Source organism: Temnothorax nylanderi, unplaced genomic scaffold (assembly GCF_030848795.1).
Source record: "Temnothorax nylanderi isolate EJ_2023f unplaced genomic scaffold, tnyl_v1.0 TNYL_tig0001_pilon, whole genome shotgun sequence".
Taxonomy (NCBI): Eukaryota; Metazoa; Arthropoda; class Insecta; order Hymenoptera; family Formicidae; genus Temnothorax; species Temnothorax nylanderi.
In genome coordinates, this window is record NW_027249063.1 from 4,420,650 (window position 1) to 4,914,139 (window position 493,490).

Consider the following 493,490-nt stretch of genomic DNA (forward strand, 5'->3'; position numbering starts at 1 on the left):
GTCGAATGATCTCGAGCGACGAGTGATCAATACTCGTTTATTCGACGCATGTAAACGCATCGGCTCGTGTACTGCAATGGGCCAATGGGCGTTTTGTTAAACTCGAGGCCGAACTTTTGTCATAAACTATACGCTTTATACGCGGATAGAGAGAAAACGCGGCACGCATCTGTGCGGGACGATTAAGCGGTGCGGAGGTAGAAAGGGATGAGGAAGAATCGGAGGGACAGGGAGGAAGGGTGATACGGGAAGAGGCTGGAAAGGATGGAGAGCGAGGAAGGCGGAAAGAGGAAAGAGGAAATGCAGGGAGCGGAGCGGTACGCGGGGGTTGGTTTCAATTAGGAGGCAGTAACTCTCCCGGGCATTGTTCATTTCACTCTAGATTTGTATTCCCCGTTTGTTTGTTCCCGTCGCATTTGCGTTAACCTGAGCAAAAGCGAGCCACCATGCGTGTATACGCGATCAGCCCGAGCGGAAAAGACGAGGCGGGAAAGGAGGCGCGCGATGACGGTTTCGGCTCGGATTTTCAGAGCGGGCTCAGTCTGGAAAATCAGGACGTGGAAATAAATGCGAGTAAAGATAAAATATTGTTATCTTAACTAAATATTCTCTCGGTTTTGCATCGTAAATATCTCAACTTATTTATATCTCTGTACAATGCACATGATTGTCATTTCTTCTGGCAAAATTTTAACGAAAGTTTCTCTCTCGTTCGCGAATTCAGTCGTCATGATCGATAATGCAATCGGGGAATCGCTGAAACGCCGAAGAGCAGACACGCTGAATTTCGTTTATGTCGCCTGGAACTAACGATCCATTAAACGGCCCCTTCCTCCGTTCGTGACGATACGCGACATTATTCACTTCATTAATAACCGATAAGCTCTTCCGACCATTATGCGGTCCGTACGCGAGTGAGAATTGATAGAATTCACTCGCGGATTTAAGTAGCGTGCAAAGGGAATTCGCATATCGCACGAGCGCGACGTTGACCGCGTTAATGGAGGATGCCGATTGCGCAAAATTACCGCCAATTTTTCATAATGTCGTATTCGCCGATAGAATAATTCAGGCAGTCTTTATTAACGGGGCTGCGACAAAAATCGCTTCGGAATGCAGAAGTCGCATTTGCTGTATTACGAGGTATTGCAAAGAGTTCCTAATTTTACAAGTACTTTCACGCGAACGTTATGCAGGGGTAGTAGCTTACAACAGATATTACGAGGCGGTACGGGTACATGCGCCGGGGCCGGGTGGTAAACAATTCGAGGCATTTTAATGGGGCCCCCGGTGGGCCGTAAGCAGAACGTGAAACTAATGCGCGCGTAAAGACGCGACTCTCTTTCGAAACGAAGGTGAAGAAGCCTTATCCCTTAAGACCACCGTACGACCGTCGAAAGGGTATACGTGCCATAACGTGCCTTCGATCTTGGGTGAGCCTTACTCTCGACTCTTGATCTGCCCGGACTTGTCTCGTTTTATTTTTCTTCCTTTGTTTGTCGTAACGCCAAATCCAAAATAAATTTGTAGACAACGCAAGCTCGTATTTAACGAGTTCCAAGACGGCCTCCGATTTTCACGGCGACTCTCTCAATGCCTTGTTGTCTTCATTTTTGATCACCGTGTCGACAGTTATCTCTTGAAGTAGATTATTATGCGATTTATTTTGTCAAATGCGCAACGAATTAATAAATTGCTATAACAGCAACGAGATTAGTAAAAATCCAATCGGTATAAGGAAATATTGACGCGGTTTTTAAAAACGCTAGCATTTATTAACAACGCATAAAAAACGCCTGTGTTTTTTTAGGCGGTTTTATGCGATTTTTAAAGAGACATTGTCATGAAGATGCTAAAAATATTCGCAGTGTCGAAAAAGTGAAAGAGACATTTTCTGAAAGGCGACGATAATGATGATGACATATCTTAAAGTAAAATATTTACACTTCGGACTTTGGACCGCAATATCTCCGTTCGTAGAATACGTAGACAAAAAATAAAAACACTTATCATATAATTCAAATCCAAGTTATCGATTGAGCCTACTCAGAACTTGATCGATTCAGCCATTATTGAGGTTTGATAATCTAAAAATCTCTCAATTCGTCGGCTCGCGTATAAATATACGGTTTGTCTCTCGATGCGCGTGCACTTGGCGCGAGACATTCTCTACGTACCATGTCTCTTGATAATATTCTTATATAAATTCTTATATACATTTGTATTGCTTAGAAAATTATAAAAATTTATCGCTATTCACGGAAAAAATGCGATATTTCTTTATTCGCCACTGTAAGTAGGTAGAACGTTTTCTGCTCTAGGTCGCTTAACATTTTGCATTCGTAGGAATTGCGCCGTGGCGCGAATTTTTATTCACGTTTGCTCGAAATTTTAGATGGAAGAAGTCGAGTCGGCTCGAGCGAGCTTTAAGCGCACGATGCTCTTAAGGGTTCGTTCACAAGAACGATCGTTGTAGCTCCGAGTGCGGTAGCGTCTAAACGAAATACGATAAGCACTTAGCTGGGCCGTATCTATCAAGCATAACCCTTATGCCGCGGCTTTGAGGGTGTGGTGTACCCTGGGGAGAGAGCCCGGGCGCAGGACAACCTCCTGGAATTTATACTACGGACCTCGCCCTCATCCTACTGCGGCTTTATCACTTATTCATATAGCGTTGCGCGAGGAAAAGTTGCCCTAAGTGCCTATAAACGTTTAGTCACCGAATGTTTCTGCGTTTCCCGCATCCGCGCGATTCGATATCATTCGATTCCTGTCACCGTCGAACCGGTTGATGCAAAGTATTACGTGATGGTAAGCGATATTTCGAAATAATGACAGAAATTCTATCCTCGATGGTACAAAGACAGAATTATTAAAGTTATATCGCCGTAAGTTATTTATAGAAATAATAGAAAACGGCTGAATATCATATCTTCAGTTGTGAGGAGAACACAATTAATAACAGAAATGTTCATTTATTCTAATAGCATGTCGCACACAGGAGCTAATTTATTTATAAAATTATAATTAAAAAATTGATTGCAGTTTTTATTTACAATATATTTTGTATGTATTACTTTAAATTATTTGTTTAAAAAATCGCTGCATTTCCGGTTATTTTATAGAAAGATGCTTCCTTAGTAGGAAATTTGATCAGGAAACATATTGACAGCTTTGTATATAAATTATTGTATAGTATACATGAATGGGTGATGAAAAATGCGTTGGATATAATATATCCATTACTATATTATAGTAATCGATATATTCCGGCTCGATTATCGTGTAATGGAATGTAAATGCTAACACATCTCTGGCTCAGTCTCGCGGTTAAGTCGCGATATGTAATTAATTTTATTGTGACGGCAACTGGAATACGCAGGCACTGCCTGCTCTTAATAAGAAGGATCCTCCGTGTAATTGGAAACAATCGCGGATTAAAATATCGATGTTCTCACTAATGATCCGTTTTCGTTAGCGGTTGCGTGATACTCGCGTAATTAGTCGGGCCCGAATAAAGAAGAATCTAATAACGCTTATCGCCAGGTCGCTGCAGTACAGACGGCGATACAGACATCGCAGTTGAAATGATTTACGATTTCGAGACGACAAAATCCCGTTTGATTCTCCTTTGGGATATTTCGTGGAATTCTTGTTCTATCACGCACCATCTCGAATCTTTTCTGCCCAGAATTATTTTCGTGCTTTTTACGGACTGGCATTTCTAAATTACACAAATGTAATTGAAAATCCACATATCGATTACTATAATGGAAATAGTCGTGCACATAGAATTAAATAATTAGAATATAATAATTAAGAATATAATATTTACTTTTTCCTGAAAATGTGAAATTCAGCAAACAATTTTTGCACAATATTTTACAACAAAATATTTTTTACAATTAATGTTAAAGAACGTCTTAAAGAATGAAATAAGGGACACAGAATTAAATAAAGAACAATTTCTCTTTTTGTCTCATTACATCATACGATCAGTTTCAGTTTGTTTCATTTGCTGACATGATTCACGTAATGATTCGCAGCGAAACAAAGTGCAACATGTTTATACTTACGTTTTTCAATACATTGACGAAAACAGGAATTAAAAATACGGGAGATTCATTCGAGAATGTAAGATGAGGGGAGGGAGGGAAAACTGCCAAAGCGTGGTTACAGAAGAACGGGGTGGAATTAAGCATCTCGCCTGAAGAGACTTCAAGTCAATTCAGCATCGTTCCTTTCCCTCCTTTGGTACAGCAAGGATTAAAATCTGCCTTCTATAGCTCCTATCCACCCTCGCTCTTCCGATATTAAACGGATGTTACGATCGTCTCGTATGAGTTTCCTGTCTTTTATTACAAATCACTTGATTACGCAGACTTTCACACGAGCAATACACACATATACATAATTATATACATATCATCAAATTGATATTATCATTAAATTGACATACTAACACATGAGATATGAACAATTGTTCTATTTCATAAATTAAATAATTATTTACAAAAAAGAATTTCTTTCGCGTTCAGTTCTATATCACCTTTCTTTGAATTTATATATAGAGAGTTGATTCGAAATAGTAATAGGATTATACTAAAATTAGATAATATATTGTCATTACTATTGCAATTATGCAAACGGCAGTTTTGACAGCGATGCTTTTTCCATTACGCAGTATTGCACGTTCGGTTATCTACACACGCATGTAACAGTATCAAACTGTCAACGCGTTTGACAATTCAGGAAATTACCGTATCACAACAGGGGCTAATACTGCTGATTACATACAACTCGCGCTTCGATATCGCGGCGACAAGATATCACGCGCATGTTATACAAGACCCTTCAAGCACCTGGCTTTGATTATTCCCAGCTACGAGAGTAGATAGTCGAACCTCGGAAGATGCTCCCTTCTACGTAGGAACAATAAGGTTGGATAATTCGATTTTATATAGCGAAATGTGAAATTAAATGGCTTTATGCGATATTAATTATCAATATAAACGGCATTTGTTTCCGAACGGAGATAATCCTAGATGTAAAGATCATTTCTTTACTCACTCTTACTCTTGTATCTTGCCATAAGATTTTTGTGTATACACTTTTGTAAAAGTTGTGTAGATTCGGCAGCGACAGAAGCACAGAAATAACAAACGGGGGGGGGGGGAATTACAGGAATCATTGGGAAACCGAAAAGGGCAGCTCGCGCGAGCGTATATTCTCACTCTCGTCTCTGGTGGTCATTTTCCCCACGAGAGAGCGCGGGGAAACTGCAAATTATTTTCCAGTCGTTCGCCCGATAACCCCCCTGGATATATAACGGGTGATCCGCCGAAATTCCCAGTGGGCGAAACGAGCGTCCCATACAGTCGCATCGGCGGCGTCAGCCACGTAGACGGCCTCACGAAATATCCCGCCTTATGGTGATCCCATGGCACATCCGACGCCCTACGAGTACATCCCCATAATTCGCCCGTCGCACTTTAGCCTCGTGCGTTCACCGCGCGCGGATATGTTGCGCACGAGGTCTAATGGTATTGGATTCGCGATCTTTACGTGTTTCGGCGCGGTGACCGAGAATAAGAAAATTCTGCGTCGTGCAATAACAGCAAAGTTTAAACGAGACAACAAAATTTATTATATCCATTCACGATTCGCCTAGAGATGTCTAAGTTTGAGAAAGAAATGAATTACCCATATATGTTTTAAGATATTAATTTAAAAGATACATGGAGACTATTCTTCTAATTTGGTTTAATATTTATAACAATAACAATTTTTCTTTCTTATTCTCGCAATTTAGACATCTCTTCAAGATAAGGCTGAAAATCAACAATATTTTATTAGAAAAGATAATACTTTTACACTATTAGATACACAGTTATTCGTAAAAGATTACATGTATTTTAATATTTTTTCACGAAGATAATCCTTGTTTTCTTCAACGACGGTATCGCAACTTTAGCGGAGCATCGATTGCGTCTCTCCTCGAAAGCATCCCTCGTTACTCGATACACTCGAAATCTCATAATTAGTCTCCGATAGAACTCAAGTAACGGCGATTTTCCAGATCGGTGCACCGAGAAAACGCAGATCTGACCCACACTCTCGTCGCATCTCTGTCAGAAAATTCAGTAGACATTTCCCCGATCAGTAAGTCTTCGCCTACTCCCTGCACCCAACTCCGTCGTCACTTTTTTTTCATTATTTTTCAGCATTCTCGCCGGCAAATGTATCTGTGTCCTCGAGCGCACTGCGCCTTTCATCTCTCTGCAGGCGGAGCACTTATACACTCCGTACCCTCTCGGCTTCGTCCTTTTCCCGCCACCCCTGCTTCGGTCCCCCTTTTTTGTCCCCCGGCACCCCCTACAGCGTTCCTCCACGCCTTTACTTCGCGTCACACTCGACTTCCTCGTCTTTCGTCCCCTTCCCGCCTGCCTGTCTCATTTGCGGGGAACGGGAATGCTGCCGGGAACACAACGTCGCGAGCTAAAATACATCGTGATTTTAATACTTTTAACTCCTTTATAATCCGCTTTGCACCTACGCCGAGGGCCGGTAATGCCGGCGACATGCTCCACTTCAGTTCCCTATTTTTCTCTCTTTCTCTCGCCGTCAGACCGCGGTAAGATTGAGCTGCAAGCCGGTTGCAGTTGCAGCTCGCGACGGCTGCGACAGCCGGGGAACGGTTGCATCGATGGCACTCGCGTGCGGTAATTTCGCCATTCACTTCTGCCTATCAGCGACAGAATCGTATGCCGGGACACAATTTTCTCCTGGTCTTTTTACGTAACATTTAACAATTTAGGTCGCGAATGGATATTCAGCTGGAAAGTCATCTGTGCTACATTCCGGATAATTTTCCCAATGCTTTTCACCTTACATATAATTGCAATTGTCAGTGATATCCGAGATCGTTCTAATTTACCAGTTGCAGATATCTAATTTTCGTGTCCTGTATAAAAATCGTTTGACGATCGAGCGGGAATTATGTAAGATATTCGAACAAACGTAAAAGACGGCTTAAAAACACGTTGAAGGGAAGATAATTTTGTCATCCCTAAATGTCCATATCAGAAATCGCGATCGGAAATTGACCGAGCGACTCAGTGAATAGTGACTTTTCGCGTTCGCACAGAGTATAAGACAGTTTCTAAGTACAGGTAAGACCGAAGCAAATCCCGCGATCGGATCCCACCGACGGTCTTTAAAGGGATTTTAGCCGGCACATCGTTACACGCGGCAGGCTGCTAAGTAAAGATTGCAAGGCAAAGGGGTTGCCGCCTTAATCCCTCACGGATGTCTGTTTGTGGTATTACCGCGTTAAGGGATGAATCTCCAAGACACCAGCTATCCCACACCCTCCGCCATCTCGGGCGCCCCGCAGTTCGTATTACGCATCCGCGGACGGTTCCGAATTCACCGCGATCTTGACAGCTGTTCTTGATTTACTTAAATTATTCTCGCTTACCATTCCGCCATGACGAATTAATTCTGCGCGCAATAACAAAGCACGGGTGCGGATCCTGAGAATTTAATCGACATGTTTTGCGCATATAAGACACATACATCGTTGTTTATCATATCTAATCATAAGATAAATTTCCGGATATTTTAATAAAATCAGAGCTGGTGCGAAAAAAGTAGTTCTGAATAGTTAGGTATGCCGGCTTTTTCTACTGAAATCTTAGGAAGTACAAAAAGACTTATAAAGCTTTTGAAACATATGATTATACGAATCTTCTATTATTTTAATGAGAAGTTCTAAAAATTTAGCACTTATTTACTATTAAAACTTTTGAAGATTGATACATCCACGTAATTGATTTTATTAGCATTTATTAATTAAATTTTGTATTATCAAATCTGCAAGGATTTTTCATAATCGAAACAGGAGAAATACAAGAATCGAGCTAAACTGGTTTAATAGAGTTTAGTTTGACAGGCATTGATGAGACCACGCCCTTTGTCGTGACCTGCCGCGAGGAATCGAAGATCGTCGCGAAACTCGGAGCGAGTGGCGAAGGGTCGGCCTACGCTTGCGTTTTAAGGCAGGCAGTGCGGGGCGGCCGCGTTTCTATTTGCGACATATAACGGCAGCTCGATAGCTGCTGCTCTCCGCGCGAATTTGAATGGTCGGCTTTCTGGTAGCAAGCGCGCTATGTGCGGCAGTACCGCGGTGGCGGCTGTACGCGTGGCATACATTCCGAACGCGCGGAATCATGCCGGTTGACACGCCGTCTTCTGACGGGACGAGGACGTTCCCGGTTGCGCCGGAAACGCAACGTCCGGCGATAATGTCCGTCAACAGACGACGATGCGACCGTTCTGCCAAACAATGCGCCATTGTTGCCAACTTATTCCATTACAGATAACTCCCCCGTTCATTGTCTCCTCTCTCGCCCTCTCTCTCTCTCTTCCACTCTGTCTCTAGCTCTCTCTTTCTCTCCCCCCCCCTCTCTCTCTTTTTCTCTTTCTCCCTTTCGCTCGCTCGCTTTTCCACTCCGTTTCGCAATCCCGATGCTGTCTGCTCTCTCATTCTTGAACTCCGGTTATAAAATGTCATCTGTCTTTCTCTTTCCCTGTATTTTTCCTCGCACACTCTGCCTCTCATTTCTCCCATCTCTCTCCATATGCCCTCCTTCCTATTTCCTATCTTTCTTGGGTCTTTTCCCTCTGCCCTTTGCGTTACTCCCCCCCCCCCTCTTATGTTCTATTCTTCCTTCGCTGCTTACTCTTTCGTTGCCCACTCTTCGACGACCCCCTCGCGGAAGGCCCTTCTCCATGGCTAAAGAATGCACCTGGGATCGTTGGGATAAAAGAAATTGTGCCAATAAGTACGCCTCCGCCGATAATTGCACGATCAATCGTTTGTGGCTGGTTAAAAGGAGCCGCCTTAATGCACTCACGTGTACTCGGGATACGGTTAACGTTTTATGAATCCCCTTTCACGAAACTACAACAGTCTCATTGGATGACACCATTGGGAGAAGCTATGCACTCGCTTCGATGTCTTATTCTTCCCTATCGTCTTTGTCTTCTTTACGGTGCATCAGAATGTCGTGAGCACATGTAATTAAGTACGTAGATATCACTGGCAGGTATTTATTTTGAAATTATAATAAATACGTTTGATTCAACGACAAGAGATTGTGCACACCTGTGAAAGATAGGTACATTACGAATATTACGATTTTTAAGAGATACATAGCTTAGTACTTTTAGAATCCACAATCCGCTCTAACACAATAACTCATTGCGGAAAAATGTTGCAGGAAGATATAACAAAAATAATATATTTTTTCTAAAAGAAAAAGAAATGTCTTTATATAATAATAAATTTGTATCGATTACAAATCTACGGTATCCGATGATTTATTCAGTTTGCGAAAAAAACGATTTAGGATCAATTATACAAAACTATTATAAAAAAATATTAGAAATAAAAATATGAAACACTTGCGTCTCGCAAAAGTGTTTTGAAAGTGTTTTTCGGGCACCGAATAGTGAGAATAGGTATAAAAAAAATGTACAGAGACTCACACATCAGACATATGTGAACTTCGAACATCCTCGAAACGCACGTGAATGGAGACGTCTGCTTCGCGGGCAGACGCTGATGCGCCGCGAGTGTATTCAAATCGCGAGGAGGAAAAAATCTCGCGTGCCGGGCCATGCCGTTCCTCGACGCGACCGCGAGTGCCGTCTTTTCGTAATGCCGGGTCTGATATGCATCTACGTGCCTGCCAGGGGCAGAGCCGCCCCGGCTTATTAATATTAAACAGCGCCACTTTCGCCGAGACGACGAAAGCGACCGCGACGCTATTGTCGATCGGTTCGAGGGCCGGTCGCCACGCCGACGCGGGCCTTAACTTACCCCGCCGCTAACCGAGGACACTTTTAAATAGCGGAACAAGCAATCCGCCACTGGATGGGATTGTTCCCCGATCCCCGATGGATACTTCATCCCTTACGGCGCGCTCGCCCTCCGGCGACGATCGAGATTTTTAAGAGAGTCGCGCTCGCGTCAAAGAGTTGAATATAGACGAATGCGGAGAAAGAAATAGAGAGTTTATTATTGCTACTTATCGTATTGAAAATTATACTTGTTTCTAATGGGCTCTCGATTTTTTCTTTTTTTTTAACGTTATCGATTAATTTACGAGCAATATTATTTAGTTTTTACAAAGGGATAATACTGATATATAATAATAATAATAATAAATAAAAGGTAATGTTCAGAATTAAAAAAGCAGCTTCTTGATACTTCAGCTCGAGATTTTCAACTTCGCTAGCACAGCCCTTATCAGTTTCTGACAACGGCGTAGTCCGACGTTAAGAGTTTCATCTTCGCCTTTTTCCATCGTGACGCCCGTTTGCGATTGCACACGTAGCAGCGAATTTCATGCAAAACTGAGTCCCGCGGCGAAATCCAGCAAAAAGAGATGCTTTTCGGTAGTGCACGCGTGCTTAACGCCATGCGGAGAGCACGCTCTCGGTTTGCGTACGTGTACGTATCGTTAAGCGAGCTTATATTTGAAGTTATTCGCTCTCAGACTCACCATTTGCAATACAAAGCGGATTTCTGAACGCTGTAGAGATAAAAGAGTGAAATTGCATGTAATTTGGCATCCTTATAAGCAACTTGTGTTTTCAACTTCCATCAATACATGCAAACCTTTATATTTCAGTTTTAAATTCTACATTATTTCTGTATACATCGTCGTAAACTTTTCTTAATTCTAAACTAGAACTAAGAATTTGAAATAGAGTATATATTAGCTTTATATATTTACTAATTTTATTTGTTAATTTATGTTAATTTAAAAAATCTGATGAAATTTCTTTAAATACTGATCATAAAAATGATAGCCTAAAGAAAATAATCCGAACACTTAAATAAACATTCCATTTAAGTTTAATTATCTAAAATTAAATATGGTTTTTAAAATTTATATTTTCCTTTACAATATGCGTTTCTATCGAAATTTTACCCTTGTGACTACAAAAACCAATTAACAAAAATAATTTATGAATTTACTCTCTCTCTCTCTCTCTCTCTTCATACCATAGATTTTCGTACAAAACCCAACACTTGCAGTTTATAGCAATTAGATGCATTCTAATTAATTAGCTTGAGCCAAAGAAATTTGATGAGTATTTTGATGTTGTCCTTGGGGGTGCAGGGAACTAGGGGGGAGCTTAAAAACCAATATATCAGAATAATAACTTGTCCATTAAAACGCTTAAGTAGTAATAAGTACGCGAGCCTAAGTGACAGGCACTTGGAGATTCCTGCGGATTAAAGTGTCCAAACTCGCGGAATTTATTGAAGAAAATAAATAACGGCGTGCATTCGCGCGCGACTAGCTTTTCCCGCGCCGCTAAGTCCTTATAAGACTATAGACTTTCGCGAACGTGAAGCCTCTTCTCCGTCTCGAGAAAATTACGCCGCAAGTTTTCGAGCGCGACACAGACGCGCCACGCAAATTTCCAGAAAAAGGCCGATTAAACTCAAACCATTCTATATATTGGAGTTTCTAATCGTAAAGCCTTAAACGTGTGATTCACGTTGAAGTAATTTGGGACGATTAAGGCATCACGTGTTTTCGTTAATTCCTCACACATTAAAACATTTAAAAGCTTATTAATATCTTTCCATTTTGCTGCTTATGCACTTGATATTTCTTTTTCTATTTTTAATTACAAAGGGTGTATTCAACCGCGATACTCCTGCAGAGGAATTGTATAGAGAAAAGTAATAATGGAGTAGGATACTTTTTATGCTTGTATTAATAATTGAATTGCTAAGAAATACAACGAGATCTTCGCTTGTGCTAGAAGAACGGTTATGGCTTCCATCCATTCAGATCCTTAGCGGAAGATTCAATTTTCGATAGACGGGAAGACGAGTTTTAATCCCGGAAGAATTGTGTGTACGTGCTTTATTGATTGTTGGCTTATCGCGGATCTTAATTCAGGGGGAGGGGAAGGAACCACGTTAAATCTATCGTCACGCGAATGTAATTAACTGTAAAACTGAATATTCGAAGCTCCCCGCGAAAAATAAAAATATTTTACTGTATATACGTAAACTTTTACCTTGTGAAGCATTTTGAAAAAGTAATCATGAGTATTTATTTTAGGAATACACGAATCCGATGTTAATGTAAAAATTATGTTGTAGTATATATGCTTGAACATTCACGTTATTATTGCAACTAACATAATTAATATAACTCACACATCAATATTTTGATATGTTTCATTAAATTGTGCAATAGTGCACGTATTACGCAACATTGCACAAAATTATGCATCGCGATTGATGTAGCGAGCCTTGCATTTTCATCCAAAGTTACAAGTTTCGCGGTTTTATGAAACGGGGCGCAGGCGAATTCGCGCGGTATGTTCCTTAAGACGTATCTTAAAATTTTCTTTAAAATACAAGCAATTGTACCGCGCACTACATTCTACCGCGGAAAACGGTCGCCATCGTGGAAGAAATACCCCGCGGTAGATGTGCAGCAGCAGCAGCAGCAGCAGCAGCAGCAGCATCAGGGGTGGTGGTGGTAGTGGTGATGCCGGGGAACAAATCGAAAATGGATTTCCCCGATGCGGTGTGGCTGGTAGCTTCGAGCGGCGGCGAACGAAAGCATTTGCCGGTTTATTCGCGGCTGGCTGTTACCCGGCAGCCATCTTCCGACCGTCTCGCTCGGCATGAAAGTTGCAGTGCGCCTTCGGTGATACGCCCATATGTGCTAAACGCGCGCGTGTGTACGTGCGTGCGTGTGCGCGTGTTCGCCGTGTGTGGGTGTCTACGTGTGCACACGACACCGCGGTACCAACCTGTCTGCCGCCGCCAACCCACCGGCGAACTTCTTCTTCTATCGCCTCTCCGCCCCCGCTGTCTTTCAGGCCCCTTAATCTCCCCGTTCCTATACCTTCCTTCCTTCGACCTCGCCTACCCCCCTTTCCTTCTGCCCCAAACTCAAAAAGGATGAGAGGAGGGAAGAAGAGCCAGCATTTCTTCGACGAAATACGGATGCACGTGCCTCCGTATCCCGATCTTCTACGTGGAATACGGCGTATCCGTGGACGGAGACGGGGGCTGTTTGACCTTTGATCGCCGCGTCGACGACGTCGGCTCTGCGCGACTTCTGAAGATGAGTTACGCTTCTAGTTTTCTCTTGTCTCCGTCGTCGATTGCGAGCTGAATGAGCTCGACGCGGCGGGTACTCCCCGCAGGTCGATGAATTTTTGATTATGAAGGAGCGACCTTGCGGCACGATCGAATCGATGTGCCCTCTCCATCCCTAAGAGAATTACCTTGAGAATTTTGTTAGGGTTTTCATCTTTGCTGAACATTCCGAATAGTTTACCGCACGAATGAAGAGTATCGCGAGAAGGAGAAATGGCGGACTAGACTTATTTCGAGTTGTTGGATGGCTTTGCCAGCGGGGAAAAATTGCAACTCCGACTCGACCTCGCATCGAGCAACCTCAAGACCAAGAAAATTGGAACAGGAACTATCGATCCTACCGGGATCCCGCACTATCCCCGCGCGTTTTCGAAGATTCGTAAGACATTCCTGCGGCTCAAGGCTACTACCGGGAGAGGCCACGAGCTTACCCAGGACGAAGAGGAGAGGCGAAATCCTCTCCCCGCTGCCCTCTCAACAACGCGGTGGAGGCAGCGGTGACGGAATAAAAGAAAGATGATCGGGACTGTATAGCGGAGATACGAGCGAGGCGACCTCCCTCCTGGCCGGGTTCTCGCGTGCAACGTCGTCAGGATGTCGCAAAAAAAGAGTACAGAAAAGGAGCGCATGCATCGGCCACCGCCGTCGTCGTAGGCTAGATAAGTAAAATAATAAAATACAACGGCGGCGGTGGCGGTGGCAGCAACAGCGGGTTTGCGGTCGCGTCGATACGACGCGGCCAATGGGAGTTTGCTGGAGCTCGTGACGTCGTTGGACGAGCGCGTCGGAGGGTTGCTAGGAGGGTTGTAGGTGGAGCCAAGAAGAGCGACGCCCCGGGAGGACAGGTGGAAAATGCAGGTGAAAGCTGCGGGGCCGTCGATGCCGAATTCGCCCACGCGACCGTGCTGCACGGTGCACCCCGCGTTGGCCGGGGATTCATTCCCCGGCGCCGGCCAACCCTTCCCGCACGCGCGCGAAACCCCCTTCCGACCTTACCGCCACGGGTGCGGCTCCTTCACCCGGGAACCCCAGCGAAACCGGATGACATTATTTCTTATATATATAATCCCGCGATGCACCGTTCAATTTTCCGTATATTTCCTCAGAAAGGGCCGCGGAATTTCATTATTTCTTGCGCTTGTATACGAAATGCATCCACTTGTCGCGTCGTAAGATTCTAGGAATGAGTATCAAAGCGAAGATGAACAGCGAAATTCGCTTCGAAATTGCAACACTGATGGTGTTTCTGGAGTTAGACACGACTAGGTATTAAAAGATTATACCAAAGTCCAGAGGGTCAAGAATATGAACGTGGATACAAATAATGGGGGACGCGAAATCATCGAAGGAAAGCAAGAGTCGGTGAGTCGGCATCATAAACAAGCCGTCACGATTATTAACCGTTACTCCGCACTTTTCATTCCGTTCACGTAGCCGCAAGCAGTTGCCATTTACCTTTCGCCCTTGTTGCATTCGTTTTTTTTAATGTTCAGAAGCGCCACTTTATTCGTCGTTTTTAAGGGTCACGTGGGAGCGCGCCGTGAAGACTTAACGGCCGCGGAAATGGAATTTCACTGAAGAATTCATCGGCGAAGATGCGCTGTTTTATTGCGCAAGGCTTTGAACCTCGAAACGATGACTCTGCGGATAATTCATGACGCGCGGTGTTCCCTGAAAAATTCATCGTAGCGCGAACGTGTTCCGAACTTCTTTCTCTATCTCTTCTTCCAGATGCGCCTTTGTTGAGCAATCGCGAAAGTACGCGACTATATCTCGAAATTGCATCCCTACAGCAAAAATTCTGTCTCCATAGTTACCACACCCTGTGCTTGGAATTTCAAGCGCGGTGATATCAATCTAAGAAATCTTAAGAATACTTTGTAATAAGTAAATAAGTTTCAATTTGTCTTACGTACAATTTGAGAGACCACGGGCCGTGGAATTACCTCGAGTATACATCGCGCAAACGTTCCGATTATCCGCAGCGTCGCGGATCACCTCGCACAGGATACCCCAAAGAAGAATGACTTTCCCCGGTCACGTAGCACGTAGACAACACACTCCCGTCCGTCTAGACGGCCCCTCCGTCTTCGTTCCGCCGCCTTCGAATTTCTTAGCCGATCCCAGCCCGACCTTACGAACCGATTGGTTACCACCTTCTGGTTACGGCGCGACAGGGTAACGCGTCGCCTAAAGACATCTAAGCCGCAGGGGTTAACCCGGCACCTGGTGCACACTCCCACGAGACGCTGCTTGCTATTCGTCCTGCGCTGCCTCCCTCCTCCACTTTCACGTCTTATCTTACCTTCCTTTTACCTTCTGCCACTCTTCTGTCCCCGTACGATTGTATTTTCCGCTGGCAAAATTGACGGAAGATGAGTCGCCGTGTCCGTGATAACGCCGAGGAAGTAGCGTGCAGAAAAGAGTCAAAGCGACGCATTAACAAATTGTCATTAGTTGGATAGATAATGATTAGGATTAATGACTTATGTAGATGATAGTCGTAACGGTTCCGAAATTCTGATTTGCATAAAAAGCAAATAATGTGCCTATTACAATTGTATTAATATTCTCATTATTAATATTCTAACGGAATGTACATCCTATTCTGGTGTGGTACATCTGCACATACAAAGATACGAAACCAAATGAAAACGTATATATACAGATATATGTATAGGTTTATAACACTGTGACGTACACACGCGACAAAGCTATACTTTTTCGCGCACATGTGTATCTCATTCCCCGTGATTGTGCCGGAATCCAATAAGACAGCCGATGCAACCTGTCCCCGTCGTAAAACAAGGCAAACAAATTTCGAGCCGCACGGCGACACACCAAGTACACCGTGTCTCTGGAAAAAATGGCATATAAAGCCAAAGCAATAAGGTCTCCCATGAAGCAATAATTAAATAAACAAAAAGCCACGATAGCAGCATCGTCAATAAACTAATCCTTATGTAGTATGTTTAATTAAACCTAGAGCGCGCGCGCTAACTGATTCGCAATGGTAGCATTTAAAAATGATCGGTCTTTAATAATAAAAATTAATTATAATTTTTTTAATTCTTAAAGATGAACGTCCAGTTGTTAAAGATAAATATCCAACTTTTAAGCTAAACAATTTTAATAATTATTTCTCATCGAGAAATGATTACGTTATGCCGTTTAATCATGAGCTTCAATTATCTCACCCGACTTTACGAAAGCCATTTTCTTAGACGGATCCGCCGTGCGCGGTAAACTACATCTCGTTAATGACTAATGTTAACGCGTCGAGACGACCGCCTGTAGTCCCCAGCGTCCGCGTTTGCGGCGGAATCTGCGCGATTTGAAATTAATCACCAATTAATAATCGGTCAGCTTCTCGTATTAATCGCCGACGAAATCTCCAAAATTACTTAAGTTTAATCCACCCGTGGTCCTTCGACGAGCCGTTTACCTCGATACGATCTCGTCATCGCCGCGCTCCGTCTACTAACTTGGATTGCGTTTAATATTACAGAGTCAATCAGGGGAAGAACATGCTACGCTCATGCAACGTGTATTAATAATGTGTCTCTGTGATTTTAATCGATATTACAACGTGCGTTACCTAAAACATTCAATTTTTTATTAATGTAGCTTATATTAATATTATTAATAGTATTAATTATTTATAGTCGAGGTCATAGAAAAGATAAATTAATTTTACATTAGTAAAAATGCGTCCTTACCCAGAGTCGCTCGAGTTGCGACTCGCAAGGGCAGGGTGGGGCGAAAATAGTGGTGTGTGTGTGTGAGGAAGAAGAATCCACGAAGTTTCGTCGCTTTGGTAGAAGCGCGATTAAGCGAGGCCGTAAGGTAACGGCGCGCTCGTTAGGCAGGACTTGCCCTAAGTGATCTCGTATAACACGGGATTTTATGGAGAGTGCATCGGGTCTCTTTGCATGCATTTGGGGCGGGCTGAGTGCCCCTTACTGGCAAAATGACGATTATCGTCCATCTTGGCGCGATGTGCCTGTCGGTTTCGTGGTGTATCTACCGAGCCGATATACATTCCTCCCCGAGACCGCCCTGAATTTCTCCGCGATTTACATCATTCTATGACCAATTCACACGTGCCGAAGAGTTACGACACAAATACCGTAATACGATATTAGAAGTAATAATACATTTAGTTTCTTCATCGTTGCGCACGATAGATAATAATAATTTTTTGGACATAGAAATTCAGATAAATCAGGTTAAATCTTTTCATTTGTAGTATCTTGATTTTTTTGTAGGATTTCTTTTTTCTTGTAGACTTACCTTTTATTTAATCTTGCTGTACGATAATTATGCTGTGATGTCGTTTTACCGTGCCTATACGAGCAAGTTGTAATGTCGTAGCTATAGATCGCGACGAAACTAATAGATCGGGTCGGCCGGCCGTTAATCGCCGGATTAAGTGCGAGCGGTTCATTTAATTCGACGTTAGAGTTGGTGCGAGCGTGAGAGAGTTCTATGTATATAAGCCCTTGCTGAAGGGATGCCAGTGCGTGAAACTGTCGAATCGATCATTAAACGTCCAAGTTGTTAAATTAACCGCCATCTACTCAGCCACTAATAAAGTGGTCATTCCCTTTCTCCCATCGAAACCACATGGACAGTTACACGTCCATGCTTCTCGGTATATATACTCATGAAAAACATATATATATTGCTTACACAAATTTATGTCCATGTGATAACAGGTCAATTATGCTTGAACTCATGATAAAATCATGACTCATGACCATAAAATACGATTTCTAAAATAATTTCTAGATAAATTGTTAATATTATATCACGTCTATATTGTAATATTTATATTTAGGATTTTATTTTTATTACTTATATCGGCACGCATGTAATATGGTTATACCGTTATTATATGTTACAGTGGAACTGATACAATATGTTGCGCCAATATGTACATATGTATGTATCTTCTTATTTTTATCTCTAATGTTGCACAGAAAGAGAGAAAGAGAGAATGTATTACGTTAATGTTACCGCTTAAATTACTTCCCAAGGAATTTGCAATATTTATAATCGTCGTAAAAAGAACATTTTGGAGCGACGCGAGTGTAGAATTAATTCGGTAGGATCGTGAAAAGGACTCGCAAAAGAGAGACAAAGAGAGAGAAAGCGAGCGCGCGAGTCCCAAGGGGACTATTCGCGAGTCCTTCGGGGTATCAATTGGCGTGCTCGTCCAGGTCGACAGCTGCGATAGTGAGACGCATTGTACGGACTGCGGTGGTAGTGAGTTCTTAATATTGAATAAGACCGACCTCGCTCTGCACCGGCCGAACGGGAGCGAGATACTAGCGGTCGCAACGCAATTCTGGGGGGCGATTCGATTTTCGGGCCGAATTGTAAAACGTGGATGGGAGGAACGCAGGATGACTTTTCGCGGAGAAAATATATTCCGCATGTTATATTGTTGACGAATAAAATCAACAGACGAAAAGCTAAATAATTTATAAATTCAAACTACTTTAACGTAGTTGCTTCTCGTCTTTATTCCATAAAACACACCAATGAAAATTTTACAGTATTAATTATTATGCCAAAATAATTTTTTCCATTTTATTATCAATAATTTTTACTATCTCTTTCAATGACCAGAATGTTACTTTATAAAAACGATACTTTACGTAGATGAGATAAATCGTCTGAATTATTAATTAAAATGGAACACTTTTAGCGGGCCGACCGAAATGAAATATTAATACTACCGACACTTTATTCGCGGCATTTAGTCGGTGAATTACACACTGTAAGACTAATTCATAATATTCGAGGGATCGAGTAATTAGTTCCGCCTTTCTAATTAATGTCTGAGCCTTAGCCCTATAGAAAGGCCACCCCCGAGCGCGATAAATATGTCAATGTGTACGCGTTATAATCGTTTTGTATATGAATTCAGAAACATTATGTCGCTGTCGTAATCCGGTTCGAAGACACTTTATTAGGAGGATCTTATGAAATTTCGCGATATTATTATGCTCGCAATAATTCCGCAAGATCGACGCGGTTTCGTTTTCACTCTCCGAAATTCGTTGTGATATGAAATCAAGGAAAACCAGTTACGTCGAAAGAAAAGGAATCGAACAAAATCTTCAACAGAAGGAGTCGAAAAAGCCCGAAGATCGAACTACCGTAAGCGTTAGGGTCTCTTTCTCTCTCTCTTTCTTTCCCTCACCGGATTTTTTCCCCCGACAAATTAAATTTTCCGAATCACAAGACACACCGAAATCGTTCGTCCGGCAACATCTCGCCATAAATCATAATCAATCGCATTTCTACGAGTAGTCGGTTCTGACAGATTGTCCTCTGCGACTGTGCAATCTTTTTTCTTTTTCTCGTTCAACCTACGTATATCAAATTACGTATTACGTGTACCACATTTTTTCTACCAAAAAAATTTAAGTATTCCGAATATTCTTTTTTGAGAAATATTAAAAATCATATACGAATAATGAACATGCAGCATCAATTTTCTTTGAATATGTTTTTTTAATTCTATTCTATTCTTATGTAATGTTTTTATATTTAAATTATTCGAGGAGAAAACTCTCTTTTTCACAAATTGCTGTCACTTCACGCTCTCGTGATTATGAGCAAACGTGATGAATTCTGTGGGTCATTAACGTACGTTAATCTTCAAAAGTGCATCGACAGGGGAAGGAAGCTCATCTTTTAATGAAATTAAATTGATCTTGCTCCTCCCCCGCGTTTCTCTCTATCAGAAAATGTATGTCACTCCCTTCTAATCTGTTACCTCTCTTCATGATATAGAATATTTACTAGTTTTAAAAGCAAGAGCAATCAATTGCCCAATTCCTCCCTCACACAATATAAAGATATAAATAAGGATATTAGATTCACGGCTTTTATTATACAGGTACTTATGTGTCAATTGAAGAAACACAGACAATTGATACAATCTTAAAATAATGTTTGGAGTGAAAAATTCCTTCAGACTTTGAGAAGCGCGATGCTTCAAGAAAATCCCCGTATCCGTCGCTATCCGGCCGCTGTCCAGCGCCAGCATTGCGAAAAATGGCGGAGATTAACGCGATACGTCCGTACGATCTCTCACATAACTTCTTGTAAAACCGAGGTCGAATGAGAGCCAGCGGCCTCGCTGGTGAAAAAGGCGCGCAGCGCTCGGTACCATTTCACCTTCGACGTCTCTAGATAAACGATCGTCTAGGACGAATAAATGCGCGCGTTCGTGAATTCTTCGCTTGCACTTCATAGTTATTTCCATGCGCAACTTGCATTATTTAGACTCCCACATCTTCTGCCCGATAAATTTGCTATCTGCTCGCGGTTCTCCATCCCTTATGGCTATCTTACCAAAAAATTATACGCAATCTACATTTATACACCCCGATATTCGCCATTTACAGAGATGGCATTTTGAACTGCGTGCTCGCGAGAGAATTATACTCTTCCGTACATTGAACGCTTCGTTTTTTTTGCGCGCATTTTCGCAAACATAATCTCGACCGGTGAGTCGGACACTCCGGCGATACACCCGATGGAAATTTCGAGCATTGAAAATATCTGGTAGGCCGTAGCGAAGCGTATGCGCGTACTCGGGTACGGAAATGTCCAGCGAGATAGCTACTCATAACGAACAATGGCCGGTTCTAGTCTGACCGAAGTCAGGAGTCTCTCCCGGTATACGGAACGCTCGCTCCCTATTCTACGTGTATACCACGGCTCTTTCTACTCTCTTCAACTTCTATCTCGCGCCCATTGCCCGCACCATGATGCACGATATCGCTACTTCTGCCAAGTGAGCGACTTCCGTCTTCCTTTCGTCGTGCGCGACAATGGCTCCCAAATTTAAGAGTGTCTGCGAGAATGTCGGCGAACGACACGTTCAACTGCCTTCCAAAAGCTCTCGTCGTGGCTGTCGAGCGTCCCGACAATTCCTGAGACACGTGAATGCTCGCGATGTGCCCCCCCTGCGGTTCTTTCAGCATGTTATCACTCCGATTACATCACATATAAATATAATAAACGTTTCATAAATATACGATTAGACAAGCGACTGGATTCGACCGCTGTAATTCTAGGCGAACACGAATAACTGAAATTAATGAATAAAGCGGGATGTCTTCTACCTTCTCGATATAATTTTTAGGGGTATTTACGAGTGGTTAGCACAAAAATTTCCGAGGTTTAATGAAACTAGAAGCGTTTGTGTATGTATTTTAAGAGACCTGCGATTACGGAGAGGAAATCGGATTATCGTTCATCGCTCTTGTCTCGTCATAGCATGAAAAATTTATTAGCACTCGGCACCAAGTCGCTGAACATTTCCGGGCGTTCGTCGCCGATACAAAAATCCCGTCGAGTGTCAATTTACAAGAAATTTCCAGCAAATGCATCGCCTAACTAATTTATAATTTTTTTGTATCGGTTTGTATTGATATACGTCTTTCAATCTAAAGATTGCAGAATGCAATCCAGAGAATAGCTCCCTGTTTGCGCATTAACATCATAGTTTCACAGTAACGTCAGTCCATTAAATGCTATCGACTTCACGAATCGATGTTAGAGATACCGTTAATTAATAACATTTCGCCATCAGAATTATTATGTCTCTTTCTCAAAATTCGCTTAAATCGTTCGCCATCACTGACGGAGAGAAAGAAAGAGAAATAATATATGTATATTTGCATGATTTATACTTCTATTTGATTACCATGAATAGGACATTACTGAAAAGTAGTTTTGCCGAAAACTATATTTTTCCCATTCCAACGTGACGAGCTCGCGATTAAAGCCGAATCTGCTAAATCCGTCGTTTCGATCCGTCATCGATTATCAATTACGTATACGTGGCCATCGCGCTCGCTGTCGCGCTCACCCCGCTCGAAAGATGTAATTGGCCGGATCGTTAACCGAATCCTTGGTAATTAAGGAGGTCGATGCCTGTCCAGGATGGACGTCGGATGAGCACGAACAGGGCGTGGTTGCAGTAAACGTCATCGGCAGGGCACTAGACGTCATGGGCCACACGAGCATCGCATACGCATCACATTTGCATGATTCCGTGTATATACGCACATTGCACGCGCGCGCGCGCGCGCGCGCACGGACAACGGATGCTGCACGCTTGCAATGCGGATGCGGATGCGGTGCATTGCGGTGCAGCACGATGCGCCGTTTCCCTCTCCCGAGCAGTCGCGCGACCTCCAGCCGGGCCCCGTCGAGTGCCCGGCGCTGACTCTTGCAACCGAATTTTCGACGACCCTCAATGTTCCAATGCGATAACTGCTCGCTGTGTTCGCGCCTGCTTGTTCACGCGCGAGCGATTTTCCCTCGAAACAAGCGATAAAACGCGCGCAGCTGAAGCTCAGTAGCAATTGGGATGCCCTTGCACTAGTTCGCACGGGAGATACGCATCCTCGGAAATATTTTAGTACGTACATCGACAATATGTTAGATTTGTAAAATATAAGCTAGGAATAGCTTAGGAATAAATATTTGTTCATGTCGAAAATAATGCAAGCTTGACATATTTGCGATAAAAAAATCTTTTATTTGACGATACGTTATAACGTTGGTCATCTCCAGAATATTTGTCGAATGACGATTAATAACGGTAGATAACTCGGGTACTCAGAACCAGAACACAACGTCGCCGTCCGAACGACCATTAATAGAACCGTCGTAATAGTATGCCGGGCTAATCGGTATTAATTAAACGTGTGCCTGAATACTTCATGAGCAGCGTCCTGATGAATTCCTGCATCAGAGGCAATAGCGAGCGATGCTCGGACGCACGCGCGCATGCTAGATGGATTATCACGGCGGATTCGATGGAAATATTTCATTTCTCTCGAGAGGACCGATACCACCGTGGACGCTTCATCCAGTACCGTGATACGCGACGAGGAAGTGACGCGACGTGTGGAGGAAATGACGTTAATGAAATCGAAAATAATCTCGTTCGTTCTGAAATCTTTCACCGTCCTCTTGGAGAGCGTTAGAAAATTGTGACGAATGCACGAACTTGTTTGTTATTAAAATGGTGTAAATCGAACCTTAGCATTCTTTGGCTTAAAGAATGCTAAGTGTGAAATATATCAAAAAGACCTCATAAGTAAAATGATAGTTTTTAGCAAAATGTTTTATTTTTATCTAACTTTATTTTTTTACTACATTTAAAAGTAATAAAAATTAAGAGATTATTTCAAAATATACTAGTCTTGTATTAAATTCTAAATTAAAGTCTAAATTTTTGATACTTTTATCTCTTTGTGTAGTTTTAAATGTGCAATTTTTCTATACTTAATTATTTTATTCTGTTAAATGCATTGCTGATGAGAATTGAAGAAAAAAGTGATGAATACAGAGAGATGAAAGCATACAGATTTCACCCACAATTATTTCTATGAGACATGCTTCGCTCATCATTCCGTGTTCTTTCATCGGTCACAATAAGCGCGTATTATTATCCTTATCAGTGATTGAGACATAAGGTAAAATCCTCATTATTAGTACTCCGTATATCAACAATGGTCTTAAGCCGTTGTGGGGAGGGAATATAATCCACGCTGCTACAATCTTTAGTCTCTATTAATATATTCCTTCACCGCTTTGTCTACAAAATATAGGTCGAATCCTCTTCGACAGCCAAGACACAATTGAGCAATAATTAAATTTAAATAATCTCGTCTTTATACATATAATTAGAAAAAGAAAAGTCAGCTTTAAGTTGGTCTTACGGTATCAACTTGTTCAACGTATTATTTATTGTATTTTGTTCTGTATCTTTTCACTGAGCAAACTTCCAAATAATAATTTTGTTTATTATTAATTTCACACAGAAGCTTAACGATAATCCTGGTACTTTTATTATCACGAATACATCTAGAGATTGCTCTTGCGTGCCTACATCATCGGAATTCAAGCTCATCAAAATTATATCCTTTCCTATCCTCGGTAACCGCTATTTCACGATGCGGAGGGAAACGACGATTCTCCGGGAGTCGATGACACGAAATCGCCAAGTGCTCACCATTGTTTTCACAAGAGCAGAAGACAGAAGGCAGGATGAGCCACCACAGCCCCTCGCGGTATCGGTTCACGCTCACGCGGCGAAAGATAGAAAGAGAGGGTGAGAGAGGAGGGTGGCCGTGGGTGGCCGTCGCTGAATGAAGATAGAAAGAATCGCGCGGTCCGACTTTTTAATATCCAGGGATGATCTGTAGCCGCAGCTCGCTGCGTCAGCCGCTGTCATTGTTGTACGTCTGGATCTCTTCAGCGCAATGACAATCTCTCGGGTTTTATTCTCCGAAGCGAACGGGCGCACCCCTCTGCCACTCCGTTCCAGTTTCCGCCGTGAGTATTACCGTGCCCTTCCAATGTCCCCGCGAAGATCGCCTTGATCACCGACAACTTCTCCTCCCCCCCCCCCCCATCCTTCCGACAACGAAGTCCCCGACTTCTTCGTTTGCTCGTGAAAGCGAGTCCATGTCCGCGAGCAACGACTGCGTCGATGGTTATCGTCGCCCTCGAGTTTTCTCCGGTACAATTGCCGGGAAAGTGATTTTCTCCGGCGAACCGATTCTCCGATAATCGTTGCATTAAGATATCTGGTGCACGCGCGTGTTTGTAACGAAGGCTTAGGAGCAATTCGAAATCATACAGCGCCAGATACAAAATTACATTTGTATCAAAAGGCGTATCATCTAATCGCATACAGATTTAGCTTTTCTTAATACTTCGATCATAAGGAAAGATTAGAAATTCGATCTCTAAAGAATATTTATACGCACTTATATGATACTTTATAGTTATATATATAAGTTATATAAGTTATATACAGTATCGGGTTTCCTTTGTGAGCTATGTTTCATCTCTGACGTATTCCACTAACTCAATGTTAAGGATGACGCGCGTAATAGGGGTCTGCCTTTTAGACAGTAGGAATGGTCAGGTACGAAAACAAAAACTTCCATACGCGGGGCGCGTTTGTCTCGCGCAAGACGTCGCAAAAACGAATATGGATACCGCTCGGGAGGCGTCGGGAAGGACGGCCTTGGAGGAAGGACGTTTAGGAGAAACGGAAGAGAGACACGGCCGCGGAAAGGCGCGATCGCCTCTTTCGCATATGCCCTCTCGACTTGGAAATATCATAACGGAGATAGACGCGCATCCGAGTGATCCTTCATGCAACCTCCCCGTATGGACGGGCGGGACACGCGTACGTGTGCGTGTGCGTTTGTTTGTATGGCACCCGCCACCGCCGCCGCCTTCAACCCCACGGGAGCGGGTAATAGATTTATTGGACACCCGGTACGTGGGATATAGATATGGATGTTATAGGCGCTCGAGAGTTAGAGATACAACCCGCACTCCGGCGTGCCGCTGCCACAGCCACCCTTGGCAAATACGAATGGCACATCTAACTTTATGAAACGCCGCGCCACCCTCTCTGACCCTGTGGACAACGCGAGTTAAGCCCTCGCCTACTTGCAGCCTACGGCAAAACTATCGCCAGTCTTGCGAGATCTCGCAAAACCGGCGACGCGATCTAGTATTCTGTATTCGCGGATTTTTTTTTCACACGCATTGATGCATGAAACGTGTCGTAAAACATCTTTCAACATTTTCTCTTTTTTTCTCCGCTTGTACATTTGCCAATATATTTATAATCTATCGTAATTCTAAGAGAATAATATTATACTATAATATTTTATTATAAACAAGTTTTGTGACATGCGTGGAAAATAATACGATATAGAAAACATCGAAGGAAGCGCGCTCGAACATATAAATGCGACACATCGAGCAAGTGTTTCGCGGCTACAGCGTGGCGGTTTGTTTCGGAAATTAGAAACGTTATCGGACTTTCTCATCCAGCCCTATCGTTCTCCTCATAACCATCGCCGCGAGCGCAGACGAAGCTTTACGAGTATTGCATTTGTACCTCTTGCAGAGGCTCGTGTTCTATTAACGGTGTTAAACTGTCACACAATCGGCCGATGAACCTTCATTTGGCCAAACTGTTATTATCCTTTGGTTAAACGCTTTCAAGCGCCTAAAATTCCCGTTCGAAGGTTCGTTCACTCGAATGCGTTAGCCTCCTCTTTTGCAAGATAGAATACAAGTATGATATATCGTAAAAACAGTGATAATTTTTTAAGACTAAAGACCTCATGATTGCACAACAATTAAATATTCTATTTCAATTCACAATACATTCGTAACTTTATTTTACATCATGGAAAAAAATACTCACTCGCTTTCTATCTGTGAAGCTCGTAGCTTAAAAGTCAAACCTGCTCTGAAATATTTACGAATGTATTGATTTATGAAGACATCGATACGTAGACATATGATCAAAAATATACGATCGATTGAAGTATTTCCCTTAAATTTATGGAACTATGATTTCCCTTTGATGCGATTGCTCTCGTGGTAGACGAGGTATGAACGTTTTTCTTTATTTTCTGTCAATAAAATTAGAATTGAAAAGATAACTAATTTTATCAAAATATTATAGCATAATGTTGATAAAATTAGTTATTTATTCAATATATTTATTTATTAATAGATATGATCTATTTCTCAATAATAAAACTTAAACTAAATAGGAATAAAATGAAGAAATAAGAATTGTGCTCTTACCAAACCGCTTTAAAGAAAATTTTGCTAGCTAGTTAGAAATTTTTGCAAAATATATGCCTGTGCTTCGAGTGCGAGTTTGCTTCGCATCATGTCAGATCACTTTCAATTCAGTTTCGTCAAAAGATGAAGTCCGCGATGACACATTCGAACGTGCGTCACAGCACTTCCATTGCGTTCGCGAACTTTGCCTTCGCAGCGCTCTCTTATTTAGGTAGAATCATGTGCGTGTGTACCTCGTACGCCGCGCCGTCCGTGTGTTGGTCCGCGAAGAGGCTAAGGGGAAGGGTGTGTTGAAAGGGCTGGTTTTGATTAGCTCTGTGTAGACAATACCCACCCTCTGATACCACTGTGATTCTCTCGCTCCCTCTATCTTCCTCTCTCTTACAGTCTCTACCTCTTTCTCTCTATCGCAGCGCACTATTTCCCTCGCCCCGGCCTCCCCCGTCCCCCTCGTCGCCGACTGGCTTCGCCTTCTCCGCAGCGAACGCAGCAGCCACTTTGTACACCGACTGTTTTGTGTCTGACGAACAATGGACCTACACCACTGACAGTGCACCATCACCAACGTTACCGGCACCAATCGCCAGCACCATCATCATCGCTGCCGCGCGCATAGTGATGGCCTCGATCCAATTGGCGAGTTCTGTTCGCGAGTTATCTCGACCGATTCGCGATAAAGTAGAGATTCGACGTATACTGATAAATATTAGGAATTTCTAATTATCTGTCTTTCTAAATACCAAAGTGTGTTAAAATAATGCAACGTAACAGAAGATATAACAGATCAGAAAACCATTATTATTTTACGTGAAATTAAGTAATGAAAATTACGTCGTAAGCTTTATGCGATAAGATCGATATATTAAAATGGAATTATTACATTAGGGATCTACTTAGCGAATTAGAAATTATTTCTAGATTAGACACTTGCGTAGCATACAAAAGATACAAACGATACAAAAGAAGAGAGAAGATACGTTGATTAAATATCATCGCGTTAAATACCAAATCGTTCTCACAACTCGACACGTATCACGATAACTTTCTTCGCGTTGTGAGCAACGACGCTTGCAAACCAGTCTGGATGTTTCGGCAACTTCCCGAGGTCGTTTCCTTCCGGGAGTACGTTGCGCCAGGACGAAGATCTAATCGCGCTCGCAACGTTACACGACCGTATCGCGACATTATTGTGCGACGTTTTCGACGGCTGACGCTAAGTGTCGCGGGGATATTGTATTTCAGGAATACATTGTGCTCTCTCACTGTGAAACTTGCCGCTCTCCAAGTTCGGCTATCAATGCACGCCTCGCGAATGTATTTACACGGTAAATTCGCGCGGCTCGACATCCCTTCGTCGATTCGACGCTGACGTTGGTACGAATTTATTTATGTGGGAAGCAAAGTCTTAAGTAAGTTATTCAGTTAGTCGATTGTTCACGCTTCATTGATTTTGCAGGCCTTGCTTCGAGTCTTCAAGGATTATAGTATATTCGCTGATAGATTACCAAGTCAATTGTTACGTTAATCGATTCTTCATCTATCGCAACTCTTATATGCTATTTAGACAAACATAAATTTTTGATCGTATAGTGCAATAAATTGTGACATTAGATCGCATTGAATAACGCATTTTCTACAATGCAGCTGGTAGTTTATTATGCTAAACATTTTTGTCGACAAAAAAATTTAATTTGCAAATATCTGGCCCAGGAGTATGAAAAGTTTTCAGAGCAGAGAACGTTGTCTGCAGTTGGAATATATTTCCCTCATTCGTTCACGGGGGAAGTTCGATTGTTGCACATAATTGATTCTGCGTCGAAGCGTACTCTATTCGCGGAGTCTCCCTTTCCATGCGGAAATTAACACGAACTTGCGGAAAGTCGAGGTGCGAGTACCCGAAGATCTCGTTGTGCAATTAAATTATGAGTATATGCAGCGTTCTCTACACCTGGAAAATCGCGTTCTCATAAACTTACTTTGCATTAAAACAATTGCTCTCTTACTTACAATCGATGTAAAACTTTGGAAAATTGTACCTCGTATAATATCTATATATTTATTTGCAAACTGTTTCAAAATGACGAAGCTTCGATCTTTAACTTTTCTAACGAGGAAGCGAAGGGTATTGCTGGGCGGTTAAGATAACACGATTGCGCTCACGAACAATGCAGATACGACGGCTAGTAATTTAGATAGACCGAAGTGGTTCACGTAGATCGGCATAACTTTAAATTAGGATGTTACGTTAATGAGATTTCAAGCGTGGCCTCCTTTCCGCGCGACCATTCATCCGCTGCGGTATATGTCAGCGGCAGACGATCCACAAAATTATCAATATCGCTACGTTAAGTCTGCACGAATAAGTTTAAATGCACAAGCGTGTTGTAATCGCGCTGGTTGCGTAAAAATAGGTCAGGCCGGTTTACGAGCATAATGAAATCGGACATTCGCAATCATTGGATAAATTTGAAATAATCTGATAATACTAGATTATCATATATTATATTTTACGTTGAATAAATATTATCATCATCTTTTAACCATTCTACCATGTTTTAACTTTGTCGCGAGATAATAATTGCGCCGTCTCGTTTATCCGGCGACCTCGATTTTCCTTCCGCTTGTGACTTCACAAACATAACTAGTGCTTGTTAACGCGTACACATGTCCATGCCATAAAGTATCGATATTAGCTGACCGATTTTCACTGGCAGTGAGAGAGCGGGCGCTTGCTGCTTATCGCCGTCGTTCGCGTCGCGCATCTAAAATAGCCTCTCTCGTGACGTTCACCACGCGCAAATATTCGGGGTGGGCGACTAAGAGCTCGAGACTCGCGAGGTCCGCAGCCCTCGCAGCCGATCTCGATTGGAAATTACTCCCTTTCATCCCTATTTACGGGGTGAAAGAGTAAGTAGAATAGGCGCGGTCGCGTCGAGTATTGCCTGGCTCCACCGTGACGAATATATTCCCGAAGTACATGGCTCGACAACTAAAACTGGCACGTAGATGCGGAAGCAAGTGCCAATATTCGATAAATAATATTTATCTGTCAGGGAAAATCGTAAAAATAAATATTCTGCTTCTTAATTAAATGAATTTATGATACGAATAAAAGGGAAAAAATGTTGTCCAATAAAACCCTTGAAAATAGTTTTAAAAAAGAAACAGTCGTATTTGTGGTAGAATGCGCAATGTAACGCGATATTATTTGTTACCTGCCTTTTCGAAAATTTAGTTTAACAAAATAGTTTTCATCGGTCAGCGATATTTTTAGGCGAATATCGAATCGTCCGCCAAAAAAAGAAGATCTCGAAACGCTCGTACCCCCGTCCCGCCGCCGTTCCTTTCACCGCACGTTCTGCCGGAGCACAGGCATGCATCGGCCGGCGCGATCGATTTGGATTTAATTAAAAAATGTTTAACAAGCGCGTCGTCTCCCCCATCTCCTCGAGCCGCGTAAATATCCTCCGCGGCCGTGGCGGCCGCATTCCGCGGTTAATTTCCTTGACGTGCCGTCGGCCTGCTACACCGAAATAAAGATAAAACGCGCACCGCGTGCGAGCCCGCGTGTGTCGAATAATTACTCGCGATATTAAGAATCGCGTTGGTGACCGTGCGATGTAATGGAGGAAACGAACGTTAGTTTGAGCCATGAACGAACATGCATCGTGTGTATTTTGCTATGCAACGGGATGACGTATGATCCGATAAGTGCAACGACGTCCTGAGAAGCGTTTTGCGCGTGCCTATCTTTACTAAGCGGAACGAGCCTGAGTACGAAATTCCGTACGCGCGTTTTTTATTGCGTAAGTGGGAGGAAAAGAGCTACGGGACCGGGCTAAAGTATTCTGATAGATGGAAACCCATTTAGCTCGCCTTTTCACTTAAATCGAAGATGAGAGAGAAGGAACATAGACTTCTGCATAACAAACGCGGCAACAGTAAATTGTCATCTTCGAAAACGAGCATAGCATTATATCTCTGATTTCCAAAAGAAAAGGGATGCATAATTGTATGGTCGTAGCTGAACCGACACTGAGAAAAAAAATTGTTAATCCCAAAAAATGTTTAGTCCGATACGTACAACTAAACATTTTATTTAATTAACTAAACATTAGTTGTTTCAACAATTTATTTAGTTTCTTTAATCAAGAATTAATTAATTCAATTAATGTTTAGTTAACTAACTAAAATGTTTAGTTGAACGTATCGGACTAAATATTTTTTGAGATTAACAAATTTCTTTTCTCGGTGGATAAACTGACCTTGCAGACAGATCGATGGGTAAACAAACATTTTAATACACCGCGACAATGTTCTCCTCGTGGTAAACCGCTAATGCTTCCGCTCTGCGTCCACGAGTACTCGAGACGAATTAAATACGCGTTGTGGAGAAATGAGAGAGAGAAAGAGAGAGAGAGAGAGAGAGAGAGAGAGAGAGAGAGAGAGAGAGAGAGAGAGAGAGAGAGGGAGGGAGGGAGAAAGAGAGAGAACAGTGACGGGTCTGGGGTGGGCTATAGTATTGGATTTGTTCATACAGGCGTTCGTGCGCGCTGCGGCAGGAAATCTGACTTCGCGTGGAATTTTTTAATTAGCAAAGGACCTGAAAAAAAATCCAATGCCGCGATAGCCCGTTACGAACGAGCGAATGAAGTCGTCGCTGCGTTATAAAGGTGCGCGCACATCGGGATCCGCTGCGCTGACGCGACTGCCGATCTACCGATCGGTCGCGCCGGTCGTTTCGCCTTCGACGGTATTTGAGAAGCGAGCGGGGAAAGGCTCGTTAATTAGTGGTTACGCTTCCGCGGGCGGATGAAGAGGCAGTCGATGATGATGATCGCGAAATTTTATAGAATACGCCGCTGTCGTAATACTATGTGTTTCCTGCTAATCATGGGCTTTTTAATGAATATACTTTTGAAGCGAATTCTTTCTTAGTAAGCAGAACGAGAAGCTTAATTACAGAGCGAGATATTGAAATTAAAGAGACTTTACGAGCTAACACTCGAAAAAATAGTGAAATAATTTTGGCGTATAAATTTTGTTTCTAATTAATAATGTTTCAGGTTTTTACTTCATAAAAATTTTATTTCAGGATAATCAAGTATATTCAATATTGCAAATTTTCAATGATTGAACTACATTATATGCAGTTTGCCGTTACATTTCCACTAAGGAAAAATTCACGTTTTTCTTACATTATCCGGGGAACAATCCAAATAAAATGTATTTTGCGATTACTGGGGATGAAAATTTATTATCGACAGTAATACAGGGATGATTACGACGGGATCAGTTATCGACTGTAGGTTTGCTCACGAATTTTGTTATTATTTGCTGTTGTTTTGTTTGATCTTTCCGGCACAGCGATATTAGTAAATTTCGGTTTGCAATTGGATAATCGCAAAGTGACAGTGGCCGCAGAAAGGGGCCATATATTATTGAACCCTTCGTTAGTTGGTGCGTGCTCGAAGGCTGTGTTTCAAGTCAAGCATTCGCGTGATCACGGTACGTCTCGGCCGGGCTCGGCAATAATTGTATCTCGCACAGGACCGTGCAATACTAGCGGGAAATATAAGGATTATTCTCCTACGACCTGTTAGGGAGACGTTCACCGTCGTGGACGACGTCTGGATACACCGGTGAGCAAGAAAGAATTTTGCTTATTAATCCACAAAGTGTCTGATCCGTCAGTTACTACTACTTAACGTAGTTGGAACCAACAATAAGTCTGATCGAAATGATTACCGTCACTACTGCTGCCGGTTTCAGAAATTTCCGAGCGAGAACGTCATCATCATTAACTCTGCTTCTTTCTTCCTCGCTGTTTTAATTGCTATCCGTAAAGTACAAAACTTTACAATCGAGCGGTTTGCAATATCAAACTGTTGCTGCGCATAACAGCGTTCTAATCGTTTTACACTGCAAACTACGGAATAACTCTTGCATCACTCAACGTGAACTCAACCTGAATAATTTCTCTCGAACCACGAAACTTCCAATCTAGTTCACAGCATTGCCATCACGTATATCAATCAATTCGCTTCACGGCAATCTCCGTAATACATCATGTCGCGTAACACGAAGAGAACACGAGGGCATGCCAGATTGGGGTGCGCTTCGTTCTGTATCTGTATCTTTATCTTTCTCGACGGCACCCCGCGCGCTGTCCATGTTCCAGCAGGATGGTAGAGAGGCAGGGATGGCGCGACGCGTAATGGGGTTACGACAGCGTTAAAAACCTCCCTTATCCTAGTATAATGTCGTCCGAGATCGCGATAAAGCTTCCGCACTCCGGCTTAAACGACTGCGAGTTAACCGGAATTTGTTTCGTCGGTATCTATTTTTCTTCCGACCGTTGAAGAGCTTGTCGCGCGATAAGAATCTTCGCGTAAAAAGCGAAGGTCGCGGTGAAACGACGAGAGTCGGGGACGGCTGACATCGTTCATTGAATGTGCGCGCAAACACATTGCTGCTAATCGAAAGTATGCGCTGATAATACTGCGGCGATAGCACTCCGTTGCTGTTTCCTAGCTCGGAGTTGATTTGCATTGAGAAATAGGAATATAAAAACTAATGGAAAACATCGTAGTTCTATTATATTTTTATGTAAAATTGTTTTTTCACAATTTTGTTAACGTCCACCGTCGGCATAAATCATATTAACCTACAATCTATGAAGTCGCGAGATGAAACGAAAATATAACTGCTTGGCAAGTAGCCCACAACCGTTATTAATTCTTTTATAATTGCTTATTTTATTCGTACGTAATTAATTTTTAATAATAACACTTTAATAATAACACATATCGTACCTCTTTGTTTATATTTTTCAATTCCAAGCTACTTTATACCAGTGAAAGAATCTATACATTAATTAACATAGACTATACAAATATATAATTAGTTAATACGTAAATCGTGCTAATTAGCAGCCAATTATTTATTCCATTACAGTCCTAGGTCTGCATCTCGGATACATTTTTTAAACAGAGTAATTTAAATAATTTTCTACGTCTGTTTATTGAAATTTTTTTAAAATAAACGTATCTCACATAATTCTCTCCAACAAGGCTCAAATATTTAAAAACTATGTTCCCTACAAATTGTAATGGAGAGATTACTCTGCGGCCGGCAAGAATCCACAGCGAAATCTTCGCATCTCTCGCGCGCGTCGCGACGTCTGCACGCCGCTGGAATATAGCATTCTCGCGTCGCGGAATCATTCACGCCTCGCTCGAGGGGCGCGCATAAGCACCGTAAGTCCATACTTGGACGCATGCTTCCGTACGAATACGAAGTCCATAATGCGTGCGATACGAGAGAACTGCGCGGCGTGCTCTTTCCTCTCGTTCTCCTCTCTCGCACGCGAGCGTGCGCGCGCGGGGGGGAAGGGAAAAGTGGGAGCACGCTCGTATTCACCCCTTCTACACCCGTGGCAACACCATCGTGATGGTCCACGGGCGCGCAGCGATCAATGCCACTGTCGGGCCCCTCTATGCTCCGTCCCCACTGTAGTCGCTGTTCGGTCGTCATGACGACAACATCCCTACCGACCCCACCAGGACCAAAGCGATACCTCTGGTGGGGTACTTGGGTAGCCGCGAAAGGGGTGACGTCCCCGTCCCCCTTCGTACCATCCCTCTATCACCGCCGCAGGGAGGAATTCCTAGGGAGACGACCAGGGGATTTTGACCCTCCACCCCGTGCACGACTCTCCGTCTCTCTCTTTCTCTCTCTCTCTCTCTCTCTCTCTCTCTCTCTCTCTCTCTCTCTCTCTCTCTCTCTCTCTCTCTCTCTCTCTCTCTCTCTCTCTCTCTCTCTCTCTCTCTCTCTCTCTCTCTCTCTCTCTCTCTCTCTCTCTCTCTCTCTCTCTCTCTCTCTCTCTCTCTCTCTCTCTCTCTCTCTCTCTCCCCCTCCCTCTCCCTCCTCATCTTTCTCCTCCTCTCCTTCTCTCTCCCCGTCTCTCTGTCTCCGTCGGCGTGTCTCTGTGCTCGGCCACCCGCACGCATTACACGTACGCAACGGAGGTCAGGTAGGTCGCTCCAGGTGACTCGGCCCTGACACCGTATCGCTGACCACCGGCCGATTCGTTGATTAGATTATTGGCCACCGATCATCGCGACTGATATCGCTGCAGCTCGCACTGTGAAACTTTTAGGCCTTCGATTTTCTGATTTATTTTGATGATGATAATATTACGTTTATCGTCCCGTGATAGTAGAGATTATTCACAAGGAAAACTATGCTTGATACGATTATAAACTCGGCTATATTCCATCTTGCAACTCCGTTGTTTCTACTAAATTATGTAACGCAAGTTCTGAAGGGCTGAAATATGAGAAATTATACGAGAAAATTAATTCGCAGCGCTCTCTCTCTCTCTCTCTCTCTCTCTCTCTCTCTCTCTCTCTCTCTCTCTCTCTCTCTCTCTCTCTCTCTCTCTCTCTCTCTCACCTACTTTGTTTATATAAATTATGAAAAAATTATCTTTACAAATTTCATTTTTATAAGTACAGAATGATTGCAGATCGTCAGATGGCATTAATAATCATCCAACTGGTCGATCGTTGATCAAACTATCGATGTTTACTTTCAACGAATATTTAAATTCTTTTATTCCTTAATTTATGAAAGACAAAAGCATAATTTGTTGCAGACGCGAATATGTTTAAGCATTTATCAAGGATAAGGTGGGTGCTAGTAAATAATCGTATAGTAGACGGTTGTTGCACTACGCTTGATACAGTCATGTTTCCTCAGTCGCTAGTTGGATTATACGTATCTGGTGTGTCGGAGCATGGATTAGCCACGCGTTGATTAATTCTCGACTGTCCAAGCCCTTCAAATTGAATTCGAACAGTCTTGGTTCTTTAATCGTAACCCGCTGTACCATTTTGAACTCTATAAGAATATCTTTATCACGGATATTAATAAAAATATCTAAAATTATGGCAAACGAAAATAATTATATATTCATACTAAGACTCTCGCATGCGATTATATATTGTATAGAGGTCAAAATATATAGAAGAATATAAAGTTTGGATAAAAATATTAATATTGTAAGACTATATTTGTGGTTTTAATAAAATATAGAATTTACACAAACACAAAAATAAGATTAATGATCATCATCATGAGCGAGATAAAAGTGAGATTCACGTTCTCCAATCTTTTAATATTGCATTAAAAATGAATCATCACTTCCGATGGATGTGGGACAGAGCGAGATACACCGTAGGGCTACCAAGCAACGGAAGACGCGAGGGGGGACGAGTCCGATCCGCCTCTAAATCGAGTTACGCGGCCTGCTGGAGATAATGATATTTATGCGCGTCAAGTGTATGATGTGTGGTCTGCCACACATGAATTACGAGTTAGGCCATAAAAGAGAAGCAGGAGTAAAAAGCGCGCGGGAAGTTCGAAACGTCTGCCCAAGGATGTCCCATGAGATCCGGAGTCGTGTGATAGGCGCGCGGGCGCACGCGCACGGGCCTTTTCGTGAAAGGCGCTATTTCCAAAGTTTCGCACATTTTTAATGCCATCGCGACTGGATTTACGAGCGTGCGACATATCGAGATTTATACAACACACCGCGCACGACGACGGACTCTATGTGCGGATCCGTTTATTTCGTAATGGCTTCTCGCAAAAACCATTTGTCACGTTTAGCACTCGAAAGACGATTGCCGTAATCGACAAATACGTTATTGTAACAACTCTAAGCTACATTGATCAATCAACCGCTACGTTGATTACACTGCGATATAACGAATTGACTGCGATGCGTCATCGCGGAACAAATACAATAAAATGTTATTAACGTGATTAACAATGTTGTACATGAATTACGAGTCGGCGTTGCGCGGAAATAAATGCATCAGTGACATAATAGCCCACGCAAGCAAACTATGTAACTTCGGTAAAAAGACCAATCTGCAAACTATTTCAATTATCGCACGCTGGACACGCGCATTCGTTGTATTCGTGTACGCACTCTTGACGCTTTGCACGGTATCGGCAGCTATGCTCTAACACCCGTGTCCGGATACGCGAAGTATGCCAATTACCCGATTCACAGACTTGCACTGGACCTCGAGCGAGGTCATACAATTCATGGACTATCATAAAACTCAACGATAAATCAACAAATTTACATATATCAACATTAAGAAATTTCAAATGGCACCCTATTCAAATCGCAAAAGAAGATTAAAAGTCTACAAAATTTAAATAATTAATAATAATTAGCAATATTCTTAAAAGTGAAGAAATTGCGTTTTGGGGAATGGCAATATCCCCAGTCATCGACAATAACGGAAGCGTTTCCGTTCACTCGGCGACCGCATTGCGCTTTTGAGTGAGCCAGTCGCGCGAAAGCACGTAAATATTTATCGTGGATAATCCGAGTATACAGGCGTCTATTACAGCGGCCCTTCGTCGTCGCTGCCCCTCGGGCGGCGGGTTTGACCCCGAGGGACATTCCTAGCATGACACGTAAGGTCCCTCTCTCTCACTCTCCTGCCGTGCGCCGCTCCGCATCCGCTCCGGCTCGCCACCGTCCGAGAGAGCGTGGAAAAGCTCCGTTCGGTGAGCCGCGCGGGATTTTGAGCCACGAAGTTTTCGCATTGTCATTTGGGACACAACGCGAAAGGGGACGAAAGAGGGATAGGATCGAGGGGAAAAGAAAGAGAGGGAGAGAGAGACAAACGTGCAGAAGGACGACATTGAGGGGCTGGAAGGGTGGCCGAAAGCGGCAGAGGCGAGATGAGATAGAGAGGATGAGAGAGCAGATTGGAGAAAGGAAGGCAGACGGAAATGGAGAGAGAAAGAGCGTTAAACGGAGCGAACAAGGAATACGCAACGAGAGAGAGAGAGAGAGAGAGAGAGAGAGAGAGAGAGAGAGAGAGAGAGAGAGAGAAGATTAGAGATGATATGCGGATGTAGAGGGGGAGAAAATTAGGAAGCGGAAGGAGATGATAGTTTATTAATAATGCGGAATAATACATTTCTGAAGTTTATTATCTGCGTGCGTGAGCATGCGTTAAAATTAGGTCTATCATGAGTTTATTGCTGTCGCAAATATATTCTGACATATAGTATGTAAAATAGGTGACTCTCCCATGTAAAATAACGTAAAGATAATCAGGAACGAGCGATACTTGAGGTATATTATTTAACAATTAAAATAGTTGATATATATATAATAGTAGATAATATAATAGTTGATATATGAACATCGATAATAGCTTTATGATACCGATATTTCACAAGTCATTGATAAAAGTTGAAGTAACATAATGTAATGTGTATAATATTCTTTTAGTTAATTATCGAGATAGACTGAACTAGCGCACGAAATCTTGAAACAGCCACGGAGAACCTCGTTTAGTTGCAAACCTACTAAAATCATAATAGTGTCGCATTTACAATTCAAATTTATAGCGGGTATAATAAACATATATCTCAACAATTGTATACATTTCAATAATAGTCATTTCAAGAACGTTACTTACAAAAGGAAAAAAGAGGGATTTGTGTCAAAGTGGTCGTGAGAAAAATCTATAGATAAAAATAATAAGCGCGTGCTAAATTAGTGCGAATAAAAATAATGAGAATGAGAATGGCGATGTGGCACGAGAGCAGCGCGGCCAGCCTGCAGCTATGATAATGAAAGTCATCTTAACAAACGTCAGTTGCAAAAAAGGAGCAGCAATGCGAGAGAGGGAGAGAGGGGCAGAAGGAAGAAGAGCGAAAGGGAGACGGACGAAAAGCATTCGGCAGAGGGAGATAGACGGTAGAAGAGCGGGAGAGAGGGGGCGAGAATGCGCGGCCTCTCCCTTCCTCCCACCACAGAAACATGCACACGCACACATTCCCGACGTCGAGGGCGAGAAAGGACGCGAGGGGGATGCTGGGTCCTCGATGGACCACCAGGATCCACATCCCCACGGCGACGTCTCGCGCGCAGGGGTTGCCTGGACGGTGGGGGAACATCAGGGGAATGTTAGAGGGGTGGGGGTGCTATATCAGGCCGGCGCGAGGGGGGGAGAGCTCAGTTCATCCAAGAGGAGCGTGTCGGTCACGTAGTATCGGACACACGATCGTTACACCCGGTGTCGACGGAGCGCATCTCGCATCTCGCGGGATGCACACGCAGTTATCTTACACGTCGCCAACACGAACGGGGAAAGGAACGTTAGAAGAGACTCGGAGGTGTGTCGCCAAGCGAGGAGGACTACGCTGGGAACGAACGAGGAGACCGGGTAATCGTAAGTACCGTACATCCTTGCTGTGGTAACTCGAGAAAAGGAGAGAACGGAGATCTCTCCATCGGCGGACAACGGACATGGACGTGCTTCCGTTATCGTCGCGAATTGTTCCTCTCCGAGGAGAGGGAACGGCGAGGAAACGTGCGTATTATCGATCGACCGATCGATCGAACGAACGGAGTCGCGTCGTTGCGGACCGTGCAAATTAGTGTTCGCCGAGGGTCGCGCGTTGTGTCTGAGGGTTGTGACGTTGGCCGGCGTCCGGGTAGCGCGGTGCCGACGAATCACTCGTTTTCCGGTGTTCCTCAGTGGTGGCGCGTGGTGTCGGTTAGCATTTTTGTCGGACACAAAACTCTCTGTTTCTCCCTCTCTCTTTTTGTCTCCGCCTCGCTCTCGCCGGCATCTCTATCTCTTTCGCTCCCTCGCTTTGCTCCGCTGCATCGCACATCTTTCTCTCTTTTTCCTCTTGTCCTAGTTATCATTTAGTCGTAGCTCGGCATGATGCAATCTCTCATTATGAATATGGTATCATTCTTTCGTGGCTTAATATTCGCAAAAAGCTCGCATCGCGCGTATGTTAAAATCCTTCTTTTTGTGTTTTCTCTCTTTTTTTCTGCTCAGTCATTGTTTTCCATGTACTTTAGCTACTATTAATTTGACACATTTTATATATTGTATTCATATTATATTAGTTATATTTTCTCCGAAATACGACAGAATTTTCCTCTTGCCCCCCCCCCCCTCTCTCTCTCTCTCTCTCTTCTCTCTCTTTCTCTCTGCCGCTCTCGGCGCGGCGATTCGATTGGACGAACGGCTCTCTTCGCGAGGAGCCCGAGATTACTCGCAAAATTCGATTTCATTGGGAAACCGCCGCGCCGCGGGGGAGCCGCGTCGCCGGCAGCCGCCCCCCCCCCCTCCCCCCGCGTTTACGTCGGTACAGATTAATTAAGCGATCGATGCTTCTGGAACACGTGAAATTTGCATTAGCCTGCGAGCGAGAGGCGCGTTTGATCTGCCGCGCAGGAGGGGCGAGGGGACGGGATGTAGGATCGAGAGGATTGCCGGAGGCAGGGGAGAGACTCTTGCATATTTTAAACTTTTCCCCTATTCTTTTGAAATTCGCGAGTAAGTACTCGCATAATCGTGCTCCCGAGAAAAATGTCTGATCAATTAAATTTCAATGCGGCCAAAGAGAACGACGAACAATAAAAGCATCTATTCTTTACTTCTCATTTTTATTTTTTCATGAGGAATTAACTTCTCCGGAGTTGTACTAAAATCTTCTAGGCATCTCCAATGTGTGGATATAAATTTGGTTTACTTTTATGATATTGTTATTGAACGGCCTACAGTTTATTATTAATCAGAACGATATCAATAATGTTCATCTCTCAAGTAGAATTACCTCCCTATTAATAATGCGGCATGTGCCACAAACCGCGCTAGATTTAGTTGCGATCCTAAAACCGTAAAGGGGTCAAGGGATATTCGATTTACGGCTAAAATGGAGTATTCGAGTAGGAAGTTCCGCAATCATTATCTGATTATATGGCAGGTAAGATATATCGCATCGAATATCGAAAAATGTAATGTCGTAAAATTTAAGATAGTAGTTTTAAGAGAGAAAAAGTTTTACAATCAGCAATACCAAATAAATAAATAGATTTCTATTTATCTATAATAGATTTCTCTTTGTAAATTATTGTTTTATACGTCATATAAATTCAGACTTGTATTTCAAAGAGTCCTAATATATACAATACACATACATATAATACTTAGTATCGTTATCTGCTTATACATATTAATTTTTAATTAAATAATTGAATGCTCTTGATATATTCGATATTATAAAATGTATTTATATCAGTATATATGATATCGAATAAATGGCGGCAGTGGATCGCGCATTTCACGTTCTTTCAATGTTGATGTGAACTCACGAAACCGTTGCGTTGTGTGGCACGAGGATGAGATAGAATTAACAGCAGCGAGAGATTAACGATTATACTCTTAATCGAGTTAAATACCTGTACATGCAGCGGCCTTTGTAAGGGATCCTTTATGCGCATTGTACGTACATCCTCGGTGGATAAACTTGAGCGAATACAATCGCGCGGTAAAACGAGCGAAACGAAATCGATTCATTGCTTTGAAGATTACGCTTCGATAGGTTTCGCGTCAAAAATGCGCGCACACACACACACGTCGTCTCCCTATATATTTCATATAGATAGCAAATGGATAGCGCGCGGTGTCGTGTTTATTTTTCGCGCGAGTTCTAAGATACGCGAGGTAACTTGAGGTATAAAAGATAACTCTCAACATAGTCAGAGTACGGCGTTATATGTCGCGTGACATTGTACGGCGAGACGATATTTCATTATTGTCGACAGATATGACGAAAGTTTCGAAACAATAGCAAAGATACAGAGGAAAGATGCACAAAAACCATGAAAAAAATTATTCGTAGAGTATATCCTTTAAACGTTTTTACTGTTTTTAGCTATAATCTCCCTTTAATTTTATTTGACCCGTTTAACCGCAATTTTCAGTTATTTAACACCGAACGTTGAAAAATAATAAGCACGTCACACGAATGTAATCCCACGCGAAATTTAACGCGCGCGAGAGATACATATTTATTTTTCCTGTGTCCGTTGAAAAACCAGAATAATCCCATACGTACCCGTAACATTTTAGCGGTGGCGAGATACATTGCAACGCGATGCACCGGCCGAAGTCGCGTTAAGTACTCGCGCGGCACACGTTACACCCCCGGTAAATTAATTCAGACCGGTTTGGAGCTGAAAGTTTTCTGGGCTCGCGTCGCGTCGCCGTGAATGCGCCGCGCAGCAAATCGCATTTACATGATATTTTCCGGCGTAATTTACATGTTTGAGTCCGACCGCGGGATTCTACAACTCCGTAACGCCACTGTCCCCCTCCATCACCCTCCCCCCTCCCCTCTTATTTTTATTTACACGCTCTTTTGGCCGGCACGCTCGCAAATTCACAGATCGCGTTTTCGCGAGGGTGGTGGCTTAACAGCGGAGTATCCCATCGCGCAGAGTCACACTGAGTCCACTTTAATCCTGTTAACCTATCAACACACTCAAAGCCCCTTTTACGTCGCGCAAAGATATCTTCGCGTTCGCAATCCCATTAAATCCCTTCATCTGGCAGCTCACGGAATGCGCTGACTTTAATGGCGAGGAGATAATCTTCCTCCAACGACTAACATATTGTATCCTTCCGCTGATTTAAGCAAAACTTAGTAATCGAGTACAAGTTCGCGCAAGTCGGAAATACCAAGCGCGATCGTTTTCCGAGTGATACGATTCCATTACTACAGTTCAACTATAAGACACTATAAGAGATACTTCTCTGTATATAAGACGATGTTTTTAATATACTTTCCCGAGATATACTATTCGCAAAGACAAAGAGAATAATTATGGTAATTAGGAAAAAATAAAGATGTAATTCGAGAAAGGTCTGAGAATTTTAAAAACACATCGTTACGTTAAAAGTAGAATGGATAATTATTCTCTTTACTTTCGGGCATGTAATTATTATATCCCATCAAAAATAATGCACGAAACATCTCGGCTATCAGAATTTTCGACCAAATTCTTGGATACAATAGAGAGGAGGGACATTCGTGGCTGTGAAAGAATCGAAAAAAAAAATAGAACGCAGCTTCGTTTTTCTTCCTCTTGCTTCCCCCCTCCCCCTCTCTTTCTCTCCCTCACGCCGTTCTAAAGACAGACAAGAGCCACGTCGCATCCGTTTGCGAACGCGCTTGAATCACTGTCGCGCAACGCAAAAGGAAAAGTGGATGAAAGGTATCAGACGCGGCAAGTTTTCATTTCGCCGTGCCGTCACAATGCGATTGAATCGACGCGGCCAGGATACAGGCTGTCGCCGCATGGTGTGAATATTTAATAAACGTTGCCGTTAATGAGGCTCGGCCATATTAGTATTAATTAACGCCGGGACGTTCGGCGTTTCATCGTTCGCGCGCCCGAATAAAAACACTAAATTAAAATAGACAAAGAGCGTGGGTGGGCGATGTATCCGATCACTAACTATTTACCACCAATTTACGGGGTACAAATGCAAGGATTCGTTTACATTTTGTCGGATCGAATTACGCGTTTGTAAATTTAAATATTTTAATCAAGATATCAAATAACATTGCGTTGTTATATATATTTAACTAATCGTTGTGTTTAACAATCTTTACGCACATCTTTACGTAAAATGCATTTAAATTTATATTAGATATCACTTTTCTTTTTATGATAATCTACAATTAATCTATAAGCAATTATCGGTATAATATTATCGATGAAATAACGCACACATTTTGCACTTCTGTAAAAAACAGATCTGTAAACGGCAGATTGGTGAATAAATTGTACATACTTCCGAGGAATTCGTGCCATCAATCTCTTCTCTGTCAGGTGATTCTATCGTTTCTTCGAGAAGTTCAGATGAACTCCATCGCGACCTGTGCATTTGATCGGTGCGTCGGATTCTTTACCGAATTTTGTAAACTCGGCACTGAAATTCTTCACCGTCTGCGGTGATTTCGCGGAAACATGCGATGTACGTTCTGCAAGTTCAACCGTGTGACTTTTTATCTCTTAGGATATTTGTGGCGGTTTCTATTCATAGCATGGCTAATCGATGTAACTTGTAAACCAACCTTTATTTATTATATGGTCATCGATTAAAATAGACATCCGGGCTAACAATTATTGTTATTAAACATATTGTATATATTTGGGTATTCTGGTTCTTTCATTGGTTTTTATTTTTTATATTACACGGCACATAAAATTATAAATAAAATTCTAACACAGATTATAGAACATCTAAAGTAGGCTTTGATGACTTTAACTAGCACGCTTTCATATAAAATTGGCCGATTTTGCTCCGTTAAACTAATGAATATGAACGGTATATATGCCACGAAAATATTATTCAACGTGAAGAGGATAATTTATCAAATATGTATGTCAGATATTGTCATCATTATCATACATTGGTGTGCGTCTAGCCCATATTCAGCAGTTTTCCGACCAGAGTCGCACAATCGATTGCCCCGTTCCATCGCGACGGGTTAATGAGTAACGAATAGTGAACCGCCATCGCGCATTCGCGTTTTGCGCGAAAATTAGAACGCGTATTGTTCGAGAGGCTGCGGAAGCAGAATGCACCGGAAAGAAATTAGGCGCGTCGCAGGGAGATCATTACGATATCGTCGGCGCTCTCAGTGGACGAATAGAATAGAGGAAGAGAGAGTTCGATTAGTGTCGACACTATAAGCGTTCCTGCGTCGGTTTTAGACTGCGTGCACATTAAATCTGTTTCTCCTAGAAACTTTTTTTTATTTTCTACCTCTTTTTTCTTTCTCTCTTTATTTCTCTCTCTTTCTCTCTCTCCCAATCGTGAAAATAATTTTAAGTTTAATAATTTTAAGTAAAGGATACACAAAGGATACAGAGATATAGAAAAACAATTAACGAGGGCCAACATCTTGGCGAATAGTTATTTAAATTGAATTTTGAAATTTATACTCGAATCTGATATAAACGTTTATTCTATCTTAATTCCATAAATCACACGGATCATTGCTTATAGGCTTGCCGGTGTGCACGTGCCCTTATTGTTAGACCCGATCGTTTGCATTTCGCACTGTTGCGCAACGAAGACAGAGAGAAGCATAGAAAGCAATAGAGTGACGTATGTACAGGATGTTCCAGAAATTGTGTATTTTCTTTGGATAGATTCTCGAAATAAAAATGAGTATCATCTACTTCAATGTAGCAGAAAATCAAGAAAAATTACAAACGACAAAAAATGACCGTAATTTATAATGCGTGAAAATAAAAAAAATGTATATTACAGTTAATTTCAATTAATTTCCAGTTTTAACAAAGCTGAATACACGACATTATTGTCAAAACATCCAGCATCGAAAGAAAGATAGCACTAAAGTTTAAAAAAGGAAGTTGAATTTTGAGGAGAGATCCATAGATGAGGGTTGGTGTAGGATTTCTGAGACATCCTGTACACGATACCCGGTGCTCTCGCAGGCAGAGGAATAGAGAACGGAGCCCGAGGCCATCGCTAACGACGCCATTGTCAGCGGCCTGGCTATTGTGCGAGGCGTCCTGTACGAAGCGCCGACTCCTGGCCAGGATCGGGTGGATCCCTGGCTCGGTATATATTTCAGAGACGAATAAAACAAATCATTCGGCGGTGACGACACAACGAACGCAATCCGCGATCGATCCGTGCGAAAATTCGCAGGAAAAAGGCACCCGCGGTGATACCTCGCTTATGGCAAGAGCTAAACATCTGATTTACAATGAGTTCGCGAAAGCGTCTTATTATATTTTACAAAAACGAACGCGATGATGGTAGATAACATTTTGTAAATGCTGGACTGTGATCGATTTGTTGACAATGTGAAACTTCTCTCCTCAAGTTTTTATTCAAATGGAAGCATAATTTTTCTAAATCTGAATTTTTCGTTAATTATTCCTGTGTAAACCTTTAAATGTTATTCGGATTTTAGACTTACATATTTTTGAGGTAGAAGCATTACGCAGAGAGAGAGAGAGAGAGAACTCTAGAAAGAGAACTAGAAAAATTTTAAAGCAATGAAAAATCACAAAAAATTAATGTTATTTTGAATAATCGATGATATTTTGATAACTATTTAACAGTCACGTTTTGCGTTTTGATATTCTCCAATGCGAAACTGTCAGTTTTCATCGGTGGACAACATTCAAACCCGGTTTATCCGGGCCAAAAAGATGCCCGGAGCTTTGGCAAGCTTTTCTCGTCACCTCCAAAGGTATTAAATGGGACAACAAAACCGGGCTGTCCCGATATCTTTCCGCATTACCGCCCCTCGGACTTTTTCCCCCTCAAGTCGTCACATTGTGCCTCGCACGAAGAATTCCTAGCACCCCCGTTTTGTCCGTAAAACAGCCACTTTTCCATCTGGTACTCCCCAAGTACCCTCGAGCGGTCTCTTGTTCGATCTCGAAGTGCCGTTCTTACCTTTCCTTTCCACTCCTTTTTCCTCATTCTCTTTCTCCGTTCGTCTCGAGCTGTACACGCCCGTCTCTATTTCTCTCTTTCCCCTTTCGCTCACATCGCGCGGTATATCCCCATTATTTTTTCCTTATTCCATCGCCTAGGCATCACCGTTTCCCCCACGTGGCAAAGACGTTCCACGGGGAAAGAGGCGTTCGATTGAATATCGATTACGCTCGATTTGAAACGCGCGTAATGAGAGAGGCTGATCGCGTCAGTCCTGCGTGCGTTGCGACGTGAGCAAGGAAAAAACAGTTAATAGTACGAGGAAGCCGGGGCGGGGAGGGCAGGAGGTGACGGAAGGGATGTCGAACTAACCGCAAAGAGCTTTCCGATACGCTGAGGTACGATACGACGGGAGAGTGGTGAGCATATGGTCGAGTGGAGAAAGCAATTTGCTACTTGTAAATCGGTTACACGGAACAGTGTGCTTTCGACGGAGAACTTTTCCTCGACAGATTATGACAATTGCTGTTTATATTACATCTACTTAAGACATGAACGCCGGCCGTTCATTTTCTTTCTTATAAGAATCGATTCTCGTGTATAATGATAAATATCGCGATAATTTTGTGAATAAACGTGATAAAGCATAACACATCAATTATACTAGTTAGTTTTTTATTATTAATTTTATTTCTGACTGAAATTTTCTGTTTTTAATTTGTACAAATCATTACTTATATAGCGATTACGTAAAAACTAAATTAAAAGATGTGACAAGAAACGATATCTTTTCAATGTTCATGTAGCTTCAGTTGTACTTACTTAACATCTTTCTCTTTTGATATAGAATCTTCTTTTACAGCATTTAACAGATTACTAATGTCGAATAATAGATTAACATTATAAAATAATTGAAAGATAAAAAAGAGAAAGAGAGACGTCTCTCTCTTCCATTCAAAATGAAAAACCAGCGATTTATGCTCAATAAAGGTAGCGGCCGAAATGTCGTAATTCGACCGAGATATATCAAAGGGTTAATTGAACATAAAATCATCAGGGCGAGAACGGGCACAGCAGCGATTTTATTCGGCCGCGGAGAGGCGAGCGCTTCAAAGCGCTTTTTTTCCGGACCTCTTCTCGGGATTGAACCGAGACAAGGGAACAATTACCAGGGCCGTGTTACCCTAATCCGAAAATCCTGTTACTTCGCGATCCTCTTCTGCTCCTCGTGCCCTCGACTACTCTTCCTTACGAAGACAAACTTCATCCCTGGGCGATAGACGACACGGCGCGGTCCTTCCATTATACTTCACCAACGATGTGCTGGAATTGCACATCCGCGGGCTTCTACCGAAATTCTGCCACTTCCGTTTCTTCCCGAAAAGCTCTTCCCAAATACCTTCAGCCGTTCAGCTTCACTCGATCGTCGACGAATGTCGATACGAGTTGACGTAAATCGCGAGATTCGACATCGTTCAAAAAAACTCAATAACATCAAATGGAGTTACTTTGCGTACGGGAAGAAGCTTGTTAAATATTAAAGCTGGGCAAGAAGATAGTTAACGCGAAAATTAAATGACCGAATTTAATTAAAAGTTCAAGTAAGCAGATTATCGCGCCCGCGATATGTTTAAACGTTTAGTAACTATACTTTCCGCATTAGCTCGCGCTATATTTTTCTTACGGGAGTTTATCGCGCGTCGATTAAAAATCGCCGACTAAGCGTGCACCGCAAAAACATGCAAACAGGGAAATTTTGCATTTTTTAAATTTTAAATGAATGTTATTTATTAATTCAACAATATCCCGAGGCACGTTTGCGTTTTTATAAATGAATACCAATAGAATGAGCTATTGTAATAAAATATCTAAACATTGCACGCGTTGCAGGTATTTGATTAAAACAACCAACGCTCCCGTGCAAAAATACGCCATTACTCAATGAATCTATTCTTTTGAATCCCTCTTTTTCTTTTTCGTGCGTTCCGCCTTTTTCCGGCCTCTCGTCTTCGCCATCCCCCGCTGACAAACAATAGCCGAGCGAGGTGCCGACAATCGAAACCTCCTATTTTCTCTTATTCCACTCACCGGCATTAAATCCACGTTAATTTGGTCAAAATGGGCAAAACGATCAGTGGAAGGGTTAATCAACCATTGAAATTGAAAAAGTAAAAAAAATGAAAAAATAAAATTGCTGAACTTCTAATTCACACACCTATGTAAAAGAAAAAAAATAGTCTGCATATGAACTGATTCTTCAGACGTATCGATTATAAATTCTAATTATTATATAATATTAATTTTTCTGTTATAGGCAATATTATTTAATACTTATTTATTATTAAATGAAATTGTACAGACACGTTGTCTAGTGTTGGTAATTTAATATTTCCCGTAAAAGATATATTAATTTGCGCTTTTACAAAATTACTGTAATGTTCTTTGTTTTGGCAGCAGTGATATCATCTGTTAAATTGTTCAAATGTATTGCGTGTCTTCATCTGTCATTCCTTGAGAGAGTATCGCAGACAGATGATAAAACCTTAGTTTCCTTTGAGCAAGGTTCATGACAGTAGAATTTTTTGATTTACTATTTCAACGTGGGGTTACAAATAGAAACGTTACGACTGCGACATTTTGGACATTCGACTTTTCTTATTCTTTTTCTTTTTCTGATTTAAAAGGGGATGCGAGTACCCGAGCACATCACAATTGTAACATTTTAATTTTATAACATTTCTGAAGTTTGAAGAATTATTCTAATGCACATAAATAATTATTGTATTTCAATGCATTTAGTGAGCAATTAGGGAATGTTAGGAATTCAGGGGTTTCAAGGAATTAAATTTCTTTAAGAAGACAGGACAAGAAATTCTTCCATTTATTTATTCTTCATGCATGTTTCTTCGATAGAATATCCATTTTTGTAACTGAATTCTTAGGGATCGAGATATTTACTGTTAAAAATGAGAAAGTTCAGAGAAAAAAGATATCGATCAATTGCATCCTTCTTGAGGGAAGATTGACTTTGACATCGCCGGTGACCGATCACGCTCTATATATGCAACCTTTACATACATTACAATGAATCTCTCTATTCCGGCACGTATTCTCGACCATTTGAAAGTCTTTTCCGAGCCTTTTAAAAGGGTCGGGCTGGCGCGCAAAATCTTGACTATTTTATAAACGCGCGCACGTACGCATCGTCGATTACCGCGAGTAACGCCGCTCTCGTCCGAGATCTTTCCTTAACGGCCACCAGCCATTGTACCTGATCCCGCGAACGTGTTTGGAACACATCGGCGAAATCCCCGAGGTGCCCCACAGGCTGCTGCAAGCGCGATCGCGTTAGCCAATGCAACAGGATAACTACCATACTTCTACTTCTTCGAGTACTTCTTCTTTCTTCCTTTCTTTTTTCCATTGTACCGCGTCGACGACTTCTGGCACTCCGTGGCGTTCGTAAAACAACCACTTTTCCGGAGTCGACACTCTCTGGAGATTTCCAGGGATTCTTCGTATCCGCCACTGTCCGCCACCGGTTCCGACGTCGGCGTCGCGGCGTCGTGTCACGTTACCCCCGTTCGCCATTTTGAACGCTTTCTTCCTTTTACCGTCTTCCCTCTACCTTGAATGTTATCTATAAATATTCGTTTTTGTTTTGCATTTCGACAAATATATTAACTTTTTTAATAGGACAGAAGAAGATCAATTTTGATTAAGCTTCGAGTAAGATAAAAGTATGGTAATAAGATTCTATAAGCACATAGAAGAATATTTTTTATGGTAATGAAACAAGCACCTGTGTGATAATAATATATTTTTTATTTTATTTAATTCTTAAAATATTGTTATTACCTTTCTAATAATTGTCGGAGTTTTACACCAAATATATATGTAATGAACGTATTCGTAATGAAATTAATCGGCTCGAATGCGAAAAATAGACGGCTTATATTCCAGCGCCACTACTGATATTCATCGAGCGTTCAAAATATACAATGCATAGTGTATAACGTCGCGATAAAAATCATCGGGGTCTCTTTCCAGAGTGCGAACTCGAAAATGACACGATGTGACAGGGGTAAGAAAGAAGGTGCGCGCATCGCGCAGGGATAAGGCGAGGTCCTATATAAAAAGAGCACGACGATTATCGACTCTTGACTTCATTTTTTATACACGCGGTGAAAGAAAGAGAGAAGACGAAGAAAAAAGCCGGCGTGAAAAGTGCGCGATAGAAAGCAAAAAAGCGACAAGAAGGAAAAGGCAGGGGGCGGCTATGCGGGCCGGCGGGAGACGCGCGAAAGACGAGGCGGGAAAGGGGAGCCCCGCTTTTCCGTGGGAGCTGGAAAAATATTTGCATACACCCTCGACCATCCTCCCTCTATATCGGCCGCGCGATTCCTCGATATCGGCTCCGGCGTCTCCATATTCCGAAGTTTCGCCAGCCGAAGCGACTTTCGTACCCGAGCCTCTGCTTTTTCCTCCCTGCATTCAATCCCCTATCCCTGTCCCCCTCTTTCCCCTCCCTTCTCTTTTATCTCTGCTTGTGCGCCAGTTTTCTTATCCTTCTCTTCCTCCTTCTTTCTGTCTCTCTCTCTTTCTCTTCCCTTTCCTCCTCCCACGAGAACGATTCTCATCCTCTCGCTCTTTTCTTCTCGTTGGCGCAATGTGCATCAGAAAATATGAATCCTTCGTCGCATTGTCTACGACAGCGTTTCTCGAACTTTCCGCCATTGTGCGCGAATGACGAGAGGACAAAGGAAGAAATTAAGAGCCGTTCTCAATGAGTGCGAGAAGAAGCGTCGTCGCGGCGATGGCAATGGCCGTAATTTGCATTGATGCACCGAAACTGCGTTCGCGCGCATATAATTATCTCGTTCGTCATCTTTTCGCTTTCCATTCTCATAAAAATCATAATTTGAATGCGATATGGGTTTTACGTATTTTGTAAAGAAATTTTATTTAAAATATACAAAGAGGACAGAGTAAATTTGTAATAGTGTAAGACAATTAGACGCTTGAACATTCAAGTTTTTTTTATTGACTTGTACATTACTATCATAAATCTATTATTATCATCCATTAATAGATGTATATAATTTAATACGGCGTTGATAGAGACGTAGTCATGTTTAAGTGTGTGCGGACGAATGTAATATCGCAATCGCGCATTTCTGACTAGCTATCTCTCTTTGATTTAGCCAGCGCAAAAATGGTAATCTCGATGCCGCAAGAAATCGAATTATCACGTTATTATTCGGGAGGATGCAATCAGTGACTAGTTTGTTTGCCGATGCTTTGAAATAGCGTAGCTGTGAGCAGATGGTGACGGGAATCGATCGTTGCTACGCCATACCGCAGACCCGAAAAAGGCGAATGGTCAATGGTCAAACGAACGCCGTTACCCGGCAGACGCAATGATACATATATATTCTGCGTGGGGGAAAGTCCGTTGTTACGATTTTTAATTGGAAATTTTTTCGAAGAAAGGGTGTTTCTAATTGATTACTATAACAAAAAGCAAACAAATGAAAAAAAATGACGTTTTGAAAAAATTGCACTCCGAAAATATTAGTATGTACATTTATTTACTTCAAAATATTTTTATAATACAATAGTAATAAAAAAATTCATTATAACATTCTTACGATAAGTGTCTACGATAAAATATTTAGTGTTCACATACGCGTTTGTTTTATCTGCACGTTCGAACAAAAATATTAGCAGATGGAGACTACTTTATGTCTAACATTTCTCTTATTTTTCCGCGGCGACTTCGTCATCAAAAAATAAATAACGGAATTTCGGGAAACATTCGCGCGCGTCGAGTTGCATTATTTCGCCGGATGACGGTTTCGGGATCAACAATGTGGGAAAGAAGATAATAGCTCCGGTGTATCACTTGTATTATGCGAATGATGAACGATGATTCTCTCTCTCTCTCTCTCTCTCTCCTGCGCGCGCGCTGTCGCTCTCTGTCGCTCTGTATTTAGCGTCCCGTCATATCATATCACGTCGCTTTAGACTATGTCACGTGTTACGTGCTCCGTCATTCCTGATGATGTATGAAGAAGGGTCCTGGTTTCTTAAGGGCTTACCTTTCCGGACTAGCTCGAAACCCCTACAATATTAGGACCACCGTGCGAAAACGATAACTGTTCCGTCCATGATGTTCCTCACCGTATCACATACTGTCCTTATCCCTTTGGGCCAAAGTTATAATTATATCAGTATCTTGGAAGCCCAATACAATCTTGTCAGACGTATCCAGAGGTAAAGGATATTTCGAACTTTCTTTCTATAAGTTTTAAAATAATCTTTCTGTGTAGAAATCAAATCCGATTGAAGTAAAATTGCTTTTATTTTTTAGTATTTATTCGTCCAGATAAAAATTTAATCCGAAGAGGCTTACATTAGGATCATTAGATCTAGTCGTTAGATCAAGAAAGAGACGCGACAAAAGCTAATCAAATTTTTGTTAAGGAGTAAATTAGACTGTGTATATAGTTTACAGAATATGTACCTGTGAGATGTATAAAAACTGTTTATTTAGACCTTATCCGTATCGAGCTAAAAAAAACTGCTATATATCCTAATATGCTTAAATAGCAATATTCCTTTCTCCTCGTATCTCGCGTATCCGGCCAGAAGTCCAGTTTTATCTCCTCGGAGACAGGCGTGCGTCTCGTTTAGGAAAACGTCCGTCATGCGTCTTATAAACGTGGCAAACCGATACGATCGATCAGACACAGGCGGCACGTGACGTCTCTTTCGACGGTGGACCCAGGCGTTTCCACGATCGGCGAGGTTCGAAGGAGGGCACGCGCGGCTAATTAAAGCGCGGTACCGAGTTAATAAGCGGCAAGTCGATGCTGTAATTAGCGATCATTACCATCGAAATATCTCTTCCAAAGAGGATCACTGTGGTGCAGCGCCACCCGCCACGGTGAATTTTAATTAATTCGATCGGCCGCGGCGAATTCCTCGAGAGATTGGCGACCGAGCTTTTAACACTTTGCCTACGAGCTATCAATCCACCCTCCTTTTTATTAATTAATCGGAGCTTAATAAAATGCTCTGTAAATTTTTCAGCGAATTAATTATACAAATTGCATGGGTAACTTCGAGTAATGAAATAACGAGTTAATGTTGATTAATAATTTGTAAAAGAATCTTTATAAAACGAGGTCGTGCCAATCTAAATATTATGACCCAGATTTTTATAAAATATCATTACGTTGCACCTATAATTTTACCCCATTTAGCGTTATCGTCTAAAATTGCGAAGTTACAAAAAATAAAATTGAATTAATTAAGTTCAAAATAACGCAAATTTCAATTTTGCATAACGAGCTAACCCATTATAACCTTACGGCAAGCTACATTTCCAGCAGCTTTAAACGCACCTTGTTGCCTCTTTAGTGGGCTTAACGCTCGACGACGCGTGAGCACGTGTCCCCGAGAGAGAAGGAAAACAGAGGAGATCAGGAAATATAAGAGGGTAAACCACCGACGAGTTTTCGTGGCAACCGAGCAAAAAACTTAAGCGCCGCGCGATGATATCGAAACGATAGAAATTTTCGTTATCCGCGCGTGCGATCGTCGCGTCGAGGGTGGTAATTGGCTGGGAGAGAGAGAGCCGGGCTCGCGCGGACGATATGCTTTCTAATATTTGTACACTTTGATTGGAGTTTGCCCAGACGGGACTCAAATTAATTACACACTTTTTCCTGCGCGTCCCGCATTCGCGCAATAACACGATAACGCGCCGGATGAGTTTCTCGCATCGGCATACATCGCTGTCGCGTTTCGACCAAACGAGTACCCGGCTGTTTGGTAATGTGCGACAAAAAATGACTCAAGCCCGCTTTATATACGCACAGTTTATAATCCGCGGAAAAATTTTATGGTTAAATCTCAGAGACAATATTCTTAGCAAAAAAAAAGTCTTTCCAAGTACGGGCATGTTTTTATTCTCGCAAATATTTCTTACCTCGAAACCGCATCAAGCGTCACCTGCGTGATATCGATTTTTATAAGAATTTGACTCGTATAATAATTGCCGAATATAATCATTAACTATTTATCAAATGGTCTGGAACTATAATGTATAATTATCTAAAAATCTCTACATACTTTACTAGATAATCGTGCACTGTTAAATATTAAAAAATAAAATTTAAACCAATATCTTGAATTAAATAACATTTTGTTACTTTTAACTACCGTGTGTGTTGAAATTTATTATTTTAACACAAAACAATATTATTTTATTGATTTAGTTAACATTGTTTCAGTTAAATTAATGACATATTGAATAGAAGAAGTGGCGACTTATAGGAAAATGCTTAAAAATGACTCAAATTGAATATAATTTGATATTACGAATTTAACAGTGTGTGTAACAACTCATAATTGCGGAAAACTTTCATCGTAGACATCTCATAAAGTGTTTGCAGTGTACTATAATGTTATGCACATAAAATCGAGCTAAAGACGAGAAGCTTTCTCGTTGTTAAAATTACTTTAGCTATGCGCCTTTTATTTCGCACACCTCAATTCACGTTACGTCCGTTCTTTCTAGCTATGCTCGTTTTCTTTCCCGTTTTCTGTTCCTGATCCCTGAACATGCGCTTGTTTTATTTTAAGCGCAAAAACTAGAAAACGTTAAAAAGAAGGACTGGAAAGGGGACCTACTTTCTCCGCGGCTTGAAGAAAAGCTCGGCTTGAAGTTCGACCTCGTAGCTCGCACCACCACTATCATCACCATCACCAACGTAAAATCTCACGCGTACTTTTCTACACGACGCCGACGCGACGGGGGATACGCGACGAGGTGGCGCGAGACCTTGCCGTCCAAAATTTAGGACGGTTAGAAGGCAGGAGGATGAGGGAGAATGGCGGAGATCGTAACTTAAATCCAGAAGTGATCATTTTAATAGGGCCAAATTAATTTCTCGCGAGAATGCGGCGGCGACACTGCACCCGGAGGGTTGGCCCGGCAGAAGGGGTGGTGAAGTGAGGGTGGAGGAGACTACTGAAAGCTCGACTGGTGCGCAAGAGAGAGAGAGAGAGAGAGAGAGAGAGAGAGAGAGAGAGAGAGAGAGAGAGAGAGAGAGAGAGAGAGAGAGAGAAAGCGACGACGAAGAGGGATGGAGAGAAAGGGAGGATCGAGGGTAGCGCCGGGATCGTGGGGCATAGATTATGAGATGGGTGACATTCTCTGACATTTTAGTAATGTCGCCACCGTCTAACCCAACCCGACCGCCACCCGCGTCCCACCCCCTTGATGGTGGTATTTGGTACCCAAGGGGCATGCGGGCATAGTTTGCCGCGCGCGGCCATGGTACAATTCGCCCGGCAAGTTTCCACAGCTAATTACCATATAGTGTCTTGCGGCGCGCGCCTTGCTCTGCTCTCTCCAGTCGAAGTCCTTTAATAGATGTCCCGGCAGCTGCGCAGCTGCGAGAAGTGGTCAATTTTGAGGTGCGAATGCGATTGCGAATTACATCTGCGCCGTGCGTCGAGAGGAAATCTACGAGGGAAATCGACGCAACTGGAACAATCGGACGCGAGAGAATACATTTAAGCACAAGTCTGTGTGCTCCAGAAACGCATAGTTCTGAGCCAATTTTAAAATGAATAAATTTATATTAAATCTGACCTCGATGCTGCGCCACATCATTAATATTCTTACGTTTGCATAAATGTTATTTGGGACAGTATCTATTTTTTTTCCTCAAAACTCTTGTCTCGTCCCTCAATCCGATGTTTAAGGCCGAGAGGAAAACTAAAAAGGCTCGATGCTAAATTTACATCGCCTTCGCCCTTCTCGCACCGGTGCCGTTCCGCCTCGATACAATCGAGATACCGACCCCCGGTCGACCGGGTCATCTATTTCCTCCCTCAGCTCCTCCGGCCGAAGACGACGTCAGAGGATCTCTCACCCTCGTTCGCGCCGGCCGGATATTCACCTCCGTGTCGTCCTCGCTCATTTTTACGCCACTTCCCCGCGATCGTATTTACATACGCCGCATCATAATGGCGGCGTCCTGGTGAAACCAGGAAAATTTTCCGCGGGCGAGCATTAACGAGCAGGGAACGATCGTGAGGAAGCGCGGTGCGAAAAGAAGGAATGAATACGAAATTAATAGTATTCCGCACAAAGTGCGTGCATGTGTACAAACCGCCGTCACGCAACTCCATACATTTATACGCTGAAAAGCCCCCTCGCTTCTTCCCCCCCCCCCTCGTCTTTTCCACCTCGTCGTGTTTTCGCACCTTCCCCTGATGTTCCGCCTCTTTTCCCGAGCAACTTTCGTACATCCCGTCGCGCATCACTTCCAGAGAAGCGCGTGGAAACAATAACGCGCGTAATAGAATCAGTATAAAATAAAAGTAAATTTATAGAGAATTCGTTATTCGGAAAGCGCATTTATTTTATTTACTGAGGTTGAAATACCGGTGTATAGAGGACTGAGGTATTAATAGGAATTTGCAGGCTTTGCACAAATACACTTTTGCTATTATCCATGGCATGAATAATGTTTAATAATGCTCCACTGTATGTATGTATACGTGTGACCACGCAGGTGTTTGCATTTTAAGAAGATCACTGTGTCGAGATGCTGTTTGTGTATGTTATGTAGGTCGTATCGATATGATCGATCCGCAGAATATGGTCGGAAATATCTCGGGGATTGGAATCGTGTCGCGTTTGCTCGCATTAGTTGAAACTCGAAATCATTTCTGGCATATGGAGCATTTAAATAAGTCGCTTAAATGTCACGATATTGACTGGAATTTTTCGAACATCTGTTTTCGGATACAAGTCGGACACGAATTCTTAAAACATAAAGTGCTCCTCCAAGTAGGTTGCAGCGATCACTTGACACGAAAAATTTGACACGGAAAAAATTGCAGGTGTCGTACTTTTAGAAAATCGCCTTTATATGCTATTCATGAGATACTTATAACGTACGCGAGAAGAGTAAAGAATATACTCCTATAATATTTCAAATAAATAAAGCGTTCTATGTATATGGAAATGCCTCTCCTGTGAGATTTTTATTCATCGTACTTGTGATTTTCTTCTTGTTAAGCTTGCTATTTGAAAGCTAATCTAAAAAGAACATTGCAATTTTATTTCTAAAAGTTACTTTTATTTCTAAAAGTTACTTTTAACTGTACTCTACATATTTTATAATGTTCTCTTTTAAACTGCAAGATCTTTAAATATTTTTCTCTCAAAGTGCCATTATTATTCACTCGTTCCTTTTAACGCGAATTTAATCATTTATCGTTAGAAATGGTTCGAAACTTTGAAGTAATTATTTAAGAATATGTATCGTCGATTCTCGATTGGCAATTAAATTGCAGGTGGTCTTTAAGTCCGAGGGAAGAAATGGCGCGCAAGGCGGAGTTAATAAATATGGTCGCGCGCGATGTGATGGCGTATTTCACGTATTTTCATCACCAGCAGTCTCTTAGAGTGCCGTAATATAGGGACGAAAGGGATGAGAAGGTATAGGGAAAGAGGGCCCGAGAGATAGAGCCAAGAGACGAGTCTCGGAGGCTCGTAAGTAGTTTTATTAAGGGGTTCCTTTCGGAAAATCGTGGAGCACGGTTGAATATACATTGGTGGAGATATATGTGATATCGATTACCGTTTGGGGTCCCAATATTACATCGTCGGTCCATCCGTGTACTTTCTTCCACATACAACTATCACTGGCAGTTGTACCTCCATCTATATCTTTCATCTCGCGTACAAGGTGTCCGCAGAATACCTTCCGTAACCTGAAATTTCAACATTACGTTTGTCATCTTACTTTGTAATTAACTGTCATAATTGTATTAAAATTAGAATTAGCCTTGCTCTCGTAACACATACGCATTTGTCGTATCCTATGTTCTTTTTCATAAATATTTGATTTTGAAAAATGTTAATTCCTTAAAATCTTTTTCCATAATTAATATAAAAATTTACATTTAATAATTTACATTTTTCATCAAGTAAAAGTCAATTCTAAAATCCAATCTCGAGGAGAATCCATAAAAGAGTACAGTATAACGAAAGTTTTGGGACACGGTGTACTTCTGCCAGTTCCCCTCTTTTTGTCTCATCCATCTTGTTCCGTCTTTCTTTATCCCTCTTTCTCACTCTCGTCCCTCGTCCACATGACTCCCCATCGCGCTCACGGGCCAAACTCGTACATGGGGAAATAGTATATACATAGGAGCGGGATGGAACCCATCCCGCAAAATAACTTTGAAGCGCTATATCTACGCAATGGTGTATGCACGTAGAGCCCTAAAGACACGACGTAAGCTTTAACTCTTCAAATAATAAAGAGAAGCGGATCGAGCATCAAGTTGAACTTGAGAAATACTCAAATCCCAAACAAATGTGAAACTTAATACAGCAAATCAATGTCGAAGAAGAAGATCCAAAAGTCTATGATGGGAAAAACTAGAACTTGAGACGACATAAAATGTTTCTTTTTAACTTGCGATTGTTACAGTGACTTACGCAACGCGACGTTAATTCGGATAACAAATTTAATAAGGCATCCGATAATCGGATAGGAGTGTGTATCTATAAGCAAATAAATTGAGATGGTATACCGCGGCGATCCGAAAATTGAATTAAGTCGAGCGGCGACAGAGCACGATGGAGTCCTGTAAGACTAATTCAAGGATAATGCGATCACAAATAGGAATCTACGAGCTACGAGCGTAAAATAATTTCGGAGGAGAGCGTGACGTATGCACGTGTGCGCATGTGAAGAGCCGCGGTGAGATATGTACTTTGACCCCTTAAATAACCAAAGAATGCGCGGGATGTCGTTTCGGTGCTACGTGTCACGTGCGACGTAAAATTAAGCGAGAGTACTCGGCACTCGTGCGAAGGTACTCGTGACTATGTTATCTCAACTGTGCAATCCAATTGCGCAAATGTAAAATAGAACAGTCGACGGGAAAGGCGCCGGTGCGCGCCGGAGAATCATAGATCTAGGAAGTTCTCATATCAAATAATGCTAAATACTCGGAAAAAGTGTGGAAAAAAATTCTTTTTTATCTGACAAAACTAAAAACTCCTCGACTAAATACTCTCTCCTTCCTCCCTTTTCCCTCTCTTGTTTTTTTTTTATTTTTGAATAATTTTATATGTTAATTATTACTCTTAGGTAATTGATTCATGAATAATTGATAATGCATCACGTATACCGTCGTGCGCGAGTTTGCGAGGAGCTCTTGCAAAATTCCAAATTCCACTACGTTATAAATGTTGCAAACGCAAATATCCGAAACGGGTAGCGTATCCTCGGAAATAGCGTATGAACGTAGGGCGCGGTGTATTTTTTTGACCCCTTAAATTGCCAGGAAGGTACGGACGGTCGTTTGTTAGCCACCACGTGTTATCGCCGCCTTGAATAATACAGTTGGTGTGTTTTACGAAAGTTATGCGCTTACACCCTTTAACTAAATTACGCTTCGCGGGGGTTTGAACGTTTACCCGATAGATGCGCCAGAGGAGATAAACCAGCAGGGTATACGTCCATTTTCTGTGGTTTTTTTTTACCCGCTAATAAATATTTCACGCACATCGTTCTCTTGCACGAGTTAATAATTTCTATACGCAATACGAGCCGGTAGTAAATTGTTATGCAAACGAATATTCTTTTTATTGACAGGATTATGGAATTGAAAGGAAAAAGAACGTATTAAGGTATTAAAACCATTTATTTCAATTCTACGTATGTGTGACTTCGTTGCGAACAACCACGGAAACCAAAATTGCGTGGAGAAAAAGAGAATTGCTTCTGCAACGCGCGTTTTAAAACGTTGCAGCGAACTGACACGTGCCTTCGAGGTATCGTTGACGTTAAAGAATCACTTGGCTCTGGTGAAAGAGATAAAAGTGGTAGTCCACTGCTCGCTCGTGTAAAACGGAACACGTGCGAAATGGACCACGGAGAAAAATACGGAAACCCGTGCTACGCCAATGTCCGCGCAAGGCAGCAAGCTCCATCGGTCGGTCCATCGAGTCTCGATAGTCGTGAAATCTTTCCCACATCCGTCTTCTAAGCCCGCGCTCACCGCCTTCGTGCCTCCTACGATTTTCTCCATTAAAAGTGAGACGGTCGGCGCGGCGCGCTCGTGCAAATCCCGCACGTTTTTACCGCCGTACTCTTGCGCTTAAAATCAATGTTCAATGCACATACGGCTTCCTACGTCTCGCACGAGCAGCTAAAATGTGTGTACGGCCCCACGAGGAGCACGCTGCGCGCATGTGTGTGTATGTCGAGGGATTTCGAGTGCGAATATACGGGGTGTGCCGAGAAGTGAATGTAAAACAAAATATATAATTAAATCTTGTCAAAATAATCCAAATATACGATAGTAATTCAGAAATATATTTTTTCTTCCATAAAACGAGAGTCATCGTGCCGTTAGTGGATTGTGATTCTGCCATTAACTGTAAAATTAACGAGATATTCAGTTTTTACGTTTGTCTCTCGTTGATACTTTTAACGCTAACGAATTCGATAAAGTGTTCCGGTCGGTCGTGTATGTGTAGACGATACTGCAATGAGTGCCTGAATCGAATACAAATGCATATGATGGTACACGTAGAGAAATCGATAAATGTTACTCTACAACGCGTATTGTCATTCCTCCCGTAAACATAGGTACTTCGTTCGCAAACTGATAGACTATATAATAAATTGGATTTATTTATGATAATAAAATTGAATGCGTATCGTCGTAAATTGAAAATTCAATACATCACGCGCTATTTTCATTTATCAAAATGACAATATTCTCTAGTATCGTACAATGTTCAAAACGAGAGGAAGTCAATAATTTTTAAGAATATTCTAGAGTCTGATTCGTTAACATTTGACAAAGGAACAGTCGTGTTTGTTTTTTCCAAACCCTACCTCTCGCTTTAAACGACAAACGTTACCTCAAAACAAAGAGGAAAATTATAGGAATTTCGATCTGTTTATCTGACTCGCTTGACAAATGTAAACTGTATTGTTATTGGACCTATGATGTCCAAAACATCTTAGTCTACGTTCAATACATTGTCGAACTATCTAGAATTCTAGAAGATCGAACGGATAAATTGGAGGGGCTTCGGGCCCCGCGCGTCACTCGATCGTACAATTTCGCCTTATCAACGTCGCAGTGTCTTTCGACGAGATTGCTCACTTTGCTCATAAATTCGCTTTGCCTGTGCAATAAGTGAAAAGTGCAAAGAGATTTTATTTCCTAAACGTGCTTTAATCTCGTTGCTGTACTGTACATAATGTAAAAAGGTTCGTACTAAATATATGTGTTGGTCAACTCGTGCTGAAATGAAAAATTACGTAGTTCGTCTTTCTGACTCGATATTAACGCGCTCGCGAATATTTGTGCTTAGAAAACATTGCGTAGCGGTCGGTTTTTATCTCGTAACTGTGTTATTTGCAATTTTACATTAGATTCACTTTACGATTCCCTGTCAGAATAGCCGCGAGTTATTGTCGATTCGTCGCAAGACTGGATAAATTTCGTTAACGAACCTCCTCATAGTTGGTGGCTGAACTTCCGATAAGCGCGTTAGTGATACAAGGTACGCCATGGACACGACAGCACAAAGTTTAACGACATAATTACGGATGACGCAATATTAAGGACAATAGCGTATACAGTGGCTGCGAAATCGATATATTGCTCGGTGAATTTCCGAAAGATATATACATATTTATATAAGCATTCGTGTCAAAACTCTAAGCTCGTGTCGAAAGCTGACGATCTTAGAATCCTCGATTTTCTTGACAAAGAGAATATCAAAGATTATGTCATGTAACGTGCCGAGCATCGTGACAAAACGGATCCGTTACAGTACATATTATTATTTTACAAAAATGAAATCTCTAAAACTAAAACTTAGTGTCTTGACGAAATAATTGTGCACAAAATCTGGCATACGCAAAATTTTAATTTTTCATATTTTTACTTATAAGCTATTCCGTCTAATATTTTCGCTTTAATATTTGCGCTTTCAACGAATCAAACTAATCTAACTTATTTTTACCTATATATGTTTCAGCGCCGAGGTAGCAACAAAACAGGACACGACTTCGCAGTTTTCTCAAGAAGTGCACAATCGGGGTCGTGATTAACACTTTGGCGGCTTCGAGCTATTGTCCATCGGCCGTCGTTACGTAAGATTCTTTTAATTACCTCAGTTTTCAATGCATGCCATATCCGTTCCTACATAACCAAGGACAAACATCGCATATTCATACGTGCACGTGTAAAATGAAAAAAATGTTCTCTCCGAACAAAGTTAACAGAGAATTAAATTATAATTATAATAATTATATATTTTCTCGAAAAATTCATTCGCCGACGAACAGCGGCGACTGCACGGTGCTCTTTTGCTCGAGGAAAAATGCGGTCACTCTGTATACCCTTGTGCATAGACGTGTATGCGGGACCATTGTTACGAGCTTTAAGTTTGCGGCCTCTCTCTCTCGAGACGTTTCATCGTTCGCGACCCTTTGTTACCCGTGCTCTTAAAAGACATCCCGCGAAACGCCGTGGAGAGAGATAACCCTCGGCGATCGCGTATAAGAATTTTACTCTAACGAGCCGCGAGACTTTTGTATATCTCTCACGGAGGAGACTCGATTGTATCGCAGCTCCATTCGAGAGCCAGCTCTCTCTCCCTCTCGTCATTTAATGCGCTAAATGGCGGAAACGCGGCCTTTATATTTTAATCCGCCGATACGTTTCGCGCCGAATCACGACTGCGCCCACGTATCAATCACAATAGAGGCCACCCCGCCTCCCTATTTTATGCAATTCCCGAGACGACCCAAGGGCTCCTCGAGAAATTCCTCGTGAGGGTGCATTTCCGTGAAACTTTGCAATCGCCGCAGGGTGCAGGAACCTCCTACCCTCGCTCTATCTTGCTCTTTCACTCTGTTTGCCGAATAGGGGGACTCGGTCCCTTCCACTTCTCTCCCGTCTCTCTTTCTCCCGTTCCTTTTTTGGCGCACAGTTCGGTCCTTCAGACCTATCGCGTTTCTTTCTCCAGCCCTCACCGACGCCCGAGCTCCATCAACGCCTGTCGTTTAGCCCGCGGCGGAGCGTTGACGAAAGCAAAAGTGATTAGATGAAGATAGAGTGGAGAACGAGAGGGCGTTCGCAGGAAATTGCTAGGATGCCTGAATATTTGGTGTCTTTTTCCGCGTAGAGACGCGCACTCAATTATTCAACAATCTTTTTTATAACCGTTTTTCCAGATTTTGCAATTTCTGAAATTTTTATCCTGTTTTCCATTAATTTTCCAGTCAATAATCTCTGTCAAAACAATTATCTCTGCCGTGTGTCTTTATCGTTACGTTACAGCCCCTATTCGTCCCCTTTCAGTACGATTAAGTTTATATTTTGTATCCCATTTTTCTACCAAATCTGTTACTGAAATCAAATCAATCTCTCTTTAGAAAAAGTTGGAACTTCGTAAAAGTAACTAAGGAAAAGTGTCTGGTAAAATTCGATCGTGACGCAAGCAGTAGTTCTGCAGGGACACTTTGCATTGCACTTGTCGCCGTCACGCGGCGCGATATTATTTCTAGCCGTCGCTCACGATTTTCTGATTTTCGTAAAGTGTCAGATGTTGTTTGGCGTCCCGGCGTTGCATTATCGCGGAGATGCGAGAGCGCGCGACGTTAACTACGCATATAAGTAATTAAATACGACGAAGTGCCGCTGACAAATTTTTCCCCGCTCCCTCGTGCGATTCATTATCATTATTGTCGTCATTATTAATGTGTGGTTAATCTCAATACGAGACACTCGCTTACTCATAAAGATGTTTTATCTTAGCCAAATCGCAACTCTTCGAATTTGTCAAGGGTTTAAAGTATCATCGCGTCTCCGAGCGTTGTATACAACCTTCCAAGCATCCTGCGCTTTCTCTCAGTTACCGAAGACCAAGATATAAATTGGCGAACTTTCGGATTCGCGCACAATAGATTTCGAAGCCGCGGCGACAATAAGTCTCGTATCGCGGTACGTCTTTCCGGGATAATTCACGGCGCTTCTTGCAAAAGCGGAAACCGCGAAAAAATACAGCCGCAAAAAGGTTGCGTCCATCTCGTTTGTTAAAAATAGCCGCGGGGTTAACGGATTCCTCAGTCCTACTCGCGGACCTGACGGGGGGTATTGTCCGGCGCTAACGAGAGGAAGCTCGTGTCGAAAGAACGCACCGCATTCGGCGTTGTCCATAGATACTTTCAGTTTTTCAAGACTTCACTGGATTCTTAGGATACTTCTGTCTTATACATATATAGGAATATTTCAGTCTAAAGAAATAGCAAATCATGTTCTTAAATAATAACTAATGCTGTGCGTTCCTCGAATTTTTAAGAGTTTAATGAAAAGAAATGTCTCTGGTAATTTTGAGACTGAATTGTTAGTCTATAGTAGGAATTATATGTAAGAATCAAGAATTATACGAAAAAGAATATTATATAACACACATGGTACCGTGCCATAAATAAATGTCGCCTTGTTAAAAAAATTTAATTTTTCACGAGTGTTCACAAATTGAGCCGGAGCTGAAGTTGATCGCCAAAGAGCGCGGACTTTTTGAAGCGTTTAGTTTGCGATGGGAACGCGTCTGCCCGTACTCTCGCCGAGCGCCGACAATATTCATGGTAATCCAATTCAAATTAATTCTCGGTGGGAGCCGCTCTTCTCGTCCGCGCGCGTCTCTCTTCTACCAAATGGCATCTCATAACCCGCCCGGAGGAGGTTTGTAACCGGAAGTGACGTGAAATATCACGCTGCGACGTAATCGGAGCTCCCCCTTCTCTCTCTTTCGCGCGCGCACGCTCTCTCGCTTACTCGTACCTTGTTTGTCGCCCCAAACCGGCGGATCTCTTCGAGGTTTCTCTAATTGTTACCGCGAGCCTCCGCGATGTTAATCACGTGGCCGAACTGAGACAGTAATTCAGCATTACCCGTGAAGCGTAACGCCCATTCAGATCCGCGGGCAATACCGGCTGCCTGCCGGCTTATTGACTCGCGTTTATTAGGTCCGTGCCATCATCGTTCGCGCAAGTAATCGCGATGTAATTGGAAGAGTAATTCGCTGGAGTAAATTCCGCGATGACGTCTTTCGGCATAGATGAGGAACGCGAGTATCTTGGACATGCATACTCTAAAGACTATCAGTAAAGCGAAACAACAATAACTCTTAATATTTTACCTTCATGCGGGTTTATAAAAATAAAACAAGTCACGAAAACGCTCACTTGACGGAGGTCAGCTCAGGAAAGTAAAATTATTTGACACACACACACATTTTTTGACATTTATTAAATTTATGAAATTTCTTTTTTCGTGTCTATTTTATTTTAACCTTTTAAAGTTTAATATGCTAGGAATTTCATATAATTGGGTTTTATTCAATATATAATTTATCCAGAGTGATCAGCGATCTGTTTAACCCTTTGAGCTCAAAGATAGAAAGGCATGCGACTTATCACCCACGCACAGCAACGCGATAGTAGCAATCAACGCTGCCGCGTGTGCAACGAACGAAATATAAGGCGACCCCGGCAAACGGCAGCTTTCCTCATTAGAATGCCGAACATTCCGGCGAACGCGCGCGCGCGGGGGCTACTTCCGCAGCTTCCTAACTCGGCTCTTCCGCGTGCGTTCCCCTGCGAACGAACGAACGAACGAACCAGCGCGAACGAGCGCGCGCGTGTATGCGATCGAAATTCCGCGCGCGTCCCCGTTTGTAGCCGCGGCTGGCGCGGTTAACCGAATGAGTGATTAGCAGCGCGGCGGTTAAATCGCTAACCGAGTAGTTAACCAGTCGACTCGGTTAGCCGAGCAGTTAGCCGGACGCGCCGGAGCGGTTCATCGGCTCTGCATTGTAGATCCCCGCGTACATATTACACCGACATAACAGAGCCGACATAACGATAGGAATAATGAAATGTATAATATACGATTTCCAGGCTTTTGGATTAAATTGAAGCCGTTCTGTTAAAATAAATTGTACAGATTGTAAGTTGAGCGATCCTCGCAAAAGCGGAGAGACACGCGATTAAAGCGTCGATGTTAAGAAAAGATTTATGCAGCGTCGACGGCGTCTCGGTGTTAGACAACGATGACACGAAGTGACAAACGACGTCTTACCGCGTAAACAAATTCCGTCGGACAACCGTTGAACCGCATCTTATTCAGGACGATGATTGAGAACCGTAAGCACGTTGTTGGCCGCGTACAAAGGCGTTGTGTGTTTGTAGAATAGGATCGCGCTAATAGACGTTTTCTATAAGATCGAAACGACAAGAATGCCGTTGGCGAGCACGAAGGTGACGCGAGCGTAATGCGCTAATAGCACTACAAAAGGTGATCTTTATGAGTAAGGAAGAGACTCGCTCGCTCCATCGATCGTAGGAGGCGCTATAGTAATTTTAACGAGCCCAAAGAGAGGAATTTCGACGGGTCTAAGTATCAAGTGGAGAAGGAAATTACGTCATCCCTCTACTCAGAGAAACACTCTACTTTTAATACTTATTCTAATTTTATTTCTTTTGAAATTTACTATACCGACATTAGTTACATCTCTATCATGAAAATTAACTCGCGTGATATAAAAATATCTCATCCAGAACTGTGAAACATAAATTTAGACATAAAACACCCTAGACAGAAATGTGCCTGAATAACCGGTGTTTGCAAACACAAGGTGGAATGGAAAAGAAGGACGCAGAGGCGTCGCAACCGGTTAATTTGTTATTTCCTCCGCCTGACATTCCTGCTCATCTGGGTCGTTTCGCACACGGTCAAACTTCCACAACGTGAGGCACGGAACTCTTTCGAACTCACGGAACACAGATACTTTTTTTTTCTATGTAACAGGAAAGTAGATATGTACGACAAACGTTCATCATTACATTTGATCGTTATAATTAATCATTAAATCCAATATTTAATTCAATAAATTGCATTATTAAGAGACGTAAACAGTTTCTTGTTGGAAAGAGAAAAAAAGGCAAATCGAAAATGACATCCAGATGTGCCATTAAATATGCTTCTTACTTTTTAAACTTAAGCCCATCTGAGTCGGTCAATTCATTGTATATACGATCACGTACTTGGCAGTACGACAGCTAGACGCGCACATGTGACTGCGATCGCATACAAATACGGTTCATCCACAGGGCGGCGACTAACTATTAGAAATTTGATTAAAATAATAACAAACTTAAGATTAAAATAATTCGCTATCTAGACTTTAAAAATATATTTAACGTTAGTTTTATTTATATATAAGCGTCGATAATATAGGCTATATTTGGTTTTTCACAATTAATTATTTTACACCAATTTCAACAGTATTACATACGTTACATACATTCTACATTTACAACTTTTCATTACTATAATAATTTTTGTAACATTAATTTCTTCCTTACCTAAAAATAATTTATATAAAGAGGAAAAAAAATTATAAAATTTTACTGCTACTTGCGGGGTCCATGAGCCCACCTTTTGATCCGACCGGCCCTGGACCGGAAGCCAGCCGGCAACGAGCATACTCTACATTAGGTATGGGGACTACAGTCGGCTAGCCAGCGGGGGCTAATCCGGCGGAGAGGCATTTTCATCCCAGGGTTTCGGAACTTGCCGGCGCATACCGACGCCGCCCATACCCTCCGAAGAGAAAGAGAGACAGAGAGAGAGAGAGAGAGAGAGAGAGAGAGAGAGAGAGAGAGAGCGCCTTCCCTTTGGCCGAGAACTTTGTTGCGAACTAGAACTGCGTGCTGCTTGCTCGCCGAAACCAGGGGAGGGGAATTAATCGCTATTTCAACGATGCACCGGCCGTTGCATCGCAGCATTACTCGAATGCTCTTATTTCCGCGCGGTGGCTCGTATTTTGCTAGGAAGCACGTTGTTGTTCGCGCTGCGAGCGCTGCGGCCGCGATGCCCGAAATCCTGGAATCGTCCTAATAATTTCAGGTACGAATTAGTCGATGTATCATGGGTGTCAAAAGCAAAATCTCGCGTATATCGAGTTTCTGTTTTAAGAATAAATACGCGAACGGGATGAATCGCCGCATTAGCTATATATATATAGTCGTGTATAGAACTTCGAGAACATTAATTTCTCAGGCGGAACGACGAAAAAAGATTGCCGTCGTTGTTTGGCGCGAAGAAAGAAATGAGAAAAAGTATCGAGTGATAATATGTGTGCTTCCTTCGAAAACGTCTATTTCCCGTCAAATATACTTCTTACTCGATTTCATGCTAATCCTTATTGTAGTGTCAAAACGAATTTCACATAATTGGCATATAGAGCTATCTAAAACGAGCTAGACGATTTTAGACTTGGATTCATGCATAAATAATAGGATTTGCCAGGTCAGCTCTTTCCAGACTAAACTTTGTTTCGAACTGAAGGAAGGTCGGGTCCGAAATCGAGCCACCAAATGCTATTTCAACAATGCGCCGGTCGACTATACAGTCAGTGCATTATCCGAATGCTATTATTCTGCGGTACGATATCATCGATCGATCTAGTTTGCTCATGTTTATCGATCTTCGAACTATTAATTCTCCAAAAAAAATACTGTAATTGCCACAAAATTTTAAGCACAGAAAAACGTAAATATCTTCAACAAGAAAAAACATCAAAGAAAATCACACAGTACTGTGGCGCAAAGATTTTCAATTGGACGTGTATCGATCGCATCGTAAATACGGACTGATATCTGTCCCTTCGGTGTCCCAATAAATGAATAATAAAGGCACGCGTGGCCTTGTGTGGGAATTATAATCGTGTCCGCCACTGCATCGCGATTAGCTTATTGAATATTCCGTTTGCAGTCGGGCTCACCGAGATGAAACGCAGCGCTTGCATTTATACAGGGTACATAAAAAATCGTGCGCTCCCCCTAAACCCTATCGAAAAATGCGCGTGGATCCTTTTAACGTTAAATTCCCTTAAAGCCGTTTTTATTTCTATAACGTCTCAAATACGTTCGTCCATTCGCACGTGATATTGCGTAGATACACGGAGAGAATTTTTTGTTATATTTTACCCTTAAACTCACTACAAACTTAGGACAACTTGGCAACCAAGGAATTTTTAAAATATACAAAAGACATTTTACAAACAACGTGGTAAAAATTACCAAGCAGATTGGTAAATTTTGAAAAATTATTGAAATTGGCTAGATATATTTTAGTAAAATTAATCAAACATATTTCATATTTTAATGTAATAGATATTAATATTTTTTATTATGGTGGATATTAATCAGAATAGCTCGCATAAAATTCTTGGTGGTACATGTTGTCCCACAACTACCATGATTTCAGGGTAAATTTTAAGAGAAAATTCTCTCCGTGTACGAGATACGTATGAATCGGTGGATTTCCTGAAGCGTGGAAAACACGCGGTCGATGGCGCGACACGGAATTGCCACTATAAAGTTTTGACACGATGAACTCCTTATCGAGCTTATTCGGAATGACGGAAACGAGAGAGAACACGTACAAAAAGTGGGAAAGCATAGAGCTACGCATGGAACCATTTCAAGGCGCTAGTCTAGTCGAAAGCTGCCTACTTGAAAACAACGTCCTGCTTTATCTCTCTCCCGCTGCGGTACCATCCCTTATTCATCTCTCGTTCTCGCCTGAAGCTCCGGTACATGCGTATTCGTGTGCGCGCGCGGTGTGTGCACGGGACTCTAAAAAAGGTAGCCAGGCCATTCGATGGCAGCTGTTCCACATTTGAAGGATGGATATTCTTCAGGCTTTGTCGCAACGACAAAAGGCCTCCTCTCACAAAAGAACGACATGGTCCGAGCTTTGCGCCCTAGGTCTCTCTTACTCTCTCACCGTCTCCCTCTTTGCTCTCTGCCTTTGCATCTAAGAGAGGAAGAAAGAGAGAGAAAGAGACATAGATAGAGAGAGAGAAATGAATAAATATTCGTAGACCTAAGCTCCATATGTACCGCAGGGCACAATCCTGACCCTTTGCTTCCTCCGTTGTTTCGGAATATTTTTCTCTTTTTTCTATAGTATCTTTATATGATCTAAATCTAAACTATATATATAAACATTCACGTTGACCACCTACAATACTTGAAATTTTCCACGAAATTGAATATTATTTCTGTTCGAACAAAATTAATGTGTATATCGTGATCTTGTAATTATGTAAAAAATTCATTAGATTCTCTATTTCTTGAAACTGTCCTAACTAGCGAGAAAATTTACAACATGATTCTACCATTAATTCTAAGAATAGTATCGTGGTTCTAGGAAAAGAAACTAGGAGACTTTAAGATTCGGAATTTAGGACAGAGAAATTCTACGAACCAAGTTAGTCCCTCGAAAATAATATGAAATAAAAATTTTCCACCAATCAGTTACGGTTACTTTTCATACTCGAAACGCATATGTTATTCGTTTTGACAGACAACAAGGCAACGCGAACGACAGAGAGCATTCTACCATCAACAACCATGGAATCACATACAAACAAATGAATTAAAAAAACGAAAAAAAATGGCTACGATAAATTGCACGTGCACCAAAAATTCACTGCAAATGATAAAAGAAAAACTAAAAACATTTTTATAAAAAAACTTCTGTTTTCGAAAATTATTTTCTTAAATTCTCTCTCCCTTTTTTTCTCTCGTTTTATCACTAGAGGCCACTATTTTGTATATTGAATTATTAATTCTACAAATCATATACATATATATGAATTTTTTCTCGTTGTGAATTTCTGGTTCGTTTCCCTGAAGTGGATCGCACATGTCTCGAAAAATTAAAATAAAGATGCGGAGCAGATGTAACGCGGCATTTATTACGCGAATTCGACAGTGAAACAATTTTTCACCGCGGAATAGAGGCCAGAGCGATCTGTTTCGGTACGAGTTCGTCAAAGAGAGCGATGGGGCGACGAATCAGCTCCTCTCCGCTGACTAATGGGTTTGCTACGAGCTTTGCTCGCTCGACCCCGTTTGACCCCGCGCTGGACCCGCGAAGTTACGAGACGCGTACAAACATTTACGAATCGACGTGAAGCACCGGGAGTCCCGTGCAGAGCGAAACGAGACAGGAGGCGTCCCACGCACTCGACTGACTCACGCTAATAATTAAGTTCATCGACTGGAATTTCGAGAAAGAGATTCCTGCCGTCACAAAGGTCATCTTCAGCACGCGTCGTGATCAAAGCGACGTTTTATGAGATGAGCTTTGCTGTGGCCGCAAAGCCGAGGCGCACGATAGAATTTCGAAGACAATCTCGTGCAGATCTCTGCAGGATTGTCAGCGGCACCCGAAATAGGCAATTCAAATTAATGAGAGGATTGAATGCGAGATAATGATTGCCATTATAATATAATTCACTCTATATTCTTGATTATAAATTTTATTATAAAAACGTGTGAATAATTTCTCTTTGTGGTTGTCATAAATCTGTTTAAATGCGAATGAATATTCGCAAATATCTATTTTTATCGAATCAAGATACTTTTAGTTAATACAATACGCTTGAAAATGCAATTAAGGAAGCCAAAGCATTTTTCCCGTAAATTAAGAACCATTCGGGACTTTCGCATGTCAGAAATTGAAAGCTTTTTGTCGTGAAAGCGAGTTCTGATGCGTGCAAGAAATAATAACCACTGAAAATCGATTCATGTGCAGCTGCGATAGTTTCGAGCGTCCGAACAAAGCGGGGGGCTGGACCCAAATTTATTTTACTCCCATGATCGTACATCAAACAAGTAATTGCGGGTTGCACAACATGCAATATAGCAATGATATCACACCTAAGAAAAAATCCCATATTTAATTACACAATTATTTATATTTATTTCAATAATAGCTTGAAACGTTAATACAGATTTTAAAGCATTTTGTATATAGTGCACAACAGTTTAACATTCGCATTGCAATTCAATATATTTTTCTTATTTCGTTCACATAAATTCTATTTATAAGTTAAATAAAGCACAAATTTTCCGATTAAAAATTATAGTTCCGTAGAACAAACTGTAGACCTCGAAATTTTTGTTTTAAAAATTAAAACTCGTTTGTCAGAAAATTTATCTGAATTTAAAAACGGAAAGTCTGCGAAAAAAATTTTGCTTACTGCTTATATCAACGCTTTTTCTTCGTATGGCTACGTCCGATTGGCATACAATCGAATCTAGAAACTTTTTCTCGGCGAGGGAAGCGTTATTTACTGAACTATATAGCGCTCCGATATCTGCGCTTCATCCGTCTTTCAAGCTCGGGCGTCGCCGACGGCGTTCGGACGCCTTCGACGTACGAAAGCGTCGCGAAAAACGAACCGCTGCTCCATTCAGTCGCACTCAGTCCGCGCATCCGTTCGTTTCTCTCACATCGTGTAGCAGGGACCCGCGCTCTCCCGATATAAACTGATACAAGTGCGCGACAAGATAAGCCGCGACGAGCGCCTCGTAATCGTCCGAGTACACAACTGCCGTCTCTGAAATGGATCGCTCGGCTATCTTCCGAATTCCTGGGCGTGTTGCGGATGCAGCCGGTGAGTGTGATATTACGCGTTACTCACGAACAAAGAGTGAGACGGGAAATATGACGATAAAGCGCGACGCGTACTGCCGTACTTCGTGGATAGATAAGTTATACTTTCGGCAATTCGCATTTTATAAACGATTAACTCTGCGGCGGTACTGCGAAAAATAACTGGGGCTGCAGAACGGCGGGAGATACAACAATACAATTTGCTACGAGATTATGCGCCTGCGAGAGCTGACGCTATAGTTTTAAATAAGTTTGCCGTTACACAATAATTATCTCTCTTCCGAAAATTACCGCGCAATTAAATTAAGCGGAGTCGTGAACTCCGGCGGAGAACTTCGGCACGCTCGCAATTTAACCGAGAGAATACCGGATTGGCCGGACTTGGAGTGTTTCTAAAGAGAGCACGGTGACAGGGACGTTTTTTATCGAGCGACTTGCACGGCCCTGGCGCGCTCCGGTTCTCATGAAGTGTTCCCCACGTGGTGCTTAGCCTCTCCTGGCCTCTCCTCCTCTCTATCTCTCCGCTCGTCTGGTCGTCCATTCGTTCGCCCATGTGTTACGACGATTCAGGCCGCGATGACCTAACCAGACTGTCAATTAAAATGCCACCATATGCCACTTAAACCGCTCTAAATTTCAACCATTAAGTCCCTATATCTGCGGGTAGCCCCTTTCGCCATGGATCGAAACGGTGGGAGGAGAAGGAGGAAGATACAAATTGCATAATCGCGTAAAACGGAAGCGTATCTCCATCCTTTGTTCGGGTAATCGTGCGCTTCGAATATTTCTACTAATACAAATAAGACACGCGATTATTGCAATTGAATTTTACTAAAGGCTTTTTTATCGAGAATAAATCTTGTTTATTTTTGTTACGAAAGCGTCATTGTTCTGGACTGTCCTACAATTAGACAGCTACGACGGTAATTAAGCGGCCGCTAGATCGAGATTATTTACCCGGCGCTAAGCTAGCGTAAAGTGATATTAATTGGATGGCGCACCACATAATGTGCGATTATTATCTCGATCGAAGAACTCGTACGCACTTTAAGGCACTATACAAGCGAGATGTCACGCTCTAATTGCGGGATAAGCCTCTCCTAATTTATACGCTTTCGAAATTCCACGTTTCAAAATTCTCAAACCTCCGTTAAATCGCTACTTTAAATTCGAATAATCTGTATAAATTTGAATTGACCCAAAAAAGGCACGAAACGCCACCTTCAATTACGGTTGTCATTCAGTATCAGCGATTGATCGACACTTTTCGATGTCTCTTTTTACATAACGTTTCGTAACATTATTAATTTGTAATATATAAATTATATAATCTAGAGCACACATTCACCCCCAGCAAAAAACATTTTCACCGACGCTTAATCGTTCGTGCAAACTACACATTTATCTCCCTCGGAAATTGACAGTGGCATAAATTCATCTGCAATTATCACATATCACGTTTCGATCCGTCGTTCGCCGCACATTCTTAATTCCCACACACGTCCGTCTTCCGAAACACCCGGACTCGCCCTTTTGTCGTCGAGTGCTCCCTCGGAACTTTACGAGCGCCGTGCATGTCTGCTCGACGTCGAGAAAGATTATACGAGAAAAAAAAAAGATAAAACGGGGACAGAAAACAGAAAGAGACAGAGTGAATACCTTGTGTGGCGTACACCCCTGACTCATCCGGCTTACGTTCCTCTCTCGTGACGAATCGAACAACGATGAGGGAGCAAGCTCGGAACGGGGTGGCAATGGGGCGATCCGGGGGATGTTCCGGTCGAGATACAGCCGTTGTACTCGAATACTCGAATCCCGCACATTAATGAGTCATACGAATTTCTACTTGATTTCCATCTAATTATTTTTGACGGTCCGATCCTTTGTGTTGTCTGTTTAATTTAAATTTAATAGCTCGGCTCAGTATTTCACAATTTTGCTTATCGTAATTTCAATATCCACTAATGATCTAATTAAACTTTCATTTTTGTTATTAATTAGTAATTATATGTATAACGTAGTAACAAAGGCCCGAATTATCGTATAGCTGTTGCAGTTAAAAGCAGGTATTTAGAAAGATCATATATTTTCCCTGTTTTAAACTTTAATTTTTAAGCAATTTTATTATAATACTGCAGTAACATGTGCATTTTATATAAATAATATATAAATAATATCGCGAAAGTTTCCAACTTCCACGTTTGACAGAGCTGGAATTATTTTCGACGGAATATCTTTAATAGAAATGTAATCGAATTTAATGAATTCCGTCATACAGGGAAGTATCGTGAAACAGGTGACGTTACGCTCATTCAGTGCGCCAACTCTCGCGTTACGATCATCAGCTTTTTCGAGGGACGAATCGCGTCCGTAAATCGCGCGCGTCGTTGTACGCCCGGCTGCGGCCGTCGGAAAAGAAGTCACATTACTCTCGCGGACGTTATAGGGCCGTGCTCATTAGTAAATGAGCCCCGGGCAATCGAGCGCCGCTGGTCCCAGGTGTTATCTCTCCTGGCGAACGGACGAGCCGTGCGCGCACCTTCGCACCCTTAAACGCGAGGGGGCAAGCGAGCGAGTGAGAGGGCGGACGGGGGGCGGCTCATTCTCCGCGCGGCATAATGCCTTTTGTTAATTATTACAGCGGCCACACTTAGGGGCTTAAAATTCGCCATAAATAATCGCCGAGACAATACCGCCCGTTCTTCCCTTCTTCCTGTCTCCCCCCCCCCCTCTCCCCTTCCTTCCTTTCCTAATCGCGCATCGAAGGGTATGCCACCCTTTCTCGTTCCTCGCTCTTAAGCTACCGGCAAAGACAGTCTTCGTTTCTTCGCAACGCAAATCAGTCTGCCTTGTCGGGATTCCTCGTCTTCTCGTTTTGTCTTTCCTTGATAATTTGATCTCTACGCGCGTGTTGCTCGGCGAAGAAAGTAGAAATTACGATATGAAAAGAAATTAGAAATTTCAAGGCATAGCATTCTCACGATCTTTTAGCTTCTCTTAGAAATATGATGTGGAAATGTCGAATGTGTATAATGATCTCTTTATAATTGTGTCATGCAGTTGGTATTTATTCGCTCTCGCAGACGGCATTGAGTTCAATAACGACCTAGCGTGAAGAAAAAGCTTGAATAGAGCCGTCGACCGATAGCGAAAACTGTTCATAGCCTGTCTACTCGCCATTTTCCTCCGGACCAATTAGCAGCGACACGATGCACCCTGGCACAGCAAGAAACGGAATTCAGTTTCTCTTTCTCTCGCCTCGTCCGTGGTATATCTGCATATCGGGGTATCTGCATAACGCGCGCGACACAATATCGACTGCTCCCATTGGCATCGTTTACCTCGGATCGAATTTACGATACTTCAGCAGATCGCGGAGAATGGTGTGTTCTTGCGAGCGGAAAGTCGACGAGGGTGGCTAGTGGAGTAGATAGATATAGCGTTGTGCAGGGTTGGAGGTAACATTTCCGCCGTCGGCACCGACAAAATTCACGATACCGTACTTCCCGAGAGAAGCTTCGATACCGTTCTTAAGAATAAATAAAAATTTGACACGTACGAGATAGTTTCATCTTTGTCGAACAATATAACAGAAAACTTCGAGCAATGTACTTGAATTTAAAACTATCTGTCTAACAAGAGATTATTTGACATTAACAAAAAGGAAAACATGAATTTCACATTTTCATGTATTCTGCGATTTGATTATACGTATTTAATTTCAGATATAAATTAATAAGATTTTTTTATGATTGTAATACGTAATGACACACACACACAGGTGAAACCATTAGTTCTGAAATATAAACGCAATTTTGTTAATTAATTTATTAGCATAATTCTTGCTTACTTTTAAAGTAATTAATTCTCACAGCATAAGGTAATTGTGTTAATCAAAACGGACAATTACTCATTTGGAAACTTTTTGTTTTCGGTCCTGGCGCGAATTAAACGGTTATTTATTTACGACAGATGAAACAGATGTTTTTTTTATCTACACCTTCCTCGGCGAAGCCGCGATATGTAAATTTAGGCATCACGAAAATGCTACAATATGCTACCGCAAAACTATAAATACGCATGTTTGCGCTATTGTTGTTATCGAGCACCGTTTTATTGAACATTGTAGCACGTTGCATTGACAGTACCGGCATTAACGAGCCATTGCCCACTCCCTCTTCTCATTGATGGCTCTTTCGATAATTGATATGATAATTAACCATTTCTCTGTACCGCGATTGTGGTGGATGTGGTCGCGTTTAATTGTCGCTATATTGATGCGCCGTTTTAATGGCTTCTGAGAACGCGATGCATTAATGAGATTGAGAGTGTTGTACGACTAATTATCTTAATCCAATTTCTAATGACTTTCTCCGACAAGAGAGCGAACGAGATGTTTCTCCGACGAGCCGGGGGAAACTGGTGCACTTGAAAACTTTTGAAAATGTTTCTCTCCAAATGATTTAATAAGTTTTCGGGTTCGCGCGAGATCGCGATATCATCAGCAGAGTATATACTGTTTCTCAAAAGCAATAACGAGCAACATTAATGACGAAAACATTAAATTGGCGTACTTGCAGAGTGCATCGTCGATGCACTCGGCACGTCATGTACATTATTGGCTACACAACGAACGTTATTAATGCCACGTGTAACGCCACGTATCTGTCCAGTTCCACGCGTTGAGATTATCGTGTAAACGATAACCGACGAAGTACCTTTTGTACATCCGGTGTAGCGGCGAGTGCACCTATATGTGCGTGCGTGTGTGTATGTGTTCAACGTAGGAGAATGCATCGTTGCATCGACGAGAGGGAGGCGTTGGCGGGACGACAGGCTGCGGACGACAAGGGTCAGCTGATAGCGGACAATTATCTTTCAGTATAGTCTGAACGATCGAGACTGCGGCCACACGTTGTTGCAAAACATTCTGTCTACTTTGTAAGAGCGGTCTCATAGTACCTATACGTACGGAATCGTTGTCGGCTTTTATCGCGAAATCTAGTCGGCGAGATACAATTCGTTTGGCAGTATTAAGCAAATAGATTCTGACGCGAGAGTCGACGGGTGGCGTCAAATTCACGATTCGATAGACGCGAAATCGTGTTATTTACAGCATTTGTCAAAGTCGGCTGTTGTAAAGTTTTTACTTCTTTATTTCGGACACGCGCACTCGCGCTAGATTACGAAATATGTATTCGCCGTTACGAAATATAAAAAAACAGGAATATTTCGGGCGGGCATTAAAATTCCGAGTGCTCGAAATGTTTAATTATTCGACGAATAAATTGAGAATTGATTACAGCGTCAATCCAATTTGCATTACGCGATATTGAGATAATCGGTAAGTTCTAATTAATGCCTTTTTATAACTTCGCTTTGGAATAATTGAGAAACTCGTTTGAGCAGACTCAATTTAAATACTTCTCGATAAAAGTCGTTAACAGTTTTAATTTGGCGAGGAATTAATTTTATTAATAACAGAACGAACAAATATTATTCGTTATATGAGGAGGATTCTTTTAAATGCGCAAGGTACAGCGCCAAGATCATTTTATTTTGCGAAAAGCGCGATAGAAATAGAATGGGAACGTAGCCGAAGTGATAAGCTGCGCAAACATAATCTCAAGGCTCGAGGCATTAAGAAGGTTTTGAAATTTTTATCGGTCTAATGCAGCCGTCGTTTATTTATTTTTATAGGACAAGTAAAACGCCGGCTACTAATGCAACATACATTTTACAATATCAGTTTCAGCGTCGAATCATTTTTATCTGCTTCAGTTTATTATTTCAATTTAATCGACAAGATAATCACATATATAAATGTCATTTAAAATTTCTTCACGTTTCCGCAACACTTTTCGTTCATTCGTATCAACTGAAGAGCGCAATATGTTAAAAGGAAATTGAATCATGTCCAACTAACGTCACAGTTATTTAGTGGACAGAGAAAAATTTGCCATCTGAATTTCCCGATAATTTGACGTTGCTGTGCGAAGGTCGATATTTGCGAACGTAAATTGGCGAAACTTCCGTTATTCTTTGCCGCGGCGTTGCGTCACAGGCTTATTTTCGTCGGCCGTGACGATATATTGTTTTGAGTAGCGTACTCTATCAGTTATATTAGATTCCACGGCGTACACACGCGCACAGTTCCTCCGCCCGCAATTCCTATAGCGTAACGAAACTTGCAAGCTGTCAGTGATAAGTCGCGAACGATATGCAACGATAGCTTGCTTTTTCCACGAATGAAAACTGGTTATCTACAGTGAAAACAGAACTGTGAACAATGAACTGTGAACAGAACGGAAGTCGCGTTACACAAGCGTTATACGTCGTCTTCGGAGTGCCTAACGGTAAATAAAAAAATGAATTATATATATTTCATTATAATACATAAATAGAAATTATTTTGAAATATTTTTATACCTAGATTTACACACACTTACGGGAATGCTTCTTCCTAATTTATATAACGCGCGCATTATTTATTTTAATCAGCAGAAAGTTTTTAAAATTGGAGCAGATACATAATTGCATGCACCGTAAACGCGGACAGCCAGTACGACAAATATTTATATAAATATCTAGATGCAGCACATGCATGTACACTTGACGCCATTTCTCGGTGTATACACACATTTAATTAACACAATTAATTGACGCGATCTTTAGTAACTCACTTCTCCGCGATGTAAGAAACGTTGATATGTCGAAACGTAAGAATCCTCGCAGCGAGATTGAATTGTGAAAACTGCATTAAACGATGGAGAGCCGTGCAAGGATCCATTCCCCAGCGTAATACTTAAATGGAACTGAATCTTAAATTTAATCGAGTACAGCGTTTCCACTTGGAACGCTAAGTGGAACTGCAAGTTGCGCTTAATTTGTTAATAGAAGCACGACAGCCGAGCACGGACGGAAAAATGTTTAGAAATGTCATTCGAGGTAATTGATACGACGACACCCGTTTCGAATCGAATTTGCCGTCCTCAATGCGATTCCATGGAGAAATTAAAAGTTCAGTCAATATCATTCTCAGCAGGCGAGCGTACAAAGCTTGTTCTCCATTCGCCCTGTCGACTTTCTCGACGATCAATTTTTATGTACAATAAAATCGGACTGGCAAGTCCGTCTAGGTCCAACGAAGAAATTAGAACTTTTGTTAAAAGGAGGATAATAATCGGTGGAACAGCACAGAGTATTTAATGAAACAACTGAACGTGATCGAGATTGACGAGCTGTTAAATATTATTAAAATAAATTAAATCACTTCTCGAATCACTTTTGCAAATGCTGTAAGGACGTAATAAAGCCTGCATGACAATTTGGAAAAGGTATACGTTCGGATAAATAGATCTGCTAGTTCCTCTCTGATTTCCCTTCTCTTTTTCCTGGCGCTCGGTTCGTTTACCTCGTTGGTCAAATTACGCGACGGCAAACCCGCACGGTGGATCCGAAATGGGAAACCGTTTCCGGGCCCGCGCAAAAGAGGGAACGATGAAGAGAGAAGAGAAAGCGGGAACCAGCGAGAGAGTCGTTTTAAGATGGCAACCGCCTCAATTGCGCGAATTAACCTCTAACGAGAAATCTCGACCTCGTCGGAGCAAACTGGGAAAGAGGCGTTTTCTTAAGATAAGCGGATCGAGTTGACGGAAAGTTTTTCGCTTTGCGTACAATTTTCGCGCGGGGCTGACGAACGAAAACGCAGGAGAGATCGCAGTTTATTAACATTGTTTCACGATGTTTATTTTCCTAATGATAAAACACACAATGTGTATGGAACGCTAATAACTTTACGAAGATACCGTTTGAGTAACAGCTTCTTTTTAAATTTGCAATTTATTCAACATTTAAAACAATTAATATTTTCGTATAATTCAAGATATAGTTCTGATTTTAATCCTTTACAAATCCACGAGATAAAAATTTCTCACTCCTCGCAAATGAAATAATAATTGTTCCACCTATAAAGAATTTAAAAAATGTAAAATAATGAATCTTTCATTTCTCAGAATTTTAAAGAATTGAATTTTTCAAAAAATATGATTCTCGCATTAATTTTCTCTGCTCCAACGATTACGATTGTTATCAGTAGCGTAGCGCGGTGTTCCTTAAGATTAGCTCGCCGCTATTGGACCCTCCGCCTCCAGGATAACTGAGCGATAATGTACAAGCGCATGGAAATCTCGGCACGAAATTAGTTTGTACGCGGGAAATTTATCATAGCCATCCCCATCGCGCGTATCGCAGTATAATGTAAATATTATCGTAAGCTTGTGCGGTCGTTACACAGCTCGTTTGCAGTAAGAAACTACGAAGGCGCGAAGAACGCGGCGAGACAGCCGTCCATTCGCCCCGATCTTCATTCGAGCGGCGAAAATCCTCGTCGCTTTAAATATTCGTCAGCACGCTAATGGACAGGGTATTATCCTTTCTCGCGTTCACTCTCGCCATCCTTTCCTCGCGCGATTTTTTTTAGCATTTCTCGATTGGTCGCAGAATCGATACGCTGAGCGAATATATAATCGTTCGCATAATACTCTTACGCAACAATTTAAAGAAAAAGTATCTTTAGAAAACTCAATGGAAGATATCATTATTAATTGCTTCGTTATTATTCGTTACATAATCCGTGATATACTAATAATGAATTCGGATACATTTTTTCTCTTTATCGAAAAGAATTCATTGGGGACATTTCGCGCAAAAAGCTTGCAGCCGACAGTCACTCGCTTAGTAGATAAAATTGTATATGTACGTTCAAGGGGATATCCCGTAATTCTCTTTTCTTCATGGGCAATGTTAACGAGAGAGTTTCTGTCACGCGAAGGTTGCCGTCCATACCCGCTATACCACGAGGACAATTATCGCGAAACAAAAGCGCGCTCGTCCCTCTCTTGACGATGGCCTTTACCGCGACCATGAAAGATAATCGAGTTAATCGTCCTGCCCGACTCGTCTCGACACCTTCACCTGCCGCGACGTCTTCTCCGATATTGAAAAATCTAACAAACATCCGATAGTGACGAAGTCGAAACTTTCGCTGTTGATGAAAATCGAACATTGGAAAAAATTATGCATGCTTTCCCCGTATCTTTTGTAATAATTTTTTAAAAAATTTGTTTTTTCATGGATCATTACGACTCTGAAATTAAAGTAGTGGACAGCAACAGATATATCTATAATATTTTCAGCCAAAGTGAAACTCATTTTCTTGTAAAAGATTGTTTAATTTATCTTGTGTATTTTAACTACCAATCTCCTCTTCAAAAAGTACAGCGCAGTTAATGATATAACTGTTTACTGTGTATTTAATGCAATATTCCGTTTGTAGCGCGAGTAGCCACGAGAATTAAATATGAGTTTACATTTTTTAAAAGACTGGCAAACAATGCAGATGCAACTGTTTGCAAAACGACATTTCGCGAATTCTTCGCGCGTGAAGATAAGTAGCTCCAGTCCCGCTCGTGTTCACAGTGCACGAGCACTCGTGGAATAAATATATGGAGAGGTGAGAATACGGTCTGCAGTTTCATTGACGATATTTGGGTATCGGGGAGTTAGCGTTGCGCAACAGCGAGAGGATTAAGTAACGCGATTAGGGCAGGACGATTAAGCGTATCTCCCGCGGCGTGCCCGCGTGACTTAACTCGAATCGCGCGTCTTGAATTCGTGAGAAACGCATTTTCCGCGTTTTTTCGCGGAAAATTGATCCGTTCGGATAAAGAGGCGAGTTACATCGAGGAAGTTATACCGAAAGCCTATCGATTCCGTCATAGCGAAACCAGAGAGAAGGAGAACGAAAAAGGGAAAGAGAAAGAGAGGGAGAGAGAAAGAGAGAGAGAGAGAGGCATCGAATATTCGAAAAATGCTCGTCTGCGGATACGTTCGACGGGAGAGAGAAGGGCTGCTGGGCGATCTACAGGGTGAAGAGGAGTACGCGCGTGGGTGTATACGTGTACGTATGTGGATTGACGGTGGAGTGGGTCAACGGCCGGAAAGCACAAAACCGATGCTGGAAATAATGCACACCCCGTCGTCGCGCCGCGCCGCGCGCGGAAAAATCGCAACATGGCTGTCGCGTCACATGCACTTTTCGCTCTTCTTTTTTTGCACGCCGACGATTCCCCGGACGATTGATTGACGGATCATACCAGTCGGCGCACGTGTCCCATCGTTATCGTGTAATATTCCGCTCGCGGCTCGGCGTGGCCCGGCGCGACGCTTTAGTGCGTCACACGGAAATTCCGCGGGGAAAGTCCGACGGAGACGTTTCGTAAAAATTGACAGCCCGATCGACGTTGTTGATCGCTTAATCCCGTTTTCCACCTGCTTAAAATGCGCGTGTGGAAACAAACGTGTCTCTCGTAAGTGCGGAAGTCGATTGATTTTCGACGCGCGAACTCTATACGTCAAGAACTGCGATTCGTCGTTTACGTCAAATTATCGGAAAATGTGCAAGAAGCTATGCTTGCACCAAGCAAAAGTCGGGAAATAAACCATTAACATACTCGGGACATTCTAAAATTCAATACTAAAATGAAAAAAAATATGTTTCGTCTATTTTTTTATTTTGTTCGCTCATGATTTCTGTTGAATACGACGCGATTCTTGATGCAGCTTAAGTTATGCCAGCTTAAGTTATCATTGGGAAACGTGATACGCGTTTCCTGCTTGGCGCCTTCGGCGAAAGGCGTCACCGAACGGACAAAAACATTTATCCTCGCAGTAGATTTCACCGGCGAAGCGAAGCAGCAGCCAGTCCGCTGGCTTCCGACGCCTCATTGTGATTCCGCGAACGTTTGATACCGCATTATCTTCTCTTTGTATGCCTCGGCGACGTCTGCGTTTTCCCGTCTGCCTTTGACAGTCATCTTGATCATCTTTTTCTGGATTCTCTCGCGTCTTCTCTTTCTCCAGTACACGCGTCACCGGTAAGCGGCTGAGGCGTCTTTTCAACGAGACTTTTCCGCGATTTAGCAACGCGAAAAGGTGGAAACGGTCGGAAGAAAGTGCGAACGAGAAAAGGCAGAGGTTCGGCGGAGGGGGACGAGGGATCGATCTCGGCGATCCAATAAAAAGTAATGGTTCGAAAAGCCCGGTGCTCGGGCGGGAAGTCACCCTGACACCTTTTAAGCCCCGCGAACGAACGGGTTCGTCGTCGCTCGTTCTTCTCGCCTTTCCGGCGTGCGCGCGGACCCCTCTTAGCATAAACTCGATGCGACGGCACGTTCAGCCGCGCGCGACGCGAAAATTAAGCGGCGTTTGAACGAAATTTTCAAGGATGAAAAATTAACGGCGAGAAGGGCCGCGATAACCTTGCATAACTCGTTGGTCGAATGTCGGAAGTATCGCTTTCTTTAGAACAGGAAAGGTAGAAATTAACTATGGACTAAGGTAGAAAAATTCATATAATTTATATTGACATAAAAATCTGAAATATAAGATGCAATCTCTTGTTTTGCGATTTTTATTTCTTTTTTTTTTCTATAGTTTGGGAAGCGAAGTGAGATTTCTTTCAAGAAATTTACTTTAACACGTCTTAATTTCGAAATCAGGTTCTTTATAATTCCGAAATGTTATCTTTAATTCCTAAGCTAATTGTCCAAATTAAAATTCATGCGCGAATGTCCGATTCGAGACCAGCAGCAAAATGATCTCTCCTGAATATGAACGTCATACGGAGCGATCCCAGGAGGCGTCTCGCGTATCTGCGGATCTGATTTTTTCTACGCGTCGAATCCCAAAAAGGGTTTCTTCACCCCATGCTTGCCTGTCCCTCTCTATCCTCTTTGCGTCTCCTCGTCGAAGGCTAGAGCCGCGGAGGTCGCCCATTATCGCTGAAGAGATAATTAAAAAGCCAGGCGCATAGGAGAGATATTAAAGTATCGAAGAGAAAGAGGGTAAACCCTTATCAACGAGTCGTTATCGCCCGACCATGTTGAGGCCAACTCTTTGCCCCACTCGTTCTCTCTCGCATCTCTTCTGGTCTCCTGCCCCCTTCACTCGATCTCTTCTCTTTTCGCAGTCGGCAATGCACTTGGTGTTGCATCGATTCCCTCACAAGTAGCCGCTCTCATCGCACCTCGCGTTTTAATTCTGTTGATATTCTATTTTTTTTCTACTTTTCTCGCATCACGGAAATCTGTAGCCGTGTATTAGAGAAGAAAAACGGAGATTTACGTTAAGTAATACATGTTATTATCTTCGTCTCTCCTAATCGGTTGAATTGCCTTAAACTAGACCGGAAGTATATACGCTTCGCGTCTCATCGTCCAGCAGAAATCGTATGAAGAACGCCCGTCAAATATCATTTCCGTGTTATAATATGATTTGATATGATATTTATATTTCTAGATAGCAAACGTAAATTATGCAACGTACATGTCATCAGCATGATACTCAAGTAAATCATTATCAAGGTCCTTCTTGTATACTTAAAAGCGGTCGCTGGCTAAAAAGGCCGGGAAACGCTGATTAAGACGAAAGGGTGGACCGAGAGACGAGAGAGACAGTCGAGGGTGGCAAAAACTGGCGGGGAAAAGAGCCCGAGTGTGTGACGTCACGCGGCACCGCTCGACATCTTATTTCCTACGTGTCCCCCGCTATGATACGACGGGTAATCTACAAAGGGAAAACGCGCCCCTTCCCTTCTTTCAGAAAAGTGCAGGGCTGTCCAGGAACACACGGCGTTACCGACGTGTGTCACGTGACGCGACGATTGCTCCGTGATAAGGACGCGGAGTCGCGCCAGTTTGATTCGCTCGCAAGGGTTCGATTAACGTCGCGGACCGCCCGATAATTGCTTCGCCCACGTGTGCCGATATTTCGAGCGCATTTCTCGTTGACGTGCCATTCGTGGAAAATGCTCGATTGATTAATGATATTATTTCTGGAAGGAAGACACGAACGATCGGAACGGTTCCGAGCAGGAATTCACCGGACGCTCTTGCCGCGAGACGTCGTTAACGTGTTTTATTCCGTGGAGATTAATAAAGCGGCCGAAAGATAAAGGGGGATGAGGGTACTCGATAGTAATTTACCCGCATGCGTTTTCTACGCGATTATTTCCGACGAATCACTGCGCGGACCACATCGATGCGTGAAACCCGACGATGCGCGCGAACCCGAACAACGATTAGCGCGTTGTCACCGTTCGTGGGACGTGCCGGATGCATTAATATTCTTGAAGGAATAGTGACGTTTCTCCCCACGCGTAGGCAGCGTTCCACTTTATTCAGGTGATAGTGACGGATTAGTTTAGCAACGGCCCGCTATATTAATTCCCTCGCGCGTAATATCGTGACACGCAGGATCCAATTAGAGGTTGGCCCGGGTGATTTTTTTCTCTTCTTCTTCTTTTTTTGTCGTAATTACACATTTGCCATGCGAACGCATTTGTTTGTCAAACGAGTCGAATTCCGTAAACGCTTTTCGGTCGGTACGAGGAAGGAACGTTCGACGTGAAATAAATGGACTTTTCTGCGCGTGTATGTGTGTGTGTGTGTGTGTGTGTTTTTCGTTAAAACAAAAATGTGAATTGCGTACGAGCGGCATGCAATACGCTAAACGAAATTAACTCGAATATCATTTTTCTACCGTGGTCATAAAGCGCGCTCTGTCGCTAAATAAAACGGGCAAAATCGACGAAATGTAATTCACGTAAATTCGTGTAATTTTAATGGCCGAGCTATTGCGTCAGCTTTCCCGCCACCTTAATCATTTCATGAACGAATTGTTAAATATAATTATCTACTTTCCTTTTATTTTTATATATTTTTTTATTACGCTATGCGACTACAAGCGTACGCGTATTTTCTCTGCATATTGTAAATTCTCCATTTTATCCGATTGGCATTCTCCATTTTATCTAATTGATAACTTGCGAGTTATCAAGATTCATATATCGATAAATAATAAATTTGCACGTATAACAAACGCTATTAATTATCGACAGCGCACAAAGCAAATAATAAAATCTACAAACATTTCACGAGTCGTACGATTCGTGCGGTAATAAACCGCTCAAGGTCTCTTCAGCATCATTGCCGGTGCCCTATCGGTGTAATGACATGTTGGCTGCGCCTTTCACACCGGCACGACCGTTCATTTAGAAACCAATGGAAAGATTGGGCGCAATTGTCTCGTCCTGTATCGAGTCGCATACGGATGCTACTGACCCTACGTGGCATTAATTCTCGTCTTGTGTGTCGCAATCGATTCTTTACGAGGACCGTTTACAGCGGAAATACGAATGTCACTATTCATCGTATCATCTTGTACATTGAAAAATCTTAATTACCGTTACAAAAAAACAAAATATTTTTACAGAAATATACTGTCTCTTTTGATAGTGAGTTTTTACATATCGAATTCATATATTCGTAATTGACAGGTTTCTGCTTCAGTCAGTCTTTTTGAAAGTTTGAAATTATGTAACGGGAATTTTGATATCCGACGAAAATCGCTTAAAAATCGAGGACGACCCGAATTTAACTATTACCATTGAATTCTTGCGTTCAATTCGTTACAGCGAATGTCATATGCCCGCAAAAATGGGAATTATTCAACTGGTAAAATCGCCGTTCTCCATTACGGTCATTTAAACCAGTATATTTATCTGTCACTATAAATGGCGTGCTAGCGATTCCATTAGCGAAATTGTGATATCGGCTTTTCATGACCGGAAATATGTAGCACCAATTTTTAGTAGGGACAAATCGACTCGAAATTCGAACTAAAGAACGTTTAATCGGAAAAAGGACAACTGCCCCTGCATTATCGCAGTTGGTAGTAACATTTAGATATAATGAAACGATAGCAATATTTTGTGGAAATTAAAATTTTGCAACGGTGGTAAAATATCTCGACCGATTTAAAGGTCGAAAAATTACGAAATATTTCACACCGGCTTTAATTTGTAATCTTTAATTTGTAACGCGTTATTTTTCATAAATCTTCTTTTACGTATATTAATGTCGATGTCGCCGATCTAGCTAACTCCACTCTCGTCGTTCCCGCGGGGCATCATTTTTCCCAATGTAGATAGGCGTTTCCGGAAAATAAGATGACGCCGCGAAACTTGTTCCGCGGAAAATATCGCGCGAAAATATCGATACACAACGGCGAACAACAAAATCAACATTTTCACCTCCGAGCTATCGCTGGAGCGCCTATAACTCGTCATTTTTCGTCGTTCGCAACTCCTCGCGCGTCACAGAGCCGATATTCGCGAAGCGTCGCAAATTAAGCGGAGCATAGTCGCGAAAAATTACCATACAAATGGCCGCCGACTATCCAGCGAAACTCGTTTGGACACGCGATGCACCCAACGTCGCGCGAATATTGCTGTCGCGCGCATCGCGCAAAGTTTGATCCACTTCGGTCGCGCGATGCTCATATCGCGGAAGCATTACTTTCCTAGGAGGAAGGCTGCGGGGAGGTGGTTGCAAATATGTGGCGTTTACAAGTCGTCTTCGTTCGAACGTTCCGAGCGTTCCTCGAATACATATTGCCTGCTGGCGGTAGCAGCGCAATTAACATCACTCGGGGCTCAAACCCTCGGCCCGACCAGCGGCGAGGAGGGTGAAGACGACGAGGGAGGATCGGGAGAGAGAGTAATAGTTTTCCCAGTCAGCCGTTTCTAACTCCTTCCCTCCCTCCCCCCGTCCTCCGACCTTTCCCGCTGTTTCTCCCCGTGCCCCGTTTTTCGACGGTCGTCTTACTCCCAGCTCGTATATATATTTATCTCTATCCATCTTGGCGAGGTCGGTCCACATATTTTACTGAAAGCGGTCAAAATGAGCAATCTCTCATTCCCCGCTCTTAAAATTCAGGCAATAAGAAATGGGGAATCGGCTTCTAATTACTTTAGTCCTCGGAAAGTCCAGTACGGTAAGTCTGTAAGACGAAATATATTGATAGAAAAAAATTTAGTACCTAGAAAAACATGGATGCTGGGAACACGATTATATTGTTAACACTTGTACAAAAAATGTCCGAAAAAAAAAAAACATTTTTCCCTTGCATTTTTCGAGCCGTATCTTCTTGTGATTCAAACTCTCTCGCGTCGCTTTACCATAATATGCCTACTTTTACTCATACCGGCTCCTTTTGACACTCATAAACCTGCCTTAGTGTCGTCGCGTAGTTGTCTTGCCGACTCCTGCTGGTTTTCTTCCTCTTTTTTTCCCAGTCTTCCTTCTTGTCTACACCGAGTCGTATCTTCTCATTTATTTTCTCCTGAGTCCCATCTCCCTTTTCTCCCAGTATTCTCCATTCTCTCGCTTTGCATCCCTTAGATCGTAACTTCTCTTTCGTTCTGCACGGCTCTCTTTCTCTTTCTCTCTCTCTCTCTCGGTCCGCCCCATGTATCGTAGCTCTTCATTCACCCCTCGTCGCTTTTTCTCTCCTTCGCTTTTTCGTTTCAACCTTCTGTTCGCCGCGATCCGCTCTCTTTCCTCTCAATGGTCGCCATGGTAACCGCTTCCGTCTCTGTCTACGTTTCCATCTTCGTCCGTCGCGGCTACTCCATCTTCATGTCCATCCGTTCTAAAAACATTGACTTTACCATGGCGGTTGTCGCATGATCGGTGATCCAAGGACGACCGAGGATCGGTGAAAGTGCATCCATATGGTTACTAGGGTCCAAAAAATTTTTTTTCGAGAAAAGAATGCGGAAGGAAAAAACACACCAGGTAGAAATAGACATCGTTTACCAGTAACGACTCGCTGTAGCGTAGATTTGCATTTATATGACAGAAAACACGAGAAAGCAGCAACGAGCAAAAAAAATCGAGATTGTGAAAGCTGTCGAAAAAAATTCTCTTCCGCTTTCAATTACATTTAAAAAAGAATCTTTCAATTAATACGTTATATTCATACCAGATTATATATTAAAAGATTTTAAGTCGTAATATAAAATCACATTAATTGGATTTATTTTTACTCCTCCTCTATCATGCAAATGAGATGAATAAACGTGGGAGTTTCCATTTCGAGATGTTGTGTAGGTGTAACGCGAAGCTAAATAACAATTACCAGCTATTGCCTCGGGAAGAGAGAAAGACAATGCCGAGTAATTTTATATGAGTCTCCGTGGAGAATGAGAGTCGCTGCGACGACAACCGTAGGAAGATATTCTCGATAGAACTTTGATCCTTATCGTGCAACTTTGACGTAGACAATCGCGCTTTGAAATGCCTCGTTAGCCGTCCCGTATATCGATGTCGCGAGTTGAGGTACTCGCAGTGACGGTTTGCCGGGATCTTTCTCGCATAATACTCCGAGTCTCGGGGTAAACTACGTCGTGGAATAGCACAGCCCAGATATCTCAAAGCTAAATTTCCCAACGAGCTCGCAGCGAGAGGAGCTTACCGCATTTAACGGCCACTTATTTCGCGTCCGCATTCGTGTACTACACGGTGTCGCACGTATGACGTTATCATATTCATGGAAAATATGGAATTATAAACATCCGTGCGGAGACAAACCGCACTTGAAAACTTGAATCGACGCTCCTCAACCTCGACTCGCGCGATAATTCTGTAATGTCTAATGCGGTGAGTTTAAGCCGCGGTTTACATTCTCGCTAAGAAGAAGCTCGACCACGCGCGAGTTTATTAAGAATGAGGACGATCTCTCCCCTCGGATTCTGTGTTCAGCTATTCTCAAAGCGGTGTAAGGCGATTTTTCATCGAAACCTGACTTTTCTTCGTTCCTCATTATGATTCCGCCGCGCAAACCACCGTTCTCACTTTGTCACTGTCTAATAAAGCTTTTTGCTTTCTTGGCAGATTCACGACGGCGCCGTGGTCTTAAGTAAACTTGACCCGAACCGTCCGTTAATGGATTCGGGAACACTCCCGGGCCCATTCGAGTATGCAAAGCGATGAGAGCGTGGAGAAGAGGAGGGTAGGGGCGAGAAGGGAGTAAACAGAACCATTCTAGCGATAGCGAAACCATTGGTCGACTTTAAACGATCAGATACACTTTGGTTAATGAGATTATTTGACGCCATCGGAGTCACCGCGTTCCCTGTTCTCGCCAACAAACGCCAATTCTGGGAAAAGTTTCGGTCCACCGGAAATTTTCACGGCTGCACTCCCGACACGAGCGATAAAGGGACGTTCGCCTACCAAACTCGAAACTAGAATATTTTACACTTCTATTTTTGTAACGATCAACGTACATTCACACGTCGGCAGTGCTAAATATCAGCTTATTAAAATACTGGTCGAAAAACTGGTCGAAAAAAATCGTTGACAAAAAGTAAACGAACAATCCGATTATTATCGCACCCGACAAAGATTATACGTTTCTCGAGTCGTCGAATAAATACCTCGATTACGATAGCTGAACGGAAGCACATGAATCACGTATTAATTAGCAAATTAAAGGAAACTCTGCCGCCGTAAGGAAGTTGCTTGCCCCGGTGGTGTTGCCGGCTATTTATCAATTTTAATTAAGCCGTTGTTACGTAAGTGATTTCGCGTTTTCCTGCGTGCGTCGACGTGCATACTACTGCGAAGCCAAGTATTATTCTTAAGTACCGCGCCGGTGAAACGTTAACTGCGGCCCGCCGGTTAATTCTTTCCGCGGTGTGAGAGGCGAAGCACTTCTTTTGGCTCTACGCCGCTACTAGTATTACTGCCATTAGTAGCGTTGCTTACGCCGCGGTATCGTTAATTGCATTTTCAATGAGGATGCCGCTACTGCTACTGCACCGCGACGAACAGTATAAATAAAAATGATGTAACGGCTTGACACAGTTTTCAGTCAAAGGCACTCTACGCCAACCCAGATATTCCACAACAATCGATTCATATTGTCTCCTCGGTATTTCTAATTTAATATGATATTTTATTGACGAAAATATTTTAATGCTATACCTGTACGATAAACGCTCAACTATTTTCACAATTTTAAAATACAATTTCGTAACAATTTCAAACGTTTCGCTATTATAAAATATCGATATTACAAAACTTCGCGTTGTATATTCTGTCCAGTAATCCTGGTCTTTTCATATTTTATTCTTTTTTTCTTCCAGTGATGTTTTTTGTGTTCAGCTTACCTACAAAAAAACAGCAAAACAATACATAGATATAATGAATGAATTAACTTAGTTGAAAAACTTGAAACTTTAGATGCTTCTGTAGAGTAAAAAAATCAGTTCCGAGCAGTATTTATTTTAATGTTTTCTAAAATATTTTTTTATTTATAGGATGCGGAAGGCAGTTGGTCTTATGAGGTTGCTGCACAGCAGGAGACTGCTGTTTGAAAGGATGCAAAATTCGAAAAGATAATTAAAGAGAAGAATAAAATCTGGATTACTGGACAGAATATACAAGAGATAACTAAAGAGAAAAATGAAATTATACAAAAATTCGAAAAGATAACTAAAGAGAAAAATGAAATCATACAAAATTTGAAAAAAATAACTAAACTGGTTGAAATCAGACAAAATTTGGAAGAGATGATTAAGGAAAAGGATCGTATCTATCAAACTTTATTCGTGGGAGAGTTAGCCCAGGGTGTCGAAATATTTTTTCGAGTGAGGGCAGGCCTGAAGATTTTATATAAAAAGGATAAGAAAATTACTTCGCTGATTCAGTTAGACGAAATGGTAGAAGAAGAAGGGAGTAACTTTTTGACGGAGGAAGAGATTCAACAATGGAGAGACTTTCGGGAAAAACTTAAAAGCGGGAAAATCCAAATCGACAAATTTAACGATGCTTTAAAGTTAGCATTACAATGGCTACTCACAATGGAAAACTCACTCGCACACCCTAAATGTTTGCCAATAAAAATTATTTCGTAGCCTTATGGCAATTATAACCCCTTTTTAAGTTTTAATTTTCAACATTGTATGATAACCCTTTGTAAAATTACAATTTTTCATATGTTTAAATAAAAAAATCGAATTATTTTTTCGTAAAAATGTGGTATAGCGATTTCATGTAGACGATACCGATACCTACTTCGAGGTGAGCTTGAAATGCAATGCTGTTTTTAAAAGCATTTAAAATTGTGAAATTAGTAGAGAATTTAAAGGTTTTTATCTAATTTTTACTCATTTTACTTGCAAAAATTGTGCCCCCCACAAGAATTGCGCTCGAAAATTTTTATAATGGTTTGAGTGTTGTGGGAGATTTGAAATTCGCTTAAGAAAGTCTTGAAAATTGAGTAAAAACTCATTTTTTCTAGTCCTTTTCTGAGTTTTTTAAATGATTTTTGTGGATTTTTTGATCTCCCAATTTGGGTGCGCTCGGAACAACATTTTATACACTACTCAATCACAATCGGATAGATTTCAATCCACAACCACAGTTTATTGCCAGACGCAAGTATAAAAAGATATCGCGACGCATATGAACAGTATTCACAACTTTTTTTCTTCCAGTGATGTTTCCAGTTACGTATATTACGAAAAGGTTCAAAGGAACGTGGGATCAGTTACCAAGATGGAAATTGCATCCTGCTGGTATGTAAGTAATTTATCTTTGCAAACAAATTCATTAAAGAAACTACATGTCATCCCAACCAGTGCTACAGTTAGCGAAGATTCTTTTAAATCACGCGTTTCGAGCTTCATATTTATCCGGCCGTGATGCGGATCGTAACTTTAGGGTCAGTAGGGTTCCAATGTTCACACGATGCTTCACGTGTCCCGTGGCTAATTTACATACTCGGACCAGGCGCGCTCGATCCTGGATCGAGCTAATATCCGGCCGGTAAGTCGGCGCATTAATTGCATTAATTCCCGAAAGTAGCCGACGCGACCTGGCCACGTCGATCCGATCGGCGATGGCCGACGACTGCATATATCTATCGCGGTAACGCGCGCAGGGGGGATCACCGTCGACGAACAAAGATAGGGTCAAGCCGACGTGGGAGTGGAACGTCTGGTCGCAGTAGTGCATTTACATTTGTAATCGCATCGTCCCGGTCGTACCGCCTAATCCGCTCGCGCGGCTTGCGAGAGTCCGATCGACCTGAGTGCTGATCGAATGAAGCAGATGCGAACTATTTATTAACTGTAAAGAGCGTAGCAGGGAGACCAGTCGTCGAATTCAGGTTACTTAAAAATTTTTAAGACGTATTAAATTTCGCTCAATTTACAGACGTTGAAGACTAATTTAGATACTTTTAGATAACTTTATTTTTTATCTTATAATCGACAAGAAATATTTTTGATTTTATATTTATTTCATTTAACCTTTTTTTTCACTTTAATAAGATACTCCTGAAAAGATTTCAGGTTATTAAAATCTTGAATCTATATTCTACACACAAAAACTCTTCCCAGCATTGCATGCATACGCTATAATATCTGAGACTAAAGGATATAAGGAAATCGGCATTGCATCCTTGTGGCGCTTTTGCTCTTTATATCTTCTCCAAGTAAATAGGATGAGCCGTGCGGTTTAAGTAAAGAAAAAAAGCAGCGCAGGCAAAGTGAGCCAATTAAAATATTGCAGTTCATCGTCAAGTTTTATCACCGTGTAAGCGAAACGTATAAATGTTTAATTAACTAAAGACTCTCGATATTAAAATTAACAAGGAAAAGTGAGCTTTGAGAGCCAGACGCGGTTAGTTATACGTGAGTTAACATTATGTAGCATTTAATTAAGCTCTTCGAGCATAAGGTGAGTATTTAAAAATTGAATGTACGAAGATAGTGTAATTTTCAAGTAAAAAAATACCATAAAAATTCTGCTAATATTGATAGTCTGCAAAATATTCGGATTAGAAATGAAAATTCGGACTAACCGACAACCGAGACAATAATACAATTAGAAAACAGACCTGGTTTTAAATAATTAACAGCTGGTTTATCCGGCTGTCAACCGTTGAGTTAATTGATTGAGTTGATTAGTGCCAATTTTCATTTCTAATCCGAATATTTTACAGACTATGAATACTAGCAGAGTTTTTCTAGTATTTTCTCTTGAAAATTACACTTTATACACTCAATTTTCAAATACTTACTTTATGCTCATCGGAGAGCTTAAGATTATTTAATTTATCTATCACAGCATCGCTGAAAATGGCTCAAAGTAGAACCGAAACGTAAGATTTATAATTTATAATAAATTATTAATTAAATGTTACATAACATTAACTCACGCACAGCTAACCGCGTTTGATTTTTAATGCTCACTTTTCCTCGTTAAGTATAAATGTTTATTTAATGTAATTAAATTTTGCTACACGCGCGTATGAAGCAACGCCATCATTATCTCGCGTATAATATATATTCCGTTAGTTGAGTGCTACCAATTAACACCGTCAGCTATTATTCATATTTAATCTTGAGTTATCATTGTTCGAATTCTGTTTTTTTTCCTGCGTTTTCTTGTACGCAAACTATTTTTGCGACGATGGCCCGCTGGTGAAAAATTAATAGCTCTTACAAAAGGACCAGCCATGAGACGAATGATACAATCAGGATTTGTAGTTCGACAGTTTTATAATTCGTTTGTAACCGTCCGTGCGCACAAAGAGGCAAGGAATTCGTTTCGTTCGCACGACAAACGCGTTTCCCCCGTTTTGAAACTTTTAAAACAACACATGACTACACAAAGTTGAAGTATGTGCGGGAAATAGTCCGCAAACTTCTCTAAAGCGTTAAGCTGAAATACCGTCGGGCAAATAAATAAATAAATATCATAGCAAGATTACCGTCACTTTATTAAATATTCAAAAACGTATCTTCATTTGAAATAACAAAAAAGGTTATTACGAAAATATTTATATTATGAGAAATCAATGTTTTTTTTTTTCGAAGAGAAAAATTCCATAAAAATTTTATTGACGCGAATTATGTTATGTTTGGATCAAATATTTACAGAGTTCCCAATTTCCGATAGTATCATTTGAAAAATTTATAAACGTGGTTTTTATGTGTGCAAGCGTTTTGTATCAACTTTATTTGTTCATATCGACTATTTTACAAAGCTGGTTGAGTGGTTGACCATGAAAAGCTAACAATTACAATTTATAATTCTGCCTCCGCAGAATTCTTTTCATTCTCGACGGTTATTATTTTGTAATACCTAGCTAGGATTAAAAAGATAAATATTAAGAACGCGCAGGAAGACAAGCTCGTCGTTTCCCATGCATTTATAAAACACTTCCGGCCGGATTATAATTTCAAATAAGTCTTGCAAGACGGAGAAAGATTTAGAAGGAGCACCTCGTTTCATTTTAAAAGAAGAAATCGCTACTCCACATTAAGGATCTTTTCGTGCGTCCACAGGAAGAAAGAATACGGCCGCGACATAATATCGCATTCGAATACAATAGACAGCTTATTAGCATTTTGTACCTTCACCAGACCCCTGTCACCTTTGACCCTTTCGAGCAAACGGCTTCCACATATGCAGATACACGAAGCTTCAAAAAGTGTCGCCTCTCGTGTCTTCCACCGAAAACTTTTAGCTTCAGCACCTGGTTGGAAATCGTTCGTACTTCTTTTCTTCTCGGCCGGCGACAAATTGAATATCTTGAAAGAGCCTGAACTCTCAGCCAAAAGTTTCTGTACAGGTTGTTCCATTCTTTTTAACTATAAGTTTTTTAGTCAATATAGTTAAATATTTCCTCTGTAAAAATTTTGCGAACGCTGTTTGTGCCGCGTGCACGCGTAACAACTTTCCTCAATCTTTTTTAAATTATACATTTCTATGTAATCAAGCCTGAAAGGAAATTTCTCAAAGCAAAGTTTACTTAAAGTCAACTGAGGAAGTCAAATATCAGGCGTGGAGTTTGAAATACTTCCCGTTATATTTCTACGGAATATCTCTTAATAGTTATGCATCTTTGTGCTGAATCTCTGTGCAATTATCCTTCTCACTAAAGTCTGCATGATTTTAATCAGAACGCAAATTAACCGAATAACCGGGAGGTAACAAAAACAGCCCTAGGTGAGATTCACAGACCCATAGACGCGACTTGAACAAAAAAGTATCCGGCTTGAAGATAATTCGAAAAAAAAAGAAGAAAAACGCCCCGAAGAGCTAGCCTTCCTGGCCAGTTCTTTTTCATCCGCCAAGAGCAGCATGTAGAAAAAAAAGCTACAACCTCGAAACTGTGACGCAGACGTGTGTGTATGCACGAGTAAGAAAGGAAAATCCTTTCGCCTCTCCGTCTTTCCTCGTTCGAGAGAGAACGGAGAGAAGAGTGGAAGAAACGCCTTCTGGAAGCGTGTCCGCATCGCTACGCATCTAAGTGAACCCGAGGAGAGAAAGCCACGGCCCGCGACATCCTTGTCCCTTTTTTTTCCACGACGACGGAAGAGAACCGCTAGGGAAAAAAAACACCCTGAAACCGGTCCAGGTGGAGGAATGTATGTACGCGCGCTTTCGTAAATCGGCAAAAGGTGAACACCTGGTCGTCTACTCGTCGCCGGTTCCCCACGCGACGAGCAAACGTCCACTGCGCCGAGATTTAATGGAATTGAAGATTACCGCGGCAAGTTCTTGCTAGATTGTTGCGGGCGACGTCGTTAGCCGTTTTCGGCGCGTCAGCGGGGCAGCCACCCTTATGAGTTTTTTTTTCGGTCAACTCTGTTCTAATTTCAGCTCGCAAAACGATCATTATCCTTCTCCTCCCGTTGTACTTTAATACGATCCCGCCTGTTTTCCAGCTCTCGCTGAAGCAAAATATTGTTGCTTCAGCAAGCAAGAATTAATAAGAGCTCAATTAGGGTAAATCGCGACACTGAGATATTTTTCGACGACAAAGTCAGTTTAAAATCGTTAATAGATAAAACTATTTATCCGATAAGTTTGATTAAAAGCGACGATATAATATAATTCGGAAATATTAATATTATTAATACAGATTGAAATATCCTGCCCAATAAAATCTTCACGTCGGACATTAATTCTTCGTTAAAATTTTCGTTCATATATCGCGTAAATAAAAATTTAATGAAATTTCAACACGGATCGCTAGATTCAGCGTCGAATGCACTATCTGAGGCAGAGATCGAAATAACCGCGCAATATTCCATGCAAATCGCCGGGTTGTCCAACGACTTATCGGTAAGACTCACCGTTCCCAATTTGCACCCCGCGGAACCAATAGAACGACAAAGGACCATCAAGAGGACTCTAGGACTCTCTTCCGGATAAATTGATTCCTCCCACCTTCTATCCGTTCAATAGTGGCTCGTTTCCACCTTGTACCGGAGGTCGTTGTCGTCGTCGTCGTCGTCGTTGTTGTCGTCGCCGGTTGCCTTTTCTCCCGCTCTTGCGCCGAGACAAATTAACGCCCCGATTATTCTTCTTTTGCCTAGCTACGTCGACAACAACCTGCATCACGCCAAAACCACTCGCCCTTCCCGGAGCACCGAGGACCCCAGTAATTAGCATAATTCGCGATAAAGAAAAAAAAACGACACTCCCGCGGAGCGAACGTCGAGAGGCGGCGCGAATTGCGGGGAAATCGCGGAGAGGCAGAAGCGAAATATGAGAATGTAAGAGTGGAAGCTACCGCGGAGAGGATTCTCCAAGGCTCATCCGTGCATTTTGGAGAGTCGCGCATGTTCGAGGATACCTCAATATTTTTCGCCTTTTTTATCTTTGAAAGAAAAAGCGAGGGGAAAAAAGCGCTCTTCATTAATACTTATTAATAAGGACCACTTTTTTAGCTACGCGATAAACACGTAGGTGTATATATCTAATAAAAAAACGATAGAGAAAAATAATAACGATACACGGCAATAAAGATAATAAAAGCCACGGTCGGTATAAAATAATTGAAATAAAATGAAAAAGCGTAAAAAGGTACGATCCATATAAACGGAATTGGGTAATATTCCAGTTCAGTGTACGCATTCCGAGCCTTATCTAATGGCCACTTTTAGCCGCGCGATAAGTAACGCCTCGTTCATCTCGATAAGTATATACGTGAGCTAGATCGAGATAAAGCTGGGTCCCGTTGCGGTAAATAGCAGAGGCGCTCGATAATAATTTACTTAGTGAATTTTGTCGGTAAAACCCGGCGATGTATCGGCGTGCCAAATTTTCTGGCTAAAAAGTTTTGTCGATGAAAATTTTACAGAATTTTAAACGAAACAGCACGCGGTAAATCATTAGGTTAACGTTTCGCATGTCAATAGAATTCAAACTTCAATGATGAACAATATCGAAATTAATGGCACAGTGGTTAACTCAATGGTTAAGATAAAGACGCGATCTCGAAGACTCGAAATTGAACCGGATAAAAAAAGCATCGAAAGGAGAAATAAAAGAACGTTGAAAAAACGAATTCATAAATGGCGATGCTCCGATAACGAGACAATAATGTGCGGTGGCCCGTGCCAATAATTTCAATTTGCCGGGCGGGGAAGGCCTAACTATAAAGGGCTCTCGAGAAGGGTGTTACACCCTCACGATGATGCATTCGCACCTGTGCAGACCGTGCGGACGTGATACGAGCGTATCAATTTACCACTGTGGCATAAGCCAAATACTTGCGTGTGTACTTATAACCCGAAACGCATCTTTCTCTCAATTTTATTCAGGAAATATTATATACGTCTTTAACAATCTTTCAAAGAAAAAAGAAAGAGAAACATTAGCATAAAACATTACAAAATATTTTTCATAAAATTCTACTTTTATTACCATTTTTAATATTTTTCTTTAATTCTAATAATTACGTTAATTTTAATTAGTTATCGGAATTTTTAAAATAGCAGCTTATTACGGACTAAACTTCGTTATATGTGCTGGCGAGATAATTGAATCGATGATTAAAAGATGTAATTCTCCAGTTTTATAGCGTCCTAATTTCTACCATCGACTATCCACTTTAGTTTCACTTTCTTTCTTCCTCGTCGCCATGACTTGCAGCCTCGTCCTTCGGCCCAGGAGAGACTCATTAAGGAATTCCGTGTCGACCTGGGAAATCGCTATTATTCTCCACGGTTCTTATGGCAATCAGTGCGTGGCGACATCGCCGCAGGTATCGCGGGACCAAATCTGCGAGCTATTTACCACAAAATTCAATTTCCTATTGGGACCACCTTTGGTTGCGGTTAGTAAGATTTTATCTCCTTTCGCGACGGCGAATTTTTACCGACTTTCACTTACGATTAGTGCGAAAAACGATAACAGCTAATTTATCGACTACTTCACAATATCACCTACGTGTGAAATCATCCCGTTGACTCATCCGACGACTTGTGTTCAATATCTTGGATTCAAACGTGGCTAATCCTATTTAATTAACGTAATAGAAAAGTTGTTGGTGATCTAACTCTATTCTACCTTCATATTTCATTTTATATTTTAACAAATATTCTGCAGATCTTATTTATAAGATTAATAATCGATATATTCTACTACTTGTTTGTTTTATCATATACCTATTATAGTCGTACATTGAAATTCTTAATCGGAATAATATACATGTAATGAAACGTTCTATAATATTATTAGATGTTATTTGTGATGCAACAGTTACGTGAAAACAATATCATTCATATCTTTTCATTGATATGGAATCCAAATAACATCCTTGCATAACGGCGTATTTCCATGAATATCCATTAACGAAGGGAAGCGATGGTCAAACAAGAACATAGGCAAGGTCGCCTAACTGCAGCGCCAGGAATTCTTACAAAGAGCATACATAGTGCCTATATAAGATTTTCTCTTTAAAGCGTGAATGAAAGAAGATACTGCTTTCAGTTTTATTGTACAAGCTCTTAACGCAAAGGAAACCTATCTATTATTCGCATTCAAAGTCGTTGTCAAACTATGAATCAGGAAAACAGTTTTTTTCTTTCTGAAGTATATTTGTACAGATATTTAATGTAAAATTCATTAACTGCAGATTCGTGTAAATCGACGCCTACAATTTTGTATGCAAAATCGTACTTATGTCATGGGAAGAAAAGAGAGGAAGCCGCACACACGTGCGGATTAAACTAATACGCCGCATGTAGATCTGCCTCTTTAACCTTGACCCTCGTAATAATCGCAAACCCCCTATCAGAGGTGAATCATCTCCGTTGTCCGTGCTGCTTGCTATAAACGTGCTTCGTTCTTTGATTTGTGTTATAAGTACATGCTCGATCTCTTATTGCGTTTACTTCCTTCATGGCAGTAATCGGTACGGCACCTACCGCAATCCACCGGCATGTATCATCGTAAAATCAATTAAACAACGTAATTATTCAGCCGAGCGTTACAACCTTTTATTTAACATATTAAATAAAACTAACTTTGACGAGATATAAATATATATTTAAAAATGTCAACGTTTAAAATTATCTACGCGGATAAATATACAGACTGTGACATATAAAAATAAATATCTATAACGTGCTAACGTATCGTCATGAATTCTAAATTCCGCAAAAGTTTTAATTAGAAGACAAAAATGAGTTGGAAGACCTTCCGTTTCTCCCTCGCTGAAAATCAAGAGGATTACTTAATACGCACGTGGCATTAACCACCATGTCGGCATATGGGATTCCCACGTTAACCTTGACCCTCGTATATACTGTCGCCGATGGTGCCCACCACGCCCCAGCCGGTTGAACCATCCCCGTTACTTCCCCGTAAACGCTTTTATCTCGGCTTGCGCGCTGCGCGAGCAACGCGACTGCTATCGCTCATTCTCTTTTCTTTTTTCCTCTCCTCCGCGATTATATGGAACTCGCGGGCATCGTGCTGCTGCTGCTGGCTCGTATCGATCTCTTCGCCCGCTGAACCATCCGCCGCCGGTGCTCTCTTTCTTCATCCACCGAGATCACTCGTGCATCGAATATTCAATACGACATCGGATAATACGAGGTAATAAATTGAAGACTTGACGCGACAGAGTCTGCTAGTGCCATATTTTGACGTTATCCTTCCATCGAGGGACTTAGGATATTTTCCTTCAATTTTTTTTTGTCAATCGTCCGTAATGTCTATAATCATCTATAATGGTCTTCGTAAAAAGTTTAAAGAGGAAGGAGGAAAATACAAGGAATAATATTACATAATATTGCGATACACGTTCATATATATTACATTTCTTATTTATATCGTGATACATACAATTTTTTTGGACACTTAAAGTTTCGTTTGCTTAAAGTCGATGTGAAGTCAGAATTCCAACGTCTTCCACTTTAGGCGCATTCGCAGGCGTTTCGCTTACTCATAGAACAGAAACAGCTGCCGTGGACGAAGGTCACTAACGTGAAGTATAATTAGTTTCGCTCCTTACAGGCCGAAAGTAGATTCATAGGCTGTAGCCGTTCAAACCAAAGAATTCGCTTGAAAAATGCCTTTGTGTATACATATGGAACCCCCCCAGGCGGGGTATCCTTCATCGGTGGCCTGTCTTTCTTGGACAAGGAATTGAAGGAATCGAAGGTTGAACCAACAAAGTGCGACATACCTGACCTAACAAAACTTTGTTCCAGTACATTCTTGCCTCGAAACAGTTAAAGGAAAAGCGTGATTAACGCTTTGTTACCGCGCCGACGACGCGACGCACCCTTGTTTGTTCAAGACTAAATTCGTACAAAATTTAAGTATAATTGAGAAAGTAAAGTGGATGAAAAAAGCGCACTACATTGTTACAAAAGTGCGATGACATTCAGTGAAATCGCACAAAGGAATTTTTCAAGCGAATTCTTTGAAATTGTGTGTCGAAAAATTCTTCGTTTCGGAATAACCATTACAATAAAAAAATCATTAAAAAGCATCGTTTGAATATTCTCGATTTATCATTTAGCATTTGTAAATGCTGCTTTTTCGTTCTGTAAAAGAATGATTCTTCTGCCGTTTTAAGACAGTAAAGCAATGGTCGATGGAACTTTCTGATGCAGGATCGGCGATGTCGAGACCGGAGAAAATCCCGGACTTGCCTTAAAATCTTCGAGGAAACTCACCGCATCGTACCGAGGGCCGAGAAACGGCGGGACGGGAGAAAGGGAAGAGAAAAGCGGTTGCTACAGGCGTCAGGATGAAGGTACACGTATTCTTTTTAAGGCGGAACACTTTACTGCCGCTCGTTCCATCGGCGGTAATGGAGGAAGCTCGGCCACCCCCGAAGAATTAATTCGGGGCTAAAGCCGAGGCGAGCCCACCCACCCCCCACTCTCCCCCGCCGATATCGAGTCGCTCGCCCGGAAGTGTTAGTGTCTACTTACCACTCCTTCGGTTAGCTTTTTACTTTAGTTGACCGCATTAGCGCGCGGTCTCTCGTTTCGCAGAGACGTCGGAGAGCGATTTCTAATTTAGCCACCAATTTAAGAGTAGTCCGTATAGTCGGGCTCCCTTGAGAATCAGGTATTTCCACCTCGACGCGAAATCGCCGCTTCGAGACGAAATTCTATTCCGCGCGAGATATTAATTCCTTTTTTTTTTATTCGTCCTCTCTTATTCCTTTCATATTATGAACGGCATTATTTCACCTTATGAGAATACATCTATCAGAAATTATGTACACAAAATTTCTTTGTTATTAGCGGCGATGCGGCGATGAAGATGGCACATTAAAAGATGGAAGGCTTACTTTCTCTGTCAAGTGCTTATAACGTTAATAAGGTGTAACATTGTGATTGATACACAGAAAATACGATGTCTATACATATTTAAACGCATGCCGAGGACGCAGGTATGATTTAAGCGCGTCGATCAATGGAGACGACCACGCAGCGCTGACTCACGGCTCTTTCGTAAATTTAACAGGCAATAGATTTTAACGTTTTGCCGCCGCTTGTTATTTCACTCCCCGTGAATCCCGCGGCGAGGGATGCCTCGCCGTATGGTGCGGCGGTGCATACCTCACGTCAGTCTTCCCCTGTTCAAACCTGAAAATCCGAGAACCACCTTTCTTCGTATTTACTAGGGTACTGAAGATTCTTGGCGCGGTTGGCGCTCGCCCCCTTGTACCGTTCGCTTCGCCGAAGCCGGCAGCAGCCTCTCTATTCATCCCCCGGTGTTCGGCATCGGCACCGTCGTCAGCGCGAGCGAGACAACCGCAAACTCGCAAACCGACGACGACGACGGCGGAGACCCCCGGAGGAGCGAGAGCGGGGATGAGGGATAGAGAGCGACAAGGATCCGTTCTGTGCCACCGACGAAGACACGACGAAATCGAACCTCCCGCCACGCACATTGCGGAAACGACCGAGCGTCGACGAAGCGGCCAACACGGTCGCTCAGTTGCGCGCGAGACGTGCATCGTACATCATGTTGGGTGCTGCTGCGTGCTCCGGAGGATCTCGGAGATGCGACGCAGCCGGCCGTCGCCAATCGTGCGCGTGCGTTACATCAGCGCTCGCTCGCTCGCTCGCTCATTCGTTTCGTCCGTCCCTCGGCTTCTCGATGGTACAGGAGCCTGTGCGAGTATCGCGATATGCGTCTTCTCGTAACGTCTGTCGCGAGCGGAGAGTAGCCAGTGATCGCTTCAATGTGGCGCGTTGATATCTCACGAAGCGTGGCCGATCAGAGATTGCAGCGTCCAGTGAGTAATCTTTGCCTGACTGATTGTAATACGATCTGGGAGGATTTTTGAGTCATCGGAAAGAGTGTGTGTGCTGTGCGTGTAAAAATTCGTATCTTCGAAACTGGGAGCGTCCTATCAGTTCACCGTGCGAGCTGGTCCGAAAATCCAGAGATTATCTCGCGAGATCTTATCGATGCTCATCCGTTTATCGCGGCGTCTCCTATCTCTCACGACTGCCTGAATAAAGCTCGCGGGGAGAGACTCTCGAGATCGATATCGAAAAATGAGAGAGCTACAGCTACAATATTTGCGGGCAACCTTGAGCTTTCCGGTTGGCGAGAGGAGACCGAGCATAGAGCTGTGCACTTCGTTGCGCGACGCGTGCGGCATGTGATATGAGACCTCGCGATACGAGAATCCCCTCCCCCCCCGGCCCCGGCGCGAGTATCAATATTCAGTGGACCTTGCGGCGAGCTTGTGTTTCTTTTCGTATCTCTTTCTCCTTTTTTTCGAATCGAAAGGTTCCGATTATCGTATATATATAACGGCGATTCCGTTCAAGTCGCACGAGGTCGGGCCTATAATCAGGCCGAGGAATTCGACGAGTAAATTTCTCTGATCGATTATCGTCCTTCTCACGCAAAACATGTTCGCGCGCGTGAGAGATGCTCCGTGGGATTACAAAGCCTCGCGGATTTCTCGAAATTCATTTCCGTTTTCGAAGGAACGGCGTATACTCGAGAGACGAGAGCAGTCGATAAACGATCGCGCAAGAACGCCTCGATATTCCGGTATTCCAGTATATAGAAATTGGATTGCGAACGAACGCGCGTTCTTCGGTATAAAAGGATTCAGACTCCCCGGCCTGATAACTTTATCATTGCCGCGCGCGCGCGCGTGCGCGACACAGTGAGACGGGTTCGTGAAAAGACCCGAGAGTGCGTTAGTAGAGCCGTCAGTCGTTATTTGCGGTCCACGGACACGGACGCGGGCGTCCGAATGACGATGGCAACTGGCAACGTGCGCACCCGGGTCATCGCACGAGTCGCCGAGGATCCGCGAGTTCGCGCGTTTACCGCGATTTGAGCTCACTAATCTCACTATCGTCACGCGGAATCGTCGCGCGGCTACAATTTCCGCGAGCCCTCCCACCACTCTTTGTCTTCCCGTCCCTCCCTCTCTCCCTCTTTCAGTCCGCCGCCGCCGTCGCTCTCTGGACTCTGGACAACTGATGTGCGTGCAGTTTCCGCGTTTTGCATCGCGCAGCCCTGGCTGCACGGAAAAACGCGGGGTACCCGCCGCCGTACGTGTGCGCGCGTGTATTTTCGGCAGTGAACAGATCGATCGACTCCGCGAAGCGCCGGCCCTTGTTTCTCGCTGTCGTCGGTCGCGCGCGCCCATGTGACTACTGACTACGTGACTAGTGTGACTACCCCGCGACACCGATCCGACGTACGTCATTGCGCGCGTAACTGATCATTTTTCAGCCGGGACAATAGCCGTCGCATCGGATTCGCTCCATTCGAATCGGTCGCACTTTATACGTCTCGCTTCTCGCCTGTCCCTTCGATACTTGGACTTGTCGCGATATCGATTCAAACGTGGATAGCACAGTAGATCTAATTAATCTAATAGATGATGGAAGGACGAAAATAATCACGTCAATGAACATGCATGTGTCGGAGACACTTTTTTCTATTTCTGAGATTCATTTCGTTCTTCAACCTGATTTGTGTGAGAATTTGGATTTTTCGGATTTTTTACCTGATTAGAGTTAGAATTTTATCGTGACAGGCAAACCATGATAAAAACGCCAACAATGTGTGTCTGGGGTCGAATGTGAAAATAAAGGGAAACATAGACGTGTCTCAAGGCTCAACGGAGCGTATATTACCCCTCTCAGAAGCGTAGAATCGTGCATGCTCGATTCCCCCAGTTTATCTTCGTCATATTGCCCGGTGAATGTGTTTATTATCTGATACATCTCTCAAAGGCCGTAAATATAATGGCAAACCGACGCTTCGACGTCCTTTCGTCAAGTGTGTCTCGATTTTTCGACGTTCCGCAGATCTGCGAACGGTCTGCGAATTCTGATCTAAATATTTTATTGCAATACAGAACACGCTTTTGGTCAATTTCCATCCTCTTACGAGTTACGACGAAGATAAAAGATAGTATAATCGCGAAACTGATAATATCGATTTATATATTTTTGTCGCCGCGATCAACAGACTAAATTAAATAAATCGTCTCGCTCTCTTTATATCTTTCTCGCCCGATATCTCCTCCTGTTCGTTCTCTTAGAAACTATCGTGAATTTGTCATGTCGGTATTTTTGTAAGAAATCGGGAGGGTTGAATCACAGGGGAGTTTCGATGTGCCACAAGGCCGATGTATTAGTTATTACGCAACTTTTCTTCGGCCTTTAGCGTGAGGAGAATACCCTTCCAAGTTTGGCAGCATCTTTCTAAGCTGCCGCGTATATGAGAAAATTACGCGGGGAGGTCTGTTTTTTTATTGATAGTGCATCAAACATGGACGTGCGCGAGCAATGTAATGGGCAAGAGTAGGGGGGGGACGTGTTTCGAAGGGGGGAGGCCCGTCGAGAATTTCCAAATGCAGCAGCATACCGACGGGAAATCCGCCGTATTTATAACGGCCGCACGTGCTCCTCTCCTCTCATTCTCTCCTTCGACTAGCGGCGATGAATAACTGATGCCATATCCAATCAGTAAATGGAATCCGCGTTGCCGTGGCCGGGAGAGAGAGAGCTCCGTTCCGCTAACAAGAATTTAAGAAGCGAATTTCAGGGCAAATCTCGCTCCGAACGTTCCCGACCGTCTGTATACGGATAATCGCGAGATCGTATACGAGATATCAAGAGCGATCTTGATGCGCAGCGACGGATGATTGATCGTCCGTCTCGATTGAGGATTCGGTTAATCGATCCATTTCCGCAGTCGCGACATTGCATTAATCTTTAATCGAAACAAAGCGATAAAAGCGACGTTGTTTGTCGCACCTAAGCTAGTTAAGATTTCGTTTATTATTTGTATTGAAAATGTTTTCGTCTTTGTGCGAGGATATAATTACGAAACTTGTATATGTGGTTGACTGCATAGTTGAGACTCGTTAGTCGACGAATTAGATCTTTAATATTTAACGTGAACTCCGGCGCGTTCATTTAATATGAACAACGTCCATACGGGTTTACTAACGCGGGGACAAATATCTCCCTAGTTAACATTAATGTATAAAATGTAATATCAAGTAGAGATTTTCTGGTATTTTAATAATTGAAATCGCAATACTCGTGCAGTGAAACTTTTATCAATATCAATTTGTTTTCTTAAAATTAGTTCGAAGAAAAAGATTTATTTACCGGACTTATTTTGCAGCGTAAAATTATTGTGATTTGCGAATCGCTATTTCGATGGAATAACGCCTTATGTTCGTTTCTATCAATGCAGATTAATTTTAATCTCGGTTAACTTACTTTTTATCTTTTCCTAATTCCTAAAACTAAAAGAAAATAAAAAGCAAGTTAAACTAATTGTAAGATTAAAGTTAATCTGCATTGGTAAAAATGCACATTATATTGAATTCTAATTTTCAGGATTCAGAATTAATTTCTATTGATTGTTAACATCAGTAAATAACGTTGATCTCAAAGCACTAAAATTATCTAAAATCTGCACTACGATACTCTAGCGATTTATCAGTCGTTCGCGACGATCGAGAAAAGCTCTCGGGTCCAAGGTTTGGGAAATCTCACGTGTTGTATAACAGACGTGCGGTTCAGCGCGATCTCGAAGCAGCAGGGCCGTAGAATCGAGCACCTGCTCTCTCTCGGTGCTATTTCCGTACGTGCGTCGATTGAGCGGGCTGGCAAGACGAATCGACGCCAAGAATTCTACGAATGATCGAATGGCAAGCCACATCCTTGCGAGGAAGCTTTGAACTCGCGTGTTTATGGTCGCGATCGGTCGTTACCGATTTTACGTAAAATACCAGTATGAATGGCCGAGGACTGAGCCACATTCGGCATTCTCGAAAAGCAGATATGTCGACAGGATATTAATGGGTCAAATAAGAATTGCTGTGCTCATTTTTAATCGATTGATTCATCTTGAGAAAAAATATCTTCCCTCGTCCTGAAAATTCTTATTTATAAAAACAACGAGTGTTAATATCATTTTACAATAGTGCGTTAATATCATTTAACGATATCGAGAATTATTATTTGAAAAGTTTAGAATAATATTGCTGAGAATTAACGATATTATTACGCAGCAGAAATATTTGGAATGTAGAAGCTTTCAGACACTGAGAATGTTTTTGTTTTTTTCCCCTAATTTCTTATGTATTTTCACAATCGCGTGGATCGTCACGTAGCGAATTCAATCGTTAGAGGTGAAATTTAGACAGTATAATCGACCAGTTCTGAAATATGCTCTTTCCTGTATTTTCTTATTCTGTATTCTTTTCTTTTAATTGTATTTTCACTACAAGTGAAAATTTGCATATTTAAGCCGCCAAAAGCATCGATATTCCGTTCGTGTAATTGTTTTTTATTTAGCGACAATAGGTAGTCCAATATTATTCCTGAATCATTCGATTTAAAATAAGAGTATTATAAAACGACGAGGTAAAATGTTGCGAAAGAAGAATATAGGAGATGGACATTTTTAAATCATAGATTTAATTAAAACGTGTTTTATTTAAGCAGATTAACTCTGAAAAAAATTAGGGCATTGTTCGATGCGTGATATTCATATCTTCTGATCATGCTTCAAAATTCCATAGCCCAATATCTCAACGACTGCGTTATTACATCATAAATGATTTTGCAACATTTTATATTTCCTGAAAAGAATATCCTTTGTTTGTGACCCATAGGCATCATTAGTAAACGCGGTCGCTCTCTACGGCGGGCTTAGGCAGGATTGATTTCATCGCCGAGGACGAAGGTTAAGGAAGCATCGGCGAGACCCAGGAGAGAGAACAGGGACGCGTACTGTATCCGGCCGGTCGCTATCGACGTCTGTTATCGACACGAGAAAGCGGTTGACAGAGTTTACCGAGTAACCGACAGCCCAGACCCGCAGGATGCCTCACACGAGCCCGTTGTGCTCTCTCGAACGTGACTCACTACGATTCGTGAAGGAGCGGAAATCTTGTATTTGTTCGAGAGAGAGAGAGAGAGACGCTTGTCCTTTGTTGGCGTGCTTATCTCTGCCCGATTGCCCCGAACAATTCGTGGCTCTTCTGACGTAATGCGCGATTGTGAGATTGAAAGAACTCGGCGCGCGACACACGCGTGTTCCGACAATCGGGTCAAATATATTTTTCACGCCGTCAGATAGATATACATACACAAGACGACTCTGCAAGAAAAACGAACGGCTATTTATGGACGGTAAAATTGTGAGAGATATTCTTATATCTCTTGAAAACGCAAACACTTCGCGCAAACATTTTGAATTATAACATTAGCGTACGACGATTTCAATTCATGTATTTCCGGATGGAAGATAACGAGATTGTTATTCTACCGCGCGTGCATTTTAAAAATATACATGACGTAGGAACACCATGTTTTCGAAATAACCAGAGATATATCCCTCCCGAATGCAGTAACGTTAGTTCCATTTTTATGATTTTGTTGAGTATCTCTCGATAAATGAAAGAATAATCAATCGCTTGGATTTTTTCAGATATCTCGAGGAACATGCAATCCAGGGCGGAATTCCATCTTTTGATGACCATTTTCCCCGTGTTTGAAGCAATGCGTGCCCAAAGCCCCTTATCATTCTCCTGTCCGGTGTAGAGTTTGTTAGACGACTGGACGGAGAACTGATAAGGGCCCGAGGGTCACAGAATCATCGTGGGACTGGATACATCGCTTATTCTTCGTCCGCCAGATGCCGAAAGCACGTGGCAGGAACAATGCAAGCTGTTTATTCATCAATTTGATTTATATTGTATTATGATAATGTAATGATATTTAATAAGCGCTGTTATATCAATCGTTAAACCATATTCATATTTTATCAATGATTTAACAAATAGAAGTATTTTTATAAGCATAATTAAATTTATTTAATTAATGGAAGAATGAAGAAGAGATTAATTCATTTTATCATATAAATATCTGTTATATAAGAATTTATGTCCTCAATAAAATTATATTTTTATAGATATCTCCTAAATGAAACCTATATTGACGAGGATAAAGTTATAAAATAAATAAATCATACTCAATAAAAACCTATTTTATTGTAAACTCAATAAATAATACAAAAATTGGTACTCCCTGTATTACTTCACGTTCCTCTACATCAGGAGTACCTACGATCGTTTACATTAAGCAGTTATTCGTGGAATAATAGCTAAAATATGACACATGAAAATATTATCGAATTAATTTGTCATGGAAGATAAAAAAAACGGGAGACGCGTAAAAGTAGATTTTGTGAACATTTTCAAGAACGTCATATATCTTGCTCTATCCACGATGTCGTATATATCGCGTAGCGTCATAGAATCGATTCATTCGTCTATTCGCTGACCGTCTTAGCCAAAAGAACTTCGACATTTGCGTTACAAATGTGCGAACGTTAAAAGGCGATTAATTACGTTCCCGTGCTCTTAGATGCCGCATGTTCCACTTCATAATTCGGATTTATCTGAATAATCTGCCTAGTCGTAGCCTCGCACAATTTTCTCGGTTGATTTTGCACTATCAGTATCTGTTTTGTTCCCTCCGACTTCTCCGGCATAAACTGATTAACACCCACGATCTTCAACGCCGGTAGAGTCTTTATGATCGTCGCGTTCGGAATCGCGAGATTCGCGGTGCCGCAATCCATCTTCGGAAGTATCACCGGATTCTTCGTGATCGACAGGGTCGATTTCTTCGTCGACACGTTCGGAATCTCCGTCGTGTAGGAAACCGATCGTTTCACGGGGACGCCATTGTTCGATATCGGCACCGTAAGTACCTCGGGATTATCTACTGATATTATCTTGGGTCCAAGAATTATTCCTGCAAAATTCAAAGAGATTGCAATAAGATTTGTTTTAAACTAAATTAAGAATTATATTTTCTTTTTTTCTGGTTATTTTAAACCAATCTTATTTAATCAGATTACACGAGCAGATCTAGAGCAATAAAAGAGACGTTTTTAAAATACAATTAAACTCGCGAATGTGAATAACTATAGAATCCACGGCGCTGAATCGTGCGATAAATAGATATCTAAATTAATTACTCGCCTTTTTGCATCGCCTTCGTGACCGAACAATCCTTATGGGCCAGCAAAAGAGTTTTTAACCTCGCAATTTCCTTGCGTAAAGTTTTCACTTCCATTTGCAAGCCCGTGTTGGTCTCGTTCACGTTGGTTACCGTTCTTTGGAGTTCTTGGATCCATTCCTTTCTCTTGGCCCGTGCACGCATCGAACTGGCACGATTGCGCTCGAGAATGTCACTTTTCTTAAGCTGATCGATCGTCTTCTTGACATTCTCCTTCTTCGCGGCTGCATCCGTTTTCGCGCATTCTTCGGTCGCTCTTGGATTCTGTGCGATCGTGTTCTTGGTCAGGGATTGTTTCAGCTTCTGTAATGGAATTTCTAAGAGGTTCATCTTTGAAACGCGAATCATCGGTGTAATCGGTACGTTACCATTTTTGCTAACGATAATCTTGAGATCACAGTTTTCTTGGGCTCCAATTTCATCGCACACCGCAGAGCTGGTTCGGTTCTGATAACAACGGTTTGCTGTTCGGTATTGACATTCGATATGTTAGAAGGCTCCGACACCGGTGTTGCGCACAACTGCATTAATTTACCATCCGCGGTTTTCAGTAGCAATTGCACCTCCTCGCCGTTGATGGACCTTCATAGAAAGAAAAATTCTAAATCTATTAATGATGTGTAGCACGTATGACATTTCATCGTAATATCTTCAAATATTTCTAGATTAAAGAAAGGAGAGATATTAATTATCTCGAATGAATTCAAACAAAAACTTGATCATCATCTAAGAATAACTATCTAGAAAAAGAATTGATCATATACATTGTGTCATAGGAAACATTAAAGATTTAAATAATACGAGCAAAAGAAAATACATTGAATTAAAATAAGAGAAATTGAGGCTTATTACGATGAAATACATGGAACAATTTTGTAACAATGAAAGGGGCATTCTTACAGATGAGACATAGGTTGCGTCGGTGAAAGTTTAGGCGCTATAGGTATATTTGCATTCGCGGCAATAATGTCCGCCGGGAGAGTATCATCTTTCGCAGATGCGACAGTCGAATCTTTCATCAACTCCTGCGTCTCGTTTGTACTTAATTTAATACTGTTACACTCGTCAGTCTTTATAGCGCTTTCCTCCTCCGCATCTTTCTCGGCAAGAGACACGGTCGAGGAGCAGACCTCGACAGTGTCTTCGGAAAGAATTTGACTATTTGCGGGCAATACATCTGATATATAGGGAAAGATGTGAGGAGTATGCAGCGTGTCATCCGTAATTCCAGTCTGCAAAAAGTGAACTTATATCGTGTACTTTTGATACCTCTTATAAGAGAAATAATTTTTTAAATCATTTGAGGCAAACATACGTATGTGATTTTTTTTTTTTACCTCCGATACTACAAGCGTGCCAATATTTCCAGACTCAACGGCCCTTCGAAACGTCTCTTCGAAAGGATTGACTACGTTTTGCAGATCTTGAAATAAACCAACCTCCTCGCAATTTTTGAAGAACCTCGTTGGCGTTGGAGTTTGATCTGCTACATATCGATTAAATTTTTCAGCATATCTCTTTGGTATGACATGATTCAAGTTGTTAAGTTATCAACTTACCAACAAATCCAGCACTCTTGGAGTTATTGTTAAGATTTAGCATCATGTCGTGTTTCTTCTTATGCATTGTTAATTGATCTTCATTCGTAAAGCTCTGTAAATGAAAAACAATCCTGTTGTCTCTTACATCATTGTAGTTCTTTAAGATTTTATGGGACTCGAGACAAGTTATACTTTTTTCAATGAGAGAGACAATAATTGTCACTTACCATATTGCAGCCCGATGTGGAGCAAGTGAAGAGTTTCTCTGAGTCGGTCATTGCGAATGTATTCCGTTGAACACCGATTCCAGGTTTCTTTCAAAGAGACGATGGAATACAGAAGTATACACACTAATATCTGCGGAGTAAACGTGGTTAACTCCTGTTTACAGATATCCCTATTGTCACAGAGTACGGCCACATTCTCCCTAACGAATAAATTGAATTTCGCAACTTCGAAATAACAAACGGAATTATTTTTACAAGTACGGATTTAGTCAATCCGTAGCATTTAATGCTTTGCTCGGAGTCGGCTGTAGTCGACTGTAGCCATATTGGCATACTATATGATACCATATCATCACCACACGACTACTCCACATTGCGTGTATGGATAGAATGCGTGCTGACATCTTGTATAAGGTAAAAGAGAATCTAGAGAAGACTGTAGCCGGTATTACCCTGTCAAAGTAACATAAAAATGTTCGAACATTTCTCCATTTTTATTCTTGTATTTTTTTATACTTGTGTAATTCTTTTAAACATATTTAAGATTTAGACTTTATAAGCTCTCTCTAGTAAATTTTCCATACGATTAATTAATGTCAAACAAGTGGTAAAATAACAACTATATTTTTTAATTTTTAAAAATATATATTGGTCAACTCGCGAGATTCGAAAATACCTATACGTCTAAATATTTACGAAAAATTAGTATAAAATTTTTGTATTATCTTGAAAAAATCACGCCGAGATCATTCACATTAGTCGTTCTACTTCGAGCCGCAAGCGTGCGCGGAATGTAAATACGATGTCCATAAAAGACCGCAAGACGTAATTGCGCAAATGACACAGAAATAGCACAGTAATGACACAGAGTGGTGTAGAGTGTGCCTTGGCAATGACTTTAAATTTATGCGTGACTTTTCATTATTCATTATATCACTGGCCTATACAGCAAATTATGTAAATGCTCCGTTCGAAAGTAACGAGAAAAATGCGTACAAGTGCATCTCCTGTGCTGTTGATTGAATAACAATACTGAGATTTAGAATAAAAACATAATTTATTATATTAATATTATTATAATTATTATTAATAGCAAGATAAGAATTCATTAAATACATAATTTATTTAATTAAATAGATAATTATCTATTTAATGAAGCTCGAATCGATAAAATATATCAAACATTATTGAACATCTAATTTTTTTTTACAATATATTTATATTCTACCGAAGTAATATACACGAAATGTGAGAGTACGGAACGTAATCTCCAAAATTGTATGAATCCTAACAATAAGTCTCGAATAACACAGTTTTTATTAACGCGGAACCAATTAATCGTGTTATTCGAGTGTTACCTGTGTATATCTTATACGTATACAACTGCAGTACATAGTGTAGTAGTCCAGATATCCTAGAAAGAAATTTTCCTTGTCACTCGTTTGTCATCTTCGCAAGATTGTCACAAGATAGTTACGTTATAATTACTCGCCGCGTAAATGAGTAGTTTCAGAAAACTGCGTGCCGACCGAAAGTCCAAGAAGCAATTTTCACGCGGCAACGACATTTCGAAGTGAAATTTCGCGCGGAAGAAAACAGATTGTCCCGTGCGATTGTGGCTCTCCGTGAAAGTAAGTTTCGGGATTACTAAGCTTACGGACAGCGAATCGAACAAAACAACGGTGTAGTTTACATGTATTACCATAATTACGTCTCGCTAAGAACATGCAGATCCATGCCAAATGCGCGTAAGAATAGGTAATTACAATTACAATCATAGTTTACGGGACATACAGTGATTTTTGGGAAATACAAAAAAAAACGAAATATAAAAGAACGAATTTTTCAAATGTTCAGAAACGAAACAGTCGAACAGAAAAACTTAGAAAGTTAAAAAACATTTAACTGGTAATTAAATATTTGAAATTAAAAGGAAATTAATTATAGAGAAAAAGCGTATAAAAACTTGTTAAGCAAAAAGGAACAAGAACAGAACATCTGGTTAGAAAGTGATGAGTTCCGTCGAACGCTTTTTATCCGAACGGATGTAAAAGACTCTCATTACACCTCGTCGTAATTTCACTGGCTAGATAGAAAAGGAACGCTTTGGGCGCCTTTGGGCCCATCTGGAGAGAGTGAGAACAGGTCAAAGAGAGTGGTCTCGGATGCTGATGTTTCTGTTCCTCATCAGTAGTTAACCGCGTGTCGCGGCGGTGCTCTATTCATTGGTCCGTCTCGATATGTGAACGTGACCGTAAACCGCGATATGTGAGTTTCTATTGAATTTCTCGGACAAATAAAATCTCGAATTAATGTTACAACTACCTCGCGTTAACGTTCGCGAGGTAAATTTATCCCGAAAGTGCGCGTTTCCGCAAAGTGTGTAATCGTATGATACCGATATTATATTTAAAAAAAAAGGTAGGAATACAAGATAAGATAGAAAAAGTAAAGTACAATTATAAAGCTTTATTTTATCAGATAAAACTTCCTATATCTCTATTGACATTTAATTTTAATTTTAAGTTTCTTTAAATTAAGAATATATTATTTTTATTACCTTCTCTAATAATTATAGTAAATATACCAGTGATTATTGGTTTAAACGTGACATACGATAATCGATTGAATCGAGGAAAAAAGTACGAGTTCTTTCTCTTCTGCGAATGTCATATTGCAATCCGCGAACGAGATCTCAGACTCGCCTTCAACCTTGATCTTGATAGAAATCCAGGTGAGGCTGTCCGGATCGCTGCACGTGCTTTCGATTCTTTAGAATGTAACGATACCCTCATAAAAACTGTCACAACAATGCATTTACTGGCTCGTTTATAAAATCTTTCTTTAATTCTTTAATTAATTAAGGCCTTCAAGAATTTATAGAATCTCGCGCTCGAATAATTTAAATAATATATCTTCTGGAGATATTATTTAGATAAATAATACCCATGATTTAATTGCATTTAGAAAAAATAAATAATATGTATTATTTACCTAAATAATATATCCACAAGATCTAAAAAAATGTTTTAAACAGCAGCGGACCGATTGGGCGAGAGAATATCAATCAGGATAGATTCAAATTAGACGAAGTGTGCCAGGAGCGTGCACGTGATGCCACTTGTTTATTTTTTACTAGACAGAAGAAGCGCGAAGAAAGTCGAGCAATCAAAAACAATAGCGTGCCTCGTGTACGGGTTTTAACTCGTAACTTACGGCACGATGGTTGAAAGTGATATTTCACTCTTTCCTCCGTCTTCAATTCGCCTCGTACCGTCTAAACGGAACAGTTATTCGAAGTTCGTTCTAGAATAAAGCTTTTATTTCACGAAGTAGAGCTGCTGCACGAGCATAATTTAGTTCCGCGATACTTCCAAGGAAAAGTAGATTTTTCTACGGGTTTGATAATTTTTATTTTCACAAGTAATATTAAAAGAGATAGAAAGTTGAGAAGTTAAATGGAGACTAATTTTTAGTAAAATAAACATATTTATCATATCTGTCACTTGTTTATTGATTGCTACCGATTTTTCGTATCAAGTGATAGTACTTCGTCATTCATATTAAGAGGATTGAAAAACGTCTCTTCAAAATGATGCTCGTAAACGCGATCTAGTGCCTACGAGGACCCGGCACGTTCTCCACCCCGCACTCACCACGATGAGTCGCCGTCGTTGTCAAAGTTGAAAGTTACCACTAACTTTCACTAATAACCAAAAGGGGGGAAAGAGAGAGAGAGAGAGAGAAAGAGAGACAGAGACAGAAACAGAGAGAGAGAGAGAGAGAGAGAGAGAGAGAGAGACAGAGGAGGGGTAACGTCGCCGCGTGGACATGGTTCCGCATGTAGATCGGCTGTAGAACGTTACGAAGCACTAAAAGGCGTGCCACTTGTCTCGGTGGCCTGGTTTCGTGTCCCACTTTTGTACCGGACTGTACGTGAACGTCTTCGGACACGCTAACGTGAACTCGCTCACGGTATGCCGCTGAGGAACCGATCGAGGATGTGGACAAAGACCCGAGGGTTCCCCGAGATCGACGGAGAAACCGGAGCGTGTCCGCACGGCTCGCGATTAACCCTTTGACGCGATGCACAATAACATCAAAATGTGACCGCTAGCTTGTTCATACGGCCATGAGAATAATTTCAAAATTTGTTAAAAGCGAAAGCAAGACACGTATATCATTGATTTCGGAGCGTGAAATCCTAAATTCGACAAGTAATCGCGAAGTCAGAAAGATTCTGCATTAAAAGATGATATAGCATTAAGAATTACGAAATTCTGAAAGATCTTACTCCGTGTTGACTCTTTCACGTGAAACGGCCTGATTCTCAGCTTGAGATAACATTGTACATGACATTGTACAGAGATGAGGACAGGATGGCCGGATTTGACCCATAAACGTGGAATAGAAATATAAATTGTCTACTGAATTACAGAATGTATATAAAAAATTGTTTAATAAAATAAATAATAAAACGATGTAACAAAGCAATGTAATAATATGATGCGCTCGAAAAATCGTCGCAAAGATATTTTTACAAAATTTGTGCGAACGAATCCGCCCCCGAAATGCGATTATATTACAAGGCGAATCTTTCACAGTTCCAGCAATTAACACTTTTCAGCGAGGTTCGTATTATCGAGTCCTCTTCGGCCTCTTTGATTAAACGGAGCAGTGTAAAACAAATTTTACACTACATCCGATTGCAACGGGCGACTCGCGCCGCGTAAAAAAGCTTGTGAAATAAAAGGCGTGCTCTTTTTTTATCTTTTTTCATAAAGATCTTTTTTTGGGCCTTTGATAGATTTGGCGGGACGGCGAGCAGTCGGAAGACACGGATTTCAAAGTGAGATCCATGTGGAACGCGGCAAAATGATACGGCGCCGGGTCAGGAACGATTCATGACGACGTCGTGAGCATGTTTGGCGAACGACAGTGAATCGCACGATCACCGCTGACGGCCGAGGGGAGAAATGACTATTCTCAAAGCCGGAGCGCTCATCTCGCTACTTCTGATCGCCGATATCTGCTGTCTCGCTAATAAAAGAAGGAACAATCGATTTCTGAGGAATTTCGGTAAATTAATAGTTACATTTTTTTCATTATTGTAAATAATGCTAAAACCGAGAGAGATTTTAACGTACTTTTTTTTTAGATCAGCCAGAGAAAGAAGAAAATATCGAAAATGCGATCGACTCGCACGGGCAGATGAGATTCTTCGATGAACTTGGATGTAAGTAGCGTCATTATTATTACGTTTATGTTATAATATATATTAGGTAATGCTATATATTACTCTCGACACGCTTGCTCATGCATTACATCATAAAAAATAAACAGGTATTAACATAAATTTTAAAGATTGTTTCGAAAGAAAAAATTTGCTCGTATATCAGAATAATAAATTAATTTCTCTTAACTTTCTTGAGAAAATGGAGTTTCATGGCACGCTTCTACTTTCGTACTTAATTAATTAGTTGTTTTGCTCGATTTTAAGAGCGTTGTGACCTCTCTGCATATATCTATGCATCAGATACATGGGATTTAACCATTTAACGCCGATTCCGAGTGGCTTTCTATAGAAGGGTATTTATGGCAAGATACTCTCGGTGGGTTGCTTTTTGCTTCCGAGTCATTTAATTAATAACACAATTTAAATATAATTTAAATACAATTTGAGTATTTGATTGTCATGTCAGTCATGTGTCATCGTAACACCCCTGCGAAATTAAAACAGTGAAGGCGGTAAACAATCCTGATACTGATATCTATTACTGTCCTTTAAAATAATTTCAGTTGACAAATGAGCGGTATGCGATCAGGATGATTCAGCCGTATGAGTACACTTGCGCGCAACGGTGAGATCTCGTCGAAATGATAGGTTTAGATGGAAAGATTTAAGATGACAGACCGGTTGACGTTCACCGGATACTCATATTTATACAAGCAAAGCAACATGGTCTATATCTTTATCTATTCCAGGCAATCCGAGATTTCTTTTATTATTACTGCATGTAATAATTATAATCGCTTAGAAAACATAAATTCAGAACGTTATTTCTCTTTGATGTATAGGCTTTGAATAAAACTATTCAAACAAATTATGTCAAATATTTAAGTTAAATATTCACAGTTAAATACTATTGGAATTAAATATTTATTGTTGCTAGAATATATTTGAGGAATTGAAAAAAAATAAAAAGGAGAATTTTTCCTTTGAACGTTATTTTATTTGATATAACTATCATCTAAAAGAGAAGATACTGCGATTATAATAATTTTCTACCGTAAATGTAAGCAAAGCACGAAAGATACACAGTTGAGTTAACAAGAGATACGAAATCGGAATCGTACTTGAAAGGCCACTTATCGACGCTTACTTTCTACAAGAATATTTATAATAAAGCGCGCACAGCAGCTCCGTTTTCACTGCGACCTCAGCGCACCTCTGTGATTACAAGTATTTTGCCGATGATATCTTTCCTTTTATTGAAAATGATACCTAATACTGTCTCGCTGAATTACTGAATTACAAACGAGCAAGGCTTCTGAATTTTCATTGAATTTAATTCAATCTCTAATAAGAAATTTCGCAGAACGATCTAAGTGTTTTTCTACTTAATTTTTACTAATTTAAAAATAAAAATTTGCAAACATGAGTTTTAAAGTTTAAATATTAATCGTTATATTTATTTTTTGTTATGAATTTAATAGGATCTTTCGTAAATAGGTCTAGGTTTGCGTCGATCTAAGTTTTATCCGCTAAAGTAAAAATCTGTGAAGCGTGAAGCCATGCGATGAAATTAGGTCGCGAAATCTCAGTCTATCGAATCTATTCGATGTAAATGTCCATTTTAGCAAATAGCCGATTTCTCGAAATCATATATACGCTCTCTTATATCCTTTATTTATAATAAAACTCAATATACTACTGACGGAATTATCGCACAATTTTTTATTTTTAATAAACCTGAATGCTTATTTTGGTAGAACGGTAAATATTATTCAATCGTTCTTTCAATATAACATCGTCATTGTATAATGAAACTTCCAAAATCTCAACAAATCAACAAAATAACACCAGTAGGGAAAAAATCTCAATAAAAATTTATAATTTTTTTGAAATGTGATCTCCGCATTTGACAGCAATAAAAAATATATCTCAACAATAGTAGCAACAGAGTGACCAAAGATATAGCTTAAACGATTCAACAAAAGATTCGTCGGAGAAATAACCATCCACGTTTTCCGTCCTCACGAGGCGACTGGCCCGAATCTTGACGAAGTTTTCCAGCTATTCAGAGTACGACAATTTCGCGGCGACATAATAACTCGACGAAGAAAGAAATGGAAAATAAGGCACACAACACCGCGATGCGTTCTGGCGATGGTGAAGGTGGGGAACCAATGTGAGAGACCAACGGACGACACCGTCGCTGCCGTTGCGGGAAAGCTGACGCCGGTGAAAGCAGTGGACGCCTTCTTAGATCGAGACTCGTGGGACATCGGTTCAAGCCAGTCCACGTGCAGAAGGCGTGTATTGTCACGGCTTCTCACCGTCACTCCGGTCAGGTGTCATAAGGCGCCTTTAACCTCTGACACTGTCTCTCGATCGTACGATTACGCGTCGGCGATCGCCGAGAAGAGGCTGCGTCCGCTGTCACCTTCTGCAGGAAAGTTTGCATGATAAATCGAAACTGTCGCAAGAGAAACCAGTGATATCAAAATGGCCGTGCTTACATGGGATCCCAAAATCGTTCGAAATACTGTGCCGCTCGCGGGAGCCTTCGACGAAGTGAGAGATTTGTGAGACAGAAATTCGGCCATAAATTACATTCAAGATTAAGGATTTATGCACCGGGATCGACAATCAAATCTTATCAAGTGCATTGAAATTCGGAGATTTTTCCCGAAGTCGAAAGTTATATTATTTGTATGAAAAAAAAAGAAAAAAAAAACAAGAAGCTGGCGATTCAAAGAAATTAAACCGTGTGCCAATTAATTCCTCAAACGTTTTTGCAAGTGAAATTTCAACTAGTCGAATAAGAGAAACTTGACTTACAGCTTCCAACTAAGTCAAGTTTCTCTTCGAATAATTTCGGAGAAACTTGATTTAGTCGTCAGTGAGATCTTCACTGTTCTTCATCGATCGCCGTTAATGGAGAGGAAGATAAACCGTTCGTGAGTCATCCTCATCGCAGTGCGTCCCTTTTAACTATCGAGCGTGCAGTGAGATCGTGACGATGCGCAAGGTATCCTCGAAGTGACAAGGCGGAAGTCAAAGTCGATCATGAAGATCGTGCTCGGGATGCTCCTGATGACCGTGGCGAGCGCTTTCGATCACCATGACACCTATTCGTGGAAACGCAGGGAGGATTACAAGATCACGACTGCGAGCCGAGCGATCGTGCCGGTCAAAGTTAAAGAAACTCGTCTGCAGCGATCCGATACGCATCGATCGAGATCGTCGAACTCGCGCGAGGACAACGTTCTCCAAAACTCGCCGAGAAGATTCGCGGTGGCCGAGGATTCGGACGAGCATCACGAGCTCTGGAAACCGGAAGCCGCCAGGACGCGACCGGACCTGACGCGCGAGAATCGAGCCATCGAGAGCACCCTGAAGAACGTGATAGCCAGACCAGCCAAGGTCGAACAGTATCAGTACTTTTCGAACTTTCCATACGGCGGTGATGGATCCACCGACGCCATATTGGAGAACGCGGATCATCCAACGAAGAGCTCGGTGTTCTCCACAGATACTCAAGATCACTTCTTGAGTCATAATGCGGAAGAGATGGATTGGAGCGGGCAGGAGGTATTCGAAAAGGACCCGAAGGATGAAGAGGAAGAAGAAACAAGTCTCCAGGATTTACTGAACGAAATGAGACGAAAGAGGTTAAATGGAGTATTCGAGGAAACGGTAGACGGACATCGACAGGGCAGAGGGAGGAAGCTGACCAGCCAGCAGCAAGGTGCCTTGCTCGTGGAGACGCTCAGGAAGAAGCGAAACTACACCAACGATCATCGAGGACACAGCTCCAATCTCCAGAGCGGCCTTATGGATATGTTGGGCAGAAGTATGTAGGATTGAAAATGGGACGAAAATGAAAATTAAAGAAAGATTAAAAGTGCTTTCAATCAAATGAGATATATCGATTCTGAAAATAAACTTTATAGATTGCAGATTAATTTATTAAAAAATATAAAGCGCGTAAGCTGTAAATGAAATAAATTGTATGAAATAAATGAGTAAAAATAGGAAGATCGATGATTCAATATTTTATATCTGATATTTTTGAAAATTGTAAAATAAAATTTGATAGCAAATATCATTGACTTTCCAGCATTGACAAAGTACAACATCGGTTACAAGCAAATTATTAATGCAATTGTACATATTGAAAGTCGACACAATCGCTGGATGCTGTGTGAAATAGTGTACTTGGCGCAATTAAAGTTGCAATCGTGTGACAAGAGATAAACAAACTCATCGATATCGCAACAGACTTTCACTTTTGGATGTCTCTTTATGCTAGCAAGAAGATAAATTCTTGAGTAAATCATTTTCGAGCAAACATTTGTATTTATTAATCGTTTACTTATATAATATTAAAATAATCCATCGGCAAACGTGCGATCCAATGTACATAGATATCAATGGGTGCGTTCAGCCGATACTCCGCTAGCCTAGCAATCGTGAGCAGTCGCTCGTTTTCGCTCGTTTCCTCTCCTTTTAACCAATGGGGTCAAAGGAGAGGAAACGAGCGAAAACGAGCGACTGCTCACGATTGCTAGGCGAGCGGAGTATCGGCTGAACGCACCCAATGTTTATACGTGGAATCTGTTTCAGTGATACCGCAAACGTGCAAGTACAAAGGTGCCAAGTTCGAGTGCGGCCTCAGCATCAGCTGCGTTCTAGGCGGCGGTCGACCTGTCGATCTCTGTTCCGGAGGTTTAATATGGAGCTGCTGCGTGGACGACGAGGACATACCCGAACAACCACGACCGACCCCGGGTTTGCTGCAGAATGCCAGTGAGTTCTTTCGCATCGTTAAGACGTATCTCGGGCACATATACCGAAAAAGCATGTATACTGAAATAACTTTAATCAGAGAATAGGTAAACTTTAACTGAAATAGTCTGCGAACTTCTTAATCTACTATTTAGCGATAGAGGAAACAATGAGAAACGCCGTATGTTTTTTTTTTCTCACGGAAGAGTTTTTAATTTAACGGCGTGTCTCAATTAACTCGCGTGGTCCTTTTTATCTGCCGTCATGCCGCCGTAAATTTACGACATCCTGAAAGAGGGTCCGTGTCCTCGAATGTCGCTAAACCGAGTTTCTGAACCGAGACTTCGAGGTTGCGCCGCGCTTTTAGCGCGACTTGCTCGCGAACAACTTCCGTAAACGCTTTAGAATTTGTTTACGGTGAAATTGTCTAATTTTCATCTTCACTCGCAACGACAACGATAAAATAATACGTTCGATGTGTACTCTCTACGTGAAGTAGAGAGATTCGAGCCGCATTTGGCGAAGAGGCGCAAAGAGAATACAGATGATACTGTAATTAACGTAATTATCCTCAATGTGGGGGATGTAACGTTATTTTACCAGACTGACGTTAGGGATTAAGATGAGATTAGATCGCGAGAAGGTTGAGAACGCTTGGCTTTATCGCGAATCGCGAACTGAAAGGAGACGCCGGCTGGAAGTAACCTGATTTCTATCCGGCGACATCCGAAATTACACAACCAACAGCGTCCAGCTAGTGTCGCGCGCGCACAGACGATGCGACAGTGTACGGTCGGCACTTTCAAATACAGTTATTCACACCTAGTTTGCGCGACGGCATCGCGTTGCACGCCCGTAGAACTTTACGCGAGCGTGCTTTCCCAAGCCGCAAGTCGCTCACCGTAACCGCGCGACCATCAATACAATGGCACGATTAGAAACAGGCGAGGAAATAATGTCAGCGACAGAACAAGACAATTACAAATTATCGTACATATTTTCTTATCGTATTATTTCGTAACATAATTAAAAAGTAAGTAAAAGTTCCTTTTTATTTTGCGATACACGATTTTGCCTGATTTGAGTAAAAGTGTTTGTTGCAACGAACAATTATCGATACAGGTGAATGAAATTATTGATATTATTAGTATTATAATAATCTTCTTTGTTGATTTCTCGGATAGATTAATTCTAAACTGATAGAGTCTTTAATCCTCTAGCTGTGATTAAAATATCAGCTATATATATACGCGCACAATTACTATAATTGCCACCACGTTATCGGGCTTAAATTCGGCTGCGCGGAGCCGCGACGCGAGTGATTCCGAGTAGCTAATAGCAACACCGTGTTACGTTGCCCAGCGTTTTCCATAAATCTCGGGCACCAACAGCCATACGTGGACGACGACGTGCACATTTACAGCAGCGCGGTAAGGCCCGGCAGGCCCTCGCACAGCCACGAGGCCCATCGGCCCACGTACGTGGGTGGCGTCAGTAATCCGCTCAGTCTTTACGAGCCACCTTACGCGATCTGGAGCCACGACGGACCAAACGATCTCGCGGTCGGCCACGACCGGCCGACGTACGCTACTCGTCCGCCGCATCACACGGTTCAGGAATATCCGCAGGACGAGTACGACGGTGGCGGCTACCGGCCCGCCGCTTCCGGCGGGCCGATCGAGGACTCGTCCAACGCCATGGACTACTCCAGATACCGTGGTAATCGCATGAGAATGCACGCAGATTATTGCACCCGAATGTCGAGCACGATGTGTGTCGAGCGCACGAGTCGAGGACTCGCTGAAAAACCTCGGTGAGTTCAGATTCCGAGGACTACAGGCACGCGAGAATCCCGCCGTGTCTTCTGTAGCATGGGAAATTGAGCTCACCTAAAAAATTATACTCCTTACAATTAGAACTTGTGTATCGCTTCAACGTGTCTGGTCGAGCTTCTGCTTTTTATACTGCTATCAATTCTATTTGCAACAGAGTGAGATCTTGCGCACCTGATTATAATTATTGGTTTGGATATACTCGATGTTGACTATTACGATCGATCGAAACAGGTACTTGATTTTAATCTAATCACACTGGATTATAAGTGATATGTTTGTATGTGTTGATATTGCGCGACTTATGCCAATAAATGTCAACAGATAATTATTAGACTTCGTACCAGATTTAATTCATTGATATCGAGAAGAAAAGTACTGATTTTAAAGAACATAGAATTATATAGAATTACAGCTTTGACGAAAATCAGTACGAAATATACGAGACAAACTGTGACGAATTTTGTAAAATGGATAACATCGAGACAATACAAAATACTATACTACTACGTTTGTTACTAAATATACCAGTTAATAATAATAAAATCGATCTATAATGGATCCCAAATGACGGAGACAGTATCCAAACATGCACAATGTTTCGCGTGGAAACCGCACAAAAATGAATGCTTTCGTCGTCACATCGCACACATTTTCCTGTATGAAGTGTTGCCGGAAAATGATTAAAGTTGAAATTGGAGAAATTGAATTTGAAGAAAAAAAATGAGAGAATGCTGAAAAACTGACTGGAGACAGAGAACGAGGGATAACACGGGAAAAGCGAAACAAGGAAGATAATAGAAGACTGCATAATTTTATGAAGCAATATGGAACAAAGAAGAAAATAATTGTATTCTTAACAGTCCTCGAGTCCCTTTAAACATTGAAATACGAAGTAGAAACATGAAATAGAACATAATCTTTCAACAAAATAAAATTGTTAAACATGCATCTTTATATTACATATGTTCTTATTAAATTGCACGTTAATTCAAATTGTAAAATTAATAGGCTAATAGGTAAAATGATACTAATTACACGTGTTTAATTATGTAATGTTTAAGTATACGAATATTCCTATCTTCTTCTTTCTATCTTGAACAAAATCACGTGTTAAGAAAGTTTTGCAACGATTAATTATGGATAATGTATCTCTATAATCTGCGATAAAATAAATAGATTTCCTAAAGTCGCGCGAACTTTCTACACTGTGCCACGTCTATTTTCTGCTTTCTGTCTCTCGCTAAGGCGCGAACAATCTTAAGCAAACACCAAGGTATCAGTTTAATTGCGATAATTGTAGAAAGTATCAGTTAATAATTTTCAGCGTGAGCTTCTCCTCTCCTTCGCATATTCGCATATATTTTCTCCTCTATACGACACGCACAAATATCATCTCTTCGATCATGTATCCGTCCCCAAATATCACCTTCGCAACGTTACCATCGCGTATTATCACCAACATGGAATATCGGACATTTTCTCTTGAACTCGTATACTCGCAATAGCTAATATAGATCGTACTTTCAGGCTGTGGCGAGCTCTACACGAGGAGCAACAGGATCGTAGGTGGACACTCGTCCAGTTTCGGCAGTCATCCGTGGCAGGTGAGGGTCCTCCTCGCGCGATCTTCTCCTCTCCGTCCTTCTCCTCTCTTTGCTCGGCCGCCATAAATCCATCTCTCGCTCGGCTCTCGCGGAGCGAGGCACACTCTTCCTTTCCTCTGCATTATTCATCGGGAACGAGCCATCAATTTGCTCGATTCGCCTAGCGCGGAGAGCGAGGAGGAAAATAATCTATTAAATCTTCTTTAAACCCCGCGAGCCGTGACATCGCGGGCTCGGATACATATCTCATGTAACGCGCTTGTAAATAGGCTTCTAAACGTTCTCTTTGTTGCAGGCCGCCATTATCAAGTCGGGATTCTTACAGACCAAGAAACTGTCTTGCGGCGGCGCCTTGCTGAACAACCGATGGGTGGTCACCGCGGCACACTGTGTCGCGACGTTAGTATTGATTATTATTGTCACAACAGTTTAGTACACAATAATAAGAACATTGATATATCGCATTTTGTATGTCAGGACACCGAATAGCAATTTAAAAGTTCGACTCGGGGAATGGGACGTTCGAGACCAGACAGAACGGCTGCTCCATGAAGAATTTAATATCGAGAGAAAAGAGGTTCTCCTTTTAAATAATGATTTAAACTTTATTGATTTAACGATACATATCCAAAAACTTCGCGTCGCATTGCGACGTGTACAATATTAAAGAAGAATTTGCAAAATACACACTTATTGGACTTTATCCAGCAAAGCTGAAAGCTTAATTAGTAAATAATTACGTTGAAAATTATAACGACAACAGATACACCCGCAATACTCCCCTACCGACTTTCGAAATGATGTGGCTTTGGTGAAGCTGTCCCGGATGGTAGCTTTCAAGCAGCACATCGTCCCGGTTTGCCTGCCGGCGAGGAATTTGAAGCTCTCCGGCCGAACCGCAACCGTCGCTGGTTGGGGACGAACCAGGCATGGTCAAACTTCGGCGCCAACCGTTCTTCAAGAAGTCGATGTCGAGGTGAGTACACTCTTGGCTAACATATTTATCTTTGATGATAAAACGTCTCTATATCTATGCAATTCTTAAGACGGTTTTTTGCGATATTTTATATTTAATTTATTTATTCATATAATTAATTATTGGCAATATAAACGAAAAGAATTTATCTGCCGTAAGTAAATTTATATATTATTTAATTATTACTCTGCTTATAATATTCATATTATTTAATTAAACGATAAATAATTTTTTTAATATATCATTGTGTGTATGTGTATATGTTACATATTTCTGTTTAGGTAATACCGAACGACAAATGTCAGAAGTGGTTCAGAGCAGCCGGTAGGAGAGAAACCATTCACGATGTATTTCTCTGCGCAGGTTACAGACAAGGCGGACGAGATTCTTGTCAGGTATTCGCTCAATTCGGTAATTAGCTAAACACACGTAACATTAGAAGACTTTCGTTTACACGTTATCTTGTAACAGGGTGATTCGGGTGGACCGCTCACAATGTCCGTGGAAGGCAGACACGTTCTGATCGGTTTGGTCTCTTGGGGCATCGGTTGCGGTCGCGAACACCTACCCGGCGTATATACCAATATCCAGAAATTCGTGCCCTGGATCGATAAAGTCATGAGCTAAAACGGAGGAACCTCAGTTACTCCGAAGGATGAGTTGCTTTACCCGAGAAAAAGAAGAAGGAAGAGGATAAGAGCGCGAAGTTACCAAAGTCCTATCTCGTTTTTTTTTTTTTAAGACTTTTATAATCGTGCTCGATTATGAGGAATAGGCACTCTTTCGAAAGTGCCAAAAAGCATGACGCTTTTCAAAGTGTTGTCGTATGAAGATCGTTAAGTATATTCGAAACTGGCAATAAAAAGTTAATCAAAGATTACAATCGATGTATCCCAATGATTAATTAGCCAAGCTAGGATGAAGTTCTTGAGATGCTAGTTAGTAATAAATGGAGAGATGCTTAATATGAATTAATATTAAGATCATTTAAGCTGCTTGTAAGCTTCGTTATTGTTATTAGTATTGTATTATAAATAATTTATTGTCGTATATATATTAAAACGAAAAAATGATCCAAATTTAGAAATATTTATCTCTATATTAATACAACAGATATTATTGACATAACATTTTTTTATAATATCAATCCACCAATCCATGTTACATAGAAAGTTTTAAGAATTCAAGAGATAATAAATATTTTTAATATATTTAAAAAATTATTCCGATTTGTGATGTAATATAGAACTTATCAAATCTATCTTGAAATTCTGTTTGTAAAAAAAAATTATATTTAGCCGGAAGAAAAATATACGGAATTTAACAGGAAGAAAAATATACGAGAAATTTCAATTACAATAAATATACTTTCGTTTATATAAATTTCTTGGCGAGTTCAAACAAGCAAATTTTCTCTTTTTACATTTGTTAGCACACGCTGTTAGTTTATAATAAATTTTTTTTTTCAAAAATATCTGTAGAAATCTAGTTTTGCAACAAATATATTGTATATAAAATAGGTTTCTACAATTTCTTGTAGACACCTACGTGCATGCATGTACTCAACGTCGATATATTACCTCCTGTTATCGACCATCTACAAAAATGGATACCACCTATCCTGCATTCACCCATAAGTACCCTACGTAAGATAACTCGAACTTCAGGGTGCTCTTCCGATAATGTAAATGAGTATACTACGCTAGAATACTATAAAAAAATATAATTATAAAAAATTTCATAATTCCATTCATAATTTTATTTTTCAAGATTTATTTACAACTTTTAATTAATTTACCTTCACGAATTATCGTTACATCTGAACCACTGTATCTGAACTGTTGTATGTGTGTGTGGAATACGTTTCTTCCAATATTTATTATATTTCAGAAATCATACAAAAACACAAACTTTCAACCATTATATAAAACTAACAAAGATTGAGTCAAGGAGAAGTTGGCATTTCTTTCAAGATAAGGTTAATCGACGGAGGAAAAAGAAGGGGGTATATTTCAACCCTTTCACTTTATAGGGCCCAAACTATATATATCCGCTCCTGTCCTCGGCAAAAGCAGAAAGAGAACGGGATTGGTCACAGAGAATGCGCGAGAAGTGCACCTACCCCGATACAGGAAAAGGGGAGGAGAGCGGAAGGAGGGAGAGAGAGCGAGAGCAATGGTGGAGGGTAAGTTGCTAATTAGAGCCAGATTAAACGCTTGTCTGGGGAGCCATTTTCCTTGCCGTTCCTCGCCGTAGCCGAAGGAGGATGAGCGGCGTAGCGAGACAGCGGGGACGGAGAGGGGGGGGGCAGGAAAAATGGGGGGACTTGCGGGGGTGGCTGAGGCTGCGAGAAACGAGGAAGGGATGGCGGCGAAGGGACGGCGGAACGCCGACGCCGACGCCGGCGGGAGAGGCGGGCTTAATGAAAAGTGTTTGCCCCGTAAAAGTTAAGATTAATTGGCGCTCGGGGGGTGGTTACCGCGATAATCAGCCCGGGCCAGTGGTTTTCAAACCCTCTCCGGCCGTCCTGCCGATCGTATTCTCCTTCGGGCCGCGATCGAATATCTACGTGGCCACGAGCGAAGTTCCTCTCGAACTGTTCGCCGTGTTCACCGTATCGCGCGAATATGTTTGTACCTTTTAATACTGTCCCGTATCCCTCAAGAGGATGAAAAGTGCGGTAAAACTTTGCCGGTGTAAACATCTCTTTCTCTCTTGAATTCAAGCGCAATCTCGAGAGATGAGGTCCGGAAGAATCTAAGTAGTTGAAGAAAACCATTTCTAAACCAGATAGGTTTCCTCCAATTACGAAACTCATGTTTTCGCGAATCTGTAGTATTACAATGCGATAGGAATCGTAAGGGAAAGAGTAAGATTTTCCAATGATTAAAACCTTACTTTTACAAACTATACTTTAGTGTCGCGAATTCTCGACAATTATTACATTAAGACATTCAATCAAATAATCGTATTTTTAACATAAATTTGAGTTTAAGACGTGCCTATGTAAGTTTATTTAAGATATAATTTCTGTAAACATTATCTTGTACTTATACATAATATGTTGATATTATTGACAATTTGGATAAAAACCTCAAGAAATATTGCTTTAAGATCTTAGAAGCCTTCTCATTGTCGTGCTCTGCAAATTTGTATCAAAAGTCTCTCAAAAATGAACCGTAAGGTCTACAGTCTATTATCGACGTTAATCATACGGCGATATAATTAGAGAAATTTAATTACGCCTTTCCGAGCAGCGCTTTCGTTTCACGGTTGAGCACAGCTGGAATGGGAGGTTAATTTGGCGACACCTAGTTTCATTAACAACGCCATTAAAAGTAATGGCCGGTGAGGGGGCGAAGTCGGTCGCGAGGCCTCCTAGGGGGCTGGGAGATTCTAATTACGGAATAGGACTTCCCTGGTGGAGTACGTAAGGCGTGGGGTAGGGACCGGAGAGGAGGTCAAACGCCGGATGTGGGGAGGGTGGGCCAGCCGAGTCGGAAGACGCCATGATATTCGTTAAACGGCATAATTGCACCCTCCGGTACGGAACTCGCGTAATTGTCCTGAGCACGACGACGTCGTGAAAAACTTATCATCCGAACTGATTATTGAAATCGCGCGATTAATTTTCCGCATTTGAAATGATAGCTAGAAACGAGCGAGTGGAAGGCATCTTCTATGAAATCTTGTTACGTAAGTCCCGCGCGATGAAGCTGTACGATAAAGATTGCTAAAAATAATGTTAGGCAAATGTTTTATATTGGCATACCCGTATCGCGCACGGCGATGTAGTTAATGCGGTAACAAGGTGATAAAGGAGCGGATAAAAAGTCAAGGTGGAACGATAAAGCGCGAGAAAGATAAAAAAAATATTCTGTGTGAAGAAAGTTAATGATTTTCGTTAATTGAATAGTACTGAACAAATTGTGTATATATGTACGCGAGTTGTATATCCAAGCTGATAAAGGGGATAATGAAATATATCAAGATGCGATAATATACCTCGCACTTTAATGGAAAACTTATAAATCGATTATATGGTTTCATTTGCTATATTATTACCCGTTAATCTAAAGTGGAGCGACGCAGTTAATGACAATGATGGCTTGTTTATCGCAGTAATAAAATAGCCATTTCATTAACTTATTTATACCAATAAACATCGCCATGTGTAATCCATCTGATAAATATACCTACAATGATTCATCTGTGTTATTAGCCATATTAAATATACGTAATGTCGCTCTACTTAATCGTGCTAATTAGACGTAACGAAAGAGGCATATAGATGAATATACATATAATTTAATTACTTATAACATTTTATATATAATATTTAGAGAGATATATATATCGACGTATGACACTTTACGAGATCATGCGCACGTTATCAACAACAGATGTATCGATAATTACCATCCTATCGTTAAACAATATCAAATTGAAGTCTGATAAGGAATCAAATTTTCCGCAATAATAAATAAATAAATTTCGCAATAAATTTTAATAAAATTATAGTCACGGAGAGACAATTATTAATAAATCTCTCATTTCTTTATCATTTATATCAAAATTCGATAGACTCACAACGAATACGGAATAAAACAAGTTCAATAATACATCCCACAATTACAAAATTATATTGAAGAACTTCACGCTATGACTACTTTTATATTACATCGGCTAATAAAAACTAGAATATTTCATCTTTGCTACAGAACTGCAAAGAAGAAAACCTATTTAGTTTCATAAAGTCGCATGAAGTTTAGGATGCCCTAAGTTTTACTTTAACGACAATATACGCGAGCAAAGAATTGAAATTAGTCCGATAAACGAACACCATCAGGCGATCGATATGGCTCCATTAACGATATTTACATAAATATAGATTCGCGATAAGCGAATACGCGACACCAATTAGGATTTATCAGCGGCCGACGATAGCTAATCGAAACAGCGATCTTATCCTTCGGATAAGAAGTGCGACGTGCGAATTAAGCATTATCAAACTGTTAATTTTTTTTGGCAAAGAGAAACGCAATAGCACATAATGCTTTCTTTTCTCTCGCACCTGTACTTATATACACCCGCTAATTTAGCCTAAATTCTTGATTATCGAAAAAGTCGCGAAATCTAATAGTCCGCCAATCAGCATTACCAAATGAGAGAACAGTTCTCGACTTTGTACAATTGCGTGGCGTGGTGCACCGTTCAAAGTGTTTAAATTTGTCGACTTAATAGGAACATCATTGCCGTTTTACGCGAACATTTTTGCGAGGCAAATATTAATTCTTTTTAAATGTATCTTACGTGACATATTCCTAGTTTAATATTTTAAAAAATACCTAAACTTTCCAGCAGTATAATTTTTAATTGCTAAATTCAATGGCACGATCATGCGATCCCACGTATAATAAGACGTGATTTGTTTGCATTACGTATAGTAATATTATTTCGCGATTATTGGTAATATTTTTTTAAAGCTATAATCCCACAAATTCGTTTTCAAAGGTCATCTCTTTGAGTGAAAGACTTTTCACTCTCAAATAACGATATGGCAGAGAATTCTCGCTTATCGTGACGGAGCATAATCGATGGTTAAAAATCGTTTGATGTTTGCTCGGCAGCCAAGGGTGACAGAAAGTTACCTCTGTATGTGTGCCAGAGGTCCACAATATGATATACATATGTGTTTGCTACCTGCATGGACCCTGATATATCGACAGTGGCGTAGAATGCATGTATGTTCAAGGACTCATATAAGCAATTACTAACTATAAGACACACTCATTACAAGATAATCGCGAGCAACTTGCAATCTCAAGTACTATTATCAAAGTCTATATTTCTTTGTAATGAAAATAGATAATGGATAAAAATATTGTAAACAAGAAATGTATGCAAAGTTATTGTTGCCTAATAAATGTGTACCTCTTATGAGATTAAGAATGTATAGATATGAGAATTATAGATATGAGAAAAATATATAAAATAGATGGCTAAATAAGAAATTGAGAAAGAGCCAAGTATTAATGTAAAATAATTTGCAACAAGCCATACTTCCTAACATCCATTTATATCGATTTTTCTTTTAAGCTTTTCTTAATTTTTTATAACAAGTAAAATAAATTTGTGGTAAGATAATTAAGATGTAAATAGAATTAAACTTGCATTTAGTCATCCTCATGCAGAGAAAAATTCGATAAAATAAAAAATTCAGTGAATTCAGTGATTTTAACCCACATTGTTTTAAGAACTTGGGAAAATTTAAATTTTCTCCTATATTTCTTGAAGTCTTGGAAAAGTAGGTTAGACCGATGTCGTATTAAGCCTTCAAAATATGTTCTAAGGGAGCAGCACGTGTGTCCACGACACTGATACGATAACATTAAGGGAGTACGTAGAAACGTATCGAGAGGAGAGTGAAAACGAGTATCCCGTGAGTATGCTGGACGTGCTTCGGCCCTTAAGTAAACACTCTTTCGTCTCTTATTTGGCTACATCGAGCAAACGAGGAGAACGAACCATGCACCTTTCAAGCACCGTATTCGTGGTGGAACCACGAAGCGAGCGACACCGGGTGATCCATCATTTTTCGATTGTTAAACGCCTCAAGTGTCTACGACACGACGTGTACCTTTGTGCATCTACATCGAATTATTATCAATTTTTGCATCGCCGAAGAATTTTTCTCTGATGTTTTAAGTATATAATCACGTTCCAGGTAATAATTCGTGCTGGACGCTTATATAATCATAATAAAAATTAATATATGTATATTTGAAAAGAAAAGACCAAAATATAAGATAAAAACATGGGGCACTAGATATTAGATCTCTATCCGAGAAAATAAAGGGATATTTAACATGCGATAGAGTCTTTAAAATTTGTGTTTATATTTTATTACATTAGACTTATAAGATAAGATAAAATGTTTACCATAATAGCTCAGAAATTGAAAAATATTTCATATTAACTTCTATTTTATTATAATCAATGTATTTTAAATATTTTATCTTAAAATACATTGATTATTTTGCTCTAATTGTTAAATCACGATCGCATTACATAATTACGAAACAGTTTGAACTTGGAAGAAATATTTCTGAGCGTTAGATGCGTTGTCACCCCACTGATAACCAAATATTCGTTCAACTGATACGGGAAACAGTCGATAAGGGGAACGATTACGCGCAAACGGGGTGTGATACCTATTAGGTGACTATTAGGTACCCGATAACGCGACACGTATTATTGATATAATACTTCATTGCACGATGTTATCTGAACGGATGTCCACTAATACGCATATATCTGATTACACATTTTTCAGATAATCAGATGTGCGCTATAATTAATCCCAATGACTCGCGACCATCGCCACGATAAGAAATATTTTGATTATAAATGCATATCTGTGTAATCTTTAAAAATCTTATATTCGGATATTTATTCTTTACGAGATAAATATTTATTTTATAAATATGTATAAAATTAATCAATATAAAATTAGTCAACATCGAAAATCAAAGGATGAACGCGACAGAAGGAAAACCGCGATAATCCGATACTATAGTTCATAAAAGGAGGAAACTTGCGATATAAGAAAGCGGGTCACCTCGATCTTGGAAGAAGTTACTCAAATAATTCCAAAAGTTAAGCTTCTAGAAGACATTTCAATCGAGAAAGAAGTTTGATTGAATAAAAGAAATATATCAGTTTCCAATATGAGGTTCACGGATAATTTGTTCCCTCGTAATCCAGAACCTCAGTTTCTATCTCATTCCATTTTTCTTATAATATTGCGAAAGACGTTAAGACAAATTCGGTGACAGCAGACTAGAAAATAATTCTCACGAACTTTCGTGTCTCACGGTTTATGTTAATAAAAGAAAATTACGGAAGGAAATAAAATGTCTAACTCGGCCGATTTCACCATCTTGTTTAAACTGAACAGTCTCACGAATCAGCCACGATAGATGGCTATCGGACTTGAGTTAAATTAATGACGCGATAATATCGATTACAATACCGTCTTGATACCCGCCGCGCGCGGACACCAAGAATCCCTAAGAAGACACCGCGGAATCGTCCATCCGCTCGCACCCTCGCCACATTTTCACGCCTATTTGCCTCTCCTTCAGACCTCCACGATCACGTGGAGAAGCTTCGTGCGTCTCTCTCTGTACCTCTCTCGCGCCGATCCTTCACGCAAGCTCTGATTGGTCGAGGGGGAAGCATCGAGGGTGGCATCGCTATCCCCGTTGCACTCGGCGGAAGTACCTCGCTGTATCTCACCCCCGCCGAAGGATCTGTGGGTGTGTAGCTCGGACACGCCCGACCCGCGGTGGGCGTAGTCAAAAGCCAGTTGCAGCGATTCTATTCTAGTGGGAGAAGCTTTTTCGTCGGACACGCGGTCACTCGCGACGTCACTTTGCGACGCGACGCCGAGCCGCTTGCTCGTGGTCGTCGGCTTCGTGTGAAGATCGTGACTCGTATAATCGCGAAATCGATCGGTTGCGAGGAACGATTATCGATCCACCAAGTGCGGCTGACCGAGCTATGGATCAATTAACAATCGTTCCGATGACACGTCCACGTAATGACGTTCGAAACTGTGCGAAACGTCGCTGAGAGATTTACGCAGGTACACCACCATCGCTAGATCACCTATAATCGATCGGTTTAAGGAATTACAATCATCAATCGGATGAAAACTTCATTGTAACTAGAATTAATTTGCGTCAAGTGTTGATTTTGAGGGTCATCTTGGTATCAATCAGATCAAGACGTCATTGATCTTTTAGACATTGTTATATACAATTCGTTTGAGTCAGTGTCAGAGGCAGGGATCGTTATATTGCTCAAGTGACACCTAGATTCGGTTGGAATCCAATAGTGTTGACATTGCAAGGACATAATCTCACCAGAAAGTATGTGTTAAAAATCTACAGTGGTCGCAGGACATGGCAGCTATGCATTACAACGCGCAGATGGTCTCAGAAGACTTGCATCAGCATCCGCGACATCTCTACAGCCTTCAACAGAGACTTCAGGATCCCGGATCTTCGCCCAGATCGGAGGATGCCAGATCGCCGCTGGACAGCCGAGTGAGATCGCTCGAGGAAGTGCGTTTCGTGGGTGCCAGATCGCCGGACGTGGAAGATAGAGTAATCAGATATCACGAGGATGCCGGAAGTAAACGTTTCCCGAAAGACCACTCGGGGCCTGTTTTCTTCCAGGATTCGGAAAACTCTTCCAGGAAATGTTTTAGCGACGGAATAGCGACGAGTCGTTGCCGCGAGTCGGAAAGCTCTCCCGGGAGGACGTCTTCGCCGCAAAATTACATCCTCAGCTCGTCCAATCAGCACAATAGCTCCATTGGCAAAACGTCTTTCTGCATCGATGCGCTTCTGGGTCGCGCTACGAAGCAGAATGAAATAGAACAATCGTCGGCCGATCGACAGAAATCGTTCTCCAGAAATCACGGTGTCCAATCTGATGGCCTGAATCTCGGTGGCATTCAGGAACGGGAATCCCCCACCGCCATAAGATGCTCCGGAGATCAAAGAACCGCCTTGAGAAATTCTCTAAATCCTTTCGTTCAGCATCACGAATCCGATTCGCCGAGTCTGGAAGCACGAGAGAGACACTCCTCCAATCGCGGGACCGTTCTCGGCCTCCATTCCAGCGATTCCGGCGTGCCGGTCCAAAGGGGCCAGTTCAGGCCCGAAACGGGGACCAGCAACTATCGGAACGACCGGCTCGAGAACGTCGAGGACGACACGTCGGTCGACGTGGACCCGACGCGAACCGGAAGCGCCAGTCCCGGGAGTAACGCGAGTCGCAGTCCCGCTTCCAGCCCTCCGATATCTCCCGGCTCGGAGGATCCGTCCAGTAACGGGGTGCTGAGCCATCAGAGCCTCGCGTCCGGGCCCTACGGCGTGGGCGCGGCGGTGGTCAGGCAGAATCAGGGCCTCCTACTGCATCCCGCGGGGCCACTCATCCATCCCGGAGGATTGTACTATCATCCGGCCGGCGGCAGCGCCTTCCACTCGATACACAAGGAGGGTCAGCCGGTCGGCCATCCCCAATCTGGAGGGCCTCATCCTCAGCAGCATCACATCCATCCACTCCAGCTCGAGTGGTTCGCCCGGACCGGCATGTTATACCCGAGACTTCCCGCGGATCTGGCCGGTGAGTAGATGCAATTAATCTAATTAATTACAATGGCTGTTTCGGATAGTTTGATGTTTGCGCATAAACGAATCGTTGTAGCTTTTAATAATATGGGAAATACAGAAAAGAGAAATGTATTTCGCGAAAATGAAAAAAGTATTATGTTGAAGAAACCTTGAGATACCGTTTCATAAATTTTATTTGTAAAAAAAAGCATATCTAAATCCATGTCTAATAAAGATAATATTGAAGATGATATTGATAAAATTTTTGACGATATTGATTATAATAAAAATTAATTTACGTATTTTAGTTGTTTGAAATTTTTAAATAATTTAATAATTTTTATTAATAAATAATAAGAGATTTTAGAAGATGCATATGTGTAATAATGTACAGCTGCGTGAATTATAAGCCTAATGTGGCAAAAATAATATTCTGAATTACATCACTGTCTAATAACAAAAGCATAAATCATGTCCATCAAATTGAGATTATCGATCACTGCTGATGCTTGTAATTAATTGAATATATCATAATGATTGCCGCGCCGAAGAACGATACAAGCAATTAATCGCGCGATATCTGATGAAAATCACAATAATTATCATTGCTATAAAAAGCGACGCAAATTGAAATCCCCTATTTTATGATAAGATATCATTCATATGAGCTTTTAAGTGGAATAGTGTAAAAAGAAAGTGTAATTTAACGATATATATCAATAATGATAAATCATGTATTTTAAATAATGATCTAATTATTGCGCGCAACGTGGCAGAAAATTTTAAATTCTTTTATTTTATAAAAATATCAATAAAATAATTTTAAAGATTTTTAAGCATTTTATATAAAGAATTTCTGTAAGCTTTTTATATTTCAAAATTAAAACAAAAAATACAATTCCTCGTTTCTTTGTGCGATATGATGGCTTCAAGCGTTATATATTAATTATTTACAAGGTAAACGCGAAAACAGTGTGCAATTAATTTTTTAAAGTGGAAATCCCGAATTCTGATGATTTCCGGATTATGATAAAAGTCGCGCGGATTTTTATCATAATCCAGAATAAAATCGCAAATACTGCAAAATGCTATTGCAAAAGACGACTCGACCTTCACGTTAAAACCATTAATCTTGTTTCAATGCTTGATAAATTAATGATTCGATAATAATTTGCGAGTATAGCCGATAACGGTCGTTAAAGTCGATAACAATCCTCGTAAATCGCTCTTTCCTAAGCCGACAGTGATGCTAGCGGTGCCGATCCCAGAAAAAAAAACACGTTGATTGCGACTTTATCGCCGACTGCGGATCTGCAACAAATAGCGCGCGAGATAGCACGAGAATAGACGTAAGCGAATTCGATTTAAAATAATGTTTAAAATCAAATTTGAAATCATGAATTTTCTAATAAGAATTTACAGCAATTCTTAATTATCTATTTCCTTATTACATTAGATAACGTCTGCGATTAAACTTCGCGAACAGGTAAAGGAATCTTTATATATTTTTCCGTGTATTTCGATTAGGATTTATTTTAATGAGAATTTAATTTATCGCTTGACAATCAACGAAATGTCGAGCATGCATGATAAATGACTTGCAGTCAATTTTCATGACAGAAAAAGGAAGTAACTAACAATAAGCTTCCTCGTCGGGGAATCCTCGTCGGGGAATCCGCGGGAGACGCGTATTGCGCAAAATCGAAATTCCTCGCGTGGGTGAGTGGATCGTCAGGCGATATCGTCGATTGACGGTAACTCATGCGTGGGAGGTTGTGTTATGTTAGCTCTCGACAGCTATTACCAGCTATTAACTCGAAAGTGAGAGGCAACGTCGAAAGACAGATTGCCGCTGCGATGAGCAGATAGTACATGTTTACGTGTCTAATGTACCGCTCCACTAGACCATATTGGCCGACCACACAAATTTTACGATCTCGATAACGGCGATGTGACGCTCGCATGCTCGCGGTTCTCTTCAAACATAGATTTTTGAAATTATCTTCAAAAAACTTAACGTAAAATAACGTACAAATATTACGAAATATAAGATATCAATCGTTCAAAATTTTTTATTTTCTTTATTTTGGATAGAAGATTATGTCCAACAATTATGTTCCTTTTCTATCAGAAAGATAATTTTATTATAGGAAATAAATTTCCTTTAATCTTTCAGGGAGTCAGCTAATATTTTCAACTAAAATTTTTCGGAAATTTTTGTATTGATTCTCTTGAATAGCATTTCATCTAATAAATTTCGCCAGTTTTTAATTAAACTTTCGCAATTGTTCCTGAAAAATGAGGAAGTGCATTCGTTCAGTCGCCGTTTGCCTACAAAACCTTTATTCACGAGACCGACGAACTGCATCGCTGCCAACTAATTCGCAAACCTTTCCACGAATCACAGAAACCGTCTTAGAAATTCGAAGAAGGAAAAGAGAGAAGGTAGGAGAGAGGGATGACACCAAGTGGCGACGAAGAAATTTGGAAGGTAAAAGGCAAGGGCTTGAGGGAGGAAGGGGTGTGCAACAAGGAGTCTGGTTACCACGGTAAATTTCGCGCTCGGAAAAAAGAGCCGTGGCCGCGTTGTCAGGCCAATCAGTCGAGGGCTTTTATCGAACAAATTGGTCAGTGAACGTATGGCGATGGCGGCGGCGGCGGATACCCCGGGACGGAGGAAGGGAAGCAGAAATGAGAGGCGGAGTGGCGGCGGGGACCCGGGAACGCCGCGGACACAAGTGGCGAACGGTGACGGGTGCGCGGGGTATTTCCTGTCAGATGATCCTGATTGGTAGTTGCCGAGCAATCCAGCGTCGACCAAAAAAGGCGAAAAAAATCGAGCGGTAGCGTAAAACAAGCGCAAAAAAGGGAAAACGCAAAAAAAGAATGAGGGAGAGAGAGACAGAGAGAGAGAGCACAAATGCGTGTGCGCGCGCGTGGCACGAAATAAAACGCGCGTCGAATACATCGAATGTGCCCCTGCCGCTGCCACCCCCCCCCCCCCCGCGTGGCATGCTCGTTGGAGGCCATCGTCGGTACACGGCTCGACTTGTTAAAAATTGCCGGCGGCCGCGCGGACCACCCCCGCGCGACGTTTTGTAAATAACACGGAGGGAAGGAAGGGTGACGGGGGAGGGAATGAGAGCGCGGACGGTGAGGGGGATGATGCGAGCTTTTATTTGCGGAATATTTGTCGCGCGTTATGCCCGCGCGCGGCGACGCAACGACAACACCATGTTTCATCTATCCCGTGCCGCGCGTAACGGCGTATCGAAATTTAACTAGCGCGTTATAAGCGGGGTGTGTGCACGTGTCGGGGCCCGCGTATTGCACGATGTACCCCGGTGCCCGAACGGCACCGCCGCCGCCCACCGCACCCCCAAACCTCACGTCACCGTCCGCCGCTGCTAGGTAGTTATCCATATCGCGTTACGAATGGATGGCCTGCACCGCGACCGCTCTAATTAGCGCGATTCTGCGGCCATCGATTGCCGCCGCCGAATGGAATGGCCATTGAAACGGCAAAACATCGTCGTTATTATAACGCTTGTATTACTGGAATTATACTAGGCGCGAACATCTTAGAGACAAATTATTTAATTTCGGAATACGTTGTCTCTCGTAATGATATAAGTTGGTAAATAAAGGGTTGAACTAAAATAACCGAAAAGTCATTTTAAGAAACTTTGATCGGATGCTGAAAACTAGTTTAAAGTTTCGAACATCATCTCGACGAAGAAAACGATTTGATAGAAAGCATGAGAAATATTGAGAAAAAATTAAGATCTCAGAAACTCATTTTATATGCATTCTAGAATTTATAAGAGATAATTATATTAAAAAATAAATTCTTTCTTCGAATAGATGTGTTTAATGTTACATAAAAATTACTTGCAATCCATAAAAATTCAATATATTTAGCAAACATCCTCATAATTATTATTCCACGACTTGCAATAAGTTACCTAAGAATGCAAAAATATAAATATTCTACTCTTTCTTAAGAAGTAATGACATAAAACAGAATTAAGTCTAAGTTTCGTTCCCATATATGTATTTAATAAAATTGCATCAGGAAAGTCTGCGTTAATGAAATAAATTAATATTATGTAAACTACACGTCGTTCGCAAAGGCGTATTCACATTTTTCACTACGCACTGGCGTATCTATGTGACAGTTCGGATGTTTTTTTTTTCAGTTGGCACATGTGCATGCGTCAATCAGCAATGATCGACAGTAGTCGATAATTGGCTTTTGGATTAGCGTGCGAAACGTCATCGATTTTCCGATGGTGCGCGTCATATAGGCACGCCAGCGATGATTAATCGCTCGCGCGAGTTGAAGTAACAATTGTAATAATTACTGTCCCCCCGCCAGGAAGGAATAAATTATTCATCGCGAATTTATGGCCTTTTTACGCGAAACGCGCGCGCTGAGAAAATCCTTAAGCGTTTTAACGATATTAATTGCAGGTACCGATATCAACGGCAAATATATAAATAATCGTGGAGGGCGCAATAAATCTCGCGTACGATAAAACTGCTAACACGTAATTTTTATTTTCACCGTTGTTTTACATATTTTAATGCCAATGATTTAATGACGGCGTATGTTTAATTTGCCGATTATGGAAATGCAAAATTTCCACGCTGACTATTATTTCATTCTTCTATTATTTCATGCGTCTGAGCGCTTCTTATCTCGCAATACTGCTGGTTACATTATTTTAAAGGCATACGAATACTGAATTACTGAATTTAATACGAAGATTAAATACATGTAAACAAGCACGCCAAATAGTTTTTAATTAAATTCTATCATTTTTGTGTGAAAAAATACTACAGTGACAGTATTTGCCATATATGCACATTTTTTTCATTTATCGGGAAATCTTTCTCCTATGTAAATGTAAATCGAGTTACAAATTCCTCTCTAATGGCCGATGGTCTGTGAAGATATTTTTTCAAGTTAATGGGAGGGTTCTTAGTAGAAGGCACAAACGAAATTAAGGGTGGTTTTATTTACCGAAGGGCGTCGAAGAAAAAGCAGCATTGCCATTTCCTTTTAGCGCCACGGCAGGATATTGCAAAGTGAAATTAAATATCTTGAAAATGAATACTGTAATTTGGCCGTTTTTATGGCGTTTGCTAAGCGTGGCGTATGTTTCTATTTTTACATACAATCAGTTGTATTTGCAGAGAATTAAATAGCCACCAAAAGACAATGAAATAAATTCCAAGGAAATTCAACTTCTATGAACATCGTATTAATAACATAAAACAATATAGCAGTAGGTATAAAACAACGGTTAGTTTTCGCGTACTTATTCATCATAAAATAAAATTTCTCATTCTTTCCTTTATTGATATAAAAAAATATGTTCAAGTTCATTTTGCGATATTAATTTTTTCCTTCAAATAAAGTCTCGCGGGGGATGGAGGATAATATTTCATCTATAATGGACCACGTTTTTCTCGAAATAAATCCGGACCAGCGTTCTATTCAACCGTTCCGTTATCAGTCAATTGAATATTCGTGTCTCGCGGTATATTTTATTGAGTGAACCAAATTTTCACCAAATCGACATTGTTCGGTCGAGGAAAACAGAAGTTCCTTCCCTCGAGGAACCGCAATTAAGGAGGATTCGTTTCTTTACGGACAGTTCGATCGACAATTTGGCTTAAATCGACTTGACGAACCGTGAGGGTAGCGGCCGGCGTGACGATACGGCCGGAATCTCGTTTTTTTTTCCTCCTTTCTCTCTGTCTCTCTCTCTTTTTTTTTTCGAACCGATCCCGCCGTCCATACGAACGGGGAGAAACAATGGCGAGGAGATGGCGGCGGAAACTCTACCAACAAAAGGGGGATGATACTCGGGAGACAGAGAGCGCGCGCGCGAGGGGTTGGCGGATGATTTAATTAGTTAATTGTGCGTCATTCATCCGTCTATTCATCCCCTTCGCAGCCTCCCACGTCCCGGCATGCTCTGCCACCGCCGTCACCATACCGTTCCCATGGCAACTCCGCGGACTTATAGTCCGTTTAAACGGCCAATTTCGCGTTTCCGTCGGAGACCCGCGAACGGAAGCCGCTGGCCCAGCCGCTTTGTATATTTTGCCTTTTACAAAACTATGGCTGTACAATATCACACAATAATATACTGCAATAATTACGAAAATATTACACTAATAAGATAGTGCGCTGTATGTTATATTACGATGTAATAAAAATAATGTAATAAAAACGTAACGTACGATGTAATTAACCGTGTGATAACAAGGGAGTTTAAAAAAGAATGCTAAAGCGAACTAGTTGAATTGTGTGGATAACGGAAGAAGCTTCTATCAGCTCTTACTGGGTCGTACTGCCACCATTTATATTCTATACTCTAACATATGGCGATTGCGGGGGATTAATCTTATTTGTTCGGAATTTACAGCATTCCTATTAATTCGACCGCAGCGCTTATGGTGTTCCAGATAGCTAGGTTTACGTGGCTGATTGCACGCGGGTTATCGCCACGTTATCTACTTCCAGGGAGATTTAATCGAGTATTCATTTAAAATTACGCGATAAGAAAGTTCGATAAGAAATAAAGGGAAAGAAGGGCACAAAGCACGTACTATCCAAGATTAATGCATTGATTTATATATTGATGTATAGTATATGTATTATCTAATCATTCTCTAAAATTGATATTACAAATTTGCAGTGAAAGAAATCGCAAAAAAATAATTATATTCCATGAATTATAACACAGAAATTAAAAGTAGCTTGAAGAAAAAAAAGTACAATTTTTATTAATTATTTTGGAATTTTTCTACTGCTACTGTGTGTATTAATTACATTTTGATTACAAAAATATTCGTTGATTAATAAAGTCAATAAAAATTATTTTTCTGACAAACATACTTATCTTTTCAACGCATATAAAATTATTGCAGCATCTAGAAAGAAACTTTGTATAGCAAAAAAAATTGATATTTAACGGGAAAACAATATCCACGTTTATTCGTAAGAACGAGATCGCGGTAAATTAAATCGAGGGCTCATTCTCTCCTCTGTGCGTGTAGCGTCGGAAATCGAATTCATCGTAATGGTAGCGGTTTCAACAACCCTCGCTAACATACGACAGCGCTCCGAAAGCGACAAGTCGGCGTCGGGCGAATCAGCGTCGTTAGCGATTGACTTCTCGTTCGACCTCGGGGTCGCAACTACGAACTGATGTCGATGTTGTTTCCGGAACGGAGTTCGAAATTAAAGCTCGACGCGCGGCAGAGAGAGCATGGACGGCCGAGCGCGGATAGTCAGAAGCGGGAGAGAGTAAACCGATGCGCTCGCTTGCTCGCTCACCACCGCACGCACGCACGGAGTGTATATACGCGCGGGTATATACACCGGAAGCCGGTGGCGGCGGCGGCAGCGGCAGCGGCGGCGGCATCAGATCCGCCTATAAGCGTATAGGTGGTAATGGCGTTTCTGAATTAGCTGCTAGCTAGTTTGGCCGTCCGCAAGCAAACAGATCTTGGTTACCCGATGTGTAACATCCCGCGCGCTCGCTCAAACGCGCCATCCCGTGTCTATATACCGGTCTTGTCGGTAATACTATTCGCATAGCTACGTGTACGCGAATATGCGTGCGCCACGTTCGTGTACGTGTATATATGCACGTGCGTACGCGCATCGGATAGCTGCCGGATACGTGACGCGTACGGTCGAACTCCTTTCGGCCGCAAAACGCCTTTGACCCTTTGCCATCACCGAGAATAAAAACCGAATTTTACATCTCGACGTAGCATGATAAAATGTTTTTCGACGGTAAAAAAAAGTATCCATTAATGTAACATGTAACGTACTGCAGTAATGAGAGCTACAGTATTACAATCGGGAGTCAATTACGCTACAGACGAATCAGAGGTTCTGAAGAAAGCGATCGGTTTTGAATTAATCTGCAATCAAAATTAAGTGGCAATCGAGATCGAGATTCTAACAATAAAAATTACAAATTTATCTTGTAAAAATCACTGTTGCATAATTAGCTAAGTGTTAAAACTGTATTCACCGAACACTCGACGGCGCGCGGCGCGGCGCAACGCGACGTCTCAATTAGAACCAAACTTGCGTGTGTCTGGAGACGCGGAAGAAGATGGCGAATCGGGCGAGCATCCGGTGCACGAGGCAAGAATAAGAAGTAACATCGCGGATGTTTATGGCGTGATTTGTGGCGAGTTCGCGAGCCCGAGTTCGGGATTAAATTCAGCCATTTCGGGTAAGGAAAATAGCCTGGTAAAACTTGCCCAACTTTTCCTTCTCTCTTTCCTTTTTCTCACTCTTTCCTATCACCGTCTCCTCTCTTTCCTTCCTACTCTATCTCTCTATCTCTCTATCTCTCTCTCTCTTCCTTTCGCTTACGCGCTCGTCCGGCTCCATTCCCATCTACGATCATCCCCGGCACGTCGGGGGTGGCCGTCGGACGGCGAGGGGGTGGCGAGACGGCGGATAGCGACGTTACTCGCCTAGATTCGTTTAGCTCGGATCTGAGGGGCAGATAATTCGGGGGGCGGGACACGGCAAAGGGGCTCCGGGGACCGCGGGCGGGGCTTGCCGGCGACGCACACACACGCGCACGATACCCCCCACACACATATACACAGAGATAAACACACCATTACGCTCTTCCGTACGCACGCATACACATACACGCGCAAATACATACGGACATAGCTACAGCACGGACGCGGGAGCAAAAGCTGAGAGAACGCACCACCGACGAAGTTACCAAATCGACGTTACCAACCCCTTCGCTCGCCTTCCCACCACTTTCTCCCCCGCGCTATCCGCCCCCCGTCTTCCCCTGTTCCATCCCCCTCGAGACGACGAGCGCGCGCGGTGCTAGCCGGACCGAGCGACGGAGGGTACAGCGGCACAGTTAGAGGTATACACGCCGATTTAGGACGCTAATTCCAATTTGCAATTCGCTATTGGGTAATTGCTGCCCATTAGAGGGAGGCCATTTTCGGCTGCTACGTAGGCGTAGAGCCGCGTCCGCGGGAGCTATGTACTCGTGACAGCGGAGCGAGGACAGGATCGATGCACCTCCGAGTAAAAGACGAGCCGTGCACTATTTCCGATGAAAAATCTAACGAAAGGATCTTTAATTAAAATGAGATTTCTAATTCAATGACAAAAAGCACAAACAAGTCTATCTTGTTCCTATACATTTTTACCCCATTTTTTTAATTGCTATCATTATGATGAATCCCGAAATCGAATTTCATGCTACGCCGAGTGCTATGCGCACGCGAAAAAATTGATCTCAACTTTTCTCATGATTTTATTATCGCAAATTAGCACAAGGATCGGTTTTCTGTAATATATTATTTTTGTCATACGCAAACTGTTTTCTTTTGCTATAATTATTCCAGATGCAATCAGATTCTCTCTAATTATTTATACGTGCATCTCGTAAGCAATGTGGAAAAAATACGGAGAGACTAGGTTTATTTAAAAAATGAATTTTTTTATTTTTATTTTTAATAGTTAATAAATATTTTTGTAATTACTTTTAGCAACAGAAAATTTGGTAAAAAGTTTAATTTAATTATTAATTGCGATATAAGATATATTCAAAATAAGGAAGTATACCTATATTATAATTGTATATAGCAGAATAGTATTTCTATATAAAATGTATATAATATATAAAATAATTATTTTACTACGGGGAATATGTTGCGATACTTTTCCATCGTGACGCGAAGCATTCGGGTCATTCGGTAACGCGCCAACATTCCGGCGACCGACGCAAAAAGGACTAAAAACGAAGGTGAAGTTCCTGCGGGAGCTCGGATCGAGTAATCAGTTTTAATTAAGCGTACCTTTCGCCCGGGAGTTAACGAGGGTAGTTACTCGTTAGTCCGAGATACCGTGCGATTCGCCGACCCTAAAAAAAAGTCGCACGAGATCCGATCTCGGCTCAGTGGAACGAAGAGTTACATGCGGATAATTAATTTCGTAAGTATTTCATAATAATCGCTCAAAATATAACAATGATCTTGTTCCGGATTTTAAATCGTTATGCCTAAAAAATCAATACATTACAAAAAGACTGTAAAATAATAAACGTATTATAGAAAGTCATCGTGTATTTTATTTGCTGATTATAAATTATTATAATTAACTTAAAAATATAATTGATATGAAAACTGATTTCTTATTGACTTTATAAAATTATAGAAAAATACTGGCTCGTCTCCATTATATATCTATATCTTTTAACGACGAAAAGCAAAGTTCGCTACGATACCTACCGCATCACCATCCCTCATTGCGACGCAAGGATATTCATGCGACCGGTAAAATGTAATTTTTCGGGGGATAAACTTCCGGGGGACGAGACGGTACGACGAAAAGAGAAAGAGAGAAAGAGAGAGCAGGCGCTTTAAGTACAGATAATAGGTGGTGTTTACCGCCGCGATGATCGGCACCATTTAAGGGTGGCCCGGCATGAAGCGGCCGATGGGACCCCAAATAAATTAAATTATCATGATAAAAGCCCCCTCCCGTCCCTCTATTCGATATAAGAGCGCGAATGGTGATTGTCCACTCGATAAAGTCTCCCTTCTCATGTTTACCGACATCTGTCACCAGTTTGCGCATTTCCCGATCGACGTGCAATGTGCCAAATGATCAATTTAGCGGGACACGGCGCATTCTCCGCGTGTCAATGAAATTAGGGCAATTCAAGCGCAAATGTATCGTAAAGGATTGCAGAAATTAATTATGGCAATTATTTATAAAAATTAATGCTATTTAAAATGGGGCAATCGTCCAATTTTTATTTTGGAGGTAAATAATGAAAAAAAGATGTATTGCTCGTTGAACATTCTTCGGTAATTTATGATATATATTTTTCAACTTTTTTACAATTTTTATTGCTAAATTTTATTAAATGTGTTGGTTTCTATTTTATATCATATATTTATCGATATCATTTTACTCCTCGATTATCTTTATCGACTTCGTGATTGCACGGTACATCGCATTGCGTTTATTTATTAGGCTACGAGGGGATTGTTTGCAGTTAGTTAGCGCTATAGTTAACGCGACACCCCTGATGATAGAAGGGTATGTACCGTATGTCAGTAACCAACCCCCTCGATCGCGGCAGACGAATTTCTTTGGTGCGCTTATAACGCCGAGTAATGCGCCGGTGGCTCAATGAATAATTATCGCGAGCCGGCCAATTTGGCGACGAAGGGTTCGATAATTTATGACGGCTATTTATCCGACCGCTCCTCTCGCTTCTTAAACTTTTAAAGGAGAATGGATGCGACCCTTAAATGTCAGAACTCGATCACGTTGCGTTTTTGTCTTTAGCGGGTTAAAATGTTACGGTCTCGATAAAATTAACGGCCTTGTTATTTTCAGAATTTTATAATATAATTAATACGGTTCTAGCTCTTCCTCAAAAGTTTCTACAACATGTCTTCAAAAAGAGCCGAGATAATTAAACGTAGAATATAAATTTATATATAAAAGTGCAGATATATAAAAGCGATCGCGCGCTCTATATTTTCGTCGTACGATAATTAGTCATAACTTTTTTATTTTAATCACAATCAATTCACATCCACGTTCACGAATCCCAACAATGAAATTCGCGCCGATTACTGTTATTACTGATACATTATCATTATCGTCTGAAATTAATCGGGAAAATACTGTGAGGAATATAGATGCCCGAACCTTATCTCAGTCCTCTCGACCTTTTGATCACGTTGACCAAAAGTGATTGCAGATTAAAATTTTATGATTGATTGTAGAATTAATGTAATCACATGTCAATCGTAATAAAGTTGAGCAGCTACAAAATTGCTTTATCTCGAAGATTAACAAAGTTGCGATAGATAAACCAATGTGAAAAAATTCGGTAATTTATAATACCGTATGATATGCAAGCGTGTCAAGAGAATCTAATGGATACCGAGTACACGGTGTGTCCGGACGATGAAATTGAAAAAAAGGACATAAAAATAAATCATGACGGAACGGGCGAGGAGCGCAATGGCGCAAATAATAATTGTCACGAATCAGCGGGGAGGGAAATCATCGGTCAGGCCATATGTGCCCAGCAGGGAAGAGGGGGGCCGAACTCCACTTTGTCCAACGATAAATAACCCAATAAATGTGCTACAGTCTAAATACTAACAGCTATCAAATGTAGTCTCTCGTCCCTCGCGCGTGACGCGCTTGCTCCCGTGAACAATCGTCAAAAATGTCCCGCGTGTATTTTTTTTAAATTCGTAACAATCATTAAACAACAACACGTAGCGCTTTTATAATTATACTTGATAAATGCAAAATGAGAGGTCAAATTTGGGTAAATGTGGACAGTAAGAATTTAGTAAAATCACTTGAACCATATCTTATTCGAATTTAAACTAAACGAAATTTTAAATTGCCCATGCACACAAAGATATATTATTCTAATGTATTATATTATTAATCTAATATTACTTATATAATTTTATATTTAATTAGATGTTTCTCTGATACATATTACATATTATTACTCTTTTCCTGATGCTTGAATTGCGCGTGTTAAATTCGCGAAAATACATATTACGCCCCGCTGTGTGAAAGACCGATAATACGACATCGAAATATCAAAACTGCCGCTTATTTGTGTACCAGGCGTGAAATCGCGCGGCCCCATATCGAAATACGCGGGTCTCTCTTTGAGGAAGAGCGAGAACGTGCGTACCTGCTCGTACGCAGCTTATAGTGAATCACGCGTCGACCGGTAATCCGAATGCGCTCGACTAAATGCCGCCATGTGTACAAACACTGACAGCCGGTCACGCACTTGCTAGTTAAGTTACGAGGGTGCTTAAGCCAGTGACGCAAGGCCCACCTCCCTGCTAATCGTGGAAACCCGGTGGACATAGCGCTCGGCAACAACAAAAACACGTGGCATCGCGGTGACAAAAATAACGGCGTCTCTCACGTACCCGCTGAAGTTCGAAACCTTGGATCAGAAAATATTCTGCAAACTAAATTTTTACAAGAATTGCATTTTAATGATTTCGCCCCAAACGTGTCATTTCAAACAATTTTATTCAACGATTCTTTCAAATGTATAAAGCTGATTTATTTCTCAAATTTTGATATATCTCAAATTTTATTTATTAATTTATTTTGCATTAGAAAGGTAATCGCAGTAATTTAACTTAATTGCAATTTATATTATTTTTTAAAAAATTACTAATTGTAAGAATAGTAAATTTCACGCATTTAGTTATTAATACATAATAATCATATTTAGAAGTTCTGGATAAATAATTAATGTGAATATATATACAATCGTATCGCATTCATCACACATTGATCAATAGCAATTCTATCATGATTACGTCGATCATTTCGTCAGACTCCACGGCGTCCTACGCCTATGGTGTTATAAGTCGGCAATTCTCCCCTGACCAAGAGTCATTCACGGGGCTAATTGCAGGGGCGGCTTTCCACCCCTATCGTCTAACCCCAAATCATCCCCCGTAATCCATAGGGATTTACACTCACGATAATTGCATTAGCATTCGATGATTTTTATTGGATCGTCCGGATCGCAATAATGAATCATTTTTGTTCTCCGAATTTTGCCGGACTAAAATCGCATTTAATTTGCGACTTTTATCGGATACAAACAAATTTAATAAAGCAATATTTTTAATTAAAAGTTTTTGTTATTCAAAAATCAACACGACGTCAGAAATATATTTGTTCGCAGTTTTATATGATTTATTTCACGTATCTTAATTATTGAGTTTTTTAATTTAATGGCTCATGAGCAAATATTGTTGTTCGAGTTAACATAATAACACTATTATTACAGTACCATTATAAGTTACAAAAAATATTTCTTAAACAAAATATTTTCTTGTAATAGGTTGCGCGGCACAACATGCATTGCTGGGCAAAACTAGGAGGCCTAGGACCGCCTTTACGTCCCAGCAGCTCCTCGAATTGGAGAAGCAATTCCGACAGAACAAGTACCTCAGCAGACCGAAGAGGTTCGAGGTCGCGACGTCGCTGATGCTCACGGAAACGCAGGTAAATCGAGATAATGATGTTGAATTGCGCATTACCTTCCTCGATATCCCAAATTCAATAACGGCCCAATTCAATAAACGACCGTGAATCATCTCTCGTACGATAAGTATCGCGATTAGCAATTTTTATTACTCACGTCTGAGCAGAAAGAAGAAAATGCGAATCGTGAATCACCCGTAATACGAGATCCGCGATAAAACATGCAATAAAATGGCTTTTATCGACATCGTCCATACTATAGAAATCTCGAAGAGCACCAAATAGCGAAACCCGATGAGAATTCCGTTATAATTTTGTTGTCGTTTAGCATTGTAACAGTTTTCATCAAAACTGCTATGTAAAGTTAAAAAGACTGGGTGTTATTTTACATAAAATCTATTTCCTCACTCGGGAGAGGTATCTTTGCATAATTATATATCCGATTGATACGGAATCGCTCGCGGAAATCGTTAAGAAATCGAATCGATAATTTCCCAGGAGGAGGGACGAGGGAGACAAAGTTAGAATCGAGTTGGCGTTAAGTTAGCGTCGAGAGTCGGCCCCGTGAGGAGTTGAGCGACGTCAACCGGTAAATAGCGCGAAAATGGAAATTCGCGAGGTCACGGGGGAGCGCGATGAGCACTCGGGAGGGGGGAAAAAGAAGACCCTCGAAAAGAGAGAAAATCCCTTCGTATAATCCGGCCCGCCCTATACCTCCATCCGACGCCCGACGTGTGCACGCGAATCCTCTCTCGCATAGTTCAACAACTTAAACATAACTCCGAAGCTTACGAGCCCTGACGGATCGCTCGGCAAACAGACGTGAAAGTCTGAGTTATGGCGGGCTCAGTCGCTGATTTGTTTCGATATTTTACCGATTCCGCCTCGCTCCTCGCCTCCGCCTCGGCCTTCCTCGTCCTCCTCCTTTCCCGGGGCCTGTTACCCGTTTCACGTCTGAGTTCCGCGCTTGCAGAAACGCGATTACCGGCGATTTACCGTCCAAGCGCGAGCATCACGACGAAACGCGAGCGTCGCGACGCCCGACGAAGAACGCGTTTATTTGAAAAGGGCGAAAGCTGTACAGCTCCCCAATAAATCTCTCTACATTGCAATTTTTGTCATTATCAAGTCAAGTAATTTTTTAGGGACGTGGACACTTGTATGGAGACGTCACGTATTCGTAAAAGTTATCGCACGTAAATGTTATTGCCAAATCATTTAACATGAAAATTCACGAAATATAGCAGTTCGACCATTTCTTGTGATATAAGCATATTTTTCGACGAGTTATGCATTCCTTTATGTTTTCCGCACAATTGTTTCCCTTTGGATTCTTACCAAATTGATTCGACGTTATTGCGACAATGGCAACGATTTCCTGCTCGCCGAATTAATTAGTTTAAAGTCCGAAATTCACGGTTCAATTGTCGAAATCGCGATCGTAATCGTCGTAATAACACGCAAGATCTATATATACGCATCGATGATCATCAATTCATCAGTGAGAAAAATATCTTCGGCCAATTAGCGCAATCGCAATTAAGATCGTATCGTAGATCGAACGCTCTCGGAATCCCATGATTCACCGTCGTTCGGTTTCCCATGTACAAGATGTCGATTAATTTCGGCTCGCGAGATAATTTACAACGCGATTTATTTGTTCTCTTTCTCACTCGCTCGCTCGCTCTTTAAATCGTTCGTCGGTTTATCGGCGATATAACAAATATTTATTTTCGCGAGCGTCGCTTTTTCTCCCCCCCCCCCCTCCCCCCATCTCTCGATCCATTTTTTCGACTGACTCGCTCGCACCTACAATTCGTACCTTCTCGCCCGCCTTTCCTCTCCCCCCTTCCTTCAAATTCAATCCCCCCGCGCTTGTTTACCTCGCGCTCCGAATTATTTGTTAACGCGACGCGAATGATTTACGTAAGTCCCTGTCGTTTCGTCTATCGAATCATCCAGCTGATCGATAAGCAATGGCACACCCGCTGTTTTAATGCAAAACCCTATATTTCAAGAGAAATAAATATTTTCATCGCAAACACACTTTTAATCTTCAAATTGTATTATAATGTTAAACTATTTTCTTTTTTTATTCACGAACCTAAAGTTTTATCACAAACAAATATTTTGTTTGAATTCATATGTGAACATATGTGAAATGTATAACAATCATGAAAAAGATTGTCTTCACTGAGGTGTGCTTTACTGTGGCGCGATTAGGATTTTATATGTATATATAATCTTGTCACCACGCAAGATTCTTCGAGTAGCAAGAATTCGGCGAAACGTTCACAGATTCTTCCATTCGTATTCGTATGAGAAAGCCGCGCTCCTACACGGAGGGTAAAGATATAATACGGTTGGTGTGTCTGGAGGGGATTGGCCCGGGCGCATGATATGTTGTCCGAAAGATTTACATCGTTTTCTTACGATTGGGGAGGAAAAATCGAGTCCCTGTATCTGTCTACCTGATTTACTGCGTCTCGCGGGGTGGCTCACGTGACGTTGCCCGCGCTTATAGAGCACGCATTCGCCAAATTAAATCGGGCGCGGATCGAAGACAATCACCACCGACAACTCGTCAATTCTTATAATTAGCGCCTTTGCAGCTATTATCGACGCGAAATTGAAATCAAATTAGAAAAATCTTTCAATTCGCGAACGTATCCACGAATGAGTTTTAATTGTTTAATATCTGGAGCATAGGAAGTCTGAAATACTCAAAGGACTACTATTTGTTTTTTAATTTCGAAATTTATTATACAGAATGGCCGATACTTTGATTTCATATAAGATAAAAAGAAATGACTTGTGACGTAACAACTCGATGCTTGTTGAAAACTTGCATTGCGATTAATATTATAAGAATTATTTTTATATCTCCACGTGTAATTTATTAGTCACGATTAAAATAAACAAATTTGACAGCTCTTATTTTTCCTTATTGCTTCGCGTTTAAATAATGTTATATACATTTTATCATATCATACTTGTAATATAAATTCATTGCAACATTGCGACAAATTCTTTTTTCGCGAATAGTATTTCGTAATTATCTAAAATTAAATGCGAGATAAGTGCCGAAATATTTTATCAAATATCGCGCGCGATAGTTGTTAGTTCCCCGAAATCGCTTATCGCTACGCATATAATTCCTCTAATCTCTCCTCGCGTCGTGAAATTTTACCAAATTTACACGGTGTCGACTCGCCGCGAATAATTACACGGTATACTCTCATTGCAGGTGAAGATCTGGTTTCAAAATCGTCGAATGAAATGGAAACGCAGTAAGAAGGCGCAGCAGGAGGCTCGTGCGAGCGGAAAGGTCGAGGAAGCCGGAAGCGCGAGGAGTGCCGATAGGGACACTGGAAGTGACGTCAGCGTGAATGCACCTGGAACACCGGAGGAATCTAGAGGAACGCTCCAGGAAAGTCAGAGAACTGGAACGGACCTCCAGGAACCTTTGTATCGGCCTTATGTGGTCTAAAAGAGCAACGGAGGCATTTAACTCTTGGGGGACCAACATTTTTCGAAAATGCGCGAAGAAAAAACAATATTCGCGAACGTACACAGACGTTTCTGCCGCTCATTTTATTTTATACATAATTATTTTGGAACATGTATAGATATATTTTATTTAACTATATTTTATTTAAATATTATTAATTTAATTAGGAAGCAAACACAGAATATACGAAAAAGAAATATTTCTCTTAACATGTTAAAAGAAAATTAATTGTTGGTCCCCTAACGGTTAAAAAGATGTAAATTATCACTAAACTGATTGTTTCTTGGAAAATTGAGTTGTTCAGAGAAACGATTATTTCAGAGTCAAGTGCGAATCTAAAGATTCGATTAATAAAACTAAGTTCTGCTTGTTAATTTGACTGCGTGATTGTTCCTGTATAGATACTTTTTATAGTGAGAAGCAAAAGTATCCCGCTTTACTATCGATTGCGACATAATTTTGATAGTCGATCGTGACAGTAAAAGTTGTTATGACTTACTATCAGAGATTGAAACCGACATAATACTGATTTTTCGTCGGTAAGTGCATCAGCTTGCGCCCATCTATCCATTGTCACGAACGAACGTGGAAATTATTTTCGCGTGCATCGATCTCAATGAATTTCGGTCTCTGCTTATTGTTGAACACAGTTTTCTACCAAAAAACAGTCGATCTCTCGTGTGTGTATATATCTCACCTCTATAATTTACTATATCAAAAATTCTGATGTAAATAAGTGCGAACGAGACGATATTCACGAACACGATCATTAACGATACCTCGCTTGTTAATAACACGGTTATTAGATACACAAGTGTCACTGCTGATTCTAGGAGAAGCGTCTTGCTCAAAACCAGCGGGATATTGGTTTTATAATCGAATTATCGTTTTATTGCCTGCCGGAGAGAAGGCGGACAATAATCGCGTTTCGAGCATGCAACAACTGGAAGATCTACGCGCCGTGATCGTGCGATTTACCGACGCATATGTGACAGCGAAGATCTACCTTCGGGATCTATGAAGCCTCGAGACGGATGCCATTTAATCTAAATTCATCGTGTATATAGACATGACTAGATACTATTTATTCTGTGTTCGCTCGGCTTGTAAGATAGAAGAGACGCCAGGCAGACGCTGGAATCGCGACGTTGTTAATATAAACGGTGTAAAGAGAAAACAGGACGGGTAGGATCGTTCCTGTCCAGAGGTACAGGCGTTACTCGAGCATTGTCCCATACGAGTGCGCGTGCGAGCGAGAAGCATGTATTTACGATGTGAGTGTAAATATTATCCGCATAGATTCTAAGTTAGTGAATGCGATGCAAATACACGGTATGATAATATCGCGAGAAGTTCCTAAATAAATTATGAAATCGAGCAAAGTCGCTGCGTTCTTCTTTCTCCATGAATATCATTTTCTCCTAACAGGCGTTTATTTTTAACGCTATTGTAACTTTAAGTGGATATTTATTTATTTCGGCAGCTATATGTATGGCCAGTGCCACACATTCGATCTGGAAATATTAATTACTCATGCTAGAATTATGTAATTTTGATTAAAAATTATGCGTTTTTCGACAATTTTTAGAAGAACCAGTTTTTTGGCGATAGCAATTCCGTAGGATTAAATATTTTCTTATATCAGTTATATTTATTTTTAGACGAATAAATCTATCACAATTATCTAGAATAGATAAATATTTATATCTATTCTTTAAAGTGTCATACGTTATTTGATACATTATTTGATTTGACATGCATTTACTCAAAAATTATTTGAAGACAGTTTATTTCAATGTACAAAATTTATTTTTTCTTATTAAAAATCAACTAAACTGGTAAATCAACCGAAAAATCCGTCACGACCGCAATATCAGATTTTACTTTGCATTTCGAACAATAAATGCTCAGATCCGCTCGTATTCAGCCGCGTGTGCGAGGGAGCCGGGTCTCATGTTATTTGCATGATGGCCGCTGATTGGTATATGGCTTGTAAATGAGAAGCTTCATCCCCCGGCGGATAACCACCCCCGAACGGGCCTGACTGGTGGGTACTCGATGGAGAACCGAATGGCGTGTTTCGAAAGGCACCCGAAGGAGTAGCGCCGCGCTGCGCCATCAGTATTTATGACATGCTAATCCCCAGTTACGAATTCCGCGACATTCCGCGGGATCCGGCGGCGGAGAGCCGCTCATTCGGAAAACGTCATCACTCGGCGAAACGGCGCAAGAAGGAGGTAAAGTCGTATTTGACGAATGCGGATCGATGTCACTACTTGCTGCATTCCCCCGCGCTGCCATTCCCTTTTTCCGAGCTCGAAAGCCATCGCGTAAAAATCGAAGAGCATTAGATGTAGTGATAAATTGAGAGATTCAGTGAAAAAGAGATATGAAAAGAAAGAGAAAAAAAATATAAGTACAAATAATAATATATATATACATGTTGTTATTTTGTTATACTTTTGTATATAGTATATCTACTACAAGTATATCAAACAATAAAATTAATTTCTTGAAAAGAAGATGTATATGTATATAGATATAAATAAAGTTTCAATTTAGATATCTTAGGTGATTTTTACAGCATTTTTTATTCGCGAATTGAAGAAATCATTCGAGCTAAATTTGATCGTCAAACATTATCAAGATTGTACCATGAATGCTCTTCTGCGTTCGAGTTTTCTCGCTTATACGTATATTTTCCTCGTAATTTCGCTGTCGCGCAGATTCGTCAGTCGATTCCTCGTTCCTATTACTGATTCGATTGCCAAGTTCTTCCCCCACCCCCGTTTGTCATATACTATTTCAATTTTTCGTCTTTATCTTTCACTCGTGAGAAAATCCGCGGCGGGAGCAGCTCGAGCGAGTCTTGCCGGGCGTGATTATTTGCGAGGAAAAATCCGGGATTGCCCGGACGGGCGGGCAGGACGATCTCGAAAACGTTCTGGCATGGCGCCACATCTCCGTTTACGCCACGGCGCGGTGTGGCGGAAAAAGGAAATGGCCGTAAAGTTTTTTTCGAGAAATATGCCGCCGACCCGAGAAAGCACACGAAGGCGCGTTAACGTGACGCTGAGAGAATTACCATAACGGCCAATCTCGTTTCGCGTTCTCCGCGCGTTCCCTTCTTCCGGCACGCGGAGATTTATTCGCGCGAGCGGAGATTTAGTGAAAAACGCATTTACGCGTAGTCACGTGTGCAGCCAATATTTTGGGTGTACATAGATCGATCTCAATCGGGGATAACTCGTTGTGTCACGGTATTTTTGCTTTTTCGCTTTATCCTAAGTCGAGATTGCTATATATGCTCGATACCGCAGATTAATTATTAATCTTCAACACGCAAAATTGGTCTATTATTCTCTTATATAATCTTGCATACAGAAGTTATGATTAATCGAGAGATATCTCAAGTTAAAACTAGATAAATGCTCAAAATATCAATGATTGAGAATATTGTTAATTTTATCATTGCTAAACTTGTATGCAGTGAAAATGTATAACTTATGTATAATTTGAATGAGTTCGAGTAAGTTCGAAAAAATTTGATTGAATTCCAAAAGGATGAAAGAATTACGTAATATTTCTCTTACGCATCCTACGATTAAAAGATATCGTGTCCTTTTTTATTATTAAAATATTCGAAAGAAATTCTTTCATGCTTTCAGCTTCTGAGAAATGGATTTAATCTTTAAAAAAATCATATCGCCAGATCTCGCAGCGAGGCTCTCACCGGCGTTCATTTGGCGAACGTTAAACCTCAGTTAGCTGATTTCGCTCGTATCTCGTAACGGAAGCTCGTCCTCATCGAGAAGGAAGTCGAGAGTCGTCGCGGGAGAGGATTTCGAAGACAACGTGCAGGCGAAAGGGAGGCAATTCGGAAGGACGTGGCGACGACGGGGGTGGGGCACTCATGTTTATATGCATTGTATTGCTAAAACCCTTTTAACCGAATTACATTTAGCGATTCTAGTGCCGCTTCTGTGTCTACGTAACTTTCCCTCCCACCGCGCCCTCCTTCTCCGTCATTCTCGTGCTCCGCCTCGCTCTGTCGCCACCTCCGTCTCTCTTTCACACGCTCTGAGATACGGCGCGTGTCTACGTATGCGAAGAGCTACTCCATCCGCCTTCGGGAGATCCCATACGACGTGGTGGTGAGCTGATGGCAAAGTTGATGGTGTGGGGAGCGGTGGGCCGATGGATGAGCGGCGGAGGGGTCGAGGACAGAGGGGGGAAAGGGGGACGAGCGCGATGGGGCTGGATTCCAAGAGTCGGAGAACGGCATCCCTGAATCCCTGATTCTCTTGGTAAACAAGTGCTTGGGTGATTCACTGCTTGTTCACTCCTATCGGCCGTCGTTTGTTTCTAGACGCCATTGCGTTCTACGATTCTACCTCGTTTTCCGGTCTAATGGATTTTGGGGGCCGTCGAGGGTTGCTTCGAGAGTCCCTCACGTTCCCTCTCTCGCTCTCACTCTTTCCCTCTTTCTCTCTCTTTTTGTTTTTTTCTCGAATTAGAGATTTTCTAGCATCTTTCGAACGTAGTCCCTGTCTAAAAATACGTGAAAGTTTTGATGCTGTCGATGATCTGTGGTAATGTTGGTAATGAAACGTGTTTGGTAACAAAACAGGATTTACGAGGATTTATTACTTCAACATGATAGTTTGGAATTTCCATTAAAGGTAAACGCAGATTTCGCAATTTGCATATCACACAATTATCCTAATACAACATAAAATTTAATTTCTTTCTTTTATAACTGTATGTAGAAAAATTACTATAACACAGTCTGGAATATACCAATAATACGAATTTTTCAGAATCCAATATATTTTATATTAATATTCTATTTCTAAGCCTCTTTACACACTTATAGATCAATTTAATTTATACAGAAAAGTTTAAGAAATTTCGATCAATTTTCAAAATAGATTTTTTAAAATGTTTTCGACTATTTTTTTATTGTTATACAGAAGGAAAAAGGAATGTAATTTCACAATTGTATCCCGAGATATCTCAAGGGTCAAGCACCGCCATCAAGCACCGCCATCTTTAACTTCGAACACCCCACAAGGATCACGAGATATACGTCCCTGCCTTGGCTCGCGCGCATCTCGCGGCAGAGTCCGTCATTAGCGCTAACAAGGTTAGCCTGGGGCTGAAGGGGGTGGCGGGGGGCCCAGTGGGGGAGGCCGAAGGGGAATGCCCACCCTCCTCCAGCGACCTACCCTTTGCTCGCGCAACACATACACGCGTGTACACGTGCGCGAGCGCGTGTACGGGCGCACACACGTACACACGTACGAACTTGCGGCCGTAGCTTCCTTAGAACAAGGGGGGGGATAATAAGATCTGCGACAATCAACCCCAACGGCGACGACGCCGTCATGACGCTCTCTCGGACGAGCTTTCAGGCGACGTCCGTCACGTTACGTGCACATCTATCCCTCTTCTCTCATTCTCTCCATTCTCTTGCCCGCCGTCTCTTCGTCCCCTCTTTCCTTCGTCACACATGCCTACCTCTGCCTCCATCCTGATTTCTACATCTACCTACATCCGTCTCCATCCTTATCATTCGTTTCTATCCTCGGCTCTCTCTCTCTCGTTCTCTCCTCTTTGTCCTCATCCACGTTGTCCAACTCGCCCACATTATCCCTATCCTCTTCAAGCTTCTTGTTCTCACCACTACGGTGTACTTCGAGGTAGGAAGCTATCCAGTTTCCACGACCGCCTTCCCTGCACGATTCGTCAACAATTCGCGTCCCGACCGTTAAGACGCTGCAATAGCGTTCTTTGTGGATATTCAATAATGATAACAAAATCATAAAACTTCAATATTTTGAGAATTATATTTTGATACGAGATATATCTAGAAAACGATATATCTCGTATCTGATTTGTTTTATCTTCGAATAAAACAAGATTACTTATAATTATATTAATACAAGTCAAATAATAATGAGGAATGAGCCGCATAATATCGTACACGTGTAATGGCGTAGAAGAATTAAACATCTCCATAAAAACTAACACAAGAATACAATCCGAGGCTTCTGCTGCGGATTCTGATCTACTAGATATCTTTCATCATATTTTCCTGAGTGCCGTTTCTAATTTGTATTCCTAAGGGGCAACTTATCCATTACAAGATAGGTCGTCATAAAAGCCGAATCTATTATAGGATTAAAGTCATAGGTCACGTGGAATATTGTTATGATCGTCGTTAGCAAGGCAAATTTTTATGCGCCAGAAAAGAACCGAACAAATCGGCTATGTTGCCTCTAATGAACTTGCCGACGAAGCAAGAAATTACTTATCTTTAGACTTTTTTTCGTAATCGTTTTTCTCCTTGAGTTCTCATATTTTTATATCGTAATAATAATCGTATTATTTCAGACAAAAGGAGGAAAAATCGACTCTGAATTTGTGAAAGCATTACTTTAGTTTTCTTTCTGAAATTTCCAAGGCATTCTACCATACATACAGAATTTCTATAATTATCTGGACGAAGTCAAAATTATAGCTCGTTGTTTGAAATTTATATTTCACACTTTTACCTTTTTCTCTACGTGAGCTACGTATAAACATTCGACACTCACAGCACGAATGCTCGCGCGATATATCGCCGGGCGAAAGAGACTAAGCCGAGATGTCCGGCCGGCGGTTCGGTAAACATGACAAAGACTCATAGATCAGTCGCTGATCCGTGCTGCCGAGCTGTTCTTACCTCGCAGGACGGACCACAACGTTAAGTACGGTGACCGGCAAGCATGGATTGTGTTGGTCGAGTCGATTGTGTGTAAGTGCCTCGGAAGGAGAGGTGGAGAATAGAATTAGGCGAGGAGGTGCCGGAGAGGTTGAGCGCGGCAGGGGCGGCGGGGTGGAGGGAAGGGAAGGCAGTCCGAGAGTGGAGTGAGGAACTCGAGGGGTTGCGGGAGGCTGGAAGGAGCTAACCGCATCGTAATCAACGTAAAATGGCGTCGGGAACAGGGAACGGAGAACGGAGGAGCCTCCTGAGGTCGTGCCGCCATTGTTGATCACCCTCACCCTCGTATAATACGTGCTATACGGTTCACCCAGGGATGCACCCTCCGTGGGCACCGCGTCGAGGTTCTTATATAGCCCGGCGGAATTTTATATCGCGCCCGGACGGATGCGAAACGTTTTACGATCGTGTAAAAGCGCGATTTCGGAATATAACTTAAGACTTCGACGTTGCGAGTGCTTGTAACAATATATATTGACACACGATAAAACTGAAAAAGCTAAATTTTTATATAAAATAATACTACCATTTTTTTAAGCTATAAACAACTTCGCGTTTTACATTTGCAAAAAGTGAAAATGAAATTTAATATGCTATATTTTCTGCCCGATTATTTTGATACATATTTGAAATATTATTTTTCACGCAAAAACTTGAGAAGATATCACAACGCGGTAGCTTTTACGTTAAGTACTTCCGAGCCCTTTTATTCCTCGAGACGAGGAGTATCTGATTCATAATACTGTTCCGCCCGACGCGACGGTTCATTTTGTATTTTACGATAAATCCCCGGTACGCTGGCGAGAAAGCGCGCCTCGCCATCCGAAGTTGGATTCGACCCTGCGGGATGCTCGGCAAGTCGTAATAAATTACGCAGAAGTGGAGCCGTGAGCGGAGATTACTGGCCCGGTTTCTCCCACCATAGCATAGCCAGCATCCGCCGGCTCCTATTTCACCACCAACCACTCCCCTTTTCACCACCGCCTGCACGATGGCGATGGCAGTTTCTCTTAAGCCCCCGCCGCCTGCCTGCCTGCCTGCTGCTGCTGCTGCTGCAATTTTGACGGGTGCACGCCAAATGCGACGCTAATGAAATCGACTCGCGATTCGCGCTGCGGATTCAACGACACGGAAACCGCTCCGCAACGTTATACGGAGGTACATTTCAATCATGCTGTATGATCTCATTCGCAGCTCCAATGCTCCGGTATTAGGTATTCAGTGCTCTTTCGAGCGATAAGAGATATTCAAATGGTGAAGATACGAGTAACGATTCGTACGTGTTTGCACTTTGGTAAAAATTAAAATCAGAATGTTTAATACTTTTGATTTGTTCAACTTCCAGGCAATTAATTTGACACGACTGACTTGATGGCGGATATAAAAAAAATCGCGACTTAGGCATCTCTGGCATTTAACCAGTCATATATATGTATCCAAATTCGAACATCGATTTGCATATATATTCAATATATTTTGAATATAACCGAACGTTTTTCTTTCGTAAAAAAAAAATACGAGAATAGATTCGTTTGCTCTGGAACATACTCGAGAACGGCGCGGCGAATTAACAAGCCTCTCGTGATTTCGAATCCGTCCGCAACGAGCGTCGCCAACAAAGTCGGAGTAATTCGGATTGGCTGCGCGCGGCAGATCGCATAAAAATTCAGGGAAGTACTCTCTGAACGGTTCATTTCACCCGGGCTGATCGTGTTCGACTCAGCCTCGAGGGCAACATACATTATGGTGTGCTGACTGCCTACCATCGTCTCCGATAACGCAATTTAATCCCGAGAATGATATAAGGAACGCTTTTGTGTTTTCCGCGCCGTTCCCGGAATACGTATTCCTCCTTTCTCTTCGAAATTGCGCGAGCTGCACGAGTGAGATTTAAACGCGTTTTCTAATTCCCTGGGACTGCGGTACTTTGCTCACGATAGTCGTATCGAGAATGCTTACAAGATATATTCTCTCTAATAGAGGGAAGAATCCAGTTAAATGGGATTTTTTAATATGACTCTCAAAAGTATAATAAGTCTAGTTTCTTTCAGAGGGGAAAGAAAATTATAAACGAGCATTCTTGTGCTTTAAATTTAAAACTTAAATTTGAAATTATACTTTGTCATTCTCAATTCATCCCTCGGACAGTTTTTGCCTTTATCAAGATCTAAGTCTTGATACAATATTTATCGATAATTATAATTTTGTGCAACCTCAAACAAACAATTATTACAAAACAATAGCAAAAAGATTATCTAGAGGCGCGAATATTAGATACTTCTACCTTATCGATGGAACAAAAACGTTAGATATTGTTGCTCAAAATTTACTGCAATACTGTCCAGTGATTGCACAGAATATGTCCCAATATCTTACTCAATGACTTATCTTCAATAACAGTGTTATTGATAACAATAGCTAATAAAATCAACTGAAGATAAAAATCATTGACCGTGATACCATACCACGCGTTATCCTACTGACTGTTGGTACCATTGCGAACTATTCTAATCGATAATATAACTCCTGTAGAAACATACGATTTAACCATTTGTATAATGCAAAATGCTTTGCCTAAAAATTACGTATTGAAAAACAAATAATACACTTTTCTAGCGGAAAATATTTATTTTGTAAAAAAAAAAGACACTTTAGATCTTTCAAATATTACATGCATTAAGAACATCAAAATATTTCATGACAGAAAAAAGGAAGAAGTTCTGGATAAAACTAAAAATGTGTATTATCGTGTATATAATATTTATTGTTGTATTTTAATGTGTTGTAATTTAAAAAGAGGTATTATCCTGTTAGCTGGATATTATTGCAAATCCACGATTGCAAGTAAGTTCCTGAGTGTTTAAAACCTGTGCAGATGAGCTCAGAAGTAATCGCAATAAAACCGTTCAAATTTTAAGAAATTTTCGACGCTAGTGTTCAAAGGCTAAAAGCGCATCTCGTTAGTGATCCACGTTTCATTAAGAACGTGTTCGAATAACCCGCCACGTGCTATCGTAGGCAGTATGGCGAGCCGTACACCCGGCAACAGCGACTCATTCGACGGCGTGTTGTACCTCGTAAAATGACAGATCGATAAGTAACACGTCGCGGTCCACGAGTCGGAGTACGCCGGAAAAACGCATCACGTGTTGATAAGGTTAATCAACAGCGATAAGGCGTCGCGTTATTCAGTAGACCCGTTGCGAGCTCCCGCAGAACGAGGTACGTCGCTCTGTCCAAGTTTACCGGATCCCGAGGTGTTTTATTAAAATCCGCCGCCACGTAGTACGGTTGTTCCTTCTTCTCTGCGTGCTTTAGCGAACGGCTGAGCGTTTCGCTCAGAGCGAACAGCTGACAACAGCACAGCCGGCGCCCGCCCGTAAACAGCCGTGTGCTCGCGCGCTCGCGTCGCCCGTATCACGGCGCTATTACGAAGTACATATGTGTATCATGTACCGCGAAATTTTTGCTTTGCTTTTCATCACTGCACCAAACCTAACTAGAACTTTCCTTCTCGCTTGCGTCAAGCTTTAAACAATATATCTATATTTTACTTTAAGAGAGTGTACGCTAGTTCGACTATAAAAAAACCGACCTAATGTGTGTGCGATGTATCAAATAAAGATCGTACATATCCGGCCGATGTTTTGTTCGGAACGCCGCGACGTTCGGTTGTCATAATTTCTTAGCGAGCGGAGACTGCTGAAATTTTTATTTTTAATCTTGAAACTTAAAGAGAATATTGAAACTGATTACCCGCATCGCATAAGTAAATGAAAAAATTATTTCTATTTTATTTGTGTCTTCGATTTTTCAAAGCAGTAGAAAGAGAGAAAGAGAGCAGTAGAAATAGATAGAAAGAGAGAGAGAGAGAGAGAGAGAGAGAGAGAGAGAGAGAGAGAGAGAGATCAACTTTAAAATGATTATTTTTACCGGAGGAAGTCTTTCACAATACCTGCGGTCGCATCGCTCAACTTTCTCTTATGCATAAAAATTAGATAAACGATTGCGCAATGAGCAGCAGATGTTCTGTTGAATATCTGTATTATTATGTAACAAGAGTCACAAGGTAACAATAGCACCGATTGGTATCGATGTTTGAAAATTAAAAAAAAAGATATTCGATACGCTTGTGTACTAAAACATATCTAGCCGGTGCTCTTTTTGGTCAACATATTGAATTATTTGAACACTTGGTTTCTAGTTATTTATAACTCGTAAGTAAATTGTTGATGTTTTCGTATTTTTATTAACGGAAAGCCAAAATTAAAGATCATAGATAAGATACAAAGGAATCATAGATAAAATACAGAAAACATCGGAGATAATCTGTATATCATATATCTGTTATCATAAATTTAACTAATTTGGCAATTATGCAATAATTACCAATAATTTTGATAAATTTAATAAATTCTTGTTATTTTCATTTAATTTATCACGTTTACTGATAATTATGAATAATCTCCAGTATCCAATTGACAAATGTAATAAATGCAAGTTAGTCGTTTTTCTGGCAATTATATAAAATTACCAGTAAAGATGATTATTTTGATAAAATTGATCACACTAACCATCTGTATTGGTAATTATATAATTATCGATTATGAATTAATTAACATTTACGGCAATATCGATTCCTTACATGTCTTTAAAAACATATATTAAAACCGCGAACCAGTCGGCAGTTTAAATTATCATACTAAATTCTGATATACTAAATCAGAATAATGATAATTATAAGCTATAAACCTTGCTTGATCAATAAGAAACTTATATACGGAAGCACATATCATAGTATGTTGTAGTTATCGAGAACTAAGGTAACAAAGGTTCGGCCCCAGTGAAACGCATACTCCCTCGTCTTCGCCAACCGAAGGTTGGCAGCAGTCGGGAGAAAAAGAGAGAGAATAATATTTGAGCTCGACAGAGTTACTCTTTATTAATAAATTACTGGATGGCCGAGTTTTTTTGTATAACGTGCATAACGTAAACTATCCGAATCTAAAGTATCAATTTAATAATGATTGATATACACTTTGAAGTACCATGTAACACTCGACCATATTGATAACATTATCATTTGTATATCTTATCATTTGATAAAAGAAACGAGTATTAAAGCTTATAAGCTGGATAATATGCAAACTGCAAATAAGGTCTGTTTATTGTAACGTATGGAAGTTTTTATTGTGCTTGCAATATCTCAGGAAATAGCACGAAGGAAATATCTTCAACGAAAGAAACTCGTAAAGGTAAAACGTTATGTTAGGTCAGTATGTTGCAGCATTGACCATTCGATTTCCGGCACAAATGCAATTCTGCCGTTATGCATTAGTGGCTCCGTAAATCTTATTCAGCTTATATAATGCCGCATTAACTCGTCAATAATTTCACGATGTAAAGCAGATTTGTTATACGGTTCGTGTTGCGAGCCACTTCGCCGTGTGTACATATTAAACGTCATTTCCAACAAATGCCAGAATTAAAGGGCGAGCTTGTACTCTGCGATCTCAATAATAAACGTTTGAATAAAAGCACCGCAGTGAGCCGCGAGAATTAGAGGCTTCACACGGTAATGAAATTTAATCGCGAGGAATTTATTATATACTTTATTGTTTATTAATATATGTTTGCTTTTATCTTGTAAAAAGGTCACCGCAGTATGATAGCACGACCGAGGGCAGTTATCAATTATTTTCGTGGAAACATTCTCATCTCGCCTTCTAATAAAAATTGTCAACCGCACAATTTCCATATATTTAATATATTACTACATATTCAGCTATATTACATGTTACGTGTTACACATTTTAAATTAATTAGATATATATAGACAGAAATTAATATTATATTACTATATAATTATATATAATGCCTTTTGAAGGTATTTCTTGTTACATAATCGTATAGTTATATTGAGAATAAGAGATTTAAATAGAAATTACCTAGCAATATCGCTGCAAGCATATTCCTACTCAATGCATTTCCTGTATAGCTTAACTTGAAACAGTATCCTAATTACTAACAAAGTTACCGTCAATACCAAAACACGGTATTTAATCATGCAACCGCATCGTGTAACGGCGTAATTTCGTTAAACTAATTGTGCGATGGAAATAATAATGGAACTTTCAAAAAGGTGTAATGCGAATGCGAATTATTCCATTTGGGATAATTGGACGAAGCATCTCGCAGTATTAGTCTTAATTCTTATGTCTCTGCGTAGGTAGCTATTAGAAATGTCCCATATTGCTATCGTTGATAGAGAAGAGAATATCGGGGATTCCATCAAAGACTATGTGCCCATCTTGGCACCCTCTGCCGATATTTTACCGCGATTAAAGACCTTAGCCGCTCATTTTACCTCCAAATACAATGTGGAGCCATCCTTCTTCGTTCGAGTACCAGGAAGGTATAAATTTCTTTTTGATAATAAATTATCTTTTCTTATAAGCTCTACCAAATACTTAATATAAAATTAATTACACAATGTATTACGCATAATCTAATACGGATACTATAATTGTCATGCAATTAAATTTATATCTTCATTTTTGAAACGCAGCATTTAAATTTTATAACTAGCTTCTAAAGATTTTGTAAACTGCTTTATAGTAACGATAAATACATTTACGAATATTTCTGTTTTGTTACAGGGTGAATCTGATAGGCGAGCACATCGATTACTGCGGGTATGCCGTCCTTCCAATGGCCATTGAACAAAATATCCTTATCGCGGTTGCGACATCGAAAGATAATGAGATTCATCTCACCAACGTAGATCCTAAATACAAGGATTTCCGATGCAGTTTTGAGAACGTGGAGTGAGTACAATTTGATAAGAGTCTAACAAGTTTGTTCAGAGAACAATATTATAGTCAATAGTTTAGAGTACAAGTTTGAAGACTTGTTAATTAACTTTATAATAGTTCGTAAAAACTAAGCGACACATTTAAAGAAACTTTCCTGAGATTACTAAGATCTTGCGATACACAACGTGTCTAATATACAACGCAGTATACCGCACGTGACATGTAACATTTCCTCCGCAACGCGTTGTCGTGCTCGCAGTTGTGGTCTTATGCACTTATACATATAGGCACTTATAGTCCCCTTAACAATTTAAGCCTGCTAATCCCTTACCGCGACCATCTTGGATTATGACGCTGAAGCTATAGAATTATGTGCAATTTATCTTTACAGCGTACGTGCGTTCATATTAGTTGAGATAAAATCCCTTTCCATCTCGCGATTAAATTAATTTGAATGAAAAGCAAAATTGTTATTTCACGATGTGAAAACCGGATAAAAATATATAAAAGATGACCAACGGATCCGTGTTACGTAATATAAGATAAGAAGATGACATCGTGTCCTCGTATAACCTGGCTGTCGTTTGGATTAAATTACCTCCGCGCTTTTTTTACTCCCGGTATAAATCGATATTCCGATTTTTCATATTATATGTATACGCGTTAATTTTTACATAATAACCCGACAAGAGGGAAAAAAGGCTAAATATCCGAATAAAATATTTAATAAATACTGTAATAGTCTTTCTTAATGCTGAGGGTTAAATGTCTATAAACGTAGCACAATCGCGCATTTCAGATCTTGTATTAGTGATAGCGAGAGCGGGTCAGCGTGGTACAAATATTTTCTGTGTGGTGTGAAAGGAGCACTGGAGGTAATCCCAGCGAGATCTGTTCCAACGGGAATTCTGGCTGCGGTATGGGGAAACATTCCCCCTAATTCTGGCCTTTCCAGTTCTAGCGCGCTGGTCTCGGCCGCGCTCCTTTCGGTCATACATGCTAGTCAGGTGAGCGCTTTAATTATTCATCTTATGCGCAAGATGTTAAATATTATACTTTCTGCCCCATATTACGAAAATAATGTCATAAGCGTGTCAAAGCTAAAGTTTGCTTTAAAAAAATAATTAACAGTGTGCTGCGCGCAAATGTCAAAGCTAAAGTTTGCAAATTACTTTTTTACACATTAATTGGCTCTAGAGATGTTTCTCACTTTGATGCAAAGTTACCCCGACAATTCTTTCATATAAAATTCTCCAATTAAACTTTTCTCCAGCAGATCTACTACAAACGTAGAAACGATATCGTATTTGTCGATGTCAAGTATTAAGTGTTGAGAGGTATTGTGTTTAGCCGAGTGAATCAAATTACCGATCACTGCTTCGTATAACATTCTTCTGTTAATTCCTCCGCGCACTCGGATATAGATCCTATTTCCTTTGACGATGACGACGTTTTTCGTGTTTACTCGAATAGATATTAAAGGCGACATAGCCACTGTGAATCTTTGAGATAGTTTAATTTTTTGTATTGTTCTTCGTGCGTCATTATCTTATGTATATACCTCTCAGCTTTCTATATAAATCTTATGTCCAGATTTTGACAGTTTTCATTTTAAGTTTGTTCTCCGCAAACTCTTTGTTATTTTATTCAGATCATGAATATGCATTATTATCTTTTTTATAAATTATCAATATAAATTATAATCGTTATTATAAAAAATATTATTATTCAAGTTCTTTGTATTGCGGCGTCAATTGTCAAAGCGTGAATTAGCGACTCTTAGTGCTCGAGCAGAAAGACACATCGGCACTCAAGGTGGCGGAATGGATCAGGCCATCGCTTTTCTTGCGAAAGCAGGTAATCTTGACTTTTATTGATCGTACATTACGTATTGTAAATCACAAATTAGCCGTTACAAAATTTTATAAAACGTATTTTTAAAAATTAGATCTAAAAAGAAGATCTCATAAATTAATCTATTTAATTAAAGTAATTCGCCAGAACTGTTTGATCGCGAGAATCGTGTTAAAAAGCACTCATTAAGTGTTAAAATGTCTCATTTTTTCGCGATATTTTCTGTTTGTAAAGGTAAGGCCAAGTTGATAGAGTTTCCCTCGGATGAACCCCTACGCGCAACTGACGTAACATTGACAGAATCCGCAGTGTTCGTAATAGCGCATAGTCAAGCGTATCACAACAAAGCCTCGACCGCCGACTACAATCTCAGAGTTGCGGAATGTCGATTAGCCGCACAGGTATTTATATTTTTATGTATGTATATATTAATGCCGCATTTCCCAAGGAAAGGAATTTTCGTTGCCACTATTATTATATATTTCCAAATGTCAATTTAGAATATAACGTGATTATGGGAGCTTTCCAGCAAGCGACACAAGTCGACACGAGCATCGTTCTATCTTTCTTTTTTGGTAATGAGTAACAAAGATAAAACGATACTTGTGTCGACTTGTGTCGCTTGCTGGAAAGCTCCCTATATGACCCGATATAATTTACCTTCTCGATTCAAATGTCGCGAAGTTCTTTAAATATCCATAAAAAAATAAGCGCAAAAAATTATTCAAAGAAACAGACTCCTTACCCGATTATACATTTCGCGCTCGTTGCTCTTCGATAAACATTGATCGATGCGCATTTATTTAGAACATTTTCTAACTCTTAGCTTCCATAATTCTCGTTGCTCTTCGATAGACATTGATCGATGCGCATTTAATTAGAACATTTTCTAACTCTTAGCTTCCTTAATTCTATTTCCTTCGCTTTTCCTTTCTTTCTAAAAATATTCTTCATTTAAGGACATAATAATGTAAAAGGAGAAATAAAAGTTTCACGAAAATATGCAATTAATTATTCATCACTCTCACATTGCGATCTCCCTTTCCCCAATTGATAATGAGTAAAATCTCTCATTTGTGTTTAGATGATAGCCAAGAAAAGAAATATGAAAGAAATATTCAAGGGTCTTGTATATCGTTCCAATAAGGATCCCAATATGGATTCCAGTATGGATTCCAATATGGATCCCAATATGGATTCCAATATAGACTGGAGTGAATATTGGGAAAGTGTTCAAAGTTTAATGGCAATTCAGGAGATACTCCGCTTAGACTTGGACGAGATGGTTACTGTAGTAATGACAGAACTGCACGAAGAACCGTATACTCTTGATGAGGTACACAATATTGTTACGCAATAAATAAAGAGTTTTTTTTCTTCTGTACAGTTCTCAAGGGGGAGCATAGATCTTAGTAAAGATCATTAAAGAAGCGCGCCAAAAAATTTCATAAATTGCGCTACAAAGAATAATGAAGAGGATAAAAAATATTTTGCATGAATTATTCAATCGTGTTAAATGAATTGATGTCGAGCGAATGTCTTGTCGTTAACGATGAATCAAAGGACCATTATCGATGGTATATTTTTCTCGTAGATCTGTGAGAGCCTCGGTATGGATTACGAACAATTGAAGAAAAAAACGCCTCTCGTCAGTTCCTTTAATATCTCGCAAACGTTCAAGTTGCAACAGCGGGCTCTGCACGTTTATCAAGGTAAAAGCATCAATTTTCATGCGCTAGTAAATCACAAAACGCGATTTTAAATCCGATAAATCAAAAGAGCTTAAACTCTTCCTTATTTTTATATTCCAATATAGTCTTTATTCTTTCCGCGCGAACAAAGATCACGTTACATTTTCCCGCGAACTTCACGCTCATTAAGAAAAAAAAAACGTTCGAAGGTGTACTGTTAAAAAAGTTAGAAGTTCAACTTTGTTCGTCTTTAAATATTTTCCATCTTATCTGTCAATACTATACCATCAACGGCGTAAAAATAACGTGAAAAGTTACAGATCGAATCTCCGAAGTACCTCCTGATTTTGTGCACGACACTGCACCGATAATAATCAATCATATACATTGTTCTATATGAATGATCTTGCCGGACATATGTCAATTGCGACTTCTACACGATTTGAACACCGATATGAATCCTAAACTTAAATGCCGCAGAAACTTAATCGTACAAAAAAATAATCTGGTCATGAAACATTTAAAATTTATATTCATTTTTCTACCATTTACTTATAGCTGTCCCTTTTCCAACAACAAATTCTACGCACGTATTAATTAACGTCGAATCAATTAGCGTCACATTAAACACTCTGCAAATACCTGTTAAATGTTACATTAAATCATTTACCATGTTGAAAAGCGCGATGGCCAGTAAACTCGCCTCGATTAACGGCACCACTGCTTTTATACCACAGAGGCCGGTAGAGTACGCGCGTTCTGCCGTATAAACAAGGAAAACCCTTGTTATAGAGATTATATAGGAGACAAGACGCTTCAACAACTAGGCAACCTGATGTCGGAGAGCCACACCAGTCTCCATAAATTGTACGAGTGCAGCCATCCTAGTGTGGATGCGCTCGTCGAAAGGGCCATGCTTTGCGGTGCATTTGGCGCTCGACTCACAGGAGCAGGGCAAGTATATTATTACACCGAGCTAAAACGCTATAATAATATGTACGCGGCAAGAAAGTGTAAATTACATCTAGATTGAATTCTCTGCTGTGCCAGATGCTTTTTGTAACGAGGGAAATTTATCGGATATTATATATTTAATAATTTACTCAATATTATTTTATTTTGTATTAATTTCACAACACACACACACACATTATTGTTATGTCACTTTTATGCTCCATAATGAAAGTGAAATTTCCGTATTGCAGTTGGGGCGGCTGTATCGTGGCTCTCGTCGATAAAAACAGAGTTCAGCAATTCGTGGAAGATCTCCGAGAGTATCTTTGTCAAAACAGCACAAAGGACCGAGCGGAACTCGAAGATATGGTATTCCCGACGTCACCGAACCACGGCGCTGTTATTTACACAGTGCCAACACTATAATTCTGAATCGTGAAACACGCGCTATATAATAAATAAATATATAATAACTTTCCTTGGTCCGCGTCGTCACGCCGCCCCCTTATTGATATTCCATTATTTTCTCCTCACTTGACTTCGCGGTTTTCTTTCACCCCACATCACAAATTTTAATTGAAAAAATAAAAAGATGTCGCACTTGCGCGCCGCTTTTGGCGTTCCTTTGATATTTTTGGCGCTCGAGTCTACCGCACGAACGGACAGTAAATAGGTCTATTATTTTTAGATATTAAATACTCCTTGCTATTTAATCGTTAATAAGTATATGAATCCTGTTCATTACAATTGCAATAAATCAAATCTATTGAATGGAGTGCCTTGTAATGCACACTATGATATTCTCGAAACTATAATGTCAGGACTCATATATCTCTCCTTTCTATGATTCCTACATATAAATATATAATTATAATGTGTGTTTAACGAGTTGTAATTCGCTATTCTAAAAATGTACGAAGTATAATTCATCACATGATAAATCTTATAATTAAAATAATTGATATGTAACGTATTTTTGCATGAAACAATTATAAATAAATGATTGTATTCATGATGAAATATATCACTCTTAATCAACATATAATTTCAGTTTGATAAAGAGACAATGGGCGCGTTCAGCAGACCAAGCCGCTCAGTAGCAGTCGAACGTGATTGGCTCTTACTTTTAGAACCAATCAATCAACGCAGAGTGTTGATAAGACGAACTCAACAGTTGTGTCTGCTGAACGCGGCCAATAAATGCAAGATCAAAACACAGATCTCTTTTAGATCTTCCCCTTTGCTTAATCCTGATCAACGAATCATTTCAACGAAGTTATTTTAATTCGGCAAAATCAAAACTTCTGACAATTGTTATAGACTTTGTAATAATGTAGAAAATTTTAAATATTGTTTCACTTCTGTAATGCGCGTTAATCGTGAAAATCGTGTTTAAAGCATGATTAAAAATACATGTATATTAGCACGTGTATCCGGATGGCGTCACCAAGCGATCCTGCTTTTTAAAATAATTTTAAAACAAATCCCTCTTTTATTTACTTTTTCCTTTGTGAAGAATAAAACAATTGTGGCTTACAACAATACACGCATCCTGTAGATATTAAATAAAATTGACACGGCGATACTAATTAAAATAATTATAAAAATCTTGGATCGCCCTTGGCAGAAAAACGAGGAGAAACCTTGTGGTGCAAAAAAGTTTTCCTATAATCAGGAGAAAAAACATCCCGCCCATGTATCCCGAATAAGAAATCTCACTTCAACATTGCAGGAGTAGAACTCCTAATTAGGGGAGACCCTCCAATGGCCTTTACGTATTCTTCACATATATTATGTATAAAGATCATTCTTGTGACAATGAAAAATCTTCAAAAGATTTTAGCCGTCAGCGACTTATATATTACATATATATAAGAAAACATGTACACGCACGCACACACATAGGCGATGAGATATTACATGACAATTGCGCAGGCGTCACCGCCGCGCCGGTGGCTTTTTGCACAGCGAGATAACTTGGGAGGAGGGAATTTCGGAAGAGAGAAACGCGCACCGACAGTCGGCGAGCCGTTCTCGCGCGATTTCGTCGTCCTTCCTACCTCGATTTCGTATCCAAGTCTTCCGCGGCGCGATGATGCTCCCCGTTTACGATTTTCGATCGACCGCAACGTAAGAAACTACACCCGTTAGAATTTCGCTGAAAAAGAATTTTCGCGTCTCGAACCGCGACGAAGGATCGGACAGTCGCCGTTACCGAATTTCGCAAAGAATATCCATGTGCTCGCAGCAATGGCTATCATGCAGTCCTGTTGCTGTTGGCAGTCCGTACCCGTACGCAAAGGCAGCTACGCCTGTGCCATTTACACATTGGTGAGTATCGCGATTTACCTCGACTACTTGGACAGAATTGATATGGAAGCCGTGGATAAAAATAAATATTTTATGTTCGAAAAATAATGAAAAATATAAAAGATGTATAGTCAATCTTCCGTAAAAACTTTTTTTTAAAGGCGTTTTACGGTGACCAGTACTATGTATGCAGCTGAATTACCAAAAATCAAAAAGAAGACAGTTTTTATAAAGTAAGTTTTATAAATGTCTTTAATCTTTATCATAAGTTTTTAAAAAGTTAACTTTTAACAAAATGACATCAAAATTTTAAGTAACGCTTTTTGGCTCGTATTTCTAAAATACTCATCTCTAAAGTAAAAAGTAAGTAGAAGAAAAAAATATTATATATATATATATATATGATAAAGACTAGATCGAGGACTAGATATATTTTCTAAAAATCATCTCCTTTTCGATTTTAGGTAATTCTAAAAAAAAAACATTTTTTTAGAAAGAGTAAGAATTTTTGTAAATAAGAAAATATTCATTAAATAAAGTTTACAATTTTTTTCCACAAAAAATCTCAGAAATGCATATTTTCTTAACGCTTCCAGGTAGGTGTGTCCCTTTAAATAAGTCAATGAAATATTCAATCTTTTTTTCATAGCTAAATCTCATATTCGTTGTTTTTCCTCTTTTTCTCCTGGACGTCTAATTATTATCTAGTATCTACCTGTTTGCCAAGTGCGGAAAGTCCAGCATAGTACAGCTATAAGGAAGAGATTCTTTATTATACATTGCGAACGTCGCGTCGTTTTTATTATTTATCGTCGGCAAGCCTGGGGATCGTCGCGTGCCTAAACGTTAAAAAAAAAAAAAACTCGACGAAATCACGCCGACGGTGATCCTCGCGCGCGACACTTCCGTAATGTGTTACGCTCTCGCGCCGCGTTGATTCGCCGACGGAAAATTCAAGAAAAATCACGCGATTACGGCGAACATGGTGGACGCCGACTAAGTGACCAACCTCGTAATTCTTCGTAATCCTTCTCGGCGATCCCTCAATATGATCCCTGTCAGTCCCCGTCGATACTCGAGCCTCGCTCTCGCGACACGGGGCACACAAACTCCGACCGACTCCGACGGACTCCAACTCCGACTCCGACCAACTTCACGGCGCGGCGTCTACACGATCCGACGGGGGTCGTCTCGTTAGTCAACGAATCTCTGCCGACACTCACTAATTACACTTGATTACCGCGTTGATTAACGCACCCGAGACGATTACCCTTCGCTGAACTCGGCACTCTCGACGTTCGTACGTCAAATACGCGGGATTCACCGTCGACGCGCGAGCGCGATAAAATAGGAGTAATGAAGCGTAACAATGGCGATTCGCTCGGACCCGACGCCGACGGCTCGGTTACTCGAGCGATGAGCGTATCGAACGACGTGTCGGTCGCGTTCGTTCACGGACCCGCGCCGGGGCGATTAACCGTTACAAGATCCGGCCGCGAAACACGTCGCGGGAGGGTAAACCGGGTGAACAACGACGAGAAACGCGGGGAGCGATCGCGATCGATCGCGATCCGACGCGACTGCGGGCGCGGGCGGCCGAACGGACTGCCGCGCCGGGAGCGCGCCCCGCTCGCACCCTCCTGAAGTGCAGCGCGATTGGCGATTCGCTCGCGCGGACACCGGCTTCCAGGAATTTCGCGCGCCAAGAGCTTGTTTACGCGCTGCGTTCGACGAAAAAAAACTCATTCGAGGTTTTTTCGTCCCGTCCCGGAGAAATCCCGGCTCGAAAATCGTCCTCAAGCACGATTCCGTCGGACGTTAAATATTAAAAGATGAAATTGAAACCACTAGCTTGAGTCCAATAACATTTTGTTATTTTTATTAACGATATCAATATATATATATATATATATATACTCAATAGTAAGAGCAGTGGCGACCTGTAGAAATGGTAAAAATGATTCAAATTGAGTATAATTCGACACTACGAATTTAACAGTGAAACAATAATAATACAGAGATATTTCCTGTTAAAGTTTAGTTATATTTATTTAAGTAATGTCATTAATAAATCAATCTTGATTAACAATTTTATTGAAATAAATTTAATCTACATATTCGATAATACATATTCAATAGACAGCATTGGCGTGCAATGTAAAGTTTGTTACGTAAAACTTCCACGAATGTTTTCACGCCCCGAAGATTTTGCGCCTCTCGGTTGTTCTCTATCGCGTTAACACATCGTGTTTTATAAATATAAATTAATAACACCCCCAGTTCTCTCCCACACTCTAGATATACTTCGCGGTGTTAACGTTGACTACCGGCACCCTGTTTTCGGAGCAGATTGATTATTACCAAGATTACCTAAAGGGAGACGTTGTCCTACCGGTTCCGTCCAACTTTCTGGAAAAAATCTTATTACCGGGTAAGTAGATAGTAAATAGCAAGTATGATGGTATATTATATTATAGTGAGTTAACGATATCTAATTCTTTCGTTCCGTAAAGTTTCTCGTGTCTTGATTGAAACAACGTTTCTGATCCCCGCGCGGAATTGCCTACATTATTTAAGTAGTCGTCTTCGCTTAAACGCTATATTGTTTACATTGCTTCAGCGTCGATTTACTTCGGCGGAATGCAGATTATCTACTCCAGCTGCGGCATGCTGTGCAGCCTCCTTCTTTTGTACGGCTTATACAAGGTAGGGCATAATTTCGGCGCGATAATTACCGTATAATTATTCTGAGTATAATTTGCTCGATACTATGATGAATATCAACAAAATAAACTATAGTGAAAGGAACATAACATGTAAAGTATACGCATGAATATTAATAACGAGAGACACCGATAACGTGGTGAGAACATTTTGCGCATATTGTGGCGCTCCACATTGCGTTTTATATTACAGAATCCCCATTAGTACACCCCGCGCTTCGTTGATAGCATAGTATAAACGTTCATAAAAAAAAGTTTTTTACGCGTCTATGATGATATTAGATATGTTTCCACATAAAGTTTTGTATTAAGAAATTAATCAAAAAATTACTTCTCCGCATATACATAAACTCTTTTACGAGCTGCTTCTTCTAATATAAGTAACTATTTTCAGGATCACAAGATGTTGCTAATTCCATGGATCTTCGCTGTTATCGTGTGCATCAATATTCATACAACGTATTGCTCATATCTGTTCGCCGTCATGGTGAGTTCAAATTATATTTTCTTACACATCTAAATACATTCTCGCGTAATCATAATTGATCTCTTGTGATTATGTGATGTGAGGAACATAATAAAAATAACTTGTGTTCCTTACAAACTGTTCCACCCCTACAAACTGTCTTAAATATTTGATACTTATAATGATCCGATGATCGCCGGACCAAATAAGTGATACGAAACTAATATTCCACGATATATCATTTAGCAAGTTAATCTTTCGTGTAAAAAAAACCAAAAGTAAGAATTAATTTAAAGTTTGATAAAAAAGAGGCGTAATTTTGAAACCAAAAATACATGGAAATATAAACTCTCCTCGAGCGTATAATTTTTTAAAAATCAATATCTGGTTTATACATATATTTAAACTGCATCTATATTGAATTTATAATTACTCCAATACCATGTTTTACGAAGTTTGTAATTACAATAAATTGCTCTTTAAAAGTTTTTGTAATGCGTAAAATATGTTTCTTATATCTTTGTTTTCTTTGTGTTCCTCTGTCGTTTTGCAACGTTTGGAATTTATGAATAGCGGCCGCATGAAAGGCTCGTAACTATATTTCACCGCTGTTCCTTACAAGAGAAATAATAAAATTAAATTTAGTAGTACTTTAAAATAAATCACAATTAGAAAATGCATTTAGCTAAAGACAAGCGTATACTTATGCCCCTTTCTTTATGGAATTTTTTTATTGCGTTTATTTATATATATATAATTTCTGCAAAATTGGTTTGTTACAGCCTAACTATAATCCACTGAACCCTATGCTCTACTTGTTCGATTTCTTTATACTTTGTTTAAACGTGAGTACATTTGATTAATCCTGATTGGTTTGTCACAGCTGAAATCATCGAAAACTAATAAACTCGTTTAAAAATATTACTATTATATAATGTTGTGTATGATTTTCAATCTTTACAAATATTTGTATACGTTAATGTGGAAAGTGTAAATTTTCTGTAAGATAATAAGTAAAAAACAAAGAATTATTAATCCTTTGTAACTCCTGGTAACAATACTGTTACAAACCGGCAAAGTCTCCATCAACATTCTAAATCATGAATTTATCTGTTGTAAATCAATTTAAAATAGTTGTCATATTTTTTATTTTTGATAACATGAGTTACAAAGGGTTAAATCAACTTGAGCCAACTAAATATCGCTGTTGGCAAAATTCAAGCATTTATGCATTGCACAAAATCTCTTTCGCGCGCGACTGAGTACAAATAATCTTATTACAGATATACTCATTATTATGTGTCATCTCGCAGTACCAAGAATATTCAGCAGGTCGCGGTACCGCTGCGGACAACTACTACTGCGAAATCGAGGTCAGTATTTTGAAAATTATGCAGAGAAAAAGGGAAGAACAATGGAATAAAAGAAAAGTTAAATAAAACTATTTATTAATTCGTATTGCTTTATTTGCAAACATTTTGTATAACTAAGACGTAACTATTGGGTCCATATGCTGAGGTAATTCGCAAACGATAAATCTAATTGTAAGACGAGTCCCGAATTAATCGTGCAGACATTTGTAGGTCCCCATATTAACGGATAGCTCGATAGATATAAAGAAACCAAATTAAGAAATAACGCTAGCCGAAGTCTAGCTGAGAAAGACATGATTTAATACTTCCAAAAAGCTGAGGAAGCAATGAAGGAGACATCCATATAGCAACTGTTACGTCATAGTTATCTCATAATCAATATTCCAAGGGAATCGATTGTCTGACAAATTGCGTTATATTTTTAGTCTTTCTTTTATGTTTAAAAAACGTGTGGCATTGAATTCTTTCTTTATACAAATTATTATCGCCATAGAAACAAAAATTTCCCATACTCTTGGCAGTTTTCATAAAAATCTAACGTACTGACTATAATCTTGGAGTCTCTCTATCGTTGCTTTGCCAAATTGCTAAATAAAAAAATACATTGCTATATAAACAACACTTTTTTTCACCATGCAATACATATTTACGTCTCATGTAATAACTTTTGAAGGTTCCAGCAGTGAGATATCAACCGACGACTACGACTACCGCCACCACATCGTGTCCAAGTTCACGAAGAGTAATAACTAGTAACGAAGCAACATCTATTCAGAAGCCCACAACGAGTCACAATTTTCTGTTATCGGAGAAAAGTCCTACTGGAAATCAAGCATCGGGGAAACACGTCCAGTTTCCAGATACATCGCCGATTGTGAGTCAGATAGAGAGGCCAGGTGAGCGATACATTATACATTTCTCATCTCCATTTCCGAAAGAACTAAAAAGAACTAAAGTTAAAAATTTCGAAGCGCGAGAAGAGAAAAGAAACATGTGACATCTCTCTCGCATATCTCGCGACACGTGCCATCATAAATCAATAATCTGCCAAAACTTACGTATCAATATTCACTTGTGACAACTCTCCTTACTTGTCGCTGAAAATTGGAGCATTACGCGATTTCGCTTCGACTTTCGAAATTAAAAAAGTCACTGAGAGTGCGGTATATAAAATATTTCTATAGAAAATATCGCGCTTCCCCCCAAAGTGATAAGCGTAGTTTAAATATATGTCTCACTATCAGGAAAATAGAAGTAAACTATTTTATTTTCTTTGGATTTACGTGCTCTAAATAAAAATGTGTACTTTAAATAAAAATTAAATAAACTTTAAATAAAAACGTGTATCCAGCATTATGAAATTATGTCTCGAGAAATTCTTTTTTTACATTAAATAATCATCCTTTCAAAGAGAATTGGCTGCACAGAGTGAGACTATTTCCTATGAAACTCTTTGCTCATTAAACTTTGCAGTGTAAATAATTGAATGAACAGGCGAGCGCTTTGAGATATATCCATTGTACACGAATGTTTCAGAAATGTCAACAGAGATCCCAACAAGATGTTCGCCGAAAATCAAGCGTAACGCGAACACCTCTCTGCAACCCAGTGATGCCATAACGATCATGGTTATTAATCCATCGCTGAGTAACGACGAATATAATCATATTGCTCATGAAAAGTATGGACATACTCGAAACGCAGTCGAATACAATTGTTAATGGCCCAAATATATATATATATATATATATATATGTGATTACTGTATGATCTCCTGTACTGTCATTGTGTAAATGTATATCAATGTATTTTTTGTGTAAAAGAAAACCTACACATATTTACTTATCCTTGCCCTATTTTATAATAATATTCGCAAGAAAAGAGTTAGAAATTTCTCAGTGCTCGAGATGATAGGTAATCAAAGAAAAAATAATAAAATTGAGGAAATTTGTTAATAAATGCAGAAATGTTAAAAAAATAAAATTAAGAAGAAAGTAGACTGCAGAAGAAGAAATATAAGTAAAGGTAAAGAAGATACTATTGAAAAGACAAATGAAATAAACGCAGTTATAAATAAATGATAAAATTTATTAATTTAGTTTTTTTCGCATCGTAGTACCATAACTCTGCAACATTGAAGACATTAGAGACAATCGAATATATACAAAATTTGCTATAGTAATATGAAATAATTCCGCTATATAAATATCTTAAGACAAATCGAAAGTTCAAAGTAAAATAAATCATCGCAGTTAAAATTATAAATGGCGCTTTTCATATCAGCTAATGAATTAAAGTATAGTCTACACTAACGTATACTATAGATTTTCAGCGCTGACAATGAATTTAGAAACTCAGCCTATATATATTCACAGAGATTTAAAAAGTAATTAATTCAAAAGAAAAGCGGCAAATTTTTTTTCTATAAAATATTACACATCACTCTCTTCCGTATAAACAAATAACGACAGTAAGAAATATTCTACTAAAAATAAACTCAAAACTAAATGGCGTCAGTCATAGGTACATTTGATAAAATGCTATCGTGTCTAAGTAAACAATATGTATGCTTGTTGGTATTTTTTCTAACAATAATCCTATTAACTCAACACTCTTCAAGTTAGTGTACGTATCCATTAAACATTTCCTCAGGAACAATCCAGATATTATTTTTACCAGAGCTGATAAGGGCAGTGTCATAGTAGTCTTAGATAAAAACTTCCGCGTTAAACTCTCAAGGCTCCTTTGTACTTGTTACTTATTATTTTCATTATCGCGAGTCTTTTGTTATTTATCCAACTATTAGAGTTCGCAAATATTCTTCAAATATTCGTCGAAGGATGATTAACATATGGAGATACCCCATTCTCGACTCCTCCCTGTTTCGACAAACCGTGCAATTTCTCCTGTATCTGCTCCAGTGTCCTGCCTTTGGTCTCAGGTACGTAAAGAAGCGTGAATAAAGCACCGGCGAGACTGCATGCGGTGAATATCCAGAATGGCGAGTGCACACCGGCACCCTCGCTTATGACTGGGTACAATTTCGTCACGACAAAGGCTGTGACATGCGTCGTCGTTATGCCTATCATATTGCCGAGGGCCTTCACGTTCGTGGGGAACAATTCGCCGGCCATGGTGAACGGTAACGCCGCCAGACCCAGGGCGTACATGACCACGTACAGAATCACGCCGGTGGCGGGCAACCACACGATATTGCTGGTATCCACGTGATTATATCGAAGATTAAAGTACATCGCGACCATGGCGGTGGAGCAGGCCGAACCGACGGCGGAGATCGTCAGCAATGACTTCCTACCGCTGCAATCGGTGATCGTCATGCAGACGATCGAGCAGACTATCTGCACGGCGCCCAGTATCATAGTCAAGTACTTGCCTTCCAGATTACCGTTTGCCTGATCGAAAATCATTTGAGCATACTGCAACACGGCTTGCGAGCCGCTCAACTGTTGAGCCATGCCCAGACACACTAACGTTATTAAGGCTCTGTAAAAATCATTCGGAACAATTATCAATTGCATCCTTCTGTTATGAGAACAATAGTTTTAACTTTATTGAAATATGACTCATTAAAAAGAAAAACGGCAAGGAATCTTATTTGAAAGTTTCATATTGATTCGCGAATGGTCGCTGACACGACGACAGATTGAAATTTGACGTCGTACCTGCGATTTCCTGGCACAAATAGGAGCTCACGGAAACCAGCTTCATTAGCCAAATCAGTCTTTACGGATTGCTCGATACTGTCCGCTTCTTTGTAAACGTCCTTTTTGCCTCTCAATTGAACAAGAGAGTTTATAGCTCTCTGCTTGTTGTCGCAGCGCATCAAGTGGTACGGGGATTCCGGTAGCCAGACAAAAGTGATCACAAATAGGCACGGCACCGCCAAAGAGACGAGGGCGAGATTTCTCACCGAAAGAAACGGGCCTATTATGAACTCAATCGAAGTGCCGAGTTTCACAGCAACCGTCAGCATGGATCCTAAATTGCCGCGGATATCTGCCGGCGATATCTCGCCCAAATACATCGGCGTGACTGTATAAGCGATGCCCATTCCCAGTCCGGATGTAAACCTCGATATGTATAGCTCCTGCGAAGCAGAGAAGAGATAAGAAGATAAAGGGATTGAACGATCCAAATTGGTCCCTATCTCGGGCAACTTATTCAAAAGATGATACTGTGAATCTTTTTTTTTTTGCTTCTACAGTTAAAAATCGCATTTTTGTGATTCATTTAATTTAAAAATCAGTTTTAGTTTAAATTTTATGGACACTTTAATAAACTCATGTTGTCATCGTTATCTTAAAATGTGTAATAAATCGTGAGCATTTATTATTCTATTATAACATGTATTTGATAAAATCGATAACAATCTACGAAAAAACCGTATACAACAATCAGTCCTAAAAAATTTACGCTATTACTGACAATGTATTATCTATGAAGCGTACGTTATCAGTTTTATCTAAATCTTAATTTGATCTGATTAATTGAGGCGCTTAGAATTACGACAATTATATCTTATACATACGACATATGTACAGAAAGTGTTACCCATCACACAAATATTTTAATTTTCGACTTTCAATGCTCTTTTACACATCCGGCGTATCATTTTTGTAGAAAGTACTCGGATGTACCTAGATGAATGTAGCAATTATTACCCACGGTGATGTTGCGAAGACTATCATCAACCAGCCGATTATCGAGGGCACAGCCGTAAATAGCATGGTGTTCTTCCTGCCGATGACATTCACCATCAATGCAGAAATAACGCAACCCGCGGCGGCACCCAAAGTAAGTAAGGCTACCACCCAAGAGGCTTCTTCGAGGTTCAAACGTACGGAATAGTCAACATCACCACCATTTATCAGTAAAGGCAAGGATGGCGATCCCCAACCGATAAATTGGCCGACTGACAGCATACCGAGATTTCCTATTAAAATAATAAGTTTCGAAGAGGATTTAATATGTCAGTAATTTTATTAATTTTTATTAAATAAAAGAAAAAACAATTTTTATATAAATTTGATTCATAAAGATTTTTTATAGAACCTATTTACAAAGATTATTCTTTATTCAATAATTTCACTTGTGAAATTGTTTTAATTCTAATAATTTCGTTTATGCAGCTAAGAGACATATAATAATTTAAAATTAGCATTAATAAAATCTGCGCCTGTTCAATAAATAATTCAATAAATAATCAAGAGACACGGTAGTGTCTCGCGCCAGGTATACGCGAACCGAGACCGCACCGTGACTCTTTTACGCGATTATTACTTAGATGAAATGCATGGCAAGCTATGTGCGATGTAATAAATATTATACTACAAAAATACATTGTTATGGCTCCACACTCTTGATTTTCTGATTGATTTTTAATCTTTTGAGCCTTTATTACTTATAAATAAGTTTAGTTACAGAAAAGAGGTTATAATTTAAATTATAAAAAAAGTTAAGTTTAAGTTCTGCGTAATTATTGGATGAATATCAAGCAATTCTGTCGAAAAATGTCTTTTTGTTCTGTAATTATCCCAATGTGTACATACCTGCTATAGCGGCGAGATATACCTTCTTCATATTTTCACTACAATCACACGCCGCGAACAAATATTAAATGATGGAATTTGTAACGATGAGTTCTACTGTCCAGATGTATAAAATGATGTAGATAATATCATATCACCTTTATCTATTAAAGCATTTCAAGAGTTTGATATAAAATTGCCATTATCAAACGAAAAGGAACATTATCGTGTCCTAAAATTTTCCTAACGTCTCATTAAGTTCAGAAAAACGACTTTATGACATTAATGATAAAGTCTTTAAGGCATTAAAAAAAAAGACGTTTTTGAGATGTCTGAAGAATTGTTATGTGATCTTAATGATTAAATATCGTATTGCGCATAACGTATATGAATTCATACCTTAAATATCTTATTATATGTATATATTCCATTAAAAAATATTATTAAATGCATAATATTATTGTTTTATCTCCTTTTTTATCGCGTTATCACAGAATGTCTCGTATCTGTCTGTCTTGAATAAATAAACGGCAGCAGTGTGCAAAAACAACATAATTATCCCGTAACATTTTTAGTAGGAAATTTATTATAATTAATAAGCTTACATTAATCTTTCAGCGAACTATATTCCAATGGTATTAAATATCGCACAATTAATTCTAGTTGACATTGACAATAAATGCATGGATCTTTCTTTTCTCTTTCACAAATATAATTTAATTATTTTAATATTATATGTATAACATTAACCGTACCCGCTAGAATATTGCAGCCTTAACAGAAGCTGTACAGTATATGTATATTTTTAATTATAAATAAAACTAAACAGTCCGCGTATCCGTTTCCATAATAAGTTTCAAAAATTAATATTGTCAATTCGACAGTAAAAAGTTATCACAGATTGACGAAGAGTTTGGAATGTATATATGTTGCATGGTACCCTCAGAATTAAAACAAATTATTTATAAAACAAATATATTCTCTCAACTTTTGTAATTTTAAAAAGCGCGAAGAACTTTTATCTTGCTATAACTTATAAACGAGTGCTAATATTATAGTGTTATACGTTCAATTACTATTTTTAAAAATATGCTCTTCGTTAATTAGAAAGAAGTTTAAAAATAAGTACGAAACAATGAATATCGAATCATAATAAATGAAGGCTCAGTGTGGCACATTTAGACAAACATCGCATATATTATATTGTAAAAAGACGCATACGCTTATACATATTATATATACACATGTACCTATTAACTACGCTAATTTTATTTTATAAGTTATGTTTTTTTACGACAATGTGCATTCAATAAGCTTACAAGCAATCGCAACGTAACAATTACAACAATGTTAAATCAGGTAATATCTCTTGTACTTAATAAATACTGTTTTGTAATAACACAACGCATGTACAAAGAACCACAGCCGATGATCGTATTTCTCTTTTTTTTTTCTTAATATTTTCGTAACAACACTGGTAACTTCGCACAAACATTCCGTGGATGACACTTTCTTTAATAAATATGTAAAATTTACGATGTATTATAAAATCTGCGAGTTATCGATTTTCAAGTTTAACGATGTTATGATGATTATTTATTAACATCAACAATATTATATATATATATATATATATATACACACACATATAATTAAGTAACTAGCTATATATATAGAACTATAGTTACTTAATTATCGAGAGAAATTTATTTTTACACTTTATATACAGAAACATATACAGAATTTCACAAAATTCTACCGACATAAAGTGTCAGGAATATTATATCTATTGATAAAGAACACTAAAAGATTTTTATCGGTAGAATCTTGTAACATCTTGTATACGTAGAGTGAGGCACTTACTATTTGCTCACCCTTGATTTTTGACTCCTAGTGAAATAATAATTCAGAAATAATTCAACCGAGTTATTTTCAAGAAAACAAAAAATCAATGTTCTCAGAAACTTTCTCTTCAAGGTACATCAAATGCTGACTGAACAACTTTCGCCAGATGTAACAAATAAATAACTGCTTCATCGAAACGAATATAAATATACTTAAAATTTACTTTAAAAAAAATAAAAAAAACATAATATTGAATTTTTTGATCATATAAAAATTAATTATATAATTAAATAACAAAAACTAATATAATAACACTTTGCATGTAATAATATTATAGTTGCTTCGAAAATGTTTAATATATTTGCCGAGGTAAAATAAAAAGTGTTGTATTTAAGGAAACATAATTTAATAGTGCACAGACATACGCACGCACCCATAGGCATACACGCACGCATTCAGTTAACATAAAATTTTATAAAAACGAAATAATGATAAAAATAAAACTTGAGATGTTCCAATATATAATTCTTCTCAATAATACATAAATTTAAAAACAACCGAGAGACACTGTTTTAAAAGTATGCTGAACACATTATAATACAAATACATTATTAGCGACTAATAAATAAAAACACTAATTTGTTTTGTAGTCTTAATACGTTTCATCCCTCGTACATGTATGAACGTATTTGCTCATTTGTGTAATTATCATTCGTATGTGTATCCATTTATATGTTATGTACATATCCGTTTTGCACAGATTCGAGTTCTGGTTATCATTGCACTTCGCACTATTTTGCAGAGCTGCATAACTACTTTCCGGACAGCGTAACTATCGTCGAGTTACATTAGTGTGATGTACATGTACAGTGATATATGTATTCCACTTGGTAAACGTAAGATGTAAAATCTAATATCAATTCTTAATGAAATTTTCCACAGCGATACGATATGGTACAGAACCATAAAACGCGACTTTCTGCGATTATACAGGCTGATTGCGATTTCTTTTTTTATCTATGTATATATATATATAAAATACTTAGAACAAATACAGAGTTGTTTGCAATTGGCAAGATGTGTCGCCGTTCGTGTTGTAACAGATTCAATAAAGAAACCTATTCGCCGGGACGTCGATTGCACCGCGACAGCTACTGGGCGGCGGATTATCATCGTCGGAATTGTTATGCTGTCTCAAAGGCTTTGTCGGAAGTTGGCTACGTTGCGACGCTATCGCTCGACGTCGCAGCTCCTCAATATAATCTGTAGTGTCATTCGCTATCAATTCCTGAATACGTTTACTTAGAGTCGACAATTCGGGCTTGTCGTCCTCGTAGATCCCGTCATGGGCTCCCGACTTTTCGTAAAACAATATGTAGGGCGTGTCGGGAGGTTTCAAGCTCTTGAAGTCCTCGAACGTGGTTTGCGTTACGAAACTGTCGTTAAATTTGTACCAAGTCTGCTTGGAATCGCAAGCGTACGTGAAATAGTGCCCGTAATCCATACTGTATCCGGAATGAACGACAGCGGCATACAAGTGATACGTTTCCGCTACGGTGTACGGTATCGCCGACACCGGCAACTGTATGGTATCGTTATATACCACTTTGTGCCGAAGTTTTGTCCTTAATCGTGAATCGAAGTCGTATCGAAAGTGTTTCAACGTTAGGATCAAGTGCGCGGGCGCTTGCAAAATCGTAATAATTCTCTGCGCGTCGCATAATTTCGTGCACTTGTCGCATCGATACTTGTTCTCCCCCGTGAGCTTCTCCGGCGTGAGATAATAGTTGATGAGATCCTGAACGGAAACCTCTTGGTTCTCCTGTATCTCTTCGGGGAAGCACAACTGCAGGTCGCGAAATTTGTCCGTGTTGCGAGAACTGGTGTCACATTGTGCGCATTGGTGAGTGATCTGGGACTCTCCGCCCAGCACTCTGTGTACGAGAGACGTGTATGTACCCGTTTCTTCGCCACCTACGGATTGTATACCGCTGTCAGTCGAATCCGAATGAGAATCGCTAAGCCGTTGTCCTAGCTCTTCACCTGTTACAAAAAAAATAAACATTCAAAAAATGTTTAAGTCAAATACAGAATGTAGATGTAAATACAAACAGTAAAATCGGGAGACTTTGAGAAAGCATGTCTTACCATCTATTTAACCATATATACATATATATATAGAAAATCACCTCGTGTAAAGTCCGCCAATGATTGCGTTTTCCGTTGCAAGGCCAAGCCTTCTGTTAGATCTTCTTCAGTGGTCCAACGTTTAATAATACTTTTTGTTGGTTCCATCGACAACGTCTCGTCGTCTTCCTGCTTCTCAATCTTGCATTTCGCTGCACTATCGTTTCCTCCACAGTTTGAATGGGCGGATTTCTCTTGCTCGTGCAGAACGTCCAAAAGATGACTGCAAAGAGAATTTTTATTAATAGTTGGTTATATTAATATAGAATAAACATAAAATAAATTTTATTCAACTATACTGATTGATTTATGAACTTTCTTAATATCCAAATTTGCATTTATATGCAGAGATGACAAATTGAAATTTTTTTAAATTATAATTTGGAACAAAAGCTTATAGGGGACAAGAGTAATACACTAACCAGAGAAATTCTGAACTGTCCTGCTGCTGCCCAGGTAAGAAATATGTCGGTCGCGACGCTCGCAATACCTCAGTTGGTGCTAAACATATTCTCTTGGAATACAACAGTAATGCAAACAGATTTTGAAGTTTCTCCAGCAGGGGTGTTTTACCCGATTCGTTTAGAGGACGATAATTCAATACTTCTTGGCAGAACTGTCTAGTCATTAATAAGGCTTGTAAAACACTATTCATATAGCAAGTGTTTCCCAGATTGGACAGCCCAACTTTGCCAGACAACGGCCTCTCCGGCTCCACGATCGGTTCAAATTCCTTCGTCTCGTCTATCCACACTGGCTCCCTGCAGAGCTCCCTGACGACTTGCATTCGCGGTAGTACGGGAAAAGGATAGTTTTCTGTGTTTCCGCAAGGTATGCAGGTAGAAAATCTCTTGCTGTATACCTTCATGACGTCGACTAAATTCTGTATGCACTCTTTACTGGAGTCCGAATCTTCCTTCATCAGGTCCTTTATCAACGCCGGTATCCTCTTGGCTACATTCTGAACAAACGACAACGAGCTCTGTCTCTTCAAGATGTAAAATATAATGTTGGAAGCGTTTTGACGGATCACAGGTACCAGCAACACTCGGCACATCAACACTAGCATGTCTATCGAAGATTCCGTAAGCTCGAGAAGGGTGGAATACTTGTGCTGCTTCTCCAAGCCACGTATGAACTCCATGATCCAAACGCTGAGTCGATCCTCAAGCCATTTCGGGAGCCAATTGCACAGAACTTTCAGGGCCTGTATCAGCTGATGATCGGTGTGCGACTGGGAGAGAATCCAGTCCACCGCCTGCGGAATAACGGAAGCTTCGACCAGCTGCAATATGGCAGCGAGCCCCGGGCCGGGTTCCGGCTTTCTGTTTGTGTCTGATATGATATTGTACAATGTTTGGAGGCAGGTAAACATTAGAATGTCACGCTCGCCGTTCTTTGTGTTCGAACAGAGCGCCTTGAGAAAGTGCTGGATCTTAGCGGTGTTGTCGTAGAACTCGGATATTTTTTTCGGCTCCAAGGGCATCTGAAAGGAAGACAGGCTCGTGACTATCGCCTCGCAGAGTTTCGTGTGATTCGCCGACCTGGGCAGGTACGCCCGGTGCTCCGCGAGCGCGTTGAGGATCTCCGTGAGATGCGACATATCGTCGATCCTCGTGTTCCGCAGCAGGTGGGCGACGTCGTTCGAAATGGGATTGATGTTGAAACGCTTCTCGGCGATGCGGCCCGACATCCAGCCCATGATCTTGGGCACCTGCGACACGTTCGCTATCTCGCCCCTGAGGGCATCCCGCAGGGTGTCCTCGCAGTCGGTCAGCTGGCCGAATTCGCGTTCCTGCAGATTCTGCAGCATCAGCCAGCCGTCACTGACGGCCGCGTCGTTCCCCGACACTATCAATTTCAGGCATTGCCCGATGTCGCTCTTCATTACGTGCTCGGTATCCATTTCTCGTTTTGGTCGCGGGTCGCGTGCTCGGGCCTCGGGCTCTCGGAATTCCGTCGCGGAATTATCCTAGCGGGTCCTGGCTTAGAATTAAAGGCGGGACAATTAACCTTCAATCGACGATGAGTCTCGGGATTGGGAAAATCAAAATTATCCCATGGCGGTGAAAAAAGCGTAAAGAAGGAGAAAAAAAAGAGCGAGTACTACGGCATGAAATATTCGCTGCTCGAGATAATGAGCTTGATGGGCTGATGCCAATATTGCCAATGTGCATCGTCGTAATGTACGCGACGGCACGGAGACGGGAGATTTGTTCGTGTGTTGCTGAAAATTCCCAAAAATGCCTGCACTTAAAACGAGATAAATATAAATTGGACGTTGGAGAAAGAGAGAGCGAGGATACTAAAGTGCAAAAAAGTGCAGGCAACGCGACAGATCTATGACAACGGCTAGGGAATAAAGCGCGATTCGATCGATCTAATTCTCATCTCGGGAAATGATTGGCTATCGATCGTGTCGTTTCTCATTATGTTTTCGATATTCGCAATCATTTCTTCGAACAGTAGATTCTCGAATATTTACTTTGGAATATCATTTTTACTAATTTAGATTAAAGGTATATGGATATCACAGTCTCCGATTAACGTGATCCTCCGATTAAACTCACTCTGCAATTCTGCATCTCTTTTCTAACTGTCCCCCTAGATAAGAGACGAAGAGTGAGTTTAATCGGAGGATCACGTTAATCGGAGACTGTGATATCGGCTCAATAATCTTGATTTAATTTACTTTTTATCTTTTTCTAGTTTTAATATTTATTTCTATCAATGTAGATTAATTTTAATCTCAGTTTACTTTACATAGGGCCGATATCACACTACGATTAAACTCACTCTTCGTCTCTTTCTAGGGGGGACAGTTAGAAAGAGATGCAGATGAGTGAGTTTATTCGGAGGATCACGTTAATCGGAGACTGTGATATCGGCCCTTATCATCTTTCTCCAATTCTTAGAAAATGTAACATAATGTAACGTTACATAATTCTTACGAAATAATGTAACTTTAAATCGCAGCAATGCCTCAATTTATGGCAAAATTAAATTTTTTCGTCAATCCTCCAAAAGGGGACAGCTGAAAATTACAAAAGTGAAGAAATCCACTATCTACGATTTCTTTTATCGAAATCTAATAAATCTGTTCACTTTTGTAATTTTCACCTCGTTTCAAAAACTTGTCGAATATCCAATAAAGCCTTGTGTCCACGATGCTAGAACTGCGTCCGAGTTTTGGTTTAAGCCAATCAACTTGTAGCTCTTACAGAAAAGTAGCAGTTTCATTGGCTTAAACCGAAACTCGGACACAGTTCTAGCATCGTGGACACAAGGCTTAAAGCCTTGTGTACACGATACTAGAAATCGGTCCGAGTTTCGGTTTAAGCCTTGTGTACACGATACTAGAAATCGGTCCGAGTTTCGGTTTAAGCCAATCAACTTGCAGCTCTTACAGAAAAGCAGCAGTTTCATTGGCTTAAACCGAAACTCGGACCGATTTCTAGTATCGTGTACACAAGGCTTTAAGCCCGGTGTCCACGATGCTAGAACTGTGTCCGAGTTTCGGTTTAAGCCAATCAACTAGCAGCTCTTACAGAAAAGCAGCAGTTTCATTGGCTTAAACCGAAACTCGGACGCAGTTCTAGCATCGTGGACACAAGGCTTAAAGCCCGGTGTCCACGATGCTAGAAATCGGTCCGAGTTTCGGTTTAAGCCAATCAAATTGCAGCTCTGACAGAAAAGCAGCAGTTTCATTGGCTTAAACCGAAACTCGGACCGATTTCTAGTATCGTGTACACAAGGCTTAAGAGAAGCCGCGCTTCGTCGTCGGAGAACGTGAACATATCGCCAGCTCGAAATCCCTAGACGCCGGTCGTCGGCGCCAGAGTCGGCATGTTGGCAACGATGCGAGCCCGAGCTTCGGTGTCCGAACTCCGAGACTCCGAGCTCGTCCGGCGCGGAGCGCGAGGGAGCGACGGCCAAGAATAGCGTGTAGCACGCTGGTCTAAACCGTTTCCGTAAATGAGTGCCCAGCAGAGGTGGTGTTCGACTGGAAGGCGACAGGCGACTCCGTGCACGACCGCTCCCTCCGGGTAACCCCGTCAAAAGGCCTGAAGACTCCGGCGCGCGCGTTCCGACAATAAACACGCGGATGGGAATACGGCCCCGGGCGCGATCCGCTCTCTCATATATGGAGCAGAATCGCGGGAAACGCCTGTTTCACGTGCCGTGTCGCGCGCAGTGAAGCAAAGTGTACGACTGTGTGCGTGCGTGCGTGCATGCGTGCGTGTTCAACTTCACGTAGCGCAGTCGCCGCCGCCGCCGCCGCCGCCGTCATCGTCGTAATCGTCGAAACACTAACCGAGCGAAGTGGAAGACCCGAAGGGCGCGCGGGCAAGGGCAAGAGGAAGAAGACGGAACGAAACGCGGAACGAGCTAGAGAGAGCGGCGCGAGGGCCGAGCGCGAGCGAGCTGGAGCGAGCTGGAGCGAGCGAGTGAATGAGTGAGTGACCGTGTGCGCGTGTGCGCCGACGGCTTGCATGTGTGGCGCGCGGCCGCGCGCGGGTGCCAAGCGCGAGAAGAAGGAGAGGAGCCCGTGCGCGCGACAGGAGGAGCGATTATAGGAGCAGCCTGCCAGCTTCTCTGCCGTGCCCCCTTGAGAGAAGAGGAGCGCGCGAGCGGCGCTCGGGCCCGAGCGCGTCGTGACTTTTTTTTTCTCTTCTCTTCTTCTCTTCTCCTCTTCGCCGCCGCCGCCGCCGCCGCCGCCGCCGCCACCGCCACCGCCACCGCCGTCCTCGCCGTCCTCGCCGCCGCCGCCGTCGTCGGGGCAATGTCTCTCGAGACACGTTCCAGCTCGGCCCTGTTCAAGCGTGCCGAACAGCTCAAACGCTGGGAGCAGTCCGAGACGAATCGCGAGCCCACGCAGCCGCGGCAGGTCGCGCGCAAGATCAAGTTCTCCGCCGACATCGTGTTCCTGGCGGCGTGCGCGGCCAGCGACAAGGAGGAGGTCGTGCGCCTGCTGCAGAACGGGGCGAACATCAACACCGGGAATGTCGACGGCCTCACCGCGCTGCACCAGGTAGTTAAGGGCGTCGCTCGCTCTCTCTCTCTCTCTCTCTCTCTCTCTTTCTCTGGCATCCCTCTGACATTCCGCTGGCATCCTACTGATTTTGACAGCTTTCAAGCCCCCCCCCCTCTTCCCTTATTCCTATCCCGCTCCGAACGCGTTCTCCGTTTCCTTCCTCGTTTCCTTCGACGTCTCCTTCTAGTCCTTCTTTCCTTTTTCTCTTCCTCTCTCGAAAAACGTAATTCTGCAAGATGGCTCCTACGAGCTCCAGCTGTCTAATTCAGTCTAATTCGAGTATTTATTCGCGGGGGTGTTCGCATACCGACGAGGGGTTCGAGCGAGGGGGATACGCGACGCGCCCTCCCCCCCCCCCCAGACTCTCGCCGACTCGACTTGGCGCCGGGTGTTAAGGGGGGAACAGGTCTCTCTTGGAATCCCGTCAAGAGACCCGCCACGCTGATCGCGAATGCGGCGGCGGCGACGGCGGCGTCGGCGGCGTCTGCTCCCGACCGTTAATTACCCGCGTTACCGTGTATTAGTGAGGAGGCTGTTTTACGCGCGGTAATGTCCTCGCTTGTGTAACCGAAATGCTAACTTTGTTGCGAGACGTTTTGACGTACAGCGTTAGCCGAGCCGCCGGCGCCGTGACTCGACTGTATCCACGCGATCGGAGTAAACCCTGGAACTCTATCACGAGATCCAATATTTTGTTTTTCCTTCCACCAGATCCTTTCCTTCGGCACTTGACACGCGACTGACATTTTGTTAATTGATCTTCACTTCCACCAATGTAGATTAACTTTAATCTCGGTTTGACTCATTTCTTATCTTTTTCTAATTCCTAGAACTAGAAAAAGATAAAAAGTAAGTTAAACCGAGATTAAAGGTAATCTATTCGCCAGTAATTTTGTTTGGTCTGGTCAGGATTTGAATGTTATTCGTTTCTTTTAAAGAGGAAATATAGAAAAAATATATATAAAGGCGCACTCTAAAATCTCGTTCTATCTTGTTAGACCTTAAGATCCATATTGTGCATAAAAACGCAAGCAAAAATGTTCAGTGGAATCAAAAACAAAAGACGGAATTTTATATATAAAATGTATTCCGAGAGGCGTTAATCTTTCCTCAGAAATATCTATAGTTACTTTCTAGAAATTCATTCATTTAATTCGTTTAATTTAACGAGTTAAAAGTGATATTGCTCAGAAGACATTTACTCTTCTGCAAGTTTCACGTTGCCTGACAAGACAACTGCAGTTCTTAAATAAATCTTTAAAGGAGAGTTAATTGCTATTATTAATGAATAATGTTTTATTGTTAATTTTATCTCGTTCTTCTATTAAAATATTATATTCACGCTTAAAATATATTTATTTATTTTATGAAATATAATTTGTAGAAATTATTCTCCTTTATGAAGCATGGTTGAAAATTTTCATATTTTTATTGTACACTGTGTCCACATAGTCTTCGACTTATGTATGGAATGTTGGAATATGAAATAATTGCTGGTCCAACATATAGTGTTATTCTCTTAAAATTGGATGTATATATAATTGTGTACGTAATTGTATATTTGATTTATTGTATACTCAATGATTGGGGTTGCATGGTTGTTTTTTACATTTACTTAATAACTTAAAAAACTTGCTTTATCATCTCAATGTTTCTCTTATTTTGCTCCTCGGATAGACCGATTGCCATAGTATTTTCTAACTAAGCTCTATATATCTTAATTAAAAATTAGGAGATTAAAATTGAAACCTTGTCGGAAAGAGAATTAATTTTACATGCTGATGTTCAAAGAATTTGTATTTGTAGCTGTAACGTCATTCTGAGATACGCCTTAACGATTAGAGATTGTGTAGCAATTTTCTTGTTACACCGACAACGACTTTTTTTTCGCGAGTGGCAAGCTTTTACGAGCAATCTATTTCTGGGTGTTTCCGAAAGCGGACGCAACTGGGTAATCCGGGACACCTTGTATAATACACGTATATACCATAACGGTTATTACAGTACTAAGTAATTAATGAGGGTACATTAACGAGAAGAAGGCCGGTTAGCGTGTAAGAATTTTCTGATGCGAAGAAGAAAGGAACAATTATATTCCGGCCGAAAAGAAGTAATTATTTAAATATATAAGTAAATCGTAAATCTCACGGACCGTAAATAATTCAAAATGATAAAGCGTGATATTTTTTAAGGTGTAATCTTAAAATTACAACCACAAAAGATAATATTTAATGCAATATGCAATAATTTCGTTTTATATTTTCTGAATAATATATTCCTTAATGCATATTTGCCAATTAAATTAATCAACAACCGTGACGGTTTCGAAGTAGAGCTTAAGAAAACTGTGAAAATATCGTTCAATATATTCATGTAAACGTAAAGAGATATACTCGCGGCGGGTAACGCGGTAGCGGAGAGCCTTACATCCAAGTCTTATTAAATGGAATAACATTTTCCATAACGCGAGCCGATATTTATGGCTGTTATTTAAGTGAGAAGGAAGGAAGTTAAGGCATTTCATGGATTTGCGAAAATAGAATGTGAAAATACATCAGGCATCAAATGCTATTTATAGCTCTCTGTTAGAAGTCACAGGCTGCAGCATCTGTGTTCAGTTTAAATTCTCTGTGTCTAGCAATGTTGTAATATGTACCGAACTTTTTTCACTTCGGTAATATCGAAGTCGCGGGAATTTGTACGCGTGAAAAATAATTCACGCCTTTTAACGTACCGTGCACTGAGAAAAAAATGTTGTTAATTTGACTAAACTCGTTTAGTTGTAGTGATTTGTTTAATGTAAATATTAATATATTTAAATCAAATATACGTGAGTAATATCAAGAAATATTTTATTTTATTTTATATAATATTTTTTGAATTAACAAATGTTAGCTTGACAGCCCGTGACCGCTGCATTTAGTTGAATCAAATAATATTTCTTTGAATCAACGATTTTTTTTTCTCAGTGTGTAATCTGTAATCTGGTTACGAAAAGATTACCGAACGTTAAATATCTGCAAAGATTTTGTGATTAAACGACAACTGTGTTTTATCTTCTTTTTTTTCCTATATTCTATTTTACAATTCTGTTTGAAAATATATTGAAAATTAATCTCTCCAAAAAATCTTGTAAATTTTATGATACAAATTTACTATATATGTCTCGCAATAAAACATTCCATTGTTGTACAGAGATATTATTTCCGTATTGAGGTATAAAAGGTAATGATGCAAATCGAAAATCCAACAGCGCATTTGTAACATAACGTCGATTCGAGCCTTGGATTGCGACCAGACTTGACTAGACCGAGCAAAATCAGCGGTCTCGATGTTGAGACCTCGAAATACATCTTGCCAATCGCGCACGCTTTTCATCCCTCTCGTTCAACTCGTCTATTCGCGCACATTGATATAATCACCGTACGATATATTCGTGCTATACTCCACGCTTATATTATTACAACAGGCTTGCATTGACGATGACCTGGATATGGTGGAGTTTTTGGTGGAACAAGGAGCGGATATCAATCGTGGAGATAATGAAGGCTGGACGCCCTTACATGCCACAGCATCTTGCGGATTCATATCTATCGCTAAGTTAGTATAATTTTCTACAAAATTGTAGAAAAGATATTTTTCTCTATATATTTTATATTCGTAATTTATTTATAAATGCGCTGATTTTGTACCTATAAGTGTGCCAAGCATGTTTATTACAATGACTGGAAAATTGTGTATTTTACAGATACCTAATAGAACAAGGATGTAATTTGGCAGCGGTAAACAATGACGGTGAACTGGCGCTGGATATTGCAGAAAGCGACGAGATGGAAGACATGCTCCAACAGCATATAAATAAAGCAGGTTTGTATTTATATGTATACCTGCAGGATGTCTGAGGCCTCTATTGCGTAAAACTTTTAATTATAGACTTCCGAGGAAAATCAGAGCTGGAAATCTTAGTACTGAAATAGTCTCTGCTGCGATAATTTTACAATTTAACTGCGTAAGTGGCAATTAGCCACCGTCTTATCATTCATCTCTTTATCTAAGCTCTTTATAAAGCTGTTAGATGTTTATACGTGAAGCTGGATAAAGTATAAACGCTTGACATGTAAAACATTAAGCACCTAAAACTCAACATCCGGCTAGAGGTTTGCACGCTCAAACACAGTAAGTCGTACGTTGGCAAAGATGTTCTCTTTCATTGACCCCTTTTCGTGATGTTATTGATATAATTTTACGTACAATGTGCTGAAATACTCTCTTAAGCAACCATGCATTATTCACACTTTGCACACGTATAAATACTCGTATACAAATGTATTGAGATATTGTTATCAAAAGTGACTTTCTTAAAGTACAATATTAAATTCGCTGATAAAATCACAGTTAAACATATTTGCGAAATACTGGTTACTTGCTAAAAAATTAATAAATCATCGAATATGCGAAATAAATTAAATTTTTTCTAACGAATATATCTAATTTTGTTCGCAGGTATTGATTGTGATCAAGCTAGGAGTGATGAGGAAAGATCAATGCTGAATGACGCAAAAGCTTGGCGAGCAGGTGCACCAGGCAAAGATTCCATCCATCCGAGATCAGGAGCCACCGCACTCCATGTCGCCGCCGCCAAAGGCTACATCAAAGTCATGCAGTAAGATATTAATTAAAAATAAAATAATCTGATTTTGTATATCACTTAATGAGTCAGAGGAAGTTAAATCTGTATTGGACACATACGCGCGTTGCAACAAAACAGAGATTATTTTAAAAGTTGAACAATTTTTCTGATATATTAAGTGCAGATTTGGAGTTGATTCTTTCTATTGAATCCTTTTAATACTTCTGTGCAGAATATTACTACAAGCTCGATGCAATGTTGATGCACAGGACTTTGATGGATGGACGCCTTTGCACGGTGCGGCACATTGGGGCCAACTGGAAGCTTGCAAACTTCTTGTTGAGAATGGCTGTGATATGGATATGAAAAATTATGCTGTAAGAGAATAAACATTTATAATAATTGTATATCACAGACTGGGTTGAGATTGGTTCAAGTTAGCCCCAGGCTGACTTCAGATTAATTTAATTTGAATCCGGGCTGGATCTTTGGCTGACAGATATAATTACATGATACTTCTTGATTCTTTTCTCACCAGTATCTCGCTTTTAGGATCAAACTGCTTTCGATGTTGCTGATGCAGACATCCTCAAATCTCTTGAAAACTTAAGAGAGCAACAAGCACTTATCGTGAAAGAAAATCCACAAACAAATAATAAGAAGCAATCGTCTATACCAAAGAAACGGTGAGCAACATAACAATCTTAAATAATAATTATAAATAATTTATTTTTTCCTTTAATATCTCTTTCTAAATGTTACAGTGTCTCAACGAGTGCTGATAACGCAGTAGCGGCACAAGAATCTACCGAGATCTTTGAAGAGGAAACGCCAAATAAAGTTAAGAAGGTTGAATTAGAGATTCAATCCGATAAAGAAGATTCCAGCACTAGTACAAACAGCGACGTTGGTAAGATTCTTGTTTGTATCATTCCTTCCAGTATACGATCTAATCCGCACGTACACATTTTTTTCTTTTTTTTTTTTAAGAGATTAATACGAAATAACTATCTACTCTGCAACTTCCATGTTTATCTTTTATGAAGAAAGAGGAAAGAGAATAATTATGTTTTGCAAACTTTCTCACAAATCTCTATCCTATCGTCCAGTTTTGCAAATCTAATTTATGTACTGTTAACTGTAATCTGTATTTCTTATAACATTGCTGCATGGACAGAAGCAACACGTGAAACACACATGGAAGAGAGTGATGGTGAAGGTGAATCTGAGACTAGCTCAGAATCACACTCTTCCACTTTCTCCAATCAATCTGATAAGTCTAACCACGCGACATGTCTTACAGATGACGGTAAGTTTGATCTGTAAGACTGTTTTCCTTTCTTATTTCTGATGATATGAATTACTGCTTGCTATTGCATGTATTATATAAAAGTTTTATATAGAGTATTTTAAATGAAACTTACTGGATTGGTTATTGCTTTAAAGAGTTGGACTTGAAATACTCTTCTCTTTGTGAAACACTGACAGTTTTGTAGTAAAATTTTTGATCAATTATTTTACAGAAAAGAAAAATAGAGTAAACAAGGATGAAAGTGCACCCCATAGTCCAATATCTCCGGTCGAAACTAATAAAGTTCCTAATCAGGTAAAACATTCGTTTTAATCACGAATCGTTTTAACATATATTTTGTATTCTCGAATAATTTTACATTTATTCGCTTTCATCTTTTTTAAGGCTCCAATATTGCCTCCAAAACAACAGACTGATAATAACGAGGACGGTGTTGTACCATCTTGGAGACGTTCAGGTTCCTTTCGAAATAGAATGCAAAGTACTGAAACTACTAATTCTGCACCTACAAGTATGTTCATCGAATGTTGCGTTTACGTTTCACAAATTTTTAAGATGAGCTCTTAATAAATTTGTGTAATTATTTCACAGAACTCGAAGATAAGGATAACAATATTAAGATACCAACAACACCAAACAAAGTTAGTGGAGAATCCGATGTGGTATTAAGAAGGACGCATAGTTTCGAGACAGATGAAAAGTAAGTCTAGCTAAGTCCCTGCTTCATACGTCATATTCTTTTTTTTTATATATTCGCGGCTTTATATTTGTTGTAGTAATATCATGTTTTTGACGTAGAACTACGTCTTTGTCGACAGTAGGGGGGTGGGGGGTAAATCCAGGAGCACAGATGCAACGAAAACATGTCACACTTTGAACGGTTATATCTTCGAAACTAATAATCGTAGAGTAATAAATAAGGTGTCATTTGACAGCTTATAGAGTCTCATTTTCTCTCTAAAGTCTCTAAAGTCTCCAAAAGGAGTTACCGATTTCTATCTTAACAAATCTCCGCGATTTCTCTAATTTCCGTAAATTTTGTGATATCAATTAAGCTGAAATTTGTTTTTATGGATAGAGTGTCATTAAAGGAAGGTTGGTATTGAATTTAGTGATGATTGGTGAAGGAGTTACCGATTTCTGTTTTAACAAATCTTCGTGTTTGTTCTAATTTCCGTACATTTTGTGATATTGTTTTTTATTTGCTAATGATATCGGCAGATATTTAATGCTATTAACAGCGGTGCTACGTTCGGCGGCGCAACTAAGATATTGTATAATATGCATACTCCGCATATGTGTCCGCATTAATTATGAGTCTTAGCGTTTTGTATTTGTAACGTATGTCCCTATACTATTACAATAATTAGTGTAGAGATATGCATGGCACGGTAATGCATGTGATGCAGGTTTTATGAGCAGTATTTGGCATTACGTGCTCGCATCAAGGCGTTCTCGTGCCCTACCCTCCATCGCTGCAATGCAGCTACTCCTACCCACACCAATGCTACGACTCGCTCTGCATCTCTACGCGAAACACACAGGTATATGCCGCATGCTTCTAATCAATGATACAATGTTACAATGCTTTCATTTGTACAATACAAACTGCAATCATGTTAATATCAATTCGGTCATTCTGCCCGACATGTTCAACATGATTGTACTGTATAATATGTAGACTGCTGCGATAGCATCAGACCATTTGTATTATTTGAAAGTGTGTGAGAATGTAACAGATGTGGTTTTAATGTTTTTTTTCCTTTTTATACATTCTGTACTAATGAGCTTTTAATGTCGCTTGCTATTTGTTATCCTAGCTTGAAACTTTAGAAAGCTTTGAATTAAATCAAATAATAGTGCTGATTACATCAAGAGATAACTTTTAATCAATTCTAATTTAATTATTTACGAAAATTTACAAATGCATATCTAAAAGTAACTCTTTTCTTTAATATTAATTCTCTCACTCCTACATGACTGAGGTAACAAATAAATAGAAAAAGAATAGAGAAATTTATAATTATACATTTGCATCTTTTTAAAAAATAAATCTTAAAGTATATAATTAAAGCATTTAAAAGATTCTGTTGTGAGATACAAGAATTATTTCAGTTTATCCGTGAAAATGTTAATAAATACGAAAATGTTTTTATCTTTAGTGCTTTTGAATATGGCAACGTTATTAAAATATATACTTTCGATAATTTATTATATGTTCACATTGTATTTATTATATGTACACATTATTCCTTTTTTTAATTATTTATTTTATTCTTACTCTAGAAAAAAAGACGTGAAATTAAATTTGGAATTATCAAGACTGCCACAAGGAAGCAATACACTTTCACCAACATCCGCATCTAAAACATTGGCATCGAGTCTATTGTCATCCATTACAACAACTACCACTGCCACCACAACAACAAGTCCTATTCCAGTCAATCAAATTCGCAGGTAAATACATTTTTGTACTAAAGATCTACACTTATTATATTAAATATTATCTAAATGTTATGAGATGGCCTCTTTTAATCTATTTTACATGAGATTATAAGTGGATTGCAGTATCTTCACTGTCTTACAAAATGTAAAAAATATTGGCCGTAAAATTTTTAATCGTCTTTTTACAACTTTGGTTAAAATCGAATATTTCATGTATATGTGTTATTTCAATTTTACCTACACGAAGTAAAAATTCTAAACACTTTTTAGCTATTATGAGCTCTACATAAAGCTACGTATAAAACTTTCAATTCATATACTTTTACTCTTGTCACATAATTAATATTAAATAAATATTTGGGCTTTTCCAAGGCGAATTCTTCTAATAGGGATCTCAAACACTTATTTACAACATCAAAATACATTATTACATGTGCACACAATTGACATCTGTGTATTTACATTCTGTATTGTGCGTTATAATATTAATGTGGCTGGGTAGTGTCCAACCAGTGGAAGCTGCATCTACAGTTGTATCGAATACAAATAATGCAGTAGCAACTGCTCCTGGAACTCCCACTACACCAGGAGGGAGCAAGCTAAGTCCAGGAAATATCTTCAAGAATTTCTTCAAGTGGGTACTCACTGCTCGGAAGATCCTCCTGAAATATTATGACTTTTGCATATTGTCAAATATTTACGTATTAATTACGTTAATTTGCTGGCAGTAGCATGGAAGTTTGCTTTTTGCAGTGTGGTTATTCTTTTTATTTGCTCATTAATCGTCCTATATATATATTTGAATATCTTTATATACATATGGATAGCCCACCTTATCCACCACACATCTGAATTCATCAAATTTGCCCAAATATTACCTGATCATGGTTGGCAAATGAACACACTGCTACACACAAATGCACTTTATTCAATTTGTACTGCTAAATGTATAACTTTATGATATTTTCAATGTGGTTTGATTTATTGCAACAAACATTTATATTCTGTGAAAATTGTCGGCTAGAATAATTCTTTATTTTTTTTTTGTTTTTTTTTATTTTGCAATTGATTCTAAATTGGATACACTACTACAAGGAAGAAATTGAAATTATATAATATGTAACATCAAACGTGTACCTGAAACGGAGAAGAGATATTTTAATTATTTGTTTTTACAGGAATACGTATACTTTTATTTTATGTGAAATCTTTTGATATTGCTTACAAATTGTGTTGAACAATGCTTACTAAAAGTTTGTTTTTATTGCACAGATAAAACAATCTGACAATATTACATATCTTTTGTTGCAACTTGTAAGCTGATATCTCATGTGTTACCGTATGTATATGTACAGATCCTTCGTTCCGCCGGTACGCGATGAGGAAAGTGAAACCCAAAGGAAAGCCCACGCAAAGAGAGTAAGAGAAACTAGAAGGTCTACTCAAGGTGTGACGTTGGACGAGATTAAGAGCGCGGAACAATTAGTGAAGAAAAAGCAACAGAACAACGAATCGCCGACATTGCCACCGTCCACCCAGGTAAAGATCATATCAGTAATTATTATCGCTGCCTTATCGCTGTGATTAGAAAAGCGACTAACTACCTATCTATCAGCCGATATGTGCAAAAATTCTTTGTGGTGTATAATAATATCAAGGAAGACTTATCCAGTGTGAAAATATTGATAGTGAATATTAAAACGTAGTGCGACATTAACGATTGAACGTAATAAATTTCGTGAGGATCTAATTGAATAATAACTGATTTCATAATGAAGTACCTGTGTTGCTTAAAATCGAGAGAGAGAGTATATAATATTTTATTTTTTATTATATTTTTACAATAGTAACGCAATATAACACGACAAATGGAACTGAGATTTATTCATGTTTTTTTTTTTAATAATCCAGCCTACTACTACTACTACCGCCAGCAATACAGCTTCGATCACAGCTACAATAACAACCGCAACCTCTACTACCGTGACTCCTGCGAATAAAGTTTCTGAAGAATCTAATTTACCTGAGAGACGACCGTCTTGGAGATTAAGGGTAGACAATGGAAGCAAGGTGTGTGCGCTTACAAAATCATTATTTATCTGTGATTAATCCGCAAATGTTCACGATTGTTTGTGTGATTGGTGCTACGCCGCAATGCGTTAAAAAATGTAATCGGGAAATGTAATCAACAATGGAAAATGCACTACAAATATGTTATTGTAAAAATCAATTTGTAATAATATATTTATAATAATATATTTTGTTTTATATAGTTTCAGTTGGAGGATGCTAATAATAAACCTACTGATAACGCAACGGCCTATATGAGAAGACCGTCTGGTGGAACTGGTGTACCCAGACCATCATCAGCTCCAGTGGAAACTATTGCTACCAGTAGTACAGAAACCACAGTTACTTTACCTCTTAGGAGATCGTTAAAGCAACCTGATGACAAAGGTAAGAATTTACAGAATAATTAACAACATAAAGAATATAATTTATGTTTTAATAAGAATTATATAAAACATATATATATTAAATAAAAATACGATATTAATTCGTGTAGTATTAATTATTATTTTAGTAAAAAGACGGAATTTTTTGTGTGTATAGAACAAGATAAGGAAAATGACAGTAGAAACGCACAAGCTACACAAGCGGTTATTCAAAGGAGACGTCGGCCTAAGAGAAGATCGACAGGTGTAGTCCACGTGGATATGGATGTTAGTAATGATTTTATAATGGACTTACATTATCTTCAAAAATATTTAGTTAATATTATTACAAGAAAATGAGAAAAAAACTTGGGATAAGTTTCCAAAGTTTTAATTAGAAGAAAATTTAACAAAACTAATCATGATAAAAATTATTTGATAATAATTAAATATATACTTTAAAAAATTTCTAAAAGATTACGTTTTTTAATTTTTTTTATAGGAAATTGACCCAGAAAAACAAGATCTAACTGCTGGCGGTGATTGCGATGATTCCAAAATTAATCACAACGAAGTAAGTACAATCTATTTTTTGTAATATAAAATAATTGTTACACAGTGTTGTATAAACTTTCCAAGCATTAACTCCAGTCATTGCCTCGTTATCTTCAAAACCATAAAGCAGCGCTTCAAATTTAAGTTACTTGGTTTAAAGTAACACGAAGATTAGGTTACATATGCATGAATGATAAACTAATTTCTACAATAGACACCAGATCGGTGGTATAAATACCGAACTAAAATACATCAGTCTCTTGTTTTACCGACCTTCGATTTACAAAATCCTTCTGACAGACGGACGCCAAAGCGTCTATCCGAATTTCGACTTACGAGTCCCTTGCCACAGATTTACCAGACACGTGCCAAAAATCCAAAATTGGATAACGCGCAGTTGAATGACGCAGAGGGAAACACAACACTCGTAAATCGGGGAGAGCATAGGATATAGGGCATTACCTCATTTCGACCTCGGTACCGACAGCTTGTTGTTTCGCGCAGTTCCAATTGTTTACGCGTAAATCACTTTATGTGTAAAGAGACGCAAATAACATGAAAGAAAGCATTTTCTCGTAATATCTACGTAATTATTTTTTCGTTATTCTGGAAGCTCGTTTATAATGTTCCAGCCGAACTTTTTCATTCACTGGGTATAAACGGTTTTCATAAGCTATCGGAGCTTGACGTTATTTTTAGCTTCTTGAAAGAATAGCCTCTGTTCTCGATAAAAATAGTCCAGCATTCGTTATTCTCTGTCAGTTACGTTCGGAAAATGTGACATTTGATATGAAAATATACAGAAAAACAATTGTGATTGACGTCAATATATAATTTTGCTTAATCTTGATATAAAATAATTCTACTATTCTAAATATAAAATCATCGAATTGGACTTGACAAGGAGTTTAAATTATATATGGGAACTTAATCGGTGATTGAAGCAAAATAGATGATCGTGGCCGAGGCTTGACCGTGTCTAAAAGCATTCTGTCCGACGCGTTTGGAATACAATCTGACACTTTGACATTTAGAATCGTGTATACATACCGCTTATTTAGCATCCATCGAACGTCTCTAAAACGTTTCTTCTTTGCATATCGATGATAGACAGTTCGTTAATGCGTTCTATATAAATCTTGTATATGCGAGGGCTATTGTCTAATGTTACGAGATTCGTACTCATTTCCTTTTTCTCGCTTAAACTTACTTCCACCATAAAATTGGGTATGTCGTGGTACATATCAATGTATATCGTGCACAAACGTCTATATTTAAACTGTTATGTGCTAAAAAAAAAAACATTTAAACTGCGGTAAAAAGCTGCATTTATTCTCCGAAACATACAACCTTGATATTCGTGTGCGTGTCCGCGTGCATTCCAAAAATAGCACATAGTAGTAATGCTTTAAAGCGAACTGCCTGATGTCTTGGGTTCCCCTGCCCAGTCCCCGTCAGTCTATCATTCGCTATCCGCGGCACCGCGTACACGAGCGCGGCTCTAAAAATCGAGAAACGTTTCTGCGTTTAAAATATCCGCGGGCCGTAATAAAATTTCTCGCAAACCATTTGTGTGAGTAACGTGTGACGGATCTCTCGCGGGAGAAGCTGCCGAATGCGCTGTAGTGTCTCGTAATAACTTCGCACGTGACGCAAATCATGTCTTCGTACAGAAAGGGAGCGCAGACTAAGCCAACAACAGCTGCGGGCTTACGAGCTCAAGCGTCAACAAATGGGCAATCAATTTTTGGAAACAGGTCACGGATCGGCGGCTTGCTCTCGTTAAATCAGAATAATTTGACGTTCAACGCGGGATTGCTCGGCGTAAAAACGCCAAATCTGTATTCCGGGTCTAGTTTTTTGAATAAAGGGACTAAGAGCAGCGACTTGTACCGAACGAATCCATATGCGAAATCTGCGAACAGTCCGAATTATCAGAATCTCTACACGTCGTACGGTGGAACGACTACGGGATACGGTGGTGTGACTTTACCCTCTCACACAGCTCACACTTTACCTTCCTACACAGCTCACAATTTACCTTCTCACACAGCTCACAATTTACCTTCTCACACAGCTCACAATTTACCTTCTCACACAGTTCACAACTTACCTTCTCACACAGCTCACAACTTGTCTTCGCACAGTCCCCTGAATCTGAGTCCGTCTCCCAGTTACAATTATTTAAACGTAAACACCCGGCCGCGCGTGCAAAAAACCGAGAGTTTTAGCAGATCCAAAGTAAAACCGAGTCTCAGTGTCGGATCGAGAAGTTCCAGTCTGCAAAGCTTAACTAGTTCCGAGGGATACGCTGTAAGCAGCTTCCTTGACTATCATAATCCTAAATCCGTATTGTAAATATCTATAAAGCTTCCAGAGATTTTGAAATATTTTCAAATGACGTTTTATTAAGTGTATAATTTTTCCTAAAGGTTGACGAGAAATTACAATGATTTGCTTGAATAAAAGTTAACGGTATTTAATATTATGTCTGTTTTAGAGCGGAAACGATCGTTCTGGGAGAGCCACTAGATTAGGTTCGATATCTTCGCTATCGTCGGAAGCCTCGTCAACACCAATCAGATTAAAATCAAACAGTTCCGAAAACGGCGAATTAGACTATAAGAAACTATACGAGGAATCTCAGGTCGAGAACGAAAGGCTAAAGGAGAAACTGAAGCGCTCCGACGAGCAATTGAAAGAAGTCAGGCATTTATTGGAAAAAACGCAAATCAACCAAAACAAAGTAATTCTCTCTGAGGCAGAGAAAAGGGAGAGGCGAGCCATGGAAAGGAAACTTTCAGAGATGGAAGAGGAATTGAAGGTAAGGTCGCTGATTTGATACGCTTTCCTCATTATGAATCTTTTCGTTATGTATGTGAAAGCGAATGGAAGAAAATGCTTTCATACGTTGAATTGAGCAATGAGGAGACTGGAGACACGATCGTCTGTGATTTTTATATGTACGAATATACGTATCAGTATATTTACGATTTTAGATTTTGTTTAGTTAGTTACACACCGTCATCTCTTTTTTCTTGTGTTGCTGTGAACGCTAGCGGCAAGCAAAGACAGCAATGATTATTTTTGGTACGAAGACCCGATTCGCTTCGGTTATACGCTTTTCCTTACCTGGCAATTTTACGCAAATTGGCGCTTTACTCTCTTTCTTAATCTCCACTTTTTTTTTTAATTGTTACTCGTTTTCTTTATTTTTTTCACGGGAAGCAGTAATTTTCAGTAGCCCGTATTTTATATTTCCCCCGAGTTCCGCTTCTCTGAAAACTTTGTAGCGTAGCTTGGCGGGGGAATTGCACGCGGTTTTTAACTCGTCTGTTAACGGAACGCGAATTAGTTATTTGTTTTTTGGCTATTTTGGGAACTAGCAAAAACAGTGGCGGGGTTTTTAGGCTAATCGTTTAACTGTTTACAGCAATTACAAAAGCTCAAAGCTGAAAATGAGAGATTGAAAGCCGAAAATCGGGCACTTACCCGCGTCGTATCCAAACTCACCAATACTAAATAGGTAAAGGACACAATGACAGCATCTGCGTTAACGATAGACATCGTATCTCACGTACAGCATTAATCGAATGATTAATTATAATTTTGTGTTCTGATCGCCAATATTAAAACAGAAACGATACTACTCATCATACTTATCGTACAATTCAGCTTTGCAAAGTGCATTCCAACATATAACGCGATCGTTAATCAGTTCTTAATTAAAGGTATCACAATTTACTTTTATAAAATAGAAACTTCAGGCTTACCATAATACATATGTCTCATTCTCTGAATATCTGCAATCGATATTTATACAATCGTGTATTTTATTACTCTTGTGTGATACTAATTGCATTTTTATTTCTGCAATGTATGTATATCGAGGCAATTCTCTCACGTATATATTTACGTATATAACGTTAAATACGTGTACAATTTTTTTCAACATTGTTATAAAGTTCCAAACGTGATAATTATACAATAAATTATTCCGGCTGATTGTGTGATGCATGTTACAAATAAATTATTTAATAATACATTTACTAAAAAAGATCAAAAGTCTTTTAACAAGAGATAAGAAAGAACGCAGTCTGTCATTTATAAGATGCATATAGGAATGAATATAGACACCACCAGTTTTAACTTTAGGAAACTTTCCTCCATGTAAAACCATCATCCAACATGCAGAATAACATCAGTAAACTGAATGCCATCATCGCAAGCATCGATAATCATTTTTAGCACGTGTTTCACATGAAAGAGAAAGCCATGACTCTGCAGTTAGTTATTCTTTTTTTTTTCAGTTTATTCATCTTAATCATAACTGTGTGAAAGTTATACAATTCCCGAAACATGTTCGACTGTTAAAATCAACACATGTTACACTCCATTAACTTAGATCTTCACCTCTGTCTCTTTCTCTTTTTCTCTTTAAGAAAGCATGTTAAATGTTAAATTGTTGCACTTTTATTGCACTTCTATAGACTTCAATAAAACGATCCAATCCACGAAGTTGGCATTAATCCCTCTTTAACTTTTACGTATAATATTGCATACTTGTCATTATTGGTATGCATTAGAGAGCTTTCGTATCAACGATATTATTTTGTAGTGTTCTAAAAGTGCTCAACAACAAGGAATGTGACAAATGATTACAATCTTACAGTTATAGTTGCAACTGTAACATAATATTATTTCTTGCATTTTTATATATGAAATGCCCTCCCCTAAAACTTGAAGTCGAATTGTTATATTAATTAAGACTATGCGTCGCCTAAACTGTCAACTTAATTATTCACTGATTGAGTCTCGCTTAGATTGTGTACAAGTACGAGGATAAATTTTCTTCCAAACGATACGAACTTTATTGTAATATATTTGTATGTGTAAGAAATTTAATTCGAATGTCGGATTTATATTTAATAATAGTTTGTTCGAGCTATTTGTTTGGATTAAATGCAATATCGATTAGATGTAAAACGATTGCCATGAAAGAATACTTGTGTACAAATGCAACGATACTTGAAGGAAATAAAAGTTTACGATTCTGGTGTTACACGTAATACGAAGATCGTAAATTGATGAAACGCTTTTGTGCTACACGCGATCATTTCTCAGTTCTTTTACTCTGTGTCAATCTCAAGATTTATTAATTTCTGCTAGTATATACACTACCCGAATACTTTAATGACTTTTGGTTGCAGTAATATTTGTGAGTGCCTCTTTCCGTTTATCCTCCTGTTGTTTTGTGAGCACTGAAATTTTACTCCGTCTATAACGGCATTATTTCTCTGTACTCTCCTCTATATAACGTTTATGTTCTCTCAATTAGCGCATAAGAATTAGCGTGACATTTTTTTTTTTTTCTAGGTGATGGACCAACTAAAATGCGAAAATCAGAGGCTAAAAGATGAAAATGGTGCCTTGATCAGAGTAATCAGCAAATTGTCCAAATAAATCTTGTAGTCTCAACTGCACACATCGTAATGAAAGTTTAAGTTGTATTACAACTATATTGAATGAATTGCTTTAACTATAGCAGCATCATCATTATCGCTAGTATTCTTTACAAACGTGCATCATGCTACCGATGAATTTATCTTTGTAGTAATTTAACTTATTCCAATTATGAGATCAATTAATCGCATGGCTGTGCCAAAGGCGGAAAGAAATGTTACTCTCCTATTCTTAGACTGTGAATACTTGATCGTAAAAAAGACTTAGAGAAATTTTACTTTGTGGAATTACTTTTTATCGTCATGGAAAGATGAATTTTATAATCCAATATATAAAACCGACTTAATGCTTTATAGTAAAAAAAAAAAGAGGAAAAGTCAGCTTTATTTTATTTGACTATTAGGAAGAGAAAAAGAACTGTTAATCTTTACGGACAGTTTTCTTTTTTAACAAATCGCGTTATCGATGTTGATTCTTTATAAGGACATTTTGTAAATACAGATAAATAGACAATGATGTGACATTTTAGTAATTTGAGAAGAGAACTTTTACCCGCGGAGTAAGATTTTTGAAACACTCTGATTGCATACGAGCAAATCCATATAATGTATCGTAAACGAGTCTGCATTACCGAAGCAATAAGTGACATATATCTGTAACTAAATTACGCAGGTGGTAAAGAAGGAGTCAAAGAACATGACCTTTGCTACTCAAGTGGCCTTTCTCTGAAGACTGCAATTTGTAAATCCTTCCATCATTGCCATTTTTGCAGTATAGACAGAAATTTGATGCATATACGGGAGTAAATGTTTTTAATTACTCTGTAATATAATACATTTTCTTATATAATATCACAGATATGTAAAATATACTTTAGACACATCGGGATTTTTAATCTCCTTAAAGTGCTAAAAATTACTGTACGTTAGAGCTGTGGTAACTTCAGTTCGAACTGTTGATGTAGAATCTGTGTTATTATTTTTAACTACCTGTCCAATATAAAATGCTGTTACCTATTATTTTCTTATAGCAACAACAATGATTGTCCAATACGCTCTGGATAAAGACGAATTTATAAATATTGGACAATGGAATGTGTAATTGACAGTTGGCATGTTTTTTAATGATATTATTGTAAACAATTGTAAAAAAGGATGACTCAATGTAGTTATTTCGTAATGAAGTTTATTAGAAAATAATATTTGTGTAAATATTTAATACATAGACTTATACATGAACCTTATTTTTTTGTTATTTTATAAAACTTATATCCGTCGATGGTAAAATTCCTTCATACATGTTTATATTGTATATATTTTTAAATATTTATATTAGTACAGATCCCTATATATAATATAATGTGATTGATCAGCATTATTATATACAATGAAAGGTAAGTAATTAGTAACATTGTGATTTTACACTCATTTGTTTACTCAGATTGTTTTATTTACAGTATCATATCACAATACTAATTCAGTAATAGATTTATCGTTCCCGCAATTACCATTTATCACGATTTCAGTAATCGTTCCATAATTTTTGCAACAGCAGCCAAATCTGCACGTTGCTCTGTAACTTTTGCCATTTCTCCCATCAATGCGTTAAATAATTTCTTCTTGCCACTTTTATACCCTGATACAAGTTTCGGATTTTTCTCTATAATTTCTAAACACATTTGTTCCAATTGCTTCTCGTCTGATATCAGGAACCAGTTGTGCTCTTCAACGATCTACGTACAAAGGTAATCACATGTAAGTTAAAAAAATATTCAAGTAAATATTGCATTTTTATTTTAAAAAAGTGAGATTTTTACCTCTTTTGGTCGTTTATTTGAGTCGGCTATTAATTCCTCCAAAATCTTTTTCGCCGTTATTAAATTAATTAATTTGTCTTGTAATAAATCGATCAATTGACCTATAAAATCTTCACGTGATATACTAAAAATTCATTAGGTGAGCACATTTTTCAATTCAGACTTCATATTATCTTACTTAAATAAAAAGAAGAAGCTTACCAAAATTCAATTGTTAGTTTATTTTTATTGAGAAAGGTCAACAGATTCATTACGAGAAACTTTGCGACCAATTGCGGCTCGCGATTCTCATTTTTTCTCATTATTCCATTAAATAATTGTAACAATGTGAAGTCACTCTAAAAAAAGTATAAAATATTAAAAACAATGTTTGTATTTGTTTGCTTATAGAATATAGAGCATCACAAGATTTACCATTAGAGCTACGATTATTTCAGGAGTTATCTGAAGAACGTCCTGTAATCTCTGACGTATCTGTTCCGGCAACTCGGGTAATTGTCTTCGCAGCACTACGGCATCGACTAAATTGCTTTTATTCGGTAAATCTTCTCTAAGATGTATGCGTAAAGGTGGCAAATTTGTTTCGGGCATAAATCGGTAATCCTGAAAGTGTTCGAAGCAAATTCAATAATTATTTTATTTATTTATAGATTTATTTAATAATCCTATAGTAACAGCGACATAAAATCAAAATGCCATATTACCTCTTTGTCTTCTTTTTCTCGCATAGGAACAGTTCTCTTGTTCACCGCGTCCCACGCGCGAGTCTCATTGAACATCTCGTCACCGGCTTCAAGGATGGAGACGTGTCTATTTATCTCATATTGAACAGCCGCAGCGACAGCGCGCACACTTCCGATATTTTTTATTTCCGTTCGTACGCCTAAACTGCCGCAGTTGCTCACGGAAACGTTGGCATCCACGCGAAGTGCCCCTTCTACAATTCAAGGATAGCTAAATATATCAAAATTGTACAGGAACAATAATTCGAGAGTGGTCTCTGCAAACGACCTTCCATCTTGCCGCTGCAGACGCCCAGTAACTGCAATGTAAATGCAAGCTCCTTCACAAGCGCGGCCGCTTCCTCGCCGTCGACCAAGTCCGGCTCAAACACGAATTCCATCAAGGGTATTCCGGCGCGATTAAGATCGATCAGGCTTCTACAAAAAAATAACAAAACCAAAAGTTTAATGGGAATATCGTCTAAGTTTTCACCGACTTTCGAATAGAACCGAGTGGCCTTGATCGATACCTCGCCGCATTTTCGTCGTGCAAACTTCTACCACTGTCCTGCTCCAACTGGATCTGCTTGATCTTGGAAGATTTCAAGTACGGGGACTTGTGCAGCCCCGGGGTGAACACATGAAACCTAACTTCCCCATTGACCGCGATCGGTCGTCCTTGTTGAGTAATTTGAAACCCCGCCTAAGCAATTTGTAGGTAATAAAGATGACAACGTAAAGTATCTGTCCTGCAATAGAGCCTTATCACTCACAGGCAAGTCCGCGTAGAAGTAATGCTTCCTCTCGAACAAGGAAGTCTCGTTCAGTCGGCAGGACAGCGCCAGGGCGGTCGTCACCGCCGATTCCACGCATCTCCTGTTCAACACCTGCAACACACTCGTGTCTACAACAACAATTAATGTTTATCATAATAGTTTGCGGTTTGCGCGCGGTTAATTATTCTCGTGAGCGAGAAAGAGGCGATGTTCAATCTGTTAACCAGTTTTTCGATAAACTTACAGGTAACGTTCCCGGTGTGGCGCAGTCGAAGAACGAGACGCACGAATTAACCGGGCGGGCGAAGTCTGTGGACGCGGCGGAAAACAATTTCGATTCCGTGGCAATCTGTGCGTGGACCTCCAATCCCACGGTGGGCTTCCATTTCTCCCTTAATTACAAATAGAAAAAGAGGTGAATACAATTAACGACTCGACTACGACGATTGCTGGGAGCATCGTGAATACATAACGAGCGAGATAAATGTATAAATTGTAACGAGAATCGTTCACATTCGCGAATGTAAACATTTTTTATAACCTAACCTAGCTGCTCACCATACTTTTGCGTCTCTTTGTATCTTGGACGAAAGAAACCGCCGTGAAAGATCGTTTCGCCTCCGGATCCATTTACGCGCGAGGACGAGGCACGATCGTCGCCTCGACAACATTTTTCATTGATTTGATTTTCCGATCTAAAGTTCGAGAGAGAGAAGCTGGCGAGCTCCTCGTGGGAGAAAAAAATAATTCAGTCAATTCAGAGCTGCCAATGGCTACAGGGAGTTCCAAATGTGACAGATCCCCGGCTGTTGAATCGCCATTTCGAGTCAGAATCATATGTTACGTATTGTACATATTGTACATACTTTGCTTTCCATATTAAGTATAGCTATATATAGAAATGTTTAACTTTTTTTATCTAGAATCCGTAAGCTATAAAAAATATGGTTGTAAATTGAAATATTTTAGCCGTAACTCTTTCCTTTTATTTTCCAAAATCAATTGGAGCTCGGTTTTCTTACGTAGAAGAAATGAAACGACCACGTACGACGATGCTTCAAACAACTTACGTTTATTCGTGAATGTAGAAAATCCGCTTACGTACAAAATTTACCGTGCAATGCAAGTTATACGGAATTTTTTTAACAATTATAATAGAAACCATCGTTCTATTGCTCATCGATTGTTGCTTCAACAACTTTATGACCTTTTACAAAACGTTTCGTTGATATTCGCTGCTGCCTGTGGTTAAATGCCGTTGAACATCACGTTATCGCTCATCCGTACGGGGAGACCAATCGAGGCTGTGAAAACCGCGCGGCTCCCAAGAGAGATCGTTTTGTACGAAATAAAGAGATCATAAAGAATAATGAGGCTGTTGACGAATGCTGAAGATTTAATCGAGGGCGTCGCCCTTAACCACGCTGAATGGCTCCGTTACAGTCTCCGCGCCGCTGTCGGCGATTACCACGTCCTTCCGTGGCTTGTCCCGCGAGTCGGTGCCTATCTGCTCAATCTTGCGCACTATATCCTACAGCGGGAAGGTGATTATGTCATAAATGACAGAATGACAAATAAAAAATATTGTATTCTCTAGTTATCATTGAGATAAATGTATGTACTAATACCTGGACACGTAAGACCTATGTCTGGACACCTTTATCATTTCAGTTCTTAAATAAGTATAACGCGAATTAAAATCAAAGATAAAAATATAATACAAGAAAAATATTTTTATCTTTGATTAGATAAAAATTAGATTAGATAAAAGATAAAAATATAATACAAGAAAAATATTTTTATCTTTGATTCTTTGATTTTAATTCACGTTCTAATTTATTTAAGGACTAAAATAATAAAAATGGTGTGCCATAGGTACGTGTCCAGGTTTAGTATACATTTACCTTACATAACACAGTTGGTCTTACCATTCCTTTGATAATTTTGCCGAAGACGACGTGTCTGCCATCGAGCCACGGCGTCTGCTTGACCGTGATGAAGAATTGAGATCCGTTGGTGTCCTTACCGGCATTGGCCATGGACAGCCATCCGGCGCCGTAGTGCTTCAGCTTGAAGTTCTCATCCGCGAAGCGATCCCCGTAGATGCTGCGACCTGACGAGCAGATAAAAAATCAGTAATCAAACACCGTACACCTGTGGACGTGCCGAATGATTGAAAATATATATATATACATACCTCCAGTGCCATCCCCCTTCGTGAAGTCACCCCCTTGGATCATGAAGTCCTTGATCACTCTGTGGAACTTGCTGCCCTTGTACCCCTCACCCTCCGGCAGCTTGGCGAGCTCCACGAAGTTCTTGACCGTCTTCGGGACGGTTTTGCCGAACAGGCCGATCTCTATTCTGCCCGCATCTTCACCGCCGATCTTGATATCGAACCATACCTAAAAATTCGATTAATTTTTCGTTAATCGACTCATCAATTCCGAAGGCTCCGGTGAGTACGCGCTGCCGGACAAAGGCATTGTTCGCTCGTATAAGTGACGCGCGGTTCTTTCCGTGCGTGAAACAGAAATATCTCGCGCCGGCGGCGGTGGGCACAGAGATTGCCACGTATTCATCGGTTTATCATCGGCGAGATACAAATAATCGATGATAAAGCGTGCCGTTGGCTGTACACCTTATGGTACACGTTATACCTTGTCGGTGACTTTCGGTCCGTTGCTCGCGCAGGAGACAGCGGCCACCAAGCCCAGGAACAACAGCAGCCTCATGATGCTGACGGAACAACGCGAACGAAGATACCGCAACTGTCTGGCCCCCGCGGCAGTCCCGGCAGTCCGTCTGTCAGAGTGGAGTGTGGACCGCTTACCGGATGCGACTCGAGTACGCGTGTGCACGCTTAGAAATGTGGGAGCGTCCAATTGGCCCGTTTCCCCCGACGGTGACGTAGCGAGACGGCCACCACACCACGAGGGCACGCGAACACACCGGGAATGAATGAACGTCGAGTTGTATTGTATTTAGGTTGGACCAATCTGGTTAATGGACAGCTGTGTGATTTCAATTCGAGGCTCGTACGAGAGGCCCTACGGATATATGCGATAAACTGATGATTTTCACCTCCAATAGTGCCTTTCGAACGATTACTGAACGGCCAGTTCGCCCGGAGGTCATTGACTGAGGGAGATCTTAGAACGATATATTCTTATTGTTAGTCCGATCTTATATTATAAGATATTGTTCATAAATACGATCTCTCTCTCTCTCTCTCTCTCTCTCTCTCTCTCTCTCTCTCTCTCTCTCTCTCTCTCTCTCTCTCTCTCTCTCTCTCTCTCTCTCTCTCCTCTCTCTCTCTCTCTCTCTCTCTCTCTCTCTCTCTCTCTCTCTCTCTCTCTCTCTCTCTCGAGAAACTACACGATCGCTTCATGGAGCTTTAACGTTGTTAAAATGAAACTTTAGATGATCTTAAATACAAGGTCGGATTGTGATTGTTATGAATACCGCCCTTTTATTGTAGCGATATTGAGGAACTCATCGTTTGCTTTCCTCGCGCGTATCAATTCGGCTGATCGCTGATTTTGTCATTACGCGGCATTTAGAACTTGAGTACTCGGGTCTTGCTCGTTTGACAATTTGACACGTTCAGAACCCAGAACCATCGGTGAGCGGTGTATGTACATACATATGTAGTGACATAATATCGAGCTTTAAATTTGCACGTTCATTTTTTTTTGTTTCAATTCTTTGTCGAAAAATTCCGGGCTCCGACGGATCGTGTTGCGCCACTGGCGTACGCGAAGCAACGCGAAGTGTTTGCGAAATCTAACTCGCGCGAAAGTTCACAGGTGTCACGAAGTATGTATACAATTTTTTCAGACATACCCAGTTGGAGCAGTGATGGGGGATGGAGAGATAAACTCGTTCTTGCGTATTAAAGCACATGTCAGCGGCCGCTATTATGAGCTGCGTACATGTAATGTTACATTCGGGCCTCTCGTAGCAGATAGAAACGATATTTAAAATAATTAAAAAGTTGAGTTAATTAATATTTAATAAAACTTAATAAATGGTTAGAAATATCTTATTTCTCGAAATTGATATTTAATTTCTCAAATTTTGTACGTTACACTTTGCAATATAACATTTAAATTGAACGTTCCCAGCCAAAGTCTACGTATGCGGTGTCTATACATGCCACAGCATACACGTGCCTTTCATAACACAACATTTTCATAATAAAAAGTATTATAATTTATAATGTTATCTTGTTGCATCAAAAGTTGTAAAAGTAGGTGGAAGGAAAGTTCTGTAATAAACTTTTACAGGTAAGTGTAAGCAATTTAGTTATATATATATTATAAAGGTAAATATAGTTTTATAATGCTACATGATTTTTCAATGTCAAGATCAAGGTCTGCTTTGATTTGTGTAACTACAAATGTACAATATTTATTATATGATCATAATATGGTATTTTGCCTTCAAAAGTCGTAGGAAAAGATAGACAATCTCTCGCAAGTGTAGATCAAGTGAAAGTAATCTCAGATTCATGTAAAATTTATTTGTTTGACTTGTTCTTTTTCAGTTTTTTGTTTTTATCTGATCAGTGAAGTACGCGCTTATGAGAGATAGCCCACCTTTTTCGGGATACCTTGTATACATTGTATATTATCTTAAATTATTTTTTTAGATTTCCACTTGCAAATGAGAAAATTATAAAATACTGGATTGCGGCTACGGGACGGAATAATTGGACTCCATATTCAGACGCAAGAATTTGCACTTTATAAATACCGATTATTATAATGATACAGTGCACAATGAAAAGAGAATTAAGCCCAATGTAATTCCAACGCAGCATGTGCACCCAGGTATTTTGCAAGTGTTCCAGGAAGATGTAGGGCTTAAAATCAACGAATGTAAGTAAAAGTCCTTATTTACTACAACAAAAAGCATTTATTATAATCTTTATATTTAATATTAAATTAATAAATGTCAAAGATACAAATGATGAACAAGAGAACCGAATGAATATGAACATGCAAATCAAAATATTGCACCTTATACTGAAGTTAATAAGATAAACAATGTAGGCAATAGTAAACAAAATAATAAAAGCATTTATTAATTTTTAGATAATCAAAATAACACCGTTATTCTCTAAGAACTAAAATCGACGAATAAACAGAACAATAATACTACTTCAACGATAACAGAATGTACGTGTACATTTTCTTAAATTATTTTTTCTAGATAATTAAATTAAAATTATTTTTTAGATAATCAAAATAATGACCCTGTTCCAGAAGAACGGAAATTGACGAATAAACAGAACAATAATACTATTTCAACGATATCAGAATGTACGTATACATTTTCTTGAGAAAGAAAAAAGCAATTATTTTATGTGCTATTTATTTACTTATTAATTATTATCACAGGTTCCAGTTGTGTAAATTACAATAAGTTATTGATAGAGAACGAAAGATTACGAAAGGAAATAGAAGACCTAAAAATATTACAGAAAAAACGATTAAATCAGCAAGCAAGCATGTTTCATACCATTATACATAATAAAGAAACCGTATTGAAGGAAAAATTGCAGATGGCTCAAATTAAAAACAGAAACTTAAACAGAAGCGTACAACGAACGGGGAAGAGTATTACCAATTTAAGAATATCATTGAAAGACTTAAAGAAAAAATATATGTGATGATGTAAATGTTTCTGATTTACTACATAAAATTTGACTTATTATTACAATTAATTCTCGATATATTAAGATAAGATTACACTCTAAATTTTATTTACAAGAGGTCTTGACTTACACGAAAAAATTTTTAATTAAAATAAATATTGTTACGCACGGGCTAAATTTTGACATGAAAATAAAACGCATCGTTTGTGAACGAAGGCTAATGTGAAGAAAAATTCATCCGAAGACAAAGTAGTTTTGGAGTACACTGGTCAAGAGAGAGAAATTCGTTATTAAAAAAGAGATAAGAATCTTATACAAATTTCACTATATCATAATGTCAGAATTATAATATTAGAAATTTTTAAATACGATTATATAATTTATGTACTATGTTATAAATTTTATATAAATTTAATTCAAAAACTACGTTATGTTATCATGATAGTATCATATATTATGATTTAAGAAATAGTGGGCGGAGGGGGGGGGGGTTATATTTCATAAATCAGCGTGAAGAAATGCTGTTTAACTCATTGCCCCCCTCGGTCTCTTACAATTAGTCAAACTTCTTGTCACACTAATTGTCAACTCACTTTAACGGTTTTGCTCTTACACTCGATATTTTAATACCGGGCACACCTTTCACTTAGGTGAAACCTCGAATCTAAACCAAACAATTGTAGATCCAGCATAAGAAATATCTTGAATAAAGATAATTTTAAGCCAATTCTGAAAACTAATTGGAAACTTATTCTGAAACACTTATGTATCTGTCGCTGCTGAAGAGTGGCAACAGAAGAAATTATTAAATATCCTCTTTGATGCCTAAAAACTTAAACAATCTCTCTATTTGGATCCAATTTATTTATTATATCATAATTAACGATTAGAGCTACATCAATTAACAAATAATCCATTTGTCAAATCAACAAATATAATATTAGTTTATTACTGGATATATTACTTATATAATAAGTATCTTGTACAATCGAATCAAAATTTACAGATAATATCACAAAATAGTCATAAGAAATTGCTACAAAAACATCATTTAGAAGTTTTCACATAAAATTTGTAGAGTAAAATATAATTTTTACTTATATAACCAAATAGTAAATAACTAAATAGTGTGTAATGTTAATTATCGTGAAAATTTTCGTAGTACAATGTCGAGCTTTAGCGTTAATATATCTTCGTCGTACTTATTAACGAGATCTGCATAAAATACATTTGAAAGTTTCCAGAATTTGGGGATCTCTGTAAGCTATCAAGCCTGCACGATTTGAGAAATTTGTGCCGATAGGTAAATAGTTCACGCTCAGATTGTCCGAATCTGGATGCACGATAAACTCTTTAAATTCTATGATACCTCCGCCGACCGATGACAGGAGAGCCTGCGGTCCGCACGTGTCCCATTTGTAAGTGGAACCTTTCGACAAAATGTAGGCGGCCGCTTGTCCAACAGCAACGCTCAGTATCTTGTATCCTGCCCCCGTTACTTCCACCAATCTGAATCCACTGTTTAACAGCTTTGATTTTACATCTGCATCTTCGAAGCGGCTGAGCAAAATGATTTTATCGACGTTGCACGTGCTGCTTATGGAAGACTTGGCGATGCCTCCTCCCAGAAAACCCCAGTAACATTTTCCTGTCCATCTGTTCAATCAATAGTGTGTAATGAAGCGGAGAATGTAAAGCTTACATTTTTCTAATATCCAAAATACGTAGGTTTATTACAAACACGAAAACAAATTACTTTCAATCTCAACAAATATGTTTGGAAATGTATAAAAATGCCCAGAACAAGTAAAAATCTTATATTTTATGATTATTAAAATTTTATCCGTTTCGCTCTTGGTATATACTTACTGGGAGTCCACATTGATGCAAAAAGGTTGATTGACTACACCCAAAACTGGCACTCCCGTACTTTTCTTGTACGCTCCAATTAAGACAGTGACACAACGCAACCCACTCAAATGTAAACCGGTCTGCTCGTCCACTGCCTCCGTTGCGCTTATGTAATCTGCTGTTGAATCTACAAAAGTTCCACGAATTGCTCCACAGGCATGCATTATCAAACTACAAAACAAACAGAAGTTCTTACAAGCGTTGCGTCTCAGTTTTACAGGCCAATTACGATTCTTAGTAACAAGAGAGTCATAGTTTTTACCATAATACCGTCCAACTTATATATATATATATATTTTCTTTTTTCAGTCACCCTGAATTAATGCAAATTTACTAAATATCAATCAAATGTATGTAATCTAGAATTATTTTTTGCCACGCGCTCGTACACCTACCAATTGGATCTATCCAAATACCGAGGTCGTCTACATTGATGTCGAAATCATTGGGGATGTCTAACGTGATTGGCACGTCTGAAAGCTGAACGTCTTTATGGACTTCAGCGGCGAGCAATTCCGCTGCCACGGTGTCGTTCCCCATAACTTTCGTCAGCAGCTGTGTCGTATCTTTGCTGCAGGAGCAGACTTCAACGATAATAGATTCCCCCATGGTATTGCTGAACACATTGGTTTCCTCGCCTTGCACCAGCTTGGCCAGCTCTGGAAACTATGGCGATAAGTTTGAAGTTTAATAAGTCAGAAAAACATAGTTCTTTTCACACCAGCGTCTTATATACTTCTACCATTTAAGACCTCTTTGTACTCACTTCAATTTCTATGTCGTGCCTGATGGTTTCCTGAATGAGAACGTCGGCTAACGTTTTGAAATCCTGGAAGAAACGAGGGTTTTTCTCCTCCAGAGATTTTTCTTGCACCAACAACTGAAAAAGAGCCTCCTTTTGCCGGCAAGTTCTGGCAATGTTCGCCGCCTTCTCCGAAGCTTGCAGAAGAACTTTTAACAATCTGCTACCGTTTCTCATTTTCCTTTCTCTAAAGACCTATGCGGCACGTAGTACGTCTGCTGAAAAACTAAAATTATTTTTATTATTATTCCTATTATCGCGCATGCACGCGATTGAAAAAGAAGCACTATACACCGTGCGACGGTGCGACCCGAGAAACCTTACAAGCTCCATTGGATGTGTGAAAATTAAAGGTATTGATTTTCTCTATAAATATATAGCACACATAAAGCATTCTTGTGCGTTAAACGATATCGATAATCACTTCAACAAAATAGCGCCGCTGTCTCGGAATATTAATAATTTCATTCCGCATGCAAGGAATGAAAATTACGGCCGAGGCAAAAAAAAACATCAAGGCAATCAAGCGTATGCGGATGTATTTTATAAAGCCATTTGAAATTTTAATTACAAAACCGCGAGAGTTAGACAAGATAAAAGCGCTGCTTCGTAAATATTTGTAAATTAGAAAATCACGCAGGTGTAAAGTCTTTAAAAAAAGAAATTGTATGTATGGCTGGAAGTTAATAAGAGAAATAAAAAATAGTAAACATTTACCCAAGTTTAGCGTGATAAACGAGCGACGTGCGAAGGAAGCCTACACACGACATACATACACGCACCGCAGTCACCGCACTGTCCGATTATTTTCTCGATGACGTGCGTGAACGGCTGCGCGCTGGTCAGAGAAAAGGAGGAGAGTGGAGGAGAGATAAACAGTGCAGAAAGTTCATCTGAAAAGAACAGATCTAACAAAATATTAGCTTAAAGTGCAGAAAGTGCAGGATGCAGCATGCAGTTGTGTCGACGATCGCAATTTTCTTTCGCTGTTATGATTACCGTAATGTGATATATCAATTTGTTGCAAAAACAGGAAGAAGAATGTAACACGAGGAACACGAAGATAGTTAAAGAAGGGATCTAGATGTAAAGGTGTGCAAGATAACTGTACAGGTTAGAAACGCTCAACAAAAGGAAACATTGCCGGCCGAACATAAAAAATGCCTGGCTACACAAAAACCACGTTTATTGTACTTTTCACGGCTCGAGGAACGTTATAGGGATATCACGTAAATTAGTAAAGGCGTTATTTTAGAATCTTGATTGCCCGATGATTAAAATGTGGAAGCAATCCAAACTGTTGTACAGCAGATGCACAGTGCGAGGGAGGAAGGCTCTCTCGCGCGGTTACGAAACTGGAGGAGCGGCGACGAAAGAGACCGACTCCGCGGCTTCGGAGGACTCGGAACATGCGCTTCCTAAGGAAGCACGAGTTGTTATATGCGGAGGCGGAGTTATGGGAGGTGCCGTGGCGTATCACTTGTCCCTCATGGGACTGGGACCGGAGACTATTTTAGTAGAAAGTGGCAGGTACGCAAATACCCCCTTCAAATGTATTTTACTCAACAAGCCATTAAAAATGCCCATATATATATTTTTATCTTAATATATTTATACATTCTTTTTACAATATAACAAAGGTATTTTATGTGTCTGTTATCAGACTAGGAGGTGGAACAACGTGGCACGCGTCAGGATTAGTAGGAGCCTTCAAGCCCAGTCTAGCACAAGTGAAACTCGCTCAGGATAGCATCGCCTTGTACAAGGAGCTGGAGAAGAAAGGCCTCTCGACAGGATGGAAGCAGTGCGGCAGTCTCTCGTTGGCGCGAACGAGAGACCGCATGACCTCGTTCAGGCGAATGAAGGCGCAATCTGTGTAAATATATTTAGCGGACACGGCGATACCGCAATCGACATTTACGTTTTTAACTTGATTAATATCTCAGGTCACGCGATATCGAGTGCCACTTGGTTTCGCCGGAGGAAATTCGAGATCTGTGTCCATTGTTGCACGTCGAGGATCTGGTGGGAGGATTGTGGATCCCAGGGGACGGCGTCGGCGATCCGTATCGGATCTGTTTGACGTTAATTCAAGAGGCACAACGTAGAGGTATCGTACGATTAAAAAATGAGGATATCCGGAGAGACTTGATTGCGAGCTGCCCTCAAATTTAAGAAAATTAATTTCTCATTGTTACCCAGGTGTTACAGTATTCGAGAATTGCGCGGTTACGAAAGTTATCAATCAGAATAGCCAGATAAAAGCGGTGGAAACGACCCGCGGTACCGTCAAATGCCAGCATTTTGTTAATGGCGCCGGATTCTGGGCGCGGAATGTGGGTAAACTCAGTGAGCCGTATGTCAAGGTCGGTATCCCCGATACCTGGTTTATTGAGCAAAAATTCTCTGGCAGAAAGTAATGTCTTACTCGTTTTCCAGGTACCGCTTCATCCAGTGGAACATTATTATTTACACACTAAACCTATTGCTAATTTAGATCCGATGACACCCGTTATACGCGACTTGGATGGGTATACCTATTTTCGAGAGAACGAAGGGCGGCTGTTGGCCGGTGGTTTCGAGCCGGTCGCAAAACCAGCGTTTGAAGACGGAGTGATTCCTGGTTAGATAAACATGAGAATTTTCCTGGACGTTTAAATTATTGCAAAAGAATTTTGCTCGTCTAAATTGATGTCACTAAATCAATTTATAAACTATTTAAACTGAGATAATTATTTATTTGTAATGTGACTAAAGATATTCTTATTTTATTTATTTTAGAGGGCATGGATAAGCGATTTTTACCGGAGGATTGGGATCACTTTCATATTTTGCTGGAACAGATGTTGCACAGAATTCCAAGTTTAGGAAACGCGGTTCTGGAGAGACTCTGCAACGGGCCTGAAGCGTTCTCCCCGGATTGCAGATGGATCGTGGGAGAGGCGCCGGAAATACGTAATTACTACATCGCCGCCGGCATGAAAACGGTTAGTTAATTAACTGATTAAGTCCGCTTAATCGCATCGATTCTCGAAATTCTTCGATATAAATTGTGGTATTCTAAAGGTCGGAATATCCGCCGCTGGCGGAGTCGGTCGCGCAACGGCGGAATTGATAGTTAACGGCTCGACTTCGTTAGATATGTACGAGTTAGATGTCTCGCGTTTCCTCGGGCTGCATAACAATCGCAAGTTCCTGCGCGACCGGGTGCGAGAGGTGCCTGGAATGCACTACGCGCTGCAGTATCCGCATCTCGAGTTCAAAACCGGAAGAAATCTGAGGATGTCGCCGATTTATCCGAAGCTCCGAGACGCGGGCGCCGTTTTCGGCCAGGTCATGGGCTACGAGAGGCCGTCCTGGTTTCAGCCAGACGATGACTGCGGTAATTTGCACTATCACGACTTTCTGTCAAAACTTGAAATCCCATTTCCTACAAATATTTATTGTTAATAGATTTGGAGTTTCCCGACGGTTTCCAGAGATACAAAATAGCTTACACGAATACCTTCGGTAAGCCACCCTGGTTCGACGCGGTCGCGCAAGAATACGCTGCTTGCAGAGAAGCGATCGGTCTGAGCGATTATTCCTCCTTCACCAAAATCGACTTATGGGTAACTATCCAAGGGCTCGTGTATCTTTCTGGTAAACTTTCATTAAGATACTAATATCTTGCTTTTTGTATTGCAGTCAAACGACACGGAAGTCGTGGATTTGCTGCAGTACTTGTGCTCAAATGATGTGGATGTGCCCGTGGGAAGTATTATTCATACCGGTATGCAAAATCATCGTGGTGGTTACGAGAACGACTGTAGTTTAGCGCGGATCGCACCGAATCAGTAAGTTGCAATGAATAAATTTGCATCGCACACGTGGTGATAGTTCATTATTGATAATACAACCGAGGTGTGATTTTACATTAGAGAAAGTAAATGAAAAATTAAAATACATTTCCTTCTATATAACTTTTTAAAGAGATCGAGTTTGAAAATTGAAGAATTGCTGATCGCGCGCCGCGCTTTGGTTGTGTGTTGTGTTATCAGGATTATTCTCCGTATAAGGAAAATAAATCTATGAGTACATTCGGAAACTTTTTCATCAGTTACATGATGATTGCTCCAACCATTCAACAAACGCGTTGCAAGGACTGGATCCACCGTCATCTACCGGCGGACGGTTCTGTCGCCGTGTCGGACGTCACGTCGGCGTACACTGCGATTTGCATAATGGGACCGGCCACCAGAAAACTGTTAACTGAACTGACGGACATAGATTTAAATCCAAAGAACTTCCCGTTTTTCACATTCAAGGTAACATAACCGAATTAAAACATTCAAATTACGTTATCATCCGTTCGCTTTCTTTTTTTTTTTTTCATCAGGAATTGGATGTTGGACTTGCCAATGGCATTCGTACGATGAATTTAACGCACACGGGAGAACTTGGCTACGTCTTGTATATTCCAAACGAGGTAAAAATCTATTCGAGTAATCGCTATTATACCGCCTTTGCTCTTTTGAGTTATATCGGTATTAAAAACAAATTTTCTTAGATTTATAAAGCGTGTTCCAAATCTCTTCATAATTTCAGTTTGCATTGCACGTCTACACAAGGCTAATAGAGGCCGGAGCGAAATACGGGGTGAAACACGCTGGTTATTATGCGACGAGAGCGTTACGCGTTGAGAAGTTTTACGCATTTTGGGGACAAGATTTGGATACCTTCACTACTCCCTTGGAATGCGGAAGATCATGGAGAGTGAAATTCGATGTAAATATTACTTTAAGGATTGACATTTTAAAGGAGTTCGTTATATGTGAACTTATATAAAACTTTCATTCCGCAGAAGGAAGTTGACTTCATCGGCAGAGATGCTCTTTTGAGGCAGCGTGAGCAAGGAGTCCAGCGGAAGTACGTACAGTTACTGTTGAACGATCACGATCTCGAGTTCGATACTTGGTGCTGGGGTGGCGAGCCTATTTATCGAAACGGAAAGTATTGTGGAATGACAACGACCACGGGTTACGGATTTACGTTCAAGAAACAGGTGAATTTAGTCTCCCTCGTATGCTTAAAAAAAAATCTAAGATTTACAAGAGCGTCACCGATAGTTTTTTCTCGAGATAATTTGTTGAACGATATTCCACAGGTATGCCTTGGATTTGTACAAAATTTCGATTCGAAAGGTCAACCGCAAGAGGTGACGAACGAGTACATATTATCGGGCGATTACGAAGTGAACGTCGCGGGTATCATGTACCCCGCAAAGTGTCACTTGCACAGTCCGAATTTACCGACCAAATTCCCCGATAAAGAGAGAGACGCTTATCACGCCACGCGCGACCAACAGTCTGTGTAATCTCCCGTTCAGAAATAACGCTTCAAAGTCTGTACAAACGATGTGTATATATATATATATATAGCAAAAGATTGAATAAATCGTTTAATAATTATCACTCAAAAGTTGCTACATCGAAAAATCTAAAAGTCGCAGTAGAAATTCTTCAGGATCAAAGAATCTTGTAAATAAATTACATTGGGCCTGTCATCTCTCGTGTCATTATGTAACTACTTCCTCTTAAAAAAATCCATATCTATGTATATACTAGTATCCTACGCTATGTCACAGATTTCAAAACGTATTGTATACTTAAATAGTTTCTAAAGCGTATATCTCTCTCTACAAATATCTGTCTCGCATTGTACAACATATTCTAATGCTTATACACCTTCCTTCGGGAATACAATTTGCAATAAATCGTACACATGCGCGAGAAATACTCATCGTAATTGTATCTTTTTGTTTGAACACCATTGTTATTTTTCATGAGCTTTTGTTCCACCACGATACACTTTATTATGTATATACTGACACTTGTGTTATGTGTACAATGTCGTTTATATATATATATATATAATACACAGTGTGAAATACATTGTCCGAAAGACACGTTTAGTGAGGTGTATGAGGTTTTGCTCCCCTTATAATAGACGTATTCCTTCTTATTAAAATAATTAACGTAATAATTGTCTCACTTACACATTATATAAATCGATGCACACTTATTTACGATTATTCAGCATCTGCCCATCTCAACAATTTAAACGCGATAGTGCGCGATTTATCGCTACATCAACAACTTTTTACACGCAGTACCTTCAGTCATTACCTCCATTTTACTGTACACACTGCGATAGTTGAAGAGTGAAACGCTCTATCACTCTGGAATCTCCGTCTCCGCCGTGGGTACTTGCTTCTGCACCATACACGATCTAGCTACGGATTCGAACAATCTGAAACAATAACGAATGTTGAATTTAAAAAAAAAAAAAAAAAACCAATCACCCAATCAATTGTACGCTAAAGACTTGTGGATTCAAATTTACATTCTACATTCGGCGCTAAATGCAGCCGAGACTTTAAATTCTATTTCTTTTATCAATATTTTAGATCGACGTGTGATCATTGTGTTGAGAATTCAATTTTTACCAAAAAATCCAGAAATTGAAATCGGTATCAAAATTAAAGTCTCCATTTCAGTTTCAATTCAACATACTTATGTTGTAAATAATGTTGATATGATACCAATATAAATTTGACATTTAACGCCGGATAAAATTGAAGCTTGTTAGCATTGTTTTTTTAAGAATATATATGATATCCTTCCGGTAGAATTAAAATAATTTCGGTGCAATTGATTTCTAAAAAAAAAAATTAGGAAGCAAGACTTACTTTTCGATCTCCGGCGCGCAATGTACGAACTCGTGCGACCAGAATTTATACGTCGGATTCTTTATGAGTTCGATGAAGGTAATCAGAAGCCCCCATGGATGTGGCCTGTTCACAATCAGTCTCTCCAAAAGAACCCTCGTAATTTGCTCCTGTATCGCTTCTGTGTTCGCTTCAGCGAATAGGTAGAGAATCGTACAACTGAAGTAATGCGTGTGACTGTTAGGATACCGCAACTGGTTCGCTATAGCGTTCAGGAACAAATAACGGCCTTCGGTATCCAGATCGACGGCCAAATTCTGGAAGATGTCCATGTGCGCGGAGTGCGCGATGGTAGACATGTTAGGCGTGTGACCCTTGCTGCGAATAAATTGTATAGCCTGCGTGCCAACGTAGAGCACGAGGGCATTCATCAGCTGAATGTTGTAACGCACACCGGCCTCTTGCGACACCTGCAAATTGCTGCGGAGTTCGGACAGGAAGGTGACCGGCGCGCGAGCCTTCAGATAAGAGTCGAGCTCTTTCCTGAAGGAATTTGGCTGTATCGTAGACGCGAAATTGGTAAGAACACGCGGAGCGTGCGATATCTCCTGCAGCATATCGACCTTCAGATTCGGCGTGAACGGATCAGGTAGGCGCATATTTCTTGGGAACGCACTTAAAATCAAATTTCTCATTTGTATGCAATTCGGCGGTATCACATCGCAAAATCCATAATGATAATCGCAAAGGAACTCCGGAAAGTCGTGTAGCAGCACGAGCAACACACGTAGCGTCCCTTTGTATAGACTCGTCACAGGCTTTGCTAACTCCGCATTTCGAAGATAGGGTGCGAGGTACTTGAACAGATCGATAAGGAGCTGCGCGTACATCCCCCAGCCCTTCTGCTGTGGCGTGATAGCCAGCATGCGGCCGATGAAGACTCGGTGCGAGACCAACTCCAGCCAGGCGTAACAGAAGCCTGACGCTTTCGCTGGCCGCAGGATGTGTAGGGTATGGCAAAAGGCGGTTAGAACTTGAAAATTCACGGCCTCTAGAACCGGTTCGGGCGCGCACAACTCCAAGAAGAGCATGATAAAGATCCGATGGTACGGCAATTGTTGGAAGTCGGCGCCACGTATTTCGTGGTCCTGGAGCAGCACACCGGCTACGATACCAAGCACCTTATTCAAGAGATTGATCTTGGTATGGGTATTACTAGCGTCGCCCGAGTGTTTCACCAGTAATGCTACGAGACGTACGAACGCATCCAACGAGTGGAAGCACTTCGCACGTATAATCGAGGGAGCTAAGCCAGTTTCTGAAAGAGTCCGATAGCAAAGGTCGACGCACATTTGTGTGCTCAGCTTGAAGAATCTCGTGATGAGGTCGTCGGTTTTCAAGATGCCGTGGATGTTCATCTGATGGACGAATATGCTAAATGCTTTTGTGGGATCTCGCGCGTACTGCGGGTTATGGTGCATTTGCACCCATTCACGTAATAGATACTCCGTCTTGTCCATCAGTCCGGGTGGATCGTCAAAATCGCGAGCCTGTAAAAAGTGAACGCCACATGTTAAAATCGTTTAGGGCTTACGATATACCGAGAGACATATTTCGTACTTTGTTAACAATGTTCGTCGGTATCATTGGAAAATATTCTTTACGATAACAAAGACTGACTGAAAATTAATAGAACATAGCGTTCAACTGACACCAACTATTACTTCACGCAAATATTTAAAAAAAAAACTGCGATACCGACAAATATCGATAAACAATCGTTAACACAGTACAAAATATCGCCGGTACAATCTACTTGGATTGAATAATCTGGACAATCTACTTACTCTCACCTGCAGGATTCCAGAATGAATGTGCGCTGTAGGTCCTGCTGGAGCTCTGTCTCCCAACACACCGGAATCAACATTGGCACGTAATGACTCGACCAGATTTGTCAATCTGAAGCCCGAGATTCTGAAATGGTGAAATGGTTTATACATACTTGAATAAATTCAAGTATAATATATTTACAACTTAATGAATATAATATCGTATCCATTCTAAAGAAAAAAAGCAAGAGGTTTATTGCTGCCGTTTTTCGGCGATGGGTTCACTCGCTTTGCTTATTTTGTGCTGTGAGAATAGCTGTCAGTTTATGCTATTTGTACGATTGTCAAACGTTTTCAGAAATTAATATTTGTAACAATACCCTTCCGGTAGTGATCGGTGAACCGACAAACGAGCCAATATCTCAATCGTGTGGTACAAGTCAGTTTCGGTGACATGAGTCGCCTGCCTCTCGTCAATCAAATAAAGTTGAACCAACTGCATGGCGAACACCGTTGCCAACACGTTTCCCGAGTCTATAGCTTGCGCTATAGCTAAGTCGTATTGGGGAAGACTGATCAAGTGAGATCTACGAAATAATATCGTCCGTTAGCAATGTCTTCCAGACATTCCCCGAGGGGTATGGTTTACCCGATATCGTACCTTATGAGGTAGTCCACGGCTTCGAAATTATACCGGTAGTCCTCCCGGCATTCGATCAGACAACGAGTCACGTTCTTGTTGGTCCATTGCATGCCGTATGCACGCGGATCTTGAAGACACTTCAAGATCCGTAAGTGCACTTCTCTGTAGCGTTGTATTAGACTATCGGTATCGATGACGCCGCTGTTGAACATGGGCCCGTCTAGCAAACCCTCGACAGCCTGGAATATATAATCGCCGGTAAGTTCTGTTCGTGCTGCAATCTTACGATTTACTTGATTGAATATCACATTTACTCGCGTAACTCACTTTCTTTAATAATGCCAAAGCTGCATTGGCGTCTCTTGATCTTCTCGTGACTACGATCGATTCCAGAAGACTGTGAAGGATAGCGTGCTGCGGTGGCGGTGCCACGGGTGCCATGGCAGCCAATAAGACCTCGACTTCCGTCGCAAGTTTCTCCAACATTGCGCCCATTTCGTCGTTGCTAACTGCTACAGTTCCGTAGGCTGCTACTTGTTGCGCCGCAGCGACTGCCACCGCAGAATTGGGTGTGAACGCGGTGATAGGAGCCTCCTTCGGGACATAATAAAAAAATGAAAGACCCAAATGAGAGATTCCATATCGTGAATATGTTAACTTTCAGATATGTTAATGCAAAGTCAACAAATGACCCTTACAGAAATAGGTTTCGGTATAAAGAGCGCTTGCGTATCTCGTTCGGAGAGCGGAAGGAATCCTGGAATATTTCTTGAAAATTCCTCATATACGGCCATTTGCTGAGGCGTTACGGCACCCATCTTCAGCCTTATCTGCTCCGGCATCCTCTCGGCTTGATACTTAACAATCGGATCGCAGTATCTTTTCCCTTCTTGCCGGGCGATTTTTCGCAGCTCAATTTCATTCAACAGCCGTTTGTCCATTTCGGGTATTGCTTTCTCAATAGCGGTCTTTTGTACGAACGCACACGCGAGTTCCATGTTATCAGCAGCGACTACACTCGCCGCTTGTTCGACAAGTTCCTTCTGCTGCGGAGTCGTACCGATTAATGCCGTGAGAAAGGCTTGTTTCAGATTCGTGCTAATCGATGCCAGGATCTATACATAAATAGATAAAAAATTAATAAACGGTTGAATGGTATTAGATTTTTTAGAATCGGAGATATGAAAAACTTCCTTGAGAATGAGTTTTATTTGATTTTATTGAAAAATGCCTAAATAAAGATCCAAATTTAAATTTAAAGTGACTCATCTTCTTTCAAAATCACTTATGGTTCTCTTACATAGAGGGAGAGTATATTTGTTATGTATAATAATTTGGATAAAGTAATTTTTTTCGTGTCCGAAATTTCTTAACTTCTTGCAGATTTTTATAACTTTGTAACAATGCAACAGGTGCAAACTCACCTGATCACGACACGTGATCATAGCCATACCAGCGGTTAAATTGCGCACCATGTGACGCGCAGCTGTACGCATTCGTACATCTTCCGGGTCCAACGCAAAATCTTTCCTCACAATTTGCTCGCTGGTTGTAAGAGCAATTTTAATGGACCTATCTACAACAGGATGGATCCACTCCTGAATTGCTCTTTCAACCGCCGGGCGAATGAATTGTTTCAAATGAGGATGCGTTTGGAACAGAGGTAACTGAAAGCCCATATAATACATCCATAAAATATCGAACATCCATATATATCAATATATCCATACATATATATCCATATATATCAAATTATATATTTGATTTAATCTAACCGTGCCCTAACTACATCTAATATGCATCTTATCATTCCTAACAATTTGCTTAATAAAAATAAGAACATTTCGTATAAAAGAATGAATTTTTCCATACTTGATTGTTGGCAGTAATGTGTTGAGATATATTAGCAATGCCTGTTACAGATATATCCATGTAATTGAATCGTGGCTCGGGTGGGCCAGCCGGCAACGAGGGTGTTGTATTCACGGGTGGCGCAGTTTGAGGATTGATGGTGCCGCTTGTTGTCGGCCCAACTAACTCCTCTATAGGCCCCTGAGATTGCTGTTGATTGTTAGTCGTCTCCGCTTTCTTGTTCGGATGCGACAGCTGATATTCCAGATTGCGCAATTTTTCGGGATCTTTCAAGTAAATGACCGGCTTTAGCTCCTGCGCGAAAACAACAACTCAGTTTTAATAAATAGCCAAGTACGTTATGTAGTTAAAACGGAACAAACGTAGCGCATACTTACTCCAACATCGATGCTTAGATTCTTACAAAGTACTTCTATTTCGAATTTCAAATTCAGTTTTAAGTCAGGTTCTTGATGTAGTTCGGCTAGAACGTTCATAATTGCCATGGTCCACGGATTGGGTGGTCGGAAGACACGACTTTTCGCACAACTCTCAAGTACTTTCGCAACAAAAGGTACTACATAAAGGAGCTCTTGCTGCCCTTTGTGATATGCTTCAACGAGTAAGCTTTTTAGATCTATATCTATCTGTAAAATATAATTAAAATGTGACAAAATTCATACAATACCCATAATTGTATTAATTATAATATACATGAAATTTGCTTAGATAGTATACCTGTAAAATAGGCTTATTCCTGCCGAGTGTCAGCATTCCGAGCCAGTGTCCCAAGTTCTTCAACAGCGATCGGTCAGAGAAGTTAGCTATTCCCTTATCGCTTCGTAAGAGAACCTATGATCAAATGAAATGTAGATAACAGCTATATAAATAAGATAGAAGAATTATCTGAAAGCATTCACAAAATTCTTCATTTCACCCACCTTGATATTTCGGAATGTTTCTCTCGTGACCATTTTATTCACTTCAGGTAATTTTATACAATCCAAAAAGTTCGAGTACAGGGCATGAAAGTTCAACTCTATGCTGGCACGCTTCATTACTAAGTACTGTGCCATCCACGGCCAGTACTCTTCCGTGACAATCTCGCGGATCTCATCACATTTCTGTTGCAGATTCAGCTGGCTGAGATTATTGAAGATGAAAGCAGTTTTGTCCTGCAAGGATTCCGGCGGTGTCGTAATTTTTTCCTCCTTGTCTGTTGCCACGAGCAACGTATCGATATTAGTCGCATTGGCGACCGAGGGCATAGAGGCCTGTGGGGAAAAAAACGCGATGTGTCACGCACGTACGGATTGAAATTCTGAAGCGAGGAAAATCTCGGGAATTTTTTATCACTGAACTTACTCTAGCCGTGAGAGACGTAGTCGGAGTCGTAGACGGTTTCGCTTGCGTCGTGCTAGTTGTGACGGTAGTTGTAGTCATGGTTTTGTACGGGGTTGTAACCGGAGCCAGCATTGCCGCTAGAGTTTTCGGACCCTGCGGTCTCGACGGTGGTTCCTGTCCTTGTAACCCATACTCTATATATTCCACTAAGTGAGGCGGAAACTCGCTGAAATGCGGGATCGTTCTAACGTGTTCGCAGTACGTTTGGTATTCCTTCAAACGACTTTTAAATCGATCCAAAGCCGTTATGCCAAAGTAATACATCTTGCTGCCCTCGGGTTTTTTAAGCGCATCAAGAACGAATCGCAGTGCTAATCCAAGTGTCATGTAACTGTTGACAAGACCTCTCTCGATAATTCCACCGAATAATTGTGCCGTTATTTGCAATTCCTTTTCCGGATATTGAGGGAAAAATCTATATTCTTCGAACAAATTTCGCAGCATACAGTTAAACACCTCTCTCTCCCGTCTGATACCAGAGTCTTGAAATTTTTTCAACATGTCGAGCACCTCGTCGATCGACAAAGTCGGATGCGGCGGATGATTGTATATACGTTGAAAATAACTATTAGCTTCGTCTTCGACCTCTTTGGAGACATTTTGTCCCATGTCTGGGAACAAATTGGGGGTCTCTGGCATTCTCGCTTTCTCAATACCAGCTGGCGGGCCGAGGCGTCCCAGTCCACCTATTGTACCACCCGGGAGGACAGATGGTCCCTGTGTACCAACCGGACCGGAGTGTAATTGCGAAGATAACGGCAACATAGGAAATGGACTTGGAGAAGGTCCCATGAGTCGTGAGGGAGATCCGGGCGCCGAGACCAGAGGACCTAGCGCGCCGGGCAAATTGAACGCGGAGCTACTTGGAGGTCCAAGACCCGTGCCAAGACCCATGGAAGCAAGACTTGAACTAAGATTTCCAAGAGAGTCCACTTGCTTTGAGGAGAATAGCTGTGGAAGATAACATTAATATAAATGGTTACATACGCATTATAATGTATCATTTTAAGTAAGACTTAAGTAACAAACAAATAAAAAATTTATTTAATCAGATGAGAAAAGAAAGAGAGAAAAACAAGAAAAAAGAAAGGTTAGAAATTCAGAGATAAACAAAGAAACTGCGCGATAAATATTCACATCTATTGACAAAAGAATAAATATAGAAAGAAAAAGTGAAAGTACTTGGCTTCCCAAAGTTGCCGGATTGAACGGTTCTAATCCTCGATGTCTCAGGACTCCTGGCGGTGGTGGTCTGTTCATGGTGCTCTTACTCAGCATTAGACTGCAATTCTGCACCATTGTCATTATTACCTCCGAGAGTTCTTGGGAGACACTTCTACGATATATGAAAACAGAAAAATCAGATGTAATTCTTACAGCGTTATTAAATGTCGATAAACTACATAAATTCCGAAAAAAACATACCCGGCGCAAACTTGTAAGCAAGCCAAGATTGTAGTGAGTGTTTCCTGCGGCAGTTGGCTTGCCTTTGGAACTGTAGGATCTTCTTTGATACCAGGGCCCATGACTTGAGGGCATCGTCGTTGTAGGAACTTGACGCATGCAGCGACAAAAACTTCACCATGATCTCTGATCTTATCCGTTAACCATTTTTCCAGTTTTAGATACTCTCGTCGAGAGGCCAAACAGGCGAGATCAATGACGAATGGAAACGACTGCGAATTAAGTAAAGCGGAGAGCGCTTTCAAATCTTGCGCGACATCCAAGATGCGCGATAATCTCGTTTGATCATGATCACCACGCGTATACCATTCTGCCATAGCATGCATTATAAGTGACTTTATCTTAGTATTATTAGAATGCCACGCATGATGCAGTATCACAGCAGAATTCGGATGATTCCCAAGAAAGATCGGCAATAGCGTAGTGAACATATCCTGCCTCAGTATTGTGAAAGGTGGATTGATCTGCAGTAATGCCAAGATGAGTACGTCCGGGCAATGTTGGAGCGGCCATTTAAAGATCTCCTGTACAGGTGTAAACAAGCCTCTTTCGGCCATGTGTAAAAGCAACTCGACTATGTTCAAGGATCGCCACGTTTGCCCTTCCTTGCTATCGGCCTCGGGAGCCGCTTTTAATACATCGACCGTCACCGAATGATACGGATAATCAGCGAAGCAAAATATGTCCGGGCACTTGAGGATTTGCTGAATTAAAGAAAATTGGCCGTCTATATTTTCCCAGTGCCGATACAGGAGCTCAACGGGAAACATGTCGGGCGGATATCCTTGATGTTGCAGGCCCAGCTTGAGACCCGTAATCAGTAAGTTTAAGCTTTGTCTGTCCTTGATCATGAACTCTGGATGATCTAACTTCACGATGACCTCGTTCCAAGACAATGTAGATTGCTGGAAGGTAAACAGATAATATTGGTCACAGCTGCATTACGTATAATTTAGTTTATCGGTAAAAAATGAAACTTATATAGGTACAAAATTAATCAATTATAAAGATGTGACATAAACTTACTATCTCTTTCAGTGTTAGAACGAATATTTCGATGTTCCATGTCGTGGGAATGGCACTGTCCGATGATTTCTCCTTATTGGAGTCCTGCGAGGCAGTTGAGTTGCCCCAAAACGTTTGTAGGCCTCCAGCATCGTCGAGATTGCTGCAGGTACGTGACATTTGTGACAGCACACGAGCGACACATGCTGGGGATATCTCCCTGGGGCCTAAACCCGTTAATGACGATCGACATTCTTCTATGCTACTAGTAAAGCTATATCCTAATTCCATAATCAACTCTACAAGAGTGTTGTTATCCTGAAATTAAAAAAACGTAAATGTATCGTAATTATAATTTTATAAATTACTGACAATATTACAGATAAATAATGATGTTTAACTACCATCTGAGTGACGGCCATGTTTAACTCGATGTTGAATTGCAGAGTTTCCTCGTCTTCCGGATACAGGAATGGTGCTAGCACCACTGGCACCAGTTCGCGGGGAAAGTCGCGTCGTAAGTGTTTAAGAAACTTTTCTTTCGTTTCCGTAGGTAGATTATACGGATTGGCAGTATGGAGAGCCTGGCTGAGTATCAGATGAAGGACCTGGGGCAACGAGTCGTGCAAACCACCCTCGTGATGCTTGTTACTCGTCTCAGAGTTTATGTAATTCTTTATCAGCTCAGGCAGTTGCTTCTGAGTATGCTCCAAGGCTAAAGAACGAATTTCAGCGTTCTCCGAGTGCTGCAACGCAATCGCAAACGCAACCTCCTGTACCAAGGTCAGGCCAAGTGTTTTCTTCAAATTGACAAAAAACTTGGGCGAGGGATTCAGTGACTGAAAATATACAGAAGTATTAGCGTATGGATCTCTATTTGGAGACAATAATAACAAATAATTTTTCACAAATACCTTTTGATGATGTAAAGGATTATCTATAGCAAAGCACAAAGTAGATATAAAAGCAGGCTTGCTCAATAAGCTGTTGCACTCCTGTTTCAACAGCTTCGCTTGGAAATAATCTTTCGCACTCGAATCTGACGGCTCGCCCTTGGAAAAGTCAACGCTCGAGATCAGACAGCGCAACAAATGTCGTTCGGCCTCTAGACCATGCCACTGCACCAACTGCGGAGGGATCAGAATTAGTCCACTGTTGTCCCGCATTTGACCTTTGGTGACTTCGACACGCTCACATACACATTTGTAATTTACAACGTCTAACGATCCAAAATTTAACTTATATCTTTGTGATAAATTTATAAAGAGCTCTTGGAAGAGATCTTGGTAACACAAGGGAGGTAACAAGGGACAGGATATACTTTTGTACGTAAAAACGTTGGAGCGGGAGAATAAAGAGACCCCTGTTTACAAGGTTAAGATATAACATAAAGTAAACACTGGTACATATAAACAGAAAGAAAAAAACAGTCTCGCGATTCGAAAGAATACGTTAGGAAACAAGTAGATGGATATTGGATCAGACATTGAAAATACCTTCGACATATCGAGAGACACGGTAGTGCCTCGCGCCAAGTACACGCGAAGCGAGACCGCACTGTGACTCTTTTACGCGAACGCACGAGTTGCAAGTACGCGAGATTTTGAAATCTCAACAACGAATGAACGGATCTCGATAACGCGCGAGCTAACGTGACGCACATGGGCGGACACGCACGTGTAATCTCCACGTTGCTCCGCGAGCGTGCACATCTACGTTCGACGTCGCGCGGTCTACTGACACGACCATCTCGCTTTGTGTCTCACGACCAGCGAGGAGAGACGCGAGGGGAGAGCAAGCACGCGAAGAACTTTCGAAAGACGAATGGCGTAAGAGGGGGGGGGGGGGAAGAGGACAAAGGTGAGAAAGGGGAGGTCGTGTGGCGGATTTCTGAGACGGAAGACGGAAGAGCGCGCCTCGGCGCGGATACTCACGCCCGATATCTCCCGGCAGCTGTCCTCGAAATTTTTCTTACTCAAATTCGCAACCAAATAACTGATCTGTGACAAAGTAAAAGACAACGAGTCCAGGTTCATAGTTCCATGAATACGACCTCGAAAGCTTCAAACGCGTTTGAAGCTTTCTTCGGTATCCACGAGTTGCCGCCGCCGCCGTCGCCGCCGACGCCGTTGCTGCCGATGCCACCGCCGTCGCCGCTGCCGCCGCTGCTGCTGCTGCCCCGGGTTCTCGCCTCCACGTTAAAAGCACTAAAGTTACATTGGCGCAATCCTACGGCCAACATCGGGATTGATATTATTGGGGTACGGATTTCACAGCAACGTCATGGCGAGCACAACACGGACGATGGGGGAGAGGGCTCACGGAAAACACACACGTAACCAGCCGCTCGGCTCGTGGATCAGTGTCTGTCCTCTTCGGCCGTCAGCGAATTCGCGGAAACCGGCCCAGTCCTCGTTGCCGATCCGCGCGTCGATACCGCGCGCACAGAGCGGGCACACTATTGTTCGCCGAGTTCGCACACTACACTGAGTATCGTCGCCGACGGTGCGCCGCCTCCTCGCGGTCGGATTCCTCCATGATGGTGTAAGAGAACTGCTAAGGGGATGTTACGGAGTTCTCGTGCGAGACGTGCGTTCGTCGAAGGTGGTCCAAGTGGTCCAAGTCCAAGGCGGTCTAACGACAGTAACGGAGTAACGACGCGCTGCTATATCTTTCTTTCTCTTTCTCTGTCACACCAACCGGGACCCGCTGAAACGCAATATGGCACCCAATATTAGTACATATGTAACCCGTCGGTAACCGTTCGTCGACGAATGAGGTTGCGAGCGGGCGCGTTACCTTTTCCAAAACGCGGTATATCTCTCGCGCGATACGTTTCTTTTCTTATCCGGGTGTAATGGTATCACTCTTCTACCGAAAACCAACGGTACCCTCACCTTCGTCAACGAGCTCGTCTCGGATCGTCCGCAGTCTGCACCAACTTGCACCAACTCGTAGCCATCTGCCATGCACAGATGCACTGCAAGAGTGCCAAGCCATTTGCACACGAAGCTGCACGAAGTTGCACGAAGTTGCACGAAGCTGCACGAAGCTGCCCGAGTGGCCGAGTGCCCGAATGAATTGGTTTGTCGTTTCATGTGACCTGGACTTCGCGCTGATTGGCTGTTGGTTTATCTCGGCTTTTAGAAGTTTGTTCATGCTAGAGTTCATGCTTGCCGCGCGGCAAGAATTTATTGGCTACCACGTCGCAGAACTTTTAGGCCCGGTTTCACAAGTGTCGGTTAAAGGCCATTGCACGTAACAAAGTTTTAGTCATAATCGTAATGCTGGGTCTACAATGCGAGTCGCAAAGTCGTGAGTCGCAAGAATTGACCAATCACAGTTGAATTTGAGGAGAATAATCGACTGTGATTAGTCAATTCTTGCGACTCACGACTTTGCGACTCCCATTGTAGACCCAGCATAAGGCTGTAAGAAAATAGACCAATCACAGTCGATTATTCTCCTCGCGCTTGAAGAATAGTCAAGTGTGATTGGTCTATTTTCTTAAGCCTTGTGTACACGATACTAGAAATCGGTCCGAGTTTCGGTTTAAGCCAATGAAACTGCTGCTTTTCTGTAAGAGCTGCAAGTTGATTGGCTTAAACCGAAACTCGGACCGATTTCTAGTATCGTGTACACAAGGCTTAAGTCATGCGCGCTTGGTCCATTGCATTTAAAGAAAAATTATCAATTAACCGAACCGCACTACGGTGGTTATAAGAGTTAGGTTAGGAATTCGTTTGTGCAGTTTATGATAAAGTGGCGAGCTATAAAAAAACCAATAATTTAATTAATTAAATTACAGGATGCTCAATAACGTGAGGAGATGTCTGACAGTCTCAGTTAGGACTCGTGGGAAATTATTAATACGATCGATCCACGAGAATGTCCTGTCGCCCGTGCTCCATTCTCGCGCAAACGCTCGACGTTCGAATAATGCGGTCTACAAACGTTTTTACTGTCAAGCTACGATCGACGAGCAAAATCTAAAGAGCATCGATTTGAAGAATCAACAGCAAAAGTTGGACCAGCAGAAGTTGGATGAATTTCTGTCTGACCCCGAGAACAAGAAGCGCTTTCAAATATTAGAGTTAGAACTGGACGTCTTGCGGCACAATGCTGAGAGAGTTCCTGACAATATTGAGCCATCGGACTGGCTGTTGTTGTTAAACTCGTCGACCAAGACAAGAAGAAAGTCAGTATTTCATTCCCTATTTCTCTTTTCTTTTATTAGAATTTATTAGAATTTATCTTTGATTTGACTGTGATATTAATCGGGACATGTTTTTTCACTGTACAGAAAGTACCTGGAGTTTTTGTGGCGTAATGAGAGAGCATCGGAAAATGAAAAGGCGAAGAAAGCGTTGAAGAGGGCCGAAGCGCTCGCTAAAAGAGAAGCGGAGTTGGCCGACGACACCGGTGAAATAAAATATGGGCTCCTGCATAACACGCTATTTATGCGTATATACGAAACGACTATAAACCGCTTCTACAATGGCAAATTACTCCAGAGTATGATGTTTGAACCGAAGCTAGTGTTTGATTGTGGTTACGACAACGACATGAACCATCGCGAGATACACAATTGCGCCAAGCAGATGTCTCTGGCGTTCGCCAGCAATCGCATCCACGCAGATCCTATGTGTCTTTATTTCTGTAATTTTAACGAAGACGGATTACTTAAGCGTTACCTTCATCAAAACATACCCACTTTGATGAACGATGATTTTCCGGTGACAGTAACATCCCAATCTTATTTAGACTTATTTCCAAAGAATCAGTTGGTATATCTCACGCCACACTGTAGAATGAATCTAAATGAATACGATCCAGACGCGGTTTATATCATAGGTGCATTGGTAGACAAGGTAAACTGACAAGATATATCCCCTCTCTTTGTGTGCGCAAATATTCTTTTTTTATTTAATTGGATTGTCATCTGTTTATAGAATAATTCGCAGCCGTTGTCTCTGGCAAAAGCTAAGAGGGAAGGTATCAGCATGGCCAAATTTCCTATAGACACATATCTCGACTGGGGTGCTAGCTCATCAAAGAATCTCACGCTCGACCAGTGTACCAGGATAATGTTGGACTTAAGACATACGAGGGATTGGAATAAGGCACTATCGAAGAATGTGCCAACCAGAAAATTGAGAAATGCCAGAGAAAATAGCTTACGACAGAAACTGTACAAGTCTATATCCTCAGATACATATAAAATTGAGGAACAACCAGCTGAAGTGCCGTTAAAAGACTTTACCTTTGGAAGTAGGAAAATTAAGAATTAATGTTCTTTAATCGTTGTATATAATTAGACTACGGCAAATTTATATAAAAACATAACGAAAAGCAGCAGCTTGTTAATTACCTCCCTCTGTATTATATTCTAGTATTAAAATTGGAACATTATAATCTTGGAACTTTATAAAATTTTATAACATAATAAAATTTCATAAATTTATAATATAATTGTAAGATTGAGATTAAAGTTGGATAGAAATGGACATAATACACATGAAAATCAGTCATGTCTCTCAGTTTGACAAAGAATTCCAGACGGCGTTATCGACACCCATCGACACCCGTGTGACCATTGGCCATCAATGGGCGCGTTCAGCAGACCAAGCCGCTCAGTAGCAATCGAACGTGATTGGCTCTTACTTTTAGAACCAACCAATTAACGCAGAGTGTCGATAAGACGAACTCAACAGTTGTGTCTGCTGAACGCGGCCAATTTGAAGTGATTTTCAGTTGTACTGCCGTTACGTTGGTTTAGGAGATACGTGTGCTTCATCGTGTTTTTTGCGTTGCGTCGTTGTTACGGGAATGCCGAATTCGGCGAGACGGATCACAGAAGGTGCCTGCGCGCCTACAACTACGATAAAACTCGCAGGGAAGTCAGGACGCGGACCATCGACAGGAACCGCAACCTGCAAGACGTTTCGGCGCCAACGAGCCCGCAGCCCGGTAAGTGGATTTCCGTTTCACGTGATCTCTCGCAAATTGATAAAATTGGATTATAGATTAAAGATTTCTCTCCTGCAGCCTCCTGGTTGCATCATCTTCAGTCACATTTTTTTGTTTAATTGTTAAAATGCCTGCTTAGGCCCTAAGATTGTACTTAAGATGGTCTTAAACACAAGAACCGACTATGAATACCGGCCAAAGACCGACAATATCGAAAAGTGGATGTTACATATACATAGCACGGACATGAATCAAATTCATCAAAATTCATCGACAGTATCGAAAAGTAGATGTGACTCGTAGTTCCAATTCCTGAAAGTGGATGTGTGGCGCTACTGTACGGCCTAGCAAAAGCATCCCAAGAAAATCGCCGTCATTGCGCCTCTCATCCTTCTCTCTGCTTTTGGATAGGAGTGCCTGTTTATAAGTTTATACGACCGTGCTCATAACACACGGTTTCGAATTCTATTTCCCACGTAATTTGAACGATTATTTTAATGCGACAATTATAGTGATTATAAAAAAGTTTAAATATGGCAGGAGGGAAAAATAGTCAAACTGGATTTCAGCCGGTAAAACGATATTACAGAGAATATTAGAAATTAATAGAGCGATATTGTTTCATGTATTTACGATCTAACCTATTTCGTAATTTGATATTTTGCAAGGATTCCGACGTTCATATCACTTTCGAGGAACAGCAGAAGATTAATAAGTTTGCAAGACAAAATGCTAAGTTGGAGGACTATAAGGAAGAACTTAGAGTAAAGCAGGTAATTCAAGTTACTTTAGTTTAAAAGGATTAAAGAGCGATTCTTTCTTCCTCACTGAGTTGACCTTATTTGGTCATGCAAAAGCTTCGCATGCACCATGAGCGATAACTGTTTATTTGCATTTGGCAGAACGAATTGAAGAATTTGGAGGATGCTTCCGACGAACTGGCTCTTATGGATGACGATGTAAAAATACCGTATTTTATCGGAGAAGTGTTCATCTATCATTGCCTGGAGAAGACGCAGGTGATTAAACGGCAATAATTATGACTGCGATGATTCTTGACATCATCTACGTCTTAAATAAATATTTTAATTCAGTACTTCCCAAGATTTGTAATTCTAGGCATTGACTTGAAGTATATCGGCGTTTTTTAAGCCTATTACCTTCCTTTTTCTATCTCTGAGAGAAAGGTAGGTAACAGGCGTGAACGTTATTTCCAGGCCAATGATCAATAAATCAAGAATTACAAATCACTGTTTTAATTCATGCTTTCAACTACCCAATCAATATTAACAAAAGCTATTTTTTTTAGAGCTCTTTGGAAGATGCTAAAAGTAAGAAAAAAGAAGAGATTGTGAGATTAGAAGGCAAATGTGCAGATTTGAAGACTATCATGACTGAATTAAAAACACAATTGTATGCGAAGTTTGGTAGTCGTATAAATTTGGAATCCGAAGAATCGGATTAATATTTCTTCTTATTGAGACGCATTAATTACCATTTAATATTAGAAATACATTTATTACATTATTGATATTTGCCGATGTAATTTTGTTCATTTAAATTATAATTAATAAATAATTGTTTATAGATCTATATTGCTATATTTCTATGACGCAATTTCTCCTGAGAAGCTTAATGTAGTGTAAAATAAGATTTATTAAATATTTCCTGCAAATATATAACAAATAAAGCCTTTTTTCTTAGGGTTATTTGATTGATGCTTCTTGATTGAAGATTTTCGAGTTCTGGAGTTACAGTGTTATAGTTCATTTAGAATCTGAAGGGATACGGATTACAATAATTTATAATTTCCAAATACTTGTTACAGATACTTCTTTTAATTGCTTCAATAACTATCTTTATAAAGGGACTGGATAGTCCCAATAAACATTCTTCACACCAAGTGATGTCTTGGCTTTATAAAGGTTCCTTTAATAAGTAATTTTGATTTTTTTTTGTATTATAAATCTACATGACTTCTTAATAGACAAATAATAGTGAAAAATTATCTGAATATATGCTAAGTGATATGATCAAGAATTAAATTTAGATCTTTTGCTAAATTTCTACAATAAGGACAACAAAAATGTAATAAAGTATAACTTTTTAATTTGTCGTTGAAACTAATTATTTCTTTGATATGTCCAAGTTATCAATTATTTGCATTAAAAAATAAATAAAAGACAAATTTTATAAATACTGATTAGTAATAAAACTGATCATACAGCGTTGCCAAAGCTAATTAACTAAAATTATCAGTGGAACTGAGCCTAAAGATTAAGTAACACAGACTAAATATTGCATAGGATGGAACTGAAATTTGGATATTTGCCAGTTTGCTCTCATTAGCAGTACAGAAACGATTGAGAACGCATTTAGTAATTTCTCATTTTACTGCATTTCCTGGAAATAAATTTATAACATTTTTTATAATTATGCATTATATACATTTGTTATATAATTATTCGTTAATTAAAATATTACAGTAATTGTTGTAATCTTAATTGCATAATACTGCTATAATACAAATAATGATATTATATATGTAATATATTCCAACATTTTTTTTTATTGAAAAAAAAATTAAAAATAAATGAAATAAATTAATAAGTGAAATAAATAATTTCTTAATATATATATTAATACTTACATATATTGTACGTAATTAGAACATTAAGGCAATCAAGTGCGAACTTGTAAAAAATCGGTTTCAAGATTTTAAGAAGTAACAAACTCTTGTCGAATTAATCATTGAGAAACAGAATCATGCAAATCTATTTTTATAATTAAACTCTATAATTAAACTAAAGTAAACTCAAATATACGATGACAAGTATAAATGCAGGGATTGTACATTTGTAATGCTCACTTATTGAGAATTTGTTTTATCTACGTTTTTACTTTCGATCAGTCATTTGCGTACAATGAATGCCCAAGTAATTCCTGCACAGCATAGTCTTTTTCTGTCATCCGGCTTGAGGTAAATTTAGTTTCACCGGCTTCAATGTTCTCAGTACATGTTCTACTCATGGCTTATTCAGTTACTGTCTAAGGTCAACTTTGAATATCGTGATCTGTAAAGTAATTCTCACTGCGTTTACGTAAAATATACATTTTACAACATCAACTTTTAATATATCAAACATAAAATAATGAAGATTTAAAATCTCAGTGATAAGTACAAAATCTTAAGTGTCACATAAATAAAAATTACAAGTAAGTTCTTAAACAAGGAAGTTTAACTTTTTCTTCATTATTTGATATTTATTGAAGTTTAGATTTTTATATATAGATTTTATATAAGTGAATGTTATGCATGTAATTTATTAAGTGGCAAATGTAGGGTACAAGAAGAAAGAAAAAGATTCTGACTAATATTTTTCAAGTATATCATATAATACAACAGCATCTTAAAGATTATCTATACGAAGAATGGAGATAGCAAAGGAACTTGTATTGACTCTCAAGCAAAATAATAAATCGCACGTTGGATATGGATTGCAAAAGGAGTGCGAGGCTCTCGTCGGGCACATCTTGCAAAATATGGTCAGATCCCAGATGCCTCCTCTACACGGTGTAACGAAAAACGAGGAAGACTCCATCAGATACAGAGATGAAGGTGCGTATTTTATTTCCCGGATAATTAACGTTAAAAACCACTAATTGCGTTTGTCTAATTATAACGAACAAATTTTCAGGCAATCAACATTTTGTAATGGGCGACGACCTGGAAGCAATTGAATGTTACACCCTGAGCTTAGCGTACGCTGATAGCGATGAACTCATGGCGTACGCACACGCGAACCGATCCGCCGCTTTGTACAGGAAACAATTGTACAAGGAATGCCTGATAGACATTGACGCGGCTCTGTCTCATGGATATCCAAAAGAGAAGCAGAGGAACTTGAAGGACAGGGGCGACAAAGCGATAACGGAGATAAAAAGGCTGCTGCAGCTGGAGGATGCCGATCATCAGAGAACTACAAAATCAGAAAGCGTCGAGCGCATAGGCAACGGGACGGCAATAGAGAATGATCGAGAGATTCCGAAGAAGCAGGGCGCGATAGCTAACGAGAATTATCTTCATTATGCGGCGAAGATCCCTCCGCGGAAGCCGCGATATTTGCAGGAGGAGGATTTTTCCAAGTTAACGTACGGCCCGAGCCGAGAAGCTCCTGCAATCAGCGACGGCATTGCGATATCCTTCTCCGAGAGATACGGCAGACACTACGTGGCAACACGGGAATTTAAACCTGGCGATATAGTCAGCATCGAAGATCCGTATGCGCATGTTATCTACGAGGAACGGTGAGGAACTCTAATTGTCGCGCCTATTTTTCGCTCGAATCTCGGTGCATTAATTATCCAAGTCTGTCGGGAACAAATTTTGAAAGTGTCTGCTGCAAATTTTTGTCGATAGAATGCCATCAGAAATATAACAGAATTTGTTAACGGAATATAATTTGACAAAATGTAGTGGTCAATAACGTGAGAAAAAGAATAAAAAAGATATGATTTTGAATATGTTGACCTATACGGGAATAAAATGAATGTAAAGACAGTTTTTCCATGTTATTTCGCGCAACTGCATCCTCTTCCTTAACGCTCGAAGTAAATTAGCGTTCTCGTTGTTTACAGGTATTACACACATTGCCACTATTGTCTATCCAGAAGCTACAATCTAATACCATGCCCGGAATGCCCGATAGCTCAGTATTGCTCCGAGAATTGCAGGAAGCTGGCCTGGGAAACGTGCCACGAGACAGAATGCCCAATTCTAAAGCTGTTAACGAACCTGCTCAACGTGGACAAGGATAAGATAAGAATGATTTCCAAGATCATTCGATTGCTGATCGTGGTGACCGAGAATGGAACCAGAATTGAAGAGCTGCAGCAAGATATGAAAACGGCGGAATCTAATTCAGGTACCACGTACTATTGTATTCGAAATAAATGTGTAATTGGATTGGTGATAATCGGATAATGACCCCTTTTGTTCCCTTTTATCGCAGACAATAGAACGGCGGGATTTACGGATACTGGAATATTAGACAGCTTTAGCAGCCGATCCGCGCTGAGCCTCGCGACCAATATGACTACGAGACCGCTGATCGGAATCAGCGCGTTCGCCTGTATCTCGGCGCTCGCGGTAATTCTTTTAGCTACGCAGACAAGATTTTTCCCCAAGAGATACGAGATTGACGACTTGAAGGACATCAGCGAATTTTTCGAGCTCAAGTTTTGCGCGAGTATAATGTTTCGTGCCTGCGTGATAATGTCATCTAATTGCTTTTCAGTGAGTTCCCTCTTTTGTAATTCTAAATTTATTATGTATTCATTATCAAACTCGTTGCGCTACTTAAATGTACTCTTTATACAGCTTTGAAAATCTGAGAATATTAAATGGATTAAATTACATATATGCAATTATTAAATAATTCATACATAAATTAATCCAGGACTTTCTTTTTCTCAAGATGTATGATAATATATTTATCTTACAGATACAGCAAGAACCCGGAATTGTGTCGGGTTCAGGCCTATATGTGGCTCACAGTCTGTACAATCACTCTTGCGCACCGAATACTTTTCGACATTTCGAGGGACTGACAATGATCACGCGTGCCTTGACACCTATACGTCCCGGGGATCAAATATTCACAAGCTACGGTGGCGTTTACGCGCACATGCAACGATCCGAGAGGAAGCAAAAGATACTGCAGGATTACTTTCTCGATTGCGATTGTCCGGCATGCAAGAACGACTGGCCGACATATAATGAGATCCTGCGAGATCATATCGGATCTATCTCTAAGAATAAGCAGCTTGTGGAAAAACTGAGGCCTTTCAGGGAGAGATTACTCGCGAATATGTACGATATTGAGGTGGTGAAGGCCGTTCTCGATATATTACACAGGGAAGTTAGTGAACATCCATGCGAGGAGATACTCCACGCGGAGCAGTATTTAAAGAGCTACTATTTGGGTAAATTCAAATAGATGTTACAATTGTAATGCTTCATGCTTCAGCGTAGCTTTTGTACGTGTCTAGCTCTGCTTACTGCTTTTTGCTTCGATGCTTCCTTGCTTATTACTTCCTTGATTAACCCAGGAATAGTTACCTGAGGTCATTTTTACCCCCTCAGCGAGAAAATAAAGCTCAGCCACAGTGTAGTTTTCTTTACTGATCGAGAATTCGTACCTACTTTTTTATTCCTTTCTCCCTACTCTTTTAGAAAATATTGAGTAAATTTATATACATAATGATCTCAAATACTAATAAATCGTAGAACAATCAATAATATACAATAAGACTATTCTCAAGTTAATATCTGCAGTTTGATGTAATAACGCACTTCACGCACTTTGTTTCCCTATCGCAGTCAATAAAACTACTTTCAGCAGCAATACCGATATAATTTTTTTTTTACAATTTAAGACTATTTCTTGCTTTAATAATTTGCTTATTGCTTTATCAAAACGCTACTATAATTGCGAAACCACGTGCAGTTAATATAATATATATTCTTCTGGATTTCAGATCCATAAACTGTCAAGAAGTATTGATGGTAAGACAACATAGTTAAAAGAATATTATGCATCAGGAACTATATATTTAAGACGTCTTATATATTAATTTGCAATTAATGAAACAATTTCCAACACGCTTTCATTTACGTGACACGAAAGCAAACTCAGATTTTTATCGATAAACGTTGTAAAACTTGAGCTATTATAAGCAATGGACGGTGTTCAGATAAAATATAATTATATTAAGAATAGCCAGAAGGACGATCTAGGAGAATAAACAACATAGCACGATTTGAAATAGAAAATACATTAATAATTACTTATATATTTCATCGTAATAGGCATTCAATATATGACATGTTACAATCGGTATTTAACAGTGTCGGATAGGAAAAAGTTTCGGGGGCAGTGTTTCAATTTCATTCTGTGTACACTATACATTACTTTATCAAAGTAAAAAACAATTTACAATGTTTACGAGTGCGAGTATCTCAGCAAGCTCGGCGTCGATTTGATAAAATAAAGAACCGTTAATAGCACTTTACACTTAGCGATAAAAATTAAAATCCATCTCAACACGTAGATACACTTTTCTTTCTTTTCAAGCACGAACGAACACACACATGTGCGAAATGTGACAATATATTATGCTTCAAAGATTAAGATGAACTCAATATAGATTTGCCGATAAAAAGATTCAGAGGACGTTAAAAAACTTATCGCACTAAGGATAATCGATGATACCGTTGATATGTGTATTTAAAGTTAAAATATTCACCAATTAAAATTTTGATCGTTCGTATTATTCGTGTAAAGGAAAGCAAGTTAATGCAAAAATGCGAATCGGTAGGAGGGCACATTTCCATTCAGTCTCTCGCACTTCGGATTCATTTTTGTACGATATTAAGAGATTATCGACGCACGTGTGTGGTTAAGAAAAGCTGCAATTTCCGGAATACGAATCATCATTCCCGTGACAATCCTACTGAGATCAAAATTATAAGATATTCAATATAATCGGTACTCCCGCAAAAAGACAAGCTACGAAACATAGCAATTTGCTGCGAAAAAAAAGCTATAATATATATATGTAGTATATCTCTAAAAATTGATAAAGTATCAAGAAACGCATCTAGCAACAATAGTTCCATCGCTGAAGATTATCCATGCGACTATTCCGCCTAGAAAAAAAGACTGCAGATAAATGCAACAATAAAGTAACTATGTCGGTATTTATGTAATACGTTAAGCGCTCCCGAGTATTCGAGGATTTTTTTCGAAAATTCGGTGACACGCACTCCTCGATAACGCAAAGAGAGAGGAAAACTTAACGATTAAGCAACATTGATAAAAAATATACTTTTCAACGCGTTCTCCCTCTGCCAACAGATGTTTTCCCCTCAAATTTGCCATGCTTAATCTCCTCGCTTGTCCGTCAAATATATAACTCTACTTAAGTAGCTACGTTTTTTTTTTTTGTTCGAAGCATCTCTATATCGCACCACACTTCTGCTCGCGAAAAAGCTATAACAAGATGCTCGAAACGTTTCAAATACTGCGGGTGTCGCGTGTCTTTATAATTAAAAATATATAAAATAATGGTAGATTTAAGGCTGCCATAATTCATGGTTTGTGATGTTTCATCATTCTCCCTATCTCTCGGTAAACTAGTAATCTTTTCTTTTTTAAGTCTACGATTACGCTGATTATACAACATGCACCAGATTCATCATTAAATTAATAAACAAATTAAAATTGGCCATGTAAAACGATAGATCAATTCCTCGTGACCAAAATCGTTTAAATTTATTCTAAAATTGGATATTTTGATACGATACTCTTCCATAAAACTGCCTTATCTCGATTCATCAATTAATAAAAATCTCCTCTGTAAAGAAAAGCACAATGAGGATTTGTATTTCTTATATCATGACGTACCATGATAAATAAAACATTTTCTAGGCCTATTTTCGTTAAAAATCATTGATTCCCTGTCAATTCCAAGAGTTATCCATTTGGAACACTTTCGAATAGAATGATATAGACGTCAATGAAATGCGTATTTCGTATTAAAAATTGATCACTCGTCGCTCGCGCGGCGCGAGTGATTGTCGCTGAAATGCTGAGTTAGAAATCTAGATTTCTTAAAAAATCTATGATATATAAATCCTATCTATGTCGCCGCTGTGTACACGTTTATTCGGTAAGAGTAACTAATTATTGATGGCTCTGTAAATGGAGCGCGAAATCGATGCATGGTCAGCATGGAGAAACGATATGGAACAGGCCTATGATCCGACCTCCTCAGGCCTAGCCAACGGCGCCTTGGACCTTTCTGTAGTAGTGGTCACTGTAGTCGTAGTGACCTCCAAATTGGCCAAATCCGCGGCATTAATCTGTAATATTTAAACATTTATTTATCGCTCGATAGACATCTCTGACGTCTCTTAGTAGAAAAGGATCTACTCGGTTAGTAATTAAACGTTTTACATTCATTTTAATGTTGTTAGTCAGTTTGTTAATGAATATTGCATGAAGGGAGGAGCGAGGAATTAATTAACAAAAATAAATGAATGGAAAGCTAGTGCATTTAGTAGCGGAAGATCAATTGACTAATGACGCACGACAAGGTATTAAGGAGCATTAACATTAGACTGATATCGAGGTGTAACGGCCGACACCAATTAATTATAATTATATTCAGTGCCGTTTGCTGACCTCGACATTCGGGGGCAGAGTGATGGTAGCGTGTGTCGTTGTTGTCTCGATACCACTGCGTATCTCTCGCTCTACCGTAGTGCCTACGCAATAAAACAAACGCCACAAACAAAAAACAATGATAAAAGAAAGAATATAATGAATGCAAATAATGTAAGGACGGAAGAAATGAAACGAAAATTATCGGAAGCGCGTCGGTGGACAAAGACGAAACGTAGATTAACTGTACAATGTAAGGTAAAACTGTGTGAATCGTAATCCGTCGAGTCTGTCGATTAGTGATCCTGAAAAATCAGTTAAATATGTTGACCTAAAAAATACTCGATTACTCACGCAATTAAATCGTTTGTGTAAAAAAAACTATTGCAAGTGCATTTAAAGATTAATCTCTTTACGAAACGTCAATCTGACAGTCCAATGATCAGATGGTAGATCTAAATTGCATAATAGTCATTTCACAGATCTAGATCGATTGCGATTTCACTCACTGTTTACGTGTTGCGTTTCGTTCGCCTGACTCATCTCGACCTCGCCATTAGCGGTCGTGCTATTCGTGGTTTGCGAAACCACGGTGGTCGTTTTCACCACCAGCGACTGATTTTGAGTGGATACCTCGGAACTACGTGAAGTCACCTCCATCTTAAGTCCTGCCAAACGATTGTGGAGATCTTCGGAAGACGTCGCGTTTCTGAAAAGTGGACTGTTACTGCCAAAAAAATGGCATGTACATCGAATTGCTAGTTAATCAATAAAATTAATTAACATAGCGGCAAAATAAATTATCAAGCCACGTAGTAAAAAATATGATTTGCACAAATTAATCATATAGATATGTACGTGACGTGATATTAACTAAAAATTATAATTTACTAAACTCACGATTAAAATAAAACTGATCGTAAGCAAATAATATAATAGATAAAATATCTGATAACGTTACAACTGAACTTACAGCAAATGATCTTTAACACTGTCGATCGTAATATCTCCGATAGAACTTAAATCCTGACGGTCGTCTTCCCCGTTTACATCTATACTACTGGTAGCCGGTCGCAGCGATGGTTCCTTCGGAGATTCCTCCTCCCCAGCTAAAAGACATGCGTTCACATCGACACTAAACGGCACTATTACGAATAAGAACATTCCCTACTGTCTCGTTAATTGACACAAATGGTAATAATGGTTCAGTTGCGATTAGGATCGGAATACGTGGGTAAGCCACACATGTATATGCGGGTTATACAAAGTATGCCAAGCGGTTACACATATACACAATCGGGTTTGCACAGAAGCCGGTGATGTATTCTGTTGCAATATGTTAAAATTTATTCGTCTCTTTAGATCAGCAATCGGATTTAGTTAAAACTTTCGTCCCTTCCTTGCCGTTTCTTGACGAGTCACAGAATTATGTATAATTAAAACGTGCTTTGCTTCAAAAACAGCCAAAAATCCGATCGCTGCTTTAGAATCTTTAGATTACTCACGTCAAGATATATGGAGGTTTTTAATACTCACTGGTACCCACTACGCCATTTTCCGTGATAATTCTGTTCGCCGCTATCGGTGGTTGACTTCCCTGTGTCTCCCCTTCGGTTTCCGGGACGCCTTCGACAACGCCTTGTTCCTGTGCGACCTCGTTAGCATTTTCCACGTACGATCTAGCGTGTGGTGGTAAATTAAGCGCGCAATACGCCTTTGTCATCTTCGCGGTTGACAGGGAAATTCGTTGGAGTTCTGAACTCGAGTGAAGATACAGCGCTTCTCCGGCTTTCGTAAATATTAAGGAAGAAATACCACTGAAAGACGAAAGACATACATGGTCAATTCGCAAACGTTCGACATTATGATACGAGATACAAAGAAAAAAAAACACAGAAATACTGACTTAATGTCCTCCCTCTTGATCGCAGCGGCATTCAACTGCCTTCTCAGTTCCGGTATACTCAGTATTAGGCAATCGCCAAGATTCGTTAGGCAAAGCAGGCAAGTTTCCTCGTGAGTTCCCGCTGGCTCGACGAGACACGAGAACCTGGCGAAACCTGTTTTTCGCACTCTGGATCCCTCGTGCGCAGTCAATTTGTACTTGCAATACGGCTTCAGGGACGGAAGATTGAAAATCTTGAACTGCTCCTCGCTGGCAATCACAACTCTGTGCGTGGAAGTCATATCGGGTCCGGGCGTCACGCCCTTTTCAGCCTCGTAGGGTTCCGGCAACGGTACACTGGATCCATCGAGGATCGTGATCGCGATTACTGGCGCACGATGCTTCAATTGGATCTCCTTGCCCAGTGTACAGTTGACGTCTTCCTCCGTTCTCCTCACACCGGCCGGTATGGCCAACGTGAAGACGTAAACCGTGCCGTTGTTGGTGCCCGCCCAAAGTGTGGGTGTTGTATTTTGTACTGTAAACAAATATTTAAGTCACTTCTGCAGCCTGTCCCCAATATTTAACTTACAAAAATAAATACTAACGGCTAATAATGTAACTTCTGGCGAAATACAAGCACCGAACCATAGAGCCTAGACCGTCGTCAACAGGCCTCGCTTCCACTTGTCTCTCCACTGGTTTCAATTCTGTTGGTGATGGATCGCCACTCGGCGAGGAGGCAACGCTGCGGATTAAAGTTTAATAATTACACATTGCTTCCTTCGTACTTTTTGATCTAATTGTTAAAACTCACCTGTCTTTCTTTTTCTCCGGTGCGGTATTTCGCGTAGGACTGTTAGCGTTTGCTCGACGTTGCGAACGTCCCTTTCTCAATCTCCTGAAAGATTCCCTAAGGGATTTTTTGAAAGATTTCCGCCGGGAGATAGGAGTGTCGCCTGCACCGGAAAGATCTGTAAAACATTAAAACAGTCATTTTCATTTACGATATTGATATAACAAAGTAACTTTAAATAGAAGTGTATGTTTTAAATATCCACGTAAGTATTCAAATCTTTCACTCTCTAGATTTTATTCTCATCTTTAGAACTACATGTAGAAAGTTACTTAAAATAGAACTTATGAAACGAAAGATTTCCTATCGATATCAAAGTTGTATTAGCCGCTGAAAAAGTTGTCTCGTTTTATTGTAGCATTCACATACCATTTGGATTAAGCGTGCATTTAACACTGACGGCTTTCGACCTGGTGTAATCAAAGACCGCGAGTCCGTGCGCTGTACCGGCGGCAAGTAATCCCCATTCGCTGTGCAACGCTAATGCCGTGACGGCGGCCGGTGGGTACAGCTGTAGGAGGTTCTGAGGTTGAAATCCGACCGCGAACGATATACTCGTCGTTCTCGGCGGCAGATGATCGTGACCCTTCCACACGAACCCGTCGCGATCGTTGACGATGTTCATTGTTACGGCCTTTATCTCCTTGTTGGTCGGTTCCGCAGAGATAATAGCAGTTATGATATGTCCGGCTGTGCCGGCGATTACCAATGTCGAGGATAACGGGCAGAGGAGAACCTTCTTCACGGCAAGTCGCGGATCGTCGGAATACGGATCGAAGATTCCCACCTTCTTGAACGGCGGCCACTCGTCCTCGTCGTCCTCCGGGGGCTGCTCGAGAACGTCCAAGTGCTCGCCGGTGAACAGAATCGACGAGTTATACTTGTACAGAGGGGTCAGAGCGACGTCGGACGCGTTCCAGAATCTGACGGTACCGTCCTCGTGTCCAGTAAGTAGTAGTTCTTTGTTTCTAGGCTTGTCAGGATGCGCCGGCTTCTGGCAGAGGAGGAGGCCGCCGTCAATGGGCCATGATTTGTCCGAATAAAGATGCTCGGTCTGCGCTTTACCGGCCGCCACGATCGCTTCCCAAAGTTCCTCGGGTACATTAGGCACGTGTTGGGAACAAGTCACCTACGATATGAAAGAATTTATATCGCATATCTTCCACAATTTGGCTACTTTTTACTTCAGAATACTCACCGAGCTCGCATGGAGAGATACTAGGTAGGGTAGAGCCATCATTTTCCATTCGGGGTTGGTCAAATCGATAGCTACCAATTCTTCCTCGGCCAACACTATAAGCGCTTCGGGACCGGCAGGGCTCTCATTGTTCTCTTCCTCTTCCTTAGGGAAGACGGTGAAAAAGTCGATGATCTTAGACGTGAAATCGAAAACTAAATGTTTCTCCTTGGTCATGACAGTGATTGTATGTCGGTCTCCATAACTGGCGCGTTGCATACCACCGGAGAATAGCACGAGCTCGCCGTGTCTACGGAAAAGCTCAGTTGAATTTGTGAAGTAATGAGAAAGGGAGAACGGGGGTAGCCCCGGACATTATTGAAATTCAAGTATACCGCGTCGTATCTATGGCCATTGATTAAACATTCTAATATGTCCTTCTGCCTATCTCGACGACCCCCCCGTTCCCCTACTATACAATCCTGAAGTGACTTACTCCGCGGTAGGATATACGAGGATTTTGTTGACGGCCTTGCACGGGAACGGCCCGTAAAGTGTCGTAGGCTCCGGCACGGCGTCGCTACCCGGACTCCAAAACGCGTAGGAACCGTCATTGTGCGATGAGACAAAGCGATTCTCGGAGATCCAGTGGACCGATTCCAGCTGTTGCGTGGAGACGAAGGTCTGCGCACGCGAAAACAAACCCATCAGCTGCGCGTTCCACCAAAGACCACCAAAGACACAAACGACAATCAGAACAAGCGATACCATCTCACAATTCGTTCTTAACCCTGCTGTTCCATTCGCTTCCATTTTAATCAATTATTTTTCAACACTCCGCGTAGCTTTGTGGCAGAATGATAAAAGTTATTAGATTAAGACTAATTATATTCTCAATTCATTTTTCGGGAAAGAATTTTCCAGAGTAAAAAGATATATCTATATTAAAAATATTAATGTAAGATTTATTATATAAAAAAATTAGTCAAAAGATGCACACAGTTTTTAACTTTAGTCTAATAATCTTAGCATATAACATTTTTCAATTTCATGGATTCATTATAGTCCTCCATTCTTAAATATGTATTTATAAAATAAGATAGAGATTTTTTTATCTGATAGCAACATTGAGAAATATAAAAAGTATGAAAATTTATTTAAATTCAAGATTAATCAGTGTATTAAAAATGAATGGGCTAGCAGGATTAAACATTGACCCACACTGTGTTGTTTTGCGAAAAGCATGTAAGCGTTACAACATATGATTATTGCATTTGCCAAAGTGTAATCGTGTATACGTAGAGATGTAACGAAGACAAGGCTTACCTGTTGAGCTCCCGGGGTAGCTTTGTTCCATAGTACCATCAAACCTCGATTATAACCGATCAGGATGTTGTCCGGATGCCCTGGCTGCTCGGCTATGGCTTCGACCGCCCCTGGATTTATCTTGTAGTCTTCCGGGACGCTGTGCGACAAAAACAGCTTAATGATTTTAGACACAGAGTAACTCTTCTCTTTCTGGTATTAAATAATTTTCAGTACAAAACCCAAAGTTATTACATTCTTTTATTCTTTTAAATATAATGGCTTTTTTCAAAGTTTCTTTGGCTTTTGTAACAAACAATCAGAATAATCGAATTTTATGGTTTATCCCGTAGAATTGCGACAATAAAATCTTGTTATAAAATTAACAATGTAATAAGACAGGCGAAATACTTATCATAATCTTGGTAGTATTTAGGTCAAAATACAGAAAATAATAAAATATCAAGTCAAATTAGATAACGATAGATAACGTAATTATTTACTTCTGCATCACGACATCTTGATAGATAATATTCTCCGGAGTGACGAAAGTCTTCAAGTTTAGCAAGTAGATGTTGCCTCCTTCCGTTCCTAACAAGAGATGTTCCCCACTAGATTCGAGACACATCGCCGAGATCTTCTTTAATTTCCCTTCCAACGACAACGTCTTCGTTTCCACCACGGAACTCTCATTAATCTCCCATAAATGTAATGAATTGTCATCGCACAAGGACACCACGCGACCCTGCAAATTACCAAACAGATCATAAAATGTCTGTCGGAATGAAGAAGTATTATATTCCACAGAGCAAAGCATCCTCAGAAATATCTTTCATTTGACTTTCAAGAACATTATTTAATAGAGATGTTTCAAACTTTCTACTATATTCTCTTTCATACATACTTACATTTAATATTTTATACAAGTTTTAACAACGGTTTTTACCTTAGAAAGTTAGCGTGTGTTCCCTGACATAACGGAAGTAATAAAAACGCCGCGCAACGAGATCAACAGCGGCTGCTGGCCTCTCCTATCACTATTATTACACGGAGAAAATACTCGCGTAATCTCGCCATCTCTCACGACTCCTCAACTCTCGTACCTTTCTGATTTTGCAACTATTGCGCGCAATACACAAAGCGAAAATTCAAAGCAAACGTAAAATCACATAAGTTCACTTGCACTCAGTTTTTACTTAAAATTACTGATTTACTTTCTAAATGTAAGCATCCTTTCTGTATAATATAAAAATTCTTGATTACTGCATTTGGAAACACAGTTCAAAGTTAATTATAAAAGATCTTGGCAAAATAAATAGGTCGAATTTATAAATTGAATAAAAGGTAATATTAGATCTCTATCATAGACTAGCTGCTATCTTATCAGCCTCGAGATTTACCTGGGACCGCTTATCGTGATAACGAACGTTCCTGCTTATGCTGTTGTACAATCGTGAGACCAAAAGTGCGATTCAATTAAAAGCCACGCCTGATTCGAACAATATTATGAAAAATTATATATCGCAAGTAAGTTATCCACGCATATAATTTTATACAAATTTTGCGCACTTACGGGTCCATAACTTATATCGTCTGTAATTACTTCATCAATCATCACCTTATTATCTCATAATTGTAACAAGCCTCTTAGACGTATAACAATACAGTTATCATCGTAGTTATAACAAGCCACTTAGACTTTAAAAAATACTCGATTAGAAAACCTGGTGTTAAATCTAATATATTAAGATAATTTTATCGACACTATCATGACATCGGCTAAACGTTTACCCGCATGTCTGCCGGTAAATGGATAATTGAACTCGGAAACGCGAAGAAAGTCTTTCTTCCCACATTTTACGTCGTGGCTTTAATTGCATTCCGCATTAATTGCGACGCATCGTCACGATGTCGTTGCACCCGTGTATTATTTATCAGTACACGCGTGCGTGAACACATTGTGGAGTGTCGCACGGGATTATGCAACCCGCTGGCAACCGTATAAGCGGAACACGGTGTCGCATTACTGTCGGCGCGATGCGTGCGATTTTAACTGAACTGCCGCAAGTTAGCACCTTTCGACGCAAATCGCTAAACAACGCACATGCAAAAATAATTTGAATATAAACATATAAGAGGTGCGCACGATATGATACATGTAAATATAATAATAATAAGAGAATGCACATTAAAAACTGATCAATGGACGAGATTCTTATATCTTACACAGTCTAATAATTTTTTCAGACAATTTATTTAACTATTCAATTCTCGATGTGAATAAAGAAGCGGCGATTACGAGATAAAGAATCGATTCCGAAAATTATAGTTCTTATTTAATGTAAATGCAATCGTAATTAAACATCAATCTTACCTCATTGGGCAGTGCGACAATCTTCGTGACGGCATTCTCACCGCTTTCGACGGAATGTTGTCCATAGAACTCTACGCCTGGCCTTCCGAAACTGGTGCTTGAGTTAAGGAATTCCAAGAAAAGAAGGGTTTACATAATATTGTATAAATATGTAAAACACTGACATAGAAACAACCTGTATCACACAGCGTTCGAGAGAATAGACCCTCGGACCTCGAATTTGGGAATAATCGACTTAACATGCTGACAGTAGAAATTCATCATTCGAAGAAACAGCTGTTGAATATACGTAAGCGCAAATGTTATCGCACACTTTGCGAATTCTATAGTAAGTCGCGCGATGAATGACGCAAATTTATTATGCCATTGGGATGTTATGTCAATGGACAGTTGCATAATCAGCAAGTTACTTTGAATGAATGCTGAAGAATTAGCCTAGATTTTATTTTTATTCTCAATTTCCTTACAATTAGAAGGCTCGACAATGATTCGAATCGTCTCTTTAACAAGGAAGTTACTATTAAAAAACTGAAAAGATTAAATTTATATAAATTTTCTCTAATTCTTAAATAAAGTCGGTTGAACTGTATTCGTATTGAACTCTTCGATGCATCTTTATTGACAAAATGATTGATTTGCGTAACTGTCTGTTAAAAAAATATATACAAAGTTTGAAAAACAATAAATCTGCAGAGTTCGAAAAAATGTTTACCAAATCATCTTTCTTATTTTTAATGTTTATACGTATTTATCAACGAAGACTTTTCATTCGCCAACTTGAAATTTTAGAGTTGCGCGGCATTCCCTATTTAGCACAAGATGTCACCTACTTCTTGCTTTCGATCGATATTTTCTGCAACCGCAATGGTGTAACTTACAAATATTGTCTTTTCTAGTTAAAAATTTCGTGCTCATTTTCTTCTTTTAATCAATCCGAGCCCATTCCAGAGATACGTAGCCTGCTGGTTCGTAGAAAGCTGTCGAGTCTAAAAACGGAAAACTAGATAAAGTATCGCCGTTCGAGCCGCTTCGAGTTACGGAAAGAATTCAAGAGGCTCGTGATTAGGTTCAAATATAGTTGAAGGCGCTTGTAAAACGCGTTACGCTCAGCCAAAGGTTTCACCGACGCGACGACGAGGTGTGCCGTACAGATAATCGTGTATACGTATATCTATTGCGAAATAATAACGATTATCTGGTGATTACGTAGTCCTTGGAAGCATCTGCCGACAGTGCACGCGCGGTTACGGTATTAAACTGGCATTAAATTGCCGACTCGCTGACGTGTTGATTATTTCGACACGATCTAACATCCCGTTTAATAGTATCTACGAACGAGATAAAAACTCATAAATTTTCGCGAATCGACAGGACAATTCTCGGATCATATGTCATTTTTCTCACGTAGCTCTTTTTTTACTTCCTTTTGTACTAAATCGATCAACGATTGAATTTCAACGTTTATGCTTCATCGATAATGGAGTTTGATTAGAGAATTGATTTTTAATCGTTTGTTTGCAATAATGCTCTGGGCGTATAATATAATACTAGTGCAAATGCGTTGATTAATGTTAATGAGTCATCTTGCTGAGAGACAGACTCCATAATGTTTTTTCATAATACGTATATATTATGTATCAAATAAAAAATTTTTTTCGGGGCATAGTATTATATGCAAAAATATAATCCGGACGCACCTAGCATGGAGCCACGAATGCCATGGGGTAGACATCCGCAACCTGCGCCTGGGATTTACGTCAGGGGGCAAAGAGAACTGATCAGTGTGCCGGTTATTCCCCACACAAATTCGTCGGAAATAACCCACACCCAGAGCAATCCGCTGAAACGCAAACAAACGTTTGACTTTAATCGTCTGGGACCGAAACAGAGAGTAGTGCATAACCCGGCCAATTCACCTGTTTTCGATTTGACTCATTATCAGCGTAAGGAAATCTAATATTTTTCTTCACTTTTATCCCCTCAGTTTTCGATATTCATCACAGTCGTTTTGCTTGATTTCGAGCGTCATGAGTATATCTCTCTGTGCAGATATATGGGACCTACAATTTAACGCCGATTCCGAACGGCAAGTAGAGAAGTTCTCATGGCAAGACACTACTCTCGGTGGGTTTGCCATTAGACCTTCCGAGAGGTGACGATCGAATAAAATTCGGCGACTTTTGGTTGGATTTGAACTCGGATCTTCGACTCATTAAGCAGCGCACATCTCTCTGCGCCACAACCGCCACTAACTTTCAATAACAGGAACTAAGTAACTAAACAACAAAAATTGTGTAAAAATCAAATACATACTTAAAAACATGTAATTTTGAACAATTCATCGCGTGCAGATTTTTAGAAAATTGATTTTTAAAAATATAAGCTTGTAGCGTATAAATTCGTTACATATAATGTATTGTTTATAAACCATTTATATTGAACGAAATAAACATTCATGCTTGCTTTATTTATATTTATATTACTTTGAAAAGCTGCAAATTGTGTGGCGATAAGTTCAAACTACAATGTGGCAATTTCTAGTTGATACTGAGTATTTTTGAAATCGATAATTTCTGCGTGCGTGTATATAAATGAAGCAAGCGTTGACAAGGTCGGGAAACGAGAGCAACAAAGTATTGCAGAACCGAATTCGCGCTGACCTTATAATATCGTCAAATTGTCAAAAACTTCAATCTTTCATCGTTCACAGTTAGCGACCTTCTTAACGTAAAATAATTGCGAAATATCGCGTTCCCTTGCAAAAACACGTAATAAAATTGGCCAGCAGTCTTACGAAGTCGAACGCTGCATGTGCATTTTCACGAACAATCGATATCTCCAACTGAATCCTGCATTATGCAAACGCGGTTGCTCTTAATCGACGAGTTCAGTGCGACAGTTGTCTAACCCGGTTCTCCGAGAAGTTGGTAAAATTAGAATTGAGAAATGTAAACTTGGGCCCCGATTTTCACCCCCCCGAGTTGTTAAAGAAAGTAAGTTAGAGAGAATTCCGCATTGAATTCTTCAATTAGGAACAAATGCGTTCACATAATGCGAGATTGTTACACGCGAACACTATCGTGGACTCTAAGTGTGATTTAATGTTTCTTCAATAATGCCTCACTCTGAGCAGAATGTAGGTTTGTAAAACATACCGCAAGTGATTTATAGAGCCTTTGTTAAGCAATCGCTCGCGGCACCACGAAACAGATTTTCCTATTGCAGCAATACGAAAAGTCATAACAAGTATTTACAACCGACCTGATATTTACGGCGGTAATAGCTTTTCATTTCACGGAGAATATTTTCAAAGCGTTCCTTTAAATAAAATTAAATAAAATATAACGCGTCTATAATATAATACAAAAATTCCTCCAACGATAATGTAACAATTGTTATAACAAGCAACACGTGCTATTTGAACTTCTCTCTTACTTTCCCTCTTCCTGAGGAACGAAGCCTCTCGAGGATTAATAGATCGATACGCGCGTCATCGAGTCCTGGCGGTTGCGCCTCGGGAACCAGATTATAAATACCAAACGGGAAGAAAGCGAGGTAGACGGAGACGGGGAGGCAAGAAAAGCAAAAGGATACACCTTGATGGCGCCGGATGCCGTGCCGATAATCATCAGCCGCAGACTCGGATCCCAGGCGAGAGCGGTTGGCTTGTTCGGGAAACCATGCTGCACCGTCTGCAACGAATAAGAGCGGACCCATTAGCGACGCTGAGTTCGATCAATTTCCTGACATCGTAAACAGAATTATGCTTCTAGTTGTCTTCGTTGATGCTTATTGTGTTGACCACTTAAGATTAGAACAATTTTATCACGTGAGAAAAGTTTTCATTAGATACATCCAAAGAAATTTTGTGGTAGATATAACCGGTGTAATAAATTTTCTAACCGTGATAATCACGTTACAAAAATGTTAAAACTTATAACTATAATAGATTTAACAGATATTGAAGAAATAACGAAAGCATAGTAAAAGATGACTGTCATTAGTTATAAGCTTGGAGAAAATCTATAAACACGTGTGCACATTGTATAATATATATATTATCCCATCGCTAATATATCGTAAATTATTTCCTTATCTTGATTTATATTATATTATTGTATAGACATTCAAATCGGAATGCATTAAAACACATTTCAAAATATATTCGCAAAGCTTATATTAATCTACAAATTAACTACATAGTATTTATTGTGATAATTATAACAGTTTTGTGTATCAAATAATTCAAATATATGAATATTATAATACGATCAAGCAAGATTAATCATCACGGAATAAAGTAGAATAATTCGAAGAAGAAGTAGTTGCTCCACGCATTAATCGAGTGAACATTAATTTGAAGTAATTTCTACATTCAATGTGATTTTTTATCACTTCAGAGTTCCTGTTCTTTTCCAAAAGTCCGAGAACGCGAATAAGATTCGCCTGCTTTCAGTCACTTCCGCCTCCATTTTCGATTGTTCAGCATCTTCTAAACATAATTAGAAATTGAAGAGTCTTGGCACGATTAAATGGTTGATTTAGATGAAAGTTACGACGAGTTAGTCGGCCGCGACTCCCGCGATGAGTCAGATTTTGACAGCGCCCGTTAATCGAGCGTGGCTTATCGTGCCCGGTCATACCTACACGCGCGCGTACGTCAGCATACGAGAGGCGATATACGGCCTGACTACGTGCGGTAAACGGGCCTTCGAAAAGCAGCCGGCAGCGGCAATAGAGATCCGCACGGGCGATGAAATATTGTTGTTGCGCGATGCCGGTAAACTCCACCGTGGACCACGCTCATTTATTTCCGTCTCTTCCCACGGTCAATTATAACACCCGCGTGAATCGCGGGACGTATGTACGCAAGTATGTCCTGGAAACCTAAAATATCCATGCGTTCTCTCTAAAACCTAACTGTATATAGAGGTGCACGAAGTGATTCTTGAAATAAAGTCGAGAAACCTTCAGGAGAGCAATTTTTTCCTTGTCTAAAATTATCTTCGATCCTTCGAGACGCAATGATTCTATTTTGAATCATTAACTAGTATCAATTTATACCGAATGAATAACGATGAGAGAATTTTCCTCGGATAAAAGAAAATTGCGTTTCGAAGCTGTATATTAAGCACTAATAGACATAAACGATGGAAGATAAGACTTTCCGTAAATCGATTATGCAAAAAATGTAATTAACAAATCCTGTTAGTCATTTGAATACATGTATACTCATATTTTCTGAAAATCTTAATTCAAAGCCGATAGAATATTTAATATTACTTGTTGGGAAATTGTAACAGAATGCCCACAATTTTCTTTTTCAAGCGAAAGAGAATTGCAATCTAAATAAGATGTTTTACAAAAAAGTATTCGTTAAAAAAATAATAGAATTCAGAATTAAAATTAAAGTCAAGATAAACACTGCTATTTGCATTTATTTCATTTAAAGATTTTCGTTATAGAAACTTATATCGTAAAGTTTTACATATTCATTACGGGAAAAAACACAGTTTCACAAATCAAGATTCTAATGGAAATTTATACTAGAATGTATAAACTATCTGCAAAAGAAATGCGTTATTCACGTCTTCGATGCAGCACAGAGATTTCGTCCAAGTTGAGATTACGATGGAAAACTCATCATCGCCGCGAATTCTCTCAATAGACAACGCGTCGAGATTTCTACAATCCGCCGTAAATAGACGGTCAATCGAGAAAAATGTACAGAGAGGAAAGATTTTTCTATCTGGAACTGATAAAGATAAATCTTGGCGACGAAGATTTCGTCGAAGATTTCGTTTTCGGCCCGCCGATAAAGATACATCGACCTGAACCGTCGAGATAAAAAAAAAACCGGTGATCCCGGACCTTGGCTCCAGCACCATTTCCATGAGAAAAGGTGTCAGTACCTGCATGTTGTGCTAAACACGATCCTTACGAGAGATACATCCTAACGAGAGTTTAAAGCGAGACACTGCGCTGGTATTCTGTGCAACAAAGAAGCGCGTGCGTTCCTTTCCATTTCTTTCAAGTTAAATTCGCAATGAGACTCGCTTGATTTAAAAAAAAAAAAATATGCATTGAATTAATTTTGTCTCGTAAACAGTACTTGGCGACACCTGCGATTAATGGATTCATCGCGTCTGCGGCAATCTAATAATTGATCTTTCTTAAGATCTGGAGAAAGCTCTCGAATTTAATTTTAACGATTTCATTACGTATCTCTTGGCGTTTCGATATATTACAGGGTAAAAGAATCATCAACCTTCATCAAGTATTTTAATGCAGATAAAAGCATAAAAGCTTTGCACCGGTCGCGAGATATTGACAAGTTATTTACGAACTGCAACGTGGAACGGGCTACGGTTCACGGTCGCATCCGGAGCGCGCGAGATACGCAAATTGGCGAACTCCCTTCCACCCTTCCTCGCGAAACGAGGTACGAGACCTCTTCTTTTCATCTATACCTTCTTTCGCCGGTTTCTCCCTTCTTTCTGTCGCCTGAAATAGCGCAAACATACACGGATGAATGGACACTACTCGCACGTCGCTATTTTCGAACTGTTCGAGTCATTTGCATATCCCGGGGAGGAAAAATACGTCCAGACAAATATCAAGGTGACTGAACCGTGTTTGCTTCGCATCGGCACTGAATAGTCAATTATCCATCGTGGAAAACTGGTTTACATCAAATTCCAACCGAAGAAACATGTTCCAATCTCTTCAATCATTTTTCAACTGAAAAATATATATTTATATATGTTTACTTAAATCAGAAAAATTATGTATCGGAGGATTGATTTTTTTTCAATGAAGTTATCACAAGTATAATATCGATTCAATGATGCAGTTACGAGAACGCACCCAAGCAAATACGAAAAAAGGGAAGGTCCCGAGGGTCTTATCATATATTTTGTTTGCTCGTAATGCCGATATGATCACTTGCTATCTGTGCGATATATATTGAAGTTTCTCGTTCGGCATCGAGCTATCGAGGAATTAAGCGTTAGGTAAGATATACCGAGCACTCTAAGAATCATGCCGCATTAACTTGTTAAATAAGACTGATTGATATATGACGTGTTAACAGTATCTTGGACTGTTTTCTTCGTAATTATAAAATTTAAAAAAATATGTATTGTATATAATAAGATACTCAGTATATTTAATATCCAAATATGGAAGAATAAATTTCTAAAACTTCACACAAAGATTGGGAACGACTCTTCGATCGAATTACGTATAGAAATCAACAAGTCAGTGTTGCATCTGCACTAAAAAAATGTCGCAAAATCTAAAAAAATATAAATAAACGACAAAAGAGTGAAATTTTTTCTCATTAATAAAAAAATTGAAAGATTCTCATATTAATTGATCTTTTTATTACAATTGTAACAATTTATTACATTTTCATTACAATTGTAAGAACTGTGATCAATGTTTCGAGAATATCAAATTTTGACGCGTCGGGTTAAAGAGTGCAAGATGAGAAAATCAACAAAGTTTCCAACATATATGAAATATTTCCTCATGAAAAAATGAGCATAACGGTGAGCCAACCGGCTTAGTTGGATAATCGTGTTTGGGATTGGGTTTGCCATCGCCTGAATTTACTCTCGCGCATTACTCCATGCACTTCGTGGAACCTCTTCGAGAATCCACAGCGCGGGGAATTAAATAGGGTTTCGCGATAATGCACACGACGCACTACAGCGTCATCACGTCGGACGGACGCATATGCGTTGGGAATGCCCTTACAGCGGAAATCGTCAATAATACTTTTTCGCTCGTTTAAAGACACTAAAAATGCTGCCTATCATTTACAAGTAGCGTCGACAAACGATAATTTAGAATCGAAAGGGATTTTACGTTCACTAAAATTTTCATTTATAAACTATCTAAATATTTTAAATTATTCCTTCTAGATTACCCTGAAGTAAACTTTTGTCAAATTGTTTAATAAAGATTATATATTGTAAAATATTCGTGTTATTTTCGTATTTTTATAGACGTCGCATATCTATCTATAGTTAAATCTCAAAGCTTCTCTTTAAATTAGCAAAGTGATTAAATTTAAAGCGCTTCGGACTTGAAAATTCCAACGCAATAATCATGGTTTTGTAACATCTTTTTCCAGATTAGGTGCAATATTGACTTGTTGATTTCCGCGCAATTCACTCGAAAAAGCCGTTCCCAGCCACTTGCGCGACTGATAAGAGGTTTCGACGTTTCCTGCAGATTGCACAGACCCAACGGCAGGAAATTATCTGCTGGCGAGGGCTCTCGCATGCGTGCACCTTGTGGAACACGTTCTTGTCGAACGATTGTTCGATCGCGCGTCTAATGGGGCATAATGAAAAATGCGCAATGCCGCATTTAACAAAGAGACCGCGACTTCGTAACACTTGAACGGTTATTGTCAGCCAAAATGCCGTCTGTTTCATCGTTAACCAACGTATTGAGTAATAGCCGTTCCTTCAATTGTCAGATATTTTATCCACAAGCAACATGCTAACAATAAGTAGAGGAGCAAATTCTTCGGGAGCCCAACCAAACTTTTTATTAATCCTCTTGTTAAAAAGTTCTACGTTTTTTATTAAACTAACTTTTGCGATGTTAATATGATTTCATGGAACTCAGAGATTGGTGCCATATGACGATTGCGATTTTTAAGAGAGAAATTTCCAATTTCAAATTTTACTCTAATTTGATTAAAATTGAGGAAATTCTAGCATTCTAAAAAATATTTAACTTTTATTTTTAGACGAATTGTAATTTAATAATTATTTCTATTGTAATAAAAAAAAAACATTCAAAGTACTGGTTTTTGAAATCAGTTCTACATTATGGAACTGTATCTAATTTATTCTTAGAGATAAAATATATTAATTGTCCTTAATTAATATAATGTATAAATATAATGCAGGCATTTCTAACACTTTATTGTTCTAACAAAAGAAAAAAGAATTTTTCTCGACAGTTTTTAACATGAATTCTGTCAATGGAGATTTAATGTACGAAAATCTGATTAAATGCGTCTTTTGATCTCTAAAAATAAATTGAAACTTCTACACCGACAAAATTAAACGATGTAATTATAGAGAAAATGATAAGCGACAAGCACGGCTGTTAACAATCAAGATAAAATACAGATAAAAAATGTACGGTATCGAGATAGGTGAGAGTCATCGTCTCAAATTTCTGTTACTCAATTCGATGAAATTCCGAACACGTCTGATTTCGGCAAACACCGAAATCCCTCGTGCACGCAGACACATAAACTACCCAGCAAGGTCAAGAGAAAAATGTGCGACAAAGTTATCTCACTGCTTAAAACAATCGTAACGTCATTAGACTTTTTCCTCGACGCCTTTCGAAGCTGCATTCTTGCCATGGAAATTCATGGCATTTCGTAAGTAAGCAAACACGTTCTGATACGTCAGATAATACGCTGTCGGCTTCGAAGCGTAGCCCCCCACTGAAACACGCGGCCGTTTACGATCGATGCACGGAATACCTGCGGTCGAACGGAATCGCGCGCGATGTGTTCGCGAATAAATAACGCAAATTAACGGGCAGAGCGTCTGGGTGGAGCGCGAATACTTTCGCGCGTGATTAAACGCTCGCGGCATTATCGGAGTAACGACGCGTTACTTCACTTTCGCAAATACACTCCCGCGTTGTGCTGGAACACCTCATAAAACACCGAATTTCAAACGTTTATATCTCGACGAGATGATCGATATTGAAGTGACACAGGGTATATTTCCGACTTTCGACGAGATAGCGAGATGGGTATGCACAGAAAGAGTTAAAGACGCCTTTATATAATGCTACGTTTACATAATACGTAAAATGAAATTGTTGCGTGCAAGAAAAGCGGAGTCTTTGATGAACAAATCTTTTGCCTCGCGGGAAACAAAATATTCTATGCGTGCGCATGTACGTAACACATTAACATCAGGAAACAAAAAAGCAATGAGCAATTTTGCATAAAAAGATGCATACTATATATCGGGAGAGGAATAAGTGCAGCGCGTGTCTGGCTAAGATTTGACCAGATTCGCAATCTGTCGGCAATGACTTTTAACAAGCACGTCAAGACAAATGTAATAATACAGACACGAAATAGCCTCATTATGCGGTACGACAAATCGGTATACGAATCGCATTATGCGGTACGAAATATCTTAGAATTGACGGAAAATCGACTTCTAGCGTTATCCTCCGTGAAATCCAGTCAATTTCTGTTGGCGGAGGTGTCATTGAAAACAAACAGCAGTTCGTGAAGCCTCGGAAAACGTAGGTAAATAATAGGATGTTATATATTTTCAAATTTGAAGCGACTCTCATTAGAATCTAATTTTAATTCCAGGCTCGATTATTAAGATATCGAATGTTGCAACATAAACGAATGTAGATCGCTCTCAATATTGTTAAGCACCGAAGCCAAATTACGTGAAGATGTAACTCTTTCGATTCGTAGCGCATTTCGTGTTTCTCGGTTAATTACAACGCTGAATAATCGCTGATAAATAAATAGTTTACGACAGTCCGCGTGCTAAAGGGTCCAGTCAATCGCGGAAAGTGTTCCGAGAGAATCAGTTGAAGATGTATATCTAAACTTCTAAACCAATCGCGGAAAGCGAACGCATCTTCTCGCTAGCTGCGTGCTCGTATTGTGAAAATTATTGCGCCGCAGCCGCAGCCGAATAAATAAACTATGCTGCAGCGTGTGCATGGGCAACGAGCAGGGAAAAGAGGAGGGCACACGGGCAGACAGATAAAAAGATACCATTGGTACAGACAGTAACTTGATATACCCGGCGAAACGAATCGCTCGGACCTGTCTGCGGGAAGAGACTCGTCGCTGTTTCCGCCGGCCAGAAACTTTTCGCCACAACGCTTTGATTCACGAATGTGTTGAAAGAGCAATCCTTATTCTCTTCTCTTCGCCTACATATTTCCATAATCGTTGTTTCTCTAAAACTGCGTCGGGAAAGCAAACGCTTGCGCAAGTTTCATAAGCACGCAGGATGACAATCGGAAGTTGCTGAAATTAAATAACTGTTATTTTGTAACGAGTGAGCGGAATAAAACGAATGAAATGAATGTACCGTAGAAAGAACTCATTTTTGACACACGACGCAAGAAAAATGTACGTATATGAGTTTTTAAAAGTAAATATTGTAAAAAAGGACTAATTAATCCACCTGATTGCACGGCTGATGTATGCTTTCAAGATAATCTCATCTGAACTTCTGGGCTGGGGTAATCTCTAGGTGCTTTTGAACAGCTATTATATGCACTTTCTGACGTTAATAACTGTAACCGCGCCTTCGAAGAATTCCAGGTAAATTCCTCTCGTGGAAACGGCCGTCCAGACTGACAATGAGATCTTCTGGATATACTATATCACTTGTGAGTCACATACAGCCGACCTAATTATCGGTTTTTTTTTTCATCTTTTCATGTTCACAAAATGTATATTCTTCTTGCGCATAACATACGCTGTGTGTTGGGAAAAATGATGGTTTTCTACGGAATGATGTTCAATTCATTTCATCTACAAAATAACAACTATTCAATTTCAATAACTTTCCGATTACACTGTTCAACAAAAAATGCATAAGAACGAAAATAATCATTTCCTGTAATTTTTGGACGCCGATCCCGATGTTAAATTTAACAAAATCAATTTGAATTGTATGAAGAACACTTATTAATTTTGACGTCAGATTCTACGTTAATCATCAATATCTTTTTAATCATATAATCAACACAATAAATTCGTTTCAAGGACTAAAGATCCTAACAACATACTTAATTCTAATTGCAATAAAACTTCTCTAACACGCCACACATCATAGTTATAATATGCCAAAATACATTAATTCTTTTTTTGTAACTTTGACTGCAAATTTCTCAAATTTGTGACATGACAGAGCGATTTGGTAAACGGGATCGTATTCAACGTCCAAAAAACTACAGGAAGAACGATTCTCATTCTTGTGCTCGAAAAAAAAGTGATTTTTTGTTGAACAGTGTCACCATTCAACAGGTACAGTTTTGCTCTGTAATTTTTAACTTTCACATCACAGAATTTAATAACGTCCCACTGAAAGAAAGCGCATGTTTTAATGCCGAGAAAAGTCAGGATGGTATGCACGTGTGTAAAAATTAGTTACAGCTTAGGGACAGTTTGAGAGAGAGAAGAACAGAAATACCTAAGAATTATTTCTTTTCGACTGACACAGACCAACGGTCAATTTATCGCTCGGTGAAGGTCCTCATGTCGCGTCTCAAGGCTCCGCAGAGTGAAACTCGTCAAGGAAAGTATCGAGAGAGAACAGGAAAAGTCTCGTCAATGTGAAAATCGAAAATGGATTTTCCTTGCGAGCAACGCATGCATTTCGGACGGGCGCACGTGGCTTCCTGCGCCTTCCGGTAGGATTGCAGGAGCAACGCGCTTTTCCCAAGGAGACACACGAAAGTCCTACAAAGTGATTCATTCCAAGCCCCTCTCTCTCTCTCTCTCTCTCTCTCTTTCTCGGACGACCGAGTCGAATCATTTTGATCAGATTGGCCTGGCAACATCGCCCCCGACGCTCGTTTCTGCGCCCATTCGCGGCGTGTTTCGCGCCGGGTGTGGGCGAGAACCGTCTCGCCGGGTACGAGTGTCCGTCTCTCGCTCTCGCTCACCTTTCGAAAAGCGAAGAGGTCCTTCTGCAGCTTCTGCCGCTCGGCCGTGGGCTGCTGGCCCTTCCCCCTGATGAACTTGAGCATCTCGACTCGCCGTTAGCCCAGCTCAGCGCGTTGTATGTTCTTCGCTCTTTCGCTCCCTCTTCGTCTCTCTCGCTCGCTCGCGCTCTTTCTCTCTCTCTCTCTCTCTCTCTTTCCCGCGAACACCACGCGAGGGTTATCGCTGGTCGCACGTCACACGCAGGTACGGACTACGGACACGCACGTTTAACCGGCGGCCGCGCGTAATTAACGCATTCTTGAATGAACGTCGCGCTGGATCACGTCCGCGCGCGGTCACGACGCCGCGTTATTTACCGCCCGTTCCACGTTCCACGGCTACGTTCACGGTGGACGCGCGCGCCCGCGCACGTCACTGTCCCTTGTCTCCTTCGGTATTATCCACCCGCGTCCGGCCGTTTCCCACCCCGCCGCCGCCGTCGTCGTCGCCGATCGTCGCTCTCTCTCCCTCACTCGCGCTTCGCGCTCCTTCCTTCTGCCGCGCGCGCGCGCGCTTGCGACACACTCGACACGACACAACCCAACACAACCCACTACCCAGGCGGGTCTCGTCCTCGTCGCGCTCGAGGGGATCGCGCGATGTGTCAGCCGACTCGCGTGTCTATCACCGCTCGCGGAATACGCGCGCTGGCTATACCCTCCCGCGGGAGGACGCACGGGGGATCACACGGTCCGGATACTACGGGGCGACGCCCGGGATTCACGCGCGGCGCCGGCCGAGAACGTGCGGTACGCGCGACGGAACGCCAGAACACCATCGAAAACGAAAACGCTAACGGCAGGCAACGCAGGCGCGCGCGCGCTCGATCACTCTACCACACGCGTCCCTCTCTCTTGCACTGTCGGCTGTCTGCTGTCGGCGTCAGTCGGCGTCGACTCTCGACTCTCCCACCGCCGGCACCACCGCGCGCTGCGCGCTGCCACAAGTTTCGCTCGGCCGTCCTCGGCCGTCCTCGGCCGCGCTCGGCCGCGCTCGGCGCCCCGCCGGCGGACGCACCCGAACGAACAATGACCTCGATCGGCTCTCGATTCGCAATCGCGGCATTCGCGCGGCGCGCCGGCGGCCGGGCCGGCGGCCATTGCCAACGATACCAACCGAGGGAATCGTCGAGACCGCTCGTCCCGACCTTTTCTCGTCGTCGCTTCAACTTTGCGCCTCGCTGCGAGCACAGTTTATACGTTTTTCTACGATGTCCCCGACGATATTGATCTCGCGAGAAAGCGTGACGGTGAATCGTCACTCCGGTAGGTGGTCGCTCTTTTCATTTTTATTTCGTCGCGCTTCCGAATTTTTTGCGCCACGGCGAACGCGTAGGTACATTTCGATAAATCGCGTTATTTTTGCGACTGTCCGTACGTCGAATGGTCGCGCGTAGATTCTTGTACGAATAATTATTATACGTGTAATTATTGTGTTACGCATTCAAACATCAACGACTTCGTCGGTATGTACCTATATACCCTTTCCCGCCATGATTCCATTTTGTTTTTCTTTTTATGACTGACCGAGAGTGACGAGGCAGCGTCATACTCGAGATAATTTTTGCCGCGATTATATAAAATATATCGAAGCCTCAGAATTATAAATTCGATACGATGCTCCAGATTTTAAATAGGCAAGAATACATGCCGAACAAATACTACGTTTACGCGAGCGTTACTTCTATAGTAACCAGTACGATAATTCACTCGTTTACGTGGAGTAAATTATCGTAAGTTACTACAAAATCCCGTTTGCGCGAAGGAATTATCGTAAGTTACTACAGATGTAACGCTCGCGTAAACGTAGTAAAAGTCATCAGTCGCGGTTGTCAACGTTCTAATAATGGACGTGTGCGTGTGCGTGTGTCGATGTAGAGACGCACGTGAAACGCATGCTCGTAGAACATTATTCCGAGCATGTAACAGGACGTCACGCGTTCTCGACTCTCGGCGATTTCCTGCGCTCTAGACGTTTACGGCGCCGAAATCGCTCCCCGATATCACCGTCGTGTAACGCGAATCTTCCTGCATTCGAACGAAACGCGCCCCGAGAGGGGCAAATTCTTAAGAAGGGTTGCAGGGAGATTCGTAGCGACACGAGAAGATGAAACGCGTCAAATGTATCAAACAAAAATGTACTTTTATCAGACTACTTTTATGTACAGGACACGTAATTTCAGATCTGTTAATTTATACAAAAATATATAGAATTTGCCTTATCTATAATAATATACAATATTACATGACTGCGTCTATATAATAAATTAATAATTACGTATAATACAAAATTATACAAATGTACTACGTTTTTCGTAAAAAAAAAGACGTCTAGCAAGACGTCACGAACGACGTAAAGATTCAAAAAGGCCGTGTGCTTAATGTAAAGAATCCTTTCTAAATATCACGATATCCGGAATTTCTTGTTTTTCCTGTTAGATATGTAAATACTCCATAAACAGCATTATGCACTTTTTCCTTCGGTATTGTTCGTAGTTATATATCTTGGGGATTGAGGCATAGATGAAGCACAGTTTTCCTATGCGTTCATTATTTCTTCGGAATGTATGACATCTCTTAATTTCATTAGAATATTAGACGGTCGACAAACGTAAGTAAGAAGCGACGAATATCCTGAGGATCTTGTTGATGTTCTCTGTAGTCTTCAAGTCGATGTTATGTCGATTGTCGCCAGACTTGTGCCAAAAGGGCGGAAACGGGGTCGGTATTATATGCAAAATAGGCACGTCTGGAAAGTAGAAAATGCAGTTTTACTGTAGGAACGTGTGCGAAACGATATTCGTGCTTCGCGAATAATTCGGGAAATACTTACCTTTCCTTAGAAAAGGGATATGATCGTCTTCGATATGCGCCTCGAACGAGTACGGTTGAAAGTACCTCTGTTCCGGTTTGCCGTATGAATACGATTCAAATTTTCTCGTTTGAGCTAATTTCTTTTCGATACTGACTAGCAAGGAGTACCACTTCTCGGTGTTTCTGAAGTAATTGTAAAAAGTCGGGTCAGGCGCGCCTATCAAGTCGAGGAGGACCAATATGTCCTGTAGAAAAATTCACATAAATATTAAATAATCACTATACAATAATATTATGTAAATTGGAACTATTTATGTGATACGTCAATACTTCTAATGATATATCTGCATTGATAACGTAAATACGGTACGTACTATTTTATCTAATTCAGAGAAATCGATTCCTTCTCCGTAAGAGGTCCTTCTATTGTGCCATTGTTTAGCTAAGTGTTTAGCACCGTAAATCGAATCGTTCGGACCCCATTCCTCGAACGCTTCTTCCCCATCGAAGAAGATAAACATCAGGCTGACATCCTGCTGTTAGATATAACATGTAACATATATATAAGTATAGATTTTTCCAAGTTTCGTACATATGAGCCGTTGACTCTCGTAATATTCTGCACAACTTACTTGTTTAGTCAAATATTCCCTCATGACAGTTGCCAAATTAATTAGTTGAGCGCATGGCACAGCACTGTCCGTGGCTCCAATAAAGTTCCTCTCTCTTGTATATTTCGAATCGTGATGGCAAGCCAGCGCCAGATATCTTTTTGCATTAGGATTTAATTTTGCTATTATGTTTTCGAACTCCAGCTCGCCAAATACAGGCGTGTTAGCTTTGAATAAATCCGATTCCACTGTCCAACCCAGATTTTCCATTGACCTCTTGATATACTGAAAAAGAAGCATACATTTTTGCTGTTAGTTGTAGATTAGACGTAATGACACTATGACATTAGATGATTAAAACATATTTACATAGACATTTATCGTTGTCATGCTTTTTCCAAATAGAATTTCTTATACAGTGATATTTATTATAAGCTAAATCATATTATAAATGGTATTCAATTCCGAAATTCTCATTCCAATTTTCATTTATGACAGGATTCAAATACATATATGAACGAAATGCTTATGTTTGATTTCGTAATGTGATGGTTGCACAATATTTAATTGTCAACATCGAGTCTTACGTTCGCTGTTTTAATTTAAAATATTCTGTTCACACACATTTACAATATTTTTCACGTTTTTACAAAGTACGTGGAATTTTACATATTATGTAAAAATTAGTTTTTTTTTAATTATGTTATTCAACTTTATCTAACTGTAATGTTATCGAACTTGTCAGCTAAACGTTAATACCGTTATCTTTGTGTTTCATTGTGAGCGCGGAAAATCCAAAGGAATTAACATCATTTTGAAACTCAGTTTCGTGGAAATGAGAAATTCCCGCGCGCTGCTTTTTCCCGTTTGCGCCTTACCTCCTTTACCGTCGCGTGCTCGGCGGTCCCCACGATCCTCACCACGCATATGTTATCCAAGACCTCATTCATGTGGGTGACGTTCGTGAGACCAGACAACGTGGCGACCTGTTCGTTCGTCAGCGAGCCGGGCACGTGATAGTACTGAAAATCACGTAATAATAATGACACTCGTCATAAGTCAGCCGGTGACAGAACGTAACAATGAACTAAAGAGAGACAGAAAGAGGGAGAAAGAGGGAGAGAGGGGGAGGGAGAGAAAGAGCGGCGATGAGCGATGAAAGTAATCGCGGAGGAGGTCTCCTTCCTCCGCGAAGAAGATGGGCGTGCAACGAGGGAAGACGCGGCGTTCGTTTAATACGTTTACATACTTTCTCCCTTGCGAGGGACACCTCCCTCGGGCGGTCTCGCTCGGCCGCGTGCGGTGACACGACGACGGCCAGGAAAAAAATACATAGCGCGATCATATCCGTGCTCCGTGGCAGTCGCGCGTCAACTGTGAACGCAGCGCGATGTAAAAAGGAGCTCCGTTCCTTTCGGCTGAGTTCTCCATCTTTCCTTCCTCTCTCTCCGACGCTTCACCTTACGCCTGTCTCACTTCGAGAAGGGATAATATATTGCGTAAATCATCCTCGCGGATGCGCAGTGGATGAAACGTTGGACCCGCATGCCGAGGAAAGAGGAAAGCGGCATGGCTGCTAGCATCGCGTTGCGTTCGACGGTAGAAGTACAAACAGCTTTTGCGCTGCACTGCCGACGGTGTCAAAGATTCTGTAGTTCTATACGACTCTGGTACGACCTTTCCTAACATCGAGACGCTGATGTTAAGAATTGTGGTTTATTTTATAATGCGAAATATCTGTTGCGTGCGAGCGACATATTAAGATATTATCTGGAGTAACGATTGCAGTAATGGATGTAATAATGCTGGTGGCAATAAACGATGGGGCTTGGATATAGATAATTAAATAAAATATATTGCGACAGAGTAATTGAGCCGTCATCAGATAACGTAGCGTAGAGGCTGGCTGAAAAAAAGACTATACCGTGAAAACAAGTGACGCGAAAGAATTAGCAAGGAAGCGCAATATATGTAGAAAAAATGCGAAACGAAATTAATGGCACACGTCATTTCTTTCACTTCATGAATCTCAATATATGAAATACAGAAGTTAATTTAGGTCGTTCACGATCAAACATAAAGATAATGGTACCAATGTTTATAGCTGATGATAAATTCGATAACGGTAAAAATAAAGTTAGATAAAGTTAAATGACAATTTTAAAAAAGCTTAATTTTACTAACAATTTTTTATCACTCTTGAATGCTTAATTTTCATATTTCCTTCCGTGACTACAAATTTTTAATTTTTATATATACACTCAATTTATTTTCAATTCATGCATTTGAGATCAATTTTTAATTGGGCTGTTACCCTATGCAATGAAAGAGAGAAAGAGCTTGTAGATCAAATTACGTGATTCTTAGTTACAATGGCATTGTGACTGTAAATTTCAACTTTTATTGTAATTCAATCAATAAGGTTGAAACCGACTGTTGGTCAAGTAACAATCGCCACTGTAAAACAGCAATGCACTTAATTATTCGATATGTAGGTAGTCTGATACAGTTATAACGGTGTCTAAATCGTGGTTAACGACTTTTCGCGGTAATTTCGGATTTAACGATCTGGTATGTTCTGATAATTAAGTTATATATATTATGCATGGTATTTTGCGAAACTGTTTCCTGATTTTAAAGCCTTAGCAATTATTACCTTACAACACGCAATTAATTAAAGAATCCGTACGTAAACTCCTTCCCTCTTACAAAGTATATAATTATACCTGGATTATAATATATATATAGCTACACATTTTACGGTATAATTCTCGCAGTATTGCGAAAATCGAAAGATTGAGGACAATGGAGAAATGTCAGATACAAATGCCAACTATATTTGATATATATATTCTGTTATTTATTTTATTATATAAGATCTTATAAATTTTCGCTAATTTTATTTTTTATTTTAGTCTTCTTATACTTGCGTTCATTCCTAAATCTTACTTAACTTCATCACGCAATTACATAACTATATTTAATTTAGATACATTTAAAATTCTTCATACTTTCATAATAATCATAGTTTATATCCTTTTACAAAGTATTGCTGCGTTTGCTCGCTTATAAAGAGCAAATAAAAAATAAACTACGAGGAGAGATAAATTAAAAGAGAAAGTTGAGATGTGTGTGTACGTGTGTGTTTGTTTGTGTGTGCGTGTGTGTGGAACAATCTGTCTGCATGTAGAAATGAAATGCAGAAAGTGAGGAAAAGAGAGCAAGTCCAATTGAGTTCATTTGCTGAAAAATATATCTAAAATAATTGAAATATTTTTCTTTACTTCCTAAAACGTCTTACATAGAGATATCGATGTAATGAACCATACAAAAATCAACATTATCAAAAGAGCTATGTGTTAGACGAACTTCGCGAATCGTTATCGCGTAACGATCCTAGTAGCACCATATATTATATAAACGTTTACGTAGATCGTATACGCCCGAGAAAGTAGCTTTGACCTTTTCAAACCACATTTTTAATTTATTTAATCAAATATTGCATCGTACATCAATAGTTGGATAGATTTTCATTGGAGATACAATTAATATAAAGTGACGCGAAGGAACAAAAAATAATTATGATTTCCCTTCAAATCACTTTTATATCTTAATTGCTCGATGCGTCCAACTGAAATCTATCGTTCCGCTAGGCTCGAAGGTGTTAAAACCAGGTTCGCGGCGCTCAAATATTCTTGCGAAATCGCGATACTTGCTTTTATATACGTATAGTCGGGATATTTATTTAATATTTGGTACTACCAAGGAAGGCGAGAGCGTTCATGAACGTGATGTTTTCGTATTCGTGTCCTTTTTGCGCTTCGCTCGCGCGACTCGACGACAGTTCTCCCTCCTCGGGTGAGAGAAACTTGAGCTTCGTTCGCGTTAAATAAATAATAGTAAACGCGCGGCGCGTCAACGCGAGCCAAGCTTCGCGGATCTAAATTCAATCGACGTGGTCGATCGAATCAGTTACAACGGCCCACGACTGTTTTTACCGAGTTTCATCGAGACGAGTATATAACGTCCGTTAAATCCGCGGCGGTGATCGCGCCCGACTGTGTTTTCCGTCGGGGTCCCTCTCTTTTTTTGCCGTTACCGTGATGAATGAGCCGTCGATGTAACGCACGTTAATGGGGATTCGAGAAAGCTCGGTGAAACCGATCATCGGAGCCCGATGGAAACGCGCGTCTCTCGCGAGCGCGGCGAATTCATCGCCCTCGCGAGCAACACGCGCGGGAAAGATGCGTGAGGGACGATCGATATCTTACTTATCGAACTGGAAAAATACAAAGTAATCTCGCTCCTAAAATGTAAAGTACGCGTATTTTGAGCAACCGTCTCGCGCAAGTCGGCTTTCCCGGGCAACGCAAACGTCCGAAAGACGCGGTAAGAGAGTCCAAAGAAATATTCCCTCATTTCTCGGACTTCTTTTGGACCTCGGGGTCCTTCGGACTTTCGCGCTGCCCGGGTTCTTGCTTCCGGTCGGATGGAGTCAAACGATCGGTCTATCGCGGGAAGAAATAAAGAGCTTGTATTTTGAAAAATCTCATGGCGTGACCATAATCTCGCGTAATATCCGGAGCCACGGATTCTGAATTGCGGGTAAATATAAATTTACGTTTGAGGTCGACGGTACGCGCGATCGTTTCGGATCGATAGATCCTCTGCATCACGAAGCGCGATCGACGGATCGACCTCGGCGGAGTCTCTCGAATTCCGTGTTGAGTACTTTTGGTCCTCGTTCTGCTAAGTGACGCGAATTTTCGTTGCTAGCGACAAGCACTGGCGCGCCCGGGACACTTTCTTTCCATCGATGCCGATCGGCCGAGTTTCTTCAGTAGTTGTAGGGCCCGTACTGGGAACCGTGATAATACGGTCCCGGATACGCCGCCGCCGGTGCCGGATATCCGGCGTACGCGTACTGCTGCTTCTGCGGGTACACTGGAAAAAAACGAAAAGGGAGATTAGACTCGACCTGACTTTGTCCGTGCTTCTGTGATAAAGGAAAAAGGTACGGTTCTCTTAGATAACTGAGGTGGTTAACGTAATTCTTAAACATTCTTATGATATGATCTATTCTGCTACGGTTAGTTTCATGAAAGTCAAAGGATGAAATAGGAACAAATGTTCACTACTTTATAAATGACACTAGATAAAGCGATGGTTTAAATTTACTCCTTTACTTCACAGGCCAAAATGTGTTTACCAAGGTATATGCTACGTACGTCATATGCAATCGTTAACAATATATGTTTAACACGTTGAATTGCTGGATCTAATTCGCTAATTGATACTCCAGTAACGCCGAAATGAAATTTTCACTATTAGATCCATATCTCACTAAGATATTATATAATATAATTAAATTATCCAAAATTATTATGTGTAGTACATTTATTATTTTAAACTATTATATTAATTATATTTACAGAATTACAAATGTTATTTTTTACAAGTTTGATGCATTTTTTGAGTTCGGTAGCGCCGATAATCGATACGGCATTCAACGTGTTAGAGAGTATACGCTTTAATATTAAAAAAATATATTTATTCATGATATAAAGTTGAAAGGACAATGTCGACCTTGATTTTATCGAGGAAATAATTATTTTCTTATTTTATATTTTCTCTTTCATGTCTCTTTCAATCGCCCTTGCCACATCTTCGAATAATTAATCCGCCGGGAAATGCATTTACTGTTCCACAAACTTCTGAGCCGATTTCAAGAAAGACTTTATATCCGGCATTGCGAGACGCGACACATTTGTTCTCCGTCCTGCGTATAAATTGATTCCCAGCATCGATAAGTCAGTGTATGGGGCTGAATGCGCAAACACGGAAATTCCTTTGCGGCTAGAGGTCGGTGGGTGTACGGAACGGAAAATTAGGCAAGTATGTCGCTTTCGAGCGTCTACTTCTGGATATCACTGGTTTTTCCGTTCTTTTGCTCGAAGAAAACAACAATTATCTCACACGAACGTTTATTTCCGCGTGACCAATTTTCTAAAGTTACTTGTAACATCGGACGATGACCGAGGATCGCATTATGCAAAGATTGTAAATAAGATTTTTGCATAAGGAAAGCGATGAGAAGTTGTTTTAAAAAAGAAAGAAATTTTGATGTCGATTAAATTCACGTTTCCGTATATTTATTTTTTAAATAAAGCTCATGGAAAAAGCACGCGAGAAAAATTTTGAAATCTCTTATACATTTTGCTAGTATAATCAATATTTCTGCTACCACAAGTGTATAATTTTGTAAAACAAAACTTCTCATGATTGATCTCTTCAAATGTAAGTGATAGAGAAACGTCCTTATATTGGAAGGAATTTTTACAATGTGCACAAGTGTAACGGGAGGAAAGGTAAATCGCTGAAAATGCTAATCATTCGGTGTTGCGTTTTCTTCCTAAAAATTTCGAAATGCATTTTTATGACGGTGTGCAATTCTGCAACCCGGTCGATCATCCGGAGGAGAACTAGAAAGTTTCCTTCAGGATTAGAGCGTGACAGTGCTCCGATCCGCGGTGGAAACAGAGCGTGAGGCGAACAAGTAAAAGTCTCGCGAGAATGAATATTGGCCGTTACCTTCCACGCGATTATCAGTGGAATTTGATAATCGACCTGGCTAAATCCGTCGCTCGGAATCGATCTCGATCTCGCTTTTTATCCTCAATAATCACCTATCGCTAATGGAACACAATCGTTGCCCGACAATCAGTGGCATTCGTTTTTCATTGATACGTACGCGTTTCCGATCTATTTTCAATAAAAAATGCGGCCTTGGCGGTATTAAGGTATCGAGAGCATAGATGCAAATTTAAATACTGGGCAGACCAGTAATTTTCCGCGCGGCTTCGCTCCTCCGATCATATTAAGCTGTGGGAAAATTGCGTAAAAACCAAATCTAGAATCTCGCCGTGCAATTCGCTGCGATTTCAAGTTAATATTCATCGGAACTAGTTTTGCGCGCGGCCTCGTTTTTCGCGCTCGCGAATTCGCAGCGAAAACTAATGTTTTCGAAACATCACCGGACTCTCTCGCCAGTAGGATTAACATTACATTACTCAAACGGTATGTGGAGAGAGAGAGAGAGAGAGAGAGAGAAAGAGAGAGGGATCGAGATCTTTTTATATACAAGGCGTTATTGGGGTCGAGTCTCTTGGTTTGTGGATATGAGTTATGATTAAGCAATTAGATTAATCTCGTTTGTATGTATCATCATTCAATTAGTTCACGAAACTCTCTTCAACCCCTTGGGTATATATTACAACCGCTTACTAATATATATAATCTGAATATCGGATAAGCTAAATCCTGAAATAATGGGTATTATTTCTTATCCAATATTGTTCCTTCGTAGATGACAGTATCCATAAAATAATACGCCTGATCGCGCTAACAATAATCGTTACGCGCCAATACGGAAGCACTTGTGGTAAACCCCGTACAGCTATTAGATACTTACAAAAAGTAAATAAGACTAGGAAAACCGTTTAACGACATTGCCTGCTTCCGTGTTGACGCTTCTTCTCCTTCGATTGAATCCAGTTAGTATAATGACGAGATCGTTATCCTCGTATCAAGGAACGTGTTCCTTGCGATCAAGCCCGATGATCGTAAACTAAAGTTAGTAGAACCACCTGGTGCACGCGGAATTCGACGTGGCGATTTCGTATCCCGGGCGATTTCTTCCGAGGAAGATTATGATCTCTATTGCAACTTTAATTACAACCATAAAATTGTCCGTGTGACAGTCTCGATGTTTTTTCGAGTGCTTTAAACGGTATCGTTGATATCAACCGCTGTTTGAAATTAAGGCTAAAATTATCGATTTGAGGCTTAAGTCATGTTTATATAAACAAGTACATTACACAATTTAATGATAAAATACATATATTATATCATATTAATATAATGTAACAGAGATCAACGATATTAATGATTTAACGAGCATGTGAATGGAGAATCGACATCGGACTGTCAGAATGTTCGGACGTCGTCAAAAGACGCGGCGTGTCGCATAGCGATCAGGAATTGAAGTAATCGCCAGATAGTACGCCAGTCGAATATTCCGCGCGTAGTCGGCAAAAGCAATAGTGTTAAATATGTACCAGGCATGAGGTACTGCATGTTCATCGCCTCCTCGCGCATTCTCTCGCCCCTCAAGCAAATCGCCGCGGCGCTAAACAAGATCGCGCTGACCAACGACCAACCGACGCCGACCCAAGCGACCACGTACGACCAGTCGTACGAGATTAGCGAGTTATCCTTCAGGACCTAGACAGTTTTTCCCCCGCGTGCCGTGCCGTGCCGTGCCGTGCCGCGCCGCGCCGGGCGTATATAACAAACAAAAAGAAGAGATACGGGGCGAGTTAGTTCGGCCGTTTCATGGTTGTCGTGTCACCTGGCATGATGTACTGAACGTTCTGGGCCTGCTCGCGGGCACGCTCCCTTCTCAGGCAGGATGCCGCGATCAGGAATAGCGTCATTGTACCCAGACACGTAGCCACCCCCAGCCAGGCGAGGTAAAACGACCAGTCGTACCACTGCGCCGCGTTGTCCCTTAAAACCTGCGGGTAAAATTCGGTCAAAATCCGATGCGTATGATTACGCCTGCCACCTCGGTCACGTGGAAGTACTCGATGCGATCAGGTGCCTGGAAGAATCTCTTCGTGATGCAAAATAAGCGAAATTTGTCTATATGTCCATTACGTTTATCATATTCTGCGGTTATTAGTCTGTAAAATCAATTAGCATATTGACTGCAATTATGTCTTCATTTGGAAACTTTTGGTTCTATATACAAGAAAATGTATCCGACAGTACGTGATTTTGTAAAATCAAGCGTACTCTTTTGGAAACTGTTTAATATTAAATTTATTTAATATTTAAGAAATCACCTTTTTCGCTTATCTTGGATAGCAAAATTGGCGTGTGCGCCAAACGTTGATCGGTTGCAGTTGACATTTAGAAAATCGTGCAAATAATTCAGACGACTCAAGGAAACGATGTAAAATCAAGTTGAGGCAATTTAAATAACCAATATTAACATACCGTATAAATTCCTAGTCTTCTGATACGATTGGTGTAACGGTCAACGACAACGTTTTAACGTTTTATAGAGCATTTTGATTACATTATTGTTAACAGAGTTTCAAAAAGTAAAATTGAGTACTTACGTTGCTCCATTGCTGATAATATTCTTCCCCGACGATTTTCTCTTTTTCATAATACTCGACGCCGTGCCACAGGCCCATACCGCCAGCACTTAGCAGGCCTGCACGACATAAACAGATATAGGTCCAGTAATATTACAATAAAGAACTTTTATGAATATTCACGAATTTATGATTCAATCTTCTCACGGTCGCCGTCTAGAAACTTCCTCCGCGTATTTTTATTCGAAATATCATCTATTCGTCTCTAACAAAAAAGTCTTACTTTCTTCATAGACAAACTTTTGCAATAGTCTAATTCGCGAAGAGCAAAACGAAAGAGAATGTCGGATATTTTTGAAAAAAAAAATCAAAAGAGGTGTACTGACAGGCGAATAACATCAGAATTGCCGTGGCCGTGATATTTCCTGGTGATCTTCTCCAGCAACCCACTACTCCCGTCCAGAATGCCGAAAATATCGCGAGAAAGCCGACCATGAATAGAGCTATCACGGATCTCCCCATATCTGCAACAATAATTCAGACCTATTTATATATCTATCACTTCGCACACGCATTACAATAAGAAAACCTGCATCTTCTGTTTCCACATTGACGAGAAATTTATTATGAATATTTTTGTGAAACTATATACATATATTTTTTTTCCCAAATCGTTTGCTGTTATAGACGCGTTCGCTGCCACGTCAGTCGTCAGCGAACTTTCCATTCTCGTCGCATCGGATAGCAACGTGACCGAATTCTGAAGCGTCTATAATCATTCATATTTATAAGAGATATAGTCGTATTGTCTCTCACGTACGATTAACTCTTGCGATGTCGCCTTCGACGTAATATAAACGACATGGTATAAATATACGAATTATTTTCCACATTAAGACATTCCATATTGAATATACTACACGGGAATATATTTTAATTTCTTTTGTATTAAAGTGAGTTTAAGAATTTTTTAAATTGTGATATACGTCAAGTAGTTTACAAACTTTTAACAAACCAAGTCTTTATTTATGAATCTGTTTTATTCCAAACAGAATTTATAATAGAATTATTTGATCAGGTTGCATTAACGATATCGGAAAAATTAATAATGGAAGGAAAAAAGGACATAAATTCAACGTGTGTTCAATTTTAGAAAAATGATCGAACATATGTAAATTTTTTTCTAGTGAAAGTGTGAACGCGTGTGACGAATACTGATTTTTCATCCTGATTTAATGCGACGAAAGACGAAATTTGTTCGATCGCGCTGTACTTACGTAATCGTGCCATTGCGTCGTCGGAGAAGCCCCTCGTTTGATTTTCTTCATCGGGAATGAAATAATCGATATTCATGCAATGCGTCTCCACGGGGCTCAAATAAGTCTCAACTGCAATCAAAACAAAAAACAAATCATGATAGAATATAAGAATGTGATACAATTGCACATTACAAACAGAGTGAATTGTGTGTATATATATATATATATATATATATATATATATATATAAGCTATGAATAACTTTACTTGAAACTTTTTTTATTCTTCTATAATCCGAGCAAGAAAACTTGTGCTCTTCATTTGTATTGCTCGCGTGAAATTGATTAATATCTCTTTAATAATAATCCTTCTCGAGAGATTGTGGATTCGCGAATTGCCTTCATCAATTATGAGAAGTAAGAAACGTTTTACCAAGAAGCGCATATTCCACGCTTAATTGGCTAATCGTCACCGACGTTCTCATTCCACCGGCCGCAAGATACGCGGAGTCAATGTTCATCTAACGGCCGACCTTACGACATCGAGAATCGAGGTGCACTGCATTTCTAAGCGAGATATAAATGCGGAGTCCTGACCCGCGAAATAATATTTTACACCTGCGAAAATGACGACGTTGTAATTTACACCACTTATCTGGGAAATTCATGTCACTTTAAAGAGAAGCCTCTACGTCGAGAGCAAAATGTGGCTCATTGCAGTCCGTTACTAACAATAAATCACGTAAAAATAACAAAAAAAGATTAATTGGAATGGGGCAATCCAACACAAGATATATATTTTTTTAATTAGCCTGAGAATTCGCAGGGTCTTTATTTCGACAACTTCTTTCGCAAATATATACATTTGGGGGGATATTCGGAAGATTTCTGCGTACACAGAATATAAGAATATCTCATCATCTACGATTTCCTGTAGATATATACGTAATGTAATAATGAGCGACCAGTTGCTGATCGTCGTGTCCATTTGTTCTCCGGTTTGCACGCGGAGGAGGTGCGAAGGATCCTTGAAGACGCGTCCATTAGATATCCCCGTGTTCTCGCGGGGAATTTACTACTGGGATTTATCAGCGCTTCCCACAGCCCCGGCCGCGCGCGTCAGGCGAGCGCGCGCCTCGAGAAGCACGCGACCCAGAATGCAGAATACGCTATCGCCGGGCGCGAAGTGTGCGGTATGCTTTTACCTGTATATACTTCGCGCAGCGGGGATTTATCGCGCACGGAGGTCTTTCGGCTCTTTCGCAACGGTACTCCCTCGGCGAATCCTAATCCACGAAACGCCACCTCGGCACGTAGGGAAAAAGGTGTAAAGACTGTAAAGCAATCGCGCTTTCGCGGTCTCTTTCCCTGGCGAACGCACGTCTCGCCTCACGAGCCGAGACAATGACATTGTCTCGAAAACGTGATTCTCCGTGAGCCTTCAGTCAATCAGATCATTGTCGCTAATAGAATTCAGGCAGGACGCAATCTCTTAGAAATTTTGCTCCAGGACTCGAAAGTTTCGCAATCATATTTTAGGCTAAATAATATTTTTTTTTTCAACTATAGATTCATCTCTCTCTCGTCTTTCTCTTTCGATGATTATCTGTTTTTGCTTCATTCTTTAGTTGTAACTGGTTGTGAGTGAAAGTATTTCGTTGAAAAGAACTGCCGAAGCTAAGAAACGGAACAGAATGACGTTTTCGAGTGATTCGATTTTTTTTTCTAATTATGATTTCGCTCAGATCCTTCAGTCAGTTAACGTTCCGTTATTTATCTTAAATGTGAAACGTCCTGCGTTTTCAAAAACTGTTAACGTTTTAACGTTCTCATTAACGAAAATTGTCTCCAAACTTTATAAAGGACACACAAGTTTTTCTTCCATCTGAGGCATATCTGCGTACACATAAAATATACCGGTTGCGAGAATTACTCTACCAATTCGCGGCGCAAAATTCCGTTACCGTAGGGCCGGAAGTGAGTTTTTCCGGAGGAAGAGCCCGGACTTCACGGCCGGCCTCCGCAGGGCGAGACGTACCGTTCGAGATATTTGAGATTCAGGCGACGGACGACGATGCCGCGCGGCGGCCGTTTCCTCGACCCTCTTCGAATCTAGTTTCGCCTAAACGAAACAAGGCGCCATGCCAAGATCGTTGACTCGCGCCTAACTGTACACGCGTTACACTCCTCGCCATTCCGGAAGAGGAGTCGTCGGCGACGGTGGCGATGCCGCGGAGCGACCGGCGGTCGGCGAGGAGGGCTCCCCCCCTCGTGCTTTTCATCGCGCGTCGTCGCGCGATACCGCGAGAGGTAGATAAAAGTCGCCGGACCGGTCGTTGACTGGTTTCTTCGAATTTTTCATGCGTGCACTCTTGCGACCGTACGCGCTGACCTCGATTTTCGGCGCTGGCCGACACGACACCGGTCGCGAGACCGTACAAGAGTGACGCGATACAAAGTCATCCCATAGAAATTCCACGTAACGAAATATTACCTGGTGGTTATCGACAGATATGCCCCCCAGGATGAACAGGATATCTTAAAGTTTGGATTTGTTTCGTAAATATATAGCGGAATAGATATATATTTTTAATAATGTAATACACTTGATATGCTTCGTTCATCAGATATAAAATAGATAATCTCTTTAAGTAATGGGTTAAATAATTAATTGATACGAGAGGGAAAGATATTTTCTGAGAATGTAATTAAACTACATTTCTAAAATGTGTTTAGTATTTTACTGGAATAGCTTCTTTCACGTATTCTTCACAAAATGTCGCGAGAGATAAGATATTTTTTCTTGTTTCTGATTTAAATTGATTAAAGAAATAGATATTGCACATATTTAAAAAAACTAAAATAAAATAGGATCTTTTTTAATTTTTTTTCAACAAGAAAGGGATATTTGCTTTTCCTAAAAGAAAACCGCGTGCGGATAGATTCTTTACAGCAATTCAAAATTATATCATAAATGCATACAAAATATTGATGCATGGATATTCAATATGGAAAAATGCGCGGTTCTTTTAATTTTTCACTTAACATTTCACGCGAGATCGACCGCGGATTTGTTTGGGATTCTTCCCGATGCAAAGGTCAAGCCGCAATCATGCGTCCCTAATAAATCGAAGCCGCCGGAAGCGGGTCGCCGGAAGAAAACGGCATGCCGAAACCGATAAGGTGTCCTCGGCGAACGGCATCGGTCGGTGAACGGTACCGCGATACACGAGCGATGCACACCGATCATTTCGATTGTTTTCCGGCCGAGCGACGAGAACAAACTCTCGCCCAACGATTTCTTCGCTCGCGGACTGCCGCGGATCGGTACCGACCGATAGAATCGATTCTCACCGATCCGGCCTCGATACGCTCGCCTTCTCCTCGCTGTTTTTTTCTGGTCCCACGATACCCGCCGAACAGGTATACCTACACGTACCGGCCTGGCGCGAGCGTATTTTCGTTCGCGAATCCGGTGAGAAGGCATTGTCTCCGCCGCTTTCAGCATCCCGCTTCGTCAGATCGTATTTTATCCGAATCGGATCGTCTGGCTCGATCGTTAACCCTATAGTCGTCGTCTATTACGACTATTAATCTGGGATCTGGGACTAGTTCAGGTCTCTTGAGGACACCGGCGTTATGTAGGGTAATGAGGGCGATTACTCTCGTGTCCAACTAATCTGGTAATGGAGACAAGGCGACTTGTCACTTTACCAAGGGAGGTACCGCTACACGTTGTGTAAGAAAGCAACCGATCGTTACGATCTTGACATCCTGACCGTCGGGATTTTGGGACGGCAGTTTCACCTGCTGTCCGCAATTTTTTACGGAGAAGAATTTTGCGCATGCAAAATATTCATGAACATTTTACATGAATATTTTACATGTGCAAAATTCTTCTCCGCTAAAAATTGCAGTAAATTTACATGAACATTTTACAAGTCATCATAAGAAGCTAACGCGGTTTTTACGTTTTGCTTATAAATGAAGTGCGTTATGGAAAATACTTTTAATATCTTTTTCTTTTCGTCGAATATGATCTTTTTCGCTCTCACCATCTTAATATTTCTTGACTCTAATTGCTTGTTGTGATATCGAGTTCATTGTATCGCTCGCCACGCTATAACAACATCTCTATATCAATCTTATATTTTATCTTTATTTTATATACAAATCTAATTCAAGCGCGTCGGAGGACTTAATCTCAATAATTGCTTCATTCGTTTTAAATCGATCCTATCTCGAGAAATCTCGTCCGTAACACATGACATCGACACACTTTCCTCGCGTTCACCTCGGAATTTTACTGAACGTTAACCACTGTTTCCTCCCTACGACGGTTCGCTATTGTGCGAACAACAATGGATTTTATATGACCGTCCTAATGTATGTACGGCCCGCATCCACATGCGGCTAGCCATGGGTACGTTTTCACTTCATAGTGCGCGGCGCGTTTTCCCTTCCCGTTCGAAGAATGCGCAACCTGAAACTTCCGGGAGAACTGGAATCACCTGTACCGCGTACCGGACTTGCAAAAGTATACTCGCACGTATATCTTTCTCTTCATTCTTTTCCTTTTCTCTTCCATTTAATCCCTCGATCGCCGTCTCGAGAATCGATTCGTGTGACTTGCGCGACATTTTCGGAAATCTAATTTCAAATCTCGATTTCACGGAAAATCGCGTGCCTTATCGGATTCAGTATAATATAAGAGATTTAAAATGCCAATCCTGCATGATTCTAAAAATAGAAATTGCTTCAGACGCAGCTTGCATAACTTCAGCGGCCGAAGAGCGAAATATGCTGCTTCGCATTCATGGTTATACATTTTTGTTATTAGAGCGTGATCTAGAATTGGGTCTTATTGCGTCACGTTACATCTTCTACTTTTCGTTATTCGCGTAACACGGTGCGTAAACGCGGCCGACGCGGGCGACCGTTTATTTATGATATTTTTCATCGCTTAGCTAAACCGATTACAGCACAATTTGATTGTACGCCACGCATGCTTCGCGACGCTGACGCTTGCATGGAAATCTCCAATTATTACGTCGTGGAATGAACGTTGCGTGATCATCGAGGCACGTAAAAATCGATTTCACGATCTGTACGACGTAAAAAAAATGACGTTTATCGTATATCGGCATTGTTCTAATTTATTTTAAGAAGATTCTCAGGCACACGCGTTGCAGAAGATAACGCGATGGATTTTGTAAATCTAAAATGTCACTCATTAATAATCAACTTTAAGATTAGAATCGATTTTTCCAATGCTGATTGACTTTAATCAGGGTTCAATTATCCTTCTTTGTTTAGAGACAAAATTTAAAAGAGCAAAGAATGATTGAACTATGATTAAATTTAATCAGCATCGAAGGAACTGGATCCTTAGACAAACCAATTTGATTAATTTATACTTCGTGACCTAGATTTGTATCGGAATTCACTTAATCGGCACATACTTCCTGCGATGAACGTCAAAGTGATTATATGATATTATGGCCATAATCGGGTTAATTGCGTTGATTACGGATTTAATTGACTCGGTAATTCTGAACTATGTATCGTCGCGTTTGATTACGTAAAAATTGCATTTACGTATCATTGCAGTTACGTATCTGATTCCTATAATTGGTTTAATTGTCCGCAAAGACACAGACTTTGTTGGGTTTCTTCATTTATTACCCTAAAAATACCGCGATATCTCGCTGAACATTATACGACATACACCATGCGTCATTACCGTAGAAAGTTTCTAATTGGAAAGGCGTTCCAAGCCATAGAGCGTTATACACGATGCGAAATTACGCACGAAGAGTAGGATTTGATCACATCCTTGTGCGTAACCTGCGTGCTTTTATTCCGGGTTTAAATGCTAGGATTTAAGACACGGAAATAATTGCGTCTCCTTTTTAACACATTCACCGCCACGACGGCGGCGGTCACCGGTGGCTGTCACTAAGTTTCTTTTTTTTGCTTATACTTTGTCGGTCATCAGTGACTGTCAAATAAATATAATATCTGCAATCATCTTTGCAAATCATATTTGCAACTTAATACTATAACTGAAGGAATACTATTGCATATTTTAAAAGAGCAGTCGAGAGACGCCACGTCAAATTTTATACTTAATATTTCAACATATATTTTTGCTTCTCTCTTTCTGTACGCAGTTAAACAACTTAAATACAGAATTTTTAACGTGATTTCATTTGATAACAACTAACAGCTGCTTTTTTCACGATATACTACTGATGGAACTATATTTCGGCTTGTTTACGTTTAGCCTGCAAACGACGGCCATTCACATTTGACATTTCCGAGAGTGTCAGCTGGCAACTGATGGCAAGCCGACGTGTTGGGCGGCAGTGTGGTCTAGTGGTAGAGCGCCAGACTCGTAATCTGAGGAACCAGGTTCGAGTCCACTAGAGCCATGGAAAATTTTTTCCGAAAGCTGCGCCCCTCCGTGCAAGATTCAGGCCCTTGTGCGGAGCAAACTGGGCTCCGTCTTTCGGCAAGAGACGTTAAGCCGTTGGTCCGAATCTCGTCTAATTTATGTTTTCTATATTAATCGGTAACGATTCGGTAACGATTGTGCATGCGCCACAGGGTTCCTCCATTCCCGGGGCTAAGGCCAAGGCCTCGTCGATCTCTTCAATTGTTATTTCTCCCTTTTCTATTTTTTTTTCTAAATTTTTGCCAGTTGAATTTCTTCGTTTGTCAAAACTAATTTTTTTTATTCATCTCTTCCAAATTTTCCTTTTCCTTAAGTACGATAGTACGATGATGAACAACTTTTGCCAAAAGTGATAGGTTTTATTTTTTATATCGAAAAAAGGAACTCTCCTGAATCGATTAAGCCTAGAAAAAAGATAATTCACCGTCCCGTTCTCAAGATATTTAATTTTAAAATTAGGTGATTTAAATGATTTTAACATTGGTCTAATAGGAAAAGAGGTTATTTTCCTATGAATAACACGAGTTTGCGAAAAATCTTTTGCCAAAAATGTCTGAACAATATATATCGATGGAAAGAGGACACTGTGAGGAAGCCTATAGTTGAAGGTGAACACGATCCACCGTACAGTTTTTTTTAAATTAATAATTAAAGTTGAAAACTAGTCAAGCGACGCGTTAACACACACACTTTATTTAATCTATTTCAGGCAAAATATTATTCTACAACGTAAAAATTATTTACTAATGGTCTTTTTACGTCGTTACGAAGCTTTGCGATGCGTTATTCTATTTTTTTATAATCATAAAAATAACAAAATTATAAACATTGTTTTGACTTCGGCCCTTCATCATCGAACTACCTTAATCGTCTTTTGTATAATTTCATAATTTTTTTTATTTATCTTTTCCAAATTAATACTATAACTGAAGGAATACTATAAATTATTATAAATTAAAACTATAAATTCGACACTAAATTAAGTATTTTATTGTTCTTCTTAATATACAATTATTTAATCCGGCGTGAATGGAAGATCAGCTAAAATAGCTTGGCGGTGAATGTGTTAAAAGCTACGCTACTCCACCATATGTTCTTTTTCGTGTATTATAACTTCAGAACACTTATATAAACTCTTTTATTCACTTATAACAAACTTTAAGAAATAGCCTCCAGGAAGGGAGACTTCTAAAAATACTACGAAAATAAATATGCATTTATATCTGGCCAACTTTCGAGGAAATTTTGTCCTCTTTGCTTCGACCGAATACTTAGACGCGGCTTGTGTTTCCAAGGCATTAACACGCGGGCGATCGGCCGATCGATCGGCACGTCGGCTGTTCGTTTCGCAAAGACCGCGATCGCAACGGTCCACTTACGATGCGCAGCACCGAAAGAAAAACGATCACCAAGTCCTCGCAACTCCAACAAGTCTTATCGTCCATTAAGTAATTTAACACGAGGCTTCTCGCGATCGATACCGATGCAAAAACCTCGCGCAAGTCGATTCCGCTCGAGGACAGAATTCCGTATTTCCGTCATTACTTAGGCATTTCGTTCGAGATGACGTCTGGAAAGATGACCGCGGCGGTCGTTCACACGACATTTTTGCCGTCGCGTAAACAGCTAGCGGACGTATACCTGAGGCGTTGCTCAGAGTTGACTCCGATTCGATTGACTTTTTCGATGCGTTCCTGTTCGTCATAAATTTGTTTGACGATAATATCGCGTACATACATACCTATTTCACTACGATTAGGAATTTGTTTGAAAGTTTACTACAAGGCAGACGGTTTAACTTTAAAAACAAGCATGCGTATATACTTTAATATCTTAATTTTTTCTGAAGGTATCTGTTCTCGATAAACAAGAAAGAAAGCGTCGTTTTACGATCTACTACATATTGGTACTTTTCATATGAGAGCATAACACTCGGCTATTGCGCGGTGATGAATCCCGGGATGGGAAAGCGTCGTGGCTATCGGGTGAAAATGTACCTTTCTCCAAAGATTGTGCGCGTCTATGCGGCTGATTATAAACTGTTAACCTATTACGTGAGGATCGGATAACCTGCGACATTACGAGATCGTAACGTAGAAAGTTTCCTAAAGGCCGCGTGAGGGGTGTCGTTGAACGAGGAACTCGGGACCTCGGGAAGATTTGTCGATCTTAAATCGCGAGTATTATCGCGGACGTTGATCGAAGGCGGATAAGAGACGTCAGTCCAATTCTTTGCAGTGCTTATTATTCAACGTAATTACATACCCTACCCGCTGACGTAATATTATAAAAATAATGCAAACAATTACACAAGCAATCTCAAAACTTTTCTGCAAGCACGAATATTGGATTGGCAAAATGCAAAATTAAGTGATGTTGATCTTCGCGGCGAATAATTGAGGCATGCTTGACGAAAAGAAAATATTCGTCAAATCAAAAATAACATTTAATTAAAATAACGGAATAATTATTGAACTGCAACTCTTTCAGGATAATACGCCGAGTTCCTCACTTTTTATCAAATCATATGTTTCATTTATTAAACACTTGTTACACGCAATTCTGCGTGGGAATTCTTACCTGTTGGTGGCCTCTCTTTGGGATAGCATATCCTAAATAGACCCTGAGTCCTCGTGTAATAATAGTACTTCGTGTTCATTTGCTCCACCAAGTGGCTCTGCTCGGCATGCTTGCTCGCGTATTGCTGCAACAGAAAGAAAAACCGTCGTTAAGCGTCAAATGTCAAGTTTTAATATTCAACGAAAGTTGCAACGCGCATTATTAACGATGATGAAGTGAAAGGGCAAGGAACAAAGTCGCGGCGAATAATCCGCCTTAACGGAGAGAGCTACCGGACGTGCGTTTTCGAATGCAGATGAAGTATACGCGCTCTTCCTTTCGCGAAAATGTTATTATCGTTAGAAAGTAAGACTACTCGCGTTCCTGCGATAGAACATCTGTCAGAATCTCTCCCTCTCGCGTTTTTAGTGAAAGAGACCGCGAGCGACTTTGCCTTCTCCAGGATTTACTCTAAGGTTTATTAGTTTATGCGAAACTATCTTAAGACTTATAGTTATTAAAAATCCAGGACGCTGAAAATTAACGACTTAGAACGGATTGGCGGCACAAAAGTCTGTGTAATAATATACGCGCTCTTCCTTTCGCGGAAATGTTATTATTGTTAAAAATAAATATCGAAAATGTTGTTATTGTTAGAAAAAAAATACCGCGTTCTTGTTTTTAATGAAAGAGTTTTTAGCGAGCAACGTTGCCCTCTTAGGAACATTCTAGTTTATTAGTTTACGCGAGACTGTCTTAAGACTTAATTATAAAAATCCAGGGCGCTAAAAATTAAAATACTTTTAATTACGGTTTTAAAACGGGTTGGCGATACAGAAGTCTGCGTAATAAATCGTAGCGTGACGCTCGCGCGAGTTTCGCAGTCACGTTAAAGAACCGCCGATGGATGAAATTACGAGTGGAGAAAACGACGACCAATTTTATTTCGCATCGCATCGAAGGCAATCGATATTCCACTATATAGAGTCCGTCCATGATGGCCCATAAGAATAACCCATAGAGAGCGTTTACTCGTGCGTGTCGACAGGCAAGTTCCGTGCTTTCTTGCGTTCCTCGAGGATGCGTACTTCGCGCGCGCATTGTCCTCGAAATTCAATTGCAATTTCTCAGATCGTGCGGTAGGCGAGCGTCGATTTCGTCCCCATCGGCGACGATCTCATCGTTGGTAATCTTATACCCATTCGGGGCTCGTCCACGGCGAGCAGGGCTTGGATCGTTACGATCTATTTTCTAGAAAGTCCGTCTTCGATTTCCCGATTCAACGTCTGGTAGAAAGTATAAATGATATACCGCGCTATATACGCGGGAAATCTTAACGCATGAATCGCGACGCGTGTCGGCGACGGAGAGGAACATTTCCGCGAAAACACGCTTGTTCGTTACCTTTGCGTTACACGAGTCCGCTTCTCACGAGGCATTTCGCTCGATCCGTTGTCCGCCGATCGCTGATAAAACTGTTACCGCCGTTTAGCGAAAGCGTTTCTTTCAACACTCGTTTTCGACAAAACAATATCAACGGTTCTAAACGCGATCGCCGCGCAGTCCCTTAACACGATTTAACAAGTTTTTAACTCGTTTCGAAGGGCCAGCCAATTTAGGATTAGGCTTTTATATTCCCCCATATTATTTAAAAATTGTTAAAACCAGATTATTCTCGTCGAGGGAAAATCAAGTTAATATAGGATTATCAAACGTTAGCGACGACACATTTATTAGCATAATTCATAAAACAAAACGCTTATTTTTTTATTAAAATCTTAAAATGCATTTAACGTGAGCTTTGTATTTACTTTGTTCTACAGTAATGGCAGAAAGTAACATTGTATCTACAGGTGGGAAACGTTAGCCGGAGCTTTATCGCTCGGCAAAGCGATTAGTTTACGCGACGGACACACGGGTTTGTACAGAAAGCAGAAACACGTTCGCGCGTTGCGTCTGTCAACAACGACGTGGCGATTGGTGTTTCTGAAATTCCTACGGCCTACGTTCTTCCTCGATTACCAACCGATAATCGTACGAGCGTGACGTACGCTGATGCTGATGCAAGGCTCGATTCAACCTTGGTGAACACCCATGCGTTCCGAGCAGCGGTTCTCTCGGAAAGAACGCGCAAGGTGAACGATGCACGTTCGCCAGAACGGTTCCATTTTGTTGCCTTACGCAGATCAAGTAACTTCGTATTATAATAAATCGAGTAACAAAATTCTATTATCAAATATTAAAATCATTGTCGTCGATCGACAAACATCCCTATAGATACAAAATATCAGAGAGAAAGAAAGGTGGTTCCAGTCAAGTTGCATGACAAAATTTTAAAGTATCGAGAAATACTGATTTTCTTCCGTGTACAATGCAGTTATTTAAAGAGAGTGTGTTCCGCGCGCGAAAGTTTCTGCGAGCAACAGGTGTTGTCTGAAAATGCAACACGTGAATCATCTCGTGACGGTACATATCGCTTACGCGGAATAATCGTCGCTCGCGGTTGGCGAGAAAAGGAAGAAAGGAGGACTCCAACGAATCCCGGTCTCGTCTAGGCCACGCCATTCTGCTTTCACGTTGTTATTTCGCCATTGCTCGCCTCAAGCGCGGGAATATCGTCGAGTCCGGCTGATTTCTTTGACATAGAAAGGAAAACCCGCCGTGGTGCTCCGTGAAGACAGTTATATTATCAAATTAAGAGCCCGAATCCTGTGGCATTTTGTCGTAGACCGATCTACGCTGTGTACGTTTTCTACGTTTCTGACACAATTCCGCTACAACATCACTCCCGCGATGTCAACGCGAGCATTTGCAACATATTTTCACTTCGTGACATTTTAACGCAACGTCGTAGCTGATTGTATCGCGGTTTTAATCGCGGAGGGAAGCGTGATAATTATTGCAGCAACTAGAGGTGATTATGCAAAATATTTGCGCGCGCTCGCGGAAATGGACAGAGGATAGCTTTCACTAAAGCCTGCCGTTCTCGTCCTCATTCCCGGCACCGGACAAATTGTTATCGACGCCGCTTATATCGGCGTCGGTGTAAATTGTCGAGGCGTTATCGGCTTGGTTGCGAATTTGCGTTAAAAGACCGAGGGAGGCCGGTTCACCTCGTACGCGAGCAGCGGGATTTTTCGCTAACGAGCCACGTTATGTTGCGTACGGCAACTTTCATTTGAATTTTTATTCGCCGGCTGGCTAACTCACCAGTCGAGATCGTGTCGCGATCGTTTTTCCGACTCTGCGCGACTTATTACACAATCCCTTGGCAAATCTGAATAATCCCGCCGCCGTTGTGCCACCGATTATTTGAAGGGACCGATATACAGGCTTGCGCGGACACCGCTCCGATTTGAGTGACAATTGATGTGATTTATCATATTTCCGGATGCATCCAAGGATCTCTTGCATTAATCCGTCACGCCGAAACGGATTGTTCAATTGGCAAATGCGATTTCGCGTGTTCGCCAACATCGAGCAGGCCATAATCGACGGAGCCTCTCGTTTATAAATTATTTTTCTAAATGTTGAGCAACAGATTCTTATATACTTCACTATTTATATCGGGCATTTTTAGTACAGTTATCCCCTCTATTTAATTCCAAAGTTATTTTATAGATTCTTTGCCAGTCATATTTACATCGGCAAGTAATGACGACAAATCCTTCCTATTTATAATTTTGAAAGGTTTTTAAAGTTAACAAACGTGGTTTAAATATATTCTCTTCGCTTTCACGGCGCTCAGGTTAAAATCACCAATTACCAATATACTGAAAGTTTATAGAGTCAGAGATAAACAGAAGCCGAACTCAATACTTAATAAAACTAATATATGAAGCATTGAGACTTGATCAAGCCTCCTTTCTCTCTTTCATGATTTTCTATCTAGAGATGCAATGCTTGTCAATTACGTCGGTAGCAGTGCGAAATTTTGTTTCGCTAGAATAACTCATTAATACATCAAAATGCATTAGGTATTGGAGAGAGGTATATTATTCTCAACGTACAAGCACTACTTTGACGCGACTTTTGCACAACTTGTCTCTGCTGAATACGATCAGTGTGATATATCGGCTACTAAGTATATTGGCCGAAACGTTTCTGCTTTCTACATCTATCCTCTTATGTAAAACTCGCGCAGCGTGTCGCTATCTGATCGTGATAAAAGTCGAACGCTTTTCTCGAGCGTCAAAAGAAAATTTGCCTGGCACGGTAAAACTGATTAAGACGAATTACGTCGCGTGTGTTGCGAAACTCTGTATCGGGAAGCAGCGAGGAGTATAAGGAGTAAATAATCCCGATTACTCATATTTATAAAGTTCGCGGACGTTGCATTTTCGCGCGACAAAAGACGGTTGGAGCATCTTCGTCGACGCGTTTGGACAGGAAGGATATATCGTGCAATACTCGAGTTTCTCCGGATCGTTTCGCTCACGAAGCCGACGTTACGCCATTCAACGTCTTTAAAAAGCGCCGCGAATCGCGGCGTCTTCGCGCGGCCTTGAAGAGGCCTCCACGCGCGATTCGCGACGATCCCCTTAACAGGCCTCAACTAACTTAGCTTATCGACAGATACGGCCGTGTCGATCGATTCTTCTTTAAGAAACAAATTTACGAAACAATATAATTGGCGTGATCGACGTAATTTCGTGTATGTCGTTGTTTTCTATAATTTTTTCGCCTAATACAACCGCGGGTGCATTTGCGTGAGTTTTATTTTTAATTTTTAAATGCCCGAACTATGTCGGAACGTACTCCTTCTTTCGCAGCGAACCGTAATTCTCAAATGTTATCCGCGAGAGCTGTTTCTCCGCTTGTCTCTCGAATATCGAGGCGAATTCAGGTGCGCGCATTCCTTTCCTCGCGCGCCCAGCTCGCCACGTCACCGCGGCGCGGTTCTCGAATGAAAGTACAGTGACTATACTTGATGAATATAATGCCGCGTAAGTCGCGTAACGCGCTACCGTGCGCACCGCAGGATAAGTGCTAAACGGACGCCTTTATACCGGCGAGCAAATAGGGATACAGCGATGTAATCAGCTCGGTGCAACGCAAGCGGACTCTCCTGGCCGGCAGGATGGTGCGCGCATCGCGTAAACACACGCTACTCATTACGAGTAATTCATTATTAAAGCGGGAGCGGCAAGGTGAAAATTATACTGCGCGCTCGTAGGTAACATTAAATTTGTATAAAGGAAAATACAGTGTTTCATACACGCGAGATTTAAAAAATATATATTCGATCTCCCAAGAGTCTGCCTCTTTCCTTGAACGTAATAATGCAATACAGATCCAATTCGTAGAACCGGTTTTTTTTTATCTTACAGCCTACAGCCAGAAAGAACATTCCAATTAAGATTCTCGAATACCTGGTCCTATCAATTAGCGGTCCTTCTTATATAAATATCTTTGTTCTTTTCGTTCCTACTTTCAAATATCAGGAAGAAATGTCAAAGTATCGAGAACTAAATCACTTTCTTCACAATATATTCTCGAGTATATATATAAGCGAAATCTGGAATTTATCTTCCATTGGGTGATATTCAATGCGGACAGCATGCACGAAACCCGTTAAGACGGATACCCGTCGTTATCCGTCTCGTCGAGATCGTCCTTCGGAAAATCGCTGTGTCTACGTCTCCTCGGCTTAAGGATCGCCGAGGTTGTCATCGGGTCTCATCCGACAATCAACGGGGGTTTCGTTAATGTCGGGAATTTACGCGCCGAGTCTTTTCCCGTTAATCGACGGCTACCTCGCGTGCGCTCGCTGCGAGGTCGCGTCCCGGGGGGACGTAAGGCGCAGGGGCCCGCGGAATTATCACCTCGCGTGCGTGCTGCTCGCGAGGAGGCATCCGAACGCGCGTTCGCTCGCGCCTACTCTCGTCGGGATGCGCCGCGCCGGCGCAGGCGACATAACTGTACGCGGCCGGTTCTCCTCAACGCCTCCTCGCCACCCGAGCGAGGAGGCGAAGTAGCCAACCGGCCGGTCGTCCAGGTCTGGGGATCGCGCGGTTTCCTGACGCGCAAAAGAAAATAACAGAGCGTCACGCTGCGCCGCGTCGCGTCGCGAGATCCTCTCGAATCCTGCGCATCCACGATTCTCCGTCAAGAAGTGGATTAGTGGGTAATTTATGGATGACAGCCGATCTCGAACCGATCGGTCCACGCGGAAGAATCGATGCGTAAATTTTGAATGGAAACTCGACTGAGGTGATGAGAGAGAAAGAGAGAGAGAGAGAGAGAGAAAGCCGAAAGTTTAACGGAGAATTCTCTTTACAGTAAATTCTTTATAGTAATTTTAATAGGATGCTTATTAGCATCAAAGTTAACTTGATTACCGATTTAAGTAGGGGGTGGGGATTTTACTGTTCCAACGGAAGCTGTGTTTCAAGTCCGACAAATAATCGGTGCAGTTTACTAACAATAGGTAAGCTGGAAATATGTGTATCAAATACACAGAAATATTAATAGGCTATCAAAATCCAGCTTGGATCGTAAATGGCATTTCTTCTAAAATTGATTTAATGGAATTGCACTGACCACTGATGATTGTTAAATTCGTAGTGTCAAATTATACTCAATTTGAGTTATTTTTAATCATTCCTATAGGTCTACTGCTTCTATTCAATATGTCATTAATTCAACTAAAACCAATGAAGTTAAAATAATACTGTTTTATGTTAAAATAATAAATTTTGACACACATGGTAGTTAAAAATAACAAAATGTTATTTAACTCTAGATATTGATTTAAATTTTATCCTTTAATATTCAACAGTGTACGCAGAACTACCGAGCACAGAATCCGGAAAGTCCACATGGGATTTCGATAGAATGCCAAATAAGTTTGAAGACGAAAAAATTTTGACGAAATACTGGAAAACTGTTTCAATATCGCGCAGCTCTCGGATTTGCGACGTGATCGTTTGAGATAAAATGGAAATCACGCCTCGCGCGAATGAGACACGGGCGGATTCTTGTCGCGCGCGCGGCTGTCCATTTTTACGCGGATTCGCTCTCCCGAGAGGAGCGCTTGCTTGCGTGAAATCTCGCGATCAACGGAAGCTCGTCTCTCGCGTCTCTCGATTCTCGCGCAAAAGGACATACCGCGATCGGCCGCGCGATCGGCGCACCGAGCCGAACAAGACTCGCCGAGTCAACGCGCTGAGAATGGGCGCGGCTCGGAATGTCGATCGTTCCGAAGGTACACGGGACGAGATGTCGGGAGATCGAGACGAGAACGAGAGAAAAAGAGAGGAGAGGAGAGCCGCCTCGGCCGGCTGAGAGAAAGAGAAAAGCGCAAAGGAGGAACGGGATAAACGCGAAATGAGATTCCGCTAACGACGAGATAATCTGATTTAATCGGGCGACAGGTCGTTATTGCTCCAGCTGCTTGGAGTAATAACGACCGCGGGTACTAACGTCAAACGGAGACGCACAAATAATAAAGTTTCTTCGTGATAAATAAAAGAAAAACAAGGAAAACAAATAGAAACTTTGCCTCGTCAGTAAATAATTAACAAAAATGATTTTTACTTGATCCAAATTATTAAAGTCCTGATGTTTCGTTGGATTTGGTCCTTCACAAGTCCAAGTTAGAAATAATTTTTAAAAATATCACACAGGATGTTCTATCGTAAGAATGATCATTAATCGCGGAACGCTCTGACGAATTCGTCGTACGGTGATCGTATGTTTTTTTTTGTATATATATAAATTGTGGCTCTCAAGCATAACAGCTTAAATACGGCCAGATGATCGTATGTTGAATGGATACGCGGCACCTACATGCTGGATGACGCGTGGAACGCGCGCGTCCGCGCATCTGTCATTTAATAATTTCTATTCTTACGTTCGCCCGTGGATGTGATTTTTGCGTTGCACAGGAAATTACATCAACGTCGGAATATTTCGCGTGCGCCGCGCCGAGCTGCGTTTTGCGTCGAGCCGTGGCGTAATTCGCTACGTCAACGAATCAATTTATCATTCGAGGCGTCCTATTAAAATGCGTCTCAAGTCGGAACTAAAAATTTTGATTCTGTAAAATTGAATACCCCAAAGGATCTAAATCAGAACATCCGAGAAAAAACGCGAACGTTTGAAAACCTCATATCTTTCGTTTCCAAAGAATCTATCGTCAGAAAAAAATTGCTTGGATGTGCGAAAGAGGGAATGCGGTCACTTTGCTTGAACAAACCTAAAGTTAATTTAATTGCACAATTAATTGCACGAATTACAGGTCGCAACAATGGGTCGCGTTGCAATTGTTTTAATCGTCGAATCGATTGCATCGATTATTCGAGATGCTTGGTTGACTTGATATTTTTGTCTCAATCGATTTCATTTAGATAACATAGACCTTCTTAGCATTGACTTCGGTATTCAAAACAACGTCCGCCATGATCAAGTTAACCGAAGTTTCTCGTTGAACGGAATCAAATATAGGCTTTCAAGCACCTCTCGCTAGTGTTCGTTGGCGTCTTCCTTAAATGCCACTGACATCTTCCCGATTCCACGAAGAACTCGTGAGAACAACGTCCGACTTTCAACGACCCTAGAGGGTAAACTTGACCTTCGACCCGTGCGTTCACCCACAAGAAGGACGGCGGAAGTCGCGGGAAATTCTACTTCCTATTCTCCCCCTTCTCGAGGAAGAACGCATTCCACTTGGATCTTCTAATAGAGATTACGCAATCTTCCCGCTAATTAATGCTACTTTTTGCTCGGTTCGCTAATTAATAGTAATTTCTATCGGCCCTGTTCCCAATTATTCGATCGTATATTTTAACTAAAAAAATTCATCGTGTGGAACAGTTTTTTATATCCTGTCTCCTGTTACGAATTACTAATTTCGAAAAAGCGAAGAAATTACAGACATTTATAGCTCGTTTTCGTAAGGTATATTTTACCCGCTAGGCAAGCGTGAAAATTTCACTAAAATAATTTTTTTTTCTAATCCTTAAATTAAAAGCATACTTCTCTCTAAATGGAGCCATACGAAATATTGAATTAATTTAAGTAACCGCCTAGTCTTTAAATGACAAGTCGCGTCGATTACGAGTAATTTTAGTGTATTTATTTTAAATATAGTTCATAGTTCAAACGGATTGTGGTTACTCAAAAGTACGATATATAATAGCAACGATAATACATAATCATAGAAATTACTATAATGAACCGTTGACTCGTCGTATATTAGTAAATATCTGTTGTGTGATTGGAAATGGGATTATAACGATGTCGGAAATTGTGTCCATTAACGCGATACAATTTACGTGTCGCTGCGTGAGCCATGAAATTGTTATCAGTGAGAAGAATAAGGGGAGGGACTGGAGAAAGCCCAAGGACCACGGCCGCGCCGCAATCGAGTTTCTTCGCGGCGTACTCGCATCCTTAAGGATGCGGAGGATGTGGAAGAAATTAGATTCACGAGCGCACGGGCGGCTGATGACAGCTCCGGTCGTCAGAAGTAACGAGATCCGGATGCGATTCAACTTCGGGCAGGAAGATGGCCATTTTCATAAATGATCGAAGCCTTCGCTCGGCGCGGGGACCGTCAGCCGATTTACAGCGGCAGTTTCATCAGAATTTGCATAAAAGATCGAGAGAACGCGGAGCGGAGAGAAGCGTGTCCGCGGCCGAACCGAATTAGCTTCAAATCAACAACGACGCCGATCACCGACATGACGCTCCGCGACATCGTCGCGCAACATCGCGAGGATCCACCGTCAGATCTCACGCTTTCTCAATCCACTTTGATTTTTTTTTTCTCTCAATGCCTCTCAGATTGCATACATTAACGCGACGCCGCGCCGAGTCCTTGCAAACGGGCGAACAATTTCCATTGTGACGCGTTTCTCATAAGAGATTCCTCGATGCGCACGTAGAACGTACTCGCGACAGGAGTCGGGTGTCTTATCTACTCGTCGTCGAGATCTCCTCTCGGCGCGATAATTCGATAAGAAGTATCCTCGTGCCTTCGCACCTCCTTCCGAGAATTATCTACGAGATAAAAGAAAAACTTTCCTCTTTAATTCTTCTCACGAGCGCGTGCATCCTACCTGCTTTTAAATACAGGTGACGCGGCGAAGATACGATTGAAAGGAACGAATTTTTATCTGAAACGTCGGATACGAAGATACATTACTTTGGAAAATCCTTGCTCGTTACTTTAGACAAATCGGTTAAGGTAGTATGTTTCCGGTCGATGCGTTCCTTTGGAATGCGGAGACACGCATTTGTGTAAAAGAAAAGCGCTTTGAGCGCTTTCTCGAGAAAACGGAGAGGCGAAAGAATTTGTGTTTTAAAGTAAATCAGTGGAGGCATATCTTAAGGGACGCATCCATAATTTTGGAATACATATCACTGAACTTATTGTATTTGAAGTTTATCGAGATCGGAAGTCAAATTGATTGGATTTTTGTTAAATTATGTGTTGTGATGAATAGCGCATATCCTTTTTCCAGATATTTCTAAATATTACACTTTCTAATTCGAGGCCATTCCTACGGACATATGTTAAAGTTAATTGGTGTTTACATCTAATTAATTTTGCATCTAACAATTAGAGAGCAAACCGAACTCGATTTATTTAATATTTATGAAAATATCTCGGCGCAGAAATGCACTCGAGCTTCGAATGCGTCTATTATCTTTTTTGATGTTTTTCCAACGAGAAATGATAAATCAAATCGACGTTAACTCGACTTTAATTCAACGTTGATGCGTAAATTCGAGTACTGGTATTTTTATTACCTTTGACGTCATCATAATTGTTTTTATATGTTAATTGAGTAATTACGAATATTTTTCTATAAGATTTCCATGTCTTTCAGCCAATTCTATATCGAATACATAATATATATATGTATATATTGTGCTTTCCAACTTTTTGTATTAATTCGATGTAGAGTCAGCCGAAAGACAATAGAAATTTTACAAAAATATTTGCAATCGCTCAATTTACATTATGTATCTTATGTAAAAACAATTATGATGAGATCGAAGATGAGATACAACAAAAATACTTTCCAATCAGTATTTATCGACGTCGAATTGACGTCTATTTAATTAATCATTTCTGGGTTAGTTTAAGTGTATGCATGGTAAGGATGGATGAGTGTGGATAAGACGTTATATTTTGTAAACCAAGTCCCTTCTCCTGGCTAATTTTTTTGTAAAAGCTGAAGTAAATAAATCTATCTATCTTAATTAATAATTTCTGTCAGAGAAGCATCTTTTTCTGTAAATAAGCGACTCGCGTTATCTCTTCCACTTCTGACTTTCGCGCGTCTCTCTCGCGTCTATCCAAGCGCGATCTCGACAGAGCTGAGGCAGGATCGACGGGACGCCCCTCATCTCGGTATCGGGGAGGATCGGATACGAACCTGGATCTGAGCGCGCTTGACCTCGGTGTAGAGCCAGTTGTCCGTGGAGAAGGCGATCGCCAGGAGGGCAGTGGCGATTATACCGGTTATGGTGGCAAGAGACAGCGTCACCGCGGAGCACGGCATCTTGGTATTTTATCTTCGGTATCTTCTCTCTTCCTTTCTCTCCTCTTCGTCGTCGAGGGGGCCCCTCTCGGTCTTCTCACCTTCTTTCTCTCTCTCTCTCCCGTCTCTTCCGTTAGCTTCACCTCGCACTCACCGCGATTACGTGGTGGTCGATGTACGTGGGCATCAGCGCGCACACGAGGAAGGAGAGGCTGCCACGAAGAGCGCACCGCGAGGAGGAGAGCTGGACCACGCTTCGGCGGATTTTGGAGAACGCGGGGGGCGCGCGCGCGCGCGCGCACGACTCTCACGAATCCCGCGGGATCGCACCGAGGGGGTGCGAAGGGGTGCGAAAAAGGGGGTCGAGGGGGGAAAGGGGAGGATTCGACTGGTGGACCTCCGGGTGTACCTCCGTGCCTGGTATCCGCGATATCTTCCGCCGTCCTTCAGGATGCGCGCTCCGCCGCGATGCACACCACACATGCACCACCGTTCCTGTCGCAACGGCAACGATACTAACGGCTCGACTCGACTCGACTCGCTCCCGACTCACCTCGAAGGAAAGCCAGCCGGAGAGCCGGCCGAGAGAGCAAGGAGAGAGAACCGGACCCCAGGTGGGGATGGACTCGTAGCCTCGGGCAGGTATATTACCTGTGTTTTACCCGGCAGCGGTGCTCAACGCGCGTGATCCTGTGTCGCCCCGTTGCACCTGGCGCCGGGAAAGGGAAGGATCGAGTCATTCACTCTTGCAAAATATTCCCAGAGGATATCCATCGCGATGCGGAGAAACTATATCTATTATTTAGCGCGTTCGAAACGAACGCGATCGCGACGAGTCCGCGAATGGTATTCAGATTACGATGCCGCGCGACAGGCCTGAAAACGATATCGCTCTCCTCGGAAACGCGACGCGTCGCGACGCTCGAAGATTTCTACGTGCATCAGGAGCTCGAAGCCTGCAAGATTATACTTGTTTCGAGAGAGTCTTGTTGCTTACCACATTCTAAATTTTAAAGCCGGGTTAAAGATCCGACCGAGTCGTTAGCTTCATTTGAGTCTCTTCAGGATTTCTTGTGAAATATTTATTCCTACGGCCGCAATTTCCATAACAATAGTCGTCGGAGCAACGCGGATCTCATTCAGATATGTGTCGATTACCTGGTTGTAATTTGCTACATTCATGAAAATTTGTTTAGGATCGGTCAGAGCAGGGTAGAAGATTAGGAAGGTCGCGAACGCGACTTTAACGAAATGAGAACAGTTTCTTCGAGGCTGTGTAACCGGCCGTCCGCGAACCGCTCCTGCCTCGTCCCTGTATAGCGAACGATCCCACCGCTATTGTGATATAAAGTCGGCGTAAACGCCAGGGAAAAGCGTAGGATTCCGCGCATTCTATGCGAACTCTCGGATCGCCTCGCGATTTCACAGGGTGTCGTCGTCGTCGAGATCCAGAAGCGTCAGCTCTTTGCTTTCGTATAGATTAGCTATTTATTTCTTAAAAGGAAATCTGCAGACTCGCCACGATCGTCGCGCAAGAAAACGTGATCGCGAAGAAAATGGGCATTTCATCCATCGCCATAATTAATGAATCAAGATATCTTTAGTAGTTCCAACGTGGATCTGAAAATATAGATATAGATACATCTTGAAAAGATTACAATTTAATCTTTCGAAAATAGGAAAGGTTTAATAGTTTAATTAGATAAAATCACGATTAACAAACTTGTCCATAATATGTTCAGCGAATATTTAAATATGGAAATCTATAAAGTCTTTTAAGAATTTTTTTGCAAATTATTACCCGTTTGGGTCGAAGCTCTTTTTATCAAAGCACAATATTAAAATATGAAAGTGCAATGTCCATTTGAATTATTTTATTTAAAAATATTTCGTTGTTTTTCTTCATAATTTTCATAATATTAAATACATGACACATAAGTAAAACATATAAAACAAAATATCCAGGATATTAAAACAGGAAGATTTCCAGGCGATTAAATTATATATACTGCATATATTATATATACACGTATATTTACATATAAAATTATTACAATATAAATATTTTAATATAAATATTATTTAATAAACATTGAAATTGCAGAAAATATATTAAGGTACATTAATTGTATTTTAAAATAGAAGGGTCGTAAGGTGTACCCTGAAAAGGCGATCCTTTCGCGTTCCATGCCTGCTTCAAAGTGCCCTCCATCTTCTGTAAATGCAATGTAACAATGTTATTTACAAAATATTGAAATAAATATTCGCTTTATACATGCTAACCGAACAAGATATAGACAATTACAATTTGTTCAGACGTTGGTTTGCCTAAGACCTTCTGCTGGCAATTCCACATCAGTTCCTGCACTTTCATTTGCTCCTCTGGCGCCATATCGTCAAAATGTTTCGAACAGTCAATCTTGTTTAAGTCAATTTTCGGTTCGTCAACTGTTAGGGCTTCCCACCATCTTTCCATAGCCTTTTCAAGATGAATCTATAAGTAACAAATAAATAAATGAATAAGTAGATACAAGACAAATTTGATGAGATCCAAAAAGTTAGATTAAACATGTCTCATATATATAATTGTACATTAATTTGATTCCCTTCAATGCTCCATGTAGATTCACCACTTCGAATTTTAAAACTAAGTTTGCCATCAAAAATGCTATCCCATTCGGAATTCGCTGATGAAGCAGAAGGCTTCCCAGCAATTCTGATCTCACTCGAGCTTATATCGATTTTGACCGTATCTTTGGACGCTTTTATATGTTCCGGTACTTTTACAAGTACATCCAAATCGCTGAGAGTCTGGGTCCAAACGTAATTTTCTCTCACGGCTCCGTTGTAACTGTCTGACGCATGATTCGTCTTGAGCGATTGCGCGGAGGGTGGTTTAACATCGTTAGATTTGTCACGCGAGTCGATTTCAATTTCTTGCGCCACTGGTGGAGTAAATCTACAGCTCTCGTCTCGCGTCAAAACCAGTTGATCCAATGTACCACTGCTGTTTGTACTATCATCATCAGACAATGTTGCCTTTTGTAAAGATGGTGTGGTGTTCTTCCACTTGTACATGGTACTCAGTACGAGTTTCTCTGCCACTCCCGGTGGGAAGCCCAATTTCTGCTCCGAGTCCGCTTCGACATAGAAATCTGTGCTGATATTACAAAACGTTATCATATAAAATGAAATTTTATTATTTGAAGCTTTATTGGTTATCGATACCTCTGACACTCACCATCTATATAAAAAGCCAAAGAAGGCGTCCAAGAAATTACTGATGTTCTTCTCCTCACGAATTACGTGGAGAAACGTTTGATCGTGACCGGATCCCATGACTGAACGGAGATTTCTACGGAGTCCTGGAAACACTCGGCATACTCTGCCAATTGTCGAATATATGGAAAGAATAAATGGTTCGATTATGTGCTCGAGAAAATTTAATTATCTTGGACACGCGCGTTTCTGGAACCGGTCCAAATTTCTAAGAATGTTTAAGATAACCTATACACTCCAAGTTCGTCGTATACTGAAATAATAAAGTAGTGTTGATACAAATCTTGATAAATATCTAATATATTTCTCTTAAATTGGACTATTGTGTGCGACTTGTATCGCAGAATCCGAATCTGTATGAAAAATTCGTCGTCTACTTATATCTGATATAGAGTTAGATGATGCCGACATGAGAGCTGTACAGCTGTTCTTTGTAGGTGCACTTCACTTTCTGCACTAGTGAAATAGACTCTCGGAAATGTCAAATGTGAATGACCGTCGTTTGCAGGATAAACGTAAACAAGCCGAAATATAGTTCCATCAGTAGTATACCGTGAAAAAAGCAGCTGTTAATTGTTATCAAATGAAATCACGTCAAATTAAATACGATAATCTAAAAAAAGGGTCAACAATTGTATACGAAAAATTTTTATATGTAAAATATTTGCAGATTTAACCATTTAACAAGCGTTAAATAGTGATCTGCAATATCTCAGTTTACCACACGTAATTAGCAATCCAGTATATTATGTAAATAACATAATAACGTCGCTGAGAAAAAACATAACCCTCGCTTACACCCCTGTGCACTATGGCAAGTGTTCCTGGTTTCACACTGGAAACTGCAAAAGGTATCCATTATGTAAATTATGTATATATTATAAATGTATATTGAAATTGTAATTACATAAAGAATTATCTTTTTCCTTCAGCGATATTGACGGACATTCTGACGGCGCTGAACACACCCGAGAATTTGCAAAAGCTGACGGAGGCAAAGGAGAGCTCTGGCAACGAGATGTTGAAAATGATGCAATTTGTGTTCCCACTAGTAACGCAGATTCAAATGGACGTTATAAAGAATTATGGATTTCCAGAAGGAAGGGAAGGTGGGTGGATTTAAGCCATTTAAAAGGGTATGATGAAAATAGAATTCAAGGATTGATCGTCATCTGTGCGCAAAGCAGGTACTGTACAATTTGCGCAGCTCATTAGGGCCTTGGAGAGAGAGGACGCCGAAATAGCTCAGCTACACAGCCAGGTCCGTTCGTACTTCCTTCCGCCGGTTACGATAAACTCCTCGACTGAAGCATCTCTTTAGATTGAAAGGGATTCACATATGAATTCCTCTAGAAAGCAAGATGAATTCCTCATATGTATATCATTTTCACCCGAAGACTGTATTAAGTTACCTAAGGATAACTTATGCGAGTGAAGAAAAAATTATCTTATGCATTTTTATGGAAAGAAAATAGATTTTACATATCGTTTTTTGTTATATACACTCATTTTAATAAATTAAATATTAAAATAATTCTGATCTCATCACTCAGCTAAAGTTTACGTGTAACATCTTAATAAGAATATTTGTGTAAAGATAAATACCTTTTTTATTGAAATATTAATGAAAATGTAATGTTCGTTCTCTATTCTTTTATGGAATAATTTAACTATTAAATATATAGATTTTAGTTAGTGCAATCAAATCTGTGTACACATTTTCTGAAGAAAAGCACCAAAGGAATTTTAAGTGTTTAATTTGAAAAAAACTTAAAAACCTTTATATTTATTTGTATGATTATTAATAAGTATATCATTATAATCTACTAAAATATATAATATTTATTTATATAAATGTTCTTTGAATTCTTTTTTTTTCCTGCAATTACATCAGCTCTAAAAGCTAAACAAAAATATTCCACTGTTCGCACAGGGATGAAGCCGTGTATACATCATGATTTGTATATATTTAGTCACTTAAATAAGACAGGTATAAAAAAGATGCAGATCTACATAACAAACCAAAGTATACAGGATGCTGTGGTAACGTCATCCTATATTCAACAGGCACGATGGCTAGTAGAATCGTTTATATTTTCAAAACCGTTCAAGACAATGATTGTATAATTAAATCTCTACACGTATCGTACATTTTTTTAACTTCATGTCCTGGCGAACATCTGGATAAATACATATTAAATATACAATTTCACTCATACAAGCAAGTAATGTTAAAATTGCATAAAGCCAACAGAAATTATAGATTTAACGATAAATAATACATTGGAATTAATTATTTGCTCGACGTTTACTTATTGGAACAGCTTGAATCGTGCCAACTTTCTGATTTATCTCGGATGAGAGAGACAGGCGAATATAGTTCCCCCTTGTCAATACTGTATACTGACGAAATATTCTCTTTGTATAAAACTGTAAAATGCGTCGTCATTTTGAAGAAAAAGATGCTGAGATCATGCAACAGATTTCAATGATGCTAAAAAAAAAAAAAACCTTTCGCTTGTAACTTATATCAATGCTATTTATAAACGAGCAAATATCGCGAAATAAATAATATCATCATGTAATATCAGAGCGGTACGAATTATATAGGCAAGAGTAGCAAATCTCTAATAAAAAGGGCGAAAAAAACTCAGCAAATTTTTCTACAAACGCAGAACAATGACACGGCTTTCGAATATCCAAAACTAAAAAACTTTCTGTATATCCATTAATAACACTACGAACACTTGACAAACGGGGAACGATATGCTTTAATATATGTACATTTCTTATATAGATCAAGTTACTGCCTGTGCTTGTCTCGTTAAGGAAATCTGATTCGGTATTCTTGTCATGCGAATTTAAAAAAAAAAGACACGGGTAGGCAAAAACTTCACTTGTAGACTTGTTATAAATTTATCCTACGAGAGCGATCGGGCTCTTACATAACTCCGGACGTTTACGCAAATGGTGTAAATTGAAAAGTGGATTAGAAATAACGCGCTGTTATTTCGATTTGAGAATCGATGACTCTCGAATACAATAGACACAATTCTTATCGCTCTTTGAGTTTGATTCTTCAGCTACGCCAAGTCTGCCATAAGCATGCTCGCAGTCAATTGGAGCCTACCCAGGAGTCCGGGTAAGCGAGAACAGTACGAATCGCCTCTTTTAATGTTCGAATCGTTTAGCGTGGATGCTACTTTCACAGTTTAGCATTTTCGTTTAGAAGTGCCTTGGTGTGCTGTAGGTCGCGGTACGTCATCCGTGAATGACCGGCCTTATACGGCTATGTAAGAAATTCGTGTGTACTTTGCAACGCAGTAGCTGCCCGTATTGCGGATCCTGTATTAGAAAAAGCAAGCCACAACATCGAATTTTTTTTTACAGACCATAATCGGACACATCTTAAGCGTACGATGGCGAACGGAACTCTGTTCATTGTAATGCTTTTGCAAATCATGATTACAGTCTCACGATCTCATTTTTCCCTTTTTTTCACTATAGAAAACACGTGTGTACAAAAACGCATAAACTGATCTCAATGCCAGCGTTACTTTACATCCTTCCCCGGCGGTGATGCGGTGTTGCTGAGCACAATCTTTCCCTGAATTATGTGATTCATACATAGAAAATAGATCGCATAGAGAAAGGAGTGTATATAAAATCTAGTCGTACCCCTTGGGATCGCTTAAGCGTTCAAAAGTTAAAACATGATTTGTATTATTATGTTGTACCTTTTAACCATCCAACCATTCACTTAATTACAAATATGCCACACTTCTACCAGTTAATTATTTGGGTGATTATTCCACAATAAACTTCAAGAAGCGAGTGGTACATGCAAAAGAAAAATTAAAAAAAAAGGAGACTTGTACAAAGAGCGTAAGTGCGCTGCAATATAATTCGTCGAAAAAAGTAATGTTTCAAGCTATCATTAAAAATCCCCATTGACGGGGACGTGTCTCCTCCGCCCTCTTATTGGTCTTATTCAACGTCTGTCCCTGCCCACAATTGCTATAAGTAAAATCATATCTTTTTTTCTTTTACCGTTAACCGAAATCTATACCGTAATAGTACAATGTAGAACTGCGGATCACGTTTCGCAGTAATTACATAGTTTCCGATTGATCGATCAGGCTACGAGAGGAACGGATTAGCCGTAGTAGTTGTGTTCGCTGTCCACGGATCCTGTCGAATCTGATTGATTGTAGGACGGGGTGGTGGTGGCGTCACAGTTGCAAATGGATTTGCTGCATATGACACGGTTGCTGTAAAATCATTCACGTATGTTCGTTCGTTAGTATAAAATAACTCTTATCGCTCACACGAAGACAGCTCAATCATTTAAACGCCTTTCAATACATCGACATCCGAGACTTGTATCAATATCTTGAATAAAAACAAAAAAGATGTTATTTTATGACCTGGAGGTAGAAATACATTTCCTTTTACTTTCATTTGATAATATTAGTTGTTCTTATTTCAAGATATTGATTTGGACTTTCAATTTGAATATTACGAGAAAAAAAATCGTGGAAATTTAAAATATAAAAAAAATTAACTATCTAAAAAAAGGGGAAATCTACGTATTCCACTGGAACACTACAAGATATATATTCGAAGAAAGATTTAAATCACAGTACTCTTAAGTAAAAACATAACGCGCTTGACGTAATATATGAAAGACGTAATAAGCATAATTATACTGCACAATAGTCACCATGCATTCATGCCATATTCTTAATCATGTTATTGATACTCACGAACTTATTTCCAATGAAACGCTATTTTGTAGACATAGAGCGTGTTACAGCGTAAAATATTCTCTTTTTCCATGATATTTAAACTATTTGTTCGCTGAATATTACATTAATTAGATTTTGTCTTTAATGGATTATCATATAATAAGAGCAATATATGCGAACGAGAAATATCTTGAATACTGGACTTCTCTTTCTCGATATTTGTACCTTCTAATCGCTAATGAAAACTTACCCGCTGGCGCAGGAGCCGATGGCTTAATCGCCGAAGCGCTGACAAGATTATCCAAATTGACGAGCGCCGAGTTCTCTCCTAAGAAGGATTGTGGCGTCTTCTTCACGGCACCGGTGCTGGCCGGAAGGTTTTCAGCCATGTCACTTAGATCGAAGGGATCTCCTCCCGATGATGCTGTACCACCTGTTTTTAAATCATATGATCTCATTACGCAAATTCAGCAGACATTAATGTTGCGTAACACAGAGAAATTTCGCGTGGCTCAAGTACCGTTGTTCACCGTCTGCGGACTAGCTCCGAGTTTTCCCCTATTGGTAATCACGTCAAATTCATCTAAATCGCTGAGGGGACTCGTCACGGCGGCGTTACCGTTGTTCTGAGTAGGAAAGTTGTTGAAGCCCGGCCCCGTGCCGTTGAAACCGTTGCTAGTGCTGAAGGTGGTAGCGGCCGAAGATACGGGTGGCAAATTGAAACCTATATTTTGAGATGACGATACATTGAAGCCAATGTTAGTCGTCAAGTTTGAATTGTTGAAGGATGGCGACGGGGACGTCATGCCATCTTGAGCCGTCTATAACGAGAAAATTTCAGACCAATGTGTTAGTACAAACATTGTGAAACTCGAGGAACTTTAAAGGACAGATCTGTATTACCTGTTTGTTCGTATCCGATTCGGTAGCAGTGGTAGATGGAACTGGTGACCAAGGGTCATTGGTACGCGGAGGAGATGCGACCGTAGCGGGAGATGGGGCAGGTGCACGCCACGGATCGATAGTGGCAGCTATAATTAAAATGTAATTTGAATCCAGTCCAAATTATTCGTCAAATATTGCAATCAGAACTTAGGAAAACTTAGAACACCGCTTTCATTATTCAGACATTACAATAGAGAACATATATAAGAGTAGACATATTCTCGATAAGGATCCAAATATAGTACTTTAATAAATTTTAAAAAAATTATGTGAAAATTATGTGAAAAAATTAACTGATTATACCTGAGGATCCTGAGAATTATCGGAAATCGTCAAAGAGAGACGTAAGAACACATGCAAAAAGAATATAAATATAGAGATTAAATAAATGTACAATCGTGTAAAGAGCACGTTGCCGCAATAATCATAATAAGACTCACTTGGTCTTTGTGGCGGAACGGGCGTCCACGGGTCTATCGCGGGTACGGGTGACGTCGTACTCGTTGTTGGAACACTCCATGGGTCGTTCTGTGGCTGTAAAACGAGTACACTATTATTCTTCCACCACTTTATCAATAACTCCACCATTTGTCAATAACAAAACCGTTATTCCATGCTTGTACGCTCTTCTAAATACATATTTAATGTCCTCTAACATTCGTCGGACATACCTTATACGCATGAAATTCAGATAAATCCAAAGACTGTGTGGTGCATCATGCAAAAACGATACAATTTCGTGTTATCTTGCAAAGTACAATTGTTAAAAGTCCGCAGCATAATTACCTGTACCTGTGGTCTAGGCGGTGGAGCTGTTATCGGAATGCCCCAAGGATCGGTTTGTACAGAAGAGCCGCTCGCTTCTCCCAAATTTACATCGAGTAAATCCAGCATGTGGCTTTGCTTCTCAGATTGCGGAGTTCTGAAATTCATACACGTGGCATTGTCCCGTGAATGCACAGTCGGGTGTTTTTTTCCGTATCGAGTTACTTTATTATAATGAATTACATTGGATTCCGCTGATCACTTACTTAAAATCTTGCTGACTTTGGCTGAGAGCTAACTGCAATCTAACGTCATCGCTGCGTCTTCTTTGTTCTTCTTGCTCCGCTTCCTCTCTAGACATAGCCAAGGCCAGCTGCAGTTGTAATTCTTCCTCGCCTACTGTTTGCGGTCTTGCGGCTTCCAATTCCGCTGTAAAATATACTTGTTGCGTTAATTCTTATGTAAAGTAATTAATGTTTGCGTTTGATAGATTGCGCGAAAAATAAACGAGATATGATAAGAGAATTTAGATCAAATGTGTAAAAGAATTATCTCGTCCCAGTTAAAGTCAATCTCAATTTGGAAGGTCTTGACCAAAAAGGAGTTACGAAACGCTAGTGCTTGTTACTATAAAGAGGAACTACTTGTACGTCTTGCTGCTGATTCGGATAAGTGACAAGGTTCCCAATCTTGAAACTGAAACAAGATAATAACGTGTAAATTTATAGTTTTTAATCATTGATCGATAACACATTACTTACATCGCTGCTAACAGGTGACATTGTGTCCAGACCGTCACTTCCAAAACCACTAACCGACTGTGCAAATCTCTCTTTTGCCTTCAACGCTCTAGCTCGCTCATTTCTCAATCTCTCGTCATCTTTTAATAAGGCCACTAATTGTTTTGCTTTTTCTCGAACATTAATCCCTTGATCTTTATGCCCATCCATGTATTGAAAATCTAAGCAAAAGAATAATAGGACTGTGTTGAAAAACCGGGGATTCCTAGATTTGTTCATTAATTACAAATATACGCCAATGGATTTCTGCATTTTATTAATATATAGAGCTTTAATTTTCCAATAATATATCACACATATGAATACTTGATCTCATATATTATAAAATAAAATTTCACATTTGTTACCTTTTAAAGTTTGGATGGCAAAAATATTTTCTTTGCACTGCTGCGCTACCTTTTCACTTCCTGTCTTGATAAGATATTCTAAGAGAACTAAGGCTTTGTATACATGTCGCCAGTTTTTCCCATGATCATTCAATCGTTTCCATAGCATTTGCATAATTTCCGTAAACGCTACAACATTGTATGTTAAGTCGGCAATTTCTGCCATAAGTGTACTACTTGGACCCCAAGGATCATTGCTGGTAGCTTTTCGTACAGCTTTCTGTAGAAAAAAAAAGCAATTATCTTATATTTGATATTCAGAATTTTCACACGTTTAGCTTCATTCATTTTTCCTTCATTTCACAAAGATATTCCGTTACTATTTTTATATGTTAATGATAAAAAATAATGTCAAGTAATATAAAAAGATTTCACTAATCACCTGGGCATTGCTGTAATTATGGGCGAGATTCATAATATCTCGCCTAATACCTGCTAGATTCACCTGCATGACGTCTTGCCCTTGTCTTCTCATCTAAAATATCATCGCTACATGTTACTCAATTGTAGTATTGTGTATCTTGGTTCTGGGAACCCATATTTATTATCGTATCCGTTCCAAGGCAAAAGGAAAAAAAAAATCACACATGTTATATCAGACGTATGGTACAAGCAGCTATTTACAGGATTTATATTCTACGAAGACTCGCAGTCTTCCAAAGATCTATAAATCTATAAACCTTGACTAATCTTTAATGTACGCAGCCTATAATTGCTATATAATGTAAAAATAATAGCAGGTCAATTATGACGCAAGTAGCGTCTGATAATAAATATGGATGTATTTATTATCCATATTTACGGATAAATATGGACGTTTTGTTTACACATGAAAGCCATGCAACTACAAGTATGCATTATTTTAAACGTTACAAACCTAGTGATATTATCACCAAAATTTCAGTAAGATACAATTATAAGTCAATTAATAGCGGGAAGCTTAGAGCTAAAACCAAGGCATGCAAGGCATTAATCAAATTACTTGTAACAAACAAATAGTAGAAAGAAATATAAATTGCGGAAAGAGAAAAGTAAATACAATTTTATCTATACTATATTTTTATAATTGTTATATTATAAAATTGTACTTTTTCTTAAATATCGTAAAAGTTTATACAAGTTGCATACAAAAGTAAATCAAATTATACCATACCGCTAAGCGAAGGAAGTAAAGTACAATTTACCTATATTTAACACAATTTTATTTTAAAATCTGTACTTTAACACAATTCACCTGATTAATTATCCAATGATATATAAAAATATGCCTACATGCTTCAATGTAAGTATAAAAGGTCATTGACTTTGGAGACTAATAAAAGAATATATCTATATTTTCTTTTAATATCGTATAGAAATCAGTTCTTTTGAGATGTGCCTATATAAAAATTTATAATTAATATTATCTCTCTTTCTCTCTATCTTATCTGAGATAAGTATTGTTCTGGGCTACATGGAGTATAGCTCTAAATTTCGAAACGAATCGACCCCAAATAATCGTACAATATTTAATGCAATACTGACTTGCATAATGTACATTTGTCATCATCATATTCACTACCTATTATTATCGCGTTATTCCGCTGGTAAACGTTGCAAACTAATAAAGGTGCATTATAACAAAAAAACTCAAAATAATCCGAATATATATATATATATATATATATATATATATATATATATATATATATATATATATCACATAACACACATAGCAATAACTGCTTGTAAAAAAAATATCAGATTGTTTTTACAAATACTGATAGATATTATTTACTGTGAAACACAGAGATCTTCTAATAATATGCTCTCACATCGAATATCATGTTATTACGAGTGAGTTACAGTTGTTAATTCAACGGTTATGAACACATCGTTGGAATTTACCTTCTGCATCGCCATTCTTGACTAATGAAATATCGCCGGCGGTTGTTGACGAAGCTCTTAGGTTTCGCCCCCGAAATACAGAAAACTTCCGAATACTCCGAATCACAACAAAAGCCTAGGCTATCAGATGACACGATAAATAAGTAACGAGAATTTTATAGATAAAATTTGTCACACCTTAAATGCATGATACGTCATTCTGCGTATATGGATGATAATGACACGTTAAATCTATTAAATCACTACGGTATTATGCAAATGAATATTACATGAAATTTTTTTCTTGTAAAAATCGTCGGAATTTCAAACGAGACTCCGCAAGATTGTGCATATGCGCGAAAAAAAAGAAGTAACAGCGATGCACACGTGTTCAATACGTTTGCGAATCGAGCTAGTATGACAAAAGATTATACTCGTAGCGACAACAGCAACTATTAAATTTAAAAAAAAAATAGAAAAATATTATATTTTGTTTTTAATAGGCACAGCTCATATATTCCCTAAACTCCTCTTACAATTAATTATGTAATAATAACGCGATTGACACGTCGTCGCAAAAATATAACAAGCTCACATATCTCACTGAGAAAATGTAAAGGAACAATTTCACACGTATACACGCGCACGCGATCAAACATCGATTGAGATACAACGTTTACGTTGACTTTTACGATTTAAAAGGGATCTCGAAGATCCGTGACGTCGCGCTCGATTCGAAAGTACGAAAACCAGGAACTCATACTCGTTATGTGCTCCTCAGCAAAGTTTTCGACGAGCAAGTCGCTAAATTGAACAAAGCATAACATGGAGTTTAACCTCTTGGAGACTTGGTTTCCTACAGGGGAGAGAGACCTATCATCAAAACTACCCCGTTTACAGATGATAGAGCGCATGCAGAAAGCGTCCGCGGAGAGAGAGAGAGAGAGAGAGATCACTTACACTGACGGAGGTAAAGATGCTGCACCTTCCTTAAGCGAAACTGTACTGCTCTTCTGGAAAAAAAAAAAAGAAAGAAAGGTGAGGCTCTATCGTCCTTGCGGCGTGTTTCTGTTGTGTGTTCCCCGCCTTATCTTATCGCGGCGGTGTGATTTTGGCTGCGGTCCACTTGACGCTACAAATGCTTTGGAGCGTTCTTCTTCTCCTTCTTTCTTCATTGAAAGAAAAGAGAAGAGGAATGCTTCGAAGCATTTGTAGCGTCAAGTGGACCGCAGCCTTTATTCCTCATCGGAGCAACGTTACCAATCCGCCTAATGATAATTATTATCCCTCTCTAATATACAAAAAAAAAATCATATAGATTGTTCTCGATATTTAAATGTCGCGCGAATTAGCAATGCCTTGAGATTTCGAGCCGCAGAATATGTTTCTCGACGCCGTTATTGTTTCCCCCCTTCCGAGGTGACATTTAAAGATCTTCCATAGCATCCGTTCGCGTTTATTCAACGCACGATATCGACGTTGTTATTTAAACATTGGTACTCCTTTGTAATCACACATGCATCTGCTTTCGCGGCACTGACTGAGTCTTCTTCTCCCCGCTGTCGAGCATGACTATGCAGATATCGTCACTCACTGTTTGCGGAAAGTAAAAGAAGTATAAACACAGCCAACAAAGAGCTGGAAGAGCCTTAATCTGTTACACTAGATAGAGGATATATCACAGCGAGCCCGCGATCCTTTGTAAGGCTTCCTTCCGTCGCGTTAACAGCATTATATACATATAATTGACCGTGAAAGTATTGATCATTATCCTCTTCGTCCTTTTGCACTGCTCTCCGCTGACTTTCTATTTCCCCGTGTGTGCACAAGCTCGCACGTGTGTAACTGTCAAGACCTGTCACGTCGGAGTTGGGAAAACCAGCAACGGCGCGACGAAGATGCGGTAAACAATCTGCGGGGATTACATACACTTTAGAGAATCTCCGTGAAAAGAACAATCACATTTGGGAATCGTATATCTCCGAGGCATCGCACGCTCGGAGAAGCCGAGATACTCGCGCACTCGCGCGTTATCTCGACGATTTCCGAGAGTTAACGTACGTCAACGCGCGGAGGAGAGAGCGACGGGGCGGGGGGGGGGAGGCGCCGCGCGGGCAGGAAACTATTGCCGTTGTACAATTGCTGGCGAAGAGATCGCAGGCGTTCCAGAGGTCGATTCCACCTCGCCGCGCGCCTCCTCGACGGGTGCAACGCTCCGCGCTCCGCGACGAAGACGACGACGAGGCGAGAGAGGCGAGAGCCGTTCCGCTCCGAGCGTGACTGGCGGAGCGCGCCGTACCCGCCCACCGAGGGGCCCGGGGTCCTCGTCGCGCGAGTAGATCGGAGCAGATGTAGGTGTACGTCGTATACGTGACACGTCAGTCCCGCGGGGGTATCTCCGTCACGGCCGTGCGAGAGGGGTGGCGACGACGGGGCGCGGCACACCCGTTTTACGACGCTACGACATAAAGGGTTGTTGACAATGTCGCGCGACCGTCGCGCGAGATGCTCGATCCGGAGAACCCCGTCGCGTCCGTCCGAACCCGACTGAATGACGAGTGACGACGACGACGGCGACGGCGACGGTGACGAGTGACGACGACGACGGCGACGGCGACGGCGACGAGGACGACACGGGACGGCTTCGTGTACTCACCTTGCGCGCGCGGGCGGCCACCACTCCGGGAATTTGGATACGCGGGGGCTCGCGAGAGCGAAACGGGGAACGGGGACAGAGTGGCGGAATTAAATAAGTAAGACACTTATGACAAGTCCATTCACAGGCACTGACGAATTGTACGGTTGCGGGGCAAGATGGCGCCTCGGGAAAATATTTCCGCTCCGTTCGCCGCGCCCGCGCACGAGCGACGCGTTCTGCCCCGAATCCCCCGTTCGAGGCGAAGAATTCTTCGGGGGGCGAGAGCTCGAACTCCCCCCCCCCCCTCCAACCCCCCGCCGATTTAGCGATCAATTTGATCGGCCGATTGGTTCGATCTGCAGATTCGCTCGAAACAAAATTTCGGTTTAATGAACTCGTTGTCCCCCGATATAATCCTTTTTTCCATATGTTGGACTAGTTAGACAACGAAAATTAATAATTTTACCTTAATGAAATAATATGGATGTTACTTGTTATAATTAATCACTAACTAATGCGCATTTTATCAACGTAGATTAACTTTAATCTCATTGTCAGTTAAAATTTGTAAGAATTAGAAAAAGATAAATATATATAGTAAGTTAAATCGGGATTGATCGGGAATAAAGTTAATTTGCATTGACAAAATGGACAGATTAATCGAAATTTAACCCTAATCGTTTTTCAAACATAATTCTCTTCTCGCTGCGATTGTCCAGATTCGAGATTCGCTCGAAAAGCAAAGTTTTTAATTTCATGTGATTCATTGTCCCCGATATATAATCCTAGGCTTTTTCCCATATGTCAGACAAGAAAAAATTAATAACTTTACATGTTAATAAAGTAACACGGATATTACTTCATAAATTAATCGCTGATTAACGTCCATTTTTACCAACGTACAGATTAATTTTCATTTCGGTTAATCTCTATTAGAAAAAGATAAATAGTAAGTTAAATCAAGATTAAAGTTAATCTACATTTGACAAAAATGAACATAAAATTTCAGTCACCCCGCTCATCTTTTAAACATTCTTCTCTCGCTACGATCGTCCAGATTTCGAGCGAAGCTCGTAAAGCTTTATTTTCCTTTTCTTTTTCATATCTGACAGTGGAAGTTCCCAGAAATCCGTTTTCGCTAGCATGTAACGTCCACGGTTAACAGCTGATTATTATAAACGAAGAGAATACCGCATCTTGACTCTTTAATCGTTTCTCTTTATTCATTGTTATGTTCACAGTAGACTAGATCGATCTTATAAGTGGTTTACATCGCAATACGACACCCGGCAATTCATTTCTACGCTCTTACAGAGTAAATCGCAGTTACGACACGACACCGTCCCTTCAATTACGTCGCTCGGTAATGCATGCATATCTAGTTAAGGCACGACAAATCAAAATTGCACTCAGAAGAAAGATTCTGAGGGCAACGCTGTCCCTGTAGAGAGATCCAAATTAATGAACAATTTACGAGGACGTATAACGGCTCGGGATTAATATTTAAACGCTGTCACTTAATTTGATGACGCATCGCCGTTTTTGGATACTTTCGCGAGCCATACACAAGAACGCAACATTGGTTGATCGACAATCAATTTCAATGGTATCAGTTTGTCATTTTGTCACAAGTTATATTTTCATAAGTCGAATTTCGTAAAAGAACCATTGTTATCGGAAAGATATATGTATATACACATGTATGTATTGTTATCTTCATTTTTGTAACGCAATTAATTTTCCAGGAACGTAACATTCCACTTTCCCTATATACCTCACGCTTCCAAGACATCGAGAAATTACAAGTGCATGATAGACACAAGTTCGTAGAATCTATAAATCTGTTATTTTACGCAATAAATATTAATTTTTAAGTGACAGCACATATTTGTTTTTTTTTTGTCGTAAAATACAACAGTCCAAAGAGGATTTTGCGCGTTTTGAGGATATTTAATTTTTCTCAACGGTCGAATGAATCACTGTTAAAGGTATGTCAAAGTTAAATAAAATTCTGCAAAAGAGAAAGGTAACTTTGATGGACTGTTGTATTATACGAAACCACACCGAGAAAATATTTAATTTACGTTTCATTTCTACATCTTTATATATTATAACTTCAAGACTTAAAATAGAAAAGTTTAGCTTGCTCTAGATCAACGTAAACGTAAGCTAAGTGCATCGATAAATGCATTGAAGCGCATTTCTTAATTCAAAAGAATATCTTACAAAAAGTTCACTATCTACAAATGGAATAACATTTTAATAAACATTTGGTTTCAGCATTGTATGATCATTTGTATGATACTTTCGTCCATTTTGCTGATATACAGAGTGGGCCGAAATACAATCGGGAAGAAAATTTTATGGCTTAAAATAAGTCGGAATGATGAAGACAAATCGTACAGAATATCTGTAGCAAAAAACATTGCGTCAAATATCAGCCTGCATACATACTCGATTAACTTTCAAAGTCCTTTTTCTAAAAAAATAAAACAATATTTGAAAAAAAAAATTATTTTACTATTTCGACTTATTTTGAGCCATAGAATTACCCCCTTGCCGGTTGCACCACGTATTTCGGCACATCCTGTACAGTATTCCATAATAGGATATTCACAACTTAATTAAAAATTAATGGCGACGGGTATTTGTTTGTCAATTAAGTTTCAACTAATTAATTGGACTTATTCTATTTGAAGTTTACAGTACAATTCCAAGTGCAGTATAATTTCAAGGATATAAAATTCAGTTATGAAAATCCTATTGTGTATGCCGTACTTATAGCAATACTGAAACTTAATTATATATAAAAACTTTTAAAAGATAACTATCCTTTAAACAATAAATTTTTTAATTCGTTTATTGCTTTACCGCATTTATCCGTATTTCCGTTTACGACTGCCAAGCAAAAATCAATGTTGTTGAAAAAATTCTCTCGTCCTAATCGATGGACTTATTCATACTGATGAAATTATGTTCATTTCAAGTAAACGAATCGTTCCTAATGATGATATTCCGTAGTTGGTGTCACATTGATCATGTCGGCGGTGCTAAAAAAAAGAGATATATATGTAATAAGTGCGAAAGAAAATTTACGCTCAACTTTTCTCAGTTTGCTAATAAAATAAAACCCAACGATATAAAAGCACAGGAGAAATTAAAATGCTTCGAAATGTAATACGTAAATTAGAAATATATATACTATCGACTTTAGATGAATGTTCTTTTTTCAGGACATGCGACATGCTTTTTATAATATGCCCATATATATAATTTGAATCGGATTTAGTCCGTGTTGTTTTTTGTCGAATAAGGAATTTTTTTAATAATTTGGCCGATTTTTCGAGGATATCGAAACTACTTCAAATTTGATTTTAAAAATGTGCGTATATCCAAATATATATACAAAAACAAAAAATATATGTACAAATATATATACAAAACGCAAAAACATAGAACAAGCATGTAACAAAATCACTTGGACAAACAGTTAACTATAATTTGTGTTTCTCACATATGATACACAATCATTACTTTGTAACATTTATATTATAATTATATGGAATTATATTTTGTCTTCTAATTGCTTATTATTTATATATCACAATTATGTAAATAATACAATCAATAGTGTTGTATTAAAATATTCTATCTGTCGTTTAATATAAAAAAAGAAGTTACACGTAGCTCTTTAAAAATAAACATCCTATTAGTCTTAGAAACATAGCGGAAAAATGCACACATTCTAGCAAAGCATACAATACGCTAAATATGACTAGTCGAGGTAATTGTTAGTTTTTATTTGCAGTAAAATATTAGTGAAATATTTTATACATTTCGGTATTTCCGCGTTGAAGTGATATTATAAACGACAAAAGTATCGCCCGATTGGTCATATTTTATCAAGTTAACATTTTACACATCAATTATAAAGGATAGACATAACACAATATCACAAACACTTACAAGAACATACATGGGTGCCCTAAGAATACTTTCTTGTAGTCGTCTTTACATTAGTTTGCTGTATAACATATATCAGATATTATATTATCAACTCATGTTACAGAAAAAAATGTTAAATATGTGTCTCTGTGTCGACCTGACTTGAGAGGATAATTATTTGCAAATCACAAGTTATTATATTGTTTGAGATTGACATATATTAGATCGTGCATGTTTAATATTGCACAAAATTTAAGTACATTTGTGAACATTAAAGATATTAATGGTTAATATCTTGGTTTTACAAGACTATGTTCAATAATTCGTGTAGATGTTCCTTCACCACATGGAGGATGTTAAGTAAGACGTTTTATATGTTTATTGTTTATATAGATGGAAAAGTGAGGAGGCTACATAATGTAAGAATATATTGGTTACCTCTTAGAACATTTAATATGTATAATGAGTAGTGCTACGCCCAGCAGCAAGCACAAACTCCCCACAACAATGTAAGCGATACCGAGGAAGGGATTCTTTCCTCCCAGAAGTGAAGTTGTACTTAAAATCATCTTTTTCTTTCCGTAGAAGGAGGATACTGAAAATGCTGAAAAGAAACATTCGAAAACGTTACTTCATTTTTCTCATTGTGTTCATTTAAGTAAAATATATGCGAAAGACATCGATCAGTAATTTTTTATTTCATTATTTTAATTATCCGAGTATTCTTATAATTCATCGCGTTTCAATTTGCTTAGATTACTTACAATATTTGACCTCAAGAGTGTAGTTTCCTGCAACCAGACCACTCTTAAAGCCCTCTTGAGTGTGGTCGACCCTGCGATAGAGTTTTCTGAAAGTGGGCAATGCAGCAGTTCTCATCCACACAATTAAATCCTCGTTTTGGAATCCATTATTTTCATCATTCGTGTCGTCCAAATCGTAGATGTGTCTAGTCCAGTTCTTAGGCTTGGCAAAATTCTTGAACACCTCCCTCAGATCGCCCTCTGGATTTCTGAATTTGATATTCTTGTCGGATGGCCAGGCTATGCCAGTTTTTAGTAACGGTACTGACATATTGCCATGCTTCGCGGAATATAGCGTTAGCTTGTCGCTGAAGAGCGAATTTGCGATGGCGCCGCACGGGGCGATGGGAATTTTGGTATTGTTCACTTCCTCGTAGGCAAACGGCTCGCAGTCACTCGAGACTGTAGGGTCCAGGTGTCCTAGCAGTTGACTGTCGTCTCGAGATTTTACGTATCTCCGATGATTCTGATAGAAGTTCGTCAGGCCGTAATACATGTAAACCTTGCCGGCAAACTCCGTGGACAGCTCGAAATTTATCTTGCACGTGCAGTTCTCTGTTGGATTTGCCGCGATTACGTCCGCACACTTCTTAGGCATCCCGTCGCTCTCGAAGAACTCGGTGGAGTTGCAGTTGGTGTAATCTATCGTCTGTTCCTTGACTTCGTCGGAAAAGTAAAGCAATCCAATGCCGACCGGTATGAATGCGACTCCTATCACGAAGAACGTCGGTAGAACTGTGCCAGCTGTGAGTATCGGTTGCCAGGCTGGTAGCCGCTGCTGCTTAAACGCGCTATCTGCATACAGTCAAAGTTCACGTGTATTAGGAATAATTTTCGAAAATACACAGTATAATATCAACAACAATGCGATATATCAAATAATCTTGTTTCCCTGACTTTGTTTTCTCGAATGTTGCATGCTACAGGAGTAGTTTCTTGTATATATAAAATAAAGAAAGCGAGATTGTGTTTAGATAACGAGGAAAGATGTTCAAAGTGATCTTCTAGATAGACATATTCCTGGACTATCTCTGTTAGATCTTTCACACTGCTTTCCATAGCAAGATACAATTTTTGTTCGACGGAAAGATGATTAGACGAAAGAAAATGCGTATTGCATCACTAAGAGCTAACGCGTTTTGTAAATAAATTAAGACAATTCTCATAAACGTTAGTTGATTCGATGATACGTGATCCTGCGATCGAGTCTCCGTCCCTTCCAACTTTAGACTCCAAAATACGTAGAAGTCAATCGAAATTTAGCCAACTTCAGCAGAAACAACTAAATAATTAAGACTTAAAAAAAGATTCGCAATACATTATTTAAACAACTCGGGGAATATGCAAAATTGTACTCGAAATTATCTCGAGATCGTCGAGGAATCATCGAGCAGGATGTACGAAGTCGTCGGAGGCCTATCAGGAAAAAAGCTCGTTAATTCGAGACCGTTCAGTCTCGTGCCTTTAACCCTTTAACGATCGTTTTAATCGCTCACCCGACGGCTTTTTCGATTTAGGCACCGCGTCGACCTCGCTGATGGACGTCATGATTTTAACGACAAGACTGACACTTGACGAGCCTCGATAACCTAATCAGGGGGGATCCTGACAGGTCTTGACTCCTTGCATTTTAATGGCGACGGAAGACGGAAGTTTGATAAGTTCACAACTTCCGGGCCCACAGGGTGCAGCACTATCGTTCCCCCATTAGGCCTGTTCGTTTTTAGCTGTACTTCTTGCACGGTTCATCTTTTGTTCTTTTTCTTTTCACACGTTGGAGAGAAAAAGAGAAAAGATGAACTGTGCGAGAAGTTCAGCTAAAACGAACAGGCCTATTGTTCCCCACTGAAAGGAAAACTGGAATCAAATCACTGACATGAGCGCCAATTACTTACTAGCTGTATTTTCCACTGAACGCAGCCAATGAGCGTGTGTGTCTCGCAATGCCGCGGAGTATGAAATGTGCTATCCATTGTATCATATTTTTTAACCACCCCGGAAGTGTGGTTAAAAATTATTTGAAAACTGTATAAAGCATATTTTTAAAAAAGTAAATTTAAAAAAGTAAGTTTTATCGAAAACAAGAAAGATAGATTTTTTTTAATACCGTCTTTATAATATTATATCAAAATTAATTATAAAAAAGTTGCCATAAGTTTCTGAGCGATAATTTACGTTATTTAAATTACTTTATTATTTTATGACTTTTATATACGATCTAACAAAGTAACTGTAAATAACATAAATTATTTGCTCAGAAATATGGCTTGAAACAAAAAAATCTAAATATAAACATAAATATATATAAATGTATATAAAAATACATTAATATAGACATTTACATTTCCAATTTCAATATAGCGCCAGCGCCTCGCTTCTCGTCACATGACCCATTTTTTAGTTCGCCGTTTCCGGGTCCAGCACGGTGGCGCTGAAAATTGCTCCCTCTATCTATCCTCTATCCAAGAAGGAGGTTTGGATTCGCTCTCCTCGCACGGTGGTCGCGTCAATTTTCTCATTTACTGATTTTTCGTGAGAAGGAATCGACAGGCGGTTTTGAGTCGCCTCGAAGCAATACGTGGATATCTCGAACGTTCGCCTGCATACTCTCTTGTACGTTTCTTCCCACCCCCCGTGAATACGGTAGCGTCCGTCGGCTCTTTTTCACGTAGGATATTCTCTTTAATAATCCCCCGAGGATAGGACATGCTATATCAGTGCATGCGTCGTTCTCGATCGGGGTTGCCGATCAAATTGATCCCCGGCTCGTTTCACATATCGCTCCGCGTGTGTCGCACGTCGTTTATCTCCGACCTGCGATTCTCGTCCCGGTCCACGGCGCCAAGAGCACGAGCCGCCTCTCGTCGCGGTTCTCTCGAATCATCCCGAACGAGCGAGTTGAATATGTATATTCCAACATTTTGTCGCCTCCGTTTCTCGTCCAACTCGGCCGAGTCGTACACGTTAGTGTGTTGTATCGCAAATCTTGCACGACTTTGTCTAGTTGTTAGGCTCGAGTCTTATAATTGCTTAATAATGCCGATGTATAATTAATTACGTGCCTATGTAATGGAGGAAATGAGTAGCGAACGTAGATCAATGCATATCGGACATTGCTTGGAATAAAATAATAACTTTTTATATTTATTATTTCTTGCTTTACTTCAAAATAAAAAAAATCTCGTTGTGCATACGATATGTGAATAAATGTGACGGAAATTTATTTTTATAAAAATAATTTTCAACATAGCGAGAATACAGTTCGTGCTGCCTCCTCGCTTGTAAACCTAAATATTAAGTACGGTGTTAATTTTCAATTTCTCTGATAACTTACGATTGCTATTGTATTTCAGAGATGTCTGAATCCGATCTGTTAGCTGGCGACCACATCGATGGTCTGGATGGTCTTGAAAACGGTCAAGATGGAGACACTATTATGCAGTGCGACGGCGTGAAGCGTGACTTGGCCGAAGCAAACGTTGACGATCCTGTAACTAATTGCTATTCTTGCAGTAGTATATGGCAACAACAATAAAATCCTTTTTACCGATGTGATATTTAGTTTAATGAAATATTGTAATCTAGGAATTGGAGGCGATTAAAGCACGAGTGAGGGAAATGGAGGAGGAAGCCGAGAAATTGAAACAACTCCAATCTGAGGTAGATAAGCAGATGAACATGGGCAGTCCACCTGGTATTAGTAAGTTTGCAAATTTGTGTCTTCTATGAGAAAGTACATTTAAAAATAAAACCGAATACTTTAGCTATATGCAATGACAATTTTATTCTTATTACACATCTTATATTTTAGCAAGCCCATTAAATATGTCTTTGGAAGATAAGATGGAAGTTGATAACCGGTCGATTTACGTCGGCAACGTAAGTTTGGGATAATTCATTCATGACCATTGAAATCTGCAGCAAGCATCTTTCTTTTAAAAAGTACTACTATAATGTACGATAGCGTTGCAAAGACTTAAAAACTTGATTTCTTTTGTATTATATGCAGGTCGACTATGGCGCTACAGCTGAAGAGTTGGAGCAACATTTTCACGGTTGCGGCAGTGTCAATAGAGTGACAATTTTGTGTAATAAATTCGATGGTCACCCCAAGGGCTTTGCTTATATCGAATTTGCTGAACGCGATTCTGTACAGACCGCAATGGCCATGGATGAGTCTATGTTCAGAGGACGTCAAATTAAAGTAATGCCTAAAAGAACAAATAAACCTGGTTTCTCTATGACAAATAGGTAATTCTCTGTTTCAGATAACATATCCTATAATTGTAACTTATAAAATAATATAACTTGACTTTTATAAAGACTTTTATAAAAACTTAATAAAAAATAATCAATTGATATATATAACTCAAATTTATTTGGATCTTCTATAGCATTGACACTGCATTTCATTGCTTCTTGTATTTACAGGGGTCCCAGAGGTGCAAGAGGCTATCGAGGCATGGCTAAAGGAATTATTCGTGGTAATACATACTTTGGATACAGACCTACGAGGCGACCTAGGTAATTTCTGTTTGGTTCTACTACCTTCTAACGAATTCATTAACAATTTCCACAATATCTGTGTCCTTTTAAAGAGAGCATTCTGTCGTGCTTTATATAAATTCTACTACTTCATGGTTTTCTCTTGCAGGAGTTACAGACGTGGTTACTATATGCCATATTGACCATTTTAAAGGGCAACATTATTTTACAAGTATCAAGGTAAGTTGTTATTTTACGTCATGTATGTGATAATTCCTATTTATACCGCTCAAAGGAAAGTTCTCAGCGTAAAGAAATTAATTTTCTTATTACACATATGCTTATTTTTATTAATCAATAATTCACAATTTCATGATTTTTGAGAGATACGAAGAAATAAAATATTTACAGCAACAAAGGAACATTTCTTTGAACGTTTCTGAGCTTTGAAGGTTTCTGAACTTCATACATTTTATTATAACTGGAGGAAGGACCAGAAGCATTTGAATTGGATAATAAATTATCTGAATAAAAATAGTAATAAATTAATACAATGTTTATACATTTATATATATGCGTTAAATTAGAACTTTCTAATTAGATGTTTTTGAGTGACTCTTGCTCACATTTCTCTTTTATTCAGTAATGTAACGTCGAGATAACTCTGTGTCTATTAGGATCTTTGGACCAATTTTTTAAAATAATTTGCTGGCCATTCCTTCATATGATTGAGATAGTAAAATTATGATTAGTAATAACATATTACTTAACTCTCAATAAATTTAACTTTTAATATAATCTGATGTATCTATATGATCGAACTCATTGTTAGTAATGCAACAAAATTAAAATTATAAAGAAATTAACAGTTGTAATCGCTTTATTCACTGAATATAATGGAATATGATATTTAGATACATTAGTATTGACACTTGGCCATAATAAATATCTATACTATTAAAAAATATCGCAATATATATCAAATTGTAAAATAACATCTTGTTCGCTTCACTTTTCTATATATTGCATTTTTCCTCATTAGTTTAGTTAAAGAAATTATCACGTTTTATTACACTTTTATTAATTTCAATTAAACGTGCATATTGTTCATATATTTAATATTTCGTAGATTGAAAGTATAGAGTATGGCCTTGTGAGATGAAACATTGAAAATTGTAAGTTTTTGTGAAAAATTGATTAACAATTCGCACAAGAAACTTACAAACGTGCATATCATCATGCATTGCATTGGAAAGCGGTTAAGATGTTTAAGTAAATTCTTATGATATGTCCACAGAAAAAAAAACTGATACGAAGGGAAAAAAAAGAGAAAAACATCATGTCAAAAGAAAAAAAGATTGGACAGTTGGGCACAATTAATTATATTTGATTTAATAATTATCACATAAAACTACAAATGTAGAACAGCGATCATTCACTATTGTAGTTCAATAAATTTTAATTAAAGCTTTAGTACCAATAAATTCTATAAAGTTGATTTTGTATCCGCCTTAAAACTTTTCCAAAATGTTTTGCTTTACTTTATCCATATATATATTTTAACTGTTTTATGTATCTGATACAAAATACGTTTTAATGTATGTTCAATAAAATATACATTTAATATTTATGTTTAATATATATATTTAATATAAATAAATTATTAAATATTTATATTTAAATATAAATATCTAAATATATTAAATATTTATATTCGATATATATATTTAATGTAAATAAATTTATACAAGTATCATAATTAAATGTAATCATATAATCTTACAACTACAAACGTTATATAATTAGGTGTCATTGAAATATTTGACTTCAGGCTCAATTCAGTTTGTGCAAATTGAAATATTTGATCACCAACAGTCTAACTTATCCATATATCTATACATGTGCAAGATGTTTAAACTTCAATAATGTATTTGTATTACATCATTAATTTTGTATGAAAATAATAGTACATGTTTATTAAGAACAATTATATTCATAGTAAGTAGTTCAGGTAAATAATACAATATCGTTTAAAAATATATATCATGAAAATTTTTGTGTGTACACCTGAAAGCAGAATCTGAAAACGCACCGTACTGACTTTGACATAAAAAAGTTAATAACAAATAGTAAATTTGTATGAAAGCATGTTTGTATTTTAATGTGGTCTGATTTTTTACATAAAATGATAGATATTATAATTGTAGGGATAATTATATGTAGAGATGTATATCTTGTGTTAAGGCAGATACAACAGAATATTATAGGTAAAGATTGAACTAGATAATAATATCCATCTGTTGTGAATATTAATATATTCACAACTGAATAATGATTGTTTAACTGAATAATAATTATTAACTATATATATATGTATGCATTGATATGTATTATTATCTACTTGATAAAAAATGCACCGTCAGTTTTGCACGTCAAAAAGATGTTATAAAACAACGGTAAGAAGATTGAACTACAAAGTGAATGTCTAGAATAATATCATATAATTATAATTTGTAGTAAATTTTGTATGCATGATAACTGAAAGTTGCGCCAAGAAATTATGAAATATTAAAATTGTCCTGTATGTGAAATGTTTGACTACACGTTGCATATTTTTCACTGCAACTTTCATTTATTCAGTACTAACTATACATCTTCAGTTTTATCTTAAACATATTGCTACTAATTTGTAAGACGCGTGTAAAATATGTTTCTGAAATATTGATCCATTGTGCTAAGGTGTTAGGAGGAGTGCCGACTTTCAACACATTTAATTGAGACACATTTCGTAATGTTACTTCTATGTCGCTAAGTATTTTGCAGGTGCAGCACAGCATCAGCATCAATTGAGTGATAATGATACAAATTTCATGAACAATTTTTTGTTTCATTAAGGAAAAAAAAAAGAAAATAATTAAGATATATGTGTAATATAAAATGTAAAATTAATGAGTGGTAAATAAAGAATTTCTTGGCTAATATAGAATTTTAGATATTTCAGTGAAAAGCGAGAGAGAGAGAGAAAGAGAAAGATGCATTTTTACACATCTACTATTTGTTTAAAAATCTTATAAAATCAATACTAGTATTGATGTGTAATAATGCAGTAACTAATCCGTCAAAAAAGCATCAATATATAAAGGCTTGCATAGCATGTTTATTAACATTCAGTACCATTCAAGTTGATATTTCTTACACTTTAAGTGTCAACATGTAATGATATCAGAAGAATAAATTTCGTTTATATAAATTCGCAATATTTTAATAACAGATATAATCTAATATTAATATGTATTTTTCTTTTATTACAAACTCTCTGATTTTTTGTATAATCTCTGAAGGCATGTATTATGCATGATCAATTTTTAAGATGTTTTTAATATTTAATGAAGAATAAATTCCATGAAGAATATTTATTAACAAAATAGATTTGAAGATCTGAATTTAAGCGTTAAAGTATGACATTTAACAAAATAATTATTTTAACATCTTATCTTATATCCCATCACTTTGTTGAATCGTAGAAAGAGACAGAAGTTTAGCATAATTTTCTGGAAAATACAATAATAAATGTATAATATATACCTAATACATAATTCAAGATCCTAGTCTACAATTTCAGATTATATTAAATATATAAATTATATATAATATTAGATATATTAATTAGGCATAAACGTTTAAGAATGATTATTTCTTTATACATCTTGTTTATAATAATGTCAATGTGTAAAATTAGTTATTCAATCAAACATCAATACAATTTTATTATGCACGCATTGCATAAATTGTACAAAATAATATAATCATCTTTTTTTCTCATACTACTAATAATTAAAATCCAATCTACATCCAAAGTAGGATGTTAATTACAGATATTTTAAATAGATGTTTATTTTAATTACTCGTTCTCGTTTACGGTAATAATTAACTAGACTAGAATCTCAGATATAAATTATAAAGATAATCTTCATCATCAAATAAATCGTAAAAAATATAGGTATATTTTGGGACATTACAAACATTATTATATTGAATAATTATACTATTTTCTGCAATAATTAATGTAACTTTGAAGTTATAAAAAAAAACAAATATCAATGACAGTAGGTGATATAATTAGATGAATGATTAAAAAATGATATAAATTTTCCTTTTCTCCTCTATTTCAAATTAAAAAATTACATTATCTTTAAAGTTATATCTCGACATACTATTATGCATTATGTAGTTTATTTTTTTGAAGTTATAAATCTGCTTTACTTATTAGTTCATTCCATACAACTATTGCTTAAATAATTGAATAATTTTCAAAATTAATTCTACATATAACAATATGCTCTATAATATACAAAGATATATCTATTTCTCAATTCAGATCTTCAATTCAGCCACACAATATCAACTTAATTAAAGTATCAACTCGATTAAAATATTTTGGACTTATGGTTTGTGTGTCGTGTGTTTTGTTGATTGCAGTCTATCTCTTTGTGATGTAATTATTCATGGCCATATGATTTTTATATTCATTTGGTCTAAAGAACAGGATATAGGATTGCACTAAGATAAACATTGACTAGTATACCATGGGGTATTTAATTTGCAAAAGCAACAGCTATCGTTAAGAACTTAATTCAAGCGTTTCCAGAATTGACTGACATAAACTTTGCAAATTCGGTTGCGTCGTATATTCTGTATGCGTTTTTTCCAATTGCTTTAAAGTTTCTACTCCTCCTTCTCTGATCAACATCACACAATAACGTTTTGCTGAAAATAAACATACGATTATTATGTTGTGTGTATAGAAATTCGTAAATTTTTACTTTACTGTACTATCAGAATAGATTATTACAGTCTAACATAATTTGTCACATAAAACATTCTGTTTTAAACTTACGGTTCTTTGTGCAAACATGATGAATCGCCCATACTGCCCAGAGTTGAACAGGATACGCATCTGTACAACGTAACAGTGGGAAAAATGGTTGGAAGCTACGATAGGCAACCATCTCTCCCTGTGGTGTTTGCCAGTGAGTTACAGCGTTGACCAGTTGATCTAATAACTGCTCCCTGCTCGGTTGTGATGGCATACTACACCAAGATCCAGGACCATCGCTAAGTAAATGCGCAGCGATACCAGCTGCGAAATAAGATACATCAATGTGCTCGGAATCGAGCAGCATAGAAAGCATCTTTATAAACCGAGGTTGCATAAGCCGTGGTCTCAAATGATCGACCTGAAATTTTCGATACAAAAAATTAAATTACATCTTAATATAACGTTTTATTAAAGACTCTATATTGAAGACTCCGGTACGAACCTCTGCTATATTGTTTAACAAACCAAGAACTTTGGTTTCCACACTAGATTCTCCTTGGAAGCTGTCCAGTACTTCAAGAAATAACTCCATTCCACCTTCGTCAAGAAAAACCTTGCATGTAGCCGCACTCTCATCCGTTAAATTCCATAGTGCGCTTAATGTAAATTTCATTGTAATATCTACTAATTTGGACTCGACCTTAGATCTAACCATTGCAAGCAGTTTCAACATATATTGTGGTTGTGCGCCAAGCATAGAGGTTTCCAATGTCGATATCTTTGCTGCTAATATTGAGCAAATGGCCACAGACATACGATTCATGGATGCATCATCAAATGTCGATAAGCAATTCATGACTAATCTTGCGCACCTGTTAAATGAAAAACACTTTTTTTTTTAATTTATCTATATCACAAATATATCTGTATAAGCTGAAATTTCAATACCTCTATTCATAGATAATAATATTATTAAGTTTCATTCATTTTATACGCATAAGAAAAATTAAACCTAAAGAAATAACGTTTTTATTTATTTATGTTAATATATCAAGAGACACGGTAGTGTCTCGCGCCAAGTATACGCGGAGCGAGACCGACCGTGACTCTTTTACGCGACGCGACGGGTTGCGAGTACTCGATTGTGATTTACTCAAATAAACCACTTCTTTAATATTGATGACGTTACGGCAAATAATGTGCAAAATATTGATAAGAGTTTAAAACTAAAGATATTGAAATCTCAGCATACTGTACTTCTAAATATTAGATTCGTAAATTGATATAACTACCTATATTTGTCAAATGCAACATCCTGTAGGATTCTATCGCTACACAAAGTCAATAGCGTGTTCTTTTGAAGTTGATGATTAGTCGGATATGATTCCATCGCTAATAATGTTAATTCGACTATTTGTTTAAGTATCGACGGATGAATCATGAGGGCCAATTCACCCTTTGTGAGATTATAGATACACGCAGTAGCCGCCATTTGTACACGAAACTCCTGTGGATGCTCTCTCATTCCAGGTAAGACTAATTTTATCACATCGACCCGTGGTTCGAGGAAGTTTGGTGTCAAACGGAACAAGTTAAATAGACATTTTTGAAGATATATTGGTCTGTATGTATATCTCCTAAGGGCTTCCAAAATTTGAGACTCTGTTGCTGTACCACTGATCTGAAGCAAAAGACAAATGTATATTTATTTCACATGAATTTCATCTATAAAAACGTTTATTCTTTTCCTTTTTCTTATCAATAAAATGTTAGTGATTATTTTGCTATTATTATTATGCTATTTAATTTATACATATATTTCTTTACACTTTTCTTAATTTTTGTCTCTATAGTACAGAATAAATAACAAAATTTCTAACAAGGAAAGTAAAGTGACGATTGAAAATGTTAAATTTAGAATGTAAAATGTAATGCAATGTATAACGATATAATATTATAAATAAAATATATAACAAAAATATAAATTCCAATTTTTTTAGATATTAGAATAATACAGAGACATAATATATGCTTGCACAGTCAGTATTGTGTCAACTTACAATAAATTCAGGTCTGTAATCCTCATGTGTAGAATCTATAAAACTTTCATCGTAACAAGCATCGGAATGCACCAATCCCAGAAACCTCAAGTGTACATGTGACGCAATAAATTTTTTTAAATCCTTCGAATTTATATCATCTTTGCCTATGTAACAAACGTTAACACTTAATGAAATATCAATATAATTAACTAATAATTTCATGAAATGCAACACGCAATGTGAGATTGCATATAAATATCACGTTGCACCGCTCACCTGATAAGTCTAGGGTTGTTAAGTAAGGCATACAGTTCAGAGTTCTTAAAAAATCTGTTATTTTTGGCTTGGCAGGTGCGAAAACTTCAAAACCATGCGGATCTTTTTCATCGGAAATATCTAAGTGCCTTAATTTGTTTAGCTCCAGCAACACCGGTATTAAATTTCCGCATCCACTTATCTTTAAATTATACATATTTAATGTCTTTAAACGACCTTTACATTTTTTTAACGGCGTTATATCGTCGACTCTTGTACAAGATATATCTAAGCTCTCTAAAAGGGGAAGATCTTCGACTACTATGTCCAAGCCGTGTTTATTAAATTCTGTTCCTGAGACATTCAAGGTATGAAGTGCCTTTAATTTGTTTAACGTTGCGATATCTACCATGCGTTGTCTACAACAAAAAAATATATAAAGATATAAAATTTATAGACTATCGTAGAGAGCTTCCATAATTCGATTTAAGAATATTACAAATACGTGAAATGTTGTAGCAACCTTGAAAAATCCATAAAGCTTCCTTTAGCTACACTTAGCGACCTAAGATTTTGTATACTCCAATCGCCTAAACAGCTAATTAATTCATTAACAGTGATCTTCAGACCGTTTACTATTAAATCTATAACTTTATGTTGCTTAAGAACGCTTAAGCCTTTAGCCGACAATGTCGACGCATCCTTCAATCGTACGTGCCTGGAAGAAGATTAACTGTCGTTATAAAATTTTTCTTCTCTCTAAACACACACAAAGTCTCGTCACCTTAATCTAGTGGTCTTCGAGTCGAAAAGCGTGATCGTTAAATCGGATAACGTTTTCTTCTCACATAGGTTCGATAATAATTGCTCCGACACTTCGGCGGGCAAAAAGGCGTCCGGATGTCTAAAGGTAAGCCGAGTCGCTGAGCTGGAGGGAGCATCGTTAGACGATGTTCTACCTGTTGCAGTATCAAAAGCAACTTCTGCGCTATTACTGTCCGCCGTACCGTTATCTTGTCGATCTAAAACTTATGCTGCTTTATGTCTGCAAGAGAGCCGAGTGCGCCAACCAACTAGTTTTACGCCACTTACCGGATACGTTACTACTACTCAGAGTATTGGGAGAGTTTGTATCGCTAGGGTGAACCTTGCACAGGGCGAGCACGTTACCGCAGATGAAGTCGATGCAAACCTCCTGGAGACTTCTCGGAGACTCGAACATCTTACGCTTCTGCTGTCATCCGTGCCGGATAATCTCTAGCCCTTATTTTTCCTATATTCTATCGGCTTCCGAGGGAGCACCGGTCCGTGCGTGCATTCACAGTCCCGTACCTTGAAAGTGCAACATCGGGAGAAAACGCATGAGCACAACGTTTAAATTACATCCGCGCACCAGATCGCACGCTGTGGGATACAAGATATAAAAATTTTCTTTTTGCGGGGGAAGGGGGGGGGTGGCACATACATGAAAATAACGTCACGTGAAGCTCATTCACGTTGGAGTCAACTGGGCACCGTGGATCGCTTCCTTCCTCGAGCGATCGAGAGCCAAAGGTTAGCGGGGGGGAGCGGGCGAGCGGTAATCTCGCCAGCTCGGACAACAGGATTTCAGGCGGCGATTATTGACGATTACGTAATGATGCAATTCCGCACGCGAAAGCGGAGAGAAACGCTCTCTCGCACCGTGCACTGGCCCCGACGGCACGCGCTACCCGTGTTGGCGCGCGCCTCGAGGTCGAGGGGGGGATCGAGCGGGACGTCGCGCGACGTCCGCGAGGCCGCGTCGCGGAGCAGGAGCTCGCGGGGAAGAGCTCGACGTCGGGTCAAAGGGACGACGCGTACGCGGAGCGATCCTCGCTAGAACGGCCGCGAGGACTCGCGGACTCTCATCTGTGCTGCGGACGCCATGTTGACTCGCCAAATGTCAAAACAGACCAAAAAAAGAGCGCAGCCGTGTCGCCGACGTCGCCGTCGTCATCGTCACTGTCATCGCGCGATTCGCGCGAATCGCGCGGCGCGGCGCGGCGGGCGGCGGGGTGGGACGAATGCGTCTCCCTCTCGCGAGTCTCGCGAGACCGCCCAGCTGATTTCGGATTTCGGGCCGCCGCCGCGCGAGAATCGGAGCTAATCGTCGATTCTCGGGGAACGGGATCGCCCCCCTCCCCCCCCTCCTATTAGTCCCGCCGGTCCCGCCGCGTTTGTATCTACGCGGGCTACGACGTACTACACCTCGGCGAGATAACGCACGCGAGCGTCCCGTCTCGGCGCCGCTTTATCGCCCGTGTCAATCGCGGCCGCGCGAGCGACGTGCCGATTTCCATGTACGGGGGAACGGGCGAGGCGGGGGGCCCCGTAGCGGGAGTGGGCGACCCATGGGAGGCCCGCCGCCGACCGCTCGCCCGCGGTCGGTCAGTCGGCTATTGACACATCGTCCCAATATGGCGGTGAGGTGGAGAACGACGGTGTCGCGCGGCGCGCGTCCCGATCCCGTTTCCGCGCAGTGAGAATTTTCCCAGGTGATTGTCCCATTATCCGTGCGTGTGACACGGTGACGTGGTCGCCCCGTCGGGCCCTCCCCCCCTGCGTGTCTCTCTCTTTCTCTCTTTGGACCCCATCCCCGGATCCCGCCGACATCCGTCATCCGTCCCGCACTGGCGTGTGCGCGTTTAAGGAAAACAGTGACACTTGACACGTCGAGCTGTCAATGAGACGACCGCGGCGCGGGGTGATGAAATCTCTGAACGGAGAAGAGGATCCGTCGACTCGACGACTGTGAGCTTCGTTGCGCATTGTTCGAGGGATAATTCAGGACAATTGGAACTTCGATTCGAGCCTGAAACGCGTGGATGTACATACATACATACGTGGGATAGATCGTGACAATTCTCCCTTCTAATTTATTCAACAGAGTTCTATAGATTCCATGGAATATGAATGTACAATTGATTTGTTGTATGTACATCCGTGTCTCAGGCTCGTGTTGGTTTCAAATTGAAGTTATAGTCGGCGAACAAATTAACCAAGTTGATTTTGTTCGTTTACTCCGTTTAACTCTCCAGTAGACGTGTGAAAATTTAAAACGTAAAAGGACACATGGGGTGTAAATTACATCCCATTATTATTTGCGCTATAAATATTAAAACAATTGGGATCTTTTATTTTCTGTTTAATATTAACAGGTTGAAACTTTAATTTTAATGTTTTTTTTATATATTAATCTGTATTGAAATAAGTTGATAATTTTTTACAAGCTGTTGTGGAGTGTAGACGACACCCCGTGCATCCATCAGAGAGTTAAGGAAGATATAATTTACTTCTTTAAATTTTGTATTAGTGTAGATTGGAGTAAGCAAAAATTGACCTGCATTATTGTACGCTTCCTACAATGAGATTTCGTAATGCGTTCTTATATATGCATCTTTTCAGGTTTAATTTGAGACCTATCGCCGGTAGCTATAATCATGGTATGAGCCTTACATCAGATGAAGTAATGTTAGACAATAATTAACATTCTTAATCGCTGTACCTTTGCTTGGACTCCTCCTTGAAAAGATGCCAAGCTTACGGAAGAAAGTTGCCGGCTTCATGCGCCAACTGTCTATCAGCAATTTGGCTGGGGCTGTGGAAAGTATAGGCCTCGGGGAACAGTCGCTGCGAAGCCCGCAGTCATTGACTCAGGATTTCCCTGGCGGTTGTTTCATTACGCGCTACCTCAATGGGTAAGGAGATCAGGATCACGCTCCCACATCCCGACTTAAGGCCATTGCACGTAACAAAGTTTTAGTCATAATCGTAAGGTCGTAAGAAAATAGACCAATCACAGTCGATTATTCTCCTTGAGCTCGAAGAATAATCGAGTGTGATTGGTCTATTTTCTTACGGCCTTACGATTATGACTAAAACTTTGTTATGTGCAATGGCCTTAACTCTCACACCCTTCTATTTATCTGTGTTGCTCTAATACATATGTATGTATTAACATCCTTAGACTGGAAACGAAACAAGAAGGACCGTCAATTTTACACGGCCGGAATCCGGAAGAATTGCCGAGCAGGCAGATCGACGTTCAAGAAAACGAGGAAGTATTTGCGACCTACACTGGTCCCGACAGCGGTCTTACCGCGGTCAATCTTCAACAGAAACATTTAAGTATTAGCGATACCGATATCGATTACATCGATATGCTGGATCAGAATGAGCAATATAGAAGCGGTGAGTTTAGAATAAAGATAATTGATGAGACAGACTTGCGTTGTTGCACAAAATAAAAATGTGACGCTTCTCTCAGGATCGACGACGTCGAACGTCACGATTGCTGGAGTTACCGATTGGTTTAATCCTCATGAAAATGCATTTGGAATTGCGACTACGCTATATGAGAAAAATCCTACAAACGATACCAACAATGGAGAGCCAATAGCTGATTGTTTTGGCATTGTGGCAAGACCAAACTCTGCCATACTGGCTCTTGCGGATGGTGTTAATTGGGGTAAAAGCACAGTAAATCTGAGAGAAAAAAAAATAAGCTGTCATTAAAAGCGAAAATAGAAGTTGGGGCGAGTGCAAATTAATAGTTTTGTTTGACAAATGTATTCATAACTTTAGTATATATTCATGGAATGAATATCTTCGAGTTACAAGTATTAGAAACTTATTTCATAAGTTTCTTAAAAAAAAATTTGATTCATTCTTTTTCTTTATATTTATTGCTTCATTAAAACTAGTCGGACTCGGTTTCTTTGCCACTGGCCCTATTCTACTTTAACGTTGCGAGAGATTCTTATAATTTGTGATTTTATAGGTGCGAAAGCGAGTATAGCGGCCAGATCTGCGGTTCATGGTAGCATAGAGTATTTGAATCGAGCCTTGTTCTGCCCGTCTATAAATAGTGAAATGACAACGACGAAAGACGTATTTATAGCGTTGCTTCGATCATTCCACGCGGCACATTCGTTGATTCTCCAGGAGCAAGGGATGCTCACTACCTTAACGGTGTGCACAATCCTTCCACTGCCAAGTTCAAATACGGATACAAATATATGCCAGAGAAAATACATTGCCTGTACCTGCAACGTTGGTGATAGTTTAGCTTACGTATATTCAGGGTACGTATTTCTTGTTGCGCACAATGAACTAGGCCCGTTTGATAATCGTCTCTTGTGTTAAAACGAAAACAGGAAAACCGGGGTGAGAGAGATAACGCGAGGATCTCACGATATTCATTGCATGCGAGACATGCGAGATGCCTTAGGAGCCCTAGGTCCGGTGGACGGCTCTAATCCCGAATTGAATAACCTAACGCTGGCTATAACGGAGGTCGAGAGAGGTGACATAGTGTTTCTCACCAGTGACGGAATTTCCGATAATTTCGACCCTGTGGTGGGAAAATTTGCGGTCCTACCGAGTCACAGTAGCGGCGCGGACGCCACGCTGAAGAGTCACGACGCGAGATCAAAAACACGTCGGAGATCCACGGAGAATCTGCGGCACACCGAATCGAGTAACAGCAACGTGAACAGCAACAATCTCCCGGTAGTCGAGGCCTATCAGCGGCACGAGCTCACCCTGCTCAGAATGGAGGATCTGCTGAGACGCGGAGTTTCTGGAGAAGGACCGCCGTGCAACAGTGCCAAGCATCTGTGCGAACTTCTCCTGGACTTTGCGGTAAGCGAAGAAGCAAATATCTTCCGAACATCTTTCAAACGATATCTTTACAAATGCCCCCTTTGCCCGCAGGTACGTATAACCGCAGCGAAGAGGCGGATACTCGAAGACACGGAATTGTATTACGCCCAGCACAAAGACGGTCACCTCGTACAGCTCTCGAAGCAGGAGCAGAGATCCCGAAGGAAGAAGACGCTGGAGAAAATAACTATGATACCTGGCAAGCTAGATCACGCAACGGTCGTGGCATACGTAGTCGGATCCTAAATTTCTTCAAAGTGTAATTAACAATAGAGAGATTATAGTTTTTATTCGTATAAAAATTGATAGATTATACTTTCTATATTGTAACATTCTTACCTTAGCGTTAAATAAAAGGCGAATATATCTTTTACAAGTCAGTGACGAGTCAAGTTTATCTCTGGGTATCGATAAATATAATTAGAGATGAAAGACGGAAACCTCTGACATTGGCCTAGTTTACATCGATCACTTGATACGCGTATTAAATAGTAAATAACTAGTAAATTAGTTTGATTATTGGCTGATCGGTTCAAATATACTATTTGATACGCGTATCAAGAGATCGGTGTAAACTAGGCCATTGTTCTTGTATATCTGAAGTACATGGCGCATGGTGACTCGATCTGTGCGAGCTAGCATTAAATCACTAGAAATTAGCAGTCTAGCGCCCAGCGTTTTTAACGAAACGGCCCGCCATGTGTTTTTTTTTGTTTTGTTCTTTTCCGCCAGATATTGGCCGCGTACAGTAGAAGCAGCGAGCTCTCAGTGATTCCTTAATATAATTGGTTCTTGTCTTTAATTGTTCTCTAGACCCAAATGTAGAAACCAATCGTAATAGATAATTATTGAGCGTTCATTGAATTTTTTTTTTTTTTTTGCTAAATGCAGTTATTGGGTGCTCACTGAGCGACTTGTCCATTTCTACCAATGCAGATTCTAATTTTAAACTCGGTTTGTAAGTACCTGATGCGTTCAGCAGAGAAAACTGTTGTAAAATTCGTGAATTTTGCCAGAATTTTTGAAAATTGCGCCAATTAAAGATTAATAAATTTGACAACAATTGCAAAGCAGTTTCCTCTGCTGAACGCAGCCAGTAGAATGTGATTGGTTCTTACTTTTGGAGCCAACCAATCACATTTAATTGCTGCCCAGCCGCTCAGCGAGCGGCTGTACCGAATGCGCCCATTGCACGGAAGAACCGGTGCGTTCGAGGGGTTCTCGAGGCGAAGCGCGCGCGACGATGCGTTCTCGCGTTCCTGCCTTTATTTCGTCTCTCGCCCCCCCCGCGGTCCGCGCGAAAAGTTTGCGGCGCGACGACGCGAGACGCCGCCAGTGGCGCCGATCGTGGGGCCTTACGTCGCCGCGCCAATGGCAGCCTTGACAAATACATGATGGCCGTTGCCACCGAATAGTGTAACGCGTACATGATACCCGTCGTGTAACTGAAAGGTTTATTATTTTCAGCGGAGTATCGTCGTCGCGCGTGCTCCGTGTGCGTTTGTTTTCCCGACGGCGTGGTCGCGGCGGTACGCGCCCGGGTACGCGGGATCGCGCGCGGCGTAGTCGCGCGCGGGCGCCGAAAGATTCCCAGGAGGAAAACACGGGGCGGCCAGAGCCCCGCGTACGCGTACCGAAGGTAATATTGACAATTTTTCGGGGCCGCGACGCCGCGCGTACTTTTCCGCGTCGGCGGCGGGGCCGTGCACGCGCGTCGTCGCGGCGCCGCGCGGCCGGCGCCCCGCCGCGCGCGATCGGCGGGCCCCCGGTGGGATCCGTGTCGCCGTGCTCTCCGAGTGCTCTCTTTTGTTTACGCCTTGTCAGTCGACGGGGCTCTCGGGGGGGCCCCCCGTTTCGTTGTGCGCGACTCCGCGCGCCGACCTGCACCCGCGAGTGAGAGTGTGCCGTGCGTGATTCCCACGTCCCGTATATTGCGTGTGTTGGTGGCACGTACCTCTCGCACACAGGCGCGCGCCTGCCTATAACCTCAAAATGTGCTTCCAGCTGGCCCGAATTCTCGCCCGGGCCAACCGAATCGTCACGCCGGAATCCCCCGGTCCCCCGAGAATCACCGTACGGCCCGGGAGTTCGTCGCGGTCACGGGGCACGGTGGGGCACAGCGGGTGCTCGGCCGCTCGTGACACGTTTACCACCGCGTTTCCCCAGATTCTCTCGCGTATCCCCCCCGAGGCGAACCCCCCGAGATTCCCGCCGATCTGATCCCCCGATCCGCGGAAAGCGTCTAGGCTAGTTGCGTCTTCGCGCGAACGCTCGATCCGCCGGCGGCTAATCGGGTCTTCGTTTCTTCTTTGCAGGACGGAAGTCGGTGGCGAGATCTGCGCCCGTAGAAAGCCTGGTGTGCGGTACAGCGGCGACAGAGAGACTCTTGTTGAGAGAAAAATATTGCTGCGACGGACATCGCGTGGGTAAAGGCGTAATGTTGTGACATTACACTCTACGCCATTTGACAAGTATTCAAGAATGTCTGTGAGTTACTTCCTGGACCTGGGATAGCGAGTGTAACACGAGAGAACTGTTATTCGTAAAGTGATATATATCCTGTTTGACACCGTTCTGCTGAACGTGCATCCCGAGCCGTGTTGTCATGGACAGGCGTAGCGTCGCTGCACTTATAAATGGATAAGATCCTGTGGCAGACACGCTTTAAGTATAAGTCAGGATATATCCACGATGCGATTGCGCAATTGTTTTTTAATGGGTAAAGTAGTTCGCGAGGAAACTACTTTCTGCGTGCTGCGAAGCAATGCCCGTAACGGCCACGAATGGTTAGCGCTGGTGCGAGACTTTTGAAGGCGACGTTAACCGTACACGTGGATACGAGCGCTCCGAGGAATTGAGCACGCTGCTGCCCTGAGCTTTGGAAGGAATACGAAATTGTATGCATGACAGGAACAGGAGAGAACGTAGGCCGCAGACGTGTTGAGTGGCGCCGAAACGCAAATATCGCTCGCTGCAACTGTTGAACAATTTTGGTAAATATCCTTGTGTATTAATAATATGTAATTTGCTTAAAAACTAAACGATTCCAGACATTAAATATAAAATATCTTGTGAATAGTTTTATTAAGACATATATTTCAACTATATTTATGGAATTATTGTTAGTCTTATCTATCTGGGATGTGTCAGTTTCGATAAATATAAAATTTTCTCATACAAATCAAGATTTAATCACTGGCAGTTATAATCATTCGTACATTATGTTTACAAACTATATATATTGTAATTTCTTGTGAATCTCTTCAAACTGTGAGATGAATGAAATGATATTTTATATAGGAAAGAACAAAATAAGCTGAAAAGGTGGCTAGACGCTGCCCATAGTAAAGAGGGGCTGCGTGGGCATGCAGCAGCCTCAGTCACGCCCTCTTCTTGGGGACTCAGTATCCTCTACAACTTCCCCGAATGCGCGTCATAATAATCCAGTTACAGTTTTGACCCAACAACAAGTAAGATTTCATAGAAATAAATAGATTTTTTGTTGGTACTCTACATGTACTTTTTTTCTAAGTATCTCCTTCCAAATTTAAACATCTATGTAGCTTCTTTTATACAAAATATAGAAAATATGTAAAAATATGAAAAATGTATATGTTCTTATTGCAGTTGCAGCAATTACAACAGTTACAAGCCCAGAATAGCAGTGGCCAGTCGCTAACATTTGCTTTGCAACAGACATCAAATAATGTAAGCTATTTTTGTTGGCGAACACATTCTGTCGAATGTCATTTTGAAGAATGTCAGTGTTCTAATCTCACCGCTTGTTCTTGCAGCCACAAGAGCAAGGAAATGGGTCAGCAACTGGAAATCACATAGTCTACGTAAATCAGTTGAATCAATTGAATCAGAGTACCATAAATCCCTCGGGGACTGGTATGGGCCTACCCCCGGCCACCCCCACTTTTGGGGTGGGCCTTAATATGGGATTGCCACTATCACTATCACTAAATACCAGTCTTACTTCTCTCACGTCCAATGTTATCACCACATCAAATCCTCTGCTGAATTTGGGCTTGCCGAGTATAAGCACAGGGCTAACCGCGATAAATCCTAGCCTGAATCAATTAAATGCTATCAATTCCAATCTAACGTCCAACATTGGCTCAAACAGCATTAACAACAGTTTGTCCAATTTGGGACAAGATTTGAATAGCATTAATACGGGGGTTAATACTGGGATAAACAGGCTCAATACGATAAATTCCACGAATATTAATTCTGGGCTATCTGGTCCAAATTTGACGAGTCTAAACTCATCGAGCGTGAATCAGAATCTTGCTACGTTGAATACCAATTTAACTGTCGCGAATTCCGGCGTATCAGCTTTATCTGCTATTAATCCAAATACGAATTTGGCTACCACTAGTATAAATTCTGGTGTGAATCAGGGTCTTAATCGACCTGGAAATGCTCTGACAACTGGTCTGACGCCAACTAGTTTGAATTCCAGCAGTACACAATTTCCATTCCAAACGATACAGAGCATTCAGACTATTGCACCACACATCGTTGCATCGTCAAATATAGCACATGTACCAAACTCTGCTATATCGCAACATCCTAATTCGAACATCTCAACAATCTCACAAATCTCTAACTCCGGAACTCTGACGAGTTCCAGCATATTCACGAGCACTCCGAGCGAATCGATTCATGCGACCACTGCAAATGTGAATCACGCTTCGAACGTGAATCTCACTACGAGCATACCGCACCTTGGTACAATGCACCCTAATTTATCAAATATATCGACGTCTAATGTACAACATATATCCGCATCCAATGAACCGACTATGTCATTGAGTCATGTTTCTTCTTTAAGTTCCTCCCAGTCGACTGGATTTCAACCACAGCGACAGTATTCACAGGGGATAAGCCCCGGGTTAAATGCGTCAGTAGCATTAACAGGCACAACGCAACCGTCGAATGTGGTCAGTACTATGAATACCGTTAAGTCTATGCAAAATATTCAAGGTCAAAACATTAGTTCACCGGGCAGCCCGTTTTCAATACCCTTGAAAAGTCCAGCGTCTAATATAGCACCACCTACGCCGAGTCCTAGCCCTAATCGACTTTTACTTAGAAGTCCGGCTTCGAACTCGATACAGTCCAATCGGAATAGTCCAAGCCCGGTCAACACGTCGACTTCGAACAGTAACTTTAACATGCAGATGCAAAGCCCCATGCAGAGTCCGATGAGTGTTAGCCAAATACAGAGCCCTGTACTTAGCCCGTATCCCCCTGCAAAAAGCCCTCATCTATTAAGCGGGAATAATTCTCTCAACAATAGAAGCCCAGCACCTGGCGGTAGCCCTGGTCCACCTGTGGTAAGAATACTTATAAAAACGTAGAAACTTAAATTCTACTCTCTATCTGCTTATTGAAATTTAATTTGTTTGCAACTGTATATTTACTGTATAAGATATATTTTAGTGATTTTGTTAGAATACCCGTTAATATCTCTAATTTCATCTTTTTCTTTTATTGCTTTATTAAAAAATGTATCATATATCTATACTACACGAGAATATTTTTATTATCCCACTCAGAAATTGGAGAGCTTTATCTCATTTTAGTTTAACGCGTATATCTTTTGTAATTTGTTATAATTATGTTCAGATGACTACAACCTATCTTTTTTCCGTGTACTGTTACCTATCTATTTCGCTTATTTCCTAAAAAAAGGAAATGTGTCTTTAATAATGCAAGATTAAATTATCTATTTATCCATACATTCTTTTATTTTTCACGTGTTCCAGGTTAGGCCTAATACACCCATACTGCAGCAAGGAATGCAGGTGTTACAAATAATTCACGGTACACCACAGGGTTATCAATCTACCCCTACCCAACTGGTGACTAGGACCCAGTTATTTGGAAATCAACAGATACAAATAGCGGCGGGTAAGCCCACCAAGCAACCACCGCAAATTTTGCCAAAACCACCAAATCAGCAAATTTGTAATACTTCTCAACAAAAGTCGCAAAGAGTTACCACTACAATTACAAATCAGGTACGGTCTTAATTTTAATCTTATTTTTAATTGCTACATCGAATACTTTACTTAAGTAATTTATATCACATAGTTAAGTAGATAAATTGGACATTAATCATGTATTAAACAAATAATGATATTACATCTAACATGGCATTCAGCTATAATTTAACTCTAAATCTAATTTTATCTCAAATCTATTCTATATAAAATATATAATCTATATAAAATTGTTTTTTTCTTTAATTTGTTATACGATACTAAAAATAAAAATAAAATATAAAAGTAATTCAAGGTTCAGTAAATAAAAATCAAAGGAAATAAAATAAGCTGATGAACCGAGCTAGTTCTTAGTGTTAGTTATCGTCATCTAAATAATGTATCGTTATCTAAATAAGGTTTTGTCATCTGAATATAAATATAAATATAAATATGAAATGTCAAACTTGTCAACTTGTAATCGTCTTCAGTGCGCTGATAATGAATAATGGTAATTTGAACAATAAGTCATTGAAGTCAAAACTCAAAACTAGCTTGGCTGATTAGCTATTTTATTAGCTATTTTACCTATTTTATTTTTTTTTATTAAAAAAATATATCTTGCTTCTCGATGTCTTTACCATGGGTTCCATTTGTCAATTTCACGTTGTCTGGACTGCTTTTGGTGAGTTGATTTCATTTCTCTTTGTCAGTTAGATCCAACTTTTATTTCTCCGATTATTTGGCAGACTATGTGAATAGTCTAAAATTATCAAAATTTTATTAGTATTTTCTCATGAAAATTACACTGTTTTTGACTATTCAATGAAATGCTCACCTGAGGCTCGTCGGAGAGCGTGAGATTATTTAATTTATCTGTCACCGCTTCGCTGAAGATGGCTTAAAGTAGAGCCGAAACGTACAATTTAAAATTTTGTATTAAATAATTAAATATTACATAACATTAATTTACGCACAACTAATCGTGTTTGAATCTCATTTTTTCCTTGTTTATTGTTAATTTCAATAGTCGAGAGTCTTTAGCTAACTTATTTGAAAAAAAAAACATATTTTAATGCTGTTTATAATTTTTTTTTAATGTACATTACACAACATGAGATTTTACATTAAAGTAAATTTCTTTTTCTTTATAGGTAACGCAGCAGAGTCAGCCGCAAATTGTTCTTGCTGGACCACAACCAAGTCCAACTACAGCAACAATGATCCCAACAGCACAGGGTTTGCTACTGAATCAGGTATATTATTATAATATACCTGTTTGTGTTTCTTAGTTATGTCTATCATCTGCATATTCATTATGTAATTACATAAAAATATATACATCATGAGGTACTTTGATATGCTTCATATTTATTACAACTGCTTATGTGCATTCTTCTATTGTCATAAAATGTTGCTTCTATGCTTCATATATTTGTCATATTTGGTATATAGGTATTGCCGTCTACTGGACCTGTCATTGTACAGCAGCAGCCAGGAGGCGTTCAACTCATACTAAGGACGCCAGCAAGCGCGCAGCAACAAACGCATACTGCACAGGTGATGGTTTCATCCATTCATGCGCGCATTCTTCATATTGACATTCATATATTTCATCGCTTATTAAATTTTCATAAAGTACTTTTTATGTTTATATAATTTTTTTTTACCTTAATAATTACATAAATTTCAATTATGTTACAGAAGGTAAAGTTATAATTATTTGTCATAAAAAATTACATATTTTACACGAAATAGGTGAGAATACATAGAATACGTATTACAGCCTCTGAGATACTTGCATACAAATTATAGCGTGATAGAAAATATCCAATAGAGTAAGAAATGAATTAAATATTTAATTTCTAATTATAGTTAACACAACAACAATTGGTGAGGGTTGTCACAGCACATGGTATGCAACTGCAGGGGATTGCGCCCACATTCTTCGCTGTACCCAACGGATTTCCTTCAGCCGCTCCTCCAGTAATAAGGCATACCCCAACTAGTCCTGCGCCAGGTAAGTTATTACATAACAATGTAACAACAAAATAAATTATAATTATATTTCAATATCACATACAAATATTAATATATATATATACAGATAATATATATGGATTAAGTTAAGAAATAGAACACTAAATATTTCTCTTGGTTTGAAAAAATATTGTAGAACGTAATTTATATAAATTAAGAGAACTTAAATTTTTATTTTAGTGTATTTAAATTAAATGTTTAGAAATACGTAAAATCTTCTATATCTTACGTATCTTTTGTAATGTCTTAAAATTCACGACATTAATCTGTATGTATCGTAAGATATTAATTTTCTGTTATATTTTTTAATTTTATAGCTAATTCAGGAACTAGCAATCCCATCGTAATTCAGAATGCTATGGTACAAAGTCCTCAGTCGCAAATCTCACAAGTTACATCTGGTAACACTACTGGCAATGCTACATGCACGCAACCTGTCTCCGAACAAAATCTGTTGCCGCCTCCTAAGAAGAAAGCGAAAAAGAAGAAGAAAGCCAAACGAAAAGATGACGAACCGAAGTTAGATCTTGCCCGTATCATAAAAATATCGGGTATTGGGGATGACGATGATATCTTTGATTCTGAGTTGACACCTGAAACCGAGGTTCCTTGTCAAACGCAGCAAAGCGAAGTTAATCCCGGGCAATCTCTAGGCCAACTTTCATCGCAAGGAACAGTTCCTGCTAGCCCTACTCTAACTCAAGTACCTGCAACGAACACAACGAACACGCAAGCTTCTCCATCGCAACCACTTAACAATCAGCTTGTCACCCAACTCCAGATGCCTGTACAAAATACGCTAACGGGACAATTTCGTATATCGATTGGAGAAGACGGAAAACAACTTATTTTGCAGCATCAGCCCGAACCCAATCAACCAGAAATGGATGGAGCGACTGCGCAAGCTTTGATACGATCCCTGACTCAAAGTAGCGGACAAAATTCGCAGATTATCTCGCAATTTTTCAGCCAAACGCAAAGTACGCCACAGTCCACTCCAAATACGACCCAGCAGAGGCAAAAGTATGCCAAATCTCCTTTATCTAGTGGAAATCAAGCTTCAGGCAATACCATAAGTTCCACATCCTCGCAAAATGTCATTTGCACTACTAGTCCGCATCATGGCCAGATATGTTCGAAGATTAATCAGCAGAAGAATACAAACGTTCCTCAAGAGACTAATTCGCTACCTAATATCTGCGTTCAAAGTAGCCTCGGACCTTTACAGGAGACACAAACGTCTAAGAACGTCAATGTACAAAAACTGATGCAAGCTAAGAATGTTCAATCTGCATTGTCACAAACGAGCAATAATACTCCTTTGAATCCCCCAGATGTCTTATCAAAGCCTTCGTCTATGTATGGCATTCAAGGTTCTCGAATATCTAATGCAAGTCAGACGAGTTCCAATCAACAAAATTCCAATCTTTCTCTGCAAAAGTCTAGTCAGGTACGACTCATGAACACTTGTGTAACAAATATACGGAAAAATTTGGGAAAGCAGCCAGCGCACCGACAACACGCTCATGTGCAAAAATCATTACCCGGTAGCTCAATAGCACAAAACGACCATATGTCTAAGACTAATCAGAGTCTTCAGCAAACGAGTCAACAGGAGACTCTAACATTGCAGCAGGAATCACCACTGTTTCAACATAATCAACAGATCACTGCGCAAACCGTACAAACTCAAAATGTGCAACAAATATTTGAACAAAACTTACAGAGCTCAAACATTCATCATAATTCCATGAATATATTGCAGCAACAAAGTTCTTGTAACACCATGCAACAACACGATACCATGAATGTTTTACACTCGAGTATTCAACAAAATACGATTAATGTGCTGCAACAAAATACAGCCGGTAATGTTCAGAATGTAGAACAAAATTTGTCAGGTATCAAGGATATAGCACACGCGCAGCAGAATGTCATGACTAGTTTGCAACAACAAAATACGTCTGCTGTTTTACACAACACGAGTGTCCAGCAAAATGTGAATGTTCAGCAACAGAAGGTAGTGACAGCAAATACCTTCTCCTCCGTTAATGCACATCACTTCGAGTCTCAGAACTCGGCTAACGTCGTGCAGCAAGGAATCAATACGCAACAAAATAATCAGAATCAGAATATATTGATTACGACCGCTCCTACTTCTAATACCGCCCAGCCGAACGAATCTCAAAATGTCGAATCCCAAGGCGCAAATATATTGAACTCGGCGGCGAACAGTATACTAAATAACGCACCTAAAATCACGCCTGAAATTTTAAATGCGTTGAGAAACTTGAATCCTAACGATCAGCTGCTAATCGCGAACGCGAATGGTCAGATGCAGGTGATCAGTCAGCAACTCTTGCAACAACTTTTGGCTGGACAGTTAAACGCGACAAATCAGACACAGAATCAAAATCAAACGCAGAAGATAGTGATTGGCGAGCCGGATGCAAGTAATCAGAATCTGCAAGGAGTTCAGATCAACACTCCAACGAGCCAGATAATCGTGAACAGTTCTGGTGGAGCCCCAACAATCCAAAATAATATTCAGAACATCGTGGTACAAGCTGCACCGTCCCAGATGCCGCAACATATACAAATTCAAAATTCCGGCTTTCCTAGTCAATTCATTGACAATCTAAATCAACAACAAATTAGGAACTTGGGCAACAATCCACCAAAGAAGACGAAGATCGTGAAAAAGACGAAAGTTGCTGTTACTGCTCAAAGCATAAACTCACAGGTATGTAAATGCATTTCTATATCTTCCAATCTGCTTTATCTATTTTTTACTCAATATAAATTATTGTCGATTCTATTCTAAAAATGCGTTAATATTACAAAATGTGCATTTTACCTCTTATTTACCCTTTTTATAATTTAAAATCTATTCTTATTTTTTTTTTAGACGAAGACAGTAACCGTTACTCGACCAACAATGGTTACGTCCAATTTACAAAAAGTTGACCATTCTAATAAAATAAACACGACGGTATCTCATAGTACAAATCCTACTAAGAGCGAACCAACTCAGATCATTGCCAATGGTCCTTTAATTACATCCTCTGCCGGCAGTCATGTATCAGTTCCCTCAAATGGGCAAATGGTACAAAGAGTACAAACTATTCAGCTTCCTGCTCAATTGCAGCAATCGCTGAAGAACATTCAGTCACAAATCCAAGCTCTTTTATCTCGAAAATCTGGTACGTCGCACGATCAGACGGCGTTGGCGAAATTGTACCAGGAGCAAGCAAAGATATTAGCCAGTGGGAAAGTCGTTAGCACTACTACACATTCTGTCAATAGCGTAAGTAAATTTGTAGCAACAGAAAATAATCGCCAACAAGATTATACGAAATATTTTGTTAATATTTGTTACTCCAACGAAATATTTCTTTTTCTACATAGACGACCGAAACGACGTTCAGTGTAAACGTAGTTTCAACAGTTGCGTCGAGTATACATTCACAAAATTCATTCAAGAACCAGACATCAGCGGCGCAAACACAGACACAAACTTCCACCGCTGCTATGCCAGTAACATCTCAAACTCTAAGTTCAACTACAACAATGCCAAGTAGCTCGAATAGTAGTTTCATTAATAATATTACGGTAAGCGGAGAGTTGTTGTAAATATTTACTTACAAGAATATATTTTATGCATAGAAACAATTGTTGGATGTGTCATAATGTTATATTTTATAACGACGATTATTACAGGTGCCGCAAAGTATACAAGGGCAACAATCGAGTATATCGAATACTTGTGTGACACAGAGTATGCACCAGACGCACGTCAAGCAGCATAAGTTTTATCAGAACCACGGGACTCAGATGTTGAATCCGTCCTCTGCGAACATGCCAATCTTCTCGCCGCCTATTACCTCCGTAGCAACTTCACAGTTACAGAGCAGCGCACAACAACAGTTGACCCAATTGCAAACGCAACAATCAGGCATACAATGTCAACAACAATCGACGCAGTGTCAGACAGACCCGTTGGATTTCAAACCGAATATACAGACACCGAGCCCTGTGAAACAAGAGCTCTCGTCTCCTATTCAAGTGCAAGTTCAAAGCGGCTCGCCTGCGAGTCAGGTGACTTCGCCTAGAATGATAAACAAGGGAACGCAGAGGATTCAGAGCCCTGTAAATACCAACGGGAATACAATGAAACAACTCGTCAGTCCTAATAGCAACTCCAATCCTTTGATAAGTCCGAGGCAAGGCGTAAAAAGGCGTGCGATTAGCCCGATTTGCAGGCAGGTCAACCGCAGTGATGTGTACGTATTTAAATATACATTTCTGTTACATTTAATCATCATTTTTCGAGATTTAATGATACTGACATGTAATTATGTCATTGCTTGCAGAGTGGAACAGCAACTAAAAACCGATCAAAATGGCGCAACCAATCCAGATATGAATACACCATTCTCAAGCAAGCGTGATGCTTGCAAACGTTTGGTACGATATCATTGTTTAAATGAGCAAGTACTAGGACCCAAGGATCTGACAAAAGCGGACGAAATATTTGAAGAGACAGCGAAACATCTATTGAACAAATTCAGCTCTATGATAAATAAATACACGTATCTTCTCCTAATGGAAAGCATGGTATGAATAATATGATACACTTATCTGATAATCAGATACATTAAATTGAATTTTTAATATTGGTTATTTTGCTCACTAATTACATATAAAAATGTTTAAAATTGATACTTAGTTAACTTTAAATTATAGAAAACGGTATCCTACATTCCAAATTTTCTTTTTTTATTTGATAAATCAGTCTCACATAAGTGATTAACGTTACTACTGCATTAACATCTTTAAATTTACAGCGTGAAGTGAGGACGTCAGAATTGATGATGATTGATAGGTCTTTTGTATCTGAAGAGCAAAATATTCTCCAGAGGTTAAAGGAACAGGAGGCAAAACTTAACGGTAACTGCGCATGTTATCAATTATTTCTAATCGATATAATTGCTAATACAATATGTATGCATTTATATTGTTTTTTTGGAATTACGAGATTTTTAATTAAAAAAAAAAATATATTTTTTTAATCACCTTATATATTTACCTTCTATATTGCAAATGAAATTACAGCGGAGTTTAAGAAGGAAGAAAAACCGTTGGTGCCAAAAGTTGAACCTGGCCTTGTGGAAGAGAACAAGTCAACCTTAACAGCATCATCACCTTTGGTGAATGTATCTGTAAAACGCGAATTGGAGGATGATTTCCCAAGTGACGAAATGGAATGCAAACCAGTGATCAAGACGACGAGTAGTACAAGTGGCGATTACGACGAGTGGTTGGAGATCCAGAAGGCACTGGGTGTATATCCGTCTACCGCAGACACTTTGAAGTGTAAAAACGGCAATAACAGTGGTAGTGGTGCATGTGCTGTTGCGAGATCATCGAAAATTGAAAGAACACGAGCAAACGGCGAGTGTCTTCGTGCAAATGTTGCAAATACAAATTTGCCCGGTGTCTCGAACGCGATTATGAAGGACGATTGCGAGCAGGATGTAAATACGTCCTTCGACAGGCGTTGGAGTAGTGCCACTGATCTTGAACGGGATTTGTCAGAGGATACCGACTTGGATGAACTGGCTTTGCACTCGCAGACGCAATGTCCAAGCAGTACTGCCCACGTAACGAGTAGCGAAAGCGGTAACACCGGTAACGAGCACGATGAGATCAACGCGCAAGTACAGTCCGCCATCGACAGCATTCTTAATCTTAAGCAACGTCCTACGAACACCCTATCAGGCAGCGGTAGCGGTAGTTCGTCATCGCAGTCCGGCGACTCGAAAGACACTGCGTTGGACCAAGCAGTCCGCAGCATCTTAGGCTCGTGACCCTCCTTTAGTAAAGTATGTTAAGAAGTGAAAGTTGATAGTTGAATCAAGCTAATTATGCATCTTAAGAGTTTTAGAACAACTGTAAGTCGATTTTTCATGATTTTTGTGGATATCATTGAGATCTACCTATCATGGGAAACTGTGTTTTAGTATTGATAAACGTCGAGCAGACTGTTTCCGATACTGCATATCTTGAAAAGCACACAGATATAATTACTAAATTATTTGTATAAATCATATGTGACCTTATTGTTTTATTTATACGTTATTCAGCAGAGACAAGCTGGATCGCGCATACATGTTTCACTGAGCATTTTGATTTATCAAATATTCTGTTCTACAATGGCAATAATTATTCATAATATACAAACATGTATACTTTCCAGTAGTCTAGCTGTAATAAAGCCACCGCGTAAATCTAATTCTAGCAGCTGTAAATGTGAATAGATTAGATAGATAACTCGCTCAGATTTTTCAATATGCCACTTTGTAATGTAATTTTGTAAAAAGTAATTATTTAAAGCAACTTATTCCACTTCATCCGTAGTACTTGTAGGAGAATCTTATTGATACTTAAAAAAATGGGTCGGTGAATATTGTACATACGTTTTTAAGGTATAATAATTATTATTATATTACGACTATTATTTGTATTATTGTTATTGAGATTTATTCTCAGAATTATTATTATTATATTACCGTCATTATGATTAATACCATCATCATTGGAATCGACACTGAACATGTGAGAAAGGCAAAGAGAAAGTAATAGCATAACAGACTGATATGTAAAATCGTGGAAATGCAGAATGTAAATTAATACAAGGTGATTTGTTATTGGCGATACAATCGAAAAGGTGATAATCGATCCCATATGAAAAGAAAAATCGTGAATGTTGAATGGAATTGTTTTTACAAGACTTTATATTTTCAGAAATGATTCTCCGACAAAAATTGTGGAATAAAAATACTTATTCTTCGTAAGTTTCTTCTCAAATTGGTTGTACCGTCAATAACAGATCATCTAGTACAAGGAGAAGAAAGGGAATAACATTTATACGTGTTATTTTGGATTTATTTCTATGTGCAGTCTTAGTGTTAAGACGCAAAATCAAAGAGACAAACTGTTTCTAAATAATGTATAGGGTTTTACGACTTTCCTTTTTTTTTTAGCATCACATATGGATTCACACTAGGTATGTGGGTAATCGATGGATATTGGAGAGTGCATGTGTGGAAAAAGGATAATCACATAATAATCGTTGGATCAATTTGAAAATGTCTCTGTAATTATCGAAATTGATCGGCATACATTCCTATGGTCAATGTGTGGTTTTATTTTTAATCTTACGCGCGATACTTAACGCAAAATATTCTAATTAAAATTAAAAAGAAAACAATTGATCTCTAGAATTCCTTTTCTGCTTTTAACACACTGACGTTCGTAAAAGTGCAGTGATGGCACGAAGTGATGATGACGTCTCTCTCTTTCTCTCTCTCGCGAGATGAAAAGTTTTTATTATGTGAACTCTGATCGTGTATTCTTTTTCTACATATAAATCTAAAACGACTCTCTGGAGACATCGGAAGCGATGCGTATTCTGGCAAAAGCAATCCAAGACTGACGTATATACAGAGAAAAAAAAAGCAAGCAAAACTATGTAATGTATTACAGTAAGGAGTAATAATCGTTTGTACATACATAATGTTCAATTACACTCTCGACGGCAATCGCGACTTAATGAATTCCTCACGGATTTTCCGGAGCTTCGGAACACATTCAAGTTCTTTCGATCCTAAATAAATCACCGATATTTCACGAGTATGTATGTACACCAATCCTACGTCCCCGTCTGCTGATTTCGGATCGTGTGTTTCGCGGAGTTTGTAATTATCGCGCGTTAAAACAACGAGATGTATAACGATACACAGCCGCTGACGAGAGTGAAGACAAATGGTACAGTGATAATATATTATAAATATAATTTAAAGAACATCTTATTTTTCAGTCGTTTATCAGTACACCCAGGAAAAAAAAAAGGTATCATTATTTGTAACATAGCTATATGTGTCGCAGAATTATACAATCTTGTATACAATCCAACTTGATTTCTTTTACGATGTGCTACTTGAAATTATTTTTACGTAATGTAGACGAGCGGGAATAGTAATAACGAGATTCGACGCGAGCGTAATGTATGAAATAGGGGTCTCCAATCTTCTTTTGTCAAGAGGGTCAAATATTTAAATCTTTGTAATGTCCGGGGAACCGGATAAGTTTTATTCTTGAAAATTGTAAAAATAATATATCTTTATTTTTTATAATTCTTTTATATTAAGTTTTATAAAAGTCTGAGTCGCAGCGACGACCGAATCGTAAAAAAACCAAAGGCGCAATAATATGTAGATAATAATTATTATATATTATAAATATATATTACGTATATAATAATTATATTTATAATATATAATAATAAAAATATATATATTGTTGCGCCTTTAATTATATATATATAATGTCAAAATTTCTTGGCGGACCGGATAAAAGTTCACAGGGCCCGAATCCGGGCCACACAGGTTGGGGGCCCCTAGAATAAGAAGATGCGCGCGAGCAAGGGTGATCGAGTGATGACCCGTGCGTTTTGTATCTTGCAGAGGAAGGCGTTACGGGAATTGTACATTGCGTGAAATTTTTTAAAGCCGATAAAAATTCCGTGCACTATGTACTTAAACTCGTCGTTCATTTCATCTCTGCACAAGCATCTATTTCTCTCTCTCTCGACCGTTCCCCGTCGTCGTTAATCGGGAACTGATCTCGGATTTACGGAGAGAGGAGATAACAACGGTGCCCGGGATCGAGGATCGAAACCGGTATAATTCAACGATGATAATTCAACTTTCCTTCCGGCGTGGAAGAATCGCACGAGGAGATCTAAATGCCGAACCGCGCGAATCGTACATAGGGATCGCGATTAGATCTGTAGCCTGCACAAATCGGAAGGATAACGAAAATTATAACGATTATATTGTTTTGTATTTATTTATTATTACGTTTAAATATTTTTTATGCACACGCAGATTTATACACGAATACATTTATTTGACGCAATATTCATGCCCCGCGTTTCATTTCCTGGCCTAGATCGCCCGCCTCGTCGCGTCCCGCGTCCCGCGGTGAGATTATGTAACTTCCGCGTGCCGAGCATAAAGTGCGTCACGTAGATCGAAATATTAATATTTCATCTATAATGAGATAGATGCGACGTTGCGAAATAGGTCGGAGCAATATTTTTCCAAGTCGACAATTACGTTCCTTCGACTTTATACGTTCGATCGAACGAAAGTTTACCTTCAATCGCCTGGCCGACACTTTCGTAACTGTAATGAATTTCTTGTAAAACTCTTACGTTCGTTTCTACGATGCAGATTAACTTTAATCTTGGTTTGATTTACTTTTTATCTTTTTCTAAGTTCTAAGAATTGAAACTGGATACGGATAGAAGTGGAAATGGAAATTGTCAGCTTCGCGGTAATATCGTATCAATTTGACAGCTAGCTAGTTTCGTCATAAAACTGTGTCTCGAGAATAACAATCGGCGCATTGTTCGAAAGCGCAAAGACGAAATGCATGGAACTCTAAATTAACTAATTATTAGGCGCAAGATCCCGGGTGTATCCGTTCGTTCTGCGCGAAGCATCTTCGTTTCGATGCGAGAGGGATGCAACCGGAAATAGCAGATCGGATGACCGATCCTTCCTCTTCCCCTCGTCCTTCGGGAATCTGTAGTCTGCAGGGTCTACGGCGCTACGGTAGGTTGTATTTGTACAAAAATAGGATTGGGAAGGGCTTTTTGAGTCATGGGGCTGCAATTATATATTCTGCATATATTATTAATTTATTGTCAAAGTCGATGTTTTTATATTATAGATATGTTTCAGTTGTCCCTCCTGGGACTTCCAAGATTTTTATAAATGTTTTGAAAAATTGTTATCCAATTTTTTAGCCTCTGCCTTTATAGTGCCTTTGTCCTCGCGGCGCGCAGAGGAGAGGGAGGAAGAATTCGCGAACACGTGGTGGGGGAGTGACAACCGCGCAAATTTGCGCGGGGCTGCGCGCGGGGCCTCGTGAGGACTGGCTGTAATTTGTAATTCTAGCGACACGTATAAACGATCTTCGGCCTCGGCATGATTTCGTCGACGAAGGAAAGCGAAAGAAGCGTGGTGGAACTGGTGGAAGTCGCCGAGGTGACGGACGCTCAGGACGATCCGTACGACGTGGAGAGATGCGCCCGTTGGGTCCGGACAAACGCCTTGAAACAGGTTTGGAAGATGCACGCGTTTTCTAAAAAAAATTTCTAGCGCGTACCGTAGAATTGTAGTTGCAGATCTTTTTGAAAAGATTCAGCAAATCGTTCCTTTTCGCGAATTAGAGACGCGGTAAGGAGTTGAGGTTGAGGTTATGTTATGAGCTTGTCAGATCTTTCGTTTTATAGAAGATGCATGATTTTATATCCACTGCAAGAATGCTGGATAAATAAAAAGCGACGCAATGATAACGATAATTACGTTGCTGGAGTTATTTATTGATGATAGATGGGATTAGGTTAAGTTAGGTTAATTGTAAGTTTATATCTGGAGGGGTTAAAAACCACAGTGGTGTAAGACAAATTTTTAAAAATATCTTCTCGCGTGCATATATGCAATCTGTACAATATATAAATTGCATCTATGCACACGAGAAAATATTTTTAAAAATTTGACTTACACCACTGTTGTTTTTACTCCTCCATCTGTACATGTATTCGATATGAGCAGTTTTGTATAGCATAACTTGATAATTTTTTATATATAATTATATATAAATATATTCATATATATTCACATATAAATACATTACATATTATTATATATTAATACATGTATAATTCTATTATTAACTGAATGTTTATGGGATCGTAATGCTCTTTCGTGTATTGTAGGTATGCCTACAGTTTCCGGACAGCCTGCTACCGGATTCGGTGGAGGTTGCGCTACGTTTGGAGAAAAGCCTAGGGCGAAAGGTGTATATCTTAGGTGATACGACCTGCGGTAGTTGCTGCGTCGATGAGGTAACGGCGCAGCACGTCGACGCGGACGGCATAATACACTTCGGACACGCTTGCCTCAGTCCCACCGCTCGCTTGCCGATCTTTCACGTTTTGCCGAGGAAGCGATTGGACGCGACGGCACTCTGCGACGAGTTCGTGCGAATTTTTCCAGATTGCGGGAATAAGATTATATTTTTCTACGACGTGGCATACGCGCATGAGATTGGTAAATGTTTGAGATGTTGCTAATGATTGAGAGAGCTTGTGATGGCGGATAAAGACGTAATGGACATTGTATGATTACAGAAAATGTATATAACGCATTGAAACCTGTATATAAACACTTAGTTTTGTCTAAATTAAATTGTACGTCGAACGTGGAATATACCGATACGAAAGTAAGCCCGGCCTCAGTTGTCTTAGGTAGAGGTTACACCTTAGAAAATGGATATAACGTACAGGATTACGAAGGGTTCTTCTTGGGCGAGGGAGAAAAGACTCTCGCGTTATTAGCGATGAGTATACCCGTGAAAAGGTGGTACTGTCTCGCAAACGGTAAAATTAGCGAGTTTGAAGCGTTGAGCACACCTTGGTTGAAGCGAAGGAGATTCCTGATAGAGAAGCTGAGGGATGCCAGAGTTGTGGGAATTGTGGTGGCCACATTGGGCATTCAGGAATACCTGACGGCTATAAACACCGTGAAAAGAACCCTAAAACAGAAAAATAAAAAGTCTTATCTTCTCAGTGTAGGAAAGATAAATCCTGCCAAGCTCGCAAATTTCCCAGAGGTACGTTCAGCAGGGTGCAATAAAATATATTTGACTTGAATTTAATTTTAATCTTGCTATACAATCATGTCAATAAATACTTATTCGATTTTTATTCCAGATCGACGCCTTTGTCGTGATAGCTTGCCCAGAGAACGAAGTATTCGACTCGAGAGACTTTTTTAAGCCTATGCTTACGGTGTACGAAGTTGAATTAGCATTTAACAGCGCGAGGGAGTTCTGTCCGCAATATTTCATGGATTTTCGACAAATATTACCCGGTGGCCCTCACTACGTCGACTTTAAGCCGTCAACGGACTCGGATGTTTCTCTCATTACTAGCAATGTCAGAAATTGCGAGGACGACACTTTATGTACAGATCAAATAAATGCTCTGACAGTCCGTTCCTCAGGTATATTCAATTTATTTAAATTAAAAGAAATATCAAGAAAGTAATAAGATAGTAAAAATTGAAATTGCAATCTTGAAATCGTACTTTTAATAAGAAATTATTTGATATCTTTTGCCGCATTAATCAGGTTTCGTGGAAGAGACATACTTGTCTCCACAGAGATCAAAGAGACTTACTTTTCTTGTAATTACACTATTAAAGAATTCTTTTTATATGTTCCAAGCGTCTAATGTTTTTTTACATTTTTACATGTATTTTCTGTGCAAGCAGTTTAACAATTCAAAGCGATTTTATGTAATTAGATACTGTAGTAATAATACAGCAATTCCTTTTACTAGGTACTGTTGCCATTGGCAAGGCAGGGGCTCAATATCTACAAGAAAGATCTTGGAAGGGTGTCGAACAGCGACTAGGCGAAGATTCTGTACAACCAGCGGAAGCTGGTCGCGTTGGATTAGCGTGGGAATATACGAATGAACCTTTAAAAACAGATAAACGTAACGCACAAGCGGAATAAATATAGCATTTTTAGATATAGAGTATTTCATCCATTCCTTTTTCCTGCGATCTGAAAGTTCGAACCGAAAATCTAAACCCTCAAAAATTAACAAAGTATCAGGAATATATAATCAAGTAAGAGGTGAGATATTAACTAAATTTCCAAAAATCGTAATTCCAAGAATTTCTAAAACCAAGATTTCGAACAACAAGAAATTAAATTTTTAAAAATCAATAAAGAATTGGGATATAATTAAGAGTTGTGCTGAAAAATGAAAAAGAACCGGCGACTCCAGAAATTCTTAGAGTTTTTAAGTCCGCGTGTTTGAACTGCAAAAACTTACATGTTAATCTCGTCAAAAGTATCTGGAAAATATAATCAGTAACATAATTAGTGGTTTAGTTGGTAATTAATAGAATTGATAGGGTGATGCAGATAAAAACTCCAAGTATTTCATTTTCTTGGAATTTAATTCTTGGAATCTACAACTTTATTTCTTATATCTACCTTTCATTTTATCAACGGAGTGTAACGATATAAAGAAAGAAATGAGGTGGACAATAAAAAAGATAACTGTATTCTTATATGAGTAACTTGAGTAAGCAACATATTTTGGGGTAGAAAATCTAGAAAGGGGCGTAATTAATACATTTCCGTCGGCGAAAGATCATTATCAATGATAATTATTTAACACAAGAAATTCGTACAAATGTCATTAGTGTCATTACAGATAATAATCTAGGGAATTTTTTTTTACATTCGTAGGGACTGACGGCTGAGTCAGCTGATGATCTTGAACATTCTAATCCACTAGTCAAACGTCAGAATTCTCGCGACTTTACCGAGCTCTAACGAGACATTGGCATCTCGGTAAAAAAAGAAAAGAGGAGAAAAAGATAGAAAGCTGCAAGCCGTCTTCTGCTACCTGCGAGATAGATAATGCTACACCGTTGAGAGATGACAACAATTCGAGCACGTTCTGTACTGTCGTGCAGGTGGAGCCTCGTCATCGGGATCTTGCTGCTGTGCGATGTGTCGCAACATGTGTCGCGCGGCGAGAACGCAGTTAACCTAAGCACCAGCGGGATCGTCACCGAGAACAGATCCGTCACCGCGGCCGCGGTGACGGAAGCCTCGGCCGTACCGAGTGTCACAACGAATGTCAGCGTGTTGTCACACGAGTTATCCAGCACCGTGCGACCCGCGATTGATACGAGCCAAGTCGTCAGTCACAATGCTAGTTCAACCAGTACCGCTAAACCACCAGCACCGACCTCTGCCGCGAGCACGGCGCGGCCCGAGGATGTCGCGAGCCACCGGACGACCGAGAGAAGCCCCGCGACGTCGCCGAGCCCCGACAGGAACACGACGGACGTTCCCGTGCCGTCGCAGAGCCCGGCGGATGCCGCCAACTCGACCAATGTCACCGCGAGCAACGTCACCACGACCACCGTCGCTCCGGCGGAGCCGGTCCTCCCCGACAAGGGCTCCGCCGAGGAGGAGCACAACAGCTCCATGTCCATATTCTTCGTGCTGTGCGTCCTGGCGCTGGGCATACTGCTGATACACCTGATGCTGCAGACGAATTTCCAATACCTGCCCGAGTCGGTGGTGATCGTCTTCCTGGGCGCCGCGATCGGCATGATCATAAACCTCATGTCGCATCAGAACATAGCGAACTGGAGGAAGGAGGAGGCCTTCTCGCCGACCGCGTTCTTCCTGGTCCTGCTACCGCCCATCATCTTCGAGTCTGGCTATAATCTGCACAAGGGAAACTTCTTTCAGAACATCGGCAGCATCATGGTGTTCGCCATTTTCGGGACAGCCATCTCCGCGTTCGTCATCGGCGCCGGGATATATCTGCTTGGTCTAGCGGAAGTAGCGTACAAGCTCAGCTTCGTCGAGAGCTTCGCGTTCGGGTCGCTGATATCGGCGGTGGACCCGGTCGCCACGGTCGCGATCTTTCACGCCCTGGACGTCGATCCGGTCCTGAACATGTTGGTCTTTGGTGAATCGATTCTGAACGACGCCATCTCCATCGTGTTGACCACCTCCGTCCTGGAGTCCAACAACGCGGCGACGACCAGCGAGGCTATCATACTCGGCTTGAATCGGTTCTGCCTCATGTTCTTCGCGTCGGCGGGCATCGGCGTGGTATTCGCTTTAATAAGCGCGTTGCTGTTGAAGCACGTAGACCTAAGGAAGAATCCGTCTTTAGAGTTTGGCATAATGTTAGTGTTCACATACGCCCCGTATGTTTTAGCGGAAGGCATACAGCTGTCAGGTAAGCGTTTGTGATAATTTATACAGTAAATTTCTCTGTCGTACAACTGTTATCGCTTATTTGTTTCATACTGATTCGTTGTTGCAGGAATTATGGCGATTCTGTTCAATGGAATAGTCATGTCGCACTACACGCATTTCAACTTGTCAACTGTTACGCAGATTACGATGCAACAGACAATGCGTACGTTAGCCTTCATTGCTGAGACCTGCGTCTTTGCTTATTTGGGATTAGCATTGTTTAGCTTTAGACATAGGGTAAGTGTATCGTATAATATGCCGAATATACACTCCTCGAATCCTTTTCGATCAAGTCTCTTTTTCCTTCCCGTAGTTCGAGCCAGCACTAGTCGTTTGGTCGGTGATCTTGTCCCTGATTGGAAGAGCCGCCAATATCTTTCCTTTGGCCTTGCTCGTTAATCGTTTCCGCGAGCATCAAATCACGAGGAAGATGATGTTCATCATGTGGTTTAGCGGCCTGCGCGGTGCTATATCATACGCGTTATCGCTTCATTTAGATTTCAGCGATGAAACACGCCACGTTATTATAACGACGACGCTTATCATCGTATTGTTTACGACCTTAATATTCGGCGGATCCACGATGCCTCTGCTGAAATTCTTGAGGGCCGAAAAGAAGCAGAAGAGCAACAGCAGGAGGAAGAAGAAGGATAAGGAAGTTACATTGAGCAAAACGAGAGAATGGGTAATTAAAAAAAATTGTATAACGCGGATAACGTACAAAAATTTTTATACACATACAGATGATATATTTATATTGTTTTTTTTTATACAGGGACAAACTATAGATTCTGAGCACTTGTCGGAACTCACGGAGGAGGAAATGGAAGTGTCCTTCTTGCAATCGCGAATTCGCGGTTTCGCGAGGTGGGACCTGAAATTTTTCATTCCGTTCTTCACGAGACGATTCACGCAGCAGGAGCTGAAGGACTGCAAGTCGCAGATGACGGATTTGACGAATCAATGGTACCAAGCTATTAGAATCAGTCCAATAGAATCGGATGACGAGGCGACTACGGCATCGACCGCGCAATTAAATCTGAACGTCACTGGAACAGCTAAGGGGCAACCGCCGCACGGGAAGGAGAAGAACGGCCGTCCTAGACACGGGTCTATATTAAGTATTTAATTTATTTTGTGTGTGCGGTGTGTCCTTATGTGTGCTGAACTACGTGCTTTTAAATTATATTGCCTATAAATGGGTGTATATACAAGTGTTTATTAACATTAGTATTAAATCTATAACAGTATAGATCTTTTCACAAGAAGGAGAATTTTCTGTTCCATCAAAGCTGCAAATGTTGCCTTGTTCCAGTGAGCTGAGGGAGAGCACTTACAATTTTCCCTATTTAAAATTAGTACAGAATTTCTCTTTGACCTTAAATTCGCTTGTTGCTTAATATTAACTTACATACGTTTTATTAACGCACTTCATTGATACATAGGGAATATATGAACTGTTATCTCATATAATTCTCTAATTATTTCCATGATTTGTGAACAACCACATGGAAAGAGAAAATGGATAAGAGAGTTTGTGCACAGCAAACTATACAGCTACAATACGAGTGAAATTTTTCTAAGGTTGAATTGTCTCTTATACATCATATTTTCGTAATTTATTTGTTTTCGCCTAATATTTACACGTACCTGTATAATTGTAAGCATCGTTACCTTATCGCTTATATAGTGAACAGCAGTGTATTGTCCAATATGCTTGCTTTATTCAAAGCAGCTTGGCAACGGTGGTGATGGGCAGTAAATTGATTTCAGTTCCTAAAATATTAACAGAAATACTATTAATTTGCAGAGCTGAGGAGGATTGGTCTGATTAGTTCAACTTATTCCCACAAGTATATTTTTCCCCTGCGGATTAATCTCTTGTTCCACGTGTAATTCTTTAATCGCGCAATACTTGTTGAATTCGATGAAGATTATTTATACGATCTGATACTTTCGTTAGTATTAGAGATGTGTACATACAACAGATTTCTATTTGTGTTACTCTTGTTATGCATATTTGTAATTATTCTAAAATTAAATTGTATGAAAGTAAAATTATGATAACCAGGAAACAACGAAGTCGGTCACAGTAATGTGCATAACGATAGTATAATGTTGTATATTTTATCATTTAGCATTATTTTATCCAATTATGTGATAATTATTATTTCAATAAGTAACAAGTTATTCGAACAAAACTTGCAAACGATATATTAGCGGTAGTAAATTACTGAAATTGACTGAAACAATTTAAAACAGTCCCTATTCATTATTATCTCTTTCACAAAATTGTCTAATTGTATTTGTAAAAAAAATGTCATCTGCGTTTTTACAACATCCCGATATTCTTCAATATTTATGGTACAAAATGGATTGTATTTTTGGTATCGCTAAATATGTTTGTACAGCGTTGAAGGTATTTCGATTTGAACAATCAAAGAAAATGTGAGAGATTGAAATTAAAAAGATCTGTTTCCTAGTTATTAATTATCCGCGATGATGTTGTTGCGAGAAGGGAATACGTATGCCGTCATGTGAATAGTTACGAGCACGTGTTTCGTATCGTATCACTCGTGGGTGGGACTGCGTTATCTTGCTTCCTTAAGGCCGAGCGTTAACCCAGCGTGTACGTTTTGTAGCTAGAAACCAGCTGGCGAAAGATAGCACGTCCTACGTTCCACTGTAATGTGATTCGAGTTGAATTATAATATAAAATGATATTTGCCAGGCGACACAGGTTTATCCTTGTAACTGGCGCGGTGTATCAATGAAAAGAAAATTGCGAGACGAATTCTGTTCAAGTATTCTCTTCGTCCACTATCTGAAATACGCATATTTAGAAAAAACGTGAACATATTGTACATTACACTTTGTACGACCGTAGTCACAGGGACAATAAAGGTGATATAATTTGTGATATATATATATAAATAAACTCACGTGAGCGACTCCAGGTCTGCTGCTTTCTTACCCTTAATTAATAAGCGACGGATGACAAGTGAAAAAGAGAAGCATTTATTTTGTTGCGAATTTATTTCTCATATATATCGATCTCTCTCAGATGGGGGGTAGGGGCGGGGGGTACATGGTTGCCTGTTTTTCATTATTCTTTGCGGCAGGGCACATAACGGAGGCAGCGTCTAAACATCAAATCCATTTATTCGTTCGATTCGTTACGGCTATTTTTATTATGCTCTAGAGTTCTTAATGCTTCGCACGGTCGTTACATCGAGTGACTGGAGCACGAGACGTTTAGTATACGATAGATTAGCGATGATTTATATACTCGCCGTCATTTTTTTTTTCTTCCCTCTTTCTCGCAAGCGTCAATCCGTCGAGGATACCTGAAAGGGAAGAGTGCACGACTTTGATTGTACGGTAACGCTCAGACGAACGTGATTTAACACACCTTCGAACATTCATCGGTGCGGAAGGAAGAGTTTTCGTTGGAAAAGATCTATCGGGAATCCGTAGGAAAATTCGCTACGCAAAATCGTCGAGAAATCCGTTCGGAAAGGAACGGATTATACGGATTGCGCGATCCAGGAAAGGAATGATTCCACAATTTAAGTCGGAAGCGAGCAAGGTGAGAATCTTCTCTCATTAATCTCCGTCAATTTTGAAAATCGAACGCAATTGTAACACAAATGCCGAAACGGACGGAGATCCGTGCTTGAATGTGCGAAATTAATTCGCTCATTATTTGCAGAGAACCCAAATGACGCGTGTGTCGAGAGTGACGCCTCCCATTCCTTCGCATCTCGCAGACGTATTCGACGCGATCAGGCGGACTAATTCAGTCAATCAAGCGTCTCGCTCCGGTCCTCTCGCGAGAGGATTCGATCGCCCGGCTGGTACAAAGGGCATATTTTTATCGCGCTAATCTGGGATATTGTCTAAGAGAGGAGCGCACGTCGACGACGACGACGACGACGGCACACGTCCGTCGTCCCTGCTCTTTCCCTGTCTCGATGCTCCAGCCGTTTTTCTCGCGAACGCATCGTCCGGGTTCAGTTCGCTGTAACTTGCATGTTTTGTCGGCTCGATGAACTTCTAAAGATGGTCGTCACGTATCGCAAGCGCCTACACGCGCCTCTCTATCGATAGCTTTACAACCCTTATTAAAACGTCCGTCGCGCGGCAGGACCTCGCGGGCCTGCCGGCGACCAGAAATTGTCTAAGCATGCAGAGTTAAATGGCTCTCTATAACGCTACGAGACCAGTATGACTATGTACCAATCAGTGAGATAATAATATTATCGTACGCCGACTTCGCGTCTCCCTCTTCCACCTTTTATCTCTATTTTTTCTTCGCGCGCGCGCGCGCGCATCCTAATATCTCCTCTATCGTTCTGATATATAATCGCTGTACATTTTAAACGTCGTGTGGCCCGTTCGGAAGGGTACCTCCGCCAATCCTTCCGCGGCTCAATCGCCGAGCGGGGGGGATCGTCTTAATACGCAAACGCTCCTTCTAAAAATGTGCAAAACCCCGCGCGCCGGGTTTTACCCGCAATATTTACAGCATCTCGCGCGCGTCGCGCGCTTACATGTAATAAAACTTGGTGTTTGATAGCAAAGCTTTCTCTTCTCTCCGTCCCTATGTCAGTCGAAAAATTTCTCGTCGCTCGCGTCGCTCTACCTCGGATTCAATTTCCAATTTCTTAAGATTAAAGAGAGGAGACCGCGCGGAGTAAAATCCCTTCGACAAAGCGCACGCAAACTTATCGTCGACGTTATTTTCGCTCCTCGATCAAGGCCACGTTCTTCCTCAGTCCTCCGCATTCGCACTTTAACGTCGGTGGTACCGACGCGCTCGGTTCATTGACGATTTGAACGGAGTCGCGGGAGTTTCTCCCGCAAACGATCACGCGTCTTCGATTATAATTAAGAAAACGACCGACGGCAATCGTGCAATGCGTTTAACGTCATACAACTTATTGCGTATCGTCGATCCTTTTCGGGGACGAGAGGGCAATCGGTATCACATCTCGCGACTTGGCCCTCGGCCCGCACGAGAAAAGGAATCGAAAATCGCTCCGTCGCGCGGGGACTCGCGCCCCCTTATTTCTAAGTCGCGATACGATACCGGTTGCTCCGATCCCGAGATATAATTCACAAATATTGGTGTAACGTGTCAACGCTCGAGTTCCTCGGCGCGATTAATATACCCCGATCGAACAAATCTGCTTCGCTCGGAACAAGTTTTTTTTTTAGAATCTACCCGATTGGAACATGAGTCCCTGGTGTGTGTGTGTGCGAATTTCAATTATTGGGTCCCTGTATTTATACACCATTTCCTCCCCTTTCGTCCGACTGATCCCTGATCATCCACGCGTCCGCGAATCTCCCTTACATTTATACACATTTGTGCGCGAGAGATCTCTCTATCGCGAAGGGGGGGGGGGTGGGGAGGGGGGAAAAAGAAAAGAAAATAGGAGCGCTTCACGGCTACTTATATCTTCTTTTTTTCTCTCCCTTTCTTCGCTATCTACTTCGCGTAAGTAAAATTATTCCGCTCGGAAGTTGGAAAGGGAGCGACGGGGATGTCTCGTACATCAAGAGCTATACACAGTTCGCTATTATCGCTTGTTAATTTCCTTCTAACTATATCCTAACGCCAAGCAGCGAGTCACACCTATGTAATTATCGTTTCAATATATCCGTATGTTTATATGTATATGTATGTATATATATATATATTTATTTATATGTATAGAGTACTAGGAGGTATTAATATATATATGTATGATACATATGATATATTAATATGAGATATAACATTATTCTATGGTCACGGTGCGAGCGATTTTCAACACGGCAACACGGTACTTGAGCTTCGGTTGATCTGATGACGATCGGGACGCGATTTCAGTGCCTACGCTGACTCGCGGTCGTCTAACAAAATCATTAAGTCTAGTCAACGATCCGTTATTGATAATTATATCGTATCGACGGGACCATACTCCTTAATTGCGCGCTTCGATCGATACCTATCTCTCTTAACCGGGGGATGAAAACCGATAGATATATTAAATAAAATATATATACACGTGCAATTATACATATGTGATATTCATTATACATATATGTATAATTTCATTGAATTCTCAGCTCTACCGTCCTACAAGCACGTAAGAATTACCTCGATTCTCGTTTACGATATTCGCGTACGATTTTCTTTTCGACATAAATTTCGACCTCGCTTCGTGAAATAATATCTAAATAATTAAACGCTCAAACTTTTATCCTGTACTCTCACGTTATATTAATTGCCATTGAAGATGTCCGTAACAATGAAGCGTAGGTTTGATTATTCTATTTATTGATGGAGGATTCTTCACGTGCCTATAACTGGAAACTGAAACTCACCGGTTTTGATCCTCGGCTACACACGACAGATCCTTGGAATTTACAGATCCTTATGCTTGTTTTTCAGAAGAATTATGTGAGTTCTGAGAAAAGCTCGATGTTGATTTGATTAGAAACGCCTTCTCTATCATGAATAACGAGGAATACTAACGGGAAAATTAAATCGAACCGCGATCGCTGCCTTCGTAATAATGGATTTAATTCATGGCTGAATTTAGTAGAACGGTGTCGAATATTATCCGTGATTATCCGCTAAAATTTAGCTATATACTGTACAGATTCGCCACGATCGCCGTCACTGGAGACCACGCGAGATTCACGAAAGAGTTCCTGCAGGGGAAACGATGATAAATAACGTGTTACAACCTAAAATGCATCAGGTTTTGTATTGCCGGGATAAAACAGCATATAAACGCATTCTTCCTCTATCTGATAATTGTAGCGCGGGTAGAAGAGGCACTTTCTCATCTCGCGTGTCGTATCACCTGTTTTCTATTTATACAAATTTTGGGATGTACGTTTTTCTTTTCCAATTTTTTAATCGCGAGATATGACTCATCTGCTAAATTAAATGACCGACAACGAAAATATAAATGGAAATCAGGAAACGTATTTCATAAAAATGCACGTCAATTTTTAATAAATTAGGAGAAGTACGCCTTGTACAACATTTCATGTTGGAGTGTTTACGTGATCAAATAGAAATATTGCTAATTATGCTATTAAAATACGATCAAAAATAAAATAAAGAACGCATGTGTTGTGTTAAAAAAATAGATCGTAAAATGCTGTATATTTTTACGAGAGTATTTTCCTCTTTTACCCGGGGAAGAGATACAATCGCAGTGACAAGACATTTGTACATCATGACGAAATGTATAATTCCACGTACGCACGCCTCTCCACACACAGTTCGATCGAGACCTTCCTTTTTTTGTCAAATGACTTCAGTTCAAACTGGCAGGCGAAGCGAAACAGAACATTCAGCGGGAAGCATGAATTGCGCTCGTGCGTAGGAAAGTATGCGCGACATAGACGTTCCGGTCGGAACGCACTGCTTCGCTTTATCGTTTATAAAATAGAAGACAATTATAATCGGCAGAGAGCTCGATAGTCAGTCAGTGTTCGCGAAGTAAAGAAGTTCGCATGAAATTCAAACATCACTCTTGTTACAACTGTCCCCATCATGCTTGCCAAGACCTTACTCGCAATATAGTTATTCTTTCTCTTCGGTAATTGTACATTATGTATACAGGCATTCGCATTAGCGATGTAAACAAGTTTATAACAAACAGAAATGTTTATTACAATATCAGTATTGCAGGGCCCAGCGGAATAAGACAAAGCACATGATACGCTTTCATATGTAAGTCGTATATTAAATATATCTATGAATATCATTTATACATACGATTGTTTTTACAAAAGTATATATAAATTTTTTTATATCAACATTTGCAAGCGCGATCTTACCTCGCGCTAATTTTATCAGCGCTTGCCGCTAATAAAATTTATATATATTGACAAAAGCGATGCGAAAGAAAAATAATATTTTCAAATTTTATATAAAACTTCATATTAGAAAAAAAAATGAAACTTTTGAATATGCGCATACATATTGTCTTATCCCAATCAGCGCCCGCGTAAAAATTACATATCCCAAGAATCCAGTGACCGACTCTCAATTATCTACAATGTACAGATCCCTCTATTTCAATTTACATTTATTTGAATGCGAGCGGCCCTTCGTTACGCGCACGTCTGTTGATGAGTATTTCTAAACCGGCCCACGTATATTGAGGTAGACGTAAAATATTAATTAAGTAGCCATTTCTGTCCCGTTGCGACTTCACGACAAGTTTGTTGGCAAGAATTTACAGCGACCGGCGTGTGCGATGTATAAAAGTACACACGGATAACTGAGTCAAGGCAATGAGTCCTAATTTTAAACCAAACACGATACCGAGCCCGCCAGTACCTTCACAGCGCATTACGAGCAGATCCCACGACTCTTGGAATATCCGTAGATAAATTAAATGACGAGTACGAAGAATGCAACACGAATGTGTGTAAAATAATGTATATATAAAGTACTATGAAAAATTCCTTTTTAATTTAAGTTCTCTCATCACAAATTAAAAATACGATTTAACAAGTGTACAACTACAAATGGTCAGCCGATGTGTTGAGAGTGTTTACGTTAGGAAGCACGCGCGCGGCCGTTTCTTTTTTTTTTATATGAAAATCAGCGGAATGTTGCAAGATCTTCTTCCTTAACAATTTCCGGATTTTGCGACACTTCGCTCGCTGCATTCGAGAGACAACTTTCCTTGAGGCGACTTCCGCAATATTGTCAAATCACCATTTGTAAAGGGTATATAACAATCTTTTCGAAACGTTTACAGTTTCGTAACATTTCCCACGCGGAGACACGCTCGTAGCGTACGAGTAATATAACAACATATGTTACAATTTATTTCCGTAATTCGTATTATATCAAATAGTTTTCTAGTGTGTATGTGTGTGTGTGTGTACGCGCTCTTGAAACGCACTTGCTCTTCGTACGCAAATTGGGTCGCTGAATTATAATTTTTCAGTACGGAAATAACACCTGACATTTACAAGTGTTTTCGGCTTCCTATCACACTCTCGATTTACGATTGCGACAACTGGGCGGTAGGACCGGGGTGAAAGTTGAGGGGGATATTACAGATAAAACAATAAAAAACGCGATCACTTTTTGATTTGCAGCCACGGATGCTTCAGGCACTCGGCTGCGGTAGCTCGCATGCTCGGATTGAACTCGAGCATCGGTATTAGGAACTCTGCGAACTCGCGCGCTTCGCTCGGCGTCCACTCGTATTTCTCTGTCAACACTTCGTACAGGCCCCACGGTTTCAATCCGGTAATATGCTTCAACTCGCCCTTCCTGTTGAAGTATATCCTCGAGTTCTTCCCTGAGAGAGCGATACGTCTCGGTATTTCTCCCAGCAACTCGATAATATGGGCCAAATGGTCTTCATCTCTGAAACGTTAATAAGAAATTGACTCAATCCTTGAAATAGCGTTGATACAATTTTTACAAAATTCACACAATTGCAGTTGAATCTTGTAATCGTTACCTGCAATAGTCTTTGCCATTGTGCGGTTCAAAAAGGTAATCGCCAGTCGCCAATTCGAACGCCATGCAAGCAGTTGACCATATGTCGGCAGAGGTGTCGTATCCGGAACCTAACAAAACCTCGAGCGACCTGTACTGACGAGTTTGGATATCGTCCGTGAATTTCTTATGAACCCAGCATGCGTTCCCGAGATCTGCTATCTTCACTTCTATTTCGCAATCCATTATGGCAGGATCCAAAGGAGACATGGACGCCCGTTTCAACTGCTTACTTTCCGGAGGGTTCAATGACCTACGTTCTGCAAGTAAGACGATAGATGACAAATAAAATTGCAGTAGAAAACGAGAAAAAAAAGAGACGTGTCGTCGCTCGATAGCGACGATTACTTTACCTTCGCTACCTTCGTCAGTATCGTCGGGATCAGGTGGTAGCATACCTTCGCCGCAGCTTTTCTCCACATCGCACAGAGTGACGTTGTCCATCTTTTCGGATTGCTCGGGCGATGGATTCTGTATCTTCTCACCGCCCGCCAAACCGTCTACCCCGTTCATGTGCAAGGAAGGCGCGGATGGCTCTGAGATGTCCGGAGAACCTTTGCTCTCCGTATTGTCCTCTATGCTCTCTGTATTGAGATCCTGGTCTAAGCTATTCGTTTCAACTTCCCCGTTTTCTCTCGTGTTATTCGCGAGTTTACTTTGTTCCTCTAGCTCCTCGATCTGTTCCATCTGCTTCTTCAAAAGCTCATTTTGGCGCTTGGCCTTCTTCTTTAATTTCTTCTTCTTATTCTTGGACATTTTGGAGTTTGGCGTAGGTTCTTGAAACTCCTTCGGCGCGGTAGAAATCAGGGATACAGGTAACTTTGCTCCCATAGAATGCAGTTCTGTCGCTTCACAGGCTAATTTTCTTATATAAGTCTCATCGACGCACACAAGAACATTCTCAGGTTTAATATCTGTATGAATAATTTTACCTGAAAGAGAATGCAACATGTAGTGTACACAGCGGTAAACTTATTGAAACTTGTAGTGATTTTCCATTTCAGATTTACAATATTCTGTTAAACTATTGCATAAAGCGTACTACGTATATAAAATTGAAAATTGAATGCTATCATTGACTTAAACATTCATCTTACATTTATTATGAAGATAGTCGAGACCTTCGAGGACTTGTCTGATGACGCGCTTAACGTTATTTCTTGGAATTCCTCTGTAGTTCGACTTGATAATCAATTTAAGAAGATTATGTCCAAGCACTTCAAATACCATGCAAACATGCAGGCCGTTAATGCCGCTGATCTTGAAGTCATTGAGCAACTGGACGGTCTTGTTGCGCTTAGGATCGGTGGGATCCGTGTCGCGCACATCTTTTAATAATTTAATTTCATCCAATGCAGTCTCAGTGAAATGGGATGCGGATTTCACTATTTTAAGCGCCACAAAACGTTTATCCTGCAGCATAAGTTTAAAAAAAAAAAACGTCCCGTGTTTATGTATACGTGTGTGAAAGAAGAATTGATTACTGCATATCCGGGAATCGTACCTGCAGGTCCCAACAGAGCCACACGGTGGAGAAGTGACCCCAGCCGAGCTTGCGCGTGACGTGGTAGCGATTTAAAAAGAGATCCCCTATCTTCACGGGATGGTACCCGCCTTTACAGTAGTCACTGCTGTCCTCCTGCTCCTCGTCCTCGCTACTGAACGCATCGTCGTCCTCTATCGTTTCATTGCTGGAACTATGACATGGTACCAATCTACGACAAATTCGTCAATCGTAAATGATAAATTACTTAACTAACGCGACACTCAAAACACCTGATTCTTCCTCGTGTGACACGAGAGGTGCGAACTAAATCAAGGGAGAAAGCAGATTGTGCGCAATCAATAGCCAGGTTTCACGTCGACCGTCTCTACGATGGTGATATTCAACGAACGTATTATTTATTACCGAGTGATTTAGAAATAATATGTTGTTCTATTGATTTAGAAATAATGTGTTGAAGATCATAAGTAATCGAATACGCGAATTTCGTATCCAGCGTTTCCTACGACACATCCAACACGCGTGATTGTCGCCAAGCTCCCGATTAATAAAAAGATTATACGAATAATTTTCATCTTAATCCTTCGTGCCACCTGCAATCGTTACTCACAATTATTATCTTACATCAAATACCATATTAATCATCGTTATCCACAATTTCTCTCCCCGGCAATCACGAACGTGCATATATACATACATAATCACCCACTTATCGATATCTCCGTGACACAGGGACCCAAATGACGGAAAAAGAGTCGAAACGGAACGCGGCGTACTCCTCGACGACGAGCTGTCATCGTCGACACGCGGCCCGTACAAAATCGCGAAAGCAACGTAACGTGAGGGGATAACGCGGGGTAACGCAACGAGTCCGGACGATGAGTCTTCGTGCCGGCGCGCCGATCGGGCATGTCGGGGTTACCTGGTCCCGTTGTCGCTGTTGTAGGCGCGCTGCGGAAGCCTACTCGAGGCGTACACCGAGGCGTACTCGTACGTCGCGTTGGTGGTGGTGGTGGTGGTGGTGCTGCTGGTGGTGGTGCTGGTGATCGTGGTGGCAGCGTTGCCGGTGGTGCCGGTCGTGCCGATGGTCGTGGTGGCAGCAACCACCTGACCGGTACCACGCGCACCCTTGGAGCTCTGCGCGTCCTGCTCGCCCTGGGAACCGGCCTTGCCCTTCCGCTTGCTCGGCTTGTGCCGCTTCTTCTTCGCCTGGATCGCCAGGACCCGCCTGTTGACGTCCGTCTTGGCGCTCATCCCGCCGACCACCTGGACCTCCGCGCCGAGCTCGACCACCGGTGCCCCGTTCGCCGCTTCCGCCTCCGTCTCCACTGTCGTCGTCGTTCTCGTCCTCGTCACCGCTGCCGCAGCTGCCGCCGCCGCCGCCGCTGTCTGCTATCCCTTGTCCAACGTTCTTTCCGCACGCACCGCACGCACGCAGAGGCACGCGCGACCCACACTTCCGCCCGTTCCGAGCCGCTCCTTCGTGCTCTTCTTGCTACTCGTTACTGTTACTGTTACTGTTACTGTTGCTGCCGCTGCCGCTGTCGCTGTCGCTGTCGCCGCCGCCGCCGCCGCTGCCGCTGGTGCTCGCCCTCGCGCGCCGATATATCGCGGTTACACTCGCGCCGATTTGACTCGACTCGACTCGACTCGACTCGACTCGTCGCCTCGACTTGGCTCAGCTCTCAGCTCCGTTCCGTTTGTCGCCTCGTCTGTCTCTCTTCTCCTCTCTCTTTCTCACTCTCTCGCTCTCTGCCTGTTCTGCAGCTTCACGCGCGCGGCCCGCTTCACGGAGATCGGTGTGGATCCTTCTTTCTCTCTCCCTCTCGCCTGTTTTCCGAAACTCTATTATCTACCTCATCTCTCGTGGCCGCGCACTCCCGACTGCTCCCGACTCCGCTCGGCCGTTGTTTGAGTATGGCCGTCGCCGCTTCTGCTGCCGCTGCTACTACCGCTGACCGCACCGAACGCACGCGTGCACACGCACTTCTGCCCGTACGTCCGTCCGTTCCTACGTTACGTTACGTACAACGCGCGTCTCGATCTCGACGTATCGCGCTCCGTCGCTGTCGCACGCCTACCTACCCACCGAGCAGGTGTCGCCGTGCCTCGTCCCCTCCGGCAGGTCGTCGTCGTCGTCGTCGTCGTCGTCGGCTACGCCGTGCACGCACGAATTGTGTGCGATGATCGCGATGCGACGAGACAAGCCGCCGGACGAGCAGCGCGCGGATCTCTCCCACCTCACACTCCTCACAGTACCACGGTACTCCTCACCTGCGACCTGCGACGCTACGAATCGCCTCGGCTGACGAATGACTCGGTTCGGCTCGACGCGGCGCAGCAGCGCGGCGACTCTCGGCCGACCGGGGGTTTTTACGTCAGCGCGTCCGCGTCCGCGACCCGCGACTACGCTCCTGACGCTCCTCTCCGCGCCGTGGCAGCAGACGCCCGCGGGACGCGGGACCACGGCAGCGACGATTCGGGCTGACGTTTCCTCTTCCTTTTTCTACGGTTTTCATTCATTCGTGAAATCTCCGCGCGCCCCTCGCAGCCACCCTCGTTTATTATATATTTGGGTTGGCGGGGTTGCGGGGTGGGCCGGGGATGGCGGGGATACCGTCTGCCGTCTTACCTCTAGGCGGATCTTCCGCTTACCTTTTCGGCGGCGCGCGATGATGACGTCCGCGTTGCGTAGCGTCGCCGTCACGGCACTCACGGCGATTGCGCGCAACTTCACTTCGGATAAACAGGTTTGAGAGACGATTCAGGGAGACGATTTACATTGGATTAGCGCGGCTGAATATCGAGCGCGACGTGAGATTCTAAAAATAATGCACCTGTCTAATTAACTGCAAATTAAATGTAAACTCGGCGTCGCGGTCGAGCGATGAGTCGAATTGAAATCCTCGCGTGCGCGAGGCGAATGACCGCGCTTACTCGAGACGCTCTTTTTCGGCAGGTTTTGAAAATGGAGCGGACGCGCTCCAATTTATTGGAGCAACGAATGCTTGCCTATCCGAATTCGAGTTGATTCGACCTGTTCTGAAGTAACTGAGGAGCAAAGGATGTCGCATCTGACGGTCCAGGATAAGGATCCTCAACCTATGGGTTTGCATGTCGAATTCGGACTCCGTAAAGTTTTATCCGGCTCGCCAAAAAATTTCTCGACGTTATGCCTGCGTTTGTTTATTCCCATTGGGAGCTATTGGGAAAATAAAAAAAATATATAATACACATAACGTGAATAAACGAACGCAGGCTATATTATATATATGTATATATAAATATATATATTATTATATTATATATAGAAGGCCATATGAAAATTGTTGTAACGGGAGGGAGGGGGGGGGTCTAAATAAGTTTAATTTTTGAAAATCATATAAAAACAAATCATCTTTATTTTTAAATTCTTTTATACTATGAAAGTTATAACATATATACATATATATATACTTTTTATTTTTCCAGAACTGTTTGCAAAAATACAATTTAAAGAAGTCGTTCAATTATTCAATTAATAAAAATTTACATTGATTATATTGTCTACATGAGAAATATTGTAAACAATATGCAAACAATCCACGTAGACGTCGCGTAATTTTGAAATTTACCGCGCAATTCTGCGCGAGTGGGCCCTAACGCTCTCTATGATCATCCTCGGTAATTATTTGCATGAAATCCCACGTTTATCGGCATTCGGTAGCCAATCGCAGGATCGTCGCGGGCAGCGACGAGAAAGGAGGTTATCAGAGGCTTATCGTTTTCATAAATATTCCACCCGTTATCAACCGGTATATTCATGCATGCAAGAATTAGCGACGCCGACTGACATTCGCCAGATTCGCCTTGAGAACACGAACGGTGAGTCTGCAAGATCCTTGGATATTTTATTAAATAAGTTTGAGCGGATTAATTTCGGTCGAGAGTGTCGCCCAATTATTATCGTCCATGTGACAAGATCTCTCTCCGGTCAACTCATTGTTGTTAATCACGTGTATTAACAAGCAAGTCACGTATGCTGTACGTAAGAACGACGAAGATTGGTAGAAAGAACGAAAATTATACGCTGCGCTATTTAGTTCCAACGTATCCTAAGCTGTAGTTGTTTATTCTGTTAAAAAGATTTATTTTCCAAGTCCATTTCCTGAAAACACATTTTAATTGTTACTTTTCTTGATGCATTTGTAATTCTTTAGATAGATTTGTCCCTTAAACGAAAAGATATGTATTGTTTTACCTCTGACAGGTGAACCATGCTGTTGCAGGTAGCAATGGGTACGTTGGAACTAAAGCAGAGCCTGACCAGGCATAGGGGCAGAGTGTGGAGTGTCTGTTGGCATCCAAAGGGTGCGAATCTAGCGTCTTGCGGCGAGGACAAGACGATTATAATATGGGGATTGGAAGGGCCCAAGTGGGTTACGAAAATGATCCTTACCGAAGGACACTCGAGAACCATTAGAGAGGTGGCTTGGTCCCACTGTGGTAATTACATCGCGTCGGCGAGCTTCGACGCCACTACCGCGGTGTGGGACAAAAAGTCGGGACAGTTTGAATGCAACGCGACGTTAGAAGGCCACGAGAACGAGGTGAAAAGCGTCAGCTGGTCGATCTCCGGCCAGTTACTCGCCACATGTAGCCGAGACAAATCCGTGTGGGTATGGGAAGTGAATGACGATGAATACGAGTGTGCCGCCGTTATTAATGCTCATACTCAAGATGTAAAGAAGGTACGTTACAGATTTATCCATTGAAAAGTTTTTTATTTATTAAAGTATATATTTATTAAGAGAAATCTGTTACTTGGTCTATCAATTTATAAGCAGAAGATTTATATCCAGTGTACGTAAAAAGAGCGTGGCTTTTAGGTGAGGTGGCATCCACACGAAGAGATCCTGGCCTCCGCCAGTTACGACAACACGGTGAAGATATTTAAGGAAGACGCAGCCGACAGCGACTGGTCGTGCATCGCAACCTTGTCGTCTCACACGTCTACGGTGTGGAGTCTTTCGTGGGATAAGATCGGCAATCGTATAGCGACCTGCAGCGACGATCAAACGGTGAAGATATGGCGGGAATATAAACCTGGGAACGACATGGGCGTCGCTGCGCCGAATAACGAGCCTGTTTGGAAGTGTATCTGCACGTTGTCGGGATACCATACGAGAACTATTTACGACATCGACTGGTGTAAGACCACGGGTTTACTGGTGACCGCGTGCGGCGACGATATCATTAGGATATTTAAGGAGGACAGCGACTGCGATCCGCATCAACCGAATTTCACGATGGTTTGCTCGATAAACAGCGCGCACGCTCAAGATGTTAACTGTGTTCAGTGGAATCCCGCGAATCCTGGTCAACTCGCGTCCGCGAGCGATGATGGTTCAGTCAAGATATGGTTTTATAACGAATAAAGTATACATCTATAAGATATATGATTCTGTCGTACTTTATTTATGTCTTTTTTTTTTACTTAGAAGTAAGATGATCCAAAATTAGTGGATAATAAATAATAACGTTTGTGATTGAAATTGGATGAAATTAAGAGTTATTACCTCTTCAAAGTAGCATGAGAGAAACGTCATTATTTCACCTAATTTTTAGTCAAATTTTTCATTTCATGTAGCAACGAACAAATTTTGCTAAAAATTGTAATGTTACATAGAATGGTGAATAGTTTTATTATTTCTTTCTTTCTTTGAAAGCTTAATTTGTACAAGATTCTCTAATTCCTCCTTCTCTCCTTCATTCTCTAATAGTTTTTAGTGTAACAACTCAATATCTCGACATTTTTGTTAACAAAACTCAACTTCAATTTTGTGATAAATAAATGGTAAATTAAAATATCTGGATACTATTACCTTCAATAACTTTGTACTTGAAATATATTTATATGTAAGTCATATTATCCATAATTACATTTTTATTTCAGAGCTGCACATAAATGCTGAAGCGCTTGTACAACGTGGGATTAACTTGCGAGAATTTTTACTTTCGATACAGATATATTAAACAATACAAAACTGTACGCGCGATGAGTCACACTGCAGAAAACAAAGGCATGCCGTTGAAGGATATTGTGAGCGCAATGAACAAGTTTGCGGACACGTCGCTGGCAGCTTCTTGGGATAATGTTGGATTACTGGTTGAACCTACAGAACCGAAGATTGTGTCGCATATTTTATTAACAAATGATTTAACCGAAGATGTCATGGATGAAGCTATCAGATTAAAAACCGATTTGATCGTCACGTATCATCCGCTAATATTTGCTCCGTTGAAATCTATCACAACTGCATCTTGGAAGGTACCGTGATGTCCTGTAAATTATCTTCATTGAAATGTTATTGCAACCTGATTTTCTTTACGTAATTTTTTTATTTTGCAAATAATAGGAACGAATAGTAGCGAGGTGTCTAGAAAATAAGATCGCTGTCTTCTCTCCGCACACCAGTTTTGATTCTGTGAAAGGCGGTGTAAACGATTGGCTAGCAGAAGCTTTCGGTAAGAAGAAAACCCGTTACAGCATCTCTATCTCAATCGTTAAAGCATTAATCTTACCATTAATCTTACTATTTAATATCTTATCATAAAAATTTATATTTTAAGAGCTCGAGAGTAGTAATCCGATTCAGCCAAACGTGAGTAACGCGGCTTATGGACTTGGAAGGTTGTGTACCTTGAAGAGCCGAATATCTATCGACGAAGCGGTAAATTTAGTAAAGCAACGAACTAATCTGAAGTATGTAAGATTGGCACGTGCGCGCGGTACAGGTGAGATCTTGGCAAAAATAATTCAATGCTGAAAGAAAGAAATCAAACTTGATGGGTGATAAATAAATGTACATATTATTTTGCATCATTATTATTATATTTCAGATGGTTACATTAATACCGTTGCATTATGTGCCGGAGCGGGCGTGTCGGTATTGAAAGGAATATCTGCAGACTTGTATCTGACGGGAGAAATGTTGCATCACGATGTATTGGACGCTGCGCATCAAGGGATTCATGTTATACTAACGAATCATTCTGATTCAGAACGCGGTTTTTTAAAGATATTTGCTTCGATATTAAAGCGCAGCTTGGAAAAACCTGTCGAGGTGTACGTCTCCGAAAGTGACGAGGATCCACTACAAACCGTGTAAGCTGTAAAAAGTAAGCTTGTAAAAAAAAAGAATATTTACCGTATCTCTTGTCACGTCAATCGTATGTGATTTAACAGCGATTGAATATTCTATTATGAAAGAGGGCAATATTGGAAATAAAGGTTTTTGGTTTCTTTTTATTTAGCATCACGTACATTTTATCCTAATAGGACTTTAATTTTGAGATTATCGTGATATTGATCGTTGAAAGATTATGTACGAATAAGGTTTCAGCTAAGGAAGCATCGACTTGTCTTTCTCTCGAATTCGTTAACAAATAGTTTCTAGGGAGGACTGCGGGGCATTCTGTATATTAGCAGATTGTTTATCGTGATCCAAATAGACTTGAAATTTTGATTCTCGCGTCCAACCTGTTTATTTTCGATTTAATGATTTATTTCAATATCACGAATAAATCTATAAAACCAAATCTAATCCTCGAATGTAATATCGTTTATACTCGAAATTAGAGCAAGACGGCGATATACCTTAAAAGACGTTCGATACGCATGATTTAATCATAATTGATTTATTTGCACGACAATAACAAATAGCTATTATCTAATAGACTCGCCAAATCAAGAAGTGGTCGGAGAGTCTCAAATCGTCCACACAAATTCGAATAATTTCGCGGCCAAACGCACGGCATACACCCTCTAATTTGTAGAGCGACAACGATATAGAAGCGTGTGTTGTGAGACCAAGATGCCATAAATCCGAAACTGACCGTTTAATTCGTTAAACAATCCAAGTCTCCGAGATGCAATCTAACATTAAATTAAGCTATTTTTTTCCTTCTTGAATAAATATTAGAATCTCTACTATGCTTTTTTCGCGCGACACAATATATTAAAGGTAACACCCTTGGAACGTATATACGTGGAAGAGAAATTGCCTATATGCTTTCTGTGGAAAAGATCTGTATTCAAATTGGGCGCGAGAGAGAAAGGTAGATTAATCTTCGCGATGCGCAAGCGTAGAGATGACGTCACGCTCACCGCGCTGTTACGGCGCGATTCATTACTCTTTCCTTGAAAAAAAAAACGTGGTTCTCCGAGTTCTCTCTCTCGCACCATCTCGCACCCGATTTGGACACAGGCTCGATCCTTCGTTCCCCTTCCAGGTATATATGTTCTAAGGTAACACATTAGATAAAACAAAGACACATTACATATCAATGTTCGTACAGTAAACGGGGGCAAACTTTCCTCGATAATTACAACGGCTGGCGTTCACTTTGGGCGCTTTCGTGCTGAAAGCCTCAGTCTATCTTTATTGCTCGTTACATGTTGAAAAAAGATGGAGTGATGCTTTCAGCACGGAAGAACCCAAAGCGAACGCAGCCAGTGTCGAACCTTATAATACCAAACTTGTAATTATAATCTCTTTTCATACATTATCACCACCACATTTGAACTCTATAACAGTCATTCGAAGCACTATACATAGATCAATGCCATTAAATAAATTGTTCAGCATGAAATGAAGCGCGAAACGTTTTGATAGGTCTGTCTCGAATTGGCGAAATAGAAATTTAACGTGATTGTAGCACAACATTCGATGGTTACCGAAGCGTATTTTTCGTTCGAGCGCGTCAAACTTATCGGAGTTTCTTCTCTCATCGGAGTTTGAAGACGATCGTTATAAGGAACAGTTTCCGCGGCACAAAAACTTATACCGTTTGTACGAACGCGTTCTGTTTGCAAATGATTCCAATCATACCTCAGCGTGACACGCTCATTCACACATCGTCGAATATTTCCATTTTAATGGCTTTACAGTGTATCTTATGTATATATATATATATATATTTGTTTTTTTTTTGTTATACGTGATTCTCTCCCCTCACAGCGTAATAGATTTTAACACGAATCTCTCTATGTCGAAATCTAAATTATTCCTGTAACAGTAACATGTACGCTGCTCTTTTTCTTGGCAAGCGCAACGTATTGTCTTGTAAAACGTGGTAAAGCAAAATAGATGTAACGTTACCTGTTGCTCGGGGGGTCTGAGCACCCCAAATTAAGTAACTGGCAGATATTTTCGCAAATGTACTCGATTTTCGTTTACCCTGTTCTTCGCCCTGAATCGCACATTTACTGTGTTTCAGCACAAACGAAAATTTGATTCTTTTTTTTTTTTCATTTCTTGCACGAGGCAAGAAGCGTTTCGGTTTATAACTATCGACTTTACAGTCAATTTAGAAGAAACTACCATTTGTGGCCCGAGCCTTGGTAGCCTAATACTATTTTCTCTGTATGTATTTTATACCCATATTTTTCCAACTTATTAAATTGCGCGCCGATTGAGCACAGTTATTGTTGGAACATTAAAATCCTCTCTCTTCCCCGCAATTAAATCGATTCGATTAAATTTTGATATTATAAGCATCTAAATCTCCGTGAAGAATTTATTGCGAAAAATATTATAATATGGAACCTCTCTCAATCTGTGCGTCGAATTGGTACGACACCAGGTTCGAACTCTGGCTGAGATAATATTTTTTGCAGTAAATTCTTCACAGTGATTTAGATTCTTATAACAAAGTTAAATCGAATCGATTTAATTAGGGCGACAGAGGGGATTTTAATGTTCCAACAATAACTGTTTTAAGACCAACAATCGGCGCGCAGTTTAATAAGTTGGAAAAATATGTGTATGAAATATACACAGAAAATAGTATTAGGCTACCAAGATCCAGCTCGGATCACAAATGGCAAGTTTCTTCTTAAGTGATTGTATATCATGACGGTCTTGTTAAATATTTATTGATTTTATCCTTACACATCTTTTACGTATACGTTACGATGCTTTCGATTCCGAGGTACGATTCTCTCTCGTTATATATTCTCCTACAGACTTTCGTGAGGTACGCTTATTGACGTAGACAATACGTGGGCGACGGTTTACAGTCCATAAAGAATATTGAATAATTCTCGCAAGGTATAAAGACTAGTTTTGATTAAGGACTATGTTACGTCGTGTAAAGGCTATTTTCCATTCAAACGTATTTAATAAACAATAAATCATAGGGAACGACGGTAGTAGCAGCCTTTGATAACAACGCATCCAAATAACAAGTGTACAATATAAATCACGTTATCGCGTAGAAAGACTCTCGAACTTGTGGCGGTTTATTTTATCGATCGTTTTTATTCATACTGCATGGAACGTTTCAGCGGTAGGTAGATGGTTCTCTCTCTCTCTCTCTCTCTCTCTCTCTCTCTCTCTCTCTCGAGGAAAATCAAACGGTCAGGTGCGAAGGAAGGATCCGAGAGAAAATATATCCGACTAACGTTTCACAATGGTCCAGCTCTACGTCTAATAAGGATGATTCAGGAAGGTCAAAAGCGTCGTCGAGATCATTACAAAAGGTAAATTGGCTAATCTGAGCTGCCCGCCGTGCTGCATCGCGGCTGGATGTTCCCCTGCAAAGCGAAAGATTAATGCCCTCTCTTTTCCCGCTTTTTCCTTCTCTTAAACGGCCCCGGCCGACGGTAATATTTATTTTCTCGCGATATACTACGCGCCGGATAATTGGGACTGAATAGCGTGTAAAGATCGGCCATTAAGGGTGCATTAAGCCACCCATACAGACTGTTGTAACAATCTGCGTAACAGCAGGTGCGTTATAAGATTAATAAGTATACATACCATTAAGTACATGGACTAAGACTGTCTTTGTGTTGGCGTTGCTGGGATGGCAGGTGTATTGTCCGCTGTCCGCCGCTTGAGCACGTTGAATTAGAAGGTATGAGGTCGTTACTTCACCCTTCTCCGTGATAACCGATACCCCGCCTCGCGGACTGTCATAATTGATCACCTGTCACGTGCAGGCCCCGGAAAAAAATTTTATTCTAATTAAATCTCCTCCTGTAACGCTTATGCAATAGTGTTCGACAAACCGACCGAAAGGATCAATTAATCGGATGATTAATTAAACCTCCGTCGGAAAAAAAGGCCTCGCTCGCGGACATCGGCGATACCTCGCAGAAGGGAGGAAGGGACAAAAGAAGGTCGCTGTAATAAAGTAGCTGGATTTTTTATCCTGGATTATATGAATGCGAGAGATAAATCTTTAGTTCCCCGTCTTTATCCCGGCGCGAAAAGCTTCGTGGAATTCCTCTTCCGCGAGCAGCGTCGTAAATAGTGAGTTTTGTCGAGAAAATTGTGCCTTCGCTATTAATTTATTTAAAAATAAGCATGTTCTTTTTGCGCACGCCTCGCGGCGTGCGTTATCGCGTTTGCGTTTTTCGCGGGTGCGTATTTCGGACGCGGATTAAAAACGGGCAGCTCTCCTTTGAGCTCGATCGCGTTTCCCGGTTTGTAAACTGGTGGGAATCCAGTTTTGAAAACTTTAGTGAAACTGATATAGCAGTTATCAGTTTATGTCCGTATATTTCGTTGAAACTCATAATGTTTCAAAGCTGAACTTACAGCACTTTCAAAATAAACGAATCGTATGTCACTCCGTTGCAGAATGGATTTCAAAAACTTTCGGAGTACGTGTGAGAGAGAGAGAGAGAGAGAGAGAGAGAGAGAGAGAGAGATAGTAGAGACAGCGGCGGAGAAGTACCATAAATCCAAAAATACAACTACAGCTCGGGACATCTCGTCTGTTTTATATTAAATGTCGCCTTTTTTTGTATTATTTTCTTTCCGAGTGCAGTTTGAGTGCCGTTTCGCGTCTCTGTATACGACAATTTCTTTACCCGCGCTTATATTTTGTCTGCTTTAATTTTAACTTCTATCCACATCGCCCATTTGTTCTGCCTCTTAAATTTAGGCGATCGCTTTTTACTCCTCTCACGTCCGCTTAGAAATGGATTTTGATTGAATCATGCCCCGCGCGCTTATTACACATCTGGCAACGAATCCCCACCGTTATTATCCGCAACGTCATATATTCACGTAATGCATATTTATCGAGAGCCTACAACAGATAGCAACTTGCGCCTTCCATATTAAACAAAGTAGCGATTCCACGTAGCTATTCGGACCCGCGGAAAATGTAATATATGCGGGAATATCTTCAAAACTGTTTGAGGTATCAAAAATTCCGTCTAGCGTGTTTCGCGTAAAAATTCCAAAGCGTAATGCATACCGGAGGCCGGAAACGAAAAATATTACATTTGCTTTTAGTTAGTATGAAAGCAAAATATTTTATTTGCGTTTCTCGCTTTGCCACACAAATCAGATACGTGCCCGTGTGAGTTTTTTTCGAAATTAAAACGAAAAATCAATCATGAAACACAGGGCACCCCGTATTTAATTAAAGTTTCGATATGAGCGGAATTAATAACTGTTTAAATAATTATTTCAACCACGAGCGTGTTATTCCCGCTGTTCTATCCGTATGTACCACACACGTACGTGTATGCGTGTATAATATTTCGAATGTCATTACCTACACGTGCACCATGTTTCATTTTTGTTTAGTCGGACTGACGGAGCATTTTTTTTTAACAGCGTCTCGCTTTTACGGATTTTTTCGTGTATCTTGAAAATATTTCAGTAACGAGATATACGGCGAAATATTTGGCTTTTATTAAACCTTTGTTTAATGAAAGTTAGCGTTTAATACATAATATTAACATATTCCCGTTTCACAAGCCGATCCAACATTCATCAGCGTTTGCATGCCGTTACTACAGCCGCATGCCGTCAGCGAATTCCAATGCAACAATGGCACGACGGGCTAAATGCTGTCGGCGGGCCACAAAATGTCCAAAATTCTGAAAATCCAAAATGTCAAATTGGCAATGCTCAATTGACATTAACATCCGTGTTTTTGCGGCCCTCTCGTGTATCGCATTTAGTTTCCCGTCGGCACCACTGCGTGATTCTCTTAACGCAATACCATTTTTTCTATCTTTATCTTGTCGTTTTTAACGAATAAATCTCTTCCCAAAACAGAATATAAACGTTTAATTTAACAGTCAAAATTTAATAATACCAATTGAATGTAATCTCATTTGTATTATGTATCCCAATAGTCACAGCATACTCTACAACAATCCATATAAAGCGATAAGCGCTGATCTTGGAACAAAAAAGAAAAGTCTCACCATTTGTGAGAAATAAGGATGAATTTAATCCCCAATACGATTTTGTTCGGAAGATTATTTCGAAAGATTAATTACGACACGTTTGATTTATTTCACAATAATCTCTGCGCGTCTGCAGAACTGATAAGTTCTAGTATATAGATACTTTCGAACTGAAATATGTTTGTCTGAAGATGCATTTTCGAAGGCAAATGGTATTCCAAACCACAATGTTTTTTTCCTGCGATGTAACTTTCTCGAATTAGAACGATCTTATGTAAACCTTTTTATAATGAGGATACACAAAGCGGATTACATTGTGGATAGTGCCGAGTGCTCTCGGGTCGATGGGGAGGTTTCGCTACGAGCGGAAACTCTCGCAGTCGAACACACCGCTATTTCCGCGGGTCACCGCGAAATTTTATTTCCTCGTGAATTATACCAAAGCTTCGGTGCACTTGATATTTATATAAGTATCTCAATTTTCCTCGCAATTGCAAACGTAACGCAGAACGCAATTACGCGTAACGAAGTTAATAGACACCGATACCCGAAATCAATTGTCCCGGCGGCGGTGGCACGATTGCGCGTTTACCGATATTTATGCTACGTACTGCATATCTCAACACGCATAATTCTCCCTATACGAACGACCGGGGGGAGGGGGGGGGGGGGTTAACTAGGTCGCTACGGATGGAAGGAATGCGTGCGACGAGACAGACGGAAAATATGGGGCCAGTAGGAAATACTGCACGTCAAATTTTTCACTCGGGGGTTCGGGATATCGAGGCAGGATTGGCTAGCACTGTAGGGTGCAATAGCGTCCGGGACGGGATAGAAAGCGAATGATGAGACACCGGCGGAACAAGTACACGAGGAGAAATCTCCCGTGCGCGCGCGACGCGCGGAAGCTTACCGGGATCGAGGACGACGGAACAGATGGGATGTTCGGGAGAGGAAGAAAGTCAAATTCTGGAAGATAGACTAAGAAATAAAGTGACAGACGGGCGGAAAAAGGACTTGGACCCGCATGCGAGGATTGCAAAAATCGGATTGCGAAAAGAAAATCCTCAAATGAGGGGGAAAAGGTGAAAAAGGAAAGATAGCCAGTGAAAAGAAGGAAAATAAATCCGCCCGTGGAGGAGGCCAAGAAAAACTTCGAGGAGCGTAAACAGGAGAGGAGATAAAAATAAATATCAGGTCTGCAAAATAATATTAATTGTAAATAAATAATATTAATGATATAAGCTATAAGCAACAAAGCAACTTGAACAAGTTACTTATATTACTTATTAACTAGTTATTTAGTGTCACAATTTGTTGCACCAATTCCTTGTTCAGTTCTTAATGTGTCGTCGCGCCTTGTTTATCACTTCGTAATATAAGTAATTTAAATAAGTAACTTGAGCAAGAAATAAATAATGGCAAACAAGTTGCGATGAACGATACGTTGGGAACTGAATAAGGGGAATTGGTGCAACAAACTGTGACAATTAAATTAAATGTTGCACGTTTATCTCAGAACTGTGCCGCGAATTGCGAAGAAATATTGATAAAGTGAACTGAGAATGGGTAATAAACGAGGAACGGAGGTATACAGCGCGCGATATTGGCGAGGAACATTACGAAATGGGAGATACCGCGGAGGACGACGAGAGAGTTAATGCGATGAACTGTCGGTGGAGTTCGAAAGTAAGAATATAAGACCTGAGTAGAGAGAAGCCCGCGAGGTACAGAGACAGAAACACGGTCGTGGAAATAGGTGTTGTATAATGCGACCAGGGTCGGCAAAGCATGCTAGAAAAACTTTACGCGGCTAGGAGAAAGAGAAGGAATAACAGGGATAGGAGATAGGTTTTGAAGTTGAGAAATGAGACGGAGTTCTTTCCGCGGTGTTCGTACATTTAAAAATTCAACAAGGAGAAACGTTCCGAACAGGTAATATTAAAATTAAAAGTTTTCCCTCCACCCTCCCCTCCCCCCTCTCTCTCTATCTCTCTCTCTCTCTCTCTCTCTCTCTCTCTCTTCTCAGCAAACTTAGAATCTTAGATTTAAAAACTTGCTTAAAACGGGTCGCATGATGGAGTGAGGACGGAGTAGATCGAGTGTAAGTTGAATGGGAGATGGCAAAGAATTATGGCAGCGGGGAGAACAGTGGATTTAAGTTACCGTCTTTTACCGTCCTAGTTGGGAACGGCGATTGAAAATTAATCCACCGGCGTTTCCGTCTCCTTTTTACTTTCATTTCCGTCAAATGAGAGTCGCGCTTGATGACAAAACTTACCTCATGATCGTGAGTCCAATGAATGGTCAAGGGTGGCTCGGGACTATGCCGCACGACGCAGGTCAAGTTCATTGTGCTATCCTTGTTTATGTACATTTCCGGTCCTCCAATGATCATCGTCACGGGCTCTATGGATGATAACGAAAGAATGTGCATGGAAGTGTTATTAAAAAAATCGCATTACCCATGATCATAAAAAAAAATCCGTATCTTACGTGAAAATTTAATATTAGTAATTTATTAATGTAATGTATTAATGTAATGTATTAATTAACGAAAAGGTTCTGTCGGTTATCTTGTGTGGAAATTGATATTTATAATGTGTTATTTAGACGACATTAAATGAAATTTAATTATTCTCTTCAAAAGATTAATTTTATTTCGAGACTACAATAGCAATTTATAAAAGAGATTTTATATTTATCTTCACTCAAGAATAATTATGTGATAAGCATTTCAAATTTTATACTTTCGTAAAATTTCGTAATTGGGGAAAATTATAATTTGGCAAATGCGAACTTTATAAAAATCACAAAGGAAAACGTTAATTCAAGGTAAAAAGGATATTGCATATTCATAAAGAATTTAATATCTCCAATTAAAATTGTTATTGGATCAACCATCAACCTTCGTTTTCTTTGTAATATTTTTTGATGTAAAATGAAACCGGAATAATAAGCTAATGAAGCTAATGAAAGTCAGCGATGAGTTTAAACGGAAATGAAAGAGACAAAAATTATAAAATCATACATACTGCGCATACTTATTAATTAATTTTCTTTTGATTAAATTTATTTTCTTCTTTTTTCCGGAATTTTGTAATTTTATATTATTCCGCTACAGTATTTAATTCATGAAAATTAATGGAAAAATAGCTGCAACAAACAATGATTTATAAATAAATAAATTTTCAATTTAAATAAATATTTTCAATTGAAAAGCCATGCAATTAATGACGAACTGTTTGCGTTAAACACATTACGTTTGGTATTTGTTTGCTTCTCGTTTGTTATTACTACATTTAGAAACACTGACATTATCGATCATATAGAATCAGCAAGCATGCACTATATCAGATGTTACTAAACGATAAACAATAAATAATTCGTTATTAATGCATTAATGCACAACCGAAAAATTAATGAGACGTATCTATGTCTCAAGTTATTATTTTTTAATTACTAGTGACCCTCTAACGACACACCGACACGATACTCGAATTGCACGGTAAAAAAAGTTGTGACATCTCTATTTTTCAAAAGTTTTTTTTTTTTAAATAATCCCTTGGAACCAAATGCCCACCCAATTTTATATATGGATCTAGAGTTTTGAATTGCACGGTTTTCAATAGCACGGAACGTGATCTCCAAAATTGTATGACTCCTAAGTCTCGAATAAAACGCGGTTTTCAATAACACGGAACCAATTAACCGAAGGTTACCCGTATAATTACTTCATTCCTCTGCTTTTTTTCCTGCTAAATGCTGTAACCAGCGAAAGAGAGTTTATCGCGGTTAATAATTCAGTTTTACAGATAGTTTCGGCATAGTATTGAAAACCGCTGGTTTAATTCCTAAATTTCGGAATGAGAGGAGACTGATGTTAACGTCAGATTATTAATATCAGGTTGATATCAACTCCGGAGTCACGGAAGCTGATTAAAGTCACTATCCGCGGAACGGGGAGCGCGAGCGCGTGCATAATGACAGAAATTTATAATTCGCGAAGTTCGCGAAGACGAGATTGCAGTCCGTCTGTAGGACGAATCTCGCCGTGCGCGCGAACTTCAACGTGCTTCATAAAAATCCGAAGACAAGGAAGGAGAAGGTCGATATTCCCCGATTTCATAGAACGTACGTCCCCTCGACCGTATATCTGTCCGATAATTTGATCCTTCCGGGTGAACTCACCCGATAACGTCAGCGCGCGCGACGCGCGAGCAGAGATCGCGAGCGGAGACAAGAGCTGCGACGGGTGAAACACTTAGGTCTCGACCGTCCCGTCGAGGGAACTCCACGTGAATTAAGTCGCGGCGGTAAATCAGCGGGGTCCGTGGCGCGGCAAATGCCGCCGGGTATATCGCGATGCATGTGCGGCGCACATTAAGCTTCCGGCAAATAGATATAGCGTGAATTTCCGCGTCGCGTTGCGGCGAAATCAGCGAGGCGCGCGCGCGCGCGCGCGCCCCGGCGCCCGCGCCGGCGGTGCTTCCCACGCTGCTGCGGTCGCGAAAAGGGAAGAAGAGTAGGAACTGACCGACGACGGAGAGGAGCATGGAATGACCTATGGGCGGCGTCGTGGACACTTGACACTCGTATGTGCCGGAATCTCGTCGTTGAGGGTATTTCACTTGTAGCGTCCAGTCCTCCGTGTGAGGGAAGTGCGACGCGACGAATCTCTGGTCCGACGTGTACGTCTCGACGCCCACGGTGAGAAGATGGATATCCCGGTGTCTCACCCATGACACCTGGAAGAAAAAAGAAAAGAAAGGGACACGTCGCGAACGTCCATTTCCACATCGTCCGCGGTAGATGTCCGCCCTTTCCGCGCGCGATCCGGAATGGACCTCGCGCGCAGCTGTCGAGCCCTGGCGGGCCCCGAAATGAGGCGTCCGCAGGTTCGATCAAGGGATTGCGGTATAATTTAAGCGGATTTCGCGATACTGTGGACATGTAAAAATGATCCCTACCGCCCATGATGATGTAACGAATATAGTATTCGGGGATTTTTTTCCCCCCACAGCGCGAAACCGCTCCGCGAATAATATTGCGAATTCATTTCAATCCCCGATATGTAATTCAGTGCTCTTTTTTTTCATCACTTCTTTTTGGCTCGTTTTAATTTTTTACATTTACGATAACATTCGACAGATCGTGTCTTACGTTCCTCGAAATGGATCGACGTGATTGATTTACGTAAACGTAGCGTGCGCGTTTGAGCGATATTATATTAGCGGGGACACGCGAAATGCCGAACACGTAGGACAAAAATGCGTATTCTCCCATAAAAACGGCTTCATTGAGTTTTGTACGCGTGCTCGGCGTACCGAGGCTTGATATGAAAAGGGGAAAAGGTGCGGGCAGAAGAACCGTAACGCGGCTTTTGTTCATATGACGCGCGGTTACGATCTAGTGCTAATGAAAAGCGCATATTCGATTTTACCTTTTAATAAAGAGAATGGAACAGCCGTGCGTTTTCGCCCCTCTCCTCCCCCCCTCGGCTCATAAAAAAACATGCCTCCAGCGGCAAACGTAAAGTTGAAATAATTTTTCAAAGGCCTGCGAGGTCCGGCAATCTCATTTACAAGAACGTAAACAAATAAATGTTAACGTCAAATTCGGCCAGAAATGTTAAATTCTATGGGGGAAATTAAATTTATATGAATGTAAAAACAATTTAATTCAATTTTTATTTAATTTTGTAAATGTTTTTGCAAAATAATGGACGGTGATGGACGTGTTTTGAAAAGTTCCCCTCCCCCTCCGGAAGCTAAACAAAATGACGTTCAAACTGCCTTTTAAATACCAGCTGTAGAAAGCATATGGAGATGTCCAAAGTGTATTTACGTTACTTTCGCGTATGGATATGAAGCGAAGCAATCATATCGCATAGTTTAGATTATACGGGGCTGTAATTAAAATAGTTTAGCGCCCTTTGTCGTTCCGCCTCAATAACACGAATTTGCCCGCGTGCTTGCCGACCTATATTTACCTACCGTGCAGCAACATTAGAAATCTCTCTCGCGATTGCGCGAAATACGGCAGGAACGTTTGTGTATATACCTACGCGCGACTCCGCGAGCGGAATATGCTTATACGCTAAAGTGGAAACATCGATTTATCAATTTACGTCAAACTTGTACGCTTTCGAATACTTTAGCTAGCCATCGGAAAATCCGAACTTTTCCTACCCCCCCCCCGCCCTGCCATCCCTTTCCTTTCCACCGTCGTGATTACCGTGTAGAATTGACTACTATATACGCGAAAAGTCACGCGAGCAAAGAATCTTAAGCTTTCAGAATTCCATTTTGAAAATGTCAATACGTGCGTTCACTTCAAATACGACAGTGCCCGTAAGTGTACAATTTTTCGATGGCGTACGTGCACCGGAGCGTACCTTTCTGACGTATTAACCGACGTGTTAAGCGACATACAATAATAATAATGCACGCAATAATAATAATGTACAAAAATATTAATCTGCAGCAAAGTGTGGCTCATCTATATTTTAACGAATAATAGCAAAATGTTATATATAATACCGACACTCTAGACGATATGAGAGAAAAAATAGCTTTTTCCACAAATAATTTTAACCGTGAAAATTCTCGCATTACGTCGAGATTAATCCTTTGCTTACATTAATATAAATTTTCCGCTGAAATTAATGTGATTTTATAGGAAATGTGGAAAATGTGCTTTGCTTTGTAGAGAAAAAATAATTCGACTATCCGCACGTAGCCGCAAATTTTTAATAAAGGTAGAAAATGGTATTGCCTTTTCTCATATTTGGTTATACATGTTAAAATTATCGCGATACAATCCGCGTATTATCGTCATTTGGAATAACAGGTTTTCCATTAAAATTAATGCCCGTCGTATGAGGCCGGGAGGTGTAAAATTTACATTGCTCTGTGAAAACGTAAATCAACTACCCCACGCATGGACGCAGCGAAGAGAGACAGATTGTGTGCGGGGGAAATATAAAAAACGGTGTTAATGAAATAGAGACGAGCAGCGCGCGCGAGCAAAAACTCAGACGCGAAAGATGCGAAAGGGGGTATGATGCCTTTTTTTGTCGAAATCCCTCCTCGGGCGTTCTGTCGCGCGCGCGCGCGCGAGTTGAAAAAAGCGCGGAGAAAAAAGGTATGGCAGTCGAGATATTGCAGTCTTGCCCATTCTCGCGGTGTTCTTTGTATATGAGTGTCTCGTGACGGGCCAACTTTATTATACATGTGACGGAAAAACTACGCCCAGGGATATGAAACTGCGCCGCAGTCAAGTTTTGCAACTAATCGCGTTTCGCGGCTCGTATAAGTTTCGCGGCGTCGATAGCCACGGCGCTTTCCACGACTCTCTCTCTCTCTCTCTCTCTTTATAATTTATTCATAAACTTTCTTCTATAAATGGCACCGCGACGTCGCAAATAACACGTACGTACGTATTTATCCGCCGCGACAAGTTTAATCGTCTCGCGCGCGCGCGCGCACACAAGTCGTGTATTTTATATTTCACTCTAAAGCGCTTAGTGCATCGAGCGTAGTGGAAGAATCCTTGACGGGTATCAGTCGATACGTGTGCGCGTGAAAGAAGCTGCGTTATCTAATAGACAGGCTTTTAATAAAAGCTCTCTAAAGCTGCCGTGTTTTTGAGTCGATCCATTTCTGGTAAAAGTTTCCCCTCGGCGCAGGAGTATCGCCGGCGAGAAATATTTTAGCACTGACAGCCGATTTCGCGATATATACCGGAGATAAAAGTGGCACTCGCGAGCTACAATGCATATTACTAGAGACTAAAATTTTCTTCGATATCGAGTGGACCTATTTTCAGGCGCGCTAAAGGGATATTTTCTGAAACTTCATCATTCAAATTTCCCCTTAAAGAGCTTAAAATAAACTTTCGAGAACGGCTCTCTTTACCGTTACTTACTTGTATTCTTCGTCGATATTATACTAAAATCGTATTATATTAAACTTTATTGGTTATTATAATAAGCGAGATAACGTTATTAGAATATAAAACTACATTGGCTTTGTAAAACGGCAGTTCAGTCGTTATTAGGATATTACAGAATATTATTACGCTACATCTCTCCCATTCTTATATTTTTAAACTCCTTTTAACAGAGTTTTAATCTGGAGAAGATGGTATTGATTCAAACAATCCAACCGTACACTCGAATTTAAATATATTTTACTTATTTAACTCTCCACTGTGCGCGTGGGGTGTATTTTACAAAACGAAACAAAAAATATTAATTGGTTTAATATTTATAGCATAAATAATGTAGGGTAATTTACACTCCACGCGCCCTTTTCCACATTTCAAATTTTCACGCGCCCACTGGAGGTTTAATCAATATACTTGGTAATGGGATAAAACTCGAAATATTTCGTCGCGTTATATCTTTTACAAAAATAAAAGTCGCTTCTAACAGCGAAAGGGAGGGTGGTTTTGCACTTACCGTACGGTCGCCCAAATTTCGTACTCGGCAATTCAGCGTCGCTGTTTTCCCGACGAGGGCCGTTACGTTGCGAGAGGCCGAGACGTCAAAGTACGGCCCTCGATCGAGCGGCTCCGATGCACGATTCTCGTGTGTCCTGTGATCGGCCATGCAACGGGTGGGTCCTTGCACTTTAACCAAATACAACAAGGCTGTGTCAAGGGTCGGGTGAATCCTTTAACGTGGCGGACGGTCGCGCGGGATGTAATTTACACCGCTCGAGAAGATCGAGTAGATATATTATCGCCATTCCGTTCGAACGCGTCGGAATTACCGATAAAAAGTTTCGTTTTCCAGTCAATTAGGCGAATTAGCTTCGGGATATTATACCGTGTCTCCGACAAAAAAAAAAGGGAGGACAATTCCGCGGATATAAACGTTTCAAAAGGCGCCCCTATTTTTCAGACCTTCTTTGACTATCTTTTTCGGACACTCCACGAACTCTCCCGTATCTCATAGAGTCGTTATATGCACTGCATAATAAATAACAATGATTTACTAAAGTACATCCCGCCAAGTAGTTTAGGTCGTTGAAAAAGGTTGTATTATTCCCGTGTTAACGGGCGTGTTCTTTAATTCTTATTGCCCGCTCTCCTGTTGCAAAATAACATGAAATTAAACACACGTTGCACACGTAATACGAACGCAACAAATTATTCGTATTTTACGTAACAGTTTTGCATATTACGGAATAATTTTTTATAAACATTTCAGAGATTTTAGGATAATCGTCCTGGAAAAACCGGTGATAAATTTAAACCTTTTCCCCACGGTTCTCCAGCAAATATTTTAAAACAAAATAGACCCGTAAAAATAACATTTAAAATAAGACGAAATTCATTTTTCTATTAAATATCTCTTTCATAACTTCTTAGTGCCATTGTCAGAGGAATTTTTGTAGTGGGAGATCCCTCTTTCCAAAAGGAAGCTAGAGCCTGCGAGATCGTGGCGGTTAAAAAAAATGAGGACATCTTTCTTTTAAAGCTTGGTAGGAGAACAATTTATTTGAGGTAGAAAATGTTCGATTGAAAGTACATATACTTTCTACGGTCAACATCACTGGGGAAATGGTGCATTAGAGAATCGTATGTTTATTACTTCTATCTATTTTTTTTATAGAATCTCTCAATATTAGCAAATTGGCAGATTATTTCTGCTAATATTACTTCTCGTTAAAGAATCCGTTCCTACTGAAAATGTCGGAGGTTGTCTCTGTCGCAATTTCAATATTCGATCAATACCTTGGCAATAAAGCCTGAAAAAAAAACGTTATATTCCTTTTCGAAATAAATTCAAGGTGTACGACGAATAATGTTTCACTAGCTGTTTACGTCTCTGAGATTTAAATCGCGCGAGAACCTCTCATTTGCATAATTCAGGAACTTCTGGTTTCTTTGTCGCAATGTTTTATAATCAATTTGGTTTTATCTCGTTTTCTCCTTCGAGGAAATTATTTCGCGTTCAAACCATAAAAAGATTTATACTTTGTATCCAAAGAACAAGCTGTCTACCGTATATTGTCAAGCTCCCCTTCTTTTTAGCTCCTTCCCCTTCAAATTTCCTCTTGAATCTTCTGTGACACCAGAAGAGAAATTTAATTTTAAAAAAGTCCATGAAAATATTTCACATGCATCTCGAATATTAACGAATGGATATTTATTTTTTATTCAATCAAACGAGCTCTTTGCATGAAACATTGGATCGCTATATTCAACATTTGTCCGTAAATACAATTGTATGCCAATTCAACATAGCCTGTAGCATAATGTCCTCATATTAGATTCATAAACAGGCATAAAATAGCCGTATCGTAAATCGGCACACAGAACAGCGCGAACTCTCCATTACCCGTTTATCAAGTTCTCTAACGTTGTGAATCGTTCATCGTTCACGGGGAAGTTCGTAACTTTAGTCGGACGTTTTCCGTAAATATATGTAGCCGTTTGTACATGGACGGTCAACTTGAGAGGATGAGTACATCCTCCAGCCTCCATTAATAGTGAAAATGTGTAAGTACGCGAGAGAGAGAGAGAGAGAGAGAGAGAGAGAGAGAGAACTTTTTATACGTAATAAACGATATACGCATATAAGAAACGGGGTGTATATATACGGGAATGCACGCTTCCTTGCGCAGCGAAGGAAAATTCCTCTCGTGATATCGGCGACGCCAGTTTTCGGATCCGATAAGACCGTCGTCGTCGGAAAATCGTGCGTTAAAAATAAATGCCGCTCCAAAAGGGTAACTTTAAAGGGATGCAGGTAGTTGCGCGAGTAAATATTTACCTCTCCGCGCTTCCGTGGGATTTGCGCGGCCCCGCATAACCCACGTTAAAATACATATCAGAATTTCCGCCCCTCGGCTGTTTCCTTTTATCCTCTACGGTTACTTTTACAAGAATGTACAGTCGAATTAATTTCTTTGCTTGTTTCCTTATCACGTTGTTGTGTAAATTCAGTTCATTTCCTAACAGCCAGCAGCAACGACTAATTGCGCGTTTACTCACAATCAGTTCCGCAGACTTAAAAGCACAATCCCAATTTAATCTTAAGCCGGGGTTAAAAATTATCAATATTAGATACGTCTTAAGAACGTTTATATTGTCTTAAGGGATATCTCAAGCTAATCCTATTAGTGTCTTAAGAAAAATCTAATCTTTCAAACTTTTACACAATTTCACCACAATTTGATATGATTCTCGCGCGTGCAATGGGATGTATCAGTTTACAATTCCGTTCTAAATTCCGTGCTTTCACCGCGAAAAATTATCTCATCATATGCGCATCGCAATTTTTATTTATCTTATAATGCCCTCATTTTGTAAATTTTTCAATTTTACCTCTCCCACGCTCGTACGAAGCGCAATAAATATTTATCTATTTGTTAATATAGAAGAAGTGAACAAAAATATATTATGCTTTATTTTTATTTTAAATTTTCCAAATTATTAATTCTCTACACATGGCTACTAGCCAGTGAAAAACAAAAATACGAGAGTTGTATATAAATATTTTTGTGTGAATGCGAGTCAATTAAATAGCGCTCAATAAAATTTTTGTCGAAAGAGTAAAAATTCAATATAACGGTCTCCATGGTACCGCTTACTGTTGAATGAACAGTAAGGCCAAGCTAAGCTAAAGGCCAAAATCATTAAAGCCATTGAAGCGATGGAAATAAAATTTTACGGTCTCCGTTTTACTAGTATAATTCTGCAGAAAAATATAAATTGGTTGGAAAATATACACACGCATAAGCTTCAACTGACGTTTTTTCAGTAACAATGAGATGTAACGAGCAGATTTGGGACAGATAACTCTTCAGGTAGCATACGTATATCAGAATGACATCAAAAATATTGTGATTACTGGTGATTATTGGTTTAGTGACCAAATAATGCCTGGTTTAAAATGTCTTTTTTGTGACATTTTAATGACGTTGTACAAAAACGTTATATAATATCGTAATTTGTTACATCCTAAATTATTTTAAAAATAAACAGTTTTATTTGTAAACTTATTTTTAAACCCTTGATCAAAAATTGAGTTTAAATTTTTTCAAGTAATAAAGGATTGTGATAATAATAATAGAGACATTAAGATTATTGTGGTGATAGTTAAGTAAACACAAAACATAAAATATGTGTATTTTACAATTAATCTCGTTTTAAGTAAAATAATTTTGTATATATTTTTTATTTTAAATCATCAATACGTTACTGAAACATCATTAAAATGTCACTGAAAGACCAAAGAGGTCGTAAAGTCACGTCTTTTTAATGTCCTGAATGTTGTCATCGGTCCGTCACCCTAATTCGTCAATTTTTAATCGTCTTCTGACCAAATTTTGACGTCATTTTGACATATTCCTGGTAGCTGGGTCGCATCTACAGAAAAGAAACGAGAGTTGACGCTTGCCAAAAGAAGGGCGACAATGAAAAGTATATTTTCTACAATACACGGTACAGAAAATTGTGCTTGCACTTTGAATCGCTCTTTTATTAACCGTGGCGTTACCATTACGTCGCGATATTATATCTTGTCTCATTACATTACAGTACATAGGACTTTCGGGTTAATTGCTGCATAAACCCGTATTTTGGACAAGGGTAATGTTAATACTAAGTTATTACGAAGTTAAGACTAAGTTTGGGAAGCTAACTAAACCCCTGGTAATATACCGTCGGCACCCTCCGAGCTGGGTATACATAATAACGCGCGGCGTCTCTCGCCAAAGGGGAGAGGATATATTCAACGCGCATCGCGAGACAGTAAAAAGACGGTTTACACGCCGCCCGATGCGTACGTGCCTCGCGTAAATGTCATTAAACCGCGCTGAAAAGAAGAGGGGGGGTGGTTAACGCTCGTACGCTCTCGCTAGAATCGTAAATCTAATTTTGCCGCATCCCCCATTAATCGAACCGAGTAGCACGTCCAAGCAAATACGACGGACGCAACGGTCAAGGACCGTTTGTCGGGTTGAATGACCATCGACGCTTATTTTTGCGTACGGAGATGTCACGCGCACTCGTAGGAAAAAAAAATATATATACGTTTTTAATCATCGCGCATAATTATAAATTAAAACGGTTATTTAAAGGAATTTATCGATCGCGCTCCCTAATTAATTTTATTGAAGCCCCAATACATTTCTCTTTTGTCAATTTTAATTACGATATATTTCTCGGGCGAGGGCAACGGCGGCGTACGAATTTCGAATCTTGAAATTTCCGGAGTATCATTCTTCTTGGGAATCTTGGGATTATTCCGAGACTACGTGCGAGAGAGGGAAGGGAGCGCGAAAAAGAGTGCAGCTGATAAAAGCCGAGGGAATTCCTCGCACGTTTTTTCCGGCCCAACGCAAATCGCACGAATAGAGTTGGCTAATGAGCGGAAACGACTTCTTTCTTGCGCGCGACAAAATCGACAAAATTGCGTAAAACCCGCGATATTTGTATAATGTATCGCCGGCGGTTTTACTAATGTAGTTTATCGTTCGCGCTATTCGAGGGCTGTTGAATGTTTGTCCGGCCGTGTTGTTTGCCTAAACGCGGATTCCGTTTCCGCGGTCGGCCGGCCGTTACGTCGGGTACGTCGGTGAGAGATTTGGCGTGTGGCCTGGTCGTTGTCGACGACGTGCGGGTTGATTGACGACGCGACGACACCGGTCGGGCGATTTCCGAACGCGATTTATTTCGAAACTCACCCGAAACCATCAGCAGACCGAGGGTCAAGATTAGACACCTCATTTTTTATCTCTCATAGTCGTTTTCGGGGTGCCGGGAATCGATCTTCCTTCCTCGTGCGCCGCGTATCCTCCGATCTCCGATCGATCCTCCGTAAGCGGGAGCGGAGGTCCGGCGAGTGGCCGCCGGAGGGGTGAGCGATTACTCGCAGGCTCGTAAAGCGGCCCCGCGAGTTTCCGAGTGCCTCGCACTCCGCCGAAATTGGCAGCAACGTGCGCCGGACGAGAGAGAAAAAAGCGGGGGGCCGAGTTCAGGGCGAGTTTATCGGATGAATCGACGGTTTCCGGTTCTTCTTGCCTCCACGCTCCATGGCACCGTTACGTCGCTGCTTCGTACCCGCGTATCGTCTGTCCCAGCGCGATTTCTCATCGCGACGGCACGCGCGATCGTTACCTACCCTCTTTCCGTCGCGCGTCCAGCCCGCATAGTCCCGCTCCTCTCTCTCTCTCGAGCCCGCTTAATTCGCTAACAGCTTCGTGATCTAGATTCGCGTAATTGAAAAGCGCCGGCGGGGCGTGATACGTGCATCCCTCCGGATCTTTGACTCTCCTTCTCGTCTTCCCCCCCCGTCGGTCTTATCGCACCCTCAGCGAAATCGCGCTCCGGCTGATCCGCGCCGCGCCGCGCCGCGCCGCGCCGCGCCGCGCCGAAGTGTCGGTGTCGGAAATCAGCCGTGCGCTTTGACTCTCCCCGGAGATGTAAGCTCTCGATTCGTTTCACCGTCTCTCTCCTTAACACGTTCTAATCTATAGGACCGGAGATCGGCGTCGAGGAAGCCGAGGATTCCACCGTCGTGGAAACCACGCGATCCCGCTTCCTGTCGGCGACAGGCGTGTCTCTCGGCGCGTCGCGGCGCCGATCGCGCGCGGCGGCCGGTCGCGCGCGCGGCGACGATCGACACACGCGGCTACCCTCCCTCTCGGCGTAAAGGGGGATGATCTCGGATCGGCGGGCCGATCGACCGACCGAAGGGGTCAACTCGTTGCACGGATAGCCGAGCGAAACTGAGGAGAGGACTGACAGTGCGTGCAACGCGGCTTTGCGCGGCCCTGCGCGGCCCGGGAGAGACGCCCTGCCATCTATCCTCGCACACGCCCCGCTCTCTCGTCCCCTCTTCACTCGGGGTGGAGGAGGAAGGGGGTGCACTGTGCGAGTAGATGAGGGTTGATATCCCTGGCGCAAGCGTGTATCTCTCTTCGTTTTATCGTCGTCGTTGCCGTCGTCGTCGTCGTCGCCGCCGCCGCCGCCGTCGCGCACGCTCCCGCTCTCTCCTTCCCTTCCTTTTCCCCGGTCGCTTTCTCTCTTTCCCTTGCTCTCTGTCTCTCTCTCTTCGCATCCCACACAGCATCCCTAGCCGGGAATCCGGGAATCGAATACCGCCCCCGCGAGATACCACGGCGCCGATTAAACTTGGCAGTGGATCCTATAAGATTCATCTCTGTTTTTTTTTTACCTTACGTACCTCCACCGTACGTACCCCCGGCTGCCACTTCTTGTCGAGTTTAGGATTGTTGGTCCAGTCGGTTGGAATATCGTAAAACGTATATGGAAATTGTACGCGTGTGTATACATATCGCTGTTGATATCGCGCACTCCGTTTTATAAATAGTAGGACGCCGGCGTATAGAATTTAACAATTTAAATAACGTGCGCTGCGCGATTCTCTTCCGTGTCCCCTTTTTTGCTTTTATTATTTCTATCGGGAATTTCGTACCTCCGAGAGATGTAATCCGAAATGTTCTAAAGAATTAAAAATATTGAAAGAGTGCACGGAAGTTTTTAAAAATCATGGAAAGCGTTGGAAATCTTCTCTGTCGGAACGTCATGTTGTACGGAAAGAAATTCTGTCTCTTTCTCTCTCTCTCTCTCTCTCTTTCATTTTTATCATATTTCCGAGTTCTAGCACGCTTCTTATATATTTTTCTCATTGCAAATTAATCTCAAGTCTATCTTATTACTTGTTAATTAACTTTCGTGTAACTACTTCCTTATAATTCTCCGTTGTTTAACATAAACTTGACACGGTCATGGTAATGGAACTCTTGTGAATCCATTTACCTAAAACATTAAAAATAATAATAATAACTATATATTGTCATTTCATGTAACTGCTGCCTTATAATTCTCTGCTGTTTATTTATTCATAAAAGTTGCATTAATTACCGTGCCAAGTTTATGGTCAACAGTAGAGAATTATAAAGAAACAATTAACCAAAATAACAATATATATTGTTATTATTATTGTTTTTATAATGTTATGGGTAAATGGATTCCACAAGAGTTCCACTAATTACCGTGTCAAGTTTATGTTAAAGAATTATATATAAAGAAGTATCAGTTACACGAAAGTTAATATATATTGTATAGAGGAACGTGGGTCAGAACGGAGTAAAATCTTTATTTCTGCCATCAAATAATGTAATCTGCGGGGATTTCTCGAAACTATGTCAGTATAGCATCGTCTACAACCAGACAGCAGCCATTCTCAAGTCTTTATGTGTTATTTGAGTGTAACGTTATATTCTGTTGTGTTTTTACAGTACTAGATACTTCTTCCATCTCATGTTAGTGAAGGAGAGTTACTTGTAAATACTTTCCGTGTATTCTATGTTACAATGCATTTTATTTATTTCTAATTCTCTTTTTTTTTTCTTTAAGTTTCATGCCAAATTTATCAAAACTTGTGATAAAATTATTTAAAAGGAAGATACTCTCTAAATGACATTTATTTATTTAAACCAGTTATATGTATTTAAACAGGTTTATTACAAAATTGTAATTCAATAATTGTTTTTCGTTCTTTATACATGTAATAATAAAAGCATTTATATCGTAAAACCGAAAAATTGACAATATTTGTTATAAAATATTTGTGCTCAAACGTTAAGTACCGCTTAAGTTACCTTGCATTTGCAACCGTTACATCAATATTGTATCTCTCTCTCTCTCTCTCTCGGTTCTTTTATAGAATAAAATACACCAACAATTCCTCGGTCGCGGCGTGAACGAAAACGGAATATTTGATGTCACTTTAGCCTTTTCTCGCGAATTTCTTCAACCGCGCGCACGGTTAAAGACGAAGAATCGAAGGCTCTCGGAAAGCTCTCGCGACAACGAACTCCGCATTTCGCGACCGATGCACCATATGGCACTTGGCCGTGTTTCGCGCCTGCCCGTTTTGCTTTCACTTTTTTCCGAACGCCCCATGTTTAGGCGACAATAGGCGATAAATTTTGCAGCGTTGTTTGCCAGCAAAAATCCCTCTCCCTTTGCTCGCGTCGCATCGGAATATCCCGGGTCCTTTGATCGCTAATCGGCTTATTAACTCGATCTCTTTTTTCGTCCCGTTCGCTACTTTAGCGTTGCGATTTTCGCTCGTTCCGTTTTCACAGCGCGCGAAACTTTATCAGTTCGGACAAGCTCCGGTAGACGAATGTTCGATAAACAAACGCCCGGCAACGAATTAATAAATGGGTTAATAAATTCGATTGCGCGCTCCAAGTTTGCGGAACTGTCGGGGAGATCCGTGCTCATTAAGCCGTGTCTGTTGAACGTTACCTCCGCTCCTCGCCGTTACGCGATTCCTTTTTTTCTCCTCTCCCCTCGCAATCTAAAACAACGAATGTTTAACAATTGTTACGGCGGAGAGCACACGACGAATGTAAAGCGAGAAACAAAAGAGGCGGACTAGCCGTAATTTCGCACAACTCCCGTTTTAAAAATGAACGCACACGTCAGGTTCTCGTAGTAGATCAGTGGCGGGAGACGCGGTGAATTCGCACGGGAAAACGTGCGCGCTATTTTTAATTTTCTCTTAATTTACTAACGCGTGTAAATTACGTAATCGGACCCCATAATTCAAGGAAGTGTAATCTACCGTTACAAATTCCGGTATTTTATGTGTAGCGGAAGTTCGGTTTGCATGTATCGACAATTTTTTAATTATATATATATATATAATATATATTTAAATTAAAACTATTTAAGATTATTAAGCTTATTAAGAATATTTAATTTAAATATAAACTAAATATGAAGAGAATAATTTGTTTTATTAAACTTTGACCTCAATTCAGGAAAATATACGGAAAAAACTGTAGTATGAGGTACACTATTTTCAAATAAAATAAAAAAATAGAAGAAACATGAAACACAAAATCAAATAGAAATATATATGGTAAAATGTAACATAAAATAATAAAATAAGTTACAAGGTTAAAACTATTCTCGGTTGGAAAAATAAAAAACTAAAGAAAAACAAATCTATTAATAAGAACATTCAGTTTTTTAGTTAATGTTAATTTTGGCGAATTCGACTGGGGATGATTATAAATTTTTACTGACAAACAGTTATCTCTTTTATTAAGTTCGCAGTTTCTTCGTTCTCACTATAATATTGAATCCTTCTGTTGGATAATTGATAAAAGGGGTGAAATAAGTAAATAAAGTAAGTAAACAAACGTGGAAAAATATACAATTTCAAGAGAATGGAAAAGAAATCTTTGTTCGACGAAATTTGTTTCTTTCAAAGTCAAAGTCGCATTGCTCAGTACTGCCTATCGATAGGTGGTTCGATAGTATTCGAGAGAAGTGTATCGACTATCGAGAAACGAAATATCTTTGGCAGGTTATGTTGCCGTAGTTGCATGAGTTGTACGCGGCTGTAAGCAACATTACATAAATATGATATTAGAACGTAATATTAGATATAGTTTGTGAGTGACAGCTGATTGTACCGATTAGTTACCTTAACTTATTAATTTTGTGCGAGAAACAACACCGCTGCCAAGGTAAGTTACGATTTATTGGATTTGCGCATAACCCGTTCTAAGCTAAAGAGACGTCTTGTGAAATCTTATATTTATCTCATCTTTCTTTCGTCGAAGATGGATGATCAAGCGTGTCCACGGTGTAAAACCACCAAGTATCGGAATCCGTCGTTGAAGATGATGGTGAACGTCTGCGGTCACGCATTGTGCGAGAGCTGCGTGGACCTGCTCTTTCTGAAAGGTTGGTTTTTGATTCCGCCATTATTATTTACTACATTTAATTTGGAGGAGAGCGCGATTTCAATGATGCTTACGATTGATTTGTTCAGGCTCCGGATCCTGTCCAGAATGCAAGATTCCACTGAGGAGAGCAAACTTCAGAGTTCAAATGTTCGAGGATTCTATGGTGGAGAAGGAAGTGAACATAAGGAAGCGTATCTTGCGAGATTTTAACAAAAGGGAAGAAGACTTTGCCACATTAAGGGAATATAACGATTATCTAGAGGAAATTGAGACAATAATATACAACCTGGCCAATAACATCGACGTAATTGAGACGAACAAGCAGATAGAGCAGTATAAGAAGGACAACAAGGAGCAAATAGCGAAGAGTAAATCTAAGCTCGGCAGAAGCGAGTACGAGCTGGAGGAGATGATAGAATTGGAGAAGCAGAAGGAGGAGGAGAGGAGGCTAGAGCTTGTGAAGGAGGAGGTCGAGGCGAAGAAGAAAAAGATTCGCGAGAAGGAGGCTCTGATCGACGAGCTGACGTTCTCCGACGCGAACGCTAAGAATATCGTGGAGTCGTTCGCTTCCGCGATACAGACCCAGAAGAAGGAGGCGAAGGCCGCCGTATCTCCCGCCGTTAGGGCGACTCAGTTTAGCACGGGAATTAAATTTGGCAATCAGGCAAATCAGAACTACTCGGTGCCAAAGGTAGAAGAAGGACCCCTCTATTCTTACACGCCTATCCGACAGCAGATAGAAGGGCCGTCGCCGCCTAACTGGCGAGAGCTCCAGGCTCGCGGATACGTTTCGCATATACGAAACGAGTGTCAGGTCGAGAGAGCGGGTGGATTTAGAGCGCACGTCGCGTGCCTGCGAGCGTTGCAGGAAGCGATGGCCGGTTTGTATCACAACCCATCGCAACGACAAGCGGAATTCGGGACTGTATGACCACGCAAGATATTTTCGAACAACGAATGTGATATATCCCTGTTTGTTTTGACTTTTTAATGACGCTAAATTACTGCTTTAATCAACTAATCGAAAAAAGAACTATTATTTTTGTTCGTCACATAAGTTGTCAGTGTCAGTGTCGGAGTTTGTCCATGCGGTGACAGTGCCTTGAGTGTAAATTGATGCGTATATGACATTATAGCTCAAATTACCAAAGCACTTCTGTCAGAGAGATGACTTTTTGCTCTGTTAAATGTATATATATATATGTGTGTGTGTATATTGCTCACTTATAAGATAATTTTACTGTTTATATTAGTTAAAATAAATACTATATCGTGATATTTAGAGTGATGTGCATTCCTTTTTGCGATCAAAAGTTTTTCTGAATAAAAACACATTATACTACGCTTAACGAAACGCGATGTAAAATTAACATTGTTACTGGCGTCAAAATATTGTGTAATATATGTATGTATATGAATATATATTACATAATATATAATTCTGCAAAAAAGAAAATAAATTTTTGTGATTTGTATGTCGATGTTGTTTGATGATGATCCATTTATAAATATACTTAAAATTATTTGTAATAATTTATTATTATGGCTTATATAATTTTGCGCAGAAAATATTTTTGTTAAATATATAGTCACATGTTTTCCGAATCCTTACCCACCGTTGCTCGTAATAAATTGCCCTATCAGACCCGCAGATGGCAGCGTTAGTCTTATAATATATTAATAGGCAAAAATATCATTATCAAAAAATGAACATAAGACGTAAAAAGCATGTTTTTCTAAATAGTTGATCTATTGAAAATTTTGACATCGTAAATATTAACAAGAAATGTTAGAAAGATAATTATTTTATTGCTAATGTTATAATTCATTATATCATAATATATAAATATGACAAATGAATATTGAAAAAAAAATTAACAATTTATATATTATAAAAAAAACGTAGCAAAATAATTTTCTCTGCATTATTCCAATAGCCGAAATAATACCCTTTTACTTACTTTATTTTTTATTTTCCTAAAAACTTTCGATTCAAATTGATTTTAATCGGACGACTGTTTCGATTACTATAAATTCAATAAATTAATTACATAAGTATTTTACGTCAATAAGTAATTAATTATAATATTATAATTTATATAAATGTATTCCATTATCCTACTGCAATGTGTATCCAGAAAACATAGGCTTTTTAAATGTCAGTATATTTTTTGCTTAAAGCAAATAATGAAACGTGATTTTCATTTCCAGATTAAATATCGCGGCGTTTCAAAAGATTATCCTAATATATAGTACGCTCTATCGATTATCGTAATTATTTCGCACGGCACATGCATCACTTTTGTCCATTGTCCATTTCTACCGATGTAGATTAATCTCGGTTTAACTTACTTTTTATCTTGTTCTAACTCTTAGAACTAGAAAAAGATGAAAAGTAAGTTAAACCAGGATTAAAATTTACTTGCATTGGTAGATATGGACATTTGTCTTGTAGTTTACAATTCGTAATGCTGTTATAAAAATTGAAAGTAGAATGATTTTGGCGAGTCCAAATCTTCATCTCAATAGTACCGAGACTATCGAATCGATGTTAATTTCATGATATTTGTTATAAATTATGCGTTATGTACAATATGAGTCTAAAGATGTGTAGTGAAAATCGTAGATTAAAAATCGTTAATATTTTCTTCAAGCGCATAATAAATGTAAAATTTACAATCCGGAAAATAGCGACATTTTGATTTGAATTAATATCTATCACCAAAACTTATTGTTCAACATGATCTTAATCTTAATCATGAAATACTCGTAATTACATATAATTCATTGGACCTATTATAAAGTGAGTATAGATCCAATATAAAAGTTCTAAAAAAATTAGAAGAATTGTTATGTACAATTCGGTGATATGTAAACACTCGATGCAATTGTGTGTTGTTTAGAAACGAGTTTGTGTCTGTCTGAAGATACCGAAATGTATTGAAATAAATTCGATTTGGATGGCGGTACATCAATATTGATTAAACAATGCTATTCGTGACTGGCAGGAAATAACGAAACGATTGCTCTGTCAAAATAGAATCTCCTATTTCCATCATTATCGTAATGACGAGGAATAATTTTAACTGTATTATATTGATATATAACTCATTTTTTTGATATAACATAAAATAATATAATATACGCGCTGTACGCTGTGTACGTTATAAAAGCATAAATAAACGTAACGTTAAAGTTACGTTATTGTCCATTTCGTGTTTCCGGAAATATGAATTTATAACGCAGCTTTATTTAACACTCATTTCTCTACTGAACGTTTCTCAAACCCGCAAGGAATAATTTAAGCGATAGAAAGTTAAATATTTAAGATTACTCGCATTTGTCCTTTCTATTGCTTGAACAAATTTACGCACCGACCGATTATGAGTAAAGATGAATTTTTTGCTTGTGCCAGCAACGTCCTTCGATCGAAAATAATAAATCGCGGATCGAAATTCTTATCTGTATTTCCCTAAAAAAAAGTCAATAATTATCCAGGTGGCTACCTATGTTATTAATCACTTAATTCACTTCCTCTATCATCATTAAACAGAAAAGAATCGCGTTGCCCTCACAAACTATTTCTTTAACAATCTGAAAGATAATAATTACTTTCAATCTTTTTTTTTCAGTTAATTTCCATATCTATCAAAATTGTCTTATTGGGAACTCGATCATGATATTTTCGATGATAAGAAGAAAATCGGCTCAAAAATTTTCAAGACAAAAAGCCTCCTTGTCTTGAAAATTTTGTATCGGATTTTTTCTTTAACTAACTCAAATAGCCCTTCCTCACCCTATTACGAATACGCTAAGGAAGACGAGCGGTATCTTTTAAATGTCCGCTCCTACGAGATGGTCTCCCATCTCAATAAGGCAGCGATGTAAAACGCGTGATCGGCGCGGCCGGACGTACGCGAGACGTAACGCAGGGACAGCCGCGGGCCGCGGGGACAGTCTCCAGGGTCTCACCGGTTAAGTCGGATTCGATGAGACAAGCGCGAGTCGAGGAACGAATCGCGAGCGAGCGAGCGTACGTGCTCCGGCACCGTCCCGTCGCCGGTGCGCCGAAATGCTTAATTAGCGCGAGTGGAGCCTCCGGAGGCTCTTCGGCGACGCGGCCAATCGGCGTGCCGCGAACGAGCGGCGACTCCGCCCACCGTGAGAGCCCCGTTGCCCTTTTCCTCGTGACTACCGGCCACAGTGCCCACAGTCCGTACGCGAACGTTCACGGAGCGTCGTCTCGCCTCGCGTCGGCTCCGCTCGCGGTTCACCGTGCGTCGACGACACGACGACTGGTTCTCTCACCGGCGTCAAAGTTCCGCCCGATTAAAATTCCCTCCCGCGGGGGCCTCAGATCTCGGTTGCTCGCTTGCTCGAAGCCGCGCGAGACCTTTCGGCGCGCGGAAACGACTTACCGCCGATTTACGGCCGATCGGCTCCGGCCGCGCAATACGATTCATCGCGTCGCGTCGCGATCGCGGCATTCGAATCGGTCCGCGCGTCGCCGGAAACATGTAAGACGAGACGAGGGACCGGAGTTGGAGAACTTTCGTCTGAAAGTCCACGGTCTTTCTTTCGGGCACAGAGCGGCGCGAGAAGGGGGAGACGCGGGTACGCGCGGGGTCTCGATCCGCTCCGGGCGCGCGCTCCGAGATCGCTCGATCCTGGCCACGCTCTGCTCCTCTCTCTTTCCCTCTTTCGCGCGCGATCTTCGATCGGCCGACGATCTCGCGGCTCGTCGTTCGATATCTCGCGCTCGCGCTCGCGTTCATGGAGAAGACGATGCGAAACGCGGACCGTCGTCGGCGACGCATGTAAGAATGCGAGGTTGAAAAGGCAAGGACGATTCCACGTAATCTCTCCTCTCCTTCGCGCTTCCACGGAGGAGATTCGACTTCGAGGATTCGGCGGTCGAGTTAAGAGAAAGAAAGAAAGAGAGAGAGAGAGAGTCCACACGGGATCGCCGCACGCAACGTACGCTCGTCATGTCAATGAGCTACCTGCTTGTGTCTTTGCTGATCGTCGCGTGGCAAAGCGGCGCGCAAGCCAACTGGTGGTGAGTCAAAGTTGCAATGTATATCTTTTATCAGATAAACAAACCGGGGCATCAAGAGATTCATATTTAACTCGTCCGTTCACCGAGATAAAAACGTATGACGCGATTACCAATGTATATTTCTATTAATGCAGATTAAACTTTAATCTCTCATAAGTTCTAAGAATTAGAAAAAGATAAAAAGTATTGTAAGTTAAACCGAATTAAAGTTAATCTGCATTGGTAGAAATGAATATTAGGCGGAGGGGGGGGGGTAAACCCTGGCTAATCTAAGTCATATAAAAACATTTAGAATATTTATTTAGAAGAATATTTTAAAATATTTTGAACCAAAGTTGGTTCTTGAACCAACCCAAGTCATACCAATAAAATAGATACGACTCAAGATCATTTACAAATTATTTTTAACCTTTGCCCTTTTTTTTAATTATAACGATAGACACAGGAGCAGTTGTGAAAATAACGCTGTATCTAGTAAACGGGTAAAAATAATTTTGTTGTACTTCGCCTTAGTAATGCCGAGTTGAATCTTATGTTTAACCGTTTAATCTCTGAATTTGATCACTTTTTTTGTGAGGATATAATCTGATCGCACGATGAAAATGGCCGATAAATAAGAAATACAAATATAAAAAAGCTCGTGACAATATCTAAAAATTATCTTAATTATTCTAACGCTCTTTAAATATATCTTGATAGCAAGATGATACATTTTAAGTTGCGATGGTATACTAGCGTTTAATTAAACCTTCCGATTATCGCAGTTGCGCATATTCCTACGTAGATCTTCAGTACTTACTTTCACTGCCAAGAACGCCTATCCACGCCTCCGTTTTCTTATGGAAGAAGCCGGGGGCACCCGATGACATTTTATTCTTATGTTCCAGCTACTCGCAATCTTTGAATAGTAATTAATTTGCGGGCGTTAAACTAATATAAAAATACAATTGAAACGGCATAGGAGAAATTAATGTAAAGAAATAATCGCACAAGGTCTCATCATCCATAATTTAAAAAATTATATCAATTCTAAAGCGTAATTGCAATGAAGATCATTCCTTTAATTGTTTCGTCCAATCTCGTATTAATTTGAGATCTTTCTTTTTTTTTATAATTAAAGAGCCTTAGGATAAAGATCTCTTCTCACAATCAGGTGATAGTCTACAACGGCGTGTTAAAAAGAAAATTCCAAAAGTTAATAGCGCGTTGGATCTGGGAAAGATGTCGTTATTATTTATCAAAATTAGGAAGTTTATCCAGATTTAAAATATCATTAGCGTGCAATCGCGTGCGCGCGCGCGCACGATCAGGGAATGCATTCTCCTGCAAGCATCATCTCTATCTACGGTAATTTCCTCCGGGAGACGAAGGCAAACTTGTCTCTCCCTCGCACTCCCCCCCTTCTCTCTCTCTCTCTCTCTCTCTCACTGAGAGCACTTCGCCGTTTGGCCGCGGCCGGCCAAACAAATGCGTTCTCCACCGCAGACAAATATCCTCCGCGAGTTCTGGACAGTCGATTATTTTTATTGACACGATGATCGCGCGCTGATGCCACGGTACTCGCGAAAACGCGGCGCGAATGCATCACGCGAGAAGGGAATCCCGGCCCGCCGGGAATACGGTCCAACGCTACGGCTTTCTTCGTGATTATTCGAACGGCAGCATCCCCCGAGATGTTGCCGTGCGCGCGCGCGCGCGCGCGCGGATCTAAAGTGGCACGTAAGTAGCGAGTTATTACGCGAGTTATGTTGAACGCCACTCAACGGGCGGGTTCAAGGATACATATTGGAAACCGCAACCGTATACAGTCTCGTAATCACGAAATGTTTGCCTCATCCCGACCGGCTGTCTTCCCGAAAGGGAAACAACAACCCGGCGGTTTGGTTCGTATAAAGGCGGAACGATTGAGAAATAATTGCAATAAATCCCTATCATCAATGCGCGCTCAATCCCGAATCAACCGCGTAATTATCGATAAATTTTCTTCAGATTTCTTCCCTCCCCCCCCCCCCCGTGTCGATTACAGTTACGAAATCGCAACTCCAGCGAATGTATAAATAAAATTCCCATCCCTGTCTTTAATATCTTAAATTTTATTTAAAGATGGTATTTGTCATCGATTTGAGATGAAAGTCAGATATTTTTCCTCAGCGATTATAACTTACGTTTAAACGCTTCTTTCACTATCTTTTTTCACTACACCGATTTAATTTGAGCACTCGCCAAGTTATTAAACCAATATTGCTTGTTATCGCGCTCGAAAAATTCTCACCGTAATAATAATTTGAAAAAAGTAGGACCTTTTTAATCGCCAGGCAGGGTAAAACGTTAATCAGGTAACGATCGAGAATACGGCCGTGTCGAAGAGGATTTTCGGCGTAAATTTGAAGAATGTTCATCGACGCGCCGGACAGTCGTCGATAGTCATGAATCCATAATGGACGAATAATCCCCTTCGATCGGTCGAGCCGCCGCGCCGCGCCGCGCCGCGAGATCGGAGGAAGCGGCGGTAATGGCTACGCGAACCGCACCGCCTACGGTGTGTGTGGTGTATAGGTAGCGACAACGTGCCCCCTTACAATCTTAAATGAGGAAGAGAGCAGGTCGATCCTTTACGGCCGAGCATGATTTTCTACCCAGATATTTCATTTCCGACAAACCCGTTCCCTCGGGCGATTAATCGCCCGCTATCGGCGCGCGTGGCGAATCCGCCGATTAGGGTCACCGATACGCCGATATTGGAAAGTATCGACCGTCTATTTCGCTTTTAACATCGATCGCGCGGCACAATGGATATTTAATATACATTCCGGTGGACGATACTCCGACATTGAGCCGCGGATTTCGCTTGTGCATTGTTAAAACGAGACAAATGAGGCAGGTGTTTCTTTGAATTGTCATCTATTTTACAATTTTTGATTTTTATTCTCGATTGACTCGAGAATAGTATTTAATGATATCTGGACTTTTTGTTAATCATATTGTGGCATCGATGTCGCTCCGTCAAAATAGACAAACGAATAATAAGAGTATTTTAAATAAACATTGCAACTGGTTTTAGAAAATAAACGAATATGCATACGTGGACTTGATCTCACGTTATCTCTTTATTCTTTTTTTTATATGGGAGTTATATAATTTTCATTACTGCCCCTCGTAATACCGCGCGTTAGTCTTAATTTCGTTTAAATCATAAGCTTGCGCGGTTTCTATCGACGAGTGCTTCATGTCGGTCGTTCTTCCAGAGAATATACCACTAACGTCTTAGCTATCGGCGATCTCATTAAAGAGTAGCCTACCGACTAAATTGAAGAATATCCCGGGAGAGCCGACTTGACTCTTATCCGCGATCGTGGAAACTAACGACGCGTACGAGTACGGCGCGGGAGATGCTCAGATGCACATCAACGAGATCAATCAACTTAAATTATCGATCGCTTTTTAGATACCGCAATTTGCAATAATATCCTACAGTTATCATCTATCATCTATCAATTACGATCGCGAAATATATATATTCAAGAATTGAGTTTTAGCGTAGGTCTCGTAGAGAACCCCCCGTTGTTGCTTTCCTTCTCGTCGACGAAAGTACGCGTTCGTTTCTTCTTCCTTTCCTTCAAATAGTTTATCAAAGCGCACGCCAACACGGTTGATTTCAACGTCGTCATTATGGATGTCCGTTGCGGACCGGAGGCCCGTATCTCGAAGCGAGTCATGAATTTTCGAAGCTTTCGATTCTCGCTACGGGAACGCGAGGGCCCCTCCACGCCGTATACACGCCGCATTAATTCAGGGGGTGCCTCGAGCATGACTATCCCGGTTTTAATGAGGTTTAACGAGGGCTTCCGTTCTTATTTTCAGCTTTTGTTTACCATTTCGAGCGGGCACTCGATTTATCGATCACTCGCGTTTTTCCGCCACCGCGTCCATAGAATCTAACGTGCTTCAGAATTAGACGCGCACCCTCGGGTGATTCCTCTCGGCCTAGCCGAAGGGAGAAGAGCGGGAACAATTTATCGCTCCTTCTCGTTCTACGCGTAAATTTGAAAATCTAGCGTACTGTTTGCGACATTTTCTTAATTGTATTGCAACAAAGCCTATTTTAACTCTATCGCAATAATTAGCTATGTATCAAATATTTGAAGGAACAAGTTACGCTGCAAGGAAAATGAGTTTCTTAAAATTTATATATAAAAAATTAATATGTAAAAAAATGCTAAAAACGAGTAATTTTTTAAGTTTTACTTAATAAAATGTAAATACATGAATGGGATTTCAATTACCGAACGACGTTCAAAATACTTGCGGACTGCGAACAGTGTTAAAATAATTGCTACTATTAATTATACATATATTAAAAACGAAATATGGAGATTCAATAGATTACAGATACAGTATTGAATGGCATTTTCTCAGGCAAAGAGTTGGCTGACAAGCCGATAAATGAAAGCTCTTGGTGAGCGGATTACAAGTCCAGATTCCGAGGGTAAACCTGTTGTTCGGCGATTGACAAAAATGCGGTGGCGACAAAGATGCGCTTGCTCCCGACTGACGAAGACGAGCGATCGAGACAAAGACGACGCCGCTGTCTTTTGAAACGTCACGATCTTCATAAAGAAATAGAAAGAACGCGGCCGTAAACCAACACGCGGCGGAGCACGAGGGTGAAGAGGGGCCCCGGGTGGCGAGAGACGGCGAGGGGAGTGCGCAGCCGCCGCCGCCGCTGCCGCCGCCGCCGTCGAGGCAGATTTAATAAAAGCGTCTTTATTGCCAAACGCGAGTCTCCGGTCGGGTGCGTTATAGTTGCACGCGCGCATCGTCTTTACGACGAGCGATTAAAATTGGTATTAACACTCTAACGTTACCCCGCAATAATCCCCGGCCCCGTCGCTGTCGGCAGGCCGCCGCGCCGGTCATTACCCGGCTCCTCCTGAAACGACCCGGGGACGACGGTCAAGCCGGACCCGAATGACGATTTTGCGCTTTATTTCTCGGCGCCGCGCTTTTATCGGACGGAGCACATCCGCCGACGGCGATGACATTGCGAACAACGCCGGCCGGCCGGCTGTGTCATCGTCGTAAGCTCGCCCGTGGCGAGTTTCTTCCCGCTTTAACGCACGATCGTAACGCGATGATCGTAACACGCGGTAACATTTCGATACGAACGGAATGCTTAATAAATATTGACCGATACGCCTATAATACAGAATAAATAATGGACGGAATTTTATAATTATAATAATAATTTTTATGAATTTTATACGTTTCGCTTCAGGTTTGCGCGCTCTTATCTTGCCCCATTGTCAAATACATGTTCGACAAACCGAAAAGTAAAAAAAGGCTATTCCGTAATAACTCGTTTTTTTTTAAGACACAGGAATTCTTAAATCCGAGAGTACTTTACGCGAAGACAAAGGCTCATGGCGATGTGGCGCAACATCGAGACGCTGCTCGTCGGAGACTCGAGGTAGATTACTCGCGAGATTCGATGACGGGATAAGGGCGCGCGATCTCGTCGTTATGTGTTTCGCTCCGCGACGTATGGAAGCGCTTTATGGGGTACGACGGGCGCGTCGCGGCCAATACGAACGCGCGCATCTCGTCGTACTTTAGTTACTGCTACTCCCGGGTCCTCGTATATTTTTTTTATAAGACCCATATAAAGAGTACCGTAATATATGACCTAGCCGTCTCGTAAAAATAAACGGCATCGCCGCCGATAACGTGTTCCCCTTCGGCGCGACGTGTCATCCCCTCGCGAAAGCCTCCCCCTGCCCCGAGATCCGGCGACGCTATACGCTACGGCCTCTGGCCGAAGGGATAAATCGGGATTACCGCGCGTTTCGTTAATTCGATCGTTCGGAATTCGCGGGGGTACCGGAGCGCGCCTATAAAATCCGCTCCCCCCGTCGAAACTTATTTCCCCGCGTCGAAACAACGCCGGCACACAACGCTCGCGTTACGCAAGATGAATTTTTCTGCGAAACCTCTCGAGCGATCGAGAGGATCGGCACCGCCAAATCCTCGTGGCGCGTTAATAATAACCTCAGGGCGCGTTGGTAGCCTGAAGGATCATCGGACGGCGGGGCACGGCACACGGAGGCTTCAGTGGCGCGCGGCAAAAACCTAATAGCATCCTGTTTTGTTTAGTATTTCTCGTTTTACGTCGAGAGGGCATGCGAGCGAGCGAGCGAGCGAGCGTGAGAGGGAGGAAGGGAGGGAGAGAGAGAGAGAGAGAGAGAGAGAGAGAGAGAGAGAGAGAGAGAGAGAGAGAGAGAGAGAGAGAGAAGAAAGAGTGAAGCTGCATCTTCTGACCCCTCGTCCTGCTGGCCATCTCTTCCTCTCGCTCGAAGAATCTCCGACAAAGGAGGCCGCCGCGAGCTTTGGTAGCATGCCTTCGGGACTCCTTCGGCGATGTTTCCCTGGAGTCTGAGATATATTGTCATAACGAAGAGACCAGGTTAGGCTGTACGGGGGATACTTCTCTTTCAGTCCTCCGCCTCCTCTTTCTTTCTCCGCGTTCTACCCCCTTTCTTTTCCACTCTGTCTCTCACCCGCTCTTTTGTACCCGTCCACTTTTCAATTTTCCAGAACGATTTCGTTACGTGCGAATTTCCGGTTTTTTTTTTCCCCTCGAGACGCACGATCAGTCCTGATACGCCGATTACTCCGATAATAACACCGTACATCCGGAACTGAATTGTTTGACAAAGGTTGACAAATAACTTGAAAAGAAGTCAATAACAAGAGTGGCCTACCGAATTATTTTGGAGTTATGCAGAAACACGTAGCGAAGGGGAGAAAAATGAAAAATTGCCGGGGCATCGTTACCGCGAACTCCTTTTTTCAAAGGTACTTGCCGGCTGGAACAATCAGGTTTTTTGTAACTGTATAGCGGGAGTCGAGAGTGCGTTCGGCGATTTTTGTTTTTACACAATAACGGCCGTTTCGCCTACCTGGCGCAATTTTTTTTTTCTTCCTTGGGCTGTACGCGGCCGGCTCGTTATTTGCGCTCGCTTTTGCGATCGCGCGCTCATTGTTCCCGTATGGCCAGTAACATTTTTTCGCGGCGCACGTAATTAACCGCGCGAAATGTTCATATTCATCAAGGAACAATAACCTTGTTAGCTCGCGGTCGACCCGCGGCTCCATAGAACGCGCAGTGCCCGGAAGGCACGGCGCGATTGACGTATTGGATTGATAAATATCAGAGGGGGGAAAGAGGGGGAATGTCGAGCGTTTCAATGGTCGTCGCGTTACAACTCCCGCGCGCGCAATTTCGCCGCAATTGCCCCGCAAAATCAGATAGATTTTCCCGTGACTCCTGAGACGATCTTCCGCGACGTCTAATCGAAATCGCGGACGCCGCGCGCGCCGGCTCTCTCTCTCTCTCTCTCCGGAAATATCGGAAAAACGTCAGACGCTCCGTGGTGTGTACCTCGCGCCGTGCTCGGCAGACTATAGATAGACTATCGGCGACGCACACTTGTTGAACGCGTGGTTTATCTTGGCCTATAGATCACTCAGAGTCTAACGAGTCTTCCCCAGTGACTTCTTCCCTTGGTCACCTTATTCGTCTCCTCGCTCGCAGCTCGCGCTGGAACGGTCGCGATTAGCGCGATGCTATTACGGCCAAGTCGTATATAATATCGTGCGATCGTTATTTCGATCTCTTTTAGAAGTTATTTACAAAAGACATTCATTCTACGTTAATATTGAATTTAAACGGTAGTTGCGCAATGTTATTATTCCTTCTCTTTCAGAATTGCAATATATCGAGAGAAATGTGATTAGCGGGAATAGTCACCAAAGCTCGAAATCGGACACTGTTGAATTCGTAATATCAAATTATATTCAATTTTTAATCATTCCTGTCACCACTGCTCCTACTCAATCTAATTACTAAAATTAGTAACTAAAACAATGGAGTTAAAATAATAAATTTCGACACACATGATAGTTAAAGATAACAAAATGTTATTTTACTCAAGGTACTGGTTTAAATTTTATTCTTTAATATTTAACAGTGAAAGATGTATTGCCGAGTAAGTGATTAGTATAGTACTGAAATTATATTTGCTTCCGAATAATAAAATAAAATTATTTTCTTATATCCTCCTTTATTTGTCTTGTATCGATAAAGGAACTGCAGAAAGAGAATACGTAAAATCATACATTTTTCGATGAAAGGGTAAATATCGCTTAGAAATTTTGTATTGTTTGTATCGATCCCCAAAAATGTCTATATTTTCGTGATTCTTCTCTAAAAGCTGCGAGCGCGACCGATGCAATTGCACATCATCCGTGCCGTTCTCCAACCTCCGATCGAAATTTTCGCGAATATTTGCCGATTATCGGATCTTCGTTTTGGAGAACCTTCCCGGATCGAATATTATCGCGGTAAACTTTCCGAAATCCGCGGCGCGCGCGAGATATCCGACCGAATGAACGAGACCTTTACCTCGAATTTTCGATCCGTCTCTAGTCTCCCGCAATTTAGGTAGAAAGTGCATCGCGATAACGTACGAAATTTCGCACGAATAGAAGGAACATGGCGGCGACAATAATTTGACTCCGCAGGCAATAGCCCTCTGTCTCTCTCTCTCCTTCTCCCTCCGTCTTTCTCTCTCGGTTCTTGTATTATTCAAGTCGCCATTATTGGACCCCTTGGTCCGGCTGCTGTGCGACACGCTCTCTCGCCCCCGCGGGACGACGCAATTGCATCTGCTCGGAATGAGAGTGGGCGAGAGGGGTGGGTCCACTACTCGCCGCGTATCGCAGCCGTGCCGAAGGAGAGTACCGTGGGCGTTTAACCCCTCGATGTGAACTTCGGATCTAGTTACTTAAGTTCGGTGCTCGTGCAAATAAAAGGAGGAGCGTAATTTATGGCCGGCGAGATATCGGGACGTAGGGCCGCAGAAGGGGTGAGAGAAGCAGCGGAGGGGGAGGGCGATGGAGGGATAGCCAGAGGACGGAATAAAAATGAAACGCGCGCGGAGTCATTGATCCGGATAGGACGGGATAGGGATAGGCAAGGAAGAGACGGAAGTGAGCGAAGAAATAAATAGATCGAGAGTATTCTACTTATTTCTTCAGACTTGAAATATTATTGTAGTGATTTTACCTTCGTCTTTCATCCATCTGAATACGAGAAGGAGGATAAGATCAGAAGTCCTCTTCTTTCAGGAAAACAGAATTTCAGACTGCACGTCTCTAAAATAAACTAGATAATATGGATATAAACTCAGTTAAGCGAGAACATGTGAACTAACATTGATCTCTTGGTATTTATTTTTATCTCAACTCTTATATCAAAACAAGCAAGTTTATATAAAACTATTTTGTATAATAAAAATAATAGTAGTTAGAATAATATACATGATGTTAAAATTAATAATATCATATTGCCCCCCTTTTCTCTCCCCACTTCTGAGATACAGAGTCATAAGGTTTCACTAAATTAAATAAACGCATTCCTGATGATAAATCAAAATACATAACCGATATAGAGTGAAATAAGTTGGTAAATTATAAATAATAAGGTAATTTCTCCTTTTTATAAGCTACAGCGATAATTTCAGCGATAAATTAACGGGATCTTATCGCGAAAACTTTAGGCTCAATACGCAACCCTTTCGAAGCAGGGCGCAAACTTTTCTTCCACGCGATTCCGGGGTCAGTACTCCAGACACGCCGCCTCGTATCGCGTCTGAATTAACATTTATCCGATGCGTTCTGTCTTAACGAGAGGCACGCAAATCACGAGAGCCCACGGCTACGTAATTTGTGAGTGGCGGAAGAGGGGGTGTGGGAGGGAGGGAGGGAGGGAGGGGGAGAAAATCGTTGAGAATCGCAATCCCGTGGCCTGACATAAATTAGTCGTGGCTTAAATCCCGGTCTAATCCATCATAAATAACTCCGTGCAGATGCGTGTACATGCGTGCGCATGGGGATTCCGTCCCCCTAAATTATTTCGAAAAGATCGCGGCCCACGTGCTGCATCGCGCCGGACGCGTATATATATACGCGTATACCAGTATATATCCGACTAGTGCTTAACCACCTGCCAAATACGCGAGACATTTTTTAATCCGCATTGACGATTTATTCGCGCGGACCGGGGCGCCCGACGGTCTCTGGCACTTTACAGAAATAAAAAAAAAAATGCTTCCGTTACTCCCGCGCGTTTCTTTTTCGAACACTTTCTCCGGGCAAATAACAGTCGCAATTATTTTTTTTTTAATGCCCTCTTTCGAATGAGGGCTAGCGATAACACAAGTGACGTAAAATGACGACTGACAGCCGGATCGTTAAGCACTTAACTTTCTCGATTCCCGAACTCGGTCACTGTATATGATCAATGTTTCGCAATAAAAGTCATGACGTGTATATGGGGAAATATAAATTTGTTGAGTAATCCAAAGTTGGGCTCTCGATGATCATCCGAAAGCACGAGAAAACTGAACTGGGCAATACATCATGGCCGCGAAACTTTAATTGTCAATAATAAATGTTAAATGGCGCCATCCGAACTCCGTTCTCGAAGTCATAGTCGAGTCGCGCAACATCGCCCTCCCGTCGAACCCCGGATCTTTAATATTAATGGACAAGTTAGTAGACACCCTCTTTCCCCGAGATGTAATGACGTCGATGATGGGCGCCGTTACGAATGCCGCGCACCCGCGTACGTCCTATATGTTTGAGCGTGTACATGTATGTATCGAATGCGAGCAGGTGAATAGAGGCGAATATGTCTCTCTAGGGTCTTCGTAGTCGCTTTGCATTTTAACGCATTCTTGTGTCAAGTTCGACGAGATGTGAAACATCCCGTCCAGAGAAACGAAATAAATGTTACATAAGAAGTTCGCGATAATTAACGCTTGGATACAAACGATGCGAAAAATGTGAAGGGAGAACGTTTGAGTTTTAATATAAAAAAAAAAAAGAAATCAACGCGATCCGCGAATTTCTCCCAATTAACTTTGTTAATCCACCGGCGGTCCCGCGACTGTTGAAAGATTTCCTTCGCATCGTGCCGTTTCATCGTTTGCAATTGCTTTATCGGACGCGCGTAACCAGATCGATAATTACGTGTTACTTAATTACTCGTTTTCTGCCGGAGCATTAAGTCGCCGGAGCACGAGAACGCGAGATCAATTAATTATACCTGACTTGTGCGCGCTGCCGTGGCATTTCTCCGTTCGGTAATAACATCTCGTAACGCCCGTAGCTATTAAAACTCTCTCTCTCTCTCTCTCTGACGATTCATTCTCTCTCCGAGCGAGGCGGCAATCGCGCAAACTCCATTAAGACGCGCGCCGCGCGCGCAGTCCGTCGAGTGCGTTCCCTCCGCTATACATCACTACCGCGCGCCGAGCTTTAAATCGGTCACAAAATTTATATTAAAACATCTGTCGGATGGCCGTTCTCTCGTAAAAGCTCGTAAACCCCGCTCGCACGAAGCAATGATTACTAAACAAAGTTTTTGCACCTGCCGGCGGTAGGTACTTATTGTTGGGTAGCCGAGAAGGATCGCCGCGGTATTCCGCGGCGCGTTAATGAGAAGCAATTTGCCGTTTTAGTGTTGCGCCAAGTATTTAACGACGGTCCGATGGTCTGAAATATAAAAAAAGAGCTTGGGAAACACTGAATGATCCACTTACGAGTTTTGGCTGAGACATCTTCCCTATTATGTTTTCTTTCAAGAGACTTTTGAGACGATTTCAAACGATTAAGAGCTAGTTTATTGATTTCGATTAATTATTTAATAAAGTGCCTTGCCAATTGTAATGATTTATAAAAATTTGAACAAATCTTATTCATACTAATCGCTGTAGAAAAATTTTAACTGTGCAGTAAAACATAATAATTATTCCTTCAAAGTATTATTTATAAATAATGTTAGCACAAAATAGGATTTTTATACATCATATATATATTTAGACATTTCATTTGCACATTGCAATACTATCGTATAAAAATAATTTCAATTAAATAGATTTAAATCTTTGAAGTCGAAGGGAGACTTTCAGATCGCAAAGAGATTTGCCTTTACTATTTTAACAAAATCATCCGACTCGGCTGCTATTAGTTTTTTACCTTGTGAATGAATACAATTATCATATCCGTTATGTATACATAACATAGAAGAATCCTATCTCATCGTTGGAATTCTGAAAGATCAATCTTCATTCCCTTAGATAAGTAAAGGTGTAATCTACTCGGGCCCGACTAGAGCGATCATGCTCCGCGGCCTCTTCTAATCTAGCCTCGAATGGATAGAGGAAACATGAAGAAAGGGAAAGAAGCGCAGAGGAGGAAGAGCGGGAACAAAAAAGCAAACAGCTCCCGTCCAGTTTTCCTGCCGCGTTCTACGCGATCCTTCCTCCTCGCTGTCGGCATTTTCCGTGGTATCGATGTGAAGAAAAAAAATGAGGTGGACGGGGGAGGGGAGGGGAAGAGGACGAATCGTGATAACTGGGGCGTAATGCGCGCGGAGAGGCATGTATAGAGGGGGACACGAAATGGAGAGCACTCTCGATTCGCCGGTGGCTCGATCTTCCCGGTCGATCTTTTGTCAGGGGCAAGTTTCTCGTAGAAGAGGGGCACCACGATGGAGGCAGCGTATAAGAGGCGGAAGGTACACGGGACATAGAGAGAAGAGAAGAGAAGAGCAGCGGCAGCATCGGCAGGGGCAGTCAGCGGGGGTGGGAAAAATGGCGAATCTCGCTAACAAGCTTTCGAGGAAACTTGTGGGGAAACAAGCTCGAGGCTGGTTTCGTAGCTCAAGTGTACTCGAGCGGAGAAAGCTGAGCGTGCACACGCGTATATTTTCTTTCTTTTTTTTTATTTCTCTCTCTCTCCCTCCCTCCCTCCCTCCCTCCCTCTCTCTTTTTCCGCTTCTTTTCCGGGATCGTCGTCCCTTGCCCCCTTCTCAAGCGCCCTCGCCCTTTCTCTCTTTCTCGTCCTGTTTTGCGTAACACGCACGCTGGAGCGTGCTCGAGCGCTCCACCCTTTACACCGCGAAGCTCTCTCGAAAATCCAACCCTTTTTCAGCCGGGCCGACCAATCGGGCGCTCCCGCTCCCGTTGTATCCGCCAGTGCCCACGTCGCACTTTTTCGTTATTCGTCATTCGACCGGTTCAAAATTTCATTCGTTACCCTTTACGTATGTCCTCACGCGAAACAGTCTCTTCGGGGGCCATTTCCGGTGCACTCGCGCAGATGTTCTCTCAGAACGAGAAGATTCCGCTCACTCCGCCGAGTTCGGCCGCCTCCCTTGGCTTCCTAGCCGCCCGTTGCTCTTATATCCTCTCCTTCTCGTCTAGCCACAATATTCCCGCTGATATCACGGCGCTCTTTCAATTCCGACCGAATTTGCCGGAGTGCTGCCAGTGCCAGTTCTCGAGCGCCGCGTTGTCGTACACAATATCACGTTCGCAGTTCTTAAGGGATCTAGATATCCATGAAATTTCTATATAACATACCCGTATTTGAATTTCAGATTTACCTCCTTTTTCCATTTAACTTTTCGCCGGCTTTGCATTATTATTTATTAAGAATACATAAAAACGCAAATGAGCGATAATTTCAGTATGGTATATATACTGAAGAATAATAATTAAATTCCCGAAAAAGGTATATTGGGAATGTCTAAACGCGACGGCTCAGCTCTCAACTCGACAAGAAATGTTCTCATTATGAGAGGGGAACAATGCGCATGCAGGTACGCGAGCGTAACGTAACGTTCTCCGGCCTTTTCCCCTCTGCACCCTTCGTCGGGCATTTTCAGTCCCGACTGTTGACTCGCACGGATCCCCGTAACGCTTTATTACTTATTTGGCCGGAAAGAGCCGGGCGAGAATGCGAAGAACGCGAGTTTTTCGCCGAAACGAACGAGAGGCCGACGCGCTAAACCACCCCGGTCGGTTTCGCGCGCGCGGCGCCGCGGCGGCCCGGTAGTGATGCGCGTGCATATAGATGGGACCGGAACTAGGCGCGTAAACAAACAGACAAACAAGCCGCATTCAGCATCCCGCGGATTGTTCCGTGAATTTTGCAGCAGTCATATTCATTTCTGAGATTGGCTTCTTCCAGCTTAGCATGCGCTCGCTCGCTCCGCCGCGCCGCGTCGCGCCGCGCGCCGGCGGTGCCAGAAGAAGGGAGGAACGATTCCATCTATCGGAGATGCGAAAGGGAGGCCGCCGAAATGAAACTCCGGACCGAGAGAACGCGGAAAAACGGCGGAACAACGGGGCGGCCGCTAAAAGACAGGAGAGAGAGAGAACGAAAGTGAGCATCCGGATCGATCGATTCGTCTTGCCAGGAAAATTCGCGATCTCGCCGCAATTCGACATCTGCCTGTACAATCTCGCGGAAAAGCCGCACACCGATAAAATATCTATAGTCCCGGTCGCGCCAGTCCGCGAAATTGTGTCTATACTGTCGGGAGATCGATCGTTGAGCTCGTCTTATCTCGCGAGGCTTGGATCGGATAAGAAATTACAGATTCGCCCGAAAGCGATACGCGATGCTAAGAAGACACAATATTAATAGAAACTGGGGAAAAAAGACGACAGGACTTTGGCACGCGTATATCCTTGACTCGGCTATCTGATCTATCTCGTCGGGAAACTCGCGATCTCTCTCCGTTGTCCCGTTTGCAAATATTACGGAAGTTGTTTGCCGGGAAAATTTACGATCCCCCGCGGGGAGACGCCTATACGATTCTCTCGAAAAATTTTTAAGCGGTATCGCACAATCGAACGGACAAAAGTGCCGCATTATCTCGCTGTTGCGTAAAACTTGTCGCGAGAAAAATTCAGATAGACGCCTTTACGACTTCTCTCGGAATCCCGGCTCTGCCGTCCATTTATCTCCGATATCTCCCGTTGTCCCAAACACTTTTAATGAGGCCCCATTTATAAAGCTTTTATCATATCTCTCGTATGCAATCTTAATTTCATTCCTCTGGTAATTGTCTGTGTTCCTTCGAATATTTTCTTTAAGCAGTTAGGCAATTTCTCTCCGCGTGTTATCGCACAGACCGGGGGGAGTTGAAAAAATATCGTTAGATAATATAATATCGCATTTTACAAGCCCGCTTCTCGTATCGTCGAATCTTACAAAAATTTAATAAAACTGAAAGGCAAAAGAGGGGGGGGGGTAATTATCCCGGTGCCCCGTTGCATGCCACCTTAATTTGGTGGCGCGGCATCCCCCGCGCGCTCCAGCGACAGCACCGCCGCACATTAAAGCCAACGTTAAATCGCGGCTATTTTCGGAAGATAAGCTTTCCCCTTTCTCCGTCTCCACCTTCGCGATGCAAGCTTCTCTTGGAACGCTGCGCCGCGACGTTCCAACGCAGAAGGGGATCGCGCAGAAAGGTATCCGCGACATCTCATAAACACGAAATCAATTTTAATCCTCGCCAGACGGTCTCGCTCGCGCGTATTTATTTATAAGCTCCGAAACTCCTGCTTCCTGTACGGACGTTTTCGGAGGTTGCGCTGGATTCCGTTCTGTCCTTTATTTCCTTGAAAGGGGTGTCCATGAAGAATTAACCTTCCGCTTCTTCGCATTTTATTAAAAAAAAATAAATCAGTAGGTATTATACATTTTCCTATACACATCTTACATAATAAATTCAAGAAAATTATTATTGCTTCGACAATTTTATGGACATCCTTTCGACGGACATATGCTCGCTTCTCCTTCCAGAAATTATCTAAATCCGTTCTCCTTTCTTTCTTTCCTCCCGTTTTCTTCCGCGGAGCGCGCGCGGGCGCCGGTCACTCGCGGCCGGCCGATCGTCTCGGCTGGAAAATTTAATTAAACTCACGTGCGGCTGTAAATTATCGCGCTATCGACAGGGATGTCAGGTGGAACCTGTCGCGCGACGAGGGCACGCGGGGCGCAGCGGGCCCCGAGGGGGCGGAGGGCGCGAACGGACGAGGTAAAGGGAGCGGCAGGGATCGCGCCGCGGTGGTATAGTAATACATTTCGTGTTGTGGTCGCTGTTAGCACCGTTAAACTAGCCTTTACTGTTCCGCTTCGGGCCTTTGAACGTCGCCGACTACTCGGCCGCGGCCAGCAGCCGTGAGCAATAAAACGCGTTCACCATAAAATGCCGCGTCTCCACCGAGCACCGGAGCTGCGTGACCTCGACTGTTGCCCCCCCCCCCCCCGCTCCTCCTTCTCTTCTCGTCACACAAAATACGTTGTTCTTACTCGTACACGACCGAAGTCACGCTTGGTCTACGGCTTTCGTGCGACACGTTTAGTCGCGCGTGCAAAAAATAAAAGTCCCACTGATAAAATTATGACTCCGTCAACATAGCCCAGATTTAGGACCGAACTTGTGGCCGCGCTGAATCCGGAGTTTCGTCTAGCACTCGCGTGACGAGTTCGCGTAAAGCATTCTGGACTGACAATCGGATGGTCGCGACTCGATGTTAAATCTTGGACGACGGCGAAGATTCCTACGCGATCACCAAAACGGTGTGAATGCTTTCTGAAGAATATGATCAAACGACGTACTGAGACGATGAAGGATGCAAGCTTTTTTGCATAATAAATAATTTTTGTCCCTATCTGAAGTACACTGTTAAATTTATAATGTCAAATTATACACAATTTGAATCATTTTTTACCATTTATAGATCGCCACTGCTCCTACTCAATATGTCGTTAATTTAACTAAAATAATGGAGTTAAAATAATAAATTTCTGCATGCATGATAGTTAAAAATAATAAAATGTTATTTAACTTAAGGTATTGGTTTAAATTTCATCCTTTAATATTTAACAGTGATACAGAATTAGTTTGCAGTGTGTTCTGTACTAATTTTTTATACAATATTCCCTCGCAAATTGTATCTGTAAATAATTTCAAAGATAGCTGTAATATTTAGAATTTTTATTTCCAATTTATTTCTCTTATATATATAAGCGAGATTTCTTAATGCGATTTGTCCTGGCTTTTTAATGACGGCGATTGATAATATCTATATAAAAGTGCTCTTTTTTTCAAATGATCCAGATCAAGAGAGAGCGTTTCTCAAATAACCGCTACTTATCCGTTACGAGATCGATCAAGCGTAATCCAGCGAGCGATCGACCGATACGATAAGTCGTCGAGGAGCACGTGAAGGGCCGCGATTGTTCAAAGGATACCGATAGTACTTGCGAAAGAATGGTCTACTGTCGCTCTGAATATACCCGGTTCCCCAGCGTACGCCGCGATATACATTACATTCAAAGTTTGCTCGATATTTTTCACGTTCGATTCGCTCCTTCTATTTATATTCTTTTAATTTCTCGCGATAAAGAGTCGTGCTTGCGAGCACAAATTACACACCGCGGCCAGGAAATTTTCCGTTTTACTATAGACACAGAAATTATATAATGCAGGAATCGATAGCCTGAATCTATTGTGTGTCGAAAGAGTGACTTGTGCACATAAAGTAGGCCGCTCGGTGCATACGCGATCACGACTTACGATATAAGAAATATGGACCACACCACTCGCCGCACACGGTATAACGTGGTGCAAATTCTGCGATTTTGCGTGCGTTGTTTCCTTTTTCTTTTATATAGTATAAAAAAATAAGTCTCTTATCGCGCTCGTGCGTCTGATTGCCGCTGCATGAAACGCAGCATACGACGAGAGCAATGCTGCGAAAAGAGTCATAGATAAAGCGTCGTAATTCGATTGACGCGGTTAAAGCCTCGCCTGTATGGAACGGGTGACGCTCGTTTTTCTCGGATTACGAGCTACCGCAGGGTAGAGGAACAAACTGGCTGCACACAGTGCTGCAACTTTGCTTTAAAAAAGAAGGAAAAGGGGGTAAAAGTAAAAAGGCGCGCGCGCGGTATAGACATCCGGCTGTGCATCCGTTCCTCGCGTCCTCCCTGGCCCGTCCGAGGCTGACCGTCAAAGATAACGTACGGCGCGCTTCCGAAAAATCTCGTCTTTGAAGTGACGCGGCCAAAGCGCGAGGGCGCGTTCGCCCAGAGACGATGCTGCCGTTTACGTTTACGCGTCCCGCGAGGCGAGGATTTTTATTTCGAGAACGTATCTTTATCGCGTGTCTCGCGCCTTAGGTGGAACACGAGCGACGATGCGCGTAACGATCAAGCAACGTCTCGGAATCAGCCGTTCCAGCCGTAGATTCAACGGCGGGTTCTTATTCCCGCGCTGAGAGAGAGAGACTTCGCTTAAAAGACCGACTTGTCGTGAATTTGTATTTTTCATTTTGACACCTCCTGATCTTGTCTTCAAAGTTGTCTAAAAAATTGTATTTTTCACTTTTACGTCTCTTGATCTTGTCCTTAAAATTAATTTAAATCAGTCACACTAGTTCCATTCCACGTATAGCTTCTTTAAAGGTAAAAATGCGATACAGACGTTCTAATTGTTAAGTTATCGAACTTCAAATTTTCCCTTCTCATCATTGAATTAAATGCGATATAATTACCGTGTTTCTTATTTCGTTCTCTCGCTCGTTTGCGAAGTAGCGGGGAATTACAACGCCACGTTCTGACGACTCTGCGGGCCCAGATTGGCCAGATTCTCGGGTCATGGAGCACGCGAGACAACGGCTTAATAAGCGGAAAATCCATACGCAAGAGGAGGGAACGGGCGGGCGAGGGGAGGAGGCCGGTTTAGAGGGTAAACACCGGGGTAATTGGGAGAAAGCATAAAGAATTTTCTGCTAAATTGAGCCGCTTCCGTTGAGATGGAATTTCTCCCGGTGGCTCCTGGCCCTCCCCGACGCGACGACGTAGCCGCAATGAAAGTTTTCCAATAAGAAACGAAAGAGCTAATCAGACTTTCTCATGGTGTACCAGCTCGAGGGGGGGGGGGGCCCTCAATGGACCGTGTACGCGTATCTATGTTTACGTCTCAGCCGAAAGTCTCTTTCTCTCACCGCGTTGCCTTACGTTCGTCGCGCACCCGCACTCTCGTTCTCTCCGTTTTTTAGCTCCAGATTTCCTGATTCGATCTCCGCCGCGCGTTCTTTCTTGCTATCCTTTTTCCATTAATGTTCTGCAGCCCGAAAAACAGATCGGAAAAATACCGCATATTAATTTCAATTATTCGTTTACGACATGAAAAAAGAAAAATATTTTTTATCTTAAAAGTGCAAATTACGATCGCCCAGAGTTCGGCACTCTTATTCGTTTCGCCAAAACTATTGTTGTATATATATAAAGAGATAGAAATAGAAGATGAATGAAAGATACCCCTAGCTTGACGTAAAAAATTGGAGGTTCGCATGCCGCGAACGACAAGCTATCACAAAGTATTTGCTGATAAATGATCGCATTTGTCAGAGGACTCGTATTTAGGGCACCTCGCGAATGGCATTGGCACACATCGTTCTTGTACACGGATATTTGTACGATCTAACGATGCGTGCTTGCGAAATGTCCTGCCGGCTGGCGGCAAAACACACGATAAATATCGCGATACACCTCTCGTACACGTGATTTCGTGCGCTATTCGTAGGACCATTCAATCTCGGAGGTCCTCTCCGCTTCGGGCCCCTTTGAACCTCGAGTCGTCGCACGTGTTACGTGATTTACGATATTATATTATTCCGCTTTACGTTTACATTTTATTCGAGTAATACGACGAGGATTTATCGAGCGCGGCTGTTTACCCGCCGAAAGTTATCTTCCCGCACGTCCGCGATTATTCTCAGCGTACTTGTGCGTCGCGCTTTGATCCCGCGCTCGGCGGGCAAACAAAAAACTGCACGTCGAAGGTACGACGCGACGTGGCTTCGTGCTCGCGAACGCGTGGAGATTACCGCGAGCGTCTTCCAGCAATCCGAACAATTCCGGAGACCGGAGTGATATAGAATATTCATGAGCGAGTCGCAAAAAACCTAGCTCCTCGCCGTGCGGACTTTCACAAGTGAAAACAAATCCAGACTTTATATATATTGAGCATTACGGTGCGCGAGAGAAACTTTATTCCGCAACAACGGAGATTTGTTTTTATTTCTAATCAGTATTTATTGATGAACGATAGATTTTGAAGTCAAGTGGCTGAAGCGATTCATCCCGCGCGCGATCTCTCGACATTGTCGCTTACGATTTCCCACGCGAACCTGGACGTCTCCGATAGACGGGCTCGACTTCTCAGCCTATCGTACACGCGGCCTGTGTAAGTCCCATAAGCCAATAATGGGTACCGACGAAATGGTTTCGAAGATTTGAGGAACGCGGCGAGAGACCGCGACCGCGGTACAAAGCGCGCCGCCACAGGCGAGCCCTGCCTGCGAGGACTGCGAGATAATTGTCTTCTTAGCGAAGGCATACACGCGCATATACCGCGAGCAAAGAGAGAGAGAGAGAGAGAGAGAGAGAGAGAGAGTGAGAGAGGGAGGGGAAGGGAGGGGTGGAGAGGCATGAATGGTGGTCTCACATACGCGGGGCGACGCACACGCGGGACAAAATAAATACTGTGTCGGCCGCTGTATACGTTGTGTCTCACGTCGGAGCCGTGTGTACACGGCGGGTCGAGAGTGCCAAAGCCATCCACTCGATCTTTCACCTCTCGTTTCGGAGAGGCGAAGCGATCTCGATGGAAATTTTTCATTTGTGCAGAAAAAGGCGACGTTTCATTTGCGAAAGGAAAAGAGCACGCGATAATTCCTCCTTCGATGTTAACGTCGTTCCTGAATGATAATACGATTATCTACCGCGCCCTATTGACACACAAAGCATATAATAATCTATATGATTTAATGACAATGATTTACTCTCTCATCAATTGAATTTGTTTAGCTACGATGACGAATAATCTTCGAGTTTTAAGTTGGAAATAAAGAACTTTTCAAGAATTGAGCCCCTTGCACAATGCCAGGCAACGGGCAATAGGAACAGGAAATAACCAAAAAATCGTTAATTACAACCTAAAAAATTCGAATGCTATGATTGGTTGGCAACAGGCAACAGGCATAGAATTTCCAAAGTGACGGAAACTCTGTGTCTATTGCCTGTGTCACTGTTTATTCTGTATTTATACATGATTTCTGATTTCTGTTCCCTGTTCCTATTGCCTGTTGCCTGGCATTGTGCAGGGGGCTTTAAAAATGCGATTACATAGAAAAAATTCGTGATTTAAATTCGAAAAGACTTTCTCAAAATTTAAATCAAGCGTTTTATTTTTGGTTTTAATTATCATAAACATCGCGCCATCTGAAACGAATTGTTCTCCAATTTGAAGCAACAAATCCATTCGTCGTTCCTTCGCACGCGATAGTATCGAAACATCCCTCTCCTCTCCGCCCTATCAACTCCTTTTCTTCTTCATGTCACTCGGGCCGATGTTCCTTTTTTCCCTCTCTCTTTCTCCTCGTCTCTCGCTCCTCATTTCGCGTTTCCCGCCTGTCGCGGCGAGTGGGCGGCGAGCGGCAATTAGCATACTCGCGTGATCAAAGCGGTAGGACGCGCGACAAGAATTAACGACCACCAACAAGACGACGACTCTTTCCTCGCGCGCACGCGATGAATCGCGGCGCGGAACCGGCACCCACACGCCCGATGATCCGCGCGCGTCCACGCGCGAATACCGGTGGTTACATATCGCCCCGCGACTGCTTCTGACGCAATCGTTGAGTTCGACGTGCCGACGTCGTCGCGCGTAGATCAGAAATAGCCGACGTACGCGCGAGATGAGCGGTAAAATCGTATACGCACGGACGGAAACGCTCCCGCTCTTCGATCATCGCGATGAGGAAAAACGTGAGATTAAGATTCTCGAGAGAAAAATATCGAAACTTTTGGAGGCGGTCTGCCAAAAGAATTTCTGCAAGTACAGTGATGCAAATGAGATACACAGATCGAGATTGAAAAGCAAAATTATCCAAAAAATTACCGCGAATATCGGAAAATATATGTTACTATTAACAATTTTTCTGAAGATGACTCAAAGTAGAGTCGAAATGTACGTTATAATTTGGATTGAATTGTTAATTAATGTTACATAAAGTTAACTCACGTGCACAGCTAACCGACTCTTTTGACTCTCAAAGCCAACTTTTTCTTTATTACTTGTTAATTTCAATATCGAGAGTTTTCAATCATATTAAAAGTATTACCATCAATAATTAAATGGTATATTAATAGATAATTTATACAAATCGAAGTTGGATAAAGGATTGGTGTTTATAACATGTTATAAATTTATAGAGCAATAAGGATTGGCATATTAATAGAGGGCCCCGGTGGTGCGCATTGCGCAATTGGAGAATTTATATCGAATTGATACGGCGAATACTTATAGGGATGTACTCGCGGGTACTCGACTATTTTCGTCCATAGGTAGAGAGAGATACGCAGAGATGGGATATTTATGGAGGATTGCCGACATTTTCTTCTTCTTTGCTTTGAAATGAAGGCCTCCATGCAAAGCGCTTTACGAGAATGCTTTGATTTATTTTCAGTCGCCTGCAGCGTCTATCATACGGACTCTGCAGATCAAGCGTGCGTGGCGCCTCGTCACGCGTGACTATACTCCGGTTTCCCAGCGTTAATTACTCGCTCACAGCGCTCGTTACAGCGTTTTCCTCGCCTTCGACCGTTCGTCTTCCTTTTGTCAGGCAGCGCGCGACGACGTACGTTTTCGCGACGTCAAGTCGTATCTCTTCTTAAGAGAAAGGACTATATCTAAAATCAAGAGTTAGCTTTCCATTGGTCATAATTAAGGGAAAGGAGATATAAAATTATTTGTTACTTTTAATTTGTGACTTATGCCTGTCGTTAGACACGTTAAATGTCCACAAAAGCGACGCTACGCTTTATTTTTCGTACCGACGACCAATCGTCGGCTTTGCGGCCGTGATTCTTCTCACCGATGAATGCGACTTCGAATGACGAGTTCAACGATCGGTCATATAATCGCGCGCGTCACGTAACATATCCCATTAACTTTCGACAATACGGCCGTAGTCGGAAAACGCGGGTATCTCTCCCACTTCCCTTCCGTTTTCTCCCCCCTCTCCCATCTCGCCCGAGCATCCTGAAATGCAAATCGCATGTGGCGCGGCGCAATATGCTAATGCAACCATCGTGGTATCCGACAACATTTGTCTAACCGAGCGTTAAGATCCTGCCGGGGCACTTCGCCGCGGCTCCTTGTTTCACGCGTGAACGACCCTTAACCCGGCGCAACGAAAGCCTGAACCAACATGGGGGAGGGCTGTTTTCGCACTACGGCTATGAGGATATCCGTATTGGGTCGAAAAACGTAAGCCAGATTGATGTACCGCGCGCGCGAGAGAGATTTATCGAAACGATATTTATCGGTGACGACGTCTGACGGATTTTTCAATAAATAATGTAGCGAACGGAGACGTAAAGTGTACTTTATTCGCTGTCCAGGTACTAGGCACTTGCCCTTTTTTGCCCTTCTATATACCTAGATTTTCTGAAAATTGACTGTCCCAAAAAAATTTCTTAAATTTCGTTCAGTCGTGAAGTGATCTTAATATTACGAGACGCAAAATTTCAAATACCTCTGTCTCCCTTTTTCTATGTATTTTATTTATATGTTCACACTGTTAAATTCGTAGTGTTAATAAATTATGCTCAATTTTATTTATTTTTAACCACTTTTATAAATGCTCCTATTCAATATATTAATTTAACTAAACCAATGAAGTTAAAATAATATTGTTTTGTGTTAAAATAATAAATTTCGATACACACATGGCTAAAAATAACAAAATGTTATCTAACTCAAGGTAGTGGTTTAAATATTTCATCCCTTAATTAATATTTAACAGTGCAAGATTGGGAATGTCGATTAGTACCTATATTCTCGAGTATATCTCGGGGGGATTAAACCCGAAAGCTTAAAACTACGATGTATGAAAAAATATACGTCCCATATTTTAAGCCTCCGTACATGTCCGAAGCTCATCAAGAACAGGGACCGTTGCCAACGTTTCCTCGTCACGAACTTCGAGGCAGTTTGCCTGGCGGAAGCAATCTCTTACTGACACACTGCACGCTCGCACATTTGTTTACGCGAATCAAGACGCGAAAGGAGCGGCGGATAAATAACGAGCACTTTTGCAGAATGAATGTCCTCGCGTTGCTGTGTCTTTCGTGATTGATCCAGAACGATTAGCGCCAACTGATCGTGGAGATTTCAACTTCTATCGAGCGAGCAATCACGTTATTACCATAATAACGATGAATTTCACGAACGTCTAAGTTTAAAACATTAATTATATTTTATCATCGAGAAAATAAATAATGTAACTTGCGAGAGAAAAAAGAAGACATATAGGTATAAAAGAAAATTTATATGTAATTATCACGGTACCGAAAACGTTGAAAAAAATGTTCTCCGCACGCGCAGCCACAACATTTGTACTTTAACCACCCTAATTAGCGCCCCCCTAGCGTTACGCCCCGGGGGGTGCCGTGGGTCCGTCCCCGTCTGTCGACCCCCCCGTTCCAGCCAGCTATTACGCGCTTTCCCAACGATCCAACGGAGGTCAAGTCAATCCGTTGACGCGATCGAAAAATTACTGCGGGCGCAAATATCCCCGAGCGAATATACACACGTACGCCGCCGTTCCCCCTCGCCGGTTGCCATTACGCAACGAGGGTAGAGATCGAGGAGTACGTAACGTGCGGCGGCGGTGGTGCAACGAGGGACTCTCCTTTCGGTAATCGATACTAATTAGAATGAGGCGAAGTTTCGGACCGTGTGCCGGCGCTCGCTTCAACGGTACGCCAACGTTTCACCCCGATGGGTATCCCCCGCGCGTCCCCTCCCCCCTCCTCATCCACCCCGTCCGCTCTCTTCCGGGGAGGGGGTTAATATCGACGAGACGTATACCTAACGTATTGTAGGCTTTCGTAGAATTTATCCGGCCATTATATCGGCGGCCGTGAGCGAGTGTTCTCGACATAAATGGGCCCTATCACTGTCACACGAACAAAGCCGCGGCCCCGACGTGGTTATGACGGGCAACGCGATACCCGCTTTCGAGTAATAATATAATAATCGCGGTTGTTTCGCCGTCGTCGTTGAACCACGCGGGATCGTCTCTCCTACCCGTCTCGTTCTTGTCTCTAAGTTCCCTTTCCGCTCCGGACGTGAATAGGACGCGGGAGAAAAGCCGCCCCGACGCGACGGCTCTCCTCCGCGCGCGCGGCCGGATACATCAGGCGAACCTGAATATGGATTCCATTCTTTCATATCGGCGCTTTGTGCAATTATTCTGCTCCCACCTTCTTCCCTCTGTTGCTCTTTTATCGCCCCCCTGCCACCCCCCTCGTCTTCTTTGTACGCGCGTTTCTCCTCTCCTCAGATGATGTCCGTCTCCACTTGGAGTAATTTTTTGTGTATATTTTGATGCACATACAGGTTTTCTACCAAAACAGTCCTTCGGTTGACAGATCTATGATTTAAAAAAGCCGTTCCGTGTGTGCTTCTTCAGGAATAACACAGTTTCAGTGATATACTCCGTTTGTTTAAAAGAATTTTTAAAAGTTTTAAAATGTTTTGTTTATTTAAAGGATTACGTAAAAATTTAAAAAAAATGCTAAAAATTTATTAAAGTGAAAAATATTGTTAATGAGTGTGAGCATATTGAAAATCCTCTAAAACATCCCTATATCGGAGAAAATCTATTTTTCAGTCAACGTGAGCGAATCCACGCACGTAAGGGACAAAAGATTGCAAGCAGAAAGCGATGGTCTCCCCATCGTTTTTTTTCCCCCGGCTGTTACGTCCTTGACCGCTTTAACCGATCGCCCGATATCGATTGCGCCCACCGCAAAACTAGACCGGTTGTCCGAACAATCAACCCGTTTCCGCTAACGACGCTTTTGGTTACTGTCGCTCGTCTTGATTGTCTCGGAATGGCATTTCCGAGAATTGAAGAGAAACAGTGCTATCAAAACGAGATAAAATCGAAGACAGATCTATAGATAGACTCTAGATTGAAGGGGCAAGGAGTTAAAACTGATGGCACTATCAACAACGCTCGGTCTTATATTTAAAAATGCATGAAAAAGACTTTGCAAAAAATATTTCTGTTTTCAGATTTTATTTTCATTTGATTCCTCGATGTTCAGGCATGTTTAAGACAGGTGCGGGGACACTCCTCGGCGCTTTTAGGATATCGATACCGAGTGTTTCCCTTCGCGAAATATATGGTATATTTCGCTTTACTTTGACGGACCGCAATATCGGACGACTGTTTCGATCGGGATGCCACCGGGAAGAAAATCTCGACTGTTTGGCGAGAGGCTCATCCTCGTTGCAAACACCGTTTCTCGCGATGTGACCGCAAGGAACGATGGCGGTGGCGTGTCCCACGCCGTTACTCCCGGCTCATCATCGGGATCGAACGCGTCTGTTAGGAATGTTTCGATCTTGCCTCGCGTAAGCGGCGGTAATCCCGGTTATGGGGGGAGAGAGAGAGCCAGCGACATTTCACGAGTATACACAAGATAACACCGAAACGACGAAAAGGTAGGGTTGACTAGACTCGCGGCCGTTGAGTATCAGTAAAACGCGCTCTCGGAAGGGCCGTAAACCGTACCCAAACAAACCTGAAATAGCTGGTCCGACTCCGACGGTGCCTTGACGAGTCTTGCTGACTGCTGATGCCGGCACCGTCTGTATTCTCGGCCGCAAATAAATAATAAACGTTACACGCACCGTCGCCGGTCCCTATGAAGGCTGCACCCCTGGACGAACTATCATCGGCTCCTTTACGACTGACGGATGCTTCGGAAAACGGCTAACGGATGAGAACGAAAGTAACCGGTCGGTGGATAAAGTGGTTACAACGTCTTCCGTGATCCTTTCTAAATGCTTATTCCCGACGGTGGAGGTCCGCCTTGTAATTTATGATTATACTAAAACGCTCGTGTTGACTATTTTTATTTAAAAATATGTAATTTAACAACAACAAAAACGTGTTCTAATAATTTTTATCCTAAAATTAAATAATACTTGAGACTTTACAGTCAATCTCTTGCAAAAGTATTCGACTGCGAAATGGGTGAAAAAATTATGATACGCTATACGATTACATTTCCAGTTATTGCGCGTATCGATGACGTTGATTTTATCATTCCAAGTAGCGAGTGTGCTTCAGTCACTTTTCGAACGACCCTCGCTCTCTCATCGATACACCATGACCACCGTCTCCTTCCCGTTGGTGCCCCAAGGGCAGCTGGGAGTGCTTCCGAGCCCTAAAGCCACACCCTCGATTCTCATTAAGATTTACCGTGTAAACGAGCGTTGCCCATGTCCGGACGGTGCTACTAATCGAACCCCTCGAGCCGAAAAAAATTGAAAACAATGCAGAGCCGATGCTTTTAGGAGAACGAGAACGCGCTAGGCGTTTAAAGGAATCGAGAGGCAAGGAAACCGAGGCAGTTGTCTGGGCGATTTACATTTAACGAAATTGCTGGTAAGTGCCGGCACAATAATCGGCAAATTAATCCGACCGCGGATCAACGATCACACGTTACTATTATATGCTAAGCAAAATCAACAACTTTAGCATATAATTTGATATGTGAGACGTTGCAAAAATGTGCCCGAGCAAAACTGATGAAATTTAATCCAATATCTTGAGTTAAATAACATTTTATTATTTTTAACTACCATATATGTCAAAATTTATTATGTTAAAACAAAAAAGTATTATTTTATTAGTTTAGTTAAATTAACATTGTTTTAAATAACGACATATTGAGCGGAAACAGTGGCGATTTACAAGAAAGGTTAAAAATCACTCAAATTGAGTATAATTTGAATCGTTTATTACTACAAATTTAATAGTGTATGATCTTGTTATCTGTTCTCGTCGAAATTAATTCGCAAGGAATACCCCATAATTTCAATCGCCTGTATCTAACACGAAAATTATTATGACGTCGATTTTAAAGGAAAAATAAATCTCACGCGCGTTCGTGAGAATTAAGATTGCGAAACAGCTTCGTAATTTCAATAATATAATTCGATAGATATCTTATTGTCGTCTTGATCGAATCAGCAAAGAATTGTCATTTACACTTGAATATTTAGTAACCAAGAAAATGCGGATTTAATCAGTACGGTTCCTCGACAAAGATAAACTTTCTTGAGTTTCACCTAAAAAAAAATTAAAGCACGAACTTACAAAGCTTTCAGCATTTCTATGTAACATTCCTTGTATAACCATTCCACATTAAGAGGAGTGATATATTTCATTTGGTGAGAATAAATACCTGTGGCAAGAGTCCTACCGACTGCGAGTAGGCAAGTAGGCAAGATGAGTATTTTGTTTCATAATCAAAGGTGCAACTTTATGAAGAAGCTCCTCAAAGGTGGCAGTGTCCATTCTCAAACATCTGTTCAAAATGAAAACAAGAATTTTATATCACGTCTACTCTTACAAGTTATAATACCTAAAATGTTTAATTTTTTAATTTTAAAATACTTGCGAAATTTGTTTGGATCTTCAAGACTTAACTCAGCAAAAAGGTTGTGATGTTATTTTTTGTTCTTGCCTCCGTGCTACCCATGGTTTTACCCATAACCTTTGCTTTTTATATCGGATCTCTTCTATTATAAACACGAAACATAGAAGAACAAGTTTCTTTCGTTTTTTCTTAAATTTTGCATATATTGAATGGAATACTTTCTTTTCGGTAATATTGATGCCATATTCTCACTAAAATTCTCTTAATACGATCAGTCAGCATCGGCGACTATCGGTGACAGATTGGGAAATGTGATTGACCGATTAGAGTCGGCAGTCGCGATCGGCAGTCGGGTCGGTCTTCGCAGTCGGTAGTCTGATATTTACGGGCTTAACTCACTTGCTTGGCTTTCCTCCTGACTTCGTTCACGACGAGGCTACACGGCTTCTCTCGTCCTCCCCGTATCCTGTGTTCCCCACCCGTTCCCCTCAGTCCGCGTTTCACCCTCTCTTGGGTCCGTCGTCCTCTCCCCCTCTATAATTTTCACCCGAATACCTGCTCTAATTATAGGTGTTTCGTCACGGCGCGGCGGAGAGAGTATTCTCTCGTAGTGTCGGTAGCTCGTGCGGTGCGGTTCCCGCCGCTGTGTATCGTTGTGAGGCATTTCATCGTAAGATGATCCATAGTTCGTCGGCCACCGCGTTCTCTCGATAGCGTTCTCCGCGCCGACTCGCCTTGGATTCGACGGTGGGCTCGTGGCATCAAAAGGCGACGGTCGCTCGCGTTAGAGATCGCACGTGATCGTTGGAGTTTCTCATCTTTCTTTTATCGATAATAATCAACTTCGACTAGTGATTAAAAACCGACACGGCGTGTTTCGTTCTTCCCCGATCGAGATATACCATCCTCGTAAATCGTAAATCGAAGAAGAGACAAGGGTATAGTGTGGTTCAATTGCGCCGTTGATTCGCGACGACCCGTTATTTAGCGGCACGCCTAAACCCGGCGCGCAATGAGGCGTGGAATTAATTAAATTAATCACCCGATATAACCGTCATTACGTTATTACAAGGCGCGTGTTCTGGTTTATAGGTACTTGGGGCTGGAGCCGAGGCTGACATCCGGCCCGATCCAAGGGAGCGGCGTCGACTCGCAGACGCAGATCGCCGGCGCGGGTGTGATCGGCCCGGCGAGCGCCGAAAAGAACTGTAAGAACGCGCACCTGACCGCCAAGCAGCAGGCAATATGCTCCCGCTCGCCACCCGTCCTGCAGGTATTTACCTCGTAGCGGGCCCCGGTGGGTCCCTCTCTTTCTCTCCCTCTCTCTCTCTCTTTCTCTCTCTCTCTCTCTCTCCCCGGATTAATGCCCGGGGAAGCACGCGGCTAATTCGATTCGCGGGACCTACGACCGCGTGGCCGAGCATCGGCCTTCGGCCTTCGGCCGACCGAAATCTTTTTCGTCGAGTCGCTCTTCCGAGAAAGCTGCTTCGCCTCCGCGTAATAAAAGGATTAATGTGTCGTGATTAGATAGTTCTGGGCATTATCGGAGGAATCACGGAGGAATTATAGGGCTCGCGCGGCCGACAATTTCTGAAATCTGTGTTTAATCTCCGGGGGACTTACGGAGTCGTCATTAGAGATTCGAATTCTCGGACTAACATTTCGTCATTGTTGCCCATTTTCGCGAAGCGAGTTAACGACCTTGTATACGCAGAAGGAAATTAAGCGACAATCAGGCTATACTCGGCGTTTCTTTATACATAATTGAACGACTGTTCCCAGCAAACACTCAAGTAACATGTAACTTACGTGCAATATAACACATTGTTGAGTGGGAAATTGTAAGTTGCGTGTTACTTGGTGTTTGCTGGGTTCCGTCTGTAAATCTGATTGTAATCCTTCCATTCGTTGCGGGCTGACGTGAAAGCTCTCGCGACGGGACGCACGTTATGTGGGCATCCGAAGATTTACCGTTGCGATACAATAGGTAGGCACGAACTCTTTAAGCGGAACAAATTTGTTTCCCGATCGGCATCGCGCGGTTCGATCTCGGCCGCTCTGCCCCGTGAACAAAACGGAGCGGCTTACGGAGCCGGACGTCGGCGTCGTGCGGTTCACGCCATCCCAAAATCGCGTTTACCTTTCCTTAATGCACAAAACGTGTTGGGAGGGGGTGGGGGGATGAGCGGCGGCAGGCGAGGGGGAAGGGGAGGTGGGCAAAGGGGACGGTCGTCTAGGAATCTATCTAGGTACCTAGGTAAACCTGGGGAACCACCGGGGCACGATATCTCTTTGAATATCGCCGACAGCGCGGTGTCGTTTTTCCGAGTGTGTGAGTTACCGACAAAAGAGGCCCCGGGGCATGAATATTCATATGTCAATCCGGGTATCGAGGTTTAATTTTTTAACGAGCGACCAAACCCATTAAGAGCCAGCTAAATCGCTTTCCAACGATCCACGGAATGTCCGCCGACGTTCGGATATCCACTGGTTACCGCTACGTGGTGGCCGCGGTTTATTAAAGCGCGCCGTCGTGTTTTTTGCGCAAGCGTGTTGGAATTCGTTTTATCGCAGCTGGACATTAGATGATAATTTTCAGTGGTGGCGTGCTTTTAAACGGTGACTCATACTCGGTGGCGAGATAAAGAGAAAGTTGAGTAGGTACATCGTGAATGAGGAATAGAGGTGACGTTAAACGGAAATTAATACATGAAAATTTTCTCAATTTTCACTTTCACATCGGTCGTCACATCTTACATTCGGAATCTATTAATAATAATAATATAAAGAAATATGATGTATTGATTTCTTATTATTAATATTATTATAATAAATATATTAGTAATTGGTAGTAATTTCTTAATTAATTTTAAATATAAATAAATTCTCGTGGCATTCTCGTATAGAACGCGAGTATCGGACTTTATAGATTGAGAAATCAATTTATAAAAGCATTTTGCATCGAAGAAAAAAGTGGCTCTTCCATGTGTCATTTTTTACCTTGCCATGCACGAAAGTACCGTCATCGACAAATCGAGAGTTGGAGATGTTAAAGAACGGGAAACGCGCTTGTTTGAGCACCGGCTGGGGCTCGATGCGAGGGGGAGACGTCGCTCTCCGAGAGTATCCGAAAGCGCGGCGTCCCTTTTTTGATTCTTAGCTTTCACCGTCTTATACGCTTGCAGGCAGTCAGAGCGGGCGCTAGGCTCGCCATAGAGGAGTGTCAGCACCAGTTTAGATCAGCGAGATGGAACTGTTCCGTCAGCCCGGAAAATCCCGAGAACGTGTTCGGTGGCGTCACGTTAGTCAGTAAGTACTCACGGTTCGATGCCTGACGCGGCTCGACCCGCGGACGCGCGGACGCGCGGGCGCGGGCCGGATGTGTCGCTTCTCGGAGTTGCTCTCTGCACTCGCGCCCACATTGCACTCTCGTAACATCAAGTACCCCGGCCAGAGTGGTCGGCTTGTGAGAGGCGACAAAAAAAAAATTCCGCTTGCGTTTTGCAGATAGCCGAGAGGCCGCGTTCATATACGCCGTATCAGCAGCCGGGGTCGCTTACAGCGTCACGAGAGCCTGCTCCAGAGGCGAGCTCACCGATTGCTCCTGCGACAATCGCGTGAGAGCGCGACGTCCGAACAATTGGCAGTGGGGAGGATGCAGCGAGGTGAGTGTCCATGAGGATTCGTTTACCGTATATCTCCTTGTACGTGTCTCTCTTTATCTTTATACTTGACGCGTCACTCCTCGCCGTATCACTTCCCGCGCGACACCGTGATCTATAAATCTCTTGTAAACGTCGCGTGTCTCGTATCATCGATCCAACTGTCTATTATATCTTACGTTTATTTTATCCACATTATCACTTTGAAATCTTTTTCAATAATTGGATAAAGATCGATGTAGTTTAGTAATCTACATTTCTACGAGAAAGGACAAATAATTCGGTATTAAAATCCGATATTAAATATTGTATATCAAACATCTTTAGCTGGATGCGCAACCGACGTGTTGCGTATCCCGCGTCCAATATCGCGTCGCAAGGGGTATCCGGGACACGTGGCGTCGGTAATTATCTGATATCTCTCTGCCCGCCGTCTCTCACCGGCGCGGGTCTTTCGACGCGAATTTTAATGCCCAGCCGAAGACAAAGCTCGAACGGTAAACGGATGCGTTTCATGCGAACGGCTGACCCCTTGTAGACATTGCCGGCTTACAAGGGGATTAAGGGAGCTAAGCTTGTTAAGTTGCAACAACCCACCGGCCCCTGTCCCCCCTCTTACCCTGCAATCCGGACACGTAACTTAGTCGGGCAAAGAGGAACGAGAGTTCGCGCAACACACGTTAGACGCGTGACACGTGCAGACAGTTAGGTGTATACGTGTCTGTCAGAGTATCTAGGACTCAAATATCTTTGACTCGCAACGTATCTTACATTCAGAATTTATTAATAATAACAAAGAAATATATTATTAATGTAATGTTATTTATTTCTTATTATTAATTATTATTATTAATCCCGTTAATCATTTTTAAATATAAATAAATTAACGGATTCTCGTAAAGAACATGAGTATCAGGCTTGATGATCTTAGCGATAATTAACACTCTTTTTACATCTTCATGCTAATTGAGAGATCAATCTGTAAAAGCACTTTGCATGGAAGAAAAAATAATTATTTTGAACTGAGAATTGTATATTCCTTCTATCTTTTTTCCTCTCTTACTTGTCATTTCCTTTCTACGATTTTAATATCTTTTGATATCCATTTTGTCAAGAAAATATCGCGTGACGGTCACATTAGGAAAGTTCTCGTTCAGTCGCGAGAGCCAGGGCGTGAGAAAACGTGAAAATCGCGGGGGAGGGTCGGATGTATTTTAACGAGGGTGAGTTTGGTGGACAAATGCCTCGGATAACCGGCGACATAGAACTCGGAGGTAATGATGTTTGCCCGTTCTCTCGCCGAGCAGCCAGCAGGAGGGTCTCGCCGTTAAAGGCCACCGGGCCTGAATAAGTTTTTGTTTTACTATCGTTTTTTATACTATCAAGCTGGCTCGGCAATAATTGAGGAACCTTCACGTAGCCGGACCAAGTAATATCGCGATAGTAGAAATCAGAGCGTCAAAATTATTGGCATATTAATCACAGTAACTATTTATGATTAAAATAGAATATTCGGAATATCTCGATTCTATCCAAGTAACGAATTATTTGCAATATTTCGTTTATCGTCGACAATTATATTATTAAATTATGTTAGCAATTTTAATAATTATTAGTTGCAATAACTGTTTTGTTGTAGTTGAAGTGGAATATTCGGAAATTAAAATATCTTAGTGGATATCAGAAGCGAAAAGTAACTATTTACGATAAAAAATTTGTTGTAAAAATATGCACGCGACCTTTTTTCCAGTAATCGAAGTGACATTGGAAGATCGAAGCACGCGAGTGCTTCTGTTTCGAGTTCTAATCACGGCGATTATATGACACGCACGAGACTGAAATACGGGACTTATTTACTTATCACTATCACCGAGAAGATACTATCGAAGACCCTCGGTGACTTGACTACAGTAGGCTGTCGTCGATAAGTCGACGTGTATGATGCCACTGGAGAGAGACAGAGAGAGATAGAAAGTGGCAATGTCCGAGGGGAAGGGTTACGTTTAGACAACATCTGACAGCGAAAGCAAAGAGGGCACGATATAATCTCGGTTTGCCGACGTGCATCGGGAAACATTCGGAACCGACAAAGTCGGCACTATTAATAAGTTAAAAAAAAATTATTAGATACGAAACGTCAAGACGAAACGCTAACACACACACAAAAACGGTGATGATAATAATATTATATTAGCCTACGTAAATACTGAAGTAATGTAAAAGTTATTTCGCGCGGTATGAAGCTAAAATGTGGCAAAATAGGATTTTCAGAGTTTTACGCGACGAAGTTGTATCGTTTCTGATGATATGCATTTGTTTAGCTCGCCAGCATCCAGGGCGAAACTTGTGTGTACCGCGTACTGCGCATTCGTAACCATGAATCGCGCGTAAAGCTGCTTCGGAAGTTTCAAAGCTGGGGGGGTCTTTAAGGACCGCGCGAAATCTCCTCGGGCAGGCTTAGGACCTGTTCGCTTAATCTCCACGGTCGTTCTCGGCTCGTTGTCGCCGCCGCAAAACGAAGGGAAGCCGGGCGATGCAAAAAAAAAATCCGAAAGAGTTCCCTAGGAGACATTCGACTCCAGATATGTCTGCCGAAAGTCTTCTCTCCTCTCGCATCTCTCGCAAATTCTTAGCGTCAAGTTTCTAACGTTGTTTAGGAAAATGTATTCAGAAACGTGTGCGGATTCTCCCGCAGGATATACACTTTGGGGAGAAGTTTTCGCGGGAATGGTCCGAGGGTGGCGAGGAACCGGTGAAGGAGGGTGCTCTGTACGGGCCCAAAGGGTTGGCCGGCCAGCTGATGAGGAAACATGATACCGAGGCCGGTAGACGCGCCATTCGCTCCAGGATGCAGCGCGTTTGCAAGTGCCACGGTGAGTAACAAGGAGAAGATCCCTCGATGCCCGTAGTCTCTCTCTCGCGCAAACACGACGCACATCGTGGCTACCTATAAAATGCGACGAAATAAAATATTGATATTAATATATAAAAAATATTAATATAATAAATATCAATAAATATTTCCCGCGATTGATGTCGCTCCTTCATTCTCGCGCGCCCCGCTGAATAAATTCTCGCATCTTCTCTCTTCTGTCGCACCAGGTATGTCCGGCTCCTGCAGCGTGCGCGTGTGCTGGAGAAGACTGCCGTCGTTCCGGGTGGCCGGAGTCGCCCTGGCGGCTTTGCACGAGGGTGCCGCTCTGGTGCGGCTGGCGCAACGCGGCGGTAGAAGACCGGCCAGGCTCAGACCGGCGCGTCCCGATCTCAAGCGACCGAACAAGACGGATCTGGTTTATCTCGAGGACAGTCCCGACTACTGCGAAAGGAATCTCACGTGGGTCTAAATTCGCGCCGCGCAAAAACACCCCCCCTCGACCTGGTCATGTTGAATAATCCTCCAGCATTATCTGTCGAATAGATATGATTGCACGAGTTGCAGTCTTAAAAAATGCAAGAAACACATGTTTTTAAATTCTTATAAGAAGATTATAGATTGTCGCGTATATGCGAAACAATGAACGCGTTAATTTGAGTATGAGTTTTAATTTGACACTTCTTTTTTTTCTGTGTACTTTTGGAGAATACTCGAGGATACACAATTGCATATTATTGAGGAAAATCTCGTGAAAAAGATCCGGTGTCTCTTTTATATTATTTTATATCATTTCATCACGAGCTTTGTTGCGTTCAAAGGATTCAACATGACCCGAGGAATTGAGAGGAAATTCTCTATCGTCGACGTCGCGTTATTTTTTAAATTTTGTGCAATATTATCATGCGCTTTCGCGCAACGTCATAATTTTCGTTCTCTCCGCAGGCTCGGTATTCCCGGCACGCGAGGAAGGGTGTGCAACCGGACGTCCCTCGGTCTCGACGGATGCCGGCTGCTGTGCTGCGGCCGGGGCTACCAGACGCGAGTGCGGGACGTCACCGAGAAATGCAAGTGCCGATTTGTCTGGTGCTGTCACGTGAAGTGCGAGATGTGCCGGCACACGCGGGAGGAGCACGTGTGCAACTAGGCGGCAGATGCATTCCGAGGTCCGGCCTATCTATAGGAACGGCGCTCACGTCGTTCTTTACGTTTTGGATTAATTATTCGTTGCCACTTCGCGTTGTATATCCGCAATTAACGCCGCGAGAGGCTACACACAAACGACGCGTTACGTCGATGCGGTTTCCGCCTGACGGTCGCATAAACACCGTTTTTCTTATTCTCACGAGTGGAGAATAATAAAATGCAATACGAGAGCGTTCGCTTGTGCTTCAAGCCTTTGCTTCTATAAGGAAGCGCAGAAAATGCTGCGAAGAGCTATATGTGAATGATAAATGAATATTACAATTCGAAACATGCATTTATTTTAAAACGGACGGTTTCGATTAGATCGAAGACGCTCTTTTACTAAGAGCATCTACTTCACCTTCGCTTTTGTATGACTCATTGACTTAAACATTTTAACCTACGATTTTTTCTTTTTTTTTTTTTTACTTAGAGGCTCAAGCGAAACTGCCTGCGGCAATCAAGATTCTCGGTATTGCTATTACAACGTTAACGTTAATGATACGTCCGCGAGGTTGCTGTTGCGTGGCTTATCATCACCGTTTGACTGTCAGGTGCCACACTACTTGCGCGAATGCATCGAAAGCGAATGTGTTACTTTAAATTTACATTTAATCGTTTAACTTTATCTCGACCCGGACGTACCGCGGAGGAGAGGCTTTATATTCCAGGGACACACTGACGCAAGCCCATTGCGTGCTCGCTTTGCATCATCGGACTCGCGCGGCCCGACGATTCGAGTTCCAAGGTAACAATGCGAACACGGTAACGGCATCAAGTTTCCCCTCATCTCTCTTTTCCGACTCTATTATATACATATATTATATATACATATATTTATTTATTCGATATAGCTATATGTATCTCTCATATAATTAGTACGCGCATTCTTTTTATAGCGAGAATCGAGTGATAGAAGATTTCGTCGGAACTTTATCTAGATTTCTCCTCGTGACATATTTACGCATCTCGCGACGCTCGACATCGCGCCCTGATGTGCCAATTTACTATTTCTGCGTGCGACAGGAAGAGAGAATGAAAGAGCGAAAGAGTGTGAGAGAAAGAGAGAGAAAGAAGCCAGTGGGAGTATGCAAAGGAGAGTAAAAACGTGGTAATAGACCACGCGCGTCGATTTCCCCCCTCTCCCTGCTCTCGCACATTCGCGCATGATACGCGTGCAATTACGCGACGAGTGTCCTATTTATATCGAGGTAAAGACCTCCGCACGGTGTCTCGTAGGTGTATGTCTCACATTGTATATCGATGCTCTCTAGTTCATAGAATCCTTTTTTCATCTAATTAAAGAGCAACGTAGCGACGGGCGCGAGAACGAGCGATGCGTGTTACGAGGCGGTCCACGAATCCGCCTCGAGATATCTCCGCGCTCTTTGCTCGCACGAATCGGGAACAATACTGCCAATGAATGTAAATATCGTCTCACTGTTTTTTCTAGACTCTACGTCCGTAATCATCGTTGTATATACATGAGCGTTTCGTCGGCTTCGTTTAGGAGAATCTTTTTGCGTTGCAATCTTTTCACAGCTTACACGAAATACTCTTAGCTCATCCGCGACTTTATCTCTCACTATTTTATATATTTAATATGATGATAATACGATATATGTGTATATGACCGCGCTTTATCGCATGCCGTCGCCAGTTAAGTCGGCAGTCTAGTCATTTACGAATTTTCTCTGATTCCCATAATCAGCGGACACTATGCTCACAACGAATTACACGCGAGACTTCGCACTTTTCTTCGGCCGAAATCGTAGTAGCATAACGCATCACGTAATTATTATTTTGAAAGACATAGATATATATATATGCTTTATTATTTTATAGTTATATAGGTATTAAATATTATGCAATGTCTTATAAACAGGACTCTGCAACTTCTCAAATAATCTGCTGAAATAATTTACTCAAATTATTGCAGAATAAGGAATTATTCAAATATAATACACAGTACTATTACATATGCACGCATACACATGCATGCGTATATAATGGTACTGTGCAGCTATAAATACGTGTCTAGAGCATACTATCAAAAATTCTTGCGAATATAAAATTGCTCCACAAATCTAATTAATCAGTGAACGACGCTTATTTGATGAATTCTATAATAAGATATTTCGCGAATACAATATTGTATGGACATAAACCATTATTTCGTGAGGTTGCATACCTATTATCTCTCTTATTTGTTTAGGATACGGCCTTAAGCAACGCATAGTAGATATCGCGATTCGTCCGTATATTGTAAGAACTTAGCGTTAAACGTAAACACGAGGGAATACGCTCGTGCCAACGACATACAGAATTCAGTATTGACAAACTGTAATTTATTTTCTTCACGATAATACATCACACTTCATTAGACTCGTAGTCTTGTCAGTCAAATTATGAGAAGGTCTTCTCGTAATAATAATATAGTAATAGCAAAAACGTCTTTTCGCTAACTATGAGATAAATCCTAGCTCGTAAAACCTTTGTATTCGTATGTACCTGTATTCTACGTGCATTTATATAAATATACATATACGGAAATGTCCATGCATGGCGTATATCGAGTCGAAACTCAATGGAGCACGCTCACTGCGTGTATCGTCCCTTCGCTGTTTGCACTTTGTTAGCCGAGACGATGAGATATCGCGCGACGACCGCGCTGCCCGTACAGACAATCCCGACGATCACGCCTAGCAAAAGGCCAACGAAGAACCGAATATCCTCCGTAAGTGTGCTCGCATGACTTTTCGGCTTATGAAATTTCTCGGTGTCGTCTGTCGTCCTCGCGACGTAGCCCAGCCAATAGATGAGCCTGTCGGAAGGTGGGTTCAGTCTGTCGCGTATCGCCACGGAGACCTTTCGCGCGTTTTCACGATAAGCCACCGTCTCGTGGATCTCGTGCACTATCCGCGCGATCTCCACGGCCGAGGCGTGATCGTTCGCGGCCTCGATGGAGCGCGCGAAACCCAACTCGATCGCGCGAGCCGTGTTACGAGACTCGTGAGCGTTCCTCGGCAGACATATCAGAGGCGTCCTGTGAAAGGCAGCTTCCAGGAATTCCGTATCGGTACAATGACTCACCACCACTCGGGTTCGGCTGTAACCTGTAACAATGAGACAACAGTATTAAGGGAGAATGCCTTTACGCTATTGCACTATTATCCTCTTTCGCGCGATTATTCAATTCAATGGCGCTTTGGAGAGCTCGCATTCGCGAGGCACGTATTTCACTTGTGCGCAAGTAAACGCCTAGACTCATTGTTTTCATTTACTGTGAAATGTATTGTGCCGTGGGAAAGAGATAAAAGTCCCTCGTACTTTTAAAACTTAAAAGTTCACGTCTTTACATTACAACATAAAATATCATGTATACATTCTTTCTAATCTGATTTGAATGAATTGAAATATTTTATATTTAATTCTCATTCTTGTAAAAATATCCACACTTTTTGTCATATTAATTATTTACCTATGAGATCTTGTCGGTCGACGTCATCGTCAATAAAAAGATTTTCCGCTGCGGCAGCAATTGTATCGCTCTTACTCTTCCAGACGACAGCTTGACCTTCCCTACCTTGAGGCAATTTCTTTGCCAGTTCTCGAATCAACGTCTCGTAACTCTCTTCTAAAAGAACAACGACAGTGCCCGTCCTATATTCGACCAATGATTTGTGTAGGTTCTCAGGTAAGGGATGCGCGCCTCTGCAATGATGACAGCCAACCTAAGAGCAATTTTAAACCGATAAGTTATAGTTTTAGGATGTAGACTGCTGAAACATTAAAAAAAAAATAACAAGATAAAGAATTAACGTGCATTCTACAAACCTCCACGAGTAGATCTGTTAAAGACGCAAAATCAGAACGTAACACTGTATCGGCTCCCCAGAGCACTAGTCGAACATCCGAGTAGAGGTGCTCCAAATCGATGTTAACGTCCGGTAGATGTTTGGCTGTTAATCGTAGAGCAGGAACTAGGTAATCGTTCTTAGCAGCGGAAAATATGGATCTCCCTAAGAAACTTGTTGAAAGTCTCGACCAAAATCCGCCAGTATGCACCGGCAGGGCAACTCTAGTGCATTCAAATGCATATAGTTCCTCATCCGAATTCTTTATCCAGATTACCGGAATGGATCCAATGTGCTTTGCAAATGGGAGCAAGCAGCCATCATGTCTAAAAAAAAAAAGTATCGCATTACATAAAAGTACAAAACATTAATATTTCATTAAATTAATCAAGCCTGGGTCTTTTAAATGTCATGTAATAAAATTGTGAAAACAGTCTTAAGATTAATATACCTTAATGCCGGAAATATAGTGAACGTGGGCTGAAACTCTCGTATTTTCTTCAATATCTCCTCATCTGTGAAGAGATTTTCACACGTCTCCAATGCACGTTTGTTGACATGCACCGACTTGTCGACGTCCAGTTGCAACACTTCAACGTCGATCAATTTATTATAAAGATTGTTGGCGGCATACGTTGGTATTATCAATGTCGCATCAATCCCTTGATCCGACAAGGTATTAGCTAACAGCGATAGATCATATACGCTTTCGAACGCAACTACCAGAGCCGATAAAGGGGGTGCCGTCAAAGTCGAGCTGCTCGCAAACCGGAATAAACAAAAGCACGCGTACAAGCCAATTAGCTTCAACATCATTATAATTGCACTTTGTCGTAATTTCTATTTTGTTTAGATTTATAAAATTTGGACGAGTGGCCCCTAATATATTTGACTTAGACTTAGATTATCGATTTTCTAATCGAAGAATTACTGTTGCACAAAAATGGTGTACGTTTTTAGGCGATCACGTATCCCTTTCGTTAGTAAACAAAAACTTTTGAATTTGTTGGTAAACGAAGGCGTTGCACTCAGTCCGGCGTTTCACAAAGCAATCACAGAATCTAAAAGATACAAACAAAATTAGAATATGTGTGTAAAATACATCTAAAGGACGTTCTAACTTCCTCGAGAATATCGCGATATTCACCTCTCATCACTCTCGACATCCAAATCGTAGTCCGCGTGTACACAACGATTTCCTGATCGTGGTGCGTCGAACCCTCGGATCTCAGCTTCAAACCGGAGCTGTCCGCGCGAACTGCGGTCCGTGAATTATCCTCGGTTCTAGAGATCGCGCCAAACGCGCCAAACGCACTCGGGGTCCCGAGTCAGGTCCAACGAAGATTCGAGACTTCGTGGGTCTTTCCACGCGTGCACAGAGACGACCGTCGGCGCGGCGTATGAATAACTCGTACCCGAACGCAGAACGTCCGCGGGGCGTCCGCTGGCGTCCGCGCGCGGCAACCAACGCGTGGGACTCCGATCCGATCCTCGCCCTGCGCCCGGCGTTCCCCGACTTCCCCGCCGGCTCTACGCCGACGGGTTTGCTTTTTATTGCTGCACCGGACTGCATTAGAATAGAACTGGATTGATCCCTTCTCGCTTTTGCTTTCATCGAATTTCAAACATATATCTACTCTACTTTAAGTACAGAGTGTACACTAGATTATAATATAAAAAAAAAAAACAGATCTCATGGGTATATCCCTCATTATCGTCGCCACGTGATAATTACAGTCGCATAGAGGGCATAGACAGCGCGTCACAAACGCTACAGCGCGTTACATGTGTTACAGGTTATACAAGTGCATCTGTGCATCGGTTCCGCTTTCAGGGTCGGCGGTCAGCGGGGCGAGAACCGGGACCGTCTTCCCGCGACGCGATTGGTCGCCGCGCGCGCTCTGCGGGCTCTGCCGCCGTCGGATTGGTCGGCGACTCGACGCGCACTTCGGACAACTGCGCGCTCCTCTATCTTCGTTTATCTTCGCGCCGTGCCCTCAGCCCTCGTAGCTCCACGCAGCTCCAGCCGCTCCAGCCGCTCCAGGCTCCAGTTAACCACTTTAACCGCTAAGATAGACGGTTGGAGCAGACCCGGAGCCCGGAGTACACGATGGCTACGCCTCCGAATCCCCAAGGATTGTCCTACGGCGCGCCGAAGCCCACGACAGGTATACGCCGAGCGTGCTGAACAGCAACAGAAATGGGGAAACGTCTTTGTGCTTTCTCCAGCTCGGGGGAGAGAGAGAGAGAGAGAGACTCGCGTCCGCGGTATTTTGATGCCCGTTGGCACTTTTCCTGTTGCAAGGACTCACCGGGCTGACCTTCGGCGCTCCGAACACCATGGTACCCGGGACCGGCTTCGGCCTCGGCGGCGGAAGCGGCGTCACCGCAACCACGACGTCCATATCTACGGCAACGAGTCTGCCGAGCTTCACGAATCTCACGAGCAGCGGGACGCCCATGCCCGCGACGACGGGGCTCTCGTTCGACCCCGCGAAAGCGGCCGTGACCCCGTCCACGGGATTCCCCATCGCGACGACCGCAGCGCCAGGTTTCGCAGGTTTTGGTGCATCGAAACCCATGGCGGGTGCACCAGGTACGTCCTATTTTCTGGCGCAACAAAGCATTCGCCTCTTTACATTGTAAGAAAGACGTTAACACGTACGTGTTACACCTTCAAGGAGCCACCGGCTTGACCTTTGGTACTCCAAACACCATGGCCACTGGAACTGGGTTCGGTCTCAGTGGTACAATTGCCGCTACAACGTCCGTACCAAGCGTTCCGAGCTTTAATCTTCCTAGCGGTACGCCAGCGACATCCGCGACACCGGGACTGTCGTTTGATGCCTCGAAAACGGGTACCACTACACCCTCGACCACTGGATTCTCTCTCGCGGCTACTACCACAGGAGGATTTAGCTTCGGAACGTCGACGACTACCTCCGCTGGATTTCCTCTGAGCAAAACGACCTCCGCCGCTGTTTCGACAAGCCTGGCAGCACCGTCTACTCACACTTCACTGGGCACCACCACCATGTAAGTAATGCCAATTACAAAATCCATGTTTAGAATGATTAGTTAATTTTTGTTCGTTGCTAACTATAAGTTCAATTATTTTTATCGCAGCGTCAGCTCCGCAACTGGCGTTCAACCAGGGGCTATTAATTTCTGCCAGCTTGAAGAATCGATCAACAAGTGGACCTTGGAGTTGGAGGAGCAAGAGAAGGTATTTGTGAATCAAGCGACGCAGGTTAATGCCTGGGACAAGTTGTTGATAACGAACGGGGAGAAGATAGTAACGCTGAATCAGGAGGTTGAAAGAGTGAAGATCGAGCAGCAGCAATTGGAGCACGAGCTGGACTACGTTGTAAGTTACACATGAATGTCCGCAATTGTATAGATTGACGTCTATGCGATTTTAGAGCACAGGAAAATTTAATTACTAAATTTCCACGTTAAATTAGAATAATAATATCTTTCAGGTTGGACAACAGAAAGAGTTGCAGGAATGTTTAGTACCATTGGAAAAGGAGCTGGCGTCTCTCTCCGTCTCGGATTCCGATCGAGATTACACCTATCGTTTGTCAGAGAATCTCGACACTCAGTTAAAACGCATGTCGGAGGATCTGAAGGAAATAATAGAGCACTTGAACGAAGCGAACCGCGCTCAGGACTCCAGCGATCCTATCGTTCAGATCGGAAAAATTCTGAACGCGCACATGAACAGTCTGCAATGGCTGGATCAACAGACGGCTCTGTTGAATCAGAAAATACAACAGATCGATCAGATGCATCAGAGTTTCAGGCAAGAGAGCGAACAGAATTTACATTTAGCTTATAATTAGCTTATAATTTAGCTTATAATTAGTTACTCATTTTATATGTATAAATTTGTAAGGATTGTTTTCGAATTGGCGTATAGCTTATTTAATAGAGAAGTTCAACTCTGTATGGATGCGAACGTATGAATGAGAATCGTAAGAAATATATATATATATATATATTGCATTTAAATAACACTACATCTAAGTCTTTCTTTCCTTCGCTCACGAGGCAATGGCCGGTATAAAATAATGCATTTTAACGTGATCCCCCACGTCTAAAGTTAGTTTCACCATCTTCTCCTGCAACAAGTTACACTTAACGCTGTCCGGATGGAGAATGTCCCAACCCAGGAACATGGCGAGTTTCTTTACGCTGACAGTCGCCGAGATATCGTTAGTCTCCTGCTCCTCATTGCCTTCCCAAACTTGTAGCCCTTTGAAATGAGTGGACACGGTAGCGTAGTCCACCTCGATCTTTACTACCAATGTTCCAGATTTATTGGCAATCACTGTCAGCTGAGGACTCATACTCTTCATTCTGTCCACGATGTACCGTAGGTATTTCAGCTGCGGTATCTCCAGCGATATCTGGAACAAGGTTCTACTCTTACCGAATCGATCGCGCACGATATACAGAGTGTACATTGCTATACCTACGTCGAACTCGGGAATGTCCGGCATTTTGTGCTCCGGCCACTCTCTGCGGGGTATGAGCTTCACGGGCACGTCGTGCACGCACTGCCGCGAGTCAACGGACAGGGAGGACAGGTCGATCTCGAACGTGAGACAGGGCTGTCGCTTGTTCGTCAATTTAATCTTCACACTCCTCGCCGTCACCCGGAGGCTGTTCAAGCTTCTGGCGAACATGGAGGCGTCGAACTCCAGATAGATCTCGTTCTCCTGCTCGGACACGCCGCTCATAACGTACTCCGCGAAGAAGTGCTGCTGCGAGAGCACCGCCCAAAGCACGGGGATACGCTCGTCGCCGACATTGAAGCACAATTCGTCCGGTGTCAATCGCAGCACGCAGTATTTTGCCATTCGGGATATAGTATTAACGATACCTGAAAAAAAAAACACGTTCATAGTTAATAAAGAGAGAGAGAGAGAGCATATTCATTATCAATTCATCATCATATTTATCATTTCAAGAGATTCGCATTTGGCATCCACGATGAGGTTAGAAGCACGAAATTTAAATTTTACTTGTAAAATCCCGCATGGCACCCGTATCCACCATTCTACATCTGAACTTCATTTTTAATTAAGTCATTCGCTTGTATTGTTGACACCTATGTTGTCGCAAGTGTCAAAGAAAATCGAGAGGAGCGAAATTGGCGCGGAAAACTCGCCGGTCGCGCGTGTCGACGCTGTCGACCACGTGACATAAATTCGTTTTGTCAGATTGTCAGCTGCCCCTTCTGTATTGTTGTTTCTTTCTTTATTATACAGATTTTCATTTATGAATATGACGTATGCAAAAAAGATTGAGACGGAGAGACTTGTATAGAAAATCAAACAGTTGTTTAGCTCAGAAAGAGATGCAAATATAAAAATGAATAAAATTAAAAAATGGATAAATATTAAATTTGTCCATTTAAATATAAAAATTAAAAATAAATTTACTACTAAATTTATTTAAATAAAATGATTCATCTATTAACTAATAAATGGGTAAATAATAACATTGATAAATTTACTGATATTTGATAGTAAATATAATCATAAAATTTAATAATTACATTTATAATTAATATTGACATTTACATGTATCCTGCAGCAACAGTTTAATTATTTTATCTTTTACAAAACATTAGGAAGATCTTTTTCTTTGCTGCCGTTGATAAAGTAAAAACTCCGCTCTCAAGCATCATCGATCGTACGGCGCGGTAGAACGGCGTGGGGGGGGGGGGGAGGAGGGGATAGAGCTGGACTACGTGACCGACGGGGCCGATCTCCGCGTCGCGCGTCGGTGTCGTCGGTGACTCCACGGGGCAGTTAGCCTGCGCGAGGTAAACGGCTCGCGGCGTCACGGGGAGCGATCTCTGCCTCGTATTCCTCGTAAACGCGGTCTGTCAAAAAACGCGAGACACGCGAGACCCGCCGACGGGACGCGAGATCGGTCGCGTAGTGCGACGCAGCGCGTAGAATCTCTCGGAGCGAGTGCGAATCGGAGCCTGTCGATTCGCGCGGGGAGTGAGAGTGCCCGCGGGGAACGCCGAAACGAGGGTTTCTCTCCCCTGCCTCGGCCGAGGCGAGGCGTCGCGTCTCTCGCGGTTGTGTTCCGGTTTCCGGAGGGTGAGAGCGGCCATATTGTTTAAATCGCTCTCTACGCGTCCGCTCTCTCTCTCTCTCTCTCTCTCTCTCCCTCTCTTTCTCGCGCGCGCGGTTTACGTGAGACGCATCTCGGATGTTCACCCCGAGACGATGCGGCAACATGTTCCTCGGTAGAAAGAGGTGAGTGCACGTATATGTCGCCCCCTTGTATGTCGCGGTCCCCCCTCTTCCCTCCCTCCCCGACGAAAAGGGGTTTGCGCGTATACGAGGCTGCGTCTCAGACGCGCGTCTCCCTGTACCCCCTGCCTCCCCCTTCTCTGCCTCCTCTGGCGTATTTAAAATTAGATAAGTCTGTACTCGGTTATTTTTCGCCGGCCCCGGGGACGGGAGAAAGGAGGGAGGTGGACGAAATCCTTCCCCCCCCCCTCCGAAGGGTCGGAGGAGCCGCGCGCTCCTTCGGCTCCTTCGGACCACCGTTTTTAAAGCGCGATGTTTTTGGCGGGAAGGAAGAGCGTGGGAGAGCGACGCGTGGACCCGCGCGACGGGTATCTCGCGTCCCTCTCGCTCCGCTCACCCGCGTATCGCGAGGGGCATGAGGATCAAGGATTCCCGTTCCCGCGTTGTCGAGTCGCGCCAGGCAGGCCGGAGCGAGGCCGGAGTGCCCCGGGCAGCCGGGGGACGCCAGCGTGTCTCGTCTTCTGGCGTGCGTCGCGCAGGTCGGCGGGAACGCGCCGATCTCGTCTCGTTTATTTTACGCGTGTCGCGAGGCGAAGACGAAGCTCGAGAGTGACAATTGACGACAATAACATCGCGCCTCGTCAAGGTGAATTCGACACTTCGCTCTCTCGTCGACGGCGACGTCTCGCGAGGCCTATTATTGTTGCTCGACTGTCACCAGTGTCACCCAGTCATCGTCGTCGCGTCGTGTGTCATTTGTTTTCCGGCCGAATGAACGACGTCGTCATCGCTGGTCTTGATCCCTTGATCCCCGATTTTCCGTACGGAATGTTTCGGAACGCGTCGCGTCTGTCGATTTGTCCTCCTTTTTTATATTCACAGAAGATGATCTTTTCAGGTTTGCTTCGTGAAGCGAAATTAGGGACTGATCTTGTCGAAAGTTGTATTTATATATTTGGGTTTGACATTTGTACATTGATACATTTTATACATCGATTTGGTACATTGTCACGCCGAGATAATGAATTAAGATTCAAGTATTTTTGCAACAATTTTTCATAAGATTGTATAGCATGTATTATTTTATTTTTCTCATACTATTGTAGGAATTTTGTTAACATATAAGTACGTCAAATACATTTTCTTCCTCGAATATTCAGGCCAGACAATTTATACATACGTTTCATTGTAATCGACAATATTTCTCCTAAATTTGCGTTACGTTATTGTATATCGTGTTATTCTCATGTCACTTTTTATATAAAGGTGCAATGTACAATTTCCGGTCTGGCTCTTCGGTGACTTTCGCTTTTTATTCGTTTCATCCGCTCGCGTCGATCTCACATCTCACCTTTCTCATTCCTGTATCCGATAACCGAGAAAAGTATAGAATAACCCGCGTAAGAGGTGCCGATAGAAAAGAATAAAAAATTTTCGAGATTACACTTTTGACCTGAATTTTTGTTATATTATTGTATATTCTCTTTATATCGTCTTTTACGAAGATGCAATGCATGATTTCCAGTCTCGCTTGTTCTTCGGTAACGCTTTTGTTTTATCCGCTCGCGTCGCGATCTCATCTTTCTCGTTCTTGTATCCGATAACCGAGCGAAGTGTAAAATAACCCGCGCCGAAAGGATCGACTTTCTCCTTCGGGATAAGAATTAATAAGATACAGCCGTGAGAGACGGCGAGACCCAAGAGACGACGTTAAAATCGATAAATTTACTCTGTTGAAGATTTTTAAAGGGAGTCTCGCTCAAACTCCGATTAACTTAATCGCGATTAAGTAATTTCACCGGCAAAGTCGCTCAGAGCAAGATTTCCGACTATATAATTCATTGTTCTCGACCTTTCTTTCTATATAAACAACAATTAATAATTCTATCTATGTACAAAACACTATAGGTATTACTTGATAAGTTAACTCCGATTAAGTTTTAATCGGAGTTTGGTCGAAATCATCTTTACTTTAGGGGTAGTAACCTGGAATGATTTTTACACCCCAGCAGCGAGAAAGTTAAGTAAAAGTCTTAGATTTTTTTTGTTACCGATTGAGAAAATCCATACCCATTTTTTATTTTTTTCTTACTTTTTTATAGAAAATATTGAATAAATTTATAATGATCTCGAATACTAATAAATTGTAGAATAATCAAATGTAGAATAATCAAATGTACAATATGTAATTGATAATTACTTGTTGACTTTTAATTGGGGTGTAAAAAAATACTTAGGTGATCGTTTACGCAAAAACAAAACAAGGTGACTATTCTCGGGTTAAACTTGTTCTGTGTTTTGTGCACAGGCATCGATCTCACAATAAACACATCACGTAAACATCAGTACAAAGTATTTCAAAGGTGCTGGAGTTTAAAAAACTCTTCTCACGATATATATATATATATTTTTTTGCGATAAACGCCGAAGAGTCTTCTCTCGAAGATTCTCTCTCTTGAAAAACTTTCTAACATAAGATTGTTGCGCCAATCGTGATGATCATAATCCTTTATCGGCCTGACGTGACAATAACAATAATTTTTATGCATATAAGATTGGTAATAACAAAATAGGTAAATATAATGTGTTTGATATTCAGATGCATCTGCGAAAAGTGAGATGTCAGTAATGCCGCCGTTATGATGCCTACCTGAAAATAAAAGAATGTGGGATTTGCGATGTAAAATTGATAGAATGCAAGCAAAACGTGATAAACAGATCACAAGGTAGACAGAAACGTAGAACAAAGTATAAAACAAACAGAGCATAGACGGAGCCTATGTATATAAGAACATCTGACACAGATGTTCTTGAATATTTCCGGAGTAGATCCTCAAAACTCGCGTCAGACTATGCATTTGCGATTAAGATGGAGGAACTGAAGATTCGAATTCGATCAATTAAATAATCTTAATCCGTTCTGATGACTTATTCTCAATCGCGTAGTCTGTTACGAGCTTTCGAAAAACTTCGGGATCTCGTCCATCCATTTGATGATCGATGAACGCGAGGGTCTCTCCCGCGCTTTTATTTCCACGCGCGGGAATACTTCGTAAACAGAGTGATCCTCCTCTTCGTCCCGGAACGGCCACGCGGGGTCCCACTTATCAATTTTAAGCTGTCCGTCGGGAGATAGGGTGACGTCAACCGGCGGGTCCCAGTGCTTCGCATGGCAACTGCTAGACGAGGACAAAACGCAGACGAACGTATACACAACCACGCGTGCCATCGCCTGCTGGCGGTCTCTCCTCGTGCACACGCCCTTCCGCGTCCTGGCCTTGCCGTTCGCGCCCGGTTCGTGCCCTCCTGCACCTCCCACGTCCCCCTTTTCTCGCCTCTCCGCTCGCTCTCTGGTCCTCGCGTCTATTTGACGCGCATTTCGCGCCATTTATTCGCGTAGGAAGATCGTACACTCTGTTCCCCGCACGCGTTTGACGTCTCCACGCCTGTTCATGTTTTAACACGACTTTTATTGAATATATATATTTTTTATTATGCACAAGAATGTTTAATTATAAATAATATTTAACTAACTAAATAATGTAACTAATATTTACTAAAAATTTACTTACAAACGAAATTAATATTTACAAAGGAGTTAGGAATGTCTACAAAATAATCACAAAATAGAACGAGTTGACCTAAAACCGGAGAAGTACCGTTAAAAACCGGCTAGGAACATCGAAGAATTTCAGTCAAACCACGATTGCTCTTATATCTCCTCTGAGAATCCCAAATTAATACTAAAATAATTAAATTAACGAAGTAGAGTTAATAATGGGCATTGAGAGTACGACGCGGTTACTACGTAAGTCACAATGTTTAATTATAATTAACACTACATAATAATACGACTACATGATAATCAAATCGACGTGGCCCCGGTCGCAAATCGGAAATAATTAAAAATTGGATATAATTAAAATAATTAAATAGATAGTGATTTATATTTGAAATCGCTCGTTACCAGAATAATAATCGCAATATAAAATTTGTGTACAAAAAAAAGACGCAGTTTAATAGACGGGTCGATAAAATTGCTGCCCAGCAAGATGATTCCTCTCATCGGAGGATCCGCGCAGGAATGCTCGGCGAGATTGACCTCTCGCTGTCGCCGGCGACGATGTCGACGGTCATCTCGCGCGAGCGCGCGCGCGCGCGGAAACAAATGAGAGACAGCTGCCTCGTTCATAGGAACAGAGGCGGACGAGCGGCGGCGAACCCTCCCGGTTTGGTCGGGGCCCCGTCTCTTTCACCCGTCGCGCGGATGCGCCGCTATTCAGCGCACGGCGTGCTCGAGAGCGCGCAGGGCAGGGATCGACACCCGGCGACGCGACGCGCCGCGCTTTGCATCGCGTCGCATGTGGCTCTTTAATACGCCGCGCCGCTGGTCCCATAATACACAAATTCGATGCAGTTCGGAAAGATGTACGAGACGCGCGATGCGTGCGTGGCATGGATATCGACCCGCGTCATTGTCGACGAGGAGAAGGTCGCGAAAAAACGCGGGCGAAAACATGATCTCCTCCGGCCAGAATGATTTCTCTTCAACGAAATCGTGTTTACGATTCGCGAATCGAGAAATCTGGATGAATTTTTACACTCCGATTAAAAGTCGCTATTATTAGCTACATATTGTATATTATATTGGTCGCTCTACAATTTATTAGTATTTGAAATCATGTATATAGATTTATATCATACTTTATATTATAAAAAAGTATTTTATTTAATATAATTTATATTATACTTATAATATTTAAAAAAAAGTATGGAGAAATAAAAAATAGATATGGATTTTGTCGAACAGTAACGAGAACTATTGTGACTGAGCTATATCTTCACGCTACTGGAAGGTAAAAATCACCCCAAGTGACTATTCCCAAGTTAATATATGTATCTACAAAATTCGAGATAATTCAGTAAGCGTAGGGGACGAAGGCTGAGTACGTGGCGTCATAGTATAGCAGCATTGACATTATTATTGACATTATTCCTACTTACAATTAGTAGGATATTACAGCGGAGCACAAACATAGAATTATTATTCCTTAGTAGTAGGAATAATAATTCTATGTTTGTGCTCCGCTGTAAATCCGAGAGCAATGTCATGTAATATTTACATACTTGATATTGCTGGTTTACTCTGATGTCGGAATCTTTCTGCTAATAGACAGCTTTCGATATCCGTAACTCGAAAAGAATTGCATTTGCGACCTCATGCTTATATGACATTTTTTTATCGCTACTAATGGAATATGCTGGTGAAATTCAGCTTCCTTTTTTTTGTTTTCGCCATATAGAAGACTGTTTTCATGAATAAATCTTCTTGAAATATTGCACGAAACCTCACCGGGAGCCTCGAACGTTATAATCTTTCGTGGCTTTGTACCGGCCGGCAGAGTCCCGTTTCGGTGCTTTGGCCGAACTTCACCGCCGTAATAAACTTCGGCGATTTGCGGACGCGTTGGGTATTAATGCCTTCGAAATTACGGGGTTACCGCGTACGTATAACCCTCGTCCACAGGTCGGTTAGAGATAATCAAATTCGGGCTCACAAACATTCGACTGTACAGAAAGCAGACCGTGAACTGGTGCGGTCGAGAGAGAAAAAAACTTCACTCGCAAGAAAAATAATAGAAAAAGTAAAACGATAATTATTTTGCAGCAATAATTTTATTTTCAGGTAAGATTTGGAGTACTGAAAGTTAATACTCTGTATTAATATTTTATCTTTGACGTATCTATATAATCTCAAATGCCCAATCAATAATTAAATAATTGATAGAAAAATAGTAATTGCATTTATGTATTTGCTACGTATCATAAGTAACTATTCATATCTCTAAGAACCGAATATTCAGTAATCGCACAGTCATGCGATCATTTAAGAAAAAAAAATTCCAGCAGAATTTGAGAAAATGGTCCGCGAGGTTTCTCAAAAATAACAGGTGATTTGCAAAAATCGCGCACAATACCAGACGTTTGTCCGTTATCCGCGAGATCCTCCGGATTCATTATCTTTTTACCGAGCAGGGGTGACTGGCGGTTCTCAGCTGTGCGGAGTCTTGGACTGGACCGCCACGGTCGGCACTCGTCTTTTTATCCCGAATTGAGAACCCGGAAGGCGGCGGGGCGCCCGTCGTGTTCTTCGTCGAGGAAAACCTGTCCGTGTCATGTAGCGACCTGCATCCAATCCGAGGTATCAACACGGCCGTGTACCTGTGCGCGGCGTCCGCGTCGGTTCCTCATTTTTCTTCCTTCCACGTCGCGACCTTCTCTCTCTCTCTCTATTCGTCGTTTCTTCTCGGAATCAGCCGCCGCGCCGCGCCGCGGAGAATACCGCCCGCCCGGACGCGCTTCGTTCTCGCGGTTGCATACATCTCGCAGGAAGTCCTTTCTTCCAGATTTTGCATATTCTTTCAACTTCGACATATGCCGCTCTCAATTTCGAAGCGGGTTCCCGGCTTCGGGACGAGTCACGCGACGTCGCCTCCTTTTCGTGATGTCTCTCTCTCTTTCTCCATCTTTCTTTCTTCTTGCCTTTCTCAGCTTCCACATTTTTTTTCGATCACGTTGGCGCACGAATTTTGTAGGTATTTAAAAAGAAATTAATAGCGAGCGTATTTCAGCACAAAAACCTGTTTTCTATTCAATAAAAAATTGAAACTTCTAACTGTTATTTTTACTGACAAACCGTAAATCGTTAATAAATAAGGAGAAAGAGATTTCAAGAAAAAATGTAGCTTCTGACAGAGAGAAAAATCTTGTCATTATATTAATTTTTTATATGTTTAATGTAATGTCAGGAAGAAATATATTTGGACTCGCCGAAATTCCAGCGCGTTTTTCGTCCCTGATATTCTTCGAAGCGTGATCCGTAGGAGGTTCCATGATTTCGCGCCATCGACTCGCAATTCCTTTGCCGCGGTTCGTCAAGGAATCGATCGGTTCCCAGAACATGACGGCGTGATACCGCCGAGACCTTGCGGCTTATCCCGCAGTCCGCAACCCTTCCTCTCATTTCCTCGTCTTTCTCACGTTCTTCTTCCTCGTCAGCGTCGCCGCGATCTCCTCCTCCTCCTCCTCCTCCTTTCTTGCCTCTTCTCTTTCTTTCAATTCTCCTTCTCATCTTCCTTCTCTCCACTTCTCCTTTCTCTTATTTTTCTCGCTGTACTTCTCGTGGGTTAACCGACTTAAAGTTCCATTTACACTGTAGTAAGTTACATAAAAATTGTGCAACAGCATTTTAACAACGGTCTAAATAGGATAACGCTCCTTATTTTTGTTGTTTTGCAACCTGTTATTTTATATTATGACGTTAAAAGAGTAAATGTCGATTTTAATATGGCAAAGTGCATTATACCGTATAACTGGCGTTAGGGACATTTGTAGAAAACAAGTCGCATTTGATGTCACAAAGTTACTTGTTTATGCTATCGATATACCAATTATTTTTTCATTATATTTATTTCGATCCCGTCGTCCTCGGTTCTAAAATTTCCACGTCGAGACACTCGCGAGCAGCGGTGCCTGCAGTGTAGCTGTAGCTTAAGGCGTAGTCCGTGAGTTCCAAGGTATGCGCCGCTATTAAAGTACATTCCCACAAACAAAGCGCTCCTCTTGTTTTAAGGACACCGCCGTTCAAGGCGTTCAATTCCCCCATGCTTTTGAGAGCGGTACTCGCCGAGAAAAAAATTACATCATGCACAAAATAAATTTGCTGTATATAAACATTATATTTTAATTTTTATAGATATAATGAAGCAATGACAATAACAAAACCTTCCTAAAGTTTGACTTCCTAAATTCTGGGTGGCAGCGATTTTCGAGTTGCATCGAGCGCAAGAGAGATTTTTAATGTTGTTACGTGTTACGCAAAGTGGATTTAACTATACATAGCGTGCCCTTTTCATAAATTTGGGAAAATTCACTTAAACGGTTTGACAATTCAATTTTAAGGGAACTCGATGGCATTTTCGACAGATTGATTTTATTATCATGCTCTTTCTGTACGAAATACGTGCAATTCGTCGAAATGGAACTTAACTCGAAAGCGACGTCAGCGCGGCGGGCCTGAATGAATGGATTTCTCAAACACGCTTTCCTCTCGCGCGCCCTTTTCTCCGACTACTTATCGGCGTCGATTGTTATTCCGCACGGCGCACAGGCATCAGGTCGCGCATTGCGTCGTACATCGCCGCCTCTTGCCGGTCGATCGTTCCTGGCGATTCCCTCGCGTACGTTCCGAGGCACGTATGCATGTAAGTTCGTAGAGACGACCGGACCGGCGGCGCCTTCGTTCCACCTCACCCTTCGGACTCTTCGGAGTCGAGATGCCATGCCGGTTTCCTCGTGTGCATTTCCCTCTCTCTTTCTCTCTGTCTCTCTCTCTCTCTCTCTGTCTCCTCTCTCTCTCTTCCTGTTCCCCCTCTCTCTTCTCGTCTCTTTCTCTCCCTAGGGTCGACCCTTTCCCCTTCTCTCCCCGCCACCGATTCCAGCGTTAGACCTGCCGTTTTCTGTGTTGCTGCTGCTGCTGCTGCTGCGGTGCTGCCAGCGAGAGTTCCTTCGGATAGCGATCGCCAGTCCAAACTCGACCGCCGTTGAAAGTGGATCGTTCAGCGCGACACTTCCCACCGAAATCGCCGAGTGCCGACGCGCGACGTGATACCCTCGGGCAGTGGAAGAGTGTTTCGGCGCGTAAACTTAGCGCCGTTCGAGCGCGCGTCGGAGCGCGCATCCCTCTTCCCGTTTATCTCGTAGCGTGTTAGGCGTCGCGTTCTCTCCCTCGCGATCTCGTCGATCGACGGATATTCCTCCGTCCGGTCGGGAGAAGCGAGATACACGCTTTCACGAGAGAAACGGAGGGAGAAGAAAAGACAAAAGCCCCGGGGAAGGAAGAAAGTGGAGAAGGGATGCGCGTGGCGTGCCGACGCTCGTAGGGGTCTCTTTTGGCGCGGGACCGCGGGAAAGCGCGTAAACATGACCGCGTGAGGCGCGGTTCTCCTTTTCGAGGTAGAGCAAAATTCTCCGGAGACGGAGACGCGCAGCAGGACCGCCGCAATGGATCGCGTCGTTACCGCGTGCAGGCGGTAGTGCTCGTAAGCCGGGGGGTGCTCGGAGCATCTACGCGGGCGAGAGAATCTCCATTTATCGCCGAACCCCGGGCGCTTTCTCCCTCGGCTCTGCCCCCTCGTCCGCCATCCCCGTCCCCGTTCCCCGTTTCCCCGTTCTCTTGTCCGCCACCCGCGAGAATCGTCCGCGCCGCTTATGATGGATATATTCTCTGGATTGCTCGCGTCGAATGGATTGCCGATCAACAACGAGATAGCGACCTATCACTCGTCCTATTGCTCACCACCGATCACGGAAGCGTAAGTATAATCGGCTCGAGAGGCCCACGCACGTGTTTATTTATCTGCTCGGTTCTTGTCGCAAAGATCGTACCTGCGGATCGACCTACAAATCGGTCGATAAATATTTCTAACTTCTTGTGGACTTGTGTCGTGATGGGACACGATGAGAGGGGAAGTTTAATTGGAAATTTATTATGGAAGGAATATATTATATAAGAGACGAGAGAGAAGAGAATAATATTTTAATGGCGTAGATTTTTGAAACTATTATATTCTTCATATAAAAAAATATATATAATTTAGTATCCCATAAATTCTCGAGGATTTTTTATATTTGAATTCTTACTCCTTTTCTTCACAATCGGAGATCTTTAGTTGCTCCATTTCGTCTCCTCGTCTACCCGGATTTCGTTGCTTCTCTATATCGAGATGAATTTAAGATATCAATTTATAAAAATCAGATATTTTAGACCTTTGATTACGATTTTTAACACACGCCTTTTAAATAATTATTCTAGCATATTGGAGATGATAAAAATTTGTTATTTTCACCGTGCTTAATGCTGCTTCGATCTATTTATATTTTTCAAGCACGATAACTTTGTATCGCTTCTGGTACTTTCAGGCTCTCTTGATTCGTCGCTGTACGAATACGCGCGATATAAGCAGTAGGTTCAGTATCTTTCGAAATTCTTTCATACGCGTATCGTCCTGAAGAGATTTAAGCGCGACAGATATATTACGACATCAAAGTCCCTTGGACCAAATATTCAAACGCCAGAGAAAACTCGCCGGTGATATCGCGTACGAATGCGAGGGTGGAGGGAATGCGCGCGGCATTCCGACAACGGAAATATGACGCAATTATATCAAAGGATACAGCGTTATCGCGAAGGAGATTATATGAAGCTGGGCTTGGCGCGTACTTGCTACTCTCATTAGCTTGGCTAGTGAGTCTTGCTGAAGTACTTCCGCTAGCATTTACCAAGAAATATTCATTAGAATTAAGATATTGGATTCCGTATTAAATTTTAGATTAAATTCTAACAGAGAAAAATACGATCGTATCTTTCCATATTGCTAATATTTCTATTTACTTTAGTTATTTCAAGAGAGTCTCCAGCTCTTACTAATTGAATTTATTTATCTATAAGTAAACTAATCTTGGCGTTTATATCGATCTTGTGCTTCAGATGATAGTCAATTTTCAAAATCTTTTAAAACTTTCCTGGATGTGTTCGTTCAATTTTTTAAACGAACACTAAATGCGTTAAGTAGTAAAAGACGATTGTGATCCTGCTCTTGTGCAATTACTTTTACAATATCTCGAAATTATTAAAAATTTTATTTGTTGAATTATTAAATACTTAAAAGATTATTAAAATTGTGGTCAGTAACCATATAATTTGCTGTATCTAATTAAATTGATAAAAATGCTTGATTTTGATGAAATTTATATTTTCAGAAATAATGTGATTCTCGATTCACGATTCCTATTTATAAGAGTACGATTAATATCTCTCAAATATCTTGCTATGTAATACACATAAATAATAAGTATCTTGTGAATATGTAATGATACAATATATTATAGAAGATGTAATCGAATGTTCCTTGAACAGAAATTCTTTACTCAATTTGGTTAATTTCTTTTTTAGTGAATTCTTTCATAGCAAAAAAGTCGAGGGAAACTATTTGCTGCAGTTTCTCGGTATTTGACATACATGTAATTTTAAAAGATTTTCTTTTATCAAAGTTTACTTTACCGTGTGAAAAAACAGTTTCGCTACTTTCTCACTTGATTCCCAAAAAGTCTTTTATTTTTAATGGCCGATTGTTCGGAACTTATTTCGGAGAAATTTCAGAGCTTTTCCAAACGTTTACTATAAAGTAAACGAGGATAAATTTAAACAGCGTTTAATACAGATACAAGTAATTTAGATAAATAACAAGTATACGTTATAATAGAAAATTCTTTATGTATTTCATGAAACTGCATTCTTTTTAAGATGCCGAAAACTTTCCATTATGTTGCAACGTACCGTTTCAGCCATGTGCCTACCATAGAGACATTTTTTCTGTGAAAAGGAAAGAATGCTTTTTTTCGAGCATGCCGGTAGGTTTCATTTACTCCTCCTTATTATATTTCTCGGTGTGGTGCAGTCAACTTAGACTAGGGTTTTTGTCGCTTTATAGGTACACACTGTTAAAAGAAGGATATTTTTATGGACGTGTACAAATTGAAAAAAATATAATGGAACATTTTCGGAAGAAACCATAGTGCTAAATGAATTTTTTATTTTCTGAGAATTCTCCGGTGTGCTTCAAAGGTAGATACAAAGGTAAACGCCATTTTAGTAACAATTGCAATTGTTTCCGTTGAAATGTCAGGTCTGATATGTAGGGACGGGTAAAGGACATGGAAATCTAATACGAGGTAATACCTTGCGAGAGAGATATTTGTTCATCGCCATTTCCGATCTCCAGTGGTAGGTAGGAAAAGGGGAACAGGGGAAAAAGCTTGACAAGCGTCCGAGGATGAACGGATGGACGGTAGACAAGAATGCCCGGGTAAGGTAACATCGTGGTTACTCTCGCAGCATGGTACCCGGCAAGGTATATACGAATATCGCGCCGCTCTTCAAAACGCCATTCGCTCAGAGCGAATTTCGAAGCTAAAAGAAACGTGAGGCGACTATTCGTCTTTCTCGGGCCGGTCGTCCTCGCAGGTTTATACAGTCTCGGCAAGACAAAAGGGGAAGCGGGAGAGACAGGGGGAGACTAGGTTGACTAAGGAGATTTAAACCCGGTTCCAGGTCAATTTTGTGCTGGGAATTTGTGCATCGTTTATTTTGTACCTCTTCGCTCTCTGGGTCCGACCCTGGGCCCCGGTTCCGTTCCTTTCGTCGAGAAGAATATTCCTTGCGAGAAGTATCCATCACTTTCGTTTTGATTAGACATTTTGCGATGTCCACTTTCCCGCGGTTTTTTTTTTGTATTTGCCCGAGAGTTATTGCTTATAAATTCATAGTGAATAAGAACGCTTTGTGCTCGGCTCTGCCCGTCATTCGGATCTCTTTTCGAATATAGATCTAACATAAGACTAATATTTTTTATATAAATTGTATATATAAATTTAAAAATTATTTATGCTTTAAAATATTTTGTATTTTATCATGCATTTTCCTCGCATTTTCTTAAATATCCATATATTATTTATTTGCCTACTTTTATATTCCGCTTTTATTTTATTAATCCTTAAAAGAAGTTTAGGGATAGGACAAATTCTATGGGGAGAGTTTTTTTTTTAAATAAATTTTTTTAAATTTTATGAGCTCGAGCGACTGCCTTCTACGTGATTGCCGAATGTCTCGTTGGTTGAAGGTTCGAAAAATTAAAGGGAACAATGGGAGGTCTTTTGCTTAGCAACAGCAAGGTTGCCATAAAGGTGGACCCTAACGATTTCACACTTAGCCGAGATCTTGGAGAGGTCATTAAGTTTGCATGCCGAGTACCATTGGGAGGTCAGATATTAGCATAGACTCTGCTACGAAATCAACGAATGGAAAAGGAAGGATGTTAGCTCCACGCAAACACGCAGAGACATGAATGGCTGTTCGGGGTAGATGGAGAGGAAAGGAGAGACGATTTCTGAGATCTTCCGTCTTCCGACTCTTTCTGTGGATTCCCACGTGGCGTGTATCGAAGTCATTGGCCACGAGGCGGAAATAGCTATTGATACCACGATACTTACGATAATAATACGGTTTCCTCTTTCCGAAATAAACCGACCGATTCGCAATAATATATAGACTTACGTAGCTTACAATCGTCGAAGTGTATAAAAAATTTAAAGTTTCTCGATTGAAAATCTTTTGCAACTTTTATTTTGTCCTTAATTTTTAAATTAAGAAATGTATTTATAAAATTATTGTATCTAGGTTTTCACCTCTATTATTAATTAATTTTAACTAATCCCTAATCGCCTATATCTTTGATGATTACTTTCACGATATTTGTCGAGGTCGTTCGATACGTTTTTGCAATGGTAATCGTCAAAGACAGTAAATTTATTAGAAGCTTTTCTTCTTTTAACATTAAAAAATTTCATAAAGCAGCCTGAATTCTCATTAGCTATACATCACTTGCGCGCCCCGGGGGTCCCTACATAAATAGATCGTGTATTATTGTACTCGCGTCGCGTGTGGTCTCTCGGACCGGAGAGAGAGAGAGAGCTATCCCTCAGCTCGTTCTCGGGGGTTTACGAATGTCGGTGAGATCTGTGAGTTCCTCGCCTCGTCATTAGAATTGAAGTCAACGCGCAAAGGGACACGTTTCCCTCAATGGGAAATGTCGGAGCGCGCGTTGTGATCTCGGGCATGCGATTAAATTTCTCGAGTTCTACAATCGAATTTAAAACTGAATCGCGCCGACACGTCTGGACAGCTGCCGTGCAGTCGTTGCCCTAAAATTTCGCCGGAATCGGACCGTGTGGGGCGAACCAGAAGAAAGCCACCCTAAAAAAAACGTCAAATAACAAATTTCGAAGGGGGTTGCCGACGGGATTCGCGACCGGGCCCCTTGAGGAGGCTCCTTTTAAGACGGGATGGACCGCGGCCCTCCGACCGCTCTCGCAGCCCGTTCCTCTTTCCTTTTCATTATGTTTCGATATCGATTTGGCGCACCGCGGGGTCGACGAGATGCCGATCGGCGGCGGACTCGCAAGGGCGAACTTGATTTCCAGCAGATGCTTGAACTGAAAACGCCCCTAAATAATCTTGTCTAGCAAGGCACTGTACCACCTTTCGGAGTCTGGCGGGACCAGTCACTCGCATTTATTATCATATTCGATGCGCAATTAATTTAGTACTCAAAAATTAGACGAGTATTCAGAATACCAAGACGCCATTGAAATATAAAAGCAAAAATTTAAACGTCATCAGGTATCCAAAAAAATAAAAACTGTATCTGTATGTATCTTTTCTATATTACATTTCTAATCAATCAAAGTTGGAAAAATCTTTCTTTTCTAATAGAATTATTTATTCTTTGAACATTCTCCTAATCATTGAATAGCTTCTTATGTTTATTGTTTATATTTTATTTTATCTTGTATCATATTTTCTTTTCATCTTTTTTATATTCTAAGTAAAAATATAAACTTATGTTTATTACTTATTAGAATATAAGAAAGGCACACGAAGGTTCATATTTTAGACGAGATAATTTCCGCGAGGGGATTTTCCTCCCCCTCAGCGAGATCTCCGCGTAATGACACAAAGGACCGCGTTCTGTCTCGATCGCGGAAGATGTAATTTAATCGGATCACAAGCGCACACATATATATACACACACATACATACATAAATATGGTGCAGTGTGCGCGGATCTTTGGTCTATGTAGACTCGATTCCCACGGTGGAATTAAAGATTCACGAGTGAAAATACCCATCGCACTTGTCATGGGAACGAGCACCGGGTGGCTCGTCCGATGTACAATCGCCTCGCAATGGGCACGGGGATAAAAGGCGTGGTGTATGGCGACAAGGCGCACCTCGACGAACGAGAGGGATGAAACGCGCGCGCACGTTGCCGAGGGTCTTCCCGCCTTTTTTTCACGTCACGGAGGGGTGATGGAATTCGTCTTGTAGACGCGCATGCGTATTTTATATGTATATATATTTTTTATGTGTATGGTAATGAGAGATAGTATGTACACTGGGGTAGATGCACCAGTGAATGACCGGTTAATGCATATTCTTATATATACATTATCTAAAGAATTGTAGAATAAGCCAATTTCTTGCTGAATAATTAATATTTTCGATATGATTTGATTTTATAAGTACTTGATTAAAATTAACTTTATTAAATCTTAAATCTTTTAATTTTATGAGAAAATAAGGTTTCTCTGTCCAAAGTTAATTACAAAAGAGAAATGTTGCATGAAATTGCAAAGAAATAATTAAAATATATACATAAATAAATAATTTATATATATATTATAAAATCACACTTTTTATGTAAATCGTTATTGAAGTGATATCGTATGCTCACTCTAGAAGGAAATAATTATAAAAAATGTAGTATATTATGTAGTCATATTATCTTCGTAATTTTGCTCACGACGACAATACGGTCTCGATGCGGAAATAGGTACTTTCGTCGTTCATATTAGATCGCGGACGCGGATGAATATTTAATTTTCGATACGACATTAACGCGGAGAGACCCTTATCGCATACCGTAAACCTGTATTTTCGTGCAACCCCAACGGGAACGGGAGAGGAGCGGCGCGATCACTCGATTATTGCCGGCGCGTACGCGCGCAACCCTATGTCCGCGCCGGTATATGAGTCACACGGTCGCGATGCACACACGTACGTGTACCTCCTCACATGTGCACGCGTCATATGAGAGCGGGTGCGTATGCTCGGGGAGCGTTCTATTATGGGGAAGTTTGATGGAGCGAGTGCGAGGGCATCGAGGCAGGTGGTAGCCAGATGTCTTTCGGTAAAGACTTCCACCCCGATGTCGTTGGCTGGCTGGCTGGTTGGCTGGCTGGCTGGCCCGCACGGTCCTCGCGCGTATATAAAGTGCACGTGTAGGTAGGTACATACGTATGCTTACCTAGCCGTTTACCCCGGTCGTACTCACGCCGTGCATGTCCGAACCGGCGCGGCGCGGCGCGGCCCTGTATATCTTGCCCCGTGGCCTTCCGCGCCGAGCGATGATCCTTCACGAACGTCTAGCGGCCTCATTAAAATACGCTGTCCGCCAAACTAGCTGGTTTTCGTGCCAGGAATCTTCCTCCAGCGATTTCGAGTCGATCTGGACGCGCGCGCGGCGGCCGAGAAAACTTTATCGGATCTTCTTTCTCGCGGCCGGACTTTCACATTCGGGCTTTGGTAACCTGTGCACAAATAATTCTTACCATCAGATTAAAATATGTCGAGGCAATATTTATTTAGCATTGAGCGAAGAATGATACCGCGTCTCGCGTTTCGATCCTTGATACTGATCTATCGACGTCTTTGACTTTGACACTTACACGTAACGAAATTATTTAATGGCTTGATTATTTCTTTTTTGTAAAAGAGGAATCTTTTACGTACTCTTTTAATCAGATATTTTAATCGAAACAGGTTCTGCGATGTCAATAACCTTATACTTAGTCAACCGTGAGAGCCACCCAGAGTCTCGTCCGTTTCGTAGCAGCGAAAGGGATCATTGAGATGGAAAGAAAGCTTGACTCCTTGGCGACGAAATTTTTATGACGAGGTTGAAAACAAAAAGATTTTGTTGGCACCAGACATACTTAGTCACATACTTGAAAACGATTTAATAATGTCTCGTGTTAATTAGTGATGATTTACGTCCCCCCTCTCCCATCTGATAACAATGATGATTTATGTTCTCTAATCTTCTTCTGGTTTTTTGCTTTCTATTAAATCGAATTATTTGCGACGGGTTTTTAAAAAGTTTTTTAGTTCTCTCTTCCTTCTCAATGAAATAAGAATACTATGAAAAATGCTTATTAATTTTTTCAGATGACATATTTATGTTAAGTTATACGACACAAGCGGCATTTTTATATTATTGATCAATAATGCCCGTACTTATCATAAATATGTCATCTGAAAAAATTAATTTTATATTCGATGCATCTCAAAAAATTATTTTTATATTCGAATATAAAAATAATAAATATTAGTATATAATAATGTATAGGTACATATAATTTAATTTAGAACATTGCACTTCCAAAAAAAAATATATTGGCTTCTTAGAAATAAGTAGTTTTAAATAGTCGATACTTCTAAAAAGTCAATATATACTCTTTGGAAATACTGGATGTTCTAAATTAAATTTCTACACATTATGATTTCACCGAACACAATAGTAAACATTATTTTTTTATAACACTTTATTTCACATCATTATGCGTTACGCTGATGTCGGTAATTAACAAAGACAACCCAGTTATACATCGACGGCGACGAACGCAAGAGTGTTCACTCAAGAGAGTGAATGACACAAATTCTAAAAGCATTTACCTCGGGCCGGCGAGCAATCGGTTCGTGTGACAACTCGTGTCATCGGACGCGAGTGTCCTATGACGCCGTGGCGCGGGGGGGAGCACGCGTCATCGTAAGCGCCGGTATCTTGGGTGATCGCGAACGAGACCGGGGCGAAGAGGGTGAGACTCACCGGGGCAGCAGCTGACGCCACAGCCATGAACGAACGCTCCCTGGATCCCATACACCTGGTCACGGACACTAGAAAATTGACGAAAGGATCAATTGTGTTGCGGGCGTCGCACGCGACCAACGCGGCGGCGGCGGCGGGATCTGTATTTGCGTTGACCCAATATTCCCGTTTCTGTTACGTTCGTCGGGGACGTTGTAACCGGCGCGCGAAGTTCCGCACGGTTCGCTCGATAAGACATATGAATGCCGATATCTCATATTTCGCGCGATAAAGAGTCCTCTCAGGAACTTGGTTTGTACAAAAGGAACGGTAAAAACCCGAAGAGTGAAGCCAAAGGAGACGTCTGAACTTTCCATCAGAAAATTTAACGTATAATTAGAGATCTTTGTATGAGATTATTATCTGGAACATTATAATTATTAGTACAAAAGCAATGTCAAGAAAGCACTCTCCGAATATCTATAAAGAAATCGATATGAAAAATTAGCTTATTGCATCCATTAATTAACGATGACTTCAGCACACTTCGTTACAGCTTCGCGTGCGAAGTTTGTTTTGCCAAGTCGTAATCGCCGATCTCCGCCGCCGTCGCCGGCGCGGCGGACTTTTCATACGCGCACGAAGGGACGCCTTGCACGATGACCTTATTGTTGCGTGACGCGCGACAGGCGGAAGCGAGGAGGAAGTAAGGAAAGAAGGAAGAGGAGCTAAGGGCGCCCGGTGTGTGTGTCGTAAAGGCGAAATGAACGCGTGAGCGCTGAACGTGAACGGAAGAAGTGCGCATGGAAAAAAAAAAGAGGGGAAAGCTCGGGACTTTGGCAGATGTCCATACCACGGCACGCACGGCCCGGGGCTTTCTCTCCCGTTCTCACGAGAAGTCAGATCGCCCGGTCTCGCGATATCGTTTTATTGTCTCTGAAATTTAGCGACGTCCATCCGCACCCCCTCGCTCCTCCCCCCCATTTGGAGAGTCTTGGTTCGATATATCTCTCCGCGATAAGCGAATACGTGGATCGTGAAAAGCTCTATTAGTTTGATTATATGAATTGTATTATCTAAAAATTCATTATTGACGAACGAATAAACGCTGAGCCCCGTAAATTGACGGCGTGCAACAGCCGATGCCAAATTTATGTCCTGTTCATTACTTGTATTGCGTTAAAGGCTAACTTTCACAGCCTATTGCACATGCGATATACACGGTTATGTACATGTGTATTTTATGTATACCGGAGCTATAAAAAAGCTCTTGAAGAAGGAAATTTTTGCACGGTGACAAAAGAGACACGCCGTTCATCTTCATAGATAAGTAAGCAGCTGTTAGCGGCACCTGCTTCTGTTGTCGCCTCTCGGGTAAAAGCTACCGATAAATTTACCCGAATATTTTATTTGACAATTTGCCAAAATAATCGAAGGACGAGGGATGTCCCTTTATCGTCGTGTTCTCGTGTTGCTATATTTTCTCATTTCAATAACAACAGGCTTTAAGAATAAATATTTTCCAACTGCTTTCGCTGTCCGATTAGTATGGTAATTTTTCAACACCTGACATTGCGCGAAATCTTTTATATTCGGGTCATAGAAATTCTAATTTTTCACGTCGCAGTATAAAATTTTAGATAATGTGAGTATTTTAAATTATCTAAAAATTTATTTGTATTTTATTATATTTAAAGATTCGACGTTATTTAAATTTAATTTTTATTTTGCGTATGCAAATATATAGACTTTTTCATTGGTTACCTTCGCCTTATATTTCGAATCTGATTAGAATATCCCATCTGTCCACTATCTCTCCTCAGGTAGAAGACGTTTCCGTTCACTTATATCGAGACCGCGATTAAGCCGGTGTGTTTTCGCAAATGATGAAGAATGTGGAAGAGGTCCTTTTAGACACGCCACGTGCCTGAAGGATTTAAATTCGAAGAAGGCGCGGCGGTTAGGAGTTCCGCGAAGACGAGAACCTTTACGTAACTTGCCGGGAATTCTTGTGCTAATTTGATATCTCTCTTATTAACAAGAATTAGTGACAACTGCGCAATTCCTCTATAGCGAGGACATCGTAAATGTTACGCGTTATATAAGAATTCCTGATACTTTCACGTCTATTCCTGAAAAACTGTCGATTTATCTAAAGAAATTTTTATCTCACGGTTTCCTTTATTTTTAATTGTGAATTTAGGAATTCTTACACATGGTTCTTCTTTGTTTTTAATTTTATGTTCGTTCTGCAAAATTAATTTTTGTTATTCCATGGCGAAGTCTGCAGTAAGTTGGGAAAAGTCTATATTAAGCTCCAAAAATATACAAACAAATAACTGTGACTTTAATATTATTATTCAGATAGAAATTACGACGATTGCGAATATTGCGATGCTTTCTTGATACATTTCGTTACAGCGGCATTTCCGCTTTACCTTCTCACGTGCACCTTACACTTAAGTATTCTCAGACTCTTAAGTATTCTCGAAACATTGCTTCGCATCGTTGTAAACATAATATGTACACCTGCGGAGAGACGATATTCTTTGCAGATTAATAAAAAGTTGCAGGATATGGCGCTACCGATATTTATCATGTAAAAAAATCGACTATAATTACTAGTCGAGACGTACGATTAACATCTTAATTGACTTAATTCATCGTTTCGTGGATTGCGGCTCTTACGTTCTCAATTTATTGGCATGACAACTGATTTTTTAATCGGTATGTACGTACATTCGATAAAACAAGGTTTTTTTTATTGCTCGACGCAATTATAATATTACTCAGGGGCTAGCGCTCGTATCAAGCAGCCGCGTCGTTATTAAGAGAGCCTCTTTCTTCGGACGTATAATCAAACGGGAGTGGTGTCGTTTTAGCCTGTTTGCATTCCATGGTGCTAGACCGTTCGCGATGACGTAACTTCATCTTTCGTATCGTCTACAATGCGTAGCAACTACGCGACTAGAAATAAATCGCGTTGGAGTCGCGCGCCATATATATTTCGCACGCGACAAATTATCACGCGTATCACCCTGCCACTTAAAAATATACGGTAAAAGTTAACAAATTATTTCCTACGAAGGATTTATTTTTTAAGCGCAAATATGATGCCTGTAGGTATGACATTTCTTGGTCAATATATGACATTTTTCTTTCATTCTGCGATATTTATGATAAACCTGATTGAAATAGGGGTTCATTAGGGGCGAGGACGTCTCGATCGATGGCGCCCGGCATGTATGAAGCGACGATAGGAACCCCGGGCCATCTGCAGCACACATATGTTTACGGCACACGCATACGTTCCGCGGGTGCTGCGTGCTATCGTTGCATAAGCTAACTATATCTTCAGTCGCTCACCCCGGACTCTCCCCGGCGTATGCAGCTGTTAGGGGCGAGGGAAAGGGGAAAAAGCGAGGGTGAAGCAGATTGCACGGCACGTACCGAGGAGCATTCGACATTGCCTTCTGTTCTCGGGTGCATTGTTATTCGGCGGGACAGCGCGCGGACCTATACCTCTGTGAAATTCACACCCCCCGGAATTCACAGAAATTAGAATTTTGCGATTCAGAATTTAATCGTCGATGTAATTGAGAAATTGGGTTCTGGCTTCCCCGAAGGATCCTAGAGAATCTTCGATCCCCGTTTCCAAAAGAGTTCTGACAATTGACACGTAAAACGATGAAAAATTATATATATATACTTGTGTAAATGACACACTATTAAATTCGTAGTATCAAATTATACTCAATTTGAGTTATTTTTAATCATTCCTATAGGTCGCCACTACTCATACTCAATATATCGTTAATTTAACTAAACTAATGAAATTAAAATAATACTGTTTTGTATTAAAATAATAAATTTCGACACATGGTAGTTAAAAATAAGATGTTGGTTGACTCAAGGTATTGACTTAAATTTCATCTTTAAGGAAGGGAACGTGTTCATTTCTTTGCAGGATATTATTAGCAACATTTTAGGAAATTACATTAATAGAATCTAATTTCCCACTTTCTACCAATTTCTACGTTATTAATACAAGCTATTCCGAAAATAAAGGGCGACGACGGCGGGTTTTTAATGAAGTTAAATAAATTGTATGTGCGCCTTTAGTCTCTTATAACTTGATCGTTCCACCGATGGTAAAAAAAAGTAAAGTTAAAGTAAAGGGTGGACTCTTGATTGGGGGGGGGGGATGGTTGGAGAAGTATGCGAAGGATGCAAAAGCCCAATAAGGAAGAGCTCCAATTACCTGCGTACGAAACGTGACGGGAAGTCGCGGAGCGAGGGAGGCTCAGGTCGTTTGTAACCGCAAAAAACCGGCGTTTTCGCGGTCAGAATTGCCTTCCGAATCGCGATAGGGTGGCGAAATTAGGAGAGGGCGGCGACGATATAAGTCGAGCGACGAAGAAGAAGAAAAAGGGAGGAAGATTACTGGGACAGGAAGGATACTCACCCATCCGTGATTTCCCGTCTCAACCGTTACTTCCCGGATAGATAGAAGATATTCACTGAAGCTTCCGTATTCGGCTTTTGTGTTGTGGAGTCCTGATTCGGGTGATTATGAGTGAACGTTACGGGAAGGAAGACGCTCATTTCCCTATAGGACCATATTATTAGCAATATTTATAGGAAATTACGCTGACAGAATCTAATCTCCGACTTCCTATACTTTTTTACCTGCGTTATTAATACTAAGTTTATAAAAATCGAGTACTTTTTATCTTTTTTTATCAATGTATGCAATAAAAGCTGACACGTGCCACGTTGCTGTGTTATCTGTACCCGATGAGAACAAATCAAATCTCGCAGAGGCTTGCGGTTAATATCGAGAGTATCTAGAGATGATTTTTTAAACTCATTATACTGAAAAAATTATTCATGTGTTTCCCTGCGGTGTTTGCTTTGACACGAGTTATCTCACTTCTATGTTATTGCTTGTCATTCCAGGTCCCGATCTGGTTACGATTCTAGCAGCGGTGGAGAGTCCGACAACGAGTACAGCACACCGGCTAGTCAGGGCAATCAAGTACAAAATCAAGTGTCCAATCAAATTCCCACAAACATTAATTACGGACAAGGGAAACACATAAATAAAGGACGTTGGACCAAAGAAGAAGTAAGTTTGTCATGTGTCTTTTCTGTTATCTAATACTAAATAGTCAGAATAGTTTTTTCTTTTTCTTCTCGGTCTTCGCAAAGGATATAGTATCACGATTTTATTTATCCGGGTTTTTACTTTGAGATGTGTTTTTGATTTTTGCTTCACAGTGGAATAATATTGTTCAACACAAAGTTTTTCATATGTGGAAGGATTGAACCTGGAACTTTGAGTCAGTCTATCGAGAATCAATCAATCCATCGAGAAAAACTTTAATGTTTAATAATGGATCTTAATAATCGCAATAAAATCAATTTTTTTGGCGAATTTTGCTATCTGTCCGGAAAACTCTCCCGGCAGATCTTTTAAATTTATATCGATTCCGGCTGTACCTTTTTATACGCCAGGCACACGTATTGTTACATGTATCGCTTCCATGTAGCAAGTTGAGGGACAGGAGGACGGGGGAAAACAATGAACATACGGATCCCCCTTCTCCCAAAAAAAAATGTCCACCCCTCGTATTTTCTGCAGCGAGTTGCGTCGTCGTGTCGGGAGGCAGATGCCTCGGTTACCCCCATAGAACATAGGGTGCACTTACACGGCTTCACGTGGGAAAGCCCACGAGGGTCGATCGATCTCCCATGCGTCCGTCCGTCCGTCCGTCCGTCCTTCCTCGTTTCGTGCATTTAAGGCGCGCGAATAAAACCCACCGTGGGCAAGGTGGAACGAAATATTTCTCGCTTTCCTACACGTCGCTCTTCCTTTTTGCAGGACGCTTTATTGAAACAGCTAGTGAGCAGCGCGGAACAGCAAGGCACTGGTCTGCGATGGGACATCATAGCTGGCCAGTTCCCGGATCGGAGCGACGTACAGTGCCAACAGAGATGGGCGAAGGTCGTGAACCCGGAGCTGGTCAAGGGCCCGTGGACGAAGGAGGTGGGCAGCTTTCGCTAACGTCCGATCCTCATCATTCCCGAAAAACCTTTCCCGAATTTTTATCAGTCTTCGATAATCTTACACCTGAATATACATATGTACGATAGAATGCATGCGTATATCTAATACAATCAGACTTGGATTCTCTTATGCAACTCCAGAATTACTGAATCGTTTCACAGAACAGAAATTATTAAAGTTCCGAAAAGAACCCGAGTTTCCCGAAACTCGAATGTTTTTCCCGCGTTGTTAGGACGACCAAGTACCGTATCGATGTCCTGAGGCGATCACGTTTTAATCGAGTTTTTTTAATGCTGGGTAGCATAGCGTCGTTGTACGGCACTGCCGCATACCACCTACACGAGGCGAACCGCATACAGATATGAGGATCCCGGCACTCGTGTCCGGCGCTCGCCTCGGTGGGATATGCAATAAGAAAAAGCTTGGGTCGCGGTGATGCTGCGTCGCCGTGCCAGTGCACTTGGCAACAGCCAAGGGCAAGTAGCGCGACTCCGCGAATCGAGTACGTGTACGTGCGATTATGGCGTTTCCCACTGATATCCCTTGGTCGAGATACCTGCTCGGTATCCCCTTATACTTGCATATATATCGAGTGTCATTCTAACAAATCAGATTATTTACGATTAGACACGTGTAGAGGATGTGATACGTTCAGGGCGTAACATCTTTCTTGAAATTATATTTTTTGACCGGAGAAAGCTGACTTCGGTTCGGACCGGAGAAATCGTATTTCGGTTATTTTATTATCGAATTATTATCGAATAATATTTTATTAGTTTTAAAAAGATTTGCATATTGTATTCATGTATTGAAAGGAGCGATTTAAATGCAATGTAAATAATGCGTACGAATTTGTTGTTGCTTGCCAAATATTTTCTTAAGATATCTCATATGAATACACATTTCTTTATTATACTTTATAAACTTTTCTGTTTTACAGGAAGATGAAAAAGTGGTGGAACTTGTAGATAAATATGGCCCGAAAAAGTGGACGTTGATAGCGCGGCATCTTAAAGGCCGGATTGGCAAACAGTGTCGAGAACGATGGCACAATCACTTGAATCCGGAGATAAAGAAAACAGCATGGACGGAGGCTGAGGATAAGGTAATCGTCGAGGCCCATCGTAGGGTCGGCAATCAATGGGCAAAGATCGCTAAGCTTTTGCCGGGCAGGACTGACAATGCTATTAAAAATCATTGGAATAGTACGATGAGAAGGAAATATGAAGGCGAAGAAGGAAGAACTGCGACCAAAGGTACTATTTACGGGCGATTACGAATTTTGATGCAGTAATGTCGTAACAATGTAAATTTAAACGTAATAAATGTAAAATATATTCCTCGTTGAACTGTACGTAATGATTCTGTTTATGATGCCAGTTAGACTCGATAGAACACGGCGAGAAATGAACGAAACTTACTGTATTTAGGCAGAAGCAAGAGAAAAAATACGCAAGGCACTACCGCAAGGGATCCGCTTCTTCTGGAAGATGAACAGAGTCAGATGAAGGCCTCGACCAGCAGTTCAACGGCGGGTAGCTCTTCGCAGACTCTCAACCTCGAGTCTATTGATTGGATCAGAAATTGGGAACAGCATGTTGTAGCGGGATACCACAACGCGCTACAGCTAAACAGGCATACACACGACGATGAGAAGTGTGCATCTCCGTCGAAAAGGGGATCTTCGCGAGCCAAAGCCGAGACAGCCTCGTTAGTACCCAAGTATGTTGTCTTTTTTGAAACGAACGACGTGATGTCCATTTATCTCCCGACAGCCTTTAACTTTTTTTCTTCTGCGTAGATATTTCAACCTGCAACAAATATCAACCGAGACATCCGGTTCGAAGAGCTCGGAGATAAAGCTGATGCCGATGCCCGACTTGGAAGATATACCCGAGCAGCACGTGGAGAAGAAGAGTCAGCCGCCTATATTACGCAGGCGCAAAAACGCGCACAGTTTGCTGCAGAGGATAGACATCTCCGACAACGGGAATCAGTCGGATTACATCATAACGAGCCAACAAGTGCAAACGGGAAACATCACCCCCTCGACTCCTATCAAACAACTTCCGTTCAGTCCTTCGCAATTCCTCAACAGCCTGAGCCCGTCGGAGACGTCGTGGCCGCGCGCGAGTACGCCCAAGGCAAGCAGTCCTGGCCCGCTTACGACTCCACAGCCTACCGGTTTCCGACGAAGTCAAAATGGTACACCCCTTTTAGGATATACTTGTATGTGTCGCACTACGAGTTTCAAACAAATCGTAAATTCGCAAATTTATTATTTCTTAGTCCACGTAATCTCTAATGCTTATGTGTAGGACATTTTAAACAAATAAAGGATTTTTCTTAGGATCGCTTTGTCACTCTTACAGACGGTATTACACCAAGAACACCAACGCCGTTCAAAAACGCTCTTGCCGAGCTCGAACGACGAAGCGGAACGGCACAGTTGCCCTCTACTCCTAGTCGCCTGGACGCACTGACCGAAATAATAAAGCAGGAGGTTGAAAACGAAGCTGGAACGAGTACGATTCAGGAAGATTCGGGCTACAACAGCATGATACGAAGGCGCGGTAAAGAGAACAGTGCTCCAGGAGGGAAGCGCGCGCGGAAGGCTCTTTGTCAGGCTTGGGCATCTCAGGATAGTTCCGACATTAGTTTCCTTGTGGAAACACCAGTATGTTGGCCAGACACTTGCTCGAGGCAAATCACGTTGCGTTCAATGAACACAAAAGTTACAAGTAATCAGCTTCTACGAAATGCATCTCACTTGATAAATCTAGAAATATACGCCGTTCACAATTTAATGATATTCTAATTATTATGTTCATTGAACGCACTCATAAATCTCGAGAAATTTGAGACAAACGGATAATAATATATATCTTTTATCGTAGAGTAAAAGTTTGGAGACTTCCACACTGTTCTCACCCGCATCTATGGCATTGGAAGATAGCTTTTTGACGGCGGGAACCAGTCCTACAAAGGTAGAGCAACGTACTCAAAATCAAATTCAAATTCATAATCAACCCGCCCTATCCTGGTATTATTCTCGTACCAATCATCCTTAGACACGCTAGCCGGCCTTCTAACTTTTCTTTCAACGCTATGTCTTTGTACTTAGATTTTTTGCCTGTATCTTCACATCTCATTGATATAATGCTTCTTATTCATTATTTGAGGACAAAATCCAATTAGCGCAGAAGATATCGATAATTCTTTATTATTTTTTTCTTCTACTGCTATTTGTATTCCTTTCGTCGCTTAATATTGCCCAATCCAAAGATTATTAATTCTTGTTAATTTTAGGTATATAAACTAACATTAAGGTCACTCGATCTATTTATTGAAACTTATACCAGTGCCGAGACCTTGGCCGTTAATTATTTATATTTATTTAATATTACTATTATTTTTATTATTTTAAAACTATAAATATTAATTTATACGTCGAAAATGAGAGAAAACGTTCATGTTATTTAATCGTGATCGTGACCAATAGAAAAAAGCATTTAAATTTATTTATGCTCATACCTTTGTGACAGACATTTGTTGGTCTTGCAAATTGTGGTCATTTTTTTTTATATCTTTTGCCCGAAGAATTAAATTATTAATTATTTCGTTGTAAGTTTGTACATATAATCGGCAGGTGACCGATCTTGTTTCGTTTTTGTTTGCTTCAGTCTTAACTTCGCTGAGAATGGATTCTGACAATGAATCGCAAATGACTAATATATTAATGACGTTGTGCTTGCAAAATATGCGTAGCATGAGAAAGGGGTATCGTACAATCGATCCTACGTAAATTTTGTCATTTCAAACAACATGTTAACATCCATTCCATGTCAGATCTTCGTCCTTTAAAACGAATCCTCGATGTAGCCCTGCACGAGCGTAATGTTTTTTTAAATATTTTTATTAATATTTATATTTTAATAATATATATGTAAATATTTATATTATTTATATGTACTTGTTTTCTTCTTTTTTTTTTAATGATATATTGAGTTTTCGCATGTTAATTGCATACACTAACTAATAAATTGCATTACACTAACTGAAATCGTTTTCCTTATACAGGCCTGGCCTAGCGTACCAAAGTACCTCAATCTTTTCCCAATCCAAAGATATTTATGCGGGATATCCAGTCGAGAACAACCCTAGTGCGCGAATCTAAAACGTGAAGGCCTAGTCTCTTTTTTTTTCTTCTTTTTACTTGGACATTTGTTCAAATTGACTAAAGTATCACGAGTTTTCCCATCTATCTTTTTCGAGTCCTTTTTTCTTTCTTCGGAAAAAAAATTCAGAGAGATCTTTTTTCACTTTCCTTATCATACAAAAGTTCAGTATAATTCAGAAAATTCAGTGTAAAAGTAATCAAGATTCTTAAATTATAGTTAGATGAGTTGAGAAAGTGTCTCGAGATGTGAAATCTTGAGCTCATAGACAGGGAGCGATATACAAACCAAAAGTCCTTGCCCAAAATCAGCCTTTACGCCCTCACCTAAGAGCCTAGTCATTCCACAAATTGTGGGCAGTCTTCTTCTCTTTCTTTTTCTCTTTCTCTCTTCCTCTGGAAAAGGCGTCGAACGAGAAAGGAGAACACAACGAGATGTATCGTTACAAATTCCTTAATCCTCGAAAAATACTTCGATCTGTCTCTCTTTGTCAATTATTTGCGAGTCTCAAGTCGTTTTCCTCTCTTTCTTTTTCCTCTCTCGTACTCCTTATATTTTCACTCTTCGAAATATAAAGCCAATTCTATTGTTTTTTTTTTTTCTAAGAACATCTCTTATTTGCCGGCTGTAGCTAGTGTGTCTATCCTTTCCAGACTCCTCACGACTTTACGTCCGTACAACAACGGAAGCCGAATGCCAAGAGAGCGATCACGTTTGACGCATTCGACAGTCCTTATTGTATCTTCAGCCCTCTGCCTCACAGGCCGGTAAAACGCACCAAGGTGAGTTCCTTGTTTAACACTTTGTCTTTTTCACGCAGGTCGCGCACTTATAAACGTTAATTTCATCGAGCTTTAAAATCTAATTTACAGAGACAATTAGTTGACTGATTGCAGCTAACTGTAAATTGTGTCTAATATCACAGCGTTTATATCACAGCGAATATTGAATTTTATATCTGTGATTGCGTACGCTGCCAAGTAGAATATTCTACCCCGATAGGAAAAGATCTATAAGATTATATGACGAGATCTGGATAAAATTGGGTAATTTTTAAATGTTATAACATGAAATATTAACATAATCAGTATGGCAAAGTTTTAAATAAAGAATCCATCGGTTTTCCTCGGATATCCATGAAACAAGTCTGCGTATTTGTCCGCATTCGGAAATTGTCGTGGAATTGGCCAAACGTGAGCTGAATTTATCAATTTTTGGGCAAATATGATATTTAGAAATTTTATTCTGACAAAACCGTTGCGTTATGGCGAATTATCTTAATGCAACTATTGTAAAATTTCTCCATTTCGTGACGTATTGTACAATATTTTTGCATCCTTTTCCTATCGGAGTACTACTAAATTAACACAAGTTTATTGCAACACGGTTACTACAGATGTATTGCTGGCGCGCGCGCGAACTCGCAATTATCAGATTTCTTCTCTCTTGTTCGTAGACACAATTGGAAGCGCAGTGGATAGCAGTGGCGTGCGGTCGTACCCGCGACCAGCTTGACATGACCCGCGCCGCCCGACGCTTCTTGAGCAATCATGGATATGTGCCGTTGCGCCCACGTTCTTTGAATTTCTGAGAAAAAGAGGAAGGAATGTAAAAAGCGGAATACCGGCGCTCGCGGTCGCACTTTGTGGTACAAAAGACGAAATCGTTAAACTAGTCGTAGATGAAGATGTAAGGGCGCTTCCGTTTCAGGAAGGCGCGGATCACTATCGGTTATTTCACGCGCTATGAATTCGAGATGTAAATTAAGCGACGAATTCGATCGGTTGACCTCGATGTGCGTGGATTAACTCTACGCTGCGCGGGTGACAAAGAGGGTACCTTCGGAAAAAAAAAAAAGCGGAAATAAATGATGGTAATATTACTCTTTCCTTAATCCTCGGGGATAACCGAATCAGACGTGGATCTAACATGGAAATGAACATATACATATATCTTCCCTCCTCCGTCTCTTAAACATCTTCTTTTGAAAATTGGCATTTTTAACCGTGCATTCGTTTCGAAAAAAAAAGTATAGATTATTTATTCGAACGATTGTGTGTGTGACACTTTCTATTAGAAATTATTTATCTTCTATCTATTGGAGATTATTTATTCGATTGATACTTTCTATTGGAAATTATTTATCTTTCTCTTGCGAGAAAACTGAATATATATGCAATAAAAGCAGATGTAGGAAATGGAGCGAAGCAGTAGCTGTTTTACGATTTGCAAAATTTAAACATTATGTCACTTTGTAGAATTGTTCTGTATTTTGTGATTTCTTTTTGGAGATATTTATAAATATATATATGTATATAGCACATGTATATATATATATATATCACGGCGGTCTTGCGCTGCGCGAGTACTTGCCGCGAGACACTACCT

At 40.8% G+C, this 493,490-nt stretch overlaps 38 protein-coding genes, 3 long non-coding RNA genes and 1 pseudogene across 92 annotated transcripts; 22 read left to right on the forward strand and 20 right to left on the reverse strand.

Moving 5' to 3' along the window:
• The first annotated feature begins 38,932 nt into the window (after positions 1-38,932).
• LOC139787427 (uncharacterized) lies at positions 38,933-110,613 on the forward strand. 2 transcript variants are annotated; one of them, XR_011722641.1, is made up of 6 exons: positions 38,933-39,153; positions 62,327-62,441; positions 92,063-93,322; positions 102,677-102,819; positions 103,702-104,319; positions 110,019-110,613. It is a non-coding gene; the product is annotated as an uncharacterized lncRNA (long non-coding RNA). The 2 variants fall into 2 exon arrangements; XR_011722642.1 differs by lacking the exon at positions 103,702-104,319.
• Positions 49,025-177,522, reverse strand: LOC139787437 (uncharacterized). Its single transcript, XR_011722644.1, has 3 exons — positions 177,004-177,522; positions 57,888-58,020; positions 49,025-49,858 (listed from the first exon to the last, which is right to left on the reverse strand). It is a non-coding gene; the product is annotated as an uncharacterized lncRNA (long non-coding RNA).
• On the reverse strand, positions 110,561-113,724 carry Atf-2 (Activating transcription factor-2). Its single transcript, XM_071726447.1, has 7 exons — positions 113,385-113,724; positions 113,176-113,269; positions 112,954-113,102; positions 112,517-112,848; positions 111,985-112,198; positions 111,580-111,919; positions 110,561-111,349 (listed from the first exon to the last, which is right to left on the reverse strand). Exons 1-7 carry the CDS (start codon positions 113,433-113,435, stop codon positions 110,937-110,939), a joined length of 1,593 nt encoding a protein of 530 aa, XP_071582548.1. The 5' UTR covers positions 113,436-113,724; the 3' UTR covers positions 110,561-110,936.
• On the forward strand, positions 120,581-128,942 carry LOC139777874 (uncharacterized). Of its 2 annotated transcripts, XM_071715933.1 has the most exons (9): positions 120,581-122,464; positions 123,238-123,420; positions 124,762-125,118; positions 126,762-126,838; positions 127,134-127,237; positions 127,316-127,415; positions 127,602-127,814; positions 128,096-128,209; positions 128,286-128,942. In XM_071715933.1, the coding sequence occupies exons 1-9, from the start codon at positions 121,678-121,680 to the stop codon at positions 128,439-128,441; spliced, it is 2,091 nt and encodes a 696-aa protein (XP_071572034.1). In that variant the 5' UTR covers positions 120,581-121,677; the 3' UTR covers positions 128,442-128,942. The 2 variants fall into 2 exon arrangements, with proteins under 2 accessions (XP_071572034.1, XP_071572730.1); XM_071716629.1 differs by lacking the exon at positions 124,762-125,118.
• Exex (motor neuron and pancreas homeobox extra-extra) lies at positions 136,206-156,984 on the forward strand. The gene is made up of 4 exons (XM_071726127.1): positions 136,206-136,464; positions 136,772-138,014; positions 151,951-152,114; positions 155,341-156,984. Exons 1-4 carry the CDS (start codon positions 136,420-136,422, stop codon positions 155,581-155,583), a joined length of 1,695 nt encoding a protein of 564 aa, XP_071582228.1. The 5' UTR covers positions 136,206-136,419; the 3' UTR covers positions 155,584-156,984.
• On the forward strand, positions 165,461-174,704 carry Galk (N-acetylgalactosamine kinase). 4 transcript variants are annotated; one of them, XM_071726212.1, is made up of 10 exons: positions 165,461-165,592; positions 168,600-168,785; positions 169,030-169,197; positions 169,985-170,192; positions 170,919-171,042; positions 171,274-171,440; positions 172,124-172,375; positions 172,634-172,751; positions 173,468-173,684; positions 173,936-174,704. In XM_071726212.1, exons 2-10 carry the CDS (start codon positions 168,613-168,615, stop codon positions 174,108-174,110), a joined length of 1,602 nt encoding a protein of 533 aa, XP_071582313.1. In that variant the 5' UTR covers positions 165,461-165,592; positions 168,600-168,612; the 3' UTR covers positions 174,111-174,704. The 4 variants fall into 4 exon arrangements, with proteins under 4 accessions (XP_071582313.1, XP_071582455.1, XP_071582408.1 ...); XM_071726307.1 differs by having other exon boundaries at positions 165,470-165,627; XM_071726262.1 differs by lacking the exon at positions 165,461-165,592 and adding an exon at positions 165,599-165,805.
• LOC139787412 (uncharacterized) lies at positions 175,712-182,457 on the forward strand. 2 transcript variants are annotated; one of them, XM_071726491.1, is made up of 8 exons: positions 175,712-176,015; positions 178,293-178,425; positions 178,615-178,700; positions 179,112-179,204; positions 179,966-180,028; positions 180,467-180,556; positions 181,230-181,452; positions 182,093-182,457. In XM_071726491.1, exons 1-8 carry the CDS (start codon positions 175,935-175,937, stop codon positions 182,275-182,277), a joined length of 954 nt encoding a protein of 317 aa, XP_071582592.1. In that variant the 5' UTR covers positions 175,712-175,934; the 3' UTR covers positions 182,278-182,457. The 2 variants fall into 2 exon arrangements, with proteins under 2 accessions (XP_071582592.1, XP_071582602.1); XM_071726501.1 differs by lacking the exon at positions 179,966-180,028.
• Positions 182,458-182,657: 200 nt separating this feature from the next.
• On the reverse strand, positions 182,658-186,217 carry LOC139779074 (facilitated trehalose transporter Tret1). The gene is made up of 4 exons (XM_071717649.1): positions 186,127-186,217; positions 185,239-185,510; positions 184,240-184,664; positions 182,658-184,060 (listed from the first exon to the last, which is right to left on the reverse strand). Exons 1-4 carry the CDS (start codon positions 186,155-186,157, stop codon positions 183,379-183,381), a joined length of 1,410 nt encoding a protein of 469 aa, XP_071573750.1. The 5' UTR covers positions 186,158-186,217; the 3' UTR covers positions 182,658-183,378.
• Positions 186,218-186,668: 451 nt separating this feature from the next.
• On the reverse strand, positions 186,669-192,250 carry LOC139787442 (ubiquitin carboxyl-terminal hydrolase 35). Its single transcript, XM_071726534.1, has 3 exons — positions 190,560-192,250; positions 190,140-190,360; positions 186,669-189,993 (listed from the first exon to the last, which is right to left on the reverse strand). Exons 1-3 carry the CDS (start codon positions 192,041-192,043, stop codon positions 189,056-189,058), a joined length of 2,643 nt encoding a protein of 880 aa, XP_071582635.1. The 5' UTR covers positions 192,044-192,250; the 3' UTR covers positions 186,669-189,055.
• Positions 192,251-194,057: 1,807 nt separating this feature from the next.
• On the forward strand, positions 194,058-213,250 carry Mbs (Myosin binding subunit). 7 transcript variants are annotated; one of them, XM_071726579.1, is made up of 22 exons: positions 194,062-195,169; positions 198,642-198,772; positions 198,921-199,039; positions 199,676-199,835; positions 200,035-200,179; positions 200,355-200,488; positions 200,567-200,712; positions 200,980-201,111; positions 201,326-201,408; positions 201,499-201,625; positions 201,706-201,814; positions 202,524-202,658; positions 203,401-203,571; positions 204,062-204,193; positions 204,915-205,098; positions 205,471-205,629; positions 205,833-206,016; positions 206,173-206,282; positions 206,497-206,568; positions 209,050-209,373; positions 209,983-210,075; positions 211,926-213,250. In XM_071726579.1, exons 1-21 carry the CDS (start codon positions 194,921-194,923, stop codon positions 210,073-210,075), a joined length of 3,099 nt encoding a protein of 1,032 aa, XP_071582680.1. In that variant the 5' UTR covers positions 194,062-194,920; the 3' UTR covers positions 211,926-213,250. The 7 variants fall into 7 exon arrangements, with proteins under 7 accessions (XP_071582716.1, XP_071582687.1, XP_071582680.1 ...); XM_071726615.1 differs by lacking the exon at positions 205,471-205,629 and having other exon boundaries at positions 194,058-195,169; XM_071726586.1 differs by lacking the exon at positions 209,983-210,075 and having other exon boundaries at positions 194,060-195,169.
• Positions 213,251-213,422: 172 nt separating this feature from the next.
• On the reverse strand, positions 213,423-216,282 carry Gatb (glutamyl-tRNA(Gln) amidotransferase subunit B, mitochondrial). The gene is made up of 10 exons (XM_071726671.1): positions 215,885-216,282; positions 215,571-215,718; positions 215,324-215,437; positions 215,081-215,253; positions 214,840-214,988; positions 214,533-214,765; positions 214,243-214,431; positions 214,030-214,166; positions 213,829-213,952; positions 213,423-213,744 (listed from the first exon to the last, which is right to left on the reverse strand). Exons 1-10 carry the CDS (start codon positions 215,995-215,997, stop codon positions 213,526-213,528), a joined length of 1,599 nt encoding a protein of 532 aa, XP_071582772.1. The 5' UTR covers positions 215,998-216,282; the 3' UTR covers positions 213,423-213,525.
• A 99-nt stretch (positions 216,283-216,381) lies between these two features.
• Positions 216,382-218,190, reverse strand: Ppib (peptidylprolyl isomerase B (cyclophilin B)). Its single transcript, XM_071726726.1, has 4 exons — positions 217,987-218,190; positions 217,524-217,731; positions 217,255-217,439; positions 216,382-216,857 (listed from the first exon to the last, which is right to left on the reverse strand). Exons 1-4 carry the CDS (start codon positions 218,059-218,061, stop codon positions 216,723-216,725), a joined length of 603 nt encoding a protein of 200 aa, XP_071582827.1. The 5' UTR covers positions 218,062-218,190; the 3' UTR covers positions 216,382-216,722.
• Positions 218,191-219,547: 1,357 nt separating this feature from the next.
• LOC139767587 (uncharacterized) lies at positions 219,548-221,003 on the forward strand (annotated as a pseudogene).
• On the reverse strand, positions 219,621-224,532 carry Ipp (inositol polyphosphate 1-phosphatase). 3 transcript variants are annotated; one of them, XM_071726714.1, is made up of 5 exons: positions 224,419-224,532; positions 223,666-223,927; positions 223,295-223,565; positions 222,858-223,017; positions 219,621-222,644 (listed from the first exon to the last, which is right to left on the reverse strand). In XM_071726714.1, the coding sequence occupies exons 2-5, from the start codon at positions 223,876-223,878 to the stop codon at positions 222,194-222,196; spliced, it is 1,095 nt and encodes a 364-aa protein (XP_071582815.1). In that variant the 5' UTR covers positions 223,879-223,927; positions 224,419-224,532; the 3' UTR covers positions 219,621-222,193. The 3 variants fall into 3 exon arrangements, with proteins under 3 accessions (XP_071582815.1, XP_071582799.1, XP_071582805.1); XM_071726698.1 differs by having other exon boundaries at positions 222,858-223,026; positions 224,419-224,531; XM_071726704.1 differs by lacking the exon at positions 224,419-224,532 and adding an exon at positions 224,026-224,364 and having other exon boundaries at positions 222,858-223,026.
• Positions 224,533-224,618: 86 nt separating this feature from the next.
• On the forward strand, positions 224,619-229,654 carry LOC139787512 (pyruvate dehydrogenase phosphatase regulatory subunit, mitochondrial). 3 transcript variants are annotated; one of them, XM_071726647.1, is made up of 15 exons: positions 224,619-224,814; positions 225,010-225,231; positions 225,365-225,577; positions 225,648-225,811; positions 225,904-226,067; positions 226,141-226,324; positions 226,483-226,688; positions 226,768-227,083; positions 227,155-227,312; positions 227,389-227,537; positions 227,801-228,008; positions 228,080-228,169; positions 228,289-228,468; positions 228,545-228,745; positions 228,848-229,654. In XM_071726647.1, the coding sequence occupies exons 2-15, from the start codon at positions 225,158-225,160 to the stop codon at positions 229,055-229,057; spliced, it is 2,517 nt and encodes an 838-aa protein (XP_071582748.1). In that variant the 5' UTR covers positions 224,619-224,814; positions 225,010-225,157; the 3' UTR covers positions 229,058-229,654. The 3 variants fall into 3 exon arrangements, with proteins under 3 accessions (XP_071582748.1, XP_071582758.1, XP_071582740.1); XM_071726657.1 differs by having other exon boundaries at positions 224,619-224,793; positions 225,013-225,231; XM_071726639.1 differs by having other exon boundaries at positions 224,619-225,231.
• On the reverse strand, positions 229,129-241,573 carry Not1 (CCR4-NOT transcription complex subunit 1). 4 transcript variants are annotated; one of them, XM_071726572.1, is made up of 20 exons: positions 241,406-241,573; positions 240,541-241,315; positions 239,521-239,733; positions 239,011-239,445; positions 238,628-238,924; positions 237,563-238,506; positions 237,320-237,473; positions 236,099-237,088; positions 235,675-236,007; positions 235,472-235,585; positions 235,132-235,380; positions 234,755-235,048; positions 234,307-234,549; positions 233,581-233,997; positions 233,210-233,476; positions 232,901-233,121; positions 232,620-232,826; positions 232,264-232,384; positions 230,432-231,960; positions 229,129-229,992 (listed from the first exon to the last, which is right to left on the reverse strand). In XM_071726572.1, exons 2-20 carry the CDS (start codon positions 240,640-240,642, stop codon positions 229,917-229,919), a joined length of 7,206 nt encoding a protein of 2,401 aa, XP_071582673.1. In that variant the 5' UTR covers positions 240,643-241,315; positions 241,406-241,573; the 3' UTR covers positions 229,129-229,916. The 4 variants fall into 4 exon arrangements, with proteins under 4 accessions (XP_071582673.1, XP_071582665.1, XP_071582657.1 ...); XM_071726564.1 differs by having other exon boundaries at positions 232,258-232,384; XM_071726556.1 differs by having other exon boundaries at positions 239,011-239,733.
• A 671-nt stretch (positions 241,574-242,244) lies between these two features.
• Positions 242,245-243,961, forward strand: Rswl (tRNA methyltransferase roswell). Its single transcript, XM_071726686.1, has 4 exons — positions 242,245-242,336; positions 242,415-242,804; positions 242,910-243,477; positions 243,559-243,961. The coding sequence occupies exons 2-4, from the start codon at positions 242,416-242,418 to the stop codon at positions 243,895-243,897; spliced, it is 1,296 nt and encodes a 431-aa protein (XP_071582787.1). The 5' UTR covers positions 242,245-242,336; position 242,415; the 3' UTR covers positions 243,898-243,961.
• A 996-nt stretch (positions 243,962-244,957) lies between these two features.
• Pfdn4 (prefoldin subunit 4) lies at positions 244,958-246,169 on the forward strand. The gene is made up of 4 exons (XM_071697063.1): positions 244,958-245,148; positions 245,245-245,349; positions 245,479-245,595; positions 245,886-246,169. Exons 1-4 carry the CDS (start codon positions 245,110-245,112, stop codon positions 246,039-246,041), a joined length of 417 nt encoding a protein of 138 aa, XP_071553164.1. The 5' UTR covers positions 244,958-245,109; the 3' UTR covers positions 246,042-246,169.
• Positions 246,170-247,521: 1,352 nt separating this feature from the next.
• Positions 247,522-251,397, forward strand: LOC139767597 (SET and MYND domain-containing protein 4). 2 transcript variants are annotated; one of them, XM_071697051.1, is made up of 6 exons: positions 247,522-248,195; positions 248,275-248,884; positions 249,215-249,501; positions 249,589-249,872; positions 250,081-250,561; positions 251,117-251,397. In XM_071697051.1, the coding sequence occupies exons 1-6, from the start codon at positions 248,009-248,011 to the stop codon at positions 251,122-251,124; spliced, it is 1,857 nt and encodes a 618-aa protein (XP_071553152.1). In that variant the 5' UTR covers positions 247,522-248,008; the 3' UTR covers positions 251,125-251,397. The 2 variants fall into 2 exon arrangements, with proteins under 2 accessions (XP_071553152.1, XP_071553146.1); XM_071697045.1 differs by lacking the exon at positions 251,117-251,397 and having other exon boundaries at positions 247,522-247,792; positions 247,983-248,195; positions 250,081-250,575.
• L(2)gl (LLGL domain-containing protein l(2)gl) lies at positions 251,398-275,030 on the reverse strand. 5 transcript variants are annotated; one of them, XM_071726747.1, is made up of 16 exons: positions 274,106-275,030; positions 264,995-265,092; positions 261,401-261,491; positions 259,530-259,771; positions 259,048-259,186; positions 258,218-258,432; positions 257,743-258,031; positions 256,914-257,673; positions 256,506-256,662; positions 256,297-256,436; positions 255,710-256,226; positions 255,340-255,620; positions 254,777-254,912; positions 254,313-254,512; positions 253,825-253,907; positions 251,398-253,502 (listed from the first exon to the last, which is right to left on the reverse strand). In XM_071726747.1, exons 1-16 carry the CDS (start codon positions 274,187-274,189, stop codon positions 253,395-253,397), a joined length of 3,540 nt encoding a protein of 1,179 aa, XP_071582848.1. In that variant the 5' UTR covers positions 274,190-275,030; the 3' UTR covers positions 251,398-253,394. The 5 variants fall into 5 exon arrangements, with proteins under 5 accessions (XP_071582848.1, XP_071582839.1, XP_071582854.1 ...); XM_071726738.1 differs by having other exon boundaries at positions 254,313-254,530; XM_071726753.1 differs by having other exon boundaries at positions 254,313-254,530; positions 258,218-258,405; positions 274,106-275,029.
• Positions 275,031-276,283: 1,253 nt separating this feature from the next.
• LOC139767620 (glutaminyl-peptide cyclotransferase) lies at positions 276,284-279,060 on the reverse strand. The gene is made up of 6 exons (XM_071697076.1): positions 278,819-279,060; positions 278,448-278,591; positions 277,591-277,854; positions 277,333-277,494; positions 276,978-277,203; positions 276,284-276,893 (listed from the first exon to the last, which is right to left on the reverse strand). The coding sequence occupies exons 1-6, from the start codon at positions 278,912-278,914 to the stop codon at positions 276,739-276,741; spliced, it is 1,047 nt and encodes a 348-aa protein (XP_071553177.1). The 5' UTR covers positions 278,915-279,060; the 3' UTR covers positions 276,284-276,738.
• A 1,347-nt stretch (positions 279,061-280,407) lies between these two features.
• On the reverse strand, positions 280,408-309,057 carry LOC139767627 (uncharacterized). Of its 2 annotated transcripts, none has more exons than XM_071697088.1 (7): positions 308,398-309,057; positions 297,029-297,152; positions 288,011-288,121; positions 287,120-287,257; positions 286,755-286,852; positions 285,687-285,852; positions 280,408-282,513 (listed from the first exon to the last, which is right to left on the reverse strand). In XM_071697088.1, the coding sequence occupies exons 1-7, from the start codon at positions 308,521-308,523 to the stop codon at positions 282,407-282,409; spliced, it is 870 nt and encodes a 289-aa protein (XP_071553189.1). In that variant the 5' UTR covers positions 308,524-309,057; the 3' UTR covers positions 280,408-282,406. The 2 variants fall into 2 exon arrangements, with proteins under 2 accessions (XP_071553189.1, XP_071553195.1); XM_071697094.1 differs by lacking the exon at positions 285,687-285,852 and adding an exon at positions 285,980-286,145.
• A 1,460-nt stretch (positions 309,058-310,517) lies between these two features.
• Positions 310,518-311,885, reverse strand: LOC139767684 (nudC domain-containing protein 3). Of its 3 annotated transcripts, none has more exons than XM_071697248.1 (4): positions 311,744-311,885; positions 311,095-311,642; positions 310,808-310,996; positions 310,518-310,717 (listed from the first exon to the last, which is right to left on the reverse strand). In XM_071697248.1, exons 2-4 carry the CDS (start codon positions 311,578-311,580, stop codon positions 310,625-310,627), a joined length of 768 nt encoding a protein of 255 aa, XP_071553349.1. In that variant the 5' UTR covers positions 311,581-311,642; positions 311,744-311,885; the 3' UTR covers positions 310,518-310,624. The 3 variants fall into 3 exon arrangements, with proteins under 3 accessions (XP_071553349.1, XP_071553342.1, XP_071553334.1); XM_071697241.1 differs by having other exon boundaries at positions 311,095-311,657; positions 311,744-311,882; XM_071697233.1 differs by having other exon boundaries at positions 311,095-311,662; positions 311,744-311,879.
• A 606-nt stretch (positions 311,886-312,491) lies between these two features.
• Positions 312,492-313,315, forward strand: LOC139767700 (protein C10). The gene is made up of 3 exons (XM_071697263.1): positions 312,492-312,632; positions 312,714-312,890; positions 312,969-313,315. The coding sequence occupies exons 1-3, from the start codon at positions 312,593-312,595 to the stop codon at positions 313,100-313,102; spliced, it is 351 nt and encodes a 116-aa protein (XP_071553364.1). The 5' UTR covers positions 312,492-312,592; the 3' UTR covers positions 313,103-313,315.
• Positions 313,316-313,605: 290 nt separating this feature from the next.
• Positions 313,606-324,137, reverse strand: Lqf (epsin homolog lqf). 11 transcript variants are annotated; one of them, XM_071697204.1, is made up of 15 exons: positions 323,948-324,137; positions 322,252-322,304; positions 321,313-321,432; positions 319,808-319,900; positions 319,387-319,645; positions 319,001-319,200; positions 318,884-318,935; positions 318,506-318,668; positions 318,261-318,396; positions 317,915-318,008; positions 317,433-317,560; positions 317,050-317,350; positions 316,780-316,962; positions 316,548-316,568; positions 315,951-316,052 (listed from the first exon to the last, which is right to left on the reverse strand). In XM_071697204.1, the coding sequence occupies exons 3-14, from the start codon at positions 321,325-321,327 to the stop codon at positions 316,552-316,554; spliced, it is 1,641 nt and encodes a 546-aa protein (XP_071553305.1). In that variant the 5' UTR covers positions 321,328-321,432; positions 322,252-322,304; positions 323,948-324,137; the 3' UTR covers positions 315,951-316,052; positions 316,548-316,551. The 11 variants fall into 11 exon arrangements, with proteins under 11 accessions (XP_071553257.1, XP_071553219.1, XP_071553210.1 ...); XM_071697156.1 differs by lacking the exon at positions 316,548-316,568 and having other exon boundaries at positions 313,606-316,052; positions 318,267-318,396; XM_071697118.1 differs by lacking the exon at positions 316,548-316,568 and having other exon boundaries at positions 313,606-316,052; positions 321,313-321,427; positions 323,948-324,135.
• A 989-nt stretch (positions 324,138-325,126) lies between these two features.
• Positions 325,127-330,331, reverse strand: Cdc50 (cell cycle control protein 50A). 2 transcript variants are annotated; one of them, XM_071697227.1, is made up of 5 exons: positions 330,174-330,331; positions 328,639-329,472; positions 328,313-328,478; positions 327,896-327,953; positions 325,127-326,979 (listed from the first exon to the last, which is right to left on the reverse strand). In XM_071697227.1, exons 1-4 carry the CDS (start codon positions 330,223-330,225, stop codon positions 327,941-327,943), a joined length of 1,065 nt encoding a protein of 354 aa, XP_071553328.1. In that variant the 5' UTR covers positions 330,226-330,331; the 3' UTR covers positions 325,127-326,979; positions 327,896-327,940. The 2 variants fall into 2 exon arrangements, with proteins under 2 accessions (XP_071553328.1, XP_071553318.1); XM_071697217.1 differs by lacking the exon at positions 327,896-327,953.
• Positions 330,332-331,121: 790 nt separating this feature from the next.
• Positions 331,122-336,148, forward strand: Pabp2 (poly(A) binding protein nuclear 1). Of its 3 annotated transcripts, none has more exons than XM_071697465.1 (8): positions 331,122-331,345; positions 332,031-332,167; positions 332,263-332,377; positions 332,489-332,556; positions 332,687-332,928; positions 333,109-333,201; positions 333,332-333,402; positions 334,460-336,148. In XM_071697465.1, the coding sequence occupies exons 2-7, from the start codon at positions 332,033-332,035 to the stop codon at positions 333,363-333,365; spliced, it is 687 nt and encodes a 228-aa protein (XP_071553566.1). In that variant the 5' UTR covers positions 331,122-331,345; positions 332,031-332,032; the 3' UTR covers positions 333,366-333,402; positions 334,460-336,148. The 3 variants fall into 3 exon arrangements, with proteins under 3 accessions (XP_071553566.1, XP_071553555.1, XP_071553575.1); XM_071697454.1 differs by having other exon boundaries at positions 331,123-331,290; XM_071697474.1 differs by lacking the exon at positions 331,122-331,345 and adding an exon at positions 331,440-331,640.
• A 151-nt stretch (positions 336,149-336,299) lies between these two features.
• Positions 336,300-342,323, reverse strand: LOC139767717 (protein zyg-11 homolog B). Its single transcript, XM_071697307.1, has 10 exons — positions 341,744-342,323; positions 341,371-341,610; positions 341,063-341,300; positions 340,802-340,996; positions 340,300-340,697; positions 340,042-340,187; positions 339,274-339,662; positions 338,484-338,853; positions 338,060-338,399; positions 336,300-337,929 (listed from the first exon to the last, which is right to left on the reverse strand). Exons 2-10 carry the CDS (start codon positions 341,498-341,500, stop codon positions 337,784-337,786), a joined length of 2,352 nt encoding a protein of 783 aa, XP_071553408.1. The 5' UTR covers positions 341,501-341,610; positions 341,744-342,323; the 3' UTR covers positions 336,300-337,783.
• A 180-nt stretch (positions 342,324-342,503) lies between these two features.
• On the forward strand, positions 342,504-346,343 carry LOC139767749 (PP2C-like domain-containing protein CG9801). 4 transcript variants are annotated; one of them, XM_071697358.1, is made up of 8 exons: positions 342,504-343,050; positions 343,705-343,742; positions 343,831-343,997; positions 344,267-344,490; positions 344,567-344,767; positions 345,080-345,383; positions 345,456-345,942; positions 346,015-346,343. In XM_071697358.1, the coding sequence occupies exons 2-8, from the start codon at positions 343,740-343,742 to the stop codon at positions 346,207-346,209; spliced, it is 1,581 nt and encodes a 526-aa protein (XP_071553459.1). In that variant the 5' UTR covers positions 342,504-343,050; positions 343,705-343,739; the 3' UTR covers positions 346,210-346,343. The 4 variants fall into 4 exon arrangements, with proteins under 4 accessions (XP_071553459.1, XP_071553464.1, XP_071553469.1 ...); XM_071697363.1 differs by having other exon boundaries at positions 342,504-342,794; XM_071697368.1 differs by having other exon boundaries at positions 343,705-343,997.
• A 992-nt stretch (positions 346,344-347,335) lies between these two features.
• On the forward strand, positions 347,336-362,598 carry LOC139767706 (uncharacterized). Of its 3 annotated transcripts, XM_071697276.1 has the most exons (16): positions 347,336-347,602; positions 348,279-348,956; positions 349,264-349,433; positions 349,591-349,671; positions 349,758-351,311; positions 351,744-351,998; positions 353,114-353,215; positions 353,415-353,519; positions 353,835-353,979; positions 354,317-356,742; positions 356,908-357,306; positions 357,408-357,611; positions 357,720-358,282; positions 358,373-358,616; positions 358,847-358,949; positions 359,115-362,598. In XM_071697276.1, exons 3-16 carry the CDS (start codon positions 349,329-349,331, stop codon positions 359,867-359,869), a joined length of 7,041 nt encoding a protein of 2,346 aa, XP_071553377.1. In that variant the 5' UTR covers positions 347,336-347,602; positions 348,279-348,956; positions 349,264-349,328; the 3' UTR covers positions 359,870-362,598. The 3 variants fall into 3 exon arrangements, with proteins under 3 accessions (XP_071553377.1, XP_071553386.1, XP_071553395.1); XM_071697285.1 differs by lacking the exon at positions 353,415-353,519; XM_071697294.1 differs by lacking the exons at positions 347,336-347,602; positions 348,279-348,956; positions 349,264-349,433; positions 349,591-349,671 and having other exon boundaries at positions 349,758-349,805; positions 350,807-351,311.
• LOC139767825 (uncharacterized) lies at positions 352,549-353,123 on the reverse strand. The gene is made up of 2 exons (XR_011717227.1): positions 352,798-353,123; positions 352,549-352,722 (listed from the first exon to the last, which is right to left on the reverse strand). It is a non-coding gene; the product is annotated as an uncharacterized lncRNA (long non-coding RNA).
• A 608-nt stretch (positions 362,599-363,206) lies between the features above and the next one.
• Positions 363,207-366,674, forward strand: Dph2 (Diphthamide biosynthesis 2). Its single transcript, XM_071697388.1, has 6 exons — positions 363,207-363,682; positions 363,877-364,192; positions 364,852-365,185; positions 365,266-365,747; positions 365,848-366,139; positions 366,478-366,674. Exons 2-6 carry the CDS (start codon positions 364,058-364,060, stop codon positions 366,654-366,656), a joined length of 1,422 nt encoding a protein of 473 aa, XP_071553489.1. The 5' UTR covers positions 363,207-363,682; positions 363,877-364,057; the 3' UTR covers positions 366,657-366,674.
• A 750-nt stretch (positions 366,675-367,424) lies between these two features.
• Nhe1 (Na[+]/H[+] hydrogen exchanger 1) lies at positions 367,425-371,894 on the forward strand. The gene is made up of 5 exons (XM_071697319.1): positions 367,425-368,922; positions 369,010-369,179; positions 369,256-369,627; positions 369,718-370,052; positions 370,753-371,894. Exons 1-5 carry the CDS (start codon positions 367,596-367,598, stop codon positions 370,775-370,777), a joined length of 2,229 nt encoding a protein of 742 aa, XP_071553420.1. The 5' UTR covers positions 367,425-367,595; the 3' UTR covers positions 370,778-371,894.
• Positions 371,895-371,959: 65 nt separating this feature from the next.
• Positions 371,960-381,663, reverse strand: Srpk (SR splicing factor protein kinase). Of its 3 annotated transcripts, none has more exons than XM_071697348.1 (6): positions 380,904-381,663; positions 379,982-380,174; positions 379,575-379,890; positions 378,831-379,409; positions 378,440-378,737; positions 371,960-378,342 (listed from the first exon to the last, which is right to left on the reverse strand). In XM_071697348.1, exons 1-6 carry the CDS (start codon positions 381,233-381,235, stop codon positions 378,051-378,053), a joined length of 2,010 nt encoding a protein of 669 aa, XP_071553449.1. In that variant the 5' UTR covers positions 381,236-381,663; the 3' UTR covers positions 371,960-378,050. The 3 variants fall into 3 exon arrangements, with proteins under 3 accessions (XP_071553449.1, XP_071553440.1, XP_071553431.1); XM_071697339.1 differs by having other exon boundaries at positions 379,982-380,192; XM_071697330.1 differs by having other exon boundaries at positions 378,440-379,409; positions 379,982-380,192.
• A 1,712-nt stretch (positions 381,664-383,375) lies between these two features.
• Ciao1 (cytosolic iron-sulfur assembly component 1) lies at positions 383,376-387,272 on the forward strand. 2 transcript variants are annotated; one of them, XM_071697408.1, is made up of 5 exons: positions 383,588-383,845; positions 385,917-386,291; positions 386,380-386,488; positions 386,594-386,758; positions 386,864-387,272. In XM_071697408.1, exons 2-5 carry the CDS (start codon positions 385,929-385,931, stop codon positions 387,130-387,132), a joined length of 906 nt encoding a protein of 301 aa, XP_071553509.1. In that variant the 5' UTR covers positions 383,588-383,845; positions 385,917-385,928; the 3' UTR covers positions 387,133-387,272. The 2 variants fall into 2 exon arrangements, with proteins under 2 accessions (XP_071553499.1, XP_071553509.1); XM_071697398.1 differs by lacking the exons at positions 385,917-386,291; positions 386,380-386,488; positions 386,594-386,758; positions 386,864-387,272 and adding exons at positions 384,250-384,711; positions 384,850-385,417 and having other exon boundaries at positions 383,376-383,845.
• LOC139767801 (protein amalgam) lies at positions 387,250-407,988 on the reverse strand. Of its 2 annotated transcripts, none has more exons than XM_071697440.1 (6): positions 406,886-407,988; positions 401,647-401,816; positions 397,720-397,930; positions 395,464-395,591; positions 390,787-390,955; positions 387,250-390,560 (listed from the first exon to the last, which is right to left on the reverse strand). In XM_071697440.1, the coding sequence occupies exons 1-6, from the start codon at positions 406,926-406,928 to the stop codon at positions 390,454-390,456; spliced, it is 828 nt and encodes a 275-aa protein (XP_071553541.1). In that variant the 5' UTR covers positions 406,929-407,988; the 3' UTR covers positions 387,250-390,453. The 2 variants fall into 2 exon arrangements, with proteins under 2 accessions (XP_071553541.1, XP_071553534.1); XM_071697433.1 differs by lacking the exon at positions 406,886-407,988 and adding an exon at positions 403,197-403,683.
• A 3,544-nt stretch (positions 407,989-411,532) lies between these two features.
• On the forward strand, positions 411,533-413,412 carry Mat1 (CDK-activating kinase assembly factor). The gene is made up of 3 exons (XM_071697420.1): positions 411,533-411,715; positions 411,812-411,935; positions 412,024-413,412. Exons 2-3 carry the CDS (start codon positions 411,812-411,814, stop codon positions 412,866-412,868), a joined length of 969 nt encoding a protein of 322 aa, XP_071553521.1. The 5' UTR covers positions 411,533-411,715; the 3' UTR covers positions 412,869-413,412.
• A 2,752-nt stretch (positions 413,413-416,164) lies between these two features.
• On the forward strand, positions 416,165-455,730 carry LOC139767845 (protein Wnt-4). Its single transcript, XM_071697520.1, has 7 exons — positions 416,165-416,996; positions 446,547-446,727; positions 448,640-448,763; positions 448,962-449,119; positions 451,812-451,989; positions 452,219-452,450; positions 452,934-455,730. Exons 1-7 carry the CDS (start codon positions 416,926-416,928, stop codon positions 453,133-453,135), a joined length of 1,146 nt encoding a protein of 381 aa, XP_071553621.1. The 5' UTR covers positions 416,165-416,925; the 3' UTR covers positions 453,136-455,730.
• On the reverse strand, positions 455,500-458,803 carry LOC139767831 (uncharacterized). Its single transcript, XM_071697493.1, has 5 exons — positions 458,178-458,803; positions 457,482-458,091; positions 457,011-457,356; positions 456,655-456,907; positions 455,500-456,289 (listed from the first exon to the last, which is right to left on the reverse strand). Exons 2-5 carry the CDS (start codon positions 457,844-457,846, stop codon positions 455,772-455,774), a joined length of 1,482 nt encoding a protein of 493 aa, XP_071553594.1. The 5' UTR covers positions 457,847-458,091; positions 458,178-458,803; the 3' UTR covers positions 455,500-455,771.
• Positions 458,804-458,943: 140 nt separating this feature from the next.
• Positions 458,944-461,047, forward strand: Nup62 (Nucleoporin 62kD). Its single transcript, XM_071697506.1, has 5 exons — positions 458,944-459,198; positions 459,336-459,626; positions 459,712-460,066; positions 460,157-460,397; positions 460,513-461,047. Exons 1-5 carry the CDS (start codon positions 459,141-459,143, stop codon positions 460,873-460,875), a joined length of 1,308 nt encoding a protein of 435 aa, XP_071553607.1. The 5' UTR covers positions 458,944-459,140; the 3' UTR covers positions 460,876-461,047.
• Hus1-like (Hus1-like checkpoint clamp component) lies at positions 461,015-462,255 on the reverse strand. The gene is made up of 3 exons (XM_071697534.1): positions 462,061-462,255; positions 461,512-461,918; positions 461,015-461,442 (listed from the first exon to the last, which is right to left on the reverse strand). Exons 1-3 carry the CDS (start codon positions 462,110-462,112, stop codon positions 461,077-461,079), a joined length of 825 nt encoding a protein of 274 aa, XP_071553635.1. The 5' UTR covers positions 462,113-462,255; the 3' UTR covers positions 461,015-461,076.
• A 583-nt stretch (positions 462,256-462,838) lies between these two features.
• On the forward strand, positions 462,839-493,483 carry Myb (proto-oncogene like protein Myb). 3 transcript variants are annotated; one of them, XM_071697553.1, is made up of 10 exons: positions 462,839-463,311; positions 485,814-485,982; positions 486,739-486,903; positions 487,865-488,180; positions 488,355-488,646; positions 488,726-489,129; positions 489,297-489,601; positions 489,822-489,911; positions 491,756-491,884; positions 492,559-493,483. In XM_071697553.1, exons 1-10 carry the CDS (start codon positions 463,265-463,267, stop codon positions 492,691-492,693), a joined length of 2,052 nt encoding a protein of 683 aa, XP_071553654.1. In that variant the 5' UTR covers positions 462,839-463,264; the 3' UTR covers positions 492,694-493,483. The 3 variants fall into 3 exon arrangements, with proteins under 3 accessions (XP_071553654.1, XP_071553664.1, XP_071553646.1); XM_071697545.1 differs by lacking the exon at positions 462,839-463,311 and adding an exon at positions 471,853-472,682; XM_071697563.1 differs by lacking the exons at positions 462,839-463,311; positions 491,756-491,884 and adding an exon at positions 471,839-472,682.
• The last annotated feature ends 7 nt before the right edge of the window (positions 493,484-493,490 follow it).

What these genes read in the sequence shown, in the direction of transcription:
- Atf-2 (XM_071726447.1), bottom strand. Translation starts at nt 113,435, where the DNA reads ATGACCGACTCAGAGAAACTCTTCACTTGCTCCACATCGGGCTGCAAT. An exon ending in CAAGAGTGCTGGATTTGTTG is followed by an intron (nt 113,103 to 113,175) that starts GTAAGTTGATAA and finishes ATCGATATGTAG; the next exon opens with CAGATCAAACTCCAACGCCA. An exon ending in GATTATCGTTAGCAAAAATG is followed by an intron (nt 111,920 to 111,984) that starts GTAACGTACCGA and finishes ATTCCATTACAG; the next exon opens with AAGCTGAAACAATCCCTGAC.
- LOC139777874 (XM_071715933.1), top strand. Translation starts at nt 121,678, where the DNA reads ATGAAGATCGTGCTCGGGATGCTCCTGATGACCGTGGCGAGCGCTTTC. An exon ending in GGACTACTCCAGATACCGTG is followed by an intron (nt 125,119 to 126,761) that starts GTAATCGCATGA and finishes TCGTACTTTCAG; the next exon opens with GCTGTGGCGAGCTCTACACG. An exon ending in TCGGCAGTCATCCGTGGCAG is followed by an intron (nt 126,839 to 127,133) that starts GTGAGGGTCCTC and finishes TCTTTGTTGCAG; the next exon opens with GCCGCCATTATCAAGTCGGG.
- Exex (XM_071726127.1), top strand. Translation starts at nt 136,420, where the DNA reads ATGACGTTCGAAACTGTGCGAAACGTCGCTGAGAGATTTACGCAG. An exon ending in TCGCTGAGAGATTTACGCAG is followed by an intron (nt 136,465 to 136,771) that starts GTACACCACCAT and finishes AAAAATCTACAG; the next exon opens with TGGTCGCAGGACATGGCAGC. An exon ending in ACTTCCCGCGGATCTGGCCG is followed by an intron (nt 138,015 to 151,950) that starts GTGAGTAGATGC and finishes TTCTTGTAATAG; the next exon opens with GTTGCGCGGCACAACATGCA.
- Galk (XM_071726212.1), top strand. Translation starts at nt 168,613, where the DNA reads ATGTCCCATATTGCTATCGTTGATAGAGAAGAGAATATCGGGGATTCC. An exon ending in CGCTTTTCTTGCGAAAGCAG is followed by an intron (nt 171,043 to 171,273) that starts GTAATCTTGACT and finishes CTGTTTGTAAAG; the next exon opens with GTAAGGCCAAGTTGATAGAG. An exon ending in GCTCGACTCACAGGAGCAGG is followed by an intron (nt 173,685 to 173,935) that starts GCAAGTATATTA and finishes TCCGTATTGCAG; the next exon opens with TTGGGGCGGCTGTATCGTGG.
- LOC139787412 (XM_071726491.1), top strand. Translation starts at nt 175,935, where the DNA reads ATGGCTATCATGCAGTCCTGTTGCTGTTGGCAGTCCGTACCCGTACGC. An exon ending in CATATCTGTTCGCCGTCATG is followed by an intron (nt 179,205 to 179,965) that starts GTGAGTTCAAAT and finishes GGTTTGTTACAG; the next exon opens with CCTAACTATAATCCACTGAA. An exon ending in ACTACTACTGCGAAATCGAG is followed by an intron (nt 180,557 to 181,229) that starts GTCAGTATTTTG and finishes TAACTTTTGAAG; the next exon opens with GTTCCAGCAGTGAGATATCA.
- LOC139779074 (XM_071717649.1), bottom strand. Translation starts at nt 186,157, where the DNA reads ATGAAGAAGGTATATCTCGCCGCTATAGCAG. An exon ending in TCTTCGCAACATCACCGTGG is followed by an intron (nt 184,665 to 185,238) that starts GTAATAATTGCT and finishes TCTGCTTCGCAG; the next exon opens with GAGCTATACATATCGAGGTT. An exon ending in TTTGTGCCAGGAAATCGCAG is followed by an intron (nt 184,061 to 184,239) that starts GTACGACGTCAA and finishes TGATTTTTACAG; the next exon opens with AGCCTTAATAACGTTAGTGT.
- LOC139787442 (XM_071726534.1), bottom strand. Translation starts at nt 192,043, where the DNA reads ATGGATACCGAGCACGTAATGAAGAGCGACATCGGGCAATGCCTGAAA. An exon ending in GACAGTTCAGAATTTCTCTG is followed by an intron (nt 190,361 to 190,559) that starts GTTAGTGTATTA and finishes TTCTCTTTGCAG; the next exon opens with TCATCTTTTGGACGTTCTGC. An exon ending in ATTGGCGGACTTTACACGAG is followed by an intron (nt 189,994 to 190,139) that starts GTGATTTTCTAT and finishes TTTTTGTAACAG; the next exon opens with GTGAAGAGCTAGGACAACGG.
- Mbs (XM_071726579.1), top strand. Translation starts at nt 194,921, where the DNA reads ATGTCTCTCGAGACACGTTCCAGCTCGGCCCTGTTCAAGCGTGCCGAA. An exon ending in TCTCTACGCGAAACACACAG is followed by an intron (nt 202,659 to 203,400) that starts GTATATGCCGCA and finishes TTCTTACTCTAG; the next exon opens with AAAAAAAGACGTGAAATTAA. An exon ending in AAAGCAACCTGATGACAAAG is followed by an intron (nt 206,017 to 206,172) that starts GTAAGAATTTAC and finishes TTGTGTGTATAG; the next exon opens with AACAAGATAAGGAAAATGAC.
- Gatb (XM_071726671.1), bottom strand. Translation starts at nt 215,997, where the DNA reads ATGTTGTCGAGGCGACGATCGTGCCTCGTCCTCGCGCGTAAATGGATC. An exon ending in CTGCAGCGGCAAGATGGAAG is followed by an intron (nt 214,766 to 214,839) that starts GTCGTTTGCAGA and finishes CTTGAATTGTAG; the next exon opens with AAGGGGCACTTCGCGTGGAT. An exon ending in CAAATAAACGACCAAAAGAG is followed by an intron (nt 213,745 to 213,828) that starts GTAAAAATCTCA and finishes CTTTGTACGTAG; the next exon opens with ATCGTTGAAGAGCACAACTG.
- Ppib (XM_071726726.1), bottom strand. Translation starts at nt 218,061, where the DNA reads ATGAGGCTGCTGTTGTTCCTGGGCTTGGTGGCCGCTGTCTCCTGCGCG. An exon ending in GAAGGGGGATGGCACTGGAG is followed by an intron (nt 217,440 to 217,523) that starts GTATGTATATAT and finishes TCTGCTCGTCAG; the next exon opens with GTCGCAGCATCTACGGGGAT. An exon ending in GCAAAATTATCAAAGGAATG is followed by an intron (nt 216,858 to 217,254) that starts GTAAGACCAACT and finishes TTCCCGCTGTAG; the next exon opens with GATATAGTGCGCAAGATTGA.
- Ipp (XM_071726698.1), bottom strand. Translation starts at nt 223,878, where the DNA reads ATGAGAAACGGTAGCAGATTGTTAAAAGTTCTTCTGCAAGCTTCGGAG. An exon ending in TATTTGGATAGATCCAATTG is followed by an intron (nt 223,027 to 223,294) that starts GTAGGTGTACGA and finishes GAACTTTTGTAG; the next exon opens with ATTCAACAGCAGATTACATA. An exon ending in TGCATCAATGTGGACTCCCA is followed by an intron (nt 222,645 to 222,857) that starts GTAAGTATATAC and finishes TTGATTGAACAG; the next exon opens with ATGGACAGGAAAATGTTACT.
- LOC139787512 (XM_071726639.1), top strand. Translation starts at nt 224,972, where the DNA reads ATGATTAAAATGTGGAAGCAATCCAAACTGTTGTACAGCAGATGCACA. An exon ending in TCAGTGAGCCGTATGTCAAG is followed by an intron (nt 226,068 to 226,140) that starts GTCGGTATCCCC and finishes CTCGTTTTCCAG; the next exon opens with GTACCGCTTCATCCAGTGGA. An exon ending in TCCCGTTTTTCACATTCAAG is followed by an intron (nt 228,009 to 228,079) that starts GTAACATAACCG and finishes TTTTTTCATCAG; the next exon opens with GAATTGGATGTTGGACTTGC.
- Not1 (XM_071726546.1), bottom strand. Translation starts at nt 240,642, where the DNA reads ATGAACCTGGACTCGTTGTCTTTTACTTTGTCACAGATCAGTTATTTG. An exon ending in CTACGTCTCTCACGGCTAGA is followed by an intron (nt 236,008 to 236,098) that starts GTAAGTTCAGTG and finishes TTTTCCCCACAG; the next exon opens with GCCTCTATGCCCTCGGTCGC. An exon ending in GGAATAAGCCTATTTTACAG is followed by an intron (nt 235,381 to 235,471) that starts GTATACTATCTA and finishes TATATTTTACAG; the next exon opens with ATAGATATAGATCTAAAAAG.
- Rswl (XM_071726686.1), top strand. Translation starts at nt 242,416, where the DNA reads ATGCTCAATAACGTGAGGAGATGTCTGACAGTCTCAGTTAGGACTCGT. An exon ending in TCGACCAAGACAAGAAGAAA is followed by an intron (nt 242,805 to 242,909) that starts GTCAGTATTTCA and finishes TTCACTGTACAG; the next exon opens with AAAGTACCTGGAGTTTTTGT. An exon ending in TAGGTGCATTGGTAGACAAG is followed by an intron (nt 243,478 to 243,558) that starts GTAAACTGACAA and finishes ATCTGTTTATAG; the next exon opens with AATAATTCGCAGCCGTTGTC.
- Pfdn4 (XM_071697063.1), top strand. Translation starts at nt 245,110, where the DNA reads ATGGCAGGAGGGAAAAATAGTCAAACTGGATTTCAGCCG. An exon ending in AAGAACTTAGAGTAAAGCAG is followed by an intron (nt 245,350 to 245,478) that starts GTAATTCAAGTT and finishes TGCATTTGGCAG; the next exon opens with AACGAATTGAAGAATTTGGA. An exon ending in ATTGCCTGGAGAAGACGCAG is followed by an intron (nt 245,596 to 245,885) that starts GTGATTAAACGG and finishes TATTTTTTTTAG; the next exon opens with AGCTCTTTGGAAGATGCTAA.
- LOC139767597 (XM_071697045.1), top strand. Translation starts at nt 248,009, where the DNA reads ATGGAGATAGCAAAGGAACTTGTATTGACTCTCAAGCAAAATAATAAA. An exon ending in CATCAGATACAGAGATGAAG is followed by an intron (nt 248,196 to 248,274) that starts GTGCGTATTTTA and finishes ACAAATTTTCAG; the next exon opens with GCAATCAACATTTTGTAATG. An exon ending in TGTCATCTAATTGCTTTTCA is followed by an intron (nt 249,873 to 250,080) that starts GTGAGTTCCCTC and finishes TTTATCTTACAG; the next exon opens with ATACAGCAAGAACCCGGAAT.
- LOC139767620 (XM_071697076.1), bottom strand. Translation starts at nt 278,914, where the DNA reads ATGATCGCGCTATGTATTTTTTTCCTGGCCGTCGTCGTGTCACCGCAC. An exon ending in TGTCCCTCGCAAGGGAGAAA is followed by an intron (nt 278,592 to 278,818) that starts GTATGTAAACGT and finishes CGTGATTTTCAG; the next exon opens with TACTATCACGTGCCCGGCTC. An exon ending in TATCCCTTTTCTAAGGAAAG is followed by an intron (nt 276,894 to 276,977) that starts GTAAGTATTTCC and finishes TCTACTTTCCAG; the next exon opens with ACGTGCCTATTTTGCATATA.
- LOC139767627 (XM_071697088.1), bottom strand. Translation starts at nt 308,523, where the DNA reads ATGCCGTGCTCCGCGGTGACGCTGTCTCTTGCCACCATAACCGGTATA. An exon ending in TCAAGCGCGCTCAGATCCAG is followed by an intron (nt 297,153 to 308,397) that starts GTTCGTATCCGA and finishes TTTCTGTTGCAG; the next exon opens with CAATACGCGAGCAAGCATGC. An exon ending in CGACGCAATGGCACGATTAC is followed by an intron (nt 287,258 to 288,010) that starts GTAAGTACAGCG and finishes TTATTGTTGCAG; the next exon opens with ATATGGGGAGATCCGTGATA.
- LOC139767684 (XM_071697233.1), bottom strand. Translation starts at nt 311,841, where the DNA reads ATGGGATCCGGTCACGATCAAACGTTTCTCCACGTAATTCGTGAGGAG. An exon ending in TTGAAGGGAATCAAATTAAT is followed by an intron (nt 310,997 to 311,094) that starts GTACAATTATAT and finishes TGTTACTTATAG; the next exon opens with ATTCATCTTGAAAAGGCTAT. An exon ending in AACCAACGTCTGAACAAATT is followed by an intron (nt 310,718 to 310,807) that starts GTAATTGTCTAT and finishes TTGCATTTACAG; the next exon opens with AAGATGGAGGGCACTTTGAA.
- LOC139767700 (XM_071697263.1), top strand. Translation starts at nt 312,593, where the DNA reads ATGGCAAGTGTTCCTGGTTTCACACTGGAAACTGCAAAAG. An exon ending in CACACTGGAAACTGCAAAAG is followed by an intron (nt 312,633 to 312,713) that starts GTATCCATTATG and finishes TTTTTCCTTCAG; the next exon opens with CGATATTGACGGACATTCTG. An exon ending in ATTTCCAGAAGGAAGGGAAG is followed by an intron (nt 312,891 to 312,968) that starts GTGGGTGGATTT and finishes TGCGCAAAGCAG; the next exon opens with GTACTGTACAATTTGCGCAG.
- Lqf (XM_071697118.1), bottom strand. An exon ending in TGTCACCTGTTAGCAGCGAT is followed by an intron (nt 318,936 to 319,000) that starts GTAAGTAATGTG and finishes ATCTTGTTTCAG; the next exon opens with TTTCAAGATTGGGAACCTTG. An exon ending in AATCGGATACGAACAAACAG is followed by an intron (nt 317,351 to 317,432) that starts GTAATACAGATC and finishes TTCTCGTTATAG; the next exon opens with ACGGCTCAAGATGGCATGAC.
- Cdc50 (XM_071697217.1), bottom strand. Translation starts at nt 330,225, where the DNA reads ATGACGTCCATCAGCGAGGTCGACGCGGTGCCTAAATCGAAAAAGCCG. An exon ending in CACTCTTGAGGTCAAATATT is followed by an intron (nt 328,479 to 328,638) that starts GTAAGTAATCTA and finishes GTTTCTTTTCAG; the next exon opens with CATTTTCAGTATCCTCCTTC. An exon ending in CATATTAAATGTTCTAAGAG is followed by an intron (nt 326,980 to 328,312) that starts GTAACCAATATA and finishes TCTTTTTTTTAG; the next exon opens with CACCGCCGACATGATCAATG.
- Pabp2 (XM_071697465.1), top strand. Translation starts at nt 332,033, where the DNA reads ATGTCTGAATCCGATCTGTTAGCTGGCGACCACATCGATGGTCTGGAT. An exon ending in AAGCAAACGTTGACGATCCT is followed by an intron (nt 332,168 to 332,262) that starts GTAACTAATTGC and finishes ATTGTAATCTAG; the next exon opens with GAATTGGAGGCGATTAAAGC. An exon ending in GGTTTCTCTATGACAAATAG is followed by an intron (nt 332,929 to 333,108) that starts GTAATTCTCTGT and finishes TTGTATTTACAG; the next exon opens with GGGTCCCAGAGGTGCAAGAG.
- LOC139767717 (XM_071697307.1), bottom strand. Translation starts at nt 341,500, where the DNA reads ATGTTCGAGTCTCCGAGAAGTCTCCAGGAGGTTTGCATCGACTTCATC. An exon ending in AGCTTTATGGATTTTTCAAG is followed by an intron (nt 340,698 to 340,801) that starts GTTGCTACAACA and finishes TTTTTGTTGTAG; the next exon opens with ACAACGCATGGTAGATATCG. An exon ending in TCATGTTTGCACAAAGAACC is followed by an intron (nt 337,930 to 338,059) that starts GTAAGTTTAAAA and finishes GTTTATTTTCAG; the next exon opens with CAAAACGTTATTGTGTGATG.
- LOC139767749 (XM_071697358.1), top strand. An exon ending in ATTACGCGCTACCTCAATGG is followed by an intron (nt 343,998 to 344,266) that starts GTAAGGAGATCA and finishes TAACATCCTTAG; the next exon opens with ACTGGAAACGAAACAAGAAG. An exon ending in GAATGAGCAATATAGAAGCG is followed by an intron (nt 344,491 to 344,566) that starts GTGAGTTTAGAA and finishes CGCTTCTCTCAG; the next exon opens with GATCGACGACGTCGAACGTC.
- LOC139767706 (XM_071697276.1), top strand. Translation starts at nt 349,329, where the DNA reads ATGCAGCAGCCTCAGTCACGCCCTCTTCTTGGGGACTCAGTATCCTCT. An exon ending in GTTTCATTAATAATATTACG is followed by an intron (nt 357,612 to 357,719) that starts GTAAGCGGAGAG and finishes CGATTATTACAG; the next exon opens with GTGCCGCAAAGTATACAAGG. An exon ending in CAGGTCAACCGCAGTGATGT is followed by an intron (nt 358,283 to 358,372) that starts GTACGTATTTAA and finishes CATTGCTTGCAG; the next exon opens with AGTGGAACAGCAACTAAAAA.
- Dph2 (XM_071697388.1), top strand. Translation starts at nt 364,058, where the DNA reads ATGATTTCGTCGACGAAGGAAAGCGAAAGAAGCGTGGTGGAACTGGTG. An exon ending in AGCTCGCAAATTTCCCAGAG is followed by an intron (nt 365,748 to 365,847) that starts GTACGTTCAGCA and finishes TTTTTATTCCAG; the next exon opens with ATCGACGCCTTTGTCGTGAT. An exon ending in TCTGACAGTCCGTTCCTCAG is followed by an intron (nt 366,140 to 366,477) that starts GTATATTCAATT and finishes TCCTTTTACTAG; the next exon opens with GTACTGTTGCCATTGGCAAG.
- Nhe1 (XM_071697319.1), top strand. Translation starts at nt 367,596, where the DNA reads ATGACAACAATTCGAGCACGTTCTGTACTGTCGTGCAGGTGGAGCCTC. An exon ending in GGAAGGCATACAGCTGTCAG is followed by an intron (nt 368,923 to 369,009) that starts GTAAGCGTTTGT and finishes TCGTTGTTGCAG; the next exon opens with GAATTATGGCGATTCTGTTC. An exon ending in TGTTTAGCTTTAGACATAGG is followed by an intron (nt 369,180 to 369,255) that starts GTAAGTGTATCG and finishes TCCTTCCCGTAG; the next exon opens with TTCGAGCCAGCACTAGTCGT.
- Srpk (XM_071697330.1), bottom strand. Translation starts at nt 381,235, where the DNA reads ATGAGCGCCAAGACGGACGTCAACAGGCGGGTCCTGGCGATCCAGGCG. An exon ending in GGCTCTGTTGGGACCTGCAG is followed by an intron (nt 379,891 to 379,981) that starts GTACGATTCCCG and finishes CTTATGCTGCAG; the next exon opens with GATAAACGTTTTGTGGCGCT. An exon ending in CGACTATCTTCATAATAAAT is followed by an intron (nt 379,410 to 379,574) that starts GTAAGATGAATG and finishes ATTCTCTTTCAG; the next exon opens with GTAAAATTATTCATACAGAT.
- Ciao1 (XM_071697398.1), top strand. Translation starts at nt 384,256, where the DNA reads ATGGGTACGTTGGAACTAAAGCAGAGCCTGACCAGGCATAGGGGCAGA. An exon ending in ATACTCAAGATGTAAAGAAG is followed by an intron (nt 384,712 to 384,849) that starts GTACGTTACAGA and finishes CGTGGCTTTTAG; the next exon opens with GTGAGGTGGCATCCACACGA.
- LOC139767801 (XM_071697433.1), bottom strand. Translation starts at nt 403,299, where the DNA reads ATGGACTTTTTTAAAATTAAATTTCTCTTCTGGTGTCACAGAAGATTC. An exon ending in CATGCTCCTCTCCGTCGTCG is followed by an intron (nt 395,592 to 397,719) that starts GTCAGTTCCTAC and finishes TATCATCCATAG; the next exon opens with AGCCCGTGACGATGATCATT. An exon ending in ATTGGACTCACGATCATGAG is followed by an intron (nt 390,956 to 395,463) that starts GTAAGTTTTGTC and finishes TGCACGTGACAG; the next exon opens with GTGATCAATTATGACAGTCC.
- Mat1 (XM_071697420.1), top strand. Translation starts at nt 411,812, where the DNA reads ATGGATGATCAAGCGTGTCCACGGTGTAAAACCACCAAGTATCGGAAT. An exon ending in GGACCTGCTCTTTCTGAAAG is followed by an intron (nt 411,936 to 412,023) that starts GTTGGTTTTTGA and finishes TGATTTGTTCAG; the next exon opens with GCTCCGGATCCTGTCCAGAA.
- LOC139767845 (XM_071697520.1), top strand. Translation starts at nt 416,926, where the DNA reads ATGTCAATGAGCTACCTGCTTGTGTCTTTGCTGATCGTCGCGTGGCAA. An exon ending in GGCGCGCAAGCCAACTGGTG is followed by an intron (nt 416,997 to 446,546) that starts GTGAGTCAAAGT and finishes TCTGGTTTATAG; the next exon opens with GTACTTGGGGCTGGAGCCGA. An exon ending in TACTGCGAAAGGAATCTCAC is followed by an intron (nt 452,451 to 452,933) that starts GTGGGTCTAAAT and finishes TTCTCTCCGCAG; the next exon opens with GCTCGGTATTCCCGGCACGC.
- LOC139767831 (XM_071697493.1), bottom strand. Translation starts at nt 457,846, where the DNA reads ATGATGTTGAAGCTAATTGGCTTGTACGCGTGCTTTTGTTTATTCCGG. An exon ending in ACTATATTTCCGGCATTAAG is followed by an intron (nt 457,357 to 457,481) that starts GTATATTAATCT and finishes TTTTTTTTTTAG; the next exon opens with ACATGATGGCTGCTTGCTCC. An exon ending in TAACAGATCTACTCGTGGAG is followed by an intron (nt 456,908 to 457,010) that starts GTTTGTAGAATG and finishes AATTGCTCTTAG; the next exon opens with GTTGGCTGTCATCATTGCAG.
- Nup62 (XM_071697506.1), top strand. Translation starts at nt 459,141, where the DNA reads ATGGCTACGCCTCCGAATCCCCAAGGATTGTCCTACGGCGCGCCGAAG. An exon ending in TCACTGGGCACCACCACCAT is followed by an intron (nt 460,067 to 460,156) that starts GTAAGTAATGCC and finishes TTTTTATCGCAG; the next exon opens with CGTCAGCTCCGCAACTGGCG. An exon ending in AGCACGAGCTGGACTACGTT is followed by an intron (nt 460,398 to 460,512) that starts GTAAGTTACACA and finishes AATATCTTTCAG; the next exon opens with GTTGGACAACAGAAAGAGTT.
- Hus1-like (XM_071697534.1), bottom strand. Translation starts at nt 462,112, where the DNA reads ATGAAGTTCAGATGTAGAATGGTGGATACGGGTGCCATGCGGGATTTT. An exon ending in TGCCATGCGGGATTTTACAA is followed by an intron (nt 461,919 to 462,060) that starts GTAAAATTTAAA and finishes TTTTTTTTTCAG; the next exon opens with GTATCGTTAATACTATATCC. An exon ending in CGGACATTCCCGAGTTCGAC is followed by an intron (nt 461,443 to 461,511) that starts GTAGGTATAGCA and finishes ACCTTGTTCCAG; the next exon opens with ATATCGCTGGAGATACCGCA.
- Myb (XM_071697545.1), top strand. Translation starts at nt 472,579, where the DNA reads ATGATGGATATATTCTCTGGATTGCTCGCGTCGAATGGATTGCCGATC. An exon ending in CGGGAACCAGTCCTACAAAG is followed by an intron (nt 489,912 to 491,755) that starts GTAGAGCAACGT and finishes TATCCTTTCCAG; the next exon opens with ACTCCTCACGACTTTACGTC. An exon ending in GGCCGGTAAAACGCACCAAG is followed by an intron (nt 491,885 to 492,558) that starts GTGAGTTCCTTG and finishes TCTTGTTCGTAG; the next exon opens with ACACAATTGGAAGCGCAGTG.